The sequence below is a fragment of the Eurosta solidaginis genome, chromosome 3 (genome assembly GCF_040869045.1).
Source record: "Eurosta solidaginis isolate ZX-2024a chromosome 3, ASM4086904v1, whole genome shotgun sequence".
NCBI lineage: Eukaryota > Metazoa > Arthropoda > Insecta > Diptera > Tephritidae > Eurosta > Eurosta solidaginis.
In genome coordinates this window covers 58617051-59127370 of record NC_090321.1, presented here as the reverse complement: position 1 = coordinate 59127370, position 510320 = coordinate 58617051, and the positions used below count along the sequence as shown (strand labels likewise).

Genomic DNA, 510320 nt, shown 5'->3' with positions numbered 1-510320 from the left:
ACGAGCAATGATCGGCTGATGGTGGTCCGCAAACGCATTGCATAGGAGTATTGTTAGAGTACTCCAACATGAAGAAAATGGAACACGTAATCCAACAATTTTTGCAGGGTATATGTTATACACAGAAATACAACAGAGGGTTGTGTCTCCGCTTTTCGGTACACACTGTGCTGGAGCTAGTTGTTTAACCACTGCCGCTAGATGGGTCTCCTAATCATTATCTAAGCGAGGATAGGCGTTTTTTCACGTGCAAACGCAACGTGTACGCGTGTAAAAAAAACACGGCTATTGATCATGGCGGAACCATACAAGGTGGCAGCATAATCATATACCTACAAACGTAAATAAAAGTTCCATGTACTTTGTTTTTGTAAATTCGACGGACTAATGTCAAAATCGTACTGCGCCGGAAGATGATGTATCAAATCAAATAAAAAAGTTTATAATCAGCTGTCTCATGCTGACACCTTGTCTAGTTTCGCCGTGATATTGACGCAGTTAATTAATATTTTTTGTCAAAAATTTAGGACCTTTTTCTCATGTAAACTTTAAAAATTATCTACTCTATAAACTCAAACTTTTTTCACAATAAATGTTTTTATCTGACGGATAAATCTTAAAGTTTAGATGAAAAATCGGCCCTTAGTGTATAATTTTTAATCTATCTATGTATATAACAAAAAAAAAAAAATAAATGTAAGGCGCGATAACCTCCGAAGAGATCTAAGGCCGAGCTTCTCTTCCAATTTGCGTCGTGCTCCTCTTGATTTTTCCCTACAAATTGGCCGGACGGGACCTACATGTTTTATGCCGACTCCGAACGGCATCTGCAAGGCAGATGAGTTTTCACTGAGAGCTTTTCATGGCAGAAATACAATCGGAGCGCTTGCCAGACACTGCCGAGGGGCGACCCCGCTTAGAAAAATTTTCCTCTAATTGAAAAATCTTATTTCTAAAATTTTGATGTGGCTTTGCCCGGGAGTTGAACCCAGGGCATACGGTGTGATAGGCGGAGCACGCTACCATCACACCACGGTGGCCGCCGTATAACAAAGTAATTAGCATAATTGTATAGTATCTATTATATGTTTACAGAAATCCCACAAGAATTTATTACTTTTATGCCCAGTTTTTCAGCGCGAGTTTAAACTACAGTTAAAGTTGACTAGAGTTTAAACTACAGTTAAAGTTGACTAGAGTTTAACCCTGCCACTTCGGCTGAGATGAGCAGCAAAATTTTATGTTATCGAACAAAGTGGCAAGGTTAAACTTTAGTCAACTTTAACTGTAGTTTAAACTCGCATTGAAAAACCGGGCATTCATCTGTTCAAATCAAGTGATTTTCAAAGCAAATAATAATTTTTCATAGGCTGAGTGGAAGTACGTCCTTTCTCCGATTGCAGATATACTACAGATATATTCCACTTGGGCGTTAATATGTATGCATAAACATATATGTATATGGGTTATTCAGACTGCAATGAAAACGAATTTTTGGCTTTTTATTGCATAAAATGGTTGTTGTTGTTTTAACAGGGCATAAAATGGTCAAAATACGATGTTGCAAAAATAGACGCAATTATTTTTGAAACTACAACCCATGAAATCTGGTTATTCATATATGTACTTGGATTTTGTAACTAGTTTCAAAAACAATTAGCTGAATATATTCCATTAAATTTATTATTGCCCACGAACATGTCAAGCTACTCGCGAATGTATTTTGTGGTCGATTGTCTCGACTCTGCGATTTGAAATGGAATGACCTCTTAGCATTTGTATGACTTTATATTTCTTATATTTAATACTTATAAATCAAGCCTATTTTATCTCTTTCACTTAATAATAATACTAATCAGGGTTGGGCCTGTAAACTGTTTACTTTGTTTACAGCAATTGCTTACACGTAATTTTTTACGTAAACATGTAATTGTTTACAAGCTAATTGTTTACGTAAACAATTCATTTTTGTAAACAATTCAGTTTTTTGCTTTTTTTATGAGTCATAAACAATCTACTACTAATTAAGCATTTTCACTATTTTTCAAACAGTTTTCCAAGCTTGTAAAAAATAATAAAAAAATACGCTTTAATATTTAGTATTTTAATATTTTTTATTCATTTTCACTGTACGATTCTTCATTTTTTTGATCAATTTTCATTTTATAATAAATAAAAAGTAACTTTTTGGACCTTTCAAATGAGAGTCTGTTCCTCAAATCTGAATGAATAAAATTCCAATTCGAAAGAAACTACCAGCTGTGTTCAACAATCGATCTGTTTGACTTGACAGTTTACAATATAAGTTGAAATGACATATGCTGGTAAATGTTTACAATTGTTTACATTATTTTCAATTGCATTTTGTGGATATTGGTCCAACCAATTTTTTTGACGTTATTCTACCAAGCATAGATATTGGCGTTCGGCCAAATATATGTATATATATATATTTTTTTTTTTCAAATAAAAAGCCTCATTGTGCATCTCGAAGCAAACGATCGTTACGTCTTCCAGACGATTCGTTCGTGTATTTGTACCGTACAAGCATGTATGGAATACATACATATATGTGTGTAAGTAACCGTTCGTCTGGACAGGGTTTTCAATAAGGCGGCGCATAGGGCCGGCTATCTTCAGCAAAGAGGATAGATATAATAAGAGCCGTCACTCGTTATTTTGTGGCGAGTAACTCGCTGGAAATCCAAAAATTGATGCCGAATCAAAGGGGATAAATAAATAAGAGCGACCAGTCTGCTACGAGTGACGAGTAACTCGCTGGAAATCAAAAAAATGTATGTCTAATGTTTTCTGCGAGGGACATTTGTAATTGTCTCGCATTTATCCATGCCGTGTAGGCACCTTGGGCAAATATTATTTTTAGAAAGAGAATTAAATATATAATTAAATAAAGTTGGAAAAATAAACACAAATACCCCACGAAATGTATAGAAGACATTTATGCACATTTCGCCCAAAAAAAAAAAAAAACTTGCGATTACCCTAACGAAAAACATTACGCTAAGTAACGAGTGACGTCTCTTATTATATTTATCCTCCTTGCTTCTTGGTCATACCTAACTAAAAATATTTACGTGCCGTCTCTTTCCTTGAGCATTTGTTGGTTCTGGCCCCATTGCGAGCATTAGAAGAAAGTGTGTTCGGCATCGTCCTTGTCTACATCGCCGTAAACGCACTTAGGATCTTCGACCTTTTTTATTCTGTGCAGGTACTTTTTGCAGTACCCATGTCTAGAAACCGTTTGGGTAACATAGTAATTTACCTTACCAAAGCTTTTGGTGCTCCATGCTTCAACATCTGTCATATATTTCGCTGTCCATCTGCCGTTGTTCATTTGAACATCGTTCTTGCCACAGCCTTAAAGTTTCTTCCCTGCTGTCTTAACGACTTTTCTGTGTTTGCCACAGTTCGGAGACGTACAGTAAGTTGGATAGGGTGATGCCCACCTGCAGCTTTCTCTTGCTTTTTGTTGGTCCTCTGATGTTTGCCATCAACCTGCTTAGTAATGATACCTGTTAAGATGCATATTGAATTTGTGCCCAGTATGTTGTTATAGTTAGACTAATAACTGTTATCGACGTCCCTGAAAACCGAGTGTGTCCTCACTGCCTTGATTGGGATGTGACGGCTGAACATTTTCTGAGCATCTATCCCCCGTTCACTAGACGAATAATGCTTTCTGGAAAGATGCATTAGGAGACGACACCCATACCTGCTGTTGTATTAACGCTAAAAACACTCCCCGAAGATTTGTCACAAAAACGCCCTATATCAGAATTAGGTTGAAGAACGCCTTATCTCAGAATGATTTTCATTAACTCCCTCTTATGTCAAAATGGATTGAACTTATACTCAGACGGGGAGTTTTTGAAACAAATTTTGAGATAATGTATTTTTGAATAAAATTCTGAAGCACAGCATTCTTCAAACAAAATCTAGGTGAATGACCAAACCAACATAACTCTTTATCAATTCACGAAATATTTAATTATTTCCTCCAAAACCTAATATACTATTAAAGCTACTTTTCTGCTACAATTTTCGCTGAGGGGGATTGAATTACTCCCCATTTTCATTACTTAGTAAAAGCAACCCGTCCAGATTTTTAAATTTGGGAGTGTCAAAACTATGTCATCATTGGAGAACTAACCTCTAGTAACTGAATCATGAATGGCCACGGAGTATCAAAATCAAAAAAAAAAAAACAAGTAAGGAAGGTTAAGTTCGGGTGTAACCGAACATTACATACTCAGTTGAGAGCTATGGTGACAACATAAGGGAAAATAACCATGTAGGAAAATTAACCGAGGGAAACCCTGGAATGTGTTTGTATGACATGTGTATCAAATGAAAGGCGTTAAAGAGTATTTTATGAGGGAGTGGGCCATAGTTCTATAGGTGGACGCCATTTAGGGATATCGCCATAAAGGTGGATCAGGGTTGACTCTAGAATACGTTTGTACAATATGGGTATCAAAAAAAAAAGGTGCTAATGAGTATATTAAAAGGGAGTGATCCTTAGTTCCATAGGTGGACGCCGTTTCGAGATATCGCCATAGAGGTGGACCAGGAGTGACCCTAGAATTTCTTTGTACGATATGGGTATCAAATTAACGGTATTAATGAGGGTGGTAGTTGTATAAGTGGTCGCTTTTTCGAGATATCGCCATAAAGGTGGACCAGGGGTGACTCTAGACTTTGTTTGTACGATATGGGTATCAAATGAAAGGTGTTAATGGGTATTTTTAAAAGGGAGTGGGCCTTCGTTCTATAGGTGGTCGCCTTTTCGAGATATCGCCATAAAGGTGGACCAGGGGTGACTCTAGAATATGTTTATACGATATTGGTATCAAATTAAAGGTATTAATGAGAGTTTTAAAAGGGAGTGGTGGTAGTTGTATAAGTGAAGGCGTTTTCCAGATATCGACCAAAATGTGGACCAGGGTGACCCAGAACATCATCTGTTGGATACCGCTAATTTATTTATATATGTAATACCTGCCAAGATTTCAAGAGTTTTTTATTTCGCCCTGCAGAACTTTTTCATTTTCTTCTACTTTCTACTTAGGTGTCACACCCATTTTGCAGTTTTTTTCTAAAGTTATATTTTGCGTCAATAAACCAATCCAATTACCATGTTTCATCCCTTTTTTCGTATTTGGTATAGAATTATGGCATTTTTTCATTTTTCGTAATTTTCGATATCGAAAAAGTGGGCGTGGTCATAGTCGGATTTCGTTAATTTTTTATCCCAAGATAAAGTGCGTTCAGATAAGTACGTGAACTAAGTTCAGTAAGGATATGTCGATTTTTGCTCTAGTTATCGTGTTAACGGCCATGCGGAAGGACAGACGGTCGACTGTGTATAAAAACTGGGCGTGGCTTCAAGCGATTTCGCCCATTTCCACAGAAAACAGTTAACGTCATAAAATCTATGCACCTACCAAATTTCAAAAGGATTGGTAAGTTTTTGTTCGACTTATGGCATTAAAAGTATCCTAGACAAATTAAATGAAAAAGGACGGAGCTACGCCCATTTTGAAATTTTCTTTTATTTTTGTATTTTGTTGCACCATATCATTACTGGAGTTGAATGTTGCCATAATTTACTTATATACTGTAAAGATATGAAATTTTTTGTTAAAATTTTACTTTAAAAAAATTTTTTTTTTAAAGTGGGCGTGGTCCTTCTCCGATTTTGCTAATTTTTATTAAGCGTACATATAGTAATAGGAGTAACTTTCCTGCCAAATTTCATCATGATATCTTCAACGACTGCCAAATTACAGCTTGCAAAAATTTTAAATTACCTGCTTTTAAAAGTGGGCGGTGCCACGCCCATTGTCCAAAATTTTACTAATTTTCTATTCTGCGTCATAAGTTCAACTCACCTACCAAATTTCATCGCTTTATCTGTCTTTGGCAATGAATTATTGCACTTTTTCGGTTTTTCGAAATTTTCGATATCGAAAAAGTGGGCGTGGGAAATGATCCGATATCGTTCATTTTAAATAGCGATCTGAGATGAGTGCTCAGGAACCTACATACCAAATTTCATCAAGATACCTCAAATTTACTCAAGTTATCGTGTTAACGGACGGACGGACGGACGGACATGGCTCAATCAAATTTTTTTCGATCCTGATGATTTTGATATATGGAAGTCTATATATATCTCGATTCCTTTATACCTGTACAACCAACCGTTATCCAATCAAACTTAACATACTCTGTGAGCTCTGCTCAACTGAGTATAAAAAAAAGGTATTGTTCATTTCAAATTATGCATTAACTTAAGGTAATTCTATACGATAGTATGACACTGCTAATACGTGTCAAAAAATATTGAGAGAGGGTCGAAAGACGCGTATTGACAACAATAATCACAAGGCGGAAAATTAAAATTTTAGCTCGTTCAAAAGATATCGCCAAAAAACCGAAAATAGAATGGAATATATCCGCCGTAGGTATGCCTGTCGGAAGGGGCGACTAAAATACCAGTTTCAAGGGGTTGTGTAGCGCAACCTTTTCAGGCCGCCAGCGCAATATATAGCTTCTCCAAACCCAATTGTCAACTTCACTTCGAGCGGCGAATCCCGTTTCCCTAACAGACGAGGCTCTGGCGACCCCAAGCTCCTCATGGAGTTTGGGAGTGGGGAGGGAGGGACGGCCTGAAGGTTTAATGTGGCCACATAAATCGTTCCCGAGATGGTCGGGCTAGCACCTTAATGGCGCTGTGTTACCGGAGCGTACCGGATCTGTATCCGGCAAAGGACCATCACATCGATAACACTCCCCAAAGCCTTATCGCCACCACAACAACAACAACAACGCCAGTTTTCTTGGATCTACGCTTAGTACATTGAATTTCTTGATGACGAAACTTGAATTGAAGGGCAAAAAACTTTAAAGCAACACACTTGACAACTCAACTACGGTGATTACGTTAATAGTCGACAAACAAGCTAAGCACTGTACAGGGCTTATATGAGTAATTAACACAAAGTAGCTAGCAGTTTTGATTAAAAAAAAATTACTCCAAAACGGGTCTTTTCATACCTCTGTTGATATTTTTGGACGTGTATTAAGAGTGTCATGCTGTCGTATAGAATTACCTAACTTAATTAGTGACTCAAATTAAACAAACTGTATTTCTCAGCTACAGTATATGCCACGACAGTTTTCTTGGATCTACGGTTAGTACATTGAATTTATTGATGAGAAAACTTGAATTGAAGGCCAAAAAAAACTTTAAAGCAGTGCACAGGGCTTATATGAGTAATTAAGACAAAGTAGCTAGCAGTTTTGATTAAAAAAATTTACGAAATGGATGCATCCATAATTGCTAATTTGTGCGTATATATACTTACGTGGAATGTGGGTACACATCATCCCGATGACATATCTATGACGGGGGCCCTTTCGCTCGACAGAACTTCATCATGTCCCGATCAGCGGTTACCAGATATTTACGTTGTTGGACTGCAAGAAGTTAGTACACATGCTAAAAATCAACTATTCAACATATTTCACGATGATCCATGGACATTTAAAGTGAGTGAGTATCTCATACCATACGATTATATAAAAGTGAGCACAGAGCAACTACAAGGAATACTCGTTATGATGTTTGCGCAACCTAAACATGAGCCTCACATAAAAGATGTAGAAGTTCAAAATACGCGTACAGGTTTAAGAGGCTTGTGGGGTAATAAGGGTGCGGTAAGCATACGTATGACTCTCTATGGTACAGGTGTGACTTTCGTTGGTGCACATTTAGCGGCGCATGATCAGAAGTTGGCCGAACGCATTGAACATTACAATCAAATAGTAAATAATCATCATTATAAAACATCCAAATATCGCAGCATATTTGATCATGACTGCGTTTTCTGGTTCGGTGATCTCAACTTCCGTTTAACAGGCACCGATTCTGCACGGGATGTACGCTCATTGGTGGAGCAGGGTAAATTGGATGAGTTAATAGAACGTGATCAACTATTGTTGTTACGTAAAAAAGACAAAGAAGCATTCGCCTTGCTCACTGAACAATTACCCACTTTCCCGCCCACATTCAAATTCATTGAGGGCACATCAGAGTATAAATTGAAACGACGTCCAGCATGGTGTGATCGCATTTTGCATCGCGTACAAGAGTTGCGTAATCCTGATATCGTATTAGGTATAACACAATTATCATATAAATCACATCCAGACTATGTTCTGTCCGATCATAAGCCTGTCTCAGCTGAATTTCTCTACAAAATTGAAGCCCAAACGCAAACAGATGATAAACTGTATGAGTTGATGCATAGAGACCGTAGAAATGAAGCGCCCTTAGCTAATGTAACTATCTTATTTGTTATAGGTTTATTGTTGGTCTATTAAATTTATAGAAGACAATTTGTTTTTATTTCTCTTGTTTTTAGTCTTCCTGCAGCTTGATACCGAAATGGTCGCACCAATTGATTAAAAGGACTAAGGCAAAAAAAAGAAACTGAATTTGAACGACGAGTATGTTAAGAAGATCTATTTATTTGAGAGAGAGGCAAAGAGAGCGTGATAAGTGCCAAAGTGCTCAGCAAACAAATTTATGCCAGCATAAGATTTATTTTCCTTCTCTATTAGCTATGTTTTTTCACGTCTATATACGTTTATGCTTAATCTTTATATGGACTGATAAGCGACAAACTTTAAATACACCTCTGAAATTGCTACGCATAAAATTAGTACTACTAAATTTCAATACGCATTATACTCAGATGTAACTGAAATATGTGTCCATGTTTCACCCTCTGCACTAATTTCATGTATTCTATGCGCGTCCACTATCACTATCTATCACAACTGATTCAGCTATATGTTATAAACAGAAATACAACAGAGGGTTGTGTCTCCGCTTTTCGGTACACCCTGTGTTGTAGCTAGTTGTTTAACCACTCCCGCTAGATGGGTCTCCCAAGCATTATCTAAACGAGGATAGGCGTTTTTTTACGCGCAAACGAAACGTATACGCGTGTAAAAAAAAAACGGCTATTCATCGTGGCGGAACCATACAAGGTGGCAGCATGGTGATATACCTACAAACATAAATAAAAGTTCCATGTACTTTGTTTTTGTAAATTCGACGGACTAATGTCAACATCGTACTGCGCCGGAAGATGATGTATCAAATCAAATAAAAAAAGTTTATAATCAGCTGTCTCGTGCTGACACCTTGTCTAATACCGCCGTGATATTGACGCAGTTAATTAATATTTTTTGTAAAAAATTTAGGGCCTCTTTCTCATGTAAACTTTAAAAATTATCTGCTCTCTAAACACACTTTTTTCACAATAAATGTTTTTATCTGACGGATAAATCTTAAAGTTTAGATGAAAAATTGGCCCTTAGTTGTATTAGCATAATTGTAGAGTATCTATTATATGTTTACAGAAATCCCACAAGTCAATTTATTACTTTTATGCCCAGTTTTTCAGTGCGAGTTTAAAATACAGTTAAATTTGACTAGAGTTTAACCCTGCCACTTCGGCCGCTTAAGCTGAGATGAGCAGCAAAATTTTATGTTATCGAACAAAGTGGCAAGGTTAAACTCTAGTCAACTTTAACTGTAGTTTAAACTCGCATTGAAAAACAGGGAATTCATCTGTTCAAATCAAGTGATTTTCAAAGTAAATAATAATTTTTCATAGGCTGAGTGGAAGTACGTCCTTTCTCCGATTGCAGATATACTACAGATATATTCCACTTGGGCGTTAATATGTATGCATAAACATATATGTATATGGGTTATTCAGACTGCAATGAAAACGAATTTTTGGCTTTTTATTGCATAAAATGGTTGTTGTTGTTTTAACAGTGCATAAAATGGTCAAAATACGATGTTGCAAAAATAGACGCAATTATTTTTGAAACTACAACCCATGAAATCTGGTTATTCATATATGTACTTGGATTTTGTAACTAGTTTCAAAAAGAATTAGCTGAATATATTCCATTAAATTTATTATTGCCCACGAACATGTCAAGCTACTCGCGAATGTATTTTGTGGTCGATTGTCTCGACTCTGCGATTTGAAATGGAATGACCTCTTAGCATTTGTATGACTTTATATTTCTTATATTTAATACTTATAAATCAAGCCTATTTTATCTCTTTCACTTAATAATAATACTAATCAGGGTTGGGCCTGTAAACTGTTTACTTTGTTTACAGCAATTGCTTACATGTAAACATTGTAATTGTTTACAAGCTAATTGTTTACGTAAACAATTCATTTTTGTAAACAATTCAGTTTTTTGCTTTTTTATGAGTCATAAACAATCTACTACTAATTAAGCATTTTCACTATTTTTCAAACAGTTTTCCAAGCTTGTAAAAAAATAATAAAAAAATACGCTTTAATATTTAGTATTTTAATATTTTTTATTCATTTTCACTGTCCGATTCTTCATTTTTTTTGGTCAATTTTCATTTTATAATAAATAAAAAGTAACTTTTTGGACCTTTCAAATGAGAGTTTCAGATTTGAGGAACAATCTGAATGAATAAAATTCCAATTCGAAAGAAACTACCAGCTGTGTTCAACAATCGATCTGTTTGACTTGACAGTTTACAATATAAGTTGAAATGACATATGCTGGTAAATGTTTACAATTGTTTACATTATTTACAATAGTTTACAATGAAAGTGCAAACAATCCAAAAATGTTGTAAACGCCCAACCCTGACACTAATAGTAAATTAGTAAAAAAATATGTACATATGTACATATAAACGTTTAAAGTGCTTTCTAAAAAAGTGACTACTCGAATCTAATTCAATTAATTGCTCTCCTTTTTATTATAATGCTATGTTGACTACTATGTTGACTGTGTTGCATCTAAGAAAGACAATATCACTAAATAAAAAATGTACATATATATAATTTTATATATGTATATATTTTAGTAAATTCTAGTTAAGAAACTTCTTCCAAATGTCCCCTATAAAGTAAGCGTTTATATGTATGTATGTATGTACACTCTAGTAATGCTCAGTTTCTTGAAAATTTTTAATTAAACCTATATTCTAACTACATAGGTACATATTCATATAATCAAATCTAAAAAGTGGCCTTTATACACTTAAATAAAAATGTTCACATATCAAAAACCGATTACATTTAATATTTTAAATGTATGTACATAGACAGTAGTAGCATAAATACTATAGTGCGATATAGTGCTGTGTTGTTTTATATACAAATATGTACTCATAAATCTTCCGAATATATATTGCAAAAATTAGTTTTTTATGAAAACCAGAATAAAAGATACAAATAATTAACAAATTAAAAGGACTATTTATTTCTTGCTGCTTAGCTTCTTAATTCGTGGTGTAAGCCTTGGAAGGATCCGATCCATAATAGTAACAATATACAAAAAAAAAACTTGCATTTTGTGGATATTGGTCCAACCAATTTTTTTGACGTTATTCTACCAAGCATAGATATTGGCGTTCGGCCAAATATATGTATATATATATATTTTTTTTTTTTTCAAATAAAAAGCCTCATTGTGCATCTCGAAGCAAACGATCGTTACGTCTTCCAGACGATTCGTTCGTGTATTTGTACCGTACAAGCATGTATGGAATACATACATATATGTGTGTAAGTAACCGATCGTCTGGACAGGGTTTTCAATAAGGCGGCGCATAGGGCCAAAGGGGATAAATAAATAAGAGCGACCAGTCTGCTACGAGTGGCGAGTAACTCGCTGGAAATCAAAAAAATGTATGTCTAATGTTTTCTGTGAGGGACATTTGTAATTGTCTCGCATTTATCCATGCCGTGTAGGCACCTTGGGCAAATATTATTTTTAGAAAGAGAATTAAATATATAATTAAATAAAGTTGGAAAAATAAACACAAATACCCCACGAAATGTATAGAAGATATTTATGCACATTTCGCCCAAAAAAAACCTGCGATTACCCTAACGAAAAACATTACGCAAAGTAACGAGTGGCGTCTCTTATTATATTTATCCTCTTTGCTTCTTGGTCATACCTAACTAAAAATATTTACGTGCCGTCTCTTTCCTTGAGCACTTGTTGGTTCTGGCCCCATTGCGAGCATTAGAAGAAAGTGTGTTCGGCATCGTCCTTGTCTATATCGCCGTAAACGCACTTAGGATCTTCGACCTTTTTTATTCTGTGCAGGTACTTTTTGCAGTACCCATGTCTTGAAACCGTTTGGGTAACATAGTAATTTACCTTACCAAAGCTTTTGGTGCTCCATGCTTCAACATCTGTCATATATTTCGCTGTCCATCTGCCGTTGTTCATTTGACCATCGTTCTTGCCACAGCCTTAAAGTTTCTTCCCTGCTGTCTTAACGACTTTTCTGTGTTTGCCACAGTTCGGAGACGTACAGTAAGTTGGATAGGGTGATGCCCACCTGCAGCTTTCTCTTGCTTTTTGTTGGTCCTCTGATGTTTGCCATCAACCTGCTTAGTAATGATACCTGTTAAGATGCATATTGAATTTGTGCCCAGTATGTTGTTATAGTTAGACTAATAACTGTTATCGACGTCCCTGAAAACCGAATGTGCCCTCACTGCCTTGATTGGGATGTGACGGCTGAACATTTTCTGAGCATCTATCCCCCGTTCACTAGACGAATAATGCTTTCTGGAAAGATGCATTAGGAAACGACACCCATACCAGCTGTTGTATTAACGCTAAAAACACTCCCCGAAGGTTTTGGGGAGTGTAATCTATGAGTTTTAAGCGGGGATTACCCTTATTGCTTTAAATGTATGAAAACATTTATTTGAAGCATTTTTTATTTTTATTTTATAATTTATTTTATAATTTGGGAAAAATTTAAACAACGTGACATCAGGACGGACAAGGCGACAGCTGTTTCGATTATACCTTGTAAATCTCTTCAAAGCCTTTTCTCCCGGTAGTGGGATCTATGTTGATGATCATCTCGGGAACGATTAATATCAGGGCATGAAGAACTTTGGGTCGTCAGAGCCTCGCCTGCTAAACATGTGTATGATACATTCATATTTGTAACAGGATTTCCCTCGCGTAGGTGAGCCTGACAATTGGGTTGCGGAAGCTCTGAAGCTATAAAGCTTTGTATGGCGCTTATCGACCCCTTGATTCCCACGCAAAAATCCTTCTCTGTTTATTCCAAATATAATAAAATGAATACGAAACCAATGCAGGGAAAGAGAGACAATATGCAGTCTGACTGCTCTACTCTGTACGTGGAAAAATCAAGCTTCCCAAGGTAATAGACTCAGTTTGGTAAAGCAATCAGCACTGCACCGAATGCCGAAAAGATATTCTCGATAGGGTTAGGGAATACCCGCATTCACAACCTTTGGTTGCATTTTAAAAAAAGTTCAAACACTTCACTTGACCACCTGATCGAACGGACTGAGTACTTAAGGGCCATAAAATTGATTAGCGCATATCACAATTAAGGCATGGGGATCCACCACAATTAATGTATTTTTGGCTGGTCGTATTAAATGTGAATGCGTTAAAATTCATCAAATATGTATGTATGAAGATTAAACTGTTTTAGCAGAACTTAGTGATATTTGCCCATATGAGTTACATGCCAACCTACTAAAACCGCACTGCGTTTTTTTTAGCGCACGCAAACAACCGGCGTTTTTTGCCATAACCCAAATAAGCATGCGTTGCGATAATGTAAAGTATGTGTGCAAACGTCAAATCTAAATGTCACACAGAACAAAAATTGGAAATCGAGTTAGGTTTTCACGCAGCAAATTCAATTTGGGTTGCTCCCATACAAGTTGTATGTGCATGAGAAATTTGTGACCGAAAATGACTTGCGTGCGTTTATATGAGGTTGGCATGTTACAGTCTTAATTAAAAGGGAGCACAGAAATAGAGTGAAAAGTTATATACCTCGGCCAAACCCAAGGCATCTGGCATGCAATGCGGCTCTATTGTAAACAATGGTGCCGCCTTAGACTAGGAGCCTAGCAAATGACTTAAACAATCCAAACAAAAAATGTCCAAGGTTATTGTATTTTATCCTCATGGGGTGGATGCCGTCCTGTACACAGTTAAAGTTTTAAGTCTAAATCTGAATTTTTTTTCTACTTCATTATATGTATATGACCAAACCGAATTTGTTAAAAATGTAATTTTCGTGAAATAAAGTACACAGAAATGGGTTTTGGTTTAAAACCAGAGAAATCTAATTAAAATTTTAACTAAAAATAAAATAATTAAAAAAAATGTTTAAGTTAAACGGTTTTATTGAAAACAATACTTACATGAAATAATAATAATACGAAAAGCTAGAAAATAATTAGGTAGGTCCTAAGTACTAGTCATCACACTCCTTATCAATCTAGGGCGTTGATCAGACAATTAAATAAAAGCGTTGGACGCGTCATATTTCTATTGATAGTCATAAGTAAAACCAACTGAACCTTAATCAGGTTATGCTACGCCTCACATTTTTAGAAATTTCGCGTCGCTTTTTATTCTTGCATGTATTATGGGTTCCAAATATGAGCCAAATCGGATCACAAATGCGAATTTTGCGAATATCTGGATCCATGCGCCACCTAGCAGCGATTTTTTTTCACAGATCGATTTCTATTCTTGCATGTATTATGTGTTCCAAATATGAGCCAAATCGGAACACTAATGCGAATTTTGCGAATATCTCGATCCTTGCGCCACCTAGCGGTGATTTTTTTCTTAATATTGCATTGTCATCGGGTTCTGAACTATATTCCAAGTTTCAAGCTTGTAGCTTATCGGGAAGTTACATAAATTTCAATTACAAGATTCGTTCACAACGGCCGTGCGGCCGTGCATGCGGCCTGCCTGTCAACTCAAGCTAAATAAAACCGTTTAAAAATGTGTTCCGCAAGCTTGCTTTATAATACTTCGTTTCCACCAAACCCAAACTAGGTATTTGCCTTTTTCGTACGACTGCTAAAAAATTTGTTTTTTAAATCTAGAGAGTATCAACAATAAAGAAAAATAAATAAATGTAAGGCGCGATAACCCCCGCAGAGATTTTGGGCCAAGCTTCTCTTCCAATTTGCGTCGCGCTTCTTTTAATTTTTCCTACAAATTGGCAGGACGGGACCTACATGTTTTATGCCGACTCCGAACGGTATCTGCAAGGCAGATGAGTTTTCACTGAGAAGCTTTTCGTGGCAGAAATACACTCGGAGTGTATGCGACCCCGCATAGAAAAACTTTCATATAATTGAAAAAAAAAACGTGTTTCTAAAATTTAATGTTGCTTTGTCTGGGGCGTGAAACCAGGATTTGCGGTGTGGTAAGACCACCTCACCACGGCGACCGCCGAGTAACAATAATCCGAAAGCAGTAACCAGAAACTTAATTTCTGTCAAGGGATATTTCGCAAAAAGAGTTGACAAACACGGAGTTTGCGTTCGCTGGAAATATATTTCTATATACTATTCAAAACTATTTCCATCTTTTATTGTTTTATTTTAAATTAAGGCACGGTTTTTTAGTAGTTGGTTAAGCTAAGCTTAAACTAAGTTTTCTTAAACTCTAGTAAAATTTAAACTCCAGCTGAACTACTGAGCAGTTTTTCAGTCACAGTTTAAGGCCTCCTTTGGGGTATGCTTTTTTGCGTGGCAACATTGGTTTTTATACTCAGTTGAGCAGAGCTCACAGAGTATATTAAGTTTGATTGTATAACGGTTGGTTGTACATATATAAAGGAATCGAGATAGATATAGACTTCCATATATCAAAATAATCAGGATCCAAAAAAAATTTGATTGAGCCATGTCCGTCCGTACGTCCGTCCGTTAACACGATAACTTGAGTAACTTTTGAGGTATCTTGATGAAATTTGGTATGTAGGTTCCTGAGCACTCATCTCAGATCGCTATTTAAAATGAACGATATCGGACTATAACCACGCCCACTTTTTCGATATCGAAAATTTCGAAAAACCGAAAAAATGCGATAATTCATTGCCAAAGGCGGTTAAAGCGATGAAACTTGGTAGATGGGTTGACGTTATGACGCAGAATAGAAAATTAGTAAGATTTTGGACAATGGGCGTGGCACCGCCCACTTTTACAAGAAGGTAATTTAAAAGTTTTGCAAGCTGTAATTTGGCAGTCGTTGAAGATATCATGATGAAATTTGGCAGGAACGTTACTACTATTACTATATATGTGCTAAATAAAAATTAGCAAAATTGGATGAAGAACACGCCCACTTTTTAAAAAAAATTTTTTTAAATTCAAATTTTAACAAAAAATTTAATATCTTTACTGTATATAAGTAAATTAAGTCAAAATTCAACTCCAGTAATGATATGATGCAACAAAATACAAAAATAAAAGAAAATTTCAAAATGGGCGTGGCTCCGCCCATTTTCATTTAGTGTGTCTAGAATACTTTTAATGCCATAAGTCGAACAAAAATTTACCAATCCTTTTGAAATTTGGTAGGAGCATAGATTCTATGACGTTAACTGTTCTCTGTGAAAATGGGCGAAATCTGTGGAAGCCACGCCCAGTTTTTATACACAGTCCACCGTCTGTCCTTCCGCTCGGCCGTTAACACAATAACTTGAGCAAAAACCGATATATCTTTACTAAACTTAGCCCACGTAGTTATCTGAACTCACTTTATCTTGGTATAAAAAATGGCCGAAATCCGACCATAACCACGCCCACCTTATCGATATCGAAAATTACGAAAAATTAAAAAAATGCCATAATTCTATACCAAATACGAAAAAAGGGATGAAACATGGTAACTGGATTGGTTTATTGACGCAAAATATAACTTTGGAAAAAACTTTGTAAAATGGGTGTGACACCTACCATATTAAGTAGAAGAAAATGAAAAAGTTCTACAAGGCGAAATCAACAGCCCTTGGAATCTTGGCAGGAATACTGTTAGTGTTATTGAATATATAAATAAATTAGCAGTACCCGACAGATGATTTTCTGGATCACCTGATCCACATTTGGTCGATATCGCGAGAACGCCTTCACATATACATCTAAGGGCCACTCGCTTTTAAAACCCTCATTAATACCTTTAATTTGATATCCATATCGTACAAACACATTCTAGAGTCAACCCTGGTCCACCCTAATGGCGATATCTCGAAAAGGCGTGCACCTATAGACCTAATGCCCACTCCCTCTTAAAATGCTCAGTAACACCTTTCGTTTGATACCCATATCGTAAAAACATTCTAGAGTCACCCCTGGCCCACCCTAATGGCGATATCTCGAAAAGGCGTCCACCTATAGACCTAATGTCCACTCCCTCTTAAAATGCTCAGTAACACCTTTCCTTTGATACCCATATCGTACAAACATTCTAGAGTTACCCCTGGCCCACCCTAATGGCGATATCTCGAAAAGGCGTCCACCTATAGACCTAATGCCCACTCCCTCTTAAAATGCTCAGTAACACCTTTCGTTTGATACCCATAACGTACAAACATTCTAGAGTCACCCCTGGCCCACCCTAATGGCGATATCTCGAAAAGGCGTCCACCTATAGACCTAATGCCCACTCCCTCTTAAAATGCTCAGTAACACCTTTCGTTTGATACCCATATCGTACAAACATTCTAGAGTCACCCTTGGTCAACCTTTATGGCGATATCTCGAAAAGGCGTCCACCTATAGAACTGAGGATTACTCCCTTTTAAAATACTCATTACCACCTTTCATTTGATACCCATATCGTACAAACACATTCTAGAGTCACCCTGGCCCACCCTAATGGCGATATCTCGAAAAGGCGTCCACCTAGGGAACTAAGGATCACTCCTTTTCAAAATACTCATTAACAGCTTTCATTTGATACCCATATCGTACAAACATATTCTAGAGTCACCCCTGGTCCACCTTTATGGGGATTTCTCTAAAATGCGTTCACCTATAGAACTAAAGCCCATTCCCTTTTAAAATACTCATTATCACCTTTCATTTGATACCCATATCGTACAAACACATTCTAGAGTCAGCCCTGGTCCACCTTTATGGGGATTTCTCGAAAATGCGTTCACCTATGGAACTAAAGCCCATTCCCTTTTAAAATACTCATTATCACCTTTCATTTGATACCCATATCGTACAAACACATTCTAGAGTCAGCCCTGGTCCACCTTTATGGCGATATCTCGAAAAGGCGTCCACCTATAGAACTGAGGATTACTCCCTTTTAAAATACTTATTACCACCTTTCATTTGATTCCCATATCGTACAACTAGAGACACCCCTGGTCCATCTTTATGGCGATATCTCGAAACGGCGTCCACCTAGGGAACTAAGGATCACTCCTTTTCAAAATACTCATTAACAGCTTTCATTTGATACCCATATCGTACAAACATATTCTAGAGTCACCCCTGGTCCACCTTTATGGGGATTTCTCGAAAATGCGTTCACCTATAGAACTAAAGCCCATTCCCTTTTAAAATACTCATTATCACCTTTCATTTGATACCCATATCGTACAAACACATTCTAGAGTCAGCCCTGGTCCACCTTTATGGCGATATCCCTAAATGGCGTCCATCCATAGAACTATGGCCTACTCTCTCTTAAAATACTCTTTAATACCTTCCATTTGATACACATGTCATACAACCACATTCCAGGGTTACCCTAGGTTCATTTTCCTACATGGTGATTTTCCTTATTTTGTCTCCATAGCTCTCAACTGAGTATATAATGTTCGGTTACACCCGAACTTAGCCTTCCTTACTTGTTTTTTATTATTTAGACAATTTGTAGATACGGTAACAGCTGGATTTTTTTTACCCAACAAACATCAAAAAAAAAAAATTCTCCAGCGAAATATATATCTAATTCCGGAAGTGATATCCAACATCATTATTTAATTATTCTTAAACCAGATAGTTCACGAGTTGATATCCAACTTCATTCTCGAATCACTATCCAACCTTTGAGAAATTTTGTAAAATTAAAAGTTTTCGAGTTTATCTCCAACGTCATAAATATTTTCCAATTATTATCCTATTTTCGAGATATTTTGAGAAATGTACAGTTCTCAAATGAATATTCAACACATTTCTCCAGTTGATATCCTACATTGCATATCGAGTTGAGGTGGAGTTGAAAGAAATCTCCAAGGTGGTACCACCAAAACCAACAGCTGTTTATTGTGAGAAATTGTGGTTGATATCAGTAATGAAGGGTAATTAATCATAAATAAATTATATAGGCGGCCGCCGTGGCGTGGTGGGGTGATAGCGTGCTCTGCCTACCACACCGAAGATCCTGGGGTCGCGCCCCGGGTAAAGCAAAATCAAAATTTCAGAAACAAGATTTTTCAATTAGTAGAACATTTTTCTAAGCACTCCGAGTGTATTTCTGCCATAAAAAGCTCTCAGTGAAAACTCATCTGCTTGCAGATGCCGTTCGGAGTCGGAATAAAATAAGAAGGTCCCGTCCCGCCAATTTGTAAGAAAAATTAAAAGGAGCACGACGCAAATTGGAAGAGAATCTCGGCCTAAAATCTCTTCAGAGGTAATCGCGCCTCACATAAATTTATTTTTTAAATTATATATATTTCATTTTATTTTAGTGAAAATACTATAGTTTAGAATCTTACATTTGAGTTCAGTTAGAGAACCACAAGTTGTTAATAAAATTTGTTCAACTTAAGTAATAGCATTTTTTGCTTTATAAATATTCCCTCTTTTGCTGAGTACGCTATGATTCTCAAGTTAAGTAATAGCATTTTTTGCTTTATAAAAAATTCCCTCTTTTGCTGAGTACGCTATGATTCTCAAGTTGAGCGACTGTTTCGAAACAATTCTTGATATTTTAGAAGTATGTCTAGTTATAAACATGAGCTCTAATGGTACTCGAGCCCTAATGCTTGTTGGATATATTCGACGCAATTTCGAACGAACGCAAATAACTGATGGGTTAACTCGAGTTTAACCCTGCCATAGCTTAAACTACAGTTAAAGTGGACCGAAAAACTGCAGCATAAGTTTAAGCGTAGTTAAACTGACAAGGCACGTAACAACATCACCATTATAGATTTTTTAGTGCAAAATACTGGGAATGATCCAGGTACGTTTGGATTTGTTAAGCTCGTCACAAAACGTTTAATACCAAAGTAAAAGCGACCAAATTATTAAATAAAAAAGGCGACCATTTTAACGAGATTTGGTAAGAACATTGTTTCTATGACTGTTTTATAGCTTCTTATCGTAGAAGATATTTGCTGGGTATATATTTTTCAATTTTGCGCGAAGTTAGGCTTCCTTACTTGTTGTATTTATTTATTAAATAAAATAAATGTAAGGCGCGATAACCTCCGAAGAGATCTAAGGTCGAGCTTCTCTTCCAATTTGCGTCGTGCTCCTCTTGATTTTCCCTACAAATTGGCCGGACGGGACCTACATGTTTTATGCCGACTCCGAACGGCATCTGCAAGGCAGATGAGTTTTCACTGAGAGCTTTTCATGGCAGAAATACACCCGGAGCGCTTGCCAAACACTGCCGAGGGGCGACTCCGTTTAGAAAAATTTTCTTCTAATTGAAAAATCTTATTTCTAAAATTTTGATGTTGCTTTGCCCGGGGTTTGAACCCAGGGCATACGGTGTGGTAGGCGGAGCACGCTACCATCACACCACGGTGGTCGCCATGTGATGTAATTTTCATTGTAGATCTCGTATATCTAGGGATGACTGCATATATATATATTTGACTCCGGACGCCTCTTAAAATCGTGAGTTACCGGTAAAAACCGGTACGTACCTTTAGATCCTTGCGTACCTATAACTTTGTTGGTTATAAACCGATTCACACTTTTTAGAATATGTGTGGATATGTGAGTATTCACCCAACAAACCAAATGTTTTTCTTAAGTGTGTTGGGTTAATACACACAAATTTCATAGCATATACTAATAATTGTGCATGTCATTTTAAAGTATGATACTTTGGCTATCCAAAACTGGTAAAAAGTTTTAAATCGGTTTGAGAGAAACATTAGTTACATTCATATTAGACAACAATTGCGAAGTTAATATTTCTGAGTTGTTTTGATACAATTTTATATATATTTTTCAATATATTTAAGAAAATTAATACATCACCATTGGCGGCCGTCGTGGTGAGATGGTAGCGTGCTCTGCCTACCACACCGAAACAAGTAGGTCCCAACCCGCCAATTTGTAGGGAAAAATAAATAGGAGCACGACGCAAATTGGAAGAGAAGCTCGGCCTTAGATCTCTTCGGAGGTAATAGCGCCTTATATTTATTTATTTTATTTTTAACATCACCATGCTGTTAGTAAATAATCACAACAACAAAAAAAGCTAGCACCCACACTTATGTTCATGTACAAGCAGCCACACTTATTTACAAGGCAACGAAGAATATTCCATACACATAACCAGCAGTTTGAAGCAGAGAGATTATTTCGCATACTCATATGTAGACAGCAGATAAGAGTGAAGAAGAAAGAGAAACAATCAAACAAAACGTTGCCATGAGCTAAGAGCAGAAGTTGTTACTCTACCTTATGAAATATGCAAACGAGGCAACAGAGACTATAAAAGCAGCGCAAACTGATGAGTTTTCACTGAGAGCTTTTCATGGCAGAAATACACTCGGAGCGCTTGCCAGTCACTGCCGAGGGGCGACCCCGCTTAGAAAAATTTTCTTCTAATTGAAAAACCTTATTTCTAAAATTTTGATGTTGCTTTGCCCGGGAGTTGAACCCAGGGCATACGGTGTGATAGGCGGAGCACGCTACCATCACACCACGGTGGCCCACACGCTATTAGTGAAGTATAATTGTAGTTGTGAAGTACTACTCCCAAAGTAGTCTAAATAAAGACTATTTTGCAATACTGAATATTGGAGTTATTTATTCGACAGTTCAGCGGTTCGAACGCTAGGAGATGATGCAAAATAAGCAGAATTTACCAACTTCGTTACAATATATATATCGTTAAAAAGAATGTAATCTCATCTTATAAGATCCGGAAATAAACTCAGAATCGGTTTATAACAACAAAGTTATAGGCTGTAAGTTTACAAATTACAACGAAGAACCGGGTTTTTGCACGTAACTCACGGGGAAAATCTTGTATCCAGCCATTCTTAGATCTTCGAGATCTACTAGAAAAGTGGGTTTGTTTTTGGTTTCACACAGTGCAATTTATTCGTTATTCAAATACCATTCGTTTAAATAAACACAATTATCTGTATTCGTAAACAACCGACAAAAAAAGTGAAGTATCTTCTATTTGTTGTTCCAATAAATTTTGTCCAACTCTGGGATCAACCCATACATACAAATACTTGTAATTGCTTACAAAAAAAATACATAATTAGGCAAAGTTGTAATATTAACTGACGTTTCTCGACTTCCTTCTTACATTTTCGTGCTACTTAGAAATCACGAGATTGAGTGAAATTACGCTTTGAGTCATTGGCATTAAGCACGACTATTAGTTACATTGATGTCATTTATGGTAATAAACAGGGGCGGAAACTGTTATTCCTTTTATAATATAATTCCTTGTAAAACTATTAATTTTGGACTTTTAATATATTTGGATCAAGATAAAAATTATTTTCGGATTTTTATTACCTGAGTCCGATAGAACAAGTTAAACTCAGACTTCTAAAAATAAAAGTCCGGAAATAAAAGTTAAATCCGTGCTTTTGTTTTTTAAGGCCAAAATAAAAGTCCGGCTTGATAACACAGAGACAGCTTATCCGAATTAAATTTTTTTTTTATTTCGGATAAGCCGTTTCTTTGTTATCAAGCCGGACTTTTATTTTGGTCTTAAAAAATAAAAGTCCGGATTTAAGTTCTATCGGACTTAAAAAATAAAAATACAGATTTTACTTTTATATGTGGACTTTTATGGAAAAAGTTCGAAAAATAAAAAGGATGCATGATTCGACATGATATTGCTATAAGGATACCTGAGAACTCAAACATTTTCACCTAGGACAATTTTTTGACCCGGACTTTTTCGACTCCGAAAAAAAAATTTATTTTCCGTCCCTGGTAATAAAATATGAGTGTCTACATACATATATATTTCCAAATATTGATGTATATACATATGTATATGCGTAGATTCATAAATAAAGTTTAATGTCTGTCAATCAATGGGTTGTTAAATATATATTATAGTGAAATAAACTATATTTTATTTAATTAAAGAAAATCTTTATCCATATTTATTGAAAAATTAGAATCAACTAATTATTTTTGAAGTATTTAAAATGTTTCTTGAACAAAAGTTTATACGATAAAACAAAAAAATATTCAAATTTATAAAGTACAAAATTAACAAGTAAAATTTAAGAATAATGTAAACACTACATATACTCCCCCTCCAGTGAAACGAATAAATAGTTGTTTTTAATTTTAAGGTTAATTTATATTGTGTATTGATTACTATAAGTTTTGTGTAAGTGTTCTAATTAAAAATAATTTGAGTTTTTTGTTGTATATATTATATAAAATTTAGAAATGTATTTTTGTGTTAATTGCGCACAAAATGTATGTTGGTATTGATGTAAGTACCCAATCTTTTGATGATTCGATGTACTTGATATCTTAGATTTTGTTATTATTTATTGTATTAACATTTTATGTATATTAATATTAGGTTGTGTTACTGCTATAATATTTTGTCGAGGTTAAAAATCTCTTCATAGCTGTTTGTGAAAATATTGTCAATTATAATGATGCGTTTGAAGAACCTATAATGAGGTTGAATGATAGTAGATGGCAACTTTGTGTGTACAATCACTCAAAAATTAAAAACTTCTATTAGGCAGAATATATGTTCAATATATAATTGTACTCTGCATAATGTATGTCCAAGTTGTTGTTGTTGATAAGGAATGAAAAGTTGATTCCATTATTCGTTTGAGGGTGATATGAAATTGTAATTGATTCGTGTCATGTTATTGATTTTAATATTGAGTTTTTATATGATTTTAATTTCAATATGAAAGAATTGATATTTGGGAGAATATGTCATTAAAAATTATTATAAGAAATCTTTTGAGATTTTTTAAAATTGATTAGAGTAATTAGTTTAATTTTAAAAATTTTAAGTTATTTCTTTTTTTTTTTTTAGTTTTTTTTTGTGTTGTTTTCGAATTGAAAATGAGGTTATTGTTTGTATTTTGGGTTAGAAGATTTGTTGTTGGTGAAAGTTCTTGTATATATAATTGATAAATGTATTTATTTATATACTGGAGAAGAAGTTCACACAACTAAAAATACGTAATATTACTGTAATTTTGAAAAAAATTAATAACATTTTTATATTGTTAGTGATGCTATAAATAATACGTATTTAAATAAGATAACTTGATGTCTTGCTTGTATAATGGTTTAACAAAAAAATTAGGAAAGTAACTTTTTTTTTTGAGCAAACAAAATTTTTGAAAACTTGTTATTTTAGTTTTAAACTAATTATTGTTTAGAGAATGAAAATATTGTTGAAAATTAAATCTTTAAAAAATAAATTATTTGACTTAAAAATATAAAAGATATAATCTGAAAAATGATGAATATAAATAAATAAACAATGTTTAACACTTGCTGCGCACTCCAAATTTTGAAAAATTGATTGTTGTAAATGTGTCAACAAAAATTTGATTGTTGTTAATAATTGTATTGTATGATGCTCCAAATTTTTGTTGTTGTAGATAAAGAAATGTTCATTGTTGTTATTTAAATTTATTTGTTTGTAGATATTTTATTGTGAATAGTTTCTAATTTTCAAGCAATTAGTTTAATTTTAAGTTTGAAATATCGATAATAAAGTTTTTGAATATTTGTATTTACGTAGTTAGTTTATTTATAATTGTCATATATATATAAATATATGTAGTTGATAGTTTATATCTTTGCATAATAAATTTTGATATTTGGATGTTTGTTTTAGTATAATAATTTCTTTAGTTCTCTTTATATAAATATTTGATGATATTTGTGCACAATTTGAGAAAGTTATTTTAGATGAATTTCTTTTAAGCATTCACTATTTAATTTTCACTACATCTCTTGTTTGGTTAGATTTGATGATAGTTCAAAAATAAAGTGTAGATATTTCGCACAGCATATCACCCATATATTGATTATATATATTTATATATAAATGCACGTTATTTTATATTTGTATTTGTATTTTGTTAAAAATTGTATTTTAAAGAGATCACATAAATTTTGTTAAGCGCAAATATTTTGAAAATATTTGGATGTTGTTGAAATTAGAATATATTCACACTCCAGGATCTAGGGTCGATTGGATAGGAAAAATTGTTTGCGAATGAAGTTAAAGTACGTAGCAATTTATTGAGTTGTGTTGTTCTACTGTGGAAAATTTTGCTTTTGCATTGATTGTAGATGAAAATTAAATTGATGTTGGTTAAACTTTCACTGGTTCCAATAGTTGAAGCAGCAGAGATTGAGATCGTAATTTTGTGAAAATGATTTTCACACAGTTAAAAAAGGTTCGCGGGATCGCCAATAATATAGTGAAATAGACTATATTTTATTTAATTAAAGAAAATCTTTATCCATATTTATTGACAAATTAGAATCAACTAACTAATAACTTTTGAAGTATTTAAAATGTTTCTTGAACAAAAGTTTATACGTTAAAACAAATTTATAAAGTACAAAATTAACCAGTAAAATTTAAGAATAATGTAAACACTACATATATATTAAGGGAATTGTGTTTTTCAAGTTTCACGGGTTGACTGAAGTTTGGTGTACAAGGATGCCATCACTGATAGCATGGAATTTGAAGTCGCTGCTCTAAGGTACCCAACATGTCTGTCCAAAGGCCTAAAGTTATGTGATAGTATTGTTTTATAGTGGCTGCGATACGTGGTATTAGGAGCCTTTCAAAAGGTTTTCCGGCTGGTCGAGTATAATAGCCAGTATGCTTATGGCGAATTCGGGTGCGTTCTTGCCAAATAACACTGGCCATGCGTTATACGTATCCAGTATTACCCCGAGACGTCTTTTCGATGTCTTCAATCTTCTGCGCGATTCCGTCCCACCCTAGAGCCTTATTGTTTGTTAAACTACTTGTTGCAAGCTGCAACTCTGCTAAGGTCAATGTCGGATGTTCTCATGCGTGCTGGAGGGGCCTTGACTATGTTTCCTTATATCTGTTGTTAGAAAGAGTGCGTTTTCTATGTTTTCCATTAATGCTGTACCTAACTCCCCCTTTCGCATCCTGGCACGAATCTTTTTAGCACTATTTTATAGCCTTGACCCCAAGGACCCCTGTAGACATCTTCTCGTAGCTCCTCCCATTTCCGCTTCTTGCTGTTCATAATAGCGACCTTCAACTGTTTTTTATCATCTTCGTATGGCTCTGTTTCGGCAACAGTTTTTTCAAGCGTCCCTCGTATTTACACGCTTCAGGCGTAGGCACTTTCGCCTCCTATCTGCTATTTCGTCTGTCGAACAGTAAACATGAGACTTCTCAGGGGGTGTCTGTCGACCGTAGCAATTAACCCTTGAGTGTTTAGATTTGAGTCGTTTCTCCATTTCGTGGTCCTTGTAATTGTATCCAACGTAGGCGCTTCAAGCACTTTCCAATTTTGTATGAATCCAGAGGTGCTTTCAGATGCCATCGTTATATTTGGAATTGTTTCTTCGTACTTTGATCTTCTTTAGGTGAGTGATGAGCCAGAGTCAGCCTAGCTGCCATGTCGTGCACTCTACTTCCTCTTGGGCTAGTCGTTGGTATTCCCTACTCAATGGCTCTTGAGTTTAAGTCATCTGGAAAGAAACACTTTTTATTCGTACTTCTTAAATTTCCTACAGGATAGTTTCGGTGCAAATTTGATATATTTCGCCTTTACATAAAAAAGTGTAGTAACTAATGCAAATTCCTTGTTCACTTTGTAAATAAATCTGTACACAAATTGAATGAGTATATACATATATTTATTGAATTAAAGTGTATCCCAAAGTAAGGCATTACAAACTAATAAAAACTAATAGTAAATTAAGATAATATGTATGTACACGGAAAGAAAAAGACTGGTAAAATCAACCGAAATTCCTGTCAATTTTTATCCATCGCAACAAGAAATTGAATCAACTGCGCACAAATCGTTGATTCGAAATTGACCGTTTTAGTAGTCAAACAAACAAAAAAAGTTGTTTCATTATAATTTACCCATATTTTTTGTTAAAATTAACAATTATTACTGTCGCCCTAAGAATACCAATCAAACCTGTTAATATGAAAGGGATTTCTGTTCTTTTGAAATTACCAGTACTGTAAAGTTAACAGATTTAATGTTAAGATGAGACTAAAGCGAAAGACGTAGAAATGACAGAGATTTTTGTTCATTTGAAATAACCAGCGTAAACTTTTACTTCAACAGAGTTTTCTGTTCATATGACTTAATACCTGTGGAAAAAAAAGCCGGATAAATATATATTTAAACTTACGTAGTTTTTTTATATGTATAAATTACACATAAGTTCATTTTATTTCTAATGATTTTATTGCAATATGTAGTAATATTAATTGAAATAATAATAACTTAAATCTGAATTCAAATAAACAAAAGTTTTAAACTTTTTACAATGTTACGTAGTCTTTTTTTATTTGTATAAATTACACATAAGTACATTTCATTTCTAATGATTTTATTCCTATATTTAGTAAAATTAATTAAAATAATAATAACTTAAATCCGAATTCAAATAAACCAAACTTGTCCCGAATTACCATCGACAGCTTTGTACGAAAGTATGTTGCCATATATGTATATACGTAAATATGTGAATACATAAATACGCATGCTTACTACATATATATTTGCTACATACATACTCATACACGCGGTAGTACATGCTCTAGCGAAAATAACGGCACTGCACCGTTTGTTAAACCACATTGGCGTCGGTTTCAAAAACTTTATTTCAACTTTTTCTTCAAAAATTATCTTAAACGTACTTCCACCAAATTTTATTTTTTATAATTTATTTAATTTATAGTTTTGAACTTCGCCTCGCGTCACTTTACTTTTCAAATAGGTAGAAATGAAAATAATAGTAACGAAACTGATTCTCAATTCTTTCAGTTGCCGCTCATTCTCAATTTCTTCTCTCGCATGTAGAGTTGCCACACTTAATGGTTAAACAAAACTTGTAGTATAAATGTTTGGCATAACATTTTAAATAGAGAACTTGTAAGTTATAGAAAAGTAAAAAATGAAATCGCTGGAAGGTAATTCACCACTGGAGTAACTGTACATGTAATTCGGCAAATTTAATTCTCGTAACACTTTATTTTTAAACGATTGCAAAACCACTCAAACTTTTATGTTGTCGGAAACATCAACATTAAAAAACTATTTTATATATATTCCGATTGGTTCTTCTTTGATATTAAATATATATGTAAGTAAGCTTTCCAATCTATATTTTTTATGTGCGAATAAAACTAAATTGTTCCACTGTTTTCCCAACGTTTCGCTAATATTTTTATTTTTAGCATCATCAGGGGAATATTTATTAATTTAATATATATCAAATATATAAAAATTATCAATTAGTTTCTCAAAACAGACATGAAAACAACAGAGAAAAACAATTTGGTAAATAGTTGAACATTTAACAAGATAAACTTACGTTATTTTGTCATTAAAACTATATTTTTTATTATCTTATTAGATTCGTTCGTGTGAATGAAAATTCGTAAAAACTTGAACAAAACTTTTGCAACAAGAGGGTACAATTTTGCATTTCGCTTGGACGAGAAGTTGCAAAATTCTACCCGATATCGCATAATTTTTGCAGTGTTATACACAGTAAATTCAAAAAAGGGTTTTTTCGTTTTGTATTAATAACTGAAAAACTAGTTTTTTGTTATTTCCCAATTTGTGTGTTTTTTCGATTTGGTGGTTTTCTTTTTTGGTGTTTTTTAACAAGTGGCACCATCGTCATAAGTACAAAGTAGAGAGCGCAGTGAGAGTAAAATTCTCTTTGAAATTTGTTCATGCATTGACTGTTGTTCGCTGTTGAAATGAACAGTGAGATCAGTTGTGTTAACAGCAAAATCAGTTAGGATTAGGAATCTGTCAATTTTACAGAATTTTGTAAACTTAAGAGCGACAATTTCTCTTCCGTTGAATTGACTAAACTAATTTGTTCGCTTGACGAAGAACTCGGTCGGATTAACCATAATTCGATCAATTTCACCGAATCTCCGTAAAGTCAAGAACAACAGTACCGATTTGTTGATTTCACTAGCACCATGTCTTTCAGTGTATGAGCAAGTGCAAATAATAAACAATCTTATTGATGAAGACAGCCCTCCAACTACCTAGTATAGCACTTCCTGTGGTAATAATATTAAAAAATGGTGTTTCAATTTCATTGGAGCCTAAAGTGTATAGCTCTGATCGGAAAGTCAATTCGAAAAGCTAGTATTTTTATGCCAATTGCAAAATATAAGAAACTACAAAGGAACAGCTCTAAATCCATAAAATATTTACATCTATCTGTGTCAATGCGAAAATCTTAATTTAATCAAAACAGTGTCTTAAGTAATAATAAACTAGCCTAACCGGCAGACGTTGTCCTGCCATGTATTTTAAAAATGGAATTCCCTTCTCTCTATCGCTCTCTTTACTATGGAATGGACTTTTTCTTCCATTTCTCCTTCTTATTTCTGTCCTTTCTTTATTGCCTTTATCTCTCGCCTTCTCATTCTAATTCGCCCTCTCATGCCCGAATCCATCCCCACTTCCACTCCCAGTCCCTCTCTCATTCGTATTCCCACTCTTTCCCCCTCTTTCAGCCTCTATCTTTCCCATATAAATTACTTCATATATGATGTCGAGATATCAAATATTGAATACCCCATTCAAAAAATTACAGAGGCTTTGAGAATAAAATTTTTGTTTCATTCACATTCTCACTCCTGCCCCCACTTTCACGGCCACTATCTCTTTCACCTAAATTACGTCAAATATGGAATCTGTATAACAAATATTGAATACGGCGATATCGCGAATTTACACTTTTGTTCCCCTCCCACTCTCACACCTACTCCCACATCCACTCTTCCACCTAAATTACTCCATATTGTTACGAATATTAGCAAAACTAAGGGGTGCTGCTATCTCTAAGCCGATGCTAAGCAGTGACGTGAATTCACATCAATAATTCAATCATTATGTATCTACATAAACGAAACAATAATTGCGTCTACACATATGTACCATGTACGTATACGAGCAGCGGAGAATCAATGCACAAACACATGCATACATCTGAGATACTCCTGAAAGTATGCAATGAGAGAAGCTATAAAATCGTGCAATTGTAGTTATAGCTGAGAAGTTTGAGAGCTGATGGTAACTAGTAGATTCTGGAAGCGCCTAGAAGATGCGAACGTTGAAATCAGAGAGTATAAAAGGCAGCAAATGTAGAGGCGCTGGAATTCAGTTTGAGTTGAGCTATCAAGCAGTTATTGATCAAGCACGCAATCTGCCGGGCAATAGTAGAGTTTCATTTGAACTATCAATCAGTTTGGTTGTTAAGCAAGCTAGTTGCAAAGTATAATTGTTATTGTGAAATACTTTAATAAAGGCCATTTTTCCATTATTTAATATTGGAGTTATTTATTCAACAGTTTAGTGATTCGAACTTAGCAGAAGGGCAAATAAGAGGATTTGCAAGTAAAATTCGTTACAATTGGTGTCAGAAGTGGGATTGTTAAATAAATTCCAGAGGACAACAAGGACATGGCAAAGTTCAGTGAATTGAAGATCCAGCAACTGAAGAAGGAGTTGGAGAGCCGTGGATTGAATACAACCGGCATTAAACTCGAACTTCAGGCACGACTACTCGCGCTTCCACCCCAAGTTCTCTAGCTCTTTCCCTGAATAAAATCATATAAAGAACTTATCAAATATTATATACCCCCTTAAGATAATTACTTATGTAAATATAGCAAATTTTAATTTTTGTTTCAGTTCTCCTCCGGCATTCATTCCAATTTTCACTTCCACCCTCACTCCCACTTGCACTCATTCTACCTCTCCCAAATACATAACCTCATATATGGAAGATATATACCAAAGAAAATATAGCGCGTTAAAATGTTTGCTTCAAAGTATCAATTATTATCATAACGGGAGACCTAAAAATTACCTCAACAGCAGCATTGCACGCCATTATACACATCCGGCCTGCAGACCTAATGGGTAAAAGCATCGCGTTAGCAACTGCAACAAGGCTTAAGGCCTCGGGCAGCTTGAGTGCTGGCCATATAGCCATAGCAGTATAGCGTCATATAACATCGGGCAAACGAAATATATGGTCCCGTGCCTGAGCTTCGAAAGAGATCTTGGAGCCACAATCGAGCAGGAGGGTTGGTGCCAGCATGCAGAAATGGCAGAACATACTATACATGTGTATATGGATGGTTCCAAATTAATGAAAGGGTTCGTTTGGTCTGCGGTTTACTCTGCCGATCCGGAAGAAGTAGATCCTCTTTCAGGCGGAAATTATAGCCATGAAGAAAGCAGCAGAAATTCTGAGGAAGCGGCAGTCGCCTCAATATATATATTGATAGTCAGGCGGTGGTTAAGGCAATAATCTCGCACAGTACTTCATCAAGAAATGTTCTGGAATGCACAGAAGCATTGGGACAATTTCGCTCAGGCCGGACCATACACCTATACTGGGTTCCCGGTCATAAAGGGATAGAAGATAACGAAAAGGCAGATGAGTTGGCAAAGGCGGTTGCAACTTTCGCTGACGATACACGTCCCAATCCGTTGAGGTGAATTTAAAAGGAGGCAAGATTTGCATATAATCCATCAAGCAGGAAAGACGTGTACAAAAGCGCGGGGAGCTGCAAAATTTCCATGGCAAAGCCTACGATATCAGACTAACGAAGTGGATCATATCTTTGAAAAGAGAAGACTTAAGGCTATTGACTGTGAACGTGGGACCGCCCACTTTTCCAAAATTGTATGTAGCCAGAAAAATACCGGGTGACCACGTAGCCTACCCTGCAGATTTGGTGAAGATCGGTTGTGTACTTTGGACACCTATAAAACACACACACATCCATTTTTATTTTTATACTTAGAGCGCTTTGCACACAGAGTATATTAACTTTGATTGGGTAACGGTTGGTTGTACAGGTATAAAGGGATCGAGATAGATATAGACTTCCATATATCAAAATCATCCGTATCGAAAAAAAATTTGATTGAGCCATGTCCGCCCGTCCGTCCGTCTATCTGTTAACACGATAACTTGAGTAAATATTGAGATATCTCTACCAAATTTGGTACACGAGCTTATCTGGACCCAGAATAGATTGGTATTGAAAATGAGCGAAATCGGATGATAACCACGCCCACTTTTTATATATATAACATTTTGGAAAACCAAAAACCCCATTATTTAGTAAATAATGCACCTAGGATGTTGAAATTTTACGTGTCTGATATTGAGACTCTTGATAAAATTAAAAAAAAAAATGTTTAAAATGAGCGTGGCATCGCCCTCTTGTTATAAAATCAATTTTACAAATATTAACCATAAATCAAAACTCGTTAAACCTATCGTAACAAAATTCGACAGAGGTTGCCTTTACTATAAGGAATGCTTTGAAGAAAAACTAATGAAATCGGTTAAGGACCACGCCCACTTTTATATAAAAGATTTCTAAAAGGGTCGTGGATGAAAATAATAAGCTATATCTTAGCGACAGAAAGCTTTGTATCAATAGAATTTTACTTTCTAAATTGAATTATAACATTAAATTGGAAAACACTAAAATTTTTGAAAATGGGTGTGGCCCCGCCCCTTTTATTACTAAGCAATTTTCTATGTTTCGGGAGCCATAACTCGAAGAAAACTTAACTTATCGTAATACACATATGTATTTTCCTTATAGCGGAAAATATTTCTAGTAAAAATGGTCGGGATCGATTAAAGACCACGGCAACTTAGATATAAAAGAAGTTTAAAAGGGTCGTAGACTGGAATAATAAGCTATAAATTAGCAAAAAATAGTTTTGAATCAATGATATTTCACTTATCAAGTTTTATTGTAAGAGGAAATGGGGAGACATTTTTCTTTTAAACGGGCGGTGCCACGTGTTATGTAGAAAAGTAATTTATCTGAAATGAAATATACAATTGAAGCTCACGCTGACTATATAATGTTCGGTTACAACCGAACTTAGACACCTTTACTTGTTTTTATTTATTTTTTTTAATTTACATACATACTTATTTCATTTGTTACTTTGTGTTAATTGCTTTCGTAACTAAAATTTGTCTGACCAGCCATCTCACGCCAGAATGCGCTCAAATGCCAGGGAGATGATTTGCATATATTTTACTCAATGAATATCACTCTAGGGGTGAATTACACGGAAAACTGGACCAATTAGTTATTATATATGTATAGGTATGAACATATTTTATGTGAGTTTTAATTTTAGCTAATTTGATGTTTTATTATGTGTATAAATATGAATCTATGCACATACATATGTATGTATATTTTAACAGGCGATTTTAAATGAGGAAATGAGAATATTTAAATTAATGTTATGAGTTCTATCTAGAACCGGTTTCAAAAAGCGTCAATGACTCCAAGTTCACATTGTGGACGTATGTACGTACATGCGTACACGTGTTTGTATATATACACTAAAAAAAATTCCTAAAAATTCCTGAAAACGAAGAAAAATGCGATTGATTTTGCGTTATAGAAACGCTTCCCTTAATCTAGGCAAGTACTTCTCTCAAAAACCTAAACGTTTTTTCCCTTGGTTATCTTAAAAATGGAGCCAATTGTAAAAACAAATTCAAGAATTTAATTGTGTAACGTTACGACCGTGGACTTCTAGTCGAGGTCCACAACTTTACAGTTTTGAGAAACATCCCCTCAAGCATTATCGGAGCGCTGAGTCTGAAATGAATCCAAATATGTAAGAAAGCCAGCCTAGGCTCAGAAATATGATCATAGAGAATCTTTTATGACGTCGATATGATGAAAAATGTGAGCCTTATTCCAAAAGTGTTCAGGAAACAAATAATCTTTAGAAACAAATCATCTTTAAAAAAATTTTAATTGAAATTAAATTCGAAAAAAATCAACGTTTTTTTTTGCCGTTCCCTTCTTCTTTTTTTCTGAGTGTATATTCTAAGGTGTAACATAAGTGATCAAATATATTTATGGATATATCTATCTCAAAGGCTTTATACCATATTTATGTACATTAGGGTGGCCCTTCGTTGCATGGAGAAAAAAAGTGCTTGGATTCTTGATCTCACCCCCTAAAAATATGCGAATATCTCAAAAACGAATGTATACAAAGTTTTAGGTCAATCAAAAAAGATTTAGAGGTGGCGCAAAGCGCTTGAAATCCTGAAAAATGACGAATTTTTACAATTTCGTGTTTGAGGCTTCCATATTTTTAAACCCTTCGAAAATTTACTGCTTTTCCATACCGTAATAAGATCTGTATTTTCTTACTTTTCTAAAATGGCCACAATCTTCAAAATCGGTCGATCAATAACAGAGTTACAGGGCAAAATATATATTGCTTTCGACAAACAAATATGAAAAGTAACTTATGTCTGTGCAAATGTGTTTATCAGTGAATCGCGGTATTCAGGTAAAAAACGCTCAAATAAACTTTTTTATACACAAATACATATATCCCTTGAAGCCAAACTTGAAGTTTATTTATTTAAAAAAGTATACACATACATTTTTTTATAAATTTTCTTTCGAAATGCGTGATGCCACAAGCAAATTTAAGCCTGCAGTGCAACTTGTTCTTGCAACAAGCATGTCGAAAGAAATTTAAAAAAAAAGTATAAAGAAACGAAAATATATATTTTAAAATTGCAAACAACTAAAAAAAATTTCTTTGACGTTTTCTTATTAAAACTATACTGCTCTTGAATGAACAAATTTTGAAAACTAGGTTTTTTTAAATAGATAATTTGCGGCACTTTGCATTGGGATGGAAAACCACTTCCAGAAATAACAGGTCGGGAAAAGATGAAACGACTTCCAGTCGTTGTTACTTACAGGAATGGCGAACAGTTAATAGGAGCTCCAAAATTATATGCTGCAACAGGCTCGGAAATAGCTGATACGTTGTATGAATTGTTATTTCAATGGGATCTGAAGGATGATATTGTGGCCTGTTGTTTTGATACGACATCGGTTAACACAGGCGTTATAAAAGGAGCTGCAACGTTATTAGAAAAAAAAAACTTGAGCGAAAACTTTTGTATTTACCTTGTCGTCATTATATTTATGAAGTTCTGCTGAGAGTTATTTGCCAGTAAATACTAGTAAGGACATTCAGTTATTTCGGCGATTTCAAGAACATTGCAAAAACATCGACAAAAATAGCTTTAGATATTTGCTACAAAATAACAAATTGAAATTACTTTTAGGCGATAGCAAAGATACTATATTAAAAAACCCTCTAATGAATAGTTGAAAAAGAAAATAGTAAAAGATGACTATAGGGAATTATTGGAATTAACGTCTATATGTCTAGGAGCAAGTGATAGCATAAAGTTCCATGTACCACTCATCATGCTCGGTGGATGTCTAAGGCATTGTATTGCTTAAAAATCTATTTATATCGTGAACAGTTTAAACTAACGGAGTATGAAGAGAATTCGATAGCAATTGCTTAAATACTTAAGTATATGCGCGTTTCTTATACAATTCTATGTTAAGCTTTGGTTTTACTGTACCAATCCTCATAGAGCACCTCTTCAAGACTTATCTTTTATTAAAGAAATTTATAAATACAGAAATTTTAATAAAAAATATCTGACATTGCAATAAAAAAGTTTTGGTACCTGTCTGAAGAATGTATTGCATTGGCATTGTTCGATGATGACGTCTCTTGTACCATGAAGAAAAAGATTGTGGAAAATATCAAAAGCATAGACAACTGCGACAAGGAAACAGAAAATTTAAAGAGGTTAGGTACACTTAAGGCCCATTGAAATCAATAAATTCATAGAAACGGAACTACACGATTTTGTAACAGGAAATGCAATTGATTTTTTTGGTCGGATTGGGATATCATCTCAATTTCTGGAGGTAGATCCACTATACTGGGGAGATGCAGGAACCTATAAAAAAGCTAAGGATACTGTTATAAATATAAAAGTAGTTAACGAAACCGCATAACGGGGAGTAAAGCTTATGGAAGAATATAATAGAATACTTACAAATGACGAACAAGAAAAACAATATTTTTTACAAGTTGTAACTGATTACAAAAACAATTTGAATCACATACTAAATCATCCTTAATTAGATCATAGGAAATAATATCATATTATATACGTGTCAGCTAAAGTTTCACAAGACATATGTATATGTTTTAAAAATTTTTTTTCAAAAAAATTTATAATAAACAAATTTGAAACAAACTCATTTACGTATACTCATTATATACACATTCTTGAAGTAATGACACCGTGTTTAAGGCATAATTTATTTTATAACTTTATTATTATTTGACCAATTTTTGTTGTTTTAGATTTATTTGAAAGTCAAATATCTGTGGAACTTACTAATAACACGATAAATTACGTTTCGCTCATAACAAATGAAGTAGGGTTGACAAAATTTAAGAAATTGTAAAAATTCGTCATTTTTCAGGACTCGAGCTCTTGCGCCACCTCTAACCCTTTTTCGATTGACCTAAAACTTTGTATATTCTAGTTTTTAGGCTATTCGCATATGTCTAATGGGTGAGATCGAGAATCGGAACACTTTGGAAAATAAGGGCCACCCTAATGTACATATGTACAGCAGTGAACATAAAAATAGCAGTGGCAATTTTTATGAAATTTCTTCAATTAAATTATCCTTTTTTATTTTCGATATTTTAAGAAAAAACTTTGCAAACCAATCTCAAAAACGTTTTCGAAAAAATTCGCAAACTCGTTATTTAGAATTCTTCGCATTTTTTTTGAGTATTCAGTTTTGTGGCACAACCAGGTTTACTTCTACAAAGTGCAAGTTACAATATGTGTTTCTTTAGATTTTCTTTCATATTGTAACGAATTTATCGAAATTATGATTATTAAGCAGCTTCTGCTAACGTTCGAATCGCTGAACTGTCGAATAAATAACTCCAATATTAACTATTGCAAAATGGTCTTTATTTAGACTCCTTCGGGAGTACTTCACAATTACAATTATACTTCACTAATAGCAATTAACTTCACTTGGCGGCCGCCGTGGTGTGATGGTAGCGGACAAAGCAACATCAAAATTTTAGAAGCAAGTTTTTTCAATTAGAAGACAATTTTTCTAAGCGGGGTCGCCCCTTGGCAGTGTTTGGCAAGCACTCCGAGTGTATCTCTGCTATGAAAAGCTCTCAGTGAAAACTCATCTGCCTTGCAGATGCCGTTCAGAGGCGGCATATAGCAGTAGGGCCCGTCCCGCAAATTTGTAGGAAAAATTAAAAGGAGCACGACGCAAATTGGAAGAGAAGCTCGGCCTTAAATCTCTTCGGAGGTTATCGCGCCTTTCATTTATTATTTTAATAGCGTGTTTAAATCAAATTGATTAGTTATTCATCAGCTTGCGCTGCTTTTATACTCTCTGTTGTCTCGTTCGCATAATTTTAATAGGTTTAGACTTTCCACGGACATGCCTTATGAAGTCATTTAGCTATATGCGTGTGTATATGTAAGTAACAACTTCTGGGGGCCTACTCTATATTGCGATGAGAAAGAAAAAATACGCGAAATCGCAAAATCGGTACTCTGTATCTTGACATTCGCATGTATATTTTGACTTTCGCATTCAGATTTTGCCCATTCGCAATTTTTCTCCCTTTTCGGATTGCCGGCACTCTGTAAAGCGAAAGCGAATGTCAAACAGCATTCATTTTCGCATTTTTCTTGCTACAAGTAATAGGCATTCGCATTGTTCAAATATGTAAGTATTAGTTGATGATTTTATAAATTGATATCTTTATATTCATTTAAAAATATATAGGACAACTCAAAAAACAAAACAAACACAAAAGCAACAATTTGTAATCCTAGTGGACTTAAAATACATAAATAAATAACAATTAAATCGAAACCCTTTTTTATAAAGCATTTCTATTTAAAATCATGTCATTTTTTATTTGTTCTCTGATACAACCAGCAATATTTCCCATTCTATGATTTTCCACGTTTTCTGTATTTATCACGTTCACTTCTTCCAGTTCAATTTCTGAACTGGGAGGATTTCTTCATTTAAATCAATCCTTTCTACATTATATCGTTCCATAATGCTACAGAATCCTTTTTTTAATTTGTTCAACAAAAATTAATCGTTTGCCGAAATTGTAATCGCCTTGTTTCTTTTATTCTCTTTCTTTGAGTTTGGTCAGTGATGCATACTCAAGCAAAAAATTAGCGAAAAATAAAAAAGCGACATTGTTAGCGATGCGATAGCGCTACAGAGTTCCAATTACCTTTCGCATCGCAATTTATTTTCGCATCGCACTGCCTTTCGCATCGCAATACAGAGTAGGCCCCCTGATCTTGGCTGCCGGCACATATATGTATATGAAATAATCTCTCTGCTTCAAGCTGCTGGTTATGTGTATGGAATATTCTTCGTTGCCTTGTAAATAAGTGTGGCTTCTTGCTTTAATGGGTACATGTACATTAGTGTGGCTGCTTGTTTTTTTTTTTTTGCTGTTGTGATTATTTACTAACATAGTGATGCTAATATTCCCCACAATATGAAAAAATGTTCACCCTTCGTCTGCACTCAAAAAACAAAAAATACTGAAAAGGAAGAAAAATAGCTATTAAAATAAGGAAACATGGTAAATGATATTTCGCTATAGAAACTATAGCTTATTAAAAAATCTACTTTAATAGCTAAAAATTTAACTATGTTTTTTATTAATTTCCCCAAAAAATATTATATTTTCATTTTGACTTCCAATTTAAAAAAAATATTCTGAGGCCAAAAGCTTATACAATTATTTAAGAATAACAAAAAAAGTATATCAAAATAAAGTAGGGTACAAAAAAAATAAAAAATAAGAATAAATTTCTTGGTCATAAGAATAAATTTCTTAAAAATGGAGACTATTGTATAAAAAAAACATTAAGGGACAAATTATGTAAAACGCAGCGAGTAATTTTTTCTCCTGTGAATCGAATATATATCATATTAGAGCATTCATTCACTTCAGTGAGTGGCAGTAAACCTGGTAGCATTTATGTAATTTTTGGTTTTATATAGTGCTGACTGTGAATGTGAGTGCCACGCAAAAGGTCACCACGTCAAACACAATCTGGCCCTAAATTGGGCAACTGTCGTGAGCTTCTAGGTAAGGTGCACTCTCATTCACTGAGCTAACTCGTACATTTAAATACACTCAGAGAAAAACGCCGTTCTAAAATCCAGCACCACCGGACTCAATTCAAGCTCTTCATGTTCTTACTTTTTTGTTCTTGAAAAACGAACGAACTGTTCTTAAAACAACAACCTTGTTCTTGAACTGACGCCATTTTCTTGAAAAGAGAACGACTGGTCTTAAATTATGAACAAATGTTCTATTAATGAGAACGAATGTTCTCAAATTGAGTACGATGTTCTTAAACTAAGTTCAACCAAAAGAAAAACGGTACAATTCGTGAGCATTACAATGTTAAGTACAACATTCGGCATGAGCTACCAAGCAGTTGTAGTGGCCGATCAGCTATGATGTTGCGATTGCGATCGTGTGGCGCAAGTTCAATCACCGTCAAACTGTGAATTTTTTTAAAACAATTTTTTTATGTTCTATTTTTTTAACTCTTATTTTTCGTTCAGTTCCATTCACATATGCACAGGTAATTCTCAAACTTGTTATGCAATTTTTTAAGTATATATGCAGATTACGTCTCCAAAAAAGAATAATTTCTCAATAAGAGAAATGTATGAAAAATGCATATTATGCATTTTTCCTTAAACTTTTGAATTTTAATAAATATTTTTTTGTTATAAATATTTTTTATTTATGACAAAAAGATTATTATTAATAAAAAATAAATCTGTACCTATTTAAAAAAAATTCTTTCCCCTCCCACCAAATCAAGTACGGACCGTTCTTGAATTGCGACAGAAAATTTTTGAATCGACCCCAAATCGTTCTCGAAGCGTGAGGACGAAAAATCTTAAATCAAGCCGAAGTAGTGCTTGAAATGAGCACAGAAGGTTCATACATCAATACCAAACTGGTGATAAAATACGAACGGTGTGCTTGGAAAAACTGTTCTTAAAACAAGCCCATCGGTCACGAGTTAAGAAAAAAGGTACTTAACAGACTTTTGTCAACGAATGTTCTTAATTTTGAACTTGTTTCGTTCGTTTTAGAACGATTTTTTCTCTGAGTGTATTGTGAGAAATATTCAATTAAATATACTTCATTGAAAATGTTTAACAAAAAATGTCCCTTAAATTAATGAAGAGTTTTATACAAAACTGGACTTAAATTGATCGGGCTACAAAATTACATACTTGAAAAAATTCATGGAACTTGAAATAATAACTTTGAAATTTTCGTAAAATTTTCTCAAATTTTTACGAAAACATTTTTAAGATTGACTATTTTCAGTTGCAATATTTTGCAGGGGTTTTTCTTAAACTTACAAAATAAAAAAAGAATTATACTGACGAAATTTGATAAAAATTGCCACTGCTATTTTTCTGTGCGCTGCTGTACGTATGTACATATGTACATACCCTTTAGGGAAAATTTCTAGTTCAAAACCGGTGCGCTTGTAGTGCATTAGAATTGAGTGCTAGAATTTTACATGGTGATGTCCTAGGCGGTGAAAATTGTCCGCACTGCATTACCTTTTCTGCAGTTCCGAACAACATAAGAAATTTCCACTTTAGAACTGATTTATTGGCACTTTTTCGATGGTTCGCAACTAGTTAAAAAGTTCTTAGTATGGATCTAGTCCGCTTGTTGGTACAATTTCGATAGTTCCGAACTAGTTTAAAAATTCACAGTTTAGATCTAGTTGTTTTGTTGGTATTATTTCGTTAGTGCCGAACCAGACCGAAACTTTGCATATTGTTTCTAGGCGGATTTTATCCCCTCTTTCCGAAGTTCTGAATCACTCCGTAAATATTTTAGCTGGTACTTTTTTCACAAATTATATTCCAAAATCCAGAAATATGAAGAAAATGAGATAAAAAGCAAACTCCACATAAAGCTTTCATATGGCGTTTTAATAAGTTGTAAACATTTTCCGGTTGTGCAACAACAACATAAAGAGTAGGTATTTCGGATTCCCAGAAATTGCGCTCTGAACGAATTAGGCATGTTTAAGATGAATTGACTCAAATATATTGCTTGTTTTTGTCTATTTTATCTATGTTGAATTCCTTTGGTGGAACTCTTTTCTGACAATTTTCTTACCTTTATGTTATGGAGATTACTTAAAGAAAGGCTTTAAAGTATAGGGAAGGATGGCACACTTATAGCCGAATCTTTTTAAAGCTTGAAGCGGGTTTTATATTGATTTATGATACAAAATATTTGGTACTTTAGTTCTGAACCAGAAATTTTGATCACTAGTTACTGACTTTCCTACTGGGGAAGCACACGTGTTAGACTGACTTGAAAGAAAAAAAAATTGTTTTTTTTTCGGCTCATGAGTTTCAGTTTCTATTGTGAGCATTAAACCATTAACTAAAGGTACCCCGGAGTAAATTACCAAATCAACTCAACACAGCCCGAAAAGACCTAGACTTTTACCTAGTAAAGTTTAGCGTTTTGCCTAGTTATGATGTATCCAAAGTTGAAACACTCTCATTTGATTTTCTTAATTTTGCTATTTCCGGAACCAAAACTCAAACCCTCTCACTTGTGAGCTGGCTAACTGTATTATCCTCTAGGTTAGGTTAGGTTGAACTGGCCGGTTCATGAGGACCTCACATCGACTAAATGCGGCAGTAGTGTTACCAGAACTTTATTTAACGCACAAACTAAAAACCCTATCAAAAACCAGGACCTATATTATAAAATAACTCCGTCCTCTTGCCAAATACTAGAAGCCTTCTAGGACCTATACCACTTGCTGCTTCTATATCTGAAAGCTGTATCGCTCCTAATTAGTGGAGTATTAGCGTGGCAAGCGCAGGGCATGAGCACAAAACGTGCTCGATCGTTTTCTCCTCCAACCCGTTCTTCCTACATCTGCTATCACTGACCAAGCTTAATTTAAAGGCATGTGACGCCAGAAGACTGTATCCACATCAGAAAACCCGTCATGAGTCTAGAGTCCTCTCTTTTTAATGATAGAAGCAACTTTGTAAGTCTAAGGTTTTAAGGCCGTGCACCTCTCGCCATCTCTTAATCTCGTAAATCGGATTGGGACGTCTACGGACAAGCTGCAAGGGATGCGCCCTTTTTAGCTAGTTCATCCGCTATCCAACTATTCCCATATGCAATGGGACCCAGTATACATATATGTTTTCTCCGTCCCGATTCCTTCCAGGGATTGCTTACACTCTAACACACTTTTAGATGTTATGCTCTGCGAGATTTTGCTGCTTGGCTATCAATATAAAAGTTAACACGGCTGCAGTTTAAACTATTCTTATCCAGTGTTTCTACTGCATTGGTTCAGCACGGGTCAGCACAGTATACCGCAGACCCTACTCCTTCCACTACTTTGGAACCTTCTGTGTATGCATGTATCGCCTCGTCCGCCATTTGAGCACCCTTGCGCCAACCATCATCAATCTTGTGGCTGTTAAAGCCCCCTCGAAGCACAGATAGGGAATCAGGTAGTCTGTTCGTCCGTATTTTGCACTATGTACAGAAAACTTTTTTTAACAGCCTAATGTGTATGTTTGATCATAAAACCCGTATTCAACCCATAAAAATTTAGTTGTCATCAGTATTGCTTCCTCTTCTGGATTTTCGTGATAGCGGCAAAAATTATGGTAATCATTTTTTATTGGTTGAAAGACCATTTTCAAGGTCATTAACATATTAATTTAAATTCTTTCTTTAAGTCATTTATTATTTGTATATGTAAGTCCAATTGTTATTCCAAGTAGAGCCAATACTCATTTCATTCTCCATGAGATAAAACATATTTTAAAGCTCATAAGCAAGCTAAACATTAGTAGTAGTGCTTTGTCAGCATAGTCGGTTTCGACACGCTTAGTACACTGAAAGAAATGGTGCTAGTAAAATCACAAAATCACAAATCGGTTCTGTTGTTCTTGACTTAACGGATATTCGGTGAAATTGATCGAATTATGCTTAATTCGCCGAGTTCTTTGTCAAGCGAACAAATTAGTTTAGTCATTTCAACAGAAGAAAAATTGTCGCTCTTAAGTTAACAAAATTTTGTTAAATTCAGAATTATTATAGGCTTGTATGGTCAGATATTTGAACAGTGCAAGATTAAACTTCACTTATAAACCCGACGTTTCGCCAAGCTCCTTGGCATCCTCAGGGGCTGGACATCTTTATTTAAAAACAATAACAATAACAAAGATAAATTTGTAACAACAAAAAATCGATCACACATTAAAATTTTGTAAAATTGACAGATTCCTAATCAATCTAACTGATTTTTCTGTTAACACAACTGATCTTACTGGTCATTTCAACAGCCATTCAACAGTCAATACATGAGCAAATTTCAAAGAGAATTTTACGCTCACTGCGCGCTCTACTTTGTTCGTATGACGATGACGCCACTTGTTAAAAAAACACCAAAATAACAAAACCATCAAATCGAAAAAACACACAAAATGGGAAAACAACAAAAAACTAGTTTTCCAGTTATCAATAAAAAACGAAAAATCCCTTTTTTGAATTTACTGTGCAAAAAATTATGAGATACCGGGACACCTATATATCGGGTACAATTTTGCTACTTCTCGTCCAAGCGAAATGCAAAATTGCGCCCTCTTGTTGCAAAAGTTTTGCTTGAACCGACAGGATTTTTCCAAAGTTAGTAACATTTTGTTAAAATTTTATGAATTTTCACTCACGCGAACGAATCTAATAAGATAATAAAAAAACATCCTTTTTTAATGTTGATGTTTCCGACAAAATAAAAGTTTGAGTTGTTTTGGAATCGTTTCAACTTAAAGTGTGACGAAAATTAAACTTGCCGAATTACATGTAAAGTTACTCCAGTGGCGAATTACCTTCCTGCGATTTGATTCTTTACTTTTCTATAACTTACAAGTTCTCTTTTTAAAATGTTACGTCAAACATTTATATACAAGTTTTGTTCGAAACAATCAAGTGTGGCAACTACATGCGCGAGAAGAAATTGAGAATGAGATGAGCTGCAAATGAAAGAATTGAGAATCAGTTTTGTGACTACTATTTTCCTTTCTATATTCATATGTATGTATATATGTAGCAAGCATGCGTATTTATGTATTCACATATTTACGTATTTATATGGCGGTCGCCGTGGTGCGATGGTAGCGTGCTCCGCCTACCACACCGAAGACCCTGGGTTCACACCCTGGGCAAAGCAACATCAAAATTTTAGAAACAAGCTTTTTCAATTAGAAGAAAATTTTCTAAGCGAGGTCGCCCTTCGGCAGTATTCGGCAAGCACTCCGAGTGTATTTCTGCCATGAAATGCTCTCAGTGAAAACTCATCTGCTTTGCAGATGTCGTTTGGAGTCGGCATAAAACAAGTAGTTCCCGTCGCACCAATTTGTTAGAAAAATTAAAAAAGAGCACGACGCAAATTGGAAGAGAAGTTCGGCCTAATATCTCTTCGGAGGTTATCGCATTTATTTACATATTTATATGGCAACATAGGTACTTTCATACAAAGGTGTCGCAACAATTTTGTTCATTTGACTACTAAAACGGTCAATTACGAATAAACTATTTGTGCGCAGTTGAATCAACATCTTGTTGCGATGGATAAAAATTGACAGAAATTTCGGTTGAATTGACCCGTATTTCGGTTGATTTTACCAGTCTTTTTCTTTCAGTGTAGCGAGACGAGCCTCTAAAAGATTTTCTATCAGTTAAATATTTGTATACGACGATCGCGGATTGTCTGACGGCGATATAATGGGCATCTGACACCAGCGCCGCTTTAAGGGCCTGGCGAAGTTGACATAGTCATAACCATATTTTTGCTTATCCATATCAAATTGGCAACGGTTATTTGTGCTTTAGCCTAAAATATGTGAGAATTTCATAAAAACGATGAAAATGCAAACAACTACGAATAAATTCCAAATATAGTAAGTCATTTAATCAAAACGTATCGAAAACAAAAAATAAAAAAACCAAAAAGTGAATAAATTCACCAACTCAAATAATGATATGGCGAAAAACCAAAAACCAATTGGTTGGCTATGGTCTGGTTATGGCTAGGGGTTTATGGTATGGCACCATTGACCAATTACATTGATTTCCATAAGGTTGGTTGGATCAGCTGTTTTATATGGATATGGATATGTCAACTTTGCCAGGGCTTTTAGTATTAGATACGTAACTGAGTGGAATATATCAATTTTCCGGCTGTCGTTTCGAAAACGCCCTCTCTCAGAAAACGTTTGAATAACGCCTTTATTTATTTATTTAAGTTGAGTCTTTGAATTTATAGATTCTTACAGACTATATTATGCAAATTTTTACATTAACTTAATCCTAGGAAAAATCGTATAAATTTTAACGAGCAATTCTTGTATATTTGTATAGCAGAACGATCTCGGGAACGGCTCAACCGATTTAAAAGAAATTTGGCACAGAGATAGTGTATCACCTTCTAAGACTTTCTACATACATAGGTGTTGCTACTCAGAATGTTTCACAAGGTTGCCACCTATTCTAAATTAAAAAAAATTGAATGAGATATGCCGATATGGGTATCAAACGAAAGGTATTTCACTCCGCATTACAATAGGGACGGTTGGCGCAAGGGTGCGCAAATGGCGGACGAAGCGATACATGTGTACACCGATGGTTCCAAAGTAGTGGAAGGAGTAGGGTCTGCGGTATACTGCGCTGATCCGGAAATAAGCAGATCGTACAGGCTGCCGGATTACTGTAGCGTTTTCCAAGCGGAAATATTAGCCGTAACCAAAGCAGTAGAAACCCTGGAAGAGAATAGCTTAAGCTGCAACCGTGTTAACTTTTATATTGACAGTCAAGCAGCAATTAAGGCAATAATCTCGCATAGCACAGCTTCTAAATGCGTGTTAGAGTGTAACCAGTCTGTGGAGAGAATCGGGACAGGGAGAAGCATACATCTATATTGGGTCCCAGGGCATATGGGAATAGATGGGAATGAAAAAGCGGACGAACTAGCTAAAAAGGGTGCATCCCTTGAAGCTTGCTCCGTAGATGTCCCAATTAGATTGGGCGAGATTAAGCGAATGCGAGAGGTGCACATGATCGACCAAGCGGGAATGGCGTGGGTTCAAGCGCGGGGCTGTAAATTGTAGAAGATTATGTGTAGGTCTTACAACCTTAGACTAACACAGTTGCTTCTATCATTAAAAATAGAGGACTGTAGACTCATGACGGGTATTCTGACTGGACACTGCCTTCTGGCGTCACATGCCTTTAAATTAGGATTGGTCAGTGATAGCAGATGTAGGAAGTGCGGGTTTGAGGAGGAAACGATCGAGCACGTTCTGTGCTCGTGCCCTGCACTTGCCACGCTAAGACTCCAGCTATTAGGAGTGATACAGCTGTCAGATCTAGAAGCAGCAAGTGGCTTAAGTCCTAGGAAGCTTCTAGTATTTGCCTAGAGGACGGAGTTATTTTATAACATAAGTCCTGGTTTTTGATAGGGTTTTTCAGTTTGGTCGTTAAAACAAACTTCTGGTAACACTACGGACTCATTCAGTCTATGTGAGGTCCTCATTGACCAGCCAGTTCAACCTACCTACAATAGGGACATTTTTGGTTAGGGTTGCCATTTAGGGTTGCCACCTATTCGAAATTAAAAAAAATTGCATGAAATATGCCGATATGGGTATGAAACGAAAGGTATTTCACTACGCATTACAATAGGGTCATTTTTGAGCAGGGTTTCCATTTAGGGTTGCCACCTAATCGAAATTAAAAAAAATTGCATGAGATATGCCGATATAGGTATCAAACGAAAGGTATTTCATTCCGCATTACAATAGGTACATTTTTGAGCAGGGTTGCCATTTAGGGTTGCCACCTATTCGAAATTAAAAGCAATTGCATGAGATATGCCGATATGAGTACCAAACGAAAGGTATTTCATTCCGCATTACAATAGGGACATTTTTGAGCAGGGTTGCCATTTAGGGTTGCCACCTATTCGAAATTAAAAAAAATTCATGAGATATGCCGATATGGGTATGAAACGAAAGGTATTTCACTCCGCATTACAATAGGGACATTTTTGAGCAGGGTTGCCATTTAGAGTTGCCACCTATTCGAAATTAAAAAAAATGCATGAGATATGCCGATATGGGTATGAAACGAAAGGTATTTCACTACGCATTACAATTGGGTCATTTTTGAGCAGGGTTTCCATTTAGGGTTGCCACCTATTCGAAATTAAAAAAATTGCATGAGATATGCCGATATAGGTATCAAACGAAAGGTATTTCATTCCGCATTACAATAGGGACATTTTTGAGCAGGGTTGCCATTTAGGGTTGCCACCTATTCGAAATAAAAAAAAATTCATGAGATATGCCGATATAGGTATCAAACGAAAGGTATTTCATTCCGCATTACAATAGGGACATTTTTGAGCAGGGTTGCCATTTAGGGTTGCCACCAATTCGAAATTAAAAGCAAGTGCATGAGATATGCCGATATGAGTACCAAACGAAAGGTATTTCATTCCGCATTACAATAGGGACATTTTTGAGCATGAGATATTCCGATAAGGGGATCAAACTATAGGTATTTTACTCCGCATTACAATATGGACATTTTTGAGTAGGTTCGTAATTTAGGGTTGCCACCTATTCGAAATTAAAAAAAATTGTATGAGATATGCCGATATGGGTATCAAACGAAAGGTATTTCACTCCGCATTACAATAGGGATATTTTTGAGTAGGGTTGCCATTTAGGGTTGGGGTAGTTAGACGAAATTGTACTCTACTTACTCATATTCTATTAAAGCTTTAAAGGAGAACATTAAAGTTAAACATCTTCGTAAAAAAATCTTACACATGATTCGACTTAATTTTCTTAATTTCACACACGCTAATAAAAATGAAATGCAATATCAAGGCACCGTGGCAAATTCTAGCAAAATATATTTAAATGCATATTTTTGGCAAATATGAAATGAATAATTGCAATTTCTCACAGATTACTATTAGAAAGATTTCTCACATGGTAATTTGCTACCGTTGAACACTAGAGGCATATGATCAATTTGAAAACGACATCTAACCATTTAACTACTTACCAACAGATGGCGCTTAGGGAAGTAAGTTGACATTAAATTAAACCAACTGATAGTTATCATGCGTGAAATTCACATGTTTTTGTAATGTAATAAAATTGTGAGACTTTCATAGTGTATAACTAAAAAAATGTTTGAAATTAATAATTCGGCGCATGAAGATAGTCGAGAAACCTTGCCAGCACAACGAAACGTTGCCGAGCAAAGCTCGGTCGCCCAGGTACTAAGATCTTAAATTGTTAATTAAGGCAGCGTAAGAAGAAGTGTAGTCAACATCTGAGGAGTTAAAAAACGTATTCAGATCAGCTCAAGCCCTAGAAATAGGAGCATTTACACCATAAATAGTTCTGGAAAACCCAATTTTTAAGGGTTCAAATTGCAGGAGGTTTCTGCATGGTACATTAAACTGAATTTTATCAAGAAGTATTTCAGACATATTTTAGAAACGCCTTATTGCAGAATTCGGTTGAAGAAGTCGCTGCCTCCGAATTTTTCACATCAGGTTATGTCAAAATGTATTGAATTTGAGCTTCTTCCACCGAACTCTGAACTAGGATGTTTTTTTAGATATTAATAATGAAATGTTGAAAGATATTAAGCAGCGCTGATTCCACATGAACCAGTCTGCCTAATTTATTCTTATTCTTTAGGAAAGTCCCCTTAAAATTTCATCAGTTTAAATATGCAAAAAATGAATTGATTTATTTTAATATGGCCAAGCTATCGAACCTGTTGTATTTTTATTATTGGTGAACGAAGAACTTTTTGCAAACAAAATGAACGCAACTTTTGCTATCATTAAGCGCAACCTCGTACACGCAAGTGATAAAATATTCAAAGAATTTGCCTTTAAGAGATAAAAAGTTCAGATCACATAAGAATCTGAACTTCAAGGCCACACTCAATGCAGGGATGCACCTTAACGTTAAGCTAATCGTTTATCAAAAAATTTCCACCGATTCCGTTGAAACACTTCGAAATATTATCGATAAAGAAATTATCAAGATAAATTGTATCTCGTTTTTAACCGAAACGAAAAGCTTTCGTTAACGTTAAAAACGTTAACGAAAACGTGATACTTTATGTTTGAATTGTGCTGGCAATGCTATAGCCATGGTGAAGCCGTAAGGTGGCAACAACGAGCGCACATACACACACAAACTCTATGTAATTTGTTTGTGTAATTCGTTGGTGGTAATGTCAAAAATACTCTGAGAAATGTTCGTACTGTCAAAATTCATGAGAAAAGTTGCAATCAGCTTGGATAATGCTTTCACCTTTAATGACTCCGCCATCAATCAGCTTTGCCAGCATAGTTTGAAATTAATAATCAACATAAACGATTTGATTTCGTTTTGATATGGCAGAAAACGAAACGAAATCATTTCGTTAATTTGACGATCTTAACGTTAATAAACGAAACGAAATGACTTCGTTTCGTTTATTAACGTTGATTATCGTAACGAAATGATATCGTTTCGTTGGTTAAGCATGCCTGACTCAATGGCGTACGATTTTTATATTCAAAAATAAATGCTCATTGGGATACCTTATACTAAAACTCGTGGCATATACATAGATAAGAAGTCTTCGGTGGTCTGTCTTTCAGGTGTACCATGAAAGAACAATTTGTTTTTCTGGGTTCGCAGCAGCGAGCGATCAACTCAAAGAAAGGAGCATCGACCACAAAGATCGGTCGAAAAAAGTAACAAAGTCCAAGAGCTTGCAAGCAAATCCAGTACCGATGAGGTATAGGAAATATTCGGAACAGTTTCAGCCTTCGACGGAATCTGGACTAGCCTGAGCTCTGAAGTTTTGTCAGTACATATTTTATTTTTGGGGTTTCCGTAATTAAATTTTTTTCCAGAGCTAAATAATAACTCTCTACTAATCAGTGAACAATTTTTTTAATTAGAAAACAGTTTTTCCAAGCAGGGTTACCCCTCGGCTGGGGTTTTGCAAACATCTGTCATAAAAAGCTTATCAGTGAAAATTCAAAAATGCTGACATGGGTAAGGTTCCGTGCCACCAATTTGTAGAAAAATTTGAAAAGAAGCACGCCACAAATTTGAAGAGAAGCTCGGCCTAGTTAACTCTTCAAAACTATAGCATCTCCATTATTTTCTTGCAATCACATGACAGCCCCATATCGAATGATACGTGTGTGTCAGTTTCGTGGTTTGGTGTTATTGACGCTACTAGCAGCACTTAGTTGATGACAGTAGTGCTAGTAACTCAGCTTGTGCATCAGAAAAAGCTGTTAATAGATGTCGCTCGCTTTTTAAAGCTTTAAGCAGTCGTAAGTGAAGTGAGTTCATTCATGTGTTGCCAGCTCCAGAATAGCTTACCAAGCTGCTGTCGCGGTGGTTTTCAAGGCACGTGACTGAGAGGACTCTCTCTCTCACTCTTGAATTTATTGGACTACCACTTACCGCTCATTTGAATAAACTTACATTGCAAAATCATTGAAAACATAAGAATGAAATTGAACATTGAAGATGGCCGACGACAGCAAAACCGGGTTCTCTTCAAAAAAATTGACAAGGGTGATGGAAAATTGTTCCATAATAATTCGAAAATATAAATCTTCTGCCCGTATTTTTGTGTCTGAAGTCCTCCTAAACGGCTGGACCGATTTTGAAGAAATTTTGTGTGTGTATGGAGGGTGCCCTAAATTCACAATTTGCTCCGTTTTCTTTCTGATCTTTCCGAGAATTGAATCAGGAGCCGACCTATTCTATAAAACTATAATTTATGGTGCGACCTCCTTTAAAATCGGTACAGGGGATACCTCTCTGACCAATTTAATATTTGAGAAACTTCTTTTCGGAAAGAAAACCAGGAACCAACCTATTCCGAAAAATTTTATTTATTGTGTTTAATGTTTGAAAAGCTTTTATTTCCGGGAAGTGAAACAGTGGCCCACTTATTCGAAAAATCCTATTTATAGTGTGATACTTGGGGCCCTTTCTTTCCGAAATTTTTTTTTTGAAATTTATTATTTAGGCAACCTGTGGAGGCCATTTCGGAGGTATAGACCTAAATGTGGATCAGAGTGAATGTGTTTTCAGAATATGGGTGCCAAATAGGATATGTTAATAACGGTTTTACCAAGGGGTGGTGGGTAAGAAGGCCGAGAGGGAAAGGGAGAGTTATACAAAACGCAATAGACTGAAAAAGATAAAATGAGGGAAAAGAGAAGGGTGAGAAGAAGAAAAGTATAGCAAGGGCGAGAGAGGAAAAAAAGTGGGAGTTGGAAATGGAGAAAGTGCGAGGGGAAGAAAGGACGGGTAGGAACCTAGAGAGGGGAAGAAGATGAAGAAAATACAGGGAGTTTAAGGGAGAGGAACTAAGTGGGAGTAGAAGAGAGAAAAATCAGGACAGTGAAAGGGGGAAGATGCCGAGAAGAAACAAGGATCAAACATGGAGAGGAGTAGGAAGAGGCAAGAAGATACAAATGGGAGTGGGAGTGAAGCGGTAGTTAGAATGTGGGGGAGTGGGAGAAACATAAATGGAATAAGGGATAGATAAAAACAAGTAAGGAAGGCTAAGTTCGGGTGTAACCGAACATTATATACTCAGCTGAGAGCTTTGGAGACAAAATAAGGGAAAATCACCATGTAGGAAAATGAACCTAGGGTAACCCTGGAATGTGTTTGTATGACATTGGTATCAAATGGAAGGTATTAAAGAGTATTTTAAAAGCGAGTGGGCCATAGTTCTATAGATGGACGCCATTTCGGTAACTCGCCATAAAGGTGGACCAGGGGTGACTCAGAATGTGTTTTTACGATATGGGTATCAAATTAAAGGTATTAATGAGGGTTTTAAAAGGGAGTGACCCTTAGTTGTACATGTGAAGGCGTTTTCGAGATATCGACCAAAATGTGGACCAGAGTGACCCAGAACATCATCTGTCGGGTACCGCTAATTTATTTATATATGTAATACCACGAACAGTATTCCTGCCAAGATTCCAAGGCTTTTGATTTCGCCCTGCAGAACTTTTTCATTTTATTCTACTTAATATGGGAGGTGTCACACCCATTTTACAAAGTTTTTTCTAAAGTTATATTTTGCGTCAATAAACCAATCGAATTACAATGTTTCATCCCTTTTTTCATATTTGGTATAGAATTATGGCATTTTTTTAATTTTTCGTAATTGTCGATATCGAAAAAGTGGGCGTGGTCATAGTCGGATTTCGGCCATTTTTTATGCCAAGACAAAGTGAGTTCAGATAAGTACGTGAACTGAGTTTAGTAAAGATATATCGATTTTTGATCAAGTTATCGTGTTAAGGGCCGAGAGGAAGGACAGACGATCGACTTTGTATAAAAACTGGGCGTGGCTTCAACCGATTTCGTCCATTTTCACAGGAAACAATTATCGTTATAGAATTTATGCTCCTACCAAATTTCAGAAGGATTGGTTAATTTTTGTTCGACTTATGGCATTAAACGTATTCTAGACAAATTAAATGAAAAAGGGCGGAGCCACGCCCATTTTGAAATTTTCTTTTATTTTTTATTTTGATGCACCATATAATTACTGGAGTTGAATGTTGACATAATTTACTTATATTCTGTAAAGATAATCAATTTTTTGTTAAAATTTGATCTCTAAATTTTTTTTTTTAAGTGGGCGTGTTCTTCATTTGATTTCCTGCCAAATTACGGCTTGCAAAACTTTCAAATTAAAATAAATAAAAAATAAATGTAAGGCGCGATAACCTCCGAAGAGATCTAAGGCCGAGCTTCTCTTCCAATTTGCGTCGTGCTCCTCTTGATTTTTCCCTACAAATTGGCCGGACGGGACCTACATGTTTTATGCCGACTCCGAACGGCATCTGCAAGGCAGATGAGTTTTCACTGAGAGCTTTTCATGGCAGAAATACAATCGGAGCGCTTGCCAGACACTGCCGAGGGGCGACCCCGCTTAGAAAAATTTTCTTCTAATTGAAAAATCTTATTTCTAAAATTTTGATGTTGCTTTGCCCGGGAGTTGAACCCAGGGCATACGGCGTGATAGGCGGAGCACGCTACCATCACACCACGGTGGTCACCACACCTTTCAAATTACCTGCTTGCAAAAGTGGGCGGTGCCACGCCCATTGTCCAAAACTTTACTAGTTTTCTATTCTACGTGAATTATTGCACTTTTTGGATTTTTCGAAATTTTCGATATCGAAAAAGTGGGCGTGGTTATTTACTCAAGTTATCGTGTTTACGGACTGACGGACGGACATGGCTAAATAAATTTCTTTTTTCGCCCAGATCATTTTGATATATAGAAGTCTATATCTATCTCGATTAGTTTATGCCGTTACGGATTGCCGTTATGCGAAGATAGTTAATATACTCTATGATCTCTGCGCAGCTGAGTATAAAAATAAGAAAAAAATGGAGTATAAATTAGAATGGAATGGGATAGGGAATGAGTTTTCAGGCAAAACAAAATCTGTCATGTACTCTCGTACTATATAATAAAGAGTACAAAAATTCCCATTAATGAGTGATTTCGCAGAAAATCATAGAAAAGAGGATTCTTCAGAAAGAAAAAGTTTAAGAAGATTGTTTCATTTTATATGTACATATATACAAATATATTTTTTTCTAATAAAATTAGGATGAGTAATACAATTATTTGCGATAACAGCCGTTCACGAAATGTAATAAAAGCTTGCAGTTCGTTAGAATAGAGATGTTGTTGTTCTTGTTGTAGCGATAAAGACACACCCCTGAGGGTTTTGGGAAGTGTTATCGTGTTGATGGTCCTTTGCCGGATATATGTAGATCCGGTAAGTTCCGGTAACAAGCACCATTAAGTTACTAGCCCGACCACAATGACCCTTCTAAGCCATGCCGCTCCCACCCCTAGTTAGATGAGGAAGTGATGGTCACCAGAGCCTCGGCTGCTTAAGAATCAGGATTCGCCACGGGAAAGTGCGGTAGACAATTGTGTTGGATAAGCTATGAGTTGAGCTACACAAATCCTTGAATCATTTTGGGTATTTTAGTCGCCCGTTATACACAGGTATACCTCCCCCTCGGCGGGTGTGGAATAGAGATAATAGACGCTAAAAAGGAAAGCTACGTAGCATTGAATTTTAAGAACAATTTCTGGTGTCACCCTTTATAGTGGTTTCATTTTAGAGCAATCTTTATTTTTGTGAAAAAAAAACCGTATGGGATTTTAATGCCGTTAATGTCGCTTCCTATCGAATAAGCAAAACGATAGAGTGGCGAATTTAACGTATAAAGGCCAATAAAAAACAAGTAAAGGTGTCTAAGTTCGGGTTTAACCGAACAATATACTCAGCGTGAGCTTCAATTGTACATTTCATTTCAGATAAATTACTTTTCTACATAACACGTGGCACCGCCCGTTTAAAAGAAAAATGTCTCCCCATTTCCTCTTACAGTAAAACTTGATAAGTGAAATATCATTAATTCAAAACTATTTTTTGCTAAGTTATGGCTTATTATTCTAGTCTACGACCCTTTTAAACTTGTTTTATATCTCAGTTGCCGTGGTCTTTAACCGATTTCGTCCATTTTTTCTAAAAAATATTTCCTGCGGAAAATTTGTGTGCCCAATTTTATTACGATCCGTTAATTTATCTTCGAGTTATGGCTCCCGAAACATAGAAAATTGCTTAGTCATAAAAGGGGCGGTGCCACGCCCATTTTTTAAAATTTGAAGTTTTTCCTATTTATTGTTATAAATCCACATGGAAAATGAAATACCATTGATATAAAGTTATTTTTTGCAAAGATATAACTTATTGGCGACCACCGTGGTGTGATGGTAGCGTGCTCCGCCTACCACACCATATGCCCTGGGTTCGCACACCGGGCAAAGCAACATCAAAATTTTGAAATAAGGTTTTTCAATTAGAAGAAAATTTTTCTAAGCGGGGTCGCCACTCGGCAGTGTTTGGCTAGCGCTCCCAGTTTATTTCTGCCATGAAAAGTGAAAACTCATCTGCCTTGCAGATGCCGTTCGGAGTCGTCATAAAACATGTAGGTCCCGTCCGGCTAATTTGTAGGGAAAATCAAGAGGAGCACGACGCAAATTGGAAGAGAGGAGAAGCTCGGCCTAAAATCTTTTCGGAGGTTATCGCGCCTTACACTTATTTTTATTTATAGCTTATTTTATTCGTACACGACCCTTTTAAAAGTCTTTTATGTAAAAGTGGGCGTAGTCCTTAACCGATTTCATTAATTTTTCTTCAAAGCATTCTTTATAGTAAAGGCAACCTCTCAGCCGAATTTTGTTACCATAGGTTTAACGATTTTTGATTTATGATTAATATTATTTGTAAATTTGATTTTATCACAAGTGGGTGGTGCCACGCCCATTTAAATTTTTTTTTCAAATTTTTATCAACAGTCTCAAGATCAACGTCAAATTTCAACATTCTATCCGATTTCGCTCTTTTTCAACACCAATCTATTCTGGGTCCAGATAAGCTCGTGTACCAAATTTGGTGAAGATATCTCAATATTTACTCAAGTTATCGTGTTAACGGGCGGACTGACGGACGGACGGACATGGCTCAATCAAACTTTTTTTCGTTACTGATGACTTTGATATATGGAAGTCTATATCTATCTCGATCCCTTTATACCTGTACAACCAACCGTTATCCAATCAAAGTTAATATACTCTGTGTGCAAATCACGCTGAGTATAATTACAAAAGCAAAGCTACACGCCACTTAAAATTTGCAATATCACAGCAGCAGATCGCATTTCTTTGCCCGCAGGTGACTAAATAACTCTCGTGCAAAGCGCCCTTTAACTGAAAAGCACTTGTACAATGTATATATGTACAATAGGCCGGGTCGATTTGTGGGGACGCAAAAAAATCGCCCATTGCTCTGTGAAAGTCATATTCTAGGGATCAAAATAAGAAACTTTGCCAAAGGAACCATATCTCTAAAACGAATTCTGAAGGGGGGACATTTGGGTCGTAGAGGCAAATTTTGAAAAATCCCACTTTGAAATGCCTATGTTTTTTCTTTTTGGAGTTTATTTTTCTCTTTAGAAATTTATTTAGTCAGAACATATGTATATGAAAAAATTAATTTAACTTAGTAATAGAAAAGAAATTAAAAAAAAATTATTAGAAATTAGCGTTTTTACAAAGGGGGCATCACTGTGATGCATTTGCATGTCGTAAAATTGCTTGTGTTGTTTTTTTTAAGCCACCACAAGACACAGCAGGTAGAATTAAAATTGCCCCTACCCAAAAGTTCGACCCAAAGGGGGGGGGGGGGGGGACATCAGAATTCGTTTTAGAGGTATGGTTCCTTCGGCAAAGTTTCTTATTTTGATCCCTAGAATACGATTTTCACAGAGGAATGAGCGATTTTTAAATCGACCCGCCCTAATGTACGAACTATATACAATATTATTATTTACAATAGTCATTAAATAATATACGGTTGTTAAAATAATTCTCATCATTGATATTAATTGTTATTGATTAGCTCGCGCATGTCGGTTGTTTACCGCAGGAAAATTTTCCTTTTTCATGTCGCGCAATTTCATGTCACAAATTTTTCATAATTTTTAATGGATTTTTGTGTACTTTTGTTTATCAGCACGTAAATTGGTAATGAAAAGCGAAAGGTAATGAAAGACAATTTAGGGGAATTTTAACTTAGGCATTCAATCACGAAAACCCAACATGAAGTGAAAATTCACAACAATTCAATGCTCGGTACTCTGCTAACCCAAAGAGGGCGTGGTAAAAATAAAAAATTCCATTGTCGCATGTGGAAAAGTCAATCAGTTTATTACTTTCTTAAACATAGTGATTGAAAACGAAATCAAATGAAAATCATATTCTACAAGTCACTTATCGAGCCCGTCTTGCAGAAGCATTGACCATCAGATGCGGGGGCTCTCGGAGTGTTCGAGAGAAAAGTTATTCGAAAGATGTACGCTGTTCAGCCGGGGTGCGTCTGATCCTTGCGAGAGGTGGGCGCACCGGGTCGATCTCAATGAACGGGTGTATGCGGGAATAAAATAAGAGAAAGGCAAAAATTTCTCGTTATAATTGGTGAACTTTATTGAGTAAATATATAAATAACTTGGGTACAATATTACCTGAGTGTAAAACGGCAGAGATCGCTGGCGGCAGATGTGAGCTGGTTGGCTGCTAAAATCCAAGAGGCCGGTTGTATCGAAGGCGACAACCGTTGGCCCGCAAAATCCTCCGTTTTCTGAGGAGAAAGTCACCCACACATAAACGCCGACATGCATGTGCATGCGCATGCATAGGGCGGTGATGGTGTGGGTGGCTATAAGTTAAATCGAGTTTCGAGTATCGAATTGCTGAGTTGCATTAGGGGGATCGCATTCAGATGCGGACAAGTTAGGCCTCCTGCCTAAACATACGCTTTGGCGACGGCGAATACCGAAGAAGATTTTATGATAAGCTAAACGAGCTTTACGTAGACATTAGTCCAGTGTTTTACTGAAGCTTACAGTTATTAGAGAAGAGGCAAAGACAAACTTCCATGCTCATCAGGACACAATCCAACTGTTGTTTTTGTTGTTGAAGCGATAAAGTAACTCCCCAATGCTGATGGTCCTTTTCCGGATAAAGATCGGATACGTTGCGGTTAGCAAACACCATTAAGTTACAAGTCCGACCATCTCGGGAACAATTTGATGTTACCACATTGAACCTTCTAGGCCACCCCCCCCCCCCCCCCCCCCCACCGATCTCCTTCTTCCATGAAGATATTGGTGTCGCCAGACACTCGCTTGCTAAAGAAACAGGATTCGCCATGTGTAGGTCAGGTTAGCAATTGGGTTGGAGAAGCTAAAAATTGCGCTGGCAATCCTTTGAAAGGGTTGTGCTACACAACCCCTTTCATTGTTTAAGTATTTTAGACGCCCTCAACCATAGGCATACCTGCCTCGGGTATATTCTAAGGCCCCTAATAAATACTTTAAATTTTCGACTGACATATTCGGTAATAGCAGCTAGGCGAGCCCAACTCTCCCTGAAAAACTCTCCAGACTCGCAAATATAAAAATTTTAAACAAAAAATCGAGTAATTTTCACAAAAGACGCAGATTTCATATTTACACTAGAGCATTGAACTTAAGTTCCATGTGGGCAAAGATAAAAATGAAAAAGCGGATCAACTAGCTAAACAAGGCGCATTGCCCGAAACTTGGACCATATACGCTCCAATCAGAGCTCGTATAACGTTTTACAATAAGAAAATGAAAACGCATTTTCACGATAACTATGCAACTGTCAAACTATTTCTAAAAATTATAATGAGTTATTGATCTAACGAGTACTATTTGTCGCTACTTCACATATGTACATATGTATGTCATAAATCCGAACCACCATTTCAGATCTATTATGATTCATAAAATGAGTTTCGATCACGGATCGTAAAACCTAATATGGGCCCAGATTAGGAAAGATTAAAAGAAGGCGAGTGCTGCACATAATCGACCAAGTAGGTGAGGCGTAGAACCCAGCAGGGATCTGCAAAGTGTCGAGGATCATGTGCAGGTGTTCTGACTGAACGCTGCCTTCTGGCGTCACATGCTTTTAAATTAGGGCTTATCAGTGATAGTGAAGTGCGGGTTGGCGGAGGCTCTAGTTTTTAGGAGTGGCACAGTTATCAGATCTTAAAGCAGCAAGTAGCATAGGTCTTAGTATCTGCCAAGAGGACGGAATTGTTTTATAAAATAGGTCTAATTTTCTGATAGGGATTTTCAGTTTGGTCGTTGAGCACTGTGGAAACTTTCAGTCTGTGTGACGTTCTCACGGATTATGCAGTTAAACCTAACCCTACCATATACTCGGAGGCGCTCAGTTGTAACATTGATTACTAGAGCAGTGTGGACCTTAACAGGCAAACTAATGGACATCCTCTGACTCGCAAGCTGCGTTTATGCGCAACTACCCAAGATATACACAACAAAAGTGGTATGGGTCTGGGGGCAAAGGAATGTTGCAGGCTACCGTGCCAAAGGCGAACCAATGTATACCCTCTTTTATTTGCTGGTAAATACTGGTATAGGTTTTTGTTGTTCGCCCCATTCAATGGGCACGACCACTCACAAATTTTCATCAAAATCCTCTAACGGGAGTCCAAGGAAACTGGCTGTTTCAACGGGGCGGATCATAGGGAGATGGGTCTTAGAGGCGTAGGTTCTACATTACAATTGAAAATATGGTTGGTCTCATGTGGGGGACACATCACATGCAAGACATACATTGCGTATGTCGGGGTTAATTCTGGACAAGTAAGAGTTAAACCTGTTACAGTATCCAGAACGAAGTTGGGCCAGGGTGACTCGTGCTCTCTTCTTCTGCAAGGGTGGGATATTGCATATTAATAACGAGGTTCACCGGGCGCGTCCTGACAAAGGCGTTTACCGATTTGTTTAGATTTAGCTAAGGGCCTGCTTATGCTTGGCTAGATCAAACGGCATTGTTGGCAGGTGCCGGATCTCGGCATAGTGCTTTAGGAGATGTTTCCTTAATCACCGTGGAGGCGGTGCTAAATCAAGCAGTTGTTTGCTAGGATGTCCTGGTTTGTGACAATTAAGCAAGAACTGTTTGTTCAGCATTTCATTGTGCTTTTTAATATTGAGCTCTTTGGCCTCATTATGTAGATGGTGTTCGGGAGTCATAAGGAGGCATCCGGTGGCAGTTCTTATTGCAGCATTTTGGCAGGCCTGCAGTCTTTTCGAGTGTGTATTTTTAAGACCAGGCGACCAGACTGGTGACGCGAAGCTCGTGAGCGGCCGGCCAATTGCTTTGTACGTGGTTAGCAATGTTTCTTTATCTTTTCCCCATGTGCTGCCAGCAAGCGACTTGAAGATTTTGTTGCGACTTTGTACTGGTATAGGTCGACCTACAATACGCAACTAAGTCCATATGTGTGTACTTGCAGAGTTACGTAGCGGAGCTTGGTTTCGCGTTCCGTCGGCCTGATAATTTTATTATTAACGGCACACTTTGTGGCATAGTTGTAAGGACCCTTCCTGATCAGGGCAGCATCGGTTGTGCACCAATATTTTTTCGTTGGGCTGCTATAACTCGCCTCAAATCAGGAACATATCAAGGGATTCGCTTTGTGCACGGACTGTTTACATCATGACCATGCAGGAACATCTATTTAGAAAAACTAGAGTTAATAAGGGCACTATTGCCAAACAAAAGACAGGAAATTAACAAATTATTTAGCACACAAATTGAACCAGACTTCTATCTGGATTTATCTAGCTCAAATCGTTGTTGTTGACTTTACATGCAAAATTGTTTATCCGGCTCCGGAGTATTACGACGGGGTTATGGGTATTGTTGCAAAACGGGCGATTATGGATGGTCTTAATTACATTAAAGTACATCCTGCCTTAATCAGATGGATCGGCTGTATGTTAAATTGCAGAATGATTACATCGCAATGGGGATTGTACGAGGCCACGAAATCAGTGGACAGGGGCTCGCCGCAGGGAGGGGTGCTATCACTTCTTCTGTGGACGCTGGCCATCAACCAACTGCTCAGGCAATTCGATGAGGGACCCGTAAAACTTACGGCTTACGCAGATGACGTTGCAATTGTCATAAGTGGAAAGTGCCTTCCAACGATTAGTTCTTTGATGGATCGGGCGCTTCGGAATATTCATACCTGGGCATCTAATGTCGGGTTGAAAGTCAATGCGGAGAAGACGGATATGGTCTTGTTTACAAAGAGGTACAAGGTCCCAAATTGGACCAGGCTTAAGTTAGGAGGGGTGACTTTACAGGAGAAACCTTGCACAAAATATCTAGGAATCATCCTAGACAGTAAGCTGTCATGGAAGCTCAACGTGGAGGAGAGGGTCAAGAAGGCCTCAACGGCACTCTATGCATGTAAAAAAATGCTGGGGTGTACGTGGGACCTATCGCCCTCTCTTTCTCATTGGGTTTTTACAGCGATTGTAAGCCCTATTCTATACTATGGAGTTCTTGTTTCGTGGAAAGTCGCACAAAAAACAACATACCTCAAAAAATTTGAGGGGGTATGCAGACTATCGATGCTTAGCATTACGGGAGCCCTGAAAACAACCCCGACGGCTGCACTGTATGCCATTCTGCACATCCCACCTGTAGACCTGGTAGCAAAGAACAAAACGTTGATGACCGCAACCATGCTCGGTGCTTCGGGGCAGCTTGAGCGCCGACCATATGGCCATAGTAGTATAGCGTCATCAATCACAAGACGAACAAACTACATGATTCCCTATCTGCGCTTCGAGGGAGATCTTAAGTCCACAATAGATGTGGACGGTTGGCGCAAGGGTACGCAAATGGCGGACGAGGCGATACATGTGTACACCGATGGTTCCAAAGTAGTGGAAGGAGTAGGGTCTGCGGTATACTGCGCTTATCCGGAAATAAGCAGATCCTACAGGCTGCCGGATTACTGTAGCGTTTTCCAAGCGGAAATATTAGCCGTAACCAAAGCAGTAGAAACCCTGGAAGAGAATAGCTTAAGCTGCAACCGTGTTAACTTTTATATTGACAGTCAAGCAGCAATTAAGGCAATAATCTCGCATAGCACAGCATCTAAATGCGTGTTACGAGTGTAAACAGTCTCTGGAGAGAATCGGGACAGGGAGAAGCATACATCTATATTGGGTCCCAGGGCATATGGGAATAGATGGGAATGAAAAAGCGGACGAACTAGCTAAAAAGGGCGCATCTCTTGAAGCTTGCTCCGTAGATGTCCCAATTAGATTGGGCGAGATTAAGCGAAGGCGAGAGGTGCACATGATCGACCAAGCGGGAAAGGCGTGGGTTCAAGCGCGGGGCTGTAAAGTGTCGAAGATTATGTGTAGGTTTTACAACCTTGGACTAACACAGTTGCTTCTATCATTAAAAAGAGAGGACTGTAGACTCATGACGGGTATTCTGACTGGACACTGCCTTCTGGCGTCACATGCTTTTAAATTAGGCTTGGTCAGTGAGTGATAGCAGGTGTAGGAAGTGCGGGTTGGAGGAGGAAACGATCGAGCACGTTCTGTGCTCGTGCCCTGCACTTGCCAGGCTAAGACTCCAGCTATTAGGAGTGATACAGCTGTCAGATCTAAAAGCAGCAAGGGCTTAAGTCCTAGGAAGCTTCTAGTATTTGCCAAGAGGACGGAGTGAGTTTATAACATAGGTCCTGGTTTTTGATAGGGTTTTTCAGTTTGGTCGTTAAAACAAACTTCTGGTAACACTACGGACTCAATCAGTCTATGTGAGGTCCTCATGGACCAGCCAGTTCAACCTACCTACCTACCTATGGGTATTGTCTATTCGGTGTTGACCAGTTCATAAACTTAAACGAACGAGTTTCTATGATTTACATTTGCTTTCTTTATCACAAATTAATTTAACAACGATTATTTAATGTGATCATACCAAAAAGCCACTGGCAAGTGTTGACAACTAAAACTGTGACAACGTCTAATTGATATTTGTGATATTTGTTACAAATACAAAGCACAACAGAAATTTTGCAACATTGTAACTATGATAATTTTCTGGAAGGGGTACAATTTTTTTTTCAGCACGTCTGAATTCATTGTTAAATTTTCTTAAATCAAAAATGCAAAATCTAATATAGAGAAAGTAAAAATATTTTGGATTTCGGAATGTGTTATTTTTGTAAAATTTCGCTGATAACAAAACAGTGATAAATTCAAAAAATCGCATTGTTCAGAAAACTCAAAAAACTGTCGCTGATAAGTTTAGTTATTAGTAAAATAAATATACAGTTCTGTATGCATTGATTTGATAAGCCCGAAGGAACTTATAACCTCGAAATATCACATTTATTAGTTAGCTCCCTATTGATCTAGGTATGTGGTATATAATTCTGTATCCTTTTTATAAGTTTTAATTCTCAAATCTAAATAAACACATTACCTTGTTGAATTCTTGGAATGTATTGAAATGAAGTTCACGGGGGCTCTGCGATAAAATCTGAGTGCTAGTGATTGTAAAACTATTTTATAAACTCGCAGCCGCTATAAAGGCTATTATCGGAAATATATACAAGTTCCATAGATATGCGTCACTCAACAACCTAATCACAATAAATGGGGATTCCATATTTTGACTGCCGTAAACAAAACAATAAAATTGGAGGGCATATCAATAAAAGGTCAACTTATTTGAATTGAAACTTCATAGGGTGGCCGGCAAATAGTGAGCTGGTCCTCCGATGCCGAATGTGCTCAAATTAGTTATTAGAGAAATGATTGTCGGTTGATTTGTATTAATTCAAATCACTTGCGCTTCCATTCAAAAACTGCATAGTTATGCACTTGTGCATTAAATTTTCATTTCCAGTACCACTAAATTTTAAGTGGTGCTCAACTATGCTTGACAGATGCCATTGCAGAGTTGTAATAAAACATTTAGGTTCGCCAATAAACTTTTAGTGGTAGATGCAATTTGAAACTTAGTGCACTGTGCCAAATTTTAGTAGTGAACAAATTTAGTAGCGTTAAAAATTGACGGCACTGTGCCCAACTATAAAAGACTGTTCCAAAAGAAAGATTCAAATCCTTCAGTGACGGCTATTAAACTGTTCTTCCGAAACGAGCACAGATAATGTCCTACACCTACGACCTTTTTATAAAAAAAAAAAAAAACAAGTAAGGGTGTCTAAGTTCGGGTGTAACCGAGCATTATATACTCAGCGTGAGTTTCAAGTTCGTTTCAGATAAATTATTTTTATAATCCTATTGAGGCATAATTTAAACACACACTATTCCTAAACAAGTAAGGGAGTCTAAGGTCGGGTGTAACCGAAATTGGAATTTGCTGCTGTTTATTTTACATATTTATTTGCACAGGGAAAAGGGAGTTTCCGACGTGTTTTAATAAGCCTAACATGTGTATCGAATTTTGTTACGAGGGATTTATTTTTTTTTAGGCTCTGGAAGTGTTTTGTAATGCTTGATCGAAATATGGGCGCGGCATTGCCCATTAAACGAAAGTTCTTCCAATTTCATCTTATAATAAAAGTTGGCAAATGAAATATCATTGATACAAAACTATTTCTCGCTAAGATATAGCTTATTATTCTAATCCACGATACTTTTAAACATCTTTTATTTAAAAGTGGGCGTGGTCATTAACCAATCCCGCCCATTTTTACCACAAAAATTGTCTGCTATAAAGAAAGTATGTATTCCCAATCTTATTACAATGCGTTAATTTTTCTTCGAGTTATGGCTCCTAAAACATAGAAAATTACTTAGTCATAAAAGGGGCGGTGCCACGCCCATTTTCTAAAATCTGAATTTTTTCCTATTTGTTGTTATAATTTGTCTTGAGAAAAAGAAATACCATTGATACCAAACTCTTTTTTGCAAAGATATAGCTTATTTTATTCGTCCACGACCTTTTAAAAAAAACTTATATATAAAAGTGGGCGTGGTCCTTAACCGATGTCGTTAATTTTTCCTCGAAGCATTCCTTATAGTAAAGGCAACCTCCTTGCCGAATTTTGTGATGATAGGTTTAACGGTTTTTGATTTATTAACAATATTTGTAAAATTGATTTTATCACAAGTGAGCGGTGCCATGCCCGTTTTCATAAAATTTTTATCAAGAGTCTCAATATCAGTCCACACCTCAAATTTCAACATTCTAGATTAATTGTTTACTAAATTATCAGGTTTTTTGTGTTTTCCAAAATGTTATACACATAAAAAGTGTGCGTGGTTATCATTTGATTTCGCTTATTTTAAATAGCGATGGGAGATGAGTGCTAAGGAACCCTTATACCAAATTTCAATAAGATATCTCAATATTTACTGAAGTTATCGTGTGCACAGACAGACGAACGGACGGACGGACGGACATGACTAAATCAGTTCCTTTCTTCATCATGAGCATTTTGATATATGGAAGTCTATATTAATCTCGATTCGTTTATACCGTTACGATCAACCGTTATGTTACCAAAGTTAATATACTCTGTGTGTAAAGCACGCTGAGTATAAAAAGCGACATTCAAGGGTACATCCTGGTTTTGGGAGTAGGGACTCTAGAAAAAGCAAGCGTATTCTGTAAAAACCGTAGGATCCTGCTCCCTTGTAGGGTCAGCCACGAACGAAACATCATATCTAGTTCGTCAGTGTGGAGAGCGAGATATTATCCACGCAACGAGGTGTTGAAGCTTACTTGGGACTTAAGAAGGTCGCAATTCCCATTCTAAAAATAAATAGATGGTGTTGCAACTCAATACCTGCTGTCGTACCTGCAATCCTCAAGGTGTAGGAAGTGCTGGAGCATCATCTATATGAGAATAAAATTGGCTCGAAAATTGTTTTTCAACAGCCCGTCAGGACTGTATGAAGCCTGAGAGGCTTTTAAAATTATTTAACTCAATGACATGAAATCTCAGAACTTCTGGCTCTTAAAATTTCCCCATTCTTGTAACAGTATGCAGTCACCCTATTAATCATTCAACCAACAAGGCAGGCAGTTCAACTAGATTCGTGAACGCTTTTTAAACCGTTTACCACTATTAAAATTGCTTGAAGTCAGATTTATTTAAAAGTTGTATATGTACATCCTATGGGGCTTCTCACGTCAAGTGTTCCCTCCTTAAAGGAACTTTAGGAGGGTGAAATAAGAACAACGGCGACATTTAATGGCCACAAAGACATATGAAACGGTCATAGCATCAAATATATCAAATAATGACAATGTCAGCGGTATTTATGTTGTGACCATCTAGCTTTTCCGAAATGGTCATGAATTCAACTCTGCGGCGCTACTTTTCCTATTTGCACCAGCTCCAAAAAAATTAAAGTCCTACGAAGTACCGATACGAAATTATAGATAAGGCAATTTTGGCTCAAGTGCACAAAACACTTTGTTTATATTTTTTTGTGCTCGCAATGTGTAGGTTAAGCCTTTTTTCCGTAGAAATTTTTTCCATTTTAATACAAAGTTTTTACATTTTGGTGTGCATGTTTCGTAATTTTCGTCTTTTTAATTTAAATGTGGACTTCTTGCAAACATAAGCGATCATTTTTTAGATTAAGATTTTTCTTAATAAGGATTATAATGAATATAGCCAAATTATTGTTGCAGATTTCAAATAAAGTTGCATTAGTTCCATACAGATACCCCGATTCTTCAGAGGAAATAGTTGAAGAAGATACTTTTGTTGGAAACGAGGTAGGAGGATTCCGAAACCACTACTTTGAGTACTTCTACGAAAGAAGAGACCTTCTACTTCAGTTTATACAGGAGCTTACAAATAATTTCATCGTTAAATTATTCAGATTTAAAATCACTTTGTGATAAATATATAATTCCCGAAATTTTCCACAGAGAGTACCTCAACTTAAAACACAACTCTTTTATCACTGATACATTACCAGATACTGATGTAGAAGACGGCAATGTGAAATGAATAGATTGTACCTTAGTTATATAGTTTTTATTTAAAAATACTTAGTTTAGTTGTAAATTTAAAATATTTGTTAATCAGTCGCATCTCTAAATCTAAATAAGTATGAATTCCGTCTTGAAATCTGAATAAAAACATTGATCTGGATCACCAGCCACTGTTTTTAATGTTTTCAAATGTGTATTTTTTAATATTTTAATTTTGGCTTAACCGACACTTTCAAGTAATAAAAATCTTTTTTTGGAAAGCAAAAAGGGCGTAAGCGACAAATGCGCCATTATTATTAAAGAAATGTAAAAAAATCCCACATCAGTATACGTCAATTATATAGTCTTATATACACACCAACTTTCACGTTACTATCTGAAGTAATCACAATATTAATACAAAACAAGTAAGGACGGGACTGTCTTCATACCTTTCATGCATGGAGCTGAACAATAATCTTATCCCGTTCGTAATATCCAAATAATCGGATGTATAAGATAAGAAATATATAGTGAACAGATGTACATACCTAAACGATTTTTAAGATAAATATAAAATAAAAATGGCAAAAACCCCCTATATCTCCGATCAAAGTGATTTTTTCAAGAAATCTTCTATGATATATTAGAATAAATATCACCAAGTTTAACGTTTTTATATTGGAAATTAAGGGAGAAATGGCTAAAAATCTTTCTATCTGAACGATCGGTTGTATGGGATATATACTATATATAGCTCCGATCAAAGTGATTTTTTCAAGAAACCTTCTATGATATATTAGAATAAATATCACTAAGTTTAACGTTTTTATATTGGAAATTAAGGGAGAAATGGTCAAAAATCTTTCTATCTGAACGATCGGTTGTATGGGATAGGTATATACTATATACATACATATATCTCCGATCAAAGTGATTTTTTCAAGAAATCTTCTATGATATATTAGAATAAATATCACTAAGTTTAACGTTTTTATATTGGAAATTAAGGGAGAAATGGTCAAAAATCTTTCTATCTGAACGATCGGTTGTATGGGATAGGTATATACTATATACATACATATATCTCCGATCGAAATGATTTGTACAGGAAATCTTCTATGATATATTAGAATATATAATATATTAGAATAAATATCACCAAGTTTAACGTTTTTATATTGGAAATTAAGGGAGAAATGGCCAAAAATCTTTCTATCTGAACGATCGGTTGTATGGGATAGGTATATACTATATACATACATATATCTCCGATCAAAGTGATTTTTTCAATAAATCTTCTATGATATATTAGAATAAATATCACTAAGTTTAACGTTTTTATATTGGAAATTAAGGGAGAAATGGCTAAAAATCTTTCTATCTGAACGATCGGTTGTATGGGATATATACTATATATAGCTCCGATCAAAGTGATTTTTTCAAGAAACCTTCTATGATATATTAGAATAAACATCACTAAGTTTAACGTTTTTATATTGGAAATTAAGGGAGAAATGGTCAAAAATCTTTCTATCTGAACGATCGGTTGTATGGGATAGGTATATACTATATACATACAGCTCCGATCAAAGTGATTTTTTCAAGAAATCTTCTATGATATATTAGAATAAATATCACCAAGTTTAACGTTTTTATATTGGAAATTAAGGGAGAAATGGCTAAAAATCTTTCTATCTGAACGATCGGTTGTATGGGATATATACTATATATAGCTCCGATCAAAGTGATTTTTTCAAGATATCTTCTATGATATATTAGAATATATATCACCGAGTTTCACGTTTATACTTTCTAAATTGCGGCAGGAATGACAAAAATCGTCTTATCTGAACGATCGGTTGTATGGGAGATATATGTTATAGTGGTCCGATCCTACCGGATCCGACAAATGTCTAATATAATACAAAAATACATAAAAAAAAAATTTCATTGAGATATCTCAAAATTTGAGGGACTAGTTTGCGTTCAAACAGACAGACGGACAGACGGACGGACGGACAGACGGACATGGCTATATCAACTCAGTGTTCGCCCTGATCAATTCGGTATACTTAATGGTGAGTCTATCTTCTATATTTCTCAACGTTACAAACATCGGACCAAAGTTAATATACCATTTCATATTCATGAAAGGTATAAAAAGCGTCTACTGAATGATTTTGTTTATGTCGGTTAAGCCCTTTCTGCGGTTATGGCTCGATATCACGACATGATATTAAGATTTTTTATTCCACATTTTCGAATGCCGCGCTTTTTTTTAATTTCTGGAATTAATATCAAATCGGGGAAAAAGTTTTTCTGAAATTAATTCGCTTTTGAAAATAGAACTAATGTCAATTGACGCTAGTTGAATTAATACTATTGCACGTCACCCATGGTTATAGTCTTTCTCCCGAAATGGTCATAAGGTCAAACTGAAATTTCCTTCACGGCCATAAAGTGAAAATTAGGAAGGCCTTAAAGTCAATTGACTCTGTGACTATTTGAAATGGTCACAAGGCCAATTAATATTTTGGCCATATGAAGTCGTCATAACGTCAATTAACCTTAGCCGTTGACCTTATGTAACCCCACCAAACTTTATGCCTCCAATACCCACAAAATTTGGCAGAAATATTGTCATTGTAGTGTGCATTAACTGTGAAAAACGACGAACCAAACTATGAACGGTTATTATCATACAGGGGCTCGAAATTTCACTGTTTATGTTAGCGTGCTCCGCCTACCACACCGAAGGTCCTGAGTCCAGGCCAAAGCAACATCAAAAATTTGGATTGAGATGCGCCCGTATCTACAGTCAGTAAACGTTTATTTTCATCCACAAATCATCAGACGGTAGGACTGTTCGATTTTTTCCCGATTTCAGATATAGATATAATGTGGCATTCAATAGCTGTAGCAAGTTCTCGCAATTACGTGCAAGTGACCTGGTTGAAGCATATGATTATTCTGTAACTTCACTGTTGCGATCCCTATTAGTGCATCCAATATTGTGTTCACCCAGTCTGGCCTTTCTACTTCCGGTGCGCTTTGAATGCCGGCTTAGTAAAACGGTTTTCTGAATCAGTGTATGTGAAACCGTTTCAGCGAATGTTGGTTTTGGGTTTCGACATCCCTTATTGTGAATTTTTAATCACCCGGTGATTCAACGGGTGCGCGCGCATTTGCGAGATGAGCCGATCTTTCGATATCCGACGCGAACTGCTGCAATGTTTCATTAGCATTTTGGAAGCGTTCCTTTGCTCACTTCGGTAACGTATTTCCATTGCTTCATAATTGTTTCGTTCTCCCTCTGGAACGGTCTGTAAGATTTCAGCAGCAGGCGTTTATAATGCCACTAACAGTGCAACAACTCTATCTTATATACCTGAAAAATAATAGAACAATCAAACGTCGGGGATTTAAGGAATTTTATAGTAGACTTTGAAGTGATTGCACAGTTGAATAGTAATTCTTGGATCCGATCTTTCAAAGCATCCATATATGCCTCCATTTTATCTTGCCGATCGCTAAAAGCCTCCAGTTGCGACGACACTTTTATTACGGAATAAATACTAAAAAAATTATCTAAACAATTATTGTACGTAAAACATTATTCGGACTAAATATTTGTCGAAAATAGTCTTAAGAATAAAAGAGCGAAATTTCGAGACCCAATAATATACCCTACAATAACAACGTTTACACCAAATTTCGCGAAGGGTATATACATATATATCATTAAATTTAAAAAAAACTCTGAAATTTCGAATCGCCATAAGCAAGACCCTGGCCCTAGTGTGATTTACCCGGCATAGGAATATGCATATACACTCATCGACAAAATAATAGGTGTACACAGCTTTGGTTCTATATCATTACAAGATTTTGCGAATGAAAACAAATTTTGTATGGTAATATTAATAACTTTAGTTACTTATACTAAATATATGAAAATTATTATAATTCATAAATTTCAAAGATAACTGTATCATAATAAAAAATTTCGTTGGTCAAAATAATAGGTGTATGAAACTTTTCTTAAAAATCAAAGTACACCATTGAAATATAATTCCTTACCCCACTGTTTTCTTAATCACCGGTATCTCCTCCATGTTTTGTGTAACTTTGCCTTTTCCAATAGTCACGACGTTAATTAATTTTTGACAGATTTCCAATGGAGTGCTATCCCATCCCAATCCTTCGTATTCTGCAAAAATAACCCCCTTGTTTTGAAATGAAAAGGACACCAGTCTTCCTCTAAGGTCACTTTACAAGTTCTCAATCGGGCTGAAGTCAGGGGATTGACTTGGCCATTGCATACATGTGACAATTCCATTTCAGAACCACTCAGATACCAACCGAAGAGTATGTTTTGTATCATTATCTCTGGGTATAACTCAATCTGAGGGCATTTTTTTCTCCGCATATGTCAGCTTAAAATTTCGCATAATAGCCGTGTTTTTTTATACACGCGTTTACGTTTACGTTTGCGCGTGAAAAAAAACGCATATCCTCGCTTAGATAATGCTTAGGAGACCCATCTAGCGGCAGTGGTTAAATAACTAGCTACTGCCACTGGGTGTACCGAAAAGCGGAGACACAACCCTCTGATGGCCATAGGGTATAACATATAGCTAAATCAGTTGCGATGCATTGTGGACACACATAGAATACATAGAATTAGTGTAGAGGGTGAAACAAAGACACATATTTCAGTTACATCTGAGTATAATGCGTTTTGAAATTTAGTAGGACAAGTTTTATGCGCAGCAATTTCAGAGGTGTATTTAAAGTTTGACGCTTAGCAGTCCATATAAAGTTTAAGCTTATTGACGTTTACGTGTAAAAAAAACACGGATAATATCTCTTTACTCCACGGTACACAAACAGAAGAGACAAGCTTATGCCACCGTATATCATCTGCATTGGTGCGGTCATATTGTAGGAAAAAAATTGCGAAATATTTTAATCAGCGTCGAAGTGAAGATTAATCTGTGTTCGGCCGGGGTGCGTCTGATACTTGCGAGAGGTGGGCGCACCGAGGCATGCTTAACCAACGAAACGATATCATTTCGTTACGATAATCAACGTTAATAAACGAAACGAAGTCATTTCGTTTCGTTTATTAACGTTAAGATCGTCAAATTAACGAAATGATTTCGTTTCGTTTTCTGCCATATCAAAACGAAATCAAATCGTTTATGTTGATTATTAATTTAAAACTATGCTGGCAAAGCTGATTGATGGCGGAGTCATTAAAGGTGAAAGCATTATCCAAGCTGATTGCAACTTTTCTCCTGAATTTTGACAGTACGAACATTTCTCAGAGTATTTTTGACATTACCACCAACGAATTACACAAACAAATTACATAGAGTTTGTGTGTGTATGTGCGCTCGTTGTTGCCACCTTACGGCTTCACCATGGCTATAGCATTGCCAGCACAATTCAAACATAAAGTATCAAGAAAGCTTTTCGTTTCGGTTAAAAACGAGATACAATTTATCTTGATAATTTCTTTATCGATAATATTTCGAAGTGTTTCAACGGAAACGGTGGAAATTTTTTGATAAACGATTAGCTTAACGTTAAGGTGCATCCCTGGTTTTATTGAATAGAAGTACAATATTTTGGTGACGATATTACCTGACTGTATTTTAGAAACACGGCAGAGATCGCTGGCGGCAGATGCGTATGGTACGGCTGTTGAAATCAAAGAGGCCGGTTGCATAGCAAGCTACAACCGTTGACCCGCAAAATCCTCCGTTGTGGAGGGGAAAGGCACCCACACATCAACCCCGACATGCATATGCATGAGTGCTGACAAAAAACACACATACACGTACATGTACATGCATGCACATGCATGTGGCGGTGATGGTGTGGGTGGTTACAAATTAATTCGAGTATCGAGTATCGATTCGCAGGGTTGCATTGGGGGGATCGCAGACAGATGCGGAAAAAGTTAGGCATCCTGCCTAAACAATCTGTGTGAAAAGGACACCAAAAGTATCGTACATGGAGAAGGAAACGTAATGGTCGAGAGGCTTCTCTTGTTAAGGTTTGGGTTCTTTATTTTGGATTAAGGCCTAATAATCACTGAGGAGTACAGCAATATTTTGCGAAATGATAAGCTGACATATGCGGAGAAAAAATGCCACTCAGATTGAGTTATCACCAAGATAACGATACAATACATACTCTTCGGTTGGTATATGAGTGGTTCTGAAATGGAATTGTCACATGTATGCAATGGCCAAGTCAATACCCTGACTTCAACCCGATTGAGAACTTGTAAACTGACCTTAGAAGAAGACTGGCGTCCTTTTCATTTCAAAGCAAGGGTTGGGATAGCACTCCATTGGAAATCTGTCAAAAATTAATTAACGTCGTGACCATTGAAAAGGCAAAGTTACACAAAACATGGAGGAGATACCGGGGATTAAGAAAACAGTGGGGTAAGGAATTATATTTCAATGGTGTACTTTGATTTTTAAGAAAAGTTCCATACACCTATTATTTTGACCAACGAAATTTTTTTATTATGATACAGTTATCTTTGAAGTTTATGAATTATAATAATTTTCATATATTTAGTATAAGTAACTAAAGTTATTAACATTAACATACAAACTTTGTTTTCATTCGCAAAATCTTGCAATGATATAGAACCAAAGCTGTGCACACCTATTATTTTGTCCATGAGTGTACGTGAAAACTTTTGCACTAACAATACGTTCAACAAAGTTTTTAGAAACTTCTTCAGAAATAAATTACAAATCGCTTTAATATTTTTGATATTGATTTTTATCAATTAATACCCACCTTTATCAAAGAGATTATATTTTAATATCATAACGGTACGCATAACAATCAAACAATGAGCGAGCTAAATGCTCAGTGAGGTCTTTAATAGATAGAAATTTAAAAAAAAAAAAAAACTCCCGCCACAAAAGCTATACAGTGCTCTGCAAACAATACAGATTGTTATTGCTATGTTAGCTCCAAATAAAAGCGCCAACATATGGGAGCGTTTATTCATTGTTAAATGAGTGATCGAACGTTGAAAGTGCGTAATAGTTACTCCGGCTGTTTCGGCAACGAAAAAACAACAATAGATAATTATTTAACAAAAGAATCTGTGCAAAATACATTCATACATTATCGTACCTACATATGTATGTATCAAACTCGAAGTCGATCGGGTATATAGCAAAATATGTACTATAAGTAAGGTATTGATCATTTGTTTTGGCGTTCCAAGGTGATTCCCCAAAGTGACGACAGAAGTGAATAGCAATAAAGATTTGCAAGCATTTGCGCATAACAAAACACATACATATATGTATATATGATATACGCTGTAATAATAATAGCAATAAAAAAACGCTATCAGATGATGATAATAAAAGCTATGAGAAGCGGAAAATTTAGTGCAGTGGGAGTGACACTGAAAATTCATTAAAAAAATAAATTGCTAATGTTAACAAACAAACAAAAATTACAACATACATACTACATTTTTTCAATTAATATCATTGACATTATTAAAACGTTAACTAATTTAAAAACAAAATACAAAATTCTATTAAACGTCGTGATAAAATATAACAGAAACATTTTAATCTCACCAAATTTACAATACAGGCTAGTGGTGACTTCTTTAACTGCGGTGTATTTGATGTAAAACAATTTAGCAAGTGTACGAAACTAAAAATTAATATAAAAAATAAATTAATATAAAAAATAAATTAATATAAAAATTAATATAAAAAAAACCTGAAAAAGATACGCCAGAACTGATAATTGAAAAAAGCATCTAAGTGAACATTAGCAACAACAAAATGGGTATACGAGTGCTCGATGGCGAAGATCCTGCAGCTTATAACTGCACCTATGCACAACACAACAAAAACAATAGCACGCTAACATGTCACTGCATGTGCAGTAGAATCAATAGCAGAGACTGTAACAGTAGCAGCGGCAGAAGTGAGAGTAGTCCCATGAGTGACTGCAGCAGCAATAACACAAACAGCAATATTAACACCACCAACGTTACATGTACCTGTAATACAAATACAACAAATTGTTGCAATTGCTGCTGTCATAAACCTACTCCACCTACACTCACACTAATATTTGCTAACAATAACAGCAGTAGCAGCACAGAAGCGAACAAGTATCATTACTGTAAAACGGAAATGCTACAAACACCACACAGCGATGCAGCAGCACAAATACTCACACACTCAACCAAAGATTTAGTTGGTAACTCCAAAGAATATCGCATTGAGAATAATAAATTTGATTTACGTATAATTGGTAATAGCAATCGGATACGTATTGGTTGTAATCAAGGTAATTTACAAATTATCGGCAACTGTACAAGACTGAAAATAACAAATAATACTGGCAAAATACGTTATACGGGCAATGAAGGACGTATTTGTTTGGGTAGCGATTCAATACAACAAGCCGTAGATTATATTGGCAATAATGGCAAATTGAAAGTGGTCAAAGCAGCGGAATTGTTAAATGAGAAATATAAAAATCACAAACAAAAAATCCCTAAAGAAGAAAGCGTTGCTACAACGACGCACACCAGCACAATGTCGGCGAATGGTGCGGAGCAAAAATATGCCACATCAGCAAAAATAACTACTAATGGTATATCAACAACGATTCACACAGAACAATCAGCATTTTCGTCAACATATTCAACACCAAAAAAGTTGAAGGTGAAGTCAGCATCTTTTGCGGGCGTTTACTGTGCAAAATGGCAACAATTTAATGAGTTGTTTAAACGACATGATTGGCGTGATTTTGGCAGCGGCGCATCAATGCCGAATTTGAAAAATAATGATGAATATGATTTAAAATGTGGTTTTGGTTTTGGTGAAAAGTCTGAACAAAATACTAAACACGGAAATGGGAACAAAAAGAGTAATAAGTTTTGCAGAACAGATAATAGTATTAATATAGCAAATACTTATGGTAATATTTGTATTAAAAATGCTGTTAATGTAAGTATTTAAGTGAAATTAGATCTAGGTTTAGATTCAAAAATAATTTTTGGTTAGGATTCAAAAATTACTAATTCATATAACAATTATTTGACGTGCGACTTGAAGCCGTTGTCCCAATAAAAAAATACAGCGGCAATTTTAAATTAAATACATTTTGTTATTTATGTATATGAGAGAATAATTAAAAAATTAGCATGTGGCGATTGTTACCACAACATATTTCTGAATTGCACTACTTCATCGTTATGGCAGATGCCTCTATCCACTCAGCTGTTTGAATTGCTTTGTAATTTATCTCTAAGTATTGCCTTTTTGTTGCTATTCCTTTTACATACATTTTAGTACATACATATGTATATGTGACCCGGCCTATGAAAAGGTGGCTTATGACTCAAAAAAGAAACAGCTTTTAAATATAAACAATGTATTTCTTCAGTTTCTTAGTAGTTTTTCTTTTGCATTATTTTTTTTTAGTCATAAGCCACCTTTTCATAGGCCGGGTTACATATACTCAATGTTTTTAATCCGAATTTTGTGGAACATTTTTAGGCTCGTTCAACAGAACTTGATTAGTCACATTGGATTTTTTGGCAACACTTCCGCTGTTCACCCTTATATCAATGCCGTTTAGGTGTATTTGATAAGCGAGACAGACATGTCATTTTAAATAGTAAGAAAATTTAAATGAAAATGCATATATTCTGAAAAAAATTTCCAAAATGAGAGCAGTTTTCCAAACTGAAAATCTTAGGTGGAAAATAAAGTGTAGGTTTAAAAATATCGGCTTAATTTTTAGTATTCTATAATCACAAAACTGCAACCTAATCAAAATTCCCAAACTTTTACTAAGCATTTACAAGTTTACTTAACTGAATTTTCTTTCCATTATTTAAACAGAAAGCATTCCGTCAGCCTTAGTTAGTTAGTTAGGAGGGGTGACCCTACAGGAGAAACCTTGTACAAAATATCTAGGAATCATCCTAGACAGTAAGCTGTCATGGAAGTTCAACGTGGAGGAGAGGGTGAAGAAGGCTTTAACGGCAATTTATGCATGTAAAAGAATGCTGGGGTGCACGTGGGGCTTATCGCCCTCTCTTTATCATTTGGCTTTTACGGCGATTGTAAGCCCTATTCTATACTATGGAGTTCTTGTTTGGTGGAAAGCCACACAAAAAACAACATACCTCAAAAAATTAGAGGGGGTATGCAGACTATCGATGCTTAGCATTACGGGAGCTCTGAAAACAACCCCGACGGCTGCACTGTATGCCATTCTGCACATTCCACCTGTAGACCTGGTAGCAAAGAACCTAGCGTTAACAACTGCAACTAGGCTCGGTGCCTCGGGGCAGCTTGAGCGCCGACCATATGGCCATAGTAGTATAGCGTCATCAATAACAAGATGAACAGACTACCTGATTCCCTATCTGCGTTTCGAGGGAGATCTTAAGGCCACAATAGAGGTGGACGGTTGGCGCAAGGGTGCGCAAATGGCGGACGAGGCGATACATGTGTACACAGATGGTTCCAATGTGGTGGAAGGAGTAGGGTCTGCGGTATACTGTGCTGATACGGAAATAAGCAGATCCTAGAGGCTGCCGGATTGCTGTAGCGTTTTCCAAGCGGAAATATTAGCCGTAACCAAAGCAGTAGAAACCCTGGAAGAAAATAGCCCAAGCTGCAATCGTGTTAACTTTTATATTGACAGTCAAGCAGCAATTAAGGCAATAATCTCGCATAGCACAGCATCTAAATGCGTCTTAGAGTGTAAGCAGTCCCTGGAGAGAGTCGGAACAGGGAGAAGCATATATCTATATTGGGTCCCAGGGCATATGGGAATAGATGGGAATGAAAAAGCGGAGGAATTAGTTAAAAAAGGCGTATTCCTTGAAGCTTGCTCCGTAGACGTCCCAATTAGACTGGGCGAAATTAAGCGAAGACAAGAGGTGCGCATGATCGACCAAGCAGGAAAGGCGTGGGTTCAAGCGCGTGGCTGTAAAGTGTCGAAGATTATGTGTAGGTCTTGCAACCTTAGACTAACAAAGTTGCTTCTATCATTAAAAATAGAGGACTGTAGACTCATGACGGGTATTCTGACTGGACACTGCCTTCTGGCATCACATGGCTTTAAATTAGGCTTGGTCAGTGATAGCAGATGTAGGAAGTGCGGGCTGGAGGAGGAAACGATCGAGCACGTTCTGTGCTCGTGCCTGCGCTTGCCAGGCTAAGACTCCAGCTATTAGGAGTGATGCAACTGTCAGATCTAGAAGCAGCAAGTGGCTTAAGTCCTAGGAAGCTTCTAGTATTTGCCAAGAGGGCGGAGTTATTTTATAACATAGGTTCTGATTTTTGATAAGGTTTTTCAGTTTGGTCGTTAAAACAAACTTCTGGTAACACAACGGACTTATTCAGTCATTCCTCATGGACCGGCCAGTTCAACCTAACCTAACCTAACCCTCAGTTTTAGGATCAGGAGACATTTGACATATTTCATGACAAAAAAAATTACATGTTCAATATTCTTAAGCTGAATTTGTTCTTGCTAAAAAATAGAAACTTTAAATAAGCATATGTAGAATAATAATAAACAAATTTCCAAAAATAGTACATTAAGTTCCTGTTTTTCTTAATATCACTTGAATCACTGATGCAAACTCAGTAATGCAAAGCGATAAGAAATAAATGAAGAGATGATGAAAAAATGATCCAAATTAGAAAAAATATAAAACATAAAACTTGTGAAATATAAAATTAAAGATAGAGCTCCCTGTACATTAAATGTTTACATGACATGGCAAATTAGTAGTAAAATAATAATATTAAGTAGCTATAAGCATTTTAAGCAAAATCCTTCTAATATGGAGTAGCATCATAACTGTTTCTAAAGAATATCTAATCAAAGTTTACTATTATCTTTTTGCCATAAAAAGTTTGACATTTTACTGATATTTTTTTAGTGAAAATTAAGAGTTAGAAGTTTTCTGTTTTTCATAGATTAAAAAAAAAAGTGACTCGATTCTCTTCCCCTGTTTTAGCACGTATACTTGACAGTTCAACACTGACATTAAAAAAATGTATTTTTCATAAATCATAAAATAACAAAATAGTTGTCAAAGAGTAAAAAAAGTGTAGTATACACATTAGACTGGGTCGATGTATTAACCGATATCGCGCCATCGATTTTTCGATAGGATTTGGGCTCAGGAAAAAAAGTTTCACTAGGCGTACCCAAAAAAAATATTTTCGAGCCTGCGAAATTTCATTTTTTTTATTTTTTTCGACTTTGATTTTTAAGGTTTTTTTCATGACCTACTAAAAAATTTTCAATTGATTGTAAAATTTTCATGTATACCCTGTCCGACCCAAAAATGCCCGCTAAAAACGTTGGCGATAACAGTTTTTTGAAAAAAAAAAAAAATTTTTTTAATATCGCCAACGTTTTTAGCGGACATTTTTGGGTCGGACAGGGTATACACATGAAAAAAATCTTAAAAATCAAAGTCGAAAAAAAGACAGAAAATTAAATTTCGCTGACTCGAAAATTATTTTTTTGGGTATGCGTAGTGGAACTTTTTTTTCCTAAGCTCAAATCCTATCGAAAAATTGATGGCGCGATATCGGTAAACACTCGTCCATACAAATCGACCCATCCTAATACACATACTATTTTATTGCTACTACAGGCGGGGTACACTCGCAAGCATCAGAGTGTCGATATATAGCTGTTCAAATGTTTTTGTTTTCGATGAGGGAATGTACCTAAATTTAAATTTTTTCTTATCAGACTTATACTGCTACAATCACAAGACTTTTGTAAGCTGTCTTTTTTTTGATTTCGAACTCAAAACTCATTGCGAGTATATTGTAATGTATAGCAGCATAAAGAATCATTACATATACGAGTATACCTAACATTTTAATAGGAAAAGTTCTTTTCATCTGGCTATTTAGATCAAAATATGTAAAATATTTTTTGAATTCTGTACCTGGCACCTAATTGCTTCTGTAACTAGATTCGATAGCAAATGTGATAGTTTTTTCACATTCGGCAGAAATTTCTTTCGAATCGAGTTCCATAATAACTGTGAATCTTACCTATTATTTTCGAGCTAGCTTGCAATTAATTATTAAATTATATTAGCTACAAAAATTAGTAGGACTATTTACGAAAATTGACATTTATTAATTAAGATACTAATTTAGTTTCAAAATCTCTACTATTTCTATTTTAAGAATATAGAAATGAAAAACCCGCATTACTTTCTCTGTAAAATATTAAGCACGAATTTGCAATTTTACCCACTGTTCCTAAATGTCTTAGTCATTTGCCTAAAGTTATTGCTAAATGAAAATTGTTTATGAAATAGTACGCTTTATTAAAAGTATTCCCATATTTAAGTAAATTTAGTATAAAGCAATACCCATCAAGTATTTCAACTTATGTAAGTCATAAAATATATAATTACAGAAAAATTTTATAATACAATTATTATTTAAGCAAAGCCATTTACAATTTAAGCATATACTGGTTTACAGCCAAAATGCACCAGAGACGCCATTATGAAATTTCTATGTAAAATCATTCCCTGATTCTGAAAATCAAGGTTATTTTTAATTATATGGTAACTTTTTTGAGATATTTACGAATTACCGTTATTTCAAAAAAATAAAAAATTGGGTCCACTTAATCATATATATCTCAAGAACGGATTGAGCAATTCCAAAATGGTTTGAAGCTTTTAAAATGTAATAAAATTTTCTATGAACTGTTTTCGAGATCCTTCCTCGCAAAATACAAATTTTTTTATATTCTTACAAAAAAAATTACAAAAATCCGTAATGATTGTTCGTTATCTTTGAATCTGCCCCAGAAAAAGTGTTTTATGCACAGTTTATAGCAAATTTTATTACCTTTTAAAAACTTCATACCGTTGTGGAATTGCTCAATTCGTTCTTGAGATATATATGATTAAGTAGGCCCAATTTTATTTTTTTTTTAAATAACGGTAATTCGTAAATATCTCAAAAACGTTGCCATAGGATTAAAAATAACCTTGATTTTCGGAATAAGGCGGGGATTTTACATAGGAATTTCATAATGGCGTCTCTGGTGCAGAAAAAAAGTTGGAATTTGTGATCTAGTGTTATTTTCCGTACAACGCCCTGTACAACAATATGTTAGTTAATCGAAATCAATGAACATTTTCTTTTGATTTGATAATCTTCTGCACGGTGAATTGGCTGAATTCGCTTTGCCATCACCTTGTATAGACCCTCCAAAAATTACGAGTACTCCATGCATGCATGTATGGAGTACTCGCTTTGGACCAAGCGAGTGCCGCAAAATTAACCACAATTCATACAAAAAATATGGTCCAATTAACATTGCGACTGGACCATATACTCCAGCTCAGCATTATGTCAGAGTAATCCATGGAGTACTCCAGTATGACACAAGTGGCCTACATGATACAACGATTTGCAGCGAGGTTTCAGAAAACAAAATTTACAATAAAGGGACACATTTTTTGCATAAAAGTCCAAATCTATTGACTAAAAGTGCACATGTCTTTTATAAAAGATTAAATGTTTTTCAAAAACGAACAAATGTAGAAATATTTTTGAACTGTTCAGAAACTACATTTTCTCTTCTCTGTAATACTTCAATTAGAACTTTTCTGAAATTCATTCTTTATTTTCTGAAGTACACCTATTTGCCCTTTTCTAAACTTTTTAACTCGCATCCGCCCTATTTTAAAGTATTAAAATAAAAAATCACACATTTCTACTCTCGAATTAAATTCAAGTTTTACCTCTTAAACAAAGTGGTTAGTTTTGGCTAAGCTCACGTCACACTGCCCACTTCTGAACATAGCCCTGATTTCAAACGCTATCCAGTAAAAGAAGTTGTAACATATTCTACGTTAATTTGTACAAGGGGTTATCTAAGATAAAATATCTGCTTAAGAGAGCCTGAAGAGCCGCATAGAAATAGTCAGTTTAAATTTATGAGCTAACTATGTGCTTCCAAGGTGACTTGTACCGCCCGTCACAAGCTAAAATTAACATATATATTTTTTTTGTAAAATATACAAGTTAGGCTAAAGTACGAATTGGATCTTAGTTCCTTATAAAAACATATGGAATAGCCTGTTTTGAAACGAATTTTATAGTTTCTCCAAAATTGGGAAATGAAGTCATCCACTTATGTACATGTGTACGTGTGTGATTTCAGTGCCCCACCCGTCGCTCCTGAAAAATGTAAAATTTTATATTTCATTAGTTTCGTATCAAACGAATATACATACATGAACCAATAAACAGATATCGCATTAAAAAATGAGAGAGAAAAAAATCATAGTTAGCTGTGAAATAAATTTTCTCGGCGTGACGTCACGCTTTTGACAACATGTTTCATTGCTGACGCAGTGTTCAGACTTTATTCCAATCGAAGTTTATCTCTAAGGTTTATTTGGGTCGAGTTGAAAACTTAATAGTATTACTACCTAATATCTTTGGTTGAAGTTTTCATTGTTTATATATGAAAAGTGACGATTGGATGAAATGACGTGAATTCATTGTTCGTATCTTCAGACATGTTTGTTCACATTTTACTCACAGTTTTTGTACTTTTTTCGTACGGAATGAGAATAGAAGGAGTAAAATGTAAAAAATTTGTTCGGGCGCGATCTGTAAATCTTACCAAAATTCAACATACAGCACTTCTTGAAGTTTTATATAAAAATGAAGTACATTGAGTCAGTGAGGTCAGCTAACCCTATTTAGCGATAACAGTCGTCAATTGGGAGCACCAAGCGAGGTCAAGACTTCCTCCAACTGTCTCTCCCAACTCAGTGAAGGTCTTCCCCTTCCTCTGTTTACAAACTGCAGGAGCGTATTCGTTCATCCGCATAACGTGACCTAGTTAACGAAGCTTTGTTGTTGTTATTGTTGTTGTTCCCTGATTCCGAGCCATACATCAAGACAGGTATGATGAGTGACATCTAGAGCGAGAATTTTGTTCGTCGAGAGAGGACTTTACTTTTCAATTGTCTAAAGAAGCACTTGTCGGCAAGAGTTATTATCCGTTTGATTTCTAGGCCGACATTGTTTTTGCTTTTCATGCTGCTTCCCAAACAGACGAAATCCTTCACAATCTCGAATTTATAACCGTGACGTGGCTACAAAGGCCACGATGACAGCAAATACCTCGTATTGTCCACATTTACTGCAAGACCCATTTTTTTGCTACCAACTCTTCGCTTCCATGTTTGAACAGTCCGGCGGGTATCCCGTCATTACTTGGCACCTTGTGATTTTTTAGCCGTGATATTGCCATTCTCACTTCGCCATAGTTGGATGCCGGAGCTTATTTTTCATCATCGGCGATCGGGTTCTTCTTCTCCCACACTCTGTAAGTCAGTTACACAGTCCTTAAACATTTTGTCATTATAGGAGCATAAAATATGTATGGTAAACCGAAAATAATAATAATAATATTTTTCGCGATAAATATCCGAGGAGATAGAGCCCGCTTTTCTTTCAGAATGTGGTGTGCTAATGGGAGCATTAATTGGTCATCCTACACGTTTTAGGCCGACTCCATGTGCATCTGATAAGGCAGATAACTTTTTTGCTGAGAAACATTTCATGGCAAAAACACAATTGAAGGGTTTGCCAAGCCACCAAATCAATTTGATATTAGTTGTAAGCCTGCTTTCAAAAAAGAAGAAAAATTATACTCCGAAAATTTAATTTTTACTCCGGCATAGTCGTTTACTCAGGTAGTAGTTTTAAATACTCCGAACACTGGTAGCGAAATATGAGAGAAATCTAATAAATGGAAAAATTTCAAAATCGCTACGTCATCAAACTTTTTTCTCAAATTAAATTACAAATACAACAATTACGGAATGCGGGATCTTGGCTCATTTGTTTATGATATACATACAACTTTAAATGACAATTTTTCAAAATTTAAAAAATTATTAGTTAAAGATAAATTACTTACATTCGCACATATTCGCACATATATGCATTCGCATGACATGCTCATATTGCTTTATACAATTGTTTTTGTTATTGATATTAGAGAAAATTTCAAAGTTTACAAACGGCGATGGTTACTAGGGCATGTTTCTGAATTCCACTTCTTCATCATGAAATTTAGAAACATGTCCTAGTAACTATCGCCATTTGTAAGCTGGGCAATTTTCTCTAATATCAATAAATTATTTACAGTTTGAGTCAAAATCGAATTAAAATGTCCCACGCATCGCTTTGGGAACTCGATTAGTGAAATTTTTCGGAGAATATTTAAACCATCTAGGGATCAACAAAAGTCTATACAAACTACATGCAAAATGAAGATTTCGTGTGAGAGATTAATGGTCAAAATGTCTCACAAAATCAATCGTAGTGAGGTTTTTCTACTCTCTCTACCTATCTTTTACTAGGTCTGGAAGCACGGCGACCTTTGTGCAGATCTATTGTGCAACTCTACCTATCTAACCTTTTTCCTTTAATTTTTTAACATATTTTCTTTTTAAGTTTAAAATACGTGGGCCGTGTTCACCATCTTCGTTTACATATTACCAGATTATCTTAATTTTCTTACATATTTTCTAATAGTTAAGTATATGTGACCTGGAATCATGAAACGACCCTATTGTGCGAAAACAAGTTTTCGAGAAAAACACGTTTAAAGTTTTTGTTTAGATTGAATCTGTGCAGCGGCCGGCCGTTGTGAAAAAAATTTTTAATCAGAATTTAAGTAACTTTGCAATAAGCTACAAGCTTGAAACTTGGAATATAGTTCAAAACCTGATGACAACGCAATAATAAGAAAAAAATCTATGGTAGGTGGCGCATTGGTCGAAATATTTAAAAAAATCGTATTTGTGGTCCGATTCGGCTCTAAATGCGATTTGTGCGTCAAATTTCCCATAAGAATCACTTAAAAAGTGAACGACGGTATTTTCGCACAATAGGGTCGTTTCATGATTCCAAGTCACATATAACTAGATTTACAATATAAATTTTTGGGGAATTTTTTTCATAGGAAAAGTTCCACCTCTAGAGTGCAATCTCTAATTGAAAGTACAAAATAAAATATATATTTTATCGTACAATGAAATTGCTATTCCCTCAAAATTCAATATAAATTTTTGGCGAATTTTTTTCATAGAAAAAGTTCCACCTCTAAAGTGTAATCTCTAATTGGAAGTGTAAAATAAAAGATATATTTTATCCTGAAATGAAATTACTATTCCCTCGAAAATAATTTACCTCTTAAGTATCTTTAAGTTTTTTTTATATGAGCCCATGTATGGCACAGTGAGTAAAGAGTTGATTTTATTTTTTTGGAAATTAAGGGTTTTTATTCATGAGAAACGCAACATCAAAGACTTTTTTATGGGGAAACAATATTACATGATTGAAGCTCCTTAGACCTAGTTTACATATAACGAGATTATCTTCATTTTCGTGCTTAACTCCTAATCGGTAAAGAAATAACTAGATTTCCCTTCAATAATCGGTAGTTATGAACAAATTTTACAGATGTCGATTGTATTTTCATATTCAAAGAACCACCTCTAGAGTGTAATATCTAAAGGCTTGGTTTCCTCCAAAAGTGGTGCCGCTTTGTTACGAACATTAAAGAGCGCCCGTTATACTACCCGTTTTCAGCGGCACCGCCTTGTTGGAAACTATGAACACTTACGGCAGACGATCCACAATATTTTAGTTTGCATTTTTGCATGTTTTTTTTAATTTCTTCTCTTATTTTTTTAACTGCGCATACAAAAATAAAACATGTTCCCAAAAACCATATTCAAAAATATTTTCAATTTTATAAATATTTTCAAATATTTGACAAAATGTTCACCGCTTTGACAAAAGCGGTAGCAAAAAACGGTGATGAACGAGTTTCTACTGTCATGACGGCCGTAGTATTTAATGCTCTGACGCTATATTACGTTACGGCATGGCGGAACGATACAAGGTGGCAGCATTGTGACATACCTACAAACATAAATAAAAATTTCATTTACTTTGTTTTTGTAAATTCGATGGACAAATGTCAAAATCGTACTGCGTCGGAAGTTGATGTATCAAATCAATTAAAAAAAGTTTATAATCAGCTGTCCCATGCTGCCACCTTGTATCGTTGCGCCATGCGTTACGGTGAACTTCACCGTCTTCTTAGTTTCCACATAATTACCGTTACACTGTAACATTTTGACAACATACTCTACCGCTATGTAACGGCCGCTATATAGCGGCACCGCTTTCAAGTAAACCAAGCCTTAAGTAAGTGCATGCAATAAAAGAGAAACGTGAAAATTTGACAGCTAATAATCTACATAGTTCCTAAGAGCGGGATATATAGGCAAATCCCAAAAACTTTTACTTTTTTGGATACTCGGGTTTTACACACGGGCAAAAAACTTAAGGCCAGAAAAAAGTACAAGGACATTAAAAGTTTCTAGTAAGTTTTTTCAGAACTTCGAAACGTAAAAAACGTCGATTTTTACACTTTTTCAAGCGATACCCTTGATTTTTTAATTTTTTCGATAAAATTTTGAGGCATCGCTGAAACGCTATGGAATTTAAACTGAATGTTGTTTTTGAGACGGAGATTCTAAAAGTATGAGCAAAATTAATGTGCCCCTCCAATACTCAAAACTATCATTAATCAAATTAGCGATTCTTTTTTTTTGTCATTTTCAATATTGACAGTTTTTTGCTTATAGCTTTTTGAGGCAACTGAGTATTGAAATTTGGATTATGCACGATAATAGCCTATCAGGGACTAAAAATACCTGTGGCTTCAAATTCGATGTGCCCTTTTCAGTTTTGAAAGTAGAGGCAGAAAAGTGGAAGCACTTGGTTGCGTAAATTTTTTTCTGGAGCATGTTTTTTTGTGGGCACAGCTACAATTTTACTTTTATCACTTCATACCCTTTTGTTAATTTTTTCTCTACACCACAGTAGTATACCATCAATTGCCTCATCTTGGAATATTCACGCAAGGAAAGTTATTGATGTTTGTACATGAGGCAAATATACGAAATTTCCGACAAAAATTGGCAATCGCCAAAAAGTGTAGACATTTTTTTTTTTAACCAGGTTTAATTTAAAAGTAAAAAAAGGAACATAAATTTGGTACAAAAATTAAAAAAAAAAAAATTAAAAATTGTCTACACTTTTTGACGATTGCCAATTTTTGTCGGAAATTTCGTACATTTGCCTCATGTACAAACATCAATAACTTTCCTTGCGTGAATATTCCCAGATGAGGCAATTGATGGTATGCTATTGTGGTGTAGAGAAAAAATTAACAAACGGGTATGCAATATTTGACGATTACCCGGTTTCATATTTTGGCCGATATCTCTAAAACCGGGTTTCGGGTATCAACAAAATTTTACCTAAATATACCCCACATAGATATGTACATCCTGATAAAATTTCAACACAATCGGTTAAGAAGTGTTTAAATAAGTAAAAAAAATTAAAGTTTTCCGGGTTTATATTTTTATCAATATCTCCAAAACCGGATATCGAGTATTAAAACTTTTTTACCTAAATATACTTCATTCACATATCTATATGTTTTTAAAGTTTCAAAAGAATCGGTAGAAAGGTGTTAAAATAAATGTGTTGCAAATGTTGCAGTAAAAAATATTTGGCGGTTATTCTGTTTTATATTTTTACCGATATCTACAAAACTGGGTCTCGTGTATCAAAAAAATTTTACATAGCTAACAGCTGCATATATCTCCATATTTTGTTAAAATTTCGATATAATCGGTACAGCAGTGTTGAAATAAATGTATATTTAACATTGCGACCTCAATTTATGTATATTTTGCTCGATATGACTATATCTTTTTGAAGCATTATGTAAGACGAGTAACGGCGATGCACTATAGCTCCAATTTACCCCTCAATGTTCCTAAGAAAAAGATATTTACGTGATACCATGTTTCAAAAACAAAATTTGGCGGATTTCCCCATATGTCAGCGCGTAGATTAACTATTGTGGATTTATTGTAGACTGAAATGTTAAAATGTAATTATGCCAGATAATGTTGAAGAAATTCAGCTCTACTATAATATTTGAAAGCTTACGCTTGAAATATAAGTGCAGCAGGATGGTATGCAAAGAAAGTTCTCAATTGTATTTGCAGCAGATGTATTGCCTGATTTCAGAACTACTTGCTCCGCTGAAAATTTAATTTCCGGCGTTTCATATTTAATTGTAGTTATTAGTTATGTATAGCAGTTTCTTATCGCATCATACATTGCATCATACTTAAATAAATGATTCCTTCAGTGTTTTTTTATAAATACTAACAAAAACCAACTTTCGTATTCCGCGAATTCTAATTTAATATACTATATATTAAACTTCTTGTATCGTAAAAACAAATTAATCATTCAAAGTGATTTACCAGGCTTAAAACATTCCTGACCTAACACAGATACATATACACATGGAAAATTTGTTTGCATAAATTACTTGCTGCCATAAAAACTATCAGTGAAAGAGTACCAAATAATTAGATGGTCAGACATGCCCCAGCATTTTTTTATACTTATTGTTTTTATAAAATAGGTGATGGGAATTTCTTTTCATGTTAACACTTTTACCGAAAACATTAAACAAAAGATCAACTTAGATCAATAGTGTTATGTGCATAGCAACAAATTTTGTGCGCCAATAGATAGATGATTAATTTTGTCTGCAAGCTGCACAGTGGGATGTTTTGATTGTTGGTTCAATGTGTATGTCCACAAAGCAGCTGTCAAGGGCCAATTAATGGTGACTTATAACCATAAAACCATAACCAGATAAAACATCTGATCGAAACTACCTTATGGAAATTAATGTAATCGATTAATGGTGTCATACCATAACGCTAACGCCATAACCATACCACAGCCAACCAATTGGTTTTTGGTTTCTCGCCATATCCATAACCTAAAAATATTTGAGTTGGTGAATTTAATAACTTTTTGTAGATTTTATTCAGTGTTTTGGATACGTTATGACTAAGAGACTTATTTTTTGTGGAATGTGTTTGTAATTGTTTGCGTTTTCTTCATTTTTATGAAATTTTCACGATTTTTAGGTTAAGACACCATTAATCCATCACATTGGAGATAGTTATGGATATGGGTATGGTTACGACTATGGCGTAAGGGTCAAGGAAGTTTAATTGGTCCTTCATTCGTATTTCACTCTACAGTTCTTCATTCAGACATAAATTACTTACCAAACTTCGTCATATACCATACATTATTTGGAGGTTATTAATTCTGAACTCTGTCGTAAACTGCGCTAACGTCGACTAGAGGACCAAACAGAGAGTAAATAAAGGGCACATTACTGATACTTAGCATATACTTGACTTGGCGTAAACTTGGCAACTTAGACACGATGGCATCATAATCAGCTGCTTTCCAGCTGCCATTCTATTGTGAAATATTTGCTACAAAAAGTGGTGGTTTTTAAACGAAATTAATTTTGAGTACTACAATTAATTTATGAGTGTAAAAATTAATAAATAAAATAAAAATAAATGTCAATTTGTATGACAAAATGTCAAAATGAAATAGAAAGAAACAAATGGCATCTCAAAATGTAAACGTCACTTAGAACTTACATAGAAAATCAAAATTCAACAGACTTCTAAGTCAAGTTAAGTGTTGCTAAGTTTTGAGTAATCAGTAACATGCAATGTTCACTTAACAGAACTGTAGGTGGCAATTCTCAAGTCAAGTCAAGTCTATGCTAAGTATGAGTAATGGTCCCTTAAGTCAATCAAAAGTATTCGGAAGATTTTTTGCTGGCAGATTCTGGACAACTGTTGAACGATCAGCTGTTATGTATTTGGCAAAAGTAAATGACCAGTTCACATATTTGGGAACAATTAAAATACTATCTAAATGTTTACTGAACAAAAATTATGTGATTAAGTAGGTGAACCTGCATATTTAAATAAGTGTGTATGAATTGACTGCGTACATGCATGCATATTTTAGTTGCCAGAAGTTTTTATTTTTTAATAAAATTAATCAGCTCTGAAAGAGAAATTCCTGATACCAAATTAATTAATTTATTTATTTTTATTTATTACGGCTTTCCTAAGCCTAACTTATATCTATTTTACATGTTTATAATTGTCCTCTGGACTATGTAATTTAGAATAGTTACATCTATGTCCTACATTGGAGTACTATGGATGGGAGACTTCCAGATCATGCGAACAAAGGGTTGTGCTAGTGTAGTATGTAGGCATTTTACGCATGTTAGTAAAGCGCGAAGGCAACATCTACACGGCGATGCACTGAGTTAATCGAGTGATACGTTTCAGTATATGCTTCGGCAACCTTTTTTGGATGCGTACAAGAGCTTGGAAGTCTTGGCGCTACATAGCAGAATAGGTTCGCTGCACTTCTATCGATGCTATGGAAGCCCGCCTGTCCAGCACTAAATTGGTAGTGTTCTACAGTAATTGTACGATTTTTGTTTAAACTTATTGGAATGACATGATTTAATATCATTCGGATTTAAGACCTTTATAATACAGATTACATTTGTCTGCTTCAGTTTTATAAGCCGGCAGATTAAAATCATTTTTATTACGAGTATTTACAGGGTGCATATCTTTTACATATTTTATATTAGTCCTCAAATACGCAGGCAAAGTTCCTTCTATTATGTTTTTAATAAATTTCATGGTATAATAAAAAAGTTGCTGTCTAATGCTAAGCCAATTAGGAGAGCATAGCATGTCTCTGATAGGTGTGTCATACCGTTTTTTGAGAATGAATCTCATAGCTCGGTTCTGTTGCTTTTGTAGCTTGTAGATCTGACTATCTCGCAAGATGAAAAATATAGTTGGGCAATAAATGGCGACTGAATTACGAAAGCACGGCGTGCATTATTCCATGTCTAACTTAGGTGAATTCCATAAGATACATTTAAGACCATTGTGACCTCTCATTCCAGTGAACAGTGATCCAGACACCGATGAAAATTTAACATGAAAATGAAACAACAAATTAATCCATATATATCACTGACCATTGGAACACGGCGTGAATTTTAAAGCATTACCCGCATTCGAATGGACAGTGAAATCGATCCGAATAAAAATTCAACATGCAAATGCAACAATAAATTGATCCATATGGATCACTGTCCATTGAAACGCAGCGATATTTGCGTTCAAATATAAGCACACTCGAATGTCACTCATACGCCGTGTAGGGCCTTTATCACTATATTAATTAGGAATGTTCATCATCATAATCATTAATTGCGCCAGCTATCCCTGTTTCGCGATATCTGATGCCAATTTGGAGCACCAAGGTAGGTCAATTATTCCTCCACCAGCCTCCCCCAACTCAGTGGAGGTCTCCCTGTTCCCCTGAGTCCAAACTGCGGTGTCGATCAAAATACTTTTTTGGCTGTAGCCAAACCATGACCAAGCCAGCGAAGCCTTTGGGTGCAGTACCGATTATTGAAGGGAAAAATTTAATGGAAAATCTAGTTAAACATTTAATGATTAGGAGTTAAGTAACGCTTCCCTTAATCTAGACAATTAATTTTCTCAAAAACTGAGATCTACTTTAGATATAACGAGATTATCTTCATTTTAGTACTTAATTATTAATCATATAACTGGATTTCCCATATAAATTTTACCCCTTGATAATCGGCAATTATGAACAAATGAGAGATAGTTTTTTGTAAGTCGAGTTCCGTAACTTTACAGTCGAGTACTCTTATTCACTGAGCTAACTCTTACATGTAAATATAGTGAGAAATATTCAATCAAGTATGAAGACAAATTGTTCCTCAAATTAATCAAAGTTTCATACAAAAATAAGAAATTCTTACTTATTACACTTAAATTTTCCTCAATTTAAAGAAAATTTGTATAGAAAATGTTTTTACTCATTTTAGGTAAGTGTTTTTTCTTGTTGTACACTTGCTCGTAAAGATCAGTCTTCGACCTGACAATGTAACCGCGTAGTGAATATCACATGATGCTATCATTTTCCGCACCTTGATTTAAGATTTTAATATTTTTTTATTAACATTTTTGATACAGTCTTATGTGATTTTTCCCCCTGTCCGATGTGGAGGTCACAAAACTTAGTTGCCATTTAAAAATTTCGGGGATTTTATTTTGCTGTGTATATTTATTTAAGATATGGTTGCTGTATATGTGTATGTATATGTCCAAATGCGGCCATATGTACAACAGCGAACTTGAAAATACCAGTGGCAGCTTTAACCCTTTCAGACCCATGTGCAAACTACTTGCGCGATTTTTTAAAATGTTGGTTATATTCCTGTTTGTGTGCTCTAGAAATGGAAATAACTCTTTAAGCAAATTTTATCAATTATATTATTTTTTATTTTTGATAATTGAAAACAATTTCGTGTAACTGAAACTATGAAAACCAATCTCAAAAAATTTTGAAACATGAAAAGTTTTCATGAAATTTTCGAATTTTTTGTTTAGAATTTTCGGAATTTTTTTGAATATGCAGTTTTGTAGCCCAATCAATTTTGGCCCAACAAAGTACAAGTTATAAATCTCCCCAAATTCGCATTGATTCTTGAATTTTTTCCGAAGGGTGCTATAGATTTTGTTCTGAACGCAGGGCGCATAGTTATATTTTTATATTGAAGAAAATCTGAAACACCCTTCGGAAAGAAAATTGTGAAAAAGCAATTTTTTATATCTAAATCGGTCTAACTTAACCAACTACTTTTCCGCTTTGTTTGCAAATTCACTTTGAATATTTGTATGCCCTTGAAGAACGAGTAATAATAGTAATATGTTTGTTGATATATGACTTTCATACTTATGTACTTATGTGCAAGTGTATTTACATAAGTACGTACAACAGAGGATTATTTATTAGGATATTGAATGGGTCCATAGAGTTTGACATGAGAGGTTAAACTCGTACATTTTTGACACATTTTTTAAATCAACTCTGAATTAAAAAAAAAAAATAAAAAACGAAAATCGACCCTGATGATGGCGCAACCAAAGTGTATTTATCAAAGTATCATTGAATTTGACATTTCTCTCATAAAGAACCAGACTCTAGCCCGAGTTAAAGTTGAGATAGTTATAACGCCACTGTCACAAGGCGAATTCAGTACCAGGTGATGTTATCCCAACAATTGATTGCTTCTTCTTGATAATTTTCCATACAAAGCCTTGTACAGCAATATGCGAGTTAATCGAAATCAATGAAAATTTTCTTTTGACTTGACATTCCTCTGCACAGTGAATTGGTTGAATTCGCTTTGCCACCAACTGGTATGGATTCACCTTGCCATTGTCATAACCATATTATTACTTATCCATATAAAATTGGCATCAGTTATTGGTGCCTTAACCTAAAAATCATGAAAATTTCATATAAATTAAAAAAAAAACGCAAAAAATTACAAACATATACCACAAAAAATAAGTCTCTTAATTAAAACGTATCCAAAACAATAAATAAAATCTACAAAAATTTAATAAATTCTCCAACTCAAATATTTTTAGGTTATGGATATGGCGAGAAACCAAAAACCAATTGTTTGGCTATGGTATGGTTATGGCATTAGAGTTATGGTATGGCACCATTAATCCATTACATTGATTTCCATAAGGTTGGTTCGATCAGCTGTTTTATCTGGTTATGGTTAAGTCACCATTAACTGGCCCTTATAGTGTCAAAAGGAAAAAAAAAACTTAACCCTTTAAAGAAAATTCTTTAAAATTTTTAAATTTTAAATTTGTGAAAGACAGCTTTTATTTTTAAATAAAACACCATCATTTGCGAAAAGTACATTCCCAGAACAGTAGGGTACATGTACACTAGAGCGGGTCAAATTGTATGGATAGATTTTTTTCCATCAGGAGTATAGCAAAAACGTAATCTGCAGATGATTCTAAGAAAAATTTGCTGAAGACACCATAGCTCTAAGTCCGATTTCGAGGTCCCGATTTTTGCAAAGTAGATATTTTGCCATATGAATGCAGGGTTTGGCCAAAAAATCTTCATAGCTTCTGATAGAATTATAGGAAAAATGTCATATTGGGCTTACTCTGAAGGTATTTTACGTACATTTCAGAATCTGTATTAATATTGTAACGAATTTACTGAAATTCCGCTTATTTGCAACCTTCTGCTAACGTTCGAATCACTAAACTGTTGAATAAATAACTCCACTTTTCAATAATGCAAAATGGCCTTTAGTAAAGTACTTCACAATAACACTTCTATTGCTCGCCAGATAGCCAGATAGCGTCTTAAATCAAACTGATTGTCGTGCCTCTACTGTTGCTACCTTTTGTACTGTCTGGTTTACTCGTTGCATACATCTAGGCTTTTCTATTCTAGAATTTACTAGTTACTTATCAGCTACAAAATCATCAGCTACAACTACGTTTATAGCTTCTCATATGCGGGTGTATACGTGAGTAATACTTGCACAAATTATTGCCTTCTTTTGTGAGCATCTCAGATAAGATATATGCATGTGTTTGTGCTTCTCTTCTCCGCTGCTCGTATGGACATATGGGTAGACATAATGATTGATTTAATGATGTGCATACAAGTGACTGCTTAGCATCGGCTTAGAGATGATAGTATACCTTAGTGTTGCTAATATTCGTCACAATATCTATAGTGTTTTTGAATTTTAGTAGAGATATCAGGCTTAAATTATGAGAAATTAGCCTAAAATGAACTTTTAACTACTATACATATTATCATTTTTAACAAATTTCTTATGAAAACATTTTTTTCTTTACAGCTAAAATATTTTCAGAGCATTTCCAACAACTTTCATTCTGACAGTTTTTCTTTTTTCGAATTCGTTTTAGTAGAAAAAAATTTAAAACAAAAACCTATATTTATATATATTTTTATAATTTTAATGTAATTTATTTAAAAAATTATTTTTTTACTTAGAATTAACTATTTTAATGCATTTTTTAAAAATAAAAGTAATTTTATGTTATTATTTTTTAAAATCTTTTTTGCTCTCCATTCGTGGTTGTTTTTCAGGACTTTCTGCTGTAACAGCCATAACAAGTTCACGTTTTTTTTTTTCTATAACACGTTTGGAAACAGATGTTAACAACTGTACATTCTCGATGGCTAACCAAAGCAAGCAGGGTATTACGTCTATATACACCAACTAATACACCATCGGAAAATTTGAAATTTGTAGATTAGGTTTTTGCTATACTCCTGATGAAAAAAAATTTGACCCGCTCTAATGTACACTTATATATTTCGCAGCTTATAAGCCCATGTTGTTGTTGCAGCGGTAAAGATACTCCCCAAAATCTTTGTTATCGATGAGTATGGTCCTTTTCCGAACATGGATCCAGTAAGTTCCGGTAACAAGCACAATTAAGGTACAGGCCAGACCATCCCGGTACGATTTAATATGACAACATTGGAAGCTGAAAAGGAGCATAAGGTGTGAAGATTGTGATGCTTGTTACCACACCGATGATAGCAAAGTAGTCATTTTTTTTTTTCAAAACGCCAGCTTGCTAACAAAGACGGAAGCGATGGAAATAAAGGTATGGAGTTGTATTAACAAATTTATCTAATTTATCAGCTATCCGTCAGATCTGAGTATTTACAAACGTGCTCTGTTGTATTCAGAAGCTTTTCCCATTCCAATTGAACCGAGTTCCTCACGTTGGGCACAATTAAGCAAAATACCATATGCGTAGGTTTCCTATTTGAAAACTCAAACAGAAAGGCCTTTCGAAACCAGTTTTCGAAAGGGGAAAATATGAAACATCGAAGTAAGACCTCACATAGACTGAATGTGTCCGTAGTTTATCAGAATTTATTTGACGACCAAAAGATTTTCCTTTCCCAATTAGGCACCAGGACGTATGTTATAGAATAACGCCGTTCTCTTGGCAGATACTAGAAGTTTTGTAGGACCTAGCTTAATTACTGTATATTCAATTTGAACGGGTATTTCATGAACTATGATGAAAAAAACTCAGCTGTTCACATAGCAATCAGTGCTTTGTGATGTCCTACGAAATAGCACTGTAGGATATTTAAATTAAGCTGTAGACCATCTCAGCACCACCCTACTTACTTACTTAATTGGCGCTTAACCGTTTAAACGGTTATGGCCGTCCAACAAGGCGCTCCAGTCGCTCCTTTTCTCTGCCAACCGGCGCCAATTGGTCACACCAAGGGAGTTTAAATCGTTTTCCACCTGGTCCTTCCAACGGAGTGGGGGCCGCCCTCTACCTCTGCTTCCATAGGCGGGTTCCCAGAGAAACACTTTCTTGGCCGCAGCCTCATTTTCCATTCGCATAACATGGCCTAGCCAGCGTGGCCGCTGCCTTTTAATTCGCTGGACTATATTGATTTCTGCGTATAGCTCGTACAGCTCATCATTAAATCTTCTTCGGTACTCGCCATCGCCAACGCGTAGAGGTCCATAAATCTTTCGAAGAACTTTTCTCTCGAACACTCCCAAAGCCGCTTCATCTGCTGTTGTCATGGTCCATGCTCCTGCCCCATATAGCAGGACGGGTACGATAAGTGACTTGTAGAGTATTATTTTCGTTCGCCGAGAGAGGACTTTACTTTTCAATTACCTACCTAGTCCAAAGTAGCATTTATTGGCAAGATTGATTCTTCGCTGGATTTCAGTGCTGATGTTGTTGCTAGTGTTGATGCTGGTTCGTTCCTAAATAAACGAAGTCTTTTACTATTTCGAAATTATGGCTGCCAACAGTAGCGTGGTTGCCACGGCGCATATGCGCTGAATCTTTGCTCGATGACAGCAGGTACTTCGTTTTGTCCTCATTCACCATCAAACCCATCTTTACCGCTTCTTTTTCCAGTTTAGAGTAAGCAGAACTAACAGCGCGGGTGTTTAGGCCGATGATATCAATGTCATCAGCATATGCCAGTAATTGCACGCTTTTATAGAATATTGTTCCAGAGCGGTTAAGTTCTGCAGCTAGTATATCTTTCTCCAGCATCAACGAAATCGCACGATAGGGGGTTACCCTGTCTAAACCTCATTTAGTTTCGAACGGCTCGGAGAGGTCCTTCCTAATTCTGACTGAGCTGATGGTGTTGCTCAACGTCATTTTGCACAGCCGTATACGTTTTGCGGGGAAACGATATTCAGACATAGCGGCATATAAGTAGCTCCTTTTCGTGCTGTCGAAGGCAGCTTTAAAATCGACGAAGAGGTGATGTGTGTCGATTCTTTTTTCACCGGTTTTTTTCCAAGATTTGGCGCATTGTGAAAATCTGGTCGATGGTAGATTTACCAGGTCTGAAGCCGCACTGATAAGGTCCAATCAGCCGATTCGCGGTGGGCTTCAATCTTTCGCACAATACACTTGACAGGACCTTATATGCGATATTAAGAAGGCTGATATAGTTGGTGCAGTTTGCAGTATCCCCCTTCTTGGGGGGCATGGTCGGGCATGCACTCATCCGCCCATATTTTGCGAAGAAGCTGATGCATGCGCCTTACCAACTCCTCGCCGCCGTATTTGAATAGCTCCGCAGGCAATCCATCAGCGCCCGCGGCCTTGTGCTTTTCAATCTGGTTATTGCTATTCTGACTTCGTCATAATCGGGTGGGGGACATTTATTCCATCATCATCGATTGCGGGATCGGGTTCGTTATCCCTGTTCGGTAAATCGCTGTCTCCATTTAGGAGAGCAGAGAGTACTTTCTAGACATCAGTTACAAGGTCGCCGTTTTCGTTCTTATAGGAGTTTGCCCCGGCCTTAAAACTTTCCGTCTGTCGCCGAATTTTTTTGGTTAAAATTTCGGGAGTTATTCCTGGTAGCTAGCAGCTCAATCTCCTCGCACTCACGCCTTTCTGCCTCTGCTTTTTTCTTCCTGAAAAAGCACTACCTACCACAGGGAAAATGCTTAGTAGTATTACAGGTTCTTATCACAAAGTTCAAACCACTCAGTCGGAACAGATTAATAATAAAACTTCCCCTTAATCAGAGCTGTAAAACTGTGCAATCATTTCATTAAATCATCGATTTAAGAATGCTGTTTCTTCATTCATTCATTCCTTGTTAAGGAAAGTGGCTTAAAAGTTAACCCATTCTTCAATCAGTAGCGGAAGAAAAGACTGCACTCCTGAAGTCATTCGAAGAAAGAATGAGTAATTGAATAAAATACAAACATGTTTCAAATTGGCAATTGGCGCCAATTAACCCAACGAAGAACCGACTGGCGCGTTCTTGTTGTTGTAGCAGTGCTTCGCCCCATCCAATAGGTGCGACCGATCACAAATTGTCATCAATGTCCTCTAACGGGTGTCCAAGGAAACTTGCTGTTTCAACAGGGGTGGACCATAATGAAAGGGGTATTAGAGGCGTTGGTTCCACAATACATTTAAAGAGATGGTTGGTGTCATGTGGGGACACATTACAAGCAGGACATATGTTCTGTATGTCGGGGTTGATTCTGGATAGGTAAGAGTTTAACCTGTTACAGTACCCAGATCGAAGTTGAGCTAGAGTGACTCGCGTTTCCCTAGGGAGAGTGCGCTCCTCCTCTGCTAGTGTTGGATATTGTTCTTTGAGTACAGGATTCACCAGGCAATTCCTGGCATAGAGGTCCGACTCCTACTTGTGGAGTTCACTGAGGACATGCTTGTGTTTTTTAGCTTCATACGGCTGTGTTCACAGGTGCCGTATTTCATCATAATGATTAAGGAGTTGACTCCTTAAGCCCCTTGGCGGTGTAGGCTCATCAATCAGATGTTTGTTGGGATTCCCAGGTTTCTGGGTATTCAACAGAAACTGTTTGGCTAGCATTTCATTTCTCTCCCTAATGGGGAGTATTCTCGCCTCATTATGTAGATGGTGTTCTGGGGACATAAGAAGACAACCCGTGGCGGTTATGAGGGCGGTATTTTGGCAGGCCTGTAGCTTTTTCCAATAAATAGTCTTTAGGCTTGGCGACCATATCGGGGACGCGTAGCATGCAATCGGCTGGCCAATTGCTTTGTAAGTGGTAATGAGCGTTTCTTTATATATACCCCAAGTACTGCCAGCAAGAGATTTGAGGATTTTATTGCACACCAAAATGTAGATCCTGGTCGAACGTCACAGCCAAGATTTTGGGGTGTAAGACAGTCGGTAGCGTAGTGGCATTGACGTGGATGTTCAAAATGGTCGACATTTGGGACGTCCAAGTTGTAAATAAGGTCGCCGATGATTTAATCTGTGATAATGTCAGGTTTCGCGAGGCGGAAAAACTGGAGAGATCAGGTAGGTAGCCGTTTATTTTGTTGCAAAGCTCATCGATCTGTGGGCCTGGGCCTGTGGCCATTATTGTGCAGTCATCGGCGTAGAAAACGATAGTGACTCCTTCTGCTGGCGAAGGTAGCTTTGATATGTAGAAGTTAAACAAAAGTGGGGATAGGACACCACCCTGTGGCAGCCTTTGTTTAATTCTTCTTGATTTGGATGTTGCGTTCCTGAATTGCACTGATGCCTGCAGACCAGATAACTTGCGGTCCACCTTTTAAGACTTGGGGGAAGGGTAGACCCATCCAGGTCTTGCAGTAACGTGCCATGGTTGATCGTATCAAAAGATTTTGACAGGTCTAACGCAACGAGTATTGTCCTATGGTGGGGGTTTTGATTTAAACCGCAATTTATCTGGGTGCTAATGGCATTTAGCGCTGTGGTTGTGCTATGTAGTTTAATAAAGCCATGCTGATAATAGGCTAGTTGCAAATTTGCTTTAAAGTAGGGTAATAGTAGTAGAATGGTTTCAAGTGTCTTGGCTACTGGCGATAGGAGAGATATCGGGCGATAAGAATCTCCTGTGTTAGCTGGTTTCCCAGGCTTTAGTAGTGGGACCACCTTGGCAGTCATTTTTCATTTTTCGGGGATGACAAAGGTGGAAAGGGACAGGTTGAAGACATGTGCTAAATATTTGAAACCCTCTTTCCCTATGCCTTTAAGCATCGACATGGCCATGCCGTCTGGGCCCACTGCTTTAGATAGTTTAGAATGACCGATGGCTTCCTCGCTTCCCAAGGCAGTCGGTTCTATGTACCGGACCGACTCGGGATTTTTCCCGACCAAGGACTGTCATTTCAGTGTAACCCATTTAATTTGTTGCGTCCCTCCCAAAAATTGTCATCCTTCCAGCAGCTCCTTGCAGCGGGACTGCTCCATATTCTCTTGCTCCGGGAAGGTATCGAATCCAATCCGGGTCCGTCTGCTGACCCCGGTCCTGAGAAATGGTTTTGCTGCATCTGACGGAAAAGAATCTTTTTAGGACGGTTATACTCTGTTCAGTGTGTCTCGTGTAAGGGATGGTTGCATCGGACAGGTTGTTCTGGGCTTGATCCCAAAACCCGATGTCCACGTAACTTTTATAAATCTTTTGTGGCTCCTTGCTGTTCACGTCCAAGGGCGTCCCGTAGTCTACGCCTTAGCGCCCCTCCCCCCCCCCCCCCCCCCCACTACCTTCCAGCAGCCCAGCTGCTCAGCAAGCCACAACTAGTACCCGCTGCTGCTCGTGCCCGCGGCGCCAACAACTCAAACAGCTGCTACCACTCATAACTACTATCTTCGTAGTAGAGTCGGTAGCAATGCTGAGCATCAGCCCCTGCCCCCGTCTACTCCCCCCTCTTTTCCGGCAGCAATCGTGTAGGTCAGGGAAACAGACTCTTAGTCCCTAACCCCGTTTGCACCGTTTGCCAGCACAGAATATATATGTTTGCGACATTTTCCCAATGCAGCTCCTGCCTGGTCTCCGCGACGGCAACCCCCCGACGGGTTTCATTGCGCCATGTTGCCAGGTCGCAAACCCCAATCTACCGGGTACCCCAATGCTTGCCCAAGGACGCCCAGTCCCAGGGCCACAACAGCAGTTGCGTCCTGGCCTTCCTCAACCCAGGCGTAGTCACCCGTCACTTACTCCCAGAGTGGCGACGTCTCCCCCTATGCACTTCAGAATTCTGCAGTTAAACTGTAATGGACTAACTGGGAAGATCACGGAGATAGTCGATTTCATGAAGCGGCACAACATCCGCGTTGCTGCGATTCAAGAGACTAAACTCACAGCAAGATCTGCACTGCAAACCTGTTCTGGGTATAATGTCCACAGAAAAGATCGCATGAGCGGAAATGGAGGCGGTCTCGCGTTTATCATACACCACTCTGTCCGGCCTATCTGTCCGGTCAGCCGATGCAAACCTAGAAATCATCAACATCTACATCCCTCCTGCCACTTGTTGCCCCAGTGGATACCGCCCTATTATTAGCGCCTTACTCACTGGCAACAATCGCATTATCTTAGGGGACTTTAATGCCCATCACGATATATGGTATTCAAACGTGCGTGCGGACAGTAAGGGTGAGACGTTGGCGGATCAAATAGAAGAAACGACGTTCTGCACAATAAACGGAGACGCCGCCACACGTATGGTAGGCAGCTGTCACAGTTCGCCGGATATCTCAATCGTGAGCGCAGAACTCGTAAACTGCGTCAACTGGCAGCCGATGGTAACATTGGCATCCGACCACCTGCCTATACTTATTTCGTTCGAGCGTACCGTCGACTTCAGCGTTACAGAAAAACGCACTTTCATAAACTTTAAAAAAGAAACCTGAGCATCCAAACAGACATCTGATTGATGAGCCAACACCGCCTACTGGCTTAAGGAGTCATCTCCGTAAGCATTTTGAGGAAATACGGCACCTGAGAACCCAGCCGTATGAAGCATGCGGATGTTATGCTGCTTCATGAAATCGACTATCTCCGCGATCTCCCCAGTTAATCCATTACAGTTTAACTGCAGAATTCTGAAGTGCAGCGGGGGAGACGTCGTCACTCTATAGGTAAGTGACGGGTGACTACTTTTGAGTTGTGGGAAGCCAGGAGGCAATTCCTGTTGTGGCCCTGGGACTGGAGGTCTCTGGGTAAGCATTGGGGTACACAGTGTAGTTGTGTTTGCGTCCGGGCAACATGGCGTAATGAAATCCGTCGGGGGGTTCCCGTCGGGGAGACCAAAACACCTAGGAATGTGGCACCGTCCAAGGCAGGAGCAACATTGGGCGGATGACGCAAACATATATGTATATTCTGTGCTGGCAAACGGTGGAAAAGGTGGTAGGGACTAAGAGTATATTTCCCTGACCAACAGGATTGCTGCCGGAAAAGAGGGGATACTGGGACCCCAGCGGGTTAGGGGATCAGAATATACCCGCGGTAGGTATGCCTGTCGTAAGAGGCGACTAAAATACCAGATTCAAGGGGCTGTGTAGCGCAACCTTTCAGGTTGCCAGCGCAATATATAGCTTCTCCAAACCCAATTGTCAACCTCACCTATCCGCGGCGAATCCTGTTTCACTAACAGACGAGGCTCTGGCGACCCCAAGCTCCTCATGGAACTTGGAGGTAGGGAGGGAGGGAATGGCCTGAAGGTTTAATGTGGCCACATAAATCGTTCCCGAGATGGTCGGGCTAGCACCTTAATGGTGCTATGGTACCGGAGCGTACCGGATTTGTATCCGGCAAAGGACCATCACATCGATAACACTCCCCAAAGCCTTCGGGGAGCAACCTTATCGCTACAACAACAACAACAACAACAGGGGATACTGGAACGTCTTGTTGGACGGACATAATCGTTTAAGCGGCTAAGCGAAAATTAAATAAATAAGTAATACATGGTGGATGAGAATGGATTATTTTATATAAAGATTTATGAATTTCGTGACGCGTTGTTTTCATTTTTTGGCTGAGATGTACTTCATAACAAAAATATACTGTTGTTGTTGTATCAGTATTTTGGAATACAACCGTAGGGCATTCGTAATCCTGAAACGTCACATTTTATTACTGTTGCTGACCGCTCCAGGAAACTGAACTAAACCTTGTATTGAATAAATCATCTATCATCTTAACTTCGGTGACTAGATGCTACAAAGCCATATATTTATTCAGAAAACCTAGGGATTCTTGCAGTAAAGAGGAGTCTAAGTCAGAGCCGAGTTGTAATTGGCAGATGAGATTCCGATGTAAGAGAATATCACCGAGTCCTCATTTGGGCTTGGCATTTTCTTAGCACCGATTTTTTGATTCAAGGGGTTGTGTAGCGCAACCCTCTCAAGGGGTTGCCAGCGCAATATATATATTCTCCAACCCAATTGTCAACCTCACCTACCTGTGGCGAATACTGTTTCATTAACAGCCGAGGCTCTGGCGACCCCGAACTGGTGGGTGGGATGGCGGAAGGCCTAGAAGGTTTCATGTGGTCATACCAAATCGTTCCCGAGGTGGTCGGGCTAGTACATTTATGGTGCTTGTAATCGGAACGTACCGGATGTGCATCCGACAAAGGACCATCAACATCGATAACACTCCCCAAGGCTTTCGGGGAGTGTCCTTATCCCTACAACAACATTACGTTAACGAAAAACCACTGCTAGGTAGTTAAAGAAAACAGCTATCGATGTTCATAGTCGATGTAACGGCAAAATACTACACAAAGATTTAGGATTGTATTGTTCGGTACGCTCGAATGGTATCGCCTTCTGTTAACAACGTACTCACTTAAGGCTTAGAAAGGCACTGATGAATTGACAGTAATTTGGTCTAAACCTCACTGTTGAGGGAACAAAGCTTCCTTCCCCTTCACTTTATCAAATTATTAAAAGTAAAACACAAGTATTTAACAATACAACGCACAAATTGTAATTTTATTACAATTTATAGTTCACTTTACCTTTATCGCAACTATTCAATTTCGATTTTCGGGAGTTTTACATTCTTATGTTGTTTACAGTTTAATTTATCACTACTACTCTCAGTAATAGCTTCAGTGCTACGTAAATTCTTAACATTACCACCAACATTATTATTTGAAATTGTTTGATAAACACTTAAAGCTTGCGTGACCAATGCTGTTACATCACTAGGATTCGATGGTAGTATGAGTGTATTATTAGTTTTCGCTAAATTTCTAAATGCATCAATATATTGCTCCGCTAACGTAAGTGAAGCAGCATTTTTACCATCTAAATCCTGCAATGCCTTTGCAACAGTTTGTAAACCACGAGCACGTGCATCAGCTACAGCCAACATTGCAGCCGCTTCACCACTCGCTTTGTTAATCTGTTCCTGTCGCTCGGCTTCCGAAGCAAGTATACGTGATTTTCTTTTACCTTCAGCTATATTGATTTCCGCTTCACGACTGCCCTCAGATTCTAGAATAGCTGCACGTTTACGTCTTTCAGCTTCTACTTGCATTTGCATAGCTTCGTGAACACGTGTTGGCAAGCGTATATCACGGATTTCGTAACGTAAACATGCAATACCCCACGCCTCGCTCGCCTTGTTGATCGATTCCACTATGCTTATGTTGAGTGATTCACGCTCTCGAAAAATTTTATCCAATGACATTTTGCCCAACTCTGAACGCATAGTGGTTTGCGCAAGTTGAGTTATTGCAAATTCGGGATCCTCCACACCATATGAGGCGCGGTATGGATTAATTATGCGCAAGTACAAAACGCCATCTATGCTAAGTGTTACATTGTCTGAGGTGATTGCACTCTGCTTGGGTACATCAATGGCAATTTCCTTCAAACTTTGGACATATTTTATTTTATCAATAAAAGGTACCAGTATATTTAGGCCGGGTTCCATTATTCTGTGAAAACGTCCCATGCGCTCTACAATCCACGCCTCCTGTTGTGGTACAAACATTACTATTGTATTCATGGGAGTGTAAGTTTTGGCACGGCTCTGTTGCATTAGTTGCCGTCCATTTTTTAACAACAAGGACTGTTGGTATTGTTGTGATAAATGACGTCCAGCGCTGGTTACAATGGTACGCAACATCATCCCAGAACACTTTGATTTTATTACGAAGGGAAAACGACAAGATACTGAAATGTTAAACTGAAAAGCGAAACGTATGTGTAAGTAAATTTAATCGATAGAATAACTGTAAACACTAATTACAGTTCGAATTTTTACCTTTTTTATCAATTATTGTGTTATTGAATTTTGAATGTTTTTCGTGTAATAACTCGTTTACCAAAAGACTTTTGACACTTCTTTTCGATGCCGACTTTCGCATTGTCGCATGGGGGAACGATACAAGGTGGCCGCATCGAACAGCTGATTATAACCTTTTTTTATTTAATTTGATACATCAACTTGCGGCGCAGTACGATTTTGACATTTGTCCATCGAATTTACAAAAACAAAGTACATGGAATTCTTATTTATGTATGTAGGTATGTCATCATGCTGCCACCTTGTATCTTTCCGCCATGGGTTGTCGTTTAAAAGAAATGTCAAACTCATTTCACATGTTGCCTCCCTGCAAAAATTGTTGGTTTACATGTTCCGTTTTCTTCATGTTAGAGTACCCTAACCATACTCCTTTGCAATGCGTTTGCGGCCACCATCAGCCGATCATTGCTCGTTTTATAACGACAGTGATCACGACACGATGACGATCGAACAGAGTTGCCAAAAGAAAAATATTGCATGCAAATAACTAATAATAAAATTTTACTTTGGCAACTCTGTTAAAATGCAACAGCGCACTGGTTTTATGTATACATACTAAAGTATGTATAGAGAAATATTAGTTTCTTTATTCACGCAAATGCTAAATAACATAAGAATATTCGTAGTATAAAATATAAAAGTTGTATTGCCCCTATTCATTTACTTTCATTTTAAATTAAATTCACTTCTGAATTTCACTTCTTCATCACCTAGCTTTTCGGGAGCTGAGCGTTGAACTCGAATCTCCAACATTCATATCAGTGCAAAGGCAGACGCATTGTTTACTATATAGTTTGGCAGCTTAGGTAGAGGTTATGTTGCGAATAGAGTGGAAGGCAGTGGACTAGGCAGCCGAATGTCATATAATGAAGGAATGGTGCTCGGAGTTTTTTCAAAGTTAAAAAAAAAAATGATAAAAGCTTTAATAAAAATAAAACTATTGTTTTAATAACAACAAAAACGCCTTATATATTCTATGTACATAAATTGGTAAGGATTATCTCACTTTAAAATTTGAGTTAAATAATCTAAAATTTTTGTTTGAAACTGAGTCGAGAACTGTGCGTGTGAATGTGCGAATTTTCACCGATCAGCTGTTAGTTGCGCTACTTGGTAAAATTTACAATGGGCAGACGCCTTTAGCTGCTGAGCCATATGAATGTTCCGTTGTTCGCTGTACAATTGGTCTCTAAGAGTTGCCTTTTTGTTTATATTCCTTTTGATCACCATGTAGGCATATACACTCTGTATGTAGTTTATTCCTAATGGTGTGGATATGATTTTTAGGCGCGCTTTTGAAAGCTTAGTAACATTTGTTCGAGTTTTTACAGTATTTGTTTTTAATACTTCCGCTGATACGATGATGAAGAAGTGAAGTTCAGAAACATGTCCTAGTAACCATCGCCGTTTGTAAACTTACAATTTTTCTCTAATGTCAATTACAAAAACCATTGTATAAAGCAATATGAGCAAAGCTCGCTAATTAAATACATATGATTAAATTCACTTCGATAATTCTTTCCGACACAATTCCTCTTTAGTACTTTGGCATATGATCCTCTGTGGGTGCTCATGGAGTACTACAGTAAAAGTACTTTGGAAAGTACTCCCACGTATGTACTCTATGGAATACTCACAAACAAAGCGAGAGTGGGATCACCTACTCCTCTCCTAGGACATCGCAATGTTAATTGGAGCACATTTTTTGTATGAATACAGATTAGATTTGGGCGTCCTATACTCCCAAAGGGTAATCCTTACATTATTTATAGAGTACTCGCGGTTTTGAAGGGGTTATCAGGTTTACCTTCACTAGTCGTCAGGCAACTCTATTATTTGACAGCCGGCAAGAGGCTATTATGCGCTTTTTTGTTGAATTTCGAAATGTGAAAATTTGCCAAAATTACAATAAAATATAAAGCCAACTAGCATCAAGGAATTTTGTATAAAGCTATAAGATCATAAGTTAAGATCTGCTAGTTCACGTGACGCAGTTCCGCAATAATCGCAAAAACATTTCGTTGACCGCCAATTATTTGTGTAAACACATATCAGCAATATGTTTGGGCAGCAAACTCTGGGAGCGACTACGGCTACACCATCTACAAATCGGATGAATGATTTTGAAGTAACCATGCCACCCGATGACTCGGTATCTGCAATGGAGTTCAGTCCGAGCACCATACCGCAAAATTTTCTTATTGCCGGCAGTTGGGATAGCAGCGTACGCTGTTGGGAGGTTGAGCAAACGGGTAAAACAGTGCCTAAATCAATGAAAACAATGGGTGGGCCAGTGCTAGACGTATGCTGGTCTGATGATGGCACAAAAGTATACATGGCTTCTTGTGACAAACAAGTAAAAATGTGGGACTTAGCATCCGATCAAGTAGTGCAAGTGGCGGCGCATGATGCACCCGTAATGTCGTGTCATTGGATAAAGGGTACAACTTATAGCTGTTTAATGACTGGTTCATGGGATAAAACATTAAAGGTATGCACAAATCTATAAATTTTTAAATAAGAAAATAACTATGATAATAACTACATTTTCTTTGTAGTTTTGGGATACACGCTCGCCAAATCCTCTTATGGCGATAAATTTACCAGAACGGTGTTATTGTGCAGATGTTGATTATCCAATGGCTGTGGTAGGTACTGCGAATCGTGGCCTGATTGTTTATTCATTAGAAAACACACCAACTGAATTTAAACGTCAAGACAGTCCACTAAAATATCAACATCGGACTATATCGATTTTTAGAGATAAGAAAAAAGCACCAACGGGTATGTATATAATTTTAATTGTTACAACAATAAATAACTGAAATTCATTAATATATAGGTTATGCGCTTGGTAGCATTGAAGGCCGTGTGGCAATCCAATATGTAAATCCAGTGAACCCAAAAGACAACTTTACCTTCAAATGTCATCGTACCACTGGTACAGCCGGTTATCAAGACATATATGCAGTAAACGATATTGCTTTTCATCCAGTGCATGGAACGTTGGTAACAGTAGGATCGGATGGAACTTTCAGCTTCTGGGATAAAGATGCACGTACTAAACTTAAATCTTCAGAGACAATGGATCAATCCATTACAAAATGTGCATTCAATCAAAATGGACAAATATTCGCTTATGCTGTGGGGTATGATTGGTCGAAGGTAAGTTTGATATTTCGCCACTTGTGGAAGATTGTTTGCATGGCATGCGAGTTCGAAGACACCCAACTTCTGCAGCATATCTACGTTTGAAGGTAGCCCTTTGTCAAATAATAATTAAAGTTGTTGACAAGGATAGTAGTTTCCGCTGCTTTGTCGGTACGTTTATTCATGGATATGCATTCGCCCTATTACAGCACCCTATTGAAATATTTACAGTCCACGATTCAATCAAAAATTGAATCATGCTTACAGTCTTAACTGAGCGAATAACTCAAATTCAAATGATACAGAATTTTGAGGCATTTCTAAGCATAGCGACTGCGTTCAAGCTCCGACCGAACACTGTCACTTCCCAAAAGTTTTCAATGGCCTTAGGCCATTCGTAAAATATAATTTAGCCTCACCAAGTGTGGCCAAGCTAGCTACTGCAACAACAAAAGGGGTTCGAAACGTTTGCCTGGCGATCTTCTAATTTCTGCGGCAGGATGCAATCAACCGATTTACCTGAATCTTGTTTAAAAATATTTTGCCGTCGCAAAAAAAATCTGTGTACTCCACTAATTTTTCTTTTATTTATAGGGCCACGAATACTTTAACCCAGGAAAAAAACCACAAATATTCCTGCGTTCTTGCTATGATGAACTGAAACCACGTATTCCATAAACCCGTTAGAATAAACTTACCTCATTCGTTAACAAAACACCATACATATTTAGTATCAGCACTGTCGATTTGAAAACCGATGCATTTCAGTGAGCAGAGAAGATAATAAATTAATGCCAACATGTATAATAACGTTTTATTACTCGACTGTAGGCAGCTACTGTCGGCTAGAATTGAATGACAAATTAAAAGCACACTCATCTACTTGGTTGCTATATATTACAGCCGCTAGAAATCATGGAGACTTCCGCAGGCACATCTCAATGATGCCCATCCTTCTGCGCATGCTCATCATGTCCATGGCCATGTTCATCTTTTGAAGCGAAAGCATATTCACAACCGATATGAATGGCAGCGGCAATTGTGCCCCACAGGAGCCCACGTAAAAAGAAAGCCCGTGCACGACTAGCTTGTGTGCCCATAGTGCTTGGCTCATAACGCCAAACTTCGTTTCTAAAGGTAAAAAGAAGAGAATTGTAACATATAAAATTAAGTGCTTGTCGAAGTGCTCACCTAAGCCATGGGTCCTTCAATCCCTGACGTGCCAACGCTTCTTTCACTTCTACCAGTTTTGGAATGGTTTCCACCTTGTAAATTGATGGATGCGGAATTTTGTAAGGTTCACCGTGTCCGTGTCCACCCATGATGGTTCTAATTATTGAATAAAAAATAAAAAACTACTAATATCAAATATTCCAAGCTGTTCGCCTGCGAGGTTATATAATTTTTGTTGATTTTCTCTATGCTATTTGGTATGTAACGAACACTGGACCTTTTCAGTCTTCTACTTTATGGTTCTATAGTTTACCTTGAAGTTGCCAAAAATGCTGATTTCTTCGAAAGTATGTCCCTAAAACCGGTGTAATCGAAATAGTTTGCCAAAGTTTGTGCAAATGGAAAATTTAACAGGAGAACAGCACTACAGAGTAGCTGTCAAAATTTAGCAATAAAAAACGGCTGTTATAAGAGGATGCCATGTTGCTTAGAATTTTCGCACGTCTGCGACTAATGAGTGTCTTCAATATGATGAATTTCTCGCTTGCTTAATATATCACACTTTCAGATAGCGTGAAGCGATTTATCGATAACTACTGTCATTTTATTTATATCTTTTGAACCAAACCAAATGCAGTTTTTTGTTTTGCGTCACATAGATATATCCACAATTCCATATTAATGGCCGGCCACAATCAAGTTTTTCATATAGATGCGTTCAACGCAAGCTTATGGATACCAGTCACATCGCCACAATCACGCAAGATGTTGCATTTGTAAAAATAAAGGACTGCGACTACGGGCACTGCTACAACAACAGCACCTACGCGTCAATGTATTTGGGCGCCACATTGTTCGAAATTTTGGCTGTAGTTGGCCAATGCGGTGCTGGTACTAATTAATAATAAGGGAGAAGAAAAATATTTAAATAATTTTAAGTTGGTTGCCTACCAACTTATGGTACATGCAATTATTATGCGCCCGTTCACACAATTCATGTTTCAAAATCAACAACAAAATGTTTGAGAATTCTATCAATGTAAATAATCTTTAAACCAAATATTTTTATAGAAAAAAGTACGAAACACAATTTTTGTAATATATATATATTTATTTATTTCAGTATTTCTAAAATCATTTATATCATGCTTTATTTATATATTTATTGCATTTGTAATTTTATTTAATTGTAGATTATGTATCTTAGCATATAGTATGTAATACCTATAGATAAAAAAATTAAAAATTTGTTAAATATTTAAAGAATTAGAAAAGTGAAAATAAGCCCTATAGATAAAAAATTAAAATTTTTTAAAAATATTTAACGTATTAGAAAATAAAGAGAAAAATACGAATAAAACGTAAATATAGTACATTAGTTGGATAAAGAAACTGTAAAACTATATACATATATATATATATATATATATATATAATTTAAGGCAACGTCATAAAGCTAGAAAAATTATATATTTAAAAAAATGGTTGACTTATGATTTTACAGTCCTTATAGCGGTGTTTCTAATTGCCTTTTCTTGTATATTTTTCTGTTCTAAAGGAATATACTAGCTTTTGACTAATAACATACTATTCAATTGATTGTCACAAAAATATATGTGTATTAACAAATAGCTTTACAATAAAAGTTCAAGATAGTTGTATTTAATATTTTAGAATATAACCATAACACAAGTCATAATTCATAATTTTTGTGGGCCTAAGCTTCATAAATAAACGAATTAAAGAGCACAATTTAAAAAAAAATGATAATTAGGAGTAAATTGATAGTTAAAAATGCAAAATTAACAGTTTCTAAGTATACAATTTTAATAAAAAATTAGTATTTTCTCTTAGAGTGTGTGAAGGTTATGCGGGTGTGTAAAAAAATATAAATCAAATATTACGAAATGCCATTTAAAACTTTTGCATGATTTCTACAAGTTTTTTAACATACTGCATTAGTGGTCTTTGTACCGAGCGTATCATTGTCACAAGACGTTTTACGTTATGTGCCTGTCATTTTGTGAATGTGTTGAAAAAGTTGGCAACAAAAAATAGCCCACCAATGAATTCTGCTGGCATTTTGCTCGACAAATTTTCTGTAATTTTTGTTTTTTATCTACCCACACAACGCCCACTTTATAACTAATTGCTAAATACTAGAGTAACATTTTTTATGAAACTTATACAACTTTTTATCTTAAGTATTTTACTTTGCATACAACAGTAGTGATTTTGTGTTATTTAAAAGTTAATTATTATAAGTTATTGAAATAAGAGTTGGCATAATTTTTTTGTTTTTCGTTCATAAAAAGTGTTTAAAATTTTTATATTTTTATTTTTTTTTGTTATTAACTTTTTTTGAATGATGATTTGGGATTTTAAATGAACTTACATATATATTATATCTCAGTATAGTATACAAATTATATATATATATATATATATATATATTTATTTTATAAAGATCTACATTAATAAGGAAACTGTCAACTTTATGCAGATTTTTTTACCATATATATATTTTTTTGTTCATTTTTTCGCTTTTATTTTTACTTCTTAAGACGCTGCGTTTGCATCAAATATTCTTGGGTAGGTTTAGTTAGTTTTATTTTATTTTATTCCAAATTTTCAATATTATATATTTGTCATAAAAATTTTTTAAGTGCCTCAGCATCATCTACTCTTTCCTTACACTTAAATATTTTTCAAACAAAAAAATCATAATAAAATTATGTTTATTAACAGCTTTATTCTAACCCCTTTTTCATAAAACCTAAAATTGGTTTATAAGTTCTTATAATTGAAAATTTGTATGGAAATGTCAATTTAAAAAGCTTTATAAACCTTTTGAGTTTTTTTTTTATCAATAAGGAGGTAATTGTTTAGTTATAAAAATATTTAGTTTTCTGTTTTACGCAAAAATACCGTGCTGTTTTGCATATCAAGTGCATTGTTGATAAGACAAGGGTGATATCATCGGCATAGACGTCAAAATATAACAAATAGAACCGATCACCTGGTTTTTAAAGCGCCTATCGTGGTCTCATCTCTTTCCCGCTGAATATAGCCAGCCGTATGCGCTGCCATATTGAACATCCTGTCAAAAAGCTGCCAAAACGGTAAAAAGTAGGCATCTTGAACATCCTGTCAAGTAATTGACGGATAGGATATCACACTTGTTTCGTACACAATGCTCAAATGCTTCTATGGACTTTTCACGATCTCCAGTTAATGGTAATTGGCTCTTTATTTGACAGCTAACCGAGAGACGATTTCCGTTAAACAAAGCACCGTTTAACGTTAACCGGAGATGAGATATTTTTTTTTATTTATTTGGTTTTATGTTTTTTATTATTCGTTTTATTGTATGTATTAATTTTGATTATAAAATTGATGGTTGAGTAGGTTTGGATATATTTCATTTAAATTTTTTGTTTTGTTTGATCTGAGGTTAAGAATGTACCGACTTTCAATCAATTAATACCAATAACTTCGGAAGTTTGAGTAGTTGTGATAAATGAAATATATAATTTTGATCATTTTTTAAGACATTATTAGAAATAGAGATGTAATTTTGCATTTTTCAACCACTATTGGAAGGTTTACTTTTGTAAACCACTAAGTAATGTTAATTGAAAAATGATTTTTTAATTTTTTTTTTTTTTAAATGCACATTTGTTGTTCTGGCGTTGGAAATTTTTTGAGCTCAAGGCCAGTTTCTAAACTAAAAAAATTGAATATGTTTCTGGGGCTAAATTATGTAACGAGATTCAAAAGAACTTTCTTGAATTGAAAAAAAAAAATGTGATTTGACAGCTTTCGAATCGCATTTCCGCTCGAATCGGATTACAGAATATGGCCCCTGATGATAACTTAGAATTTATGGATTCAACTCTGAATGTTCTGCGGGGCCTTAGAAACTGGCACTGCCCTAATGAAATAATAAAGAATAATTATATGTACTAACCGCAATAAAGAAAATTTTTCGTCATTTTTATTTTATCATTATACAATTGTTTGAATGATTTATCATTATATTTAAAATCTTATTGCGTCATGCAGAGATCTTTTTCTTTAATAAAAATTCTTTCACTATTTTACAAAATTTTTCTTCAGACAATACACCGCAATCATGATTTTTAACTCTTGCATTCCAAACGGTATAAAAATATGTTTCTTTAAATTAGCTTTTAAAACGATTTTCTCGCTCAGTTCGCCTTGCACATTGAAGTAAACATCATACAAAATTTATGCTCAGTAGTTCAAATTCAAACCGCGGAAAAAGTTTGCCATTCAACGATTAATCAGCAGCTGTGTTTGATGAAAGCGCTCAATCTAGGTGTCACTTTACTGTGTATTTGTGCAACATACACTGGAATAAGTTAGAGGATTCATCTCGAAAGATGTCATTAAATTTTTCATGGGTCCGTTTTTTTAGTGCGAGTTGAAACTCCAGTTAAAGTTAACTAGATTTTAAGCCCACCACTCGGTCTGCTTTAGCTGAGATTAGCAGCAAAATTGTAGGTTATGAAACAAAGTGGCAAGGTTAAAGGGCTAATTAAACTTCCTTAACCCTAACGCCATAGTCGTAGTCATACCCATATCCATAACCATCTCCAATGTGACCGATTAATGGTGCCTTAACCTAAAAATCGTTAAAATTTCATAAAAATGAAGAAAACGCAAAAAAGGACAAATATATTCCACAAAAAATACACAAGTCTCTTAGTCATAACGTATCCAAAACAATGAATAAAATCTACAAAAAGTTATTAAATTCAGCAACTCAAATATTTTTAGGTTATAGATATGGCGAGACACCAAAAATCAATTGGTTGGCTATGGTATGGTTATGGCGTTAGCGTTATGGTATGGCACCATTAATCGATTACCACAAATCACACACAAAAGATTGTGCATTTACGAGTTCGAAATTCCTTCGTTCTGCGCATCTACGTCACACTTGACTGAATGAAAGAAAGAGAGAAAATAACAAGAGCTAGAGGAAAATGACGTAAAAATTGCCCATAAAAAACAGCTGATCTTTTGTTTACATGCACAATGCGCAATCTTGTGTGTGTGATTTGTGATCGATTACATTGATTTCCATAAGGTAGGTTCGATCAGCTGTTTTATCGGGTTATGGTTATATGGTTATAAGTCACCATTAATTGGCCATTAAATTCTATTTAACTTTAACTTTAGTTTTAACTCGCACTGAAAAACTGCACTTTCCGAATATTCTGTGTTCGATTTATTGTATGTTTTATTATTCATTTTTTTTTTTTTCAAGCGCGAATTCTATTCTGAAACAGAAATAAATGAAGAAAAACATGCTATGCATACGCAAAGCAGCTGTAAGTATATCCGATAATTATATTTGCCTCAAACATGGCTTATCTGATATTTTGCATGCCCTTAACAACGGTGATTACTGTGATGTATGATTTTTTTTATATAATTTTTTCTTTTAAATACTTTTTGATAAGTAGGCAATTCACGATTAATTGCATATGAGGTGATAGAGTTATGCACTTGCGTGAACTGCACCAGATCGTAGGCCACCTTAGTGAATCACCATAGCTACAACAAACAAAAACAACCCTATATCACACGACTCAAATGAAGGCCCATTAGGTAAACAAATATTTAATAACCACTCGTTAATACAGAACTGAATCAAATTTGTGCGCAATGTTAGAAAATGGAAGATCACACGTATATTCGCACAAACATTTTTGAATTTCCTTTTAAAAACTCGAAAAAAAGCTTCCACTGAGACCACTGGTAAACTAACCGAAAGTGTCTTGCAGGGAATATCAGCTGTTCGAATTGTTGCTTTGTTTATTACCACAAATCACACACAAAAGATTACGCATTCACGAGTTCAAAATTGCTTCGTTCTGCGCATCTACGTCACAGTTGACTGCTTGATAGAGAAGAGAAAAAAAACAAGGGCAAGGGCTAGAGGAAAATGAAATGATGAATTGCCCATAAAAAACAACTGATCTTTTGTTTACATGCACAATGCGCAATCTTCTGTGTGATTTGTGGTTTATTACATTTCAAAAGCAAACTATTCTTAAGGCCCCATTACTGATACTTAGCATATACTTGACTTGGCTTGAGAACTGTCACTTACAGTTCTGTTAAATGAACATTGCATGTTACTGTTTACTCAAAACTTAGCAAGACTTAACTTGACTTAAGCCGGAGTCATTGGTGCCGTATGTCGTATCGCTGTATCCGTATCCCTAACGTAATCAGCTGTTTATCGTTACGACGGTAAACCAAACCCCAATTGGTTGGCTACGATACGGTTACGACCTTAGCGGCCCAATAATCGATTGCATTGATTCTCATAAGGTTGGTCGAATCAGCTGTTATAAGGGTACCGATACGGTTACCGATAAAGCACCAATGTCTCCAGCTTTAGAAGTCTGTTGAATTTTGATTTTCTATGTAAGTTCTAAGTGACGTTTACATTTTGAGATGCCATTTATTTGTTTCCATTTTATTTTGACATTTTGTCATACAAATTGACATTTATTGATTATGATGCCAGATTGTATGCGCTAAGTGGAGTATAATCAAGGCTAAGTTGCCAAGTTTACGCCAAGTCAAGTCTATGCTAAGTATCAGTAATGGGGCCTTTAGTATTGCATTCTGAAAAATTTGTGACAGGTGCATTTGCATTGCGCATGGTATGCAATGAAAATTTGCTATGCAAAATTTGCTGATCGTGAACTGTTCATATACATATGTACATATATACTTTGCTTAGCGTTATATATTTTTATACGAATAGATGGTACGTTTAAACAATTAACTGGAATAATTTTTTTTTAGCGAATATATCGCTAAATTTGTCCTAAAACAATTATTAAATATCTGTTTATTCATGCTTGCGTGTCACTTGTCGCCACAATGTTGTAAGCACATGATGAGCTGTACTATATGTGACCCGGTCTATGAAAAGGTGGATTATGACTCAAAAAACAGCTGTTTCTAGCAAAAAAAAACAGGTGTTAACAGCTGTTTCTCGCAATTTCTTTTTTGAGTCATAAGCCACCTTTTCATAGGCCGGGTCATATATGTTGCAGTAATAAATTTTAAAATATTTGTTGTTTTTGAAGTTTGTATGGTTTATGGATCAGATTGTGATTTTTTAGACATTTATTACTTACTTTTACTAATTTTGTTGTATTTATATTATATTTAGTTATTACTTATTTGCATGCCTTTTTGTGCTTACGGTAAAAATATTCTTTTATGCTAAATTTAATTTTTACCTGAAAGACTTTTCTTTGCATTTTTGCTTAAAACAGTCGAAATTTTGTATCTAGAATTCTACTTATTTGATTTAAATGGTTTGTTCTTTTGTCAAATCAATGATTTTTATTAAATTCAATGTACTCGTACACAGCTAGTCAACTTTGCTGTTGTTTACATCTGACCATAATTTCGCTTTCATCACTTCTTTGCCTACACAAATTTTTTTTGCACCTACGAATATATTCTCCCATTTGCACTTTGAAATGTATTTACACATTTTCAGCGTGCTGCTGCTAGTCTAAAAAGACACACTGTAGTTTCGCGCTTTTTTAAATTTTGCCAGCAAATAATATGCGTCTCGTTTCAGAATTCCCTTCACGCTTCTCTTTCTATCTCGGTTGCACGGATGCACATTGCCATTGGCTCCACTTTTAACGACATTAATTTGTAATTAAATTTAGTTACTAAATTCTATTTGCGACTTATGTTTAATAGTTGTTCAAACGCTCCTACATGCAGTCAGTCATACACGCTTTGTTTCATTCATTCTGCGTACTCAGTCAATTTCTTTAAAAATAGAGGAGCTACTGATTGTAGTCTAGACAGAGAGCGACGACGGCACCCATTCAAGTATTGACTTGTAGTCTCAGATGGTATTATATAATAGTTTTAATTTTCGTCCACTCACGACCCCATGGCAGGTCTTCGCTTATAGCGCGTTCAAGCTACCTGAGCTTTCCATGCATTTGAAATAACTTATTTCCATCGTTGATGCGTTGCTTTCACTTCACAATGCACATTTTCATTTCGCACACGTCCGCGCTTATATGCTGACCTCTTCCGTTAAAATTTCATTGAGTAAATGATTAAGGCTGTCGAGTCCCCTTAGAAAACCACCGTCTGGTCCATGATGCACCGGCGTGCTTGTTACAACCTGCTGCAGCAGTCCACCACCATTGCGCGGCACAAAAGCTGTATGTGCAAAGTCAATTAGACGTACATCAACCATGCATCGCGCATCCTCATTGCATGAGGACCCTTGGCAACCGACGATATCCAATGATTTGGACGCATGTTGCAGCGTCAAGCGCGCTGCATTAGCTTTTCTTTTACTACTGCTGTGATTGCTTTTGATCTTATCCACTGTGCATTCGGCACCTAAGGCTCCAGCGGTGCCCGTCATGACTGGCGTCTTTATTGGCGATGTGTTCACAGATGTTGGTGTTGAGGACGCAGGCGCTGCACTGCTGCTACTAGCCGCTCCAGCCATAACACTACTTAAACTGAGCGTTGTTGTTGATTTTTTCGCTTGTGATGAAGTCAATATTGTATCCTTGCTATCATCGTTGGCATCTACCTCATATTCATCATCGGCGTCTTTGCAACGCAGGCGTTTAACTGCACCACGAACCGACTTTAGTGATGATGCCGTTGACGAGGTGGGCGAAGAGTTGGCAACAGAGGCAGGTAATTTACCAATACTGTTTGCTGGCAGCGAAGGCGTTGAACAGTTGGACGATGCGAGCCCGTGCGATAGTCGTGGCACTGTTGCTGTAGGCGGTGTATCAGTACATTGCGCTAAAGGTGATATATCAAAGGAATCTTGCTGTGACTTGTAACGCTTTAGCATGACTTCCGTTTGTCCAATTATGCTACTGTCATAGTCAGAGCTTGCCTCGTCAGAGCTATTATCGCCCGTCTGGCGTCCACTTGTGACAGCTTTGATTTGTTCCGAGAGGCCGGAGAAATCATCACTGCTGTTACTGCTATAATTCATCCAAGAATCGCCCGAGTGTGGCGAAGATGTTGACACACTTGGCAGTGGCGGTTCAGGATCGAGGAATACTGTTTCTTCAGAGATTGGAATGAATGGTGGGTTGGTGCTATTGCCGCTAGATATTGCGATGTTATTATTATCCACACTGAGCGCTGCTACTGGTGGTGGCGGCATTGATATTGTATCAACATCAGCACTGACTGCACTTTCCAATGCAGTGGGGTCTTTTTTAAAGTTGCTCGCTGGCTTAATAGTTTCTGCAAAGCCGCTGGATCTTTCCAATGGTACATCTACTAAGCCACGTTTACGACGCAAAGCGTGGTGATTTAAACCAGTTGTATTTGTGGAATCATTTGAGGCATCGGCATCGTAACAGCACGGATCGCCACCGGTGCTGCTGTTTGTCGCCGATGCATTGCCGCTATCAGCTGCAACCATGTGTAAATCATCATCGTTTTCATTTGGCTCTAACTCATCACCGCCATCATGACCTGCAGTATCATCATCTACATCCACGACATCGTCATCTTCATCGATGTCATCATCGTCTATACTGTTATCGGGATGGTAATCGAATGTAGCGGATTTCGTGGCTGACTTGGGTGTGGTAGGTGTAAGCCATTGCTCAATATCCATGGCATGAGCTTGTGGTTTATCCTCATAGCCTTCGTAGACAATTAGCAGCGAACTGTGCATAAAAAACATTATAAGTATTATAAGTGCTGGCTTGTACGATAAAAATTAAATTTAATACAATAAAGAAAAATGCATTTATGAAAGATGGGAAATGAAATGAACTGTAAAATAAAGTATGCAATAAATGAAAACGAGATACATATGTACGTACGCTTTTTTCTTTCCTAACTTAATAAAAAAACAAGTAAGGAAGTCTAAGTTCGGATGAAACCGAACATTACATACCCAGCTGTACACTTGAAATGCTATTGTCGTTTGTTTTGTGTCCTAGTGTTACAAGCAAATAGCTTATTACCTGCATCTACACACTTCTACAAAATCGTTTATATAAAAGAAGGCGATTTAACCGATTTAGTCCATTTTCACTGAAAATATTTCCTCTTAAACACCATATTTATCGTCGAGTTATGGCCCCAGAAACGTTGGGAAATGCATTGTAAGAAAGGGGCAGTGCCACGCCCATTTTTTGTCAAGATTTGAATTTTTTCCCATTTCTTGTCATAATGGCACAAAATACGATTGGTACAAAACTATTTTTCGCTAAGATATAGCTTATTACTTTCGTCTACGACCCTTTTAGAAATCTTTTATATAAAAGTGGGCGTGGTCCTTAACCGATCTCGTCCATTTTTTCTAGAAATATTTCCTGCTATAGGAAAAATTTGTGTACCCAATTTTATTACGATCCGTTAACGTTTCTTCGAGTTATGTCTCCCGAAAATTAGAAAATTGCTTAGTCATAGAAGGGGAGGTGCCACGCCCATTTTTTTTAAATTTGAAGTTTTTCCTATTTATTGTTATAAATCCACTTGGGAAATGAAATACCATTGATATAAAGCTCTTTTTGGCAAAGATATATCTTATTTTATTCGTCCACGACCCTTTTAAAAATCTTTTATATAACCGATTTCGTTAACTTTTCTTCAAAGCATTCCTTATAGTAAAGGCAACCGAATTTTGTTATGATGGGTTTAACGATTTTTGATTTATGATTAATAATATTTGTTAAATTGATTTTATCACAAGTGGGCGGTTCCACGCCCATTTTAAATTTTTTTTTTTCAAATTTTTAACAAGAGTCTCAATATCAGTCCACACGTCAAATTTCAACATTCTAGCTGTAGTATTTATTATATAATCAGGTTTTTTGTGTTTTACAAAATGTTATATATATAAGAAGTGGGCGTGGTTATCATCCGATTTCGCTCATTTTCAATATCAATCTATTCTGGGTCCAGATAAGCTTGTGTACCATATTTGGTGAAGATATCTCAATATTTACTCAAGTTATCGCGTTAACGGACAGGCGGACGGACGGACGGATGGACGGACATGACTCAATCAAATTTTTTTTCGATACTGATGATTTTGATATATGGAAGGCTATATCTATCTCGATTCCTTTATACCTGTACAACTAATCGTTATCTAATCAAAGTTACAATACCCTGTGTACAAGTACAGCTGGGTATAACAATTTAGCGACTCATTATCATTTAGCGAACATTATATCGTCGCTGCGATCACAAAAACAGTTATGTGTTTTTCAGTAACTTTTCAGTAGATCAAAAAAACTTATTTCTGGCGTCCATTTGCAAAATTTTGCAAATGTCGTATCTTTGAAATATTTTAAGGAAAGTTCGTTATTGATGTGTGAAGGAAAATATCATGCTTTTTAACCCATTACGACGTGATAAATATTTGCGCCGTTTTATAGCACATAGCTGCTTTCAAACATGATTCAAATTTGCTTTTGGCGGTAGGGAAAAGCATGCAATTTTTGCCGCTATTCCTCATAATGCTTATGGAGATTACCCCTTAAGCTCCTGGGAGGTGTCGCTTCATCAATCAGATGTCTGTTAGGATGCCCAGATTTCTGGGTATTCAACAGAAACTGTTTGTTTAGCATTTCATTTCTCACCTTAATGGGGAGTACTCTCGCCTCATTGTGTACGTGGTGTTCTAGGGACATAAGAAGACAGCCCTCCCGTAGCGGTTCTGAGGGCAGTATTTTGGCAGGCCTGTATTTTCTTCCAGTGAGTAACCTTTAGGCTTGGCGACCATATCGGGGACGCGTAGCATGCAATTTCCGCTCTCGCGATCTTTTCTGTGGACGTTATGTTCAGAGCTGATCTGCACAGCAGATCTTGCTGTGTGTTTGGTCTCTTGGATCGCTGCAATGCGGATGTTATGCCGCTTCATGAAATCAACTAGCTCCGTGATCTTCCCAGTTACCCCATAACAGTTTAGGAAAGTGGCATCGTCCCAGGCAGGAGCTGCATTGGGCAGATTTTGCAAACATATATATTCTGTGCTGGCAAACGGTGGTAGGGACCTAAGAATCTAAATCACTGCGGGACGCCCGTTGAGCGTAAACAGCAAGGAGAAGGAGGAAAGTTACGAGGACTTCGGCTTTTGGGGACTAGCCCAGAACATCCCGTCCGATGCAATCATCCCTTGCACGTGACTCACTGACAAGAGTGCGGCTGTCCTAAAAATATTCTTTTCCGGCAAACGCAGCAAACCCATTTCTCTGGACCGGGGTCAAGTACAGGTCCTGGATTTGGTTCGATACCCTCCCGGAGCAGGAGAATATAGCTCAGTCACGCTGCAAGGATCTGCTGTGAGGATGACAATTTGTGGGAGGCAATCAACAAATTAAAAGGGGTTACACTGAAATGATAGCCCTTGGTAGGGAAAAATCCCGAGTCGCTCCGGTTCATAGAACCGGCTGCCTTGGGAAGCGAGATGGTTTGTAATTATTTTTTACATTGGAATAAAAGCACTTTCACCAGCGATTAAAAAAAATGATAAGCTAGTGAATAAGTACATAACCGTTTTTCATAGTACTTCTAGTACTGTGAGCACATAGCTGTTTCTAAACCAAAAGAGACATAAAAAACGGCATATGCAGAAATGTGGGCTCTATATAGTGATAATAAAATATGCAATAAAAAAAATTTTGAAGAAAAACACATAACTGTTTTCGTTAGCAATACAAAAAGCAAGATAGAAAAATTCGAAAAATCTGATGTATACAAGATTCCATGCAACGGTGACGGGTCCTATGTATGCAATAAAGTATATGTGGGCACTACAAAATCTAGATTAAAAACGAGGATTTGCGCGCATAAATCGAATGTTAAAAACCGGGACAACACTAGCGAAAATAAGACCGCTTTAACCCAACTTTGCAGCAAAACCGGACATGCACCATATTTGGATAAAATACTACAACACGAGAGGCATTATAACAAAAGATATACATTAGAGATACTACATACAATTAATTTAAGGAGAGAACATCGTATGAATTTCAAATCGGATACTGAAAAATGTGCTTCCGCGTATAGACATTTAATAAATAATACCAAACATATCACATGATGTAATTTTTGCATGTACGATAACTGCGTTTTAGACCCTAAGATAGATTCGTTAGGTTTTTAAAAATATTTTAAGTTAAATAGATTTTACCATTTACACAATAGTTTGAAAACAGTTTTCTGAAACATAAACACGTTTGGCGAACAAATTTGGACATGTGTAACCCCCCTTATGTTCCATTCTCATTATGTTATATATATAACAACCAATGAGCTGAGCATCGCTCACTATTGATATTGTCACGGATATTAGCATCACTAAATTATCCCATCACTAAGGCGATGCTAAGGCCATGCCAAGCAGTATTTACGTTAATAATTAAATCAAGTATACACATATATAAGGCAGCCCAGAGAGATGTCACACACAGATGCATTTACTTATATGCCTATGTGCGCGCGAGAGACTGTAAACTACAAACATTCACATCAATAATTCAATCTTTATGTATCTACATAAACGAATAAATAATTGCGTCTACACATATGTACGTATACGAGCAGCGGAGCGGCAATGCACAAACACATGCATATATCTTATCTGAGTTGTCACAAGAGAGAGCAATAATTTGTGCACGTAGTTGTGGCTGGCGATTTTGTAGCCGAAACAACTAGTAAATTCTGGAAATCGAAGAGCCTAGAAGTATGCAGCGTAAACTATAAAAGCGGGGCAAGCGAGTAAGAAGTAATTCAGTTTGATTTGAGTTGTCAAGCAGTTTGATTAAGACGATATCTAGCAGTGTTATTTTGAATAGTAGAGTTTCATTGAGCTATCAATCAGTGTGGTTATTAAGCAAGCTATTCGTTGCACAGTTTGTTATTGTGAAGTACTTTAATAAAGGCCATTTTGCATTATTACAAATTGGAGTTATTTATTCAACAGTTTAGTGATTCGAACTTAGCAGAGGATTGCAAATAAGAGGATTTGCAAGCAAATTCGTTACAATTGGTGTCAGAAGAGGAATTGTTGAATAAATTCCAGAGGACAACAAGGACATGGCAAAGTTCAGTGAATTGAAGATCCAGCAACTGAAGAGGGAGTTGGAGAGCCGTGGATTGAATACAAGCGGCGTTAAACTTGAACTTCAGGCACGGCTACGAGAGGCAATGGAAGTAGAAGGAATTGACGTGGAAGAGTATGACTTTCATCTTGATGGCGAGGAAACAACAAAAATGAAAGAGACAGTTACGCAGACAGTTACGAGCACAGACTTGAACATGATTTTGGCTGCAATATCTGCTCAAACATCGACAATGTCATCTCAACTAAAAGAACAGAAAACGTATATGTCATCTCAACTAGAAGAACAGAAAACGTATATGTCATCACAGATGGAATCCCAAGAGACACGAATAACATCGAAGATGGAAGAACAGAAAACACACATGGCGTCACAAATTGCAGAACAATTAAAAGAACAAGAGGCACGCATAACATTACAGCTCGAAGCACAAGAAGAGCGTATCTCAACAAAGCTGGAGGCACAGGAAACAAAATTCTCATCGCAGCTGGAGGCTGTTAGTGAACGACAAAATAAAGTGGAGGCCGAGATGGATGCTTTGAAAGATCGGATTCAGGAGTTACAATTGAACCGTCCAATCACTTCAACGTCTACTCTGAAGGTAAAATCCCCAACGTTTGATGGTTCTGTTCCATTCCAGGTATTTAAGCTCCAATTTGAGAAGACGTCGGCAGCGAATAACTGGAATGCTGAAGATAAAGTTGCAGCTCTGTTTGTGGCTTTGAAAGGGCCAGCAGCCGAAATCCTACAGACGATTCCCGAAAGAGAGCGGAACAACTATGAAGCATTGATGGCCGCTGTCGAGAGACGTTATGGAAGCGAGCATAGAAAACAGATATTCCAAATTGAGTTGCAAAACCGCTACCAAAAAGCAAATGAGACATTGCAAGAGTTTGCTTCAGATGTTGAAAGGTTGGCTCATCTCGCAAATGCGGACGCACCCGTGGAATACACCGAGAGGGTAAAAATCCAGAGTTTTTTAAATGGCATACGAGACGTGGAAACGAAACGAGCTACATACGCAAACCCAAAACTGACATTTGCTGAAACGGTATCACATGCATTGACTCAGGAAACGGCCTCACTATTGAGTAAACCAGCATACAAAGCTCATCGTGTGGAAGTGGAAAGACCAGATTGGGTAGACACAATTTTGGAAGCACTGAAGGGATCACAACAGAAAAATGCCGGAGTGATTAAATGTTTCAAGTGCGGCAACCCAGGTCATATTGCGCGACATTGCAGCACCAGTTCCAATAGCTCCAACAATGTGGGTGGCCGTAAACGCAGAGCTGAAGGAGATGAGCAAATCTCCAAGTCCACTCAATCGTTAAACTAAAGCGAGTCAGCCGCAAGGGGCGACAGCTGGCTCCCTCAATTGAATGCCCCATAATCTCTATCTCACAAATTGGAAGAAGGTCAAACAATCTTACTGTAGGAGGACATGTGGATGGAAAGGAACGTTTACTGACTGTAGATACGGGTGCATCTCATTCCATCATTCGAGCGGATTTAGTCAACAAGAAGATAACACCATTGCATGGAGCAAGATTGCGTACAGCCACTGGAGAAGACAGCACGGTTCTAGGAGAAGTATCATGTGAAGTCGCAATTGTGAACGTCACGGTAGTACACAATTTTATAGTGGCAGAGATTGTTGATGAAATCATAATTGGAGTGGACTTCTTAATCGACCAGGGCATCAAGATCGACATGCAAAGCAAGACGATGCGATATAAGAACATGGATGTACCACTTAATTTCGGCTACGAGAGAGGCTACAGCAGTAAACGAGTGCTGGTGGAAGAGAGTCAGCGAATACCACCCAAATCCGAAGCAGTCATCTGGGCAAAGGTTGATGGAGATTGTGGGACAAACAAATTGTGGGTTGTCGAAGCAGCAAACAAATCAGCACTGAACATACTTGTAGGAAAAACCCTGGCTATGACAAAACAAGATGGACGTGTTCCGGTAAGAGTACTCAATGAGTTCAATTCACCACTCAAACTGACTAAAGGAGCTATTTTGGGAAGATGCCAAGAGGCTGAAGTAGTTATTAACTGTGAACAGCTCCAGGAATACGTTTCAGCTAGTAATACTAATCTTTCAAATGACATCACGGCATGGACGCAGGGGCTAGAGGAAGCATATCAGAGTAAGGCAAAACAACTGCTCCTAAAGTACGCGAACATATTTGACCAGGATGGTTCTAAACCAGGCCGCACCAACGTTGTGAAACATCAAATTGACACTGGAGATGCGAGGCCGATCCGTCAAGCTCCACGTAGTGTTCCACTGGCGAAGCGGCAAGTTGTGAGTCAAATTATACAAGAAATGAGCGACAGCGGCGTCATCGAACCATCAGCTAGTCCCTGGAGCTCACCGGTAGTACTTGTAAAGAAGAAGGATGGAAAAATGAGGTTTTGCGTGGACTACCGGAAGTTGAATGACGTTACGAAAAAGGATAGCTACCCATTGCCAAGAATTGACGACACTCTGGACTCGCTCTCTGGTACGAAATGGTTTTCCACACTGGACTTGAAAAGCGGCTACTGGCAAGTGGAGGTAAAGGAGGAAGACAAAGAGAAAACAGCCTTCAGCGTCGGAGATGGTCTTTGGCAATTTACAGTAATGCCCTTTGGACTATGTAATGCACCAGCTACTTTCGAGAGACTCATGGATCAGGTATTGAAAGGACTACATTGGAAAACATGCTTGGTGTACCTGGACGACATCATCGTATTGGGCAAGAATTTCGATGAACATCTTAAGAACTTGGAGGAAGTTTTCCAAAGAATAGCTGGCGCTGGTCTGAAGTTAAGTCCCAAAAAGTGTGCGCTGTTTAAAAAGGAAGTAAATTATTTGGGTCACAAGGTAACGACAGAGGGCATCTGCACTGCGAACGAAAAGATAGAGGCTGTAAAGGATTGGCCAAGACCACAGAACCTACATGAATTAAGAAGTTTCCTTGGGCTGTGCACATATTACCGCCGATTTGTACAAAATTTTTCCAGCGTAGCCCATAGCCTCCATGAGCTTACAAGAAAAAATAAAGCTTTTGAATGGAAGAAGGAGCAAGAAGTGGCTTTCCAAACATTGAAGGAGCGTTTGTGCACTGCCCCAATGTTAGCATATCCGATTCCAGGAGCAACATTTATTCTAGATACAGATGCGAGTGGATATGCTATAGGAGGCGTTTTATCACAACTGGTCGATGGACAGGAGAAGGTAGTTGCATATTACAGCCGTTCGATTGGAAAACCAGAGAGGAACTACTGCGTTACGCGGAGAGAGCTGTTGGCATTGGTAGAATGCGTTAAACATTTTCACAAATACCTCTACGGCCAGCGATTCCGTGTCAGGACAGATCACGCAGCTTTAAAATGGCTACTGCAGTTCCGTAATCCGGAAGGACAATTGGCACGGTGGATCGAGCGACTACAAAGCTATGACTTTTCCATTGAGCATCAAAGAGGTAGTACCCATGGAAATGCCGATGCAATGTCACGAAGACCATGTAGTTTGGAATGCAAGCACTGTTCAAAAGCCGAGGCTAAAGAAGACATTATAGATGTCCGGCTAATGACTATAACATGTACAGATGAATGGGACAAGGAACAGCTAAGCAAGTGCCAGCTAAAAGATGTAGATCTGTCACGTGTTATGCAAGGGCTCGAACGAAATGCAAGACCAAACAGAGAAGAGATGTCAGCAGATAGTCCCATTGCGAAGTCATATTGGGCACAGTGGAACAGTTTAGAATTGATATCCGGTTGCCTTCATCGAGTATGGGAGAGTGAGGATGGTAAATACAAGAATAAACTGATAGTTGTTCCCAGAAAGAGGATTCCTGATGTGCTCAGCGAGCTGCATAATGGTCCAAGCGGAGGTCATCCTGGAATCACGAAAACGCTCGAGAAGATTAAACAGAGATTCTATTGGGTTGGTTGCCGTCAGTCGGTCACTGAGTGGATTGCGAACTGCGAGGTTTGCAGCAGAGCGAAATGGCCCAGAACACGAAGTCATGGCCAGATGAAGCAATATAACTCAGGTGCGCCATTTGAAAGGATCGCTATGGATGTCGCCGGTCCATTTCCTACTAGCAACGGCGGAAACAAATATGCACTGGTAGTTATGGATTATTTCAGCAAATGGCCAGAGGTATACCCAATCCCAAATCAAGAAGCGGAAACGGTAACAGAAGTGTTTATAAACAATTGGGTATGGTGTACCAATGGAGTTACATTCTGACCAAGGCAGGAATTTCGAATCAGCTGTGTTCCAGGAAATGTGAAGTCATTGGGCATTCGAAAAACACGGACAACTGCATTGCATCCTCAATCCGATGGTATGGTAGAACGATTCAATAGAACATTGGAGGAGCACTTAAGGAAAGTAGTGGACAAGTACCATAAAGAATGGGATACCCGCATACCATTATTCTTGATGGCTTACCGATCAGCAGTGCATGAGACAACGGGCCAAACCCCTGCAAAAGTAATTTTTGGCAATGACCTTAGACTGCCAGCTGATTTGAAGTTTGGGATAGATGCCAATGCGGAGAGAAATGTCAGGAAATCCACTAGTGATTTGGAAGAAGAGCTAAGAGAAATACATGATCTGATAAGGCAACGAACAAAGATTATGAGTGACAAGATGAAAGCCAGATATGATAAAGCAATTAATTCAGAAGGTTTTCAGGAAGGAGATTTGGTGCTGTTATACAACCCACAACGTAAAAACGGCTTGTCCCCGAAATTGCAGTGTAATTGGGAAGGCCCATACAAAGTTGTAAAACGGATCAACGATGTAGTGTACCGCATACAGACCATCGGTAAACCACGAACCAAAATGAAGGTGGTCCATTTGGAAAGGCTAGCAACGTTTAGATCGAGAGATTTGTCTGATCGGGACGATCAGACTTAGGTGGAGGGCAGTGTCACGGATATTAGCATCACTAAATTATCCCATCACTAAGGCGATGCTAAGGCCATGCCAAGCAGTATTTACGTTAATAATTAAATCAAGTATACACATATATAAGGCAGCCCAGAGAGATGTCACACACAGATGCATTTACTTATATGCCTATGTGCGCGCGAGAGACTGTAAACTACAAACATTCACATCAATAATTCAATCTTTATGTATCTACATAAACGAATAAATAATTGCGTCTACACATATGTACGTATACGAGCAGCGGAGCGGCAATGCACAAACACATGCATATATCTTATCTGAGTTGTCACAAGAGAGAGCAATAATTTGTGCACGTAGTTGTGGCTGGCGATTTTGTAGCCGAAACAACTAGTAAGTTCTGGAAAACGAAGAGCCTAGAAGTATGCAGCGTAAACTATAAAAGCGGGGCAAGCGAGTAAGAAGTAATTCAGTTTGATTTGAGTTGTCAAGCAGTTTGATTAAGACGATATCTAGCAGTGTTATTTTGAATAGTAGAGTTTCATTGAGCTATCAATCAGTGTGGTTATTAAGCAAGCTATTCGTTGCACAGTTTGTTATTGTGAAGTACTTTAATAAAGGCCATTTTGCATTATTACAAATTGGAGTTATTTATTCAACAGTTTAGTGATTCGAACTTAGCAGAGGATTGCAAATAAGAGGATTTGCAAGCAAATTCGTTACAATATTCAATGTATAATTGTTAGTGTATTATTTTTGTGTACAATTACTGTTTTTTATTTGTTTACATATTTCTATCTATTTTAACTACTTGTTCTTCTGTATTTTAATATTGTTAAACCAGTCGATCAGTGACACTGCTGAAGAGTGGAGGTACGTGCTTATGCATTATTATATATTTTTATGATTTTAATTTTTTGATATTTGATGTTTAGTTACAGTCGTGATAATGAGCTCAGAACGAACTCGAAATATCGACACCAATAAAATCATGATATATATTGATAAAGCAATCATGTTTTAATAATATATATGTATTTGGCCTCGAGCTCGAATAATCTTCAACATTTTCCATTATAAAGGTAAAATATGACCCAAATTATGATATGTTCGTTCGTCTACGAGTTTTGCCTTTTGACACCTTTGGTTAATTACTTGGTCAAAAAAAGGGCGATTTTATAATAAATGATCTTTCGTAAAAAAATTTGCCGAACAGTCATAGACAAAATAATTAAGCAACCCATGAACAAAAAAAAATCGGGAATATACAACTATATCGGGTGCTTGGCCATATGAGAATAGATACAAATGATAAAGCGAATGAGCTAGCTAAACAGGGCACATCACTCGAAGCTAGTACCCTGGACGGTCCAATCAGATTGGGAGAGATTAAGAGGCGAAAGTGGTGCATGAGCGACCAGGCAAGAAATGCATTTAACCAAGCGCGGGGCTTCAAAAGGTCGAAGATCGTGTGCAGATCTTACAACGTTAGACTTAAAAAGTTACTCTTATCATTAAAAAGAGACTTGGACCGAAACGCGAGGCTGTAAAGTGTAGAAGATCACGTGTAGATCTTACAACCTTAGACAAACAAACTTACTCTTATCATTAAAAATAGCAGACTGAAGACTCCTGGCAGGTGTTCTGACTGGACACTGCCTTCCGGCGTCACATGCCTTTAAATTAGGCTTGGCCAGTGATAGCAGATGTAGGAAGTGCGGGTTGGAGGAGGAAACGATTGAGCACGTTTTTTGCTCGTGCTCTGCGCTTTTCAGGCTATGACTACAGCTATTAAGACTTGCACGGCTATCAGATCTAGAAGCAGCAAGTAGCATAGGTCCTAGAAAACTTCTAGTATTTGCAAAGAGGACTGCGTTGTTTTATAACATAGGTCCAGGTTTTTGAATGGGGTTTTCAGCAACCGAAACAAAACAACAAAAGCAATAAAAACCTATCATATTTGAAAATGACTATGCGCCATCGCCTCTTATATTTGTCCACAATCATTTAAAATTAGTTTTTAAAGCTATTTCTTGTTGCCGATTAATAATTAAAAAAAAAAAAACCTAAAACTGATTTCATCTAGAATTATTCTATGCCGTTAGACCAAGTTTACACATGCACTAATCTACAATAAATCCTTAATATATAATCATGGTTCAACTATATGGTTGGCTCATCTGTATAAAAACAAAATATGTTAGTTCAGATTGTCAAAATCTGCGTGTTGGTGTTGGTGCGAATGGTATGGAATGGAAATATAAAACTTAGCAGTTTTTGTATGTTGTAATGTGTTGGTTTCATTTTGAGTTTGCCATCTCTTTTTGACAATCCCATTGACCATGCAATGAAATAAATAAAATCAGCTGATGAGATGAGCCAACTATATAATTGAGCCATGTATATAATCTACTCGTTTACATTGTATGTTCCATCCCTAGTGGCTTGTCCTTTATTTTGGGCTCTCAATTAGAGATTACACTGTAGAGGTAGTATTTTTCCATGAAAAAAAATATCGGCATCTCTCAAAATTGGTTTATAATTACTGATTATCGAAGAGAAAATATTATTTGGGAAATGTAGTTATTTAATTAACGATTAGGAGTTAAATACGAAAATGAAGATAATCTTGCTACACGTAAACTAGGCGAGTACTTTATGTACTATGTACAGCTGAGTAAAATATATTTTTTCTTCTTACTTACCACGAGTAGAAGCGATAGCTTGATTGTTTTTCTATTACGCGCCGCAGCTGCAATAACCTCTGCACAATCTTTTTAATAACACGAATTCGTAACCGATAGCCATTGTAGAAGAAATCGTGTAAAGCCTGTTTGAAGCCATTCTGGTCTAACTCGCGACCCCAATACTTGTCCCGCTTAGCATATTGGTCAAGATGGGCCTGATAAGTTTGCATTCCACATAGGCGTACACCCAACGAACCAGATGTGCTGGCCGCACACTTGGCCATCTGCTTGGAGCGCTTTTCTGCAGAGGCATCATCGCCATGTTGACGAGTACCCATTTTTAAATCCAATATACAAGGGTTACGAAATTGAGATGTTATATTCTCGAGCATGAGAAAATCTGGTGACAAGTGAAAAAAATAAAGATGGTTATTAAATTTAATAAAGATTTTATTTTGTAAAATTTCATGAAAGCAAATACGTAAGTATGTGTGTTAGACTGGGTCGATTTATTAACTTTTTTTCTACTTTCATTTTTAAGGTTTTTTTTATATGACCTACTAAAAAAATTTTCATTTGATTGTAAAATTTTCATGTATACCCTGTCCGACTCAAAAATGTCCGCTAAAAACTTTGTCGATAACAGTTTTAAAAAAAAAAAAAAAAAATCGTATTTAGCGGACATTTTTGGGTCGGACAGGGTATACATGAAAATTTTACAATCATATGAAAATTTGTTAGTAGGTCATGAAAAAACCTTAAAAATCAAAGTCGAAAAAAAGCAAAAAAAAAAAATTTCGCTGGTTCGAAAATTATTTTTTTTTTGGTATGCGTAGTGGAACTTTTTTTCCTGAGCCCAAATCCTATCGAAAAATCGATGGCGCGATATTGGTTAACCTTTGTACAAACAAATCTACCCACTCTAATGTATGTACTATATCACATGTTCGTCAAAAAAAAGGAAACACATGAAGGAAATGTGTAGCCAAAACAAAAAAAAACATGATATACTGACGCACAGCCGCGATGTGCTCACGTTTCACTGACCGATTAACGCGAACTTTATACGACTGAAAGGTAGAAAGAAATTGGTTTAATTCAAATGTTACTTTCTTTGTGTTTGATTGGAAAACGCAAACAAATCTTTGTATGTATTCACTTTACTGTTATTTTTGCTTCTATCACTGTCACGTGTCACTAACTGTCTTCTTGCGATTATTTGCGAAATTCACGTTTCTATTGTACTCTAAATTAGCGTGCGCAATATATTCTACTGATGGTAAAACGCTCACATACAGACACTTTTAGATAAAATAATAAATAATAATAATTAATAAAAAAAAAAAAATAAATGTAAGGCGCGATAACCTCCGAAGAGATCTAAGCCCGAGCTTCTCTTCCAATTTGCGTCGTGCTCCTCTTGATTTTCCCTACAAATTGGCCGGACGGGACCTACATGTTTTATGCCGACTCCGAACGGCATCTGCAAGGCAGATGAGTTTTCACTGAGAGCTTTTCATGGCAGAAATACACCCGGAGCGCTTGCCAAACACTGCCGAGGGGCGACCCCGCTTAGAAAAATTTTCTTCTAATTGAAAAACCTTATTTCTAAAATTTTGATGTTGCTTTGCCCGGGGTGCGAACCCAGGGCATACGGTGTGATAGGCGGAGCACGCTACCATCACACCACGGTGGCCGCAAATATTTCCTTACACTATAATCATAGTCAAAATTAACTAAATACTAATGCGACAAAGCACGTTGCTGAAATCGCCATTGATGATTGCGCACGGTGTTTGCTCAGACGTTTAAGCGTTTTCGTGGACACAAATGAGTTTGGAAATTTTACCTAGGTATAAAAAAAAAACAATACTTGGCGCGATTCATAGCTCGGGGAGATTAAGGCCGAGCTTATAATGCAGTTTGCGTTGTTCTTCTATCCGACGCTCTATGGCGGAACCATACAATGTGGCGGAAGGACGACATACATACGAACGTAAGTGCAAATTGCATGTACTTTGTTTTTTTAAGTCGATGGACCAATGTTAAATAATACTGCGCCGGGAGTTAAAAAATTATCAATCAGCTGATTTCCGGCCATCACCTGTTTGGTTCCGCCATGTACTAAACGAACCATAAAACGATTACTTCAATAAAGTATTAAAGAGAAGAAAGGGACAAGGCGTTACATTGTCATCTTAAAACAAGCGGCACATTTATAGGCACTACATTTACAGTAAAATATTCCTGGCATGCTTCCTTTGGAGCATTCACACCTAGCGGCAGCGGCACTACCCGACGTGGCAGTTTCGCTTTGCAGAATGAGAACTTTAAAGTTTACACAATTTCCAGTGTACACTTTAAAACTCAGTTATAAAATTCAGCCCCAACTCTGGATCATGGTCCAATCTCATAGCAACGATCCGGAACAGTTCTAAGAGAGTTGGCAGCGCTCAACTAATGTGTAAACATGATAAGGCCTGTTATTTTCACATTTTTTCCCCGAATCGCTTCATAAAATGTTACTTAAAAAGTTAAAACAAATTATCACACTAAGAATCGGTTTTTCAGTTGTTGGTTAAGCTAACCTTAAACTATAGTCAAATTTAAACTCCAGTTAAACTACCGAGTAGTTTTTCAGTCACAGTTTAAGGCCGGCTTGGGGTAGGCTTTTTTGTACGGCAACATTGGATTTTATTATCTAGTTAAAGCGGGAGTCATTGGTGCCGTATGTCGTATCGCTGTAGTCGTATCCCTAACGTAATCAGCTGTTTATCGTTACGACGGTAAACCAAAAACCAATTGGTTGGCTACGATACGGTTACGACCTTAGCGGCACCAATAATCGATTGCATTGATTCTCATAAAGCCGGAGTCATTGGTGCCGTATGTCGTATCGCTGTATCCGTATCCCTAACGTAATCAGCTGTTTATCGTTACGACGGTAAACCAAAACCCAATTGGTTGGCTACGATACGGTTACGACCTTAGCGGCACCAATAATCGATTGCATTGATTCTCATAAAGCCGGAGTCATTGGTGCCGTATGTCGTATCGCTGTATCCGTATCCCTAACGTAATCAGCTGTTTATCGTTAGGCGGTAAACCAAAACCCAATTCGTTGGCTACGATACGGTTACGACCTTAGCGGCACCAATAATCGATTGCATTGATTCTCATAAGGTTGGTCGAATCAGCTGTTATAAGGTTACCGATACGGTTACCGATAAAGCACCAATGTCTCCAGCTTAAAGCTGGAGTCATTGGTGCCGTATGTCGTATCGCTGTATCCGTATCCCTAACGTAATCAGCTGTTTATCGTTACGACGGTAAACCAAAACCCAATTGGTTGGCTACGATACGGTTACGACCTTAGCGGCACCAATAATCGATTGCATTGATTCTCATAAGGTTGGTCGAATCAGCTGTTAAAAGGTTACCGATACGGTTACCGATAAAGCACCAATGTCTCCAGCTTAAAAGCCTTCCGCGATTTACAACCAGATTGACTGAATTTTTGTATGTGTGCGTGTCGGGTATTTGACGCTTGCCCCGCGACTATCAAATAAAAAGCCATCAATCAACATTTGCATTGAGAAACCGTAGCGTTCGGACGTGAATATGCCGTCATCGGGTGATGACTTTTTTTTACTTGCAACTACAGCAGTTTTATTAAATAATAAAAAATTAATAAAAATGTTATTAAATAATAATAAAAGCTTTACATTCCATAAAGCTGCTAAACATTGATAATTTTCAATAAATTTTAATATGAATTGCAGTTCTTCCGCGCACTTGTTCATTTTGAATGTCGACACAAACTAAATACAACACTGCGTTTTGTCAATCACACCCCGCTACTATCAAATAAGCTAGCGTCAAATGAAAAAATCAAAAATTTTTGATTTTCATCAACGTGTAGCCGACAACAAATACGTGTGTCACGAAGCCACCCGACTGCACTAACACACATAAAATTCAGTCAATCTGGTTGTAAATCGCGGAAGGCTTTAATGTTGGTCGAATCAGCTGTTAAAAGGTTACCGATACGGTTACCGATAAAGCACCAATGACTCCAGCTTAATTTGGAGATACGACAACAGCTGGATGTTGTTTACCCAACAAACATTTAAAAGATATTTCTCCAGCGAAATATATATCTAGTTCCGGAGGTGATACCCGGCATCATTATCAAGTTATTCTCAATCCGGATAGTTCTCGAGTTGATATCCAACTTCATTCTCCAATCACGATGCGACCTTTGAGAAATTTTGTAAAAGTTAGAGTTCCTGAGTTGATTCCTAACGTTATTATAATTATCAAATTATTATCCAACCTTTGAGAGATTTTGGGAAATGTAGAGTTCTCAAATGAATATCCAACACATTTCTCCAGTTGATGTTTTACATTGGATATCGAGTTGACGTGGAGTTGAAAAAAAAATCTTCAAGGTGGTACCACCAGTTTATTGTGAGAAATAAACACCTAGTTGATAGCAGTAGGAAAGCGCAATTAATTAAAAGTAAACTATATATATTTTTTTTTATTTTTGTGAAAATACTGTAATATAAAATCTTACATTTGAGTCGAGTTAGAGAACCACAAGTTGGGAATTACATTTTTTCAACTTAAGTAATGACTTCTGCTTGATAAAAAAAATCCCTCTTTTGCTGAGTACGCTATAATTCTTGAATCAGATACCGATAAACATGTAACATGCAAATGCAACAACAATGTGAACCATATGGATCACGTTGTTGTGATATTTGCATGTTAAATCTCTATCCGTATCTGGTTCACGCTTCATTGGAACGCGAGGAAAATGAGCTCTAATGGCACGCAAGCCCATATGCTTGTTGGGTATATTCGACGCCATTTGGAACGAACGCAAATAACGTCGCAAAGATCCTGAGCCAGATAAATAATTTTGTATGTAAATGCAACAACAATGATTTGAGCCAGATATTTCCAGATAGAAGTTTGGTTCAATTTGTGAGCCAGATAATTTGTTAGTTTATCTTTAGTTTGGCAACGCTGCCTTTAATAAACCTACTTTTTTCAAAAATATATGGCGTCGTTTGGCCTTTAGCCGTTGTTAAATGGAATACAATGGCGACATCTGCCATCACAACTCATAGGTACAAAAATATCACGACCTCTGCTTCTCAAGTCTCGCAAAGATCCAGTGCATTCCCGTGAGAATTGAGCGTGATACGGAGCTAGAAAGCTCACTGGAAGATGGCTATAGGTTAACTAGAGTTTAATCCTGCCAGATCGGCCGCTTAAGCTCAGCTTAAACTTCAGTTAAAGTACACTGAAAGACTGCAGAACAAGTTTAAGCGTAGTTTAAATGACAATCTGAGTTGAATTTGTACTGAAAAACCGAGCCTAATTGTAATTATATTTGGAGGTCTGTAGTATGGACACGAAGAGGGGCACCTTGCTGATCTCAATCAATGCGCCGCTTTAAGAACAATCATTTCAAATCGTACGGTGATCTTCAAAAAAAGTTCTGTAAAGTGCTTAACGCGCCGTGTCAAAGAAAAAGTGTTACAAATCTGGAAATGTTAACACTGCAGTACATATAAAATTTGTATGCACCAAATACAAGCGCGGTTGATATATTAATGCCACATGTTAAAGAAACTGTCTTAAGGGACTCTGATTTTTTCTCTATTTTAATTCAAATTGATGGATTTAGGACAGTGCTGTTCGGATGGCATGAATGTAGGCGTTTTTGCGAACTGTATGTGACTATGGGATTTTCATTGCTAATTTTGTATGGTTCTTGCCACCACATCATTTACAGATACTAACATTGCTTATTTGTGTTGTCTAATTGCGAAATACTTTTTATAACATCGGCAGCATTTCCATTTTTATGAACTTTCATCCTGTAAAAAAGAGAAAAACACTATGTAGACATTAAAAGATTTCATAAACAAATGCAATGTTTTTTTTTTGTTTCAAAATAGTTTATTTTAATTATACATTGCTTAGTATCAATTGACATAGACATAAATATACAGAGACAGAGTACATACTAAATATTTATTACTAAAAAAATACAAAATTATACGATTCTTTATTTAATCTCTTTCTCAATGTAAATAACTAAAGAAAACTTTATAATAATGTTTGCAATGTATGCTTTCAGTAAAGTATAAAATATGCTAAACAAATATTTATTGTTCAATTGCTGATGGACGCGTTACAAACCACCATAAATTACATTTGTTCTAGCGCCTGGCTCCCAGCTCATCGTCGGCAGCAGCGCGCGGCCATGCTTTATCGGCTATTCGGTCGGCGTTTGCCTACTGGCTGGCAAGGAGTCGAGTGCTTGGGTACGTGGTGTGCAGTGCAGTGCTCCAGTGTTACAACAAGGGGTAGCGAGTCAATAGGCGTCGAAAGTGGCGCACGATCATAGGCTCGCTTGCTCAATGGGCTTGCTTGTCAGAGCTAAATGTAAGTAGTATATACTATTGTATAGTCTGAAAAAGTTGAGCGATTGCGTTGATGACGTTGGCGTACGGCGTTATTAGTGGCCTAAAAGTAAATATAGGGGCATGGGAAAAGTTTGTTGAACTTTGGATACGTTCATACGAAACTTGTTTTTATTGTTCCATTCTTTGTTATGAATTTATGACATATTTTGTAGTTTTAAAATATGTAAAATAGCAAATATATAAAATTTAGTTTGTTCATACCCGCAAGTAAGCGTTTTCGTGGAGCTTGTATCACGTACACAATTCGTTTAATTTCTTTGTTTTGCAACGCGCGCACACGCAAACATTAATTCAAAGCATATTTTTTAGATCTAAAATAAAAGCAAAGATTCATTGCCGTATGTTGCTTTTTTTTTCTTCGTGGTAATATGTATTTATGTATATACTAATATTGTATAGGTAAATAATTTCGTTGTAAAAAACAAATATTTTACATTCATTAAGTTCATTTGCCCTTAATATATATAACTTTTTCACGTACCTTAAAACATCATCACGCTTCCGCTTGGTGGTGCTCATCTTACGCACCGGTTCATCGCGAAAACTTGGCGAATAGCGTTTCTCCAATTTTGCGCCGCCCATTGTGGTCGCTTGCATCACGCCTACAAAATAAATTTTAAAAGAAAACTGTATGGTCAATAACTACATATAGCAAATCTCACATTTGTTTTTAATTGAATAAGACTTATTTACTATATACTATCTTTCTTTAGCTTAAGATCGGACGATCACGTAGATTATATATGTTTTTATGCTCTCTTCTAATAGTTAATATTTAATAAGTAAAATTACAAATGCGAAAAAATGAAGTCGAGTTTAAGTATTATGCCATGAACACACACAATACACTAGAATAGAGATGCTTTTTGAAAGATTAAAATAGGTTTTTAAATTTATTTAAAAACAAAAAATATGAAATTTTTCAAATGGAAGTCCAAAGGCAGTTCAATATAGTTGAATCACCTACTCAGTAAAATGTTCGAAAACCGTTTTCACCAAAGAGCAGAGAAACTTATACAAACTCTTCAAAGGCGGATTGCAATGGAAGACGTTAAGCAGACGATAGATAATTTCCCACTTTACTGACAGAATATAAAAAAATAAAATAAACTAGATATTTTGGCTAAAATTTCACGAAATTAATAATAGTTAAAAAAAAGACTTTCTAACGTTAAAATTTGCGACTTTCGAGTTAAATTTCCTCTGTGTTGAATGGCCTACTCTCATTTGATGGTTGATTGTGACCGTATGACGTGGAAGATCGGATAAATGACATATGTGAACTAGCGACAAATAGTACTCGTTAGATCCAAGACTAATTTAAATTTTTAGAAATAAGTTTGACAGTTGCATACTTATCATTTGGGTGAAAATGGCATTCAGTCACTGATCGTAAAACGTATAACGGAACCTGTTTCCTTCCCACTATTCGTTCTGTCGGTGGTTGTTAAGCTTATAATTTCTTTCCACATGATAACACCTACGAGTTATAACAGTTCTCTCTTCTGGTCGGCCATGATTATTTTTTTTGAAGTTTTTGGGCAATTTAGTATTTAAAAATTAATCTCCAAACAAAATAAAATCAAAAATTAACAAAGTAAAATATTCAAATTTGTTTTTGTTTGTACATAAGTGTGCAATTGAGAAATTTGAAGTTTTTTATTGTGGAAATCGTTAATAATGTCAGAAACGGTTATACCTTGTAGGTGTTATTATCAAGGCGCTTTGTTCGCTTCAAAGCGAAAATGCCAACAAGCCTTTTTATTGTTATGCGTTTATATAAATTCGCCTTAAGACGTATGAGACCTCTCGCGTTCCAATGAACAGTGATCCAGATACCGATAAAAATTTAATATGCAAATGTAACAAATTGATTCATATGGAAGTTAAATTACTATCCGTATCTGCATCATGCTTCATGAACCTCGCACAACTGACCTTACTGCGTCGCCGTTTTCGCTAACTCTAGTTAGAATATAACAGTAATATAGCAATCCTTCAGATAGTTTCATTTGACATTTTTGATTTCACAGGATGACCCACCCCTAATTAAGTTGATAATTGTGAATATTTTGAAGTACAATTTTCCTATTGTGAAAAAAATTTACTTTTTCGGTTATGTTGGGAAGCCACAGAGTTATATGAATAAATAAATACTAAAAACAAATATGCCGATTTTGTTATTTTTATAGACAGTTTATAAAATTTTCAAGAAAATGTGAAAATTACAAAAAAGAACAAATATTGGCTATGTGGCCGGTATGGCTAATATTTTCGAAAACACCACTACTCTTCGTGAGGCCCGTCTTGAAATACTACAAATCGGCTACAAAATTTTAGATACCAAATTTGATCATGTCGCTGAAACAGTTGAAAAACGAATGTTTTCACATCTTATATATGTATTATTTCTAATTGCTGTTTTTATGTACTTTTTCGCTCTTATTTGGAATTCAAATCTATAAATAAAGTTTTGGTTGTAAAGATGGGGATTCATGCTATTAGCGAGCTTTGGGCATTATTAGTCGTAGTGATTTTGTTTACTTAAATTTTATTAAAATAATTTGTTAAAAATTAACGATTGTGAGCACATAAACAAATCTATTTGTACTATGGCACTATTGTGAATATTTGATTAGAACTAACACTGCATTACCGGAAGTTGCTAACATTCGCCAGATGGCAGCGCAAGTGCATGTAAGTTTACAGATGTGTGATTGATAGAACAGCTGATTTCTGTTGATATTTGATATGAGGCTTTTATATTTGTTGCGCAAATGCGCACGGGTCCGGCTCGTAGATGTTATTTTAATTGACAAGGCACTGTCGAAAAAATCGCAACTAAAAATTACGATTATGGCAAGTCACTTTTTTTAATGTCAACTTTTGGTGCCAATAAATATAATAAAAACCAAGCACTAATCACTTCATGCATGTTTACTTATGATTAATGGAGTGTAAACATAGTCAAAAATGCTGTATTTTTTGACAGAACTCTGTTAAAAATTATATCATAAGCCGCTATTACCCTAGAAGGGAATATTTTGCTGCTTATGAATAGAGGTGTTTACTTATGGTCTATGCGGATGGATAGTGAATGGTATTTATACAACAATAATCGTATGAATACAATAACAATGTGAACCAGGTGGGCTTGTTACTGAGAAGTTTCGGAGCACAGTATGCAGCAGAGCAGATAAGCAAAACAATAGAACTTAAACATGTTTATTTGACAATGTAATTTTTGTAATTGCGCGTGAAATTTCTAAAAATGTGAGGCGTAGCATAACCTGATTAAGGTTCAGTTGGTTTTACTTATGACTACCAATAGAAATATGACGCGTCCAACGCTTTTATTTAATTGTCTGATCAACGCCCTAGATTTATAAGGAGTGTGATGACTAGTACCTAGTGCCTACCTAATTATTTTCTAGCTTTTCGAATTATTATTATTTCATGTAAGTATTGTTTTCAATAAAACCGTTTAACTTAAAAAATTTTTTTTAATTATTTTATTTTCAAGTTTTTAGTCTTTATTTAATTGCATATTATTTCTCATTCTATTTAGTTCATTTAGTGACTCATTATTACAAGGACTCTTTCCTGACAATTTGTTACAACCTAAGTCCCCAATACATAATCCTTCCAAAGACTTTACTCGACTCTGCGCCACGTATGCTTGTCCCTCCTCCAACTCCAAAATATTTTGATGTCACTTCTACTGGACTGTATGCAATATTTGTTCCAAATATGAGCCAAATCGGGCATCATAGGTCGCTTTCTATTCATGTATGTATTATGTGTTCCAAATATGGACCAAATCAAATCGGACCACAAATACAATTTTTGTGAATACATCTGCCACCTAGCGGCGATTTTTTTGATAGGTCGCTTTCTATTCTTGTATGTATTATGTGTTCCAAGCATGAGGCAAGTCGGACCACAAATACGATTTCTGTGAATATCTCGGTCCTTCCGCCACCTAGCGGCGATTTTTTTTTCATAAGTCGCTTTTTATTCTTGCATGTATTATGTGTTCCAAATATGAGCCAAATCGGACCACAAATACGATTTTTGTGAATATCTCGATCCGTGCGCCACCTTACGGCGATTTTTTTTTTCACAGGTCGATTTCTATTCTTGCATGTATTATGTGTTCCAAATATGAGCCAAATCGGACCACAAATGCCAATTTTGCGAATATATCGATCCATGCGCCACCTAGCGGCGATTTTTTTTCACAGGTCGATTTCTATTCTTGCATGGATTATGTGTTCCAAATATGAGCCAAATCGGACCACAAATGCGAATTTTGCGAATATCTCGATCCTTGCGCCACCTAGCGGCGATTTTTTTTCTTATTATTGCATTGTCATCGGGTTCTGAATTATATTCCAAGTTTCAAGCTTGTAGCTTATCGGGAAGTTACTTAAATTTCAATTACAAGATTCGTTCACAACGGCCGGCCTGTCAACTCAAGCTAAATAAAACCGTTTAAAAATACGTCTTGATACTCTACAAAAAGTTTCTGAAAAGAAAATTACAAAAAAGAATTCGTCAACAAAAGAAAGACGAACACAGCAATTCGGCCCTCTTTCCTCGTCACACCCTTCTCGTCAAGTAACGAATTCCAGCAACAAAACTTGCGTGTAAGCTGCGTCTAAAGAAACAAATCAATAACCAAATAACCGGTTGAAAAACTTTCTTTTATGTTTTATGCCTGGCTCGTTTGTCGGTAGTTTTTTTTTGCTTGTATACAATTTCACCACTATTTATCCACTGCAAAGTGGAATATCATCCTATCTCAACTGCTAGTTCGAAAACCTCTTATCTCAGATTTTTTTCCTAAGCGCCCCATTCAACCATGATTTAATTACCAGAGTTTTGTTCTCTAATAATGGCGGAGCTTTGACACTTCCAAATTTAAAGGACTGGTTGCTTTTACGAAGTACAAAATAAGGGGAATAATTCAATCCCTTTGAGCGAAAATTAGAGTAGAAAGCTACCTTAGTAGTGATATTAATTTTGTAAAAGCCAACAGGTTTTAGGGAAATTATTCCTTTTTAGTAAATATTTTCAGAAGTGTTAAAAGATATATCGCTTCGATCATTCTTTCAGAATTTGTTTGAAGAACGCCGAACTTCAGCATTTTATTCAAAAATACACTTTCTGAAAATTTGTTTCGAAAAGTCCCTATCTGAGCATGAGTTCAATACATTTTGGCATACGATAGGCCGTTTATGAAAAACATTTCGAGTTAAGACGGTCTTCAACTTAATAAAAATTTAAATGGCTGATTGTCTTAGAAATTTATATTCCGGCCTTGACAGAAGAGTTAACTTAAGTGCCGTCTTCTTACACAGGAATTATTAAACTATTTATTTTGAAATTTTGAAAAGGTCTTTTCAGTTTAAGTATTAATAAATCGTTCCGGATAATCCGGTAATTTAGAATATTCAGAATTAGTTCGTTTGATCGTCACGAGGTTCGAATGTTCCAAACATAAAAACGTCTCCATAAATACTTAAAAAGAGACGAATGTATAGAACATACGGAATGGATAAGTTAACATACTCAACGAGTAAAACATTTCGTTATGGCAATTCTAATGCTATTTTTAAATTCGTCGATTTTCTAGTCCAGTTTTTGACGTTCAACCATGAATTTAAATTTTGATGTAGGTTTCGTATGTTTGTAGGTTTAGTTTTCATACAAATTTCCTTTGTTCAGCCCCACAAAAAGATTCAGGTTTATTTAAAAAATTTACCATAGAATCGAAAAAAGTAACTCTATGGAATTATGCAGTTCATCCCATATCGGGCAATTGCAAATTGGTAGCCTCCCATTTTTACTAGTAATATTTTTCTTACATTTGCGAAGAAACAACACAGTTAATGGATGTCAATTCGTTTTGGGATTGAATCATGCCATTCATAACATAATCTTTAAAGAGGGCGCTTTTGAAATAAAACATGGAATGGGGTGTTTTTGATTAAAATTCTGAATGTTCTGCAAAAAATTTAAAAAAGGCAGTTCTTCAAAAGTTTTGTGAGACAAAACGTTTTCTAAATGGCAGCCGAGATAGGGTAATATTCCGCTCAGAAGTCAGTTTGTTTGTGAAAAATTTGCGTATTGTAAAAATTAAATATAATTCGTTTTCGAATTCAAAAATATATCTATCCTATCGCCATCGTAATAAAAACATACGCGAAGTGAACTTACATATATTATCTAAACTCAATAGACTTCTAAATGAAGTTGCGTATATTCATGGGTTTTCTTAATTCACTGCATGCATAGTTCATCACACATAATCGAAAGTGACATATCTAAAGTAAAGCCAAGTTTATGCTATGCAATTCTATAGCACTTTCCGGTTAGTGGTAATACTCAAGTCAAGTAAAGTCTATGCTATATGTGACCAATTATCTATCCATCCTACAAAAACACAATACTATGATAAAGACTTCGACGTATAGCTGCGAGATTTTAGAATTTTTTAACAATTGTGTGCCTAAAAATTTTTTCACAAATCCCTATTTACTGAAAAAATATTTGTATATATGTACATTAGACTGGGTCGATTGATTAACCGATATTGCGCCATTGATTTTTCGATACGATTTGGGCTCAGGAAAAAAAGTTCCACTACGCATACCCAAAAAAATAATTTTCGAGCCTGCGAATGTTCACTTTTTTGACTTTTTTTCGACTTTGATTTTTAAGGTTTTTTTCATGACCTACTAAAAAAATCTTCAATTGTATACCCTGTCAGTAGGTCATGAAAAAAAACTTAAAAATCAAAGTCGAAAAAAAGTCAAAAAAATGAAATTTCGCAGGCTCGAAAATTATTTTTTTGGGTATGCGTAGTGGAACTTTTTTTTCTGAGCACAAATCCTATCGAAAAATCGATGGCGCGATATCGGTTAACTTTCGTCCATACAAATCGACCCACACTAATATACATACTTATTTATGCTTATAGTACAATTATCACTGTAATTAATTGATACACGATTAATAAATGTTTTAAAGATCGGCATAAAATCTTTATACAAACCCTTCCATATTGATATCGATACCCGTCGCCATCGTCTTCGTCTTATTCGTCGATTTATTGCATAATAAGCAACAGAACGATTAGAGTCAGACTGATTTTTTTTACAAGGCAGAAGAGTTTCATTTATGTACATAAGAGAAGCGATGTACATTTATGTAGTTTTGATAGTTTCATTTCGATTTTGTCTGGGGCTAGCGAAATCGATCCTCATTTTTTTGGGGGATAAGCAAGCTTGTATAACAACACAACGCGGCCGATGACATGCTCTCACTGAATTATAATATATATAAAAAAAGAAAAAACACAACAACTTTGGTTTGCTCTTTGATAAAAAAGAAAACAAGTTTGAGGATATTACGCTAACTGCGAGTTTTCCATGCCCCCAGTAGATCCAGATGCGCCCAAAGCATTCGTGCGCTCGTATGTATTCCGTTATAGCATTGCTTGCACAAACCACTGTTAAATGTTCATTACTTGCAGCCGCGCATTTTCATCGTATCTTCGAGCCATGCAACGAGGCTACACAGGTACGGGAAGTAAAAGCAGACCAAAAAAATCATTTCATCTTATATCCTCGTGTGCCGTTTAATAATATCTCGCATTTATTTGTTAAATTGAAAATAATTTATTTATTCTGCATAAATTACGAGAATTTCGCCAGCACACAAGGATTTCATAATAATAGAATAGGTAGATGTTGAAAGGTGATAAAAGTAATGTGAATAGAAACTACATACATAAGTGTTATAAGAGTTGAAAACTTATTTAAAATGATAATTAATTTAAACCACAAATTGTGTGGGTAAACAATTGATTGCGTTTTATTAATTTTTTCTAATTTCATTGGTCTCATTTTTTTTATATTTAAAATAAGCTTTTCTACTCTTATACTCGTAAATACACTGACTAATCTATAAATGTACACACAATGTCATACATAAATACTTAATATGTAGAAATAGGTTTTCTTGTTCTTGTTCTCATTTTTAGTAAACTTTCACTTACCCTTGCACCTTTTTGAACAAAAACTAATTTCGCTTTACAGCTCAAAATTTAATAAACCTGTACCCAACTAAATTTACAGATATTTTTTACATGTATGCACGTACAAATACATTAGATCTGTAAATAGAAATACAAAAACAATTTTATGCTAATTGGCATCAAACAATTTTTTATAAAATTGTAATTGCACGATTTACAGACTTTACGAAAATGTTCAGCATGCATATTGAGTTAATACACAGGATTTATAGCCCATTTACTTCCTTTATATTTTCATGTAAATTGTAGTTTTATATAAAAATCGTCAACCTTACTTACATACATCGGCAGAGTTTACATATAACCACAATAGTGTGAGCACTTGTTAATTAACGCACTTGAGTATCGATTTTTCGATACCTTTTATTCATAAGATTTTGTTGCCACTGACACGCCTGCATGAACTAGAGATGGGCGCCACGGCTATTTTCGACTATCAGTGAAAGCGCTGATAGCGATTTCTGTATAGCAGTGAATTTTTAGAACGATAGTGATCGCTTACTTTGTGTTTACATGCAAAGGTGCAGTTTGAATTCTCGATATGGAAAAAGGAATGTTGGTTTAGTTTAATTAAAATATGAATTAAAGGTGCAATAAGGGATATACATATACATTAGGGTGGTCCTTATTATATGGGCGTAAATTTTTTTTTTGGCAGGGCACCACCTCAATTGGCTCTCTCTCCTGAGAAACTATTTCAGTATTTTTCAGAATATTTTTAAAGAATGTTTAGAGGTCGCTAACGAGGATTGAATTTTGTATGGTGCATGGCCCTTTTTCTGTACTATTTACTATTTTACCTTTTATAGTAAAGTTCAATGATTTTTTTGTCCCAAAATGGCTTATAGCATATCTCAAATTAAAGCTTTATTCGAGATTTAGGAATCTGAAAGAATTTAACGTTAAATCTTACAAGTTTTATAATACAAAATTAAATCTCGATACGCAGAAGATTTAAGTTAAATCTTCAATCATGTGTTCAATCATTACCAGTATTTCAGATATGGCAACCTACAATTCATATGTCATTTAGTTTTTTGATAACAAAATATTCTTATACCTATATGACACTACTTTATTTTCTTGTATTTTATCTTCAATTATTTGTCGCACTCCCTCCTAATACGGCTTCAGCACTGGTGTAAGTGTGTAAACTATATTTCAAAAAACTAACGAAATACAAGAAAAATACAACCTAGTTCATTAAAAACAAACGAGCCAGTTTCTATTTCGATAGGTTTTTTTGACATTCGGTCGTTTTTTCTGACAAATGAAAATTTTGTTTTTAGTTTGAAAATTTGGTGCATAAAAACACAATTAAAATCAACTTTCATGTGAAAAAAGTGAACCATTAGATACCGAAATAATTTTCGCTTGTTATTTGCATTGTTTTTATTGTTAAAAGTGTTAATGTAAAAATAAAATGGAAAACATAAACAAAAACATTTCAAACTCACTATTTTTGGGGGGAATAGTGGTCTCGCTTTTTCATGATAGAAATTGTTTTTGTGTTTTGAAGTTCCGATAAAGTTTCGTCAGTTTTTTTAGCTTGGAATCCAAGCAAAAATAAACTAGTGTCATATATGCTTTAGGAAGAACAGTTTTTAAATTCATGTATGTCAGATTTTTTTTAAGGATTTTCAAGTTTAAAGTTTTATTCTCAAATGTTAGTAAAATAAGAAATGTATCAAAACAGAATATTCAGATATCGTCGGTCCAATGCCAAAGTCACGAATGTGCATATTTGATGTTTTGAGAAAAACGCGTTTCATACATTGTTAAAAATATAGATTTAATTTTGTATTTTTCAACCATAATTGGAAAGTTTACTTTTGTAAACCACTAAGAAAGGTTAATTGAAAAATGTTAATTAAAAAAAAATTTTTTTTTCAAAAAATGCACATTCGCTTTTGGCTTTGCAAAATTTGACATATATAATATTTCGTTAAAACAGAAATGGCACATTCGTGACTTTGGCATTGTACCGAAGATATTTTTTTGCTTTGTAAAACATGTGAAAATATATGTGTTTAATCAAAAATATAAATTTTTTTGGTGGCTGAAAACCTTTAAAAAAATTTAAACTGTGCACGTGGTCCCACTTCATAATTTTTTCAATACGAAAAAATAAAACGTCAAATAAAACTACAGTGAGACAGAGCAGGTTAAAACATGAGATTTAATAAATCTAAAGCTATAGGTTGACATATGCAGATAATCTTTAAGGTTATAATCAGACGCTTTGGAAAAATTACATTAAAAATTTAGTTTCCGTTGTTTGTCCTGTTTTATCAATTTATCATTACAATGATTTTTATAAATGTTTAACCGTCGGTCTCGACCTCTAAAAACCTTATAAACAAAAAAAATATACGGGTCCCATTTTTTAAAACCGAAAAAATGACCACCCTAATATACATAAATTTCCATATTTCTTTTTGTGTGAAACTGCCAACCATTGTGAATGATAACTAAGTGTGATATCTTCTGCATAGACGTCAAAATTTCAAAGTGATTGGATCACCTGATTTGTAATTGACTTATCGCTGTCTCATTCTGTATCTCTTTCTATCGCCCACTGAAGATAGGCGCCGCCATATTGAACACCCTGTCAAAATGCTAAAAAGTAGCCATATTAAACATCCTGTCAGGCAGTTGACAGATAAGATATCACTCTTGTTATCATTCACAATGCTGCTAACGGCTGGTGCCTACGAGAATTAACTACAACGTTTTACCGTATTGCTTCGCTTTTCGTTGCTGTTGTTGCTCTACCATATTATGTGATGTTCCCGTGGCACTTAATTGAGAACGGCATCCACAAGTTTGTTTGACACAATTCAGTGGGAAACAACTTCAAATGAGATAAGTCACTCTAATATACAAAATTATTAGGATAGTAAATTACGCAGAAGAGACACAGAAGTGACTTTAGTTTGGTAAATTACACATTTTATACAAAGGTATTTAAAAACAATGAATTGAATTCATTCTTATGTAAGGTAAAAATTTATTCATTGTTTTAAAGATTCGCCATAAACCCTGTGAATTTTACAATTTTGAATAACTTGTTTCGAAAATACCCCTTATCAGTGCCTTAAAATTTGGAATTTAAACAGAATTTAAAAAAATATAAGTATAGTATTACATTAGAGGCATTTCTCTATAGATTGAATAAGCGAAAAGTTGGTTTGAAATGGGAAAAATTATACTTCTCTCAAACAATTTCTTTTGTTTTATTTCAGAAAATTTCTGTTATAATCTTACACTTTTTAAATAAATATTTTCGGATAACCTAAAAATATGGAATACAAGTATCACGGCTTTATATTACTACTTAAAGTAAACATACCACATATAAATTCAGATATAGACTAATTAATTACTAGAATAATTTTTATATGTATTGATAGTACTTTAAACATAAAACATCTATTATTTTTTTATACTTAAAGTTAGCTAAAGAGAACAGAAAAGCTCCAAAATATAAATACGTAGACGGAAAGATGAGCGAAGAGTTATTTATTGACTTTAATTTGCTTTTTGTTTTTAATATATTTATTGTTTTTAATTGGCAATTTTAAGTATGTACTGGGTATTGAAGACAGTACTGGACATGTATGTACTTGATATGAAAAGCTGAAAGAAGTTTACTCAAGCACACAAACATACGTGTTTAATCAAAACATAATGATGTAAATGTAAATGATATTATAAGATAAGCAAATTAAATTTGCTAAGTAGACAAGTAAAGATTTACTATTTGTAAAAGTGGAACTGCTTATTAATTTCTTTAATTAAAATTGCGCTAACTGGTAAAATGCATTCTTCTTTTAACTTTTAGTATCTATTAGTATTTTGACAACACTTTCGTATATAACTGTACATGTAAAATTTTTTGAGTTATTCAATTAGATTTTTACTTATTTTACGATATGACCAACTAGCAAATGGTTTATGTAAATGCATGTATTTTGAAAATGTGGTGAAAATATGCTTAAATATATACTTAAATTTTTTCTTACTTTTCTTGCTTTCGCTTATTTTGTATATTCAACTAATAAATGGCCGTCTGCTTACCTTTATATTTGGGCACAAACTTCTGTACATCGTACGGAATGTTTTGATAAAAGTCCAATTCACGCAAATTCAATGGTTTTATGACAGTCGATTGATTCAGCAATAAAAGGCGGGTATGACCTCCAACCTGAAATAAAGAAAAACAAACGAACAATTAGTGTCTAAATTAATGATTGCTTAAATTTTTGTACACATTTCCGTTTTTCTATTAACCGTTGTGTGTGCCTACAAGTGAAGAATCTTTTTATTCCTCCATTGCCATACCCTACATACCTGTCAAATAAGCTTTATTTTTCTGATCAACGCCCTAGGACCTACCTAATTATTTTCTATCTTTTAGTATTATTATTACTTAATGTAAGTACTGCTTTCAATTAAACCGTTTAACTTAAAATTTTTTATTTATTTTATTTTTACTAAAGTGGTTTCTATTTCTGTATGTCATATGTTTTCCAAATATGAGCCTAATCGGAGCACAAATACGTTTTTTTCAATATCTCGATACCTGCGACACCTAGCGGCGATTTTTTTCATCGGTCGCTTTCTATTTATGTACGTATTATGTGTTCCAAATATGAGCCAAATCGGACCACAAATACGATTTTTTGAAATATTTCGATCCATGCGCCACCTATTTTTTTCTTATTATTGCATTGTCACCGGGTCCTGAACTATATTCCAAGTTTCAAGATTGTAGCTTATCGGGAAGTTACATAAATTTTAATTACAAAATTCGTATCGGCCGGCCGGTCTGTCAAGTCAAGCTAAATAAAACCGTTTAATAAATTTAATAGAGAAAATATGAGCAGCCAGTTAAGCAACCATTTTCAAATATGTAAATAGCGCAACATAACAGCCGTTTACAAAATTTTTTCAAAAACACTACTGAGCAAATGTTTTATGAACTCACAGTGCTATTAAGCGCAAACTTTATATAATCGAAAGAAGGTTGCCGGTGATCTGCAAATTAAGATCCTACAAAGATTCTGACTCCCATAGGTGTGTTGTAGTTTACCATGCGCCTACCGAGTTTCGCATAAAACCCCAACCTAATAAAAAAAAATAAGTGTGTGCGGTGCACATCCAGGGGAAGTTTACTTCTTTAATTTAGCATTTCGCCGTCTATCACGAGCCCCGTTGTTATCTTTCGGCATATCGGTCCCTAAACGTAACCAACAAAATTATGAAAATTCATTTGTTTACAGGTAATTCTATTTCTCACAAAATATCACAACCGTAATAACTTCCATTACAAAGACAAATCAAATGCAATTATGATGTAAGTGACGTTTCGCATTAAATGATTAAAAAAAACATATATTAAAGATAAAAAAAGAAATTATATGAAAAAAAAATTAGAAAAAGTAGCCAGCCTCGAAACCGTGACCTTTGCGTGCTCATTCGCACGCTTACCACATGTGCCATACAGACGTTTTCACTTTTATGTCAAATACCGTACTTAAGATTGTGTATGGTGCTTTTGCTATATGAGTATGGTGCTTTTGCTATATGAGTGTGGTGTTTTCGTAAAATTCCACACACACATATATGTACATACAAAGCATCACTAGCTGCTATATGAGTGTTGTGATGTTGAATTATAAACTCTGAAATAAAGGAATGGTGATTTTATACTGTAACAAATTTTCTGCAAATCCTCTTATTTGCCCTTTTGCTAGGTTCGTATCGCTAAACTGTTGAATAAATAACTCCAATATTGAATAATGGAAAAATGGCCTAACTGATAGCATAAAGGAAACTGACTTTCAAAATAATACTGCTATTGCTCGCTAGATTCGCGCATTCACGTCACTGCTTAGCATCGGCTTAGAGACGGCAGAGCACTCCTTAGTTTTGCTAATATGCGTAACAATACTCTAAAAACTCTGAAATAAATGAATGGTGATTTTATACTCTGAAAATCTGTTTGTTGACAGATATCGGTAATTCTAAAGTGTAACCTTCTTTAAATTAAACTATTTTTAGACTTTTAATTTTATTATTATTAATCAAATTTCTACAAAAGATACAAGTGGCTTATGATAATTAAAATATGACACATATGTCTTAGTTTCGATTTGATCAATGTTCCTTTGAAACACGGCGTCAATTGCTGTTTTTGATCGCGTTGTAGATTCAGTGCGACTGCTGCAAAGCTTTAAATTAAATTTGGTGGCGAGAAATTCAATTAATGAGATCGATGTATCCGAGGCAAAATTTACATTGAAATCTCCACTTAAAATCATCGGCATTTTGTGGTAGTCTTTTGTGGTATATTTTATTAAACCCTCGTGGATGAATTCAATAATTTTAGTTATTGCTTTATTGGGAGAAATATAAATTGCTACAATTACAATTGTAATGTACTCTCACAAGCACATATTTCTCCCACCTCAGAAATCTGAACGGACATTGATTCCAATTGTTTTGCGTTGAGTGTTGTTTGTGGAGTAACAACACTACCCCGGTCATGTGTGTTATGGTAGATTGCAACCCCACCAGCTCTTGTATATGGTATTTTAAATTGGATTACTTTATCGAAATTGGGAATGTCTAAAAACGTATCATTATCAATCCACGTCTCGGAAAGCATTAGAAAATCCGACGATGATGCTATTCTGTCTAGTTAAATATCTTGTAAATGGGCGCGTAAGCTTTGGCAATTAAAAGTGAATAATGACAATCCATTTCTCGCATTTATAAAATCATATAATACATTTTCAATTGTTTCAAGTCGATTCAAATTCAGCTCGCAACTCAATTGTGAATACTGTTGGTCTCCGGCCGTGATAAAATGTTCTATCATTTTTTTTTTTTTTGAGGCAAGATGAAGCCCTTGGATCGATTTTACTCGTGATAATGCGACGTATAGTAGCTGTTGAGCATGTGATTTATCATACTGGTAGACGATCCCATCAAATGTACCGCCTTGTGACTTATGAATCGTTATCGCACACGCAGATACCAGAGGAAAATGGTTTCGCTTTACAAGAACTGTTTTATTGAATGTTAATGGTATAGAGGAAGTTCTTCGGTCTATTGGCACTGCCAGTTGTGAAATATTATAATGGTGATAATATTATAACGGTGATTTTATAATCAGCTTTTAAACTCTCTGGCACCGGAGTGTGGTTTTAAACTCTCAAATAAAAGAATGGTGATTTTATACTTAAAAAAAAAAAAATTAGAAACAAAAAAAAAAAATTAGAAACAGTAGACAGCGTCGAACCCGCGACCTTTGCGTGCTCATTCGCACGCTTACCGCTTTTGCTATATGAGTGTGCTGTGGTTGTCGCTTCGCAACAACAACATTCATATGGTTGTTGTCTTCCAATTTCATTACAGTTTTTCTCAAATGCATGCCGCTATAGAAGTAAACTTCAAAAACACTGTATCAGTTTTCTGTCAAAAATAGCTCATGCACATACAGCTTGTATGCATTGTGGATAAGACAAGTGTGATAACTTCTGCATAGACGTCAAAATTACAAATAGAACCGATCACCTGATTTTTAATTGACTATTGTGGTCTTATTCTGTATCTCTCTCTATCACCCGCTGAAGATAACCAGCCCAATGCACCGCCATTTTGAACATGCTGTCAGAATGCTAAAAAGGAGCCATCTTGAACATCCTGTCAGGCAGTTGACGGGTAAGATATCACACTTGTTTTATCCACAATGCTTGTATGAGGGTGACTGAAATTGAATTTACTGCTTTGAAAGCTAACTCGATCTCCAATTTTTGTTCTGGGAGACATTTCGGTTTGACGTTTTGCCGCAAGACCTGCTGATTTCGGTTAGGGCGACAAATGTTGGTTTTCGTTTGTTAAAAATCGTCGTACGTTTATTAGGTGGGGTTGTAACCTCTTGTGTCTAATATTATTAAATCCACGCCCAAGAAACGAGTTTATTGGTAAAACTTCTAGCTTGCTTAATTATCTCTTCATTTTTTTTTTAATAAGAAGGTCGCATATTTTTCTCTTAAATTTACAGCAGATTTGCATTATTCTTTAAAAAAAATTGCATATATATGTACGTAAATATTTATATCACAAAAGTTCGAATTAATGAATGAACGAGATGTTTTCGTTTTGTTGAGAATTCTTAAATATTGCGCATTCCTTAAAGTACATTCACATATGCAAAGAGATATACATATGTATAAGGAAGCAACGCGTTTAAATATTCGATCATGGCGGAACCATACAAGGTGGCAGCATGGTGACATATCTAAAAACATAAATAAAAGTTCCATGTACTTTATTTTTGTAAATTCGATGGACTAATGTCAAATCGTACTGCGCCGGAAGTTGATGTATCAAATCAAATAAAAAAGTACAAACCAGCGGTCCCGTGTGCTGCCACCTGGTATAGTTCCGCCATGATATTCGACAATTGTAAATATTATTGGAAATTTGTTTTCAAGAAATAAAATTTTAAATTCAGCAGGTTGTTGTTGTTAAAATATGAAAATTTTACGTTGTGCGTGACACTTACTTGGACGCAAAAACTTAAAAATATTGGCGCACAGTTGCAGCTTTTTTAACAGATAGCTCATAGAAAATATGTCAAAAAGCTGCAACTAAATTTAAAACCTGTTTTATTTTGACTATGACTATACGCCATTATGTTTATTTACGTCGATAATAATTATAAGACATTATTAAAAATTGGCGTACGCCGTTGTGTGGTGTGGTAACGTTCTCGCCCACCACACCGAAGATGGGCTAGAGCTACGGGCAAATAAACATCAAACATTAAGAAACAACTTTCTTCAATTAGAATACAAGTTTTTCTAAGCGGGGTTGCCCCTAGGCAGTGATTTGGGCAACACTCCGAGTGTATTACTGCCATGAAAAGTTCTTCAGTGAACGCTCACACATATGCCTTGCAGATGCCGTGCGGATTCGGCGTAAAATATGTTACCTACTGCAAATTTGTAGGAAAAATTAAAAGAAACAAGACGCAAATTGAAAGAGAATCTCGGCCCAAAATCTCTTCGGAAGTTTTCGCGCTTTGTATTTATTAATTTTGTTTTTTATAATAAATTGTTTTTTGTGGAATACTAAAATTTAATGCTTTGAAACTAGACGCGTATGTGTTTTCTATATGTGCGTTTTTTTTAAATATTGGCTACTGAGTATAATGTCACCCTATCTGCACTACCCGTCTGAAAAAGCTGTATCTCAAAATATTTTTCAAAAAAAGGCCTAACTGGAAATTAAGTTAAGGAACAATCTATTTCAGAGCTTTTCTCACGTCAAAATGTATTAAACGTTTGCTCATTCCTTTATGACTCTAGTTTATTTCTGCTTATTTGATCCAGTGGCGAATGTTTGAAAAAAAAAGTTCACAAAAGCAAAGAGGATAGAAATAACAAGATGCGTCAGTTCGTACTTTTTGCGAAATTCATTTGTAATATCCCACTTGCGGGGTAATTTTAAATTGCTTCTACACATTTTCATGAGGTGTTTTTTTGGTTTTTTGTTTTAACAATTCATCCTCTTTCATACAATCACAATATATATTAACTGACGCCTCTTATTATTTCTATCCTCCTTGACAATAGCAAACAGCTTGGATCAGCTTTTAAATCGCTGTTCGATTACTTAAATCATTTGCTCAATGAAGCTTTTCATTGGTATATTGCAGTTTTTACATATTGTGACGAATATAAGTATCACTAAGCTGATATTAAGCAGCCACTCGTATGTACGTAAACAAATCATTCATCAATTACACACATATGTACAAGGCAACGAAGAGATACTCGCAAACACATGTAATCATCAGCCGAAGTAGTACTCACGCATACACCCGCATATGGCTATAAGAGAAACATAAACTACAAATACATGTATATAGCTAATAACCAAGCAAGGGATACAATTGTTCTGGAATACAGTTTCGCGAAATGACTAGACCTTAGGAGAAATGGATGAACGAGAAAACTGGGAGTAAAAAAGCAGCGCAAGCTGAGGAATCAGTGATCAGTTTTAATTTAAGCACGCTATTGGTTGTGAAGTATAAGTGTTATTGTGAAGTACTTTCAAAGTAGACTAATAAATACCATTTTGTATTATTGAATATTGGAGTTATTTATTCAACAGTTTAGCGATTCGAACGTTAGCAGGTTTGGAATAAGCGGATTTTCCCTAAATTCGTTACAATATTTAAAAATGTTTGCTTGACTGGCTGCTCATATTTTCACTATTAACTAGATTTTATAAACGAATATTAGTATGTAGTATCTTTTTATATTGGCACATTTAAAACAAATGTTGGGTTGAAACACATATAGACAATTCATGGCGCTTCAATTTACTAACCGCGAGCAAAAAACAAAGCTTTCTTCCATTCTCTGGCCATTCGCGACAGCCATTTTCCCTGTCAGCTATTATTTGACAGGAAGGCAAGGCAATGCAGAAATAGAAAGATTTTTCACTTGTATGAATTCGCATCTGAGATACGATGATATTTGGCTCAGCAATCTACACATATATGAAATTTTTACACACTCACTTGATTGGATAGCGGCTGCAGTGCAACTTCGTCCTCACTTTCCAAAAGATCCTTACTTAACTGAGGCTGCAGGTTTGTGGCCACTGGTCCTTTGCCATTGTTGTTATTTCCATACTCCGCGCGTACAGTCGGTATCAAAGGTGCATTCGTACAACTACCAACATTACCTGCACACGAGTCAGACCGTTGACGACCCAAATACTGATGTAAAGCAGCTGTTGCTGAAGCAAGAGGATGTGCTTGTGCAATTTGCGTATTTTGCGCTTGTTGATAATGCAGTTGATCTTGTAGCGGCTGATAAGCGTTATTATCACTACTATCGATTACTGCTGATTTAATGGGTGTCGTACAGTGGCTACTCACAGACAGCTGTTCTAAATTAGCTGTAACCAATGAACTATTTGCAACGTGTTGCGGTGAATTTGTCAATAAATGTTGCTGTTGAACGACTGTTAGAGTGTTACTAAGCAGTGTAGTAGCATCCGCTGTAGAGCTGCCGAATTGTAGAGGTGACAATTGGCCTATAGTATGTGTGATTTCTGTAAGATTTTGTTGTTGTTGTTGGTGTTGCTGCAATTGCAGTTGCAAATCAAGTTGTTGTTGTTCATTTTGCTGTTGCTGCACATGTTGGTTCTGCTGTTGTTGCTGCTGATGATGGTTGTGTGCATGCAAACTTGTTTGTTGTATTGTAGGAACATGCTGATGATATGACGCACAGTCAGAATCTCCCATGCCCCAATCCCCCAAGAAATATACCATTCCCCTCTGCGTAAGATAGTGTTATGCTTCAGCTACTCGAATGGCAACCGTAGCAAAGATGAAAGTTAGTTTATCTTAAATTAAAAGTTTTAGGGTTATTGATACCCTTATAGCGAGTTCCTCCTTGATATGCAACTTTTATTTGTATCTGGAAATATGAAAACAAAGATACAAAATATTTATTATTAATAACAGCATAAGTTATGTAATCAATTAACAACTAATAAATAATTTATTTTGTAACATTAAAAAACCCCCCAAAATGAAGTGTTCGGAAAAGGTATAGTGTTAAAAAAACGCTATCAAAGTTTGTGGGTGTTTTATCAAACATGACTTCAGGCGTTATTAGAATTACAAAAGCAGTACAAGTCTTAGGTACAAAAAGGGCAGTTCAAGGTAAGCTCATGCTGCAACCTCCACGCCTACCAACATGCAACCACATTGACACATGAATGCATTTACCAGTTTCCAAGGCCTTTGCTCAATACAAGCGTACTACAATGAAATGTCGTTCCTATACACATGTACACCTCATACCCTGCTCTTCTATAATAAGTTGTCAATAAATACAAAAAAACAATTTTAAAGTCTTTACAATAACAGTTTGTCCTATACAGCACCTACTATAAACTTTATGCACATCGAAACATACATTTGCAGGCTCATAGATATCCCGCATCATAGGTGCAATAAGAGATAACTGAAAGTGATAAATTTACACGTTAGTAAAGTTTTATCACATACATAGCAATGTGGATTTTATGGAAAGGTAAAATGAAACAGAATACATTTTGACATAAAAGTCAAAATTAATAGCAAACCATTAATGGCATCCCACTAGGTAATGTCGATTCCCAGAATCAATATAATGTCTGAAGCTAATGGACATTCAGGCCAAGGTTAAATTAAAAATTTGTATATTGAAGTGCAAATCACAATACATATACAAAATTATATATACACTGAAACTTTTTTTTAAATTGACGAAACATTTTTTTAAATGTCTAAAGAATTTTGATGTTCCCTTAATGAATAAATTTTGAATTAAAAGTTTTCTCAGTGCTACAATATTTTTGAAAAATTTGTTGTTGTCAGTTTGTAAGTGTAAATTTGAATATCATAATGAAGTGCCTTGGCTTCATATGGAAGTGCTCTTTCTTTGCATTTTCATATGAAATTCAGACACTTTCATATGAGCGAATTTATATGTGGGGGCATATGGAAGTACTATGAAATTTTTTTTATTTTCAAAGTGTGAATTTGGATCTGTGCCTATTCTTCAGGGCAAAACAAAAACAAAACTGCTTCGGCCGCTTAAGCTAAGAGAGCACCAAAATTGTATGTTATCGAACTAAACAGGCAAGGTTGAACTCTAGCCAACTTTAACTGAAGTTTAAACTCGCACTGAAAGCGAGAACCTAAAACATGAAATATAGTAAACACAGAATGAACGAGAAAGAGAATATGCAAGGTATTCACACCATATCTGATACATTCATATGCTTTAGTAGCAAAATTTAAGGTGGGAACAATTGTTGCCATCTCACATTCTAACTCTTGACCCAAAGTTCTACTAAATGGCTCAATTTGAGGATAATACTTGTATTTTGCTTAGAGTGAGGCCATTATTTGATGTAATGAAGACGCACGCCTCTCAGTGGGCTCGGAAACCCACACATAGCAATATTTTTTTAGGAGAAACCGGCATTCAATTTTAAATCAGTTGTTAATTTCGTCATGCAAACCCAACATAATGCTTATAGTAGAAGTGTTGTTTTGTTCGTGCGAAGATGACTTCGGTGATCAAAAATGGTTAGCTTTGTGTTCTATAATAAAAAACTGATTGAACTAGAAAAATATTAACTGCTTTCGGAAACTATGGCACTTACATTTCCGTGGATTAAACTCATTAGCTCTTAAATGTATATTTTTTCGAAGGCAGCGCATTCGTAAAGGGATTTCAGAGCAAAAAGAAAAAATAAATTGATAAATAGTCACGCCATTTCTTGTGCGGAGCAATATTGTTGCCTAAAATGATGTAAGATGCCAGAAATTTAAATGCCATAAAAACAACATTTTGTTCCATCAAATGTATCTGCGCATATTATATTTCTAATACTAAAATGTGTACAAATTTCTGTTTAGTGATGACTTCATAGCATGAGTAACATTTCAATTTAGCAGAGTTGGAGATAATTAGATATTTCCTTTAAATAGCAATACCATCAGTATTTGAGAAAAGATTTAGCGTCGATTATAATAATTTTCGAGGGTTTTTCAGCAGCAGCAACTAAAAAAACACATCTTTCCGACATATGATATAAGTATTTTGATTCTAGGACTCAAATGACATAAACTTAAAAACAATTTTAAAAAGCAATTCTCAACTAATTACATATTTATATTAAAAATAAAAGTTTTTATTAGCAACGCAATAAATTAAAAAAAAAGATAATAATAAAGGGATGTGTATAGTAGAAGTTTGAAATTGATCAGATCGCCAATCGATTCGAATTATAAAGTAAAGGCCAATATTCTTTCAAGCGAGAATTAACTGCTTGCTCTGCTACGCCATATTTAGATTTTCTGGCCACTTTTGATTTAAATTAATCAATCAATCAGCGACTAGCTCAGAACCACCTACGACTGATCTAGGTCATAACACGCACTTAAGGTCTGCAAAGGGGGGTAAGTATCATTACGACATCACAATGTTAAAAGCACTACAAGGGGACAGAATTCGAATAGTATAGTCTTTAAATGCGTGGGTTCGGAACTAGTGCGATTCAGGTAAGGTAATACATGGTTACTGCTTTCAACTCATACTCTTCAATGTATTTTCCGAGACAATTGTCGCATAATGTATTACTTTGCCAATCGTTCGTAACCAGTTCAGACGCCTATAGTTTTAAAATACCACCGTTTTGGCTAGTTTTGAACCGGTTTCAACTTTTATGTCCGATTTTTCAGTTAAATTTGACTAGAGTTAAACCTTGCCACTTTGTTCGATAACAAAAAAATGTTGCTGCTCATCTGAGTTTAAGCGGCCGAAGTGGTAGGGTTAAACTCTAGTCAACTTTAACTGGAATTTAAACTCGCACTGAAAAACCTGGCATTAGACATAGTTTGCATATAACGTACTTAACTCTAAATCGCAAATTATATTAACTATTCCCTATTTCCCTTATAAACTTTTCCCTTCCACAATCGGGAATTATGAACAAATTTTAGAAATGCTTATTTTTTCTCATAGAAAAAATTCCCTCTCTAGAGTGTAAACTTGACAGAAAATAATATAGTTCCCAAGAATGGAACATATGGAAACGCGTAGATTATTTATTAACGATTTATTGTAGATTAGGGCACGTGTAAACTTGTTTTAGTATAGATTTTTATAGATTAATTAATTGGTTCCAAAACAGGCGCCATTTATGGGATAAGCACATGAAAGCATAAACGCAAGCGTATTTTTGCGAAAAAGTGAAATGTAAGAAAAAAAGCTGCCGGCCGATAATCGGTTGCAATTTTTCGGTTTATCGGTGGCTGTGTAAGCGTACCCTAACAACTCAGTTTTTTAATTACTAACTGCACAACAAATTAAGCCGTTATTGTTAATCTAAGCTTAAACAGTCAGTTTGAAAAGCAAATACAAATTGCCTTGAATTCGAAAAGTAAACTCACAAAAGCTTGCAAACCACATGCGAAAATAAGCATCTTGCCAGGTTATGATTACTTAACACATTTCTTAAAAAAAAAGTTTTGAAACCTGAGAAAATGTATATGTTCAAAAATTATTCAAGGTTATTCAAAGCTTTTCTTATCATCTAACTGACATAACCAACAAAGTTCAAATTTAAGATAAGCCAAAAGGCCATTGTACCTACATTATTGAACACAACAACTATTTTCATTGTGTTTTGTTAATAATTTATTTATTTCCCGTTTTCGGAATTCTTTAAATTGAAGATTGCTGTTTTGCTTTTTTGTGTGTACTCATTTAATGGATTGCAATCTATGGAACTTGTGCATTAGCGTTAAACGATTGCAAATATTGATACAATTTATCGCTAGAAATTGTGAAAACCATGAAATACTATCGCGTTAGTGGAAGTACTTAATTAATGATGATAATTTAATTAAAGTTTTAGTGCAATGGAGCTAATGAGTAGATTAAATTTAAGATGGCCAGCTTATATTTATATTACGTAATTGAAATGCAAGTCATAAGCGAATGTGGGTCGTAAAAAGGAAATTTAAAATATGCATAAAGTAATAATAAAGCTAACTTGCATTATCATTCCCAAATAAAATTATTTCTCGAATTATACCCTTTCAAATGCACAAAGTTCCATGAATTAAGCTTCATCAACACTTTTCAAACAACACAGCCGTACAGACAGCTTTTTGCTGCTAATATTTTCAAAATGACAAGACCATTGAAAACATTGATGCTGAAAATTATTTGCGTTAATATTTTAATTATTGATACTAGGGAAAAATTACAATCTTAAAAAACAGCGATGGTTACAGGATATGTTTCTGAATTTCACTTTTTCATCAGCTAGCTTCTCGGGAGCTGAGTATTGAACTCGAAATCTGCAACATTCACACTTTATACTAGTGTAAAGGCAGATAGATACCTTGATCCACTCAGCCACATGAATGACCCGCTGCTCGCTTTCCTGTTAGTCTCTAAGCGTTGCTTTTTTTGTTGCTATTCCTTTTATTCGCCATTTAGGTACATACTTATTCTATCCTAATTGTATGGAATAATTATAGGCGCGCTCCAAGAGCTTAGTAACATTGGGTTTATAGCATTGCTTTTATAAACATCACTTCCTCTGTTCACTATTATATCAATATTATTATCTGTATTTAAGTAGCGAGACATGCTCATATTGCTTTATATAATTGTTTTTGTTATTCATATTAGGCGGCCGTCGTGGTGTGATGGTAGCGTGGTCCGCCATCCACACAGAAGATCCTGGGTTCACGCCACGGGAAAAGCCATATCAAAATTTTAGAAACAAGTTTTTTCAATTAAAAGAACATTTTTCCAAGCGGGGTGGCCCCTCGGAAGTGTTTGGCAAGCACTCCGAGTGTATTTCTGCTATAATAAGCTCTCAGTGAAAACTCATCTGCCTTGCAGATGCCGTTCGGAGTCGGCATAAAACAAGTAGGTCCTGACCCGCCAATTTGTAGGAAACATTAAAAAAAGAAGCACGACGCAAATTGGAAGAGAAGCTCGGCCTCTTCGGAGGTTATCGCGTCGTACATTTTTTTTTTATTTTTTTTTTTATTAGAGAAAAATTACAAAGTTTACAAACGGCGATGGTTACTAGGACATGTTTCTGAATTTCACTTTTTCATCAGCTAGCTTCTCGGGAGCTGAGTATTGGACTCGAAATCTCCAATAGAATAACGTAAGTAAATCATATGACAGTTTATATGGTGAAGACTTTTTTGGGTTCTTTGCCTAAACTGCTTATTATTTTTCCCATACCTCAATTGGTTACAAGGGTCTTCATATCATTCTTTTAATTCATTTAAATAATTAAAATAATAGTAGTAATAATGAACTTAACGCAACGCTAAAAAATAAATAAATAAAAATATTAAGTAACACATTTCTGTGGAAATAATCTGGCATAGTACGCAAAAATTACAATTGTTCGTGAAGATAACGCTTTATTTGGGGGAAGCCCTAAAATGACAATTGGAATGCAGATAAATATAAATTAACCCATATGAATGAGAAAGATGAAATATCAAATTAGGGGGAAAAAAGGCTGACGACAATTTCTTTGATTGTTGAACGTACAATACAAATTTATGTACAAAAAAGTAAAATAAAATAAATAAGAAATCAAGTAAAGTAAATAAGTAGTACAAATAAAAGTACGAAGAGGCAAAGAAGGATAGACTGTTAAAAGAAAGAATTAAATTAAGTAATAAAATTTAACGATTTGTTGGAGAAATGCCGAAAACGAAAAAATTTAAATAATAATATTCACGGCATCAAAAAAGAAATCAAAGGTAAAAATTAACAGTTTTGTTCAAAATGTGAAGCGTCGTGCCTTAAAACGTTCAAAACAACTCTGCCAGGTTAGTGCACATATTCATTACGCCCATATTTAAAAATATACGGATCACACTTCTTTTCTGAGGACTCCTGTAAATTTTATACAGACGTACGTATGTATGTACCAATGTAATGTATATAAGCATATTTTCAAACCTGAAACTAACCAGGTCAACATATATACATGTGTTTATGCATACTTCGCTACACTTGTTCACTATCAACTAAATTTTACAACACTATATTTTGTTTTGTGTGACACCCATGAAAGCGTTTTTGCGAAAGTGTGTGTGGCATTTTTCGATATACCGATTTTTATACAAATTTTTGTAAATATTCACAGATTGACAATAACATCCGACGACTTTCGAAAACCATCTACGATGGAAAATATTCCGAAAATAGTCGTGTTTTTTTCTTTACACGCGTATACGTTTACGTTTGCGCGTAAAAAAAAGCGCTTATCCTCGTTTAGATAAACTAGGGGACCCATCTAGCGGTAGTGGTTAAATAACTAGCTACAGCACAGGGTGTACCGAAAAGCGGAAACACAAACCTCTGATGGCCAAGTGTATAACGTATAGCTGAATCCTACCATTTTTAGAGGTGATACATAGAATTAGTGTAGAGGTCAAACATAGACACATATTTCAGTTGAATCTGAGTATAATGCGTATTGACATTTAGTAGTACTAATTTTATGCGTAGCAATTTCAGGAGTAAATAAATTTTGGCGTTTAGCAGTCCATATAAAGTTTAAGCGTAAACGTCTTTAGATGTAAAAAACCCCAGCTAATTTTACTGAGACCGATCAAATGACGCGAAGTGTACGCTTAACTACATACCCAAACAGGTTAGTTAGTTCGTAGGCTGATAGTTTTGTTAGCTAGATTCACAACAGAGACACAAAAATAACTGCAAGTGATAGCTCGACGTGCCACTTCGACGTATTGGCCAGGTTTTGAAAGTAGGTCAATATAATAAGGTAGTTAAATACATATACAAATATAAAATGCCACCCCCTTGTTATTGTTCAAACATGTTAAAGGGCGCGGCACAATGAAATGTTTCATACAAGCTTTTGCATTCTAGTAACATCGCCACAATCAACCAAGATGTTGCGTTTATAAATATGAAGGAACTTCAGACATGGCAATTGAAGTTTATTTCACCTTGCCCATGCACATACAAAATTTTGGGAATCACTGCTATAAACATTCTCGTATTCATGTATGTTTAATGGTGTGTTCAGTTTATACTTATATTTAAGAATTCATGAGCTTAACACCTGCTTATAATAATTGAATTTCAATTATTATGTTTTTCTAAGAGAAACTGAAAAGAAAGAAACATTTACTGGTATATTGCGATGGAACCATTTCGAAAACCGCCAACGTAATCATCATCAGGCAATTTTGTAATGTTATCAAAGGTTTCACCGGGATTCGAACCGTGAATCACATGGTGAAACTGCAGTTGCCTTTAACCACTAGGCTATCCTGCTGGTATTTGTTTTCATGCTTAATTCAGTTTTTCTCATTTCTACACTAACAACAGAATTGATTTGTTAAATTGCAGTTTTTAATTGTGAAAAATGTTAGAAAAGAACCAACGAGTGGGGGAAATAATGTCACTTGCAAAGTGTGCCAGCACCCTTAGCAAAAGCATATGTCAATTTCCTCTTCTTATGCTTTGCTTCCAACCAAATTTGCAAGTTTGCTACTTTTTCATGTCAGATGGCGCTAGTGTCACTAAATCTACCGTTCTCCATAAAAATACGTGCAATCTACTCATAATGCATAAGATTGAATTAAATGCATCTACATATATGAAAAACTGCTTATGTGACGGGGCTTTAATACATTGAAAGTAAAATGAGGTGCTGATGTTGAGTGTGCTTAATCAAAAACTGTGATTATTTTACCATAGAAGACTATCTCTTTTTAGAAATCGTAATGAAACTTATTACATAGTTTGCCCTTTTCCTACAAGAGCTTTCAACTAAATAAATCAAAGATATTAACTAGATATAATTTAATCTAACCTCGCACTATTTTGTACGATTAGATACTAAAACTAACATGAAGCAATAATAATGTAGGTTAGGTTAGGTTGAACTGGATGGTCCATCAGGACCTCATATTGACTGAATGAGTCCATAGTGTTACCAGAAGTATGCTAACGACCAAACAGAAAACCAATATCAAACACCAGGACTTATGTTATAAAACAACTCCCAACTCTGGCAAATACTAGAAGCTTTGTAGGATCTATGCTAGTAGCTGCTTCTAGATCTGATAGCTGTGCCACGAACGCAGGGTACGTGCTCCTCTAACCCATGGTGGAATCACCAATTGAAGTTAATAAAAAAGGCAGAAGATGTACGCTATATGAAGAAATGGCAGGGATGTATCTTCAACGGTCAGAAGAGTGTAAAATTTTTACGCGCTTTGAAAAAATAGGAGTAGAAAAATAAATACCTTGCTACGAAATCCATTACAGAAACTGTTTTTTTCAGCATATCAGTGCCACCTAGCGCCAATACAAAAGGGGATACACAGGACCAGTGCGAGCTTATATTACTTTTGGCATCGAATAAAATAAAAGAAACTTAAACTGTGTTGAGCAGTAAAATTCAATAATGCGTCTAAAGTAAACTGACCGCAACTTCAACTGCAGTTCAAGCTTTCATCGAAAAACTGGACATAAAAGGGAGAGGTGTTACACATTATTTAGTTGAACTGTAGTAACTTAGCGCACTTAAATGGGTTTCGGATTTGATTAAAAGATTTACAGTTACACTTGAAAGTGATCGTACTACTTTTAAATGTTTTTCATCCCTAAAAATCCATTGTTATTTCCATATGCTTTGTTGATTTGTCGTTAAGAGTCGGAAGTAAAACATATGCCCATTCTAATATATCATAAAAACTAATCAGAAGATCCCCCAAAAGTTGTTGACAGTTGAATTAATAATGTATTACTAATGTTACCAAGTTTTTATTTACTAAAATAAGTCAGCGGATATAATAGCCTCGCGGAATCCGGCCTAGAACCAGCAGATGCTAATCCGATCGAGCCGGATTCATATATTCTAAGTTACAATCCATAACTGTAACATTCCACTTATCTTAGTGGTCTAATATCAGGCGAAAATCTTTGTTGGATATGACGTTAATACAAATGGTTTGTTTTAACAAAGACCTGCTTCGAGTTTTTTTGGAACAAATTAAAAATACATACATACTATATAATGGAAACATCAACAATATGAATGTAATAGTTTAGCACGGCCTTATTTATGGAAGCCAACACCAAAGACACCCAAATGATGAATCTCTGTAATTAAATCCAGTAAAGGTCCTTCGATATTCACCTACTGCTTTATGTGAAAAAAAGTACTAAGACTACCATATTCTACTCCTGAAAAATGCAAAATAACAAAACTCTTTCGGAGAAAACATTGGTGAAAAATTTGCAGATAGCCTAATGACAGAACAAAAGAATTTAGAGCGAGACTATTGACGGCTTCCTTCGCCTGGTTATTCTCATTGTGATTCAAACTAAGTTGATATCTTCTACATATACGTCAAAATTCCAAAGTGATTGGATCACCTGATTTGTAATTGACTATCGCTGTCTCACTCTGTATCTCTTTCTATCACCCGCTGAAGATAGCCGGCCCTATGCGCCGCCATATTGAACACCCCGTCAAAACGCTAAAAAGTATCCATATTGAACAGGCAGTTGACGGATAAGATATCACACTTAGTTTGATTCACAATGGGTTATTCCACCATGCTCTAACCCTCACTTCCTACATCTGCTATAATAATGTACAAATCAAGGAGAATCCATACCAGGTGGCGGCAAAGCGAATTCAACCAATTCGCCGTGCAGAAGAATGTCAAGACAAAAGAAAATTTTCATTGATTTCAATTAACTGACATATTGTTGTACAAGGCGTTGTATAAAAAATAATCAAGAACAAGCAATCAGCTGTTGGGATAACAACACCTGGTACTGAATTTGATTTGGTACAAACGATACATTTTTGATATTAGTCTCTTGAAATTCATAAATTTTAAGACATAAAGTTGGTTTTTATTTAAAATAATAAGAGATAGAATTCTTATAACATCTGAATCTAGCAAGCGAAAACAACTGTTTCTATCATAAGTAAAACATTAAAAATTTTGAAATTGAAAGAAGGGGGAGGGGGGGGGGGGGGATTCGTACTTAATGAGGTATGTATCAAAGGCCAGGAAACGTAGCGTAAAAAATGCAAACTGAATAAAGCTAAATGCACAGACAAAAGTAAAAAGCAAACAATGAAAAAACATGAACAAATTTAAGGCAAATAGCGAGCGTCGCTGATTTGATTATAAAATTAATTAAATGTATATTAACAAGTAGACTAGACTAGACTCGTAAAAATAGTAGAGACAGGAAGGAAAAGTGAGGTGGAATATTACATATGTAAGTATGTAAAATAGCGCGATCTACAGCTACGTCTGTTAAGTAAAATCAGCTTACGGTTGAGTAAAGTATCTCACAAATGTATATATGTATAATTAAATAAATTATAATAACATGGCAAAAAACGTATTTGACCTTAGTAAACTAACACAATGCGGTATAGCAAACATTATTTGATGGGTTGTGTAAAGCGATAGTACTTAACAAATTTTAGGGGAGTATTCCGATAAGAACATTCCAGTATCTTTCTTTCGGAAAAATCGATTTAAATCTGTTACCGGCTGTTCCGAGTGTGAGCAAATAGAAAACCCCAATATTCAATTTACTTAGTATTTGCAATAGGGTGGAGCGATACCCTATGATTTTTTTTTTTTTTTTGTAATGGCCTAGCAATGAAAATTTGTCTTTATAAGAGTTAACCAAAACCACCTAATATTATTTTCGTAGAATGGCGTTTTTTGATGCCCCCAGCCCCAAGAAGTTGAGCAAAATAATCGCGATTTTACAAAGCTCATTATTTACATATTTATTTTATTTCTTTTTTAATATACCTAGATTTAGTAAAATTACATATTATAACTAAAAACGACAAATTTTAAATGGTGTTTTACAGTTTTTTGTTGATAATAGTATGCTTCTAATCAAGTGTATAAGTAAAAGTTTTACTGGCACATACTAGGCCATGAAAATCAGTAGGCTTTGAAATCAATGGGCACAATAACACCAAGCGAAAGTAAATCAATGAAAAAAAAAAAAAAAAACAAAAAAAAAAAATGTTGTGCCTACCGTCTTTTTCAAAGTTTAGTTGCGTTGGGGCACCTCTAAACATACGATGAGTGAAATAAAAATTTTCTACCTTATATCTGGTCTAGAAAGGCAACTTTGTGGAGGTCAGCCAAAAAGCGATTCGAAAAAAAAATAAATTCACTCCACCCTAATGTGCAAACCTAAAAACCAACAAAGCGCCATTTACATGTACATATGTGTATTGAATTGAATACAAAGTGTAATCATTAAATTGGCAATAAATCAATAGAGCACGCTTTTAAACAATGATCACTTGTTATAATTGCGTAAAAGAACATAGTACATTCGAGAACCTAAATACGAGTATGAAAGAATGCAAATACGAAAACAAATACCTATATAAAAAAGTTTCCGGAAATCTTAAGATATTGTGGCGAATGTTAGCATCACATATGGCTAGAAGAAAAACATAAACTACAGAAATACATGTATATAGCTAAATAATCAAGCATGAGATACAATTGTTCTAGCAGGCATGGTTGTGAAACGTCTAGACCTTAGGAGAAATATGCGAACGGGGCAACAGAGAGTATAAAAGCAGCGCAAGTTGAGGAATCAGTTATCAGTTTGATTCAAATAAGCTGTTAGTGAAAAATAATTGTTATTGTGAAGTACAACTCCCAAAGTAGTCTAAATAGAGACCATTTCGCAATACTGAATATTGGAGTTATTTATTCGACAGTTCAGCGATTAGAACGTTAGCAGAAGGTGCGAAATAATCGTAATCCCCCAAACAATATATAGGTGCATGTACTTCACATAAGCCAAAAAAAGGTTAAATTTAAGCACATATAAAAATTAATAGACAAGAAAGTTAATATACATACAGGGAGAAAGCAATAAAACACTGAAATATCAAGTGCGTAAATAATCAACGCCACCTGCTGAATTAAAATCATGAAGGACCTCTCCGCAACGTTCTAAACTAAACGACGCTTCAGAGAGTGTGGCCACCCATCTGGCGGTTTATTTAATTTGATTACAGATAAAGCAATAATACAAGAATTATCAATTTTCATCGGAATATTCTACATTATAATAGGCGTAGTTCTATATTGGCAAACGGTAATGTGAGATAAAAATCATTGTCCTTATGAAGCTGCCACTTTTGTTTAAAAAACAGAATATTGAAGTTTCTCTCGATGTCAAAATTTAGCGTTGCCTAATCCATATTATGAAGGGGAAGATAACTTCAGGGTATACATATATTAGGATTTTTTTTATACAAAATGCTTGTACTAGGTTCGTATTTTAAAATGAGGACATAAATAATTATATATAAGGGCTACGTTTGAAAAAATTGTCCATCACTAAATACGAAAAACTTTCTAACCCAGTACTCCGATTTTATAAACAAATGTCATATTTACATGTTTATTCAGTAACAATTATTATATTGTAACGAATTTACTGCAATTCCTCTTATTTTCAACCTTCTGCTAACGTTCGAATCACTAAAGTGTTGAATAAATAACTCCACTATTCAATAATGCAAAATGACCTTTATTAGACTACTTTCAAAATAACACTGCTATTGCTCGCCAGATAGCGTCTTAAATCAAACTGATTGTCGTGCCTCTAATATTGCTGCCTTTTATACTCTGTGATTTCTCATAAGCATACTTCTAGGCGCTTCCATTTCTAGAATTTACTAGTTGGTTATTAGCTATAAAATTACTACGTTTATAGCTTCTCATATGCGCGTGTATGTGTGAGCACAATTATAATTACCTACTTTTGGGAGCATCTCAGATAAGATATCTGCATGTGTTTGTGCGTCTCTTCTCCGCTGTGTGTACGTACATATGTGTAGACATAATTATTGATTTATTGATGTGCATACAAGTCATTGATTAGCATCGGCTTAGAGATGATAGTATCCCTTAGTGTTGCTAATATTCGTCACAATATGTTTTAATTTTATCATTTATTTTGTAAAATTTTTTAATTTTTCAGGCACCCCTTCCATTAACGATTTTATTGTACTATTTCCTACTTTTTAAGTTGCAGAACGCCACTTCTCCCGAAAATCTTCAGTGGTCTGAGCCACTTTCTTGGCCGTCTAGATTTCCCTTTTTAGCAAAGCTCAGTATCTTTCGATTGGTCTCAGTTCTGGGTAGTTCGACGAATTTGCTTCTTTCTCTAGGCACTAAAACCACATTATTTTTTGAGTACCATTCCAAACACTATTTGCTGTAATGGCATGAGGCTAGGTCCGGCCAAAAGAAGGCCTTATACTGTATTAGAAAAGGCTTCATTTAGCCTTTTCTCCAAGCCACTCTCTGAACATACATTTGCGTGTTTATGGTTCCCGTTGTGACAAAAGATCTGCTTGTTTCGATACAGCTGCATATTGACTACCAAAACAGAAATTTTCGAGTTCCTCTTTTTTTGAAAAAAAAAAAAAAAAATATATATATATTTTTTTTTAGTTGAGCTGGTAGCACAAAATGCCATAATCTTCTTTGTAATACCATGAATATGAATATCAAAAGTGAATAAATAATTTCAAAAAATTTGTGCTGATCACTTCATATATGTATGTATAAAAGAAAAACACACGAAAGACGTGGGTAAATCCTTACGATACAAAAAAAAGTAAGGAAGGCTAAGTTCGGGTGTAACCGAACATTACATACTCAGTTGAGAGCTATGGAGACAAAGTAAAGGAAAATCACCATGTTGTAAAAAGAACCTAGGGTAACCCTGGAATGTGTTTGTATGACATGTGTATCAAATGGAAGGTATTAAAGAGTATTTTAAGAGGAAGTGGGCCATAGTTCTATAGATGGACGCCATTTAGGAAAATATCGCCATAAAGGTGGACCAGGCTTGACTCTAGAATTTGTTTGTACGATATGGGTATCAAATGAAATGTGTTAATAATTTTAAAAGGGAGTGGGCCTAAGTTCTATAGATGGACGCCTTTTTGAGATATTGCCATAAAGATGGACCAGGGGTGGCTCTAGAATTTGTTTGTACGATACGAGTATCAAATGAAAGGTGTTAATGAGTATTTTAAGAGGGTGTGGGCCTTAGTTTTATATGTGGACGCCTTTTCGAGATATCGCCATAAAGGTGGACCAGGGGTGACTCTAGAATTTGTTTGTACTATATGGGTATCAAATGAAAGGTGTTAATGAGTATTTTAAAAGGGAGTGGGCCTTAGTTCTATTGGTGGACGCCTTTTCGGAATATCGTTATAAAAGTGGACCAGAGTTGAGTCTAGAATGCGTTTGTACAATATGGGTATCAAACGAAAGGTGTTAATAAGTGTTTTAAAAGGGAGTGGGCCTTAGTTCTATAGGTGGATGCCTTTTCGAGATATCGCCATAAAATTTTTTTTTAAAAAGTGGGCGTGGTCGTTCTCCGATTTTGCTAATTTTTATTAAGCAGACATATAGTAATAAGAGTAACGTTCCTGCCAAATTTCATCATGATATCTTCAACGACTGCCAAATTACAGCTTGCAAGACTTCTAAATTACCTTCTTTTAAAAGTGGGCGGTGCCACGCCCATTGTCCAAAATTTTACTAGTTTTCTATTCTGCGTCATAAGTCCAACTCACCTACTTAGTTTCATCGCTTAATCCGTATTTGGTAATGAATTATGGCACTTTTTCGATTTTTCGAAATTTTTGATATCGAAAAAGTGGGAGTGGTTATTGTCCGATATCGTTCATTTTAAATAGATGACTGCCCAGGAACCTACGTACCAAATTTCATCAAGATACCTCAAAATTTACTCAAGTTATCGTGTTAACGGACAGACGGACGGACGGACGGACATGGCTCAATCGAATTTTTTTTCGATACTGATGATTTTGATATATGGAAGTCTACATCTATCTCGATTCCTTTATACCTGTACAACCAACCGTTATCCAATCAAAGTTAATATACTCTGTGAGCTCTGCTCAACTGAGTATAAAAATGTTTACGCAGATCTCGGCATTAATGAACTTAAGTACAAGAACACTAGATAATTAGCAAATTATTGGCAATTCTTGCTGGAGTTGCAAAAAATATATTTCGTATTTTTGAAACATTGTTAATTTAGAGACTATTTGATTTATTAGCTAATTAGGAGTTATTTCTGTGAAGCATGAATATTTCATTATTTTCGAATACTCGTACATTTATTCCCCGAAAATATAAAACCTTTTGTTAAGCAAACATGAAATTTTCACATGCAATATTAAAGAATTTTTGTATAAACAAATGTTTTTCATTTGAATTTTAACAAATGTTAAAAATAATACGTCATAATGAAACAAACAAAAAATATTTCTTGTTTGGCAAATATAAGATCATATTATTTTTTTTTCATGGAGCTTAAATTGTAGTCGAGTCAATGAATTTATGACAAGTAACTGTATGAGCGTCATAAGATGTTCGAGCTCAAATGTCACAATATTTAGTTGTCCGAAAATATCTCGTACCCTATGACTTACTCGCGCTCAGCATAAACTTGAACATCATGGTATTCTTCCAAAGCCCAACCTCTCAGGTTTCACCATTTTAGAGATATAGTGCGGAAAGCGCGCAGAGCCGCTAAAATGTTTACTTATCCTAAGTAATATAGGAGAGAACCGAAATTTTGAAAAATGGGCGTATCACCGCCTCCTCATAAGCTCGATATTTCACCACAATTCCGAAGCTGCAATTCCGGCTGTATTTAATACAATAATAAAGTAAAGCATTTCAAAAATTGATCAAATCCGTTTCATACATTTACTTTTTCGTAAAAGTTGCAGTGAACCTAACTTCCATTTTTCATTGCGTTCTATGGCTCAGAGCAGATAAAAAAAATTATAAGTGCCCATTTTATTTTATAATAGTGGATCGTGAATATAAACAGATTTTTCTTATTTCTGGCAGGAGTTGTGGTATGAAGAGTATCTCTACCAAATTTTTTTTTCGATGGGCCAATTACTACTTTAGTTGCAGCTTCCGAATTGTGCTGAAAGACTGAGTCCACAATTTTTAACTATTCTTGAGCCAATTCGTTTCACTCGCACTTTCAGAGCTGTAACTCAGAAAAATACTTCAGGCTTAACTTCTTCACAAGTTCCATTATATTACAATTTTTACTGAGCGCAGAACGCGAGTAACCCATAGTATGCGAGATATTTGCGAAAACCTTAGTTTTGCGACCCTTGAGCTCGAATAATTTATGACGCTCAAGCGCGATTTAAGTTCGACTTTTAGTGCCTTCTTTACAATGCCATAACATGGGTGTATGCAAGTTTTAAGCTCCTTATCTCAAGTTCCGATATTTGTCTTTTTTAACCTAAAATAACTGGACTGATGGTATTTGGCAGCACAACATAAAAAACATACATTTTAATCAAAAATAAATAACTAATGACAGTATCTGCGGCCACCGTGGTGTGATGGTAGCGTGCTCCGCCTACCACACCGTATGCCCTGGGTTCTCACCCCGGGCAAAGCAACATCAAAATTTTAGAAATAAGGTTTTTAAATTAGAAGAAAATTTTTCTAAGCGGTGTCGCCCCTCGGCAGTGTTTGGCAAGCGCTCCGGGTGTATTTCTGCCATCAAAAGCTCTCAGTGAAAACTCATCTGCCTTGCAGATGCCGTTCGGAGTCGGCATAAAACATGTAGGTCCCGTCCGACCAATTTGTAGGGAAAATCAAGAGGAGCACGACGCAAATTGGAAGAGAAGCTCGGCCTTAGATCTCTTCGGAGGTTATCGCGCCTTATATTTATTTTTTATTTTTATTTATATATTAAACAATAATACTACATTTCAAATACTTTATTTATAAAGAGTAGTTAAAGAACTTAAAAAGCGATCTTTCGAACCTGAAAAATCTATCTCGATAAATCTAGCAATTCTGTTGAACTCAATTAAGGCTCTAGTAATTGGAGCATTTTTCACATAAAGAGCTTTAGAAATACCAACAAGGAAGAACTCGGAGCTACGCAGAGCTCTAGCTGGAATGTTTATTAGAATCCTTTCAAGGAGCACGGGACAATCAACAACACCCCGAAACAAATCAAAAATGAATGACAACGACAAAATTGTTCTCCTGCTCTGCAATGATTTTAAACTAATCAATAAGCATCGCGTTTCATAAGTCGGAATAGGCTCTGAGGAAGGTAAGTTGCGTAATGCAAATTTTAAAAATACCTTTTGGATGCGTTAAATTCTTACAATATGGCAACTGTAGTATGACGACCAAATGAAGCAGGCATACTCAAGCTTGGAACGCACAAATGCCGAAAATAACAGCTTAAGCGTATAAGGGTCGGCAAAATCCGAGCTATGACGCCTAACAAAGGCCAGCATGACATACGATTTTGATATGCAAAGGTTAATATGGCTTGCAAAAGTAAATTTCGAGACGAAAATTACTCCTAAGTCTTTAATTTCACTTACCCGCGACAAGGGCGTATTAGATATATGATATGAGGTATCAATGATATTCATACGTTTCGAAAAAGTAATATGAAAACACTTACTTATGTTGAGTGTTAGCCGATTATTTTTACACCAGTTACTTAATTTATCCAAATCCAATTGCATCAATTCGGAATTATGAATGCTATTGATTATAGAATATATTTTAAGGTCATCCGCGTACAGCAGAAATCTTACTGTGGAAAAGCAAGAGCAAATGTCATTCATAAACAAGACAAAGAAAATTGGGCACAGAATGCTTCCTTGTGGAACACCGGAGCAGGCGACGAACGGAAGAGACCTAACATTGTCAACCACCACCATACAGTGACGATTATATAAGTAGGATTCAATCCATCTCAGGAGGACAGAATGGAATTCCATCAGGGCTAGTTTATTAGTCAGAATTGAATGTGAAATCCGATAAAATGCTTTAGAAAAGTTGAGCGTCCCGGAAAAAAACCATGCTGTTCTGGACATACAATATTCTTGACAAAGAAAAGTAGTTTCTCTTGAAAAATGCATTCAAAGAGCTTTGCTGTGGCGGAAAGTTTGGAAATGCCAACAATTCAACAGTCAATACATGAGCAAATTTCAAAGAGAATTTTACGCTAACTGCGCTCTCTACTTTGTACTTATGACGATGGTACCACTTGTTTAAAAAAAATACCAAAATAAGAAAACCACCAAATCGAAAAAACACACAAAATGGGAAAACAACAAAAAACTAGTTTTTCAGTTATCAATACAAAACGAAAAACCCTTTTTTGAATTTACTGTGCAAACAATTATGAGATACCGGGACACCTATTTATCGGGTACAATTTTGCAACTTCTCCTCCAAGCGAAATGCAAAATTGCTCCCTCTTGTTGCAAAAGTTTTGTTTGAACGAACAGGATTTTTCCAAAGTTAGTAACATTTTGTTTTTCACTCACGCGAACGAATTTAATAAGATAATAAAAAACATCCTTTTTTAATGTTGATGTTTCCGACAACATAAAAGTTTGAGTTGTTTTGGAATAGTTCCAACTTAAAGTGTTACGAAAATAAACTTGCCGAATTACATGTAAAGTTACTACAGTGGTGAATTACCTTCTAGCGATTTGATTCTTTACTTTTCTATAACTTACAAGTTTTCTATTTAAAATGTTATGTCAAACATTTATATACAAGTTTTTTTCGAAACAACTACATGCGAGAGAAGAAATTGAGAATGAGCTGAGCTGCAACTGAAAGAATTGAGAATCAGCAAGCATGCGTATTTATGTATTCACATATTTACGTATTTATATGGCGGCCGCCGTGGTGTGATGGTAGCGTGCTCCGCCTACCACACCGAAGACCCTGGGTTCACACCCCGGGAAAAGCAATATCAAAATTTTAGAAACAAGATTTTTCAATTAGTAGAAACATTTTCTAAGCGGAGTCGCCCCTCGGCAGTGTTCGGCAAGCACTCCGAGTGTATTTCTGCCATGAAATGCTCTCAGTGAAAACTCATATGCCTTGCAGATGCATGCCGTTCGAAGTCGGCATAAAAGAAGTAGGTCGCGTCCCGCCAATTTGTAAGAAAAATTAAAAAGGAGCACGACGCAAATTGGAAGAGAAGTTCGGCCTAAAATGTCTTTCGGAAGTTATCGCACCTTACATTTATTTATTTATATGGCAACATAGGTACTTTCATACAAAGCTGTCGCAACAACTTTTTTTTGGTTCATTTGACGAATTACGAATCAACGATTTGTGCGCAGTTGATTCAACATCTTGTTGCGATGGATAAAAATTGACAGACATTTTTGTTGAATTGACCCGTATTTCGGTTGATTTTACCAGTCTTTTTCTTTCAGTGCACACATAAATACAAGTTGGGAACTATATTTTTTAACTTAAGTAATAGCATTTTTTTGCTTTATAAAAAATTTCCTTTTTTGGTAAGAACGTTATGATTCTCAAGTTGAGTCCTGTTTCGAAATAACTTTTGCCTTGTTATCAAAATGAGATGTAGTGGTACTTAAGCCCTAATGCGTGTTGGGTATATTCGTCATTGCCAACGACCGCAAATAATTGATAGGTTAACTAGAGTTTAACCCTGTCAGATCAGCCGCTTAAGCTCAGCTTAAGCTTCAGTTAAAATAGAGTGAAAAGCTGCAGAATAAGTTTAAACGCAGTTTAACTGACAAACTGGGTTGAACTTGTACTAAAAAACGGGGCCTAACAGATGAGATAAAAATAATGTGCTTGACAACAACCAACGTTATTGCATGAGGGATGTGAATCTATTGCAATAATGCTAGTTGATAATTAAATTTTTTTACAAATTTTTACAAATCAGATAATTAATTTTTTTTTTACATTTGTCATAATGCATTTCATTGTGTGAATGACTGATGTATAAAAAAGCAAATGAAATATTCAAACAACAGATTTTTCGAAACTACGTTTTTCACAGTTTTGAGTGTGAAACATTGAAATACACTTCCAGTAAAAATGTAAAATTGTTAGAAGCAATAATAACGGAGTTAAGCCCCTTTTTTAAAAGGCTTTTCTGCATGTAAATTAAATGTTTTTTGTTCTCCTATAAAATCTTTAATTTGTTGGTTAGGGCCTTAGTGAAGTAAGCTAACGATATATGTACATACATACATATATATATTAGGGTGGGTCAAATTATATGGGGAAGAAAGGGGAAAAAACTTCAGGTGCACATCCAGTTTCTGAATCTATAGGTCATACTGAGTAATATTCAACAATTTTTTTTATTGCGTTTTGGAATGAAAATATTGGATTTAGCGCACTTTGGTGTGATTTATTTTTACTATTTACTAAATAAAAAGCCTAGCTCCATTAATTCAGCGTTGCTGGAAAAATTGGTTGGATAATGTGTAACATTTTTGTCATATTAGTACTCCAATATGAAGTACATGATCCAGCTACACCTTTGCTTGTGAGTAGTACATTAATAATTTTTGGTGATTTTTTGGAAATTTTTCGCCCTTATTTGTTCCATGGAGTACTCTGGAAAGATATTCGTAGATGAAGTAGTATTCCGAGCCAAAGTAAGTGATCCTGACCTAGGACATCGCAATGTTCATTGGACCAAATTTTTTATAAGTATGCGATTCAGTTGAGGTGGACTCGTATGCTCCTTGAATTTTACTAAAGGATTCTTTAAATCGTTCTTAAGGAGTATACTAGTACCCCACAACTTATCCTCATTCATATAAACATAATAAAATTTTCATTCAAAAAATTTTAAAATTGTATGAAATTATCGCGTTTTGTTATGAAACGTATTTTTTGAATGTTGTGTTTGGAACTCATATCTACATATCTATTCATACATATACATTAGACTGGGTCGATTTATTAACCGATATCGCGCCATCAATTTTTCGATAGGATTTGGGTTTCCGGAAAAAAAGTTCCACTACGCATACCCAAACAAATAATTTTCGAGCCTGTGAAATTTCATTTTTTGACTTTGATTGTTAAGGTTTTTTTCAAGACCTACTAAAAAATTTTTCATTTCATTGTAAAATTTTCATGTATACCCTGTCCGACCCAAAAATGTTCGCTAAAAACGTTGGCGATAACAGTAGTTTGAAAAAAAAAAAAAAAATATTTATGAAATTTTTTTTAGTAGGTCATGACAAAAACCATAAAAATCAAAGTCGAAAAAAAGTGAATAAATGAAATTTCGCAGGCTCGAAAATTATTTTTTTGGTTATGCGTAATGGAACTTTTTTCCTGAGCCCAAATTCTATCGAAAAATCGATGGCGCGATATCGGTTAACTTTCGTCCATACAAATCGACCCACTCTAATATATGTACATATCTATATGCAGACATGCTAGAATACTCAAACTGATCCCATAATAAACGTACAAAGTAGATGCTAATTGTGAATTGCGAATAAGAGTACAGAATTGAAAAAACTACAAATACAAATACCGTTTCATAAGACATATCGTTAACGAAGAAAAGTTAAAAGCAGGCGAGAACTTTGATAAACTGAACATTACAAGTTAGGCGCATGTAATCAATGACATCAATCGATGAGTCGATAGTGAAGCTACAACTAATTGCACATCACCAAATTAAGGCCTACGCAGATATACGTACTCCAGTTCACACACATCGTACTTTCGATGAAGTTATGCACAACTTATTACCTTCTCTGAGTTTAAGTAACAATATCTAAATAACGAAAGTGGTTTACTTTTAATAAATTTAACAATTAATAAAGATTTCGCACCAATTCGATATATCGCACACCTAGATTAAAACAGCGATCAACTCAAAAAATCGCAATGTTCAGAAAACGCAAAAAACTGACAGCCTCTTCCATAAACGATAATGCAATTTAAAATTTTTACAAATTCTTTTCTCGTTGATTAATGGAGGTATTAAAATAATCGAGTAAACAGTTCTGTAGATACTAGGGGTTTCCAGATTTTTATTTCGGGTTCCCGGGACAAACCTCAAATTTGAGCTAAATTCCTGGGATTTTCAAAAATTTCTCGGGACATTTGAAAAATAAGAAACACCTTTATATTTGTATGGGTTGCTCATTTCGGCGAAATAATTTTTAGATAGAATTAAACTTTTTAAACTCGTTTATTTTTATGAAACAGGCTATTAATTAATAGGTTGACTGTGTTTAAAGGGCCAATTAATGGTGACTTATAACCATAACACCATAACCATATCATAACCAACCAATTGGTTTTTGGTTTCTCGCTATATCCATAAAAATATTTGAGTTGTTGAATTTAATAACTTTTTGTAGATTTTATTCATTGTTTTGGATACGTTATGACTAACAGACTTATTTTTTGTGGAATATTTGTAATTTTTTTCGTTTTCTTCACTTTTATGGAATTTTCACGATTTTTAGGTTAAGGCACCATTAATCGATCACATTGGAGATGGTTATGGATATGGGTATGGTTACGACTATGGCGTTAGGGTTAAGGAAGTTTAATTAGTTCTTAATGCGAATTCAATATTCTATGGATTCATTTTGCTAACGTTATTTTAAAACACAACACTTCCCCACATTGCGCATGTAAATAAAAGATCAGCTGTTTTTTATGGGAAATTTTTACGCCATTTTCCTTTAGCTCTTCTTTTTTTCTCTCTTTCTTTCATTCGCTCAAGCAGTCAAGTGTGACGTAGTTGCGTAGAACGAAGCAATTTTGAACTCGTGATTGCGCAATCTTCTGTTGCGATTTGTGACACTTCCCCATGCAACATTGACAATATTCAGAACCACAGTAGGGATGAATTTTTCTTCTTTACAGAGTTGCATGCAATATGCTAATGACCCGAATACAATCGAAGCCGCAAATATGGGCATGTTTCGAAGCAGATTATAATTTATTAATTTTGATATTGTGGAAATGCCGGGACATAGTATTTCCCGGCGGGACACTTTAAAATTTGTGGAAAATACGGGATGTCCCGCCCAATACGGGACATTATGCAACGCTAGTAGGTACTCAACTGGGAATCAAGAGATCCTCATAGATTAGCAATTTCAGATTTTTGAGTTAGTTCCTTAGGTGCGATATTATCAAAATTCATGCCAAGCCATCGGGGAAAATCGAAGATATCAATTATAAAATCTTCAAAATATGCAATCTTTCTTATGAAAATATCATAAATAACACACCAGGATTCACATGCCGTTCGGACTCGATGTTAAACGTGTAGGATGCGTTCCGCCAATTTTAAGGAAAAATTAAAAATTAGCTATATCCAAATTGGAAAATAAACCCAACCTGGATCTCATTGGAGGTATACGGCCCCGAATATTTATATAATTTAAAATGTTAGCTTTTGTTTTCTTTAAGCGTGACTAATTGAGGATGTACGTAGATAGATTAAAGCTTCGCAAAATTAATTAAGGTAAACAACTTCAAACGGTTAACAACGATAACATTTCTAGTAGATGTTTTCTTTAAATTTATTACCAAGCATATGCTCGAGTCTCTAGAGCAAAACAAAAAAAAAAAAAAACAAAAACAAGAAAGAAACACGGTAATAAACGTCAAATTTGTGTTAAATTTGTTTTTAAAACACAAAGCTGGGCATAATGATAAGCTTTCTCATGCTATTTTTATCGATAACGTCAACACAACAAGTTGTTTTGAAGTATATAAATTAGTTTTTACAAACAGGCTAGGCCACTTAACGTGCTTCAATATTTTTATTTATTGGCTTATAGATTCTGAAAATGGAGAGATACAGACAATTTAAGCGGATTTTTAAAATTTGATTTCGAAGGTGTACGTTTAAATCAAAACTTGTTTCTTAATTAACCAATATTTTACCGAATAACAATGGTATCTTTCTAATTTACGAACATGGCATTTATCATATTATCCATTAAAGATGAGTACAAGTGTGTTGACTTAGCTGTCAAGCATTCTGACAGGCATTCAATTAAGCTGACATAACGGGAAAATTTGTGTTTCCATTGTTGTTTTGGTTAAAGCGGTCAATTAGGGTTCTGTGCAGCTGCGCTAAAGATTAAAACAAGGTTTATGTACCCTGAAAAAATTATTGGATTACGTGTTCCATTTTTTTCATGTTGGAGTACTCTAACAATGCTCCTTTGCAATGCGTTTGCGGACCACCATCAGCCGATCATTGCTCGTGTTTTAACGACCGCGATCACGACACGATGACGATCGAACACAGTTGCCAAAAGTAAAATATTGCATACAAATAACTGATAATAAAATTTTACTATGGAAACTCTCGATAAAATGCAACCGGCAACTGGTTTTATGTATACATACTATAGTATAGAGAAATATTCAAAGAGGAATTGTGTCGGAAAGAATTATCGGAGTGAATTTAATTTAAAACACAAACAATACAATACAACTTTTATATATTATACTACGAATATTCTTATGATATTTAGCATTTGCGTGAATAAAGAGACTAATATAATTTTTTTTATACATTTTATCTTTTATTTTGGGTGGCTTCTTTTCTAGCGATGGTTTTAAAAGTACTCTTCCATAGCTACTCCAAGGAGTAATGCTTGAGAGTATTTTCTTAAGTAATCTCCTGTAGGTAATCCATCGAGGGTGGTTTAACGAGTACTATTTTTCTAGTATTCCAAGGAGTAATGTTTTGAGAGCAGTTTGCCAAGTAATCTCTTGTCGGTACTCCATGGAGTAATATTTCAGGAGCAGTTTAGAGAGTACTGTTCCGCAGATACCCCATAGAGTAGTTTTTCTGGAGTACTTTGGCATATGATCCTCTGTGGGTGCTCCATGGAGTACTACAGTGAAAGTACTTTGGGAAGTACTCTCACGTATGTACTCTATGGAATACTCACAAACAAAGCGAGAAAGGGATCACCTACTCCTAGGACATGTTAATTGGAGCACATTTTTTGTATGAATACAGATTAGTTTTGGAGCACTCCTATACTCCTAAAGGAGTATTCCTTGATGATGTATTCCACAACATTTAAATTTTATGTATTTGCGTTATTTCAGCACCGTTTTATTTGTGCGGGACTTTCGCAGCGCCATAAGTTAAGTGTGATATCTTATCTGTCAACTGCCTGACAGGATGTTCATTAAGATGGCTACTTTTTAACGATTTGGAAGCGTTTTGACAGGATGTTCAATATGGCTGCGCTTTGCGTCGGCTATCTTCAGCAGGTGATCGGTTCTATTTGTAATTTTGACGTCTATGCAGAAATTATCACACTTGTCTTATCCACAATGACGCCGATTACAACTAAAATAAAAGTGCTGAAATATACAAAAGCACGAGAAAAATCAATTTCTAAACACCAAAAGCACAACTGGCAAAATAAAAAACAACAAAACTAAAATTACGCATTCAAAGCTGTGGAAGCGGCAAAAATAAATAGATAAAAGAAGCATCAAAAAAACACAAGTCCCCTGGTATGAGCACATGCGATGTATGATGAGGTATGAGTATGCGATGAATATAAAATTTATTAATTTGTACATATGTATGTGTCGCCGCAGTTTCAAAATATTCCACAGCATGAGCATATGGATAATTACAAATTTTTGCGTTTTGCTTTCGCAACTCTATAAGCCCCGTCACATAAGCAGTTTTTCATATATACGTTTAACTTAATCTTATGTATTAGGAGTAGATTGCATGTATTTTTATGGGGAACGGTAGATTGAGCGACACTGGGGCCATCTGACACGAAAAAGTAGCCAACTTGTAAACTTTTGTTGCAAGCAAAGCATAAGAAGAAGAATCTGACATTTGCTTTGGCTAAGGGTGCTGGCACACTTTGCAAGTGAAATTATGTTTCCCACTCGTTGGTAACTTTTCCTACATTTTTCGCAATTAAAAACTACAATATAACAATTGAATTACACACAAAATATGTTAGCAAGTATTTTTGTTGTATAGGGAGAATGTTTATAACAGTGCTTCGCGAAATTTTGTATGTTAATGGTCAAGGCGAAATAAACTTCAATTGCGAAGTCTGAAGTTCCTTCATATATATAAATGCACCATCTTTGTTGATTGTGGCTATGTTACCTGTGTTTTTTTTACTTCTATAGACGTTTACGCATAAACTTTATATGGACTGCTAAGCGACAAACTTTAAATACACCTCGAAATTGCTGCGCATAAAATTTGTCCTACTAAATTTCAATACGCATTATACTCAGATGTAACTGAAATATGTGTCTTTGTTTCACCCTCTACACTAATTCTATGTATTCTATGTGTGTCCACAATTCATCGCAACTGATTCAGCTATATGTTATACCCTATGGTCATCAGAGGGTTGTGTCTCCGCTTTTCGGTACACCCTGTAGCTGTAGCTAGTTGTTTAACCACTGCCGCTGAATGGGTCTCCTAAGCATTATCTTAGAGAGGATAGGCGTTTTTTTTTTCACGCGCAAACGTAAACGTATACCCGTGTGGAAAAACACGGCTGTTAATGGAATGCATATCTAAGTTTGTGTTAAACGCATCTATATGAAAAATTTCATTGTGCCGCGGCCTTAAGGTAAGATGCACACGAGGCGAAGCGTCATAGATACGTACAAGGTATGTCATGTACATAGCTACAATTCCTCTACGCCTCAAAATCTGCACACGAAGATGCTTTCAAGCGTCGCTACAAAATGCAAACATGTTTCTAAAAATAATAGGTTAATTTATTAAGGCTATATTGGTCATCGAAACAAAAAGGAAATAAGTAGGAAAAGTTGTGAGCATCCCCGCGCATTTTAATGAAAATCAATTTAACACAACCGCAGCTTAGTGAATAACGGTATTACCAATTTCGAAAACTTTACAGCCATTTAGTCAATTAAACAACGTTTCACCAAGCTTTTTGTCTTAAACACTTTAATATGACTATTTCATTCTTTGTAGCTTGCATGCAGCCGACGCCTCGTGTGCAGCTCTCCATATAAAAACATGTATTTAATATCAAATCGTACAGATTTCGTATGTAGCGTCTAGTACGCGATTATTAACATACGCTTCATGTGCGTCTTCCCTAATATCGACATTGGACGATACAATAATAGCGAAGACATTAATTCAAAGAAGCGTTTATGACGCCGCAAATAACAAAAGTTGATGAATACAAGCGAGCTAGACTGGTGGTGACAATATAGTAATGTGAAATAAAAAGAAAATAATACAAAAAAAAAACATTAGCATACAGAGATGTGATCTACGAACACATTTAGCGTTGTACAATTAAATTTTAGTTTCGTCAAACCTTCCGGGAGAGGAAGTTAAGGGGAGGCTTGATTCAGAAGTGGTATAATTGTGCATATTCACAGGTCAAGGGAATTTATTCTTAAGACATTATCGTTTCAGCAACGGTTTTAATTAGGTTAAATAAAATTCCAATTCAAAGTCGCAAAACCTAGTTTTTCACAAAAATGAATTTACCCTGCACCACTCGAAAAAACTTAATATTAGCAAAAAAAAAAATCTGGTCAATATATGAGAAAATTGTGCCTTTTGTTCAGTTTTGTTGATTTAGTGAGTTTTTTGTGACTTTTGTTTACTGAATACCGATATCATCTTAAGAACTAGTTTACATAGCTAGAGTCCTAGCCTGGAATGCGCAGGGCACTATCACAAAACGTGCTCGATCGTTTTCTCCTCCAACCCGCACTCTTTACATCTGCTATCACTGACCAAGCCTAATTTAAAGGCATGTAATGCCGAAAGGCAGTGCTCAGTCAGAATACCCGTCATTAGTCTGCAGTCCTCTTTTTTTAAGACGCTTATATTAGCTTCACTTGTATGTATGGTTGTTTGTAACTCTCTAGGCTAAGCGCGCAGAGGAGATTTAGACCCATCTAGCGGCAATTATTGAAAACTCGCCGCAGTGGTTAAATAAGTCGCTACAAAACGAGTTGTGCTTGATAGCGGAGATACGAACCTCTGTGCTACGGCGCTATTAACATCAAATATCTAAGTGTTTCTTTCTTTTTTTTTCAGTTTCTCTTAGAAAAAACATAATTGAATATTCAATTATTATAAGCCGGTGTAAAGCTCATGAATTATTAAATAATAAGTGAATATACTAAAACGTCGCCATATTTGCATGTTTTTTAAACTATATTTTTATTAATTATAGGAGTAACTTTGCTAGTCTAAGGTTGTAAGACCTACACACGATCTTCGACACTTTGCAGGCCCGCGCTTTGATCCACGCCTTTTGCGCTTGGTCGATCATGTGCACCTCTTGTCCAATCTATCTGGACCGTTTAGGGAGAAAGCTTCGAGGGGTGCGTCCTCTTTAACTAGTTCATCCGCTTTTTCATTCCCATCTATTCCCATATGCCCCGGGACCCAATATAGATGTATGCTTCTAGCACACTTTTAGATGCTGTGCTATGCTAGATAATTGCTGTTTGGCTGTTAATATAAAAGTTGACGCGGCTGCACTTTAAGCTATTTTCTTCTAGTGTTTCGACTGCTACTTCCGCCTAAAGAACGCTACAGTGATCTGGCAGCTTTGTAAAATCTGTTTGTTTCCAATTCAGCACAGTATGCCGCAGACCCTACTCCTTCAACTACTTTGGAACCATCGGTGTACACTTGTATCGTCTCGTCCGCCATTTGGGCACTATTAAAATTTTACAGATGCCGATGTTTTTTTGTTTTTTTTTTTTATAGAAAAATATAACCTCCAGAGTATAATCTCTAATTGGAAGCACGAAATAAAATAGAAACATGAAAATTTTACAGATAATAATCAGGGTTGCCGCTAATTTAAATGTTTAAAAACCGAATTTTCCAAAAAAGTAACCGAAAGTGGAAAATGGTAACCAAACATGAAAATTTTACAGATAATAATCAGGGTTGCCGCTAATTTAAATGTTTAATAACCAGAATTTTCCCAAATAGTAACCAAAAGTGGAAAATGGTAACCAAACCAAAACAGGCTTGCGTTTTTGCTGGCAGCATTGGTATTTATTTTACTTTAGGGTACATATAACGTAAACACTGTTAGGAAAAAAATAAGAATTCATTTTTTTTACATAAAATTTGATAAAACAAAAACATAAACTCAAGTTATTACATAAACTGTGTGTATGAGTTTGACAAATAATTTTTTTAACTTTATAATTTTTTTAATAATTTGGGAAAAATTTAAACAACGTGACATCAGGACGGACAAGGCGACAGCTTTTTCGATTATACCTTGTAAATCTCTATTTATAGAACTACAACGAATTAACCAAATGTTGTATACTTATATGAGTTAACCGGGGATTGCCCGTATCGCTTTAAATGTATGAAAACATTTATTTCAAGCAATTTTTAATTTTATAATTTGTTTAATAATTTGGGAAAAATTTAAACAACGTGACATCAGGACGGACAAGGCAAACAAAAAGAACAAAAACAACAACAAATACCAAGTTTCTCTGAAAACCACCTTACAAACAGGCATAACTTCAACACATAACATAACTAATATATGCGAAAAGAAGGCAATTGGGAAAAACTTTACAACAACTAAGGCATGACGTAGCTGAATGCGTTTATAACCATTTTCAGCTATCGTAGGAGTGCGGGTTCGACTCCCACTCCCGGGAGAAAAGGCTTTGAAGAGATTTACAAGGTATAATCGAAACAGCTGTCGCCTTGTCCGTCCTGTTGTTGTTGTTGTTGTAGCGATAAGGTTGCTCCCCGAAGCCTTTGGGGAGTGTTATCGATGTGATGGTCCTTTGCCGGATACAGATCCGGTACGCTCCGGTACCACAGCACCATTAAGGTGCTAGCCCGACCATCTCGGGAACGATTTATGTGGCCACATTAAACCTTCAGGTCATCCCCTCCCTCCCCACCCCAAGTTCCATGAGGAGCTTGGGGTAGCCAGAGCCTCGTCTGTTAGTGAAACAGGATTCGCCGCGGATAGGTGAGGTTGACAACTGTGTTTGGAGAAGCTATATATTGCGCTGGCAACCTGAAGGGTTGCGCTACACACCCCTTGAATCTGGTATTTTAGTCGCCTCTTACGACAGGCATACCTACTGCGGGTACATTCTGACCCCCTTACCCGCTGGGGCCTTGTGCGTCCTGATGTCACGTTGTTTAAATTTTTCCTAAATTATTAAATAAATTATAAAATTAAAAATTGCTTGAAATAAATGTTTTCATACATTTAAAGCGATACGGGCAATCCCCGGTTAACTCATATAAGTAGACAACATTTTGTTAATTCGTTGTAGTTCTATAAATAGAACAAAAACAACAACAAATACCAAGTTTCTCTGAAAACCGCCCTACAAACAGGCATAACTTCAACACATAACTAAATACGAATTATGTGATATGTGGAAGATAATATATGTGAAAAGAAGGCAATTGTGAAAAACTTTACAACTAAGGCATGACGTAGCTGAATGCGTTTATAACCATTTTCAACTATCGTAGGAGTGCGTGTTCTACTCCCACTCCCGGGAGAAAAGGCTTTGAAGGGATTTACAAGGTATAATCGAAACAGCTGTCGCCTTGTCCGTCCTGATGTCACGTTGTTTAAATTTTTCCCAAATTATTAAATAAATTATAAAATTAAAAATTGCTTGAAATAAATGTTTTCATAGATTTAAAGCGATACGGGCAATCCCCGGTTAACTCATATAATTTTTTTAACATTAGAAGTAATTACATACCTAAATGAATGAGATCGAAAGTAAATGCAATTACAAATAATAATAAAAACATTCGATTAAAAATAATTTTTAGCCGACCATACGTAATTCTTTTCATTTGCTTTTGGACACAACTCTTTTGATGGCATTATGCTTCTATAGTTTTAAAATCTAGATTGTTAGCTTCGTTTTAATTAAAGCTAAGTCGGAAAACGTTCTTTCTGCCGCCGCTGAACTATGTGGCAATGACAATAACTTCATTACGAATCGTGTAAGATTCTTAAAACAGGTCTGGACCAATCCCAATCTTTTAACATGCAACTTTTTCCCAAACAAACCGATAATAACTAGCGATGACAAGAATTTTGCAAAGATCATACTTCGATTTGCGATAACGAATATCTGTAGATGGCAGTGTCGACGCTTTACATAGAGGCTACACCATCGAATTTTAAATCAAATTTCCCTTAATATATCAAAATCACTCTACATGTTACTTGTTCCAAAATAAAGCTCGCATTTATAATTTATAGGTATCAAAGTGGACAGTTTAAACGGTAACCAAAATAGGCAAGCGGTAATCACGTAACCAAACGAAATTTCGGTAACTAAATGTGGTTATAAGTAACCAAAACGGCAACACTGATAATAATAGTAATCTAAAACAACGTGATGTGTGCATATTTATGACAGGCATGTGCGAATTTTTGCTCTTTTAAAGTGTAGCGCCGCCGACGATGGCCTTTCACCATCAACTACCTGACTAAGTTTCAATGTTTTTTACGTATTATTTACTTTTTTAAAGCTGAATCTACACATAAATCACGTTCATATTTATTTTAAGAGCATGGCATGGAAACATCATGAAAAAAGGCAGGCAAATAAAGCAGCGCTGCTAATATCGTAGTCGACTTTTTACTACCGCGTTTAAAACCTGTTTCGATACAATACGATGACGTATATTTGTGACGACGTTGAGCGCCATTTGTCGGACGCTGACTTTGTCTGCTGCTCGTTTGGTTTGTGTGAATATGCATACCTAACTATTTACTAAACTGGTTGGGCTGCCTGGTTGACTAGCAGCCTACCTGGTGGTTGGTTATGTGCAGTCTGGAGTTTAAGCAATGTTTGCTGGTGCCCTCGTATCTTGAGTGTTACCTTTTTTATTTCATGTTTTCTTTTATTGATTTTTTCTACATCTATTTTTAATTTTTTGTTTGTTTATTATTTTATTATAAATTTTTTTTTATCTGCTTTTTTCCCACAGCGCTTTTTCACTTAAGCATGCAATACCAGAAAGACAAATTTTCACACGCTTATTCGGTTTACTTTGGGTGCGATTTTGTGTGTGTTTCTGGTGTGTGCGTTTTTTGACTTTTCGTTATGTAGAGTTAACTAGGCACACACATGAAATGTTGAAAAATTTGTGAACGGCTCTTTGCAATATACTTGAATTCCGCATGGAGATGGAATTTTGTATTTGGAAAGTGCAACATCAATTTTTCGTTTCTTTTGCACACTTTAAGATTTATATTTATAAATGCTTTCCATATTGTTATACATATATACCATTCTATAAAAAGCTATACTTTTTGAAAGGTTATAATTATTTAATTTAAATGCTCGAACTTCACCTTTTTCCCACTTTTATATTTTTATGTGCTCGTCGTTTCTGCCTTGTTGTTGTTAAGCACGAACAATTTCAATTCTAAATTCTGCTGGCTATTCGCCCCGTCGAACAAAGACTCTGCTCAAGTATACGCACGCTGTATGTATGTATTAGTATTTCTACAGATTTAATTTAGTATGTATAATATTTTAGCGAAAATTTAAAATTTTTGGTATATTTTGTAATAAGCTTTAATTTTTTGCTGCACACAAATTGTTGTAAGATTTTCAAATGCACTTTATAGCATTTTTTTCATTAAAACTTTTTCGTATAACTTGTAAAACTTAAAATTTTCACATCACACTAATTATTTTATACGTGCACACACGTTCATACACTGCTTTTGCTACCAGGCATATATATATTTTTATGTAATTCACAGTAGTAAGCCTATATGTAACGTAGTGTTTAGCTGTAAATTAGTTTCACACGAACTCGAATTCTTTTACTAAAAAAAATATATATATACTTTTATATGTACATGTATATACATATAAAAAAAACACAATCACTTTTTTAATTTCAATATTATTTTACTGCTTTCTCCGTTGCTGACATCCGTTGCAAACAAGTTACGAGGCTGGACTGAGCACTACACGAGTATGCTGAGTTTTACTTGTAGTGTCTGGTGTTTTGAGAGAGCAGATTATCAGCAAAATAACATATGTTTGATTTGGGGAGCACTTGGCATTGGGGAATCTCAAAGCGCAGCTGTGGGGAGCAAACACCGTTTGAGTGTATGAATGAAGTTGGAACTTGTCAGTGCCTTTCAGCCATAAAGTCTTCCAACGCATACACTTTTGAGCCGAGTCAAAAAGTCTCCATTCAGCATTCACTTTTGTGCTTCTCTCCTTCTCTTTCTCGTTCGTTGCTTTCTCTCTCAATTTTTTTGTTGTTAATAGTACGCTACACATAAGTGTGTACGGCGCTTTGGCGTACCAAAAGCTAGCGGACGAAAGTAAGTATACATCATTAAAAGAAAAAAAAAAAGAAAAAAAACTAAAACTTTATTATTTGCGAGTTTACACAACCCTAATCATTAAAATTTATTTATTATTAAATCGTTACGTAACGGGTGTGTGAAGTGGGTAGAGGCAAATGTTTAAGTTAAAGTTTCCAAAGAGCATGAAATTAAATACAAACCTCATTTAAAATACAAAAAAAAAAAAAAAAAGAAAAAAAAAAAATAAGGAAGAAACCGATTTCCTATTACGAGGAGCACAGATTAAACCTTACAACTAGTTTACAAATTACGCGATTATCTTCATTTCCCTACTTAACTCCTAATCGTTAATTATAAACCTAGATTTCCCATATAAATTTTTCCCCTCGTTAACAGGTAATTATGAACAAATTTTAGAGATGCGGATTTTTTTTCATAGAAAAATTCCACCTCTAGAGTGTAACCTCTAATTGGAAGCACAAAATAAAATAGAAACTTAAAATTTGACAGAAAATGATCTAGTTCCCAGATATGGAACATATGTAAACGCGTAGATTATCTATTGACGATTTATTGTACATTAAGGCAGGTGTAAACGTGTTCTAAATCATGTCATAATAATCTTAAACAGCAGCCTATACCAACTTCGTTAGCACTAACAGTTCCGACACATAAGCAGTTTTTCATATAGATGAGTTTAACACAAGCTTATGCATTATGAGTAGATTGCATGTATTTTTATGGAGAATGGTAGAATGAGCGACACTAGCGCCATCTGATAAAGTAGCCAACTCCCCAATTTTGTTCCAAGCAAATCATAAGAAGAAGAATTTGACATTTGCTTTGACTAAGGGTGTTGGCATACTTTGCAAGTGAAATTATTTTTCCCACTGATTGGTAAATTTTCTAACATTTTTCACAATTAAAAACTGCAATATAACAATCGAATACGACACAAAATAAGTTAGCAAGTATTTTTGTTGTAAAGGGAGAATGTTTACAACAGAGCTTCGCTAAATTTTGTATGTGAATGGACAAGGCGTAATAAACTTCAATTGCCAAGTCTGAAGTTCCATATTTACAAACGCATCATCTTGGTTGATTGTGGCGATGTTATTGGAATGCATAAGCTTGTGTTAAACGCATCTATATGAAAAATGTCATTGTGTCACCGCCTTAATCCACACCTATCAATCCTTGCGTTCCAATGAACAGTGAACCAGATACCGATGAAAATTTAATATTCAAATGCAACAACAAATTGATCCATATGATTCACATTGTTGTTGCATTTGCATGTTAAATTTCTATCCGTATCTGGATCATGCATCATTGGAACGTCACAAATGCTACACTTTTGAGCTACAAACCCACTTCGTTCTAATTTCAAAGGCAGTGATGACGGTCTTACATTCGAACATTTATCGACTTCGATATTGACTCACTGCTCGCCTTTAACTTAACATCACCACATCACTATTGATTTAATGTATTTTAAGCTAAGGCGCCACTGAACGGCGCGACATGTAGCGGCAGCGGCACTTCACTTTTTTGCTTATTTCCAAATAATATTTTGCAGAGCAGTGTGTTCTTAGCTTTAGTTGGTTAAATCCATTCAGATTTTGTTTAGAAAATGAAATAAGGAATATAAAAAAATTTTTGATAAACATCAATTTATAGATTTTCAGAGCTCAAAAATAAAATTTTGATGGCAACTGTATGGTATGGCGGTGGAAGTGTGATGGGTTTGGGCCTACTTGGCTGCTTCTGGAGTTGGAAAAATAACTTTCTTTGATGCCACAATGGACAAAAATTTGTATTTAACCTTACGAAAGGCAATTTGTTGCGAATCGCCCCTAATTTAGGTGTACGTTATCGATTTCGCAATAACCAAGACAAATACCCTTAACACATATCCAGGATTGTGCAGGCATGGGTAATATGGAACTGTCCACACCTCATGAATCCACTTCCACGATCTCTCGCCTTAAATGCCATTGAAAATTTGTCGTCAATTTTGGAATCGGCTACACGGTAAAGGCAGATTAGTAAGATTAGCGATTTAAAAACTACTCTTGTCGAAGATAGGCATAAGGTACCACCCGAAGCCGCTCAAAAACTAACTGCATCTATGAAAAATCATCTTGAAGATGTTATTTAACAAAAAGGTGGTCATACGAGGTACTAAACTAAATAAATACGCATATTGTCACTTTCAAAGCGAATGAAAATTTGGGCGAATTTCGCGGTCTCGAATTGTGGGATGCGAATCTGCAGCGAATTTGCCGACAAATTTCGAATGAGTGAGGAAAATGAATTTTTCGAATTGCCGGTAGCGGAAAAATTAACTTCGCTTCGCTAGAGCTGCCAAAATTTGCCGAATATCTAATTTGTTCGCTTTTGCACGCGCTTGCATTTATTTCTGTGAAAAACCATTTGTAAAAATTATCAAAAGAAAACAAAAGTGAGTGTGAAATTTTTTTAAACAAAATACCGCTTTAGGATGAAACGCACAACACCACAGCAGTTCCGAAAGCTGGTTACGCTTATGCAGAATAATCCAGATGTCGCAAGGGGTCAGGGGAATTTTGGTTCCACCAGGAGCCAAAGAGCGGAGTTATGGGAGCATTTCGCTATTGAAATTAACACCTTAGGTCCTCCAATCCGTTAGGGGCCGAGTGGAATTAGGTAAGACCCAGAGGCCTGCACGAGTAATGCAAAGGAATCCGGTGCGGCACGCGCAACCGTGGTATCCCATCATCGTACGTATCCGTGCAGGCGTCCAGTAATATATAGGGCTGGTTGGACCTTCAATCACTGACGCTGTGCTGCAGGTATACTCAAGATGTGGCTAATTGGACTATTAGGAATAAAAACATACCCCCTTGGTAATAGCTTCGTTTGGCGACCATAGCCAGGATTGATTTCTACTGAAAATTTTATGGTGATAGTGTCACTTTAGAAGTCAGTAGGAGCCAATACTGAGTATATGGTTGCCACTGGGGCAGTGATTGAAGCTCAAAAAAGCCCGTACTCTCCGTGAGAGTAGATAATTATTCATATATGTATACTATGTTTGGCTAGATTACAAATTGAAGCTTAAAAAAAGATTTCCACAAACCGCGCGGAAACTACAGTCACTGGACTGTATGTTCAGCAAAGCTTGTCTGCTCTAGAGCGAGAGGTGGATGATCTTCTCCACCTCCAACAAGCCGCCAACCCCACAGGGAATATATATGGCACCCCGAGGCAAAGAGCTACTGATAGAGATAATTAATCTCAGACCCAAGAATCCGAGGAGGAGGGTGATACTCAACCACCACGTTCATCAACAATGATACCAACAACGACTCCCCGTCGTAGGTTTACCGTTGACGATCGTGAAAAAATTCGGTTTAAGGCACTGCAAAAGCAAACCGAAGTGCAAGATACCCTTTGCCAAGGTATTTTGAAAATGGGGGAAAACATTGGACGATATCGCCAGATATTCACGAAAACTCTATGAACAAAAAAGCAGAAACTAACATTATTAAAAGAGATGGAAAAATGAAAAAGGTAGAAAATATAGAAAAGAAAAGACAACACAAAGATAAAATGGAAACGAAACTTAAGGAGTTGGAGTTAAAAACCCTTAAATACAATTTAAGGAAATGAAAGTGAAATTTTTTTTAAACTTGTTTTCAAGTGTACAGTCAGTCAACAATAAGTAAACATCCTTTTATGGTATGGTTGAAATTGGTGATAGCTTCGCATAAAGGGGTGTATACTTATTTTTGTGACTGACTGTATGTATTTCATATTGCTTTTGACCAAACATTTTAAAAAGTCTGAATTAAATACTTCGTTTTTATTTATTTACTTTTAAGAAAAATATGAATTGAATACCTGATTTTATTTTCTTTCTTATTTATACGATTTTTATTTATTTAAAAATAAATAAATGTAAGGCGCGATAACTTCCGAAGAGATCTAAGGCCGAGCTTCTCTTCCAATTTGCGTCGTGCTCCTCTTGATTTTCCCTACAAATTGTCCGGACGGGACCTACATGTTTTATGCCGACTCCGAACGGCATCTGCAAGGCAGATGCGTTTTCACTGAGAGCTTTTCATGGCAGAAATACACTCGGAGCGCTTGCCAGTCACTGCCGAGGGACGACCCCGCTTAGAAAAATTTTCTTCTAATTGAAAACCTTATTTCTAAAATTTTGATGTTGCTTTGCCCGGGAGTTGAACCCAGGGCATACGGTGTGATAGGCGGAGCACGCTACCATCACACCACGGTGGCCGCCATTTTATTTACTTTTAATAATAATAATATATAAGTATAATATATAATAAGTGCACTTAGTGCACCAAAAAAATTAAGTTAATTTTAAGAAGTCTTTATTATTGATTTCCTTTTTAGTATAAACACATTTAGATTGAAATACAATTTTCCATATATACTTCAAGAACCAAACTGCACTAAACTTACACTGTTGGGATTGGAGTAATCCCTTAGAAAACGCCTCTGACGAAGAAGGTTAGCCGGCTGTTCGACATTATAACTTTCTTCGAAAAAAAGATCAATGTTGGAAATCATCGCTTTATTTATTTTATTTATCACGTTTATATTAATTTCTTACACTTTTGTTAATGCACATATAAATAGATATATTGTAAACAAATCAAAACATATGTAGTAAGTGACAGAAACGTCAAATTCGGATGAACTTATTCAATTTGTTTGAGTGACAACATCACAAAGCAGGCGAAAAAGTTCATTCGCCACTCACAATGCAAATTTTAGGTGTGTTCGCTAACCTGTTCGACTCGCCAAATATATTCGCTTCGCAAGTCACAATATACGTAAAAAAGTAGTTTTTTCTAAGGCAGGGCGCAGTGCACGAAATAAGCTCTGACCTTAGTTTTTGAGATAGTTTTAGTTTTTGTTAAATAATTAGCACAAACGTGTAAACACATGAAAATTGAGTATTTGTTCAAATAGAAGCATATTTTTATTAAAACTGTCCATTTGAATTTTTTTAGACACCGTCACTAGTTTCCTTTTTGTACAGTTTTTTTCTGTAGCTGCACGAAATAAGCTGTGAGGCACTGTACAAAATTAAAAACGCAAATGCTTTGGCCACGTCGCTTTGCTTTGACATTGATACCAAAAAAACGCCCAATCATATCACAATGTTATAATTGGATTCTTTTAGTTCCGGTACTTACGGTACACTTTAGCAAACGAATTTTAAGAAGAATTAGAAGCGAGTTGCAATAAAAGTTCCGCTCAAGAAAATGAAAGAATATCATAAGTGGGATATTATGAACGTTTTATCAACAGTGTTTTGTAAAAGAAAATGTTCAAGATTCCAGTCGATATATCATATAAAACTAGTTGGAATAACAGGTGCCCTATTTCAACGCTTATAACTGTACTGACTACAGATTGTGAATGGGAAATATGAATCAGATAACAAATAGTTGCAGTTCTCATTTTGATTCTCTTGAAGGATACTACAAAAAAAATTCTCAGAGAGTTTGTGGATTAAACAGGAGAGAAAAATTCGACAGAGAACCGCAGACAATTAATGAATTCACAACACATCCCCCATTCGAATCTACATGAATAGATTTGCATGTAGAGAGCTCAATAAAATATTTTAACTTGTAAAACTTACATTTGCACTCTGACAGTAAAAAGGAAAAGCAAATACTGCAGCTAAAATGTTTAGGAACTCAATTGAATAATATTTTTTCGGGCACTTTGATAGAATTTAAGTTAAATTATGGGAAATATGGGTATGCCAATAAGTGGGGGACTGTTTATGTGCTCTAAACGGTATTGAAAAACTAAAAACTGAAAATATTACACTGGCGCATACATTACATATGTGTACTTTGAGTAAATTGAGTTTGCATTTAGAATGCGACGTAGTTATAAGTAGACCTCACGAATGATTTGGTTTGTTTGGTATCTTATGCAGCAAATCAGATATCAGCTGTCGTCTTTGGAGATTCATTTTTAAATAAATAATAATAAACAGATTTATTAACAAAAACTTTAGCACTATTGACTGATTTAGTCTATATGAGGTTCTTACGGACCGGCCAGTTCAAACACAGTGGGGAACTCTGCTAACCACTAAAAGATAGTTACTTCGCACTTAACACTGTTTTAAAAGTTTTTAACTAAAATTCAGCACACAAAAATCGAAGAAAATCAAAGAATTGTTTTCCAACTGTTAAACTTTTGCGTAACTTTGGCGTTAACTAAAAGTCAATGTTGAACTCAAAATATTCCGTTTTTAATGCTTGGCTCCTGCATAAAGTTAAGGGTTAATAACAGTCGAATACAGAGAAGTTGAACCAAAATATAGTACTATGTTCTCAACTAAAATAATTCTGCATGACTTAGTTCAAACCCGAAACGGCCTTATTCGGAGTTGTAATCACTGCCGGAGTACTGCAAAAATTAAAATTTTTTTTTACAAATTGGTTGCAGAAATACCAAAATGCGTTCCTCTCCGCTGAATGCAACGAGCTTGGGCTTATATGTAAACTTTAATCCCATGAAGCTGCCATCTTCCATTTTATGTATGTCTCCCTTTCATTCTTTTCCGCCTCCTCCAACTTCATTCTTACGACACCCTCTACTTTTATCACGACCTGTACCTGTAAATCTACCTTAGTGGTAACGAACATTACATTTGCAGTTCCATCTTTCATTACCATTAACATATTAATTTACACTTCAAATATGTTTAACCAAAATCGCTTGATCTTTTGAATATATGTATTTCAGCGCCCTGGGTTAAAAATTGGAAACGCTATCACTCAGCGAGGGCTTAGAACCACTAACCGATTTTTCTCCTGCTTTCCTGAAAGACTTCACTTCTTTGTTGCTTAGTAAGCTAGTCGAAAAAGAGTTTAAACTATATGTAGATCGTGCTCAAGGCTCTACCACGCATGATCTTTACCCTTACTCGGCTCCCGTGAGCGTTACATATTGCAACGAATTTACTGCAAATCCTCTTATTTGCAACCTTCTGCTAAGTTCGAATCACTAAACTGTTGAATAAATAACTGCAATATTCGATAATGCAAAATGGTCTTTATTAGACTACTTTTCAAAATAACACTTCTATTGCTCGACAGATAGCGTGCTTAATCAAAACTGATTTTCGCGCCTCTACTGTTGCTTTTATACTGTGTGATTTTCTCGTTGCATCTTCTAGGCGCTTCCAGAATTTACTTAGTTACTGGTATATAATTATAACTACAGATGCACGGGTGTAGCTCTCATATGCGCGTGTATTTGTGAGCGACACTTCCACAATTGCAATTGCATACTTTTGGGAGCATCTCAGATAAGATATCTGCATGTGTTTGTGCGTTGCTTCTCCGCTGCGTGTACGTACATATGTGTAGACATAATGATTGATTCGTTTATGTAGATACATAATGATTGATTTATGGATGTGCATACAAGTCACTCTTAGCATCGGCTTAGAGATGACAGTACCCCTTAGTGTTGCTAATATTCGTAACACTGCCCTCCACCTAAGTCTGATCGTCCCGATCAGACAAATCTCTCGATCTAACCACTGCTAGCCTATCCATATGAACCACCCTTCTATTTCGTGTTTGTATGCGGTAGATGACATCACTGATCCTCTTCACAACTCTGTACGGGCCTTCCCAACTGCACCAATATTTGGATGGAACACCTTCCGCCGGTGAGGGTTGTATAGCAGTACCAAATCTCCCGTCCGGAAACCTTCCGAAGTATTTTCCTTGTCGTACCTGTGTTTCATCTTACTACTCATTACCCTGGGCCGTTTCTTCACACTCTGTTTTTTGGCCAATGAACTACTTCGTAGAGCTTACGCTTGACGGATTGGCTTCGCATAATCAGTATCGTTCCCACGTTTCACAACAGTAGTGCGCCCCGGCTTGAAACTACCCTCGCATTCTTTCTGGAAAATTCTTTCCTTCGTTTTAGTGCGTCCGTTCGGGTTTGTCAATGCCAGTGTTTCTCTCGCAGGTATCTTTGATTTTGTTTTGTTTGGCCCATTCGTTCCATCAACTATTACTTTTGACTTTCGTGGTCTTTGTCGACTCTTCTCCACCAGTACTCGATTACTGCTGAACCCCTTTTCCAAACTGAAGCTAAGTGGCACATCCTGGTTCTTATAGCGCATAATCTTTCTCCGCATATCGATCCTGATGTCATGGTCAACTAAGAAGTCCACTCCCAATATGACTTCATCAACAATCTTCGCTACAATGAATTTGTGTAGAACCATGACCTTTCCAATTAATACTCCACATACCACTTCTCCTTGGACTTGGTTATACTCGCCAGTGACCGTACGCAACCTTGCTCCAGGTAACGGTTTTACTCTCCTGTTGACCAAGTCAGATCGAATTAAGGAATGAGATGCGCCCGTATCTACAGTCAGTACACGTTCTTTGCCATGCACATTCCCTCTGACGGTAAGAGTGCTTGATTTCCTTCCAATTTGCGATACAGACATCACAGGACATTCAATAGCTGGAGATAGCTCTCGATCTCTACATCTTACTTGCTCTTGCTCATCCCCTCCAGCTTTGTTATTAAAACCACTCATGCTGTTGCACTCACTAGGATCAAGATCGCAATGACGTGCAATGTGACCGGACTTCCCACATTTGAAGCATTTGATAACTCTTTCACTCCGATTTTGCGATCCTTTCAGCCCCTCCAATATTGCGTCTACAAACTCTGGCCTTTCTACTTCCACACGGCTTGTTTTGAAAACTGGCTTACACAGAAGCGACGCTGTTTCCTGAATCAGAGCATGTGATACCGTTTCTGCGAATGTTGGCTTTGGTTTTGAGTATGTAGCTCCCTTTGTTTCGACGTCCCGTATGCCATTTATAAAGCTCTAAATTTTTACCCTTTCAGTGTATTCCACGGGTGCGTCCGCATTCGCTAAATGTGCCAGCCTTTCAACATCCGACGCAAACTCTTGCAATGTCTCACCAGGCTTCTGGAAGCGGTTCAGTAACTCCATTTGGTATATTTGTCTCCTATGCTCAGTTCCGTATCGTCGTTCTAGAGCAGCCATCGATGCGTCATAACTGTTCCGTTCGTACTCTGGAATAGTCTGTAAGATTTCCGCGGCAGGCCCTTTCAGTGCCACGAACAGAGCTGCAACTTTATCTTCAGCATTCCAGTTATTCACTGCTGCGGTCTTCTCAAACTGTAGCTTAAAGACCTAAAAAGGAACAGAACCGTCAAAGGATGGTGTCTTTACCTTTGGATTACTCGCTGAAACTGTTGGGCGATTTATTTGCAACTCCTGTATACGACCTCTCAAAGCTTCTATCTCGGCATCCATTTTGTCGTCGAGCTGTACAATTTTTGTATTCTGTGCTTCTAACTGCGAAGATATTTGTGCCACTTGCAATGATAAGCGCTCCTCTTGTGCTTCTGAAATACGCGTTTCTTGTGCTTCAATCTTCGATGTTATTTCTGACGACATTTCTGTCTTCTGCTCTTCCATCTTGGATGTTATACGGTTCTCCTGGGATTCTAGTTGAGATGCCATATATGTCTTCTGTTCTGCCAGTTGAGATGACACTGTCGATGTTTGAGCAGATATGGCACCTAAAATCATGTTCAAGTCTGTGCTCGTAACTGTGTGCGATTTTTCATTTTTGTCTTCAATTTTTGTTGTCTCGTCGACATCAAGATGAAAGACATACTCTTCCACGTCAAATCCTTCTGCTTCCATTGCCTCTTGTAGTCGTGCCTGAAGTTCGAGTTTAATGCCGGTTGTATCCAATCCACGGCTCTCCCACTCCTTCTTCAGTTGCTGGATCTTCAATTCACTGAACTTTGCCATGTCCCTGTTGTCCTCTGGAATTTATTCAGTAATTCCTCTGCTGACACCAATTGTAACGAATTTACTGCAAATCCTCTTATTCGCAACCTTCTGCTAAGTTCGAATCACTAAACTGTTGAATAAATAACTGCAATATTCGATAATGCAAAATGGTCTTTATTAGACTACTTTTTAAAATAACACTTCTATTGTTCGACAGATAGCGTGCTTAATCAAACTGATTTTCGCGCCTCTACTGTTGCTGCTTTTATACTGTGTGATTTCGTTATTGCATCTTCTAGGCGCTTCCAGAATTTACTTAGTTACTGGTATATAATTACAACTACAGATGCACGTGTGTAGCTCTCATATGAGCGTGTATTTGTGAGCGACACTTCCACAATTGCAATTGCATACTTTTGGGAGCATCTCAGATAAGATATCTGCATGTGTTTGTGCATTGCTTCTCCGCTGCGTGTACGTACATATGTGTAGACATAATGATTGATTCGTTTATGTAGATACATAATGATTGATTTATGGATGTGCATACAAGTCACTCTTAGCATCGGCTTAGAGATGACAGTACCCCATTAGTGTTGCTAATATTCGTAACAATATATTGCCGACAAACATTCAGCGTATGCCATTACCTTAATTCTCCGTGCGAGAGGTGGTCTCTTGAACCATAGTGCGAGATATTTAAAGAACGTAACTGTCCAGTTTGTAACTTAGGCGATGATGAAAGTGTTCACCACTTTATCGGTGTTTGCCCAGCATACAATGATTACCTGTTGGCTAGTTTTGGTGAAAAAGTTTTGGACCTAGCAAGTGTGGTAAACGTCCTTAATGGTAGAGATTATGTTACTTTGTTTAAGTATCTGCAAACCAGCTTAAAGTATAGATATCTTATTTTAAATGAATTTTCGTAAGCACTTTATGTCAAATAAGTTTAGTAAATTTTAGTGTGGCACTCAACACGTTTGTTACTACCATAATTTTAATTTATTTTAAACTATTTTTAAGTCTTTAATGTTTATTCATTATCTTACAATTGTATGGTCTTTTGAATAGTTGAAAATAAATATGCTACTACTACTACCATTTCAGCGCCACATAGGGAGTAAGTTTATTTAATCCAAGTATGGACAAAATTGAGGAGTAAATACGACTTTTAGAAAGATCCCTACCACATCGCCATCTATTGGACACGCTATATATGAGATATGTTCCCCAGTTTAAAGAAAAATGTAATCAAACTCACTATAACTTATAGTCTGCCAATGCGACAGTTTACACGCCTTGATGTCTACAGGTATCCGGACTGTACGCATATAACCTCAAATTCGTCGTAACTACTACTATTTTCTTTCCCTCTGCAGCTGTATGCTTTTCGTAAACCCTCTTATCTTCCGGTGTCTTTGTTGTTGTAGCAGCATTTGCTTAAGGGCCCATTACTCATACTTAGCGTAAACTTGACTTGACTTGATTTGAGAACTGTCACTTACAGATCTGTTAAATGAACAATGCATGTTACTGATTACTCAAAACTTAGCAACATTTAACTTGACTTAGAAGTCTGTTGAATTTTGATTGTCTATGTAAGTTCTAAGTGACGTTTACATTTTGAGATGCCATTTGTTTGTTTCCATTTCATTTTGACATTTCGTCATACAAATTGACATTTATTATACTCAGTTGAGCAGAGCTCACAGAGTATATTAACTTTGATTGCATAACGGTTGGTTGTACAGGTATAAAGGAATCGAGATAGATATAGACTTCCATATATCTAAATAATCAGGATCGAAAAAAAATTTGATTGAGCCATGTCCGTCCGTCCGTCCGTCCGTCCGTCCGTTAACACGATAACTTGAGTAAATTTTGAGGTAACTTGATGAAATTTGGTACGTAGGTTCCTGGGCACTCATCTCATATCGCTATTTAAAATGAATGATATCGGACAATAACCACGCCCACTTTTTCGATATCGAAAATTTCGAAAAATCGAAAAAGTGCGATAATTCATTACCAAATACGCATTAAGCGATGAAACTTGGTGGGTGAGTTGAGCTTATGACGCAGAATAGAAAACTAGTAAAATTTTGGACAATGGGCGTGGCACCGCCCACTTTTAAATAAAGGTAATTTAGAAGTTTTGCAAGCTGTAATTTGGCAGTCGTTGAAGATATCATGATGAAATTTGGCAGGTACGATACTCTTATTACTTTATGTCTGCTTAATAAAAATTATCAAAATCAGAGAACGACCACGCCCACTTTTTAAAAAAAATTTTTTTTAAATTCAAATTTTAAAGAAAAGTTAATATCTTTACAGCATATAAGTAAATTATGCCAACATTCAACTCCAGTAAGGATATGGTGCAACAAAATACAAAAATAAAAGAAAATTTCAAAATGGGCGTGGCTCCGCCCTTTTTCATTTAATTTGTCTAGGATGCTTGTAATGCCATAAGTCGAACAAAAATTAACCAATCCTTGTGAAATTTGGTAGAGGCTTAGCTTCTAGGACGATAACTGTTTTCTGTGAAAAATGGCGAAATCGGTTTGAAGCCACGCCCAGTTTTTATACACAGTCGACCGTCTGTCCATCCGCTCGGCCGTTAACATGATAACTTGAGCAAAAGTCGATATATCTTTACTAAACTCAGTTCACGTATTTATCAGAACTCACTTTGTATTGGTATAAAAAATGGCTGAAATCCGACTATGACCACGCCCACTTTTTCGATATCGAAAATTACGAATAATGAAAAAAATGCCATAATTATATACCAAATACGAAAAAATGGATGAAACATGGTAATTGTATTGGTCTATTGACGCAAAATATAACTTTAGAAAAAAACTTGGTAAAATGGGTGTGACACCTACCATATTAAATAGAAGAAAATGAAAAAGTTTTGCAGGGCGAAATCAAAAGCCCTTGGAATCTTGGAAGGAATACTGTACGTGGTATTACATATATAAATAAACTAGCGGTACCCGACAGATGATGTTCTGGATCACCCTGGTCCACATTTTGGTAGATATCTCGAAAACGCCTTCACATATACAACTAAGGGCCACTCCCTTTTAAAACCCTCATTAATACCTTTAATTTGATACCCATATCGTACAAACACATTCTAGAGTCACCCCTGGTCCACGTTTATGGCGATATCTCGAAAAGGCGTTCACATATAGAACTAAGGCCCACTCCTTTTTAAAATACTCATTAACACCTTTCATTTGATACCCATATCGTACAAACAAATTCTAGAGTCACCCCTGGTCCACCTTTATGTCGATATCTCGAAAAGGCGTCTACCTATAGAACTAAGGCCCACGCCTTTTTAAAATACTCATTAACACCTTTCATTTGATACCCATATCGTACAAAAAAATTCTAGAGTCACCCCTGGCCCACCTTTATGGCGATATCTCGAAAAGGCATCCACCTATAGAACTAAGGCCCACTCCCTTTTAAAATACTCATTAACACCTTTCATTTGATACCCATAACATATAAACAAATTCTAGAGTCACCCCTGGTCCACCTTTATGTCGATATCTCGAAAAGGCATCCACCTATAGAACTAAGGCCCACGCCCTTTTAAAATACACATTAACACCTTTCATTTGATACCCATATCGTACAATCAAATTCTAGAGTCACCCCTGGTTCACCTTTATGGCGATATCTCGAAAAGGCGTCCACCTATAGAACTAAGGCCCACGTCCTTTTAAAATACTCATTAACACCTTTCATTTGATACCCATATCGTACACAAAAGTTCTAGAGCCACCCCTGGCCCACCTTTATGGCGATATCTCGAAAAGGCATCCACCTATAGAACTAAGACCCACACCCTTTTAAAATACTCATTAACACCTTTCATTTGATACCCATATCGTACAAACAAATTCTAGAGTCACCCCTGGTCCACCTTTATGGCGATATCTCGAAAAGGCGTCCACCTATAGAACTAAGGCCCACACCCTTTTAAAATACTCATTAGCACCTTACATTTGACACCCATATTGTACAAACGCATTCTACAGTCAACCCAGGTCCACTTTTATAACGATATTCCGAAAAGGCGTCCACCTATAGAACTAAGGCCCACTCCCTTTTAAAATACTCATTAACACCTTTCGTTTGATACCCATATAGTACAAACAAATTTTAGAGTCACCCCTGGTCCACGTTTATGGCGATATCTTGCAAAGGCGTCCATCTATAGAACTTAGGCCCACGCTCTTTTAAAATACTCATTAATACCTTTTATTTGATACCCATATCGTACAAAATAAATTCTAGAGTCACCCCTGGTCCACCTTTATGGCGATATCTCGAAAAGACGTCCACCTATAGAACTTAGGCCCACTCCCTTTTAAAATTATCATTAACACATTTCATTTGATACCCATATCGTACAAACAAATTCTTGAGTCAGGCCTGGTCCACCTTTATGGCGATATCCCTAAATGGCGTCCATCTATATATCTATGGCCCACTTCCTCTTAAAATACTCTTTAATACCTTCCATTTGATACACATGTCATACAAACACATTCCAGGGTTACCCTAGGTTCCTTTTACAACATGGTGATTTCCCTTACTTTGTCTCCACAGATCTCAACTGAGTATGTAATGTTCGGTTACACCCGAACTTAGCCTTCCTTACTTGTTTTTATTTTATTTATTAATTTTTACACTCACAAATTAATTGTAGTACTCAAAATTAACTTTGTTTAAAAACCACCACTTTTTGTAGCAAATATTTCACAATAAAATGACAGCTGGAAAACAGCTGATTATGATGCGCTAAGTGGAGTATAATCGTGGCTAAGTTGCCAAGTTTACGCAAAGTCAAGTCAAGTCTAAGCTAAGTGGGCCCTTTATTAGTGGCAGGAGTTAATCTTGTAATGGGCCCTTTATTAGTGGCAGGAGTTAATCTTGTAATGGGCCCTTTATTAGTGGCAGGAGTTAAGGGCCCATTACTGATACTTAGCTTAGACTTGACTTGACTTTGCGTAAACTTGGCAAACTTAGCCATGATTATACTCCACTTAGCGCATCATAATCAGCTGTTTTCCAGCTGTCATTTTATTGTGAAATATTTGCTTAACTCCTGCCGCTAATTAAGGGCCCATTACTGATACTTTGCATAAACTTGACTTGACTTGGCGTAAACTTGGCAATTTAGCCACGATTATACTCCACTTAGCGCATACAATCTGGCATCATTATCAATAAATGTTAATTTTTAAAACAAAATGTCGAAATGATATGGAAACAAAAAAATGGCATCTCAAAATGTAAACGTCACTTAGAACTTACATAGAAAATCACAATTAAACAGACTTCTAAGTCAAGTTATGTGTTGCTAAGTTTTGAGTAATCAGTAACATGCAATGTTTATTTAACAGAACTGTAAGTGACAGTTCTCAAGTCAAGTCAAGTCTAAGCTAGGTATTAGCCCTTTATCATTGCATAGTGATGTGCGATACTTGATAACATGCGCTGCAATAAATGTGATTACTTAAAAAACTGTTGAGAATTTCATAAATATTTTGGATGAATAAAATTAACAAAGAACTTCCCGGCAAGCATATTTGGGGAACAATTTTACTAAATTCTATTATTTAAGGCCACCTACGTATAAAGTGAAGAGACATACCTTTTATAAACTTTTTTTAATCAAAAAACCATTCAAGATAAATGTATCGTAAAGATAAAATACATTTATTGTTAGCACGCGTGTCTGAAAAAAACAACGTAAAAAATTAACATCTCTCGTAAAATATTCAATGTTTGCGGGCGTTGATTTATTTTATACTACGAAACATCTTTGTTTGAGACTGTTATACTATGAAAGAAGTAAATATACTCGTATAAGACGCCATGCCATTTTGTTTGATGTCAATAAAGTGCACGATAAAGTAAGTGCATAAGTGCATGCACACAAAGAATTATTTACGACGACGGCTTTAAAGCATTGTAAAACAGATTTTAATGCGTCATTACTAAACAAATAGTTTGTTTTAACAGTTTTGTTTATATTCGAAAAAAGCTGAGTGATAATATGCAGTAGAAAAGCTAAATGGCGAGAAAAACTAAACTAACTGTATACGAGTATGGGGTCCTTAATCAAATTTAAAAAATCCCGTACACTACTTCCTTGATGTTAATTGCTGCTATTAAATGCACTAAGTGTCGTTTTCACCATCTTCAGTTAGTCACATAACTGCAAGTTATAACAATTCTCGTTTTCTCCATGCTAACCGAAGCATCAACATATGTCAGTTAACTACAAGGAAAAAGTGTAAACAAAAATCAGCTGTTTTTTGTGGTTTTCGTGTACTTACAAAAAATGATTGCGTTTGGTGCTACAAAGTGCTACGAAATGAAGCTATCTGAAGGATAAGTTCTTACTAAACCGGAGGTAGTGGAAACGGCTCTTAGTGCAAGTTTAAACTCAATTCAAAGTTGACTAGAGTTTAACCTTAGAGACCGTGTACACTACACGGTGCCCTCCATAGATTCAGAAAACAAAAATTCTGAAACAAAGTTTCTCAGAAAACATTTTTCCGGAAAGACATAATTCAGAGGTCAAAATTCAGAAGTGAAATCTCAGAAGTTAAGTTTCAAAAGTCAAATTCAGAAGTCAAATTTCGTACGTCAAAATTAAGAAGTCAAATTTCAGAAAGCAAAATTCAGAAAGTAATAAGTCGACAGAAAAAACATTACATTTTTCTCATAATACAGAAACCTTTATTTATTTGGAAAGTATTCTGTCTAAAGAAAAATAGTACAATCTAAAATTTTTAATTATGTGCAATGGCAAGCAAATTATTAATTAAATCGGTCGTTTGAATGAGGCGTTTATCTTTATTATTATCTTTTATAAAATGAACTTACCAGAGACGGAAAATAATAATTGTTTTTTCTTCGGAGTCGAAAAAGTCCTGGTCAAAAAATTGTCCTAGGTGAAAATGTTTGAGTTCTCAGGTATGCCTATAGCAATATCATGTCGAATCATGCATCCTTTTTATTTTTCGAACTTTTTCCATAAAAGTCCGCATATAAAAGTAAAATCTGTATTTTTATTTTTTTGAGTCCGATAGAACTAGTTAAACTCGGACTTTTAAAAATAAAAATCCGGAAATAAAAATTAAATCCGGACGTTTATTTTGGCCTTAAAAATCAAAGTACGGCTTAATAACAAAGAAACGGCTTATCCGAATTAAAAAAAAATTTATTTAACTAGTTCTATCGGTCTCAGTTAATAAAAATCGGAAAATATTTTTTATCTTGATCCAAATATATTAAAAGTCCAAAATTAATAGTTTTGCAAGGAATTATATAATAAAAGGAATAACAGTTTCCGTCCCTGGAATTTACAATATTAAACAAACGCTGGTCGAAGTTTTTATATTTTTTTTTTTTCGTTTTATTTAAATAAATAAAAAATAAACGTAAGGCGCGATAACCTCCGAAGAGATCTAAGGCCGAGCTTCTCTTCCAATTTGCGTCGTGCTCCTCTTGATTTTCCCTACAAATTGGCCGGACGGGACCTACATGTTTTATGCCGACTCCGAACGGCATCTGCAAGGCAGATGAGTTTTCACTGAGAGCTTTTCATGGCAGAAATACACCCGGAGCGCTTGCCAAACACTGCCGAGGGGCGACTCCGCTTAGAAAAATTTTCTTCTAATTGAAAAATCGTATTTCTAAAATTTTGATGTTGCTTTGCCCGGGGCTTGAACCCAGGGCATACGGTGTGGTAGGCGGAGCACGCTACCATCACAGCACGGTGGTCGCTTTTTCGTTTTTTTTTATGAAGTTAAATATGTTAAATATGACTTCACCCAATTTGGCGATATTATACATATTCTATAATTCGATTGGATATAACGCTTTCTTTGGACATTGCTGTGTTCCAGGCTGAAAAAAATTTCAGAAGTAAAATTTCAGAGGTCAAAAGTCAGATGTCAAAAAGTTCAGAAAGTAATCAGACAGCAAAAAAACACTAAATTTTGACTACTTTCTGAATCTTGACTTCTGAATTTTAATTTATGAATTTTTGTTTCTGAAATTGTGTTTTATGAATATATGACTAATTTTTCCGAAAAAATGTGTTTTTGAAATTTTGTTTTCTGAATTTAGGGGGGAGCCCTTTTACACATGCACTAATCTTCAATAAATGCTCAATATATAATCTAGGCGTTTACACATGTTCCATCCCTAGGAACTAGATTATTATCTGTCAAGTTTTCACGTTTCTCTCTTATTTCGTGCTTCCAACTAGAGATTACACTCTAAAGGTGAGACTTTCTCTATGCAAAAAAATTGGCAACTCTAAAATTTGTTCATAATTACCGATTATCGAAGGGAAATGGGAAATGTAGATAATCTCGTTATATGTAAACCACAGAAGAACCCGAGTTTCTCGTACTCGAACTCGTTCTGCCGAGCATAAGATTTGAAATCAGAGCCTTATACTGAAATCAAAATGAAACTATCGTAAACATTAAATTTGTATCATCGTAAATTACGAGACTTTTAGTGGTGCGTTGCAACACTCGAAAGTTGCGTTGCTATCATGAGCAACAACAAAGAAAAAACAGCAAAGCCTGTATTTGATTAGTATCAAGATAAGCATCTTTGTCAGCAAAACGCGTATGTATGTGAGTTGTTATTTTTTCGAATTCACTATATCGAATTGCAAATTATATATGTATGAATACTTGAAAAAACAGAATCAAAACATATGAATCAGAAATTATAGCAGCCAAAGTACGAAAATATAACTAAATACATAACAATAGTTTATACAGAAGTACATGTTTGTGTGGCAATAAAAAATTTAAATTTGTTTACGATTTTAAGGAAACGGATGATAAAAAAAAAATAAAATTAAAAAAATTTAAGCACTTCCTATAGAGTGAAAATCTCTGAAGTGTAGACATCATTTTCTCCGAAGTCATGAAAAATAAAAATCTTTGCTTATTTGTTAAGTATTTACCAATACAAAAATATCCCACCCAAAATTTTTTTAAAAATTAAATTTTTTATTACTTATTTTTACAGATAAATATTTTATTAACTCTTTCTTGAAAAATTCATTACTCACATACTTTGAATTGAAAAAATATGAAAATTTACAGACATAATTCACGATAAGGGAGCTTTATGAAAAAATTAAAAAAAATGTATATTTTTGTCCTTTTTTTAATACATTTTTTATAAACAAATAGGGGTTTGACTCACTGCCCCGCCTTGTATTTTAAAATTTTTTAATGGGTTATGTTGGAAATATGATGAGTAACATCATATCACAAATTTGTTTTGTGCTCTCAACGGGAAGTATTAAAAAATAATTGTTTCTCTTACGTGTCGCACTGCTGCGAACATGCGGGCGGCCGATATGCTCTCATTTCTCCATTCGCGCTAAGCGAGTTAAGCGGCAATTACCCACCGACGTGTGCCGTACATACGGGCGTTTGTCGTACGAAACACGTTTGACCGAACCCTCAAGCCCGTAGGAATCAATGTGTGCGTCTGTGTACATGTGCATAACATATTTGTGTGCGTATTGTTTACAGATAAGCACTGTTGCCATTGACCATTTTGCATGCATGCTTATGGAAACATCTACTTTTTTCAATATAATTTTTGATGTTGTAAAAGGCTGGAATTAATATTAAACAAATATAAATAGATTACATATTTGTAATCTGCACTTTACATTATTATTTCGAATTATTTTCACAATTTTTCAAACTTTAATTAGGTGTTTTTGCATAAAACTGCAAACGGTCAAAAATTAGCGCACAAAAGTTTACTAGGCAACTCTGTCTAGTGAGAGAGCGATCAGCTGACATATTCTTACGGAAAAAATCAAAATTGTTTTGATTTCTACGTTCCAGGCTACGTACGTACGGGCGTTGCACGTCGGTGAGTTTTCGTTTACATTGTACACTCATAAGATAGGTCGTGTCAGCTGACACGTTTTTGGTACGTACGTTCGTCAAAAATTAAATTGGAAAAAGTCGATGTTTCCATAAGCATGCATGCAAAATGGTCAATGGCAACAGTGCTTATCTGTAAACAATACACACACAAATATGTTATGTACATACATGTACACAGACGCACACATTGATTCCTACGGGCTTGAGGGTTCGGTCAAACGTGTTTCGTACGACAAACGTCCGTACGTACGGCACACGTCGGTGGGCAATTGTCGCTTTATACATTGTCATTTACAATGATGGGTAAAATTAGAGTAAGCCTTTGATTGAATAAAGACGTTGCTCATTTAAACTCCGCGATTATTTCACCTTGATTTTGGTGTTGAATTGAATATTCTATATAGTAAACAGTACGGTGTAAATTCGAGTGATGGGTCGATCGAAGTATAAGTGCTGTAACCCATTGCTAAAAAGAAAGCATAATAGCGTTTATAATAATTTGTACAGAGTCACCGATGACTGGGACATAAAATTTAAGCCCTTTGTTGATTCGTACGTGTGCAATGCTTGTCGACGAGGTGTTTATAAAAAAACACATGAACTTGTTTTTGACACCCCTGAAAGTGATAAATGTAACAATGATATCGTGATTGAGAGTGATGTTGACGATGAAAAGTCTGATCCTACTTTTGAATGCAGTGAAGTCGAAAATGTTTCAAAACTTCAAAATATTAATAATGTGTTGCGCGATTTCGGCGAAACTGTGATTAAAAAAAAGATTTTCTCAAGTAATAAAGAAAGTTAATAAAAATATTTCTAGCCTACTAAACAGAAAAGGATATGTTGAGAGTGCAAATAATTCTGAGAAGCAGTATATAGCTAACATTAAAACTGCTTTATCTGAAAATCATACTAAATGTGAGAAAATTAAAGTATTAACTACTCTCCCAGAGAATTGGTCCATTAATAGAATACGTACAGTATTTCAGGTACAGATGTTTTAATAAAAATTTGTTTACGAATTAAAAAATGTTTGTCTCTATTTGAATATAGGTACCAAGAAGAATGGCTCTTCGGGCCAAGAAACTAAAAAAAATGTTGGGTATGGTTGTTTACCGCCACGTAAGGTCGGTAAAAAAATTCCTGATGAGACCGTGAAAAAGGTACGACAGTTTTATTTTATGGACGACGTGAGTAGAGTTCAACCAGGTTTGAATGATTATAAATCAGTTTCTCAAAATGGCTTCCGTACTCAGGAGCAACGAAGATTATTATTATTTAATATCGGAGAGCTTCATGTGAAATTTCAAAATACAATTTCCTAAAATACGAGTCTCTCTGTCGACATTCCGCAGATTGAGGCCTCTAGAATGTGTCCTAGCGGGTAAAAATGGCACGCATAATGTATGCGTATGTAAAATGCATCAGAATATGAAATTTAAAATTTATGGCGTCAAACAGGGATTGAGAAAACTAGGGATAGATTTCATTGAGAGTTATCACGACTTTATTAAAAGATCAATTTGTCACATTCCTACGTCGAAGTGATATTTTTCTACTTGCGAAAAATGTCCTGGGAGTAGATCTGTAAATGAAAACCTGCGAACTTTATTAGAAGACGATAATGACGGCAAATTAAATTTTGCCAAGGGACCAGTACTGACAGGTATTTTATTTCACAGTGATGCCTTGAAACTGAGTTTGTATAAAACATTGTTTCTTCATCTTTAATTTTGCATACAGGTGTAACATTTCAGAAACAACACAGGGAAGCGAAGACTTTATAAATGCAATGTTGAAAGATTTTCCCGATCTCATGAAGCACGATTTCTTATCTAGGTCTCAAGCTAAGTAATTTGCCTCAAGAAATGATAATCTTGAGTACGGCGAATTTTTGGTAGCATTGGATTTCTCCCAGTATCATACGTTCACCGTTCAAAATGCTATTCAATCACATCACTGGGTGAATACACAAGCGACTCTGCATCCCTATGCAGTGTACTTTTCCGAAAATCAGAATAAAAAACACTTGAACTATGTTATAATATCGGAAAAAACCACTCATGATACGGCCTCAGTGCATTTGTTTAATTCGAAGCTTATTAACCATCTAAAACTTAAATTTGGACCCGGTAATGTTAAAAAAATGTATTACTACTCAGATGGAGCGGGGTCAAAATATAAAAATAAGTTCAACTTTATTAATCTTGCACATCATAAAAAGGATTTTGGGGTCGATGCAGAGTGGACTTTTTTTGCGACATCGCACGGTAAGGGAGCTTGTGATGGTTTGGGAGGTACGATAAAAAGGCAAGCACGGCGAACAAGCTTACAACGAATAGATGGTGATTACATCACAACGCCCTACAGTTTTTTTTCATGGGCGAAAACTTTTTATAAAAATATTAGTTTCGAATTTTGTACACAAACTGAGCACAATGTGCATGAAGCTGCATTAAAGCCACGATTTGAGCAAGCAGAGTCAATAAAAGATACTCGTTCATACCATTGTTATCGCTCTCTAAATGAACAAAAAGTTTCTTGCGCTTTTTTCAGATGCTTCATGTGACACGTCCATTACATGTGTCGTAACCAAAAAAATTCAAGAAGCTAAAAAGTCCAAGGAAAAGACAACTACAACACCAATTTCATTTAAAAACTCCCAGAAAAAAGGCGCTAAAAAGCTTCTCCCAACCGCAAGCATAATGCTTCAGAGCGGCCGCCCGCATGTTCGCAGCAGTGCGACGCGTAAGAGAAACAATTATTTTTTAATAACAACATAAGCCATTAAAAATTTTAAAATTCAAGGCGGGGCAGTGAGTCAAACCCCTATTTGTTTATAAAAAATTTATTAAAAAAAGGACAAAAATATATATATTTTTTAATTTTTTCATAAATCTCCCTTATCGTGAATTATGTCTGTACATTTTCATATTTTTTCAATTCAAAGTATGTGAGTAATGAATTTTTCAAGAAAGAGTTAATAAAATATTTATCTGCAAAAATAAGTAATAAACAATTTAATTTTTAAAAAAATTTTGGGTGGGATATTTTTGTATTGGTAAATACTTAACAAATAAGCAAAGATTTTTATTTTTCATGACTTCGGGGAAAATGATGTGTACACTTCAGAGATTTTCACTCTATATATAAATGGACAAAAATCCTTACATAAAGACATATTCTTGCTAAGCTTTGATTTTCAAATTAGAACATAGAAATTGCAAAAATATTTATGAGAAGTAAAAATATAAAAGTGGAGCGCACATTACTTGGATTGGAAAGTTGGTAGGAAAGGAGATATTATTAGTCAATCAATTGCGCTCCACCTTTCAGGGCCGCCGAGAGAAAATCCGGGCCCGGGGACAAAAAAAAAAAAATACGGGCCCCCATACTAAAATTAACAAATTCTCAAAATCAAAATTACCATCTTTTACATATTTATATGCATTTGTATATACATGTATATTATATTCAATCAGAGCCGGCTCTACCATATACGCGAACTACGCGCCGCCTAGGGCACCAAGTTCTAGGGGGCACCAAATTCGATAAACACTTTTGTACTAAAAATCCTTTTTGCAAAAAAAAAAAAAAAAAAAAAAATTATATCAACTTTCTCTGAGTTGAAGGCGAGGAAAATGAAGTTTTAGTAAACTCTAAGATAACTAAAAATACTTTTGTGTGTTATATTTTCGTTCTCTTGTTGAAAAAAAAAAATATATTTAATATGCACTGATCTCCAATTTCTTTCTATAAATACGGGAGAAAGGGGCCGCAAATAATAACTCGCCTTGGACCCCAAATTCTCTTGATTCAATGAATATATAGTCACCAACTTTAATTTATCTACACATTCATACAGATCAACATATGTATGAGTAAATATGTTTACATATAAATATACATATTCTCCACAAAGTATTAATATTGTGACGAATATTAGCAACACTAAGGGATACTATCATCTCTAAGCCGATACTAAGCAGTCACCGGTATGTACATAAACAAATCAACCATTACGTCTACACATATGTACGTACAAACAGCGGAGAGAAACACACAGCCACATGCATATATCTGAGATACTCACAAAAGTATGCAATCATCGGTGGAAGTATCACTCACATATACACGCGCATAAGGCCATGCGAGAAGCTATAAACGTGCATCTGTAGTTTATAGCTGGTAACTAAGCAGTAAATTCTAGAACAAGAAACGTCTAGAAGTATGCGAACGAGGAAACCGAAGAGTATAAAAGCAGCACAAGCTGTGGCATGAGCAATCAGTTTTATTTAAGCACGCTATTGGTTGCGAAGTATAAGTGTTATTGTATTTTCAAAGTAGTCTAATAAAGACCATTTTGCATAATTGAATATTGGAGTTATTTATTCAACAATTTAGCGATACGAACGTTAGGTTAAGGTGTAAAATAAGCGGAGTTTCACTAAATACTTTAAAAATCGGTGAATAGGGGTGTGAAAACTTATGCAAAAAATAAGTATAGTTTATTACTTATAGAGTTTTATTTAAATATTGCATTAATTGTATGAAATAAATTTCTTTAAATTGCAATACAAATATTTTTTGGTAATAATTTGGTATATTAAAGGAGTTTAATTAACACAAGTGGGCTTTTCTGACCTTAACAGCTGCGAAATTATCTATGATAGTGTCAAAATCCAACTATCTCACTGTTAGTGCTTCAATACAGAGCATGCCAAGTCCTGTAAGGCATTCTTAAGTAGAACACGATCGATGGAAGTTCTTTATCCTTGCAAGAACACTGAAGGAACGTTCAGCACTAGATACTGTAACAGGTATGGTGCAAAAAATACGTAGAGGAACACAAATGTTAGGAAAAATTGTAGCTAGATTTAGAGCACAGATAGCATTAAATAATTCATATGGTGACAGATTTTCGTTAAAATTTGCTGAGTAAATGTGCTGCAAGTGGATCATTTCATCTCCTAAACTCTCGGAAACGTCTGAATTGTATTTGCTGACAAATTGAACGTCATTTTCTCGTATTGAAACCTCATCCATGTATCCAAATTGCCACAAAAAAGAAAAGGTGTTCTTCAAGTTTTTCATGACAGAAAATCGTTCGGTAATACCTGCAATAACCGAATCAACTATCACCAAAAAGGTGTTGTTTCAGTCTCGTGATCGTCGTTGATCGTCTCTTTCTCTTCACATTCATATAAAGGTCTTTTGCGATTCCTGTTTCGAACGACAGGAAATTTTGGTGAGTTTACCAATCCAGTGGCGACTATTTTGCATTCGCATAAAATGTTTCCCATTGATTTCTGATCACATTTAAATCAGAGATCAAACTTTCTAAGTTTATAACTTCGATATCGATCGTAGTATCCCTGGCTTGCAGAATAATGTTTCTTTCATTAATAGCTGTCAAAATTTTGAGCCAAATGGAGGATAACAAAATACATTCAAACTTGCTGATGTATTGAAGAACGCCATTAATATCACCATATGTTTCCGCTGTCAAATTTAGCCCAAAAGTACCTCGTTTAGTGCCTGTTTCAATCCTTGGCTATGATTTGCAAAAGGCTGCAACAGAAAACGAATTCAACTTTATGCTACAAAGCCGTCGCCAAAAACCAACAACACCTTATGCGGGGTGCAAACACGTTAAGAGATTTATAAAATTTGTTGAAATTTGAAATGATTGCTACGAAAGGTGATTAAAGGTTGGTTTGTTTATTTTCTGTAAACAAAAAGCTTGGATAGCATTTTGAGATTCCCGGGCCCCTCCAAAGCCCGGGGCCGGGTAAATGACCCCCCCCCCCCTTTCTTGGGCCTGCCACCTTTATATATTTATTTGTCATAAATATTTTTGCAACTTCTATGTCAAAATTTAAAAATCAATATACAAGATTTTTGTTACCGATCAGTTTGTTTGGCATGCAGATTTTTTAATTTTTATAAGCTTTTCTGATCTAATTGTTGATAGTGCGAATAAAAGAGACTTAATGTTCGCTTTCTTATATTAAATAAATATAGATATCTCAACTCCTGATGATGCCAAGGAAATTTGGCGAAACGTTGAGTTATAAGGTGGAATAAGTCTCTTTTATTCGCACTATCAACAATTAGATCAGAAAAGCTTATAAAAATTAAAAAATTTAAAAATCAATGTTTAGCAAGAATATGCCTTTATATAAGGGGACATTTTTCGCTGATTTTTGTCCATTTATATAAAGTAATTGCTTTATTATTTTATTTTTATTTTCTCCTTTTTACATTTTCTCGGTGTCTTCACCTATCTGTTAAGTCTTACGCTTGTTGAACGTACATAAATATCAACCCCACAATTTCCTTCGTTCCGTTTGATTTTTCTAAATATCTCAGTCCGTGTGCCCCTAACGAAGCTTTTTGTATTGTGTCATCGGCTGTCATCGACCTCTGAATTATGCTCTAAATTTTTAGCCTCTAGCTCATCGAGAAGTTACTTAAAACCCTGTTTCAAATTTCCAATTATTATCTAATTTTTTCGATCCGTGCGCCACCGAACGGATTTTTTTTTCTCCTTTTGTTCCTTTGTCACGGTGTCTTAACCTATCTCTGAGGTTTCATGTTTGTAGCTCAATGAGAAGTTACTTTAAAATCGATCCCAAACACCAAATTTCCAAATTCTTATATAAATATTTCGATCCTTGCGCTAACGGAATTTTTTCTTCTTTTCTTAAATTTTCTCGGCGTCTTATCCTATCTGTGAAGTTTTACAGTTGTAGCTCAATGAGAAGTTACTTAAAAATCGATTGTAAGATTTGTATGAAAAGCGTACACACATTTAACCGACCTAATATAAAGGAAGTAATAAAATAGGAACTTTTACAAAAATATTCCACTCCGACATTTCGTTTGATGAATAAATATGAAGATATGTATGTAAATGCTTTCTTTTTAAATGTTAACGTTTGTGTCATCATTTGTTTGTTATGGTTTAAAAACAGGTACTAATATATTCAAATATTAGTAATACAGAAAGTGCTAATACTTACCCTGCAGCAAAAATAGGAGACAGACAGGCAAAACGATAGTTTTGCACTACAGATTGAATTACTTCCTAAGAGCTGGTACTATTCGGATGCAGAATATATTTAAATTAAGCAATCAAAGCCTGCGACTACTTCAGAACCACCTACGACTGATTCAGTTAAGAACACATTCGAAAGGTCTGCAAAGGGGAGCAATTGCCATTATGTAGGATATCAGCTGAAAACACTGTTGACAGAATAAGAACTAGTACCGTTTCTTAATAGGAAAATTCTGCACTAGTTCAGAGCTAGTCCGATTCGCTGCGGGGTAGATATAGGTGGAAAGAGTGGGTATAAACTGCTGTATATGTTTGCGTCAACAACGTTCTCCAATAGATGTGGACCCTAGTGCTTAACCCACCTCCCGACTGCTTGGCAGTAGCACCACAATGCTTTGCTACTTGGACAGAAGTAGGTCAAGTGCTATTAGGGCTCATTTCACCATCTTCGGTTAGTCACTTATCTAAAAGTTATCGAAATTCTCGTTTTACCACGATAACTAAAAAAAATCAAAATAAATGTAAGGCGCGATAACATCCGAATAGATTTTAGACCGAGCTTCTCTTCCAATTTTCGTCGGGCTCCTTATAATTTTTCCTACAAATTAACGGGACGGGACCTACATGTTTTATGCCAAGTTCGAACGGCATCTGCAAGGCAGATGAGTTTTCACGGCAGAAATAAACTCGGAGTGCTTGCCAAAGGCGACCCGCTTAGAAAAATGTCTTTCTAATTGAAGAAACTTTTTTCTAAAATTTTGATTTAACTTTGCCCAGCGCGTGAACCCAGGATCTTCGGTGGCGGCGGCGGCCGCTATATCCACGATAACTTAAGTGTAAAAAAAGTTAACTTTGTTGATTTTCGTGTATTCACAATAGATTTCCGCAACTTGTTCTGCAAAAAATTCACAATTATCGATTTAACTGGGAACGGGTCACTCTGTGTTAGTAAATACAAAAGTGTCAAATGAAGCTATCCTTCAGGTGATGGTGAAAAATGCCCTAAGTTACATTTTACCTGAATGATAGCATTCTATCAGAAAGCTTCGTTTGACAATTTTGTTTTCCCAAACACAGGGTGACCAACACCTGGTTAAATCAATAATTGTAAATACTTTGTAGAACAAATCGCAGAAATCTAACGTGAATACACGAAAACTGGCCCAACTGACTTTTGTTCACACTTTTTTCTTGCACTTAAGTGAGACCAGTGCAAGAAAAAAGTGTGAACAAAAGTCGAAGCTTCAGTTAGCATGGAGAAAACGAAAGCGATAGGTTAAAGATAAATGACTTTAGTGCCTTAATGGCCGTTTTAACCATCTCCAGTTCGTCACTTATCTCAGAGTTACCGAAATGTTCGTTTTCTTCATGCTAACCGAAGCTTCGCATCTCAGTGAAGTGCAAGGAAAAAGTGTTAACAAAAGTCAGCTGTTTGGTTAGTTTTCGTGTATTCACAATCGAATTTTCTGATTTGCTCTAAAAAATATTCAAGATTATCAATTTAACTGGGGGTTGATCACCTTGTATTGGTGAAAACGAATTTGTCAAATGAAGGTATTTGATAGTTTGAAATCCTACAGATAAAATCTAACTTAACTGGAGATGGCGAAAACGGCCCTTAGAGTTCAATACTGAATTTGAGGATTTCGATAGTTCCTCTTCTATTCTATAAAAATATGAACTCTCAGAATATGATGTGGCCACATGATGGATCCGATTGACAATTGACGTATGATTAAAAAAAAAAAAATACTAACAAAAAAGTTTAAATTTAATGTTTATCTAATGATTTATTGTAAAAGCTATCAATGACGTATTTTTTCCTTTTACATGTCTAGATATTACTAGAATCACTTTTGAGTGAATTATTTGAATAATTGTTATATCCAGAGATCGTAACTTATAAAAGTTTTATTCAAAAATCTCCTTTTTTGAGTTTTATAATTGTACACTCGTAAAATTATAATTTTTTTTTAGTTTTTTATATCGCTCCGAAAACAATAGCTATTTTTTGAATTTTTTTGTTTTACTCTGAAAATAACAGTTATTTTTTGTTTCTCTAAAAAAAAGTAGTTTTTGCGTACTTCTTATATATGTAGGTGACATGAACCCTTCAGTTTGATGTTTTTGGTCTAGATTTTCACCAATACCAGTTATTTACAATTCCTGGCTATATCATCATTATCAAATGTCTCATCAAATCAATCTCAGCTCATATATGTTTGTATGCATATGCATACTTATATGTAGTAATCGATCGATTACTTAACAACAATCATTCAATCGCTTTGTCGATCGTCAGATTCCATTTGACTGATCGATTGTAATTATTTTGTAAATTGAAACGAGTTGCAGCTCGCGTCGAGTGGTTTGTACTCAATAACACCAGCTGTCGCTGACATATTGCTTTATTAGTCAGGAACTAAGTGAATCGAACGATAACGGGCATATAGCTATGTATGTATAAGCACATATGTACATAACTATATAAATATTAATTTACATACATAAGTATATACATAACTACCTTGATAAGTGATTGGGATTGTCTGATCAGAAAACTGCAATTCGTATTTGTTTCTCACCCAAAGCGTCTTGTTGTCTGCCATTCCAGAGACGTGTCAGTATTTATTAAGACACATCCATATGTATGAATTGGGTATTGATTTATTTTAGTTAGGAATAATAAATAACTATACTTCCGGGCGCTATGTAGGTAGCGTTCTGATCTACCAGACTTAAGTACCTAGGTTCAAGTTCCAGGAAAAGAAATAAACAAGTATTAACGGTGTCATTCCTCGGCAGTGGGTTAACAAACTTATCATCATCGCGATAACTGACGCCAATTGAGAGCACCAAGGGAGGTCAAGCACTCCTCCACCCGCCTCTCCCAACTCGGTGGAGGTCTCCTCCTTTCTCTTCTTCCAAACTCCAGTTTCTATTAAAATACTTTCTTGGCTGGAGTGTCTTTATCCATTCGCATACCATAAACTAGCCGCGAACTCTTTGGGCTTTTATTCATTGCACTGTATTTATATTTGCATAAAGCTCATACAGTTTATTACTATACCTACTTCGATACGAGGACCATAAATCTTCCGAAGTACTTTTCTAATGAGCATTCCAAGGCCCATCTCGTCTTTTTTCGACACCTCCCATGATCCCAAGCCATAAATCAAAACATGTATAGCGTGGTTATGCAAGCTCTTCCGAGTGTAATACTGTTGTTTCTCAGCAAAATTTTTTCTTTCTTGTAGATGCTGAGTCGGCATAAAACATGTAGGTCACGTGGATTTGTAGTAATTAACTATAAGGTAAAAGAAGCTTGGGTTAGACTTCCGCGAAGGTATATGACGTCATACCGCGCACTTTTACAAATACAAACGGTTTGAAACGCGGAGACCTCCCTAACTTGGCATGAGTGATCCGACAGCCTAATGGCTGATTTACAAAGAACTTTAAATTCAGACTTGACGTGAAGTTACAGTATGGCTTAGAAGCGGTCTATATATCAAAATGATCTGGGTGAAAAAAGAAATTCATTTAGCCATGTCCGTCCGAACGAAATCGGACTACAACCACGCCCACTTTTTCGATATCGAAAATTTCGAAAAACCGAAAAAGTGCGATAATTCATTACCAAAGACGGATAAAGCGATGAAACTTGGTAGGTGCGTTGACCTTATGACGCAAAATAGAAACTTAGAAAAATGTTGGACAATGGGCGTGGCACCGCCCACTTTTAAAAGAAGGTAATTTAAAAGTTTTGGAAGCTGTAATTTGGCAGTCGTTGAAGATATCATGATAAAATTTGGTAGGCACGTTACTCCTATTACTATATGTGTGCTAAATAAAAATTAGCGAAATCGGATGCTGAACACGCCCACTTTTAAAATAATTTTTTTTTTAAGTTAAATTTTAACAAAAAATTTAATATCTTTACAGTATAAAAGTAAATTATGTCAACATTCGACTCCAGTAATAATATGGTGCAACAAAATACAAAGATAAAAGAAAATTTCAAAATGGGCGTAACTCCGCCCTTTTTCATTTAATTCGTCTAGAATACTTTTAATGCCATAAGTCGAACAAAAATTTACCAATCCTTGTGAAATTTGGTAGGGACATAGATTCTATGACGATAACTGTTTTCTGTGAAAATGGGCGAAATCGGTTGAAGTCACGCCCAGTTTTTATACAGTCGACCGTCCGTCCTTCCGCTCGGCCGTTAACACGATAACTTGAGCAAAAATCGATATATCTTTACTAAACTCAGTTGACGTAATTATCTGAACTCACTTTGTATTGGTGTAAAAAATGGCCGAAATCCGACTATGACCACGCCCACTTTTTCGATATCGAAAATTATGAAAAATGAAAAAAATGCCATAATTATATACCAAATACGAAAAAAGGGATGAAACATGGCAATTGTATTGGTCTATTGACGCAAAATATAACTTTAGAAAAATTTTGTAAAATGGGTGTGACACGGACCATATTAAGTAGAAGAAAATGAAAAAGTTCTGCAGGGCGAAATCAAAAGCCCTTGGAATCTTGGCAAGAATACTGTTCGTGGTATGACATATATAAATAAATTAGCGGTACCCGACAGAAGATATTCCGGCTCACCCTGGTCCACACTTTGGCCGATATCTCGAAAACGCCTTAACATATACAACTAAGGGCTATTCCCTTTTACAACCCTCATGAATACTTTTAATTTGATACCCATATCGTACAAACATATTCTAGAGTCACCCCTGATCCACTCTTATTGCGTTATCTCGAAAAGGCGTCCACCTATAGAACTAAGGCCCACTACGTTTTAAATAATCATTAACACCTTTCATTTGATACCCATGTCATACAAACATATTCCAGGGTTACCCCAGGTTCATGGTGATTTTCCCTTATTTTGTCTCCAAAGCTCTCAGCTGAGTATGTAATGTTCGGTTACACCCGAACTTAGCTTTCCTTACTTGTTGGGAAGTATTCTTTGTTGTTTCCGATACCAAGAGCGTTCGCCCATAAGGAGGTGCGACTATGGGTCATTGCACAAAAAGTGCTATAGCCTTCTAATTGAAAAACCTCGTTTCTAAAATTTTGATGATGCTTTGCACGGGGCGTGACCACAGGATCTTCGGTGGGGTAGGCGGAGCACGATACCATCCCACCACGGCGGCCAACCGTATTCCATCTACCGCTTCCTTAATAGCGTCAACTATCGCTTGAGGACTCTGAAGTATTTCCGGCTGACATTGAGCTGCTGGCAGAATAATCGACTATTACGTGCACGGACTCTCGTCCTATACACCAGGCCAAAACTCTATATAAGAACATTGGCTTGAACATCCAATCATAAAGCCCTCTTGGGAGCCCCCAACGTATTCCAATTGCCTCTCGACAGCATAACAAGTAATCTGAAGCCTTCGTAGAAACATCCTAATACTTAACTTTATTTGACAGAACCAGCGGTACTCTCACAATTGTGGATGATTTAAATTTAGGAAACTTTAACACCGCGTAAGCGGAATCAAGTTTTGCTAGGGTTGACAGCTAGTAAGTTTATTTCATACCACCGGGTCATGACACCTTAGTGTATTTAGAAATTTCTCGCCAACATGGCCATCGGCATAAGCCACCATTCGGCAGGCCCTACTCCACAAGTTTCTGAAGCGGGTCATTCACATCAACACACCAAAACAAGGTAGAAAGAACACCCGCGAACCTAACTTATCATATGTAGTTATGCAATGAACTATTTTCTTGTTTCGCTTTGTCGTCAAAAAAAAAGTACGAAAGCATACGGATTATGAAGAAATTATGGACTTATAATGCAAATGCGTAAATTACTTTAAAACGCAAAAAGATGTGAATAAATTTAACAGAAATCCCTGAACAATCAAAAAGCAACTTGAAGCCTAACAAATGTGAAAAAACTTTCCATGCGCCGTACAATTGAGTTCACCGCTTGCGGTTCGTGGAAACGTAGGGTGCAAAAGGAAGTTCGTACTTAAATTGTTCAAAAGAAAAGGACGACCCAACAAATGCCAGATGGTTTTTGTACGCAAATAAATTATAAGAAAATGTCATCACAAAGCATTATCAATAAACAACAAATAAGGAAGTGTAAGTTCGGGTGAAACTGAACATTACATACCCAGCTGTATACTTGAAATGCTGCTGTTGTTTGTTTTGTGTGCTTGTGTTACAAGGCTGCCCAATAAACCATATACATATGGTTCTATTCTGAACTAATTTTCGTTTAAAAGAAGCAAAAAGGATACAGAGGCTAACACCAATGACCTTGAGCGGGTAATAATGCAGTTTTCCTTCAGATATGGAAATTTTTCTATTGTTTATTTTAAAATAAAGATATAACAGAACAATAAAAATACGATTGGTACAAAACTATTTTTCGCTAAGATTTATTATTTTTGCCTACGACGCTTTTTAAAGTCATTTATATAAAAGTGGGCCTTAACCAATCTTGTCCATTTTTACTAGAAATATTTCCTGCTATAAAGAAAATATGTGTACACAATTTCATTACGATATATAAATTTTTCTTCGAGTTATGGCTCCCGAAACATTGAAAATTGCTTAGACAAAAAAGGGGCGGTGCCACACCCATTTTCAAAATTTTTAGTGGTTTCCAATTTAATGTTATAATCCTATTGGAAAGTATTGATACAAAGGTCTTTTTCGCTACGATATAGCTTATTATTTTCGTCTACGACGCTTTTAAACATTTTTATATAGAAGTGGGCGAGGTCTTTAACCGATCTCGTCCATTTTTTTTAGAAATATTTCTTACTATAGGGAAAATTTGTGTACCCAATTTTATTACGATCCGTTAATTTTTCTTCGAGTTATGGCTCCCGAAACATAGAAAATGGCTTAGTCCTACAAGGGGCGGTGCCACGCCCATTTTTTAAAATTAGAAGTTTTTCCTATTTATTATTATAAATCCACTTAAGAAATGAAATGCGATTGATATAAAGCTCTTTTTTGCAAAGATATAGCTTATTTTATCCGTCCACGACCCTTTTAAAAATCTGTTACATAAAACTGGGCGTGGTTCTTAACCGATTTCGCAAATTTTTCTTCAAAGCATTCCTTATAGTAATGGCAACCGCTCTGCCGAATTTTATTACGATAGGTTTAACGATTTTTGATTAATAATATTTGTAAACTTGATTTTTCACAAGTGGGCGATGCCACGCCCATTAAACTTTTTTTCTTTTAATTTTTATCAAGAGTCTCAATATCTGTCCACACGTCAAATTTCAACATCCTAGGTGTATTATTTACTAAATAATCAGGGTTTTTGTGTTTTCCAAAATGTTATATATATAAGAAGTGGGCGTGGTTATCATCCGATGTCGCTCATTTTCAATACCAATCTATTCTGGGTCCAGATAAGCTCGTGTAACAAATTTGGTGAAATCTCAATATTTCCTCAAGTTATCGTGTTAACGGGCAGACGGTCGGACGGACAGACTGACGGACGGACGGTCGGGCATGGCTCAATAAATTTTTTTTTTTCGATACTGATGATTTTGATATATGAAAGTCTATATCTATCTCGATTCCTTTATACCTGCACAACCAACAGTTAGCCAATTAAAGTTATAATACCCTGTGTACAAGTACAGCGGGTATAAAAAGCACCATTTGAAAAAATAGAATAAATAGAAACAGAAGACGAAACAGAAAAATCAAAGAAATAACACGAGAGCAAAAGTAAAAGCACAATTAGGCGAGAGCAAGCAAACACTGAGGCGAAATATAAAATGCTGCCCTTAGCAAATTTTGGCATGGGCTTAAAAGGATATGCTGGCTCTTGTAATTGGCTGCTGCAAGAAAGAAACTGCGTCATAAGCAAACACTTCTATTTAATATCCGCATAGATGTGGTAGAATATTGCGGCGTGCTACAAATGCGTCACAGTGTCAAAGGGCAAGAAATAACCGAAACCCTAATGATGAAAAATGTATTGCTTTTAGTATGGAAAACAAGTACGAAAACTGAAATTCACATGCGATGACATTTGTAAGAATATGAATTGAATGGGACTTCGTTATGGATTTATTTTTATTTTTTTTTATCAATGGTTGGCTGAACATAATTACATTGTAATTGTAATAATTTCAAAGAAAATGCACAATTGGATTACAACAAGAAGTTACTTTCATTTACAAGCCCACTTGATCACACATTGCCCATTGTCCAGCTAATTAAAAGTCGTTAAAATTCGGTGTTTCTTTTTGAAGTTGATTTACGCTCTATCTATCTGTGGTAAAGAAAGCCGTAAGTACCAAGTACTCGTGAAGCTCGATGTATGAGCATACATGTCAGTTGTATGTACGTTTAGAAAACGAATGCTTTTAAGGCTCGGTTTTTAGTAGTTGGTTAAGCTAAGTTTAAATTAAGTTTGCTTAAACTCTATTCAAATTTAAACCCGAGTTAAACTTCTGAGCAGTTTTTCAGTCACAGTTGAAGGCCGCTTTTGGGGTAGGATTTTTTGTACGGCAACATTGTTTTTAAACGGTTTTATTTAGCTTGACTTGACAGGCTGGCTGGTTGGTTGGCTAACTGGCACGAATTTTGCAACTGAAATTTAACTAACTTCCTGATAAGCTACAAGCTTGAAAATTGGAATATAGTTCAGAACCCGATGACAATGCAATAATAAGAAAAAAATCGCCACTAGGTGGCCCAAGGATCGAGATATTCACATAAATCGTATTTGTGGTCCGATTTGGCTCATATTTGGAACACATAATACTGTTACGAATATTAGCAAACCTGAGGAGTGCTGCCATCTCCAGGCCGATGCTAAGCAGTGACGTGAATTCACATCAATAATTCAATCATTATGTATCTACATAAACGAATCAATAATTGCGTCTACACATATGTACACATTCCGACGAGCAACATTTACATACAAGGCAGCGAGAGATGAGATGTCACACACCGATGAATTTACTTATACGCTTATGTGTGTGCGGGAGACTGTAAACTACAAACACATGCATATATCTTATCTGAGTGGTCACAAGAGAGGGCAATAATTTGTGCACGTAGTTGTGGCTGGCGATTTTGTAGCCGAAACAACTAGTAACTTCTGGAAATCGAAGAGCCTAGAAGTATGCAGCGTAAACTATAAAAGCGGTGCAGGCGAGTAAGAAGGAATTCAGTTTGATTTGAGTTGTCAAGCAGTTTGATTAACACGATATCTAGCGAGCAATAGCAGTATTATTTTGAATAGTGGAGTTTCATTTGAGCTATCAGTTTGGTTATTAAGCTATTCGTTGCACAGTTTGAGTGTTATTGTGAAGCATTTTAATAAAGGCCATTTTTCCATTATTCAATATTGGAGTTATTTATTCAACAGTTTTGTGATTCGAACTTAGCAGAGGATTGCAAATAAGAGGATTTGCAAGCAAAATCGTTACAATTGGTGTCAGAAGAGGAATTGTTGAATAAATTCCGAAGATTGGGAATACAACTTGGACATGGCAAAGTTCAGTGAATTGAAGATCCAGCAACTGAAAAAGGAGTTGGAGAACCGTGGATTAAATACAACCGGCAATAAAATCGAACTTCAAGCACGGCTACGAGAGGTAATGGAGTCGCAAGGAATTGATGTGGACGAGTTTGTCTTTTATCCTGATGGGGACGAAACAACAACAAAAATTGAAGAGAAAAACGAAACATCGCAGACAGTTACAAGCACAGACTTGACATGATATTGGCTGCAATATCTGCACAAACATCGACAGTAGCATCAATGTCGTCGCAACTGGCATCTCAACTAGAAGAACAGAAAAAGTATATGTCATCTCAACTAGAAGAACAGAAAACGTATATGTCATCACAGATGGAATCCCAAGAGACACGAATAACATCGAAGATTGAAGCACAGGAAACACAAATTTCTTCACAACTTGACGAACAGAAGACGTATATGGTATCCCAACTGGAATCGCAGGAAACCCGTATAACATCACAATTGGAAGAACAGAAGACACATTTGGCATCTCAACTGGAAGCGCAAGAGGCACGTATATCTGAAATGTCGGCACAAATTTCGGAACAGGTATCATCGCAGCTCTTTGTGAAACTGGAAGAACAGGATGCAAAAATTTTACAACTCGAGGACAAAATTGATGCCGAAATAGAAGCGTTAAAAGGTCGTATGGAGCAGTTACAACTAAACCGCCCAGCTGTTTCAGCGAGTAATCCAAAGGTAAAGACACCATCCTTTGACGGTTCTGTTCCTTTTCAGGTCTTTAAGCTACAGTTTGAGAAGACCGCAGCAGTGAACCAATGGAATGCTGAAGATAAAGTTGCAGCTCTGTTCGTGGCACTGAAAGGGCCTGCCGCGGAAATCTTACAGACCATCCCAGAGTACGAGCGGAACCACTACGAAACATTGATGAGCGCTTTAGAGAGACGTTACGGAAGCGAGCATAGGAAACAGATATTCCAAATTGAGTTGCAAAACCGCTACCAAAAAGCAAATGAGACATTGCAGGAGTTTGCTTCAGATATTGAAAGATTGGCTCATCTTGCAAATGCAGACGCACCCGTGGAATACACTGAAAGGGTAAAAATCCAGATCTTCATAAATGGCATACGAGATGTGGAAACGAAGCGGGCTACATATGCGAATCCAAAACTAACGTTTGCTGAAACGGTATCGCATGCACTGACTCAGGAAACAGCCTCACTTTTGAGTAAGCCAGCGTACAAAGCTCATCGCGTGGAAGTGGAAAAGCCAGACTGGGTAGACGCAATTTTGGAAGCATTGAAGGGTACGCAGCAGAAGAATAATGATGCAGTCAAATGCTTTAAGTGTGGAAAGCCAGGGCATATTGCGCGTTATTGCAACACCAACCCTAACAGTTCCAACAATGTGGGTGGCCGTAAACGCAAAGCTGGCGGAAATGAGCAAGAGCGTGTCGAATGTAAAGAACGAAAACTTGCCCCGGCTGTTGAATGTCCTGTGATATCTTTGTCGCAAATCGGAAGGAAATCAAGCAGTTTTACCGTCAGAGGGAATGTGGATGGTAAAGAACGTGTACTGACTGTAGATACGGGGGCATCTCATTCCTTGATTCGATCTGATTTGGTCTACAGGAGAGTAAAGTCATTACCTGGAGCAAGGTTGCGTACGGTAACAGGCGAATATAATCAAGTCCAAGGCGAAGTGGTATGTGAGGTATTAATTGGAAAAGTCATGGTTCTACACAAATTCGTTGTGGCGGAGATCGTTGATGAAGTCATATTGGGAGTGGACTTCTTGGTTGACCATGACGTCAGGATCGATATGCGGAGGAAAATTATGCGCTATAAGAACCAGGACATACCACTTAACTTTAGTTTGGAAAAAGGGTTCAGGAGTAATCGGGTACTGGTGGAAAAGACTCGACAAAGACCACGAAAGTCAAAGGCAAAGGTTGATAGATCGAATGGGCCAAATAAATCAAAATCAAAAGTACCTGTGAGAGAAACACTGGCATTGAAAAGCCCTAACGGACGTACTAAAACCAAGAAAGAATGCAATGGTGGTTTCAAGCCAAGGGACACTACTGTTGTGAAGCGTCGGAACGATACTGATTATGCAAAGGAAATCCGTCCAGCGCAAGCTCTGCGAAGTAATTCTTCATTGGCCAAGAAACAGATTGCGAGGGAACGATCCAGAATAATGAGTAGTAAGATGGAACACAGGTACAACAGGGAAAATAATTCGGAAGGCTTCCGGATTGGAGATTTGGTACTGTTAAACAACCCTCACCGGCGGAAAGGTGTTCCAGCCCAATTTCGGTGCAGTCGGGAAGGCCCGTACAAAGTTGTGAAGAAGATCAGTGATACCATCTACCGCATACAAACCACTGGGAAACCACGGATTAGAAGGGTGGTACATTTGGAGATGCTAGCGGCGTTTAGATTGGGAGATTTGTCTGATCGGGACGATCAGACTTAGGTGGAGGGCAGTGTTACGAATATTAGCAAACCTGAGGAGTGCTGCCATCTCCAGGCCGATGCTAAGCAGTGACGTGAATTCACATCAATAATTCAATCATTATGTATCTACATAAACGAATCAATAATTGCGTCTACACATATGTACACATTCCGACGAGCAACATTTACATACAAGGCAGCGAGAGATGAGATGTCACACACCGATGAATTTACTTATACGCTTATGTGTGTGCGGGAGACTGTAAACTACAAACACATGCATATATCTTATCTGAGTGGTCACAAGAGAGGGCAATAATTTGTGCACGTACTTGTGGCTGGCGATTTTGTAGCCGAAACAACTAGTAACTTCTGGAAATCGAAGAGCCTAGAAGTATGCAGCGTAAACTATAAAAGCGGTGCAGGCGAGTAAGAAGGAATTCAGTTTGATTTGAGTTGTCAAGCAGTTTGATTAACACGATATCTAGCGAGCAATAGCAGTATTATTTTGAATAGTGGAGTTTCATTTGAGCTATCAGTTTGGTTATTAAGCTATTCGTTGCACAGTTTGAGTGTTATTGTGAAGCATTTTAATAAAGGCCATTTTTCCATTATTCAATATTGGAGTTATTTATTCAACAGTTTTGTGATTCGAACTTAGCAGACGATTGCAAATAAGAGGATTTGCAAGCAAAATCGTTACAATACATACAGGAATAGAAAGCGACCTATGAAAAAGTCGCCGCTAGGTGGTGCAAGGATCGATATATTCACAACAATTGTATTTGCGCTCCGATTAGGCTCATATTTGGAACACATATTACATACATGAATAGAAATCGACGTATGAAAAAATCGCCGCCAGGTGGCGCAAGGATCGAGATATTCACAAAAATCGTATTTGCGTTCCGATTAGGTTCATATTTGGAACACATATTATATACATGAATAGAAAGCGACATAAGAAAAAAAATCGCCGCAAGGATCGAGATAGTCAAAAAATCGTATTTGTGGTCCGATTTGGCTCATATTGGAAACACATATTATATACATGAATAGAAAAGGATATATGAAAAAAAGACACCAGGTTGCGCAAGGATCGAGATAGTCAAAAAAATCGTATTTGGGGTCCGACATGGCTCATATTAGGAACACATATGAATAGAAAGTGACACATGTAAAAAATCGCCGCCAGGTGGCGCAATGATTAAGATATTCAAAAAAATCGTATTTGGGGTCCGATTTGACGCATTGAAATAAAAAAAAATTTTAAGTTAAACGGTTTTATTGAAAACAATACTTACATTAAGTAATAACAATAACAAAACAAGTAAGGAAGGTTAAGTTCGGGTGTAACCGAACATTACATACTCAGTTGAGAGATATGGTGGCAACATAAGGGAAAATAACCATGTAGGAAAATGAACCGAAGGTAACCCTGGAATGTGTTTGTATGACATGTGTATCAAATGAAAGGTATTAAAGAGTATTTTAAGAGGGAGTGATCCTTATTTCCATAGGTGGACGCCGTTTCGAGATATCGCCATAAAGGTGGACCAGGGGTGACCCTAGATTTTGTTTGTACGATATGGGTATCAAATGAAAGGGGTTAATGAACATCTTAAAAGGGAGTGGGCCTTAGTTCTATAGGTGGACGCCTTTTCGAGATATCGCCATAAAGGTGGACCAGGGGTGACTCTAGAATGCGTTTGTACGATATGGGTATCAAACGAAAGGTGTTAATGAGTATTTTAAAAGGGCGTGGGGTTTAGTTCTACAGGTGGACACCTTTTCGAGATATCGCCATAAACGTGGACCAGGGGTAACTCTAGTATGTGTTTGTACGATATGGGTATCAAATTAAAGGCATTAATGGAGGTTTTAAAAGGAAGTGGTGGTAGTTGTATAGGTGGTCGCCTTTTCGAGATATCGCCAGGGGTGACTCTAGAATGCGTTTGTACAATATGGGTGTCAAACGAAAGTGGTTAATGAGTATTTTAAAAGGGCATGGGGCTTAGTTCAATAGGTGGACGCCTTTTCGAGATATCGCCATAAAGGTGGACTAGGGGTGACTCTAGAATGTGTTTGTATAATATGGCTATCAAACGAAAGGTGTTAATGAGTATTTTAAAAGGGCGTGGGGCTTAGTTCTATAGGTGGACGCCTTTTCGAGATATCGCCATAAAGGTGAACCAGGGGTGACTCTAGGATGTGTTTGTACGATATGGGTCTCAAATTAAAGGTATTAATGAAGGTTTTAAAAGGGAGTATTGGTAGCTGTATATGTGAAGGCGTTTTCCACACAACGACCAAAATGTGGATCAGGGTGTCCCAGAACATCATCTGTCGGGTACCGCTAATTTATTTATATATGTAATACCACGAACAGTATTCCTGCCAAGATTCCAAGGGCTTTTGATTTCGCCCTGCAGAACTTTTTCATTTTCTTCTACTTGATATGGTAGGTGTCACACCCATTTTACAAAGTTTTTTTCTAAAGTTATAGTTTGCGTCAATAAACCAATCCAATCACCGTGTTTCATCCCTTTTTTCGTATTTGGTATAGAATTATGGCATTTTTTCATTTTTCGTAATTTTCGATATCGAAAAAGTGGACGTGGTCATAGTAGGATTTCGGCCATTTTTTATACCAATACAAAGTGGTTTCAGATAATTACGTGAACTGAGTTTAGTAAAGATATATCGATTTTTGCTCAAGTTATCGTGTTAACGGCCGAGCGGAAGGACAGACGGTCGACTGTGTATAAAAACTGGGCGTGGCTTCAACCGATTTCGCCCTTTTTCCTAGAAATAAGTTACCATCCCAGAATCTAAGCCCCTACCAAATTTCACAAGGATTGGTACATTTTTGTTCGACTTATGGCATTAAAAGTATCCTAGACAAATTAAATGAAAAGGGCGGAGCCACGCCCATTTTGAAATTTTCTTTTATTTTTGCATTTTGTTTCACCATATCATTACTTGAGTTGAATGTTGACATAATTTACTTATATACTGTAAAGATATTATATTTTTTGTTAAAATTTGACTTAAAAAAAATTTTTTTTAAAAGTGGGCGTGGTCGTTCTCCGATTTTGCTAATTTTTATTAAGCGTACATATAGTAATAGGAGTAACGTGCCTGCCAAATTTCATCATGATATCTTCAACGACTGCCAAATTACAGCTTGCAAAAGTTTTAAATTACCTTCTTTTAAAAGTGGGCGATGCCACGCCCATTCTCCAAAATTTTACTAATTTTCTATTCTCCGTCATAAGTTCAACTCATCTACCAAGTTTCATCTCTCTATTCGTCTTTGGTAATGAATTATCGCACTTTTTCGGTTTTTCGAAATTTTCGACATCGAAAAGGTGGGCGTGGTTATAGTCCGATATTGTTCATTTTAAATAGCGATCTGAGATGGGTGCTCAGGAACCTACATACCAAATTTCATCAATATACCTCAAAATTTACTCAAGTTATCGTGTTAACGGACGGACGGACATGGCTCAATCAAATTTTTATTCGATCCTGATGATTTTGATATATGGAAGTCTATATCTATCTCGATTCCTTTATACCTGTACAACCAACCGTTATCCAATCAAAGTTAATATACTCTGTGAGCTCTGCTCAACTGAGTATAAAAAAGATAGAAAATAATTAGGTAGGTCCTAGGTACTAGTCATCACACTCCTCATCAATCTAGGGCGTTGATCAGACAAATAAATAAAAGCGTGGGTCGCTTCAAATTTCTTTTGATAGTTTACCGCTCATAACTTTACAAATCATATTTTCATACTAGAAGACCCGACAGACGTTGTCTGCCCTAAATTTGGCCTATCTGCATACATTTTAATAAGCTTTTTCCGTCTGGATCTGCCCCCCCCCCCCCCTTCACTTTTTCCTAATCCTTTTATTCACTCCCCCGTCTGTCTTTTTCGCTTCATCTATCTCCATCTTCGTTTCATTCTATCTCTTTCTCAATCTCCTCCTTCTCTCTTTTCTCTTCTCTCAATTTCTTCTCATTCTTCTGCATCCCTTATTGCCTGTCCCAGAGGGTGGTATGTATTTTATTCCAGTCCCACTCCGAGTCTCAGTCCCAGTCCTAGTCCTAATCCCAGTCCCAGTCCGTCTCTGGATAATATATTACTCTGTACTAAAGCACTCATCAACAGCTTTCATTTGATATCCATATTGAATAAGCACTGTCTAGGCATTCATTGGCCTACGTTTTGGCCTATATCTCGAGACCCTACACACCCAGGGGTATGAAAATTACCCTCTACACAACTAAAGACTCTCCTGAATTAAAAAAAATGTCATAGTACCTCTAAATCGCGGGCCCCTCAGAAACACCTTGGTGCTCGTGGAGGCAGGTAGGCCTAGATCCTGTGTGCTTGTTAAAAAATAGATTAAAGCTTTTATTCTCTCTAATTTCAGCAATGCTGACATAACCACGGTCTGCCTCGAGCGAGGAAGTAATGAAATATGGGTGGTCTCAGCGTACGTGCCACACTTGGACGTAGCGGGACCACCACCTGCGATACTGGGCGAAATCACCGCTGAAGCAAGGCGGAGAGGTGTTGGAGTGATCATCGGTGCCGATGCTAATGCCCATCATAGCATCTGGGGAAGCTCGGATACCAACACTAAAGGTGAGTCTTTATTTACTTTTATTGTAGATGAGGGGCTTTGTATATGTAATAGGGGGAATGACCCGACTTTTATTACTGCGGTAAGGGAGGAGGTCCTGGACCTCACCCTGGTTAGTAGAGAACTGGAAGGTCGGATATCTGGCTGGAGGGTTCTCAACGAGCACTCCTTCTCTGATCACCGATATATTCAGTTCTCGGTGAACGAAGAACGTCCCCGTAAAATATCTTTTAGGAACCCTAAAAGTACTAACTGGGACTTGTATTGGAGGAAGCTGAGAGAGCTATTGCCTGCGGCGCCTACCGTTAGTTCGGACCTGTCCGAATCTGAGATAGAAGTTCTGGTAGAAAACTTCACCTCGGCAAGCAATATCGCCTTTCAACAAAACTTACAGGGGGAAGCGCAAGCCGCCCTGGTGGTCGGATTCTCTTGACGACCTAAGAGCGTCCAGTCGGCGGCTCTTCAACAGAGCCAGGAGGAGTAAATTACCCTCGGGCTGGGAGCTCTATAAGGTGAGTCTGGGGATTTATAAATATGAAATAAAGATAGCCAAGCGAGATGCATGGCGAAGCTTCTACGAAAACGTAAAAGGCTGCACTGAATCCGCGAGGCTTACAAAAATACTCTCTAGGAATCCCGCTCGTCTCTGGTATTTGAGAGATGATGGTGGGGACAGGTCGATGAGTAGGGAGGAGTCCCTAATGCTTTTACTGGACAATCATTTTCCCGTTGTCCCAATTGCGCAGGGATCTTCGCCTGCATGGTCGGCGGTCGTTGGCCATACATAAGCGCCTGCCATTCCAATACGGGAAAGTCTAATAACCTGGGCTATAGAGTCGTTCAAGCCCTATAAGTCTCCGGGCCCGGATGGAATCATTCCTGCGCAACTTCAAGTCTTTGAGGATTTCCAGCCGCTGGTTGGCCATCATCTACACTAACTGCCTCAGGCTTAACTATATCCCGAAGTCTTGGCACACGGTTAGGGTTATTTTCATTCCGAAGGCCGGCAGAAGCTCTCATGTATCACCTAAGGATTTCCGGCCCATCAGTCTCTCGTTGTTTCTTCTTAAGACGGTTGAGCGGTTGATTGACCTGTACCTAGGGGAGAGGATACCTGGGGGGTTACTGTCGGCCTCACAGCATGCGTACTGCAAGGGCAGACCGATGGAAAGGGCTCTCCATTCGATTGTAAAGCAAATAGAGGGGTCCCTAGAACACAAAGAGTATGTTCTGGATGCCTTTCTAGACATCGAGGGGGCTTTTAACAATGTCTTACCGGGGGCAATCGAAAGAGTTCTGGTGGGCTTAGGAGTCGAAGAGGCTCTGGTTGAATTTATTAGCAAACTTCTATGCGGCAGAATTTTCGCAGCAGAGTGGGGAGGGGCCATTATTAAGAGGAAGGTGTGCAGGGGCACGCCACAGGGGGTGTCCTATCTCCTCTTCTCTGGGTTGCGGTAGGCAACGAGCTTCTTGTGGAGCTGGAAGCCAATGGTTGTCGGGCGGTTGCCTATGCAGATGACCTCGCAATCCTAGTCAGAGGCAAATTTCTGGGCACCCTGAGCGATGTTCTGCAGGGCTATCTGGATACTGTGGCTAGGTGGGCTGAATCATGTGGATTGGCGGTCAACCCGGGAAAAACGGAATTGGTTCTTTTTACAAGGAGATATAAGATCCCCGATTTCAGAACTCCCTCGATTGGAGGGGTACCGTTGGTACTTTCTGATAGGGTTAAATATTTGGGGATTGTTTTGGACAAGAAACTGTCCTGGAGACCCAATGTGGAAGATCGGGCCAGGAAGACCGCCATTGCCTTGTACTGCTGCAGAGGGGCTATCGGAAAGAGATGGGGACTCTCGCCAGGAGTAGTACACTGGCTTTATGAGATGGTGCTCAAATCGATTCTGCTATATGGTGTACTGGTCTAGTGGAAAGCACTAGACACGGCGAGCACCTCCAAAATATTAATGTCCGTGCAACGGACGGCGCTGATCGATATCAGTGGCGCTCTCAGAACAACACCTACCTTGTCACTGAACGTCATGCTGAACATATACCCATTAAATATTGTGGGAAAGGCGGCCGCGGCAAGGTCGTTAGTAAGGCTTCGTGATATGGGATATGGGCTTTCTGACCGCGGACACTCTAGCCTTCTTACCAGTTTCGACTTTATCCCGGACAGAACGGACTATTGTATGCCGATAACTGCTCCCTATACAACCTTCACCCCAGTCATTCCACAGAAAGAGGAGTGGGGAAGAGTAATTCTCTGGGGCATGGGACCGGTTAACTTGTTCACCGATGGGTCGAAGCTGGATGGAAAGGTTGGTGGAGGGGTCTTTTGTCAAGAGCTAAATGTAAGCCGCAAGTTTAAGTTGGCTGATCACTGCAGTGTATTCCAAGCGGAAGTTGCTGCGATTAAGGATGCGGTGGATGGAATGCTATCCAGTGCTACTACGGTTAGGGAATTTAACATCTACTCTGATAGCCAAGCGGCTATCAAGGCCTTGAGCTCAACTACAGTGCGATCGAGGGTGGTCTGGGAGTGCCTGACCTCGCTTGCGATTGCATCGAATTATTTTCCAATTAAGATTATCTGGGTCCCGGGCCATAGTGATATCCCGGGTAACTGTCAAGCGGATCTCTTAGCCCGCATCGGTACAACTGAACCGGATGAAGATGGCTGTAGGGATTTCGGGATCCCGCTGGCCACCTGTGGATTGCCCCTCCACAGCTGGGCCTCGAGTCAGCTCAGCAAACGTTGGGCGGACACCACGTCTTACAGGGTAGCAAGATATTTCTGGCCGAAAGTGGATGGCAGGAGGTCTGCTGGAATAATTGGGTTCACTAAGGCTCACCTATCAATGGTCATTGGGGTTTTCGCGGGGCATTGTCCCATGGGTACGTCTCATGCGGTACGTCTCAATATACTGGAAACTCCATCCTGCTGCAGCTGTATGGAGGATGATGAGGTGGAATCAACAAATCACTTTATGCTTGATTGCCCAGCTTTTGCCAGAACTAGGCGAAAGTACTTCGGTCGGGACTCACTTGGATCTCACGAGGATTTATCCAAAGTTGAGATCGGTATCATTCGGAGCTTTATCGTTGCTGCCCAACGATTCTCTAAGTAGCTAGATCTAAGTCACCGTTATTTTTGGTGTATTTGGTATCACAACGGACCTTTGTGTTGTCCAAGTGAGCTATCCTTATCAGGGCAGGTACCACCTAACCTAAACTAACCTAGGGTACTCGGGTCCACGTTTTGGCCTATATCTCGAGACCCTAGTCACACAGGGTTACGAAAAATACACCGTATCAAAGTACTCTTAAACAGTTTCCGTTTCATAACGTGCGTAAAGCTGGCAGACCCACAACTTAAATTTCAATTGACGTTAAACTAGCAGACCCACACTTTTTTGCGAATATCTCGAAAACTAAATGAAAACCTAAATTATCTTTTGTGGCCCTAAAAAGCACCTAAATAGGTCCTAACTTCGATATATTTTTTATTTAAAATAAAATGAAATTTAACTTGTGGGTCTGCTAGCTTAACGTCAAGCTACGAATATCTCGAAAACCAAATGAGCACCTAAATTATATTTTGTGACCCTAAATTGCACCTAAAATGCACTTAATTCTCAAACAACTTAAACTTATTTTTGAGCACTTGGGTCTGCCAGCTTTACGTACGTCATTTCATACCCATATTGTACAAACTCATCCCAGGATTACCCTGGTCCACGTGTTGATCTCAAGACCCTAGACAAAACAGGATAAAAATTATCTTATGCCCGTTTCCTGGTTCTAAGCTACCTCTTCACCAATTTTCAGCCAAATCGGTTCATCCGTTCTTGAGGTATAAATAGTGTAACTAACCACTTTCTTTTATATATATAGATTTTCTTTTTTGCTGAGAACGCTATGATTCTCGAGTTGAGCCACTGTTTCGAAACAACTCTTGAGATTTTAGAAGTATGTCTAGTTATCAACATGAGCTCTAATGCTACTCAAGCCCAAATGCTTGTTGGGTATATTCGACGCCATTTCGAACGAACGCAAATAACTGATAGGTTAACTAGAGTTTAACTCTGCCCGATCGGCCGCTTAAGCTCAGCTTAAACTTCAGTTAAAGTATACTGAAAAACTGTAGAATTAGGTTATGCGTAGTTTAACTGACAAACTGAGTTGAACTTGTACTGAAAAACCGGGCCTAAATTATAGTTCGCTCAGAAGTTGAAGTTAAGCCACAAGAGTGTATACAAATAATATGGCTGTTGTATGTAACACGGCGTCTACAGACCACAACCACAACAAAGCAAAGCTTGACGACAACCCCTGCCAAGCATGGGCTACTTGATTACTTTGAACGCGGCAGCTACAAATATAAATTATAGCAAACAGTAGCGACAAATTTAGAAAAATATAAAAACTATGTCTGTATTTAATTAGCGACACATGTTCACATTGCTTTATACAATTGTTTTTCTCTAACATCAATAACAAAAACAATTGTAACAAGCAATATGAACATGTCTCGCTAATTAAATACAGATATTAATATTGATATAATACTGAACAGCGGAAGTACTGCTTATAAAAGCAATGCCATTAACCCAATGTTACTAAGTTTTCGATAGCGCGCCTATGAGTATTCCACACAATTAGGATTAAAAACATATAGAATTAGTACGTACCTCATGGTGTATAAAGGAATAGCAACAAAAAGGCAATACTTAGAGACCAATTGCGGGGCTGAGTGGTTAAAGGCATCTGCCTTTACACTAGTATAAAGTATGCATGTTGGAGATTTCGAGTTCAATACTCAGCTCCCGAAAAGCTAGCTGATGAAGAAGTGAAATTCGGAAACATGTGCTAGTAACCATTGCCGTTTGTAAACTTTGTAATTGTTCTTTAACATCAATAACTAATATAATAATTATGTTTAAAAAAACCCCCAAAAGAATGATAAAATAAAAAGGACGCCGCTCACTATCGCTACCCAAAAATAGAATTAGGTTTAGGGCCTCATTCTCTATTACGAAACGAACGTTTGTTTCACCACAAAAACGAATCGCTACTGTATTTGCACAATGTTAGACGATGTCAACATATAAATTGACAATTGCTTTCACCTTCCTATTTGACATATAAACGTAAAGGTCACGCTAAAATTATAGAGAATACTATTTCTAGACGAAATCGTTTGGAGCTGAATCGTTGGTCTGAGCTATCGTTCGTAATACAGAACTAGGACTACTACAACGGCATTCGTGATTGATAGAGGTGCTGCTCTGTAGCGCCGAAAATAACGACACTAATAAGAACATGTGTATAAATAATTTGGCAGAAGTCGCTTTGAAGTCGCCGTCAGGAATATAATCAAGCCTAATGTCGACAATTTTTGGGCTTCTTATCGCTAAAAGCCAACTTGGAAAAGTTATTGCTTTATTATCGTCTCATTATCGGTAGCTAATTACGATAGCCGAGTAATCGGTTTGTGATCGGCTTGCTTTCGTTTATTGGCTGCTTATTAGTTAGTTACAGGACCGGTTACAGATTTGTCATCGATTTCATATTGAAGTTTTATCCGCATCTCTTTCATAACAAACCGATCAATCGTCGATAACAAATGGAGTACACGCCGATAACAGATTGGTACATCTACACATTCTACACGAAATATGCGAATAAAGGTTTAACAGACCTTGTGATCTGGTGCATAAAAATTATATTTCATTTTTCTAAATTTTTGTTTGATTCAGGATGACGCATGAAGTACCAGACACATTTCCTTTTAAATGTACATTTCCCATTAGGGAAATGCTTTATATTGGTGCTAGAGATGGACGCGTAGTAGTACCAAGAAACCGAGGCACCCGAATTTTTACCCCTATCTCACAAATACATATGTATGTACATATGTATTTAAGTAAAACAATTTTCAAAACTATTTCTACCCTCGACGTGAGAGACGATAAAAATTAATAAGTAATGACGGTGGAAAGTAAGCGTGTCAAAATGTAAAGCAATTTACTTCCAACACGAGCACTGCCAAGTTCTATGAATATTTTAAAATTGGCGAATATATGCACTTATGTATGTAAGTATGTAATAAAACATGATGCAATAATATTACAAAATGAAGTGGGAAACAACGCATTGATGGGTCTTATTTGAACATTTACTTCGATCCCAATAAGTTTTAACATCATCAGTTAGTAAATGTTCAAATAAGACACCTAAAATTCGTTGTTCCACTTTTTTATTTTCTTAAATAGTAGCAAGACTATAAAGGCCGCAAGAATTTCATAATACCACACAAATGAGTGAATGCCGAGCTAAATCTCTTCAAACTTTTCCGCTTCATATTATGACTAGCAGAAATTTCTTGCTAGTTTTTAAAATATTCTTTGAAAAACGTGGGTGTTTTTATTATTAATCAGTTCTTTTTTTAACGTTTCGAGATAGCGCCTAATTGGCGGCTAATAGCCATTTGGATAGTAAGATTCAGTTCATATTTTGGAAAAATAAATTTTTTTATTAGCATCTACATATAGTATATGATCTACCTATCATGTATAACTATAAATAAAGATTTGAGTTTAGATACATATTCTTTTGAAATTTACGCATCATAGATGTGAACGCGTGCCAGAGAAAAATGAACTCAAGCGAAAAGAATCGAAAATTTTCAAAGTAATAAAGATTATTTTATTTTCATGTTTGACCCTTAATTAATGGAAACATTTTAATAGTCATATACATTAGTCCGTTTAAGGAAGTGTTTAGTTTTTCCTGAATTGAATGATGAGCTGTACGAGCTTTACGAAGACATCAACATAGTCCAGCGAATTAAAATGTAGCGGCTATGCTGGCTACACCATGTTATGCGAATGAAAGATGACGCTCCGGCTATGAAAGTATTTTTTTTATCGCAACCCGCCTATGGAAGCAGAGAAAGAGTGTGGCTACCACTCCGCTGGAAGGACCAGGTGGAAAACGATTTAAACTCCCTTGGTGTGACCAAGTGGCGCTAGTTGGCAGAGCGAAGAAGCGACTGCCGCGCACCTTGTTGAACGGCCATAACCGTTTAAACGGTTAAGCGCCAATTAAGAACGCAATTCTTCTTATTTTCAATAATTTAAGAAAAAAACTTCTACAAATTTTGTAAACGTATGCAATTTAATTTTTCAAAAACGTTTTCGAAAGGTGTTTCAGATTTTCCTACACATAAAAAATTAAAAGAATATACAAAATCCCATTCGGAAAAAAGTTTTCAAAACTAATAGCAACTTTCAGAGTCCTATAAGTGGTACTTTGTTGCAATAAAAAGTGTGATGAGTACCACCTTAATACATATTACCATTAGGGGATTATGTGTCTATTAGATACCTATTTTTACATCGAACCAAAACTTCTGAACGTGACTCCCAAAAAAATTTCTCTTTTTATAAACACTATAATGTACATGTAAAAATGTTGGTTTATGTAAAGATAGCTAGCATACTCTTCAAACGTTGCTCTATATCTATCTCACACTCGCTCCCACTGCCAATCCCAATCTCTCCCCCACATCCACTCAAACCCCTACTCCCATTCTCACTTCTACTTACACTTCCGTGCAAACTTCTATTCCGAATTCCACTAGTGTTTCAACACCAAATCCCACCCCACTCTGACTCCTACTCCTACTCCCACCACCGCTTCCAATCCAAATCATACTGCTATCCCCACTTCCCATTAGTTGTTAAGGTAATACTAGTAATCCTACCCGCATTTGATACTTAAAACCTGCATCGCACTTCATAATATATTTAATATAGTCTGAATTGACCCGACATGGCTCGAAAACAGTCCTAAATTGATTACGAAATAGTTTCGAATCGGTTCTGCGGTAGACCCTAACCCCGAAAACAAGCCCGACATGGTTCTGTAATAGTACCGAATTGATGCAGAAGCAGTCGCAAATCGATCCCGGAATGGTACTAAAAAGTCCCCCAGATATCACACGAAATCGTTGCGATCAGGAAATAATACTGAAATAGTCCTCAATAGATGCTGAAATCGTCCCGAAACGGCTGTGCAATAAACCCGCATTGATCCCGAAAGTAATCACGAAGTGATCCATAAACAAAGGCAAATCGATCCGAAATAGTCCTAAAAAAAGTCTCGGAATGAACTTAATTATTCAATCAAATTATCCCGGTAAAAAGTACCGATGTCATCCCGAAATAGTTCCGAAATGATTCAGAAATAATTCCGAAGTCGGGGACATTGTCCCAAAAGCGTTACAAAATTAGTCACGAAAATAAACCCAAGTAGGTACACTGAAAGAAATAATTTATAAAATCAGACGATCTTCGAGTAAATTTAACCGATATTTCTGTTAATTTTTATCCATCGCAGATAGCTGTTGAATCAACTTAAGAAAATAAGTTCAAAAAATATAAGACACAGCTCTGTTACAAACAAAAAAAAAAATACAAAGAAACTCTTCTAAAAATGTTGATGATGCTTTTTCCAGGCCTTGAACCTAGGAATTCGCCGCGGTAGGCGTAGCACGCTACCATTACACAACGGTGTCCACCTGTGATTGGCCAGTGTTAAACTAGTAATTATTAATGTTACCCTAAAAATACCAATGAAAACTGTTTAAATATAACAGTGGCTGTTGATATTACAGAGATTTCTGTGGCACGATAGTCATAAGAACAAAGTAGTGAGCGCCGTGAGCGCAAGTTTCTCTTTAAAATTAGCTGAAGCTTTTGTATAATATTGAGTTATTTGCTGTTGAAATGACCAATGAAATCGAAACTTTTAAATGAAAAATCAGTTACATTGATTGAGAATCTGTCAATTTTACAGAATATTGTTAACTTGAGCCCAACAGTTTTCTTCTGTTGAAATAACTAAACAAATTCGTTTTCTTGACAAAAAACTCGGTTGAATTAACCATAATGGCACCAATTTTACTGAGTTAACCGTTAATTTAAGAACAACAATCCCCATTTGTTGCTTTTACTAGAGCCGCATTTCTTTCAGTATTCGACAAAACTCATACAAATTCAGTTAAACTTTTATACTCAGTTGAGCAGAGCTCACAGAGTATATTAACTTTGATTGGATAACGGTTGGTTGTACACGTATAAAGGAATCGAGATAGATATAGACTTCCATATATCAAAATCATCAGTATCGAAAAAAATTCGATTGAGCCATGTCCGTCCGTCCGTCCGTCTGTCCGTAAACACGATAACTTGAGTAAATTTTGAGGTATCTTGATGAAATATGGTATGTAGGTTCCTGGGCACTGATCTCAGATTGCTATTTAAAATGAACGATATCGGACAATAACCACGCCCACTTTTTCGATATCGAAAATTTCGAAAAATCGAAAAAGTGCGATAATTCATTACCAAATACGGATTAAGCGATGAAACTTGGTAGGTGAGTTGAACTTATGACGCAGAATAGAAAACTAGTAAAATTTTGGACAATGGGCGTGGTACCGCCCACTTTTAAAAGAAGGTAATTTAGAAGTTTTGCAAGCTGTAATTTGGCAGTCGTTGAAGATATCATGATGAAATTTGGCAGGAACGTTACCCTTATTACTATATGTCTGCTTAATAAAAATTTGCAAAATCGGAGAACGACCACGCCCACTTTTAAAAAAAATTTTTTTTTAATTCAAATTTTAAAAGAAAAATTAATATCTTTACAGTATATAAGTAAATTATGTCAACATTCAACTCCAGTAATGATATGTTGCAACAAAATACAAAAATAAAAGAAAATTTCAAAATGGGCGTGGCTCCGCCCTTTTTCATTTAATTTGTCTAGGATACTTTTAATGCCATAAGTCGAACAAAAATTTACCAATCCTTGTGAAATTTGGTAGAGGCTTAGATTCTAGGACGGTAACTGTTTTCTGTCAAAAAGGGCGAAATCGGTTGAAGCCACGCCCAGTTTTTATACACAGTCGACCGTCTGTCCTTCTGCTCGTTAACACGATAACTTGAGCAAACATCGATATATCTTTACTAAACTCAGTTCACGTACTTATCTGAACTCACTTTGTATTGGTGTAAAAAATGGCCGAAATCCGACTATGACCACGCCCACTTTTTCGATATCGAAAATTACGAAAAATGAAAAAAATGCCATAATTATATATCAAATATGAAAAAAGGGATGAAACATGGTAATTGTATTGGTCTATTGACGCAAAATATAACTTTAGAAAAAAACTTTGTAAAATGGGTGTGACATCTACCATATTAAGTAGAAGAAAATGAAAGTTTTGCAGGGCGAAATCAAAAGCCCTTGGAATCTTGGAAGGAATACTGTTCGTGATATTACATATATGTAAAAATTAGCGGTACCCGACAGATGATGTTCTGGATCACCCTGGTCCACATTTTGGTCGATATCTCGAAAACGCCTTCACATATACAACTAAGGGCCACTCCCTTTTAAAACCCTCATTACTACCTTTAATTTGATACCCATATCGTACAAACACATTCTAGAGTCACCCCTGGTCCACGTTTATGGAGATATCTCGAAAAGGCGTCCACATATAGAACTAGGGCCCACTCCTTTTAAAATACTCATTAACACCTTTCTTCTGATACCCATATCGTACAAACAAGTTCTAGAGTCAGCCCTGGTCCACCTTTATGGCGATATCCCTAAATGGTGTCCATCTATAGAACTAAGGCCCACGCCCTTTGCAAATACTCATTAACACCTTTCATTTGATACCCATATCGTACAAACAAATTCTAGAGTCACCCCTGGTCCACCTTTATGGCGATATCTCGAAAAGGCGTCCACCTATAGAACTAAGACCCACGCCCTTTTAAAATACTCATTAACTCATTTGATACTCATATTGTACAAACGCATTCTAGAGTCACCCCTCGTCCACGTTTATGGCGATATCTCGAAAAGGCATCCACCCATAGAACTAAGGCCCACTCCCTTTTAAAACACTTATTAACACCTTTCGTTTGCTACCCATATTGTACAAACGCATTCTAGAGTCAACCCTGGTCCACTTTTATAACGATATTCCGAAAAGGCGTTCACCTATAGAACTAAGACTCACTCCCTTTTAAAATACTCATTAACATCTTTCATTTGATACCCATAAAGTACAAACAAATTCTAGAGTCAGCCCTGGTCCACCTTTATGGCATATCGGCAAAAGGCGTCCACATATAGAACTAAGGCCCACGCCCTCTTAAAATACTTATTATCACCTTTCATTTGATACTCATATCGTACAAACAAATTCTAGAGTCACCCCTGGTCTATCTTTATGGCGATATCTCGAAAAGGCGTCCATCTATAGAACTTAGGCCCACGCCCTTTTAAAATACTCATTAATACCTTTCATTTGATACCCATATCGTACAAAGAAATTCTAGAGTCAGGCCTGGTCCACCTTTATGGCGATATCCCTAAATGGCGTTCATATATAGAACTATGGCCCACTTCCTCTTAAAATACTCTTTAATACCTTCCATTTGATACACATGTCATACAAACACATTCCAGGGTTACCCAAGGTTCTTTTTACAACATGGTGATTTTCCCTTACTTTGTCTCCATAGCTCTCAACTGAGTATGTAATGTTCGGTTACACCCGAACTTAGCCTTCCTTACTTATTTTCTTTCAGTTTACTGCACAAAATTCTACGCCAAAATTAACCCACTGTTATTATCATGTATCTATATGCTTTAATTTTTGCATAGCTGCAAAGTTCATCACATCCCGCATGAAATAACAACAACTTATGGTTATGAATTTATAATATATGTAGAAGATCATTGCAAGTGAAGCAGCTATACATTAAGGCAATTCATGATTAATTGCATATGGGGTGACAAAGTTATGCATTTGCATGAAAATGCAAATAACCTAGCAACCATCAAACGAAAGCAGCCCTACAAGACAAGACTTAAATGAAGACCGCTTAGGTAAACAAATAATGTTTAAAAACAACTCGTGAATCGCAAATTAAGATCTTGAGCATTTACCATGGAACATCAGCTGTTCGAAATGATATTGATATTTAGTATTGCATTCTGCAAATTTTTTGACAGGTGCATCTATTTTGTTGTTGCCTTGTATATGGTGTGCAATGAACATTTGCTATGCAACAATACCATTTGCACCTGATCGTGAGTTGCCCTACTATTTACTAGTTCTTATTTAAATGTAAACAATCTGCTAATTAGCATTTCACTTTAGCATGTGATGTGTCATTTCTGAAGACTGTTTTTTTACTCACACTCAATTTCGCCGAATTTACATATATTTAAAATTGGTTCTTGACGGCTGTTTATTCGAAAACGCGTCGAAATAACAAATATAATAATATGAATTTGAAAATAATAATATTCAAGAAAATTGTTGTTTAAAATTTGTACATATATATTTTTACAATTAATTGCTTTCTGATTTTACAGCTAATAAGAGTCTTTCGGCTGCCATTTTATTGAGTAAAATAATAGATGTGTTTATTTGAGGGGGTCTATACTTTACGTCAAAAAAGCTATTGAGATTTCTTTAAATGCTCTGTATGAAAGAAATACAAAAGATGGGGATTCATAAATTTTTTCACGATAATAATACTATCTTCAAAAACAGAAAAATAAACGGAAGCAATTTCGATTTAAATTGAGTGGTGTTCATGCAACTCAATTTAGCTTACACAATAGTAATTTGATAGCTGGTTGGCTCATCTCCACAGCAAAAACATACTTTTGTTCAGACTGTCAAAATGTGCGTGTTGGAATGGAATGAAAACAGAAAACTTTGAAATTTTTGTGTGTTGTAAGAAAATGTGTTCAATGTTTTGGTTTCATTTTGAGTTTGCCATCTTCTTTTGACAATCGCTGCTCCAGTGAAATGAAAAAAATCAAATCAGCTGATGAGATGAGCCAACCATATCGCACACTAACTACAAAAGAGTTATAATTTAAAATTTTTCAAAATCGGTTTTTTTCCACATCTCTAACTGCCCCTTAAATTTCGTTGTCATTATTTTCTTCTTTAACTGGAAAATTACCGTTATGCCAGTTTTGGTGTTGATTGCATCGCCTGCGCTGTGTCAACTAATGAGTACTCTTTTTTTTTTTAATGTGCTTAACAACAAGTGAACAGTTTTTTACGCATAAAGCGTTTTATTTTAAATTCTGACTATCTTGTCGCAAAAAAGTTTTAACTTTGTTGTGTATTAATTAAAATTGTGTCTTTTTATACGTAAAGAGTAAGTAAATTTGCTTGTATTATTGTGAAATGTGCCTTTTTTGATGAAATAATTGTCATAAATAGTCATAATTCAAAAGTGCTATATATTTTGTCCGTAAACAAATAATTACAACCAAATTTCGTCAATTCATTTTATAACGAAGGTCTCCTTCTTTGTAAAGCTGGATTTCAGTATAACATTACAGACGTTTTCACATAAACCGTTTTCCTGCTCTCCTGAACATTTACATTTTTCAAGTTCTGACCCTTTTGTACTTAGTGTGGGATATAAAATGGAGTCATTGGTGCCGTTTGTCGTATCGCTGTAGTTGTATCCCTAACGTAACCATATACGATACATTGTTATCGATTAATGGTGCCTTAACCTAAAAATCGTGAAAATTTCATAAAAATGACGAAAACGCAAAAAATTACAAACATATTCCACAAAAAATAAGTCTCCTAGTCATAAAGTATCCAAAACAATGAATAAAATCTACAAAAAGTTATTAAATTCACCAACTCAAATATATTTAGGTTATGGATATGGCGAAAAACCAATTGGTTGGTTACGATACGGTTACGACCTTAGCGTTACGATATGGCACAATAATCGATTACATTGATTCCCATAAGGTTGGCCGAATCAGTTGTTATAAGATTACCGATACGGTTACCGATAACGCACCATAACGATAACGTCTGCAGCTATAGTTGAGCCATGTGTAACAGACGTTTAAATCTACTCAATAAACACACTTTACAAGGTTGCATTTGCAGTTTGAAACAATTTATTACGCAATTTTTTTTTAATTGACAATTTATTATTACAATTTATTATATGATAAATTGCGTAATAAATTGCCCAAATGGTATTGCCAATTTGGTGTGTCTTTGTATATAGTATAAGTCTATAATAAAATTACGTGTTATGACACTCTGGGAATCCCGAAAATGGATTTGCGTATATTGAATACTTACATATTTCAGGGTGACATACCTGTAAAGATAAATAATGAGACTAGTTATTAAGCATTCAATTTTAAGAATTCTAAAAAAAATAAACGAGTCTGGCCCGTGCGCATCTCGTGCAACCAATATAAAAGTATCTTATCAAATATCAACAGAAATCAGCTATTCTATTAACTTACAGCTTGCGCTGCCATCTAGCGTATAATATCAACTGCCGTCAATCAATTAAAACTTACAGCGTGCGCTGTCATCTAGTGTACAATAGCAACTGTCGGTAATGCAGTGGAAATATTCACAATAGTGCCATAGTACAAATAGATTTCTTTGTGTGCTCACAATCGTTTATTTTTTACAAATTATTTTAATAAAATATAGCTAAACAAAAGCTCTACGATCAAAATTGCCTAAAGCTCGCTAATAGCCCGAATCTCCATCCTTACAACCAAAACTTTATTTATAGAATTGGATTCCAAATAAGAGCGAAAAAGGGGCCCGTACATAAAAACAGCAATTAGAAATAATATATATGATTTTATGTTAAATATACTAGTAATAAGCTTTGTTGCTTGCGGATCTATTCAAATATGGCGACGAGAATGTGATAAAGAGCATACACTGACTTCTATGCGAACAAGTGCATACCGGACGATTGAAATATACATAACTTAAGTTTTCGGGGTTGGTAACGAAATCCTGTTTTTGCAAAATCGCGAAAGCAAAATCCTGCTTTTTAAAATCCTGTTTTTTTTAAAATCCTGATTTTTTAAAATCCTGCTTTTTTAAAATCCTGCTTTTTTAAAATCCTGATTTTTTAAAATTCTGCTTCTCAGAATCCCGAATTAGAAAATTCTGTATTTAAATGTAATATAATACAACACTGTGTACACATTATTTTTATACTCAGTTGAGCAGAGCTCACAGAGTATATTAACTTTGATTGGATAACGGTTGGTTGTACAGGTATAAAGGAATCGAGATAGATATAGACTTCCATATATCAAAATCATCAGTATCGAAAAAAAATTTGATTGAGCCATGTCCGTCCGTCCGCCAGTGAGCACGATAACTTGAGTAAATTTTGAGTTATCTTGATGAAATTTGGTATGTAGGTTCCTGGGCACTTATCTCAGATCGCTATTTAAAATGAACGATATCGGACAATAACCACGCACACTTTTTCGATATCGAAAATTTCGAAAAATCGAAAAAGTACGATAATTCATTACCAAATACGGATTAAGCGATGAAACTTGGTAACTGAGTTGAACTTATGACGCAGAATAGAACACTAGTAACATTTTGGACAATGGGCGTGGCACCGCCCACTTTTAAAAGAAGGTAATTTAAAAGTTTTGCAAGCTGTAATTTGGCAGTCGTTGAAGATATCATGATGAAATTTGGCAGGTACGTTACTACTATTACTATATATGTGCTAAATAAAAACTAGCAAAATTGGATGAAGAACACGCCCACTTTTTAAAAAATTTTTTTTTAAAATTCAAATTTTAACAAAAAATTTAATATCTTTACTGTATATAAGTAAATTAAGTCAAAATTCAACTCCAGTAATGATATGATGCAACAAAATACAAAAATAAAAGAAAATTTCAAAATGGGCGTGGCTCCGCCCTTTTTCATTTAATTTGTCTAGAATACTTTTAATGCCATAAGTCAAACAAAAATTTACCAATCCTTCTTAAATTTGGTAGGGGCATATATTCTATGACGGTAACTGTTTTCTGTGAAAATGGGCGAAATCGGTGGAAGTCACGCCCAGTTTTTATACACAGTCCACCGTCTGGCCTTCCTCTCGGCCGTTAACACAATAACTTGAGCAAAAACCGATATATCTTTACTAAACTTAGTCCACGTACTTATCTGAACTCACTTTATCTTGGTATAAAAAATGGCCGAAATCCGACCATAACCACACCCACTTTATCGATATCGAAAATTACGAAAAAAGAAAAAAATGCCATAATTCTATACCAAATACGAAAAAAAGGATGAAACATGGTAATTGGATTGGTTTATTGACGCAAAATATAACTTTGGAAAAAACTTTGTAAAATGGGTGTGACATCTACCATATTAAGTAGAAGAAAATGAAAAAGTTCTACAAGGCGAAATCAACAGCGTTTGGAATCTTGGCAGGAATACTGTTAGTGGTATTGCATATATAAATAAATTAGCAGTACCCGACAGATGATTTTCTGGATCACCTGGTCCACATTTTGGTCGATGTCGCGAAAACGCCTTCACATATACATCTAAGGGCCACTCGCTTTTAAAACCCTCATTAATACCTTTAATTTGATATCCATATCGTACAAACACATTCTAGAGTCACCCCTGGCCCACCCTAATGGCGATATCTCGAAAAGGCGTCCACCTATAGACCTAATGCCCACTCCCTCTTAAAATGCTCAGTAACGCCTTTCGTTATTTACCCATATCGTACAAACATTCTAGAGTCACCCCTGGCCCACCCTAATGGCGATATCTCAAAAAGGCGTCCACCTATAGACCTAATGCCCACTTCCTCTTAAAATGCTCAGTAACATCTTCGTTTGATACTCATATCGTACAAACATTCTAGAGTCACCCCTGGCCCACCCTAATGGCGATATCTTGAAAAGGCGTCCACCTATAGACCTAATGCCCACTCCCTCCTAAAATGCTCAGTAACAACTATCGTTTGATACCCATATCGTACAAACATTCTAGAGTCACCCCCGGCCCACCCTAATGGCGATATCTCGAAAAGGTGTCCACCTATAGACCTAATGCATACTCCCTCTTAAAATGCTCAGTAACACCTTTCGTTTGATACCCATATCGTACAAACATTCTAGAGTCACCCCTGTCCCACCCTAATGGCGATATCGGGAAAAGGCGTCCACCTATAGACCTAATGCCCTCTCCCTCTTAAAATGCTCAGTAACACCTTTCGTTTGATACCCATAGCGTACAAACATTCTAGAGTCACCCCTGGCCCACCCTAATGGCGATATCTCGAAAAGGCGTCCACCTATAGACCTAATGCCCACTCCCTCTTAAAATGCTCAGTAACACCTTTCGTTTGATACCCATATCGTACAAACACATTCTAGAGTCACCACTGGCCCACCCTAATGGCGATATCTCGAAAAGGCGTCCACCCATAGACCTAATGCCCACTCCCTCTTAAAATGCTCAGTAACACCTTTCGTTTGATACCCATATCGTACAAACATTCTAGAGTCACCCCTGGTCCACCTTTATGGCGATATCTCGAAAAGGCGTCCACCTATGGAACTAAAGCCCATTCCCTTTTAAAATACTCATTACCACCTTTCATTTGATACCCATATCGTACAAACACATTCTAGAGTCACCCTTGGTTCACCTTTATGTCGATATCTCGAAAAGGCGTCCACCTATAGAACTAAGGATTACTCTGTTTTAAAATACACATTACCATCTTTCATTTGATACCCATATCATACAAACACATTCTAGAGTCACCCCTGGCCCACCCTAATGGCGACATTTCGAAAAGGCGTCCACCTATAGACCTAATGCCCACTCCCTCTTAAAATGCTCAGTAACACTTTTGGTTTGATACCCATATCGTACAAACATTCTAGAGTCACCCCTGGCCCACCCTAATGTCGATATCTCGAAAAGGCGTCCACCTATAGACCTAATGCCCACTCCCTCTTAAAATGCTCAGTAACACATTTCATTTGATTCCCATATCGTACAAACAAATTCTAGAGTCAGCCCTGGTCCACCTTTATGGCGATATCCCTAAATGGCGTCCATCCATAGAACTATGGCCTACTCTCCCTTAAAATACTCTTTAATACCTTCCATTTGATACACATGTTATACAACCACATTCCAGGGTTACCCTAGGTTCATTTTCCTACATGGTGATTTTCCTTATTTTGTCTCCATAGCTCTCAACTGAGTATGTAATGTTCGGTTACACCCGAACTTAGCCTTCCTTACTTGTTTATTTTATTATTCCACCCATATGAACATACATATGTAGGTATGTACACATGTTCATTGACGAATTGCTGGAACTAGAAATACCGTTATACATCGTAGACTAAAAGTCATTGTAGGTAAAAGTACCTCACAATTTTATAAACTCCTATAAAATTTACGAAAGGAGCTTATTTATGTGCAAACTCAAATACAAAGATGGGAAAATGGAGAAATAATAAGAAAGAAAAGAAACATAATTAAAACAAAAAACAAGCAACTACGAAGAGTGATTAAAAAAAGGAATGAATTAAATCAACCAAGTTAGTTGAAGAGAGTTCAAAAAATATTTCAATTTACTAGACTAAAATATTTACATACATACACACATACATATATAAAAACATATTACGAATAAAGTTGTTTATTTGATTTCTAAAATCGCTGTGTATGCGTTTGAATACTTTCGCTGCGTATGTCGGTTGATTTCGTTGTTCAGAAAGTTTATCTAAAGGGTAAGTACACTAAAATCAGAATTTGTCAAGCCGGATTCAGCAAAAGCAGAATTTTGGAAAACCAGGATTTTGAAAAAGCAAAATTTTAGAAAACCAGGATTTTCCCTATGCAGGATTTTTTAACATTTTGCAGGATTTTGCGAGGTAGAATTTTCTATAACAGGCAAACGTTACGCTCCCAAGTTTTCGGTGCCCAGTCCATAACGAGGTCGATACATCAAATTACTCCAACTAACGCGAAATCAGCCGTCTTAGTATCGCATATAAGCTTCGATCAAGCGTATTGTGCGTACGATAAGACTTTATCAGTGCGGCTTCAACCCCGGTACATCTACCAGCGACCAGACTTTCACTATGTGCCAAATCTTGGGAAAAAAAAACACGAAAAAAGAATGGATACACATTACTTCTTCGTCGATTTTAAAGTCGTCTTCGACAGCACGAAAATGAGCTGCCTATATGACGCTATGTCTGAAATTGGTTTCCCTACAAAACTTATACGGCTGGGCAAAGTGGCATAGAGCAATCAATCAGCTCAGCCAAATTTTGGAGGGACCTCTCCGAGCCGTTTGAAACTAAACGAGGCTTGAAACAGGGTGAGAAAATTAGACAAGCTGCATAACTCAACCACTCTGCAAGAATATTCTATAAAAGCGTGCAATCACTGGCGTATTGATATTATTGGCCTGAACATCCGCGCCGTAAGTTCTACTTACTCCAAACTGGAAAGGAAACGGAAAAGATTGGTGTAATGGTGAATGAATACTGTCATCAAGCAAATTAATTTAAAGGCCCTTAGAGTTACCAACGAAGAAGATACTAACGAGACTTGTTGGACGGCCAAAACCGTTTCCACTGTTAAGAGAAAATCAAACAGGGTGTAATTGGAACTCGTTGTCCTACTATCAATTCCAAACTCTATAAAAGTCTTTGGATATGCACACCGTCGCTTTGTCCCACCTTGTGTTCAAATATTATACAAATGTATTCGAATTCTTGGAATTTTCCTTACAGTACAGATAGCAATTTGAAGCTTGAAAAAAAAAAATTGTGTTCCAATAAAATTTGGATGACAATTTAATGCGTCGCGTGCAAATAAATTAATGTTTATATCACTGCGTGTTAGAATAGTTGAAGAAATTGTAAAATTGAGGGCAGGTTGGTACAAGGTGGTGTCAAACCGAATATTGGAAAATAAATTTTTTGTTGCGTTGAACCGACAGTTTAGAAATGTATTGTGTTGAAAACAGAAAAGGCAGACGGGCATAATCTGGAGGCGGGTACCATTTCGTTGCCAGGCATTTTGTATATTGACACAAAATAGTTTTGGGAACGAAAATTCAATCCGCTTGGCTTGCAAAACAGTAGCAAGCCCAAAGTAAAACGTCAAGACTAAGATAGATTAACCGTCCATGACACGGTTTAAGCTGATTACGATTAAACTTTCTATATATGACGCCAGTTGTAAACCTAAAGGACGATTTAAGTTATTCTCCATTCGACCTTCCCAATGCAGTTATGGACTGCAGCGCCTGCAAGTTGAATTTTATTTTGGAAAAAACGACTCGCTCAGCAAATGTCATCTAAATCGCAGCTGGCGTGTACGCCGAACCTGATTTCCTTCACGTATTTAAAAGAATAGCAAAGCCAGGAAGGGCGACCGAGGAAACGGTTTAAGATCTATGATTTGAGGGTATGTGCCTAGAGTTTTTGGAATGTTTAGAGAAAATGTAACGCAAAGACTGATATCACTTGTATCACTCGTATATGAAATGCGGTGAAGGGAAAGGCTTGAAAACAATGCCTACAACTTAAGTCTGCTATTGAATATACAATGTTTTAGTCAATGGAAATGAATGGCTGGATGTTGAGTACATCACGTTGTTCACTACTAAGGTATATGGAAACAGACCGTAGACGTCAATCAGAAAACAAAAGATTTGGTACAATATGATGTAGTTGCGGATTGAGTGTCTAGGAGAATCGGGATTGACATCATACGGTCACGCAGTACCCAACATTTATATGTGTAAGCCAAGCGTCAAGAAAGGAGGCTCATTTAGCAGAAAGAGGTGAATGGTGTAAAATTATACATATATCGGAAGATGTTTTGAAGCAACGGGGTTTCTAAAAATCAGATCTTATTAATTTACCAGAATAGCCTTATATCAAACCCGAGGATTGTTGTGTTGGGTATCTTAATCTTTTCACTTGTCTCTCTCCTGTCTCAGCCTCTGCTTCCTCTCTTGTTTCCTCTGCCCTCTGCGTTTTCTTTTCCATTCTCCTCTTACTCGTACTGCTTTCACTCTTTATCTTAGTCTAACACTAACTCTTACTCTTCTTGTTAACATCTTATTCCTAATTTTTGCTCAAACCATTACCCTTACTCTTACTCTCATTATCCATTATCCTCCTAACTCTTGTTCCTTTGACTTTTCTGACTTCACATCAACTTCCTTTACTTCTCCATTTTCTCCTTTTTACTTTCTGTTTTCTGTAATTTTCCCTTTTCCCATGCGGAGATGTATCGATTTGACTTCTTTCCGCACATTCCTTTACTAAAGTTACAGTACAAAATTGGCAAAATAGTACCAAAAGTGTTCCCTCCCTACTACTTTAAAATTTGTGATCGGATTATTAGGGCTGTTAAATCTTTTTGTTATACTACTGACTTCACCTGTTTCGTTTTATTGTATCATGCTATTCGGAATCCTAAAGTTCTAAAGAAATATTTGGACCCTCTCGTGTATATTGTTAAAATATCTTAATTTTTTTAGTTTTTTTCGAAAGCGTTTTCGAATTGCGAATATTTTTTTGCTATTATTTTTTTTACTTTTTCTTCTTTTTGTGGCGGTGCTCCGCCCCATCCACTAAGGCGATCAGTCAACATTTTTTTTTACTCGCAGGTGTACGTATGTAAATGTAAGTATATATTGATTTCTACAAAGCCAATTAATCATCTGCTATTCCGCCTACTCATCAATTACCGTTATTGAGCCATATCAGAAGGAAAATTAATTTACTATTCCAAAGGTGAGCGTCATAAGATAGCAATCGAATGCCTTGTCGCGTTCTTTGCTTTGACGGGACAAAACGTTCCATCTAAATACGGCCTTAGTGTCAAATGCGCTTGATCACTGAAGTACAACTCTTTGCACATTCGTTACACTTCGAACACGGAGCGGATAGGACCGGGCTTGGGGACTGATATCAAGATCGAAAGAGCGATCGGGGAATGGCTTGAAGTAATATTCGATGGGTGCATAAGACTGAATCATGTCCACCACTCTTGGAGAACTGTTAGTGTCAGTTTGCTTTTGCTACAAAAGGCGGGGAAGATCAGTCATATGCATCCCACAGACTGCAGACCCATTAGCAGCATTTCTGTACAAAACCTTTGAGAGGCTCGTAGATGTGTATACAAAGTTCAACATGCGTAAAGGAAGCCTTGGAATATAAGGAATTCGCTTAAGGAGTCTTCTTAGACAATGTCGGGGCTTTCAACAATGTCTCTAAACAGGTGACCTTGGAGGGTTTGCCTAACTAGATGGATCGTCTGCATGCTTAATTTAAGGCAGATAACGTAGCAGTGGGGGCTGTATGAGGCCACAAAATCGGTGGACAGAGGTACCCCGCGGGCCGGGGTATTATCATCTGCGCTGTGGACGCTACTACTCGATGTGGGATCCATCAAGGCGTACACAGATGACGTTGCAGTTGTAATAAGTGAAAGTGCTTTCCAAAAATTAGCTCTTTGATGGGTCGGGCGCTTCGGAATATACATACTTGGGCATCTAATTACGGATGGAAGGCCAACGCAGAGAATACGGATATATGGTTTCTTTTCTAGGAGGTACAAGGTTTCGAATTGGATTAGACATAAGCTATTATGGGTGGGCCTGTAGAGAAACCAACATATTTAGGAATCATTCTGAGCAGTAAGTTTTTGCGAAAGCTCAACGCGAGGGAGAGAGAGAAAAAGACCTCGACGGCTCTTTATGTATGTAAAATAATGCTGGGGTGTACGTGGGGTCTATCGCTCTCTCTCTCTCATTGGATATTTTATAGCAATTGTATGCAATATAGGTTATATTTTACTATGGAGTCCTTGTTTAGTGAACGACTACACAAATAAGAACCTTTCAGAAAAAATTTGAGAGGATGTGTAAGTTATCAATACTTAGCATAAAGAGGGCCCTGAAAACAGCCCCGACAGCTGAACTATATAAAATTGTGCACATTCCACATAGCACAAGAACATAGCGTTAAAAATTGCAACGAAACTCAAAGCCTCGAGATTGCTTGAGCGCGGACAATACGTCCATAGTAGTAGTCATATTATACTGAACGAATAGCCAACTTTATTCCCTACCTGTGATTTGATGGGGCTCTTAGAGACATAAGAGAGGTGGAAGGTTGGCGCAATGCAACGGAAATAAACAGATCCTACAAGCTGCCAAATCACTGTTGTGTCTTTCAGACGGAAGTAGCAGCCGTGACAAAAGTGGTGGAAACACAGGAGGAAAATAGCTTAAAGTGCAGCCGCGACAGCTTTTACATTGACAGCCAAGCAGAAACCATCTTAAAGTGTGTTAGATGCCTGGAAAGAATTGGGATAAGGAGAAAAATACATTTATATTGGGTCCCTGGACATATGAAAATAGATGGAAAGGAAAAATCCGAAGACGTAGCTTAACAAAGCGCATACTTTGAAGGCAGAGATTAAGGAAAGGCGTGGAACCAAGCGCGGGGCTACGAAGTGTCGGAGATCATATGCAGGTCTTACAATATTAGACTAACAAAGATACTCTTACAGGGAACAGTAGGCTCACGATTGGTATTCTAAGGGAACACTGCCTTCTTTTGTCACATGCTTTTAAATTAGGCCTTGACAGTGATTGCAGACGTAGGAAGTGCGGGTTGAAGAAGGAAACGATCGAGCACGTTTTGTGCTCGTGCCCTGCGCTCGCCAGGCTAATACTCCAGCTATAAGGAGTGGCATAGCTATCAGATATAGAAGCAGTAAGTGGCGAAATTCGTAGGAGGCTTCTCATATTTGCCAAGAGGACGGAGTTACATAGGTTCTGGTTTTTGATATTGTTTTTTCAGTTTGGTCGTAGTGCAAATTTAAATTAAGACTATGGATTTATTCAATCTATGTGATACCCTCACGTACCGGCCAGTTCAACCTAATATAATCGATACGATTTGTATAGAAAAAGTAAACTCGCAATGAGGCACCTCTAAACATTAAAAAAACCAATAAACCAAGGTAAAAAATATATATATTTTTTGGCCCACCCTAATATTCATACGCACATATGCATGCAGGGATGTTTGCTGAATATTTACGTCAAGTGGGCCAGTACCGATTATTCGTTTATCCAAATTGAGTGTGACTTTGACAGCAACAATAAAATTGACAACTGACTAGCGAAACACTTTCCTTCCTTACTTAATAGTCAAAATGCCGTAGATCGTTTCAATTTGAAACTAAACGCAAAATATGATTGAAAAATTAAATACAAAAAAAACCAAATTTAATTACGAACTATTTAGGCAATTGATTGTTTTGATATGACTGGCGCGTGATTAAGAAAACTTGCCCGTGATTTGTCAACTTCACAGTTGATGGTGATTGATAGTTTTTGACGATATTTAATTAAATTTTGATTCATTGCTAAGTTCGATATCTTTTGAACTTAAAATGTATACGCAATTGTCTACATTCTATACTAGGAGTTTAAAAAAGTTTTTTTTTGTCCAGAAAGCATAGCATGAACAGCCTTCAAAAAGCATATTTTCGTGGGGGAGGTCTTGAATTTGGTGTGTTTTTTGCTGTGGGGTGGTAGCGTGTTGTTTGTGAATTTTCACTATTTGAAAGCCTTTCTACTACTCCCTGTCACAATCTGAGTTTCGGTTGCCTTAATTGCCTCTTCGATATAGAAATATTTTGCATGCCAATAGAAGGCGTTGTCGTCTGGGTGCAAAATTTCATTACCTGACACGTGTTTGCTTTATAAAGTTTCGTAATGTTTTCGGTTATTAGATTTTGAACAAATATGGAGCACTTCCAGGTGCAGGGTGGAACATTTTTATTCTAAATTTTGCTAGTTTCCTGAAAACCATTAATTAAGCTGTAATGGTCTCAAGTTAAAATTGTTGATGACCTGTCTTAAAATCATTAAACCCATAAGATCTATGGTTATTCCTTGCGTAACCGGGTTAATCGTTGCATAGTGCTAAGATCACATTAAAACCTGCACTCATCTAAAAATCGGCAAAAAAAATTATCTACATCTTTACATACATATGTCAGTTTCCAAGAAACGAGACGTTTAAGTACGAAAGTAAAGATAATCTCGCGTGGCCTAAAGTCAGGATAAGGCAAATGTTAGATTAACGAAGTTATTTAACAAAGTTTACCTACGGAAGGCCAAAAATTTCGTAATACATAGGCGCGGCTGTCAACTGACGTTCCAAAATATTGAAAAAAAAAAACCTTCATGGTCAGCTGTTGAATCTACATATGTACATTGATTATAATCGAAAACTTTAACAAACAAAAACACTCACTTGAAATCAATGTATGTGACTTTAAAAAAAATTGTTGGACGCTAGTTTTTTAAAACACGTTTTCTCAAAAGAGGAGACCTTATGTACTTATCCGTAGATGCTCTACAGTGTTTGAAAGGAAAGTAGAGTAAACGAAAGAAAGGAGAGGAAACAAGAGGAAAGGAAAGGACAGGAAAGGAAAGTAAAGGAAAGGAAAGGACAGCAAAAGAAAGGAAAGGAAAGAATTAGAAGGAAAAGCTTGCTGTGGACGTGTTATGGGCAAGGTAAAGACGATAAGTTAACGATTTTTTATCGACGAGTTATAGGTTTTTTTGTCGAAAAGTTATCGATTTGCTATTGCAAAGTTATATATCGATTTATTGTCAGGTAGGTATAGATTTTATATCGGAGTGTTGCTAATTTTTGATTGGCGTGGCATCCAAAGGTTATCGATTTATTATAAAAGAGTTATCGATCATTTATTAAAATGCAATCTATATTTCATCAAAATATTATAGATTTGTTATCGAAAAGTTATCGAAAAGTTATGGATTTCTTATTATATTGTTACCAATATGTTCTCGGCGTGTAAACAATGGCTCATCGGTTTGGCATGAAACAGGTACCTATCAAACTTCAAAACAAGCCGATAAATAAATCACCATTTCTGGTAATTTTTCTCAACAAAATAGTGTGCAACACATGTAAATACTTTAAAAGCTTTCTAAGGAGAAAAGTATAAATGGCTTAAAGTTATGTACATACATATATATAGTTGCGATTACTGAAATAGTAGTGATCACTTGCGAAATTCATAGTTACAATAATATCGGAAACTATGTGATATTGATATCAATTTTTTTAAAATTATTTTTCCTTGTGTATGCTTTAATTATATGGACATAACTAACCGTTCCACTGCAAAGGTTTAAGAGCTTTATATCAATGGCATTTCTTTTCCCAAGTGTAAATATAACAAGAAAAAGAAAAAAAACTAAGGCATGACGTAGCTGAATGCATTTGTAACCATTTCAACTATCGTAGGAGTGCGGGTTCGACTCCCAATCCCGGGAGAAAAGGCTTTGAAGAGATTACAAGGTATAATCGAAACAGCTGTCGCCTTGTTCGTCCTGATGTCACGTTGTTTAAATTTTTCCCAAATTATTAAATAAATTGAAAAAAATAAAATAATTTATAGCTGCGTCCGACTCCGAGAAAAGTGAGTATCTGCTGGCTTAAGTCCCAAGAAATAAATTTTTTTCCTTTATTTGGACTACTTTGGGAGTAATATTTCACAAATTCAATTATACTTCACTACTAGCGTGTTTAAACTAAACTGATTCCTAATCCTGCGCTGCTTTTATACTCTCGGTTACCTCAATCGCCCATTTCCCCTAAGGCCTAAACGTATCACGTGCATGCCTTCTAGAACAGTTGTATCTCATACTTGGTTATTTAGCTATATCCATGTGTATGTGTGAGTGACAATCTCTTTGCTATAAGCTGCTGCTTATGTGTGTGGAATATTCTTCGTCGCCTTCTATTATGTGTGTAAATGGCTTACTTTGATGTGTTCATGTACACAACTGCGGCTGCTTGCTTTATTGTTTTTATACTCGGTTGAGCAGAGCTCACAGAGTATATTAACTTTGATTGGATAACGGTTGGTTGTACAGGTATAAAGGAATCGAGATAGATATAGACTTCCATATATCAAAATCATCAGGATCGAAAAAAAATTTGATTGAGCCATGTCCGTCCGCCCGTTAACACGATAACTTGAGTAAATTTGAGGTATCTTGATGACATTTGGTATGTAGGTTCCTGGGCACTCATCTCAGATCGCTATTTAAAATGAACGATATCGGACTATAACCACGCCCACTTTTTTGATATCAAAAATATCGAAAAATCGAAAAAGTGTGATAATTCATTACCAAAGACGGATAAAGCGATGAAACTTGGTAGGTGAGTTGAACTTATGACGCAGACTAGAAAAGTAGTAAAATTTTGGACAATGGGCGTGGCACCGCCCACTTTTAAAAGAAGGTAATTTAAAAGTTTTGCCATCTGTAATTTGACAGTCGTTGAAGATATCATGATGAAATATGGTAGGCACGTTACTCCTATTACTATATGTGTGCTAAATAAAAATTAGCGAAATCGGATGACGAACACGCCCACTTTTAAACATTTTTTTTCTAAAGTCAAATTTTAACAAAAAATTTAATATCTTTACAGTATAAAAGTAAATTATGTCAACATTCAACTCCAGTAATGATATGGTGCAACAAAATCAAAAATAAAAGACAATTTCAAAATGGGCGTGGCTCCGCCTTTTTTCATTTAATTTGTCTAGGATACTTTTAATGCCATAAGTCGAACAAAAATTGACCAATCCTTGTGAAATTTGTTGGGGGCTTAGATTCTAGGACGATAACTGTTTTCTGTCAAAAAGGGCGAAATCGGTTGAAGCCACGCCCAGTTTTTATACACAATCGACTGTCTGTCCTTCCGCTCGGCCGTTAACACGATAACTTGAGCAAACATCGATATATCTTTACTAAAGTCAGTTCACGTAATTATCTGAAACCCCTTTGTATTGGTATAAAAAATGGCCGAAATCCGACTATGACCACGCCCACTTTTTCGATATCGAAAATTACGAAAAATGAAAAAATGCCATAATTCTATACCAAATACGAAAAAAGGGATGAAACACGGTGATTGGATTGGTTTATTGACGCAAAATATAACTTTAGAAAAAAACTTTGTGACACCTACCATATCAAGTAGAAGAAAATGAAAAAGTTCTGCAGGGCGAAATCAAAAGCCCTTGGAATCTTGGCAGGAATACTGTTCGTGGTATTACATATATAAATAAATTAGCGGTACCCGACAGATGATATTCTGGATCACCCTGGTCCACATTTTGGTCGATATCTCGAAAACGCCTTCACATATGCAACTTAGGGCCACTCCCTTTTAAAATACTCATTAACACCCTTCATTTGATTCCCATATCGTACAAACACATTATAGAGTCACCCCTGGTCCACCTTTATGGCGATATCTCGAAAAGGCGTTCACCTATAGAACTAAGACCCACTCCCTTTTAAAATACTCATTAACCCCTTCCATTTGATACAAATGTCATACGAACACATTCCAAGGTTACCCTAGGTTCATTTTCCTACATGGTGATTTTCCCTTATTTTGTCTCCATAGCTCTCAACTGAGTATGTAATGTTCGGTTACACCCGAACTTAGCCTTCCTTACTTGTTCTTTATTAATTTCGTAGCAGCATATTTATGAACTGCTAACATTCGCCACAATATTGTTGTTTGCTATGGTGTGTCTGCCACGTTAATACGACCGAATTGAGCTATACAATTCAAACTCACGCTGAGTGTATAATGTTCGGTTGCACCTGAACTTAGACAACTCTACTTGTTTTGTTTAATCTAGTCATATTTTTATTGATTTAGATTAGTTTATTATAAAATCCCACGCAATCCATTTCCCATTCAATTACCCTGTTTAATTAATTAATTTATTACAATTTCTTAGCCACAATTTGTCACTCAATCAAACAAGTAAAATAAAATTAATTTCTTAACAAGCAAGTAATTAGCCACGCCTTCGTTGCTGGCCAGAAGCCAACATCTACTCTACAACGAGAGGCTTCGATGGAAATCGAATCGCCTACATACGAGTAAGAGATTATTACATACAGAAATAGGATTTGAGAGGGCTTGCATAGTAGGCAGTAAGAAGTAAATGCTAAAAAATAAAAGCAAAAATAATATTAAAGGAAAACAAGCAGATACCTTCGCTTACGTCTCTGTCCATGTCTTGGGCATAGTTGGGGGTAGTGCACTAAATTTTGATTGCATTACACTTTCATTAGCATCACACTATATTGGAAAAATTTGTGTGCGCATTATTTTTTCCAGCTTAGTGATAGTGCTGCCTTTCTCAACTGCGACTACAAACTTTTTTGTACCCAGCAAACATTCGGTGTCCTCAACGAGTCAGTAAAGCGTGCTAAATTGGAGCGTTTACGCTCTTGAGGAGCTCATTTTGTAGTGAGAAATGAACGCATTCCCCTTCTTCTTAGAGTTATTTGTACGCATTAAATAAGGGATTGGGTTGCCCCGTTCAGGGGGAATTTTTGCAGCATATTGGGAAGTCCTGCTGGAAAGTATGATATTTGGCGTTAGTTAGGCCTTATCGAAGACATACGCTTCCCACGGCAGCCGGCTCTATGTACCTAACACTAATTTCAGTGTAACCTTATTTAATTTGTTGCGTCCTCCCCACAAATTGTCATCCTCGGGGCAGCTCCTTGCAGCTGGACTGAACCATACCCCTGATCCGGAAAGCTATTGAATCTAATCCCGGTTCCAGGCTGTGGTTCTGCTGCATATGTCGGAGAAGGATTTATCTCAGATGGTCATACTCTTTCCTTTTTATATGACTTTTTCGGAGTCATTTGTATGTATTAAATAAGCGAATGGTATTGCCCCACTCAGGGGCGATTTTTGCAGCATATTGGGAAGCCCTGCTGGAAAGTATGATATTTGACGTTAGGCCTTATCGAAGACATATGTTTCCCACGGCAGCCCGTTCTATGTACCGGAGCGACTCGGGAGGTTTTCCCCCACTAAGGGCTGTCATTTCAGTGCAACCCCATTTAATTTGTTGCGCCCCTTCCACAAATTGTCATCCTCGATGCAGCTCCTTGCAGCTGGACTGCTACAGACCATCCTGCTCCGCGAAGGTATTGAAGCTAACCCCGGTCCCAGGGTGTGGCTCTGCTGCATATGTCGGATTTACCTCTGAGCGTCATACTCTTGTCACTGTTTGTCACGTGTAAAAGATGGTTACATCGTTCGGGCTGTTCTGGGGTAGAAAAAAAAGACATACGAGGACTAGACACGCCAACCGGGTTATAAAACGGAGTCAATTTGTTGTTGCAAAAAGTCCATAATACTTACATACATACATTGTTAACAAACAATGTTTCCAAAATAAAATGTGAGCATCTGCTCTGATGATCTGCTATGATGTATGCTGAATACTCTTGGCAGAAGGCTCAAATTTTTCATCATATCGGAATAAAAAAAGGCTCTTTTATGATCATATTTCTGAGACTCATATTTTTCACATATTTCGGACTCATACGAGTATTATATACCTAAAGTATGAGCGGTTCCAGAATGTTTAAGGGGTAGTCATTTTATTTTTTCACTACCACTTAAGCTGAAAATATTTTCAATATCAGCTTTCAACTTTTAGTGAAACATTTTTCAGCTTCTTTACCACTTTATCTGAGTTAGGCTGATATTTTTGGCATTACCACTCAACTGTGAGTGAAGGATGGTGCATTAATGCACTACCCTCAACTCTGGTCTTGGGTTTCATTACAGCTGCTACACCACCGAAGCAAATACTTTACTGAATATATGTAAATAAACAATTCTTGAAATTCAGAAATAAAATTTTAGGTTTGACGCAGCACTGAGTTTTTATATATATCAAAGCGTCTTAATTTTCAAACCCCTAATTCGAAGAAATCTACGTTCTTCAGTAAATCTAGCACAATCATTATGAAAAACTGTAAAGCACAAAACCATTATCATATTTCCTTTTACATAAGCACTTTGAGTATTACAAGAATACGAATAAAAGCAATCGTGTTCAGTTCTATGTATGCACTAGAAGTTGTTACGGTGCGCAGTAGTTGACCCGCACTTGTCGCATTAATTACAGACACATTGCACTAACAAAGCACAGTCGCATGAGAAAGGCATACAAAGAAGAAGAACATGTAAATTCTATGCAGCTATTGTAGGTGAATAGGTGAATGTTGCACAGGTGGTGCAGGGCGTATGAGCAACATTTCTATGTATGTATGCAGGCGTAGGAAGTACTCAAAGGTAACTAAATTTAGGCATACGCCCGCATATATTTCTGCAACACATACACACACACACACAAGTACACAGGCTCTTTCCCATAGATGGTGGTTATATAGAAAGTACTTGTATTGAAATTTGCACAGAAACATAGTTTGTTGCACATACATATACATGCATACGTATTATATAACGATTTTCTATGCGGCTTAAGCTTTGTACTTACAAAACTTCAAGGACATGCCTAAATTTGTAGTTGAAGTAGATAAACTATTTAAAGCAACAATTACTTATGTGACTAAAAAAATAAGGCATAAGATCACATGAATACGCTAAATACTACAGACCAATTGGTCTTACCTCTTTCATGGAACAGCTCAAAAATAACCACATTAGGTCGGTTCTAGATGGACCCAAGTTCTTAACATGCGTACATGAAGGACAAATCTACAGAAACCGCCCTCCATGAGCTCATGGGCACTATAGAGATATACCTACACTACATACAGAATACACATTGGCTGCCATTTTAGATATCGAGGGAGCTTTTAACAATATAGAAATCGGAGCGGTTACCAACGCTTTAGTAGACAAGGCTGGTATAAAAAAGTCTTGCCTGGCAATGGACGAAAACAGTGCTGGAGAAAGGTTAATACAAGCCAACATGGGTTCGGTTACAGATTCCCGCCTTGTGAACTCTAAATGGTATTCCCCTCTTTGAGAGTCTAACTGCTGGAACTCGAGTCAGTATTAACACGGTAGTGACTGGTCAGTCTGCATCGACGGTTCCAAAATGGAGTGCGGTGTCGAAGCGGGTGTCTTCTGCGAAGACGAACTTGCAAGGACAGAGGACCTACTTAATAGGTCAAGGAAAGAAATTTGTATGATCACTGCCATAATCGCGGGCTACTGGCTGCTTGGCCTGCAAGTTGAGATAATGGGTATCCCTTTTAATAGCATTTGTATGAGCTGCAGCGAGGAGGGCAGCAAAGAAGAAGTTGCGCACTACTTGTGTGAATGACCAGCTCTAGCTCACACTAGGTATTTAACTATGGGTAGTTATATACTGCCAGAGCTTTAGGAAGTAGCTAAATGCTCTTTAAGTGATATCAGCAAGTGCATTGTCCGCTTCAAATGGTTCGAACGGCGTACCGACTCGCCATACGATATCAGCAGCAATTGGTTCCAGGAGAAATGTACATCAAAATGGCGCCACGTGCGGTACTTGGGCTCGGATCTTTGATATCCGTGCGGCACAGCCACCAACCAACCAAAAAATTATTTATGGCCAATTTTCAGTAGCTTGTGCTTATGTATGTAGGTGTGCTTGTATATATTTGTATGAGTAAATCAATTAAATAACTTGTCCATCGATGGCGAGCTACGTTTTCTCCTAATTGTAATTAAGATTGACTAACTGACACTATTTATTTCAGTCGTCAATCAATGTCAGTTGTTGTGGTTAGAGAGTACTTGTTTTTTTTTTTTTTTTTGTGCTGGAATTTGGTATACTCGTGAGTATTGCACAAGTATCGAACCCTTAACGTCAACATAAATCAATGTCGTTCGTTTGTCAACAAAACTCATCGCTCTTTAGTGACACAAATTTATTTCGGATGTTACTGTATTTGAAGGTATGAGGGTAATGCGTTAAATATGGGAAATATTTTGGAATAAGCTGGCACAAGTTATTGATGTGCAGGAAACCAACGAAAGGAAAGAAAAGGAAAGGATTTAAAAGGAGAGAAAAGGGAAATTAAAGGAAATGGGTAAAGGAAGAAGGAAGCAGCAAGCCAAAGGTAATGACAAAGGAAAGAAAAGAAAAAGCTCACGGTTAATGTTCAAGTAAAGGAAAGGGTTAAGATAAAGGTAATGCACTTGGTGCGTTAGTAGGAGTACCTGACTTTCCTGTTCTAATAGGGAACAGCAACACTACTATGGTTCAGAGTCTTTCTTTAGACTCATCAAGGCACACACTAGGGAAACCATGTATAATTAGGAAAAAATGTCCAGAGCAAAGACTCCCATCAACAAGAATAACAGCCAAACTCATTAATCTAAGCAGAGAGTACCTACGAACTCTGACTGGGTACTTTACTGGACACTGTAGTCTAAGATATCACATCGTAAGTTAAATCAATCCGATACACAAATCTGGCGCTTTTGTGAGCTAAAGGATGAAATGCCGGTTCATATTTTCTACGAATGCGTTGCTCTGGCAACGCAGAGAATATCCCATCTTGGTGGCGTGACTCAGAATTCGTTTGTGGTATGTGGCAAAACCTTTTTTGCCATGATTCTTGACTCCAAAATTAGCTGTAAAAGGAAAATTGAGCCGAGATCGAAGAAAGTTCTAGCAGCATGCTGCACCTACAAGAGGGCTTTCGGGAAAAACTTGGAACTGTCACTGCTTACAACACAGTAAGTAAGGGAAGATGCAAAGGCAACTATAACTCGGAATATCAGCCACAGTGAACAGCGTATCTTACAAAGGGCTACACGCAATCAACGCATCTGCAAGTAAAACAGACGTGGCAACTTTCTGACTCATGCAGTGCCTTCCAGGCGCAGGTTTATGTCTTAGAGAGAGCAGCTGGACTGCTCCAGGACATTACGGTATCAGACACAAATGTAACTCCCACCATCGGGGTCCCCTAGGCTTAGAATATACCAGCTGCATGCATACCTGTCCTAAGAGACGACTAAAATATTTAAATGGTGCAAGGGATGGTGTAGCACAACCCTTTCAAGGGGTTGCCACAGCAATTTAAAGCCTCTCCAACCCAATTGTCAACCTCACCTACTCGTGGTGATTCCTGTTTCTTTAGCAGCCGAGGCGACCTCAAGTTCCTCATGGAAGTAGAGGGCGGGGGAGGGGTGGGGTAGGTATGGATAAGAAGGTTCAATGTGGTCATATTAAATCTTGCTCGAGTTGGTCGGGCTAGTACCTTAATGGTGTTTGTTACCACAACGTACCGGATCCATATCCGGCAAAGGATCATCAACATCGATAAATCTCTCCAAAACCTTCGAAAAGTGTTTTTATCCCTACAACAACAACACCAATGTTACTTTAAAAGCATTAAAATCCAAAGTAATAAAGTCGGATACCATGCGGAGGTCTAAAGCCACACTGGCGTGCATAAGGCACCTAAATGTCTTCCTTTGCTGCTTCCCGGGGCACGGTGGTATCGAAGTGAGTGAATTTGAGGAGAGATGGCCAGGAGAGCTTCCGAAATGGAAATATGCGTGGCGAAATGCTCCGTACGACCACCGATTAGTTATCTCTTGAGGGTAGTCAGGGAACATTAGGTTAGGGCAGGTCTCAATGTCCTTATTGGCCATGTTTGGATAGAAAAGCTAAGCAGTGAGAGTACTTACAAGTGTCATCGAAGGTCATTGCGCTATCGCAAAGATGCTTTGACGGAAGAAGGGTCGATTCATGACTTTTATAGTCCACGACTGGAAATATGACGACTCAGATTTCTAGGCGCACGGTTCTTCTACAGTATTTGACAGAGATTGGGAAAGAAGATCTTTCCTTTTTACTTAAGTTCATCATAGGAAGTAAGTGTTTCTTTGGGGACTACCAGGGTGTAATCTGTTTGAACGAATATGCCGCTACCTGATACTGAGGGCACTGACAATCAGCTAAATTGTCTCCGAGTGGGAAGTTCCTATACACGCGCTTTTAACTTTTCAACCTATTGAGCCGGCTTCTCTGAATATTTGGCATTGGCATTTAAAAGTGGTGCGCGCACAAACGTACCGATAAACTATTACAGACTTTAATTTTAAAACTGAATCTTAAGATGTATGTAGTATTCATAGGTACTATATTATTTGTAGCCAACATGCGGCCACCGTGGTGTGATGGTAGCGTGCTCCGCCTATCACACCGTATGCCCTGGGTTCAACTCCCGGGCAAAGCAACATCAAAATTTTAGAAATAAGATTTTTCAATTAGAAGAAAATTTTTCTAAGCGGGGTCGCCCCTCGGCAGTGTCTGGCAAGCGCTCCGATTGTATTTCTGCCATGAAAAGCTCTCAGTGAAAACTCATCTGCCTTGCAGATGCCGTTCGGAGTCGGCATAAAACATGTAGGTCCCGTCCGGCCAATTTGTAGGGAAAAATCAAGAGGAGCACGACGCAAATTGGAAGAGAAGCTCGGCCTTAGATCTCTTCGGAGGTTATCGCGCCTTACATTTATTTTTTTTTTAACATGGCTGGCTGTCACGGTTGGAGTTTTTATGTACTATGCGTTTGCTCATGAACCAAATATGTAAGCATGCTTACACATCTCATAAACAATCTTCTCTTGGTAAAATCTAATGGCACATTTGGCCAATGTTGGCACCAAAGCTCATCACAAGTTTTGCCACTTGGCCAACAATTCATATCGTGTGACAAAACGTTGACATTGACATTGATAATAATAATTTCTAGTTAATTTTTTTTTATATTTTCAATTTTCTGTATGCTTAAAGTTAACTACAGTAGACTATTTGTCTGCATTTCGCTGTAAATTTTGTTGTTCTTTTCTTACGCTGTTTGTTTGTTTGTTGCTGCCTATTTTTGAACTCGACAATAGTCGCCACTTTATACGCAATTTCACGGCCAAGTCATTACAAAAGACAGATAAAGCGACGAAACTTGGCAGATGAGTTGAACTTATGACGCAAAATATAAAATTAGTAAAATTTTGGACAATGGGCGTGGCACCGCCCACTTTTTAAAGAAGGTAATTTAAAACTTTTGCAAGCTGTAATTTGGCAGTCGTTGAAGATATCATGATGTAATTTGGCAGGAACGTTACCCTTATTACTGTATGTACGCTTAATAAAAATTAGCAAAATCGGAGAAGGACCACGCCCACTTTTAAAAAAAAAATTTTTTTAAAGTAAAATTTTAACAAAAAATTTAATATCTTTACAGTATATAAGTAAATTATGTCAAGATTCAACTCCAGTAATGATATGGTGCAACAAAATACAAAAATAAAAGAAAATTTAAAAATGGGCGTGGCTCCGCCCTTTTTCATTTAATTTGTCTAGGATACTTTTAATGCCATAAATCGAACAAAAATTAACCAATCCTTTTGAAATTTGGTAGGGGCATAGATTTTATGGCTTTAACTGTTTTCTGTGAAAATGGGCGAAATCGGTTGATGCCACGCCCAGTTTTTATACACAGTCGTCCGTCTGTCCTTCCGCATGGCCGTTAACACGATAACTTGAGCAAAAATCGATATATCTTTACTAAACTCAGTTAACGTACTTATCTGAACCAACTTGGTATGAAAAATGAACGATATCGGACTATGACCACGCCCACTTTTTCGATATCGAAAGTTGCGAAAAATGAAAAAAATGCCATAATTCTATACCAAATACGAAAAAAGGGATGAAACATGGTAAGGTAATTGGATTGTTTTATTGACGCGAAATATAACTTTAGAAAAAACTTTATAAAATGGTTGTGACACCTACCATATTAAGTAGAAGAAAATGAAAAAGTTCTGCAGGGCGAAATAAAACACCCTTAAAATCTTGCCAGGTATTACATATATAAATAAATTAGCGGTATCCAACCGATAATGTTCTGGGTCACCCTAGTCCACATTTTGGTCGATATCTGGAAAACGCCTTCACATATACAACTACCACCACTCCCTTTTAAAACTCTCATTAATACCTTTATTTGATACCCATATCGTACAAACTCATTCTAGAGTCACCCCTGGTCCACCTTTATGGCGATATCTCGAAAAGGCGTCCACCTATAGAACTATGCCCTACACCCTTTTAAAATACTCATTAACACCTTTCTTTTGATACCCATATTGTACAAACAAATTCTAGGGTCACCCCTGCTCCACCTTTATGGCGATATCTCGAAACGGCGTCCACCTATGGAACTAAGGAATACTCCCTTTTAAAATACTCATTATCACCTTTCTTTTGATGCCCATATTGTACAAACAAATTCTAGGGTCACCCCTGGTCCACCTTTATGGCGATATCTCGAAAATGCGACCACCTATACAACAACCACCACTCCCTTTAAAAACCCTCATTAATACCTTTAATTTGATACCCATATCGTACAAACACATTCTAGAGTCACCCCTGGTCCACCTTTGTGGCGATATTCCGAAAAGGTGTCCACCTATAGAACTAAGCCCCACACCCTTTTAAAATACTCATTAACACCCATATATGTACAAACAAATTCTAGGGTCACCCCTGGTCCACCTTTATGGCGATATCTCGAAACGGCGTCCACCTATGGAACTAAGGATTACTCCCTTTTAAAATACTCATTAACACCTTTCTTTTGATACCCATATTGTACAAACAAATTCTAGGGTCACCCCTGGTCCACCTTTATGGCGATATCTCGAAACGGCGTCCACCTTTGGAACTAAGGATTACTCCCTTTTAAAATACTCATTAACACCTTTCATTTGATACCCATATCATACAAACGGATTCTAGAGTCACCCCTGGTCCATCTTTACGGCGATATCTCGAAAAGGCGTCCATCTATAGAACTTAGGTCCACGCCATTTTAAAATACTCATTAATACCTTTCATTTGATACCCATATCGTACAAACGCATTCTAGAGTCAACCCTGATCCACCTTTATGGCTATATCCCTAAATGGCGTCCACCTATAGAACTATGGCGCACTCCCTCATAAAATACTCTTTAATGACTTTCATTTGATACACATGTCATACAAACACATTCCAGGGTTTCCCCCGGTTCATTTTCCTACATGGTTATTTTCCCTTATGTTGTCACCATAGCTCTCAACTGAGTATGTAATGTTCGGTTACACCCGAACTTAACCTTCCTTACTTGTTTTTTTTTATATTCTCAAATCGTCTAACAAAACCATTTCTCGCTGGAATGTTGAGCATTTTGCTCAAGGTCGAGGTCAATGGCTATCGTGTGAAAAAACTTATAAATTGTGTTTGCTATGCAATTTAATGTTTTGCATTTTTTCATTAATTTGAATTTATTTTTCCATTCAAGGACATACAAAAAAATTCGTGCTTGGAAAAGTTTTCGAGTGCTTTTTCGAAACGCACTTTTTAACAAAAAAATTTAGAAAATGTAAACAAAAAATACGTAGCTTAATTGTAGTAGTATTTTTATTAATAAAATCCAGTTAAAAAAATGTTTAAACTTTGAAATTAAGCAATACAACTTTTTATGAATTATGTTTTTGCGCAACTTTTCGGAAAATTAAAAAAAAAAAATTTTAAATAATTACCCAATTTTCTGAGTTAATAAATAATACGGAACAGAAAAATCTAATTGATTAGAAAATGAAAAAAAAATAAGGAAGTTCAGGATTTTGTGCAAATGGTCTAATATCATTGCATTGCAAACATCCGTAGCATATCTTTTACAATATACCAACAAAATACACGGCTTTGCATTTGCTACGTCATTGCAAAAACGCAACATCAAAACCCGTAGTATATTATTTCAATATTGAAAAGCAAAACATCAACAGTCGAAACAAAAAGTGCAAAAAAACAATTTAAATGAACAAAGTTGCTCACCATCCGTAGAGTGTATTTTCTATAGCAACGTTTCCAACGTCAATTAAAGAAACACCTTTGTTGTTTCATTGATTTGAATTTATATTTCCGCTGAACGAAGTCTTGTATGATAAAATTCGTATTCAGAAAATTTTTCCAGTGCTTTTTTGCATAAACACGGTTTAAAATAAAAATTGTAAACATAAAAAAGCATACTAAGCTTAAATTTTTTGCAACATTACTACAAAGACTGGGCTTAGAATTTGTTTTTCCGGGAGTAGATTTTTTAAAGTTTTAATTTTCTTTAACATTAAAATAAAATAAAATGTTCAAACTTTTTAGAAAATGTATCAAAAAAACATAAGATTAAAAAATTACACAGTGGGAAAAAAGTTTCACTGAAAACACAAATTAAAACAATTTTAAAGAATTAAAAAAAATAATGATAATACGACACTAAAAATTTTAAACCTTATTTATGTTTCCGATATTGGTATATTTTTAAGTTTTTTTGAATTTTGAAAAAATTTATCAGAAATAATAAAATTAAAAATTTTTCACTGTTGGTGAAAAAGAAGAAAACAGTCTCATGACAGGGCGACTTAAAATTTGTGTATCAGGATTAGTACTTTTTTGTATAATTATTACAAAAAATCGTTTTCTTTTTTAACTTAAAAATAAATAAAACAAGCAAATATTTTTTTGAAATTTTTTTATTTAAAAAGTTAAAATAAATCACCTGATTTTTATAAATGTTTTTAACTTTGAAAAAGATATAACCAAATATTTTTTGAATTAATTTTCCACCAAATTAAAAAAAATTAACTAACTTTGCTTTAAGTTCTTAAAAAAGTGCAAATACAAATAATCTTATTGCACTGACAATTCAAAACAAATTGATAACCACCTTAATTCTATTACGATTCTCCTGAAAGCACTTGTAATAATTAATACATACTATTTATACTTTTTTTGAATTTTCAAATTAAATAATTTGATACCAGCTTCCGATTCAAGCTTAAGGCCAGAACAATAATTTTTATGATAATTGTTATTATTTAAGATTTATTTAAATATTAAATTTTATTTAAAAAATAATAATTATCACAAAAATGAATGTCACAGGGCCCGAATCGAACGGAATCAATAGGCCGATAAAACAAAACAAAAAAAAATGTAAACAAGTCCGAAATCGAACATTATATACCTGACATGAGCTCTAGCACATGTCTAATAGTTGGGACAATGCATTGAGCATGTTGCAATATGATATCTTCAACGGCTTGAAAACTTTTAAATTCTTCTAAATTTGGCCAGTGCCACGACTATTTTTCAAAATTTTACAAAATTTCTGTTTTTAATCATAAAGTCAACCAACATATCAAGTTCCAGCACCGTATTTAACTTTCGTAATTTTTCAAATGTCCGATATCGATTTTTTTTATAGTGGGCGTGGTCGCCAACCGATTTTGTTCATTTTCATATTTCCAAATTTCAACATGATATCTTCAACGGCTTTAAAAATTTTTTCTTTTAAATGTATGCGGTGCCATGTCCATTTTCCAAATTTCTATTTCTTATCATAAAGTAATCACGTTTCATGCGTTTTTCGGTTTTTGTTAATGAACTGTCGGATTTGTTTCCATTTTTTCGAAATTTTCGATATCGAAAAAGTGGGCGTGGTTAATATACGTTCCCACCCATTTTCCATATAGCTCTACTTCGGTCCCAAAAAGCCAGTATACCATATTTCGTAGAGATATCTCAATTTTTACTCAAACGAGCTGAAACCGTGCGCATCTTGCGCAACCAATATAAAAGTCTCTTATCACATATCAACAAAAATAAGCTGTTCTATCAATCAAAACTTACAGATGTATATTGGAACGATTTTCCGTCATCCCTTGTCAAATTTGGTTTTGAGATAAACCGGTTTCGGCGTTGTGCCATCATCAGTGTCGATTTTCGTTCTGATCTGTTGTTGTCGTTTGTCCTGTATTGTCAAAATTGATGCTTGTGTATATATAGTTATATGTATGTGCTGTTTTATTCAGAACCGAGGATGGTTTTTACTGATCGATTTGTGTGGCTGGCTGAGGCAGGTTTGTTGTTTTGGTGCGTTAATTGTTTTGTGTTTATTTGTTGTTGTGTGTTTGTCTGTTGTACCTGTGTGATTACTTTGTTTCTTGCTTGCGCTGTCATCTAGCGTATGGTAGCAACTGCCACTAATGCAATGCAGATATTCACAATAGTGTCATAGTACAAATAGATTTCTTTGTGTGCTCACAATCGGTTATTTTTAACAAATTATTTTAATAAAATATAGCTAAACAAAAGCACTACGACCAAAATTGATCAAAGCTCGCTAATAGCCCGATTCTCCATCTTTGCAACCAAAACTTTATTTACAGATTTGGATTCCAAATAAGAGCGAAAGAGGGACCCGTACATAAAAACAGCAATTAGAAATAATATATATGATTATCGTGTTAACGAACGGACGGACATGGCTAAATCGAAATTAATTTATTTAAATTTTACTAAAATAAATTTAACTAAATCTTCTTTTCTCATTTCTCCTACATTTTTTCACCCCAACAAACTAAACATCACTAATACCAGCACCGGTATCAGTGACGTCAATGCACACTGCACCACTTTAAATATTTACCTATATCAACACTTTACCTGAATAACTGCTTTATAATAAAATGTAATTTATGGATGTAAACAGTCGTGCTCTAAGCAAATCTTTTTCTATGATTCGGAATACAACAAACAACCGATTTATTTTTATTCTCTTTTTGTTTGCATTCTTTCTTGGCGAGTTGTTGATTGCATAAAGAAGAAAATTCATTTAAATTGGATAAAGATTTACGTTGACAACAGCTAGCAATTGTTATTGTTGTTGTGTGCATGCGTCTTTCATACGCCCCATCAAATGCAGTCGCTAAGTCTGCGTAATGAGATTGCACAAAAAATCTAAGAATAAACGCACTTTTTATCATGCAATTGCATCACTTCTGAGGTTTTTTTATTTGAGTGACTTTTCCTCTGTTTGTTTTCTCTATCTATTGCTCTCTGCAGCACGGTTGCCACACCATGTTTTCATTTGAGACCAAAGCTCTTCGAAGAAAAGGACAAAGTTTCAAAAACAAGGACCAAATTTATAAAAATTTAGAATGTTTCCATTAAAGGTGGAAAGCTATCGACGATAGTACCGATATATCGATAGTTTTTACCTATCGATGGTACTATATTTTATGACTGTCGATACTATCGTTTAAAGTATTGTAGTAGCGGAATTGTAGTTGATATATAATAGATGTGCTTTTTTTCACGTCTATATACGTTTACGCTTAAACTTTATATGGACTCCTAAGCGACAAACTTTAAATACCTCTCTGAAATTGCTACGCATAAAATTAATACTACTAAATTTCAATACGCATTATACTCAGATGTAGCTGAAATATGTGTCCATGTTTCACCCTCTGCACTATTTCCATGTATTCTAAGCGCGTCCACTATCTATCACAACTAAACAGCTATATGTTATACACAGAAATACAACAGAGGGTTGTGTCTCCGCTTTTCGGTACACCCTGTAGCTGTAGCTAGTTGTTTAACCACTGCCGCTAGATGGGTCTCCTAAGCATTATCTAAGCGAGGATAGGCGTTTTTTTCACGCGCAAACGAAACGTATACGCGTGTAAAACAAAGCACGGCTAATATAAAAACGCATTGGTAACTCATGTTATGCTGGCATGTTGGTAGCACTTATTTTGACTTTTTTAAATGAGCGGAAATTTTAGAAGCGATAGAAGTGTGTAAAACACGCGTATAAATTGGAACAAGATTTTGCATCATCATACTCTTGTAAATTTAATATTACATAGAAGAAGTTCAAGATTCTTTACATAAATCGTCAACATTCGGACATTCTGAACAAAATGGATAGCGTATCCCAAAAAAAAAAAAAAACATTAAAGCTGTCTGCTATTTGGAATCATTTTTCCAAATCAAATGAAAATAAAGCCACGGCGATTTGTTCCTATTGCAAAAAGGAGTTCAAATCAAGCGGCAACACGAGCAATTTGTGGGATCATCTCCAGCGAGCCGCTTTGTACTCGATCTCAAAAGCTGGAATGGTTTCGTTGGTGTGCTAATACACGTCCAAAAAAATTTAGTAAAAATCTAGAACAGCTGTCGACTGCTAATACGCGTCCGATAATATCGCGATGGGTATCAAACGACGCGTCTTGACACCAAGATGTTAGCTCTGTGTGGAGATATTTTTATAGTTTTGAACAGTTTTCATGTGGTTGTTGTACTTAGAAAGAAATTTTGTATAGAAAAAGGTTTTGCACGTATTTATATTTCGGTTTTGAAAAGATGATACTGCTTTCTCTGAAGGTATCGTTGACTAGAACAACAACCTTAATTTTCCAAACTCCTCCAAAATCTTTACACACTTGTAATGACTTGAATTTCATATTTAAAAGAATTAATACGTATCTACATTTGTTTTAAAGTACCATTTTTTCAAGTTTTTTTTGCAACGGAAGCATTGCTTCTCATAAATCTTTTTGAATATAAAAACTTATTTTTACAGGTAATTCAAAGTTTGGAATTGTTTTGGAAATTAATATTCAGCATCAATTTCCAAATATCTTCACCTTTGTCTGTCGCTACGAAAATTTCGCGATAGTATCGATATATCGATAGTGTCCTTCGATAATATTGGCGTATATCGATAGTCCGGACTATCGATAGTTTTCCACCTATAGTTTCCATGGTTTCCTATACAACATTTTTTTTTAAACATAGCGAATAGGGGACAAAAAAAAAGTGTACTTTTAGGTAATATATTTTGACATTTCTAGAATAAATCTGTCTCTGCCGACAGAGCCCTAAGTTCCAGTATTGGGTTTGTTGTTAATTGCAATGAAATAAAATGTATAGCGAAGGTTAGGTTTTAGTAAGAAACGGCTCAAAAATGTGCGTTCTGGTGTAGCCGAACTATGTATGTGGCAAACGCAGTAAATCATAAATGAAATCAAGCAATTCTTCGAAGCGGCTTTGGTAATGCTGTTTTTATAGATGCTTACTTCTTTCCCTAAATGTTGAAATTTGATGCCAGAGCTTAGATTCAGTAAGTGTAATTTTTGAAAAATTCACACTTACAGAATCTCTCCCCAGGCCTCAGATTAAAAATCAAACGTTTTAAAAGTTTCAACTGTGCTGTAACGGAACCGGACTACATTTAATTAGGTACTGGAAATTAGATAAAGGGTTGTTATTGAAGTTTATGGGGTTCTGACCTACGGGAATATAACACAAAATACTTCTTCCGAAATCAAATTATTTTTACATTTGCTTCAAAATTTGAACATAAAAATAAATTTGTTCAATCGCGATTCCTTATACATTTTTAAAGTTAAGTTAAGAGAAGTATTCCTGCCCTACTTCCAGTTAAAATATTTCTTAAGCCACAAGCTACTTATAGCGTTTTCTTTTCTGGCTATAGTGTTACGCTTTTTGTACGCCGCGCAAGGGTTGTGGTTCTATTCTAAAAACAGGCATCGTCTTTACGGGGTATTTCGTTCTTTTGTGAAAATTGTTGCCTGCTCGCAACGCAAAAGCGTTATACTAATTTCACACAGACGGCTTATTGAATAATAAAGGCAATTTTCTACATTAAGACGCTTATTGAGCTCAATCTTCCCTACAAAATTCGAATCTATTATTATTTCATTAGTAGCTAATCGAATGCCTAATGAAGTCAAAAGCACAATGCAACTCTGTTGGCAGCGTTCCGCTTCCGTTTCCGTTTCTTAGTTTTCAAAGCAAATGTCATTGTCTGCATGGCGGAACGATACAAGGTGGCCGCATCGAACAGCTGATTATAACCTTTTTTATTTGATTTGATACATCAACTACCGGCGCAGTACGATTTTGACATTTGTCCATCGAATTTACAAGTACATGGAATTTTTTTTGTTTGTAGGTATGTACCACCTTGTATCGTTCCGTCATGATTGTCTGTCTCATCCTTCATACTAATCGAGCAGTTATTTCTGTGTGAAAGCAAAAAATTTACGATTTCATTAGCAGGTGAAATGAGATCATTAAGTTTCTGTGTGAAAACAGTATTATACTTTTACCCTGTATAAAATGGCGGTGTGGCAGTGCAACTCTGTGTAACTCTCAATTCGCTCTCGAGTTCCACATATACTCTGTTAATATGAGTGCACAGATCACCTACCAGATTACGCATTCACGAGTTCAAAATTGCTTCGTTCTCCGCATCTACGTCGCAGTTGACTGTTTGAGCGAATGAAAGAAAGAAAAAAAGAGCTAAAGGAAAATGACGTAAGAATTGCCCATAAAAGAGAGATGATCTAATGTTTACATGCGCATAGCGCAATCTTCTTGTGTGATTTGTGATATGAGTGAATATGTCGAGATGAAATGTTCTTTGTATGCACTATAAATGTTGACAATTTTCTGGGGTAGGAGTAACACTATTAAGGCTTTACCATTTACTTAGGCAACAATTTATTTCAGAAAAGAAAACGCTATTAGTTTTCAAGTATACTGCGTGCCTTAATTCCTTCAGCTCATTGAGCTCAAAGTAGCTGTGTGAGAAATTTTGAAAGTGTTACTTTTTGTTTCGCACGTTAATGTATTCCTTCATGAAATCTCAATATCTCTCGGTACGCTTGAACATAAATTGAGTGGCTCGTAAACCAAACATGAAACCAATTATGAAGTTTCATTATTTTGCTTAGTTTTCAATTCACCGGCCATTGTAATGGCTCCATCAGTGGCAAGCCTTGCCAAATTTCTTACAGCCACACGTCCATTTGAAAAAAATTCTCTTAGCTCAACTAGTGAAAAAAATCTATCACGAAAAGTGTTTCATAACCGATCGAAATATCTGGATACTAAAACAAGAATTTTTTCTGATAAGTCCGTGTAATGTTTTGGCCTTTAGATGCAGCACTGTTATTAATGCCTCGCCAAAAATGTCTCCTAAGTGAAATTTCATTGATCTGCTACATTTTATTGACTGAGCAATTTGTGTGGTAAGTAAATTGAAAATTGTATGTAGGTTAATGAAAGTGTGGCAAATGTTGTGAATTTTCTACTCGGCTACTCCCTAAGAAGGACCAAAATTTTATAAAAGGGACTAGTGGACCAAAGGGGGTTGGAAAGGACCATTTTTGGTTCAAATGGACCAAAGTGGCAACCGTGCTCTGCAGTTAAAATAATACGCAAAAAGTGAAACACAAAGCAAAGAAAAAAAAAAACGATCATAGCAACAGCCATGGCCAAGTATTTAGAAAAAAATGTTTGCTAAGCTTAATCGTTAGTTAGTCGCCGATGAAGAAAAGAGGAAAATTGGTATGTTTATACCCAGCGTGTACTTGTACACAAGGGTATAATAAGTTTGGTCCGATAACTGTAGTACGTTATGGCATATGGGAATCAAGGTAGATATAGACTTCCTTATAGCAAAATTATCAACATCGAACAATTTTTTGATTGAGCCATGTCAATCCGTTGGTTAGCAGAAAAATTTGAGTAAAAATTTAGATATTTTTACAAAATTTGGTATGCTGGCTTATCTTGGCCCAGAATAGATTGGTTTTGAAAATGAAATCGAAAGCTAACCACGCCTACTTTTTCGATGTGGAAGATTTCGAAAAATGCGTAAATTTGAAACTAAAAACCCATAAAGTGATGAAACTTGATATATGGGTTGACTTTATGACGAAAATGGGCATGGCACCGCCCACACTTAGAATAAGAAAATTTAATACAACTTTTTTACAAGAACTAGGGCATGCGTGACTGAATGCTTTCGTAACACTTTACAAGGTATAATCGAAACAGCTGTCGCCTTGTCCGTCATGATGTCACGCTGTTTAATTTTTAAAAGTTTTTAAACCCGTAAATCAAACGTCGATGAAGATATTTTGTTGAAATTTGGCGTGAGGGTTGTCCTTGCTATTATATACACTTTACGAAATGTGACAAAATCGGTTGGCGACCACGCCGACTAAAAAAATTAATCGATAACGAAATTTCGCAAAATGGAAAGAGTACTTTCTTTACCAAAGATCATAACGTGTGGATTGACTTCGTTCATTAGCAAAATCCATAACATGTGGATGACTTCGTGAGGAAAACTAGAAATTTGGTAAAATTTTTGAATATGGGCGTGGCTCCGCACACATTTAGAAGAAGAAAATTTAAAAAAATCCGTAAGACGTAAGTAAAAAGTTTTCACGATATCATGTTTAAATTTGGTGTGAAAGTGGTCCTTGTGAAAATAACCAATATAGGTTTGCGACCACGCCCACTTAAAAAAAAACTTCAAAGTGTAATGATAACAACAAGTTCACACCTTTGCGGTATATAACTAATTAGTACTAATATTTTACCATAGTAGCTTTGTGGTGTATATATGTACAAAATGGTTAACATTTCTGAAAATGGGTGTGGCGTCGCTCCTTTTTAGGTGATCGCTCTATGAAGCTTTCAATGCCATAAATCGAAGAAAAATTTACTTATCCCAAAGAAATTTGGTATAAGGAATTTGTTTATGCTTTCATTAATTAAACGGGATTATCTTAACCATAGTTGGGCATAATGTCTAAATTTTAAATTTTCACTACCACTAAATTTTAAGTTGTGTCCAACTATGCTTTGCATATGCTGATGCCAAGTTAGAATAAAACATTTAGGCCTACTACAAAACAAAGTTTTGTGGTAGTAGAATTGAAAGTTTAGTGCACTGTGGCCAACTATGAGCGGTACCAAAATGGTCGAAATCAGATAATAGTCGCGCTTACTTTTTCGATATCGAAATGCATTAAAAAACACTGGCAAAATGATAAAACTTAGTGAGTGGATTAGAGTAATAACCGAAAACAAAAAATTAATAAAACTTTGGAAAATAACAGAGGCCCCACCAACATTTGGAAGAAGAAAACTTAAAAGGTTTGCAAGTCGTGAGTCAGAAGTATTAGTATTACTTTAAAATTTTACAGAACTTTAGTTCTTGATATTATATTTAAATCTGAGGAAAAATCGTTAGAGACCACGCCGACCTTTCTAAAAAAAATATATTCCTAAGATACAAGTACATATGTGAGAGCACACGCTAGGTATAAAATGTTTGGTTTCGCCCGAACTAAGACTTCCTTACTTGTTTTTTGTTTTTGTGCCATGAATAAAAATATTTAAAAACTAAATTGCATTTCAAAGTAAATTCTTTACTCTATTTTCAGCAGCGCATGGGAGGGCGAGGCACCACTATAATAAATTCTTAATAAAACAAGTAAGGAAGTCTAAGTTCGGGTGAAACCGACCACTACATACCCAGCTATACACTTGAAATACTTTTGTTGTTTGTTTCGTGTGCTTAATAGTGTTACAAGGCTGCGCAATAATACATACATATATACATATGTATTATATTCTAGGTTCTATTCTGAACTAATTTTTCTTCGAGTTATGGCGCCCGAAAAATAGGAAATTGCTTAGTCATAAAAGGGGTGGTGCCACGCCCATTTTTATACCTTTCATGAACATGAAATGGTATATTAACTTTGGTCCGATGTTTGTAACGTTGAGAAATATAGAAGATAGACTCACCATTAAGTATACCGAATTGATCAGGGCGACGAACTGAGTTGATATAGCCATGTCTGTCTGTCCGTTCGTCCGTCCGTCCGTCTGTCTGTTTGAACGCAAACTAGTCCCTCAAATGACATTTGGCACAAGGATGTATTTTTGTATTATATTAGACATTTTTCGGATCCGCTAGGATCGGACCACTATAACATATATCTCCCATACAACCGATCGTTCAGATAAGACGTTTTTGGTGATTCCTGCCACAATTTAGAAAGCATAAACGTGAAACTCGGTGATATATATTCTAATATATCATAGAAGATATCCTGAAAAAATCACTTTGATCGGAGCTATATATAGTATATATCCCATACAACCGATCGTTCAGATAGAAAGACTTTTGGCAATTTCTCCCTTAATTTCCAATATAAAAACGTTAAACTTGGTGATATTTATTCTAATATATCATAAAAGATTTCCTGAAAAAATCACTTTGATCGGAGCTATATGTATATAGTATATACCTATCCCATACAACCGATCGTTCAGATAGAAACGTTTTTGGCCATTCCTCCTTTAGTTTCCAATATAAAAACGTGAAACTTGGTGATATACATTCTAATATATCATAGAGGATTTCCTGTAAAAACATTTTGATCGGAACTATATATAATATATATCCCATACAACCGATCGTTCAGATAAGGGGGTTTTTGCCATTTTGTATTTTATATTTATCTTAAAAATCGTTTATGTATGTACATCTCTTCACTATATATTTCTTATCTTATACATCCGATTATTTGGAGATTACGAACGGGATAAGATTATTGTTCAGCCCCTTTCATGAAAGGTATGAAGTCTTCGGCACAGTCGAAGACAGTCCCGTCCTTACTTGTTTAAAATTTGAAGCTTTTCCTATTTATTGTTATAAATCCACTAGGGAAATGAAATACCATTGATATAAAGCCCCGTTTTTGCAAAGATATAGCTTATTTTATTCGTCCACGACCCTTGTAAAAATTTTTTATATAAAAGTGGGCGTGGTCCTTAACCGATTTCGTAAATTTTTCTTCAAAGCATTCCTTATAGTAAAGGCAACCTTTCTACCGAATTTTGTTACGATAGGTTTAACGATTTTTGATTTATGATTAATAATATTTGTAAAATTGATTTTATCACAGGTGGGCGGTGCCACGACCATTTAAAAAAGTTTTTCAAATTTTTATCAAGAGTCTCAATAACAGTCCACACGTCAAATTTCAACATTCTAGTTGTATTATTTACTAAATAATCAGGTTTTTTGTGTTTTCCAAAATGTTATATATATAAAAAGGGGGCGTGATTATCATCCGATTTCGCTCATTTTGAATACCAATCTATTCTGGGCCCAGATAAGCTCGTGTACCAAATTTGGTGAAGATATCGCAATATTTACTCAAGTTGTCGCGTTAACGGACGGACGGACGGACGGACATGCCTCAATCAAATTTTTTCGATACTGATGATTTTTATATACGGAAGTATATATCTATTTCGATTCCTTATACCTGTACAACCAACCGTTATCCAATCAAAGTTATAATACCCTGTGTGCAAGTACAGCTGGGTGTAAAAGTCCGCAATAAACTAAGTAAGAAACTTGCAAAACGGACATGGCAAACAATCAAACACCCCCCTGTACTCAACTCTCTTTGCCAATTAAATATAATTAAAATTTATTTGTAATTGTATTTATATGTGTTTTGTACTTATATTTATTTCCCTGTATATACATATATATGTAATATGTACAGGAGCGAACAGAAAAATAGCAGTGGCAATATTTAACAAATTTCGTCAATTAAGTTCTCTTTTTGTCTTTTTGTTACAGAAAAACTATAAAATGCATACAGCGATGATTACTAGGGCACGTTTCTGATTTTCACTTCTTCATCCGCTAGGTTTTTGGGAGCTGAGTTTTGTACTCGAAATCTCCAACATTGATACTTTATACTGATGTAAAGGCAGATGCTCTATCCAATCAGGCATATAAATTGCGCTGCACGCTTTGTAAATTGTCTCTAAGTATTGCCTTGTTTGTTGCTATTAATTTAATCCAAATTTGGTAGAATATTTTCAGGCGCGTTCAACAGAACTTTGATAAGTAACACCTTTTTTTATTTTCGATTTTTTAAGAAAATATTTATATGAATTTTATAACTGAAAGTATGCAAACCAATCTCAAAAACGTTTTAGAAAAAAATCGACAAACTTTTTCCAAGTTTTTGAAATTTTTATTTGAAACTCTCTGAATGTTTTTTTTGGGTATGCAATTTTGTAGCACAATCAATTTTAGACTGTCAAGGTATAAGTTAAAGGTCTCTCAAAATTTATATTGATATTTGAAAATTCTTTTTTCGGAAGCGTGTTTTAAATTTTTCTCCATAGAAATTGTGTAAAATTTTTTTATATGGAAGAAAATTTGAAACACACTTTGGAAACGAAATTTTCAAAAATCAATGCGAATTTCGAGAGACCCATAACTATAGAAGTTTCTTCATAAAAGTTTTTTCTTAAAATATCAAAAATAAGAAAAGGGAATTTAATTGACGAAATTTAAAAAAAATTGCCACAGTTTTTTTTTTCTGTTCGCTGCTGTATAATTTTTAAATAGCTTGGGTATTATATACTTAAGTGACGTTATCAATCATCGCCTAGCTCACTCTTCACTTTTGCTGATAATAAATCTTTTTTGTTGTATGCATATACTTTAGGGTGTGCTATTTCTAGTTTTTTTTTTCGTTTTCTTAATCATAACTTAAGATGTAATGGCATTCATTTTTGGAGCTAAATCTAAGGGCCCAAAAAAACTTTGGGTAGCCTATTGCCTGAGTTCTTTCTAGGAGGAGACTTTTTATAATTGCTTCCAAGGGATTGGACTAAGTCCTCTTAACGTCCTGTGATGGTCACTTAAATAAACACACAACACTCCGAAGTCGCTACATCTTTTAAATATGAAATATTGAACATTGATTTATTCTACACTCCAAGTTACAGCAATACATTAACTAAACAGAGTGAATGTATGGCCTTAACGGGTAATGCGGTGCTACGACGAAGCCTACGTTAGACTGAGGGTATATCTGATTCATATGAATCAAGTGTTCCACCACTTCTGTGTAACCAATGTGATCCAATACAAATTTAAGACTTCGATCTTAAACTTGAGAGTCCAGTGCTAAGACTCGGCCTTGAGCTACGCTATTGACAAGGCAATGGTTTAATGAATAACCTACGTGACAAATCTTGCACCTCTTATTCGTATCCATGCTGTAGTGTTGCGAGGAATTCACCTCACTTCGAATGCGCTTAACGTTACAAATATACATACATACCAACGTTCATATTTAACTGACCCAGATAACCACTATGAGTTTATTCGCCAAACCGCCCAATATATCCATTCGTCATACCAACCAGCTTATGTGCGGTTCATATTGACAATATGTAGGTCAATACAATAAAATGCAGACAAACAATTATTCATTATGAGATCATGTACTTTTTAGTATGTAAGCATTAATGTAAGTATGTATGTGTAGGTTAAGAAATTTTGTATAAATAGAAATGGATTTCGTTAATAAAGCAGAATCGCTTTTGTTCGCTCAACCTTAAAGAAAGTCTTTCTTTTATTCAACGTTTTTACATGGCGATCCTGCCAGCCTGATCTTCAATTAGCTGAAAATTTGCTCAAAAGTCGGTCTCGAAAGTATTTTTAAAATCACAAAAAGGACTAATTCTTCCTAAAAGGATAATAGGAAACTACACTAACATAGGTGAGGGCGAGAAAACTATTTATTCGGCCCTCTAGACCCCGGTAAATCTTTGAGAAGGTTCAAAATGCAATGCTGGGTTCAGAATCGGTTAGTTAAAAAGATAACTTGCCGCTCTACAAGCGGATTTGTACATAGAAGTATTGTACATAAAAGTATTGATCTCCCCTGGTGCTCCTAATTGCCATCAGTTATCGCGAAAAAGGGATGCTATGCAACGGCCAAATCGCCTAAGCGGTTAAGCGTTAATTATCGATGATGACAATCTGCATATACAATAGACTGGGTCGATTTATTAACCGATATCGCGCCATCGATTTTTCGAAAGGGTAAATTTTTCGACCAAAAAAATCCCCAAAACTCAAAAATATTTTTTTGTTTTCAAAAAACTGTTATTACCAACGTTTTTACAACAGTTTTGTGAAAAAAAAATTTTGTGTTTTGGTCGAAAAATTGACCCTTTGGCAATTTTTTTCTCACAGGCTCGAAAATTATTCTTTTGGGTATGCGTAATGGAACTTTGTTTTCCTGAGCCCAAATCCTATCGAAAAATCGATGGCGCGGTATCGGTTAACTTTCGTCCATACAAATCGACCCAGGTTAATATACACATACAAACTTGCATATATACACTTGCTTAACTACATATTTGCATGCTATATACAATTGCTGTGGTGCTAATGAATTGCTAAATTGCTTTCTTGTAATTAACTACCGGCAGAATTTACAGCAAGTGAAGAACGATAGAACGTATATTCAACAAATGTAAGGCGCGCTAACCTCCGAAGAGATTTAAGGCCGAGCTTCTCTTCCAATTTGCATCGCACTTCTTTTAATTTTTCCTACAAATTGGCGGGACGGGACCTACTTGTTTTATGCCGACTCCGAACGGCAACTGCAGGGCAGATGAGTTTTCACTGAGAGCTTTTCATGGCAGAAATACACTCGAAGTGCTTGCCAAACACTGAAGAGGGGCGACCCCGCTTAGAAAAATTTTCTTCTAATTGAAAAACCTTGTTTCTAAAATTTTGCTGTTCCTTTGCCCGGGGCGTAACCCCAGGATCTTCGGTGTGGTAGACGGAGCACGCTAACATCACACCACGGCGGCCGCCAACGTGCATTTAAATGGCTTAATATAGCGCACATATCCACGTGTGTTCGAAATGACGTCGATTTTACAAGGAAGTAATTGGAAAGAAGCCTTGTAAAGGCCTAGTCACTACTATAGTTCAGTGACTTTTTATGCTAATGTTGTATATGAGAACAGCTGTGAATGGATGTATTTTATTAGCAATTGTTAAAATAAGGTAAAACAAGTAATGGAGCTTAAGCTAAAGCGAAAATGAAAATTATATACCCGCTGCATACTCGCACATATGTATATATTGCGAAAATGTTACGAACATTAAATGATATGAAAGCTGAAACATACCACTTGGTCGGTATTATGCATTAAAAATTTTTTGGAGAAAATAACTAAAGCTGGAGACATTGGTGCTTTATCGGTAACCCTATCGGTAACCTTTTAACAACTGATTCGGCCAACCTTATGAGAATCAATGCAATCGATTATTGGTGCCGCTAAGGTCGTAACCGTATCGTAGCCAACCAATTGTTTTTTGGTTTACCATCGTGACGATAAACAGCTGATTACGTTAGGGATACGACTACAGCGATACGACATACGGCACCAATGACTCCCGCTTAAAACAAGTAAGGGCGGGACTATCTTCGGTTGTGCCCAAGACTTGATACCTTTCATGAATGGGGCTGAACAATAATCTTATCCCGTTCCTAATCTCCAAATAATCGGATGTATAAGATAAGAAATATATAGTGAACAGGTGTACATACCTAGGCGATTTTAAGATAAATATTAAATAAAAAATGGAAAAAACCCCCTTATCTGAACGATCGGTTGTATGGGAGATATATGTTATAGTGGTCCGATCCTACCGGATCCGACAAATGTCTAATATAATACAAAAATACATCCTTGTGCCAAATTTCACTGAGATATCTCAAAATTTGAGGGACTAGTTTGCGTTCAAACAGACAGACGGACGGACGGACCGACGGACATGGCAATATTGTTAGTAGATTCTAGAACAGAAGCGCCTAGAAGATGCAACGAGGAAATCAAAGAGTATAAAAGGCCGCAACAGTAGACCCGCTAGATTCAGTTTTGATTAAGCACGCTATCTGTTGAGCATTAGTGGAGTTATTTATTGTGAAGTACTTTAATAAAGGCCATTTTGCATTATTAAATATTGGAGTTATTTATTCAACAGTTTAGTGATTCGAACTTAGCAGAAGGTTGTAAATAAGAGGATTTGCAAGTCAATTCGTTACAATAGCAACTCAGTTCGTCGCCCTGATCATTCGGTATACTTAATGGTAAGTCTATCTTCTATATTTCTCAACGTTACAAACATCGGACCAAAGTTAATATACCATTTCATGTTGTTCATGAAAGGTATAAAAAGGTAGGTAGTTTGTGTGAGGATGCAAAGTATATATACCACCGATCTCTATGATTTTCTCAGACAACAATATATGCCATATACGAAATCATATGGTTTAATTTGGAGCCTATAGCTCTTAAAATGGGGCAGTAATTACGAAAAGCTTCTTTTCTGAACAATTGGTTGTGGGGGATATATGCTTTATATACGACCGATATCATCCATTTTTTCAGACAACAATATACGAATCCATATGAAGCTTCAATCTGATAAATTGAGGAAGATATGACAAAAATCCTCTTTTTCTGCAAAATCGGTTGTATGGAGGATATATGCTATAGCGCTCCTATCCGGCCGGCTCCGACCGATCTGCGATGAAAGTAACTCGTTGGGATTCTCAAGTGCTCGCCATGATCTGCCATCAGACAGTGCCCTTTTAGAACCCCAATTAATGAACTTAGAGAGAGACTTTAACTGTTAATAAGACCTGGATCGGAGCGGACTTTACATGGTTGTATAACATATGAATTGCAGTGCCTGGGTCGACCGCAGCTTAAGTTCCAGGTATACCTATGTAACCTGTAACTGTCATCAAAACTGTGATGAGCCGATAGGCCAATTTGTTGAGTGAATGTTGCGACTGCTACTTTTGACGAAGGTTTTTTGTATTGGGACTTTAACCAAGGCAGGATTGCATTCAGTCTGAACTGAATGGTACAATTGGTCATCGATGTCGATGCCAATACGGTAGCGAAGAATATAATGTCTTGGGAGTTGCATTCGAATATCTCATTACCTTCATCTCACGTGTAATCTCGACTGCATCCAAAGTAAAGATCCGCATAAAAATCATTCAGCTACTTGCAGCACAAATACACGTTTTTGGCAATCGGCTAATTAGTTTTGAGGTAATTGTCACTAATTTGGTCACTGGACCTGAAGAAAATGCTGTAGATAAAGCTGCTGGTCTGCAATAATGTTGGCCGATCCCGTGATTTTTGCGGAACAATGTTATCTGTGATTGTGACCTATCAGTCACAGCGGCTTTTAACCATGACTGTGACCGAAAAAAAAACAAATACCACGCCAACAGGAATCAGTTTTGCTAATACGCGTCCAAAAATATCGAGAGAGGTGTCAAAAGACGCGTACTGACCTCGACAACAATAATTCGAGGGCGGAAAATAAAAATTTTGGGTCTGTCGAGAGATATTTGCGAAAGAAATTGAAAATTTTCACGTGGTTGTTGTAATTTTGTGATACCCACAAAAAAAATTGTGAACATAAGTGTTTTGCGCGGATATAGTTTTGGTCTCCAAACCAGTTTCGGAGCACTCCGGGGTCATTTTCCGGCTTTTCGTTAATATCTTTTGAACGAGCTAAAATTTTTATTTTCCGCCTTCGGATTATTGTTGTCGAAGTCAAAACGCGTCTTTTGACACCTCTCTCGTCTCGATTTGGACGCGTATAAGCAGTGTCATGCTGTCATATAGAATTACCTCAGTTTTATATTTTTCCCTGCGGATTGTGTTGCGAATAATAAACTCTGCGTAATTTTTTGGGACATCTACTGTTATTCAGTCGCAGCCTAAGTAACTTGCTCATTGTATTGGTTCATAGCATAGAAGCGAGTTGTTCCTGTGATGAGAGCTATGTTTGAGTCTGTGATTGGTAACGGGAAATAAATGCTGTCACAGACAAACAGTCACGAATATTCTTTGTAAGCTGTCGCTGAAGTGTACTGTGATATTTCAGTAGCTGTAACAAAATCACAGGTACACGGATATTTGCAACTCTAGTCTGCAAGAGCAGCGCTCTGAGAACTGCTACAACAGTCAGTACATCATCCTCATAGTAGGGCGTCAATGTTTATAGCAAATGCATTATATTAAATGCTTAACAGACAGTTATAGCTGGGGTAACACCTAAGTAATAAACAAACAACTCCTTGCCGAAGATTTGACACCATTCAAATAAGAAGCTACTTGCCTTATGATAACTCTCAAGTATGACAAGCTATTAAACAGCCGTTAGATGCTACGGGGTACCGTTTAGCAATCAACAACATTCACAGATAGTACACCGGATCCGCTGTCAGCCTTTGGCCAAAGAATGCTGTAAGTTGAGCCCAATCGTCATATATTGCAGAGGAGAAACGTAGAATACCTTGAGTGTTCCGAGTTACAAGGGACAAACACAGCATGCAATAGGTTCACTTTTACCCATCCAAATTAAACCCTATGTAGTATACCCAAGCAATGTTCAAATACTGCTTGTTGTGATGAAGTGCTGAGGAAAGTAGGCAAGAGGTGCATATTCGAGCCCCACGTTGGGCGTCATTGTCATATACAAACATAGCTGGTTGTTTAATTGTGAGAAGTGGTGGCATGCAGATGAGCTTGCATCACAGGATATATTCACATTCACATTGCGCCATAAAATCGAGTTTATGTGTCATTTTACAGTTTAGCAGTACTTGGTACAACGGATAGAGGGCAAGGATAGAAAGAAAATAGGGAAAACAAACTCATCGTAAATCAACAGCACCTAGAATAAAATCTATGAAATGACACAGATCTTAAAGCAACCCTTAGAAGGCCTCGATAAGTGGGCTACTACTACAACGACAAATACACTATAGGTACTTGGTTATGTTATCGATAAGCTACAGCTTCACTACCAGCCAGTTGACATCGGACCAAGTTATCTCACAATAACAGACTGTAGACACGAATTGTTGCTTGAATGACAGGCGACTCAAAGCAATCATTGACGCGTTCAGCGTTGTGGTATAGCTAGAAGCTTAAAGATACTAAAGGCCGCGGCACAATGACATTTTTCATATAGATGCGTTTAACACAAGCTCATGCATTCCAATAACATCGCCATAATCAAACAAGATGTTGCGTTTGTACATATGAAGGAACTTCAGACTTGGCCATTGAAGTTTAATACGCCTTGCCCATTCACATACAAAATTTCGCGAAGCACTGTTATAAACATTCTCCATATACAACAAAAATACTTGCTAACATATTTTGTGTCGTATTCGATTGTTATATTGCAGTTTTTAATTGCTAAAAATGTTAGAAAGTTTACCAATCAGTGGGAAAAATAATTTCACTTGCAAAGTTGTCCAACACCCTTAGCAAAAGCAAATGTCAAATTCTTCTTCTTATGATTTGCTTGCAACAAAATTTGGGAGTTGACTACTTTTCAATATCAGGTGGCACCCGTGTCGCTCATTCTACCGTTCTCCATAAATATACGTGCAATCTACTCATAATACATAAGCTTGTGTTAAACTCATCTATATGAAAAACTGCTTATGTGTCGGGGCTTTAAAGGGTAACATTATCGTAGATGTTGCATAATGGGATATCAGTCAAAGGTTTTCAATATGATGATACCATTGCCGAAATTGTGATAGTAAAAGAACTTTATCCCATGAGCGGTATTGAACGTGCTTAACTTTGGAAAATCCGTTCAGTGTCGGCAGCGCATTAGAGGCCTGGCGGGCCGAAGAGTTACACGCTGCCAGAAAGCGAAACTCATTTAAGCCAACCGAGACTAGAACTAGTAAACGGAAGCAACATCATACTATGGCGAATATTAGCATCACTATGATGTTAGTAAATAATCGCGACAACAAAAAAAAGCAAGCAGTCACACTCATGTACATGTACAAATTAAAGCAAGCAGCCACACTTATATACAAGACAACGAAGAATATTCCACACACATAATCAGCAGCTCGAAGAGAATAGATTATTTCACATACACATACGTTGTCAGCAGATAAGAGCAGAAGCTATTACTCACACATACACACGCATATAGCTACAAGAAAAACATAAACTACAGATATACATGTATATAGCTAAATAACCTAGCATGAGATACAACTATTCCAGAAGGCATGTTCGTGAAAAGTCTAGACCTTAGAAGAAATAGGTCAACGAGGCTAATTGAGAGTATAAAAACAGCGCGGAGCAAGCTAGAATAAATCAGTTTGATTTAAACACGCTATTGCTGAAGTATAATTTGTAATTGTGAAGTACTACTCCCAAAGTGGTCTAAATAAAGACTATTTGCAATACTGAACATTGGAGTTATTTATTCGACAGTTCAGCGATTCGAAAGTTAGCAGAAGATGCATAATTATTAGTTAGGAACTCTCCAAAATTCGTTACAATACAATCATGCTATGAATAACATATTTACCTTTTTAAGTTGACGTTATGATTATAATTTTTTTTTCGTTTAGATACAATAAAACTTTATTAAGACTTAACAATTTTTAGCGCTTGCTAAGCCAGTTATGGTATTTTTTTTTTTTTTTTTTGATGTTAAACAAGTCACATTAAGCTTTTTATGCTCTGGTCTTGCCCACAACGCACCTCCTTTGTTTTAAACGCTTTATTTTAGTAACGTTTTCACACTTTTCGCAGCAAATCGCTACAAAATTGCTTTACTGATTTTCAAATTCACGGCTAGTAAAACATAAAAACGCTCAATCGTTTCAAACGACTTTAGCATCGTTAACTCCCGTTTCAAAAATCAACAGACAAGAATGCGACCCAAAGACCGACTGTTCCTATTTAAAAGCTGCGACGCACTAAAATCTTTACAAATGCAATTAAACCTATAAAGTCTTTTAGCGCGATGAACAAAGCCAAAATTGCTTGCTTTAGTTTTGTTTGCTTATCCACAATAAATAACTGTTGTTGTTGTAGTCACATTGCACTTGAAAAAATGCACAAATCTTCCATAAAACAAATACATATGTGCTCGATTAAAGAACTCAACCGTTTGCGGATGTAAATATGTACAATGCAAATTTGCAAAATAAATAAAAATCATTAGAACGTAGCGCTGGCAAAGCGGATTGCACACACGGTGCACCGGTGAGTATGAACATCATAAAAATAAAATTGCACTTAAATGCTTCTGGCATTTAATAAAATTATATAAAGATTAGCAATAACAAGTAAGGAAGGCTAAGTTCGGATGTAACCGAACATTACATACTCAGCTGAGAGCTCTGGAGACAAAATAAGGGAAAATCACCACGTAGGAAAATGAACCTAGGGTAACCCTGGAATGTGTTTGTATGACATGGGTATCAAATGGAAGGTATTAAAGAGAATCAAATGAAGGGTGTTAATGAGTATTTTAAAAGGGAGCCCTAAGTTGTATATGTGAAGGCGTTTTCGAGATAGCTACCAAAATGTGGACCAGGGTGACCCAGAACATCATCTGTCGGGTACCGCTAATATATTTATCTATGTAATAACACGAACAGTATCCTGTCATGATTCCAAGGCCTTTTGATTTCGCCCTGCAGAACTTTTTCATTTTCTTCTACTTTATATGGTAGGTGTCACACCCATTTTACAAAGTCTTTTCAAAAGTTATATTTTGCGTCAATAAACCAATCCAATTACAATGTTTCATCCTTTTTTCATTTTGAAATTTTCTTTTATTTTTGTATTTTGTTGCACCATATCATTACTGGAGTTGAATGTTGACATAATTTACTTATATACTCTAAATATATAAAAAATTTTGTTTAGATTTGACTTAAAGATTTTTTTTTAAGCGGGCGTGTTCGTCATCCGATTTTCCTAATTTTGTTTAGCAAATATATAGTAATAGGAGTAACGTTCCTGCCAAATTTCATTGTGATATTTTCAACGACTGCCAAATTACAGCTTGCAAAAGTTGTATATTATCTTATTTTAAAAGTGGGCGGTGCCACGCCCATTGTCCACAATTTTACCAATTTTCTATTCTCCGTCATAAGGTCAACCCACCTACCAAGTTTCATCGCTTTATCCGTCTTTGGTAATGAATTATCACACTTTTTGGGTTTTTCGTAATTTTCGATGTCGAAGAAGTGGGCGCGGTTATAGTCCGATTTCGGTGATTTTAAATAGCGATCTGAGATGAGCGCCCAGAAACCTACATACCAAATTTCGTCACGATACCTCAAAATTTACTCAAGTTATCGTGTTTACGGACGGACTGACAGACTGACGGACATGGCTAAACAAATCTATCTCGATTAGTTTATGCCGTTACGGATTACCGTTATGCGAACAAAGTTAATATACTCTGTGAGCTCTGCTCAGCTGAGTATGAAAATATTTGCTTGACAGTGATTTGTTGTTGTTGTAGGCATAACTTTTTAATTTAATAAGAGGCAGCGGAGTGGTATAAGTGAGATTTTTGGGGGCGTTATTGTGCCGCCAAAGAGGTGAACATTTTATTAAAATTAATTGCTTTGTATAGGAAAAAGCTGATCTTTTAATTTTGTCGCTGCAATAGTTGGCAACTCGACGCAACAATTTATTTTGCTAGTTTGATCGACAATAAAATCGTATTAGTTTGACAATTTGATTAATGTGTGAATTGAAATTAACCTTAAATATCTCGATTTCGAGGTTTCCAGATTTATCTTTCAGAAATAGGGCTTATAGGTGTTCACATGCTGTAATTTCGTTTGATATGGCATTTTCAGAAATGTTATATTAAGTTTGTAACTAATCTCTAAATTGTAGGTCCTTAAAGGAGAAGAGATAGACCCACCAATAAGTATACCGAAACGATCAGAATGATGAGCTGTCTGTTTGTATGCAAACTAGTCCCTCAATTTTTGAGATATCTCGATAAAATTTGGTGAGCGGGGAAATTTAGGTGTCCGATTATTTTTGGCAGAACCGGCCGGATCGGACCACTATAGCATATATCCCCCATACAACCGATTTTTCAGAAAAGAGGATTTTTGTCATTTCTTCCTCAATTTATCAAATTGAAGCTTCAAACTTCACCATATGCTTTCGTATATTGCACATATTGTTGTCTGAAAAAATGGATGAGATCGGTAGTATATATAGCATATATCCCACACAACCGATTGTTCCGATAATAAACTTTTCGTAATTAAAATTTCACCATATGCTTTCATATGTATCCAATATTGTAATCTGAAAATTTCGAAGAGATCAGTCGTATATATAGCATATGTCCCCTACAACCGATTGTTCAGATAAAAAACTTTTCGGAATTTCTACAACATTATTGTTCAGCCCCATTCATGAAAGGTATGAAGTCTTCGGCACAGCCGAAGATAGTCTCGTCCTTACTTGTTTCTGAATAAAATTAACTTTTTTGTATGAATTAAGCGGGGATGGACCTCATTGCTTTTAAAATGTATGAAAACATAAAAACATTTATTTCAAGCAATTTTTAACTTTTAATTTATTTAATAATTTGGAAAATATTTAAACACAAACGTGACATCAGTCCTTGTCTGTCCGCCATATGTAAGGTGCCTTAAGCTAGCCCAACCTTTCCAGCCCAATCAAAAAACGAGACCGTAGTAAATTTCACAATATTTAATGCTAATTTAATACGGGTTGTTTTTTTTAATATGCTTAAACTTAAGCTACCCCAACCCATATGCCCAATTAAAAAACGAAAACGTATTTAATTAGAGAATATTTAATTCTTATTTAATACGGGTTAATTAAATTTATTACTTTTTTTAAATATCGAGGGTTGGACTAGCAAAAAGCGAAAACGTATTTAATTACAGCATATTTAATGCTAATTTATTACGGGTTCATTAAATTTATTACACCTGTTTTTTTAAAAAATATCGAGGGTTGGGCTAGCTTAAGTTTTAGCTGGCCCAACCCATATGCCCCATCAAAAACCGAAAACGTATTTAATTACAGCATATTTAATGCTAATTTAATACGGGTTAATTAAATTTATTACACTTGTTTTTTTAATATGCTTAAACTTAAGCTAGCCCAACCCATATGCCCAATCAAAAACTAAAAACGTATTTAATTACAGCATATTTAATGCTAATTTAATACGGGTTAATTAAATTTATTACACTTGTTTTTTTTAAATATCGTGGGTTGGGCTAGCTTAAGTTTGAATACGGGCTAATTAAATTTATTACACTTTTTTTAAATATCGAGGGTTGGACTGCGTAAGTTTAAGCTAGCCCAATCCATAAGCCCAATCAAAAAGCGAAAAAGTATTTACTTACAGCATATTTAATGCTAATGTAATAGGGGTTAATTAAATTTATTACACTTGTTTTTAAAAAATATGCTTAAACTTAAGCTAGCCCAATCCTCGATATATAAAAAAAAAAAAACAAGTGTAATAAATTTAATTAATCCGTATTAAATTAGCATTAAATATGCTGTAATTAAATACGTTTTCAGTTTTTGATTGGGCATATGGGTTGGGCTAGCTTAAGTTTAAGCATATTTAAAAAATAAAAGAAGTGTAATAAATTTAATTAACCCGTATTAAATTAGCATTAAATATGCTGTAATTAAATACGTTTTCAGTTTTTGATTGGGCATATGGGTTGGGCTAGCTTAGGTTTAAGCATATGTTTTAAAAAACAACTGTAATAAATTTAATTAACCCGTATTAAATTAGCATTAAATATGCTCTAATTAAATACGCTTTCGTTTTTTGATTGGGCATATATATGGCTTGGGCTAGCTTAAACATAAGGTAGCCCAACCCTCGATATTTGATATTTAAAAAAAAAACAAGTGTAATAAATTTAATTAACCCGTATTAAATTAGCATTAAATATGCTGTAATTAAATACGTTTTCGTTTTTTTATTGGGCATATGGGTTGGGCTAGCTAAAACTTAAGCTAGCCCAACATTTTTAAAAAAACAAGTGTAATAAATTTAATTAACCCGTATTAAATTAGCATTAAATATGCGGTAATTAAATACGTTTTCAGTTTTTGATTAGGCATATGGGTTGGGCCAGCTAAAACTTAAGCTAGCCCAACCCTCGATATTTTTTAAAAAACAAGTGTAATAAATTTAATTAACCCGTATTAAATTAGCATTAAATATTGTGCAATTTATTACGGTCTCGTTTTTTGATTGGGCTGGAAAGGTTGGGCTAGCTTAAGGGACTTGCATATTTATTAAGATATATCTGTTATATCGCACCATATTCTGAACTGTCCGTTTAAGTGCATCACATTTCTTTGCTTAAAACAGTAAATTCAATGCTCAGGTCTTCCCCATCTATTATAATCTTAGGTGACTTCAACCTGCCACACATGTCATGGTGCATTGCTGATCTTACTATTGTATCGGTTTCGTCAAATTCCTGCAATAATAAATTTATAGCCGAAATGGCCGAAATTTGCTTTCGACAGATCAATAATCTCTCTGATGAATTCTGAAAAGTATTTGATTTAATCTTTCTTGTTGATGTCTCTAAATAATCCGTTAGTAGATACGATTCCATTATTGAACCCGATTCAAAGTTGAAGGATGGTTTACGAATTTGTAAGTAATGTCCGCAACAGCAGTAATAAGCCCTAGAAAACTTCTAGTATTTGCCAAGAGCACGGAGTTATTTTATAATATAAGTCTTGGTACCTAATTGGGTTTTTGCGTTTGGTCGTAAAACAAATTGTTTTAATGCTGTGGACACATTCAGTCTATTGAAACTAACATAACCCAACCTAACAGAAAAAAATTATTTTGTTGTTTAGTGTGATGGTTTGCACGAAAATACAAATTAACAAAGAGCATTAAAGATGTTTTTTTGGTTTAGTCTTTAATAGAGTTTTTCTTAAAATAATTTACTAAACCTATCTATTCCTGTGGAGTTTTTTCCCCTATCCCACTACCATCCTCACTGACACTCCCACTACTATTCCCACTACAACTCGCATCCAAACTCCCCCATAAATAGAATCTCTACACAAAATATTGGATAGCTGCTTCAAATATGTGCTGAGATATAAAGAACTTAAGCTTTTACTAGTGGTAGGGACGTGGCACCGCCTATTTTTCAGAAGTTCCATGCAGTACCGACTGGCCACAAAAAATTTTGTCAAGATCGAATACATTGAAAAATTATTTTATAAGAGTAACATTGTTTGCATAATAACTTTCATGAAGTCTTTGGTGTGAGAATGGAAAACTGTGCTTAGATATCCTTTCCATTAATACTAAAAGCTCATATTCTAGAATTTGTCTGTCTCATTAAAGAAAAACAACCTAATTTTGTTTGGCCTCTCCAAACGTGCATCTGCTATATACATACATACAGATGTATATACATATTTACTCTAGCAACAGTACCATTTCATTTGAATTCACTGTTTGTTCCGCCCAACTGTTTGCAACAGTTTTTAACCCACTCATTCTTTGCAAGCTATCTTCGCTTTGCTTTTGAACGAATAACCGTCGGTGCATGAGCGCTGATGAATGATCTTTTAAAGCATGGGTCTACAAAAATAAAATGTGATTGTGCTATCGACTGCAGAGCCTACTCATTTCCAAGAAGCTCACCTTTATGCGACCTTTTTTGTCATACACAAAAATTATTTATGACAGCTTTTACATTTCATGTATGGCGCTCTTTGTAATCAATGTTGTTGCGTTTATAAATCACTGCATTGTTCAGAGGTGGCGGATTGCAGTTTTAAATGATTTTGTAAGCCAAAGAGTAAAAAGCTACCACCATTGATAAAAATAAAACAGTCTTAATTAAATGAGCATTTACAATGAAGTAAACAAATAGTAGCTGAGCAGGTTTGCACGTTACAAAGGTACAGTATAACAAATGGGAATTATTCAGGTGACGAGGCGAGGCAAAGTAAGTATACACGTACTTTGGAAAAAGAATGTTAGCTATTGAAAACCGCTGCACATAAATTTGGCAGTTTTACATGCAGCAACGAGACTCAATGCTTCGGGGCCGCTTGAGCGCAGACCATACGCCCATAATAGTATAGCGTTATCAAATATTGGACGAACAGACTAGATCTAGTTCCCTACCTGCGCTGCGATGGGTATCTTAGAGCCAAAATAGAGGTGGTGGGTTGCGCAAGGACGCTGAAATGGTAAACTAGGCGATACACATGATGGTTCCAAAGTTATGGAAGGAGTATGATCTGCGTTATACTGCGCTGATCCGGAAATAAACAGATCCTACAAGCTGCTAGATCACTGTAGTGTTTTTCAGGCGGAAGTAGTACTCGTGAGTAAAGCAGTAGAAACACTGGAAGAAAATAATTTAAGTTTCAGCCACTTTAATTTTTACATTGACAGCGAAGCAGCATTTAAGGCAATAATTTCGCATAGCACAACATCTAAAAGTGTGTAAGAGTGTAAGCAATCGCTGGAAAGAATCGCGATAGGGACAAATATACATATTGGCGCATTTATTTAAAGGGATACAATTTTCAATCAGTTTTTGACATTTTCTTATAACCTATTCCTAAACCTAAACCTATGAATAATTGTAGCATTCGTCAGTTGCTATTGCTTACCCCTTTACCAAGTAAGCAGTTGTTTATTGTTTGGACAAGCGGTACATGAATATAACTTTGAAGTCTTAAAACAATGGGCCATGCGGACAAACGAGCAAACACGCATACCTGTATGTTTATTTTAAAATATCAAAAGATAAATGCAAATAAACATTACGCACACACTCAAAAAGAAATTCCTAAAAATGAGAAAAAATGGTTTTGATCTTGCGCCATAGAAATGCGCCATTGAAATTTCAAGTCTCTAGCTTATCGAGAAGATGGTTTCTTGCAGATTATTTTTGTCTTAAAACATTTGTTTGGTCTACATTTTTACCGGCTTTTTGTTGTTTGCTTTGCTATTTATAATTTTGTCAACAATTTTGCCAGAAGCACTGATATTTATATGACCAACAACATAGTTGGATAATCTTTACTTAAACTGGACGCAGGCATGGATACCTTTGGAAAAAATAACTGTGAAAACAAGTGGGGAAAAAATAATATTATGATTACAAATACCTTTTTGATAAAAGCCCAGTGCTATACGAGGAAATTTGAATAGGTAGATGTGATGAAGGGTAAGGTAAACACATACCTGGAAGAAAGAAGAAAATAACGTTCAGATTACTTATGCGTAAGTAAATTTAGATTTGATTAAACACACATGGCACATGCACTCTTTAGGACTTCTTAAAAGAGGCGAGGCACTTGTAACTCTCAATACAACAGACCTATTAAGATTGCTAGATAAGACTTCTTTGAACATTCTCGAAAGGGTAGGCCTACTTGGTAAGATGCCCCTTATGAAACTACATAAAACTGTGATACTCGTCCTTATTTTGCTGCCTAGTAACTATGAAGGCACGATCACTTGTGTGTGTTCAAAAAGAACATCTGGCGGCAGAGGTCGGAGTGCGGCGAAGTGCCTTTATCTTATGGCGTATGCTGAAGTTCTACTCGGGGACATAATTGCAGTTCTTGGGCCAGTCTAACTGCACTAAATTCGTTGGTAGGGCGCATACATAAGCTTCTTCACAAATATAGCACATACTCTACCATCGACCAGATTTTCACAATGCGCCAAATCATGGAAAAAACCCGCGAAAAAAGAATTGACAAACATCACCTCTTCGTCGATTTTAAAGCCGCCTTCGACAGCACGAAAAGAAGCTGCCTATATGCCGCTATGTCTGATTTTGGAGTCCCCGCAAAACTTACGTAGAGCAAAACCATCAGCTCAGTCAGAATTGGGAAGGACCTCCCCGAGCCGTTCGAAACTAAAAGAGGTTTCAGACAGGATGACCCCCTATCGTGCGATTTCTTTAATTTGATACTGCAGAACTTAACCGCTCTGAAACGATATTCTGTAAAAGCGTACAATTACTGGCATATGCTGATGACATTGATATTGTCACGGATATTAGCATCACTAAGCTATACCATCACTAAGGCGATGCTAAGGCCATGCTAAGCGGTGTTTACGTCAATAATCAAATCATGTATACACATATATAAGGCAGCCGAGAGATGTCACACACAGATGCATTTACTTATACGCCTATGTGTGTGCGAGAGACTGTAAACTACAAACTCACATACATCTGAGAGACGCTGAAAAGTAGAAAATTGTAAACAAGTAGAAACTATATGAGAACTATAAACACTCGAAATAGTTGGTAAGTTCTGGAAATAGAAGAGCCTAGATGTATGCAGCGTAAACTATAAAAGCGGCACAAGCGAGTAAAAGGTAATTCAGTTTGAGTTGAGCTATCAATCAGTTTGATTAAGCACGCGATCTGGCGGCCAATAGTAGAGTTTCATTTGAGTTATCAATCAGTTTGGTTATTAAGCCAGCGAGTAGCAAAGTATAAGTGTTATTGTGAAGTACTTTAATAAAGGCCATTTTTCCATTATTCAATATTGGAGTTATTTATTCAACAGTTTAGTGATTCGAACTTAGCAGAGGGTTGCAAATAAGAGGATTTGCAAGTAAATTCGTTACAATATCAACTGCCTAAACACCCGCGCAGTTAGTTTTGCTTACTCTAAACTAGAAAACGAAGCGGTAAAGATGGAGGACAAAACGAAGTACCTGCTGTCATTGAGCAAAGAGTCAGCGCATATGCACCTTGGTAACCACGCTACTGTTGGCAGCCATAATTTAGAAATAGTTAAAAACTTCGTTTACTACTTCGGAACCAACATTAACACTAACAACAATATCAGCTCTGAAATCCAGCGATCACTCTTGCTAATAAATGCTACTTTGGACTAGGTAGGCAATTGAAAAGTAAAGTCCTCGCTCGGCAAACGAAAGTCATACTCTACAAGTCACTTATCGTACCCATCCTGATATATGGTGCAGCAGCATGGACCGTGACAATATCAGATGAAGCGGCTCTGGGAGTGTTCGAGAGAAAAGTACTTCGAAAGATTTATGCACCTCTACGCGTTGGCGATGGCGAGTCCCGAAGAAGATTTAACGATAAGCTGTACGAGCTCTACGTAGACATCAACATAGTCCAGCGAATTAAAACGCAGCGGTTACGCTGGCTAGACATGTTATACGAATTAAAGATGACGCTTCGGCCAAGAAAGTGTTTTTTCGGAACCCGCCTATGGAAGCAGAGGGAGAGGGCGGCTCCCACTCCGCTGTAAGGACTAGGTGGAAAACGATTTAAACTTCCTTTGTTGTGACCAATTTGCGCCGGTTGGTAGAGAGAAGAAGCGACTGGCGAGCCTTGTTGGACGGCCGTAACCGTTTAAACGGTTAAGCGCCAAATGAGTAAGTAAGCTATCTCTCTACTTGGAACTGCTTTGATAATGTAAGTTGGGGCTGAATTATATAACGCACATACTCTCCATTTAGAGTCGGAACACATAGTACTTTCTGGGTATTTGAAGCCAGGTCACTTGGCCCGGGTGAGATCTGAATAGTCATACTTAGGCTTGGTGTAAGGCCATATTTTGCTAAATCGAGGCGGGAAGGCATGAAAGGGCTGCATACTATGATGACATCGATCATAAGATGAAAAATCTTTGACACGGTCAAACACAGCGCGTTACTGCTAGACTTACAAATGTCTACCCTTCCTCTCAGTCTCAAATTGTGGACTGCAAATTATCTGTATTGTCGGCAAGCATCAGTGCAGTTCAGAAACGTAACATCAAAACCTAGAAGAATTAAACAAGGGGTGCCGCAGTGTGGTGTCCTATCCCTAGTTTTATTTAAGTTTTACATATCGAAGCTACCTTCCTCACCAGAAGGAGTTACTATTGTGTTCTACGCCGATGACTGTACGATAATGGCAAGAGGTCCTGGCTCAACTATTGATGAGCTTTGTTGTACCGACTATCTTCCTAGTATTTCCAGTTTTTTTCACCTCGCGAAATTTGACACTTTCACCGACCAAATTTTAAGCGATCTGACTGACAACGTGAATGCGGCAAAGGTGGCAATATTGTACATCCACGTCGTCGGAATATAAGAAGCCATTTATGGAGAATATATAAATACATGGCGCGATATACCACCGAAGAGAATTTAAGCCGAGCTTCTCCTCGTGCACCTTTTTAATTTTTCCTACAAATTGGCGGCACGGGAAATACATGTTTTACGTCTACTCCAAACGGCATCCTGCAAGGTAGATGGATATGAAGAAATTCGAGACTCAAGGCGCCAGCCGTATAAAGAAAAGAAACACAAAAAGGCCCTCAGATACTTCCACAATAAGTCCGCTAATTGCTAACTCAACAAATTCCTGGTGAACCCTGTTCTCAAATACAAATACCCTTAACTCGCAACCTCCCCAGGGAGACGCACGTCACTCTAACTCAACTTCGATCTGGATACTGGAATAGATCAAACTCTTACTTATCCAGAATCAGCCCCGACATACCCAATTTTATGTCCTGCTTGTAAAGTGTACCCACATGACACCAATCCCCTTTTCAATAGCAATATGGAACCGGCGTCTCCAATATCCAATTCTCTTTGGTCTAGCTCTCTTGAAACTGTATTTTTTCTCGGATTCCCGTAAGGGGATATTGAAGGGGCGAAGAAATGCTACAACAACAACAACATTGTTGCCAAAAAAGCGCCGAAACTGAACTGTATGGCTGCAACTTACGAAGAAACAAAACTTTTGTATTTCATTCAAGCTCAGGAAAATTGTAAGTTCAAAAAAAATTGTATTCAATAGAACTTTGCTTTAAGTTTTTCTAATAATATGTTCGAAAAAAAATTTATTCAATAGAACTTTGCTTTAAGTTTTTCTAATAATAAGAAAATTTCATGAAACTATTTTTAAATAAATATTTCTATTAAAATAACATTTTAGTTTTCTAGCCTTGAATGACTAAATTAAGTATGTCAAACGAAAATAACCTAAGTCAACAAACAGAAAAAAATGCTGGTACAGAAAATAAGGGCGTTTGTTGACTCGCAAAACTCACAGATTGGCATAGAAGAAGGGCAAACGTGACAAATTGTGAAATGAACGAAAGATCAACCACTTGTTGAGCATGGCAATTGACGTCAATGGGTGATATTTTAAAAATAACGTTATTTTTTCCGCAAAAGCAAATTTCGAAATAGGGCAAATAACAAACAACATATTGTTTAGTTTAAAGAGATATTTATTTCTAAATAGTTCAAAATGGTTTTTCTATGTATTTAGAAGGCAAAAGATTTTTAAAAATTTCTAGCAACTTCTCGGCTGAGCGAAAGATTCCAGGATTCCAGTTCGTAAAAATCCTATTCTAGTAAACTGTCGAGGAGTTCTCGAGCTTAGAACATTATTGAAAAAACGGCATACCTAATTTTTTTCCTAAACATTTTCTTTAAAAGCGTAAAATTACAAAAAAAAAAAATTCAAAGCAATTGCCTCCAAATTTGCCGCAAATCTCTCTATCCTCCGACTTGCAAACAAATTCAACTGCTCTCCCTTAAAAAACTCGAATCCACGCAAAATTTAAGCAAAACTGGTTGTTGTTGTTGTTGTAGCAGTGCTTCACCCCATTCAATAGGCGCGACCACTCACAAATTGTCCTCAATATGCTCTAACGGGAGTCCGAGCAAACTTTCAGTTACAGCAGGAGTGTACCAGAGAGAAAGTTTAGAGCCGTTGGTTGCACATTACAATTGAAAAGGTAGCTGTTTTATGTGGGGAGACGTTACAAGCAGGTTATGTATGTCGGAGTGGATGCTGGAGAGGTAAGAGTTTAACCTATTACAGTTTCAAGATCAAAGTCGAGCTAGAGTGACACGCGTCCCTTTTGGGAGATTTCTTTCCTCCACTGTGAGTTCATGGTATTTGACTTTGAGAACGACGCCTTTTTGTGGATATCACTGAGATCCTCTTTATCTTTTTCTTCTATCTGCGGCTGAGTTCTCAATTGCCGTTATTCCTCATAATCAGTGTTTATATTGAAGTGCAAATCACAATACACGTACAAAGTTGTATATACACTGACATTTTTCTTTTAAACTCAGCTGAGCAGAGCTCACAGAGTATATTACTTTTGTTCGCATAACGGTACCCCGTCACAGCATAAACTAATCGAGATAGATATAGACTTCTATATATCTAAATGATCTAGGCGAAAAAAGAAATTCATTTAGCCATGTCCGTCCGTCCGTCCGTCTGTCCGTAAACACGATAACTTGAGTAAATTTTGAGGTATCTTAATGAAATTTGGTATGTAAGATCCTGTGCACTCATCTCAGATCGCTATTTAAAATGAACGAAATCGGACTATAACCACACCCACTTTTTCGATATCGAAAATTTCAAAAACCTCAACGTCTTCGTAAATCGCGATATCAAAACAATACTCAAGAGCAATTAAAGTCAATTCTCAAAATCCAGCACAACAACTTCACTCAGTCCTTAATATGGCATTCAGATCATCTGCACCAATTTTTTTTACGATACGTGAATTATTACCAGAGTTACAGCTTCAGAATTATGGTGACAAACGGAGTCCAAAGAGGGCGAATCCACGCCCTTTTCTAAAATTTTTAAACAATGTCGCTGAAATGTTAGTCCAAATACAATTTTGAACAAGTTCAATTCATTAATATATATTCTAGGTCGAGCCAATTTACGGCAACTACTCGAGCCTTAACTCAGAAATAGTTGAGATCACGAAAAAGTACTTCAGGCTAGACGTGTGGAGAGTTTCATGATGTTCAGCTTCGAACTGAGCGCGATACTCGAGCAAAACATAGGAAGCGAGATATTTTCGAAGTACTAAATTTTGCGAACCCGGGTCTAGAACATCTCAAGACGCGCACATGCCACTTATAATGATTTTTATTGCCATTAACATAATGTCAAAATAAAGACGCATGCAAGTTTCCAAGTCGTATGTCAAATTTCGACGGTAACCCTTAAATGCCTAACGGCGACCGTGGTATGATGGTAGAGTGCTCCGCCTACAACACCGAAGATCCTGGGCTCACACCCCGGGCAAATCAACAACAAAATTTTAGAAAAATATTGCTTCAATTAGAAGAAATTTTTTCTAACGTGTTCACCCCTCGGCAGTGATTGGCAAGCTCTCCGAGTGTATTTCTGCGATGAAAAGCTCATCTGCTTTGCCGATGCCGTTCGGAGTCGACATAAAACAAGTAGGTCCCGTCCCGCCAATATATGAGAAAAATTAAAAGAAGCACGACTAAATTTGGAAGGGAAGCTCCGCCTAAAATCTCTTCGGAGATTATCGCGCCTTATATTTATTTATTTTTAATTTTTCAAAAAATCTATTTTGAATACAAATATTTGTTCAGAGCCATACTATTTTTGAACAATTTTATGTTGTCAATTTGTTAATGTAAAATTGTTTTTTTTTTTACCGAAGTGCTCGTTCATCATATGAAAGTGCTTTTGCTTTGCACTTACATATGAAAATCAAAACCTTCCATATAAATTGTATTTATATGTGAGGGCATACGGGAGTGCTTTGAACATTTTTTTATATTTGAAGTGTAAATTTATATCTGTGCCTATGATTTGGGGAAAAACAAAAGCAGTTCTGCACATAATGTTTGCGGAGATGACTCCTTAATTTCCTAGGAGGCGGAGCCTTTTCAATGAGATGTCTGCTGGGATGCACAGCTTTGTGGGTATTCAACAGAAACTGTTTGTTCAGCATTTCATTTCTCTCCCTTATGCGGAGAACTTTCGCTAATGATCAAAATGTCAAATTAAGCCGGTAGCAGTTGCCAGCTGTTGCGAAAAAGACGCCAAATAGACATTGCAAAAACAGCCGGTAAATATAATAAAAATAACAACAAGTCAAACTATTGCTTTAGTATTTTAAAAATGTTGCAATAACAAAAATATCAATATAAAATTGTAGAAAAAAAATGTATTTGAGACGTTTCGCGCTCTCATTGGGCCAGCAAATAGAAAAAAGTTTGTTGCTATTCCTTTTGGGTGGTGGTGAAAGGAGAGTATGTTGCCAACTTTTTTTGCAGATACACATCCATACATATGTATGTATGTAAATATTTTTAATATTTTTTCATTTGTCACACATTTTGTGACTAATAATAATGAGGTAGAAAAATTTTGATGATGAACACAAATTTTAGAAAAAATATATATATTTAAGGGAAGGCAGACAGCTGCGTCGAAATTGACTTAAATAAATTACACATTTGGCAAATATTTTAATCTGGATGAAGTAGTCATATTTAATATGATTTGTTTTTTGTTTTATATATGTAAATATGAATGTAGAGTTCTTCATTTTCGAAATGCGAACGAAACAAGTTCAAAATTAAGAACATTCGTTGACAAAAGTCTGTTAAGTACGTTTTTTCTTAACTCGTGATCGATGGGTTTGTTTTAAGAACAGTTTTTCCAAGCACATCGTTCGTATTTTATGACCACTTTGGTATTGATGTACAGCGTTGACAGATTGACGACGCCGTCGTCATTTTGACGATTGTCAACTAGAATGACGCTTGGACGATTTTGTAATGAAAAATTACGATTTAAGCCTGCCTTCTATGTAAGATTTATTTTAAATATTCAAACACCAAGAAATAGATCTAATAATGTTGATTTTAGAGGGACACTACAGTAATAAATAGGTACTGATCAACTTAGCTCGTGAAAACGGAGTGGTGATGATATTGTAACGAATTTACTGAAATTCTGCTTATTCCAAATCTTCTGCTAACGTTCGAATCACAAGTGTTGAATAAATAACTCCACTATTCAATAATGCAAAATGTCCTTTATTAGACTACTTTCAAAATAACACAACTATTGCTCGCCAGATAGCGTCTTAAATCAAACTGATTGTCGTGCGTCCACTGTCGCTGCTTTTATACTGTGCGGTTTCCTCGTTGACATATTTCTAGGTGCTTCTATTTCCAGAACTTACTAGTCAGTTAGCAGCTATAAAATTACTCGCTGAGTAACTACAGATGCACGGTTTTATAGCTTATCTCATTGCATACTTTCGGGAGTATCTCAGATATATATGCATGTGGTTGTGCGTTGCTTCTCCGCTGCGTGTACGTACATATGTGTAGACATAATGATTGATTCGTTTATGTAGATACAAGTGAAAATAAATAACTCCACTATTCAATAATGCAAAATGGCCTTTATTAAAGTACTTCAGAATAACACTACTATTGCTCGCCGGATAGCGTCTTAAATCAAACTGATTGTCGTGCCTCCATTGTCGCTGCTTTTATACTGTGCGGTTTCCTCGTTGACATATTTCTAGGTGCTTCTATTTCCAGAACTTACTAGTTATCAGCTATAAAATTACTCGCTGAGCAACTACCGATGCACGATTTTATAGCTTCTCTCATTGCATACTTTCGGGAGTATCTCAGATATATATTCATGTGGTTGTGCGTTGCTTCTCCGCTGCGTGTACGTACATATGTGTAGACATAATGATTGATTCGTTTATGTAGATACAAGTGACTGTCTGCTTTATTGTTGTTGTGACTTCATTTACTTAGCATCAGACTAGTGATGTGAGTATCACTTAGTGTCACTAATATTCGTCACAATATCATTGCCTCCGCATTCCACTCATAAAAGGCAACCGCTAGACAGAGTATTCATGAGCCCACTAAATACTTATTACAGTAACGAATTAAAGCGTTTTATAAGAGAAAAGTTACTAAATTCGATTTAGTTGGTTTCCTTTCCAAAGCGTATTATAAGGTTCAGACTGGCCAGGTTGCAGTTAACGGTTTCAGATGTACTGGTATATACCCATTCGATCAAAATATTTTTACTGATGCAGACTATATTGCTGCAAATGATATGTATGAGCACGTAACTGCTGAAAACTCCGAAGTTTCCGAGCAAAATAATGCAACTTCGGAGACTGGACGTACTCTTACTTCACCGACATCTAATACAAATCGAGTGACTTCTCCAGAACCTGTGGGATCAACCAGTAAAGGAGTCGTTTCACCATGGCAGATTTTACCATTGCCAAAGATTAGAAGCCAGTTGCTACCGGAAGAGGAAGAAAGTCAAAAGCGACAGTATTAACAAAATCACCAAATAAGAATCAGTTGGAAGAAAGCATTCGGAAGATCTGGGAAAACGTGAATCGAAAAATTAAAAAAGAAAAGGAACCTTCAAAAAACCAGCAGCGAAAGTTAGAAAAGCTGAATGTGAAGAACTAACCAGTGATTCCGAAGTAAACGTCGTCTACGCAGAATCTAACTAAGGGGATTTTGTTGAAATGCCTCCAGACGGAGCAATTGCTCCTTTTGCGAAAAGTTATGGAAGGACGAAATAAATATATCAGTGCTTGTTACATTGCGATACGGTTTGGTCTCATAACGTCTGCATTCCCAAAAAAAAATCCAATTTTTATTTGCGAGACTTGCACAAATTGAAGTTTTTAAGCAATTTTTATATTTCCAATAACTTATTAATTTTTAATAGCAACGAGCCAAGGAGGCATTTTATTTTATCTTTTGAGAAGCTATTTATTATTAATAAAATTGGTAAATTTTAAAAGAAGTTATTTAATATTTTCTTTAGTAAAACTGATCTGGTCATTATTCGGGTTAAATGGTATATTATAGCAAATTAGCCTACGTTTGCGTATCACATTACCCGCAAATTGTTGGGGAACCGGCATTTCGGGCTCACCCGAATTTTGTCTTATAAATTGTAAACTGTTGGGTGTATAGAACTTTTGATAAAGTACGCTATAGATGATATTTCACAAAACAAAATATGACGAAAAAGAGGTGAATTGGCTTTTTTTGAAGACATTTCTAAGGTTCCCCCAGAAGTTTTTTGGAAAACTACTTCTACTATCAAAAGAGCTGACTCTACATACGCTTTTTCTAATTTATGTACATTCGTTGCGGATCTAATGTGCTTGCCACACTCTTCAGCGAATATAGAACGAATTTTTCTAAGATAAATTTAAACAAAACAAAAATCCGAAATCGTCTGGAATCTGATACATTAAAAGGAATATTGCTAGCTTAAGATTATTTAAAATTTAATAACTTTTCCTGTCATAAAATTGAACCGTAAATAAATTTGCTAAAAAACAAACGCGAAAATGTATAACTAAGAAACTAAAATGATATAGGAGGTTCGATTCGAGCTCAAAGAAAAAATAATAATAATTAACAATTTTTGTTGTTATATCGGCCTACTGATTTGTAAGATCGCGTGTTTGAATCGATCTCAAGGCCTAACAATAATTATTTTATCATTATTATTGTTATGATAAATTTTTTCTTAATTGAAAAAATTATTAAATTAGAATAGAAGAAAGAAAAAATGTTTGACTTGAGCTCGATTCAAACCCGCCAACTTACAAATCAGTAGGCCGATATAACAACAAAAATTGTTAATACATCCCAGAGCACGGGGAAAAGGTGTGAATAAAATATGACACTATGGCATCATTGCCATCAAACAAGTCCAATTTTCATATCCATTCTGCAACAGATGTCGCAGTGCTGTGAATATCAATTGGCAAGAACCAGAATAGAAGTAGGAATAATGAAGACAAACAAAAAACCGCTGTGATGGCTGAATGGTTATAGCAGCGGCGCCTAAACGTTGCTGATGAAGGAATTTAGCAGTTCCCGAAATGCATCTATACAACGAGCTTTGGCAGTTTCTAAATTTTTTCTTTCTTCTATTCTAATTTAATAATTTTTAACACTCTTTTATTAGCTTGGCATGTATGTAACGGAGCTTAATTTTCACCGGTTTCTAGAAGTCTGATTAATTTGAAACTTTGCATACGTATCAAGGACCGATGACTATGCATTAATGTGATGGTGTGGTGACATAAGGTCAATTGGCCTTATTACCACTTTGAATGGCCATAAGTTTGATTGAAACATTGCACACGTATCAAGGCTCGATGACAATGCATTCATGTGATGGTGTGATGACATAAGGTCAACGGCCATAAGGTCAATTGGCCTTATTACCACTTTGAATGGCCATAAGTTTGATTGAAACTTTGCACACGTATCATGGCTCCCTGGCAATGCATTAATGCGATGGTGTGGTGACATAAGGTCAACGGCCATAAGGTCAATTGGCCTTATTACCACTTTGAGTGGCCATAAGTTTGATTGAAACTTTGCACACGTATCAAGGCTCGATGACAAAGCATTAATGTGATGGTGTGGGGACATAAGGTCAATTTACCACTTTGAGTGGCCAACAGTTTGATTGAAACTTTGCACACGTATCAAGGTTCGACGACAATGCATTAAGGTGATGGTGTGGTGACATAAGGTCAACGGCCATAAGGTCAATTGGCCTTATTACCACTTTGAATGGCCATAAGTTTGATTTAAACTTTTCACACGTATCAACGCTCGACGACAATGCATTAATGTGATGGTGTGGTGACATAAGGTCAACGGACACAAGGTCAGTTGGCCCTATTACCACTTTGAATGGCCATGAGTTTGATTGAAACTTTGCACACGTATCAAGGCTCGATGACCATGCATTAATGTGATGGTGTGGTGACATAAGGTCAACGGCTATAAGGTCAATTGGCCTTATTACCACTTTAAATGGCCATAAGTTTGATTGAAACTTTGCACACGTATCAAGGCTCGATGACAATGCAATAATGTGATGGTGGGGTGTCATACGGTTAACGATAATTAATTAAGATAATTAATTAAGATAATTAATTAAGTTATTAATAAAATTTAATTTATTTTTTCGGGATCCTGTCATCTTCGCTGCTCTCTCTGTCTATAATGCCAATGATCTGCCGACCGTTGGCAATTTCGGCGAATGACCGCGTCCAGCCTCCCTGCGTCTTGGCCCTTTTCGGTGCCGTGGGGTTGGATTCATCCATGGACCGATGGCGTTTCGAGGTTTCATCACTCTCGACTAAAACTTTTAAAATTACTTGAACTAAATAAATAATAGTTTAAAAAAACTAAAAAAACACACTTTTATAGCTAACCGAACTAAAAAATAGAAAATAATTTTCAATTAAAAAGAGTTTATATAACAGTAGTAGAAGGTCAAACAACCATTTATAGTTAATCACCACAAAATAAAATTATAAAAAAATTTTATTTATTAACAGAATAATTTGAGAAATTCTTCATATTTGATGATGTAATCTGAATATATATTTAAAACATTTCATAACAAGTTTGAGAATTACCTGTGCATACGTAAATGGAACTGAACGAAAAACAAGAGTTAAAAAAACAGAATATAAAAAATTGTTTTAAAAAACTTCAGAGTTTGACAGTGATCGATCTCGCGCCACACGATCGCAACCGCAACATCATAGCCGCTGGGCCACTATAACTGCTTATTAGCTTTTGCCAAATGTTGTATTTAACATTGTAGTGCACACGAATTGTACCGTTTCTTTTTTCTTGAGCTTAATTTAGAACATCGTTCTCATTAATAGAACATTTGTTCATATTTTAAGAGCAGCCGTTCTCTTTCCAAGACAATGGTTGTCAGTTCAAGAACAAGGTTGTTGTTTTGAGAACAGGTCGAGGGGAGAGCTTCTCACCTTCCGTAAGAGGGATCTTTCCTTAGTTGTAGGTCTTATCACTAGTTATGTTTGCATTGGACCGCATGCGGGAAGGATTGGCACTCCATTTAATGATTATTGTAGAAGCTGCGGCAACGAAGAAAAGCCTGAAACTGTTAGGTATCTACTCTGTGAATGTCCAGCGCTTGGTAGAAGAAGGCAACGTTTTATGGGCAAGATGTTTCTCGTAGATCTGACTGATATAGCTGAGGTCAATACACGACGCTTAGTTAGCTTCACAAACTCAACGAAGTGGTTTGATTAGGAGAGTAGGAAGAAATCCGTGTGGTTTCACAATGGGCCTATAAAGGCCTAAGTGTGCCGCTCCGATGTGGACGGCAGTCACTTGAACCTAACCTAACCTAACCTACTATTAACCACACAAAGCAAATAACAACAGCGTTTCAAGTACACAGCTGGGTATGTAATGTTGGGTTTCACCCGAACTTAGACTTTCTTACATGTCTGTAAATAAAATTTAAAACGCCTGGAATTGTTTGCGCAAAACAGCAGGTTAAATACTCATTGCTAGACTGCTTTTCATACGAGTCCCGGTGCGTTGTAGGAAGAAACGGTTGAGCATAAATCGCATTCGTGTCCTGTGGCCAACACATTGAGATTCTAGGAGCGAAGATTGTGTAAGATGGGTTTCGTCCAAGGCTGGGGTAGCACTCATTCAATCCATATTCAAGAAGGCACATATCTCCTTTCTTAATGAATACACTTGACTGTGATGCCTTGCATTTTGTGGACAGTGGAAGCCCACGACAAAATTAAGGGTACCATCCTCCTTTCAGTCGTCCCATAATTTAATTTTGTCGAAAACTGTATGGCCTTAGGCTTAATAATAAATACATAAATGTAAGGTGCGAAAACCTCCGAAGATGAGACTGAGGTTCTCTTCCATTTCGCGGCGTGCTCCTTTTAATTTTTCCTACAAATTCCGCACAGGACTTACTTGTTTAAGCCGACTCCGAATGACATCTGCAAGACAGATGAGTTTTCACTGAGAACTTTTCATGGCAGAAATACACTCGGAGAGCATGCTAAACATTGCCGAGGGGCGACCCCGTTAGAAAAGTTTTCTTCTAATTGAAAAAACTTGCTTCTAAAATTTTTATGTTGCCTTGAGTCAAATCAGACCACAAATACGATTTTTTTTAATATATCGATCTTTGCGCCACTTGGCGGCGATTTTTTTCATGGGTCACTTTCTATTCCTGTGTGTAATATATGTTCCAAATATGACCGCAAATACGATTTTTTGAAATATATCGATTCATGCGGCACCTAGCGGAGTTTTTTTATTGCATTGTCATCGGATTATGAACTTTGTTCTAAGTTTCAAGATTCAGCTTATCGGGAAGTTACTTAAATTTCAGTTACAAAATTCGTAAACAATGCTCTTTGTAGCTAGCTAAATAAAACCTTTTAAAAACGGATGCAATTTTGGTATATATGTTTGTTGTCGTATTCGGACAACGGTCAACAGCCGTGAGTGCCTCTCCGATTTTTGAAAAAAAAAAAATTACAAGCTTTATTTCCATTTCGTCGTTGTATGTTTTTAGCCATTTAAAAATAATGTCGTGCTAACTTTGTGTACGTTGTTAAATGCAATTTCACACGGAATTGTTTTTTTTTGCGATCGCTGATCAAATTCACAAATCAAGCGAGCGGATGGATATTTTTAAACGACCGAACTCGCGCTCTTTCTCTTTCCCACGCCAATTACTTATACTTAGTGTTCGTAATGCTTCCCAGGTGCTTTGTTGTTTTGCAATATTAATGACGTGAAATTTGTATTTTGAAATTTTCATAAATTATAAGAGTTTACTCTGGAGCTCGCTACTCATTTTGGGTTTATTTTTGGACTCAAAGCCAATTTATGAAATTCCCAAAAGATTTAAGCCATGACAGATATATGGTATTTTTTAATGGATTTAATCGGCTGTATGGGTACTTCTTTCTTTAATTTGCTTTGAAAAATGTATTGTTGCTATAGTTTTTTTTTTTTTCACAACACACAAAGTGACATTGTGTTAGCAATTTCAATGGCTATCAATTTTTTTCATGAAAATGAAACGGTATATTAATTTTGTCACGAATCTCAAAATTGTAAGTCCTTAAAGGAAAAGAGATAGACCCACCAATATGTATACCGAAATGATCAGGATGAAAAGCTGAGTTGATTTAGCCATGTCCGTCTGTCTGTTTATATGCGAACTAGTCCCTCAATTTTTGAGATATCTTGAAAATATTTGTTGAGCGGGTATATTTAGGTGTCCGATTAGGCATTTGTCTGTACCGGCCGGATCGGATCACTATAGCATATATCCCCCATACAACCGATTTTTCAGAAAAGACGATTTTTGTCATATCTTCCTCAATTTATCATCAATTGAACCTTCAAACTTAACCATATGCTTTCGTATATTGTACATATTGTTGTCTGAAAAAAATGAATGAGATCGGTCGTATATATAGCATGTATCCCCCACAACCGATTGTTCAGATAAGAAGCTTTTCGTAATTACTGCCCCATTTTAACAGCTAGAGCTTTCAAAATTTCACTGAAAGCTTACGTATAAGGCATTCATTGTTGTTTGAAAAAATTTTATAGATGGGTCGTATATAGAATATATATCCCATACAACCGATTGTTCAGATAAGACACTTTTCGTAATTTCTGCTCCATTTTAACAGCTGGAACCTTCAAATTGCACCATATACTTTCGTATATAGCAAATATTGTTGTCTGAAAAAATCGAAGAGATCGGTCGTATATATGGCATATGTCCCCTACAACCGATTGTTCAGATAAGAAACTTTTCGTAATTTCTGCCCCATTTTAACAGATATAGCCTTCAAAGTTCGCCATATGCTTTCGTATATAACATCTATTGTTGTCTGAAAAAATCGAAGAGATCGGTCGTATATGTATATAGAATACGTCCCCTACAACCGATTATTCAGATAAAAAACTTTTCGCAATTTCTACACCATTTCGACATCTACAAGCTTCAAATTTCACCAAATGCTTACGTATATAGCATATATTGTTGTTTGAAAAAATTATAGATATCGGTGGTATCGGTGGAAGACACTACCGTCCTTAATAGTTTTCACATACTTATCCTCAGTTGAGCAGAGCTCACAGAGTATATTAACTTTGATTGGATAACGGTTGGTTGTACAGGTATAAAGGAATCGAGATAGATATAGACTTCCATATATCAAAATCATCAGGATCGAAAAAAAATTTGATTGAGCCATGTCGGACGTCCGTTAACACGATAACTTGAGTAAATTTTGAGGTATCTAGATGAAATTTGGTATGTAGATTCCTGAGCACTCACCTCAGATCGCTATTTAAAATGAACTATATCGGACTATAACCACGCCCACTTTTTCGATATCGAAAGTTTCGAAAAACCGAAAAAGTGCGATAATTCATTACCACAGACGGATAAAGCGATGAAACTTGGTAGGTGAGTTGAACTTATGACGCAGAATAGAAAATTAGTAAAATTTTGGACAACGGGCGTGGCACCGCCCATTTTTAAAAGAAGGTAATTTAAAACTTCTGCAAGCTGTAATTTGGCAGTCGTTGAAGATATCATAATGAAATTTGGCAGGAACGTTACTCCTATTACCATATGTATGCTCAATAAAAATTAGCAAAAGCGGAGAACGACCACGCCCACTTAAAAAAATTTTAACAAAAAATTTAATATCTTTACAGTATATTAGTAAATAATGTCAACATTCGACTCCAGTAATGATATGGTGCAACAAAATACAAAGATAAAAGAAAATTTCAAAATGGGCGTAACTCCGCCCTTTTTCATTTAATTTTTCTAGGATACTTTTAATGCCATAACTCGAACAAAAATTTACCAATCCTTGTGAAACTTGGTAGCGGCTTAGATTCTAGGACGATTACTTATTTCTGTGAAAAAGGGCGAAGTCGGTTGAAGCCACGCCCTGTTTTTATACACAGTCGACCGTCTGTCCTTCCGCTCGGCCGTTAACACGATAACTTGGGCAAAAATACATATATTTTTACTAAACTCAGGTCACGCACTTATCTGAACTCACTTTTATTGGTATAAAAAATGGCCGAAATCCGACTATGACCACGCCCACTTTTTCGATATCGAAAATTACGAAAAATGAAAAAAATGCCATAATTCTATACCAAATACGAAAAAAGGGATGAAACATGGTAATTGGATTGGTTTATTGACGTAAAATATAACTTTAGAAAAAAACTTTGTAAAATGGGTGTAACACCTACCATATTAAGTAGCAGAAAATGAAAAAGTTCTGCAGGGCGAAATAAAAAGCCCTTGAAATATTGGCAGGAATACTGTTCGTGGTATTACATATATAAATAAATTAGCGGTATCCAACAGATGATGTTCTGAGTCACCCTGGTCCACATTTTGGTCGTTGTCTGGAAAACGCCTTCACATATACAGCTACCACCACTCCCTTTTAAAACCTTCATTAATACCTTTAATTTGATACCCATATCGTACAAATACATTCTAGAGTCACCCCTGGTCCACCTTTATGGCGATATCTCGAAAAGGCGTCCACCTATAGAACTATGGCCCACTCCCTCATAAAATACTCTTTAATGCCTTTCATTTGATACGCATGTCATACAAACACATTCCAGTGTTACCCTCGGTTCATTTTCCTACATGGTTATTTTCCCTTATGTTGTCACCATAGCTCTCAACTGAGTATGTAATGTTCGGTTACACCCGAACTTAACCTTCCTTACTTGTTTTGTTATCACCTTATTTTTCTCAGTTGATATTCTGAGAGAAATTCCCAATCCCATGGTTTGTGTAATTCTAAATGTAACAAGAAAAGAATAAATTAATTAACCATTGAACGTAAAAACCATAAACTAATTGTTCAACCTCACATGATACAAACTGCAGTAGTTACATACATACATACATTCGATACATTCTCGAGTGGATGAGTAAACGGAATATCCGCGGAGCGATCAACGTATGGGAATTTCAGCAATTCGAAGAATATTCATGAGCTAAGTACGCACTTAATGATAGGGACAATCGATTCATAACTTTAATATGCTCGAAGGAGAGGGAACTATAGAGTACTTCGCCCAAATTATTCAGTTACCACTCCCACTCGAAAAACTGCCGCCAAGTTATTCTAACAGAAGTCTTAGTAAAGTGCCAGTTTCAAACAGACTTAGACTACAGTAATGTTGTTGTTTAAAGATTTCATCACTTAACAGCTGAATAGATGGTATGTAATATGTGAAAACAATGCACATGCAGGACATACATAGGATTTATTAGGGTTTAGTCTGAATAGTTAAGACTTTCACTTATTTCGGTACCCAGAACAAAGTTGAGACAGAATTACACTTACTACCCAACAAACATCGTAAAAAAGGTGTTAGTACCAAGTAATCTTGAAAAAAGGTTTTGTTAGTTTCGCTTGAACTGATCTGTCCGTAAGGATCTGACACATACTGAATGAGTCCAGAGTGTTACCAAAAGTTCAACGGCCAAACTGAAATACTAACAAACACCAGGAACTTTGTTATAAAATAACTCCATCGTCTTGGCAAATACTAGACGCTTTCTGGGACCTCTTCCAATAACTGCTTCCAGATAGCTGTATCCCTCCTAATAGCTGGTGTTTAATCGTTTCCTTCTCCAACCCGCACTTCCTACATCTGCTATCATTGAGAAGGCCTAATGTAAAAGCACGTGACGCTAGAAGGCAGTGTACCGTCAGAATACCCGTCATGAGCATACGGTCCTTTCTTTTTAATGATAAGAGGAACTTTTTTAGTCTAAGGTTATAAGACCTACACATAGCCTTCGACACACTCGTCTTCTTTTAATCTCGCCCAGTCTGATTGGGACGTCTACGCAGGAAGCTTTTTAGCAATGTCATCCGCTTTTTCATTCTCATCTATTTCCATATGCCCCATATGCTTCTCTCTATTCCAATTCTATCCAGGGTTTGCCTACACTATTACACACTTTAAGATGTGCTATGCGAGATTATTTAAAAAAGTTGACCCGGCTGCTGTTTAAGCTATTTTATTCCAGTGCTTTTCATACTGCTTTGGTTATGGCCCCTACTTCCACCTGAAAAACACTAAAGTGGTCTTGCAGATGGTATGATCTATTTATTTCCGTATCAGCACAGTGTGCATGTACATCGTCTCGTCTCCCATTTGGGCACCCATGCGCCAACCATCCACCTCTATTGTGGCTCTAAGAGCCCGATTGAAGCGCATGTACGGAACCAGGAATATAACATTTACTCTGATAGCCAAGCTGCTATAAGGCCTTGAGTTCAACTACAGTGCGATCGAGGGAGTGCCTGACCTCGATTGCGATTGCACTGAACTATTTTATAATTAAGATTACCTGGTCCCGGGCCATAGTGATATCCCGGGCAAGCGGATCTCTTAGCCCGCAGTCCGGTACAACTGAACCGGATGAAGGTGGCTGTAGGGATTTAGGGATTTCGCTGGCCACCTGTGGTTTGCTCCTGGATAGATTGGCCTCGAGTCAGCTCAGCAAAAGTTGGACGGACACCACCTCTTGCAGGGTAGCAAGATCTTTCTGCCCGGAATCGGATGACAGGAGGTCTGCCGAAATAATTGGGTTCACTAAGGCTCACCTATCAATGGTCATTGGGGTTCTGACAGGGCACTGTCCCATGGGTATCCATGTGGTATGTCTCAATATACTGGAAACTCCATCCTGTTGCAGCTGTATGAAGGATGATGAGGTGGAATCACCAAATCACTTTATGCTTGATTGCCCAGCTTTTGCCAGAACTAGGCGAAAGTACTTCGGTCGCGACTCACTTGGATCTCCGGAGAATTCATCCAAGATTGAGATCGTTATCATATGGAACTTTATCGTTGCCATGCAACGATTTTCTAAATAGCTATAGCTACGTCACCGTTATTTTATTGTATGTGATATCACAACGGACCTTCATGTTGTCCAAGTGAGCTTCCACTATAAGGGCAGCTACCACCTAACCTAACCTAACCTAATGAGGACTATACAAGCAGATATCGAGTACTTTTCTCGATTAATTTCCTCGATCGTTTGAAATGGATACATGTATCGAGTACAATCGAATGCAAAGCAGATGCATTTTCACTGAGAAGCTTTTCATGGCAGAAATACACTCGGACTGTTTGCCAAATCACTTACTACTTCCCTAAAAATATTCCACACAATTAAGATTAAAAATCATATAGAATTAATATGTTCCTGAATCTTGTATAAAGGAATAGCAACAAAAAGGCAATACAGAGACCAATTGCAAAGCGAGCAGCGGGGCATTCATATGGCTGAGTGGTTAAAGGCATCTGCCTTTACACTAGTATAAAGTATGAATGTTTGATGTTCGAGCTCCTCAGCTCCCGAAAAGCTAGCTGATGAAGACGTGAAATTCAGAAACATGTCCTAGTAACCATCGCCGTTGTAAACTTTGCAATTTTTCTCTAATATCAACAACAAAATAATTATACAAACCTAGACATTTTTATTATTCATAAATTCTGCTCCAAATCATAAAATATTACATGACAATTTGCATGCAATTAGCAAATCAATTATTAATTATAATTTGGTAAAGGTAAAGGAATTTCGTAGCGAAAATCATATGCAATAAAAGTATAGATAAACGAAATACCCTAGAGTAAAATCGACAACTGGTTTCTTGAGTTTCCTAGTTCTATAATAAGCTATCTCATGTTAGGTTAGGTTAGGTGGTAGCTGCCCTAATAATGGGAGCTCACTTGGACAACATGAAGGTCTGTTGTGATACCACATGCAATAAAATAACGGTAACGTAGATATGGCTACTTAGAGAATCGTAGGGTAGCAACGATAAAGCTCCAAATGATATCGATCTCATCTTTGGATAAATCCCCGGGAGATCCAAGTGAGTCGCGTCCGAAGTACTTTTGCCTAGTTATAGCAAAAGCTGGGAGCAATGAAGCATAAAGTGATGGAGTTTCCAGCAGCAGGATGGACTTTCCAGTATATTGAGACGTACCGCATGGATACCAATGGGACAGTGCCCTGTCAGAACCCCAATGACCATTCATAGGTGGGCCTTAGTGAATTCAATTATTTCAGCAGACCTCCTTCCATCCACTTTCGGCCAGAAAGATCTTGCTACCTTGCAAGACGTAGTGTCCGCCCAACGTTTGCTGAGCTGACTCGAGGCCCAACTATGGATGAGCAATCCGCAGGCGGCCAGCGGAATTCCGGAATCACTACAGCCATCTTCATCAGGTTCAGTTGTACCGATGCGGGCTAAGAGATCCGCTTGACAGTTACCCGGGATATCACTATAGCCCGGGACCCAGATAATCTTAATAGGCTATCTTATACAAAAGTAACTTTTTAACTATTTTTTAATTGTTATAAATCGAATAACAGATCAATGATGTTGAGGGGTTCGAAAATCCCTTTTCCACAGGTTGAGGCATATATTTGAAATAGAAACAATTTTTTAAGGGCTCTACTGGTTACGTTTTCTTGAAAAAGGTGGCCCTGGCAAATAATATTTAATATATCGGTCATTAAATCGAGTTATAACGCAGCCCCACAGAAAAAAAAGGGATGTTCAACGGTCTAGTCCGTCAATTGGTATGCATTTTAGGCTCTTGTTTCATTTCTAACCTCAAAAAATGTGACACGGATTCGTGTTCAGCGAAAATAGTTTTGTATTATTAACAAGTTTTTACTTAACAAGTTTTATTGTAAGAGGAAATGGGGAGACATTTTTTTTTAATGGGCGGTGCCACGCCTCTATTTCGATCAAACATTGCACAACATTTCTACAGCCTAAAAGAAATAAATCTCTTGTAACAAAATTTAAAAAAGTAATTTATCTGAAATGAACTGTACAATTGAAACTCACGCTGAGTATATAATGTTCGATTAAAGGCTAACTTAGACGTCCTTACTTGTTATTTATTAAAAATGTTTTTTTTAAACTGACAAAGTGGCCGCTGTTCCGATTATACCTTGTATATCTCATCAAAGTCTTTTTTCTCGGGAGTAGGGATTCGCACTGCTGCAATGAATGAACTGTTACAAACATATTCAGCCAAACCCATGCCTTTGTTGGTGTACAACTCTTCCCAATTGCATTCTTTGCTTAGTTTATTCTTTCAAAAGTACATGCTTACGCCACGATTCTGAGCGTTACCGGTAAAATAGTACCCAGAACGTTATGTAACCGAATATCGTTACCAGTTCTTTTATCCACGATTCTGGCCCAAATGGTAACGCTGTCATCACCGAAAAACTCACCAGTGTCTGTGGAGAAATTTAAAGGAAGTTTTCTTCGCTTTCACGGTTGCCACTTTGGTCCAGATGGACCAAAAATGGTCCCTTCCAACCCCATTTGGTTCGCTGGTCCCTTTTCTTAAATTTTGGCCCTTTTTAGGCAGTAGCCACGATTGGTACTTTTCTTTCATTTTCACTCAGGTAAAAATTCACAATATTGCCCCAAAACTTCGCCACACTTTCGTTAGTCCCCATATAATTTTGAATTAATTCAATGGAACTCTCACCATAAAAAATTGCTCAGTCAATAAAATTTACCAGAACAATAGCATTCACCTAGGATATAATTTATGCCAGGCATTAAAAAGAAAAGTGTTGGCAAACACATTGTCGTTAATTGTTGATGAAATAACCGACTAATCAAAAAAAACTCTTGTTTTATAATAATATTAATAACGGCTAGATATTTCGATCGATTATACAACACTATGTAAAATATATGAAAATAAAAATTGCTTCTCGTCTAGCATAGCTTATAGCGAGCACTCTGGTGTTGTCTAACACTTTCAAAACTTATACAAAGAAATTCTATGCATTACTTCTCGTTGTGCACGTTGATATTTAAATCTTTCTCACCCAGCTCAATGAGTTCAAGGAATTCCAGGACTATTGTGGTGTTAAGCCACGCAAGGTAATTGAAAACTAAGTATCTTGGCACCAGAAATATTTTAAATCGAAAACATGAGGAAGCAAATGCAAAAGAGATTTGATTTCGGAAGAAATGTTTTGTATAAAAGTATTCCCGTAGGTGCTAGCAGAACCCCTAAGGCCTATAATCAAAACAGCTGTAGCCAAATTATTAAATAAATAACAAATAAAAAGTTGCTTTCAAATAAGCTTTTATACTTACTTACTTACTTAATTGGCGCTTAACCGTCTAAACGGTTAAGCTTTTATACATTAAACGCAATAAAGGGCACTCCCCGCTTAATAACACAAACAAAATTTATATGGGAGAAAGTAAAGAGGATAAATTTTTAAAAAAGCTTCCTTTTGTTTGTAAGCTCATTGTGTTGCTTTTAACTGTTTTTTTGCGACGGCATTTTGTACGAAAAAGCTGGAAATTGTTTGTGTTTCATAGAATAACAGTTTTAAAACTTGAGATAACGTCACAAAACTTATGGCACTTTGGTATTTATTAAAGTGTATTTATTTAATAAGGTTGTGTATATTTATTTGCACATATTTTAATATTTAACTAACTTTATAATACAAGCACAATATATCTAGACTAGCAGACCCGGCGGACTTTATTCTGCACTAACTTTGGTCTATCTGCATAACTTTTAAGAAGCTTTTAACTTTTACTCTCTCCCCCCTTTTCCTTACCATGTACTCACTCCTCGCCCTGGCCTTCTCTTTCGCCCCTTTCTTTTCCCTCACTTCTTTTCTGCTCCATCTATCCCTATCTCTCTATCTTCGCCTAACTCTAGTTCTTTCTCCTTCCCTGCTTTCTCTTCTCTCTAGTTCTTATTTTTCCCCTTCCCTTATTCCCAGTCCTAGTCCCGGTTTCAGTTCCAGTTAAAGTCACAGCCCAAATGCAAGCCCCTGTCTCAGTCAGTCCCTGTCCATTTCCCAGAAAAAAGTGTCGTAAATACTAATCTAGGCAAAGGGGTACGTATATTATAAATTTCAGGTAAATCGAGCCATGAAGAGAATTCGTTCGAATAGATCGATCCCTGGTCCACTCCACGGAAAGACATTTCTCAGGAACACTCTCCGGGTTGCTGTGAAGCTATCCTGCCAATTTTAAACAAAATGGCGGGGTGGTTTTGGAGTCCTTAAGACTGGTAAATATGTGACTGCATACAGACAGTGAGTGGATTTGGTAAATCAATTTAATAAGAAATAAAAATTATTTGTATGATTTTAATAATCAGGGATTGCCCATATTGGTTTTTTAAATGTATGAAAATATTTATTTGAAGCAATTTTTTAATTTTTTATAATTTATTTTTCCCAAATTATTAAATAAATTATAAAAATTATTTGATTTGCGGGGATTTTAGAGCCCTGTAACTCCTTTCCTACATAACTTTAAACAATTTTTTTTGCATCGAAGCCTAATATTACTCTTAATAATACTTCACTTTCTGCCTATTTTCCAAACAAAAGTGAATTTTTGCAATAAATTAAGTAACTTCCCATTGAGATAGAGATGTGAAATTTGGAATATTATTCAACTACAGATGACACGTCGACTTAAGAGAAACAAATTCCAATATGTTACGCATGGAACGAGATACTTCGGTAACTGCTACGAAATCGATTAGCATTGCGATCGATTTTTGAGTAACTCTCCCATGAGCTAGATACTTGGTACCTGGAACACAGTTTAGAAGGCAGGTGGCGTACGCTCTGACATATTTAGAAAACGGAAATTTGAAGTCTAACGATCTATTTTGTAGTAACTTTTCGATGGGCTGGACAGTCGAAACTATACCTTAAGTTAAGAACCAGATGACAACGCAATCTTTACAAAAAAAACATTCTATGTTGATCACGGATAGATATAAATTTGTTGAAAACTGGTGGAACTTAGCTATCACACTTTAGGTAAATTCCGATAAAATTTCGATATGTAGAGCGCGGAGTGAGATATTTGCAAAGTTTATTTAAATTACATGGAATAAATTTGTTGTCCGGAACTTTAGCCTTAGTCTTAGTTCCCTTTTCATACTCAGCTGAGCAGAGCTCACATAGTATATTAACTTTGTTCGCATAACGGTAATCCGTAACGGCATAAACTAATCGAGATAGTTATAGACTTCTATATATCAAAATGATCTGGGCGAAAAAAGAAATTCATTTGGCCATGTCCGTCCGTCCGTCCGTCTGTGCGTAAACACGACAACTTGAGTAAATTTTGAGGTATCTTAATGAAATTTGGTATGTAAGTTCCTGGGTACTCATCTCAGGTCGCTATTTAAAATGAACGAAAACGATATCGAAAATTTCGAAAAACCGAAAAAGTGCGATAATTCATTACCAAAGACGGATAAAGCGATGAAACTTGGTAGGTGGGTTGACCTTATGACGCAGAATAGAAAATTAGTAAAATTTTGGACAATGGGCGTGGCACAGCCCACTTTTAAAAGCAGGTAATTTAAAAGTTTTGCAAGCTGTAATTTGGCAGTCGTTGAAGATATCATGATGAAATTTGGCAGGATCGTTACTAGTACTACTATATATGTGCTAAATAAAAATTTGCAAAATCAGATGACGAACACGCCCACTTAAAAAAAAAAATTTAAAAGTCAAATTTTAACAAAAAGTTTTATATCCTTACAGTATATAAGTAGCTTATATCAACATTCATCTCCAGTAATAATGTGGTGCAACAAAATACAAAAATAAAAGAAAATTTCAAAATGGGCGTGGCTCCACCCTTTTTCATTTAATTTGTCTAGAATACTTTTAATATGGCATTGGAACAAAAATTTACCAATCCCTGTGAAATTTGGTATAGGCATAGATTCTATGACGATAACTGTTTTCTGTGAAAATGGGCGAAATCGGTTGAAGCCACGCCCAGTTAAAGTATGCTGCCCTTTTTGCTCACACGTATACAAAAAAATCAAATTTTTTATCCATTTTTTCCAATAGCGCGAAACTCTTCTCGTGTTCCAACCACACATGAACCAGATACGGATAGAGACTTAACATGCAAATGCAACAACAATGTGAACCATATAGATATTAAGGCGCAAATGACGGCCTAAACGTCAACGCAGTGCTGCCACGCCGTTAAACATTTTCAAAATACCCAAAAAATCATTATGCCCAAAAATTTCCAAAAAACTTCTTCAAACTTCTTATTTTATTTGTTATTGACAAATTTCATATAAATTGAATGAAATATAAGTTTTTAAAGGATAACATAGAGTAAAAAAATTTAATGGTTCATGTGTTATTGGAACACGAGGTATGACTACCCAATTTTTTATCCACTCTCATTCATTCATTCATTCATTCATTTATTAGGCATTTTCCTTATATCTATGTATGTACATATTAAAATAACATCGTAAAAGCAAACAATTTAATCTTATATATATGGGATATATGTACAAGCAGATATAGGAAAAGTTAAGACATTTTTATGCCAATTCAGCATAGTGACAAATGTCAATTATAGCAAATATAAAAAATACAGTGGGGTGAGCTGTTAAATAAAGTGATTAAATTATAAATGGTTGTTTAATTTAATTATAGTATATAAAAAGATTCAGCTAAAATTCCAACAAACCCATGGGTAAATGAAAGGAAAAGCAATTAAAATTATGAAGTATTTGTTATTATAAACGGTTTATGTAGCTGGCTGAAGCAAAACTTCGATTTCATTGTGTGCGAGGCCTAAGAGGAAGGACTTAACACTTTTTGTAAATTGCCGAAGATTCCGTAAAGTACGTATTTCGGTGGGAAGTATATTGAAGAGTTTTCGTGAAACAACTGTGAAAAACTTGCTTGAATGTGTGGTTCTGGTCGAAGGTACAACGACTCTAGTTTGTGAGTTTGTCCTCAGGTTATATGTTTCCGACCTCATACTTTGCAGATAGCCACATCTAATAAAAAAAATTTTTAAAACTTTGAAATAATACAGGTCCCTGACTGGGAGAATCCCTAGACTTCTAAAAAGTTCTCTCGATGGATGCAGCCGGTTAACATTAGATATTTTTCGAACAGCATACTTTTGCAATACTAGTAACGGCTGGGTTTTGTTAAGGGTGGCGCCACCCCAGCAGCTGATTCCGTATTTTAATTTAGAATGAAAGACCGCATAATAAACTATTTTGAGAAGATTGTTGGAACCGGAAGTTCTGAGATGATAAAGACAACGCAAAGAGAATTGAAGATATTTTTTTAGACGGGATATATGGTTACCCCAGCTCATATTCGTATCAACCGTTACACCCAGATACTGAAATTCATCAACATAGTCTATCGTGAAGCAGTACTTACTACAGGCCACAAGCGAGGCGAAGGTACCGGACTGAAAAACTTGGCACATATTGTCATGTAAAGCAAATCGCTCGCAAATCGCAGAATGAAAAACAATACTTACATCCGGTGGTTTTTTTATATTTAGACTAAAACTCATGAGTTTGGTCTTATTGCTAGCGACGAGCTTATGTTTTGCAAACCAAGTTCTCAGTAGATGTACATCATGGTTTATACTACTTATCAAATCAAAGGTGTTAGGAGAACTATAGGCCATCGCAAGATCATCTACGAATGCAGTGACTTCCCCCAAGAAGGGCATATCAAAAATTGAATTAACATAAATTAAAAATAAGATGGGACCGAGCACGGAGCCTTGCGGAACCCCTCTCGTGATTGGATTAGTCTTCCCCAGCTTTCCGCAAACTCTGACGCATTGTACCCTTTCAGAAAGGTATGATTGAAACCACTTATGTACAAATCCTCGAAAACCGGCATCATACAATTTATTTATTAAAATAGCATGATCTACCGTGTCAAAAGCTTTGGTTATGTCTACAAAAAGACCAGCGCAATTTTTTTTATTGTCCAACTCTTGATAAATAAAAGAGCAGAATTCTAGTAGAGCATCTTCAGTAGAGCGGTTTGCTCTAAAACCAAACTGCCTTGGACTAAAAAAGCTTCTGCTTTCTAGAAACTGCATAATTCGATTTTTAAGAGCTTTTTCAAAGACCTTAGTTGGCAGTGAATATATACTTTTCTATCGTTTCGAAAACGATCTTTCTTAAACAACTTTTGAAAAACATACTAATTCAGAATTTGTTTAAAACACGTTTTATTTATGCTCAGAAATTCAATACACTCGGACGTGCGACAGGACCTTTATGAAAAAATTTAATATAGGGCGTTTTTGAAACAAATCTTGAGATAGGGCGATTTTGAAAAATATTCTGAAATAAGGAGCTTTCAAACTGGCAGCCGAGATAGGGAGATATTCCACTTAGCCGTCGATAATTAATTTTAAACTATTTTAAATAAATTTTCCAAAAAAGGAGTGCAGGGTGTAAAAATTTATTATAAATTGGGCGAGTATAAATACAATGACGTCACAAAATTTACATGCATATAATGTATGTAAATTCGCATTTATATTATAAATTTGCAACCTTATTAGCGTAGGTGGTTAAATTTAATGCACAATTGAATATGACATAAAAATGAAAAATATGTAAGCACATGTATGAGCAAATTAATAGTATTGTATGACATGCTGTGTAACTAGGAATCATCGGTTGACATGTGTTTGCATATTGTGTCCATTTAGCGTACACGCGCAACAAATGCGCTAGAAAAAAATAAAATTAAAAATTAATGTAAGAATAAATTTGTAAAATGCAACAATTGCTGACATTCAATACAAAGAAATATTTTTACATTGCAGCCTAAAATTGTAAGCTTAAACAGATTAGGATGACTAAAATCTTCAGACCAGCACATGATCTTAATGTTGTAAATATTGGCTTGACTTGGCTTTTAATAAAAAAAATTCTTTAATTTTCCAATGCCTAGTGAATCAACGATTTTAGCCGCCAGTGTACATGCCTATATTTATTTGAGTATTTGCCATTTGCAGCTGCAGTGACAACAAAATGCAGTTATGACCGCTAACAGCCGCCGCATAGCAGTGTGACCACCCGCTATTGTACAAATACATTTTGAAGATTTCTAAATTCTTGTTTTTGTATTGCAATAAATTTTGATTAAATTTTATTTAAATTAAATTGCATAAATTTATATATTCGTCACATACCTACTTTGTAGATGCATGTGGCGATCACGTGGCTGCATTTGTTGGTGCAAAGTGCAAAATAATGACAGACGTGTGGCATTTTTCAAGAACAATATTGTGCGCAACATAAGAAGAGATTTCTACAGGCTTAGCATGATAGAAATCATTTAGATTTGTTACTAAAAGTCACTCCTGAAGTAACCTACGACCTAAGCACTAACGAAGCTGTATGTGTATGAGTGTGACCTAGGCATGCATATAATACTCAGTATGAATTCTATACCTGATCAATCAGCATTCTCGCTGAATTAGGTTAGGTTGAACTGGCCGGCCAATAAAGATCTCACATAGACTGAATATGTTCATAGTGTTATCAGAATTTGTTTGACGACTAAGCGGAAAACCAGGACTTATGTTATAAAATAATTCTATAATCTAGCTTAATTGCTGCCTCTAAATCTGGCAACACTGCCGCCACTAGTAGCACGAACACAGAACGTGCTCAATCATTTCTTCCTGCAGCGCGCACTTACTACATCTGCTGTTGCTGATGAGGTCTCACTTATAAGAATGTGACGCCAGAAGACACAGTGTCCTATCATGAGCCTTAAGTCTTCTCCTTTAAAGATATGAGCAACTTTATAAGTCTAATATCGTACGATTTTGACATGATCTTAGAACTGTTGCAGCCCCGGGCTTCTGTCGATGCTAGGGCTGTGAACTTCATCCGGATTTTTCAAACCGGATATTAGAATAACCGGATATTTAAGCACAAAATCCGGCTATCCGGATACATAAACGGAAAATCCGGATATCCGCATATCCAGATACTGGAATATAAAAGCTTAACATCTGCATATCAGAATTGAACGAAGCAAACATCGAAAAATTATTCACAACATATGTTTGTAGATTATTAAATTAACGTCAAAAATTAAAAAGCAAACATCAACAATTTTTTTTTGTTATTAATACGTTTCGTTTGCGCGTGAAAAAAGCGCCTATCCTCGCTTAGTTAAGGCTTAGGAGACCCATCTAGCGGCAGTGGTTAAACAACTAGCTACAGCAACAGGGTGTAGCGAAAAGCGGAGACACAACCTTCTGTTGTATTTCTCTGTATAACATATAGCTGAATCAGTTGTGATAAATAGTGGACGCGCATAGAATACACAGAATTAGTGCAGAGGGTGAAACATAGACACATATTTCAGTTACATCTGAGTATAATGCGTATTGAAATTTAATAGGACAAATTTTACGCGCAGCTCTTTCAGAGGTGTATTTAAAGTTTGTTGCTTAGCAGTCCATATAAAGTTTAAGCGTAAACGTATATAGATGAAAAAAAAACTCAGCTAATGTTAAATAAACATTTGTGGTACATCAATTTGTTACTTTCCCAGGATATCCAAAAATACGGTTATTAACCGGATCTTCATAAATTCGGATATCCGGTTAGTTTCACAAACGAATATTAACCGGATGGATATCCGTCCGGATTTTATCCGTGTCAACGGATATCCGAATATGCGGATAGTCCCAGCCTTAGTACACGCCTCTGCTGCTTCATGGATCATATGCAACTCCTGTCTGCTTTTGATTTCTCCCGCCGGATTTGGACGCCTTCTGTCGATTTATTGAGTGTTGCACTCTCTTTTGCCAACTCATCGTCCTTATAGTTACCTTCTACCAGGTCTCTCCAATGTTTGTTTGCATTCCACGACACTTCTTGATAAATTACTGTGTGGGATTATTGCCGAAATCCGCGCCTGACTATTATTATATATATGTATATATTGACGCGATTGCAGCTTTAGCACGCTTCCTCTACGCTTTCTGCTGCTTTTTTCACGACTTTAATTTTCGCTTGAAAGATGCTACAGTGATCTCATTGTATTTATACTCGCCCAATTGAAAGAGACTACAGTGAGCTGGCAGCGTGCAGGATCTACTTATTTCTAGATCGACACAGTAGACAGCAGACATGAGGGAAAGCGCAAGGACGGGTCCATGTAATTAGTTCGCCCTACATTAGATGGCGCTATACTGTTATGGCCATACGGCTGTCATTTATGAGGGCTGAAACGTGAGTTAATAACGTCAATGCTTGCCATGATTGCTCGTTTCGAAAACATTGTTGAAAGCTCTGACAATGTCCTGGAAAACACCTAGCGATCCCAAAGGTTTATACATATGCCACACCTTTTTCAAAATTTGCTTATTTTTTAAACATTACTGTACATTACTGCACTATAAAAGTTTGTGGTGCATGCAATCAGATTTGCCAAAAGCTGCTAACAACCCGATTTTCAAACAATAAATTAATCTTTTTTTTTGCACCTCGTCAACAGACGTCAAATTTTGTCATTCAACATTTTGATAGACATCGCCAAAAAAATGTATGCACAGCTGTTGCAATGCTCGTCTTAAGTTCAAGGTCAACGTCATCATCACTTTGCCGTATGATTTGCATTCAAATAAATGGTTTTTTAATATCTACGAACAAGTATGAGTATATGAATGTACCTGACGTACAGTAAGCACTAAATGAGTCAGAAGAAATAGTTTGCAACTAAAACTTTTTTCTCTCAAATCGAACTAGTACAAAACGGCCCAGAGCTGCACTACCTAATAATTTAGTTTAATGGAAAATCCAGGGAATGCTGTGAATGAAGCAAAATCAAGAGAATACTTCACTACCTGGAATGGAATACGTAATTGAGAGGTTAAGATGGTTCTATCGCAATAAAGAGCATTGCTTGGATGCTGTGGTAAACACAATCCATCCATACAGTGAGTGTTTAACATGGGTCGGTAAGGCACTGGCAAGATGTCGGAGCATTTCGAAAACAATAAGCAATTTCCGGTGCTGCAGTCCTAATATACAGAGGAGCCCCGAGCAGCGAAACAGAAGAATCGCACTGAGGGATTCAAGGGGTTGATAAGCGCAATACAAAGCTTCCCCGACCCAATTGTCAACCTCACCTACGCTAGGGGAATCCTCATTGAACTAGGGGGTGGCGGTGGGTTGGCCTAGAAGATGTTCATATAAATCGTTCCCGAGATGGTAGGGCTAGTACCTTAATGGTGCTATGTTACCGGAACGTACCGGATCTATATCCGGCAAATACTCCCCAAAACTTTCGGGGAGTGTCTTTGTCGTTAATGCAATACAACAACAATCGCACTGACGAGCAAGCGATATGCTTTTAGCCGTTATACAATAATTCACGCCAGTTACTTCTGTTTCAAAATAACTGACGCCGATTGGAAGCCGCAAGTCAGATTAAGTCTTTCCCTACCTGCTTCTCCCAACTCAGTGGGGATCTTCCAAATCTCTCGCTAGGAATACTTGCTCGGTCGCAGCTACTTCATCCATTCGCATAACATGACCTAGCCAGCATGGCCTTTAGCCTTTCATTTGCTGCACTGTGTTCATATCTGCGTAAGGCTCATAGAGCGTAATTTTTGTTCGTCCGAAGACACTTCAAATGATTACTAATGCTAAAGTACCATATATTGGCAAGCGTTATTCTCCGTTTGATTTCGATTTTCGCTGGTAATGCTGGTTTCCAGATATACGAATAATTTTACTGTAGGCAAAGGGCGAATGCGCCCATTTGTTCATTGATGACAACAAGTACTTCGTCTTGAAGTCGGGATTAGCCACGTAGGGAAGAACAATTGCGACTGTTCGGCCAAATCAAGACATGATTGAGACTCCGATTCTCTACTACTGAAAAAAAAAATAATACAGCATCCAACAGAACTCTGCTTTGTTGCAGTGATCCCTGTAGACAAAAGTCTGCTGAAATGTGGCGCTGTGTATACCCATTATGCGAGACGACCCGGTTACTTTAATGGAATGAAGCTCAACACGGTGCAATACTACGGAAGGCTGTGGGGAGTCATACCAAACTTCCAAGCGTCAGATTTTTAGTGATGGATAAAGATGGAGATCTCTGTAATACGTGATGTATAGGGATGAATTTCAAATGGGATGAAGCGTTAGGGTGAGGTAAGCTGTCATTGGTAGTGGAATCCGAAAATTTTACACTAAAACAGTATAACGTTATGGAGGGAGAGAGAAGCCCTAACCTTAATGAGATTAAAAGGTTTTTAAGATAAACCGCCATCATAATAAAATTTCCTTAAGTGAGCTCTTTCTTACGTTACGGAATGAGTTGGTCGATGTACTGCTGCATAAGTCATGGCTTTTTCATGAAGGGAAGGGTATCGGAAATCAATACAAATTTACTGTGCAAAAATGGAATATGGGGTAATACGCGTGGAGGACGGTACTTCAATCCAGCTATGCTAATCAAATGCTTCCATATATGGAAGTAAGTCGCTTTCTTACTCTAGAATGATTCGCAAGTAAGTAGTTAATAGAGAGGATATTCCAGCGTGCGTGGAGCTGACTTCAAGTACTTAATGTGGCGTAACTCTTTTTCAGACCGAAGTTGAATCATATCGGAAGTTCATAAACAGACTCTACTCTCAGGTCGTATCTCCATGAAATAAAATATGTATTATGGCAAGAAATTGAAATATTGAATAGAACCATAGAGGAGAAAAAACAGTGCTCTGCGGATACAAACAAGGGAACTATTCAAGCTGCCAAAGCTGCAGGAATTAGCGCAGTTCTGGGATGAATACAGATTCCCTTGGAGCATTTATCATTGGCCACTTTCCGTTAGATGCATATGTTTGCTGGCAAAATAATAGAGTACTCTGTCCAACTAGTTACGATGCTGTTTAAAACTGGTAAGTTGGACTGCTGGGAATGTATTAGGTTGGTGCTGTCAAGCGTGCACTAAAATATTTTAATTTGTCTTTTATCTGTAAAGTTGAATCAAAAGACATTCAATGAGGTGTACGTGCCAAAGCATTGAAAATTACCAACAAAATGTTTCTAAAAATTGTTGTTATTCTGATAACTTATTGTTTTTTTTTTTTTGCGCTTTCTTAACATTCATTGAGAAATATGCTCTGCAAATTATCTGATTCATTTGAGTGACTTGCAACAGGGCGCAAATTTTGAGGCGCCATTAATTTTTGCTTCATTGAATTCATCAAGAATTACCAGCAACAAACAAACAAACGACGCAGAATAAAATAACCATTTTCACAGATATTCAGGGAACTCTTCGCGAACTTTGATCAACAAAGAAACAATTGAGCTTTTCTAAACTGTTGGGCTTATGTTAAATTAAGTTTAGTTGTAGCTACCCCGGTAGGACTAGTTCACTTGGACTACCTAAGGATCACTTTGTAACAAAAATTAAAATATAAGGCGCGACGACCTCCGAAGAGATTTTAGACCGGGTTTCTATTCCAAGTTGCGTCGTGCTCCTTTTTAATGTTTCCTACAAATTAGCGGGACGGGATGTACAGGTTTTAGGCAGATGAATTTTCACTGAGATGCGGCATCCGCCGACGATTATGTCAGCTTTAATCACTTAGGTTCTTAGTGTTAGAGAGTCGCTACGTAGCGACGATCTAGTTTCCAATAGGACTGGAAATACTTCTTAGTTCTGGCAAAAGCTGAAGAGCGAGGCATGAATTGACTCGATGATTCCACTTCATTGTGCTCCATGTGGTTGCAGCAAGTAAGATTTTCCAATATATTAAATCTATGCCATACATGATTCTCCTTGGACAGTGACCCGCCAGAAAATCTATCACCAAGGATAAACTAGCCTTAGTAAAACTAATGATTACAGCAGATCGCTTGTTATCCACTTCCTGCCAGAAGAATCTTCCTACCCTATTTGTCAAACATTTGCTTAGCAAGAGCAGACTGCAATTTACCGACGGAACTCCGAACTCTTTCCAATCCGCCACATCCAGATCAGTTGTAATCATATGCCTCGAAACACAGATGATTATTTCTACAATTCGATGAATTTGCAACCGGGGTCAAGAACAGGGGATTCAAGGTGCTTTGTAGAGTAACTCTTTCAAGGGGTTGTCAGCGCAAGTTATAGCTTCTCCAACCCAATTGTCAACCTAACCTAATCGTGGCGAGTTCTGTTTCTTTAGCAGATGAGGTTATGGCGACCCTCGATGTGAGAGTGATGCAGAATCAGTTTAATATTGTAACGAATATTAGCAGCACTAAGGGATACTATCATCTCTAAGCCGATGCTAAGCAGTGACTTGTATGCACATCAATAATTCAATCATTATGTCCACACAGATGTACGTACACGTAGCGGAGAAGAGACGCACAAACACATGCAGATATCTTATCTAAGATGCTCCCAAAAGTATGCAATTATAATTGTGGAAGTGTCGCTCACAAATACACGCGCATATGAGAAGCTATACACGTGCATCTGTAGTTATAATTTTATAGCAGTAACCAAGTAAATTCTGGAAGCGCCTAGAAGATGCAACGAGGAAATCACAGAGTATAAAAGGCAGCAACAGTAGAGGCGCTACAATCAGTTTGATGTAAGACTCTATCTGGTGAGCAATAGTAGTGTTATTTTGGAAGTCCTTTAATAAAGGCCATTTTGCATTATTGAATAGTGGAGTATTTATTTAACAGTTCAGTGATTCGACCGTTAGCAGAAGATTGCAAATAAGGGGAATTGCAGTAATCGTTACAATTGGTGTCAGAGGAGGAATTGTTGAATAAATTCCGAAGATTTCGAATACAAAAAGGACACAGCAAAGTTAAGTGAATTGAAGATCCAGCAACTGAAGAAGGAGTTGGAGAGCCGTGGATTGAATACAAGCGGTGTTAAACTCGAACTTCAGGTACGGCTACGAGAGGCAATGGAAGCAGAAGGAATTAACGTGGAAGAGTATGTCTTTCATCTCGATGTCGACGAGATAACAACAAAAATTGAAGAGAAAAACGAAACATCTCAGACAGTTACGTGCACAGACTTGAACACGATTTTGGCTGGAATATCTGCTCAAACATCGACAGTGTCATCTCAACTGGCCGAACAGAAGACATATATAGATAGCATCCCAACTGGAATCACAGGAGGCACGTATTTCAGAAATGACATCGCAAGTGTCATCTCAACTGGAAGACCAAAAGACATATATGGTATCCCAATTGGAAGCGCAAGAGGCACGTATATCTGAAATGTCGGTAGAAATTATGTAACAGGTATCATCAAAACTGGAAGCGCAGGATGCAAAAATAGTTCAATTTCAGGCAGAAGTAGATGATTTAAAAGGTCGTATGGAGCAGTTACAACTAAATGGCCCAGCTGTTTCAGCAAGCAATTCGAAGGTAAAAACTCCATCTTTTGACGGCTCTGTTCCTTTCCAGGTCCTTAAGCTACAATTTGAGAAGACCGCAACAGTGAAAAAATGGAATGCTGAAGATAAAGTTGCTGCACTGTTCATGGCATTGAAAGGGCCTGCAGCTGAGATTTTACAAACCATTCCAGAGGGCGAACGAAACTGTTATGAAGCATTGATGGGCGCTCTAGAGAGACGATACGGAACTGAGCATAGGAGACAGAAATACCAAATGGAGTTACTGAACCGTTTCCAGAGGCCTGGTGAAACATTGCAAGAGTTTGCGTTGGATGTTGAAAGGCTGGCATATTTAGCGAATGCGGACGCGCCCGTGGAATACACTGAAAGGGTAAAGATTCAGAGCTTTATAAATGGCATACGGGTCGTGGAAACAAAGCGAGCAACATACGCAAACCCAAAACCTACATTCCCAGAAACGGTATCACATGCTCCGATACAGGAAACAGCGTCGCTTCTGTGTAAGCCAGTTGTCAAAGCACGCCGTGTGGAAGTAGAAAGGCCAGAGTGGGTAGACGCAATTTTAGAAGCTTTAAAAGGAACGCAACAGAAGAAAAATGGTGTAATCAAATGTTTCAAGTGCAGTAACCCAGGTCACATTGCTCGTCATTGCAGCACCGGTCCTGGTAGTTCCAACTGGGGTGGCCGTAAACGCAAAGCTGGAGGAGATAAGCAAGAGCGAGTCAGATGTAAATATCGAAAACTTGCCCCAGCTATTGAATGTCCTTGTGATATCTGTGTCGCAGATTGGAAGGAAATCAAGCAGACTTGCCGTCAGAGGGAATGTGGATGGCAAAGAACGTGTACTGACTGTAGATACGGGCGCATCCCATTCCTTGATTCGATCTGATTTGGTCTACAGGAGAGTAAAGCCATTACCTCGAGCAAGGTTGCGTACGGTCACTGGCGAGTATAACCAAGTCTTGAAAGGCAAAGACGGTTGAAGCCATTTTGCTCCCTTATTTCCAAGCAAATTTGCAGTTAGCCCCTCATCAGCATGGCTTCAGAAAACTCCATAGAACTACCACTGTGCTAAATGCCATTAGCACCCAGATAAATTGCGGTTTAAATCAATACCCCCACCATAGAACAGTACTCGTAGCGCTAGACCTATCAAAAGCTTTCGATACGGTCAACCATGGCTCGTTACTGCAGGACCTGGAAGGGTCTACCCTTCCCCCATGTCTTAGAAGGTGGACCGCAAATTATCTGGGTGGTCGGCAGGCATCGGTGCAATTTAGAAACGAAACATCAAAACCAAGGAGAATTAAACAAGGGGTGCCACAGGGTGGTGTCCTATCCCCACTTTTGTTTAATTTCTACATATCTAAGCTACCTTCACCACCGGAAGGAGTCACAATCGTTTCCTACGCCGATGACTGCACAATAATGGCCACAGGCCCAGGCCCAAAGAGCGATGCGCTATGCAATAAAATAAACGGCTACCTCCCTGATCTCTCCAGTTTTTTCGCCTCGCGAAACCTGGCATTATCACCGACTAAATCTTCCGCGACCTTATTTACAACATGGACGCCCCAAATGTCGACCATTTTGAACATCCACGTCGATGGCACTACGCTACCGACTGTCCTACACCCCAAAATCTTTGGTGTGACGTTTGATCAGGATCTACATTTTGGTGAGCACGCAGCCGCAATTGTTCCGAGAATTCAGAGCCATAACAAAATCCTCAAATCCCTCGCTGGCAGTACTTGGGGAAAAGATAAAGAAACGCTCATGACTACATACAAAACAATTATCCAGCCGATTACGTGCTACGCGTCATCCATATGGTCGCCAAGCCTAAAAATCACCCAATGGAAGAAACTACAGGCCTGCCAAAATACTGCTCTCAGAATCGCCACGGGCTGTCTGCTTATGTCCCCAGAACACCATCTGCATAATGAGGCGAGAATACTCCCCATCAGGGAGAGAAATGAGATGCTGACCAAACAGTTCTTGTTGAATACCCAGAAACCTGGGCATCCCAACAGACATCTGATTGATGAACCAGCACCGCCTAGGGGCTTAAGGAGTCATCTCCGTAAGCATTTTGAGGAAATACGGCACCTGAGAACCCAGCCGTATGAAGTGAAAAAACACAAGCAGGTCCTTGGTGAACTCCATAAACAGGCGTCGGACCTTTATGCCGGGAATTGCCCGGTGAATCCAGTGCTTAACGAAAATTATCCAAAACTTGCGGAAGAGGAACGCATACTCCCCAGGGAAACGCGTGTCACTCTTGCTCAACTTCATTCTGGATACTGTAACAGGTTAAACTCTTACCTATCCAGAATCAACCCCGACATACAAAATGTATGCCCCGCTTGCAACGTGTCCCCACATGACACCAACCATCTCTTCAATTGTAATGTGGAACCAACGCCTCTAACACCCCTTTCCTTATGGTCCACCCCTGTTGAAACGGCAAGTTTCCTTGGACTCCCGTTAGAGGATATTGATGACAATTTGTGATCGGTCGCGGCTATTAGGTGGGGCGAGCATTGCTACAACAACAACAACAACCAAGTCCTGGGAGAAGTGATCTGTGAAGTCTTAATTGGGAACATGGTCTACACAAATTCGTTGTAGCGGAAATTATTGTTGAAGTCATATTGGGAGTGGACTTCTTAGTTGACCATGACATCAAGATCGATATGCAGAGAAGGATTATGCGTTATGAGAACCAGGATGTACCACTTAACTTTAGTTTGGAGGAAGGGTTCAGCAGTAATCGAGTACTGGTGGAGAAGACTCGACAAAGATCACGGAAGTCAACGGTTGATGGATCGAATGGGCCAAATAAAGCGAAATCAAAAGTACCTGCGAGAGAAACACTGACATTGACAAAACCAAAGGGACGCACGAAAACGAAGGAAAGAATTTCCCAGAAGGAATGCGAGGGTAGTTTCAAGCCAGGGTGCACTACTGTTGTGAAACCTGGGAACGATACTGATTATGCGAAGCCAATCCGTCAAGCGCAAGCTCTGCGAAGTAGTTCATTGGCCAAACAACAGAGTGCAAGGGAACGATCCAGGATAATGAGTAGTAATATGAAACGCAGGTACGATTTGAACAATAATTCGGAAGGTTTTTTGGAGGGAGATTTGGTACTGTTATACAACCCTCACCGGCGGAAAGGTGTTCCATCCAAATTCCGGTGCAGTTGGGAAGGCCCGTACAAAGTTGTAAAGAAGATCAGTGATACCATGTACCGCATACAAACCATTGGGAAACCACGAAATAGAAGAGTGGTTCATTTGGAGAGGCTAGCAGTGTTTTGATGGAGAGATTTGTCTGATCGGGACAATCAGGCTTAGGTGGAGGGCAGTGTAGCAAATATTAGCAGCACTAAGGGATACTATCATCTCTAAGCCGATGCTAAGCAGTGACTTGTATGCACATCAATAATTCAATCATTATGTCTACACATATGTACGTACATGCAGCGCAGAAGAGACGCACAAACACATAAGGAATTCTTTGAGAGAATTTTGTTAAGCTTAGCAGATTCGATGAAGCCTTTAACGTTTTAGCATTCCTTACTTCCGATTTGTATATCCTCAAACCCACGGGAAGGGGCAGATTGGCTGAAGGGCACTATTGCTTACAAATGTAAGATTATCACAATTAAGATGGCCGATGTAATAGTAGGAGCGATTTCTTCTTCCGCTTTTGGAAATTTCTCAATTTCTCTGTTATGAGCATACAAATAGGACACTGAGGACGGGATTCAGAAAGACTGCGCACACTTTTCCGGATGCGTTATAGAACCTGCAGGAAGTATCTTTTTATGCGATGGCTATACTCTAACGCTGCTAGATAACAGTATTTGACACGCCATTTTTGGATGAGGAAATTGGAGTTTAAAAAATCAACCTATGCCACCACGAACAAGCGCTTCTGCAGAAGCTGTAGCGCCACTTTACTACAAATTTCCAGGTTAAGGCATCCGGCATTTTATATTGTGGCGCATATTAGCATCACTGTGTTGTTAGTAAATAATCACAACAACAAAAACAGCAAGCAGCCACACTTACGTACATGTACGCATAAAAGGAAGCAGCCACACTCATGTACAAGGTAACGAAGAATATTCCATACACATAACCAGCAGCTTGAAGCAGGGAGACTTTGTAGCCGGCAGCTAAGACCAGAAGTTGTTACTCACACATGCGTGTCTACAGATATACATGTATATAGCTAAATAACCAACCACGAGATACAACTGTTCTAGAAGGTATATGCGTGAAACGTCTAGACCTTAGTAGAAATGGGGGAATGAGGTAACCGAGAGTATAAAAGCAGCACAAGCTGAGGAAGCAGTAATCAGTTTGGTTTAAACACGCTATTAGTGAAGTATAATCGTAATTGTGAAGTACTACTCCCAAAGTAGTTTAATAAAGACCATTTGCAATACTGAATCTTGGAGTTATTTAATCGGCAGCGATTCGAACGTTAGCGGAAGGTGTATATTTATCAAGGCATTCCCAAAAATCGTTTCAATATCATTGTTCTCATATTCCAATCGTTAAATCGGCTATGGAAGTGCTCACATGCCAGGCTGATCTCAAATTTCGCATATGAAATTCTCTAGCCTCGAACCTTTTTATCTCAAAGAGAAGCCAGATTGCAACCACAATTTACGGTAAACAAAAGTTGCAGAGCTCCAACAAAACTTTTAAGCCTTCAAAGACCTAATGTCTACAGCAGTGTCGTAAAATATCTTAAGTGTATTTTGCGTGTTTACTTCGGCTAAACAACACAGTAAAAAAATCAATAGATTTACAACGGCAAAACGGTACAAACAAATAACAACTAACCAATTTATTGTTACTTCCTGTTCGGCACACATTAACCGCTCCACTTGATAAACCGTAAGCACCTACATTACACCCACCCAACAAAAGTCTGTTAGGCAAACAGGCATACCATATTATGCTTTTTCCATTTGTACGTATCAAAATTTAGTATTCTAGGAAATTTGGGGAAACGGAAGATTACGCATTACCAATAACTGGTAGATACGTACATATGTATGTATGTATTTTGACTGCATGTTTGCGAAATTACAGTCTCTGGTCTTGCATTATAATCGACTGTTTGATGAATAAGTTGAGCTTGTCTTATATACCAAACGATACAAAATACCTCCACCATTAAGGAATTCAAGGGGTTGATAAGCGCAATACAAAGCTTTATAGCTTCAAAGCTTCCGCAACCCAATTGTCAACCTAGGCTTTGGCGACCCCAAGTTCCTCATGGTACTAGGAGGTGGAGAGGGCGGGATGGCCTAGAAGGTTTAATGTGGTCATATTAATTGTTCCCGAGATGGTCGGATTAATACCTTAATTGTGCTTTGTTACCGCAACGTACCGGATCTATATCCAGCATATGACCATTAACATAACTTCTCTGAACCTTCGTAGAGCTTCTTTATCGTTAATACAACAACAACAACAACAACACCGTTAAACTTACCAGAACTAAATGGTGTGCGCCTAAACCTGGCAGTTAAGACGAAATTTCTAGGCGTAAATCTGGACAAAAAGCTGAACTGGGAGGACAACGTCATTCAACGACAAAAGAAAGCGTACATTGAACTTTATACGTGTAAAAAAGCCATTGGCAAAAAATAGGAACTCACCCCCAATATATGCAGATGGATTTATACCGCGATTATCCGACCCATAATGCTGTATGGAATAGTCGTATGATGGCCAGCCTTGAGCAAGGCGTCAAACCTAAACTTGTTGGGTAAACTTCACAGTAACACTAAACTGTCGGCGATCTCTTCAAGAGATGGCCCAACAGAACCGTGTACATCTTACATGGGTCCCTGGACATAGGAACAACTAGGGAAACTGCATTCCAGGTGAACTTCCTAGGAAGGGTACAACCACGCAGATTCCTCCTGACCAAGAACTCGTAGGTATGCTCTTGCCACATGCAAGCTAATGCTAAACGAGCACATCCACCGTCAAGCCGACGAAAGATGGCTACAAACACTTGGGTGTTGAACAGCAAACGAAACCTGGCCAAAATGGTAGTTTTACCAGACTTTGTTTGACGACCAAAAGCAAAAAACTCATTTAGGTAACCCCGTACGCTTGCCAAATACTAGAAGTTTGCTAGAACCTAGCTTAATTGCCGGTTCGAGATCTGGCAATTCTGCAGCCCTAGTATATGGAGCCTTGCTCTGTGCTCAACCGTTTCTTCCTGCAGACCGCACTTCCTAAATCTACTGTTACTGCCAAGATCTAATTTATAAGTATCTAACGCGGTAAGGCAGTGTTTAGTTAGTATATGCACTATGAGCCTTAAGTCTTCGCTCTTAGGAAAAAGTTTTTCTAAGCGGTGTCGCCCCTCGGCAGTAATTTGGTAAACATTCCGAGTGTATTTCTGCCATGAAAAGCTTCTCAGCGGAAACTCATCTACATACCTTGCAGATGCCGTTCGGAGTCAGCGTAAAACATATAGGTCCTGTCTCTCCAATTTTTAGGAAAATCTAAAAGGATCACAATCCAAATTGTAAGAGAAGCTCGGCCTCAAATCTCTTCGGAGGTTATCTTGCCTTGAATTTTTGTTTTTTTTTGCCCTTAGGGATATGAGCAGCTTTCTAAGCCTCATATCATAGGATTTGCATGTGATACCTGGAATTTTGCAGCGCCGTGCTTCTATCCACGCTTTTTTTGCTTGATGGATCATATTCAACTCCTGTCTCTTTTTGATTTCTCCCTAGCAGATTGCGACGTCTACGTTGAATCATCGAGTGCTGCAGCCTCCTACGCCAACTCAATCGCCTATTCGTTGGCTTGTATCCGTTTATGTCCGGGAACCCAGTACAGACCCACACATATCTAACAACAACTTCCCAATGGTCCACCCCTTTTGAAACTGCTACTTTCCTTGGCCTTCTGCTAGAAGATTTTGATGCCAACTTGTGAGTGGTCGCACCTATTGAATGGGGCGAAGCACTGTTAATACAATAACAACAATCCAGTACAGATGTATGGTCCGACTTGAGCGGAGTCTCTACAGTGCTTGTTTGCATCCCAGTACACTTCGTGCTGAAGTACTGTGAGAGCAGAGAAGAACATATGTCAAAAAATTAGAGGGTATGCAAACTACCAATGTTTAGCTGCAGTGCATGGCATTCTCCACATCCCACCTGTAGAACATTGTGTTAACAACTTAAACGAGACCCAAAGCGTCTGGGCTTCCCTACCTGCGCTTATATGGGTCTCTTAGAGCGAAAATATCTCTTTCGAAGCTCAGGCACGAGACCATGTTGTCTGTTCGCCCTCTACTATCGCCTATAAGCAATACAAATGACAAATGACAAATGATGGAATTTAGGTACAGCCCGTTTTTATTGGAACTTTATTTTTTGCCAAATTGTTTAGTAAACGGTCTTAATTATGAAGCCAGCAACTGTATTCACATGTATCGATTACCTTTGCCCTTTTGGCGCGTTGCTGCTATGGCGTTTTATTATTATATTTACAAAAAAATTTACGCAATAGAATTACATTGAAATAACTTCAGATGGCCCGAAAATGAAAAACAAGAACGCAATTGTAAATTTATTAGAAATTTTTCTAGAAAACATTAAGCATATGGAGTAAGATTAATTATAAACAAATAGGTAAATATTTACGACCATGTTACTGTCTTAAAAGATCTTACGAAAATTGGTTCAAGGGTGGTTCATATCAGTGGCGCAGAGAGCTTATCTTGCACCCGGGCTGTGTTCTTTTTTACATCTGTATACATTAGATTGGGTCGATTTATTAACCGATATCGCGCCATCGATTTTTCGATAGGATTTGGGCTCACGAAAAAAAGTTCCACTACGCATACCCAAAAAAAACAAGTAAGGAAGGTTAAGTTCGGGTGTAACCGAACATTACATACTCAGTTGAGAGCTATGGTGACAACATAAGGGAAAATAACCATGTAGGAAAATGAACCGAGGGAAACCCTGGAATGTGTTTGTATGCCATGCGTATCAAATGAAAGGCATTAAAGAGTATTTTATGAGGGAGTGGGCCATAGTTCTATAGGTGGACGCCATTTAGGGATATAGCCATAAAGGTGGATCAGGGTTGACTCTAGAATGCGTTTGTACGATATGGGTATCAAATGAAAGGTGTTAATGAGTATTTTAAAAGGGAGTGGGCCTTAGTTCTATAGGTGGACACCGTTTCGAAATATCGCCACAAAGGTGGACCAGGGGTGACTCTAGAATGTGTTTGTACGATATGGGTATCAAATTAAAGGTATTAATGAGGGTTTTAAAAGGGAATGGTGGTTGTTGTATAGGTGGTCGCATTTTCGAGATATCGCCATAAAGGTGGACCAGGGGTGACCCTAGAATTTGTTTGTACAATATGGGTATCAAAAGAAAGGTGTTAATGAGTATTTTAAAAGGGAGTAATCCTTAGTTCCATACGTGGACGCCGTTTCCAAATATCGCCATAAAGGTGAAGCAGGGGTGACCTTAGAATTTGTTTGTACAATATAGGTATCAAAAGAAAGGTGTTAATGAGTTTTTTAAAAGGGAGTAATCCTTAGTTCCATAGGTGGACGCCGTTTCGAGATATCGCCATTATGGTGGGCCAGGGGTGACTCTAGAATTCGTTTGTGCAATATGGGTATCAAACGAAAGGAGTTAATGAGTATTTTAAAAGGGAGTGGGCCTTAGTTCTATAGGTGGACGCCTTTTCGAGGTATCGCAATAAAGGTGGACCAGGGGTGACTCTAGACTTTGTTTGTGCGATATTGGTATCAAATGAAAGGTGTTAATGAGTATTTTTAAAAGGGAGTGGGCCTTCGTTTCGAGATATCGCCATAAAGGTGGACCAGGGGTGACTTTAGAATATGTTTGTACGATATGGGTATCAAAAGAAAGGTGTTAATGAGTATTTTAAAAGGGCGTGGGGCTTAGTTCTATAGGTGGACGCCTTTTCGAGATATCGCAATAAAGGTGGACCAGGGGTGACTGTAGAATGAGTTTGTACGATATGGGTATCAAATTAAAGCTATTAATGAGAGTTTTAAAAGGGAGTGGTGGTAGTTGTATATGTGAAGGCGTTTTCCAGATATCGACCAAAATGTGGACCAGGGTGACCCAGAACATTATCTGTTGGATACCGCTAATTTATTTATATATGTAATACCTGCCAAGATTTTAAGTGTTTTTTATTTCGCCCTGCAGAACTTTTTCATTTTCTTCTACATAATATGGTAGGTGTCACAACCATTTTATAAAGTTTTTTCTAAAGTTATATTTCGCGTCAATAAAACAATCCAAATACCTTACCATGTTTCATCCCTTTTTTCGTATTTGGTATAGAATTATGGCATTTTTTTTCATTTTTCGTAATTTTCGATATCGAAAAGGTGGGCGTGGTCATAGTCGGATTTCGTTCATTTTTCATACCAAGATAAAGTGAGTTCAAGTAAGCACGTGAACTAAGTTCATTAAAGATATGTCGATTTTTGCTCAAGTTATCGTGTTAACGGCCATGCGGAAGGACAGACTGACGACTGTGTATAAAAACTGGGCGTGGCATCAACCGATTCCGCCCATTTTCACAGAAAACAGTTAACGTCATAAAATCTATGCCCCTACCAAATTTCAAAAGGATTGGTTAATTTTTGTTCGACTTATGGCGTTAAAAGTATCCTAGACAAATTAAATGAAAAAGGGCGGAGCCACGCCCATTTTGAAATTTTCTTTTATTTTTGTATTTTGTTACACTACATCATTACTGGAGTTGAATGTTGACATAACTTACTTATATACTGTAAAGATATTAAATTTTTTGTTAAAATTTTACTTTAAAAAAAATTTTTTTTAAAAGTGGGCGTGGTCCTTCTACGATTTTGCTAATTTTTATTAAGCGTACATATAGTAATAGGAGTAACGTTCCTGCCAAATTTCATCATGATATCTTCAACGACTGCCAAATTACAGCTTGCAAAAGTTTTAAATTACCTTCTTTTAAAAGTGGGCGGTGCCACGCCCATTGTCCAAAATTTTACTAATTTTCTATTCTGCGTCATAGGTTCAACTCATCTACCAAGTTTCGCCGCTTTATCTGTCTTTTGTAATGAATTATCGCACTTTTTCGGTTTTTCGAAATTTTCGATATCGAAAAAATGGGCGTGGTTATAGTCCGATATCGTTCATTTTAAATAGCGATCTGAGATGAGTGCTCAGGAACCTACATACCAAATTTCATGAAGATACCTCAAAATTTACTCAAGTTATCGTGTTAACGGACGGACGGACGGACGGACGGACATGGCTCGATCAAATTTTTTTTCGATCCTGATTATTTTGATATATGGAAGTCTATATCTATCTCGATTCCTTTATATATGTACAACCAACCGTTATCCAATCAAACTTAATATACTCTGTGAGCTCTGCTCAACTGAGTATAAAAAACAATCGAGCCTGCGAAATTTCATTTTTATAACTTTTTTCGACTTTGCTTTTTAAAGTTTTTTTCATGATCTACTAAAAAATTTTCATTTGATTGTAACATTTTCATGTATTTTTTTTTTTTTAAAAACTGTTATCGAGAACGTTTTTAGCGGACATTTTTGGGTTGGACAGGGTATACATATGAAAATTTTTTTAGTAAGTCATGAAAAAAACCTTAAAAATCAAAGTCGAAAAATGTCAAAAAAAAATTTCATTTCGCAGGCCCGAAAATTATTTTTTTGGGTATGCGTAGTGGAACTTTTTTCCGCGATATCGGTTAAATTTCGTCCAAACAAATCGACCCACCCTAGTATACATATACACTATATATAACCACTATATATACATTACGGCGGGTCAAATTCAGATGCACATCCAGTTTCTGAATGTATGGGTCATACTGAGTAATATTGTCCATGGGACCATAGGTCTGAAATGAATTTCGAGCCTCCCTAATTTTGTTGGAAAATTTTATATCCCATCCGAATCCGAATTTGAAATTTATTTTCATGTATTTTATTTGTGAGAGCTGCTATTCGGATTGGTATATAAAATTTTCTAACAAAATTAAGGAGGCTCGAAATTCATTTCAGACCTATGGTACCATGGACAATATTACTCAGTATGACCCATAGATTCAGAAACTGGATGTGCCTTTTCGACAATAAAGTTGACTCGCTCTAATATACATATACACTTGAACTTTATATGGACTGCTAAGCATTAAACTTTATCTACACTTCTGAAATTGCTGCTCAGAAAATTAGTACTCCTAAATTTTAATACGAATTTTACTCAGCTGCAAATGAAATGTGTGATACCTCTACAAATGGTGTGTGTCCTCTATTCACCTCAACCGATTCAGCTATAGGTTATACACTATGGCCAACAGAGGTGTGTGTCTCCGCTTTTCGGTACAACCCGTTCTGTAGCTAGTTATTTAACCACTGCCGCTAGATGGGTCTCCTAAACATTATCTAAGTGAGGATAAGCGTTTTTTTACCCGCAAATGTAGATGTATATACGTGTAAAAAACACGGCTATTTTTATTTTCTTTTAAATTTATTCTCGGGTCTGGCAATCCAAGCTGCACAAGAGCAAATTCAACTCTTCAAATATCATCCCAGAAATGAATTAAAGATATCAATATTTCTTTCTGGAATTACTTGTATTAGTGGTGTCTTCTGCTTGTACTAGATATGTTCGATAGCCCATCGTGTTTCAGCTTCACATTTTTCACATCTGAGCACAAATTCAATACATTTTGGCGTGGGATAGGTAGCTTATGAAAAGCAAAACCGCGTTCTTCAAGCGAATTCTGAGATAAAGCGATTTTGAAACAAATTCTTGGATAGAGCATAGAGCGTTTTTGAACTGGCAGCCGAGATAAGTAAAAACACAAATAAATACAATGCGTGATATACCTCCCAGGTGATTTAGGCCGGGCGGTATCTACATGTTTTATGCCGTCTCCGAACGGCATCTGCAAGCACAAATACACTAGTAGGACATGCCAAACCGCTGCCGAAAGGCGGCCGCGCATAAATATTTTCTAATTAAAAAAACTGCATTTCCCGGGCCTTGAACCCAGGACCTTCTTGGAGCCAAAATCGGAAATGAAAATGGACCAAAGCCGAAACTAAATTCTGAACCAAAAATGGACCTGAACCGGAAGAGAAACCGGAAGCGAAATCTGGAGCGAGGCTAGAACCGACGGCAGACCAAATTCGAAACTGAATCTGGAACCGAACCCTTGATCATAAACGGAATTGAAACTGTAACCGAATAACTGTAACCGAATTCGGATCCGAATCTAAAGCGAGATCGAAACCGGTCACGGAAACGTAACAAAACCAAACATAGATCGAAGCCAAAACTGAAACTGAATCCAGGCTCAAACCGGCAGCGCAACCGGGTACAAAACCGGAGCCGAACTCGTATCATTTCAAATAGGTCCCGAAATAATAGGGCTAGTAACTTAATGGTGTAATTTTCCAGAACAATATTCCTCAAATAACCATCAACATTGACGAAACTACCTTCGGATATCGTCACCTTCATTTTTTGTTAGAACAAAGGAGAGAAAATATCACTGAAGATGGGCCGAAACAGGTTTGTCTTCAAACCAAATTTGACAAGGAATGAGAAAATATATTTCCAATATTAAAAAAATACAAAATTTTTAAATGTTGGTGAAAATGAGGGGAAAGTTCTTGTTTGTCAATCACCCAAATATTTAAATATATAGATTTCCAAGAATTTACGACATCCCTTGCTCTGATACACCTGCAAATCACATCCAACATATACTGTATCCTCTGACGTATTATCCAGGTAATTAATGCGATGAAGCTTTGCTGTTGTTTTTACAAAAATGACATTTAAAAAAAAAGAGTTTGAGTGTTTGTTCGCTTCGAATCAAACGTTCAAACGCGTGTTTAATGGTATAATTCCAGCAGAAGGAGGGAGAAATGAAGAAAAGCAAGAGGAAGAGGGGTAAGAGAGAGGGAGTGTGAGATTGGATGGGGGGTGTGGAAGATTCAAACTTTACAAAAGCTATGCAGATAAACCAAAGTTGGAGCAGAACGTCTGTTGTTGATGTAAATTGCAAAGATTTTCTGTCAACCCTTCTCAAAGTTGGTTTGGACACGACCTGGTTTCGGTTTTTTCGTTAAACGAAGGACAGAAAATAGCACTAAAAATGGGCCGAAACAGGTTTGACTTCAAACTAAATTTGACAAGGAATGACAGAAAATCTTTCCAATATTGAAAAAATACAAAATTTTAAAATTTCGGTGAAAATGGGGCAAAGTTTGTCAAGCACCCTAACATTTAATTATTTTCCCAAACTTACGACATCCGTTGCAGATAATTAATGCGATGAAGTTTCACCACTATTTACCGAACTCTAAATATTTAGTGATTATTTAGAATTAATTAGTTATTGCTAGCAAATATTTTTTTTTTTGAAATTACAATCATAAATTTTATTGCATAATCGCTACAAATGGTAATACTATATTAGGCATTTGAGTCGTTTCTTATAAAAGTCGTTTAGGTACAATTTTTGAAAAAAAAAAAATTATACGGTTTAGTAAGAAAGATGTGCAATATTTTCTTTGAAGAAGTTTTCAAATTTGAACTTGCATCACTTTCTAAAACTACCACCTTTTTTGTAATATTTAAAAGCCATATTTATGCCAAATGTTTATTTTATGTACATACATATATATGTATGGGTGTGTGTACATTTGTTTTGATAATTTTATGGTTTCAAAATATTGAGGTTCCTTTATCTACGTTTAAAGAGACGCGATAAAAAAATGTTTACAAAATTTAATATTTCAAAGCCCAGCAATTGACGTAAGCAGATCTAAGTGGTATTTGAACCAATTTATTGCTAAGAGTAGAAATATTTACTAGTAGTAGGGTCTACACACGGTTACGTCAATGCAGCCGAGTATGATGCTGAGCACTTTTTCTTCAAAAGCTCGCAATAGAACTAGTACCGACAAATACTAGAGGAAAGAGTCGGTCAAATCACTGTCGATAGCGTTATGTAGCAAAAATGCTGAGCGGTCCAGAAGTGTATCAACAAAACAGCAACTTCGTAGAAACCACACTCCTGTTGAACGCAGGAACAACAGAACGCCAACCTGAAGTAATGCGAAAACGGTCCCGGGTCGGGCGACGGGTACAAAAGCGGTGGTTTTAAATCCCTGGACACACGGGTTGCTGCGACGGAAGCAATTATGGTGCATTAGGCAAAAAAAAATCGAAAACACGCCGATAACAAATTGCTGACATTCCGCTCACAATGCGATAACTTTTTGACATTATAGCGATTAATTTTTGATAAGAAATTGATATCTTTTCGATAGCAGGTCGATTACTTTTTGATAAATACTGCAAATTTTTCCATAACAACCCTTATAAATCATCGATGAAAAATCGGTAGCTCACTGATAACCTTCCTTATCGATAAGTGGGTATTTAATGTAATTTAGATCGCCTTTTATTTATTCTATTATTTTTGGACATGTAAGTTACAAGCTTCTAGGGGTGCGGCCTTTTTAGCTAGTTCATCCCCTTTTTCATTTTCATATATTCCAATATGGCCATGGACCCAATACAGATGTATATTTCTCTCTATCTCTATCCTGGGATTGCTTACACTCTAATACGCTTTTAAATGTTAGGCTCTGCGAGATTATTGCTGCCAATTTTAGCTGTTTTCTTCGAGTGTTTCTTCTGCTTTAGTCCGCCTGGAAAACACAGTGGTCTGGCAGCTTGTAGGATCTGATTATTTCCGGATCAGCACAGTATTCCACCGACACCATCTCTTCCATTAGGTTGGAGTCATCGGTTGTTGTTGTATTAACGATTAAGATACTCTCCGAAGGTTTTGGGCAGTGTTGTCGACGTTGATGGTACTTTGCCGGATATAGATCCGATTAAACCTTCTAGGCCATCCCGCCTCCCGCCCCCTAGTTCCATAGGGAACTTGGCGTGGCCAGAGCCCCGCCTGCTAAATATGTTTATGATATTCATATTTTTAACAGGATCTCCCTCCCATAGGTGATGTTGACAATTTGGTTGTGGAAGCTCTGACGCTATAGAGCATTGTAATGCGCTTATCAACCCCTTGAATCACTGAACTCATCGGTGGTATATAGTTGTATTGCCTTGTCCGTCGTTTAAGCGCCCAGGTTCTACGGCACGGTATGGACGGGGTTCAGATACACCACAGTCATAGTCAAATGTAGCAGCTCCTTAGCGTAGGACGTCTCCTTACAATGAAGTTCTATATAGTGAAGTTTACACTGCAATGTATAAATATCATTCAATTTATTTCCGGTAATCCAATCCAAAAATTCTACATCGATGCAAAAGCTCGTCTGACTTGTTAAGCATCAAAAAGTGAAAGAATGATGATGGGCTTTAGCGCTCAAACCCACAGACTCGAAAGGCGACTCTGTCAGAACAAATATTAAATGCATAAAAGTTTAAAATGCATTTCTCTCTTATACATACATAAATAGGTACAAAAATTATTGCACACATATCTAGGAAGTAAACTCATATGAGGTGATTATGACAGAACTAATGAACTGCATCAGAATATAACACAAAGCGAAGGTTCTGTCATAATCAGATGATATGCGGTTACTTCCTGGATGTATGACATGCATATCATCGCATGGGACCGTGAAAACATAAGGAAGTAGAATGAGCAAATAATGGTCGTATTACATGGAAAAATGTCGCAGACATTAGATATGATTATTAATTAGTACACTGATGTGGCATGTGGGGTCAAAAAAAGGCGAAATATTGATTGCTGACTATGTCTTTGACAGTTAGCCACAAGTTTATGGACTAAGCATTGCAGTGTGGGTTTATATTAAATTGATGCAAATAAACGGACGGGTATGGATAAATCCACTCATCGGCGGCATCGTTTCAGTAACTTCAGGTAGTTAACCTGGCTTTAAATTACATTTTAGATAAAAAGCGTCCTTCCTTTCCCTTTCTCCCTATCTATCCCATCGACAAACTCTATTAATCCTTAAAGTAAATACAAGAAGCGATATACCTCCGCGGAGATTTAGGCCGCATCTCTCTTCCAATTTCGGTGGTGCTCCTTTTTTCCTACAAATTGGCGGGATGGGATCTACATCTACGCTGAGAAGCTTTTCATGGAAGAAATACACTCGGAATGTTTGCCCCACCACTTTCGAGGGCCGACCTCGCTTAGAATGTTTTTTTTTTTTTAGTTGGAAAAAACTTTTTCCTAAAGACTTTGATGTTGCTTTTCCTGGGCCTTGAACGCAGGACATTTGGTATGGTAGGCGTGACCGCTACCACCACACGAAGACAGCCGCCCCTCAAATAGTTGCAGAGTGTTTAAATGACTTGTGAAACAAGTATCTTTCTTTTGTTTCGTTCATTAGCCGTTGAATACGCTGGTAATTCTCAACTGGCATAAACATACACAGCAGATCTAATTAAAGGTATCCGTGCATCTAGGCCTAATAATAGCAAAATAGTAAACACTTATCGCTTTCTCTATCTCCATCCAAATCAATATCCCATTCCCTATCTCCATCTCTATCCCTATCATAATTCCTACCCCTACCCTAATTCCTATCCCCATGTCCATTCATACATATATATCTAGAGAAGAAAAATGAGAAAAGAAGAAAGAGACTGCGAAGAAGATAGACACTTAGACAAAGTTAGAGAGATAGGGATCGATGGAGCGGGGGAGTGAGAAGGGGAGGGAACTAGAGAGAAAGGAAGGAATGGAAAAGGTGAAGAGGGAGCGCTAAAGGCAGAGGGAGGAGTGAATAAAATGATAAAGAATCAGAAGTTTCCAGTTATTTTACATTAGAGAACCATAAAATCCAATAAAACATGGAATAAGTAACTGTCTATTAATTTTGGGTGTGAATTCGTTTCAAGTTTACTGGTTCGGTCAATGAACGCACGACTAACAACACTTGCATCAGCAAATGTCAAAAACCTGTACGATAAACACACTAAGGTAGCAAATCGGCAAGGGCAGGTGAGCTTGACAGATTATTACATAAATAGGTTGTGCTGAAGAATGGTGCGAACTGAGTGTGATGCATTTTATAGCATTTATATCTGGTAATTTCTACGTAGAGATTTTTCATATTGATTTTTACTATCGATACCTTCCAATGGAAGCAGAGGATGGTATATTGTCACAAAGGATGGCGCTACAAAAAGGTCTTCGCAGAAGATTCTTTTACTTTCAATTCGCTAGAAGATTTTACGACATCAGTCCAATTCAATGCCAAGTCGCAGTTGTAACAGCTGGATTACACCTTCACAAATTGAATCACTCTGCAAGCCAATTGGGCGCACCGTGGGAGATCAATTCATCATCAAGCTGATTTACCCAACCCAGTGGCAGTATCCCCCTTACTCTGCCCGAAAATCGAAATGTCGATGAGAATACTTTCTGGGCCGAAAGGTCTTACTACATTCGCACAACATGGTCCCGACAGCGAGGCCTCATTAATATCATTCCCACGATAGTCAGTTCTACCTACCGGAATATCTCGGGTTTTATCCGATTAAGGGCTGTCGTAAAGCTTTTCATTAAAATTAGAAAAAGTATAGGAAAAGTCCAAAATCGCGTATTATGTATAGCCGAATTTTTTATTTTTATTTTTTTTGGTAAGCTCATATTTTACATAGCGTCGTTTTATCTATTGCATAACAAATCTTGTATGAAGTTGTGCAGCACTATTCCCTGAATTTCTGAATTTTGTCGTCAGTCATGAAAAGCTCTCAGTGAAAACTCATTTGCCGTTCTGAGTCGGCATATAATAAGTAGGTCCTGTCTCGCCTGTCTCGGTTTGAAATCTCTTCGGAGGTTATCGCGCCATACATTTCTCGCAAATTAACAATTGACATACATAGGCACATTTTCGCTTCTGATAAAATTATTTTACTTCTGATTATCGATCAGCTTGTTTTCGCGTCTTTTACCAATAAAGGCCGCGGCACAATGAAATTTTTCATATAGACGCGTTTAACCCAAGCTTATGCATTCCAGTAACATCGCCACAATCAACCAAGATGTTGCGTTTATAAATATGAAGGAACTTCAGACTTGGCAATTGAAGTTTTTTTCGCCTTGCCCATTCGCATAGAAAATTTCGCGAAGCACTGTTATAAAAATTCTCCCTATACAACAAAAATACTTGCCAACATATTTTGTGTCGTATTCATTTGTTATTTTGCAGTTTTTAATTGCGAACAATTTTAGAAAAGTTACCAGCGAGTGGGAAAAATAATTTCACTTGCAAAGTATGCCAGCACCCTTAGACAAAGCAAATGTCAAATTCTTGTTGTTGTTGTTGTAGTGCGCTTCCCACAAATGTCAAATTCTTCTTCTTATGCTTTGCTTGCAACAAGATTTGGGAGTTGGTTACTCTTCCATGTCAGATGGCGCCAATGTCGCTCAATCTATCGTCCTCCATTAAAATAAGTGCAATCTACTCATAATGCATAAGATTGAGTAAAACGCATCTATATGAAAAAATGCTTATGTGACGGGGCTTTAACAGGTTGCATTAAAAATTTTCGCAAAAGAATGATCTCATTCAGTATTATTCCACTTCTGAAAATTTATGATCTCATTCAGTATTATTCACTTCTAAAAATTTTGAAGAAATGAGCTTGTAATAGTAGATAAAAACTAAATAAACATACATTTTGCCTTATTAGACTTAACTGATTATTTAATTTATCACAGTTCTTAAGAAGTGACATGCTATCAATATACTTAATTAATTGCTTATGACTGTTATCCATATTCGTAAACCTTATCTGTGAGTACTAGAGATTACAGTTCTTATATTAGAGTAATTAACGCTGAAATTGGCTATCTCGTGGCAGAAATTATAGGAAAGAAAGCTGCTTAGATACAATGAGTACAAAAAGATTAATATGATTTTACACTTAAAATAACCTGCAAAACTGCGCAACTGTTTTAACAGTGTTTAACTCTCCCTAACTGTTTTAGTAGTATTTTCTTCTCCCTAATGGGCACAGAGCGACTTTCCGTATAAAAGAGTTTAACCTATATAAGCAAGATTTTAACCTATAACAATACCCATCGAAGTTCAGCCATTGGAGAGCTCTCATCTCTGTTTCATTGTAGAATGTCTATCAGATCTATAAACGGCGCCCTCCATTGACTTAAAAGCTTACGGACTATGTATGAATGAGGTTGATAGCTGTGCTAGTCTACGAAGACGCTCGCTATCTTCCCGACGATATTCATATAAGGGAAGGTGATGCCCCACATCTATAACTATAGACGTTAGTTGTCTAAGGGATGACTGGGGTGCTTTGCTACGTAAAAGCCGAGCTCTCTTAAGCATTTAAACGCCAATTTTTCATGAAGAAACACGCGTGAACGGCGCATATTTCTGAAGTAAATAAAAATGTATAAAATGTCACAGAAATCCTTCATATGTATATTTGTATTATTTATTCTTCTGCCGAATAAACCAACAATAAATTGAAAATAATGAGGTCAAAGAGAAGACATGGAATATTTCCTTACGGAAATTTCCACAATAAAATATCAACAAGAAGAAATATCAACATTGAAGAAAACATTCTCTGACACCTTCCTTTTTTTACTTCATATTTCATATGAACTCAACGTGTTGGTACTCTTCATCAATGTCAAAAACATTTATATCCGGTTGTTTTTTCATGAGATAAAGACTAAATATGCTATTGCTATGATCAGTTTATATTTAACATCCATTTAAACGCACGGAATTTGTCAAGAAAGCAAGAGCCAAAAAGAAAAGGAATTAATTTTATGAGGCGGAATTTCTTTTGTACTAGGGTTACTGTTTATATTCTGAGTTACTAATGAAAATATCATAAATGGTTTTTTTGCCATTCTCCATTTCATCTATTTAATAGGAAGAATCTTTTATAGATGTATATTGGAACGATTTTCCGTCATCCCTTGTCAAATTTGGTTTTGAGACAAACCGGTTTCGGCGTTGTGCCATCATCAGTGTCGATTTTCGTTCTGATCTGTTGTTGTCGTTCGTCCTGTATTTATAGTTCATAGGTACATGAGCAGGTATTGCCAAAATTGATGCTTCTTCATTCATATTTAGTTATGTGTATGTGCAGTGTGTTCATTCAGAACCGAGGGTGGCTTTTACTGGGGCAGGTAAAAATCCGTAATTTTAGTCGATTGACCTTCCTTGTAGGTTTGTTGTTTTGGTGCGTTTTTCACCCGAAAATATTCACCCTTTCAGAGGGTGGCGAAACAATTTTTCGTGTTCAAAAAAGATTTCGCCTTATTGGCAACTCTTTGTTCTGGCGAAATGAACAGCGGGGAAACCTAAATTTATTCACTTATATTTTACATTTGATATTCTTATAATTAGATGTACTTTTATTATTAGGAGTAAATAAATAAAATCGGAAATGCTGCTTGACTAGATGATCGGGAAAAAGTGTCGGACTTGTGGAAGCAGCTTACGTTATGTTTAAATAGCCTTAAGCCCCCATTACTGATACTTAGCATAGACTTGACTTGACTTGGCGTAAACTTGGGAACTGCGCCACGATTATACTCCACTTGGCGCATACAATCTGGCATCATAATCAGCGGTGAAATTTATTTTTAAATAAATGTCAATTTGTATGACAAAATGTCAAAATGAAATGGAAACATACAAATGGCATCTCAAAATGTAAACGCCACTTAGAACTTACATAGAAAATCAAAATTCAACAGACTTCTAAGTCAAGTTAAAGCTGGAGACATTGGTGCTTTATCGGTAACCGTATCGGTAACCTTTTAACGGCTGATTCGACCAACCTTATGAGAATCAATGCAATCGATTATTGGTGCCGCTAAGGTCGTAACCGTATCGTAGCCAACCAATTGGGTTTTGGTTTACCGTCGTAACGATAAACAGCTGATTACGTTATGGATACGGATACAGCGATACGACATACGGCACCAATGACTCCGGCTTAAGTGTTGCTAAGTTTTGAGTAATCAGTAACATGCAATGTTCATTTAACAGAACTGTGACAGTTCTCAAGCCAAGTCAAGTCTATGCTAAGTATCAGTAATGGGCCCTTTAGTCCACGTGTAAGAATGAAGCTGAGTGGGAAAAAAGTAAAATTCCTTTATTGCTAAGTATGTAAATTCCATTTTTTATGACAACGTATCCTTTTCTAGGTATGGAATGACCAAAAAGATATGTACGAAAGAAGTCGTCCAAAAATAAAATTTATGCGAAGGAGACAGGAGGCGGTCGCAACATCCTACAACTCCTGGTATTCCGAACTTTGTATCAAAATCGTGTGCAGTTTGACTTTGATCTTCTAATGCCGGCCAAGTTATCCATTGTGAACAAAGCAACGGTTCCAAAATGTTCAGCACCTCCGAAAGTACCTCACTGAAACAAGATTGGCTAAGACTCACCTCATAGTCCTTTCCAACGCCTTTTTGATCTCCTCCCTCAGCGAAAAAACGCAGACATGTGCTCAACTTTACAATGCGTGGAACATTTTTTTATAACTTTTTTATCTCTATTTTTGCTGTATTTTAAGGAATATATGCTCGTTTACAAAATATACACAATTGCAAGTAAATTATTTGTTCACTGCTAATTCACAATAAATCATCAGCTGTTTCGAAGTGAACTTTTGTTCTCCCGAAATTGCCGATAGGCGAAAAAAGTTCACCCGAATAAAAAATGTGAAGGCGAACACGTGCGAACTTCGCGATAAGGGTGATTAGGTTAGCTTGAACTGGCCGGCAATAAAGACCACATAGACTGAATGTGTCCATAAAATGACCAGAATATGTTTGACGACCAAACGGTGGAACCTCAATTAGGTACCAGGACTTATGTTATAGAATAACTCCGTACACTGGGAACCCAGTATAGATGTATGGTCCGGCCTGAGCGCAGTTTTGCAATTCTTCTTTGCATTCCAGAACACTTCTTGATGACTATAAATATATATATACATATGTATATTAGGGTGGGTCAAATTTATTGTTGAAAAGGCACATCCAGTTTCTGAATCTATGGGTCATACTGAGTAATATTGTCCATGGGAACATAGGTCTGAAATGAATTTCGGGCCTCCCTAACTTTGTTAGAAAATTTTATATCCCAATCCGGCTCTCACAAATAAATACATGAAAATAAATGTCAAATTCGGATTCGGATTGGGATATAAAATTTTCTAACAAAATTAGGGAGGCTCGAAATTCATTTCAGACCTATGGTCCCATGGACAATATTACTCAGTATGACCCATAGATTCAAAAACTGGATGTGCACCTGAAGTTTTTTCCCCCTTTTCCCCATATAATTTTACCCGCCCTAATGTATATATATTAGGGTGGGCCGTTTTATTAATCGATATCGCGCCATCGATTTTTCGAGAGGATTTGAGCTCAAGAAAAAAAGTTCCACTACGCATACCCAAAAAATAATTTTCGAGCCTGCGACTTTCGACTTTGATTTTAAGGTATTTTTCATGACCTACTAAAAAAATTTACGTTATTGATATTAGCAACAAATTGTAGGTTTACAAACGGCGATGGATACTAGGACATGTTTCTGAATTTCTCTTCTTCATCAGATAGCCTTTCGGGAGCTGAGGATTGAACTCGAATGTCCAACATTCATATCAGTGCAAACGCAGATGCCTTTAGCTGCTCAGCCATATGAATGTCCCGTTGTTCGCTGTGCAATTGGTCTCTAAGAGTTGCCTTTTTGTTTCTATTCCTTTTGATCACCATGTAGGCACATACACTCTGAATGTAGTTTATTCCTAATAGTGTGGATATGATTTTAGGCGCGCTTTTGAAAGCTTAGTAACATTTGTTCGGATTTTTACAGTATTTGTTTTTAATACTTCCGCTGTTTCTATTATATCAATATGATCATATGTATTTAATTAGCGAGCTTTGCTCATATTGCTTTATACAAAAATTGTAAGTTTACAAACGGCGATTGTAAAATTTTCAAAAAAACTATTATCAACAACGTTTTTAGCGGACATTTTTGGGTCGGACGGGGTATACATATGGATTTTTTTTAGTAGGTCATGAAAAAAACCTTAAAAATCAAAGTCGAAAAAAGTCAAAATAAAATAATAAAAAAAAAATTTTAAGTTAAACGGTTTTATTGAAAACAATACTTACATGAAGTAATAATAGTACGAAAAGCTAGAAAATAATTAGGTAGGTCCTGATTAAGGTTCAGTTGGTTTTACTTATGACTATCAATAGAAATATGACGCGTGAATATCTCGATCCTTGCGCCTCCTAGCGGCGATTTGTTTTGATAGGTCGCTTTTTATTCTTGCATGTATTATGTGTTCCAAGCATGAGCCAAATCGGACCACAAATACGATTTTTGTGAATATCTCGATCTTGCGCCACCTAGCGGCGATTTTTTTTTCATAAGTCGCTTTCTATTCTTGTATGTATTATGTGTTCCAAGCATGAGCCAAATCGGACCACAAATACGATTTTTGTGAATATCTCGATCCTTGCGCCACGTAGCGGCGATTTTTTTTCATAAGTCGCTTTTTATTCTTGCATGTATTATGTGTTCCAAGCATGAGCCAAATCGGACCACAAATACGATTTTTGTGAATATCTCGATCCTTGCGCCACCTAGCGGCGAATTTTTTTTCATAAGTCACTTTCTATTCTTGTATGTATTATGTGTTCCAAGCATGAGCCAAATCGGACCACAAATACGATTTTTGTGAATATCTCGATCCTTGCGCCACCTAGTGGCGATTTTTTTTCTAAGTCGTTTTCTGTTCTTGTATGTATTATGTGTTCGAAGCATGAGCCAAATCGGACCACAAATACGATTTTTGTGAATATCTCGATCCTTGCGCCACCTAGCGGCGATTTTTTTTCATGTCGCTTTTTATTCTTGCATGTATTATGTGTTCCAAGCATGAGCCAAATCGGACCACAAATACGATTTTTGTGAATATCTCGATCCTTGCGCCACCTAGCGGCGATTTTTTTTTGATAGGTCGCTTTCTATTCTTGTATGTATTATGTGTTCCAAGCATGAGCCAAATCGGACCACAAATACGATTTTTGTGAATATCTCGATCCTTGCGCCACCTAGCGGCGATTTTTTTCATAAATCGCTTTTTATTATTGCATGTATTATGTGTTCCAAGCATGAGCCAAATCGGACCACAAATACGATTTTTGTGAATATCTCGATCCTTGCGCCACCTAGCGGAGATTTTTTTCATAAGTCGCTTTCTATTCTCGTATGTATTATGTGTTCCAAGCATGAGCCAAATCGGACCACAAATACGATTTTTGTGAATATCTCGATCCTTGCGCCACCTAGCGGCAATTTTTTTTTCATAAGTCGCTTTTTATTCTTGCATGTATTATGTATTCCAAGCATGAGCCAAATCGGACCACAAATACGATTTTTGTGAATATCTCGATTCTTACGCCACCTAGCGGCGATTTTTTTTTTTCATAAATCGCTTTTCTTGTATGTATTATGTGTTCCAAGCATGAGCCAAATCGGATCACAAATACGATTTTTGTGAATATCTCGATCCTTGCGCCACCTAGCGGCGATTTTTTTTCATAAGTCACTTTCTATTCTTGTATGTATTATGTGTTCCAAGCATGAGCCAAATCGGACCACAAATACGATTTTTGTGAATATCTCGATCCTTGCGCCACCTAGCGGCGATTTTTTTTTCATAAGTCGCTTTCTATTCTTGTATTATTATGTGTTCGAAGCATGAGCCAAATCGGACCACAAATACGATTTTTGTGAATATCTCGATCCTTGCGCCACCTAGCGGCGATTTTTTTTTATGTCGCTTTTTATTCTTGCATGTATTATGTGTTCCAAGCATGAGCCAAATCGGACCACAAATACGATTTTTGTGAATATCTCGATCCTTGCGCCACCTAGCGGCGATTTTTTTTGATAGGTCGCTTTCTATTCTTGTATGTATTATGTGTTCCAAGCATGAGCCAAATCGGACCACAAATACGATTTTTGTGAATATCTCGATCCTTGCGCCACCTAGCGGCGATTTTTTTTCATAAGTCACTTTCTATTCTTGTATGTATTATGTGTTCCAAGCATGAGCCAAATCGGACCACAAATACGATTTTTGTGAACATCTCGATCCTTGCGCCACCTAGCGGCGATTTTTTTTTCATAAGTCGCTTTCTATTCTTGTATGTATTATGTGTTCGAAGCATGAGCCAAATCGGACCACAAATACGATTTTTGTGAATATCTCGATCCTTGCGCCACCTAGCGGCGATTTTTTTTTCATAAGTCGCTTTCTATTCTTGTATGTATTATGTGTTCGAAGCATGAGCCAAATCGGACCACAAATACGATTTTTGTGAATATCTCGATCCTTGCGCCACCTAGCGGCGATTTTTTTTGATAGGTCGCTTTCTATTCTTGTATGTATTATGTGTTCCAAGCATGAGCCAAATCGGACCACAAATACGATTTTTGTGAATATCTCGATCCTTGCGCCACCTAGCGGCGATTTTTTCATAAGTCGCTTTTTATTCTTGCATGTATTATGTATTCCAAGCATGAGCCAAATCGGAGCACAAATACGATTTTTGTGAATATCTCGATTCTTGCGCCACCTAGCGGCGATTTTTTTTCATAAATCGCTTTCTATTCTTGTATCTATTATGTGTTCCAAGCATGAGCCAAATCGGACCACAAATACGATTTTTGTGAATATCTCGATCCTTGCGCCACCTAGCGGCGATTTTTTCATAAGTTGCTTTTTATTCTTGCATGTATTATGTATTCCAAGCATGAGCCAAATCGGAGCACAAATACGATTTTTGTGAATATCTCGATTCTTGCGCCACCTAGCGGCGATTTTTTTTCATAAATCGCTTTCTATTCTTGTATGTATTATGTGTTCCAAGCATGAGCCAAATCGGACCACAAATACGATTTTTGTGAATATCTCGATCCTTGCGCCACCTAGCGGCGATTTTTTTTTCATAAATTGCTTTCTATTCTTGTATGTATTATGTGTTCGAAGCATGAGCCAAATCGGACCACAAATACGATTTTTGTGAATATCTCGATCCTTGCGCCACCTAGCGGCGATTTTTTTTCATGTCGCTTTTTATTCTTGCATGTATTATGTGTTCCAAGCATGAGCCAAATCGGACCACAAATACGATTTTTGTGAATATCTCGATCCTTGCGCCACCTAGCGGCGATTTTTTTTTGATAGGTCGCTTTCTATTCTTGTATGTATTATGTGTTCCAAGCATGAGCCAAATCGGACCACAAATACGATTTTTGTGAATATCTCGATCCTTGCGCCACCTAGCGGCGCTTTTTTCATAAGTCGCTTTTTATTCTTGCATGTATTATGTATTCCAAGCATGAGCCAAATCGGAGCACAAATACGATTTTTGTGAATATCTCGATTCTTGCGCCACCTAGCGGCGATTTTTTTTCATAAATCGCTTTCTATTCTTGTATCTATTATGTGTTCCAAGCATGAGCCAAATCGGACTACAAATACGATTTTTGTGAATATCTCGATCCTTGCGCCACCTAGCGGCGATTTCTTTTCATAAGTCGCTTTTTATTCTTGCATGTATTATGTGTTCCAAGCATGAGCCAAATCGGACCACAAATACGATTTTTGTGAATATCTCGATCCTTGCGCCACCTAGCGGCGATTTTTTTTGATAGGTCGCTTTCTATTCTTGTATGTATTATGTGTTCCAAGCATGAGCCAAATCGGACCACAAATACGATTTTTGTGAATATCTCGATCCTTGCGCCACCTAGCGGCGATTTTTTCATAAGTCGCTTTCTATTCTTGTATGTATTATGTGTTCCAAGCATGAGCCAAATCGGACCACAAATACGATTTTTGTGAATATCTCGATCCTTGCGCCACCTAGCGGCGATTTTTTTTGATAGGTCGCTTTCTATTCTTGTATGTATTATGTGTTCCAAGCATGAGCCAAATCGGACAACAAATACGGTTTTTGTGAATATCTCGACCCATGTGTCACCTAGCGGCGATTTTGTTTCACAGGTCGATTTCTATTCTTGCATGTATAATGTGTTCGAAATATGAGCCAAATCGGGCCACAAATACGATTTTTGTGAATATCTCGATCCATGCGCCACCTAGCGGCGATTTCTTTCTTATTATTGCATTGTCATCGGGTTCTCAACTATATTCCAAGTTTCCAGCTTGTAGCTTATCGGGAAGTTACTTAAATTTCAATTACAAAATTCGTTCACAACGGCATGCAGCCTGCCTGTCAACTCAAGCTAAATAAAACCGTTTAAAAATGGAATTTCGCAGGCTCGGAAATTATTTTTTTGGGTATGCGTAGTGGAACTTTATTTCCTGAGCCCAAATCCTATCGAAAAATCGATGGCGCGATATCGGTTAACTTTCGTCCATACAAATCGACCGACCCTAATATATGTATATATGGGGTATTTCATCCCATTTCGACCAATTTTGAACCCGACCCCTTTAGAATTGGCTGAAAGTTTTTTTCTTTTTCTAGCTTACGAAAGAAGTTTTTCAGAATTTTTTCAAATTTTTTCATCCAACTCAAAAAAAGTTATGAATTTTAAAAAAAACATCGGTTTTGTTTTCAAAATGCTATAACTTTTTCAAAAATTTACCGTTTGGGATCTTTTTTTTTTTTTTTAAAAAATTGTTTTTAAATGTACTTTTCGGAAAAAATACAAAAAAATTTTTAAAGTTTTTTTTTTAATTTTTCAGTTTTTCGAGATTTTTCGAATTTCGCCATTTTTTTTTTTTTCATAAAATACTTCAATCTATTCTGCAATCATCCCCAATAATCCCGGAGTGGGCCGATTTTTTTTTTATTTAATTGAAAAAAAACATTATCAAAAATAAAATTTTTTTTTTATCAATTTTATTTATATAACAAAAAAATGTAAGAAAATGATTTTTAATCATTTAATTATTAATTTAATAAATTAAAATTTAATGATTTTTAATCATTTAATGATTTTTAGTCATTTTAATCGTAGATTACCATAATACGTATATAAAGAAAAGAATTCTTAAAAATCATTTTCTTACATTTTTTTGTTATATAAATAAAATTGATAAAAAAAAATTTTATTTTTGAAAATTTTGTTTCAATTAAATAAAAAAAAAAATATTAAAACAAAATTTTTAAAAAAAAAAAGATCCCAAACGGTAAATTTTTGAAAAAGTTATAGCATTTTGAAAACAAAAACCGTGTTTTTTTAAAAATTCATAACTTTTTTTGAGTTGGATAAAAAAATTTGAAAAAATTCTGAAAAACGTCTTTCGTAAGCTAGAAAAAGAAGAAAAACTTTCAGCCAATTCTAAAGGGGTCGGGTTCGAAATTGGTGGAAATGGGATGGAATACCCCATATATATATATATATATATATATATATATATATATATATATATACGCGACTGCAGCTTAAACACGCTTCCACCAGAATTTCTGCTGCTTTCTTCGCGGCTATGATTTTTGCCTGAAAGACGCGTGAACGCCAGAACTTAGCGACAAAGTCTCTTTCCCACCACGAATCCGACGCTGAAACTGCGCTTATTCGTATGGCCACTCCAACAGATGTCACAATTTTTGATCTTCTTTCTTCCTTGCTTCGTCCAACGCATTTCTTGTATGGCGGTGATGTCGGATTTTGCTTTGACGAGGACATCAACCAGCCGGGCATCTGCACCAATCCCATTCAGGGAGCGGACGTTCCAGGTGCATGCCCTCGATTCATTGCCATTCAAACGTTTGCCATGGTCGTCATCAATAGAGTGTATTTATCCGAGGCTTGTTGGTATATTTCATTGTAGTATGGTTTTACGTGGCGGGTCTCAAGCCCAGCGCACAACCCGCTCAGCGGGGGTGAAAATATTACTTGCGCGTTTATATAGTGAGCCGTTTGCTCCAAGACAGAAACCCGCTTGCAGCCGCACCTAGAGGTGTACAGACGCTGCCGATGAGATCTCCCCGGCTAGCCCTTAAACCGATTATGTCAGAGTGGCCTAGCCAGGTTGCCGCCTTCTCACATTAGCTCACCGCTAAACGGATGTTTAGCGGTTACCCAGAGGATACTTGGCCGCAAGCGACCGGCAGTAGTGAGCTGCTTGAACCGCATGCAAAAGAAACGCTCTGGCCATTCCCAGGTGAATGGCGATCAGAAGCTTTCCCCACTTTCGTGGACATCTACACACGGCTCCACCCTCCTACTGATTCTATATATATTTCACATTTTATCAGGGAGATATTATCCCAGTTTATACTCCGGCAACGAACTAAGCGGACCCTATCTTTTTGCCCAAAATCTGCGTTAAAAAAAATATATATAGATATACGTGCCTATAAGGGTATGGGGATATTTAACGACAAAAGAGTAGCGGATAAAACTTTAGAAATTATAATTCATTTGAATTCTCAATGCAAATATCTTAATAAATTATAATAAAATATAGCTTCCTTTTTCTTTTAAAACTCAAATGTCGCGAATCGATCCGCGTTCCACCCGCACAGAATCCACTGAATATCGCAGTAAAATTCTCCCTTCTAAAATATTTATTACATTTCTGAATAATTTAAATCAACCTCTCCTATCGCCCATTTACTAATAACAAGTTATATTTAAATAAAATAATTTAAAAAAAAATTTTAGTTAAACGGTTTTATTGAAAACAATACTTACATGAAGTAATAATAATACTAAAAGCTAGAAAATAATTAGGTAGGTCCTAGGTAGTAGTCATCACACTCATCAATCTAGGGCGTTTTCTAGGCGAAATTTCCAAAAATGTGAGGCGTAGCATAACCTGATTAAGGTTCAGTTGGTCTTACTTATGACTATCAATAGAAACTTTACGCGTCCAACGCTTTTATTTAATTGTCTGATCAACGCCCTAGATTGATGAGTGTGATGACTACTACCTAGGACCTACCTAATTATTTTCTAGCTTTTAGTATTAATATTACTTCATGTAAGTATTGTTTGCAATAAAACGCTTTAATTATGATTGTTTAGCGACCTATTAAATTTTACCTTTTTACTTGCTGGCTCGAGTTTAATACTCCTCGTTATACAGTACGAATGTAAAATAATGTAGGTATCAAGTGTTTTGATTAAAATATAAATTTATTGTTTGTTACATTAAATGTTTTTATGTTTGTTGTTAGTTCGCCCTTGAAGACGATTACCGATGTGTAATCGAAATATATTGGCACAAAATATAAACACAGTGTTTTTATTTATATGACCTCGAGCCAGCAAGTAAAAAGGTAAAACGCTTTAACTTAAAATTTTTTTTTTAATTATTTTATTTTCAAGTTTTTAGTTTTTATTTAATTGCCTATTATTTCTCAATCTATTTAGTTCATTTAGTGACTTATTATTACAAGGACTTTCCTGACAATTTGTTACAATCTAATTCCCCAATACATAATCCTTCCAAAGACTTTACTTGACTCTGCGTCACGTATGCTTGTCCCTCCTCCAACTCCAAAATATTTTGATGTCACTTCTACCGGACTGTATGTAATATTTGTTCCAAATATGGACCGAATCGGACCACAAATACGATTTTTGTGAATATCTTGATCTTTGCGCCACCTAGCGGCGATTTTTTTATAAGTCGCTTTCTATTATTGTATTATATTCCAAGGTTCAAGATTGTAGCTTATCGGGAAGTTACTTAAATTTCAATTACAAAATTCGTGCCAGCCATCCAACCAGCCAGCCAGCCTGTCAAGTTAACCTAAATAAAATCGTTTAAAAACAACTTTCGCAGAAGAATGGTGTTATGCATTTATTCTGTAATATTCCACTTCTGAAAATTTAGCAGAAACAAGCTTCAAACCTTAAAAAGAAAAAAACGAAAAAAGTCGTTAAATTTAGTTATTGCTGTTGTAGCGATAAAGACTCTCCCTGAATGTTTTGAGGAGTGTTACCGCTGTTGTTGTTGTTGTAGCAGTACTTCGCGCCATCCAATAGGTGCGACCGATCACAAATTGTCATCAATGGGGGTGGACCATAATGAGAGGGGTGTTAGAGGGGTTGGTTCCACAATACAGTTAAAGAGATTGGGGGATTGTCATGTGGGGACACATTACAAGCAGGACATATTTTGTATGTCGGAGTTGATTCTGGATAGGTGAGAGTTTAACCTGTTACAGTATCCATATCGAAGTTGAGCTAGAGTGAATCGCGTTTCCCTAGGGAGAGTGCGCTCCTCTTCTGCTAGTTTTGGGTATTGTTCTTTGAGTACAGGATTTACCGGGCAATTCTTGGCATAGAGGTCCGACGCCTGTTTGTGGAGTTCACCGAGGACCTGCTTGTGTTTTTTAGCTTCATACGGCTGTGTTCTCATGTGCCGTATTTCCTCATAATGCTTACGGAGATTACTCCTTAAGCCCCTGGGCGGTGTAGGCTCATCAATCAGATGTCTGTTGGGATGCCTAGGTTTCTGGGTATTCAACAGGAACTGTTTGGTTAGCATTTCATTTCTCTCCCTAATGGGGAGTATTCTCGCCTCATTATGTAGATAGTGTTCTGTTTACATCGCTTGACCGGACCTGGCCTTGACGTTCCAGGACACTGTCCATGCGGCCGATGTCGGGATCGAATAGATTATATTGCACTGAGTGGTGGGTGACAAACACGAGACCGCCTCCATTTCCGCTCTGTTGTGGTTGTAGCGATAAGGTTGCTCCCCGAAGGCTTTGGGGAGTGTTATCGATGTGATGGTTGTTGTTGTTGTAGCAATGCTCGCCCCACCTAATAGCCGCGACCGATCACAAATTGTCATCAATATCCTCTAACGGGAGTCCAAGGAAACTTGCCGTTTCAACAGGGGTGGACCATAAGGAAAGGGCTGTTAGAGGCGTTGGTTCCACATTACAATTGAAGAGATGGTTGGTATCATGTGGGGACACATTGCAAACGGGGCATACATTTTGTATGTCGGGGTTGATTCTGGATAGGTAAGAGTTTAACCTGTTACAGTATCCTGAACGAAGTTGAGCAAGAGTGACACGCGTTTCCCTGGGGAGTATGCGTTCCTCTTCCGCAAGTTTTGGATAATTTTCGTTAAGCACTGGATTCACCGGGCAATTCCCGGCATAAAGGTCCGACGTCTGTTTATGGAGTTCACCAAGGACCTGCTTGTGTTTTTTCACTTCATACGGCTGGGTTCTCAGGTGCCGAATTTCCTCAAAATGCTTACGGAGATGACTCCTTAAGCCCCTAGGCGGTGCTGGTTCATCAATCAGATGTCTGTTGGGATGCCCAGGTTTCTGGGTAATCAACAGGAACTGTTTGGTCAGCATCTCATTTCTCTCCCTGATGGGGAGTATTCTCGCCTCATTATGCAGATGGTGTTCTGGGGACATAAGCAGACAGCCCGTGGCGATTCTGAGAGCAGTATTTTGGCAGGCCTGTAGTTTCTTCCATTGCGTGATTTTTAGGCTTGGCGACCATATGGGTGACGCGTAGCACGTAATCGGCTGGCTATTTGCTTTGTATGTAGTCATCAGCGTTTCTTTATCTTTTCCCCAAGTACTGCCAGCGAGGGATTTGAGGATTTTGTTACGACTCTGAATTCTCGGAACAATTGCGGCTGCGTGCTCACCAAAATGTAGATCCTGATCAAACGTCACACCCAAGATTTTGGGGTGTAGGACAGTCGGTAGCGTAGTGCCATCGACGTGGATGTTCAAAATGGTCGACATTTGGGGCGTCCATGTTGTAAATAAGGTCGCGGAAGATTTAGTCGGTGATAATGCCAGGTTTCACGAGGCGAAAAAACTGGAGAGATCAGGGAGGTAGCCGTTTATTTTATTGCATAGCGCATCGATCTTTGGGCCTGGGCCTGTGGCTATTATTGTGCAGTCATCGGCGTAGGAAACGATTGTGACTCCTTCCGGTGGTGAAGGTAGCTTAGATATGTAGAAATTAAACAAAAGTGGGGATAGGACACCACCCTGTGGCACCCCTTGTTTAATTCTCCTTGGTTTTGATGTTTCGTTTCTAAATTGCACCGATGCCTGCCGCCCACCCAGATAATTTGCGGTCCACCTTTTAAGACATGGGGGAAGGGTAGACCCTTCCAGGTCCTGCAGTAACGAGCCATGGTTGACCGTATCAAAAGCTTTTGATAGGTCTAGCGCTACGAGTACTGTTCTATGGTGGGGGTATTGATTTAAACCGCAATTTATCTGGGTGCTAATGGCATTTAGCGCGGTGGTAGTGCTATGGAGTTTTCTGAAGCCATGCTGATGAGGGGCTAGCTGCAAATTTGCTTGGAAATAAGGGAGCAAAATGGCTTCAAGCGTCTTTGCCACTGGCGATAGGAGAGATATCTGACGATACGACTCACCTATGTTAGCTGGTTTCCCAGGCTTTAGTAGCGGGACCACCTTGGCCATTTTCCATTTCTCAGGTATGACAAAGTTGGAAAGAGACAGATTGAAGACATGCGCTAAATATTTGAAACCCTCTTTCCCTAGGCTTTTAAGCATCGGCATGGCTATGCCGTCTGGGTCCACTGCTTTGGATGGTTTAGCACGACCAATGGCGTCCTCAACCTCTTTAGCGGTGATGGTGATTGGTGACGCGCTGAATTTGTGTTTATGTGCGTGTCTATTGGCTCTCCGTCTATCTTTGTCGACCGTAGGATGCATTATATATTGTCGGCAGAAAGCGCTCGCGCATTTTTTCGCGTCCGACAGCACTTTGTCGCCAAAGGCGATGGAAACTTTGTCTTTGTGCTTAGTCGGATTCGATAGGGACTTTACGGTGGACCAAAGTTTACCCACATCGGTAGAGAGGTTACAACCTCTTAGGTGCTCCTCCCATTTCGCCCGCTTGTGTTCATCCACAAGCAATCTGATGCGTTGGTTTATATCCCTTATTTGGGGGTCGCCTGGATCAAGCTGTCTTATAAGGTCACGTTCTCTCGCTAAGTTTGCGGCCTCCGCCGGGAAGTGGGCCGGATTTCGGGAATTCTCCCGGCGGCAATGAAATGTGCCGAGGCGGATTTAATGACCTTACGGAAGGCACGCTCCCCTTGGCGGGCATCAGTCGGGATAGGGAGGGCAGCTAGGCGGCTGTCTGTAAAGGATTTATATTCTTCCCACTTTCCTTTTTTGAAGTTTATGAAAGTGCGTTTTTCAGTGACGATGAAGTCGGCGGTACGCTCAAGCGAAATAAGTATGGGCAGGTGGTCGGATGCCAATGTTACCATCGGCTGCCAGTTGACGTAGTTTACGAGCTCTGCGCTCACGATTGAGATATCTGGCGAGCTGTGACAGCTTCCTACCATACGTGTGGGGGCGTCTCCGTTTATTGTGCAGAACGTTGTTTCTTCTATTTGATCCGCCAACATCTCACCCCTACTGTCCGCCCGCAAGTTTGAATGCCATAGATCATGATGGGCATTGAAATCGCCTAAGATAATGCGATTGTTGCCAGTGAGTAAGGCCCTGATATTAGGGCGGTATCCACTGGGGCAACAGGTGGCAGGAGGGATGTAGATGTTGATGATTTCTAGGTTTGCATCGCCTGACCGGACAGATAGGCCTTGACGTTCTAAGACATTGTCCCTGCAGTCGATGCCAGGATCAAATATATAATGTTGCACAGAGTGGTATATGATAAACGCGAGACCGCATCCATTTCCGCTCTCGCGATCTTTCCTGTGGGCGTTATACCCAGAGCAGGTCTGCAATGCAGATCTTGCTGTGAGTTTAGTCTCTTGAATCGCAGCAATGCGGATGTTGTGCCGCTTCATGAAATCGACTATCTCCGTAATCTTCCCAGTTAGTCCATTACAGTTTAACTGCAGAATTCTGAAGTGCATAAGGGGAGACGTCGCCACTCAGGGGGTAAGTGACGGGTGACTACGCCTGGGTTGTGGAAGGCCAGGACGCAATTGCTGTGGTGGCCCTGGGACTGGGCGTCCTTGGGCAAGCATTTGGGTACCCGGATGATTTGGGTTTGCGACCTGACAACATGGCGCGATGAAACCCGTCGGGGGGTTGCCGTCGCGGAGACCAGAACATCTAGGAAAGTGGCACCACCCAAGGCAGGAGCTGCATTGGGCGGATGTCGCAAACCTATTTATTCTGTGCTGGCAGACGGTGCAAACGGAGGTAGGGACTAAGAGTCTGTTTCCCTGACCTGCACGATTGCTGCCGGAAAATATGGGGGGAGAAGACGGGGGCATGTGATGGTCCTTTGCCGGATACAGATCCGGTACGCTCCAGTACCACAGCACCATTTAGGTGCTAGCCCGACCATCTCTGGAACGATTTATGTGGCCACATTAAACCTTCAGGCCATTCCCTCCCTCCACACCCCCAAGTTCCATGAGGAGCTTGGGGGCGCCAGAGCCTCGTCTGTTAGTGAAACAGGATTCGCCGCGGATAGGTGAGGCTGACAATTGGGTTTGGAGAAGCTATATATTGGCGTTGCGCTACACAGCCCCTTGAATCTGGTATCTTAGTCGCCTTACGACAGGAAAACCTATCGCGGGTATATTGTGATCCCCTAACTCGCTGGGGGACCATTTCCGCTCTCGCGATCTTTTCTGGGGACGTTATACCCAGAACATGTCTGCAGTGCAGATCTTGCTACGAGTTTGGTCTCTTGGATCGCAGCAATGCGGAAATTAGTCCCGCTGCAAGGATAAGCTGGGAGGATAACAATTTGTGGGAGGGACGCAACAAATTAAGTGGGATTACACTGAAATAACACTGAATGACATTGGTCGGGAAAAATCCCGAGTCGATCCGGTAAATAGAACCGGCTGACTTGGGAAGCGTGTTACCGCTGCGTTCTGACAACAAGCACCATTAAGGTACTTGCCCGACCATCTCGGGAACGATTTAATGACCACATTGAACCTTCTAGGCCATAACGCTTCCCCCGTAGGTTTACAATTGGGTTGCTGTAGCTGTGAATTGCGCTTATCAACTCCTTAAATCCCTCGGTACATTTAGTTTATTTAGGTTTTACTGCATTAAACTGTTATCCACACTCCTATACGTAAACTTTATCTCTGAGTACTCTAGATGACAGTTCCGAGAGGCCGGTGGTTTTGAAGAAATAAATTTGTTTATCGTCTCTACAAAACTAACAGGCAAAACAGCTAGGGTGTATTCGAGCCGCAAATATTTACAATAGTTTGGCTACAAAGCTGCTTAGTTGATAGTATGTTGCTTACACTCAAGCTGATGTGCTGCAATAGCACAATGAACATTTTTATGTTGCTTTTGATTTGCTAGCGATTACCAATTAGATTTGACAGTATTTTATTCAACGAACGCGTGACGTTGCCGCAAATGCCCAAACTTGCCGGTTGTTGTTGTCGTTGTTGTAGCAGTGCTTGCCGGTTAACGTGTTGTCTGATGCAACTGCCGCTCGGACACACCCAAACTTCCTTACAATGAGGGATTGAAATTGAAAGTGAAACCCTTTAACGGTAGGGATTACACAATATTTCATTTGTGGAGTCCAATCAGGCAAATGTAATGTGCCGGAGTCAGCCCGGTCATAAAACCGGCTGTCATGGAAATTAAATGGAATGCGGCAGAGAAGGAAATTTTAGAAAAATTTTTCAAGGGCCAGTTGACAACTTTTTTAGCTCCACCCCCAACCCTGTGCGGAGCTTAATCCCTCGGGCGCCAAATTATATAGCGCCAGAATAGAAATACCGGCGAGACCAAATAAGTTGTATGCTTTGGAAGACAAACTTTGGTTTTTTGTTCAACTGCCCGTTAGCAGGTAGGACTTGATCAGCAGATCGTAATTTACTTGCGTTATCATAGTGATAACAAGCTGGGTTTCTACCTATATCTGAAGAGGACTTTCCGTAACACCGGATATCCGCTAACTTATACTACATTGTAAAACGCCAGGATTGAAATAAGTGCAATGTTTATGTAAATACTATTCGTTGATATATGTACATATTTATTTTAAAGGTGTTCTCGTGTCCTTACACTGCAATATCAATCTCTATTATAAATTTTAAAAATTACTTATTTTAAACTTCATTCAGTTTTTATTATTAAATACATAAAATGTAAATGTATTAAACCCTCCTAATCATAATCTTATATTTTATAATTAAATCTAAAATTATATTCATCTTTCATTTTTGTTTCAAACAACTCATACATTCCCGCTGGTCCTCTAACTCGAGTCTATAAACCATTAATCAGCGTAACAGTGGGACTGTGTACGCAAATGCCCAATAAACAAGAGTTTTGGGCGCAACGTGAACATAGTTAAAAAAAATTTAATATTGTTAGCACATTGGGAAAGCATACATTTTTCGAATTGGGTACCAATAACATAATTTACATTGCATAGCGGGCGATAATGTTGAATGGAATTGAGATAGAGAATACCATTAACCTATCAAGACATTAGTAAGTAGGCAACTACCCTTGAGTAACAACAATTATTGTATTTCCCACCATATTCCCATCCATACAGCCCGAGCCATCTAAGCTACCACCTGAGCCACCAGTCTCACCATTACCACCATCGCCTTCGTCACCATTATCCAGCAAGACCGTGCTACTATGCACATCCGATTGCACATGCGCGTGTAAAACATTAACATCATCAAAATGTAAATCACATTCACCACATTTGTAACGGGGCTGCAAATTCAAATGCTTATTTTCGGCATGCGTGCGCAAAGTTGTAGGCATCGAGAAAGTTTTTCGACAATTGTGTACAGCGCACGCGTATGAACGCAGCTGATGTGTTTGGCGATGACGATAGAGTATAGCTTTTGATTTGAAACTTTTGTTACAAATATTACAAGTGGGTGTACGCGCCGCTGATTGATGTGTCTTCATATGCATTTTCAACATGCCTGGACCTTTGAAACTTTTCCCACAAATTTCGCATTGTGGTTGCTTTTTACAATTAGCTCGTATCCAATTCGTATGTTGATACATATGATTTTGTAAAGCTTTGAATTGTTTAAATTCATGCCGACATAAATTGCAAATATGACGGCCCGAGCTCAGTACACTGGTTTGTTTAGTTATAAAGTCGGCAATAACTTTAGGATCGATATCGGAATTATCGCCAACGCCAGATGCAGCTATTGATGAAGCGGTAGCGACAAGTACGCGCGAATTGGACACTGTTTTCGATGTAGCGACCTTACGTTGTCTTTTTGGTGTTGACGTTTGACTGCCCACAGAAGGGCCATTGCGTTGACCGCCAACACTTCCTGCTACGCTACCTCCACCACCACCTGCTCCATTATTAATACTTTGATTAAAATCAACAACGGTGGCGTGCATATTCGTACCGCAAGCAGCCTGCATAACTTCTTTCACATCTGTTTCAACGAGTTCGTCATCTGAGCCAACCTCCATTACAGTATATTGCAATGTATCCCCATTTTCGTTAACCAAATGCTGTTGACTACCATCATCACTTATAAATTCCGTACCATCCGCTTCCATTACGTGCATCACATCTGCGCCATCCTCCTCAAGTAGTTCCTCCTCTTCCATATGTATCTCTTCGATAATATCATCGTCATCATGTAATTGAATATGGTGTTGCTGACTTACATCACCATCGCAGTCGCTCAGTTGGTGATATTGCTGCGTGTGATGATGTTGTTGCTGTAATTGTTGGGTGTGTTGATGGTGATGTTGTGAATGTCCTGCATTCGTTGTAGTAACAGTTACATCTTCTAGATACTCCAATTCTTGTGTTTCACTCTGTGATAAATTGTCTTCATCTACGATAGTGTGGTGACCTGCAGCAAGCAATTGCTGATGCGTTATTTGATCATCTTCCACAACAATCGTCTCACATATTTGATCTTGCTCATCATCGTCATCTAGTTCAATTTGATCGCCATCAATGAGATGGGGCTCATCGGGTGTTATTAAACCATCTTCGTCCAAAATAGCAGAGCTGCCATCTTCCGCCGTAGTCACAAGTACGGTGTTGGCAGAGCGCTGAGGTATCACCTGTACTAATTGTAAAGTTTGTTGTCCATTTGGTTGTTGTATCAATTGCAGCGTTTGGCCACTGGTTGTTTGTATAAGTTGTGGTGTAAATTGTGGCTGCGTTGTTACAGTGTTAGTGTTGCTTGCACTGGGTGCTGCTTGCATTGTTGTGCCGTTGCCGGTATTAATGATTTGTGCTATCTGTGGTGGCCCGGAGTGTGTGACAATTTGTGCTGTTGTGATTATTTGCCCATTGGGCAAGACAATTTGTTGTGGCAAGGCAGTTGCGGCGATTAACTGCTGGGGCTGTGGTTGTTGTTGAGTTTGTGTATGCAAGGTTTGTGTTGTTTGTGTATGTAGGTGTTGCTGTGTTGCGTTAGTTGTAGATTGCAACTGATGTGTTCGTGTTGAAGTGACATTTGGCACCATTGTCTGATGTGAAACTAGCTCGATACTTTGTTGTTGATGTTGATGCTGTTGGGCACTCTGTTGGCGATGCTGCTGCGCAGATTGCCCCTTTTTCTGTTGACGCTGTGATTTTCGTGCTGTGTTTGCTGCTTTTCGTTTTGTTGACTGCTGTGGAGTCTGCCGTAGTTGCAACTGCTGTACTTGCTGCTGTTGCTGCAACTGCTGTTGTTGTTGCAACTGCTGTTGTTGTTGCAACTGCTGTTGTTGTTGCAACTGCTGTTGTTGTTGCAACTGCTGCTGTTGTTGTTGTTGCTGCTGCTGCTGCTGTTGCTGCTGCTGCTTTTGTTGCTGCTGTAACACCAATTGATGTTGAAGCAGCAGTTGACTTTGTTGTTGTTGCGATTGCAACTGAAATTGTGCATGCGGTTGAATCAATTGTAGTTTAGGCGGTTTGCTTTGTGTCACAATTTTTGTTGGCGCTGGCGCCGGTTCTAATTTTAGATCATTCGTTTCTTCTATAACCACACGCACTGTCAGGCTTTTGATATACTCTCTGAGCTCTTTATCGCTGCGTTCCACCTGTTTCTTAAAGGCATGACAACGTGACACTGCATGAACACACTGAATGCAAATTTTGTCGGGCCAACCTTCGGTGTTTTCAATATTAACAGCCGCACATTCCATTAACATTTCGGCTATTTTTTCACTGAACAAGGGGCGCATATCTTTTCGTTCTGCTATACAAACGCGACAGATTTTATCCAATTCCAGCACCTTTTTTCGTTGCATTTTTGTATGTGCTACCGTTGTAGTCCTCAAGTCGTCAATTTTTTTTTACGAGAGGAACAACTAAAAAGGAAAATATTTAAATAAGCAGGTATTTCATAAATTATGAAATAAATAAATAAAGAATACCCATGGAATATGCAAGGAAAAGTATGGAAAATTTAACAGTATTTTAACAGCTTGTTAAAGCCGAGGAAAATGAAAAAAGCAATCAGGAAACTGGAAACCTGAAAATCCATAAAATCGGCAGAATTCTGTGTTTTTTATTTATTTATTTATTAGTCTACAAATTTAACAATTTATCAGACCAAATATAGTTTACAGATTAATTACAGAAGCATACAAATTGAACAAAATTATATTATAAAATATGTATATATATTATTAAATCAGTTGTCGGGATGGACTGTGATGCCGAGCAACGGGAATTGATTATTAGTGCTGTCGGAATGGACATGATTTCGAGCAGCTGATGTATATTTGACACACAAATAGTAGGGCTGCTATGTGTGGGTTGTAAGAAAGGACGTTATTCCAAGCCATCCGCAAAAAGTTACTGGAGCTGGTGATAAGACGTGAGTTCGAGCAGCTGATCTATTTTTGGCATACAACAAGTAGGGCTGCGATGTGTGGCAGGTTGGAAAGGACGTAATTCTAAGCCACCCACACAAAACACAGCGTATTTAAGGTAGTCAGCAGAGATTTTTTTATTACGTGAGTGATTCACACTTATCAATGTTTTTGCAGTGCTTATTGCAATCAGTACACAGACAACGAAGAGGCTCGTGCATCCCAAAATTCGATCTGCATGTGCTTATATGATGCGGTTGAAAATGTCTAGATGGTTGTTGTTGTTGTAGCAGTGCTTCGCCCCACCTAATAGCTGCGACCAATCACAATGTCTAGATGGTCTAAAGGGAATATTAAATAAAAGTTCACTAAGCAGAAAAGGGCTATTTACCATCCCTCTAATAAGTCAAATTGATTAAAATTTAGGCTCAAGGGTTAGCGGATAAGATACGCGGTTCGATAATTCCCTGCATGTTAGTCGTAAGAGGAATACTAAAATCCACAGGCCCAATAAAAAATGTTCTCGCTGCAATCGGGATGTTTTTGCAGTTACAACTCGATATATGTAATTGGGATGCTCTGGTGGCTCGCCGAAGGTTGTCGGCTCATCCGTTCTACTTTGATAAGCTCGATGCATGCCCAAATGTTGTTGTTGTTGTAGTGATAAAGTTACTCGTCGAAGGCTTTGGAGAGAGTTATCGATGTGATGGTCCTTTGCCGGATACAGATCCGGCACGCTCCAGTAACAGCACAATTAAGGTGCTAGCCCGAACATCTCGGGAACGATTTATATGGCCACATTAAACCTTCAGGCCATCCCTCCCTCCCCACCCTCAAGTTCCATGAAGAGCTATATATTGCGCTGGCACCCTGAAGGGTTGCGCTACACAGCCCCTTGAATTTGGTATTTTAGTCGCCTCATACGACAGGCATACCTACCGCGGGTATATTCTGATCCCCTAACCCGCTGGGGACATGCCCAAATGCATATCGCGCTCCTAAGTTATTGTTGTTGTAGCAGTGCTTAATCGATACACATACATACATACCCCTATTGTACTAGCAGTAGCAAGATACTCAATTCGGCAAACACTTTTTCATGGCAATATTACTATGGAAAAAAACGCGAAAATAGAATCGACACACATTACCTCTTTGTCGACGCTTCCCAAGGCAGTTCTATGTACCGGAGCGACTCGGGATTTTTCCCGACCAAGGAATGTCATTTCAGTGTGACCCCATTTAATTTGTTGCGTCCCTCCCACAAATTGTCATCCTCCCAGCAGCTCTTAGCAGCAGGACTGCTCCATATTCTCTTACTCCGGGAAGGCATCGAATCCAATCCGGGTCCGTCTCCTGACCCCGGTCCTGAGAAATGGTTTTGCTGCATCTGCCGGAAAAGAATCTTTTTAGGACGGTCATACTCTGTTCAGTGTGTCTCGTGTAAGGGATGGTTGCACCGGACAGGTTGTTCTGGGCTTGATCCCAAAACCCGACATCCACGTAACTTTTATAAATCTTTTGTGGCTCATTGCTGTTCACGCCCAAGGGCGTCCCGTAGTCCCCCCCCACTACCATCCAGCAGCCCCGCTGCTCAGCAAGCCACATCAAGTACCCACTGTTGCTCGCGCCTCACGGAGCCAACAACTCAAACAGCTGCTACCACTCATAACTACTACCTTCGTAGTAGAGTCGGTAGCAATACTGAGCATCAGCCCCTACCCCCGTCTTCTCCCCCCCCCCCCCCCCCTCTTTTCCGGCAGCAATCGTGTAGGTCAGGGAAACAGACTCTTAGTCCCGTTTGCCAGCACAGAATATATAGGTTTGCGACATCCGCCCAATTCAGCTCCTGCCTTGGGTGGTGCCACTTTCCTAGATGTTCTGGTCTCCGCGACGGCAACCCCCCGACGGGTTTCATCGCGCCATGTTGGCAGGTCGTAAACCCAAATCATCCGGGTACCCCAATGCTTGCCCAAGGACGCCCAGTCCCAGGGCCACAACAGCAATTGCGTCCTGGCCTTCCACAACCCAGGCGTAGTCACCCGTCACTTACCCCCAGAGTGGCGGCGTCTCCCTTATGCACTTCAGAATTCTGCAGTTAAACTGTAATGGACTAACTGGGAAGATTACGGAGATAGTCGATTTCATGAAGCGGCACAACATCCGCATTGCTGCGATTCAAGAGACTAAACTCACAGCAAGAGCTGCATTGCAGAACTGCTCTGGGTATAATGTCCACAGGAAAGACCGCGAGAGCGGAAATGGAGGCCGCCTCGCGTTTATCATACACCACTCTGTGCAATATTATATATTTGATCTTGGCATCGACCGCAGGGACAATGTCTTAGAACGTCAAGGCCTATCTGTCCGGTCAGGCGATGCAAACCTAGAAATCATCAACATCTACATCCCTCCTGCCACCTGTTGCCCCAGTGGATACCGCCCTAATATCAGAGCCTTACTCACTGGCAACAATCGCATTATCATAGGCGATTTCAATGCCCATCACGATCTATGGCACGCAAACTTGCGGGCGGACAGTAGGGGTGAGATGTTGGCGGATCAAATAGAAGAACCGACGTTCTGCACAATAAACGGAGACGCCCCCACACGTATGGTAGGAAGCTGTCACGGTTCGCCAGATATCTCAATCGTGAGCGCAGAACTCGTAAACTTCGTCAACTGGAAGCCGATGGCAACATTGGCATCCGACCACCTGCCTATACTTATTTCGCTCGAGCGTACCGCCAAATTCATCGTCACCGAAAAACGCACTTTCATAAACTTCAAAAAAGGAAAGTGGGAAGAATATAAATCTTTTACATACAACCGCTTTGCTGCCCTCCCTATCCCGACTGATGCCCGCCAAGGGGAGCGTGCCTTCCGTAAGGTCATTGAATCCGCCTTGGCACGTTTCATTCCCGCCGGGAGAAATCCCGAAAGCCGGCCCCACTTCCCGGCGGAGGCCGCAAACCTAGCGAGAGAACGTGACCTTATAAGACAGCTTGATCCAGGCGACCCCCAAATAAGGGATATAAACCAACGCATCAGATTGCTTGTGGACGAATACAAGCGTGCGAAATGGGAGGAGCACCTAAGAGGATGTAACCTGTCTACCGGTGTGGGTAAACTTTGGTCCACCGTAAAGTCCCTATCGAATCCGACTAAGCACAAAGACAAAGTTTCCATCGCCTTTGGCGACAAGGTGCTGTCGGATGCGAAAAAATGCGCGAGCGCTTTCTGCCGACAATATATAATGCATCCTACGGTCGACAAAGATAGACGGAGAGCCAATAGACACGCACATAAATACAAATTCAGCGCGTCACCAATCACCATCACCGCTAAAGAGGTTGAGGACGCCATTGGTCGCGCAAAACCATCCAAAGCAGTGGGCCCAGACGGCATAGCCATGCCGATGCTTAAAAGCCTAGGGAAAGAGGGTTTCAAATATTTAGCGCATGTCTTCAATCTGTCTCTTTCCACCTTTGTCATACCCGAGAAATAGAAAATAGCCAAGGTGGTCCCGCTACTAAAGCCTGGGAAACCAGCTAACATAGGAGAGTCGTATCATCCGATATCTCTCCTATCGCCAGTAGCAAAGACGCTTGAATCCATTTTGCTCCCTAATTTCCACGCAAATTTGCAGCTAGCCTCTCATCAGCATGGCTTCAGAAAACTCCATAGCACTACCACCGTTCTAAATGCCATTAGCACCCAGATAAATTGCGGTTTAAATCAATACCCCCACCATAGAACAGTACTCGTAGCGCTAGACCTATCAAAAGCTTTTGATACGGTCAACCATGGCTCTTTACTGCAAGACCTGGAAGGGTCTACCCTTCCCCCATGCCTTAAAAGTTGGGCCGCAAATTATCTGGGTGGTCGGCAGGCATCGGTGCAATTTAGAAACGAAACATCAAAACCAAGGAGAATTAAACAAGGGGTGCCACAGGGTTGGGTCCTATCCCCACTTTTGTTTAATTTTTATATATCTAAGCTACCTTCAGCGCCGGAAGGAGTCACAATCGTTTCCTACGCCGATGACTGCACAATAATGGCCACAGGCCCAGGCCCAAAGATCGCTATGCAATAAAATAAGCGGCTACCTCCCTGATCTCTCCAGGTTTTTCGCCTCGCGAAACCTGGCATTATCACCGACTAAATCTTCCGCGACCTTATTTACAACATGGACGTCCCAAATGTCGACCATTTTGAACATCCACGTCGATGGCACTACGCTACCGACTGTCCTACACCCCAAAATCTTGGGTGTGACGTTTGATCAGGATCTCCATTTTGGTGAGCACGCAGCGCAATTGTTCCGAGAATTCAGAGCCGTAACAAAATCCTTAAATCCCTCGCTGGCAGTACCTGGGGAAAAGATAAAGAAACGCTCATGACTACATACAAAGCAATTAGCCAGCCGATTACGTGCTACGCGTCACCCATATGGTCGCCAAACCTAAAAATTACCCACTGGAAGAAGCTATAGGCCTGCCAAAATACTGCTCTCAGAATTGCCACGGGCTGTCTTCTTATGTCCCCAGAACACCATCTGCATAATGAGGCGAGAATACTCCCCATCAGGGAGAGATATGAGATGCTGACCAAACAGTTCCTGTTGAATACCCAGAAACCTGAGCATCCCAACAGACATCTGATTGATGAACCAGCACCGCCTAGGGGCTTGAGGAGTCATCTCCGTAAGCATTTTGAGGAAATACGGCACCTGAGAACCCAGCCGTATGAAGCGAAAAAACACAAGCAGGTCCTTGGTGAACTCCATATACAGGCGTCGGACCTTTATGCCAGGAATTGCCTGGTGAATCCAGTACTTAAAGAAAAGTATCCAAATCTCGCGGAAGGGGAACACATGCTCCCCAGGGAAACGCGTGTCACTCTTGCTCAACTTCGTTCTGGATACTGTAACAGGTTAAACTCGTACCTATCCAGAATCAACCCCGACATACTACTACATACGCTACTTGGAGTAAATGAAACGGACATTTCAATAGCAAGGAGCAAAATGCAAGAAGATTTAGACTCATTGTATAGATGGCTTTGCACTAATAAACTCAAGCTTAACGTTAACAAAACTAAGTTCATGGTTTTATCTAGGACGACCAATAGAGAATCACTTAATTTTGATCTAAAAATAATGAATACGAGCATTGAGGATGTCAAAATATTTAAGTACTTAGGGATCCTGATTGACAATCAACTGAGGTTTACAGATCATATTGATTATATTGTTGCCAAAATTGGCAAAAAATTGGATTTTGGAAGAGATCGTGTAAACTTATTAGTAAGAAATATAAGTTGAAAGTTTATAGATCCATCATAGAACCGCACTTCTTATATTGCCCTACAATATTCTTTATTGCCAATGAAACACAAATAGACAGGTTACAAATTATGCAAAACAAAGCTATGAGATTTATATTGAAAGTGAGGTACGACGCTTGCATAAAGAGTATGCTTGATGCACTAAACTGGCTGAGCGTGAAACAGTTGATTTTTTACCATAGTATGAAATTTGTATTTTTTATCAAGCATGGTATATTACCAGCCTACCTAAGTGAAAAACTTGTTTATGTGAATGAAACCCATTCTTACATAATCAGGGAAAATAATAATTTTAGATTACCTCTTCTCAAAACAGAAATGGACAAGCAAAATATATTTTACAAAGGCCTGAAATGTTTTAATGAACTACCTAATCATGTTAAAAATTGTGAAAACTTAAACACCTTCAAAAAAAGTTTATTAGAATATTGCAAAACCCTTCCAATAAGATCAAAAATTTTGTATCTGTATTTCATGTTACTGATCCTTGAGCGTACACGGCAATCCAAATAGACACAGAGGAGCCTTATGCATCAGGTCAAATACATATATTGCTCGCAATCAAATTAGGAAAGAATTCCTGAAAATATCGTCCCAGACAAACAGTTGGAGTGTTCATGTGAATCACGTATATTCCTACAACAATGATATATTATAATTAATTATGTTTACATAAAAGCTGGTACAGGGAGGATTGGAAACACGTCCTTTCCAACCGTCCGATAAGAGCGGCTTATTCTGCTGAGCTGCTAGCTTTTGGGTTGACCGGAATCAAATGCATTCCGACAGCATAAATAATAAAACTGGGTAATCATACGTCTTGGAGTAGGGCAGGACTGAGAACACGTCCTTCCAACCTCCCAATGATAGACTCCAAGACTCGCCCGTTGGGACCACCAGTTCCCGTGCTGATCGGAATCTCATGCATTCCGACACCCCAAACGCTAGAATCCTATTATTATTAAAATGTATTTAAAAATTTGTAATAATCTAAGTTTTAGGCTTAAAACGCCGTAATAATAAATAAATAATAATAATACAAAATGTATGCCCCGCCTGCAATGTGTCCCCACATGACACCAACCATCTCTTTAATTGTAATGTGGAACCAAAGCCTCTAACACCCCTTTCCTTATGGTCCACCCCTGTTGAAACGGCAAGTTTCCTTGGACTCCCGTTAGAGGATATTGATGACAATTTGTGATCGGTCGCGACTGTTAGGTAGGGCGAAGCATTGCTACAACAACAACAACAACACCAACAACAACAACACCAACAACAACAACAACACCAACAACAACAACAACAACCCCTTTGTCGATTTTAAGCCGCCTTCGACAGCACGAAAAGAAGCTGCCTATATGCCGCTGTCTAAATTTGGTTTCCCCGCAAAACTTATACGGCTGTGCAGAATGACGTTGAGCAACACCATCAGCTCGGTCAGAATTTGGAAGGACCTCTCAGAGCCGTTCGAAACTAAACAAGGTTTCAGACCGTGTGACCCCCTATCATGCGATTTCTTTAATTTGATGCTGGAGAAAATTATACTAGCTGCAGAACTTAACCGCACTGGAACAATATTCTATAAAAGCGTGCATGGATTTGATGATGAATGAGGACAAAACAAAGTACCTGCTACTATCGAACAAAGAGTCAGCACATATGCGCCTTGGCAACCACGCTACTGTTGACATCCATAATTTCGAAATAGTAAAAGGCTTCGTTTATTTGGCAACCAGCATTAAAACTAACAAAGGATAAAATCCTCAAATCTCTTGCTGTTAGTACTTGGAGAAAAGCAAAGAAACGCTCATTACCTCATACAAAGCAGTTGGCCAGCCTATTGCATGCTACGCGGCCCCTATATGGTCGCCAAGCTAAAAACTACCCACTGGAAGAAGCTACAGGCCTGCCAAAATACTACTCTCAGAACCGCCACGGGCTGTCTTCTTATGTCCCCAGTACACCACCGACATAATGAGGCGAGAATACTCCCCATTAGGGAGAGAAATGAGATGCTAACCAAACTGTTCCTGTTGAATACCCAGAAACCTGGGCATTCCAACAGACATCTGATTGATGAGCCAACACCGCCCAGGGGCTTAAGGAGTCATCTCCGAAAGCATTATGAGCGAACTCCACAAACAGGCGTCAGACCTTATGCCAGGAATTGCCCGGTGAATCCAGTGCTCAAAGAACAGTACCCAAAGCTAGCGGAAGACGAACGCATACTCCCCGGGGAAACGCGTGTCACTCTTGCTCAACTTCGTTCTGGATACTGTAACAGGTTAAACTCTTACCTATCCAGAATCAACCCCGACATACAAAATGTATGCCCCGTCTAGCTTTTGGGTTGACCGGAATCAAATGCATTCCGACAGCATAAATAATAAAACTGGGTAATCATACGTCTTGGAGTAGGGCAGGACTGAGAACACGTCCTTCCAACCTCCCAATGATAGACTCCAAGACTCGCCCGTTGGGACCACCAGTTCCCGTGCTGATCGGAATCTCATGCATTCCGACACCCCAAACGCTAGAATCCTATTATTATTAATATGTATTTAAAAATTTGTAATAATCTAAGTTTTAGGCTTAAAACGCCGTAATAATAAATAAATAATAATAATACAAAATGTATGCCCCGCCTGCAATGTGTCCCCACATGACACCAACCATCTCTTTAATTGTAATGTGGAACCAACGCCTCTAACACCCCTTTCCTTAAGGTCCACCGCTGTTGAAAGCGCAAGTTTTTTTGGACTCCCGTTAGAGGATATTGATGACAATTTGTGATCGGGCGAAGCACTGCTACAACAACAACACCAACAACATGTGAGAACTGAATAAAAATGTTGGCTGGGTAGTTGTATGTTTAATAAAAATGTTGCCGAAACATTGTAGCAGCACGTCGTGAAACATTGTTGAGGTAGGCCAGAAACATAATTTTACAGCAGCCCTAGTTGATTTGCAACATTTACAACAACACTCTTTCACTAATAAAACAAATGCAAGTAAACGAGCATTATCTTTTCCAATTGATAAACACTATATTTTTATAATAATAAAAAGCAACCAAACAAAAACATTCAGGGAAAAACAACACGGAGCGGGCGCACACTACATACAGTAAAAGGAAAAAATTGAGAAAAGGCGAAACTAGCTACGCGGCAGCCACTATTGCGAAAACACGCCATGTCAAAACGAGATAGCGAGCCACACGAACAGTACGAGCTGAAACGAAAAATTTTATGTGCCAACAATACTCGTTTTGACGTAGAATAAAAAAAGATAGGTTTCCTATTTTTAAAACACATGCAATGCACTAACAAAACTGCACTTATATATATATATAGATATATATTCAGCTGTTTATAATACCTCATTTATTTTAGCTGAAAATCGCTTTTCCTTGCACTTTTCAATTAATTAACGAGCACCCAACTTACCTGTTCCACTCGTAGTTAATAAATAGCTCCTCACTATTTAATTAGTGTGTGGCTACTTTTTAGTTTGAATGCACTTTGCTGTTGGGTGACGATGAATTTAGAATTTTAAGGCTGTACCCGTAATCGTTCGAAGATTTCACTTTTCTTTTCAAAGACCAATTTAGGCCGTTGAAAGATACGAGATCGTTTATTGAAATTGGAAATACAAATTATTAATTTAACTATATAAAACCGCAACAAAAACATTTGCACCAATTAAGGAAACGAAATAACTAGATTTTCATGCGAGTGAAAATTTTATGTTAAGTGTAGCTGGAATTTCCTTTTTGTACAGCGCTCGTTTGCGGTGAATACGTCCTTTTGTCTTCTTCTGACGTCGGCAAATCACAATGGCCGCCGTTTGCATTTGATGTCGTTCGTGTGATGTTTGCTTCGTTGAAAAAAGACGATTCGATGTCAGTGGTTGTTGCTGCGCTAGCTTTTTTGTTGCTTCTTTTTATATCAACGACCTCTTTACTAAAGTGAGATGAGGATATAAATATCCGCGCATACCGTGTTTTAAACGTGTGAAAGTGAAATGGTACGAACGTGTTGAATTTGGTTTGTCAGCGGCTCAGTCAGCTGTTTTTGTTACGAGCGTTGCCAAATGGTAAAAATTTAAAATTGTTTTCAAAAAATTAACAAGGGACAAAGTTCAACGAAAGGAGTAATCTATTTCCGATATTTTTCACTACTTAATTTACTGCGGCCTCCGTGGTGTGATGGTAACGTGCTCCGCCTACCACGCCGAATATCCTGGGTCCACGCCCCAGGCAAAGCAACATCAACATTTTAGAAACAAGGTTTTTCAATTAAAGAAAATTTGTCTAAGCGGGGTCGACCCTCGGCAGTGCTTGGCAAGCACTCCGAGTGTATTTCTACCATGAAAAGCTTCTCAGTGAAAACTCAGTTGCCTGGCAGATGCTGCTATGAGTCGGTATAAAATAAGTAGGTCCACGTCACGCCAATTTGTAAGAAAAATTAAAGGGATCACGATGCAAATTGGAAGAGAAGTTCGGCCGCGACATAAATTTTTTTTTTTTTAATTTACACTTAAGCATGTATAATTTTAATAACAATGGTCTCAAAGCTGTCTGATATATAAAGGCCTTTTACACGAAGAGGTTTTCTGACAATTTTATTTTGACATTCAGCCATCAATTGCCTTATACCAGCCTAAATAATCGAACGAAGAAAAATATCGTTGCCTAAATGGCCCATCACTTATACTTAAGGCTCCATTACCGATACTTAGCGTAGACTTGACTTGGCTTGCGAACTGTCACTTACAGTTCTGTTAAATGAACATTGCATGTTACTGATTACTCAAAACTTAACTTGACTTAGAAGTCTGTTGAATTTTGATTTTCTATGTAAGTTCTAAGTGACGTTTACATTTTGAGATGCCATTTGTTTGTTTCCATTTCATTTTGACATTTTTTTATACAAATTGACATTTATTTAAAAATAAATTTCAACGCTGATTATCATGCCAGATTTTATGCGCCAAGTGGAGTATAATCGTGGCTAAGTTGCCAAGTTTACGCCAAGTCAAGTCAAGTCTATGCTAAGTATCAGTAATGGGGGCTTTAGATAGACTTGACTTGACTTGGCAACTAAGCCACGTTTATACTCCACTTAGCGCATACAATCTGGCACATAATCAATAAATGTCAATTTGTATGACAAATTGTCAAAATGAAATGGAAACAAACAAATGGCATCTCAAAATGTAAACGTCACCTAGAACTTACAATGAAAATCAAAATTCAACAGACTCCTAAGTCAAGTTAAGTGTTGCTAAGTTTTGAGTAATCAGTAACATGCAATGTTCATTTAACAGAACTGTAAGTGACAGTTCTCAAGTCATCTCAAGTCTATGCTAAGTATCAGTAATGGGCCCTTAACTTTTTAATGCGGTATGTTCTGAACGGGAACGGAATGTTCTCCCTGTGTGCAAGTGGTGCACCTGACAGGGCTGCTGCATTCGTTCGCAACGATATTTTTTCGATTTGTCAGGTTTTGTGAAAAATTATGAAATATTTTATTCAAGCTCTATACCACACAAATATATATACCAAAATGTCAAAACCCGATTTTGTTTTGCATATACAATATTTGACTTTATGGTTGTCGATATTTCGACCTCAGTTTGAAGTCATCTTTAGGACTGGAGATTAAGATAAAAATTACTCTAAAAACTTTAAACACACATGAAAATTGACAACTTACACATATGGTTGTTGCTTATCGACTAAAATTTGGGTTCACACCCCGGGCAAAGCAACATCAAAATTTTAGAAATAAGGTTTTTCAATTAGAAGAAAATGTTTAAGCGGGGTCGCCCCTCGGCAGTGTTTGGCAAGCGCTCCGGGTGTATTTTTGCCATGAAAAGCTGTCAATGAAAACTCATCTGCCTTGCAAATGCCGTTCGGAGTCGGCATAAAACATGTAGGGTCCGTCCGGCCAATTTGTAGGCAAAATCAAGAGAGGACGACGCAAATTGGAAGAGAAGCTCGGCCTTAGATCTCTTCGGAGATTATCGCGCCTTACATTTATTTATTTAATGGTAAAAAAATGTAACAGCATATATGAACTAATAAACTGTAAGCGACGCTCAAAACACATTTATCACCAACCGTTGTTGTTGTATGGCGAGAGAACATACAAAGGTGGTGGAACAGAACACGAACAAATGAGACTCAGCATTGCTAGTAGCTATTTTTGATGAGTTGTCTGCAGGCTTGTGCACAGTGGTCCGTATCACTCTTAAAATTCATACGTATATCCGTGGGAGTATTTATAATGTGCAACATTTCCAGAATGAAGCGTTTATTATAATGCTTTTCTTGTTCTAATATCGCTACCTTTTCTAAATATGTATAGTGTCCTGTGGTAAAACAATTGTTCTTTAATTTTGTAAGTTGTTAATTTTTATGTGCATTTAATGTTTTTAGTGTAATTTTTATCAATTGTTTTTGTTTTTATCGGCCTATTGATAAATGATTCAAGTTTCGATTCGAGCTCAAGGCCGGAACCACCGCTGTATAGCTAAATGGTTAGCGCAGCATGCCTAAAGCGTACTGATGATGAAGTCTTAGCACCCTTCGCAATGGATCTATCTGCGCAGCTATGGCAGGTTGTTTGAAAAATTTACAATACAATTTTTCAAATTTAGAAAAATTAAAAAATAACAATAATTATCATTAGAAAAAAATTATTGCTCTGGCCTTGATCTCGAATCGAACCTTGTAATTTTTATCTTAATTTCCAGCCCTGAAAATCACTTCAAAATGAGGTCGAAATATCGACAACAATAAAGTCAAATATTTATATACAAAATCAAAATCGGTTTTTGACATTTTGATATATATATATTTGTGTGGCCTAGTCGAATAAAATAACTACAAAAGAAACAAATTATGAAATATTAATCAATTTTATTCAGAATCTCCGAATTGCGAAACTTATTTTTTAAAATAATCACGGATATGTATGAGCTGTTGTCATTTAAAACGGCGTCAGCTTCGGAACGATGCAGATTTACACCTGACAAAAGCCTGTAATTTTACTGGCTATCCCCAACATGAAGTGGGGATAAATATAAAGATACAAAATATTCTGGGACAAAGCAGTTTCAAAATTTTTCTTATTTTGAACTTTTATCTTCATACACATTCAGTGTTCCGACTATATGAAATTGCATCTTAGTGAGCGACTAGGTGTTAGTTAAAACCTCACGATTCATACTGGTACGTAAATTCGGAATCGTGCTTCACTGTAAATTAAGCCAAGTTACCAAATTTCTAATATAACGTTTGAAATTATTTTTCAATGGTAAGTAATTATGCCAAAGAAAAAAAAAATAAGCCTAAATCCACCGAAATCAAAACTTTTAAAATTATCTACATTGAGCTGTCACATTCAAATAAAAGGCTCATCGGAAATTCGCAATTCTACATTCAACATAAAGACTTGCCGCGAAATATTTTAAGTTTTCATGGAGAATGTTATTTTCAGGCGGAGTTGTTGTCGTATTAACCAATTTTTGCGCAGAACACCTTTCTGCGTTGGCGGCTGTAGTGTCGATATTTTCTTTACAACTTCTTCAATTTAAAACTTGCTAAAAATATATAAAATAATTTAGAAGTTATCTGTTTAAAATCAAATTGTTGAAAAGAAAATTTTTATAAAATAAAATAAATTTGACCTGAAAACATATATTAAATTGAAGCTTATTGAGCTTCATTTTGGCGATCCGTCCTTGCAGCTTTTTGCCGTGTCTAGTGTTTGATGTACGAATACTTTCGACAAAGCGAATTTGGAAAAGGGATTAATTCAGTAAAAAAGTGAACGTGTATCCTTGAGCGTACACGGCAATGCAAATAGACACAGAGGAACCTTATGCATCAGTTCAAATACATATATTGCTCGCAATCAAATTAGGAAAGAATTTCTGAAAATATCGTCCCAGACAAAGAGTTGAGTGTTCATGTGAATCACGTATATTCCTACAACAATGATATATTATAGTTAATTATGTTTACATAAAAGCTGGTACAGGGAGGATTGGAAACACGTCCTTTCCAACCGTCCGATAAGAGTGGCTTATTCTGCTGAGCTGCTAGCTTTTGGGTTGACCGGAATCAAATGCATTCCGACAGCATAAATAATAAAACTGTCATACGTCTTGGAGTAGGGCAGGATTGAGAACACGTCCTTCCAACCTCCCAATGATATGACTCCACGACTCGCCCGTTGGGACCACCAGTTCCCGTGCTGATCGGAATCTCATGCATTCCGACACCCCAAACGCTAGAAATCCTATTATTATTAAAATGTATTTAAAATTTGTAATATTCTAAGTTTTAGGCTTAAAACGCCGTAATAATAAATAAATAATAATAATAATAATATAAAGTTTAAGCGTAAACATCTATAGATGTAAAAAAACACGGCTATTATACTACAAAAGCAAAAACATCACCTTTGATATGACAGAAGAAATCTGATAAAAACGTCTTTACAAAATAAATATACCACTTACCTGCAACACGGGCATGCAACACCAAAAACTGTAAAATCTCGAATCACACCACATCCATATTTGGATGCAACTCTGTGCTATAAAGCGAGACTATTCAGCAGACCAGCGAACAACTATACAAACTCAACCGCGCGTTGTTATTGTGTTCTCTCTCTCTATCTTGTTTTACCTTGCTCATGTAAAATTGCACCCCGTTTTGGTCCTTTTCTAAAAATTTAACAAACCGTTTTGTGAAATTCCCGAAATTTTGTACTCACTGTTCAATTAAATGTTTGATCCGTATATTTATGCACCAAATTTAATCGCGAAAAAGTTTATTATTTATATTTTAGCTTGAGCGATTGGGAATGCAATTTTTGTATTATGAAAAATTCTCGAGAATTTAGATTTTCATGTTTTTCCACAGGCTAACCGAGAGAGAACAGAATTATCATCGAAAGCTGAAGGAACCCGACACGAAACTAAGTTGCAGTTGGTTGGATAATGAGAAGAGCAGTACAGAATCATAATAAGACATATATGTAATAGTAGCATTTGTGATGATGCGGAAGTAAGGGCAATGGGGTAATTTGGTGGACTTCTCTTATATATCTATCCTCTTTGCTTCAAATGGCGTTAATTCTTACAAGATTAGTTGGAATGGATACTCTATATAAGTATTTTAGAATATTTCTCTTTCGTTTATTGCTCGATTTAGAAAAAGACCATTAGCGACTGGAAACACTTAAAAATGCAAAAGGATTTTCAGTTATTATAAATAGGAGCTGTTTGCAAGAAAAGGATAGGAAGGGCTTCACATTGGTTTCAATTCCATTTGATATTCTAAAGGGGGAGGGGTTTGTTTTTGTTTTAATTTGTTGTATTGCTGCCAGACAGTGCAATTATTGCTGGTGCATTTTTACAGTGGGATAGAAGGCATGGCTTTGATAAAGCATAGAAAACAGCAATGCGTTTCATTGTTATCTTTGGCGCTGTCAAAACAAAGCAACGCGTCCAAAGCGTTTATGTAAATCCGCCTTAAGAGCCAATTAATGGTGACTTATAACCATAAAACCATAACCAGATAAAACAGCTGATCGAACCTACCTTATGGAAATCAATGTAATCGATTAGTGGTGGCATACCATAACGCTAACGCCATAACCATACCATAGCCAACCAATTGGTTTTTGGTTTTTCGCCATATCCATAACCTAAAAATATTTGAGTTGGTGAATTAAATAACTTTTTGTAGATTTCATTCACTGTTTTGGACACGTTTTGACTAAGAGACTTATTTATTGTGGAATGTGTATATAATTTTTTGCGTTTTCTTCATTTTTATGAAATTTCCACGATTTTTAGGTTGAAGGGCTAATTAAACTTCCTTAACCCTAACGCCATAGTCGCAACCATACCCATATCCATAACCATCTCTAATGTGATCGATTAATGGTGCCTTAACCTAAAAATCGTGAAAATTTCATAAAAATGAAGAAAAAGCAAAAAATTACGAAGATATTGCACAAAAAATAAGTCTCTTAGTCATAACGTATCCAAAACAATGAATAAAATCTTGTTATGGAATCGCATTTTTGGTGGAAGCAGTAAGGAAGGCGGTCGGCATTATGTGGTGGTGCACATTGGCTAGCCATTGTCGGCTGGGGCGGGTCCTTGCCAACCTTACTGTTCCTGCGCCATAATCAGAAAAAAATGTCATATCATGCCTTTCAAACTCAGCTGTCAAATTTAAAATAAACTGACAGAAGCGCAGAGACCGACTCAAAACGCTTATAACTTCAAAATGAAACGACATCCGGTCGAACCGGATGCCACGGACGGACCGTTAACACTCAAAAATTTTAAATTTCATTCAAAAAATAAATCTAACGCAAAAAAAATTACCGAACTGGACACGGCTGGTTACTAACGCTGAAATGCAAAAAAATTAGAATAAGAAAAACAAAAAGGGCCGAATATAACTTGGGGCGCCGCGGTTGTTGTTGCGACACCCGGTGCATGTCCCACCCTCCAAACCATGGCCACCGACGCACCTAAATTTTCGATGGCCCCTTACCTGGTAACCCTACGTGCCTTTTAAATGAGCCAGAACACCAGCATTCCCATTTTATTTACAAATTTTATTCAATACTCATTTCTATTAACATATGTATGCTACAAAAAAAAAATACGATAGTGCAGGTTTCTTAACCAGGGCTACAGCATAGGCTCCAAAGCCAAAACAAGGCTGCTTATAGCATCGTTCCAAGACAAATTCAGAACGAGAAAAAAAATGTTGAACTACGAATAGCTATTTACACTATGAAAATGTATGTAAGTGTGTGTAGTATATAAAGTGAGAGAAAAAAAATGATCCAACAGTTCACACTTTATTGGGCCGAAATCGAAAACGAAATCTAATATAAATACTTAAGTCTGGCTAAGTTTGTTCTGTTGGGGGTTCTTTTCTTTTCTCTTACTTTTGCTCGTAATATTTCAAGTCATACATATATTTAGGTCTCCCCTTTTCTTTTATAATCGTTATAACCGTTTTGTGTGAAAAAAAATATGTAATTAAATGTACTTATGTATAGTAAATATACTACATACAAAGTAAGAATTTGGTTGAATACCCCCTTTTTTTTATTCACAAAACATATTTTAGGGCTATAAAGTTGGATACAAATTCCGATAATTGGGGCTCTCTTACAAAATTATTATGTTGTTGTAGTAGAACTTATTTTTGAGTGTAACAAAATATCAATTTGGTATAGTGGCATAGTATAATGATAATAATATGTAATATGTACTAAGAAAATTTGTTATAAAAGCAATAGAGATGAAATTGTGATAGCGCTATGTATTATATGCACGTATATTATTTTCTTCTGGTTGTTCGAACGATATTGCTAGCAATAGTGATTCATATGTATATATATATATATTGTATTTGTATGATATAAGAAAAAAAGTTCAAATCTTTTAGCCAATTCGTGCATAATCGACCAATGCTGCGATCGCGAATTTTTTTTTTTCTAACAATTTATGGTTGGGCTCCAAAAATGGATCGCCAAAAGTTTCACGTGATAAAGACGGCTTATTATGAATAAAATTTATAGAGCTAACTTCAATCATTTTAAAGCAACAAAATATATTATTAAAATGATATAAAAAATGTATGCCCTTTGTTGTAAAGCTAACAATTTCAAGTATTCAATAATAAAATTTGACGAAAAAAATCGACCCTTGTTAAATGGGTTAACCGGGCTGTATAAAATTCTCTAAGTACTGCTTAGAAGTTTCTTTTAACTATTTATATCTAAGGTTATACTTTGCTGGAACTTACACAGCTGCCAGAGTACGTACCATGGGACTCTGCCGGCGTGGTTACTGGTGATGTTGTTGTTGCTGGTGAAGGTGTCGTTGTTGTCGGTTATGGAGCGCGGTCTTGGGCGCGCTGTGTTGGTACTCTTGGTGGTTGTTGCGCTCTGGTCCGAGGTAATCGAGTAAACCTGGCGGCGATAAAACTTCGTGCTGACTTTTACTTTTCCGAAGGTGGTAGTGTACTTCGTAAACGTAGATAAAGGGGGTTATCTTCGGATAACAAGGGTTCTCTTCACCATTTAGTTTAGTGCCGTCCGAATGCGAATCGGAATCACTAGAACTTGCCTCACTAGGTGTGACTGTGAAACGCCGACCTACTTCAACTGGATATTCTATACGTGGAGCTTGTGTCACCACCACACAACCGTTGTAAGGCTTATTATCACCCCGAAATAGACGAGTAAAACGAGGCTTGTCGGAATGGACTGTGTTGGTACTTTGCGCTATCGATTCTTCCTAGTTTCTGGGCATTTCCCGGTTTATTCTTTGGTAGTTGGGTTAAGGAATCGGCCGGCGGTTCCTCGTTGCAGTCCTTTGGTTCTTCACAATACTCTCTTGAAAATATGCACAGCACGCGAGGGTGTTTTGCGATGAGTTGAATATGGTTGTGGACGTGCAGTTGAGGTAAGCAATAGTGCAAATGAAGCAGTCTCTGAGCTTGACGCCTTTGGTGTTGAAGTTGTGTCCTATATGTTATACGATCCTTTTGGTATGGTCGCAGGGCCGCCAAAATTAAGGCTGAAGCAAATCACAAATCTTCTCGTTGGTATAACGCCTTATAGGACTAGTTTTGCGATAAACCTTTTTGGTTTTATAAAAATTTCCGATTAACTGCGCAAGTAAAAAGCTAATTCTTGCGTTTTTTCACGGCCGGAAAACTCGTGGCTATCATTTCTTTACTTTTTTAAAAAATTTTTCTCCTTCTTGGTGTTTCTACGGCCGGAAACTCGTGGCTTTTTTTTTTAGTGATCGCCGGTCTTTTCTTTTTTGTTTCGATACTATTGCATCGCAACTTTTTGGTCCCATCACTAGTCATTAGGTGTGTTCGCACGAAAACGCCCCCAAGTGAACCGTAACCGTATACCATAACAGCAGACCGTAACAAACCTGCTTCGCTTTGAAGACCTGACGACGAATCGAACAGGAAACCGGATCATCTGTGGGAAGCCACTGCCAGGGACCTCCGACGACAAGCAACGTGGGGCACGACTCACCCCTGAGATAAGAGTCTCAAAGTCCTACTACGAAGCTAGCCGGGCAACATAGGTCCATCAAAAAAAAGTTAAGTCAAGTTGGGAATTAATTCTGTTTCCTAGTTTAAAAGGGCTTTGCGGAAATTAGACATTTTTATGGAGAGCTCGTCAAAACTCCGAAAGATAATTTCTAGTGGCTATCGCCCCCACAAAAAGGCAAAACAAAAAAGGGTGTAGACATTTTGATATGGAGAACTCGTCCAAACCACGAAAGGCTACTCCGCCTAAGCGTGGACTTCCAGGGTGTTCACGGTCCTCGGTGAGTCCACGTGTGAACATCCTATGAGGTCAGTGCTCGGGGAGAATACTGGGCGAGATGTCCCCGACCGTCAAAACGCCCAGACAAAAAAAGTCCGATTGGTAGGTAGATATAAAAAAAAATCAAATTGTAATTTGGCAAAGAAACGTTCTTTCTGGTTCATTGCGGACGAATATCCGAAGCGTGAAAACGACCTATCAATTTCCCGTTTAGGTCTTCGAGATCATACAGTGCATTGCCTATTTTTCGAAGCACGCGACACTTCATGTATTTTGGCAGGAATTTGGCGTTAATGCCCCGTTTGAAGTTACTTAAGGCAAAGTTTTTCCGAAAAATGTCCTGACCTTCCTTATAGTTGACTTGCCTAGAGCGCTTGTTATAGGTGGTTACTCCCCTATCCTTGGCCTGATCTAAATTTCTACGGATCTGCTCACGAATATTAGTCAACTTGTCAGTTCTGCTTACTATCGTAACCTGGTCTTCCCGAAAGCTGCCGAGTTTCTCTAAAATTTTGTACGTTGAGGCATGTTGAACCATATTTTGGCCATATAATGCAAGGTATGGAGAGTACTGAATCGCCGTATGGAAATCACTTCTCAAAACAGATAAAATCTCGGGTATATGCTTATCCCAATCGGTATGGTCAGGTTTATCTTTGAGGAAAATTCTAATCTTCGAAACAATTTCTTTATTTACGCGCTCGGATGCGTTTGCTTGGGGAGAATATAACCCCGTCCTCACGTGCGTCACCACGTAATTTGCTAAAAATTGGTTCATTCCCTTCGAGATAAACTGCTTACCATTGTCACTGTGAATAAATTCAGGGACCCCTACAGCTGGAAATTTTTCGGAAGCGAAGTAATTTATAACGTTAACAGTGATGGCTCTCTGCATGGGCTTTAGGCAAACGAATTGATTTCGCCGCTTAGATCTCGGATACGGCCCTAGGAAATCGCAATATAATCGCTGAAATGGCCTCTCGGATGCAAAGGTATTTTCTATAGGCGGTCTCGACTGCTGATTAGTAGGTTTTACTGATTTGCAGGTATCACAACGCTGGACGTAGTCCCTGACGTCCTTAGCGTGCTGTGGCCAGAAGTATTTCTGCCTAACGCGTTCTAAGGTTTTCTGCCACCCGCCATGGTAACTCCGGTTAGCGTCATGTGCTAGTCTCACTGCTTCCTCAGTCAACCCTTTCGGTAACCATAATCGCCACAGCGAGTCTTCTTCCCCTTCCACTCCCTTACGAAATTTAACTCGTTTGAAAATTACCCCGTCCACCACTCGTAAATCCGGAAGCGATTCCTCGTTTTCGGTGACGGTCCGAATAACGTCTAAATATTCGTTGCTGCTAAATTCGGGAGAGACTAAATCTATTTCCCCGGGTGTGCTAGTGAAAGTCAACTCATCGGCATCAAACCGCGACAGCGCGTCTGGTACTACATTCAGGGTGCCCTTACGATGTTCCATTTTAAAGTCGTATCTTTGCAGTAAGAGCGACCACCTCGCCAACCTCCCGATCAAGTCCTTTTGTGTCATTAACCACTTGAGACTGGAGTGGTCCGTGATAATACGAAACGGTAATCCCTCAACATAGGGTCGGAAACGCTTCACGCTGATTATGGCGGCGAGAAATTCCAGCTCGGTTACCGTGTAATTGCGTTGAGCATTATTCAGCTTTTTCGACACAAACGCGATTGGATGCTCAGCGCCCTCGTCATCGACCTGGAACAACACTCCGCCAACACCTAGACGCGTCGCATTGGATTACGAATTCTGGGGAAAAATCAGGTTGGGCCAAGACAGGAGCGGAACTCAAAGCTACTTTTAGCTTTTCGAAGGCCTCTATAGCTTCAGAGGTAAGCTTGAACGGGCCTGCTGACTTACGGAGACAGTCGGTCAAGGGACCTGCCAAGTCACCAAAGTTGGTAATGAACGCCCTGTACCAATTCGCCATGCCCACAAATCTACGCACCTGCCGAGGGGATTTAGGGATCGGAAAGTTTTGCATTGCTTCTATTTTTCCCGGATCCACTTTTAAACACCCCCTGCTTATACCCTAAGTAGCGTATTTCCTTCTGACAAAATTTACTTTTCTTCACGTCTATTGTCAGCCCTGCGTCTCTCAAACATTTGGCCACTTCCGCTAGCAATTTCAGGTGGTCTTCAAAATTAGCGGAGTGTTGTTCCAGGTCGATGACGAGGGCTCTGAGCATTCAATCGTGTTTGTGTCGAAAAAGCTGAATAATGCTCAACGCAATTACACGGTAACCGAGCTGGAATGTCTCGCCGCCATAATCAGCGTGAAGCGTTTCCGACCCTATGTTGAGGGATTACCGTTTCGTATTATCACGGACCACTCCAGTCTCAAGTGGTTAATGACACAAAAGGACTTGAGCGGGAGGTTGGCGAGGTGGTTGCTCTTACTGCAAAGATACGACTTTAAAATGGAACATCGTAAGGGCACCCTGAATGTAGTACCAGACGCGCTGTCGCGGTTTGATGCCGATGAGTTGACTTTCACTACCACACCCGGGGAAATAGATTTAGTCTCTCCCGAATTTAGCAGCAACGAATATTTAGACTTGATTCGGACCGTCACCGAAAACGAGGAATCGCTTCCGGATTTACGAGTGGTGGACGGGTTAATTTTCAAACGAGTTAAATTTCGTAAGGGAGTGGAAGGGGAAGAAGACTCGCTGTTGCGATTAGGGTGGCCGAAAGCGTTGACTAAGGAAGCAGTGAGACTAGCACATGACGCTAACCGGAGTTACCATTTCGGGTGGCAGAAAACCTTAGAACGCGTTAGGCAGAAATACTTCTGGCCGCAGCACGCTAAGGACGTCAGGGACTACGTCCAGCGTTGTGATACCTGCAAATCAGTAAAACCTACTAATCAGCAGTCGAGACCGCCTATAGAAAATACCTTTGCATCCGAGAGGCCATTTCAGCGATTATATTGCAATTTCCTAGGGTCGTATCCGAGATCTAAACGGCGAAATCAATTTCTTTTCATAGTACTAGACCATTTTTCAAAATACGTTTTGCTAAAGCCCATGCAGAGATCCACCACTGTTAACGTTATAAATTACTTCGCTTCCGAAATTTTTCCAGCTGTAGGGGTCCCTGAATTTATTCACAGTGACAATGGTAAGCAGTTTATCTCCAAGGAAATTAACCAATTTTTAGCAAATTACGGGGTGACGCACGTGAGGACGGGGTTATATTCTCCCCAAGCAAACGCATCCGAGCGCGTTAATAGAGAAATTGTTTCGAAGATTAGAATTTTCCTCAAAGATAAACCTGACCATACCGATTGGGATAAGCATATACCCGAGATTTTATCTGTTTTGAAAAGTGATTTCCATACGGCGATTCAGTGCTCTCCATACTTTGCATTATATGGCCAAAATATGGTTCAACATGCCTCAACGTACAAAATTTTAGAGAAACTCGGCAGCCTTCGGGAAGACCAGGTTACGATAGTAAGCAGAACTGACGGCCACCGTGGTGTGATGGTAGCGTGCTCCGCCTATCACACCGTATGCCCTGGGTTCAACTCCCGGGCAAAGCAACATCAAAATTTAAGAAATAAGGTTTTTCAATTAGAAGAAAAATTTTCTATGCGGGGTCGCCCCTCGGCAGTGACTGGCAAGCGCTCCGAATGTATTTCTGCCATGAAAAGATCTCAGTGAAAACTCATCTGTAGGTCCCGTCCGGCCAATTTGTGGGGAAAATCAAGAGGAGCACGACGCAAATTGGAAGAGAAGCTCGGCCTTAGATCTCTTCGGAGGTTATCGCGCCTTAGATCTATTTTTTTTTTTAAGTAACTTCAAACAGGGCATTAACGCCAAATTCCTGCCAAAATACCTGAAGTGTCGCGTGCTTCGAAAAATAGGCAATGCACTATATGATCTCGAAGACCTAAACGGGAAATTGATAGGTCGTTTTCACGCTTCGGATATTCGTCCGCAATGAACCAGAAAGAACGTTTCTTTGCCAAATTACAATTTGATTTTTTTTATATCTACCTACCAATCGGACTTTTTTTTGTCTGGGCGTTTTGGCGGTCGGGGACAACTCGCCCAGTATTCTCCCCGAGCACTGACCTCATAGCATGTTCACACGCGGACTCACCGAGGGCCGTGAACACCCTGGCAGTCCACGCTTAGGTCGGACCAGCCTTTCGGGGTTTGGACGAGTTCTCCATATCAAAATGTCTACACCTTTTTTTGTTTTGCCTTTTTGTGGGGGCGATAGCCACTATACTTGACTTAACTTTTTTTTGATGGACCTATGTTGCCCGACTAGCTTCGTAGTAGGACTTTAAGACTCTTATCTCAGGGGTGAGTCGTGCCCACGTTGCTTGTCGTCGGAGGTCCCTGGCAGTGGCTTCCCACAGATGATCCGGTTTCCTGTTCGCTTCGTCGTCAGGTCTTCAAAGCGAAGCGAGTTTGTTACGGTCTGCTGTTATGGTATACGGTTACGGTTCACTTGGGAGCGTTTTCGTGCGAACACACCTAATGACTAGTGATGGGACCAAAAAGTTGCGATGCAATAGTATCGAAACAAAAAAGAAAAGACCGGCGATCACTAAAAAAAAAAGCCACGAGTTTCCGGCCGTAGAAACAATAAGACGGAGAAAAAATTTAAAAAAAAGTAAAGAAATGATAGCCACGAGTTTTCCGGCCAGGAAAAAACACAAGAATTAGCTTTTTACTTGCGCAGTTAATCGGAAATTTTTATAAAACCAAAAAGGTTTATCGCAAAACTAGTCCTATAAGGCGTTATCCCAACGAGAAGATTTGTGATTTGCTTCAGCCTAAATTTTGGCGGCCCTGCGACCATACCAAAAGGATCGTATAACATCTGCGACACAACTTCAACACCAAAGGCGTCAAGCTCAGAGACTGCTTCATTAGCACAATTGCTTACCTCAACTGCACGTCCCCAACCATATTCAACTCATCGCAAAACACCCTCGCGTGCTGTGCATATTTTCAAGAGAGTATTGTGAAGAACCAAAGGACTGCAACGAGGAACCGCCGGCCGATTCCTTAACCCAACTACCAAAGAATAAACCGGGAAATGCCCAGAAACTAGGAAGAGTCGATAGCGCAAAGTACCAACACAGTCCATTCCGACAAGCCTCGTTTTACTCGTCTATTTCGGGGTGATAATAAGCCTTACAACGGTTGTGTGGTGGTGACACAAGCTCCACGTATAGAATATCCAGTTGAAGTAGGTCGGCGTTTCACAGTCACACCTAGTGAGGAAAGTTCTAGTGATTCCGATTCGGATTCGGACGGCACTAAACTAAATGGTGAAGAGAACCCTTGTTATCCGAAGATAAACCCCTTTATCTACGTTTACGAAGTACACTACCACCTTCGGAAAAGCGTCCGACACCACCTCCGCCTCCAGGGCCAGCAGTACGCTGCAGCGTAATACAACGAACGCCAAAATTATCAAGTCATCCAGATCGTAAAAGTCAGCACGAAGTTTTATCGCCGCCAGGTTCACTCGATTACCTCGGACCAGAGCGCAACAACCACCAACAGTACCAACACAGCGCGCCCAAGACCGCGCTCCATAACCGACAACAACGACACCTTCACCAGCAACAACAACATCACCAGTAACCACGCCGGCAGAGTCCCATGGTACGTACTCTGGCAGCTATGTAAGTTCCAGCAAAGTATAACCTTAGATATAAATAGTTAAAAGAAACTTCTAAGCAGTACTTAGAGAATTTTATACAGCCCGGTTAACCCATTTAACAAGGGTCGATTTTTTTCGTCAAATTTTATTATTGAATACTTGAAATTGTTAGCTTTACAACAAAGGGCATACATTTTTTATATCATTTTAATAATATATTTTGTTGCTTTAAAATGGTTGAAGTTAGCTCTATAAATTTTATTCATAATAAGCCGTCTTTATCACGAGAAACGTTTTGGCGATCCATTTTTGGAGCCCAACCATAAATTGTTAGAAAAAAATTCGCGACCGCAGCATTGGTCGATTACGCACGAATTGGCTAAAAGATTTGAACTTTTTTTTCTTATATCATACAAATACAATATATATATATATATGAATCACTATTGCTAGCAATATCCTTCGAACAACCAGAAGAAAATAATATACATACGTGCATATAATACATAGCGCTATCACAATTTCATCTCTATTGCTTTTATAACAAATTTTCTTAGTACATATTACATATTATTATCATTATACTATTCCACTATACCAAATTGATATTTTGTTACACTCAAAAATAAGTCCTACTACAACAACATAATAATTTTGTAAGAGAGCCCCAATTATCGGAATTTGTATCCAACTTTATAGCCCTAAAATATGTTTTGTGAATAAAAAAAAGGGGAGACCTAAATATATGTATAACTTGAAATATTACGAGCAAAAGTAAGAGAAAAGAAAAGAACCCCCAACAGAACAAACTTAGCCAGACTTAAGTATTCATATTAGATTTCGTTTTCGATTTCGGCCCAATAAAGTGTGAACTGTTGGATCATTTTTTTTTCTCTCACTTTATATACTACACACACTTACATACAGTTTCATAGTGTAAATAGCTATTCGTAGTTCAACATTTTTTTTTTCTCGTTCTGAATTTGTCTTGGAACGATGCTATAAGCAGCCTTGTTTTGGCTTTGGAGCCTATGCTGTAGCCCTGGTTAAGAAACCTGCACTATCGTATTTTTTTTTGTAGCATACATACGTTAATAGAAATGAGTATTGAATAAAATTTGTAAATAAAATGGGAATGCTGGTGTTCTGGCTCATTTAGAAGGCACGTAGGGTTACCAGGTAAGGGGCCATCGAAAATTTAGGTGCGTCGGTGGCCATGGTTTTGAGGGTGGGACATGCACCGGGCGTCGTAACAACAGCAGCGGCGCCCCCAAGTTATATTCGGCTCTTTTTGTTTTTCTTATTCTAATTTTCAGCGTTTTTTTGCATTTCAGCGTTAGTAACCGGCCGTGTCCGGTTCGGTAATTTTTTTGCGTTAGATTTATTTTTTGAAATTTAAAATTTTTGAGTGTTAAAGGTCTGTCCGTTGTCGTTTCATTTTGAAGTTATAAGCGTTTTGAGTCGGTCTCTGCGCTTCTGTCAGTTTATTTTAAATTTGACAGCTGAGTTTAAAAAGGCATGATATGACATTTTTTTCTGATTATGGCGCAGGAACAGTAAGGTTGGCAAGGACCCGCCCCAGCCGACAATGACTAGCCACTGTGCACCACCACATCATGCCGACCGCCTTCCTTACTGCTTCCATCCAAGATGCGTTTCCATAACAATCTACAAAAAGTTAATAAATTCACCAACTCAAATATTTTTAGGTTATGGATATGGCGAGAAACCAAAAATCAATTGCTTGGCTATGGTATGGTTATGAGGTTAGCGTTATGGCATGGCACCATTAATCGATTACATTGATTTCCACAAGGTAGGTTCGATCAGCTGTTTTATCTGGTTATGGTTTTATGGTTATAAGTCACCATTAATTGGCTCTTAAGGCACCATTAATTGATCACCTCGGAGATAGACATGGATATTATCACAGTTACTCACGAACGTACGTACAAAAAACGTGTCAGCTGACACGACCTATCTTATGAGTGTGCAATGTAAACGAAAACCCACCGACGTCCAACGCACGTACGTACGTAGCCCGGAACGTAGAAATCAAACCAATTTTGATTTTTTCCGTAAGATCGTGTTAGCTGATCTCTCTCTCACTAGACAGAGTTGCCTGGTAAACTTTTGTGCGCTAATTTTTGACATTTGCTGTTATTATACAAAAAGGCCTAAAGATTGTTTAAAATTTTGTTGAAATGTTCTAAAATTATTATATAACATTGGAGGTTACAAATAAATGAACTAGAAATTCTTATTCAGTATTTGTTTCTGCCATTTGCACCATGAAAAATTGTAATTCCAAAAGTTGATGTTTGCATAAGTATGCATACAAACTGGTCAATGGCAACAGTGCTTTGCTGTAAACAATACACATACAAATATGTTATGTATATGTACACAGACGCACACATTTGCCGTCATGCAGTGAGTTTTACAGCCCCGGCTCACGCTCAAAATTTACGGGAATGCTCTGCATCATTGAGAGACTTGAGAAGCAGATGTCGTGAAATTTTCAAACACGTGAAATGTGATAGGCAGATGTCGCCGCTGTTTTTCCTTTAACTCATACGGCGAAAGGCTAAGCAGCGACATTTATTTTTGAAAAAGTAGGTTTATTAAAGGCAACGTTGCCAAACTAAAAAGAAGTAATTAAATTATCTGGCTCACAAATTGAACCAGACTTCTATCTGGATTTATCTGGCTCAAATCGTTGTTGTTGCATTTACATGCAAAATTATTTATCTGTCTCAGGATTTTGCCACCGGATGACGGCAATTGATTCCTACGGGCTTGAGGGTTCGGTCAAACGTGTTTCGTACGACAAACGTCCGTACGTACGACACACGTCGGTGCTTACTTGCAGCTTATGGGTATGGTTACGACTATGGCGTTAGGGTTAAAGAAGTTTAATTTGGTCTTTAGGCATATAAGCTATTGTAACGAATTGATGGTTTCTCGATTTATTGTAATGGGTTCGTTTAGCATTAGGTACTACTGAATTGTCAATTTTGAAACCCTCTGCCTGCCTTCCCGACTTAGAACTGACTTTGTAGGCAAAGGGGGGCTTAAATTTAGCTCACCTATCAGCCTACCAAGCAAAGGAAGAGGAAAGCAGTAAGTTGAAATATCCCACTTACTCAGGTCTTTGAGGGAAAAAGTACTGCAGATGAACTTTCTAGGCAGGACACGACCGAGTGGGTTCTTACTGACAAAGAAGAGTTAGGTATACCCCTTGCCATATGAAGCTAATCCTAAAAGAGTACATCTGCCGTCAAGGCACTAAAGGATGGTTAAATAAAGGATGTTGAAATGAAAATGCGTACAATAAATTATTCCAATGCATGAACATTTTTTTTCACTTTATGATTGCACAGAACAATAGTTCCGAAAAGGTTCAGCATCTCTTTCGTTGATGAGTAACCCTCCTTCATAACCTGGGCACGTTTTGAAGGAATTTGTCCGCGGCTTTGAAACCATCTAGCAACTCGATTTCCATAGTATCTAAAGCCTTCCTCGTTGCAAACTTTTCCCTTCACATGACGGTATCGCTAACTGCCACGGACACCGCCACAGGTTTAAAGGTTTGGCCTTAGAGGCAACTAAAAACAACAGACCCGAAGATTCAATCAAGATCAAAATATCGTTCCCGCGACAATTGTGCTCTATCCGGAACGTACCGGATTCATATCAGGCAAATGCTGCCTTAACCTGTAACGTCGGGGTTGATTCTGGGATAAGTAAGAGTTCAACATATTGCAGTATCCAATTTACCTAGTCATATAAAATCGTTCCCCAGATGGTTCGGCTAGTACACTCATGGTACCATTTTCCGGAATGTACCGGGTAAATATCCAGCAAAGAAATAGCTACATCGATAAAACCCCTAAAAAAACTACACTACACTACAAGAAGAAGAAGAGAATAACCACCCAAGAGGTTTAATACCAATATATCTCCCTTCCCCGACAATCAGGAAAGAGAGAGACTTCCTTGCCTATTTTCCAAAGGGCAGAAAAATAAGTATTACCCCTAGTTTTTGAGATTATTTTTGGAAAACCACATTTTATATGGGCCTTTATTAATATCTTCGGTAATACTAAAAGTTTTTATATTTAACAACCGAGATTGTCTCCGTTATCTCTTAGAGCTCGCTAACATCCGATTATGCCGCAGAGGTTGCAGCCAATTTATAACGCTTAGTCTGCTCCCTCTTACTCCAAGCGCGCACCATACCAATTATCACAAACAGTAAAACAGCCGCTACCACCAGCGAGCCCGCCACGAACCATGGATAAAATCCTGGATATGGATGGCCATCTGAGTCGGCAAACTCTTCATCGTCCAATTCGGGAGACTCTGTAACATTCGCGCCATTGGGCATTTCCAAACGTTCCAATTTCTTACCCAATGTGTGTTTGGTAATGGCAGTGAGAAAAGAGGAGTCGGGAGTTTCATAAACTGGCTCTGCGCTCTCAATGCGAGTAAATGTGACCTCGCCGTGATGAATCTCATTACGAAAGCGTTTAATACCATAGCCAAAATATTCTAAAACATCAGCGTTGAATTGTTTACGATGTTCAGCCCATTGACCTATAACTTCAACATTGACTGTACTACGTGGATCCATAAAGCGACCGAAAAGAGCTTTCTGCAAATTAGACGAACATTTCAGTGGATTTTTTTGATATAGACACTGTATACCTTACCGTCGACACATCCACGCCTCCCACACCCAAATCATTCAATTCCAGCACAGCCCCAGCATGTTCGAATAGCAACGGTAATTGATTTAAGTTTTGGCTGTAGATGACGCTGACGTTCACGTGAACTTTCTCGACATAACTGTATTTTATGCTGCCGTAAATTTGTTTCGCCTCTCTGCTGGGATTGTGCAGGGTTGTGCGATCAAGTAAAGTCTTATAGCTGGTCGTTACATTTACCCATGGTAAATAGGTGATGTTGCGCAGTTCGTACATGAGCGGCTCTATTTCGATTAGCGCATTGATGTTGGCGTCTTGGCCATACTAAAAGTAAATGGAGTGTGAGTAGAAATATGTTTTTTTTTTTTGGAATTTCACACTTACAAAATTATCCTCGAAAATCATAACAATGCAAGCGAAGAGATCCGATGTGATGTTCGTCACGAGATCGGTATGACTAAAGTGGCAAAGCTCGGTTTTTTCGCGCTCCAAATCTGTTGCTTTAGCGATGTAACTTAGTTGCTAGGAATATAAAGCTTTGTTTCAAATTTTATGCACTTTAGAAGTCAAAATACTAGCAAGAAGATCAATATTACATTCACACTGCGCCATCAACTTGAGTTTATGGGCCGAATTTATGGCGCAATGTGACGGCTATATAAGTCTAGGATTTTAGGAAAATGGGTGCATATATCCGAACGAACGCTAATTTGTGGAGGGAACACCTCTGCTTATTGCTAGATAGCAAGGGGGATGACGAAACCGATATCATAATCTCTGACAACGGAATATACGTTCCGCCACCCGACTATGAGGGAGTGTTAGTTCCAATATTGGTCGAGCCATTCATACACGGAGGTGCAGAGAATGTATAAACTCCTATGCAAAATATGGTCGGCAAGTGTGCTCTGCCCAATCAACAAGTAAAGCGATCCCTCAAAACGCAAATGACAAAGGCCAAAGTCAACGAACTGTCTTTACAGTTGCGATGTCAGACCTGTCAGCTATACTACCAACCATATTTTCAGAACTCAATAAATACTGGACTAGATCCACGATAAGAAAATGGACGGACGTCGACTTCAAAGCTGATTTTGGCAAGGTAAAAAATGCCTATATTACGCTGTCTGAAATTGAGTTCTATGCAAGACTTATACTGGCTTGCTAAATTACGTTGATCAACACCATGAGCTCTGTAAGCATTGTAAAGAGCCTCTTCGAGATATTCGAAACAAAATGAAACTTTGGGCAAATGTACATAGTTCTAGCAAGAGATCTAAACCGCAATGGTATAATCTATTAGAAGAGCGGCCTGGAATATGCTGATAATCTCATTGGATTTAACAAACTCGCCCTAAGTTCTGACTTCTTTGGCCTGGATGAAGAGGCGATATATAAGGGTCTTGTGGCGAGCGAGAGCAAGACGAAGCACTTGCTGTCATCAAAGACCACCTGTTTGCAGATTTAAGTTCTAAACTCACGCTTTCATCACACCTGTTCTGATGCATAGCCCAGAATCATGGGCGATATCGAGCATGGATGGTATGGCCTTTGAAATATTCGAGACAAAAGTTTTCTGGAAGATCCGGACGAGCCCGATAGAAAGGTTACCGATCCGGTCGATGTCTACTACGCCAATGATTGCCTCCAAATTGCCGATAACACTTTTTTTTTTTTAAGTATCCTGACGATGGATAGATCAGAAAAAAGATCCTGGAAGGTTTGGAAATTTCGATATCGATAATCTTCTCGGCTCTTAGAGAACCGGGTGATTAATAAGACAAAAACTGTGAGCGACCAGCGCTCCTTCCGAAAAATATTGAATCCTATATAAAATATACATATGTAAGTATGTGTATCCAAATATTTTGTGAAGTATGTTCGGGGCTAAAGTGATGAAATTTTTTCAATATTTGGTAACGTTTTACAAGACGGTGCACAACCTAATTTTTATCAAAAATATAATAAGTTATTTTTGTCGAAATATATTTGCAAAAAACGGGTGACTCCCAGAGAGTCAAAAATCGGAGCCCGATTAATATTTTTTTTTTGCATAGAGCACATTTCTGCATCGGCCGCCATTTAAACAAAATAAAATAATTTTAAAAAATGTTTAAGTTAAACGGTTTTATTGAAAACAATACTTACATGAAGTAATAATAATACTAAAAGCTAGAAAATAATTAGGTAGGTCCTAGGTACTAGTCATCACACTCCTCATCAATCTAGGGCGTTGATCAGACAATTAAATAAAAGCGTTGGACGCGTAAAATTTTTATTGATAGTCTTATATAAGACCAACTGAACCTTAATCAGGTTATGCTACGCCTCACATTTTTAGAAATTTCATGCGCCCAACGCTTTTATTTAATTGTCTTATCAATTTCCTAGATTGGTGAGGAGTGTGATGACTAGTACCTGGGACCTACCTAATTATTTTCTAGCTTTTAGTATTATTATTACTTCATGTAAGTATTGTTTTCAATAAAACCGTTTAACTTAAATTTTTTTTTTTATTATTTTATTTTCAAGTTTTTAGTCTTTATTTGATTGTCGATTATTTCTCATTCTATTTAGTTCATTTAGCGACTCATTATTACAAGGACTTTTTCCTGACAATTTGTTACAATCTAAGTTCTCAATACATAACCCAAAGACTTTACTCGACTCTGCGCCACGTATGCTTGTCCCTCCTCCACTCCAAAATATTTTGATGTCACTTCTACCGGACTGTATGTAATATTTGTTCCAAATATGAGCCAAATCGGACATCATAGGTCGCTTTCTATTCATGTATGTATTATGTGTTTCAAATATGGACCAAATCGGACCACAAGTACGATTTTTTTAAATATCTTGATCTTTGCCCCACCTAGCAGGGATTTTTTTCATAGGTCGCTTTCTATTCCTGTATGTATTATGTGTTCCAAATATGAGCCAAATCGGCCCAAAAATACGATTTTTGTGAATATCTCGATCCTTGCGCCACCTAGCGGCGATTTTTCATAGGTCGCTTTTTATTCTTGTATGTATTATGTGTTCCAAATCGGACCACAAATACGATGTTTGTGAATATCTCGATCCTTGCGCCACCTAGCGGCGATTTTTTCTCGTATTATTGCATTGTCATCGGGTTATGAACTATATTCCAAGTTTCAAGCTTGTAGCTTATCGGGAAGTTACTTAAATTTCAATTACAAAATTCGTTCACAACGGCCGCGCGGCCCGCGGCGAGTCCAACACCGGTTTGGGGATCAAAATTGTATCCGTGCAGAACATCTCTCTGCACATTAGTGAGTGTGTGTACAACGATATCTTTCAAAATACAGCAACAACGTCAAAATTTGCACCGATTAGTTGCAAATATCTTGCGATTCTGAAATCGGAGGTCGAAACAACACGTCTTTTGATACCCGCTTTGATAATTTTTGATAAAAATTAGGTGGTGCACAGTCTGGTAAAATATTACCCAATACTTTTTTCCATTTACCTCTTTTGGATTTAATTCCTGTGCAAAATTTTCCAAAATCATTTTGTAAGGCACCCATGCTAGCAGTGGATTCTTTCTCCCGTCACAAATTTCTTTATGTGAACCTCGTCCTTTCAGTTCTCCGTTATGTAGCTTGAAGAAATAGTAAACATCTTTATATGATGTTCCATGGTCTTTACACATTGTGTCCAAGAAACTTTCCTGAAAACCAAAAAATGTTTGATAATTGTTAATCGTTTTCCTTTATAAAGCTGAAGGTATGTATATCCGAAATAACTAACTTAACGATGCCATTTGTCGATATTTTAATAAAGGATTTTTCGCTTGTGCTGTTTACTAACAAAGGTTCGGTTTTTTATTGCGAACTCGAACTCCAGTTGAAGTTGACTAGAATTAAACCCTGCCACATTCGCCGTTAAAACTAAGTGGAGCATTAAAATTGTATCTTATCGATCAAAGTGGCAAGGTTAAACTCCAGTCAACTTAAACTGAAGTTTAAACTATCAGAAGGGTGGCCTCAAAGATAATGACGTTAAACATTAAAATAGGTGAGCATGAATTAACAATTCTCGATGAAAAAAATTGTTACTAAATATTGGAAACGTTATAGCTATCGATTTGATAATTAAGCAATATCGGATGCATTAACATTGTAAGTGAACTCCACTACAGACCAAGAAATTCTCAGAAATGTTGTCAGGAACATCACTATTTATCAGAATTCATATAACTTTTACCATGAAATGGTTCCAAACTATAAAAGGTAAGGCCAAACCTGCGACATTAAGTACGGACTTACCACCAATATCCCCGAGATTTTATTAACGGGGCAGTGATCCTAAATGTGCTCTTTCCTCACTCATCCCTTTAGAATATTTTCAAAACTATTAGAATTCGGCGGCCGCCGTGGTGTGATGGTAGCGTGCTACGCCATCCATACCGAAGATCCTGTGTTCACGCCATGGGAAAAGCAACATCACACAAGTTTTTTCAATAAGAAGCAAATGTTTTCAAGCGGGGTTGCCCATCAGCAGTATTTGGCAAGCACTCCGTGTGTATTTCTGTCACGAAAAGCTCTCAGTGAAAACTCGACTGCCTTGCAGATGCCGTTCGGAGTGGGCATAAAACGAGTAGATCCTGTTCCACCAATTTGTAGGAAAAATTTAAATTCTTCGGAGCTTTTGGCTATGGCTTCCCTGTAGGCATACAAGTTTACGAACTTATTTAAGCTCCGTTCGTTAGGAAGATTCTGGACAACTTGTCATCAGGTATAAGTCATACTCCCTAACAATTGGAGTATCCCACGTACGGCCATTTCTTTTACCTACTTTCAATCAATAAATCAGCGGTTTTTAAAGAAACTTCTTATCTTTATTACCATATAAATCCCATAATTTCCAATAACTCAACGCATAAAAAATTCTAAAATTATTTCGCCAATTAATTAAACAGACAATTGACCAGTCCATATGTCAATTGGTTTACGTTTCATGTTGATAAAATAAATTAACAAGTCTTACTTAGAGTGTGTTCGAACGCCATATACCCACCTGGGCGATAAACAGTTCATAAATAGCAGAGATTTGAGGAGCGATCAATTGTTTGATTGAAACGTATGTTGGGTAAGCAATCGGGTACCGTTATTCGACTTATTCTTCATTTTCACCATACCCAGAGAATCTTGTAATTTTGTTTGATGAAGTGGTAATCTGTTAAGGGTGAGTGATTTTCTATGAGGTCCCTGGAAATATGCAGAACTATAGGGTAAAAGCCTCAAAGTATTATCCTTCCACATCTCCCGTTCAGCTTTGCACACCTTCAAAAAGTATCAATTTATCCAATTATATATGAAAATCCTTAACTAACTCTATTGCGCCAACCTATACAACAAAGCCTTAGACCAGGTTTACACAATAAATCGTCAATAGATAGTCTACGCGTTTACATATGTTCCAACCCTGGGAACCAGATTATTTTCTGTAAAATTTTTATGTTTCTCTTTTATTTTGTGCTTCCAATCAGAGATTACACTCTAGAGGAGTAACTTTTTCTATGAAAAAAAGTCCACATCTCTAAAATTTGTTCGTAATTACCTATTATCGAGGGGAAAATTTATATGGGAAATCTAGTTATATAATTAACGATAAGTACGAAAATGAAGTTAATCTCGGTATATGTAAACTAGATGTGAATGTTATAAAACTTAGTGTACTATTACAACTGGTTATAAAAATCTAAAAAATTCAAATCGCTCAAGATATGCCAAAAATGTTTATACTCAGCGTGCTTTGCACACAGAGTATATTAACTTTGATTGGATAACGATTGGTTGTACAGGTATCAAAATCATCAGTATCAAAAAAAATTTGATTGAGCCATGTCCGTCCATCCGTCCGTCCGTCTGCCCGTTAACACAATAACTTGAGTAAATATTGAGCTATCTCCACCAAATTTGGTACACGAGCTTATCTGGACCCAGAATAGATTGGTATTGGAAATAAGCGAAATCGGATGATAACCGCGCTCGCTTTTTATATATGTATATAACATTTTTGAAAACACAAAAAAACCTGATTATTTAGTAAATAATTCACCTAGAATGTTGAAATTTGACGTGTGGACTGATATTGAGACTCTTGTTAAAAATTAAAATGGGCGTGGCGCCACCCACTTGTGATAAAATCAATTTTACAAATATTATTAATCATAAATCAAAAACCGTTGAACCTATCGTAACAAAATTTGGCAGAGAGGTTCCCTTTACTATAAGGAATGCTTTGAAGAAAATTAACGAAATCGGTTAAGGACTACGCTCACTTTTATATAAAAGATTTTTAAAAGGGTCGTGGAAGAATAAAATAAGAAATATCTTTGCAAAAGCTTTATATCAATGGTATTTCATTTCACAAGTGGATTTTAGCAATAAATAGGAAAAACTTCAAATTTAAAAAAATAGGCGTGGCACCGCCCCTTTTATTACTAAGCTATTTTCTATCTTTCGGGAGCCATAACTCGAAGAAAAATTAACATATCGTAATGAAATTGTGTACACATATCTTAAAATATATAGAAAATACGTGTCACAACATTTTCAGCCGCGTTGGACTTCTAAACTACTGTACCGATTTTGAATTTGTTTTGCACCCCGTGTGTAGTTTGATCTAACTTGAGACATAGGATAGGTTGTATCTCAGTTTATAGTCGCAATATTATTTTATTGCATATTTTTTTATTTGTTTATACGTAATAATAAAATGTTACGTATACGTAGTGGCACTCATATTTCCAGGTGGTGCGGATATACTTCCGTGTAATTGCTTGGTGTTTAATTAAACAACCTGCTTATCAATAAAAAATATTATAGCGAATGATATCAAGTATAGCACATCACCAGGCCTGCCGAGAGGGTGGGCGGTTTCTGAGGGGGCTCGCGATTTAGAGGTACTATGACATTTTTTTTTAATTCAGGAGAGTCTTTAGTTGTGTAGAGGGTAATTTGCATATCCCTGGGTGACTAGGGTCTCGTGATATAGGCCAAAACGTGGGCCAGTGAATGCCTAGACAGTGTTTATACAATATGGATATCAAATGAAAGCTGTTGGTGAGTGCTTTAGTACAGAGTAACATATTATCCAGAGACGCAGATAGGCCAACGGGGAGGACAACGTCTGCCGGGTCTTCTAGTCTATATATATAAAAATTAAATTCTTTATGTGTGTTACCTATGGAAACGTATTTCCCACACTTCAATCATCACCAAATTTTGGCTATAGGTTCCTTCGATCAACACGACGGTTTTAGGCTAAAAATAATTTCGATATATAAAAGGGGCGTGGCACCTCCCATACAAATGGAATCTTTGGTACTGCATAACTCTGAGGGTATACATACCAGAGCATTGAAATTCAGTAAGGAGTTATATGAGGTCAATCCCCAACACCACCAAGAAAATGTGGAATTGGGAAAAAGGGGGCGTGGGACCTCCCATACAAATGGAATATATCATACTGCATATCTCTGGATGTAGTTATGGTAGGATAATGAAAATTGGTAAGGAGCTATAGGACGTTAAGTCCTAACACCTCCAGTAAAATGTGGAATTAGGAAAAAAGGGGAGTGGCACCTTCCCTACAAATGGGATTTTTCAGAACTATGGCTGCCGTGCAAACTTAGGTTATTTGAACACCTAAAGTTTGACTGCATTGTTGAGTTTGGCTGTTATTCCTTTTGGACGTTTAGTAATCTGCCGCCGTTAAAAAAATTTGATAGTTTCAGTCTATCTACATCTATATATATAAAAATCAAATTCTGTGTGTGTTACCTATGGAAACGTATTTCCCACACTTCACTCATCACCAAATTTCGGCTATAGGTTCCTTCGATCAAGACGAAGGTTTTTCATATTTCAGAATAAAGAATTTTAAATTTAAGTTTTTATTTTGGCTATTCGAACGAGCAATCTTAGCTCCCAAATATGATCATGTTAACAAAATCAATGATCGCATTCAAAACCAAATTCCTGGTCAAGTGGCGAAATATAAATCGATCGACACAGTTACAGATGAAGATCAAATTGTGAATTATCCAACTGGATTTCTAAACTCTTTAAAACCACCTCGAATGCCTGCGCATATATTAACTTTGAAAATTGGCTCACCAATCATGCTTCTTCGGAATTTAGGCCCACCAAAATTGTGCAATGGAACCAGACTTTGCGTTAAGAAATTAATTCCGAATGTAATCGAAGCAACAACCATCAGCGGTAAAAGCGAAGGTAAAGATGTGCTCATTCCACGGATCCCAATGATTCCTACACTTTTGCCATTCAATTTTAAGCTCTTACAGTTTCCTGTACGCCTTGCTTTTGCAATTACAATCAACAAAGTACAAGGACAATCGCTTACTGTTGCAGGATTAAATTTAGAGAGTCCGTGCTTTTCCCATGGCCAGCTGTATGTTGCGTGCTCTAGAGTTGGAACACCAAAAAATGTGTTTATCTTTGCACCGAACGAAAAAACCAAAAATATTGTGTACCCACATGCAGTACAATAAGATACAATAATAAAATGTTTTAAACGAAAATTTCACCAAATATGCGTACAAAATTCAATTCAATTTACAGAGCAGTAAAATAAATGATCAACAAACAAAACAGAAAAAATAACGCAATAATTATTCGATATCGGGCGTTACAACGTACGCCAGGTATAGCTAGTTTTCCTTATAGCAGAAAGTATTTCTAGTAAAAATTTACGGGATTGGTTAAAGACCACGGCAATTTAGATATAAAACAAGTTTAAAAGGGTCGTAGACTAGAATAATAACTATAACTTAGCAAAACATAGTTTTGAATCAATGATATTTCACTTATAAAGTTTTATTGTAAGAGGAAATGGGGAGACATTTTTTTTAAACGGGCGGTGCCACGTGTTATGTGGAAAAGTAATTTATCTGAAATGAAATTTACAATTAAAGTTCACGCTAAATAATAATGTTCGGTTACACCCGAACTTAGACACCTTTACTTGTTTTACTATGATATTACTCATAATACCTATGCTACGTTTTCCACATGAAAAATCATTTATCATTTTAGCGATAATGTTGAGAACATTAATGTTATTTGACATTTTCATTGCAAATAAAAACAGTTTTTATCTGAAGTGACGATGATCGCATTGTTCAAAGTTTTTATTACATTTTTGCAATAGCATTATGTCATTGCAGCAGTTGCATTTAAAATAAGTACATATGTATATCTGTGCTATGCATTTTGTGACCAAATATAACTTATTCTTGTTAATGAAAATCTATTTTTGGTTGGTGTGAGGTGATTTACTATGGAATTGTGTTAAAGTCAAGTCGAAATGAGGAGTCATTGAATAGAAAACTTGTCTGGTAACCTTATGCTTTTTAAAGGCAGTGCTGATATATGTATATAATTTTTTTGTATACATATATTGTTTGGACCATATCAAAATAATACCTGAATTAACCCTTGAACTTCTGTCCGATAATAAACAACACGCATTTACTAACTATGGCTGGTTGAGCCGGAGTATAGTTATGAATCATCCAGATACGACCAAATCCCGTCCGTTCATAATCCACACATTATTAATTTCTGATCATGCATAATCCCGATACGACAAAATCAGGACACCAAATCCCGGAAAATTAAAGAAAAACTTGCACCAATTTTCACCCTTTGGTATAGTATTGTTTTGTCGCGATTTTTTTGGACTCCGAACGGCATTCGCTAAGTCGCATGATTTTTGCTGCGAAGCTTCTGATGGCAAAGATGCAGAGGTGCTGCTAAACAACTGGCTAGGGGCGATCACGCTCGAAAACTTTCGTAAACTATCAGTAAAACCAGCACACTACCACTATATCACGGCGGCCACCCTTCGGTATTATGTGTCATGTTTTTAGATAAAATTTTTCGGGATTTAGATTAGTCGGGTTTGTGTTGTCCTGATATGATCTTGATGGAATTTTGTCTTCTCAGGGTTTCTGAATAATGTCGGGCTTCTAAGAATCGAGACTATGACAAGCACCCAGAACTGTTTTCGGGTCCAGAAGTGCTTTTTCAGTATTTTATAACATAGTTTCGTTATCATCTTGAATACGATTTTAGACAGCTTCAGTAACTTCGTCAAAGGGAAGAAAAACACTCGCTGAATGCCAATAGTATTTAGATCCGATTATTAAAAGAAGCTCCAAAAAGTAGCTGTTGAGGTACTAAGCCTTTTTATTAGCAGCTATACAAAATGAAGTAAAAAACGCGATTCCGAGTTGCACTACTTTATTTTAGCAAAGTTTTACAACGAATGACTTAAGAACTATTTAGCGTTTATATTTCCTAATTTATGATGATTCCAATTACAAAAGAATGTGTCCCAAAACTGTTTTTATATATTCTTAAAAAATTTGTTTTTTGGAGCTCTAAGTAAATGCATTCCATCCCATATATTGCATGTGTGAATATACACTAGAGATATACGCCGCCGATAAACGCCGCCGCCGCCGAATGTCAAATTTATCGGCGCGGCGGCGGCGGCATTCGACGCGTTACTATATTTTCAACCCTTTCAAGACTGTCTAGGCCATTTATTGTTCATCTCGAATATTGGTCCGATATGGTCGAAAGGGGTATCAAGGGATGCGCATCACTGCCAGTTATAAAAATCCAATTGCGAAATTCTAACCGTTCAAAAGTTATTTGAGAAAACAGGCGATTTCAATGCCAGCTTAACACGGATTTTGTATCTCCGAATTCACCAAGTTATTAAAACAAAACACTTAAAGAAAAGTTATATAATAAATTTAAATGCTCACTTCGCATATTTTTCTCAAAAAATTAATAGAGTAAAATTAATTTAAATAAAATGTCCCAAGTTGAACATATTTTCAAATTGTCCTCAAGTTGTTAAAAATAGCAAAATACCCAAAAAAGGTGCCGATTTTTTTTTTAAATTTTATATTGCGATTGGCTGAAAGAATAAGCGAAATCAGTGATGCAAAATCCTTTAGTAGGCTCCAGTGGTTTAAATTCTCCTTTGAAATGATTCTCAGCTCACACTTAAGTTGCATATATCTTCAACACGTATGAGAAGGGTTTGAAAAATCACTTTATTTGCTTAAGTGAAATCTTAATTTGGATTTTCACACTTCATCATTCAACACCCAAGTATCCCGGTTTGACATTTCCTAAAGTTGGCGGCCCTATCCCCAACTAGTCCCTTGGAGTGAATGACATTGGATATAGCCTATCAAACATGTTTAAATACGACCTACACCTGACGGCTCCAGTTACAAATGTGAATACGTAGGCACATTTTTTAACCAGGTTAGGCTTTGTCCTTCGCAAGAACACTCAAAGCTTTCTCAAGACATTCGGCCAAATTACCGGTTGTTCTACTACCCTAACGTAGGGGATAGTCGAACTTGTCTGAAAACTGAAGGCGGTCATCCATAATGAGCTCTTATATCATAAGGCCGGAAACGAAGACTATTGAGGTTAATGTATCGAACACAACCGTCTGCAAATTTTGGCCTACATTTCTAAACTTTTATCCACGGTCCTTGTAAAGTTTAAATTATATAGATGCACCAAGGATTATACGATTTTCACCCATGAGTTACGTAATGATATCCACTTCGAGGGCGTCATCCTTGACCGAATAGTTACTCCCTGACGTTTCAAGATGTTTTTTTTTTTTGTGTAACTCGGAAGCATAGCGCGACAAAAACATCCGTCAGAATGTCTTCGGAGTTACACCTAGAGCTTCTAGGAAAGTGACGTCAACGAAAGTATGAGTTCGAAGTCGCAGTCCTATGGCTTCTGTGATGGCATATGGTATAAGGGACAAGGTGCGTGGTAGCGACTGGTGGTCGGGATTGCTACTGTTCGCACGCCGGGAATTGTAGCTCTTAAAAACAGCCGGAACAACTGAAGGCGCCCTTTGGCACGATCAGCAATAAGCCAGCATTGATGCTAATCGTTAAAACTGTGCCACGAGAGTCATGACTATTAGTAGATAATTGATAGCAACCGTAAGTCGCCTTTGTGCGTGACCGGCATGTAGCCATGAATGATTTAAAGAAATCGTGGTGACGTCGGGTATTAGAGTTAACCCAGAACATCTCCTTCGGTGAAACTACGCTACAAAAGTGTGACCATTTTAAGTATTTCTCCCTCTCTCCGCAAGGAGCAACTCCCCAAATTTTTTGAACGATCCACGAGATTTTGAGGCAAAAACCGCGGATCTTTCCGAAATGTCGACTTCTTTAAATACATATAAACAAAACTTTTCTAAATATAATTTTTTTAATTTTCGCTTTACAAGACTCCCAGATACTCATACGCAAGTTAATGATATTGTTCTAGATCGTCAAAAATACGTACCATTAACGTCAGCAGTATGTTTCCATATTCATTAGTTGTGGACAATATGATACTCTGAAATCCAGCCATTCAATTCAGAGTTTTACGCCGATCACTTTGTCGGCGTGCCGGCCACGCCGCCGCCGCCGGTATATAATAGAGCCTACGCCGCCGCCGCCGATAAAGTGACCGGCGTAAACCTCTAATATACACACATTACGCACATAAATATTTATGCGCCTAATTGTTTTGCATTTACCGTACCTATGTTCATATGTTTCTACAATAGGTTTGTGTGTTACTAATGAGGGAATAGGAAAATATGCAAAAAAAAGTTATCGTACGTATGTACATATATTTAAATTGTAATAGTTATATTAGGGTGGTTCTAAATTTTGTGACTTCAGTATATGAATAAAATCTACTGATTTTCAATATCGGCTGCTGCTCCGAACAGTAGCATTTCGCCTGATATTAAAGCCACAAGTCCTTCCATTGTGATTCTCTATATCGTTTCGATCGCTCACTTGCCCAACGACATCACTTTAATTTCGACTTCAGATACCTGCGTAAGGTGATTGAGAATTGGTTGACCTAGAGTAGCTTACCCCTTGCTTCTTCGGGATGTTGATACAAGAGCTCAGTATTTTCTGGACAGCTCATTTGCTCTACAGTTTCCTTAACGCGAACGCTTTGCTCAAGATCCAAAGAGCGTAGAAGAGACACTTTCCCATCTATTATGCGCAGTCTCATCAATAGCATAACCTGCGGAAGTGACAGAACTGATACGTTAAGCAGATCGGTAAGACACATGCTCCAAAAGAAAAGATGGCTACCCAGCCCATTTGAGTGCAAGTAGCGATAGAACTTACCTAGCGCACTTTCGTATCCGAATTTCCCTGCCTACTAAAGTTTGTAAACAGTAACTATTCAAAGTAGCGGCCTCGGGACACTGCCTTGAGAGGTGCCTATACTTACCTCTCTGTGGATCGCATACAAAACTCCGCGTTAATCCTTCTGTGGGTAAACAGTTTATGGATGCATTGCTTCCTGAAGGCACCTGCGGCCATGAGGTCAAGAGACCTATCCCCAAACAATAATACTGTCTAATAATCTGACGACGAAACAATGTCAGCTCATAAATCAAACGGATAATTACGTTTTCCAACGAGGGCTATTTTGGACTGCGTGAGCAATTTAAAAATAAAGTCCTCTCTCTAGACGAACAAAAATTACGCTCTACAAGCTGATCATCATACTTTACCTGAGGTATGGCACGGAAATATGGACGGTGTCGAGGAAAGATGATAAGGCTCATAGAGTGTTCGATTGAGAAATTCTTCGGAGGACTCATGGACCAGCGCGTAATGCCAACGGCGGGTATCGAATGAGGTAGAATTATGATCTGTATGAGCTTTCCGAGAATGGACAAAGTTGATCCGGCCAAGAAAGTATTTAAATCAACATCGCCAGGCGGAGCCTCCACTGAAATGGAAGAGTCAGGCGGAGAAAGACTTGTCCTACTTGGAATTTCCAATTGGCAGCAGTTATCATGAATCAGGGATAGCTGGCGTGACTAGTTACGAGACGCCCAAAGTCGCTTAGGTAATTAAGCGCCAATTAATGATGATGATTATTATTCAACAATATGCACTTGTTGAACTCCTGAATCTATTCTTAGATAAGAATGTGAAATCATATGACTCAAACATTTCCTTACGTCAACCGAAAGTGGACGGTATTGCCAGTATGAACTAGGACTAGGATATGCCGACCAGCGTACAGCTAATGATGACCGCATTCAATTCTTTACATTTGAACCACAAACCTACTCTCCAAATCCACAATTCAGTTCGGGCAAATTCAAATACAAATGTATATATTTTGGATATGAGCCCTCGATCGTTAAGCGCTTACTACATTCGGGATTCAGTTCACGGCTGATTTCAGCTAATTTAAATGTTTCACTAGACCCATAAATGTATATGGACAGGGATTGGATTACATAATTGGTTAAGAGCTCATGACACCGCCACATCTTTGAATATCAGGTGTACTTTTACTATCTCATCGAACTTACCTTCTCCTTAACAGTCAGCGTTGTAGCTAGCACCTTGCAGTTGGGATCATCATCCAAGGGATTAACATGTTTCTCAATATCTGCCAACAGCATTGGCTGAGTACGTATACAAAAGTTATCATTCTCATCGTATGCGTCGACCACATTGTGGCACCACTGCAGCAGCAATAACAAAGTGAGCCGAAAGATCGAAGAACGCATTTCGTTATAGGCGGGAAGGGAATTAAGATTCGTGACGAAACACCTTGTATTTGGAAATTTATGTGGAAAAAGCCGGCGCGCTTGCATATAATTAAACGTACATATAAATCCGCACACGCCACCTTCTTATTGCTTAAGCCAAGAAATTTTAAATGCTAATTTCTACAATGCACTCGTATCATTTAACTTTAACTTTTGACGTATTTAGAAAAATGCACGAAACTCGACCGCGCATTCGAAGCGCTAAAACTTCACTAAACGCTGTGTTAGACATTCGAATCCAAATCGATCTATCAGCCGCGATCAGAGTTGACACTATCTACGTATGAAACTTGTAGAGATGATATTGAAAAAGACGCCAACCGCAGCAGCATAAGCTTACTGTAATAATAGTTTATCGTATTGAACTACCAGCCATGTGGACAAAGTAGGCATTTGGCTACGACTTTTATCTAAATTAACGGCTGAGCGATAACGACTTTCGCTTCCAAAATAGTTTAAGTTCAACCCTCGGACAAAGCTTACTTACTTACTTAATTGGCGCTTAACCGTTTAAACGGTTATGGCCGTCCAACAAGGCGCGCCAGTCGCCCCTTCTCTCTGCCAAACGGCGCCAATAGGTCACATCAAGGGAGTTGAAATCGTTTTCCACGTGCTTCTTCCAAAGGAGTGGGGGCCGCCCTCTACCTCTGTTTCCATAGGCGGGTTCCGATAGAAACACTTTCTTAGCCTGAGCGTCATCTTTCATTCGTATAACATGGCCTAGCCAGCGCAGCCGCTGCGTTTTAATTCGCTGGACTATGTTGATGTCTGCCTATAGCTCATACAGCTCATCGTTAAATCTTCTTCGGTACTCGCCATCGCCAACGCGTAGAGGTCCATAAATCTATCGAAGAACTTTTCTTTCGAACACTCCCAGAGCCGCTTCATCTTCATGCTTCTGCACCATATAGCAGGACGGGTACCATTTTCGTTTTCGGAGAGAGGACTTTACTTTTCAATTGCCTACCTAGTCCAAAGTAGCATTTATTGGCAAGAGTGATTCTTCGCTGGATTTCAGAGCTGATGTTGTTGCTAGTGTTTAGGTATGCTGGTTCCCAAATAAACGAAGTCTTTTACTATTTCGAAATTATGGCTGCCAACAGTAGCGTGGTTGCCAAGGCGCATATGCGCTGACTCTTTACTTGATGACAGCAGGTACTTCGTTTTGTCCTCATTCACCATCAAAACCATCTTTACCGCTTATTTTTACAGTTTGGAATAAGCAGAAACAAAACAGCATCGCAAATTTAGAAACAAATTATTTCAATTAGAAGAAAGTTTTTCTACTTAAGCGGGGCCGCCCCTCGGCAGTGATTTGGCAAACACTCTGAGTGTTATAAAGATAGGTTGCAATATAAAAACGGAGCTAGTTAGCTTCATATGTGTGTATAGGTTTCACTCAAAACCTTTGCAGATATTCAATAAAGAGTTTTCTTCTTTTTTGGAGAATGTAAAATCAACAAACTTGGTTATATTAGGCGATTTCAATGTGGTCTTATTAGGCACCAACGCTTCAGTAGATAATCACCTTGAATTGATAGCCAGTCACGGTTTACTACCTTATATTAAATGCACTACTCGACCTGATTCTGGAACCTGCATAGACCATATTTATGGACGCTTTAATTTTATACTTAGCCCATCTGCTGGTTTTATCCTTGATTGGCCTGCAAATCAATTGTCCAAACATTGTACGCAATTACAATAGTATGAGAGCCATTAACAAAATTAATTTAAGGGCTCTTCATTAATTGCTTCTTTTAGAAAAATGGGAAGCTGTTTTTGAAGAAAAGGAGATAACTAAAGCATATAATTTATTTTGAGCATACTGTTACGAATATTAGCAACACTAAGGGGTACTGTCATCTCTAAGCCGATGCTAAGAGTGATTTGTATGTACATCCATAAATCAATCATTATGTATCTACATTAACGAATCAATCATTATGTCTATACATATGTACGTACATGCAGCGCAGAAGCAACGCACAAACACATGCAGATATCTTATCTGAGATGCTCCCAAAAGTATGCAATTGTAATTGTGGAAGTGTCGCTCACAAATACACGCGCATATGAGAGCTACACACGTGCATCTGTAGTTATAATTATATACCAGTAACTAAGTAAATTTTGGAAGCGCCTAGAAGATGCAACGAGGAAATCACACAGTATAAAAGTAGCAACAGTAGAGGCGCGATAATCAGTTTCGATTAAGCACGCTATCTGTCGAGCAATAGAAATGTTATTTTGAAAGTACTTGAATAAAGGCCATTTTGCATTATTAAATATTGGAGTTATTTATTCAACAGTTTAGTGATTCGAACTTAGCAGAAGGTTGCAAATAAGAGGATTTGCAGTAAATTCGTTACAATTGGTGTCAGAAGAGGAACTGTTGAATAAATTCCGGAGATTGGGAATACAACTTGGACATGGCAAAGTTAATTGAATTGAAGATCCCGCAACTGAAGAAGGAGTTGGAGAGCCGTGGATTGAATACAATCGGCATTAAACTCGAACTTCAGGCACGACTACGAGACGCAATGGAATTAGAAGGAATTGACGTGGAAGAGCATGTCTTTCATCTTGATGGCGATGATACAACAAAATTGGAGGAGAAAAACGAAACATCACAGGCAGTTACCAGCACAGACTTGAACGTGATATTAGCTGCAATATCTGCACAAACGTCGACAGTAACATCCAAGATGGAAACTCAACTGGAAGAACAGAAGACATATATGACATCGAAGATGAAAACTCAACTGGAAGAACAGAAAACATATATGGCATCCCAACTGGAAGAGCAAAAGACATATATGACATCTCAGTTGGCTGAGCAGTTGAAAGCACAGGAGGCCCGCATATCCTCGCAGCTGGAGGCACAGGAGATAAGGGTAACATCAATGCTGGAAGCACAGGATACAAAAATTGTGCAGCTCGAGGACAAAATTGATCGGATGTTGAAAGGTTGGCTCATTTGGCAAATGCGGATGCACCCGTAGAGTACACCGAGAGGGTAAAAATCCAGATTTTTATAAATGGCATACGGTACGTAGAAACGAAGCGAGCGACATATGCAAACCCAAAGCCAACATTTGCTGAAACGGTATCCTATGCACTGACTCTGGCAACAGCGTCACTTTTGAGTAAGCCCGCATACAAAGCTCATCGCGTGGAAGTGGAAAGGCCAGATTGGGTAGGCACAATTTTGGAAGCACTGAAGGGATTACAACAAAAAAATGCGAGTGCTCGTGAAAGAGATTCGACAAAAACCACAAAGGTCAAAGGCAGCAGATCTGGCAAGGGTTTATGGAACGAATGTGCCAAACAAATCACAACCGAAGGTACCTGCGAGAAAAACAGTGGCATTGATGAACCCTAATGGACGCACTGAAAAGACTGAAAGAATTTTCCAGAAAGAATGCAAGGGTGGTTTCAAGTCAGCGCGCACTAATGTTGTGAAACGTCAACACGATACTGATTATGCAAAGCCAATTCGGCAAGATCAAGCCCTACGAAGTAGTTCATTGGCCAAACAACAGAGTGTGAGGGAACGGTCCATGATAATGAGTAGTAGGATAAAACACAGGTACGACAAGAACAATAATTCGGAAGGTTTCTTAGAGGGAGATTTGGTACTGATATACAACCCTTACCGGCGAAAAGGTGTTCCATCCAAATTTCGGTGCAGTTGGGAAGGCTCGTACAAAGTTGTGAAGAAGATCAGTGATACCATGTACCGCATACAAACCATTGGGAAACCACGAAATAGAAGCGTGGTACATTTGGAGATGCTAGCAGCGTTTAGATCGAGAGATTTGTTTGATCGGGACGATCAGATTTAGGTGGAGGGCAGTGTTACGAATATTAGCAACACTAAGGGGTACTGTCATCTCTAAGCCGATGGATGCTAGGAGTAACTTGTATGCACATCCATAAATCAATCATTATGTATCTACGTAAACGAATCATTCATTATGTCTACACATATGTACGTACACGCAGCGGAGAAGCAACGCACAAACACATGCAGATATCTTATCTGAGATGCTCCCAAAAGTATGCAATTGTAATTGTGGAAATGTCGCTCACAAATACACGCGCATATGAGAGCTACACACGTGCATCTGTAGTTATAATTATATACCAGTAACTAAGTAAATTCCGGAAGCGCCTAGAAGATGCAACGAGGAAATCACACAGTATAAAAGCAGCAACAGTAGAGGCGCGATAATCAGTTTCGATTAAGCACGCTGTCTGTCGAGCAATAGAAGTGTTATTTTGAAATTACTTGAATAAAGGCCATTTTGCATTATTAAATATTGGAGTTATTTATTCAACAGTTTAGTGATTCGAACTTAGCAGAAGGTAGCAAATAAGAGGATTTGCAGTAAACTCGTTACAATACTTACAGCGCACGTTACCAAATCAAGCTTCGATATCGTATTTCGTATATCGTATTTGTGGTCCGATTTGGCTAATATTTGGAAGACATAATATATACAAGAATAGAAAGCGACCTACGAAAAAATCACCGCTAGGTGGCGCAAGGATCGAAATATTCACAAAAATCGTATTTGTGGTCCGATTTGGTCCATATTTGGAACACATAATACCTACAAGAATAGAAAGCGACCTATGAAAAAAAATTGCCGCTATTTGTGGTCCCATTTGGCTCATATATGGAACACATAATACATACATGAATAGAAAACGGCATGTGAAAAAAAATCGCCGCTAGGTGGCGCAAAGATCGATATATTGAAAATTTTTGTATTTGTGGTCCGATTTGGTCCATATTTAGAACACATAATACATACATGAATAGAAAGCGACCTATCATGTCCGAATTGGCTCATATTTGGAACAAATATTACATACAGTCCGGTAGAAGTGACATCAAAATATTTTGGAGTTCGAGGAGGGACAAGCATACGTGGCGCAGAGTCGAGTAAAGTCTTTGGAAGGATTATGTATTGAGGACTTAGATTGTAACAAATTGTCAGGAAAGAGTCCTTGTAATAATGAATCACTAAATGAACTAACTAGATTGAGAAATAATAGGCAATTAAATAAAGACTAAAAACTTGAAATTAAAATAATAAAAAAAATTTTTTTAAGTTAAACGGTTTTATTGAAAACAATACTTACATGAAGTAATAATAATACTAAAATCTAGAAAATAATTAGGTAGGTCCTAGGTACTAGTCATCACACCCTCATCAATCTAGGGCGTTGATCAGACAATTAAATAAAAGCGTTGGACGCGTAAAATTTCTATTGAAAGTCATGGGTAGGACCAACTGAACCTAAATCAGGTTATGCTACGCCTCACATTTTTAGAAATTTTACACGCCCAACGCTTTTATTTAATTGTCTGATTAACGCCCTAGATTGATGAGGAGTGTGATGACCTAATTATGTTCTAGCTTTTAGTATTATTATTACTTAATGTATTTATTTTATTATAAAAATAAATTAGTGGCTGGAAATGGTGACTTGAAAAAAGAATAGAATGTTGTTAACGGTATTCTACACCGAAATTCGGAAAGGGAAACTAATTCTCTTGTTTTGGATATCAACGGGGTACACTTCTCTAGCCCATTAGATGTTGCTAATCAACTCAGTGATTTTTATACTCAGCGTGCTTTGCACACAGAGTATATTAACTTTGATTGGATAACGGTTGGTTGTACAGGTATAAAGGAATCGAGATAGATATAGACTTCCATATATCAAAATCATCAGTATCGAAAAAAAATTTGATTGAGCCATGTCCGTCCGTTAACACGATAACTTGAGTAAATATTGAGATATCTTCACCAAATTTGGTTCACGAGCTTATTTGGACCCAGAATAGACTGGTTTCGAAAATGAGCAAAATCGGATAAACACGCCCACTTTTTATATATATAACATTTTGGAAAACACAAAAACCTGATTATTTAGTAAATAATACACCTATTATGTTGAAATTTGACGTGTAGACTGATCTTGGGACTCTTGATAAAAATTTGAAAACATTTTTAAAATGGGCGTGGTATCGCCCACTTGTGATAAAATCAATTTTGCAAATATTATTAATCATAAATCAAAAATCGTTAAACCTATCGTAACAAAATTTGGCAGAGAGGTTGCCTTTACTATAAGGAATGCTTTGAAGAAAAATTAACGAAATCGGTTAAGGACCACGCCCACTTTTATATAAAAGATTTTTAAAAGGGTCGTCGACGAATGAAATAAGTTATATCCTTGCAAAAAAGAGCTTTCTATCAATGGTATTTAATTTCCCCAGTGGATTTATAACAATAAATAGGAAAAACTTCAAATAAAAAAAATGGGCGTGGCACCGCCCCTTTTATCACTAAGCAATTTTCTGTTTCGGAAGCCATAACTCGAAGAAAAATTAACATATCGTAATGAAATTGTGTACACATATTTTCCTTATAGCAGGAAATATTTCTAGTAAAAATGGACGGGATCGGTTAAAGACCACGGCAACTTATATATAAAACAAGTTTAAAAGGGTCGTAGACTAGAATAATAAGCTATAACTTAGCAAATAATAGTCTTGAATCAATGATATTTCACTTATCAAAATTTATTATAAGAGGAAAGGGGGAGACATTTTTTTTTAAACGGGCGGTGTTATGTACACAAGTAATTTATCTGAAATTAAATGTACAATTGAAGCACACGCTGAGTATATAATGTTCGGTTACTCCCGAACTTAGACACCTTTACTTGTTTTTGTAACAATTGGCTTTTCCGCACCTAAAGTGATTTGCAATGTACGTGTACCAAATACCGAACTAATTCTGAACCTCCCCTCCTGGGAGCAGTTTTTTCTTTGAGCCAATCTCGGACTCAGAAATTCTAAGTTTAATTAAGTCTTTAAATAGCTCTAATTGATCAGGGAATGATAATATTTCTAATCGCACTTTAAGGAACATTGCCCTCTATGTTGTCGGCATTTTGAGGCATTTGTTTAACTGTAGTATAGTCGCAGGCGTATTTCCATAGGATTTGAAATGTGCTATAGTTATACCACTTTATAAGAAAGGTAATAGAAAGGTTAAAAACAACTACAGACATATCTCTCTCTTGCCAGCAATCTCCAAAGTTTTTAAGAAAGCTGTGAAGTGCAGAGTATTGGCATATTTTGAAAAAATTAAGTACTTCAGTCCAATGCAATTCGGTTTCAGCTCAGGAGCTTCTACTGAAGACGCTCTTCTAGAATTTTGCTCTTTTATATATAAAGCTACTGATGATAAAAAAAAGTTGTGCGAGTCTCTTTGTTGATATAACAAAAGCTTTTATTCTTTTAAGTAAACTAAACGCAGCTGGTTTTCGTTGCAACGTTCTAGAATGGTTTAGATCATACTTAACTTCGAGAAGGCAAAGGGTGAAAGTAAACAATAATCTCAACACAACAAGGCTATTGGATTTGGGAGTCCCGCAAGGTTCAGTCATTGGGCCTATTCTCTTTTTGGTTTATATCAATTCATTGTTTTCTTTACCTTTCGTGGGAAAAGTCACATCATTTGCCGATTACTTGGCGATTGCTTATGGATCAAGTAATGCTTTCAATTTTTTTATAGATATTAATCATGATGTGCACTTGCTAAGGGAGTGGTTCGCTAGGCATAAGCTCATTGTACGCAGTAAGACAAAATTAGTATGTTTCAACCCGCCTGGTAAGGAACCACCATGTGGTGATACTATTTTTCACTCTGCAAACTGTAAGTGGCACATACTATGTAGTCATGCGTGTATTGAACAAGGGGCTCGAGCTAACTACGATGACTCGGAAATTGATTGTGACAGTAGATGTTTCCATATCGAAGTAGAATCTAATTTTAAGTAGGTACCTAGGAGTTATAGTCGAACAAAACTTGTGTTGGTCATTGCATATATCTGCTATGAAAAAATATCTGCTATCAACTGTGAGATCATTTTATATTCTAAAAAATTTTGTTCAAGGAGTGTAGTGCAAATGGTGTCTTATGGCCTAATACAGTCTAAATTGCAGTATGGTATAACTTGCTGGGGAAGTGCATATGCTACTAAAATTCGTCCTCTTTTAACGTTGCAGAAGTGTCTCATAAGAAGAATATATAACGCTAGCCATCTAGCTCACACTATGAATCTTTTTAAAAGTCTAAATATAATATAAATCCTGTGAGGCTTTTGTACTACTATAAAGTATTAAAAATAAATTTTGTATGAGGAGTGGATATTTGCGTAATCCAATATATACCACCCAAAGATTAAGAAGCAAGTCACACTCAAATGTTGCAGTTCCTGCAGCTCGAACCACCTTTTCCCGCAACTTTTATACCATAGTATTTTGTATGATTTTTAGTCAGATTCCTAATGATATAAAAAGTATCAGAAGGTTACCAGTTTTTCTAAAGAAGGTGAAATTGTGGCTTCTTGATTTAACGCACGATGATATAGAGGGAGGTTCTGTTAAGGCCTATTACATAAACTGTTTTATTACTTAAATATCGAAAGTTGTTTTCTTACTACCTTTATTAAGTTCTTATTGCTTTTTTATAGTTTATATAAATTTAGTTTTTGGTATTATTAAAATTTTTAAATACTTATGTACCAATGTTTAATATACTTACTAGCGTAATCTTTCATACCTATTGTTTTGTATGATTTATGTATTGCACCCCACAATCCTCAACATCCTATTGTATTTATTAAATGAAATGACGCTTTTGACGATGACGATCGAACAGAGTTGCCAAAAGTAAAATACTGCATGCAAATAACTAATAATAAAATAATACTTTGGCAACTCTGATAAAATGCAACAGCGCACTGGTTTTATATATGCGTATTATATTAGTTTCTTTATTCACGCAAATGCTAAATAACATAGGAATATTCGTAGTAAAAAATATAAAAGTTGTATTGCCCCTCTTCATTTACTTTCATTTTAAATTAAATTCACTTCGATAATTCTTTCCGACACAATTCCTCTTTAGTACTTTGGCATATGATCTTCTGTGGGTGCTCCATGGAGTACTACAGTGAAAGTACTTTGAAAAGTACTCTCACGTATGTACGTATGTATGGAATACTCACAAACAAAGCGAGAGTGGTATCACCTACTCCTCTCCTAGGACATCGCAATGTTAATTCGAGCACATTTTTTGTATGAATACAGATTAGATTTGGAGCAGTCCCATACTCCCAAAGGAGTATTCCTTACATTATTTATGGAGTACTCGCGTTTTTTGAAGGGAAGGTGTATAAACGCACCAGATACTGAGTAGCTTTCATCCGGTGGCAAAATCCTGAGCCAGATAAATAATTTTGCATGTAAATGCAACAACAACGATTTGAGCCAGATAAATCCAGATAGAAGTCTGATTCAATTTGTGAGCCAGATAATTTGTTAATTACTTCTTTTTAGGTTGGCAACGCGGCCTTTAATAAACCTACTTTTTCAAAAATAGTTGTCGCTGCTTAGACTTTCGCCGTATGAGTTAAATGAAAAACAGCGGCAACATTTGCCTATCACATTTCACGCAGGGATGCACCTTAACGTTAAGCTAATCGTTTATCAAAAAATTTCCACCGTTTCCGTTGAAACACTTCGAAATATTATCGATAAAGAAATTATCAAGATAAATTGTATCTCGTTTTTAACCGAAACGAAAAGCTTTCGTTAACGGTAAAAACGTTAACAAAAACGTGATACTTAAAGTTTGAATTGTGCTGGCAATGCTATAGCCATGGTGAAGCCAGTAAGGTGCTAACAGCGAGCGGACATACACACGAACTCCATGTAATTTGTTTGTGTAATTCGTTGGTGGTAATGTCAAAATACTCTGAGAAATGTTCGTACTGTCAAAATTCATGAGAAAAGTTTCAATCAGCTTGGCTAATGCCTTCACCTTTAATGACTCCGCCATCAATCAGCTTTGCCAGCATAGTTTGAAATTAATAATCAACATTGTTATGGTAACGCATTTACAACGGAGCAGTAAGGAAGGCGGTCGGCATGATGTAGTGGTGCACAGTGGCTAGTCATTGTCGGCTGGGGCGGGTCCTTGCCAACCTTACTGTTCCTGCGCCATAAACAGAAAAAAGTTCCTATCATGCCTATCAAAACGAGCAGCTGTCAAATTCAAAAAAAAACCTAACAGAAGCGCAGAGACAACTCAAAACGCTTAAAAATTCAAAATAAAACAACATCCGGCCGAACCGGATGTCACGGACAGACCGTTGACATTCAAAATCTAAATTCAAAAAAAAATTCAAAAAATTTAAAATTCAAAAAAAATAACCGCAAAAAAAAATTACCGAACCGGACATGGCCGGTTACCAACGTTGAAAATCAAACTAAAAAAAAAAACGGCTGAAAAATAAAAATACAAATAAAAAGGCCGAATATATATAGGGGGCGCCGCGGGTGTTGTTGCGACGCCCGGTGCTTATACCCACCCTCAAATAACCATGGCCACCGACGCACCTATAATTTCGGTGGCCCCTTACCTGTCTTACCTTATGCCTTCTAAATAATTGGCGACGCCAGCATTCCCAATTCAATTACAAATTTATTTATAATTCATTTTCATTACGGCTTATTACTTAGGATTATGATTTAATTTATATAAGTTTACAGCTAGGTACATTAAAGTGAGCGAAATGATGCCGTACAAAAAGGAGGTTCACTAGGAGTGATTAGTAAGAAAAAAAAGTATGTACATATATTCATTCCTTTTGATATAAACTTGATTTAGATCCAGGTCATATTTACTTTGGTACTGAATTCAAAAAAAAAGTAGACCATCCCAATTGGAGGGTAGGCAGGGGTATACATGGAAGCTTCCTTATACCTGCTCACTTTGTTGTGGGCATATGTCGAATAGCATTGTTTTAAATGAATATGCTTAAATATACGTAAGGACAGACCTATTTGTTCTTACAAATCTCTCGTTTTAAACCACGAACTTTCTTCAAAATACCCTGAAACATATGCAGGTTAGAATTGACCAATAAACGTTTAGCGTTTGACGCAATACTTCAACGTCTGTACTTAAGATTTACATTTTTATTTAGGTGTACGGTGTAAATTAGGCTTTTATTTAAAATTTAAAATATATAAAAAATAAATAAATACTAGGCGCGCTGTACCATCGGGGGGGATACAGACCGACTTCCCTAAATTAATTATCTAAAACATGTTTACTTGCGAAGTTGAAAAGTAAAGAAAACTCCAATATACATATGTATGTATGAATATACTAATTTTCAATAAGAACAAATAAAAATAATCTGACACCTTTTAAATATTATATTTAACTTTTACATTTCAAGTATGGGTATATAACATACAAATTGGCATGTCTAGTCCTTTAAGGCTAAATATACATACATAGTCAAGGTATTTATCATCATGCATATGCATCTGATATCAAATCTTTAATTGTATTTATCTTGATTTTAAATTTAATAATCCGAAATTTCCAAATTGGGTATGCCTTCTTGGTTGTCTTTCGTTAATGCAAACCTTACCTAATCTTAGTCAGAAAATTCTATACGAAATTGGCATAGCCAGGACATATGCGAAATTTTATTTAGGGTTACCACAAAGCATAGCATTAGTTTTGCGTATTTAACGCAAAGGTACAATAGTGGTGGAATTCAAACGTAATACAACGGCTGGCATTCTCCAGCTGACTAAACTTAGGCAAGTATTTCATAAGGGGGGTTGCATACATATGTGCAACCTAAGTGGTCATATGCTTATATGTACATATACCCCTACTCACTACGCACCTTGGTACATTTTCTAGGTGGCTGCACTCGACGCGCACTCTAATGGGGCATATGTCTATATATGCATATAACTATACCCAATTTAGGTAGCTAATCATACGTGTAAATGGGTGGCGATTAGATGTAAATAGTGTTAGTGTCGTATATCATGTTTCGTGTGCCCACCCTTATGTACGTGTACCTAGGAGTGTATGTAAGCTCCACTCAAGGGGCTTTGGAACGGACTCACCCCTTTATGTGGTTATTGCGGTAGTTGTTCTGGTTGCGGTGGCCGGCTCTGGGTGTGCCCGGCTTATTTCGTTGGGCCTACAGGTAGCGGCCTTTGCTGCTGCGGTTGAACTTGCTGTTATTGATGTTGCTGATACTGCCGATTCAATTCATTGGCTGTTGTTGTTGAATCTTACCATTTGTTATTTGTGCCAATACGTTCATGTTGCCAAAGACCGTTTTACGTATTCAATACAAAATCGATTTTATAAAGTTGCAATTAATTTAAAAAAATTTCCCCGGTTTGTTGTTGTTGCCGTTTCAACGGGCACATGAGCATATAAAGAGTTTGCCACAGGTGGTTGTAATTCTACTGCATCCACATTCATGTACACATAACCGCTTGCAAATGTGTGAACAAATTTTTCAATTGTAGTGAGACTCCTCGCTGTTTTTAATGCGTTCAGCAAAATTCGTATATTTTATACTTAGTAAGATATGATTGATTGAACATAAAATGGAAGTTCTGCTTTTTATAGTTGATAGTAAAGAAATGTATTATAAAACTATTGCCAAATGTTGTCCTTTTTGATCACTTTTATTTTCCTGCAGATTGATTGATAACGTTGCCGATATCTTTCTGTAACTTCGGTAATAATTTTTTTCTTTTTCTGCAAAGATATAGCAAATATCACTTTTCTGGTGTGTATCGGGCGGAAACTCATGCTAGAAGAGAAAAATTTTTCTTCCTCATGGCCGGTCTGTCTGTTCCCTTCCTTTCGATATTTTTCTTTCTATCGCCACTTTCACCACATCGCTAGGTGTGTTCGCGTGAACACGCTCCCAAGGGGATCATGGCCGTAGACCGCAGCAGCAGACCGTAACAAACCTGCTTCGCTTAGAAGGCCCGACGATGAAGCGAACAGGAACCCGGATCCTCTGTGGGAAGCTACTGCCAGGGATCTCCGACGACAAGCAACGTGGGGCACGACTCACCCCTGAGATAAGAGTCTCAAAGTCCTACTACGAAGCTAGCCGGGCAACATAGGTCTATCAAAAAAAAATTAAGTCAAGTTGGGAGTAATTTCTGTTTCCTAGTTATACGGGCTTTGCGGCAATTAGACATTTGTTATGGAGAACTCGTCAAAACTCCAAAAGATGATTCCTAGAGGTTATCGCTCCCATTGGAATGCAAGACAAAAAAAAGGTGTAGACATTTTGATCTGGAGAACTCGTCCAAACTCCGAAAGGCTAGTCCGACCTAAGCGTGGACTGCCAGGGTGTTCACGGTCCTCGGTGAGTACGCGTGTGAACAACCTATGAGGTCACTGCTCGGGGAGAATACTGGGCGAGATGTCCCCGACCGCCAAAACGCCCAGACAAAAAAGGTCCAATTGGTGGGTATAGAAAAAAAATCAAATTGTAAATTGGTAAAAGAAACGCCCTTGTTGGTTCATTGCGGACGAATATCCGAAGCATGGAAGCGACCTATCAATTTCCCGTTTAGGTCCTCGAGATCATACAATGCATTGCCTATTTTTCGAAGCACGCGACACTTCAGGTATTTGGGTAGGAATTTGGCGTTAATGCCTTGTTTAAAGTTACTTAAGGCAAAATTTCTTCGGAAAACTTCCTGACCTTCCTTATAGTTGACTTGTCTAGAGCGCTTGTTATAGGTGGTTACTCCCCTATCCTTGGCATGATCTAAATTTCTACGGATCTGCTCACGAATATTAGTCAACTTGTCAGCTCGGCTTACTACCGTAACCTGGTCTTCTCGAAGGCTGCCGAGTTTCCCTAAAATGCTGTACGTTGAGGCATGCTGGACCATGTTTTGGCCATATAACGCAAAGTATGGAGAACACTGAATCGCTGTATGAAAATCACTTCTCAAAACTGATAAAATTTCGGGTATATGCTTATCCCAATTAGTGTGGTCAGGTTTATCCTTCAGGAAAATCCTAATCTTAGAAACAATTTCTCTGTTGACGCGTTCGGATGCGTTCGCTTGGGGAGAATATAGCCCCGTCCTCACGTGCGTCACCCCGTAGTTTGCAAAAAATTGGTTCATTTCCTTCGAGATAAACTGTTTACCATTGTCACTGTGAATAAACTCAGGGACCCCTACAGCCGGAAAAATTTCTGAAGCGAAGTAATTTATAACGTTTACAGTGGTGGCTCTCTGCATGGGCTTTAGCCAAACGTATTTTGAAAAATGGTCTAGTACTATAAAAAGAAATTGATTTCGCCGCTTAGATCTCGGATACGGCCCTAGGAAGTCGCAATATAACCGCTGAAATGGCCTTTCGGATTCAAAGGTACTCCCTATAGGTGGTCTCGACTGCTGATTGGTGGGTTTTACCGTTTTGCAGGTGTCACAACGCTGGACGTAGTCCCTGACGTCCTTAGCCTGCTGCGGCCAGAAGTACTTCTGCCTAACACGTTCTAAGGTTTTCTGCCATCCGCCATGGTAACTCCGGTTAGCGTCATGTGCTAATCTCACTGCTTCCTCAGTCAACCCTTTTGGCAACCATAAACGCCACAGCGAGTCTTCTTCCCCTTCCATCCCCTTACGAAACTTAACTCTTTTGAAAATTACACCGTCCACCACTCGTAAATCCGGAAGTGATTCCTCGTTTTCGGTGACGGTCCGAATTAAGTCTAAATACTCATTGCTGGTAAATTCGGGAGAGACTAAGTCTATTTCTCCGGGTGTGGTAGTGAAAGTTAACTCGTCAACGTCAAAACGCGACAGCGCGTCTGGTACTACATTCAGGGTGCCCTTACGATGTTCCATTCTAAAATCGTATCTTTGCAGTAAGAGTGACCATCTCGCCAACCTCCCGCTCAAGTCTTTTTGTGTCATCAACCACTTGAGACTGGAGTGGTCCGTAACAATCCGAAAAGGTAATCCTTCGACATAGGGTCGGAAACGCTTCACGCTAATTATGGCTGCAAGACATTCCAGCTCGGTTACTGTGTAATTGCGTTGAGCATTATTCAGCTTTTTCGACACGAACGCGATTGGATGCTCAGCGCCGTCATCATCGACCTGGAACAACACTCCGCCAACACCTATTTTGGAAGCGTCGCATTGTATTACGAATTCTTTGGAAAAGTCAGGTTGGGCCAAGACAGGCGCCGAACTCAAGGCTACTTTTAGTTTTTCAAATGCCTCTATAGCTTCAGGAGTGAGTTTAAATGGGCCTGCTGACTTGCGGAGACAGTCGGTCAAGGGACCTGCCAAGTCAGCAAAATTGGTAATAAATGCTCGGTACCAATTCGCCATGCCCACAAACCTACGCACTTGCCGAGGGGATTTAGGGATCGGGAAGTTTTGTATTGCTTCTACTTTTCCCGGATCCACTTTCAGACACCCGCTGCCTATCAAGTACCCTAAGTAGCGTATTTCCTTCTGACAAAATTTACTTTTTTCCACATTTATTGTCAGACCTGCATCTCTCAAACAGTTCGCCACTTCCGCTAGCAATTTTAGATGATCCTCAAAATTAGTGCTACATACCATCAGATCGTCCAGGTAGACAAAGACGTTCTCTCGCAGACGCGAAGGGATCGCCTTGTCCATCAGCCTACTCATAGTCTGCGGTCCATTGCACAGACCAAATGGCATCACCTTGAAGTGGTACAGAGGCCTCCCCGGAACTGCGAATGCTGTTTTTTCCTTCGAGGACTCTGTCAATTTGATCTGGAAGAACGCGTCTTTCAGATCAATGCCACTAATAAAATGCGTATCTTTCAGTCTGCTCAATAAGCCGTTGATATGAGGCAGGGGGTACGAATCCTTCTTAGTCACCGCGTTGACCTTTCTCGAATCTATGCACAGCCTGACTTTGCCTGGTTTCCGGACCAGTACTACAGGACTACACCACGGGGAGTTGGATTCTTCTATAACTCCTAACTGTAGTAACCTGTCTAGTTCTCTAAAAGCTTCGGCTTGCCTCGGCGGCGAAAGAGGAAAATGCTTGCTTTTTATAGGCACAGCATCACCGGTGTCGATGTGATGCTCCACTAATTTAGTTTGCCCTAGGCCTAACTTCTCGTACGAAGGAAACGTCTCGATGACTTTTCGCAATTCTGATTTCATTTCTGGTGACAATTCATGGAGGTTAAGTTCCTCTTCCTTTTCAAGCCTAGTCTCTAAGCACTCTACGCTCGGGAATATTTCGGGAGCTAACGCAAATGCTCTCCAAAAATCTACCCCGAAGTATGCTTCCTGGAGCAATGAGGGAACAAGGTAAAAACGAATAATCTTTGTGATATTTTTAAAAGTGACCGGTAGAGATACTGAGCCTAAAATTTTTTGCTTGTTGCCGCCTGCGGTATATACGAACGCATGTAAGGGCTGATATTCGAAGCCGTTACCCTTTAGGAATTCTAATCCATTCTTCCCTAAGATGGAGACGTTGGCTCCCGAGTCCAACAACCCTACAAGAAAACTATTTTTAATTTTAGCCTTTACTAAAGGCCTTTCGTCCTCAGTAAGCGTTAACGTGGTGGCTTGCAGCAGTCTACGCTCCTGTACTCTCCTGTGGTATCTCTTCCTACACTTCAAAATATTGTCCGATACCGGATATTGGTCAAAAATGGTATGTCTTATTTGTTCATACCCATCCTCCCTTTCTTCTAGGGTTGGGAAAAGTTGCGTTTGGCACGCGACATCCCTATGCTGGCGTCGCAGAATTTTGATTTGCTCGCCCATCGTGAAAGAGGACGTTCGACTCTCGGATTCAGAACTATTCGAATCGTCAGTACTATCGGGGAAGGTTATTATTACAGTCGAGGGTTCTTCTGCCAGGGTACTACTGCACCTCGGAAGCTCACCACCTCCATGCAGAGATTCGCCCTCTGGTTCAGCGCACGGGACGACGCCTCGAGCACTGGCTGATGTGGGAGCTATGAAGCCGAACGAGGTTCCCCCATCTTCTCGCTCGGGTACTGGTTTCCCTGCCTGCGATGGTCCCTAGGGCATTTAGGAGTGAATACACCCTTATACCCACATTTAAAACAAAAAGGACTTTTTATGGGTTCCTCGCAATATATATAGGAGTGCCCCATTCCCTGGCAATTCCAGCACTGGATTCCCGAGTAGTCCGGTCTTCTGCTGCGTCTATATTCCAGCGCCTCTATCTGCGGATCTATCTCGCCGTTCTCGCCTTCCATCGTCATGTCCGGGGTTGTCACGCGTGCCTCGCTTACCTGCCGTCCTGGGTAATTGGCTCCCAGCAGCTTGCTCTCTTTCAGCACTTGTTCACCTCGGCGTGCTACATCGCGAAGATCATGGAGGTTCCTTACGTCCGCATTAAAAAGCATTAGCTTAAGGCTACTGTTGACGTTCCTTTTTATTATGTCAATCAGTAGAAGCTCTGACATCGGCTCCCTTAAGCGCGCGTTCAAGGAGATTATGTCCGCGTGAAACACGTCATAACACTCACTTGCCTTTTGCTTGCGCATGGAGATCTCTATCATGATCTCGTGGTCCGTTTTCAAAGTGCCAAACTCTCTTTTTAAGGAGTAGCACAAAAAGGCATATGTCGCATTTGGGTTTTGTTTTGTGAACAGCCAGTACCATTCTTCGGCTCGTCCCGAAAGGAATAGGTGGAAACTGGCCATTATTTGTTCGTCAGGGCATTGTGTGCGCTCACACAAGGTGTTTAATTTGAAGAGGAAATCGCTTACACTCCCAGTGCCGTCGAATGCGATTTTCCACTCCTGCGGTTTTACTGCTATGCTGCTTGGAGTCGGGTACATTGGCGGTACTACCGATGGCAATGGGTTACGGTCCATCCTGCTTGCGTTCCTGTGTTGCTGGTGTGCTTGCTGCGTGGATTCGAGAGCGGCGTTGAGCTGGGCCATGTTGGCTCTAATTGAGCCCATCTCTCTCCGCATTTCCTCCTGCGAAGCCTGGAACAGTTGGTGTAGCACGTCCACCCACGAGCCTCCACGAGTGGCTTCGTCCTGCATTCCTAGGAGGTTCGCCTGATCGCTGGTAGCGTCCCCAAAATTTCCAACCTCTTGATTTGGTGGTAAGGCACCCGCTCCATCTGGTGCATAGTTCGACACATTGGTCATTATCCCCGAGATGTTGTGTGTGTTTAGCAGCGATGCATTTAAATTGCTGGTGCTTACAGGTATGTCCAGTTTGTCGCGGTCGTCGTTCGGGCCCGAGCCTATATGAGTCCCCGCGGGATTTCCGTATTGCCCCCCTACTGGGGTATGCACCACCAAAGGACGCCTAGCTTTCGAAAAAGCCCCCCTATTAGCGCCGCCCCGGTGCTGGTTCCCTCGTAAACTGCCCGCACTCTCGAACGGAGTGTTCCGGCCCGTTTGCCCGTAGGACTGGTCACGCGACATAATCCGTTAGAGAAAAAAAAAAAATTCTTTGCCAAATAGTATCCGAAAAAAAAACCTTCTGTTCCCAGAAGATGGTTTGTTAAAAGAGAAAAAAAAAGTTTATATATCTATATATAAAAAAAATTGTGCGAGAATTAAGGCAATCATTTATCAATGATCGCACCAAAATAGAAAAAAAAATTCAAAAGCTGAAAAGAAAACGGTTATTATATATAAATTTTATATGAACAATGTAGGTGGTGATGGGAACGCTGACATCCCATCATTAGAAGGCAGTAGGCTAGGCAAAAAAAAATTTGATACAAACACATTCATACTTGGCCCTAGTGCTCCCAACCGCAGTGCGAGGGGGTCTTAAGGTCCCCCTACGAGACTGGTCTGAGGCCACTAGGGTCACTCCAGGCACACACGGGTTGGTCTCAACACGCCCAGCCGCAACGCAGGGGCAGTCTCCAGGGGCTTGCCCCTGGGACTGGTTGGGGGTGTTGAGGCCTCCCGTTCATTTTTACTGGGCACCCCTCCTGCCTCCGCCGCAATGGGTGGAGCGGTTTCGGAACCGCTCCCCCAGTCTGGCGGGACAGGAAGGAGTGCCACTCTGAATCCCAGCTCAACCCTCCACAGTCCAGGTGGTATTCTAAACTACCACCTGGGGCGTGGGATGAGCCGGGGTTCTTTTTCCACATACATACACGCACTCACACTGACGACACAAAATTCGGCAAAAAAAAAAAAAAAAAAATTTAAAAAAAACTATTAACTTTAAGCAAAAAAAAATTCAAAACCCAGTTAGCGGACATATATGTACCAAAGCCGACTAACGGACAACATTCCGGGAAAATAAAAAAAAACCCACTTACAAAAAAAAATAAAGTGCGTGCAGCACTGCCTCAACGGGTGAATACAAAAATCCCGATAACTGACGTTAAGTCACGTGGATCCCTCAGCTACCGGAGACGATGATCACTCCGGGCACCCTGATCCGTCAAACCATCCCACCGCAACGCAGGTGGCTGCTCCTGCGGCTGCTCACCCCGGACTGGTGGGATGGTCAACTTCACAAGTTGACCAGGAGTGACCCTCGCACCCGGCGCCTCAGGAACCGCGTTGGGCGCCATCTGTTATGGCGCCCTCAGCAACTGTCATCGCGACAGTGCCTCGGACGCCAAGACGTTGGGCGCCATCTGTTATGGTAACGCATTTACAACGGAGCAGTAAGGAAGGCGGTCGGCATGATGTAGTGGTGCACAGTGGCTAGTCATTGTCGGCTGGGGCGGGTCCTTGCCAACCTTACTGTTCCTGCGCCATAAACAGAAAAAAGTTCCTATCATGCCTATCAAAACGAGCAGCTGTCAAATTCAAAAAAAAACCTAACAGAAGCGCAGAGACAACTCAAAACGCTTAAAAATTCAAAATAAAACAACATCCGGCCGAACCGGATGTCACGGACAGACCGTTGACATTCAAAATCTAAATTCAAAAAAAAATTCAAAAAATTTAAAATTCAAAAAAAATAACCGCAAAAAAAAATTACCGAACCGGACATGGCCGGTTACCAACGTTGAAAATCAAACTAAAAAAAAAAACGGCTGAAAAATAAAAATACAAATAAAAAGGCCGAATATATATAGGGGGCGCCGCGGGTGTTGTTGCGACGCCCGGTGCTTATACCCACCCTCAAATAACCATGGCCACCGACGCACCTATAATTTCGGTGGCCCCTTACCTGTCTTACCTTATGCCTTCTAAATAATTGGCGACGCCAGCATTCCCATTTCAATTACAAATTTATTTATAATTCATTTTCATTACGGCTTATTACTTAGGATTATGATTTAATTTATATAAGTTTACAGCTAGGTACATTAAAGTGAGCGAAATGATGCCGTACAAAAAGGAGGTTCACTAGGAGTGATTAGTAAGAAAAAAAGTATGTACATATATTCATTCCTTTTGATATAAACTTGATTTAGATCCAGGTCATATTTACTTTGGTACTGAATTCAAAAAAAAAGTAGACCATCCCAATTGGAGGGTAGGCAGGGGTATACATGGAAGCTTCCTTATACCTGCTCACTTTGTTGTGGGCATATGTCGAATAGCATTGTTTTAAATGAATATGCTTAAATATACGTAAGGACAGACCTATTTGTTCTTACAAATCTCTCGTTTTAAACCACGAACTTTCTTCAAAATACCCTGAAACATATGCAGGTTAGAATTGACCAATAAACGTTTAGCGTTTGACGCAATACTTCAACGTCTGTACTTAAGATTTACATTTTTATTTAGGTGTACGGTGTAAATTAGGCTTTTATTTAAAATTTAAAATATATAAAAAATAAATAAATACTAGGCGCGCTGTACCATCGGGGGGGATACAGACCGACTTCCCTAAATTAATTATCTAAAACATGTTTACTTGCGAAGTTGAAAAGTAAAGAAAACTCCAATATACATATGTATGTATGAATATACTAATTTTCAATAAGAACAAATAAAAATAATCTGACACCTTTTAAATATTATATTTAACTTTTACATTTCAAGTATGGGTATATAACATACAAATTGGCATGTCTAGTCCTTTAAGGCTAAATATACATACATAGTCAAGGTATTTATCATCATGCATATGCATCTGATATCAAATCTTTAATTGTATTTATCTTGATTTTAAATTTAATAATCCGAAATTTCCAAATTGGGTATGCCTTCTTGGTTGTCTTTCGTTAATGCAAACCTTACCTAATCTTAGTCAGAAAATTCTATACGAAATTGGCATAGCCAGGACATATGCGAAATTTTATTTAGGGTTACCACAAAGCATAGCATTAGTTTTGCGTATTTAACGCAAAGGTACAATAGTGGTGGAATTCAAACGTAATACAACGGCTGGCATTCTCCAGCTGACTAAACTTAGGCAAGTATTTCATAAGGGGGGTTGCATACATATGTGCAACCTAAGTGGTCATATGCTTATATGTACATATACCCCTACTCACTACGCACCTTGGTACATTTTCTAGGTGGCTGCACTCGACGCGCACTCTAATGGGGCATATGTCTATATATGCATATAACTATACCCAATTTAGGTAGCTAATCATACGTGTAAATGGGTGGCGATTAGATGTAAATAGTGTTAGTGTCGTATATCATGTTTCGTGTGCCCACCCTTATGTACGTGTACCTAGGAGTGTATGTAAGCTCCACTCAAGGGGCTTTGGAACGGACTCACCCCTTTATGTGGTTATTGCGGTAGTTGTTCTGGTTGAGGTGGCCGGCTCTGGGTGTGCCCGGCTTATTTCGTTGGGCCTACAGGTAGCGGCCTTTGCTGCTGCGGTTGAACTTGCTGTTGTTGATGTTGCTGATACTGCCGATTCAATTCATTGGCTGTTGTTGTTGAATCTTACCATTTGTTATTTGTGCCAATACGTTCATGTTGCCAAAGACCGTTTTACGTATTCAATACAAAATCGATTTTATAAAGTTGCAATTAATTTAAAAAAATTTCCCCGGTTTGTTGTTGTTGCCGTTTCAACGGGCACATGAGCATATAAAGAGTTTGCCACAGGTGGTTGTAATTCTACTGCATCCACATTCATGTACACATAACCGCTTGCAAATGTGTGAACAAATTTTTCAATTGTAGTGAGACTCCTCGCTGTTTTTAATGCGTTCAGCAAAATTCGTATATTTTATACTTAGTAAGATATGATTGATTGAACATAAAATGGAAGTTCTGCTTTTTATAGTTGATAGTAAAGAAATGTATTATAAAACTATTGCCAAATGTTGTCCTTTTTGATCACTTTTATTTTCCTGCAGATTGATTGATAACGTTGCCGATATCTTTCTGTAACTTCGGTAATAATTTTTTTCTTTTTCTGCAAAGATATAGCAAATATCACTTTTCTGGTGTGTATCGGGCGGAAACTCATGCTAGAAGAGAAAAATTTTTCTTCCTCATGGCCGGTCTGTCTGTTCCCTTCCTTTCGATATTTTTCTTTCTATCGCCACTTTCACCACATCGCTAGGTGTGTTCGCGTGAACACGCTCCCAAGGGGATCATGGCCGTAGACCGCAGCAGCAGACCGTAACAACATAAACGATTTGATTTCGTTTTGATATGGCAGAAAACGAAGCAAAATCACTTCGTTAATTTGACGTTCTTAACGTTAATAAACGAAACGAAATGACTTTGTTTCGTTTATTAACGTTAATTATCGTAACGAAATGATATCGGTTCGTTGGTTAAGCATGCCTGATTTCACGTGTGCGAAAATTTAACGACATCTGCTTTTCAAGTCTCTCAATCATCCAGAGCATTCCCCTGAGAATTGAGCGTCAGCCGAAGCTGTAAAACTCACTGGAAGACGGCAAATAAGTAATGCAATTTAAAATATATCTCTGTAACTAAATAAAGTATGTGGAATAATACAATTTTGTTGAATCTGAAACTCAATTGGGGGATCACATTTCTTTCCTTGTACTGACTATTAAATTTATCTATCTAATTCAGAAAAATTTTGAATTACCAAATCCTAGACATGGTAGATATTTTAGGGAGCTCTTGATAAATAAATAAAAAATTTAACGGGCTGCTAGAGCTCACAGCTGGGCATGGCGCAACGATACAAGGTGGCGGCATGGGACAGCTGATTTTAAGCTTTTTTTATTTGATTTGATACATCAAAATACGGCGCAGTACGATTTTGACATTTGTCCATCGAATTTACAAAAACAAAGTACATGAAATTTGTATTTATGTTTGTAGGTATGTCACCATGCTGCCACCTTGTATCGTTCCGCTATGCAGCTGGGTCTATAAAGCAGGCTTCGCTTTTACCTAGATGTCATTACTCTTTATACTTATAAATACGCTATATATGAATCTGAAATTTAAAAAAAATTGGTCCCCCGTTTGGGAAAGGCTGTATACGCCCTTGTCATTAACTATTATTTTATTAAATTATATATATCTATTATTGCTAATGATGTATGAATTCATAAGATAATAAAGAATAAACAAACAACAACAATTTCTGCCATGAAAATGCATATGCCTTGTAGGAAAAATTAAGAGGAGCATTACGCAAATTGAAAGTGAAGCTCGGTCTACATCTCTTCGGAGGTAAACCGCCCCAAGCATGCAAAGCAAGTATGTTCCTCTGAAGAAGCACTTCATCGACCGCTTAGTAGGGCTAAGCTCTACTGTAATCGAGGACATTCTGTTTAACATTAGACGGACAAATAGGTTCAGTTTCTACATGGGGCTGTCCATAGTGTATGGTCCACTATGGGTCTGTGACTTTAAGCTAACCTAGCCTACTAACATCTCGAAACGAGTATGACTCGGCGTTCAAGCTAAGGTATGCGCCCTGTTTACTTGAGTAGGCTACATTATGACGACTGGACAATGCAGGTGGCGAATCATTCATATGGGCTCTAAAACATTCTCTAACCTATGAAATCAGCTGAAGCGCATATATATTTTACAAAGCTTGTTGAAAAAATATCGATGTATGTGGAATTCACTGCGTCCTCGATATAAGAATGACTAGCAAAGTTCCTATACCTCTTAAGAGCAGGAGCTCCTGACTTTTTATATCTTCAATTTTAAAGATATACAAACAAGTCTTGGTTGAAATAGTTGGTAACTCCAAGTGCTTCCCACCTTAATGCTATCTGCTCAACATTTTATTGTATAGACTATGATAATGTTCAAGTAACTATCATACATCTTTATCTTTTCTCTATCGAATAGTTCCAAAGTCGTCTCATGTTCGCGAAGTTAATGCAGTTCACCCCACGGCAATAGCTGGAATGTAATTGAAGTTCCATTGGCAAAAAATCATCGGGCGTAGCGGATGCCACTTTGTTGGTTCCACCAATTTGTAGGAAAAAATTGAAAAAAACGCATATTGGAGAGTTCGGCCGTGATCTGCTATTTCGTATATCACGTGGTGTGTATATCACGTAATAAAGTCCGTGTTTCAGTCCTTTGCCCTACATAATTCCAGTATGCCCCGGAAAACCCCTTCGAGTACTATTCCACTGGATTCAAAAGTTTCCGTAGCGCAAGGGCTACCCTGGCAGTTTATAGTTTCCGGAACGTATCGGATCAATATCCGACAAGAGATATACTTATTGAACAGGCAAGGCTCTTACGCCATTAAGTTCATCACATGAGGGAGTGGAATCACTTAGATGGTTCGAAGTGGTCATATCAAATAGGTGAAAAGATATTTATTTAGAAATAAATGGTGAGACTAGTATCTTAATGATGCTTGTTCCCGGAGCGTACCGGATCAATTCCCGGGAAAGGACCATAAAAGGACATGATAACACTTCACTGAAGGGGTTACCAGCGTAATTTTGAACTTCTCCAACCCAAATGTCAACCGCACCTTCCCTTAACAAATCATCTTTACTTGGCAGTCGAGACTCTGACTTCTCCAACTTCCTAAGCGGGCTAGGGGGTTAGAATATACGCGCGGCAGGTATGCCTGTCCTAAGAGGGGGACTAAAATACCAAATTGATTCAAGGGGTTGTGTGGCGCAACCTTTTCAACGTGTTGCCAGTCCAAAATATAGCTTATCCAATCCAATTGTAAACCACACCTGTGACTTTAACAGCCGAGGCTCTGGCGACCCCAAGTTCCTCATGGATCTAGGGGGTGGCAGTGCGGTATGGCCTTGAAGGTTTCATGTGGTCATACTAAACCGAGATGGTCGGGCTGGTGCCTTGATGGTGCTTGTTATCGTAACGTACCGGATCTGCACCCGGCAAAGGACCATCAACATCGAGGACGGATTTTAACTGTTTGTCACTACTATTCATCGTACTTGACCTTAACCGCGCTAAAAGTGTCGGCCCAAAAGTTGACAAAGTCATTCGTGGACATAAGAGAAGATCAATATTATAATATAATCTGTGTTTTATGCTTTTGCATGTGTAAAGCTTGGTAATTTATTTCCATCAATATTTAATAACAAAATGTATGGCAAAAAAAAAAAAAAAAATTAGATAAGCATTTATTTATTTACTTTCTTAAGTATGAAAACAAATGTTTGCTTATTAGAGGCGATGGCTTGTAATACTAAATCTAATCGTTAATAAATACTTCCACACAGTTGTATCTCAATTTTTGGAATTCAAACTACAATCCGCCGTCGGCATATCAGTAACAACCAAGCGCTGCTTCTTCACAAAATGTTCTATGCGATTTTCCAAACTCTCTATTAGACAAGATTTTAATGTTAATATTCAAAGCTTTTAATATAGCTAAAGCTTACCACAACGTTTGCGATTCAGCAGCTGTTGATATTGCCTTGGACGCACACCATCTTGCAGTAGCCAAGCTTGAGCTTTTACTGGTGCTGAATTCTTGGACTCACTTAAACGTATTTGATCCAATTGATGCAGCACATCACGTATCATAGTGCTTCTGCAAAAAACAAAAAAAAAAGAATATTTAACAAAAAAAAAGTGATTTGTAAAGTTGTGACCTCATACTTAATGTTATACTGCATCCATTCGCCTTGGATGGTTTCAATAAGCTTTTGTAGATGCTCATGGCCATATATCCACGATGTAGTGTGTTCTTCTTTTCCTGCATTACTGTTCTCTGAAGAGCCCTCAGTAGGCTGTATTGTATGTTTACGAAATTCACAGTGAAAGAGATTCAATGGCAAACCAATGGCCGGTGTATACTGGGGTTTACTGAAACAAGCCACGAGATAGATATATCAATAAGCGATCTGAACTGCGCGAAGCAGGGATTACGGCGAAAAGCCGTGGTTTTGTAGGAAGTGCCAAAGTCAAAATTCCTTCGGCTCATTTGTGTATAAGGAGTGCCAGGCCCTCTAGCAACAACCCTTCGAATAGATTTACCTGGCGAAACCAGGGGTCTGGCGTTAGTGCTGGCTTCTAGGTTCTTTTCTTTAAATGCGTGAAGACTTAATACGAAGAGATGCCCTAATAATGTCTCCAGATTCTGGAAAAAAGTTTATAAGTTGCAATCGAATTAACAGCTCTAAAAAATCAACATGCATGGACGTAACGCCTGAAGCAGCTCTTCGAAACACGAGTTGTAGTTCATAGCTATGCTAGGATGGAACTTGCAAGTGAAAAGTTGAAACGCACCAGAACGTGTTAACCGGCCGCAATAAAAATGCAAATGAAATATCACCGTTCTATTCGATGAACAAAGTTTTTGTACCCCTCACTTACCAAAACCCAGTTGTTGTTGTTGTTGTAGAGATAAGGTTGCTCCCGAAGGCTTTGGGGAGTGTTATCGATGTGATGGTCCTTTGCCGGATACAGATTCGGTACGCTCCGGTAACACCACCACATCACCATTAAGGGCAAGCCCGACCATCTCGGGAACGCTTTATGTGGCCACATTAAACCTTCAGGCCATCCCTCCCTCCCCACCCCCAAGATACATGAGGAGCTTGGGGTTGCCAGAGCCTCGTCTGTTAGTGAAACAGGATTCGCCACGGATAGGTGAGGTTGACAATTGGGTTTGGAGAAGCTATACTTTGCGCTGGCAACCTGAAGGGTTGCGCTACACAGCCCCTTGAATCTGGTATTTTAGTCCTCTTACGACAGACATACCTACCGCGGGTATATTCTAACCCCCTAACCCGCTGGGGGGACCAAACCCCAGTCGTCTGGTACTAATAAACTAGTCGCATTGTGACTGGATTAAAATGTATTCACTTTAAGGAATCAATGCGGTATCGTGTTTTATCTTTACATACATACATTGCATAGAGTAATTGGTGATTTGAGGTTTGGAATAAAAAAATAAATAAATAAATGTAAGGCGCGATAACCTCCGAAGAGATCTAAGGCCGAGCTTCTCTTCCAATTTGCGTCGTGATCCTCTTGATTTTCCCTACAAATTGGCCGGACGGGACCTACATGTTTTATGCCGATTGCGAACGGCATCTGCAAGGCAGATGAGTTTTCACTGAGAGCTTTTCATGGCAGAAATACACCCGGAGCGCTTGCCAAACACTGCCGAGGGGCGACCCGCGTAGAAAAATTGTCTCCTAATTGAAAAACCTTATTTCTAAAATTTTGATGTTGCTTGCCCGGGGTGTGAACCCAGGGGATACGGTGTGGTAGGCGGACACGCTACCATCATACCACGGTGGCGGAAAAACTCTCATAAAAGATATACTGATAAAACCACTCACCAAGGATTTTTCTCAACGTCCAACAATTCATTTATAACATCTGGTTGTTCCTTACGCTCACCAATGAGCAGCAGTACAGCCATAATGCAGCGTATTTGATGCCAGAGGAAAGCGTTCGCTCTGATTTCCAGCATGTACATTGCATAACCTGTTGAAGCGGATGACAAAATAAAACAAGTACTTAGAACTAAAGTTATACACAATTCAATTCTTTACCATCTTCTTCTTCCTTGGAATTATTATGCTCAACCTCACATCTCTGCACACTCGCTTTAAATATTTCTCTTATATAATTTGTTACACCATTGTTTACATCCATTTTACAAAAATTTCGAAAGTCTGTGTGTCTGCCTAATAGTTCACAAGCTTTTTGCATCTCTTCTATGCATAAATCACCTTTTGGAAAATAGTAGCGATATGTGCGCTCTACACAGTCAAATCGTGCACTATATACCGGGCTACGTAATGGCATCCACGCTACAGCTTGTATATTACGCGGCAGTACACGATTCAATAGCGTACAATATTCTATTTCCTTTTGTACAGATTCAGGTGTCAACTGTTGATCCGGTGGAAATTTACTACGCAAGTCGATGGATATTATTTGACTAAAAGCGCTTACTTCTTTATCTGTACGGCCACAACGGTGATAATTGGCAGTTTCGCGTGACTCTATGAGGCAAGTGCGTATGAGTGCTTGGAAGATGTGGTGCTCTAATGTGGAATGGGATGTGAATAATTTAATATAAATAATAATTGGTTTCTACTTACCTATTGTTGCATTTGAGTCTTCTTGCACTGCCAATCCATGGTAGTCCCACCCAAAGTAGAGTAATTTAATAAGCACGTGCCGCCTATAGCTCCTATGATGAAATAAGCAAATGCTCAGTGATTGTTTTTGTTCGTTTAGTCGTGAAATGTACTTACTTGCTGAAATCAAATGTACGCTTTTGTTGTTTTTTGTTTGGTTGTGTCACCGTAGGCTCTGCCAAGTATTCCTTAGTGGTCACCTCTCCATTCGTCTCCAGTTGCGAAAGTTGTTCATAAAATTCACCATCACTCTGTCCTAATTTCTTTTGTAGTAAATTTCTAATTTGAAAATTATATGCGTCCAGCTGCAGGCACTTTGCTATAAGCTCTTCTTTATTCAATTTTTGCAATTCTTCACGATTTACGCGTCCTTTGGCACGTTTGTTTATTTGCAACTTTTTTTCATTCATTTGGTTTGCTGAAAGTGTTTCGGTAAACAATGTGGATTTGTTTACTATAGAAGGTGACAGTTATGTTGTGGATGTTTCATCAGATAAGGCGACAAGGTAAATGAAGATCCACAAAACATTTTGCATTACCCTACAAGAACACTTTCGGGTAGATAGCATGCCAAATATGGAATACGTATACCCCAACTATCAATGAATGTTTGCATGAGCTTCTTAAGGGCTTTTTGCAATCCTAACCAAATCATTTGTCAAGCTCTGGTATAGTTTTAGCCTTAGGGAAAAATTTTCAAATAGTGCACCGTGCTTTGATAATAAATATAAATAAAAGTTGGTACATGAATTTTCCTAGATGCCAAAAATAAATGTATTATCTTACGGCGGCTTCTAGTCTTTTTTGTGCCTAGATGGGCTCCACCCCTCACCCCGCCGGGACTCGCGCAACGGACCTCGCATTTATTTACTTGAACTCCCAACTCCTGACCAAGGTGAACCGGATCTAGTCCTATGGGAAAATCGACAGTTTTGTGATTTTTATTTTCCATCGAGCGATTAAAATTCCCATATTTTAAAAGCAATTTACTTCAATATTATTCGTTATATGCAATTAAGATTACCACAATTAAGGGATATGGCCAACCTTTTCAATTATATAATTTTCTTCCGATCTGTTTGAATAATATTTATGTATATTTTAAGCTACGCATATCTATTGTGTTGGGTGCAAATAAAAATAAAGATTATTCCACCTTTCAGCTCGACGTTTCACCAATTTTCCTTGGCATCGTCAGGAGCGTGACACTGTATTTATTTAATAAAACAAAAAACAACAAAGAACACAATCAGATACATATAGATTTAAAATATTGCAAATAAATATTGATTGCACAAAAAGTATTTTCTTACTTACTTACTTAATTGGCGCTTAACCGTCTAAACGGTTATGGCCGTCCAACAAGGCGCGCCAGTCGCTCCTTCGCTCCGCCAACCGGCGCCAATTGGTCACACCAAGGGAGTTTAAATCGTTTTCCACCTGGTCCTGCCAACGGAGTGGGGGCCGCCCTCTACCTCTGCTTCCATAGGCGGGTTCCGATAGAAACACTTTCTTGGCCGGAGCATCATCTTTCATTCGCATAACATGGCCTAGCCAGCGCAGCCGCTGCGCTTTAATTCGCTGGACTATGTTGGTGTCTGCGTATAGCTCGTACAGCTCATCATTAAATCTTCTTCGGTACTCGCCATCGCCAACGCGTAGAGGTCCATAAATCTTTCGAAGAACTTTTCTCTCGAACACTCCCAAAGCCGCTTCATCTGCTGTTGTCATGGTCCATGCTTCTGCACCATATAGCAGGACGGGTACGATAAGTGACTTGTAGAGTACGATTTTCGTTCGCCGAGAGAGGACTTTACTTTTCAATTGCCTACCTAGTCCAAAGTAGCATTTATTGGCAAGATTGATTCTTCGCTGGATTTCAGTGCTAATGTTGTTGCTAGTGTTGATGCTTGTTCCCAAATAAACGAAGTCTTTTACTATTTCGAAATTATGGCAGCCAACTGTAGCGTGGTTGCCAAGGCGCATATGCGCTGACTCTTTGCTCGATGACAGCAGGTACTTCGTTTTGTCCTCATTCACCATCAAACCCATCTTTACCGCTTCTTTTTCCAGCTTGGAGTAAGCAGAACTAGCAGCGCGGGTGTTTAGGCCGATGATATCAATGTCATAAGCATATGCCAGTAATTGCACGCTTTTATAGTATATTGTTCCAGTGCGGTTAAGTTCTGCAGCTAGTATAATTTTCTCCAGCATCAAATTAAAGAAATCGCACGATAGGGGTCACCCTGTCTGAAACCTCGTTTAGTTTCGAACGGCTCGGAGAGGTCCTTCCCAATTCTGACTGAGCTGCTGGTGTTGCTCAACGTCATTTTGCACAGCCGTATAAGTTTTGCGGGGAAACCAAATTCTTACTTGCAATAATGGAAAATTAACGAAAAACACAATTTCACAAAAAATTTAAACATTTAAAAACATTTGAATATTAAAAAAATTGTGGAAAATTAATAAATTAGAAAAAATCTATACCACCTACATGCGGTAAACTTGTCATACTAAAATCTAAATTCCAAACATAATAGGTACGCGGCGGCGATATTGTCTGTATCTTCTTTTTTGTTTATTGTGTTTCCTCTTTTTTGCAAAATTCTTAGCCTTTCTAATGCGGCAGTTACCCACCGACGTGTGCCGTACGTAAGGACGTTTGTCGTACGAAGCACGTTTGACGGAACTCTCAAGCCCGTAGGAATCAATGTGTGCGTCTGTGTACATGTACATAACATATTTGTGTGTGTATTGTTTCAGATAAGCACTGTTGCTATTGACCATTTTGCATGTATGCTTATGGAAACATCAACTTTTTCCAATTTAATTTTTGATATTGTAAAAGGCCGGAATACATATTAAATAAGTATAAATAGATTAAATATTTATAATCAGCACTTTTACATAATTATTTCGAATTATTTCCACAATTTTTCAAACTTTAATTAGGCTTTTTTGCATAAAATTGCAAACGGTCAAAAATTAGCGCACAAAAGTTTACTAGGCAACTCTGTCTAGTGAGAGAGCGATCAGCTGACACGTTCTTACGGAAAAAATCAAAATTGTTTTGATTTCTTCGTTCCGGGCTACGTACGTACGGGCGTTGCACGTCAGTGAGTTTTCGTTTACATTGCACACAAGATAGGTCGTGTCAGCTGACATGTTTTTTCTACGTACGTTCGTGGGTAACTGCCGCATAAGGTGTAACGCGCTTTTTCTCTCCTTTCGGTGTTTATTATTTTTATGTTTTCAAAATCAGCTGTATGTTTATTTTCTATTGCATGCTGTGCCAAAGCTGTGCTTTGTTTTTGTTTACGTATATCGGCTTCGTGCTCAGCTACCCACGTGCCGAGCGCCCGCTTTGTGGTCCCAATGTAGACCTTATTGCAGCTACCTGCCCTTCAAAAAACGCGGGTACTCTATAAATAATGTAAGGAATACTCCTTTGGGAGTATAGGACTGCTCCAAATCTAATCTGTATTTATACAAAAAATGTGCTCCAATTAACATTGCGATGTCCTAGGAGAGGAGTAGGTGATCCCACTCTCGCTTTGTTTGTGAGTATCCATAGAGTACATACATGAGAGTACTTTCCAAAGTACTTTCACTGTAATACTCCATGGAGCACCCAGAGAGGATTATATTCCAAAGTACTAAAGAGTAGTTGTGTCGGAAAGAATTATCGAAGTGAATTTAATTTAAAATGAAAGTAAATGAAGAGGCTAATACAACATTTATATTTTTTGCTACGAATATTCTTATGTTATTTAGCATTTGCGTGAATAAAGAAACTAATATTTTTCTATACATACTTTAATATGTATACATAAAACCAGTGCGCTGTTGCATTTTATCAGAGTTGCCAAAGTAAAATTTTATTATTAGTTATTTGCATGCAATATTTTACTATTGGCAACTCTGTTCGATCGTCATCAAGTCGTGATCACTGTCGTTAAAAAACGAGCAATGATCGGCTGATGGTGGTCCGCAAACGCATTGCAAAGGAGTATTGTTAGAGTACTCCAACATGAAGAAAATGGAACACGTAATCCAAAAATTTTTGCAGGGTTCTTCATTCCCTTTACATTGAATTTCGTAAACTACATTGCTACGTTGTTGGAGATCTATGGGTGTTTTGTTTGTGTAAAGCACTTTGCCAAAGTGCAGTTTGACCTGTATGCTAGTGTAGTGTTTGTTTAATGCAGGCATCGGCATTTTGGAAATGCAGATGTGTTAGTGAGAGCGCGATAGTCGCGCACATCACTTGATGCATCGGTTTGCTTAGTTCATTCGCTTATTAGCAAGCAACAATACAAGATCGTTTGTTATTATATTTTTAATGCGCAAAATAGGAAGCAAAAGGTTTATACAATTAAATACATTGTAATTGCGCAAAAGGGTTGGTCAACATTAAATATTTTTCGCTTGTGCGCATTGAAAAAATTCACAAACGATCTTTGCTTGTTAATAACATTCGTCAACATTGCGAACGACGCACACAATCGTAGTTGCTGCGCCAAATCCTCAGTGACTACTAAACTAAAGAGAATAAGAATATATGTGAATTGAGTGTGCACAATTGTGCTACTCATAGCGGAACGATACAAGGTGGCAGCATGGTGACATACCTACAAACATAAATAAAAATTTCATGTACTTTGTTTTTGTAAATTCGATGGACAAATGTCAAAATCGTACTGCGCCGTATTTTGATGTATCAAATCAAATAAAAAAAGCTTAAAATCAGCTGTCCCATGCTGCCACCTTGTATCGTTGCGCCATGGTGCTACTAAATGCCGATGCCTGGTTTGATGTTTTTGTCAAGTCATGTGTGAAATTTTCTGTGAGCCTAGGAATGTAAAGCGGCAATTACCCACCGACGTGTGCCGTACGTACGGACGTTTGTCGTACGAAACACGTTTGACCGAACCCTCAAGCCCGTAGTAATCAAAGTGCGCGTCTGTGTACATGTACATAACATATTTGTGTGTGTAATGTTTACAGATAAGCACTGTTGCCATTGATCAGTTTGCGTGCATGCTTATGGAAACATCAACTTTTTCCAATTTAATTTTTGATGTTGTAAAAGGCTGGAATTAATATTAAATAAATATAAATAGATTACATATTTATAATCTGCACTTTTACATAATTATTTCGAATTATTTTCACAATTTTTTAAACTTTAATTAGGTGTTTTTGCATAAAACTGCAAACGGTCAAAAATTTGTGCACAAAAGTTTACTAGGCAACTCTGTCTAGTGAGAGAGCGATCAGCTAACACGTTCTTACGGAAAAAATCAAAATTGTTTTGATTTCTACGTTCCGAGCTACGTACGTACGGGCGTTGCATGTCGGTGAGTTTTCGTTTACATTGCACACTCATAAGATAGGTCGTGTCAGCTGACACGTTTTTCGTACGTACGTTCGTGAGTAACTGGCGCATAAAGCGGGAGTCATTGGTGCCGTATGTCGTATCGCTGTAGTCGTATCCCTAACGTAATCAGCTGTTTATCGTTACGACGGTAAACCAAAACCCAATTGGTTGGCCACGATACGGTTACGGCCTTAGCGGCACAAATAATCGATTTCATTGATTCTCATAAGGTTGGTCGAATCAGCTGTTATAAGGTTACCGATACGGTTACCGATAAAGCACAAATGTCTTCACCTTAAGTGACACTGAAGTATCGATTTGTCTGGTTACTTTTTTGTATATGAAGACTGTGTTTTTTGGGTTATATTTTCTATTTCCATTTGTTTCATATTTATTAAATTTGATATGATATGGTCCGGATAATTATTCTTTATAAGCGTCAATTTAATTTTCCTAATATTTGCGTCATGAAAACTTTGATGGCTGATAGATAATATTTTGTCTATAAATTTCTTCGCCGTATTTATTTTGTTTTTGAAAGGCTGTGAGGATATTAAGTTTATGAGGCGCCCAGAAGAGGTTGGTTTCGAGTACCAATCCAATAATAGTTTGTTAGTGAGCCTGTGTATACGTGTGTCTAGAAAGAGGATGTTGTTGTTTTCTTCTATTTAAAACATCTAATATTGTCTTTGTCTCTTTTCTTGGGATGATGGCTACATATTTGACTAGGAACTTTATTTGTATGTTGTGTTGTTTTTGTAATTCAATAAAAGTGTGTGAAAGCGCGTCATCCATTATTATATCGGCAATGGTTGGGGAAAGGGAGCTGTCCATAAGCATTCCATATGTTTGTGTATATATGTTGTTGTTGTGCACGAAGTAATTGTTGTCTTTTAAGCAGAACTCTAAAATATTGTGAAACTTGCTCTTAGGTATATTCGTATTTTCCTTTATTTCATCCCATTTTTGCATCATTATTTTGGAGGCCATATTTGTTGGTATATTAGTGAATAACGAGACGACATCAAACGACACTAACAATTCATCATCACGTATAGTTAAATTTTGCAGTCTTTCTTTTAACTCAAAGAAGTTTTTAATGTTATATTCGGTGGAAATCAACGACCTAAGAATTGTTCCTATGTACTTGGACAAGTGATAAAATGGGCCATTTATAGACGAGACAATCGGACGTAAGGGATATTCTGGCTTATGTATTTTTGGCAGTCAATTCAATTATTATTAATAATTTAACGGGTGTGACCATTTTCATAAAAGAAACCGTACATTAATTTGTCCACCAAATGTCATTGAACGATATCTTAAAATTTTCCCGTAATCGTTAACAGTGCACTAATGGAGCATATAGCTTAGTTTTTTCTTTTATGTAATTGGGCTACAAATACGCTTTCGAGTAGATAGCATCAATATATAGAAGCTACATACAAATTGAAAGTGGCTTTTTATCATGTAATGCCCCTAACTTGCTAAACAAATTTGCGGAATGTAAAGCAAGCGCCAATGATAATCAATGCGGCAAGAGTTCTATATGAATGACCTTTTTCTTTCCCTTCAATTTTCAAAAAAGCATTCAGTTTGTTACTTTTGTGTTTACAGTCATCCAATTTTAAACACTAGAAAAGTACTTAGGTCAGATTTACTTGCCGCGTTGCATCGCTTTAACCTCACTAGAAATTAACATATCAATTTTTGCCTACCTTTGCATTCCAAAAGCTTTGTTTGAAAGATAAACGCGCTGATACACATTGAACTTACATGTCGGGCAAATCAACGCAACAAAGCTTTGTTCTATATAAATCGGAAATATATAAAATTTTTCATATGAGTATCTAAATAGAATCAAACGCAGCTTTGCACCAAACAAAAACCTTATTACATTCAAAAAGTGGCTGTCTGCCCACTTTGTTAGAATGCAATTATCTCAACACGTTATCGTTTGTCAATTTTTAGAAATTGAAAAAAAAAAGAATTGTTAGATCTAAACAGCTTCTAAAAATTTTGAGCCAAAACAACTAAAAACCTTTATGCTAATTGATACAAAATCAGTTATAAATATCGAATAGTTACTCTATTTCTAATCAGGAACGCCTCTTGAAAGTGATTTAACAAACAGCCCGAGTGTATTTCTGTCATGAAAAGCGTCTCAGTAAAAATTTATCTGACTTGCAGATGCCGTTCGGAGTAAGCATACATCATGTAGGTCCCGTCCTGCCAATTTTTAGGGTAAAACATGTAAATGTGTCTAAGTTCGGGTGTAACCGAATATTATATACTCAGCCTGAGCTTCAATTGCACGTTTCATTTCGGAAAAATTACTTTTCTAGATAACGTGGCACCACCCATTTAAAAAAAAAAAATGTCTCCCCATTTCCTCTTACAATAAAACTTGATAAGTAAAATATCCATCATTGATTCAAAACAATTTTTTGCTAAACTATAGCTTTTTCTTCTAGTCTACGACCCGTTAAACTTGTTTTATGTATAAGTTGCAGTGGTCTTTAACCGATCCCGTCCATTTTAGTAGAAATATTTTCTACTATAGGAAAAATGTGTGTACCCAATTTTATTACGATCCGTTAATTTTTCTTCGAGTTATGGCTCCCGAAACATAGAAAATTGCTTAGTGCAAGAAAAAAAGGGTGTGCCACACCCATTTTAAAAAATTTTAGTGTTTTGCAATTTAATGTTATAATTTAATTTAAAAAGTAAAATTCTATTCTTACAATGCTCTTTTTCGCTAAGATATAGCTTATTACTTTCGTCGACGACCCTTTTAAAATTCTTTTATAAAAAAAGTGGGCGTGGTCTTTAACCGATCTCGTCCATTCTTTCTGGAAATATTTCCTGCCATAGAGAAAATCTGTGTACCCAATTTTATTACCATCCGTTAATTTTTCTTCGAGTTATGGCTCCCGAAACATAGAAAATTGCTTAGTATAATAAAAAAAGGGGGCGGTACCACGCCCATTTTTTTAAATTTTAAGTTTTTCCTATTTGTTGCAATAAATCCACTTGGGAAATGAAATACCATTGATATAAAGGCCTTATTTTGCAAAGATATAGCTTATTTTTTTCGTCCATGACCATTTTAAAAATCTTTTATATACAAGTGGGCCTGGTCCTTAACCGATTTGGTTAATTTTTCTTCCAAGCATTCCTTATAGTAAAGGCAACCTCTCTGCCGAAGTTTGTTACGATATGTGTAACAATTTTTGATTTATGATTAATAATATTTGTAAAATTGATTTTATCACAAGTGGGCGCGCCATGCCCATTTTAATTTTTATCAAGAGTCTCAATATCAGTCCACACGTCAAATTTCAACATTCTAGGTGTATTATTTATTAAATAATCAGGTTATTTGTGTTTTCAAAAATGTTATATATATAAAAAGTGGGCGTGGTTATCATCCGATTTCGCTCATTTTCAATACCAATCTATTCTGGGTCCAGATAAGCTAGTGTACCAAATTTGGTGAAAATATCTCAATATTTACTCAAGTTATCGTGTTAACGGGCAGACGGGCGGGCATGGCTGCTACTCCTTAAGCCCCTGGGCGGTATAGGCTCATCAATCAGAAGTCTGTTGGGATGCCCAGGTTTCTGGGTATTCAACAGGAACTGTTTGCCCTACAAGAAACACTGACAGTTTTACTAATACACTCACACTTGTAATTGACAATGCTGATCCTGCGATAACGTGAACATTGATACTCAAATTTATGTATGTTCCTTTATTCGCTCACGCATGTCCGCATGTTCCCGACGAAAGGCTATAATCATGAAAAAGGACTCAAACTGGGGAAGCTTCGGACACCTGGTACAGAACAAAAGAACATACAGCAGATACCATTATGCATGTGAGACAGATACATAATTCTCAACGGAATTTTATGTATGCGAGAACAGTTTATCCGAATTAATCATGTTGTCACTACTGACTGTCATATGACAATCAAATGATTATCACGGTTGTTTTGTTATTTTTTAAATTCCGCCATTTTAAACCGACGAAAACCATATAAAAAATAAGTTTAAAAAATGAAAAAGAGAGCATTTCAAAGCTCCATGCTAAAAGAAAAAAAATCAAAAATAATATTAAAAAATACCAAAAGCTGTCGGAATGTATGGGGCGCACTCAAAAAATTGATAAGCGAAAAATAATAGTGGTTAGTGGTGATTCATTTTTAAATGTGTTTTCGCATGAGGAAAGCGCTCTTCTGTTGTTTTGTTATTTTCTGAATTTAAACATTCTGAACTCGAATTCTTATTAAACTATTTATTTTAAACAAATAACAAACACGTATGCTTTTATCACGTACAAAATTAAAAACGTAATGAAATAAAGTAAATAAAAAGCAAAAAGCATTGTTCATTTTTGGCGGAATTTAACAATGGTCATTTATGATAGTATAACATAACAACAACTTAATACAAAGCAATATAATGGATTTTCCCGCTACCCCGCTTGGCACGGAGTTCTCTAATTCCCCTATCGATAATCTGAGAGCTAATGCTTTATCACCTGCACCTACTACTACTCTTACATCTATACCTGCTGCTATTATTACTCAGCCGCAAACATCGAATATTCTCTCTACTAGTGCTACTACAAAGACAACTTCTACTTCGCCTGCATCTACATCTAAAAACGCCTCATCTTCTAAGTCTCTCTTTCGTCTAAAACTACATCTACATCTGGAAATACATCAACATCAATTAGTTCCAATTCTACATCTAAAAATAAATCTACTGCATCCACATCTAAATCAACTAAAGCTAACAATCATAAAAATAATTCAAATGTGCCTTCTGATAATTCCAATAAGTCTGATGCTCAAATGGTTGTCAACAATGTGACAAATACTAGTGCAGTGTCGCGCTCTGCTGACACTGTATCGTATGCAGATGCTGCAGCTAGCGCAGTTAATGCAAATGTGCCATCTGTTGATGTTTCTGACAGACAACGAAAGAGTGCATCAAAAGAAATTACGCAAAAATCGCGTGTTGTTAGTGGTAGCAATGACAATGCTGAGTTGGATGTATTTGTGCGGTATATATGGATTCATTTGTCCTCATTTAAGCCATCGGTCACTGAGGAGAGTATTGCTAAATACATCTCTGATCACTTTGGCATTGCTGCTTCTAATGTCGCTTGTTTTAAGTTAGTAAAGAGAGATGTCGACATTAACACTTTAGTGAGAGTCGCTTTTAAAGTTCGAGTGATTGAAAGTGAATATAGCAAACTTTTCAATGCTTCTCTTTGGCCCAGTAATGTATACATTAAGCCCTTCTGTTTTTTTCGAAAAGATGTAGAAATTCCCGCGGAGTCATAGATTTGTTTGACACCTTTCATAATGGCCTCAACGTCTATTATCAGAATGTTAGGGGTCTAATGCGGCAGTTACCCACCGACGTGTGCCGTACGTACGGACGTTTGTCGTACGAAGCACGTTTGACCGAACTCTCAAGCCCGTAGGAATCAATGTGTGCGTCTGTGTACATATACATAACATATTTGTGTGTGTATTGTTTACAACAAAGCACTGTTGCCATTGGCCAGTTTGCATGCATGCTTATGCAAACATCAACTTTTTCCAGTTTAATTTTTGATGGTGTAAAAGGCTGGAATTAATATTAAATAAATATAAATAGATTACATGTTTATAATCTGTACTTTTACATAATTATTTCGAATTATTTTCACAATTTTTCAAACTTTAATTAGGCTTTTTTGCATAAAATTGCAAACGGTCAAAAATTAGCGTACAAAAGTTTACTAGGCAACTCTTTCTAGTGAGAGAGCGATCAGCTGACACGTTCTTACGGAAAAAATCAAAATTGTTTTGATTTCTACGTTCCGGGCTACGTACGTACGGGCGTTGCACGTCGGCGAGTTTCCGTTTACATTGCACACTCATAAGATAGGTCGTGTCAGCTGACACGTTTTTGGTACGTACGTTCGTGAGTAACTGCCGCATAACTGCCGCATAAATACTAAACTAGTTGATCTTTTTCTCCGTAGTCATGAACTCTGTTATGACGTTTTGGTTTTTACTGAGACATGGTTGAAACCAACTGTGTTTAACTCTGAGATATTAGCTGATTCTTATGAGATCTTTAGGAATGACCGACGAAACAGAGTTGGTGGAGGCGTGTTAATCGCCGTACACACCAGGTTCTCTGCTGAGGAAGTGTACTTCGATGATTCTTCTGATGTTGAAATCCTCTGCGTGCGAGTTAAACTTTTATCTACTTATAAATATTTTGTTGCTTCTTATATTCAGCCCCAGTCAGATATTTCTATATACTTAAAACATTCTTCCCTATTGAAATTTATATTTGCTATGTCAAGGTCTGTTGATTCTGTCTTAGTGGCTGGCGACTTTAATCTGCCCTTTGTGTTTTGGAATTTTATTGACGGAATGCTAGTTCCCACTGCTTGTAATGTTGTATTCTACGAGTTTTTAAATGACCTTGCAGACATTGGTCTTTATCAACTTAACAGAATTCATAATAAATTTGGCAAATATCTTGATTTGATTTTTTCAGACGACACATCGAATTTTTCTGTTACTCGATGTGGTCCAGTGGTATTGCCTGAGGATGTTTATCATCCAGCACTTTTAATTTACCTGGATTGTCTTAGCTTACCCGTGCGGTATACTACCGATCCGAATGCGTCTTCCCGCCGGTTTCTGTTTAGAAAGGCCAATTGGTCTTTACTAATCGACGAAGTCTCTAAAATAAAGTGGCCTGAGTACGACGGAGATACTGAAGCGAGCTCCGTCCATTTCACCAACGTTTTACATGCGATATTCCTCAAATGTGTGCCTTTTTCCAAAACCTCCTCAGCATCTCCAGCTACTACTTGGAGCTCTAGAGAACTTAATTATCTAAAAAAACAAAAAAACACGCTTCTTCAAGCGTTTCAAATTATCTGGCTCTAATAGTGACTATGCTGCATACTCCATCTTGCGCCTTAAGTACAACAGGCTACAGATAAGATGCTATAAGAATTATCTGATGAAGATTAAGCATCGGATCTCTTCCAATCCAAAAACATTTTATTCCTTCGTCAACTCCAAAAGAAAAATTAAAGGGTTTCCTTCTGTAATGAAGTATAACGATCGGATTTTCCGTATTGATTCCGAGATTGCAAATATGTTTGCTGACTTTTTTAAATCTAATTACTCGACTATCCCTGACTCCCCTCCGGTGGATTATCAATACATGTTACCTTCGCTTAACTCAGTAGGTATCCCATATATTCATACAGATGAGGTACTAAGGCATCTGGAAAGTCTGAAAATTTCCTACTCCAGTGGACCTGATGAAATACCATCTGTTGTGCTCAGAATTTGCGCTCAATTTCTTTGTCAACCCCTTACCTGCTTATTTAATGCCTCTTTGAGGCAAGGGATATTCCCTAAGAAGTGGAAGGAGTTGTTTATAGTACCACTTTATAAAAGTGGGAGTAGATCTTGTGTCACAAACTATAGAGGAATAGCCAAACTTTGTGCTATTCCAAAACTATTTGAATCAGTTGTCACAAATCAACTGGCTTTTGCAGTATCTTCGGCAGTGGACCTGTCACAACATGGCTTTTGCAGGGGTAAGTCCATTGTGTCTAACTTGCTGGAGTTCACAACCCTCGTATCCAATAACTTAAGGACGAACTGCGAAGTTGATGTCATTTACACTGATTTCAGTAAGGCGTTTGACAAAGTTTCCCATTCCTTACTCCTACTAAAACTCGATCGATTGGGTTTTCCATCACGGCTTCTCTCTTGGGTCTTTTCGTACTTGGTAGGTAGAAAGCAAACCGTTGTGTTTAACAATTGTTTGTCTGAATTCATCAATGTATCTTCTGGAGTTCCACAGTGCAGTCACCTTGGTCCAGTGTTGTTTCTGCTCTTCATTAATGACCTCCCAAATGTTTTGAAGCGCTGCATACCGCTGATGTACGCTGACGATGTCAAACTGGTTATGCCCATTCGCTCACCTGAATATAGGGCACTCCTTTAATTGGATCTGAATAATCTGGTTGAGTGGTGTGACGTGAACGTCATGTCACTAAATTCACCGAAGTGCAAGTTTATGTGTTTTACGAGGAAATCTTTTAAAACCTATCAGTACATGATAGGCGATTATATCATTAAGCAAGTCACAAACTTTACTGATCTTGGCGTTATAATGGACCCTAAACTGGACTACAAATTGCATATCGAATCGTGTGTGAATAGGGCTAGAGACACTTTGGCTTTCGTAAAAAGGTGGTCAAAGGAATTCAATGACCCATATGTCACTAAAACTCTTTTTTTATCGTTAGTAAGACCTATATTGGAATATGCTTCCATTATCTGGAACCCGCGTTATCAGGTTCATAGCGACAAATTGGAATCGGTCCAGAAGCAATTTTTGCTCTTTGCTTTAAATCATTTGCCCTGGGATCCATCAAGGAACCTACCGCCCTATTGCAGCCGGTTAAAACTTTTACAGCTGCCTTCACTACAGAGCCGTAGGGAGATGCTTGGCGTTTTATTTATGGTAAAACTATTAAGGGGGATGATAAACAGTCCATTTCTGCTTGGCGAGGTGATGTTTAATGTCCCTTTTAGGCCCTCTCGGTATTTCCAACCGCTATATTTAAATACATGTAGATCGAATTTTCAAATGCATGAACCTCTTCGTTGTCTGTGTCAAGATTTCAATAATCACTGCACTTTACAGTATAAAAAAATATATACTCACTGCCTTGAACTCATAACTGTTTCATAATCACATGTTAAACTAAATCGGTTACCTGCTCCAGTTACTTTGGGCGGGTGGCTTGGAATCACGTCCTTTCCAACTTCCCACACATCACAGACCTACTCATTGTGTGTTAAATATACATCAGCTGCTCGAAATCACGTCCATTCCGACAGCACTAATAATCAATAGTTACTTTGGGCGGGTGGCTTGGAACACGTCCTTTCCAACCTCCCACACATCACTGCCCTACTCATTGTGTGTTAATATACATCAGCTGCTGGAAATCACGTCCATTCCGACAGCACTAATAATCAACAGTTACTTTGGGCGGGTGGCTTGGAAACCAGTCCTTTCCAACCTCCCACACATCGCAGCCCTTCTATTGTGTGTTAAATATACATCAGCTGCTCGAAATTACGTCCATTCCGACAGCACTGATAATCAATTCCGTTGCTCGGCATCACAGTCCATCCCGACAACTGATTCAATAATATATGTATATACATATTTTATAATATAATTTTGCTCACTATGTATGCTTGTTAATTTTACACTGTAATCCGCATTTATGTTCATTCATTAATTCATATTTAGTCTGATTGATTGTAAAATTTGTAGACTAACAAATAAATAAATAAATAAAAACGTTCATAACAGTCAAACCTGATATCTACAGTAAACTATCATTTATGACACTTTTTGATAGTTAGAGTGTCAGCACTGATCCAGGAAAAGGAATGAGAGTGAGCAGTACGGCTATTTACTTAATCAGTAGGCCATGTTGGTGTATAAGAAGGAGACAAAAACTCACACGTACACAGTTGTTTACATCACATTTGCGCAAGTCCCCTTAAGTTTGTGATAGAAAGTTTGTATGAGGCGCTGATCGTTAAGCTGGAGACATTGGTGCTTTATCGGTAACCGTATCGGTATCCTTATAACAGCTGATTCGACCAACCTTATGAGAATCAATGCAATCGATTATTGGTGCCGCTAAGGTCGTAACCGTATCGTAGCCAACCAATTGGGTTTTGGTTTACCGTCGTAACGATAAACAGCTGATTACGTTAGGGATACTGATACAGCGATACGACATACGGCACCAATGACTCCGGCTTTAGGTTGACATTGATGATAATCAGATGATAGTCATATGATAATCAGTATTCTTGTAGGGTGGTTAGCATTTCATTTCTCTCCCTAACGGGGAGTATTCTCGCCTCATTCCTCGTGTGAAACGTGATCAAGATACAGGGATAGAGGTTTAACATGCAAATACAACAACAATTTGACCCATTGTAGTTAAAATCAAATAATTATTAAAATAAATTATTTTCAAAATTGCAACCTTGTAACATTAACAGCCAACTTCGCATAATTCTATATATTTCTCTCTTTCTTGCACATATCTACAATGCGATAGGCAACCATATTGAATTTTCAGCGATTAAAATTTTAACGCAACAAGATTTTACTGTGCAGAAAAATTGAAATTTATTGTGGAAAAATGTAAATTTCCTTATGAAAATATAAAAAAAATATTGTTCAATAAACATTTAATAAAAGTGTGATAAAGGTAATACGGGAAAGTATCAAAAAGTGCGTGAAAATTGCTTGTGAAAAAATTGTAGTCAGCGGAGCACTACAAAAAGGTGTATCGTATATATACCACGAAAATTGAAGAAAAGGAAGAGTTGTTACAAGCAAGAAAAATTATATGCGCACTGAAAAGTAGCACAAAAGAAAGCTAGATAGATAAAAAGAAGTGTGCGATTAAAGAAAGGAGAAGGCGAAGCAAAACGGGAAAAAGCCAAACAAACGCGCAAAGTATACGTGCTGTTGCTGCGTGGCGTAGTAATTTGTATGTAATATTGAAAAATTTGATATACGACGGTGGTGCGGTCTTTAACACTACCAGCTGCTGTATCCAGATCAAAACGTGCTTCATAAAATACAAAATATATCAAGAGTAAACTAAAAACTTATAAGTTCAGATACTTTTTTGTGCAAAGTACATTGGCCTTTATAAAACTGTAATGAGTGTCGCTGCAATGACTATGGACGATCAGAGACCTTTGATGAACAGTTATGATAAAATGTCAAAACAATATGAACAAAACTGTCACGGTCATACTGGTGGAATAGGTGGTGGGGGTGGTGGTGGTAATGGTATGGGTGTAGGTGGTGCACCACCATCTGGGCCTGCTTCGCCAACACCATCTGGTAGCGAAGAGTTACAGCATCCATACCATCATTCACATCATCATCATTTACACCATCATCATCATCATCCGCGTCATATGCACCAGCATATGGCACACAGTATGTCAACGTCGGAGCATCAGCCACCGTCGCCGCCACCGCCAATGCAACAACAACTACATATGCACCATCATAATCAGCATCATCAGCTACAACAGCAACAACAACAACTTGAGCCTCCAAGCACTGTTGCTGAGGCTGTTGCTGTCGCCGAACATCGCCAGCGTTTGCTCGAAGGTATATATTGAATGACTTTAAATTAAAAACAACATTTTAATACCTAGTACCGTAAAACAAAACAAGTAGGGATAAAGAAAAATTATAAATATATTTATGAATGTACTTTATTCGGTGTGTTTTACAAAAAAATCCTTTTTTTATACATACATATTTCTACATAGCTGACAATATACTTTTGATTTCAAATTGTTTGTATTTATGAATTTCTGTAAATTAACTTTTAAACATTTTACAGTACTGATAATATTTGTACATTAAGTAAACTATGGTTTTTACAAGTTTGCCAGCTGACACAAATCCATAAATTATATGGACTTGTTGTCTAGAGCTACTTAACTTGTGTGGTAAGTGCGGTGTATACGAAGTGGTGTAATAAGTGGAGCATGTGTAATGTATTCACCTGAAAAACATAAACTCATTAATCGTACAGCGAACACTCTTTTTGACTCTTTCAGAACGTTTTATATCAATATTAAATAGTATTGTATTTAGTTAGTTTGTAAGCGTGAAATTGGTGTAATCTAAAAAAAAAGAATGTCTTTGCTTGCAAGAAAATAAGAATATAAAAATTGTCAAAAATATGAACTTTTTTCATTCCAAGTGTTTTTACAAAGTTCAAAATAGATATCTACAAAAATCTAAAAAAAAAAAAGAAAATAAAAAAAAAAATATTAATACAGATACCTATGTTATTACAACAAAAATTATAAAATAAAACCAATTTAACTACAAAATATAGTAAGATTTTAAAAAAAATTGTTTGAAGTTGTAAAGAAATAAAAGGCAGTGAATAATAAACTGAAAAAAATGGTAAAAAAAAAAAAAAAAAAAAGAACTTCGAAAAGCCAAGTGCATGCAAATAGGCTAAAAATATAAGAAGAATAAATGTATGCTTAATTTTAATAATCTTAATATATTGTGTTTAAACACACAAAATAATGAACTTAAAGAAAGAAAAAATTAATATATGAAGTGATTAATGCCAAGAATTAAAAATTTGCCTATTCTTACAATAAATTTCCACACTGTTCCATATTTGGCTTTTTTTCTTAATTTGAAAATCAGCGTTGGTCGTATACGAGAAATAGTCGGTGCTAACTCATGCGTCGACGTCTTATGCTCCGTAACATCATCTATTCACCTTTCTCTGCTACAGTTATCTACACATGTGTAATTTTTATCCTACGTAATCATATTGATGGTTATCCTTCCTTCGCAACATATTTTATCGCATCTGTGGTTTAAATGTGTTCTTCTTTAGTGTTATCTAAAGTCCAAAAAATTCAATGAAATGAAAAGAGCAGAGCATCTATATAATAAAAAGGTTGATAATATATCTGGACATATATATTGCCAGAAATTCACGCGAAACAGAGACTTAATGGTGCCAGCAGCAGATATGTGTGTGTGTGTGCTGATAACCCAATCTCATGAAAAATATAAAAAAGAAGTATAAAAAAATTATCAATAAAATGTTAATAAACTTTTATTATAACGCGCTATGTAGTGTGTGTAAACAAAGGGCCTAAAAAATTGGCGGCATAAATATATCTAAAAAATGTGTAAAAATAATAGTTGCTAAATTATTTTGTTTTGGTTGGGTAAAAAATATAAAGCTGCAATTTATTTTTTTTAAATTTAATTATTATGAATATTCAGTTGGAATGCCAATTGAATCTAATCAGCATATTGATTAGCATAACAGACGGACGAGAATGGGAGTCACTCTTTTAAGGAAGTTGGAAAGGACGCGTTTCCAATCCTTCATTGCTACCAGCTAAAGTAACAAAATTTGGAACGTTTGACCATGTATTGAGATATTGGAAATAACGTGGTTTCAATCATGCCTACATCAACTCCTGGGTCGACAAGTAGTTTTTGTAACAATGCTGTCGGAATGCATAAAGATTCTGATCGACACAGCTCTACATTTATTGGGAGGTTGGAAACAACGTGTTTTCAATCCTCCCCTGTTTCAATTTTCGAATTCTTCGCATTTTGCATCACATTATTTAATGCTGTCGGAATGCAATTGTTTCGATCAACATAGCACCCGTTGAAAATACCGAATTCCAGCTAATTCAGTTGATGGAAGGCTCTAAACAGCTGACGAACAAATTTATTTTCCCTTTCCCTGAGACCGGATGAATTGTACTTCGCTGCTTCTGCGTTTAGCCCTAATTAGTTGATATCTGGGTTGCGTTTATAATACGTACTCATTTCTAACAACTGTTTCTATGTACTTCTGGGTGGGACAAACTTCATTGTTGAATAATTCCTTAACAACTCCAAAGAATTCAAAACGTAATTATTGGATATATTTAAAACGAGTTTCTAATGCTGTAAAACAAATATATGGAAGCATAGGTTGAACTGAAAAATTTGGCATTACAACTTTTTTCTTTTTTGTCACGGGTGGGACATAGGGACTACTGTTCTATGCATCTAAAAATAAAAATAAAAAAGAAGTGCGGTAGATATTTTTTTTATTAGTCATGGCAAGCAACATTCAAAACAAGCAGTTTAAACCTAATTGAAATAGCTAGTTCAGGACTTTAATTTAAGAGGAAAAACAGGAGTTGAAAATGCATTTAAAGATTAAATTTAATATTTTTAGGTTAATTGGAAGTTCTTACAACATTTTTATCCAAACTGTCTCCAGTTTTCTAAGCTCCCAGCATCAAATTATATTATTTGCCATGCTTGTTTTGTTACACTGGAGTTCCAACTCCTCCCAATTCTTAGTCTTATTTTCCGGATATATGTGGGTTCGATACTTTCATTTACATACTAGAAATCCTTATAAATTCCTAAGACAGTCTGGTTATCAAAATTGAAATACTTAAAGACACAGTTGCAGATACGAAAATATTTATTTCATTTCATTTTCATTTCATTTCATTTATTTATTACGGCAAAAATGCCTAATTCATAAATTAAATTATATTACAATTTACTATCTTATTGCTAAGGTTTTACAATATTCATAAAGTTTTGCTTTAAATGCTACGATTTCGATACAACTTTTTATATCTATAGGCAGTTCATTGAAACTTTTTAGACCTTTATAAAAAATATTTTGCAGATCTATTTCAGTTCTGAATAAAGGCAGTTTGAAATTGTGTTTATTCCTTGTATTAATGTTATGTGTTTGCTTAACTAATACTACGTTTTTACTTAGATATTCAGGTACATTTTCACTTTTAATATTAAATATAAACTTCATAGCGTGAAAAAAAATCTTTTGCTTGGCACTTAACCAGTTCAAACTTCTCAGCATATCAGCCGTACGAGTATCTCTAGGTTTTTTAAGAATAAATCTCATACATCTGTTTTGCATCTTTTGAAGTTTATCTATTTCTTTGTCTGACACAATGAATAGAATAGATGGGCAGTTTACAAAGTGCGGTTCTATAATGGACTTATATATAATTATTTTGTATTTTTTTGTAATATATTTGGATGTTCTCTGCATAACCCAAATTTTTTTCGCAACTTTCTGGACTGTGAAGTTTATATGTTCTTCAAACTTGAGTTTGTTATCAATTATAATTCCCAAATATTTTATACTGTCAACTTTTTGTATGCTTTCATCATTTATTTTTAAACCAATTATATCCTCATTAACGTTCCTCCTTGTTATTATCATAAATTTCGTTTTATTTATATTAAGTTTCAGTCTATTTCCGCACAACCATTTATACAGGTTATTCAGTTCATGTTGTATTTTAGAAAGTGCAGAATTAATATTATTCTCACTAATCAGCCGTCAAAGTTACAAAGGGGGCATAATCGCTACACTGACTGAAAGTCGCACTGTACATCCGTCTCCAAACTCAAGGAGTATCTTCCATGTAGATACTAGGTATCGGGTAAGGGACGGCGCATAAACTCGAATTCTAAGCAGTTTTGTGTATCCCGACCTAGGGCTAGTATGTTCAAGCAGAATGTGCATCAAAATGGCGCGTAGAGCGCTACTTGGGACCGGTCTCTTCGGCTGGATAGCACAGCAACCAACGAACCTACAACAACAGCAACAATCTACCGTTTTCAAAAAAAAAAAACGAAAATTCGAAATTTTTAAAAATGTGCATGAAAAATATCATAGTTCCAGGATTCTGTAGCCCAATGAAGTTTGGTCTAACAAAGTACAAGGTATAAGTCTTTCATAATTCGTATTGATTTTTTAGAACATTTCTCCGAAGGGTATTCAAGATTTTATTCCACATCGAAATAGCATAATTTAGTGTTTTAGGTATATGGTATAAATACTGAATTACTCTTTCGAAAGAAAAGTTGACAATAATCAGTGAGAATTTCGAGAGTCTTGCACTCTGTTGGACTAAAAATTGATTGGGCTACAAAACTGCATACCCGAAAAATTGCATGTAAATTTTTTAACACCTCGATTTTTTCGAAATGAATGAAGTTTTTTTTTGAAAGTTAAGAACTGTTTTTGAAAATGTGAGAAGATAAATAAAATAGTCTATAAATATAAAATATAGAATTTTGACTTAAACCACTTCCAGCTTTATTAACCCAACCAAAAAAAAAAAATCGCAGCATTGTACAAAAATTAATAAATATTAAAAAAATAACATTTGTACGTACAATAAACACGTACTTATATGGAGAAAGCTTGTTAAGTGTAAATAGCGAAAATATTCTGAAAACGTCAGAAAAGAGTGTGGGTTGTCGATAAAATAGTGTTTTTCTTTTTATGCAAGAAAATTTATAAAAAATAAATATATAGTTTATGAAAAGAAGAGGCGTGTTTGTTTAGAAAATGAAAGAAATGTTATTGGCATTGAAGCAAGAATGAATAAAATAAAAGCGCAAAAATATGTAAAAGAAAAGTAGAAAATATAGCGCAAAGAAAAAAAAACTTCTTATGTAAATAAAAAGTGCTGGCTGTGCGCGCGAATTGCTAAAAATTTCTTCATAGTTCGTTTGCGTGTGCTTGTGTGTGTTGCGGCAAATAAGTTCATTTAAAAATCTTTCTCAAGATAAAAGCAGAAAAAATTTACAAAAAAAAAATAGTTTGACGTTGTAATTGCGTCAGAGATCTGTAATCTTTATGATCTTAGATCTGACTTTTCTACACTGGGCTGCAAATTCAAGTCTTCCAAGCCACATACGTATACACAACAACAACAACAACGTAGCGCAAAAAAAAAGCAACAAAAGCAATCGAAGCAACACACTCAGAAAGCATACAAAATATATAAGAAAATGCCAACACGAAATTTACGAAAAATGTGGCAAAGCGCTTGCAAATGCAACTTGCTGTTGCACCCTGTATTGGTATGATTTTGTATTAAGTTTAATTTAACAAAAAAAAAAAAAAATCTAAAACACCACAAGTACCTATGTACCTGAATATGTATTTTACAACTGATTTACATACATATAATTGTACATATTTTACTGTGTATGTATCATGATTTTTGTTTTCCAATTATTTTTACTAAGTTTTAAGCTTAATATTTCATACCATTTTGCAATGCTTATGTAGTATTTTTTCTCAAATGCAATTTAATTTCTATTCCTAAAAAATTTATTTTTTAAATTTTCTCGTAACGCAAATACAGATGAAATTGAGAGTCTTAAGCTGGAGCAGACACGCCTGTCACAACAATGCGCCGATGTACAACGTCGTGAAAAAATACTCATGCGTCGTTTGGCTAATAAGGAACAAGAATTTCAAGATTATGTGGTAGGTATTGACAAAATGCAACTCAAATTATTTATATTTTTAAAAAACTTAGGCCGAATTGCAGAATGGCAAGTTATCTTTTAAACTCAGAGTTAATTTCTAAAATTTGTCAAAAATGTATGACTTTAACCCCTCGTGCCAGGTGAACTCTGAGTTAAAAAGATATTTTTCCGTTCTGCAAGTAGGCCTTAGAGTAATTTTTTATTGTGGACTTAAAAATTCACGACGTGGCCGTTCATTCTGGGGAAAGAACAGATTTTTGTTTAGTTCATTGTTCACTTACATTAGTACAGTTTCCAAAGCTTGATCGTTATCTGTGGTCAGAAGCAATAATCGGCTAAGTCCTTTGTTTTTACTCGGGACTTAGGTGATTATTAAACGGTTTAATTATAAGCTTTTATTTAGTTTTAGTTGGCTGTTGTCTGTAATCAAATCTTGCAAGTTAAATTTGATACACTTCCCGGTGTCCGATTGAGCTGAAATTTTGCACGCACGTATAACTCCGATGACAATGCAATATTACTTTGTGAGAATTCGATAAATTTATCGATAACACAGTTATCGGTAAAGATTTGTGCTCACCTTGGCATAAAAGGCTAAGTCCTCAAGAACGCAGGTAACTTCACTTTGTGTATGCAACGAAAGTAGAATTTAGGCTGTTATCGCTAAATGTTGCCTTCTTTTCTGCGCACTTGATTTTGTTTTACAGATTTTTAGCGATGGAATTTTAGTTAAGCGAAAGTTGGAATTTTATTTTAAAACAGAGCAGAGATCTGCAATGAGTAGTTGTAAACTGAACGCGACATAGGCAAAGTCACAATAAAATATGATTTGAAGTTAGTTAACATTCGAATCGAAGAACTTGACTGTTCAAAGTTGACTTTGAAGAAATCTTGTAATGTTGATGCATTTAAAGAAATGGATAGGATGAGAAACGTTACAAATAAATAAGTAAAGATTACATAACTACTTTAAACAATATTTTACCCTACTAAAAATAAAAAAAAAAAAATGATATTTAAATTAAATTTAAGAAAAAGCTTTACTGAGAACAAGCTTTTATTACTTGTTAATAAAACGAACTAAAAAGTAAAAAAAATTAAAGAAAAAAACTTTTTTAAAAATTAGCTTTTATTATTGGGTAATAAAATTAACTAAAAAGTAAAAAATAAATTGACTGTAAAGAAATATTCATTGTAACCTTTAATGATAATTAGGCTTCTTCGTCTGCGGCAAAAAAATTCCATATTGTACATAATTATATATTTTTAACATTAAAACTTTACACCTAAATTATTAAATCTTACAGTTTATGTCACAGTCCTAATTGTTCTAATAAAAGCGTGTTACATTGTGATAGCAAGAAAAGGAGGTCCTAAATGTTCTTAATTATACCATCAAAATTTAACACGCTTTTTATTAGAACAATTAGTACTGTGATATAAACTGTAAGGTTTAATAATTTAGGTGTAAAGCTTTAATGTTAAAAATATATAATTAATGGAATTTTTTTGTCGCAGACGAATAAGCCTAATTGTCATTAAAGGTTACAATGAATATTTCTTTACAGTCAATTTAAAAAAGTTTTTTTCTTTAATTTTGTTTAGTTTGACTTTTGTTGGTTGGCGCGAATTTTGTAATTGAAATTTAAGTAATAAGCTACAAGCTTGAAACTTGGATTATAGTTCAGAACCTGATGACAATGCAATAATAAGAAAAAAATCGCCGCTAGGTGGCGCAAGGATCGAGATATTCACAAAAATTGTATTTGTGGTCCGATTTCGCTCATATTTGGAACGCATAATACATACAATAGAAAGTGACCTATAAAAAATCGCTGCTAGGTGGCGCAATGGTCGATATATTCACAAAAATCGTATTTGTGGTCGGATTTGGCTCATATTTGGAATACATAATACATACAAGAATAGAAAGCGACCCATAATGTCCGATTTGGCTCTAATTTGGAGCAAATATTACATACAACTCGGTAGAAGTGACATCAAAATATTTTGGAGTTTGAGGAGGGACAAGCATACGTTGCGCAGAGTCGAGTAAAGTATTTGTAAGGATTATGCATTGAGGACTTAGATTGTAACAAGTTGTCAGGAAAGAGTCCTTGTAATAATGAGTCACTAAATGAACTAAATAGAATGAGAAATAATAGGCAATTAAATAAAGACTAAAAACTTGAAAATAGAATAATTAAAAAAATGTTTTAAGTTAAACGGTTTTATTGAAAACAATACTTACATGAAGCAATAATAATACTAAGAGGTAGAAAATAATTAGGTAGGTCCTAGGTACTAGTCATCACACTCCTCATCAATCTAGGGCGTTGATCAAACAATTAAATAAAAGCGTTGGACGCGTCAAATTTCTACCGAACTTATAAGACCCTGGATAAAAGAGATGTTTATAGGTTGTCTTAGGCTCAATTACGTACCAGTATCGTGGAGGGAAGTCAACGTGGTCTTTATCCCCAAGGCAGGGAAACCCTCCCACTCTAAACCAAACGATTATAGGCCTATAAGCTTATCTTTTTTCTGCTTAAAGCACTCGAAAGACTTCTAGAGGACCACATCAGGAGGAGGATTGAGCCATCGCTTCTTTCGCATGCTCAACATGCCTATACTATATGCAGGTAACTGACATGGCTTTGCACTCAATGGTATCCGTTATAGAAAGGTCACTAGACCGCAAGGAATACACATTGGTGGCATTTCTAGATATATATGCATCTGGCCAGTGAATGTTAAGATTCGCCCTTTTGTAAATATCGCCGCGCCTCAGCCAGTTCATGCTTAAATGCTGAAAATAAGTTGGTTGCGAAGACTATCCAAATCTACTTCCAGAATGTCTCTGGCATCAGGACAAAATCTAAAGATATTTTTAATTTGAGTGCTCACTTGGATTATGATGTTTTTGTACTTGTTGAGACCTGGCTGAACTCCGACTTTTACGATAATGAATACTTTGATTCCAATCTTTACAATGTCTTCCGCAAGGATCGAGACCCTAAAAAAACTGGTCTATTAAGAGGTGGCGGCATTTTGATTGCTGTCAGTAGGAGGTATCGAGCCTCTGTTGTTCCATTGGATAATGGGGACTCTCTTCTTGATCAGCTTTGTATCAGTGTACGTGGTGCGTCTGATCTCATAATCTGTGCTTCGTACATACCGCCGGCAAGCGCTGACGCCATCTATAAAATGCACGTGGACAACATTGTGGGCTTGGTTTCTAAGAATTATAATTGTAATTTCTGCATTCTGGGTGATTTTAATTTAAGTAATTTAGAGTGGATTTCCTGTGATAACAACTTTACATTCTTTCCAAAAACTGTTATTAGTTTTCCAGAGTCTTACGTTGTCGACAACATGGCAAGCTTAGATCTTTCTCAGGTTAACCATTTTTCCAATAGTCTTTCTAGATATCTTGATCTTATTTTCGTTAATGATAATATAAATTTTTCTATAACCGAATGTTTGGATCCTATTTCTAAGACAACCATTCATCATATTCCTCTTATTGTACTTATTGAGTTCTATAATTTTAGAGAAGTTTCGCTTAAAAGTGTTTGTTCAAGTTTCAATTTCAAACGTGGAAACTTACATAATGTTAATTTGGATATAGCTGCCTTAGATTGGGACTCCTTACTTGCTAATATCAATACTGAGGAATGCTTTGAAGTATTTAGAAATAGAATTCAAACATTTTGTTCAAAACATGTTCCAGTTTTTGGGAAGAAATGCCATAGGATACTATGGTATACATCGAAATTAAAGAGGTTGAAGAATCTAAGAAACAAATTTTACAAAAAGTACAAGTCTTCTAACTCTGTTTCTCATAAAGAAAAATTTCACCGCTATCGCAAAGAGTTTAAATCGCTAAATAAGGACTTATACCGAGATTATGTTCATAATTTTGAATCTGACATCAAGCAAAATCCAAAGTCTTTTTGGCGTTTTGTTAAATCCAAAAGAATGTGTTCTAGCATACCATCGGATGTGTTCTATAATGGAACCAGTGCATCCTCTCCGCAAGGGGCCGCTAATCTTTTTGCTGACTTTTTCAGCTCTAATTTCGAGTCGTCGTCTGAGCCGTTCGATGACAACTATTTCCCAGATACCAATTCACCAATTAATTTTGGATCACTTTTCCTATCGCCTGATGATGTGCTCGATGGTATTCTGCATATTAAGTCGTCTACGAGTTCGGATGTTGATGGTTTCTCATCTTACCTTTTCAAAAACTGCACTGCTGTTGCTTATCCTCTTATGATAATTTTTAATAAATCACTTCATTCGGGTGTTTTTATTGATGCCTGGAAATTTACCTCTATCACGCCTGTTTTCAAAAAAGGTAGCAAAAATGATATTGCCAACTACAGGCCAATTTCAAAATTGTCAACCGTATCTAAATTGTTTGAATATATTGTCAAGCAAAAGATGTTCTTTTCCATCAAGAGATATATTTCGATCAACCAACATGGCTTCATGTCTGGTCGATCCACGGTTACCAACCTTGCAGTGTTTTCTGAATTCTGTACATCTGCTTTTAATGATCACCTGCAAATTGACACTATTTATACTGACTTTTCCAAGGCCTTTGACAAAGTGAGTCACACACTTTTAGTTGAAAAGTTGGCGAATCTGGGCTTTCACTCTACTTTTCTATCTTGGATAAAATCGTACCTTTCTTCTCGGCATTGCATTGTAGTTGTTGACAATTTATCATCTTATAACTTTATTGCCTCCTCTGGTGTGCCTCAAGGTAGCATTCTGGGGCCCTTACTCTTTATCATTTTTATTAATGATATTTGTGAGTGTTTTACCTTCTCCAATTTTCTGCTATACGCTGACGATCTTAAAATTTATTCCTCTGTTCGTTCTCTGTCTGATTCATCCAGAATTCAGAATGATTTAAACAACGTTGTTTTGTGGTGTGAAAAAAATCGACTTCTTCTTAATGTTAGTAAATGTTTCCATGTGTCGTTTGCGAAGTCTCGTTCCTCTATTCCCACCTCCTATTCCATTGGCAACTCTAATCTATCCACCCTGAATGAAATATCCGACCTGGGTGTTATTTTCGATGCTAAATTTTCATTCTTGAGCCATATCAATAGCACTATAGCAAAATCGTATGCTATGCTTGCTTTCATTCGTCGGTTTAGTTCGGACTTTAGTGATCCGTATACGCTGAAGCTCTTATACACGTCACTTGTTCGCTCCAAACTTGAATATGGGGTCTTTATTTGGAGACCATATTTTGATTGTCATATCAAACGACTTGAACGTGTTCAAAAGGTGTTTTTGCACTATGCTCTACGCTCATTAAATTTTATAGACCCATTTCCACCATATATTGCCAGATGCAAATTAATCAACCTGAAATCGTTAAACTCCAGAAGAACTATTCTCTCCCTCTCTACAGTGTTCGACATTATAAATGGTACAATAGATTGCCCTCTTTTACTTGAACGTATATTTTTCCATGTCCCGCAGCGTTGTCTTAGGAATAACGATCTTTTTTCCTTAAAACAAGTCAGAAGTACTTATGCTAGCAATGCACCTATCTATAGAGCTTTAAGGGAACTTAACTCTCCATCGGGTTCTTTTACCTCTGATTTATTTAGCTCTAAAGCCAAATTTGTAGCTTCACTACTTGTAAGTTTTGATTAATATTGTAATTGTATAATCGTGTAATATTTATATTGATCACTTAACATTTATTATTTATACTAAGCACAAAAAAAAAAACAAACAAAAATCTAAAGTTTTGTAATTAGTCTGTAAGTGCACTCTCGTCATGTATGACTACAAATAAATAAATAAATAAATAAATAAATAAAAATATAGCGGGTGCCTTCAACAACGTTCTCCCGGAGGCCATCACCTCGGCGCAGACCGGCCTGGGGGTCGACGCATGTCTGGTGGAGTTTATATACAAACTGCTTACGCGTAGGCAGATTAAAACTGAGCTAGGTGGATGCGTAATCCGCAGACCGGTCGGCAGAGTCACTCCGCAGGGAGGCGTTCTCTCTCCGCTACTTTGGGTGGTTACCGTCTACCAACTACTACCCCTCATCGAATCAGAAGGTCACCAAGTGATCGCGTATGCAGATGACATCTGCGTCACCATGCGGGGGAAATTACCGCAAACTCTTTGCAACCTAATGAAGGGACATTATCCAAGATTTCGCATTGGGCCACAGCTACAGGTTTGGAAGTCAACCCGGATAAAACCGAAGTTGTCCGAGGAGGTACAAAGTACCAAATCTAACACCGCCAAGAATTGGGGTACGTTTTTAGTGTTTAGCGACCAAGTCAAGTATTTGGGAGTCATTGTGGATAGGAAGCTATTATGGAGTGACCATATAGTGGAGCGATCCAAGAAGGCAGCAGCAGCGCTGTTCACCTGCAAGAGAGCAATTGGAACCTTCTGGGGATTCTCCCCTAAAGTGGCCTACTGGATTTACACAGCCATTGTGCGCCCGATTCTTCTTTATGGTGCCTTGGTCTGGTGGCCTGCACTAGCTAAAACTACCTATCTTAAAATGCATCACCGGGGCTCTCGGCTCCACTCCGTCTGAAGCACTCAACACAATGCTATACCTTCCAACTTTTCACCTGGTGGCGAAGGAAATAGCGGTCACCGCCGCTCTACGCATAAGGGAAAAAGGTCTCTGGTCAAATGGATCTAGTGGACACGCAACAATCCTGGGCACGAACGCCCCAGGCCCGGTGCGCACTGACTACTGCACGCCAAAGAACGTCTTCGTTACTAACTATAGTATATATATACCATCGCGACAAGACTGGAATACCAGGCAACATACAGTACCGGGTGCCATCAACATATTCACGGATGGTTCTAAGCTTGACGGAAAGGTGGGAGCAGGCCTCCTTTTGCCGGATCTGGGTCTTGAGGTTTCTTTTCGCCTACCAGATTACTGTAGTGTTTACCAGCTGAAATGCTAGCAAAACACAGGGCTGTGAACCATATAGGGTCTATGCCTAAGCATGGTAAACGTGTGTTTATTTTCTCAGACAGCCAGGCCGCATTTAAGGCCCTGGACTCATTTGTCGACAACGCAAAGTCGGTCACTGAATGCCGCAGATCTCTTAACGAGATGGCTCAGCACTTCAGTATCAGCCTTATATGGGTACCTGGGCGCAGGGATAATGAAGGCAACTACAGAGCACACGAGCTGGCCAGAACAGGCACCACCGACCATATCCTTCTGGGAAATGATTCGGTAGGTATACCCATGGCCACTTTCAGGCTTTGTGTGAACACAAGCACTATAAGAATTGCAAATGGACTATGGTCAGCCATATCATCGTGTGATACATCCAGGCTAACCTGGCCCTCATATGACAAGGGGCGCACAGGAGCGCTTCTGATTTTAAACAAATCAGTTCTATCGTCCCTTATAAGGGTTCTAACAGGGCATTGTTTAATAGGCACGCATGGTGCTAGAATGGGGGCAACGACCTTCGACTATTGATAGATGTTTAGAAGAGGAGGAGATTGACCAGCACCTTTTCTGTCATTGTCCATGAAGTCAAGGTTCTAGCAAAATATATAATTTCCACGAAGTGGTTTGACCCGCTTTAGGCAGGGTAGGAGTCCTTTTGAGACCGTATAGGGTATTACAATGGGCCCATTGGTGGCCTAAGTAGTGAGCTGTTACCATAATGTCCAGCTCAGCCCTTGCAACCTAACCTAACCTATATATAAGACCAACTTAACCTAAATCAGGTTATGCTACACCTAACATTTTTAGAAATTTCACGCGCCCAACGCTTTTATTTAATTGTTTGATCGACGCCCTATATTGATGAAGAGTGTGATGACTAGTACCTGCCTAATTATTTTCTAGCTTTTAGTATTATTATTACTTCTTGTAATTATTGTTTTCAATAAAACCGTTTAACAACATTTTTTTAAACTATTTTATTGCTTATGACCACAGATATAGCATGCAATGCCGCTTAATGTATGCAATATGGATTTACACTATGACTGTATTAAGAAGCAAAGCTCTCGCATATTTCGATATGGGAAAACCGGTACACCATTATCGAAAAACCTTACATACCCAGAGTGTGGCAGGAAAGTGATTTGGAACTCTATAGATGACCTTGAGATTTGGCGCCTTCCACCTTTTTAAATCTTCCGCCTTATGTAGGTACCATGTAAACTCATAAAAGATAAGCAAGCTCTCCGTAAGCTCTCCAGAAAGCGTTCTCTTCGAAACAGTCGGCCTAGCACCGGCCAAGAAATTCCCGACATCGGTAACACTCCCCTCCACCTTTAGACACTTTATCGCTAACACTGCTTCGGGGTATCTTAATTGCTACTACAACATCTTTGGGATTTTGTTTCAAATATAATGCTGCTTTGGGCAGTGATAGCCTAATGGTAGGACTGCGATGTTAGACATTTGATTTTTCGAGTTCGAATCTTACTCGGGGAAAATATAATTTCTAATTTAAAAATACAAAGCTATCTGAAGAGATCTTTGGCAGATTCGAAATAGCTACATATTGTAACGAATTTTCTGCAAATCCTCTTATTTGCAATCCTCTGCTAAGTTCGAATCACTAAACTGTTGAATAAATAACTCCAATATTAAATAATAGAAAAATGGCCTTTATTAAAGTACTTCACAATAACACTTATACTTTGCTACTCGCTGGCTTAATAATCAAACTGATTGATAACTCAAATTAAACTCTACTATTGGCCGCCAGATCGCGTGGTTAATCAAACTGATTGATAGCTCAACTCAAACTGAATTACCGCGCCTCTACATCTGTTGCCTTTTATACCCTTTGGTTTCCTCGTTCGTATTTTTCCAGAATGTACTAGCATTGTCCATGAGCTCTCAAACTTCTCAGCTATAACTAAAATTGCACAATTTTATACATCTTTTAGGCGCTTCCAGAATCTACTAGTCCAGTAGCTCTCAAACTTCTCAGATATATGCATGTGTTTGCGCATTGACTCTCCGTTGCTCGTATTCGTACATGGTACATATGTGTAGACGCAATTATTTATTCGTTTATGTAGATACATAAAGATTGAATTATTGATGTGAATGTTTGTAGTTTACAGTCTCTCGCGCGCACATAGGCGTATAAGTAAATGCATCTGTGTGTGACATCTCTCTGGGCTGCCTTATATATGTGTATACTTGATTTGATTATTAACGTAAATACTGCTTGGCATGGCCTTAGCATCGCCTTAGTGATGGGATAACTTAGTGATGCTAATATCCGTGACACTGCCCTCCACCTAAGTCTGATCGTCCCGATCAGACAAATCTCTCGATCTAAACGTTGCCAGCCTTTCCAAATGGACCACTTTCATTTTGGTACGTGGTTTACCGATGGTTTGTATGCGGTACACTACATCGTTGATCCGCTTTACAACTTTGTATGGGCCATCCCAATTACACTGCAATTTCGGGGACAAACCTTTTTTACGTTGTGGGTTGTATAACAGCACCAAATCTCCTTCCTGAAAACCTTCTGAACTAATTGCTTTATCATATCTGGCTTCCATCTTGTCACTCATAATCTTTGTTCGATGCCTTATCAGATCATGTATTTCTCTTAGCTCTTCTCCCAAATCACTAGTGGATTTCCTGACATTTCTCTCCGCATTGGCATCTATCCCAAACTTCAAATCAGCTGGCAGTCTAAGGTCATTGCCAAAAATTACTTTTGCAGGGGTTTGACCCGTTGTCTCATGCACTGCTGATCGGTAAGCCATCAAGAATAATGATATACGGGTATCCCATTCTTTATGGTACTTGTCTACTACTTTCCTTAAGTGCTCCTCCAATGTTCTATTGAATCGTTCTACCATACCATCGGATTGAGGATGCAATGCAGTTGTCCTTGTTTTTCGAATGCCCAATGACTTACACATTTCCTGGAACACACCTGATTCGAAATTCCTGCCTTGGTCAGAATGTAAATCCATTGGTACACCATACCTTGCAACCCATTCGTTTTTAACCACTTCTGCTACTGTTTCTGCTTCTTGGTTTGGGATTGGGTATACCTCTGGCCATTTACTGAAATAATCCATAACCACCAGTACGTATTTGTTTCCGCGGTTGCTAGTAGGAAATGGACCTGCGACATCCATGGCGATCCTTTCAAATGGCGCACCTGAGTTATATTGCTTCCTCTGGCAATGACTTTGTGTTCTGGGCCCTTTCGCTCTGCTGCAAACCTCGCAGTTCGCAATCCACTCAGTGACCGACTGATGGCAACCAACCCAATAGAATCTCTGTTTAATCTTCTCGAGCGTTTTCGTGATTCCAAGATGACCTCCGCTTGGACCATTATGCAGCTCGCTGAGCACGTCAGGAATCTTCTTTCTGGGAACAACTATCAGTTTATTCTTTTATTTACCATCCTCACTCTCCCATACTCGATGAAGGCAACCGGATATCAATTCTAAACTGTTCCACTGTGCCCAATATGACTTCGCAATGGGACTCTCTGCTGACATCTCTTCTCTGTTTGGTCTTTCATTTCGTTCGATCCCTTGCATAACACGTGACAGATCTGCATCTTCTAGCTGGCACTTTCTTAGCTGTTCCTTGTCCCATTCATCTGTACATGTTATATTCATTAGCCGGACATCTATAATGTGTTCTTTAGCCTCGGCTTTTGAACAGTGCTTGCATTCCAAACTACATGGTCTTCGTGACATTGCATCAGCATTTCCATGGGTACTACCTTTTCGATGCTCAAAGGAAAAGTCGTAGCTTTGTAGTCGCTCGATCCACCGTGCCAATTGTCCTTCCGGATTACGGAACTGCAGAAGCCATTTCAACGCTGCGTGATCTGTCCTGACACGGAATCGCTGGTCGTAGAGGTATTTGTGAAAATGTTTAATGCACTCTACCAATGCCAACAGCTCTCTCCGCCTAACACAGTAGTTCCTCTCTGGTTTTCCAATCGAACGGCTGTAATATGCAACTACCTTCTCCTGTCCATTGACCAGTTGTGATAAAACGCCTCCTATAGCATATCTACTCGCATCTGTATCTAGAATAAATGTTGCTCCTGGAATCGGATATGCTAATATTGGGTCAGTGCACAAACGCTCCTTCAATGTTTGGAAAGCCACTTCTTGCTCCTTCTTCCATTCAAAAGCTTTGTTTTTTCTTGTAAGCTCATGGAGACTATGGGCTACGCTGGAAAAATTTGGTACAAATCGGCGGTAATATGTGCACAACCCAAGAAAACTTCTCAATTCATGTAGGTTCTGTGGTCTTGGCCAATCCTTTACTGCCTCTATCTTTTCATTCGCTGTACAGACACCTTCTGTAGTTACCTTGTGGCCCAAATAATTTACTTCCTTTTTAAACCGCGTACACTTTTTGGGACTTAACTTCAGACCAGCGCCAGCTATTCTCTGGAAAACTTCCTCCAAGTTCTTAAGATGTTCATCAAAACTCTTTCCCAATACCATGATGTCGTCCAGGTACACCAAGCATGTTTTCCAATGTAGTCCTTTCAGTACCTGGTCCATGAGTCTCTCAAAAGTAGCTGGTGCATTACAAAGTCCAAAAGGCATCACTGTAAATTGCCAAAGACCATCACCGACACTGAAGGCTGTTTTCTCTTTATCTTCCTCCTTCACCTCAACTTGCCAGTAGACGCTTTTCAAGTCCAGTGTAGAAAACCATTTCGTACCAGAGAGCGAGTCCAGAGTGTCGTCGATTCTTGGCAATGGGTAGCTATCCTTTTTCGTAACGTCATTCAACTTCCGGTAGTCAACGCAAAACCTCATTTTCCATCCTTCTTCTTTACAAGTACTACCGGTGAGCTCCAGGGACTAGCTGATGGTTCGATGACGCCGCTGTCGCTCATTTCTTGTATAATTTGACTCACCACTTCCCGCTTCGCCAGTGGAACACTACGTGGAGCTTGACGTATCGGCCTCGCGTCTCCAGTGTCAATTTGATGTTTCACAACATTGGTGTGGCCTGGTTTAGAACCATCCTGGTCAAATATGTTTGCGTACTTTAGGAGCAGTTGCTTTGCCTTACTGTGATAATCTTCCTCTAGCCCCTCCGTCCATTCCGTGATGTCATTTGAAAGATCAGTGTTACTAGATGAAACGTGTTCACAGTTAATAATTACTTCAGCCTCTTGGCATCTTCCCAAAATAGCTCCTTTAGTCAGTTTGAGTGGTGACTTGAACTCATTGAGTACTCTTACCGGAATACGTCCATCTTGTTTTGTCATAGCCAGGGTTTTTCCTACAAGTATGTTCAGTGCTGATTTGTTTGCTGCTTCGACAACCCACAATTTGTTTGTCCCACAATCTCCATCAACCTTTGCCCAGATGACTGCTTCGGATTTTGGTGGTATTCGCTGACTCTCTTCCACCAGCACTCGTTTACTGCTGTAGACTCTCTCGTAGCCGAAATTAAGAGGTACATCCATGTTCTTATATCGCATCGTCTTGCTTTGCATGTCGATCTTGATGCCCTGGTCGATTAAGAAGTCCACTCCAATTATGATTTCATCAACAATCTCTGCCACTATAAAATTGTGTACTACCGTGATGTTCCCAATTGCGACTTCAAATGATACTTCTCCTAGAACCGTGCTGTCTTCTCCAGTGGCTGCACGCAATCTTGCTCCATGCAATGGTCTTATCTTCTTGTTGACTAAATCCGCTCGAATGATGGAATGAGACGCACCCGTATCTACAGCCAGTAAACGTTCCTTTCCATCCACATGCCCTCCGACAGTAAGATTGTTTGACCTTCTTCCAATTTGTGAGATAGAGATTATGGGGCATTCAATTGAGGGAGCCAGCTGTCGTCCCTTGCGGCTGACTCGCTTTAGTTTAACGATTGAGTGGACTTGGAGATTTGCTCATCTCCTTCAGCTCTGCGTTTACGGCCACCAATGTTGGAGCTATTAGGACCGCTGCTGCAATGTCGTGCAATATGACCTGGGTTGCCGCACTTGAAACATTTAATAACTCCGGCATTTTTCTGTTGTGATCCCTTTAGTGCTTCCAAAATTGTGTCTACCCAATCTGGTCTTTCCACTTCCACACGATGAGCTTTGTATGCTGGTTTACTCAATAGTGAGGCCGTTTCCTGTGTCAATGCATGTGATACCGTTTCAGCAAATGTGAGCTTTGGGTTTGCGTATGTAGCTCGCTTCGTTTCCACGTCCCGTATGCCATTTATAAAACTCTGGATTTTTACCCTCTCTGTGTATTCCACGGGTGCGTCCGCATTCGCGAGATGAGCCAACCTTTCAACATCCGAGGCAAACTCCTGCAAAGTCTCATTCGCTCTTTGGTGACGGTTTTGCAACTCAATTTGGAATATCTGTTTCCTATGCTCGCTTCTATAACGTCTCTCGACAGCGGCCATCAATGCTTCATAGTTGGTCCGCTCTCCTTCGGGAATCGTCTGTAGGATTTCGGCTGCTGGCCCTTTCAATGCCACGAACAGAGCTGCAACTTTATCTTCAGCATTCCAGCTGTTCGCTGCCGACGTCTTCTCAAATTGGAGCTTAAATATCTGGAATGGAACAGAACCATCAAACGTTGGGGATTTTACCTTCAGAGTAGACATTGAAGTGATTAGACGGTTCAATTGTAACTCCTGAATCCGATCCTTCAAAGCATCTATTTCGGCCTCCATTTTATCTTGTCGCCCACTGAACCCTTCCTGAAACTGCGTTAGTTTCTCTTCCATACGCGATTCTAGTTGTGCAGAGATCTGCGATGATATCTGTGCTGAAATTTGTGTCGACATTTCTGATATACGTGCCTCTTGTGCTTCAATTTTAGATGTTATTTCTGACGACATTTCTGAGATACGTGTCTCCTGTGATTCAATCTTCGCTGTTATACGTGTCTCTTGGGATTCCATCTGTGATGACATATACGTTTTCTGTTCTTCCACTTGTGAGGACAGTTGAGATGTTATTTCTGTCTTTTGCGATTCCAGTTGGGATGCCAATTGCGACGACATTGATGCTACTGTCGATGTTTGTGCAGATATTGCAGCCAATATCATGTTCAAGTCTGTGCTGCTAACCGTCTGCGATGTTTCGTTTTTCTCTTCAATTTTCGTTGTCTCCTCGCCATCAAGATGAAAGACATACTCTTCCACATCAATTCCTTCTGCTTCCATTGCCTCTCGTAGCCGTGCCTGAAGTTCAAGTTTAACGCCGCTTGTATTCAATCCACGGCTCTCCAACTCCTTCTTCAGTTGCTGGATCTTCAATTCACTGAACTTTGCCATGTCCAAGTTGTATTCCCAATCTTCGGAATTTATTCATCAATTCCTCTTCTGACACTAATTGTAACGAATTTTCTGCAAATCCTCTTATTTGCAATCCTTTGCTAAGTTCGAATCACTAAAATGTTGAATAAATAACTCCAATATTGAATAATAGAAAAATGGCCTTTATTAAAGTACTTCACAATAACACTTATACTTTGCTACTCGCTGGCTTAATAACCAAACTGATTGATTACTCAAATGAAACTCTACTATTGGCCGCCAGATCGCGTGCTTAATCAAAATGATTGATAGCTCAACTCAAACTGAATTACCGCGCCTCTACATCTGTTGCCTTTTATACCCTTTGGTTTCCTCGTTCGCATTTTTCCAGAATGTACTAGCATTGTCCATGAGCTCTCAAACTTCTCAGCTATAACTAAAATTGCACAATTTTATACATCTTTTAGGCGCTTCCAGAATCTACTAGTCCAGTAGCTCTCAAACTTCTCAGATATATGCATGTGTTTGCGCATTGACTCTCCGCTGCTCGTATTCGTACATGGTACATATGTGTAGACGCAATTATTTATTCGTTTATGTAGATACATAAAGATTGAATTATTGATGTGAATGTTTGTAGTTTACAGTCTCTCGCGCGCACATAGGCGTATAAGTAAATGCATCTGTGTGTGACATCTCTCTGGGCTGCCTTATATATGTGTATACTTGATTTGATTATTAACGTAAATACTGCTTGGCATGGCCGTAGCATCGCCTTAGTGATGGGATAACTTAGTGATGCTAATATCCGTGACAATATAATATCAGCCCATATGTTTAATTCCTTTCAGTTTTTTCTTCATAATATAATTACAATAATTTAATATGAGAAATTATTGTGAATACGTCTCAAACTCATTAAATTTACGTATTTAGTTTTGAGACAAATCCTTATCAAATCACCCTTTAAATTCCAACTGTATGTAAATATGACAACATAATTCTAAGTAAAGCTAGAGAGGACCCCAAATAGACAGAATTAGTCCATAGCGTTACCAGACATTTTTTTTACGGCTAAACTGCAAAACTTCATCAAAAACATGACCTGTGTTATAAAACAACTCCGTTCTCTAAATACTAGAAGCTGTCTATGACCTATGCCACTTCCTGCTTCTAGATCTGATCTTAATTGCTGGAGACTTAGAGCTTCCTACATCTGGTATCCCTGACTGGGCCTAATTTAAAACAATATAACACTAAATTTTGAAAAATTTCAGGCCCACTTAGTGCTCAACGAAAATTGTTTTATGAAAAAACTACAAAAATTATTAATAATCAACTTAATTTAATTTCAGAGCCAAATTGCCGAATATAAGGCCGCGCAAGCCCCAACTGCTTTGGCTTTACGTTCCGCCTTGCTTGATCCAGCTGTAAATTTACTTTTCGAGAAACTAAAGAAAGAGCTAAAAGCTACTAAAGCCAAATTGGAGGAAACGCAAAATGAATTGGCTGCGTGGAAATTTACACCCGATTCCAATACTGGCAAGCGTTTGATTGCTAAATGCCGTTTGTTATATCAGGTATGGTATTTGAAATTTGTTTTTTAATTTAGATCCATCCCTAATTGGTTTTTTTTGTGTATTTTTGTTTTTTTAGGAAAATGAGGAATTGGGTAAAATGACCTCCAATGGTCGTCTAGCTAAATTAGAGACTGAATTGGCAATGCAAAAGAGCTTCTGTGAGGAAGTCAAGAAGTCGCAATCGGGTTAGTATAAATATTTTTTTTTATTATAAAATCTGATTGTCACTCAAATGAGGGTGCAAAACGAAACGATTGGTATTCCTACTACAGCCGCAGCCCTTCGTACTGCAATGACGTAAGGTTTTACGCGACCGGGGCGGTTGTGTTAGTATACCTCTAATTGAACTATCAAGTCTGACTATGAAGTCGCCTTTGCATAGCGAAATACTGTTACAGCTCACTCTGGAAAGTTTATTGGCCTTGCGCTTTCTTTTCTGGAAAAAGAGCTCTTTTATTAATACAGGTCCGAGAGGCCACATTGTTTCGATTGCTGAGTGGAATATCACCCTATTTCGGCTGCCGCCCCGTAAGCCCCCTATCTCCAAACTTTTAAATAATATTTCAGATTTTGTTTTAAAAACTTCATATCTGAGCTATTATTCAATACATTTTGACATTAGCTTGGGTGTATATGGAAAAAAATCTGAGATAGGACGTTCTTGAGCCGAATTCTGGAATATGGCTTTTTTGAAAATTATTCTGAGAAAGGTATTTTTCGAACTGACAGCCGAGGTAGAGTGATGTTCCACTTTTTGTATGGCTTTTGCATCACCAAATTCCAATGTAATACGCTCGTAGTCAGTCGCGCATCAAATGGTCCTGGCCTCTACAACCACCAAATAGTGCTTATACCTCCCCGCTTTATAGCCTACGCACTTGAAGAATTAGTTCATCACAACCAAGTTGAACGACCTTATGGAATCGAACTGTAAGAAATGTCAATACAATGTCCTCATGAATCTGGTAGAAGCATCGTTATAGATCCCCAGAGGGTCAGGCTAGTTCCAGAGGGTGCTAGTATCGAAGTGTAGCGTATTCCAACCTTCAAAGGACTTCTCATATTTGTAACACTCCCTACATCTTAAGGAAGTGTATTTGCTCTTAACTCACTCCCACCTGATTTTCGACAAATAATGGAAAAGCAAGTTCTAAAAAGTGTTTTCATTATTTCTGCGATTATCAATGCAGACTGGCGGCCACCGTGGTGTGATGTTAGCGTGCTCCGCCTACCACACCGTATGCCCTGGGTTCGCACCCCGGGCAAAGCAACATCAAAATTTTAGAAATAAAGGTTTTCAATTAGAAGAAATTGTTCTAAGCGGGTTGCCCCTCGGCAGTGTCTGGCAAGCGCTCCAAGTGTATTTCTGCCATGAAAAGCTCTTAGTGAAAACTCATCTGCCTTGCAGATGCCGTTCGGAGTCGGCATAAAATTTGGTCCCGTCCGGCAAATTTGTAGGGAGAATTAGGAGGAGCACGACGCAAATTGGAAGAGAAGCTCGGCGTTAGATCTCTTCGGAGGTTATCGCGCCTTTCATCAATGGAGATTAAACTTTTTGTAATGCTGCTACAATATTAATGCATATACAAAGTTTTTTAATTTTTAAATCCACTTATTAAACATATTTATTTTCTCCTCACGCTCCACAGAGGTTGACGACTTCCTTCCTGAATTGGACGAAGACGTCGAAGGCATGCAAAGCACTATTTTATTCCTACAACAAGAACTCAAGACGACCCGCGATCGCATACAAACATTGGAGAAAGAAAATTATCAGTTTAAAAATGGTACTTTTGATGTTGAGAACAATGTAAATCCCGCGAACCCCGCAGCTGGCATCAACGATGCAATACTCCACAGCAATAACCATGACGCTGAAGCACCTGTTAATATGACGATTAATTCCGCTGAACCTTGTGCCATAATCTATAACAATAACGCTATCCTAACTAATAGCAATACCACCACCAATGTTATACCACCATTAAATAATGCCGCACCCCACACCCCTCATATCAACGAAATTAAATACACCGCAGCAACGCGCACTTTGGAAACTATCGACGAAAACGCTAGCCTATGCAGCACTTTCGCAATACCCAACGAATTTTATAATGGCAATGAAGAGCAGCAGAAAATTGTGGAAAATATTACTAACACTCCAATAAATCCATTCAATGCTAACCCAACTACAATTGCTAGTCCTGCCAATTTATCGCGTACAGTAGCTGCGCGTAAACGTAACTATGATGGCAGTGAATCGATTGAGAATCAGCAGGGTGGTTTGATGGTTGTCGCACCTGCTACACCAACGCATCTAACAGCACCACGCACGCTACCACCAAAGAAATCAAAATTACGCCGTTCTTCAGTGCAATCTAATGATATGAATGAATATGATACTGGCAATGGTATTGGTGTAGCTAATACACAAATATTAGGTGCCGGGGGAGGTGTTGCTGCTGTTGGTGCTAATGCTGGTATTGGTGTTGCTGCAATTGATCCACTGAACATTGTTGATAATGCGGTGGTTGGCATGGCGAATGAGGAGCATCCTAGCAATATGACGATTGAGGATGCGGCTATAGAGAGCAATACCGGTGCTGTAGCGTTGCGTATAATGACACGAAGGCGTTCAGTGCGGCAACAACAGAATGGCAGTGTGGGTGGCGATAGTAATCACTAGCCTGATAATATCTATCTGGTATGGAATAAGCAAGACGCTCCAAATTGAGCTACATAAATATACATGTAAAGATAAAGTAGAAGTTATCTTTTTTATTCTAAATTGAGTGTGTCGTTAAGTCGACTATCAGCAAAAGCACCATCATATGCGATACGGCTATTATAATAGTTTACTCGCCTAGCTGATGGTCGACAGCACGATATGGTGAAGCAAAGGGAGGTCAACAATCGTGATAAAGATGATAGATTCCGCAAATAAAGATGATAGATTCCGCAATAAGGGTAATTAAACAATAACTGATAAACGAAAAAAAAAAAACAACAACAAAAGCAAGCAAACAAAACCAAGTAAAAATAGCATTAGTTAGTAAGCAAAAATATAGTATAGTAAATAAAATAAACTCTTAGAAAAAATATTACATACCCTGCAAATGTATAATATCTATCTACTATAATGGATTGTATGTTTACAAAAAAAGAGAAAATGCGTTCAGTTTTAGTTTTGCTTATCTCTGAACGCAATCTCAACATTTTATATGATTAGAAGAAATTGTGCAAACTATTTTTTTATTGTTTTTATTTTTTGCTTAAGGCTATGTAAGTATTTTATTTACGTAAGCACCTGCGTGTAATAGAAAAGGAAATGGAACAGAAAATATTGCAAAAAAGATATATCAAACTAAGTAATTTTGTAATATGTATAAGCATTTTATTAATTAAATTTTTTTCTTTTTTACTTCTCTAATTTGAATGTAGTTTTTAACTACAAAAAATTGTAATTTTTAATTATAACAAAAATGTTGTGAGATTACAGCGACAAATATGATGTATCGTTGATTGCATTAAGTATTCGATGAAAAAGAAAAGCAAGCTAACCATAGGTACATAAATAGATTTAAATTAAATTTGTTTTAAATTAAGCGAATAAAAATTAACCGGTTTAATAAAAAAAGTCATAATGAATTTAATTTTTGGGAATGAATAAAATTTCCAGAATTTTTCCTAAATATGCTTTTGCAGCAGAAGCTTCCTGATAAGTGCGCTTTATGAACTTGTCATCTAGAAATCGTAGATGCTAGATTTAAGCACCGAAGTGACCTGCACTCATATCAAGGACAGCTAATTTCGCAGCACTGCCTTTAAATCGTTCTGGAATTTGGGTAACATGTATAAGTAAATATGAAAAACTATTGGCTATAATGAGGAGAACCCAAGCAAGCATTTGAAAATTGCTGCAACACGACGGTCGGGGTGGTATTAGAAGGTGGCAGTACCGGTGCATACCATTCATACCTGGTAAAGGACTACTGACATGGATATTTTTATTTTCGCCAGCAGCACAATATAGAACGTTTCGCAGAAGCATTATAACAACTCCAAATATATACCTTTTTCGAACCTTAACCAAATACCAGTTCCCACCAGCCATTTTTAACTCAATTTCGTTGCTGAAGGTCAGAGAGTATAGTAAAAATTAATTATTGTATATAAAGTTAACTAATCATCCTTAACTTTATTTTTTGTAGCGATAAGGAAACTCCGCGAAGGCCTTGGGGAGCGTTATCGATGTTGATGGTCCTTTGCCTGATGCAAATCCGGTACGTTCCGGTAACAAGCACCATAAAGGAACTAGCCCGACCATCTCGGGAACGATTTGGTATGACCATATAAAACCTAGGCCATACCACCATTCCACCCCCTAGATCCATCAGGAGTTCGGGGTCGCCCGAGCCTCGGTCGTTAACGAAACAGCATTCGCCACGGGTAGGTGAGGTTGACAATTGGGTTGGAGAAGCTATATATTGCGTTGGCAACCCCTTGAGAGGGTTGCGCTACACAACCCTTGAATCAATTTGGTATTTAAGTCGCCTCTTACGACAGGCATACATATCGCGGGTATGTTCCGAGTCCCCCAACCCGCTGGGGCGTTATTTTTGTCTTTTCCTGTAGTGTTTGTTGCTCTTCTTCTACTTGTAGCTTTTCACGGCAGACGGTTACATGTACCGGACTAACTTGGGATTTTTTTAATTGCTTAAATTTAGATAACCAGAGAAACTAAAACAAAAAAAGTTTTCGAGTTCAATGATGATGAAGAAGTGAAATTCAAAAACATGTCATAGTAATCATCGCCGTTTGTAAACTTTGTAATTTTTCTCTAATATCAATAAAAGAAAAAAATATTAAAAAGAACCAGAATGAAAAAATATAAACCATTTATTCAGTCACCGACTATCTCTCGCGCTGAACAGACGTTCTCTCTTTCGCCTCCGGAGTTAATTGGTTATTTTTACTCTATTGCGGTTCTTTAAAGACTAGCTGACTTTTGTGCTATTTTGTATATATGTATATCTTCTTTTTAATTTCCGCGTGTGTAAATCTATATTATTCTCATAAGTGAATAAAAAAAAAACATTAATTACTATGGCCAACGGCCAAAAGACTTTGAAAGCAAATCGCTTTCAATTATTGGACTCTGGACCCACAAAGAAAAAACATAAAAACGGTACTGCATCGCCAGTAGTCCCTTTCCCCTTTCTAGCAGAAGTTAAGGTTGAAGATCCGAAGTTTGTTGTTGTTGAATCCGCTGATTCATCAAAGCTTCTCTCGTCTTTTTCGCCTTTCGCTATTCATCGAGCAATACAACTCATAAGTAACGAAGTGCATTCAATTTCCATTCTCCGCGATGGAAAGTTACTGCTCTTAGTTAAAAGTAAAACCGTTGCTCTTAAATTCATAAATACCAAACAATTGCCAAATATTTGTAATACATATATCGGCCTCTTTCCATGAAACTCTTAATCAAGTGAAAGGTACAGTGTACGCACCTTTCTTAAATAATGTTCCGGATGAGGAAATTGTTAAAGAGCTTAGCTCTCAAGGAGTGGTATCAGCCTACAAATTCAAAAAAAATATCGATGGAAAGTTAGTAGCCTCAGGTGTGGTGTTGCTAACGTTTAATCTTTACAAAGTGCCTAATAAGATCGACATTGCTTGGTCTAAATTCATGGTAAGAGAATATATCCCAACACCCATGCGTTGCAAATCTTGCCAATTACTTGGTCACACCGCTAAACATTGTAAGCGCTCACCCGCCTGCGGTATTTGTTCACTTCCCCCCCATTCCCCTGAAAAATGTACCCGTACACAATGTGCTAACTGCAAAGCCGAACACCCATCTTCGTCCAGAGAATGTACCAAATTTATCCAAGCAAAAGAGATTTTAAAAATTAAAACAACAAAAAAATGTTCAATGCGGGAAGCTTTGAAAATTTATAGAGAAACCATACTCCCACCTTCCAATAGTGCCACCTATGCTGACACTTTATCCAAATCACTTTCAAGCGTACAAGAAAAACTTTCAACAACAACAACAAGTACAACAACAACAAGTACAGGCAATGTGTCCAAACCAACAATTAATAACATAAACACCGACAAAAATTCAAAAGAAACAAACAAAACAAATACTGAAATGAGTTCATCCTATTCATTTGCAACTGACGATGCTCAGCCAGTTGCCAGCCAACCGTCCACTTACAAGAAAACACAAAACAATTTCCCCTCATCAACTCAATCATTCCAACAAACTTCTCTTGTTACGCATTTAGCTTCCTCCCAGCACCCCATATCCGCTTCAAAACAACAAAATCAAACTGCAGTCACTTCCTCATCTAACTCACCTAACACATCAAATTGCTCACCAACAGCCTCCCAACATTCTCTCTTTGATCCACTTCCGTCTCTTACGAAAGTTGTAGCAACGCAAGACATTTCAATTAAAGACGACGCTATGATAGAAATGTAAACAAATACTTTCTCTTAAATTTTTTTGGACGCACAGGTACACCTAGATGCAGTTTAGCCATGTTTACATATGTGTAAGCATGGTTGAATTGTATCTGGGTGTGTTTGTGTGTCCATGCCATTTATGTACATGAATATGTATATATTTTATCTGTTTTTTCTCTTATATTTTAATGTTTTTAAAAATTACTCAATGGAATATCAACGGTTATTTTAATAACTATAACGAACTATCATTATTAATTAAAGAAGAAGATCCAGATATAATATGTATTCAAGAAACCCACTTGTCACAAAATATAAACCAAAATACAATATATTATCCTAAACAGTACATTGGGTATTTTTCCAATCTATACAACATCCAGTCTAGTAAGCAAGGTGTAGGTATATTAATTAAATCAGCAATTCCACATGAGTTAGTCAACGTCACATCCACATTATCTACGTTGGCGCTAAAAATTAATCTAAATTCAAGCATCATTATAGCTAACACATATGTACCCCCAAAGCAAGTATTTTCTATAGCGGAATTAAATAATTTGTTTTCCAAATTTACTTCCCCAATCCTGTGGGCTGGTGACTTCAACGCATGGAGCCCTTTCTGGGGATCACCCAAATCAAATACGAGAGGGCAAATTATAGAAAGTTTTATACTCCAACAACAACTTATGCTTTTAAATGATCGATCACCTACTCATTTTTCTACGCACTCATCTTTTACACATGTTGATCTTTCTCTAATTTCCCTACAACTTTATCCCAGAACCAACTGGAAAATTTCATCGATACTTAGAGGTAGCGATCACTTCCATATATCTATTTCTATTCGTACTAATACTAATTTTGAAAAGGTCAAACATATCCCCAAATTCAAAACCGACCATGCCAATTGGGATTTATATCAATCAGAAATCACTAATACAATTACAAATAATTTCTTAGAGCCATTCCAAAATGTAAATAAAGAAATAGCAGTTATCACAAAGACTATCCGTTCTGCAGCCAACAAATCCATTCCTCAAACTAAGGCTAGTTTTTCCAAGACTCCCTATTTGGTGGTCTAAGACCTTACAAAATCTTCGGGAGGAAAAAAATCAATTTTGGAAAGCCTACAAACTATGTATGTATGTCGGTTGAGAATTTAATAAATTACAAGAAGTCGAATGCCATGTTCAAGAGATCGGTAAAAGAAGCAAAGAAAAAAAGTTTTGAGAGTTTCACTTCAAAGATCTCTCCACTTTCGACCCCAAAGAAAATCTGGGCTGATATAAAATCACTTTCAGGTACTCCAAACAAAACTATAAGTTGCATTCAGCACAATCAGTCTCTTTTAACGAACTCTTTAGACATGGCTGAGACTTTCGCGAAGCTTTGGTCTGATTACTCAGATGACAACAACTTTTCAGAGGCATTCAACCGTGAAAAAACACGTTGGCTCTCTGAAACGTATTCTCCATTTAGCCTTCTCCATCAGCACGGTATGTTGAAAACAAAATTGAATTATGTGAATTAGAATCAGTCCTGAAACATGCCAAAGGAAAATCTCCCGGTTCAGACCGCATCTCTTATGCAATGCTTCTGAATTTACCTGAGATAGCAAAGATAAAATTACTAAATTTTTATAATAAAGTCTATGATGAACGGTTATTTCCTCACGTCTGGCGTACAGCCACCGCCATTCCAATCCCTAAACCTAACAAGCCCCCCCACCTTACCACCTCCTACAGACCCATATCCCTCCTGTCCTGTATAAGCAAAATCATAGAAAAAATAATTGCCAAGCGCTTGATGTGGTTTATCGAGAAAAACAACTCGATCAGCCACACGCAAACAGCTTTCAAAACAAAACATAGTACAATGGATTCACTAGTAAAAATCCAACACTTTGTGTCGGATTCTCTAAGTACCAAAAATCACGTCACCATTTTGGCGACAGACTTTGAGAAAGCTTTTGATCGCGTGGGCGTACATGCAGTATTAAGCAAACTTGCTGCATGGAAGATTGGTCAAAAAGCCTTTTCTTTTGTTAAGGCTTTCATGACACATCGACGCTTTCGTATTCGTATAAATAACAATTTATCTGATTTTCATAATATGCATAATGGCATTCCACAGGGCTCGCCCCTATCGGTCGTTTTGTTCATAATAGCTTTTGATAAATTAAATGATATATGTATGAATATTAAAAATATTAAATTAACTATGTACGCCGATGATGCTATAATCTACACAAATATAAAAAACCCCCAACTTGTAAATAATAATTTTTGCGAAGTTCTTAATGAATTTAAAAAATGGGGGATCAAATCCGGCGCATCAATTTCGATATCTAAATGTAAATTACTACATATTTGTAAAAAGAATAATTGTACTTATCCTCAACTCATTTTTGATAATAATACAATTGAAAACGTAAATTTTTTAAAAATTCTAGGAGTATATTTTGATAAGCGTTTTAGTTTTAACCATCAATGTAATTCTCTCAGAAAAAACCTTTTGTCGAGATTAAACATAATCAAATACCTTTCATGTAAAAAGTCATTTATTCACACTAATACATTGATAAATGTTACAAGAGCCTTAATGCTCTCTAAAATTGATTACGCCCTACCTATCTTTGGATGGTGTGCCAATACCAACATCAAGCAAATAGAAGCGCGGCTATGCTCACACCTACACCCCTCTCTGTGCCTATCCCACCTTCGTTTTCGTCAATTGTTTTGTCACCGTCCGCTGTCTGCAGTGACGCCAGGCTGTCTACTGTTGAAAATTCTGGCGCCGCTAATTCAAACAATTTCACCGCCGCCGATAAAGTACATACTGTCGTCCCACAGACTAATAATGATGCCGTCGACACCTCAAGTACCTCTTATGCTGTAAATACCAATGTTAAGCCTTCGACTGCTAATAACATTTCTGTTAACCTTAATGCTAAAGACGTTACCAATAAAACTGCAAAAACTGCACATGCCCACGCTGCTGCTGAACACATAGCCGCTGATAAGGTAAACACGAATGCTAAACCTACACCCTTGGCTCAAGTTCAAATTACTGCTGTTAATGATATAACAACCATTAATAATGACAATGCTGCTTCCAGCTCCACCTACACTGGTGGTGATTCTACCTCCGCCGCTGTGCGTTTGCCAAATGTTGACAATGCGCAACCGAGGCAGGTGACTGCCGTGCCACCTCGCAGGACAATTTTTGTATCTCGTCTTCATTCTTCGCTTATGGAAAATGATATTATTAAGTATATAGAAGATAAGCTAGACCTTTCACAACCTATTAAAATAGGCGTTTATAAATTTAATTTTCGATATGATAGGGATATTTCATCATTTAAAATATCAGTGCCAGACGCTTATTTTGATAGAGTTCTTGAACATACATTCTGGCCGGAACATTCAGTTGTGCATTTGTTTACAAAAAAACCTAACGCCGCAGGAGCTTCAAAAAACTCAAAAATCCCTGCGGAAACAGTGAAAAAATAACCATCACGTACCAAAATGTTCGTGGCCTAAGATCGAAATTAAGTACCTTTTATCTGAATAGTTTTATTTTTACTTCTCAAGTTATAGCTTTTACTGAAACCTGGTTAAAAGCTGACAATTTTAACTCTGAACTCTTTTCACGTAAATATGTAGTTTATCGGCGTGATCGTGAATCTAGAGCAGGTGGTGTCCTTATTGCTGTTGACTCGACGCTTCCATCTGAGTTGCTGCTATTGGACACCACAAATGACATTGAATTTATAGCAGTAAAGCTTGCCTTGCACAATTTTAGTTTGTTTATCTGCTGCTCGTATATACCGCCACGATCGGATATACACGTTTATACATGTCATAGCACTGTTATTTGCAGTTTGTACTCGCAATTGCGAGACAAAGACCGCCTAGTAGTTCTTGGTGATTTCAATTTATCATCAGTAAATTGGATCAATACCATCGACTCAAATTTCATGACTCCCACTACTCAGCACGAGTTTTTAAACAGCCTGCTAGATACATCTCTTCTCCAAATTAATAATGTTTTAAATTCCAAAAGGAAAATCTTAGACTTAGTTTTTACAGATGACTCTGCGGGTATTACTCTAACCCGAACTCACCCATTATCCCTTCCTGAAGACCCTCTTCATCCTACGCTTGAGATAGTACTGGATGTTGTTCAACCTGTGATGCTCGATGTTTCTAAGCCCAATTCCCGACCCCGGTCGAGATGTTTTTCAAAGACGAATTTTAGTGAGCTCAATAATTTGATCTCTGCCCATGACTGGTCGAGTCTTTATGCGTGTACAGACATTGAAACAGCGACTTCCTTGTTTTATAGTTCTCTTGATGCTTTGTTTGAAAGCTGTGTCCCCCTTCGTTATTCCAGTACCTCCACGGGTAAACCACCTTGGTTCTCAAAGCAACTATTAAGACTTGATAATATTAAATCTAGACTCTATAAGCGTTTCAAAAGATCTGGTAAAGCTATTGATTTATCTAAATATTTAGTGGCGCGCTCCAATTTTCATCGTCTTAACCAGCAGTGTTATAAAGGTTACTTATCATGTTGCAAATTCCAATTTACTAATAATCCGAAACGTTTCTACAGATTTGTTAATTCCAAAAGGAAAATTTCTGGTTTCCCATCTACTTTTATTTATGGGTGCAAAAACGCAAATTCTGATCACGAAATCGCTGATTTATTTGCTGAATTCTTTAAATCAACCTATTCATCCCAATGTGTCCAGTCTAATCTTTACCCATATTGCTTGGAAAGTTCTAATAATATTTTAAACCCATTTATTGATAAAGATACTGTTCTTAATAAACTTCTTGCATTGAAACCGATATCTTCGCCGGGTCCGGATGGTGTTCCTAGTTGTGTACTTAAGTACTGTGCTGTCAGCTTATCAGAGCCTATCTTTAAATTATTTAAACTGTCTCTGGAATCCGCATCATTCCCATCTATTTGGAAACAATCGTTTATTATACCTTTGCATAAAAAAGGTAGTAGGTCTAATATTGAGAACTACAGAGGCATAGCTAAGCTCTCAGCTATCCCTAAAACTTTTGAGCAGATAATTACATACCAGCTTCAATACTTGTGTAGCTCTTTAATATCACCTTGTCAACATGGTTTTGTTCATCGGAGATCAACTACTACCATCTTGCTTGAATTTACGTCTTTTGTTATGAATGGTTTTTTAGTTTGCAAACAAACAGATGTAATTTACACCGACTTTAGTAAAGCATTTGACTTTGTTAATCACGAGCTCTTAGTTACCAAATTTGATCTTCTGGGTTTTCCAGCGCCTTTATTAAGTTGGATTTCAAGTTATCTTGAAAATAGGACTCAGCGAGTTTTCTTTAACAACAATCTTTCAAAGTCGTTTGATGTAACTTCTGGCGTGCCCCAGGGTAGCCATTTGGGTCCATTACTCTTTAACCTGTTCATTAACGACTTACCAAAGGTTATATTACATTCTAGAGTTTTTATGTATGCAGATGATGTAAAACTTTGTTACACATATCTGCCTTCGAACTTGTTCTGTTTTAATCAGCTTCAGGCCGATCTGGACTCATTTCAAAGCTGGTGTACTGCAAATTTACTTTTTTTGAATTACTCTAAATGTAAGCAAATGACTTTTCACCGTGTGAAGCCGGTCCTATCATCTTATACACTTAACGGCGACCCCTTGGAGCGGATATCTATTGTTACTGATCTAGGAGTTATTTTTGATCCGAAATTAAGTTTTACCACACATATTTCAACCGCTATAAACAAAGCAACTGGTGTATTAGGTTTTATCAAACGTTGGGCTAAAGAGTTTGATGACCCTTATTTCACAAAGATCCTTTATACCTCGCTGGTACGTCCTATTCTCGAGTACTGTTCATGTGTCTGGTCTCCGATCTATCAAATCCATGTTGATCGGATTGAGTCGGTCCAGAGACGGTTTTTAATTTTTGCATTACGAGGTCTCAACTGGGAATCAAGTACTCATCTTCCACCATACAGGAATAGACTTCTTCTAATTAATTTGCCATCTCTAGAGAATCGTAGAGTATTACTTGGCGTTATGTTCATTCACAAGCTCATCATTGGTGTGATTGACTCCCCTGACCTAATCAGTCAACTAAATTTTGCGGTTCCTGCTAGGGCGTCCAGGCATTTTGTGCCTTTTCATTTACCTCTATGCCGGCAAAATTTTGCTAGAAACAGTCCCCTGCGCCATTGGTGCTCGCGGTACAATGATTTGTATAACTGCATTGGCTTTGAATGTTCGTTTGCTGCTTTACATACTGCTATACTCTTATGTTTAGCCTGATATTTTAATTTTATTTTTTCTTATACAATGCGATGTCAAATGTTTATAACATACAAATTTTCTATGTACCTTTTTTGAATTTTTTAATTTTGAGAATGGCTCTGTATTTTACATATATATCTGTCTATTACAATAATTAGTCGACCGCTTTGTGTTTGCGTCGACTTTAAATAAATAAATAAATAAATAAATAAATAAATATCATACTGCAGTACGCCGAAGTATAAACGCCTTTCCAACAAACCCAACTGAGTGTGTCCTAGCTGAAAGTGGCCTTCCATCAATAAAAGAAAGAATATATGAATCTACAATGCAGCTTATTCCAAAATTATTTAATTCTCCCAATAAAAATATACACCAAACCTTAGTTGCAGTATCAAGACACAAACGTTGTTTCAAACCTGGCTCCACTCTACGACGATGTGTGACCTACGCGAAAGATCTCGGTATTTATCCTCCAAATAAATGCCATAAAATAAATAAGCAACCTGTGTGGCTACTAAATAAAACATCCATTGATGTATCACTTCACTGTTTAAAAAATGCAAGCACAAATATAGTCGTATATCAACAAAGGTTCTTGGAAGCCATAAATAAATACAAATCCCACAATTTCTCGCCTATATTTACTGATGGTTCAAAGAAAAATAACACTTCCTTTGCGGTCACTACAGAAGACGGAAAAATTATCAGTGGAGGAATCCTTCCTTCATACTCCTCGGTATTCATTTGCAGTCCTCAAAGCTATGGAACACGCAGTTATGAGTAAAGGGAAATTTGTCATTTGCACCGACAGCATTTCATGTCTACTAGCTGTAATTAATATCTACAATCTTTCCACAACTATCTTCGAAATTCGAGACTTATGTATTAAGTATAAAAACAAAATTTCTCTCCTTTGGGTACCTGGCCATGTTGGTATAACCGGCAATGAATATGCCGATAATACTGCTCGTTATTTCGAAGCAGCGCCAACATTTCAGTTCCATTCGCTCGATAAAAAGGATTTAACTAAACATATCAACAAACAAGTACTACTGAAAAAAGACATCGAGTGGCATAATTTCAGTCACAAATACACCAACATCAATCCTACATGTAAAAAGACAGTGTACTCCAGTAGCATAATACGCCATCAATCAACCGTTTTCACCCGCTTAAGGCTAGGGCATACACTAATCACTCATCAACATTTATTATCCGGCACAGACGCAGCTTCCTGTCCGTTTTGCTCCTGCATCGCCTCAGTAGAACACTTTCTTACCGGGTGTCCAATTTTAGAGAGACAACAACACTTGGTTCTTCAAACCCTTATACTTTTCTAAAAAACGCATCACACGCTAATGTAATCAAAATTTTCGATTTCGTATCAGAATGTAAACTTTGAAAATTCATATGAAACAGCTTTGATATATTCTAACATTAATATACATTCTTATGCACATACTAATTTACTATATACTTATCCAATAATATTATAACTTTATTTAGATATATAATTTTTACTACTATTTCAAGTCGAGTCGATGGCCATAGCTGCTAGTACTCTATATATATTTAAGTTTTATATTTTATATATTACTTAATAAATAATAATAATAATAATAATAAACCATTTAATTGTAGAAGCTGACAAAATAATAAATATTTGAATAATAATATTTGAATAAAATGAAAATAATATTTGAATAAAAAAAAAAACTAACGAAAAAAACCAAGCAAAGAAAAATAAAAAAATATTGTTTAACGAAATAGTATAAGGAAGAAACAAGAAAAATAATTAGAAAAAACTAGATAACAAAAAAATTTGAGAAAAACCAAAAAACTTAGAAGTTGAAATAATTATAAAAAATAAAAAGTATTAAAGTAAAGAAAATGAAACGAAAGGAAGAAATGAATATAAAAAAAAGCAAAAAAAAAAACAATAACAAATAACGACAAATAGAATTCAAAGCCAGAATTAAAAAATATGACATTTAAAAAAATAGTACAAAATTAAAACAGCAGAATTTAATAAAAAAGTAACGAAAAAACTAAAAAGGAAAAAAGGAAAAAACAAAATTTGTTTAAGAAAATAACAAGATTGTTAAAAAAATTTACAAAAAATATAACGATAAGCAAAATGAAAAAACATGGAACAGAATTTAAAATAAATAGTCAACAAAATCATAAAAAATCAGAATTAAGACAAAAAAGTTTACGAAAAACATAATACAAAACCAGATAAAAAATAGCATAATGTGAAGAAACTAAACAAAAATATAACCAATATTATTAACAACTAACACCAAATAGAATTCATAAACAAAATTCCATAATAAAGAACAGAAAATTTATGGGAAAAAATACAAAAAAAAAATTTGATACAAAGGAACAAAAAAAAAAAAACAAAAATAGTTTGCAGAAAGCATTTTACGAAAATAAATACAAAACAACAATAAAAAAAAATACATATAATTAAAAAAATATTTATGAGATAAACTTACAAAAAGTAAAACAAAAAACAGTAATTTGAAAGAATAAATTAAATAATAAATCAAAAATTTAAGAAAGCAAGTAAAATATAGCATAAGAAGAAAACAAAAGTCTAATTTGTAATACTTAAAGGATATTCAAAAATTAACGAAGCAAAGAAAAAACTACTAACGAAAATTAAATGCAAAAAAAAAAAAAAAAAAAAAAAAAAACATAAAATTATAACTAAAAAAGTGGAAAAAATTATATGTTAACTTACAACCAAGCAAAACAGAATTTAAAAATAATAAAAAATTAAAATTCAAAAACAACAAAAAGTAATTTAAATAAAAATTAAAATTAAAGAAATTCAAAGAATAACAAAAAAATTACAATAAAAAATGCATAAAGAACTATATAACTTGAAATGAAACATAATAACAGGAAAAATTATATTGAAAAATAAATTAAGAAACTAAAAGAATAAGGTTAAAAGTACTAACGAAAAAAAGTATAGTTAAAACATAGAATTTGTACACAATGAGAAGGAGTCTTTAGTACATCCACTGGTTACGATCCATTTGCATGTGACACGTCTTGCACTTCACCACTATTCCCCAAATTCATATTAACTTAACAGGGTGCAAGACGTAACAGAAAATTCTCTTAACGATTTTCTCTGTTCATCTGTTAACAAAAAATTCTCTGATCAGAGCAAATATATTGCAAATTTTAATTCTCTGATTTTTTGTAAATAAATTATGATGATTGGTATTGTTTCATTGTAAATTGAGTTGCCCCATTAAGTAAGGTCTTAGCAGGCAATTATTTAATAGCATATTTGGTGCAGGTGTAAAGCACTTGTATCAATTTATTATTTCTTTTTTCAACTTGTTCAAATGCCGCACGTTGTTTTATTATTTATATATTGGTCTTATCCATTCATTACCATGAATCAGGAAAGGTGCCCATTTTTCCCAAAACAGCCGATTTTACCAGACCATCAGAAAAAGGGAACAACACATTTGCTCGAATAATATTACCACAAACTCCCCATCTTCAACTAACTTTCGAATATCGAATTTCCATGTTGTCATCTTCCTCACCTGCAGACAATTCATGTTACCGTCTTACTCATTTGCATACAATCTGATACAATTTTATTCATATCGAATTTCCTCATTTCCATATTGTCTTGTCATCTTCCTCATGCAATTTTACTTTTCCCTCTTCCTCCCTAACGCATCATCCATCTTATTTATCGAAATCATATGGTATATGGTTAAGTGAGTGTACCTTATGATGCGCGCACAACTTTTATAAACTCCGAGTTCGACTACCGCGTCGACTCCATGATATTTATTTTTTTTGTATTTTTTCTGCTTTGGTGGTTGAAAATCAATCAAAAATCAATAAAAAGTTTTTATAAGCCACAGAGGAAGGCAGAAAATTTGAAAAAGAGCCCGATTCACCAGGCCATCATAAAAATTTGTAGGGTTACTGGAGTAATATAAATTGCAAACACTCAATTGCTTAGGTATTCAATTGATTTGCCTGCACAGTGGTGGCAAAACAATCGAACTCAAAGGAAGTTCACATTTCCTCTATAACTTTCATTACAGAAAATTCTTAATAAATGCGATAAAATCTGCATACAATGGTGATGGTAAATAAACAAGCAACAAAAGATTGAAAATGAGATATGGGAGATGGAAACATTTAAAATGAGGGAGATGGCGCGATGAGAAAACATTGGAGGCGATTCCCGATTATAAAGCGTTTTGGTTTTTGAATAATATTGTAACGAATTTACTTGCAAATCTTCTTATTTGCAACCCTCTGCTAAGTTCGAATCACTAAACTGTTGAATAAATAACTCCAATATGTAATAATGCAAAATGGCCTTTATTAAAGTACTTCACAATAACACTCAAACTGTGCAACGAATAGCTTGCTTAATAATCAATAACTGCTTGATAGCTCAACTCAAACTGAATTCCAGCGCCTCTACATTTGCTGCCTTTTATACTCTCTGATTTCAACGTTGCATCTTCTAGGCGCTTCCATTTCCAGAATCTTCTAGTTCATTAGCTCTCAAACTTCTCAGCTGTAACTACAATTGTACGATTTTATAGCTTCTCTCATTGCATACTTTCAGGAGTATCTCAGATATATGCATGTGTTTGTGCATTGACTATCCGCTGCTCGTATACGTACATGGTACATATGTGTAGACGCAATTATTGTTTCGTTTATGTAGATACATAATGATTGAATTATTGATGTGAATTCACGTCACTGCTTAGCATCGGCTTAGAGATAGCAGCACCCCTTAGTTTTGCTAATATTCGTAACACTGCCCTCCACCTAAGTGTGATCGTCCCGATCAGACAAATCTCTCTATCTAAACGCTGCTAGCCTCCAAATGAACCACTTTCATGTTGGTTCGTGGTTTGGTAATGGTTTGTATGCGGTAGACTACATCGTTGCTCCGTTTTACAACTTTGTATGGGCCTTCCCAGTTACACTGCAATTTCGGGGACAAACCTTTTTTTCGTTGTGGGTTGTATAGCAGCACCAAATCTCCTTCCTGAAACCCTTCCGAATTAAATGCTTTATCGTACCTCGCTTTCATCTTGTCACTCACAATCTTTGCTCGTTGCCTTACCAGATCGTGTATCTCTCAGCTCTTCTTCCAAGACACCAGTGGATTTCTTGACATTCTTCTCCGCATCGGCATTTATCCCATACTTCAAATCAGCTGGCAGTCGAAGGTCATTGCCAAAAATTACCTTTGCGGGAGTTTGGCCCGTTGTGTCATGTACTGCCGATCGGTAGGCCATCAAGAATAACGATATGTGTGTATCCCAGTCCTTATGGTACTTGTCTACTACTTTCCTTAAATGCCTGGTTTGGAACCATCCTGGTCAAATATGTTTGCGTACTTTAGGAGCAGTTGCTTTGCCTTACTCTGATAATCTTCCTCTAGCCCCTCCGTCCATTCCGTGATGTCATTTGAAAGATCAGTGTTACTAGATGAAATGTGTTCCTGGAGCTGTTCACGGTTAATAATTACTTCAGCCTCTTGGCATCTTCCCAAAATAGCTCCTTTGGTCAGTTTGAGTGGTGACTTGAACTCATTGAGTACTCTTACCGGAATACGTCCATCTTGTTTTCATAGCCAGGGTTTTTCCTACAAGTATGTTCAGTGCTGATTTATTTGCTGCTTCGACAACCCACAATTTGTTTGTCCCACAATCTCCATCAACCTTTGCCCAGATGACTGCTTCTGATTTTGGTGGTATTTGCTGACTCTCTTCCACCAGTACTAGTTTACTGCTGTAGCCTCTCTCGTAGCCGAAATTAAGTGGTACATCCATGTTCTTATATTGCATCGTCTTGCTTTGCATGTCGATCTTGATGCCTTGGTTGATTAAGAAGTCCACTCCAATTATGATTTCATCAACAATATCTGCCACTATAAAATTGTGTAGTACCGTGACGTTCCCAATTGCTACTTTACATTCTACTTCTCCAATTACCTGGGTGTCCTCTCCCGTGGCTGTACGTGTCTACTACTTTCCTTAAATGCTCCTCCAACGTTCTATTGAAGCGTTCCACCATACCATCGGACTGAGGATGCAATGCAGTTGTCCGTGTTTTTCGAATGCACATTTCTTGGAACACAGCTGATTCAAAATTCCTGCCTTGGTCAGAATGTAACTCCATTGGTACACCATACCTTGCAACCCATTCGTTTTTAACCACTTCTGCCACTGTTTCTCCTTCTTGGTTTGGGATTGGGTATACCTCTGGCCATTTACTGAAATAATCCATAACCACCAGTACGTATTTGTTTCTGCGGTTGCTAGTAGGAAATGGGCCTGCGACATTCATGGCGATCCTTTCAAATGGTGCACCTGAAATATACTGCTTCATCTGGCCATGACTTCGGGTTTTGGGCCCTTTCGCTGTGTTGCATGCCTCGCAGTTGGCAATCCACTCGGTGACCGACTCACGGCAACCAACCCAATAGAATCTCTGCTTAATTTTCTCGAGTGTCTTCGTGATTCCAAGATGACCTCCACTTGGACCATTGTGCAGCTCGCTGAGCACGTCAGGAATCCTCATTCTGGGAACAACTATCAGTTTCTTCTTGCATTTACCATCCTCACTCTCCCATACTCGATGAAGGCAACCGGATATCAATTCTAAACTGTTCCACTGTGCCCAATATGACTTCGCAATGGGACTCTCTGCTGACATCTCTTCTCTGTTTGGTCTTTCGTTTCGTTCGAGCCCTTGCATAACACGTGACAGATCTGTATCTTCTAGCTGACACTTTCTTAGCTGTTCCTTGTCCCATTCATCTGTACATGTTATAGTCATTAGCCGAACATCTATAGTCATCTTTAGCATCGGCTTTTGACCAGTGCTTGCATTCCAAACTACATGGTCTTCGTGACATTGCATCGGCATTTCCATGGGTATAACCTTTTCGATGCTCAATGGAAAAGTCATAGCTTTGTAGTCGCTCGATCCACCTGTCCTTCTGGATTACGGAACTGCAGAAGCCATTTTAAAGCTGCGTGATCTGTCCTGACACGGAATCGCTGGCCGTAGAGGTATTTGTGAAAATGTTTAATGCACTCTACCAATGCCAACAGCTCTCTCCGCGTAATGCAGTAGTTCCTCTCTGATTTTCCAACCGAACGGCTGTAATATGCAACTACCTTCTCCTGTCCATCAACCAGTTGTGATAAAACACCTCCTATAGCATATCCACTCGCATCTGTATCTAGAATAAATGTTGCTCCTGGAATCGGATATGCTAACATTGGGGCAGTGCACAAACGCTCCTTCAATGTTTGGGAAGCCACTTCTTGCTCCTTCTTCCATTCAAAAGCTTTATTTTTTCTTGTAAGCTCATGGAGGCTATGGGCTAGGTTGGAAAAATTTGGTACAAATCGGCGGTAATATGTGCACAGCCCAAGGAAACTTCTTAATTCATGTAGGTTCTGTGGTCTTGGCCAATCCTTTACAGCCTCTATCTTTTCGTTCGCAGTGCAGATGCCCTCTGTCGTTACCTTGTGACCCAAATAATTTACTTCCTTCTTAAACAGCGTACACTTTTTGGGACTTAACTTCACACCAGCGCCAGCTATTCTTTGGAAAACTTCCTCCAAGTTCTTAAGATGTTCATCAAAATTCTTGCCCAATACGATGATGTCGTCCAGGTACACCAAGCATGTTTTCCAATGTAGTCCTTTCAGTACCTGGTCCATGAGTATATCAAAAGTAGCTGGTGAATTACAAAGTCCAAAAGGCATCACTGTAAATTGCCAAAGACCATCACCGATACTGAAGGCTGTTATCTCTTTATCTTCCTCCTTCACCTCCACTTGCCAGTAGCCATTTTTTAAGTCCAGCGTGGAAAGCCATTTCGTACCAGATAGCGAGTCCAGAGTGTCGTCAATTCTTGGCAATGGGTAGCTATCCTTTTTCGTTACGTCATTCAACTTCCGGTAGTCCACGCAAAACCTCATTTTTCCATCCTTCTTATTTACAAGTACTACCGGTGAGCTCCACGGACTAGCTGATGGTTCGATGACGCAGCTGTCGCTCATTTCTTGTATGATTTGATTGACAACTTCCCGCTTCGCCAGTGGAACCCTACGTAGAGCTTGACGGATCGGCCTCGCATCTCCAGTGTCAATTTGATGATTCACAACGTTGGTGCGGCCTGGTTTAGAACCATCAGTTTTTTTGCCTTACTCTGATATGCTTCCTCTAGCCCCTGCGTCCATGCCGTGATGTCATTTGAAAGATCAGTATTACTAGCTGAAACGTGTTCCTGGAGCTGTTCACACTTAATACCTACTTCAGCCTCTTGGCATCTTCCAAAAATAGCTCCTTTAGTCAGTATGTATGTATGTATTTATTTGAAAATTTGTTCCTAGCACAACAATTTTGACAAATTATTTAACAGTGCTAGTCATGAATAGCATGAGCTATAAAAATTGAACATTTATAATAATAAATTAGATTAATCAAATTTAATTAAATATAGCAGACAATAGTGAAATATTTATGTATGTAAATGTAAATCTTAAAACTAAAGAAAAGTAGTTAATAAATATTAAAAGACAGCAGTAGTGATGATAACCTTTGGCTGGTTATAGATTGAATAGTATTTAACAAACAAAGAAAGAAGACACAGAGAAAGGAAAAGGACTTAGAAATGAACATTTTAACAACAACAATTTGAGATCCAGTTTAAGAGTCGTTAAAAAATGATGTTAGCTCTTTTCTGAAGTGCAGAGCATTACTTAAGAGTCGAAGACTAGTAGGTAGCGAGTTCCAAAGACGTATTGCAGTAACAAAGAATTGGCGCTCAGAGGTTAGCGAGCGGTATCTGATGTGCTTAAGAAGAAGCACCGATCTTGATGATTGCAGAAAAATAAGCTTACGATATAGATAGTCAGGTTCCTTCGTGTGTATCAATTTATGGAGGAAGGACAGTGTTTTGACTTTTAAAAGATTTTCGAAAGAAATGTTTAGCAACCTTTCAGCATGTTGAGATACGTGGTCAAATCTTTTCAACCCATAAACATATCTAGCAATGTTGTTGTAAACAACATTTAGTTTGTTCTTGCACAGATAGTCACAGTTTGAGTAAATCACACAACCATGGAGTAGCGTAGGTATTAAGTACGCTTTAGCCAGAAGTAGTCGTATGTGCAAAGGCGTGAAATACTGTGTTAACCATAGTGTACGAAGCATTCCATACACCTTCCCAACCGTTCTAAAAATATGGTCTTTCCATGTCAATGTTTTGTTAAAAATTACACCTAAGTTTTTCGCCGTATCTACGTATTCTATAACGGAATTGTCGAACAC

At 37.2% G+C, this 510320-nt stretch overlaps 10 protein-coding genes across 17 annotated transcripts; 4 read left to right on the top strand and 6 right to left on the bottom strand.

Moving 5' to 3' along the window:
• The first annotated feature begins 6253 nt into the window (after positions 1-6253).
• LOC137243784 (phosphatidylinositol 4,5-bisphosphate 5-phosphatase A-like) lies at positions 6254-11329 on the top strand. Of its 2 annotated transcripts, XM_067771878.1 has the most exons (3): positions 6254-7217; positions 7282-8367; positions 8451-11329. In XM_067771878.1, exons 2-3 carry the CDS (start codon positions 7348-7350, stop codon positions 8520-8522), a joined length of 1092 nt encoding a protein of 363 aa, XP_067627979.1. In that variant the 5' UTR covers positions 6254-7217; positions 7282-7347; the 3' UTR covers positions 8523-11329. The 2 variants fall into 2 exon arrangements, with proteins under 2 accessions (XP_067627979.1, XP_067627978.1); XM_067771877.1 differs by having other exon boundaries at positions 6256-8367.
• Positions 11330-73929: 62600 nt separating this feature from the next.
• On the top strand, positions 73930-79398 carry pirk (poor Imd response upon knock-in). The gene has a single exon (XM_067771868.1). The coding sequence runs from the start codon at positions 74833-74835 to the stop codon at positions 76021-76023; it is 1191 nt and encodes a 396-aa protein (XP_067627969.1). The 5' UTR covers positions 73930-74832; the 3' UTR covers positions 76024-79398.
• Positions 79399-103783: 24385 nt separating this feature from the next.
• Stoml2 (stomatin like 2) lies at positions 103784-105265 on the bottom strand. The gene is made up of 2 exons (XM_067771876.1): positions 105095-105265; positions 103784-105016 (listed from the first exon to the last, which is right to left on the bottom strand). The coding sequence occupies exon 2, from the start codon at positions 104957-104959 to the stop codon at positions 103850-103852; it is 1110 nt and encodes a 369-aa protein (XP_067627977.1). The 5' UTR covers positions 104960-105016; positions 105095-105265; the 3' UTR covers positions 103784-103849.
• A 1634-nt stretch (positions 105266-106899) lies between these two features.
• On the top strand, positions 106900-112127 carry Rae1 (ribonucleic acid export 1). Its single transcript, XM_067771880.1, has 4 exons — positions 106900-107627; positions 107695-107920; positions 107979-108301; positions 108881-112127. Exons 1-4 carry the CDS (start codon positions 107196-107198, stop codon positions 108962-108964), a joined length of 1065 nt encoding a protein of 354 aa, XP_067627981.1. The 5' UTR covers positions 106900-107195; the 3' UTR covers positions 108965-112127.
• Positions 109075-109929, bottom strand: ND-B12 (NADH dehydrogenase [ubiquinone] 1 beta subcomplex subunit 3). The gene is made up of 3 exons (XM_067771881.1): positions 109773-109929; positions 109478-109615; positions 109075-109417 (listed from the first exon to the last, which is right to left on the bottom strand). The coding sequence occupies exons 2-3, from the start codon at positions 109606-109608 to the stop codon at positions 109225-109227; spliced, it is 324 nt and encodes a 107-aa protein (XP_067627982.1). The 5' UTR covers positions 109609-109615; positions 109773-109929; the 3' UTR covers positions 109075-109224.
• On the bottom strand, positions 110550-392000 carry Ip6k (Inositol hexakisphosphate kinase). Of its 6 annotated transcripts, XM_067771872.1 has the most exons (8): positions 293212-293620; positions 248543-248561; positions 156439-157345; positions 149916-150042; positions 138213-138333; positions 137043-137119; positions 131244-131625; positions 110550-119202 (listed from the first exon to the last, which is right to left on the bottom strand). In XM_067771872.1, exons 3-8 carry the CDS (start codon positions 157195-157197, stop codon positions 117561-117563), a joined length of 3108 nt encoding a protein of 1035 aa, XP_067627973.1. In that variant the 5' UTR covers positions 157198-157345; positions 248543-248561; positions 293212-293620; the 3' UTR covers positions 110550-117560. The 6 variants fall into 6 exon arrangements, with proteins under 6 accessions (XP_067627973.1, XP_067627974.1, XP_067627970.1 ...); XM_067771873.1 differs by lacking the exons at positions 248543-248561; positions 293212-293620 and adding an exon at positions 391559-392000; XM_067771869.1 differs by lacking the exon at positions 248543-248561.
• LOC137243780 (uncharacterized) lies at positions 373857-387007 on the bottom strand. Its single transcript, XM_067771867.1, has 2 exons — positions 386473-387007; positions 373857-377167 (listed from the first exon to the last, which is right to left on the bottom strand). The coding sequence occupies exon 2, from the start codon at positions 377105-377107 to the stop codon at positions 374366-374368; it is 2742 nt and encodes a 913-aa protein (XP_067627968.1). The 5' UTR covers positions 377108-377167; positions 386473-387007; the 3' UTR covers positions 373857-374365.
• Positions 392001-406136: 14136 nt separating the features above from the next.
• Positions 406137-421722, bottom strand: LOC137243778 (enolase-binding protein). 2 transcript variants are annotated; one of them, XM_067771865.1, is made up of 5 exons: positions 421261-421722; positions 410294-410494; positions 407188-407325; positions 406810-407127; positions 406137-406751 (listed from the first exon to the last, which is right to left on the bottom strand). In XM_067771865.1, exons 1-5 carry the CDS (start codon positions 421546-421548, stop codon positions 406266-406268), a joined length of 1431 nt encoding a protein of 476 aa, XP_067627966.1. In that variant the 5' UTR covers positions 421549-421722; the 3' UTR covers positions 406137-406265. The 2 variants fall into 2 exon arrangements, with proteins under 2 accessions (XP_067627966.1, XP_067627967.1); XM_067771866.1 differs by lacking the exon at positions 421261-421722 and adding an exon at positions 416280-416339.
• A 25107-nt stretch (positions 421723-446829) lies between these two features.
• Positions 446830-450350, bottom strand: LOC137246388 (tRNA pseudouridine(38/39) synthase). Its single transcript, XM_067777480.1, has 7 exons — positions 450025-450350; positions 449869-449960; positions 449314-449811; positions 449098-449245; positions 447407-447613; positions 447187-447338; positions 446830-447129 (listed from the first exon to the last, which is right to left on the bottom strand). Exons 1-7 carry the CDS (start codon positions 450315-450317, stop codon positions 447032-447034), a joined length of 1488 nt encoding a protein of 495 aa, XP_067633581.1. The 5' UTR covers positions 450318-450350; the 3' UTR covers positions 446830-447031.
• Positions 450351-465479: 15129 nt separating this feature from the next.
• fl(2)d (female lethal d) lies at positions 465480-491792 on the top strand. The gene is made up of 5 exons (XM_067771864.1): positions 465480-466563; positions 472158-472282; positions 487931-488155; positions 488232-488340; positions 489805-491792. The coding sequence occupies exons 1-5, from the start codon at positions 466101-466103 to the stop codon at positions 490839-490841; spliced, it is 1959 nt and encodes a 652-aa protein (XP_067627965.1). The 5' UTR covers positions 465480-466100; the 3' UTR covers positions 490842-491792.
• The last annotated feature ends 18528 nt before the right edge of the window (positions 491793-510320 follow it).

Bases quoted from the DNA above. Each gene is read 5' to 3' on its own strand.
- LOC137243784 (XM_067771878.1), top strand. From the start codon at position 7,348: ATGGATGCATCCATAATTGCTAATTTGTGCGTATATATACTTACGTGG. The intron at 8,368-8,450 runs GTAACTATCTTA...TCTTGTTTTTAG, and splicing joins ATGAAGCGCCCTTAGCTAAT to TCTTCCTGCAGCTTGATACC.
- pirk (XM_067771868.1), top strand. From the start codon at position 74,833: ATGGGTATACGAGTGCTCGATGGCGAAGATCCTGCAGCTTATAACTGC.
- Stoml2 (XM_067771876.1), bottom strand. From the start codon at position 104,959: ATGATGTTGCGTACCATTGTAACCAGCGCTGGACGTCATTTATCACAA.
- Rae1 (XM_067771880.1), top strand. From the start codon at position 107,196: ATGTTTGGGCAGCAAACTCTGGGAGCGACTACGGCTACACCATCTACA. The intron at 107,628-107,694 runs GTATGCACAAAT...TTTTCTTTGTAG, and splicing joins CATGGGATAAAACATTAAAG to TTTTGGGATACACGCTCGCC. The intron at 108,302-108,880 runs GTAAGTTTGATA...TTTTATTTATAG, and splicing joins TGGGGTATGATTGGTCGAAG to GGCCACGAATACTTTAACCC.
- ND-B12 (XM_067771881.1), bottom strand. From the start codon at position 109,608: ATGGGTGGACACGGACACGGTGAACCTTACAAAATTCCGCATCCATCA. The intron at 109,418-109,477 runs GTGAGCACTTCG...TTTTACCTTTAG, and splicing joins TTGAAGGACCCATGGCTTAG to AAACGAAGTTTGGCGTTATG.
- Ip6k (XM_067771873.1), bottom strand. From the start codon at position 157,197: ATGGTATATTTCTTGGGGGATTGGGGCATGGGAGATTCTGACTGTGCG. The intron at 131,626-137,042 runs GTTAGTATCTGT...ACTTGTCACCAG, and splicing joins AGACAACACAAATAAGCAAT to ATTTTCTCATGCTCGAGAAT. The intron at 119,203-131,243 runs GTAAGTAAGAAG...TTTTATGCACAG, and splicing joins AGCTATCGCTTCTACTCGTG to TTCGCTGCTAATTGTCTACG.
- LOC137243780 (XM_067771867.1), bottom strand. From the start codon at position 377,107: ATGCAACGAAAAAAGGTGCTGGAATTGGATAAAATCTGTCGCGTTTGT.
- LOC137243778 (XM_067771865.1), bottom strand. From the start codon at position 421,548: ATGCAAGCGCGCCGGCTTTTTCCACATAAATTTCCAAATACAAGGTGT. The intron at 407,326-410,293 runs GTAAATGGAAAA...TTATATTCCTAG, and splicing joins AGGAATTAAATCCAAAAGAG to CAACTAAGTTACATCGCTAA. The intron at 406,752-406,809 runs GTAAGGTATACA...TCTAATTTGCAG, and splicing joins GAGGCGTGGATGTGTCGACG to AAAGCTCTTTTCGGTCGCTT.
- LOC137246388 (XM_067777480.1), bottom strand. From the start codon at position 450,317: ATGAATGAAAAAAAGTTGCAAATAAACAAACGTGCCAAAGGACGCGTA. The intron at 449,961-450,024 runs GTAAGTACATTT...ATTTCATCATAG, and splicing joins CGTACATTTGATTTCAGCAA to GAGCTATAGGCGGCACGTGC. The intron at 449,812-449,868 runs GTAAGTAGAAAC...ATTCCACATTAG, and splicing joins AGACTCAAATGCAACAATAG to AGCACCACATCTTCCAAGCA.